At 43.4% G+C, this 576,716-nt stretch overlaps 4 protein-coding genes and 2 long non-coding RNA genes across 9 annotated transcripts; 3 read left to right on the top strand and 3 right to left on the bottom strand.

The window, feature by feature from the left end:
* The first annotated feature begins 5,208 nt into the window (after positions 1 to 5,208).
* On the top strand, positions 5,209 to 13,185 carry LOC142068620 (uncharacterized). The gene is made up of 3 exons (XR_012664497.1): positions 5,209 to 5,382; positions 11,303 to 11,624; positions 11,977 to 13,185. It is a non-coding gene; the product is annotated as an uncharacterized LOC142068620 (long non-coding RNA).
* Positions 13,186 to 81,057: 67,872 nt separating this feature from the next.
* On the top strand, positions 81,058 to 94,899 carry OSGIN1 (oxidative stress induced growth inhibitor 1). 2 transcript variants are annotated; one of them, XM_048870600.2, is made up of 6 exons: positions 81,058 to 81,184; positions 87,478 to 87,582; positions 91,544 to 91,680; positions 92,003 to 92,194; positions 92,543 to 92,634; positions 93,415 to 94,899. In XM_048870600.2, exons 2-6 carry the CDS (start codon positions 87,516 to 87,518, stop codon positions 94,430 to 94,432), a joined length of 1,506 nt encoding a protein of 501 aa, XP_048726557.1. In that variant the 5' UTR covers positions 81,058 to 81,184; positions 87,478 to 87,515; the 3' UTR covers positions 94,433 to 94,899. The 2 variants fall into 2 exon arrangements, with proteins under 2 accessions (XP_048726557.1, XP_048726558.1); XM_048870601.2 differs by having other exon boundaries at positions 81,079 to 81,139.
* A 39,009-nt stretch (positions 94,900 to 133,908) lies between these two features.
* NECAB2 (N-terminal EF-hand calcium binding protein 2) lies at positions 133,909 to 493,570 on the top strand. Of its 3 annotated transcripts, none has more exons than XM_075118339.1 (13): positions 133,909 to 133,974; positions 183,597 to 183,621; positions 255,171 to 255,279; positions 321,434 to 321,459; positions 332,090 to 332,187; positions 410,538 to 410,674; positions 437,989 to 438,107; positions 447,134 to 447,213; positions 466,975 to 467,031; positions 477,507 to 477,619; positions 479,501 to 479,578; positions 490,854 to 490,945; positions 492,381 to 493,570. In XM_075118339.1, exons 1-13 carry the CDS (start codon positions 133,924 to 133,926, stop codon positions 492,407 to 492,409), a joined length of 1,014 nt encoding a protein of 337 aa, XP_074974440.1. In that variant the 5' UTR covers positions 133,909 to 133,923; the 3' UTR covers positions 492,410 to 493,570. The 3 variants fall into 3 exon arrangements, with proteins under 3 accessions (XP_074974440.1, XP_074974439.1, XP_048726559.2); XM_048870602.2 differs by lacking the exon at positions 133,909 to 133,974 and adding an exon at positions 164,200 to 164,555; XM_075118338.1 differs by lacking the exons at positions 133,909 to 133,974; positions 466,975 to 467,031 and adding an exon at positions 164,195 to 164,555.
* On the bottom strand, positions 437,536 to 444,962 carry LOC142068649 (uncharacterized). Its single transcript, XR_012664544.1, has 3 exons — positions 444,876 to 444,962; positions 443,720 to 443,802; positions 437,536 to 437,578 (listed from the first exon to the last, which is right to left on the bottom strand). It is a non-coding gene; the product is annotated as an uncharacterized LOC142068649 (long non-coding RNA).
* SLC38A8 (solute carrier family 38 member 8) lies at positions 493,560 to 514,334 on the bottom strand. Its single transcript, XM_075118340.1, has 10 exons — positions 514,146 to 514,334; positions 508,977 to 509,175; positions 507,526 to 507,685; positions 505,684 to 505,788; positions 504,037 to 504,094; positions 502,832 to 502,946; positions 501,709 to 501,856; positions 500,500 to 500,699; positions 498,069 to 498,120; positions 493,560 to 494,683 (listed from the first exon to the last, which is right to left on the bottom strand). The coding sequence occupies exons 1-10, from the start codon at positions 514,332 to 514,334 to the stop codon at positions 494,581 to 494,583; spliced, it is 1,329 nt and encodes a 442-aa protein (XP_074974441.1). The 3' UTR covers positions 493,560 to 494,580.
* A 15,411-nt stretch (positions 514,335 to 529,745) lies between these two features.
* Positions 529,746 to 572,693, bottom strand: MBTPS1 (membrane bound transcription factor peptidase, site 1). Its single transcript, XM_048816445.2, has 23 exons — positions 572,592 to 572,693; positions 565,341 to 565,840; positions 564,278 to 564,535; positions 562,684 to 562,887; positions 559,516 to 559,626; positions 558,186 to 558,295; positions 557,613 to 557,729; positions 556,349 to 556,416; positions 555,660 to 555,762; positions 553,658 to 553,809; positions 551,148 to 551,309; positions 549,354 to 549,498; positions 548,459 to 548,647; positions 547,620 to 547,792; positions 545,980 to 546,095; positions 543,395 to 543,551; positions 542,201 to 542,325; positions 540,798 to 540,875; positions 536,671 to 536,811; positions 533,940 to 534,071; positions 533,232 to 533,358; positions 532,339 to 532,469; positions 529,746 to 530,580 (listed from the first exon to the last, which is right to left on the bottom strand). The coding sequence occupies exons 2-23, from the start codon at positions 565,525 to 565,527 to the stop codon at positions 530,384 to 530,386; spliced, it is 3,183 nt and encodes a 1,060-aa protein (XP_048672402.2). The 5' UTR covers positions 565,528 to 565,840; positions 572,592 to 572,693; the 3' UTR covers positions 529,746 to 530,383.
* Positions 572,694 to 576,716: the final 4,023 nt, after the last annotated feature.

The following is a 576,716-nucleotide window of genomic DNA, read 5'->3' as shown; positions in this document are numbered from 1 at the left end:
ACTATCTTTGGTGGTCGGATCCGTATGGGTCTCCTGCAGGAAAATCACAGAGTACCCTCCCTCTTGAAGGAAGGAGAGCACCTGGGACCTGCGGAGAGCCATCCTACAGCCCCGGGTGTTCAACGTTGCGATGGTGAGAGGTGTCATGGGAAGGGCTGGGGGGGATCCTCACTGGCAGGGACACTCGCATCCCCCAGTGGGTCGCGCAACAGTCCTTGACCCATCCCGTAGGTGAGTAATTGGCCACAGAAGACGTGGACCCGCCAGTAGGCCGTGGCATCCTGCTTCCCCATCCCTTTACTTTCCCCCATGAGGGCCCTTGTGGCCCGGAGGATTTGAAAAAAATCCCCCCATCGCTGGAGAGCAAGCTGTACCTTGTTGCGGGAGCCACGGACATCCTCTAAAAACTTCCGTAGCTCTCCTCGCAGCTCATGGGGGGGTGGGGTTACGGTTTCCCAGTTGTTCCCCGGCGGGGCCCTTGGTGCAGCCCTGTGGCCCACTAAAACGGGCAAGCAGGATGCGGATCCCCGACGGGGTGCCTGATGGGCTGGAGCTTCTAGGCCCACCTCAAGCCCTGGGGCGATAGTGGGCGGTGGAGGGAAAATAACAGCCCCTAATGGGTAGGGGCAGGAGAATGCAAAGGCCGCTCTCTGGGGGTCATCGGTTGGAAAAGGGAAGGAGACAGCCCCGGGGGCGGTGATAACATCGCAGAAAGTAGACTGGATAGGGGTAGGGGCAGGGGCAGAGGCGAGGTTCTGGGTTTTGGGAGGCAAGCAGCTGGATGGTGGCGCCTCCCGATCAGGCTCGAGGGTTAAAGGGGTGGGGAGGGAGCTCTCAGTGATACCGGGCGTGGGCTCTATGGTGGATTTAGCGGCCACAGCATCAGAAGGTGGATTATCTTCTGTTGGGCCACCACCCGGGAAGGAAATCGATTGCTCTGCACCAACGGGGGGTGCCCCTAGTGACTCGTGTCCCGGCTGCGTGGCGCCGGCTGTCACCTGAGCAGGCTCGGTGGTTGTCAGCAGGGTGCCATCAGCGGTCGGGTCAATGGAGGAGTCTAGGGGCTCCTTGGAGGTGGGAGCAGAAGCAGCAGTTAGGGGGAGGGAGCATGGGGAAAAGAGGGGTGGAGTGAGGTCTCCCAAATCCAGGTTTGCTGGCAAAAGGTCGTCCTCCCCCTGGGCAACCGGGGTCAGATCTAGGGCCTTGATCTCCTCTGGTGGGGGACTAGGAAGTACCCCTCGAGCGCCTCTCCGTCATGCGCCGCCAATGGCAGTAGAAGCTGCACTTGCCGGCGGAAGGAAAAGATGTGACGGAGGGTGGGGTCCTTGCAGCCCAACAGGAGAGGGCTGATGACAGAAACAGGTTTCCCCAGGGTGGAAAGGGCGGGTAACAGGGCAGCATTGGGAAGAAAAGGAGGGACAGAGGTCAGGACCAGACGGACGCCCAGGTCCTCCAGCGGCTCTAGGGGGACAAACGCCCCCCACTGCCAGGCCCCTCTCCACCGCCTCCTGGGCGGCAGCCTCCGATGCTAAGAAGAAGACAACCTTCCCATACATTTTGGAGGCCGCCACAATGGCCGAGGGCCCCACCACCCTCTCCAGTGCCCGCACGTAGGTCTCCACATGGGGCGAGGCGGGCACCAGGAGGCGTCGGACACCGTGCTTCCTTGTCATGGTGGGGAAGGGGCCCCGGCTGCTGTTGATGGTGGCGGAGGCGGTGGGCGGGAGAGATGATGAGGTGGCAGGCGGGGGGGCTGCCGCCACCCGGGCATGCATCCTGGGGGGTGAGGGAGGGACACCCACAGAGCCAGTGGAGACTCCTTGTCAGACACAGGAGGAGTCGACCTGGACTGTGGGTTCAGAAAAACAGCTAAGCTGAGGGCTGCCATGAAGCTCCAAGGCGAGCAAATCCGCCAATAAGCGCAAGACCCACCAAGGTAGAGCATGAACTTTTGTCACACTGCTAAAATCTAGGAAGTCTCTAATGAGTTTGAGAATTGCCATTGGTGTTTCAAAGGCTTATAACCTGGCCAAATTTTGAGCAGATTTTCACAGGGTGGGTAATGGCACATCCCTGACACAAAAGCTACCTCCCACCCCCCTGAAAATTTCAAGGCCATTCTCCAAAGCATGGGGGTGCTATAACTTGGAAAAGAAAGTCACCAGAATATTTAAACACGGTCAAAATATAATTTTCCCTACCCTCATTTTCAGACATAGCTGAATGATTTTGGCGGATTTCTGCCCACCCCCAAACAATTCAGCCTGAAGTGGATGGTTGGTATGGAAAATTCCAGCCCAAATGGTTGAAGCTTATAAGCAACTGAAAATAAGAACTTATAATAGGAAATACCAGGAAACCATAGGCAATGCTACCAGCCCTGACTATAGTAAACAAACAATTTGTCTTGATTTGTTAACCAAAGTTTAAACATAGCTATAATCCATTGCTGAGAATGGGGAGAGGCTGTGTGAAGTTACAGCTCTCTAGAGCAACTCTTTAATCTCATTTTCTTCCTTGCTAGGAGACAGCACTTACAACTGTCTGTGCTCTGACTATAACAACATAAGATGAGACAGTTAAAATATGGTGGTTCTATAATTCAGCTCCTGTGGTTGTGTTAAAAGCATAGACTGGTTTTACAGGGACCCTAGTAGGTTCCTTCTAGGCTTCAAGTCAAAACTGTGTTATAACTGGGTCCACTAATTCAATTATAGTTGTAGCATGGGTAGTGCAGAAAGTGCATTCAACATGCCGACTATAGTAAAAGGCATAACTAGATGACTAGATGTGGGACATGTATAATCTCAGTAGGGATGAGTGAACATCTCAAACCATATTTTGGGCTCTCAGAGTTTGCAAAACTAATTTGAGGGTTTTTTTAACCTTTTTTTTCCTTTGCAATCAAAAGCCATTTTTCATTTTCCCCCAGCACATCCCACTTCAGGTTGATTCCACCTTTTTCTTTTATGGATTAAGGAAAGAGGAGCCTCCTCTGAAATCTAGACGTCCAAATCTGAGTTTCCTGTAGGCAGGCTTCGCCATATTGACTATACATATTTTTCCATTAGAATTTTTTCTTTGCTCTTCTTATTCAGTCTTTCCTGAGTGGAATACAAACTCTAGTATTAGTCAAACTTTTAAACTGCTAGAGCCAAATGCATCTGTGGTATAGCTCCACTGGAATTTCACCAGGGATTAATTTGCTCCAGAATCTGCATGTTTAAATTGGGCAAAATGAGTAGTCTATCTCTTATAGTCAGGTTATTAGGTTTCTCTCAGGATCCCGTCCTGAATTTCTAACACTGTACTTCTTGGTATTAGCAATTTTTGTTTGCATTTTATTCTAAAACTCTGACACTCTCCTGATTAGGGTCTATGTCAATGAATTATAGGTGCACCCTTCCATTGCACAATAGGATTCTCTTGACAGAAAAAAATCCAAAATGTTTTGGGTAATTTTGTTTTCCTTCCTTTTCAGTGATGCTTGAGCCAGAAATAGCAGCTTACAACAGTCCATGAATAGAGTCTCTCTGAATAAGGGAGAGAGTATAAGCTAAGTAAATGTTTCACAAGTTATGCAAATTTTAATTTCTAGAGGTAATCTGCCAAGGGAAATTTTCTCAATCTATTTATAAAAACACTGTCAGCAAGTAGAGTCCCAGTGGGGAAGTGGCAGCAGTCAGATGAAAAAAGGCTTCTACACACTAGTTCTAGTAGATGGGATTGGGATCCATTAAATAGAGAAATGCAACTACGTCCTTCATAGGCTAGAAGACATAGGACTGTAATATGCTGTGAAGAAGGATGCATTAGTGTTGTGCAGGAAAATTCTGGTCACTCCATCTGGGTTCACCACTGTGATGAAAAGGATAGGCTGTAGCCTGAGAATGGTACCCAGAAAATACTTTATATGAACTCTAACTAAGAAACCTGTCTGCCAGCTTCTTTGGTGACTTGATAGCTGGAGAAGGATCTTCCTGTGCAAGAAGTTTCCCAAGGGTTCACCAAACATAACACATTAGCTACATCTGCTCAATAATAGTCAATAAATGTTTGTATGTGTGATTGTAGAAATTAAACTCTCCAAGTGCTGGCAGAGTGAGTGTAGTGAAAGAAGAAAAATGTCTGTCATACAGTCAATGAAACTATCAGAATTGTAGGGCTGAAAGGACCTCAAGATGTCATCAAGTCCAGTGGTCTGTGCTGAGGCAGGACCAAATAAACCTAGACCATCTCTGACAGGTGTTGTTTTTCTGAAGTGTTCTTAAAAACCTCCAATGATGGGCATTCCACAGCCTCCCTGGGAGGCCTATTCCAGAGCTTAACTACCCCTGCAATTAGCAAGTTTTTCCTTATATCTAACTTATATCTCCCTTGCTACAGATTAAGCCCCTTACCACTTGTCCTACCTTCAGTGGGCATAGACAACACATCGTCATTATAACAGCCCTTAACGTATTTGAAGATATCAGGTTCCCCCTTTGTTGTCTTTTCTCAAGACTAAGCATTCCCAGTTTTTTTAACCTGTCCTCGTAGGTCTGGTTTTCTAAACTTTTTATCATTTTTGTTGCTCTCCTCTGGACGTTCTCCAAATTTTTCCATGTCTTTCCTAAAGTGTAGCACCCAGAATTGGACACAGTACTCCAACTGAGGCCTTACCAGTGCCAAGTAGAGCAGGAGAATTACCTCCTGTGTCTTACGTAGTACACCCTTGTTAATTCATCCCAGAATATTAGCTTTTTGTGCAACTGCATCACATTGTTGACCCATTCAATTTGTGATCTACTATAACCCCCAGATCCTTTTGAGCAGTACTACCACCTAGCCAGTTATTCCCCATTTTGTAGCGGTACACTTGATTTTTCCTTCCTAAGTGAAGTATTTTGCACTTGTCTTTGTTGAATTTAGATGAATTTGTTTAGGCTGTTTTGAATTCTGAGCTTCTCCTCCAAAGTGCTCGAAGCTCCTCCCAGCTTGGTGTCATTCGCAAATTTTATGTGTACAGAAAAATCTGCTTTAGAGACCACCTCTGAAGAGAGACCATCTACTTGCAGAGGCCATGGAACATCACCCCTCTCTGGAGTAAAAACCTTTGAAGAGAGACCACCTCTTACAAGCAATCACTTATATTAACTCCCATGAATGGTCATTCTTGGCAGGTTTTACTGTACTTGCCACTCCGTTATCCAAGTCATTAATGAAAATATTGAGTAGCATCCTTTACCATCTCAAGGACAAGTAAAGATGTTTTAAGATTAGATTCTCCTTGACATTCCAGGAAGATGTGATCCTATCTCGCCACACGTATCCGTTAGAAGAGGGAATGACACACTAAATGATGGGAAAGATCCTATGCAGTATCTTGCAGTGTTTTAAAAAGTAAGTGCACTTACCTAAGTATTAAGTTGTATGTTTACTGATACTTATGATTTCTGGTGCTGGAGGAGACTTTCTTACAGAGTTGAGATAGGGACAAACCGCCATTTATTTTAACTATATTTTAAGGGTTTGGTGCTGGATTGTCAGTTCTGAAAACTGAAGTACTCTGTGCATAGAATAATCACAGCATGAGCAAGCATAGTGCAAGTTTCCCAACACTATCATGCTGCTATACCTAAACAACACTGTTGTTGTGGCACCTCGTCTTGTATAGAGAGAATAATTGTCTCCATGAACCATTCAGTCCTTAATTTCTCTGCTGAGACTGTCAGAGGTACATATTGGTGCCCATAGCAGATGCGGGTTTTTATTCTTATTTATCATGATAGTGCCAACTGAGAGAGGGGTCCTGTTGTGCTAGGCACTGTGCAAACAGAATGGGAGAGACCCTGCCACAAAAAGTTTAAAATCGAAATAGATGACAGACGAAGAATAGGCAAAAGGGATAGAACATACAAGCAGAGCAGTGGTTTGCAAACGTAATGTTACGTCCATAATTTTGTTTTGTTTTTTTAAATCTTTGGGAACTGAGAGAGGGTTCTTGTGATATGGATGCCTGTCTATTGGACCCTGCCCTGAAACCCACCAACTTATTTCACGTGCGGTAGGGTGACCATATTTCCCTAACCTGAAAATGAGACACTGCCTGGCGTTGCCTTTTGCTCAACCCTTGCCAAGCGGGGCCTACCCGAGATGCTTGGCATTGAAGAGATCTTCCTCTTCGAGCTCAAAGAATACTTAAGGGGAAGTAGGAAAACATTATTTTCTAAAGACAGTTCAGAGACTTAGGAAGGAGACCGATCATAAGCAGGTTGGGATGTTGGAGAGACTATTGCCTATCATCCTGATTAGTCTGGGAGTGCCATGAATGTATCTCCTTAATAAAACCATGATCATCTGAAGTAAGGGGGAAGTTGGGAAGAAAAAGGGTTTAACCCCTATTCTGACTATGTAAATGCCATTGACAAAGGGAGAGGACCCTTGGGGATCTAAAATCATCTTTACATACAGGACCATTTTACGCTGGCAGTCTATTCAGCCTTTCCACAGAGCAAGAATTTCTAGTAACTGCTGTGTAGGATTAATGACAAATTGTCAATATAGGAACTTCAGATATAAATCCTTCCCAAACCCAATTCACTACCTGAAACTATATCTACGCTACACTCATACGAGGTTCCTGGTAATATTGTTAAATACAGGTCCTGGGCTGACACATCTGTCACCCAAGTCTTCAGTTAAATTGCCCTGGCACTGGTTCATCCCATTCTCCCCAGGAACTCAGAATCACCTCACTCTACTTGTAGCTCTTCTTAGGTTAGCCTCAGTGCGGTCTGGCCTTCCTGGGTCCTTGCAGGACCATTTTTGGTCCTGTATGTCGTCTCGTTATTGGATGACCCTGGTCTGTTCTAGCTTGCCTCACTTAGAACAGCTGTGGTTTGGATTTGGCCAAGAATACATAGCAAGTCAGTAACCAAATCAGGATTAGAATTTAGATGTTCCTGACTCTCAGCTTCATTTTCATGGCTCTATACATTGTTTCCATTAGAGATTAACAACTTCATCTCCATTCATACTGACGTGGGTTGGATATAAGTCAAAACTCTACAAGTGCACAGCTTCCTAATTCATTATGAATCCCAGAGCCCTCCATTCTGTCATCTCAAAGGTTTTGAAAAATTCTGATAAAACACGTGAGCCTTTTTGGAGTTGGGACACCTATACCACAGTGCTGCTCCTCAAAATGCTGGAAATGGTCATGCCACTGTTAAGAAACTGGTACATAATGATAGCCCAGAGCAATCTTAAAGCCTAATTGGATAGGATTTATTGCTTGAAGTTTCCTTACAAATCCACTTCAACTCTTTGGAAACACCAGACACTCCTCAGAGTATAGCAGAGAACATAATTTGTCAGAAATAATGAAAGTTTTGTTCCTTTTGTCATTTATTAAACACTTTTGGTCCAGCCAAAGCTCCACTGTGGTCTCATACCAAGCAGCAAATTTCTCTGCTGCTGGCAGGCAGCGCTGCCTTCAGAGGTGACCCCCCTTGTGGCCGGAGAGCAGCGGCTGCTGCCTGCGGCAACAGCTCGGAAGGCCTCGCTGACCACCAGCAGCAGTGGAGAAGGTTACGTTTCCAGTGCTGCTGGGAGGCATCGCTGCCTGTACAAGTCAGGGACAAATGCCCACTTTGGGCAAAAAAGTAGGGACAGCTGGGACAGAGCTGAAAAAGGGGACTCTCCCAGCCAAAATGAGATGTGTGGTCGCTCTAATGTAGGGAAGGCTATCAGGCAGGCTATCAGAAAAAGATTTTTAGGCACTCCTGATATCTACTTTTGAACCAGCCAAATAGAGCTGGAGGATCATTCATATTGATCTCTGGAGCGATCCAGTCCCCCCACTTTTATATCTAAATACATTATATACATAGATATAGAAAAAAGCAGTGAGTGCTTGAGAAGTGGCTGGCAACTTGCAGGAGGTCAGACTAGATGATCATGATGATCCCTTCTGACCTTAGAGTCTATGTGTCTGAGTCTCTGACACAGGCTCTATTGCATGAGGAGATCCAGGCCAACATGGCTGCAGAGTTTAAATGCTTAATTTGAGGACCAGAAATAACTGCCAATTTTTAAGAAACTGAGAGTTCAAGGGGCTTTATAACTTGAACTTTTAGGGTCTAAGGGAGATTTTTTTTTAAGTGCTTTGTTTCATCCTCTTGCACCCATCCTCACTCAAGATAAACTATTTCATTACCACTACTTCTCGGTTTTACTTTCTTGGTGTTGAGCTAAACACATTGGAATTATTTTCCTACTATTGCATGTGTGGGACTTTTCTGGCAGGTATTTTTCTAATTTTACACAAAGCAAAACATCCTCTTTCACTCTGCTTCTAGAGAACCTCAGACTTATTTTTAACTACAATTCAGGGTTAGCAGGGAAGGAACTGTCCCTTTCAAAGTCGATTAATGGAATACAATACAACGTAATAGCATTCTCTTTACATAGCTTCTATCCTACAAGGTCTGTCCTGAGGTGCTTTCCAGTTCTGCAAACAGTATATGCTATACATTTACAACAAGAAGTAGTTGTGTAAATACATTAAATTGTGAAAAACTGGAGTTCACTCCAAAGCCTGTTGAAGTGAATGGGAATCGTTAAGTTGACTTCAATGCATTATGGCTCTGGCTCAAACAGAGAGATGTGCTAGGCAGTTTGTATGCTGGGACTGCTATATCTTTTACCAGATTTAATCATATCGCTGTTAGCTTCTCCTTTTCCTTCTTCCTCCTGTTTGTTTGCTTTCTCTCCACCTGTTGTCTCTCATCATTTGCTAAGATTGTAAGCTCTTCAGGGCAGCAGCAATCTTTCATGTGTATACTATACCTACTGCAATGGGGCCCTGAACTCTCAGTGGGCCCTCTAGGTGCTTCTGCAATACAAATAATAACAAATAACTAATAAAGTAAATGATGGGGACAGACAGAAAAGCTGCTTGAGTTTCATCCCATTACTCCTGGCTGTACTCTAGTAACACGATTGCTGATCTGTACATAAGAATGCAAAATTCAAATGGACAACTAATAGTCCTGTAAGCATCTAGGAATAACAAAAGTAAACTTAGATTGTGCAATAACCACCATTTCCTTTTTTTAAAACCATGGTGTAATCCTGGGTTATTTCATTTTAACTGCCTTGGTAACAACAGCATGTGATCAGCATGATGATGTTTCTAGCCCCTTCTACTTTATATTCTTCTATGAATCCCTTCCAGTTTTGTCCATGTCTTTCTAGTATTGAACCTTGTAACCCCCAGGGGTCATTATGACTCTCTTAGATCCCCAAGGGTCCTCTAGATTTCAGGTCAAGCCCTCAGCCTGTCCCCCAACAGAGCCATCAAGGAAGAACTCCACAAGGGGATTCTCTAGAGCAGAGGTGGGAAAATTACAGCCCGCGGGCCACATCCGGCCCACGGGACTGTCCTGCCTGGCCTCTGAGCTCCTGGCCCGGGAGGCTAGCCCCAGCCCCTCCCCTGCTGTCCCCCTGCCCCGCAGCTATGCTGCCATGCGGGCAGCGCTCTCGGCAGCGGGGCTGCGCGCTCATGCAGACATGCTGCTCTGAGTGGCATGATAAGGGGGCTGGGGGGTTGGATAAGGTGCAGGGAGTCTTGGGGGGCAGTCAGGGAGAAGGGAGTGGTTGGATAGGGGGTGGGGTCCCGGGGGAGGTGGTTGGTGTGGGGGGTTGTTAGGGGCTTATTCCTTCACCTGCTTACTTCCCTGGTCCTTCTTGCATGAACAGAGAGCAACAATACCTGAAGTCCAAAGGTGCAAACAATTCGATGTTTATTGGGGTGAACTTTCAACAAGCAATGATTCCAGTTTTCTTCCTTAGTGTCCCCCTTCCCAGCTCTGACACCACAGAGCCTTACCTGTGTCCCTGTTCCCTTTTCCCCCCTTAGCAAAACATGATTCCAATTTCCCCATCCCTGTTCCCATTCCCCTCCACTTACTTCCTGATTGACTGCAGACTATATAGTAAAACTTGAGCTATACCTTAACCAATCATTTTACTGAAATTTAACTAACCAATCCTAACATATTGTAACATGATTATTCAACCAATTATATCCCACCACCTTAATTAGTTTACACCCAGCAAAATTAATTATACAGCAGACAGAAACAATCACAGAACCAGACAGAGACCATCCAAATAAACAATAACAAAGTGGGAACTATAATGACAAAACAATACAGAAGTGAGGATTTCACGACTACATCTATAAAGACATAAGGGTTTCCCAGCTGTGTCTATTGATAAATGAGTTCTTACCGAATAGAAAACTATTAAACTAAATTTCCTTTTACAACCTCTAGTCTAGGCTCTTCCCTTTCTCTGGAGGTGATAGATCAGATCACCTTTCTAACAGCCCTAGATTGCCTTATTTTAATATGACTAGTTTGGAATGTGAGGATGTGACCGTACACTTCCTAGCTTATGGCTGCCTCTGCTGCTTAGCCAAAGGCCTTAGCCTAAGAACAGGGCCTCAGACTGTCACAGTAAGGGAAGGCTCTTACACCGGCAGACAGTGATTTTGATTCTTTCTTTCTTTCTTTTATACCTCTATAACTAGCTAAGTGATAAGAATACACTTAAATTAGCATATAGGCCTTTACAGACAGGCCTGAATATCTATATCGTAATGGGGGTCCTGGGAGGGGGCGGTCAGGGGATGGGGAACAGGGGGTGGTTGGATAGGGCAGAGGTTCTGGGGGGGTGGTCGGGGAGCAGGGGGAGTTAGATAGGGGGAGTCCCGGGGGGCAGTTAGGGGCGAGGGTCCTGGGAGGGGGCGGTCAGGGGACAAGGAGCGGGGGTGGGGGAAGGGGCTTGGACGGGTGGAGAGTTCTGAGGGGGGCGGGAAGTGGGAGGGGGTGGATAGTGGGCAGGGGCCAGGCTGTTTGGGGAGGCACAGCCTTCCCTACCCGGCCCTCCATACAGTTTCGCACCCTGATGTGGCCCTCAGGCCAAAAAGTTTGCCCACCCCTGTTCTAGAGACATCCTCCCCAGAACCCTTTCCTGCAGGTTTTCTACCAAAGGGGATGTTCTGAATCCAGGGTTATCCCACTTGTTGAAAGTCTGTATCTTGGATTACCTTTCTACACAGATTTTTTACCTTTGGTGTAATCTGACTGTATTATTTAAACCCCCTCTGCATTTTTTTTGGCCTTATTAATGATTGCCTTCCCACATTAGTAATATTTCCTGTTAGTTTCATTAATATGTTTACCCGTCATTACCACTCTGAAACCTCTTACCTTGCCAGGCCAATGTCCTGTAGGTCCCTTTCTCTCCCCAGCATCTCCTCAGCTCCGTCCAGTCTGACCCTACGCTTGGAGAATCAGAGAAGGGAGGGCATTCCAAGCATCCTCCTCATCTTAATCCCAAACACCTCTTCCACACAGCTGCAAGATAGGACTCCATAATATTGGGTATTGGTAACTATAGAATATGAAGCTGTAGACAATATGACAATTCTGTGAAATTACTGCATCTTTAAGATCTGGAGCATTGTGTGCGGCAGAGTTTGAAAGGTTGGTTAGTTGCTGCTGAGAGTGGGCTGAAGACAGAACCTGAGAGTGAAATGGTGCTGGATGAAGACACTTACAGAAACTGAGTCAGTACGTATCTCTCTGGGGTTCTGATCCCGCAATATATTCTGTGTGGGTACTGGATTGGGGCCTTAATTACGGAAGATATCAACTCTGATCGACCAATAAGAGAGCTGTTGTAGGAGGGTATAACTCCATTGAAGTCAAAACATGAGGTATACACCAAGGCCCAGTCTGGCCTTAATATTCTTTGTCATGGGATAAAATTCAAGGGAAGTACATACACTGACTTCTAGAGCTAGTAGTAACCCAGACTAATTTATCTGACAAGTTGGCATTGTGCTTTGAATAAATTACGCACAAATATATTGTTTGTTGTTTGACCAGCTCTAATACCTGTTTTTTCTTTTTTATATTACAGCAGCTCTTATGGACTCTGAACTGAATTGTGTGAGACTCTGTACCTACGCATAGTAAGAGACAGCCCTTAGCACAAAGTGATTACAATATAAACAAACAACTCAGACAAAGGAAGGGATATTTCCCCCATTTTACAGATGTGGAAACTGAGGCACAGAGCCAAAGTGACTTGCCCAAGGTCACAGAGCTGTCAAATGAATTAAGTTTGCCTGAGTCCCAGACTAGGGCCTTATTTATAAGACCATCCTTCCCCTCTTCCTCACGGTGCTTTCCCTTGGCTGTGCCTGCTTACCCCAGACCATTTGTGCGACAGTCTCTTGGGAGACTTGTATTATTTTTGTGATTGTTGTTGGCTCAGTTAGTAATGCATGTCATAGTTATACTAAATAATAAGATAAGAAATCTGTCATAGAACTCTGTACTCTTACAGTAAGTAAGGGTGGCGGATGGATGGTAAAAGCCTTATCAGCTGTTATAACTCAGACGCTGTGCACTTGTTTCACCACATGGCAGCAGTGCTGGATTGCAGATCCCTGCCTTCATGCTCCATTCAGTTTATGCTAGTGGAATGGACCAATGCACACAGCCCCTTTGCAAACCACTAAAAGTAGAATGGAGAGGGATGGCCATGGCTGGATTACCCAATAGGCAGACTAAACACGTGCTTAGGGCACCAGCAAAGAAAGAGGCACCAAAAAAAAAAAGTGATTTTTGATATTTCAAAAAAAGCATCGAAGTAGTCATCATGGGAAAAATCAGAACTTTGTTAGACTTCCTTACACTCCACGACACACTCTTCCCCCATTTTTCTCTTCTCTTTTACCACACAAGTCAAGCTCTCCCAGAAAAAGAATTGGATTTGAAAACATGTGCAGACCTCTGTCAATCATTAGCAGACCACTTACACACTTTGAGGAATGATTTCGAAAGATTTGGAGACATATCAAAAGATATCTTGCCTGATACTAACTACAAAGAAGCCGAGTCCCGCAAGCGAATCAGGAAAAAACAAGCAAATTATAGCAGTGCAACAGAAACAGCATTGAATCCTAGAGATAAATTTTGTGTATCTACTTACTATGCTATAATTGATACACTTGAAGCTCATATGAAGAGGAGAGGTGAAGTGTACAAAGAAGTATCAAATATCAGAGTAGCAGCCGTGTTAGTCTGTATCTGCAAAAAGAAAAGGAGTACTTGTGGCACCTTAGAGACTAACAAACGTATTTGAGCATAAGCTTTCGTGAGCTACAGCTCACTTCATCGGATGCATGTCAATGAAGTGAGCTGTAGCTCACAAAAGCTTATGCTCAAATAAATTTGTTAGTCTCTAAGGTGCCACAAGTACTCATTTTATTTTTAAGTATCAAGTAGATTTTCTTTTCTAAACGATATGGACTATCTGACGAACAATATTCACAAGGTTCCCAAAAGCTAGTTGACTCATACCCTGTTAACTTGAACATGAATTTCTGTGGAGAAGTACAGCAGTTCCACTGTTATATGCACGCAAAGTTTAATGAAACAGGAAAAATGAAATTCAGTCAAATTGATCTTCATGACACTCTACTGAAAGACAGAATACGATGTGTATTTCCAAATGTGGAGATCGCACTACGTATTTGTCTAACATTGATGATTACTAACTGTTCCACAGAATGCTCTTTTTCTCAGCTGAAAAGAATAAAAAACCCTCAGAGAACAACAATGTGTCAGGACAGACTTGATTCACTTTCCCTACTGTGTATGGAAGCGGACATGCTTTGTCGAGTCAGCTTCGATGAATTTATCCAGAATTTTGCTATCAGAAAATCTAGAAAGAAGCTATTTTAATTTCAGCATACATGTAAGTTTTGTGTCATTTTGAAAAATAAAATTTTATTTTACGGTATAGTATTGTTTTTATTTTGAATTACATATGGGGGGGGACCATAATCTTTTCAGTGCTTAGGGCCTCTAAAGGTCTTAATCCAGCCGTGGGGATGGCCTTAACAAAAACTAGGAGTTTGGCATTTTTCCATGACTTGTTTATCTGGATGGGCAAAGAGCAAGATTGAAAAGGTTTGGTTCAGAGAAACTTTCAAAGGCCAGGTTTCAGAGTAGCAGCCGTGTTAGTCTGTATTCGCAAAAAGAAAAGGAGGACTTGTGGCACCTTAGAGACTAACAAATTTATTTGAGCATAAGCATCCGATGAAGTGAGCTGTAGCTCACGAAAACTTATGCTCAAATAAATTTGTTAGTTTCAAAGGTCAGGCTTTTCCTAAACTTATTTCAGTTTATCCAAATTTTGTCAGCCTTCCTTTCCATAATCATCCAGAGAGTGATCTACCCAAGACCACTTAATAGCCCCCAGCACACTCAGGGAATCTGAATTAGGCAATACCAAGGGCTAACTAGAGAAACTATTGAAAGGTTAGGAGTAGGTATGGAAGAGAGTCTCAGTCACGTGGGGAGGAGGACAGTGGTAAAAGCGGTCCTTGTGTGACGCTGACAAAAGTTGGATTCAGATCCAAGGATGGGCAAAGATTTGGCATACTTTTACATTTCCCCAAAGCTGTTTGCTCATGCTTCATCTGACCACATCTTCTCTGCTTGTAGATAATGGGCCAGATCCTCAACTTGTGTAAATGGGTATGCCTCCATCGAAGTGAGTGAAACTGTGCTGATTTACGTCACCTGAGGATCTGGCCCTATATATTTACACAAATGCGCGCACACACATTCCACAATTGGTAGAGATTTTTTTTAAATAACAGTTAATTTTGTTGTGATCTCTTCTTAAATGTTGGTTATGGACTTTGGAAGGAATGCAGTCATCCTTGTTCTTGACTGTACTGCCTTGCTACAGCAATAGAGGGATAATGCTATTGAGTTAATGGGATTACACCAATGTAAAAGTGATGTGAAATCAAAACTGGAAAGAGCAAATCAGTGGATGAGACACTAACTATATATAGTTGCCTCATTGTCAGTCATTCTGCTGATATAGCATAACATGGGAAGGAGAAGGATGATCTTGTGATTAAGGCATAGCACATGGAATCAGGAGTGCTAGATTCTGTTGGTAATAGCGCTGACTCTGTGACTTTGAGCATGTTTCTGAATTGCACTATGCCCCAGTTTATGCATCTGTAAAATGGGGATAATAACTTGCAAGGGTATTTTGAGGCTTATTTAACATCAGCAAAGTATTTTGATATCCTCTGAAAGTACTATAGCAAAGGTATATAGTATTTTTTTTAATTAAAAGAGGAACTCCTTGCAGTTTGAAGGCCAGCTGTTGGTACAGCTGGAGAGGGATAATGTTACTATTTCAGCTTCTATCAAGATGCAAATGTTTTGTTGTTGTTGCTTCTCTGGGAGAATATTAATGACATTTAATTTATGAGAACAGAGATTTATCAGTTTCCTGATCTTTACAGTGAAGGTCATCCCTACATCAGCTATCTGGCAGACATTGCACTAATGTTGCTGGTTTCTCAGAAGAAAATAGTGGGCCATTCATAAAATGTAGCTGTGTAGACAGAATCATAGAAATGTAGGGCTGGAAGGGATCTAGTCTAACCCCCTGTGCTGAGGCAGGACCAGCTAAACCTAGACCATCCCTGACAGATGTTTGTCCAACCTGTTCTTAAACTTCCAATGACTGGGATTCCACAAACTCTCTTAGTAACTGTTTCACTGCTTAACTATTCTTATGATTAGAAAGTTTTTCCTAATATTAATTCTAAATCTCCCTTGTGGCAGATGAAGCCAATTTCTTCTTGTTTTACCTTCGGTAGACATGGAGAACAATTGATCAACATCCTCTTTTTAACAGCCCTTAACGTAGTTGAAGGCTGTTATCATGTCCCTCCCTCAGTCTTCTTTTCTCAGGACTAAATTTATCCAGTTTTTATAACAAATGTAAATTGTAACTGAAAGATCAATCTTATGCAGGCAGATTTAACAGGTGGGTCTCTTCTTAGATCTTAATTTTTTGGTTTTGTCCTGTTTTGTTTATAAATCTATGGCAGGAGACCATAGAACTTTGCCATTACTGTATGTAATTGATTCCATATAACCAATTCTAGCTCTTATCTATATCTTTTTCCTTTTATGAATAAACCTTTAGATTTTAGATTCTAAAGGATTGGCAACAGCGGGATTTGTGGGTAAGATCTGATTTGTATATTGACCTGGGTCTGGGGCTTGGTCCTTTGGGATCGAGAGAACCTTTTTTCTTTTACTGCGGTATTGGTTTCAATAACTATTTATCCCCTTAACAAGTGGCACTGGTGGTCATAGTGGGAAACTGGAGTGTCCAAGGGAATTGCTTGTGTGACTTGTGTTAGCCAGTGGGATAAAACCAAAGTCCTCTCTGTCTGGCTGGTTTGCTTTGTCTTAAAGGTGGAAAAACCCCAGCCTTGTAACTGCCCTGCTTTAAGCAATTTGTCCTGAAGTGGCACTCTCAGTTGGGTCCCACCAGCATCATTACAGGATGTCTGTCCAATCGCTCCACCCTGTCACAATCCATCAGTCCAGAGATACAGGGTTCATTCCCAGGGTTCATTCTTATAGCTGTTTTTCCCGGAAAGTAGTCTGGCAAATGTTCCCATCATAGTATGGGTCTGTAAATTTCCCATTGAACACAATGGCCCATGCTTTGAAGTTAGTAGGCTTCTTCATGCTTACAGTTCTAAGGCTTCAATCCCATTTGATGGGCAATTCAATTACAGAGACATACATAATGCATCTAGTTACAGCCACCCAGACAATCCTTCATTAGTTTTCATGAAGTTTTACAGATTAAGTAAATTCTCATCCTAATGCTAACACACCTTTTGATCTAGGGTTAACTAAGTGTCCAGATACACATAATGTAAAACAAGATAAGTGAAGACAATATCATCATCATTGTCTTTTGTTCTAAACTAACAAGTGAATTGGCCTGGTCACATTACAATGCCTTTTGACACACCTTTAATTTCTATTGGCATGCAAGTGAATGAGCCTGCTGCCTTGCTCTGAGCTGGCAACCTGCTAGACAGTATCACAACCCCATCACAGGGTATGTCTGCATTTAGCGTTGGAGGTGTAATTCCCAGCTTGAGGACATACCCAACCCCTCCCCCACCCAGCTCCCAGCCCAGTGTCTTGTCCTGCCCCAAGCCTTGGCGCCTCTCCACTCCTGGCCCCACACCAGCTCCCAGCCTTGGCCACTGGCCACAGCTCCATTCCTGGCCTGGGGCTGAGGCTGGGGGAAAACCCGGAGCGGAGCTGCAACTAGCCATGGGCCTGGCTGCTGGCCTCCACCACAGTTGGGCCGTGGCTCTACTCACGTCTCCACCCCTAGCCTTGGCCCTGGCCTTGGCACTGCTCCCAGCCCCCGACCCCACCCTGCTGTGGCCCCAGCCTTGGCTCCCTTACCCTTGTCCACGTCCCCGCTCCCAACCCTGGCTTCAGTGGGATGGGGGGAGTGGACAGAGGTAAGGGGGGGGCATGACTCTCAAAAGTTTGTAGACTGCTGGTGTAAATGCACCCTAAGCTAGGCTGAACCTGCTATGGCCCCATCATGCAAACGGCTCCTCATTGGAATGTGTCCACTGACATGAATGAGACTGTGCAGGCAGAGGTCTCCCTGTCCACAGAACAGCTGGCGGGATCAGGGCCCAATCCGTTCTGAGCAACACTTAGAGGGGAATGTCTTTTGGTCACTACTAACCTGAGTTAGTATCAAATCAATTGCCTGTGGGATTGATCTTGCACAGTGCTAAGCACCCTAGCCCTAATCTAGCAGAGCACTTAACACAGAGTTAACTTTAATCACTCAAGTAGCCCCCATTAAAGTCTATGGGAGACTATTTGCGTGCTTAAGGTTAAGCAAATGCTTTTATGTATCTTGTTGGATCAGGACCCGAGTTCTCAGCGCCAGGCAGGTTCAAGTACTGAAAGAATCTTACTCAGTCCCTTGAGAGAGCCAGTCTCCCCATGACTAAGGATAACCATTGCTTTAGGTATTTAGGGCCAAAATTTTCAACATCTGTGAGGACCCAGCATTTCTGGGAATCCGGCTCAAGGTATCTTTCAAGTTAGGCAATGAACAATTAAGACGAAAAATCAGACCCCACTTCTGAAAATGGAGGCTCTGCTCTATCGTGCCTCAGTCTGAGTGCGGGCGGACCCCTCTCCTGCAGAGCACCCATTGGACCAAAAGTGCTCAATATCTTTCACGGCTGAACCCTTGAAAATGGGTGGATTCTATCATTAGAGCTTTAGAGTGGAGCTTCTGGTGCTGTCAGCAGGCAATTCCCACACCCTCCCGCCTCTGGCCAGTTTAACCTTGATTAACCTTAGATTTTCAGCAGATTGCAATCAGACATCACTGTTGTCAGTAGGAGAGAATTCCTAGAGTTAATAAACCAGACTGAACTAAGAAATCTTAACATGAGGTCTCTTACTTTCTGTTTTCTGAAGAGGACTTGGCACTTATTTCTGGTGCCAGAAGCTCTTCTTGTCATTGTGTGATAATGTAGTCTTCCCTGAATCCTAAAGGAAACTAGCCCTTTGTGTGGCGAGTGGTTTGAGAATTGTTTCCATGAGTCAACACTGCTAATGTTTATTTCCTTTCTGGTACTTTTCTAAGAAACACAATTGTTGTTTTTAATCTGGGGCCTCTCCAGTTTCTATATTACATTTACCTGTTTTGACTAGGGGAAAACAATAATCCATCTTGCTGGAATGTGCTGCTTCCTGTATCAGTACTAAAATGCGTGGAATGCAATGGCTTTCGGTAGCTGTATTTCATTGTTTTAGTAGAACTTTGCAAGTTTCCCAGTCTTCTGCAGCTGACTTCCACTCAGACCTTTATAGAATCATAGAATATCAGGGTTGGAAGGGACCTCAGGAGGTCATCTAGTCCAACCCCCTGCTCAAAGCAGGACCAATCCCCAATTAAATCATCCCAGCCAGGGCTTTGTCAAACCTGACCTTAAAAACTTCTAAGGAAGGAGATTCTACCACCCCCCTAACGCATTCCAGTGTTTCACCATCCTCCTAGTGAAAAAGTTTTTCCTAATATCCAACCTAAACCTCCCCCACTGCATCTTGAGACCATTACTCCTTGTCCTGTCATCTTCTACCACTGAGAATAGTCTAGAGCCATCCTCTTTGAAACCACGTCTCAGGTAGTTGAAAGCAGCTATCAAATCACCCCTCATTCTTCTCTTCTGCAGGCTAAACAATCCCAGCTCCCTCAGCCTCTCCTCATAACTCATGTGTTCCAGACCCCTAATCATCTTTGTTGCCCTTCGCTGGACTCTCTCCAATTTTTCCACATCCTTCTTGTAGTGTGGGGCCCAAAACTGGACACAGTACTCCAAATGAGGCCTCACCAATGTCGAATAGAGGGAATGATCATGTCCCTCGATCTGCTGGCTATGCCCCTACTTATACATCCCAAAATGCCATTGGCCTTCTTGGCAACAAGGGCACACTGTTGACTCATATCCAGCTTCTCGTCCACTGTCACCCCTAGGTCCTTTTCCGCAGAACTGCTGCCGAGCCATTCCGTCCCTAGTCTGTAGCGGTTCATTGGATTCTTCCGTCCTAAGTGCAGGACCCTGCACTTATCCCTATTGAACCTCATCAGATTTCTTTTGGCCAAATCCTCCAATTTGACTAGGTCCCTCTGTATCCTATCCCTATCCGTATCTACCATTCCTCCTAGTTTAGTATCATCCGCAAATTTGCTGAGAGTGCAATCTACACCATCCTCCAGATCATTTATGAAGATATTGAACAAGACCGGCCCCAGGACCGACCCTTGGGGCACTCCACTTGATACTGGCTGCCATCTAGACATGGAGCCATTGATCACTACCCGTTGAGCCCGACAATCTAGCCAACTTTCTACCCACCTTATAGTGCATTCATCCAGCCCATACTTTTTTAACTTGCTGACAAGAATACTGTGGGAGACCGTGTCAAAAGCTTTGCTAAAGTCAAGAAACAATACATCCACTGCTTTCCCTTCATCCACAGAACCAGTAATCTCATCATAGAAGGCGATTAGATTAGTCAGGCATGACCTTCCCTTGATGAATCCATGCTGGCTGTTCCTGATCAATTTCCTCTCGTGTAAGTGCTTCAGGATTGATTCCTTGAGGACCTACTCCATGATTTTTCCGGGGACTGAGGTGAGGCTGACCGGCCTGTAGTTCCCAGGATCCTCCTTCTTCCCTTTTTTAAAGATGGGCACTACATTAGCCTTTTTCCAGTCGTCCGGGACTTCCCCCGATCGCCATGAGTTTTCAAAGATAATGGCCAATGGCTCTGCAATCTTAGCCGCCAACTCCTTTAGCACTCTTGATGCAACGCATCCGGCCCCATGGACTTGTGCACGTCCAGCTTTTCTAAATAGTCCCTAACCACTTCTTTCTCCACAGAGGGCTGGCCACCTACTCCGCATGCTGTGTTGCCCAGTGCAGCAGTCTGGGAGCTGACCTTGTTCATGAAGACAGAGGCAAAAAAAGCCTTGAGTACATTAGCTTTTTCCACATCCTCTGTCACTAGGTTGCCTCCCTCAGTCAGTAAGGGGCCCACACTTTCCTTGGCTTTCTTCTTGTTGCCAACATACCTGAAGAAACCCTTCTTGTTAATCTTAACATCTCTTGCTAACTGCAGCTCCAGGTGCAATTTGGCCCTCCTGATTTCATTCCTACATGCCCGAGCAACATTTTTATACTCTTCCCTGGTCATTTGTCCAATCTTCCACATCTTGTAAGCTTCTTTTTAATGTTTAAGATCCGCAAGGATTTCACTGTTAAGCCAAGCTGGTCGCCTGCCATATTTACTTTTCTTTCGACACATCGGGATGGTTTGTCCCTGTAACCTCAATAGGGATTCTTTGAAATACAGCCAGCTCTCCTGGACTCCTTTCCCCCTCATGTTATTCCCCCAGGGGATCCTACCCATCAGTTCCCTGAGGGAGTTGAAGTCTGCTTTCCTGAAGTCCAGGGTCTGTATTCTGCTGCTTCCCTTTCTTCCCTGTGTCAGGATCCTGAACTCGACCAACTCATGGTCACTGCCTCCCAGATTCCCATCCACTTTTGCTTCCCCTACTAATTCTTCCCGGTTTGTGAGCAGCAGGTCAAGAAAAGCTCTCCCCCTAGTTGGCTCCTCCAGCACTTGCACCAGGAAATTGTCCCCTACATTTTCCAAAAACTTCCTGGATTGTCTGTGCACCGCTGTAGTGCTCTCCCAGCAGATATCAGGATAATTAAAGTCGCCCATGAGAACCAGGGCGTGCGATCTAGTAGCTTCTGCAAGTTGCCGGAAGAAAGCCTCATCCACCTCATCCCCCTGGTCTGGTGGTCTATAGCAGACTCCCACCACTACATCACTCTTGTTGCTCACGCTTCTAAACTTAATCCAGAGACACTCAGGTTTTTCTGCAGTTTCATACTGGAGCTCTGAGCAGTCATACTGCTCCCTTACATACAGTGCAACTCCCCCACCTTTTCTGCCCTGCCTGTCCTTCCTGAACAGTTTATAACCATCCATGACAGTACTCCAGTCATGTGAGTTATCCCACCAAGTCTCCGTTATTCCAATCATGTCATAATTCCTTGCCTTCACCAGGACCTCCAGTTCTCCCTGCTTGTTTCCAAGGCTTTGTGCATTTGTATATAGGCACTTGAGATAACCTGCTGATCGCCCCTCATTATCAGTATGAGGTAGGAGCCCTCCCCTCACAGACGTTCCTGCCTGTGCTTCCTCCCCGTATCCTGCTTGCCCACTTACTTCATGTTGGACATTCTCCCAAATCCCAATCTATTACATTCTATTTCTCAACTTCTAGTCTCCCTTCCTCCCACTTACTTTTTGTCCTCCTTTGCTGAGTTTTATCTATTTTATGGCCTGATCCTATAAGGCACCAAGCCACCCACAATTCACATTGAAGTCAATTAGGGTGCAGGTTACCAGAGCCACCTATGATCAAGTTATAAACTACTGGGGGGCAGTGACCTGTAGTTTGTGGTTTTTGTATTTGTTGGTAAAGTGCTATGCACACCCATGATACTGAGTCATTAATAACCGGGCAGGACAGACTTGTCTTCAACATGACAGAGTCTGCAGCACCCAGTCATCTTGTTCAAGTTCTATACCCTGGCCTGAACAGGTCCTTTGTGTCAATAATACAAATGGTTTAACAGTTTGAATAGCTTTTCTTGAAGTAGAGTGAGGAAATTGTGCTGGACTAGACAACGCCTTCATAGCTACCCTAATGCAGAGCTCTGTATGGCAGAAAGTCAAGGACCCACTACTAAAATATACAGGCCAAAAGAAGTTTTATAAAGACAGTTAGGATGGGGCCTAAAAAGTAGTTCTTAGAACAGAAAAACACATCCTTAACTATAGTCATGACCAGGTTATGAAAAATACAGTTGCTTATAATATGCCAGTTGTCTCACAGGGACCGCCCAGCACTGTTGATCGTCTGACTTTAGCTGTTGCCTAATCAGGCCCAGATGAAAATAGTGAAGCCAGTGAAAGTGGGAATTTTTTTCTTAATCATGTACTCTGTGCGGCAGCTTTATACCACACTGGGAGAATACATTCATAAAGGTCAGAAATGTGTGAAGATAATGGGAGTGATGACAAAGCAGAGGAGAAATTTCCAATGGATTCAAGAAAACAAAAAAGCGGTCTGTTAAGGAGTATTTTTCTGTGTCTCATGAAGCCTGCATAAGAATTTTCCTAGGTTCATGGCATAAAAATACAAACCAAACTTGTCTGGGAAAGCGTTACAGAATCTGTGGCCCCCTCTTCCTCCGATAATTTATCCTCTTGGAGGCCTCCAACACCTTGTTAAAGTTTGAGGCTGGTATGAGGCTTTGATATCTTGGGGGATCACTGTGGCAACCATCCTGCACTCTTATGAAGGACCCATGGGTCAAACACGTGGTCTTGCACTTGCCACGCCAAGAGTCCTAAACCACTGTGATGCAATAAATTCATTGTACTAGGGAGACTGCACAGATGGTGGATTACTTGCCACACCCATAGGCCCATCTGCCACCCTCACACATCAATACAAATCTCCCAGTACCACGCCTGTAGAAACAAATCAACGCAACCATCCACACAACAACACAACCAATGTACACAATAATCCTAAACACGCACTCCTTCATGGCAGCAAATGCCCCTCCTTCGCTATTCACTCAAATCCACTAACTCTCCCAGCACAACACAGTCCACACATAACAATACAACCAGCACCGACAATAACCCAAACACACACAACCCCTCTCCAGAGCACACCCCTTCTCATTTGCCATCTGCACAAATCAACACAGATCTCCCAGACAACACAATCCAGGCACAAATCAACACATACAACAACAACACAAACAGCATGCATAAAAGCTCCAAACATCACTCTGAAGGCGAGAATGTCTGTTGAGTCAATGCGAAGTGATGGAAACAGCTACAAGCATAACTGAGAACTCTTTTTGTTTAGAATATCCCCAGGTTCAATCAGCACTGGGATTTGTGGTCTGTTACTGTCCAACTGTTAAGTTCCCAGACATTTCTGGCTTTTTTACACATGACTCTGAATTATACCTGGGCAACAGCATTGGTTTTCTGCTCCTGGTGCAAATATAACAATGAGAAACTGTAATGACTCTTGTAATGGTTTAAAATCAATATTGCACACTGGCAAAGAAAGACCCAATCTGAATAATTTAGATCCACTTCCAAATCAGAACTTCCCAAAAGATTTAGGGAGTCAAGTCTTGTGTTCTTGGACCAGCCCATCATTATTCATCAGATGATGTTTGGTATGATATCACCATTACTTCCCAGCGATGTGCAGCACTCACAAGGCAATGCCAGGGTTAGATTACCTGTGCCCTATTCCTTTAAGGATTGAATGTCTGCTGAGATCAAAGGGGGGATGGCTTAGGTTGCAGCAGCAGATTTGTGTGTTGGCTCTGAAAAGACTTAGGCCTTGGCTACACTCACAAGTTGGAGCACATTAAATCAGCCCTAGGTGCCCTAACTCCTGAGGTGTCCACACTGGCAAAGCACGTAGAGCACCGGACTCCGCAGCTGGAGCACCCCTGGTAATCCACCTCCATGGGAAGCACAGAGATTGCTGCACCCCTGCTGGAGTGCCACAGTGTCAGTGTGGACGCCCTGGTCCGTTAGTACGCTCTGACTGGTCTCCAGGAAGTGTCCCACAACGCCTGTTCTAGCCACTCTGGTCATCACTTTGAACTCTACTGCCCTGCCCTCAGGTGACCAACCGTTAGACCCGCCCTTTAAATTCTCTGGGGATTTTGAAAATCCCCTCCTGTTTGCTCAGCCAGGCATGGAGTGCTCTCAGACAATCTTTCCAGGTGACCAGGTGATCCCCAGTATGGAGCAATGGCAAGGTGCTGGACCTCATCAGTGTTCGGGGGGGAGGAAGCTGTCCAGTCCCAGCTGCACTCCAGCCGTAGGAATTACAATACCTAAGGGCAGATATCAAGGGCCATAATAGAAAGGCGCCATGACCAGGACGCACTGCAGTTCAGGGTTAAAGCGAAGGAGCTGTGGAGTGCCTACCACAAAGCGTGGGAGGCAAAACGCCGCTCCGGTGCCACCCCCACGACCTGCCGGTTCTACAAAGAGTTGGACAAGATACTTGGGGGCGACCCCACCTCCACTCCGAAGAGCACCATGGACACTTCAGAGGCTGTGGCAGCCCAGAGTGCAACCAGGCAGGAGGAGGAAAGCAGGAGCGAGGGTGCTGAGGAGGAGGGGGGCCCAGAGCCAGAGGACAGTCCGGCATCCATAGAGGCATGCAGCCAGGAGCTGTTTTCAAGCCAGGAGGAAGGTAACCAGTCGCAGCGGATGGTGCCCGCAGAAGAACAAACAGCAGATGAGGCGCCCGGTAAAGCGGCTTTTATTTTGAGAAGGGAGTTGTTGGATGCAGGTTGTTGGGGCGAGGATGGTTGCAGAAAGAAGGGTTAGGGCTGCATGCATGCCTAGATGCAGAATAGGGTGTTGATATACTCTGTCATATTGTGGTAATCGGCCTCAGTGATCTCTTCGAAGGTCTCATGCAGAAGCTGGGCTGTCTGCTTGTGTAGGTTCCTTGGCAGAGCTACCGTGCTCCTTGTCCCAGTAAGGGTAACATACCTGCACCACTGTGCTGTGAGGGGCAGGGGACCATTGCTGCACACAGGCAAGCCGCATAAGGGCCATGTTGGAAGCCATGTTGTTGCAGAAGACCCTCCGTTGCTTCCCAGGTCACCCTCAGCAGCGAGATTTCTTCCAGGACAAACTCATTGTGTGGAAAATATGAGGACAGTGTTGAGTATAGGGGCCCCCTGAAGCTGTTGGCTCTCCCCAAGGCACAGAAACCCAGAGGACAGTACAGCCCTGGAAAAATCGGTCCCCCCAGTCCCTGTGGTTACTCACCATTTCGGGGCTCTTGTGGGTTATGCACACTTGCCTTGGGACAGGCAGTGTGGGCTATTGTGTGCACTGTGCTCATCTATAAGTACGGGGGAATCATTGCTCTGTCTGGTGTTAACAATGCTGCCTCTGTTAAATGTTGCATTTTGGCTTTACAGATGCAACATTGAGATCCCAGCCGTCCTTGTTATCAATGGCTGAAAGGCTGCAAAGACTCAAGAAGCAGCCACGAAGAAGCAAGGAGGACCTTCTGCATGAAGTCATGCAGCAGTCCCTTACTGAAAATCAAAAAGTACAGGAATGGCGGGAGACCGAAAGGAGGGTCCGCCAGGAGAATGCGGATCGCTGGCACCAAAGCACGGAGCGGCTAATAAGCTTTATGGAGCCCTAATGGACTCGATGCAGGCACTTATAGCACTGCAGATGGAGCAGATCCGCCCCCGCCCCCACCTGCAGCCCTTGTTCCAAAACTCTTTCCCTTGTGGCCCCATGTCAGTGCCAGCCCACTTTCCCCAGCATCCGGTAGCTTCACCACCCAGCCCTGCAAACTACGACCCTTACCCACTGTACTCAACCCCCATCACCATGCATTATAGCCACCCTGAAGTTCAGCACTCTTTGCAAGGCACTCCAGACAGGAGGGCTGAATATGGTAACAGGACATACGCAAATCTGTGGTTGTTCCGTTCCCCACCCCACCCCCTTCCCTCCTCCCACACAGCACAGATGTGTCATGCCATGTGTGTTTCCCCAGCAGTTGTGTTTCTTTTCAATAAATGAATTTTTTGGTTTTGGAAATGTTCTTTATTGCATTAAGTAAAAGATAGCATAGCCCAGGAAAGCAACAGGCACTCCTAGTCAGTGCATCATACGTAGCAAACGCAGATGCCTACTGGCATTGGAACCACTCCCGCGCAGGGCAACAAACATTATTGGTGGCTTTCAGCATCGAATTGCTCCCTCAAGGCATTCCTACTCCTTACGGCCCTGTGCAGGGCCCCTCTAATAGCCCCAGTCTCTGGCTGTTCAAATTCAGCCTCCAGGTGTTCAAGCTCAGCAGTCCATGCCTGAGTGAAGCTTTCACTCTTCCCTTCACAAATATTATGGAGAGTACAGCACGCGGATATAACCGTGGGGATGTTGTCATCGGCCAGGTCCAGCTTCCCACACAGACAGTGCCAGCGGCCCTTTAAACGTCCAAAAGCACTCAACAGTCATTCTGCACCGACTCAGCCTGTTGTTGAACTGCTCCTTGCTGCCGTCAAGGCTACCTGTGTATGGTTTCATAAGCCATGGCATTAAAGGGTAGGCAGCGTCTCCAAGGATCACAATGGGCATTTCGACTTCCTCTACAGTGATCTTCTGGTCCGGGAAGAAGTCCCATCTTGCAGCTTCCTGAACAGGCCTGTGTTCTGAAAGATGTATGCGTCATGCACCTTTCTGGACCAGCCTGCATTAATGTCTGTGAAACACCCACGGTGATCCACAAGCACCTGGAGAACCATAGAGAAATACCCCTTCCGATTTACGTACTCGCACGCTAGGTGGTCTGGTGCCAGAATTGGAATATGCATGCCATCTATCGCCCCTCCGCAGTTAGGGAAACCCGTTTGTGCAAAGCCATCCGCAATGTCACGCACGTTGCCCAGAGTCACGGTTCTTCTGAGCAGGATGCAATTGATCTCCCTGCACATTTGCATCAACACGATTCCAGTGGTCGACTTTCCCACTTCAAACTGATTAGCGACTGATCAGTAGCTGTCTGGAGTTGCCAGCTTCCAAATTGCAATAGCCACCCACTTCTCCACCATCAGGGCAGCTCTCAATCTCGTGTCCTTGTGCCGCAGGGCTGCGGCGAGCTCATCACACAGTCCCATGAAAGTGGCTTTTCTCTTCCGAAAGTTCTGCAGCCACTGCTCATCATCCCAGACTTGCAGGACGATGTGATTCCACCACTCAGTGCTTGTTTCCCGAGCCCAAAAGCAGCATTCCACTGCGGTGAGCATGTCCGTGAATGCCACACGCAATCTTGTGTCATATGTGTTGTGCGAGTCGACATCATCGTCAGACTCCTCACTGTCACTCTGTAACTTAAGAAGTAACTCGACTGCAATTCGTGATGTGCTGGCGAGACCCATCAGCATATTCCTCATCAGTTCTGACTTCATTCCCACAGACCGAAAGGGAAGACAGAGCGCGCAGTACAAAAAACATTGAAAGATGCCGCCGAATGTGGACAGAAGCACAGGGATTGCTGGGATGCGAAGCGATGCATCATGGGGCATTGGGACAGGACCCAGGATGCCCCGTGCCCCCCCTTCCCACAAGCCTCAGTGTCAGAATGGGAAGACGTGCTCTGTGGGATAGCTGCCCATAATGCACTGCTCTGAATGCCGCTGCAAGTGTCGCAAATGTGGCCACGCCAGTGCGCTTGCAGCTGACAGTGTGAACACACGGCAACACTTTCCCTGCTGTTGTCTCCGAGGGCTGGGTTAACTCCCAGAGCTCTACATCTGCAAGTGTTGACATAGCCTTAGAAGCAATGGGATTGTGCAAGCTATGTGTGTTTGGTTTTGGACAATAAGTTTAAAAAAACTCCAGAAAAAAATGGACTCTTATCTAGGAGTGTAAAGTGCTCTTTAGAATACATATACTTTGGATAGGTGGAAATGCCATCATGTAGACTGGAGCCTGTTGAAAATCTGCTGATGATCTCATATCCAGCAATGAACATATTGCTAATAATTGTGAACAATTATTTTTTATTGAAAGCTGATCCTTCATTCTCTGACTGCATTTGTTCCACAGAGGATTTTGAACAGTTAATTTATGCTCAGTGAAGTCATCATCTTCCCACATTCCCCCTTTCCGCTCTACTTCAGTATCTTTCAGCTCAGTAAATCTGAGATTAAACTTGTTTCTTTTAAACTGTACTCCCCAAGCAGGGCAGCAGATGGGAATAAATTTCGCAAATAGGATTTTGCATGTGAAGTTTATATTCAAATTCTATAAAGCAACAATAGCTGGGAGCTAGGCAACTGGGGCTAAATGAAAGACAGACCTGGGAATTGAATTATCTGAAAGAATGAAAGCAGATTTGACCCAATGTACATGTAATTGCTGTCTGTAGAAGGAAGGGTTTGTTGTTCAGATTGTTCTACAAGAACACATACCTATGGAATGCTGCAGAACAAGGAGCCCAAGGTGTTTTGCTTCAAGATGCCAAAGTAGCTGTTGTTGGATAAGACATATCTACATATGATTGACCTGCCTGGGCCACTGTTAACATTTCTGGACAGCTGCTTGTTCCAAGATCACTTCTTACCAGTTGACTTTCAGCTCAGATCTACATTATTTTTGTCGGACACTGGTCTTATAAAAAGCTGACTTTAAACCAGAGGAGAATGGCAAACTACCTCATTGATTTAGGACAGCACATTGATGTGAAAGCAATTTTGCTACCCTACACTTTTGGATAATATTCTGCAAGTGTTATTAGTTTAAAACATTGCACTTGGCTGAAATTTATCCTTGGACTGCATGTAAAGTTCAAATAAAATACCCACATTTACAAAGAGGAAGATGGAAAAAGAGATCACAGCCAGTCTGAGTTGAGATTGACATGTTAACTAAAAGGTATTTAAGTATTTGTCTGCTATGGGAAAATAGCTCATTAAACCTGGTGAGTTTCACTCATCACACAATATTTTGCATACATCTTGCCCCAAGATGTCAGATTTAGAATGAATTACGCCTTATCAAAACATTCTGATTTCCCCAACCACTTGGTATTTGTCTTGGAGGCATACATCCTCTGTGTGATACTTAGCAAAGGTCAATATACTAGAGGAGGGGAGAAAATGTTTACAGATCTATTGATTTCAAAGGATAATTAGAAACATTATAGCTTAACTGACAGAGATAGCTTTATTTGCTGATAGAATTGTGGATTCAGTGCTGATTGAGCCAGGATTGAGGGAAAGGTTATTTAAACTTATTTGAATCCAAAATAGATATAACCCCTCTAAAGTTCAGTGGCTTGTATTAAAACCTGTGCCTGTCAGTAATGCTGTTCACTAACTTTTGGATATGTGAGCTGGAAGAGGAGAGGGTCACTTGGAAAGAGGTTATCAGTATGAAACCCTTCCTCTTCCTTCACCTATGACACTGGCATGAGAGCCATAGAATCTGAAACCTTTCTCTGTACTGATCTAAGGTCATGAGAAGAAATGAGCTGGCAAACCATGACTAACATCCTCTGGGTGTGGTACCTTTTGCATTTCTTCCAAATACACACCAATGAGGTTTCTTGGCTCTCCTGGAACAAGAGTTACCTTGTGATCTTTCAGTTCCTTTCTGAAGAAAGCAAAGAACTTTTCTGTATTCCTGAAGATATGCCAGTGAAGTAGAGGAAGCATTTTCAGTGTGGGCACCTCATTGTACAGCTGAGGGCAGGGAATTGTGAAAGAGAAGAGTCAACATTATATTGTGTTTGGCCTTGTCCTCCATGACCAGGCAAAGTTCAAGGGATCAGTCACTGATAGCAAGCTCATGAGGTGGACACAGGAACTAAACCCATTACTGAAGCATGAGCTAGTAAAGACACTGTGATGTTCAATTCTGAGATTAGTTTTCACTCAGGTGGTTTGTTTTTGTTTTTTCAGCTTTAGTCATTAAAGACTAAGAGATATGAATAGAGTGGGCTGAAAATCAAATACATTTCACAATTCTTGCAAGTATTTTCATTTTAAAGTTTTCAAAAAGAACTGAATTTTTGATTTTCAAAAACATTCAGAGTTTTCTCCTTTCGCCCCTCTTCCCTTCTTTGCCATTGAAAAAGAGGGAAGAAATCACAAAAAAGAAAAGACTGAAAAAAGTCAGTGTTCACTGGAAAAAAACCCTGGAAAATAAACTTTTCTATTAAATGTTCATTCTCTCTCCCCACCACCACCCCCATTTCAGCCAGCTGTACTTGTGAAGGAGCAATGATAAGGCTTGGGAGGAGATACCCTTACTCCGAGTTGAAATGGGAAACATTTCTCAGAGATATATGGTTGGATTGCCAGCCTATTTAAAGATTATGGGCCATCTGCTCCCTTCCACTGCAAGGTGTGAATGAGAGCAAAGAAAAGTTAACCTGGGCAGAAAAGCCCCAAAAGGAGAGGAGAAGAGCAGCATCTCATTGACACAATCCACCCCACTCTCTGGAGTTTCCTCAGAAATCCATCTGACACTCTACAATATTTGGGATCTGTGCATGTGTGTGTTGGAAGTCTGAAGGGCAAGGCCAGGAAAGCTGCTGTCAGCAGCTTGCTACCCAGAGGATCCAATGAATGCCTGTGTGAAAGGTGCTCCTAGCATGACTAACTTTTACTCCATGCCTGTCTCGATTCACAGATGGGGGCATTGGTGGAAAAGCCAATGGCAACACAGCTCCTGGGGGATTCATGCTGCCAGAAGAGGTTGGGAGGGCCAGGCAGGATGGTGGGGAACAGCCCTTTCTCACACAGAACTGAGAGCTTTCTTTGCCTGTGAATCCCTGGGACTTGCAGCATTTGGAGCCCCTGTCCCAAGCAATCTCTGCAACAGCCTCTGCCTGAAGAGCACATTAGTAGAAACTCATGGGAACTTGCTGGATTCTGTGTTTTTTCATGTGGGTTTTATTACAGGAGGATGTAATACTGACCCAAATTCCTCCTCCCCCTCTCTAATATAGTGACTGTATGATACAACATTTTGGAATGAAAAAATGGCTCATTGGCTCTTAGCAGGTCAAAGACCCACTTTTCTGTGTTAGTAGTGTGATGTGCTTAAACTACTGGAATACTTATTTCAGAGGAACAGCCGTGTTAGTCTGTATTCGCAAAAAGAAAAGGAGTACTTGTGGCACCTTAGAGACTAACCAATTTATTTGAGCATGAGCTTTCGTGAGCTACAGCTCACTTCATCAGATGTTTACCGTGGAAACTGCAGCAGACTTTATCTGCTTTAAAGTCTTTAAAGACTTTAAAGTCTGCTGCAGTTTCCACGGTAAACATCTGATGAAGTGAGCTGTAGCTCACGAAAGCTCATGCTCAAATAAATTGGTTAGTCTCTAAGGTGCCACAAGTACTCCTTTTCTTTTTGGAATACTTATGTGATCAGCTAGTAAACTCTAGCTTGCTGGTTAAGGCAGCCATATATTAGCTCTCATGCAGATGATGTTGTTACAAACCTGTTACCTGATTCCAGAGACCAAGTGATAATTTCATATTTTTATTAATCAGATCCATTACGCCCCTCAGTGTCAGATCATCATACTGAAAATGTTTGCTAAACATAATGGAGGAAATGTTGTTGGTCACAGCATGGGGAATGAAGCAGAAAGGGACAAAAGGAGCTCCTATCCCATGAAGGAAAATAAACAAAAGGGAAGGCCCCTGGGCTGTTTGTTAGAGGGTTGTGGGATGAACTTTCCCCCCCCAGCTGCTTTTTACATCAGTCACTCCCATTGAAATTTGACAGTAGCCTTGTAAAATTGTCAAAGAATTGCCAGCCCAGACACAAAATACACTTGTCCATGCTCACCACTGTGATGATAAAAAAATAGATATTTATTCATCTGGTGATAGATGATGAGCATTTTGCAAGGATGCTTCCCTGTCTCCACTCCCACAAAGAAGCCCACCTCCCCCTTGTTCCTGCCCACCACTTTCCCATTAAAAGAAAAAAAACAACTTTGAATACAACGTTTGGGCCAAAATGGCAACCCCAGGAGAGTTTGCAGTATGCGGGCTTTATTTGCCTCATTGAGGGCCTGAGCCAAAGCCCATTGAAGGCAATGGGAATTTTCCTACTGACTCCTGTAGTGAGCTTTGGATTAAGGCCTGAGACCCAAAACTCACTGCCAGTCACTTCATCTGTATAATTACCAAACCTATGATGTGAATTTTAATGCCTGTAAAGTATCCCAGATTGATAGACTTGGAGATGGAAGTAACTCTGTTATCCAAAAACAGGCAGCTGCAGGGCAAATTTACTCATTTGCACTAAATGTGCTCAATCCTTGAGCTGAAAGGAATGTCTCTGAGCCCTGGTCTACACTAGGACTTTAGGTCGAATTTAGCAGCGTTAAATCGATGTAAACCTGCACCCGTCCACACAATGAAGCCCTTTATTTCGACTTAAAGGGCTCTTAAAATCGATTTCCTTACTCCACCCCTGACAAGTGGATTAGCGCTTAAATCGACGTTGCCGGCTTGAATTTGGGGTACTGTGGACACAATTCGATGGTATTGGCCTCCGGGAGCTATCCCAGAGTGCTCCATTATGACCGCTCTGGACAGCACTCTCAACTCAGATGCACTGGCCAGGTAGACAGGAAAAGAACCGCGAACTTTTGAATCTCATTTCCTGTTTGGCCAGCGTGGCAAGCTGCAGGTGACCATGCAGAGCTCATCAGCACAGGTGACCATGATGGAGTCCCAGAATCGCAAAAGAGCTCCAGCATGGACCGAACGGGAGGTACGGGATCTGATCGCTGTTTGGGGAGAGGAATCCGTGCTATCAGAACTCAGTTCCAGTTTTCGAAATGCCAAAACCTTTGTGAAAATCTCCCAGGGCATGAAAGACAGAGGCCATAACAGGGACCCGAAGCAGTGCCGCGTGAAACTGAAGGAGCTGAGGCAAGCCTACCAGAAAACCAGAGAGGCGAACAGCCGCTCTGGGTCAGAGCCCCAAACATGCCGCTTCTATGATGAGCTGCATGCCATTTTAGGGGGTTCAGCCACCACTACCCCAGCCGTGTTGTTTGACTCCTTCAATGGAGATGGAGGCAATACGGAAGCAGGTTTTGGGGACGAAGAAGATGATGATGAGGAGGAGGTTATAGATAGCTCACAGCAAGCAAGCGGAGAAACCGGTTTTCCCGACAGCCAGGAACTGTTTCTCACCCTAGACCTGGAGCCAGTACCCTCCGAACCCACCCAAGGCTGCCTCCTGGACCCAGCAGGCGGAGAAGGGACCTCTGGTGAGTGTACCTTTTAAAATACTATACATGGTTTAAAAGCAAGCATGTGAAAGGATTACTTTGCCCTGGCATTTGTGGTTCTCCTAGATGTAGTCCTAAAGCCTTTGCAAAAGGTTTCTGGGGAGGGCAGCCTCATTGCGTCCTTCATGGTAGGACACTTTACCACTCCAGGCCAGTAACACGTACTCGGGAATCATTGTAGAACAAAGCATTGCAGTGTATGTTTGCTGGCATTCAAACAACATCCGTTCTTTATCTCTCTGTGTTATCCTCAGGAGAGTGAGATATAATTCATGGTCACCTGGTTGAAATAGAGTGCTTTTCTTCAGGGGACACTCAGAGGAGCCCATTCCTGCTGGGCTGTTTGCCTGTGGCTAAACAGAAATGTTCCCCGCTGTTAGCCACAGGGAGGGGGGAAGGTTGAGGGGGTAGTCACGCGGTGGGAGGAGGCAAAATGCGACCTTGTAACGAAAGCACATGTGCTATGTATGTAATGTTAACAGCAAGGTTTACCCTGAAAGAGTGTAGCCACTGTTTTATAAAATGTGTCTTTTTAAATACCGCTGTCCCTTTTTTTTTCTCCACCAGCTGCATGTGTTTCAATGATCACAGGATCTTCTCCTTCCCAGAGGCTAGTGAAGCTTAGAAAGAAAAAAAAACGCACTCGCGATGAAATGTTCTCCGAGCTCATGCTGTCCTCCCACACTGACAGAGCACAGACGAATGCGTGGAGGCAAATAATGTCAGAGTGCAGGAAAGCACAAAATGACCGGGAGGAGAGGTGGTGGGCTGAAGAGAGTAAGTGGTGGGCTGAAGACAGGGCTGAAGCTCAAATGTGGCGGCAGCGTGATGAGAGGAGGCAGGATTCAATGCTGAGGCTGCTGCAGGACCAAACCAGTATGCTCCAGTGTATGGTTGAGCTGCAGCAAAGGCAGCTGGAGCACAGACTGCCACTGCAGCCCCTCTGTAACCAACCGCCCTCCTCCCCAAGTTCCATAGCCTCCACACCCAGACGCCCAAGAACGCGGTGGGGGGGCCACCGGCCAACCAGCCACTCTGCCACAGAGGATTGCCCAAAAAAAAGAAGGCTGTCATTCAATAAATTTTAAAGTTGTAAACTTTTAAAGTGCTGTGCTTAAAGTGCTGTGTGGCATTTTCCTTCCCTCCTCCACCACTCCTCCTGGGCTACGTTGGTAGTCATCCCCCTATTTGTGTGATGAATGAATAAAGAATGCATGAATGTGAAGCAACAATGACTTTATTGCCTCTGCAAGCGGTGATTGAAGGGAGGAGGGGTGGGTGGTTAGCTTATAGGGAAGTAGAGTGAACCAAGGGGCGGGGGGTTTCATCAAGGAGAAACAAACAGAACTTTCACACCGTAGCCTGGCCAGTCATGAAACTGGTTTTCAAAGCTTCTCTGATGCGTACCGCGCCCTCCTGTGCTCTTCTAACCGCCCTGGTGTCTGGCTGCGCGTAACCAGCAGCCAGGCGATTTGCCTCAACCTCCCACCCCGCCATAAACGTCTCCCCCTTACTCTCACAGATATTGTGGAGCACACAGCAAGCAGTAATAACAGTGGGAATATTGGTTTCGCTGAGGTCTAAGCGAGTCAGTAAACTGCGCCAGCGCGCCTTTAAACGTCGAAATGCACATTCTACCACCATTCTGCACTTGCTCAGTCTGTAGTTGAACAGCTCCTGACTACTGTCCAGGCTGCCTGTGTACGGCTTCATGAGCCATGGCATTAAGGGGTAGGCTGGGTCCCCAAGGATACATATAGGCATTTCAACATCCCCAACAGTTATTTTCTGGTCTGGAAATAAAGTCCCTTCCTGCAGCTTTTGAAACAGACCAGAGTTCCTGAAGATGCGAGCATCATGCACCTTTCCCGGCCATCCCACGTTGATGTTGGTGAAACGTCCCTTGTGATCCACCAGAGCTTGCAGCACTATCGAAAAGTACCCCTTACGGTTTATGTAGTCGCCGGCTTGATGCTCCGGTGCCAAGATAGGGATATGGGTTCCGTCTATAGCCCCACCACAGTTAGGGAATCTCATTGCAGCAAAGCCATCCACTATGACCTGCACATTTCCCAGGGTCACTACCCTTGATATCAGCAGATCTTTGATTGCGTGGGCTACTTGCATCACAGCAGCCCCCACAGTAGATTTGCCCACTCCAAATTGATTCCCAACTGACCGGTAGCTGTCTGGCGTTGCAAGCTTCCACAGGGCTATCGCCACTCGCTTCTCAACTGTGAGGGCTGCTCTCATCTTGGTATTCATGCGCCTCAGGGCAGGGGAAAGCAAGTCACAAAGTTCCATGGAAGTGCCCTTACGCATGCGAAAGTTTCGCAGCCACTGGGAATCGTCCCAGACCTGCAACACTATGCGGTCCCACCAGTCTGTGCTTGTTTCCCGAGCCCAGAATCGGCGTTCCACAGCATGAACCTGCCCCATTAGCACCATGATGCATGCATTGGCAGGGCCCATGCTTTCAGAGAAATCTGTGTCCATGTCCTGATCACTCACGTGACCGCGCTGACGTCGCCTCCTCGCCCGGTATCGCTTTGCCAGGTTCTGGTGCTGCATATACTGCTGGATAATGCGTGTGGTGTTTAATGTGCTCCTAATTGCCAAAGTGAGCTGAGCGGCCTCCATGCTTGCCTTGGTATGGCGTCCGCACAGAAAAAAGGCGCGGAACGATTGTCTGCCGTTGCTCTGACGGAGGGAGGGGCGACTGACGACACGGCTTACAGGGTTGGCTTCAGGGAGCTAAAATCAACAAAGGGGGTGCCTGTACATCAAGGAGTATTTCAGGCAGGACTTCACGGAGGGTTCCAATAAGAAATGGTGCACCTAAGTTATCGTTCTTATTGGAACAAGGAGGTTAGCCTGGCCTCTGATTGATATGTGGCTAGATTTACCTCGCTGCACCTTCCCTGTGGGTGACTGCAGTGTGACCTAGAGGAATGAGTCCCCTAGACAGGGGAGGAGGCAAATGAGTACAAAAGAAATCTGGTCTATTTCTTGTTTTGATATACTCCATCTATCTTTTACATCTTTGGCTGGCAGCAGATGGTGCAGAAGGACTGCATGCCATCCACATCTCATGGCTGCTCGGCAGAAGATGGTACAATACGACTACTAGCAATCCTCATCTCTTGCCTGCCTGGCAGAAGATGGTACAGTACGACTGCTAGCAATCCGTATCGCCTGCTCACCATAAGATGGTTCAATAGGACTGACTGCAGGACTAAAGAGAATGACCTGGTCAAGTCACTCCAAATTTAGTCCCTGCGCCCATGTCTGCCCAGGCGCTCCCAGCCGACAGTGGCCAGGAGCACCTCGGACATGACGAGGACGACTACCAGTCGTATTGCACCGTCTGCTGCCAGAAGGCAATGGGTTGCTGCTACTGTGTAGCAAAGCCGTACCGCGTCTGCCAGCACCCAGGAGACATAGGGTGACGGTTACCTGAGTGGGCTCCATGCTTGCCGTGGTATGGCGTCTGCACAGGTAACTCAGGAAAAAAGGCGCGAAATGATTGTCTGCCCTTGCTTTCACGGAGGGAGGGAGGGAACGGGGGCCTGACGATACGTACCCAGAACCACCCGCGACAATGTTTTAGCCCCATCAGAGTGCTCCATTGTGACTGCTCTGGACAGCACTCTCAGATGCCCGATTGTTTGCCGTTGCTCTGACGCCGGGAGGGGCGACTGAGGACACGGCTTACAGGGTTGGCTTCAGGGAGCTAAAATCAACAAAGGGGGTGGCTTTACATCAAGGAGTATTTCAGGCAGGACTTCACGGAGGGTTCCAATAAGAAATGGTGCACCTAAGTTATCGTTCTTATTGGAACAAGAAGGTTAGCCTGGCCTCTGATTGATACATGGCTAGATTTATCTCGCTGCACCTTCTCTGTGAGTGACTGCAGTGTGACCTAGAGGAATGAGTCCCCTAGACAGGGGAGGAGGCAAATGAGTACAAAACAAATCTGGTCTATTTCTTGTTTTGATCCACTCCATCTATCTTTTACATCTTTGGCTGGCAGCAGACGGTGCAGAAGGACTGCATGCCATCCACATCTCATGGCTGCTTGGCAGAAGATGGTACAGTACGACTGCTAGCAGTCCGTATCGCCTGCCCGCTCACCATAAGACGGTTCAATAGGACTGACTGCAGGACTAAAGAGAATGACCTGGTCAAGTCACTCCAAATTTAGTCCTTGCGCCCATGTCTGCCCAGGCGGTCCCAGCCGACGTGGCCAGGAGCACCTCGGACATGACGATGACGGCTACCAGTCGTACTGTACCGTCTGCTACCACAAGGCAAGGGGTTGCTGCTATTGTGTAGCAATGCCGTACCGCGTCTGCCAGCACCCAGGAGACATAGGGTGACGGTTACCTGAGCGGGCTCCATGCTTGCCGTGGTATGGCGTCTGCACAGGTAACTCAGGAAAAAAGGCGCGAAACGATTGTCTGCCCTTGCTTTCACGGAGGGAGGGAGGGAACGGGGGCCTGACGATACGTACCCAGAACCACCCGCGACAATGTTTTAGCCCCATCAGGCATTGGGATCTCAACCCAGAATTCCAATGGGCAGCGGAGACTGCGGGAACTGTGGGATAGCTACCCACAGTGCACACTCCGGAAGTCGACTCTAGCCTCGGTACTGTGGAAGTGCTCCGCCGAGTTAATTCACTTAGTGCACTTAGAGCATTTTCTGTGGGGACACACACACTCGAATATATAAAACCGATTTCTAAAAAACCGACTTCTATAAATTCGACCTTATTCCGTAGTGTAGACATACCCTCAGAGTTTAGGGTAGCTAACTTGACAAGTTTATTCAGCTGCGGGCTGCCACTCACTGTGTAGCTGCACCCTGGGGGGAAGACTGCCAAAAGGATTTCCATTTGTGGTGGGTTTTATTTTTGTATATGTACCATCAGTCCATAAAGATCTGGACTGAGACGAGAAGACTAGGGGTATCTGTGGGTTGTTTTTTGCAGCTCCAAAATAATCTTTTTAATTGAAAATATCTATGCAGTCAATTTTATAACTCAAAATGGATAGTGAAGGGTACTCCCACTGGTTGAGAAATAGGTACTGGATTTTACATGCATGGGATGTTGAGATCCTATGCAGCAAGCTCACTGGTTAATATGCCTTGTTCTACCACACCCTGCCTACAGCTTATAACAGCAATGACAATTTTGCTGGAGAGCATTCACAGGTGATGAGTGATGTTCTGGGATCCCTTAGGCTGTGCCTCAGAAAATCAGTTTCTTCCATTCAGTCCTTAATTCCCAGGAAATGCCTGGTGTTTGATGATTCTTGCTTAATGTGACAATGAATACTACAATATTCTTACCTATAGCAAATATGTTACTTAATCAGAGTCCTATATTTACTATGTGTCTAATCACTATTCTCTTTATTTCATGTTCTGGTTGATGCTTGTACAAAACGGTGGTTTGTATCCTTGCTGTATTACTTTGTATCCAGGTATCACAGTCTAGTTTTGTTTCGCTCTTGTACCATTGTGAAAAGTGCAACGGAGACATTAAATCAAACAGAAAAGGGAGAGGTAAATTGATTGCAGGGGGGAATGGAGAAGAGGCTTGGTGGGGTATTCTCAGCCATGATGCACCTTTAGTTGGAGCCCCTGAATTGATGTAATCAAGTGCAACTGAGGATAGTTAGGCTCAAAGCCTTTTAATGAAGCTGAGCACTCTCATGCTGGCTTGGTCACCTAGAGGACCGGGCAGAGAGCTCTAGAGGTAAAAGAGGTAATTCTGAAATTCCCTTGGCAAGCCTAGTGGACAGGAGGTACCTGCACATTCACGGTAATGAACTATTCAAATACCATGCTGGGCCAGGGCAGGTGGGGGGATTAACAGAGTGCTTTGGATCCGAGAAATTAAATCAAGATCTAGCCCACAAATCCTGCCACTGTTGTTGTCTGGAAGGAGGGTCTTACAGCTGCAATCAAAATCAAGGGAAGGACAGGAAATAAAAGGGAGGAGGAACACTTAAGGCCAGTAGAGTATGTTTCTAAGCAGCCTGGATGGCAGCCTAGATGGCAAGGACCCCAAAGGTGACAAGCTGGAAGGCAACAGGGGCTTTGATGGGGTGGGGGAAGGTCAGGGTACAGACTGTTTTCACATCTGTTGAGAAGGAGAGTGTAATTAGATCGCTGAGGCAAGGCAAAGCCTGTACTGTATGTATATATATTTACTAGTACTAGAATTGTGACTCCACGTTGGATGAGGATAAACTGGGTTTAGGTTACTGGGCAGATTAATCAAGAATTACCCCTCCACACAGCCACCCAATCATGAGCAGTGGTTCAGTCTCTAACACCTGGAGAGGCTCAGCTGGTGTACTGGCTTTGGCTGCTGCACACACAATCATAGAGTAATGTCTGATACTTTTGCACCTCTCTAATCTCTCTTCCCAAGACTTGCTGGAGCATGGTAACAGAATAGGGCATGGGGTTCTATTCTAATTATTATTTAGAAAGTCTTCTAAGATAAGCAGGTATGAAAAAAATCCTTTTAAAAATTCTTCCCATACCATTACAATTTCCAGCAGAGTGTGCTGAATAGCTTGTACTGCCTTCTACTGGATTGTAGATGTATGGCTGACCTGCCCAGTGTTTCTGTTCCCTCTGCTGCCTAAGCTAATGCAGCTACTATTTTAATTCTACAGGTAGAGGCTTGTGTTTGTTTTCTTCCTACGTATCATGCATATGGTTAGCTCATTGCAATAGCAGGGTCACCTAAATTAACTTTCCCATGTTTTCCTCAAGGGATTGTAGCAAACAGATAGTCTCATCCAGATTCTTTTCTGCAATAGATTTCTTGCCCAGCCCCAAATTTCTGAGTAACACCAATGAAAATGGACGTTGTATGTTCCATGCTTGGCCATAGGGGACTCCAAATTATGCCTATAAGAGGGCAGTGGAGAGCTAAATTCTTGCATCAGATCCAGGAGGTAGATCTGAGATGAATAGTCTAGTGGTTGGAGCAGATGACTGACATACCTATTTATTTATTCTTGACTGCTACTTACTTATTCTGTGGCCGAGGCAAGTCACTTAACTTCTCTGAGCCTCAGTTTCCTACACTGTATGATATTTATGAGAATTTTCAAGGAAAGCCTGATGTAAGTACAAAGTTATTTCTATTTTACTTATCTCCTTAACAAAGAGCAGGATCTCTCTTGATAGGGAGAAGACCATGCCTTCCTTCTTACCAGTTCCTCCAGAAGTTCCCTCATCCACCAGCATCCCCTCTATCTTGGTGGGGGGGAGGGGCTAGAGCATCAGTCAATTTTCCCTCATCCAGGCTTTCTGACTTAGTCAGGTACTGGGAAAGTAATGGGTGCACTGTGACAGTAAGATGAATAAGAGATCTAGAGCTGTATATTGCTAGCAGGGCACAAAAATATTCCATCTCTTAGGTGGAATAGCTGATGCATAGCATTCATCTCAGATGCAGAAACTACTAGGGAAATGTGTGGCCATGGTCTAGTCACACAGTACTACTCATAAATTGCTGAATACACTAAATGTGAAGATAAAGAGAGAGACTGTAAAGTGGTTTGGGATCCTACAGGATTAAATATGCTATGTAGAATAAAAAGCAATTAAGTTATCTTTCATTAAAAATGATCCTGAAATTCTTTTGAACATTGTTGTAAATAATACAACTACAGAATTTCTATAATGAACAAGAGCAAAATCAATGAGAAATTGAGAGGTACTGGCAAGGGAGAAAATTTTCAGGTGAGTTTTGAAGCAAAGATTTGGTGGGGCAGAGAGTTCAAGGAAGACTTTTCCAGATGGAGGATGCTACAAAGAGGGCTCTTGTATCACGACAGTATAGAGGGAGTCAGAGAATGTTGATTTAATTAAAAACCATCCGCCCATCCTCACCAAAAATTGAAGACCACACAAAATCGATTGGGAAACTTGTAAGTATTCTTTTGCAACCTTTTTCTTTTAATGACAATATCTGACATGTCCGTTTCAGGTGTGCTAGTAAATTTGACACCTTTTCTGGTTAGAAAAGGCACCTCTCTTGCTGCCGGCAGTCCATGGATGAAGCCAGCAGGCATCCTTCCCAAGTATAAGCTAAAGATCGGCCTGTGTTCTTCTGCCAGCTGAAATGACCGTTACTACTTAGAATTTGCTGCGGTGGGAGTGGCAAGTCCAGCCTACTTTTGATATTTGTATTACTGAAGGGCCGGGAGGCCAGAAAACCACTGTGCGTGTCACTGTACAAACCTAGAACTAAAAGACCGTTCCTTCCCCAAAGAGCTGACCCTCTAATATAAGAGAACAGGTGGATACAGGGAACACCCTCTGCTCCTGAGAGGATTACCGTGATCAATGTGATAAGCAGTGGTCTCGGCACACCAGCGGCTTACCCGTTCCGGGGCTCTTTGTAGGCATCGCAGAGGAGGGTTAAGACTGGATTTAAAAGAGGGCAGTGTGGTGGTATAGTGAATTTTTATGGGGAGATGGTGGAATTTGTTTGACTATCCATCCTTAACTAGTGGTGAAGTGGAACAGAATATCCGATTTTTTTTATTTTATTATAGAGGAAAACCAGGCCAAGGGAAGGTGTTGAGGAAAAAGGAATTTTAAAAGGGAAACCTGGTGAGCTATTTCTGTATTGACAATGGAGGCTCTCTTTGTTTTGTTAGGCTGGCACTTATTTAAAAAAAAACAAAAACGCTCTAGGGCTGTCTTTACTGTCTAGGGCCTGATAGGCAGAGGCCTGTATTGGGGGCTGTGTTGCTCTATTCTGCCCTAGGGGGAACTCAGAAGGTATTGTGCTTCAATGAAATATCCTTGAGTTTCCTGGTATAGGAGGTAGACATGGCTCCAACCTTCTTCTCCTCTGTCTACACTGTAACATTAGTCCGTGATAGGCTAGACGAACTCAGTTGCTCATGTGTGACCATTCCCACTGCAAAGTCCGACCCACATTACTGTGTCTCCACTTTTTCTGAACTTGCTCATATGTGTTGGGGGGGGGGGTATCCCATGATTTTGTGCTGAAATGCTGTAGGATTTTTTTCTCAGTTAATTGTGTGTGCTCATTTTGGATGGATTTCTTGTAGGTGTTTAGGAATTTGATTTAGGAATCGAGAGGAAGAGTGTGACCCTGCATTCCAGATGTTCCAGCAATCCAAAACTGATAAAAGGAAATACTTTTCATATTATGCATAATTTAGACTGTGGAGTTTATTGCTTCAGGATGCCATCGAGGCTAAGGATTTAGCAAGAGTCAAAGAGGGATTGAGTGGTTTTTATGGATAACCAGAATATCCAGACTTACAGTAGTTAATATTTCAAAAATATTCTTTTGAAGGGATATAAAACCTCATGCTTAAGGGCTTTAGTTCATCTCCAGCTATTTGGGGATTAGGATGAGACCTTCATGGGGATGGATTATCCCACATCTGCCTACTGCAATGTTCTCACATCTTCCTCCGAAGCAGCTGATGCTGCCCAGTGTCAGACACGGTGTACTGGACTAGATGGACCATGGGTCTGATCCAGTCTGGCAATTTCTGTGTTCCTAGAAATATTCCTAAACCACCTCCTTTAAAGACTTCCCTCACTCCCATGAATATATATCTCTTTCTAATTCCATTTCTGACAACAGGGGACCAACACTGAATCTTGCCTTGGTTTTGCTATATAATAAATAACTGACATGAAGTGCACCGATCCCCTCCTCCTCCTGACCATATACATTATGTTAAGTCATTGTTAGATATTGGAAGGCCTGCAGGAAAGGGAGCCCTTACCCGATCTAAATTCTCATAGGGTTGTTCACATTCATCTGCAGCAAGTTTCCAACAAATGGAAGAGCCCAAGGTCCTGTGGGGGAAGTCTGTGGGGTAGACAGACAACCAAAGATGTATTAAGAGTAAGAGAAATGAGCAGCAGGATGGAAGCTTCCATGGTGATCAGAGCAAGAGGGATAAAATAACAGCTTGGATTGAATTTCGGATGCGACGGGCTGAGGCGTGAGTGTGCGCCCACAGATGCAATGCTGTGCTGCCGGCTGTGCTGTTTGGAGATGAATTTTTGCACAGGAGAGTGCAACTCTGCAATCAATCTTTTTCAAGCCATTTTGTGTGGGGTGAGTGTGTGCGTGGGGGTGTGTGAATCATTTGTAACTTCCTGTCATCGCTATGCGACAAGGAAAGGGAGCCTTCTGTTTCTAAATTAGAACTGGTTAGACTAGCTGAAAGAATGCAGCCTGTTCCCAGGCCAGTCATACCAACTGGCAGATGCTTAGGGTATGCCTGTGGTTTGGAGACTGTACTGGCATAGTGATGTCAGCATAGCCCTGTAGCATAGCCTCAGCCTACACCAACAGAAGGAATTTTTCCCTTCGTGTAGGAACGCCAGCTCCTATGTCTAAATATATTCTGAGTAGCTGCAGAACAACTGTAGAAATGTGCATCTGGGATCCTGAAAGGACAAGGGTTATGTGATTTCTCCATCGCTGGCAACTTTTTTGATCAACACAGAAGCATTTTTCTGTTGGCAAAGCCGTGTGTACACTGAGGGTTAGACTGTTGCAACTATGTTGGTCAGGGGCGTGTTTTTTTTTTTTTTTCAACCTAACTTTTAACTGTAGGCCATACCCCAGGTGGTCCACAAAAGAACAAGCAGGCTTGGTAGAGTGAAACCAAGATGTGGTGACCGTTTTGGGAAGGTCAGCCAGTGTTCCACTGGGAATGCTCACTGGGGGGAAATGGTCAGAACTGGTAACCATGGTGAATATAGCACACATTCCTAGGGCTGTTAGCTGATGCCCTGTAAATGCAAATGGTTACTTCTGGGGGCATTCTATGCCCCCCCCCCCCAAATTCTGCATCAAAAAATTAAAAATTCTGTGCACAATATTTTAAAATTCTGCAAATTTTGTCAAAATAACACTACATAATCATGCCACTTTTATTTATTTTGGTAATTTATTTCAAAATACCTGTCAGCAAGTATGTCTTTAATAATACAGACACACACAAAAATTCCCCCAGGAGTAGAGAGTTAAAGAAACCCCTATGGCAACCCAGTTCCTGTTTCTCTGCACCCTTCCTCCCCTCAGAGCCCAGCTGGGGGGCCAGACATCCATAACCCCTCCCCCCAGAGCCCACCTGAAGGGCCCCCCCCAGCCAATACACCCGAACCCCTTCCTCCCCAGAGCCCAACTGCGGGGCCCTCCCAGCCCAGATACCCACACCCTGTCCCGCTCCAGAGCCCAGCCACAGGCCCCCGTGGCCCAGATACCTGCACTCCTCCCGCCCAGAACCCAGATTCGGGGCCCCCTTGCCCAGACGTCCATCCCCTTCCTCCCCCCACCACCCGAGCCCAGGGATCCAGAGGGATAAACAGCCTGATGCTCAGTCCCAGGCTTGCACGGAGTTTCCTCCGTGCCGCCCTCTCCTTCCCTCAGGGCAAGCTGGGAACTGCAGCTGCCAGTAACCTTCTAGTTACCTCTCCCTCCTCCCAGCAGTGTCTTCTTTGTTCAAGCTGGGCTTTGCCAAATCCAATGGCCCCTAGTGGCGGATAGCAGCACTGCAGCCCGTTTCTATGGGGGAAAGGAAATTCTGCGTGCATGTTAATTTCTGCGAAATTCTGCATTGCGCAGTGGCGTAGAATTCCCCCAGGAGTAAAATGGGGTGAGATAGAGATGGAGTCCTGCTCATACACACTAAGGAGGCAGACAGCTGTAGAAAACAAGCAATTTCTAAGTATAGGGTTTACCCATCTGTGTTTTGCTAATTGCAGTTTTCCAAGTAGACTTCAGCTAAGCAGGTTCCATTGTTATGCAGGTTTATTCAGTAACTGAGGATTGCTGAGGGCTTCTCTATACTTGAAACTTGCTGTGGGGTTTTTTGTGTATCGCCCTTAAGTTGTATGTAGGAAGTGTTATGAGAGCATTGACTTAAAAAATACATTATCTCGTGGGTAAGGTACTTCTTCCTCATGTCACTGTAGTCACACAGCACAGTGATGTTTTGAAACAAGTATTTTGCATTCTGGTCAGACACCCCATGGTGCATTTCTCTGCCACCATGCTGTATGAATTCTGGGATTTTTCATCCTATGCTTTGTAGTATACCTACTGAAGGCAATGAAATTCTGGGTTCAGACTAAATAATTATCTATCTTCATCCCCTCATCAATCTGGATTTGTGAGCCAGCACCATTTTCAAAGTGTTTGCAAGGCAGCATGGAGGAAGCATTGGTGATGAATGTAAACGGGCTGCAATCCCCATGGTGATGAATATAAACGGGCTACTGCAAACATAGCATGCAATGACTTCAGATCTGGGGTGATAAGGACACCTGAGGAGGAGGCTGAAATTGAGCAGATGCTTCTACATCTTTTCTTGAAGCAGCTTCATTTGGCTGACAACATGACTGTATTGTCGTCCAACTAGCACTGACTGGTAGGACAGGATAATGCTGCAGACCTGGGATGAACAGCCGAGGTGGCAGAACTTCAGGATGTCAGAAGCCATTTTCCTAGAAACCTGAGTGGAGCTCGCCCCAGAGCTGCAGTGGTGGAATACTTACATGAGAGTTCTCTTCAGCCTGGAGAAACACATGGCCATCGCTATCTGGAAGCGCATCTCCCCCAGTTGCTACTGATCAGTAGTTAACCAGTTTATTCTTGGTACACTGGCTGTTGTCATGGCAATGTGCACTCCTATCAAGAAAGTGCTGTCCCCCCAGGTCATAAGGCTGGTCAACGGCCAGGAGGTTATTAATGGGTTTGTGTGGTTGGAGTTCCCAAATGGTACTGGGGACATCAATGGGACACATGTGCCTATTCTTTGCTCCCCATACCATGCCTCAGAGTTCATCAGCTGAAAGGGTTATTTCTCCATGATGTTACATATGAGGTGGTCTGGAAAAATCCATGAAGACAGGATCTTTAGAAACTCTGGACTGTTCTTTTTTGCAAAAAGAAATAGAACATTCGCTCCAGTGGTCACTATGGACATTGATGGTGCTGCCATTTCTCTGGCCATTATGTGAGAACAAGCTTACCCTAATTTTCCCTGTCTTATAAAGACTTTTACTGGACAATTGGATGGGTGAATGGAACCCTGAGTAGCTGCAGAACAACTGTGGAAATGTGCGTTTGGGAGACTGAAAGGACCGAGGTTATAGTGAATCACTAACAATTTTTAGATCAAGATTTGATCATTTTCTGAAAGATATCCCCTACTTCAAACAGGAATTAATTCAGGGAAACCACATGGCCTGTGTTATGCAGGAAGTTCAGACTAGATGATCACAGTGATCCCTTCTGCCTTAGAATCTGTGAGGAGTCTGATATCCAGGCTGATGAGAAGAAGTAGTTCCCTTTTATGATAACAGCTTGTATTTTGCACAGCCTTTCTGACAGCGAGCCTGGCCGATAGATTGGAGGAGAGGGAGGTTGTCAGAATATTTTGACCAGCTGGAGAAGGTATCTGCCATGCTGCAACTACTTGGGGTACGGAGTCAGGGATGCACTGAGCTCCTACCCTGAAGCTAGGGGTCACTTGTGAACAAAGTATATGCTTTTGCATCAGGATTACTGCACATGTATTAATGTATGTATGCAGTGCTAAAAGGCTTATGGCCAGGCCATCTGTAGGATTCTAGTATACTTTACAGTGTTAAACTCCCACAGTATATATCTGGATTTTATTACAGTACAGGTGGAGGTGTTCTAGACACAGAGCCATAACTATGAAGACACTTTTAATAAATAGGCCAGTGTAAACATTTTGGCTAGTTAAAACCCTCATAAATAACTATGTGCAAACTGAAAAAACAATAAAACCTTTCAATTTATAAACGTGAAGCGTGCAGACAAGTTTCTGCTTCTAAGGTTACAAATGGGTGTATGTAAGGTGCTCAAAATTGTTCTCTGCATCTTGGGATATGGGATAGTGGTAGCAGGGCATCTCTTTCTTGTGGGTGAGGGAGTTAGGGGGGGTCTCCCATTGTCCACTCATGGCTCAGTTGTCTGTGTAAGGATAAGGCCTTTGTCTGCAGCCATATTGTAAGGCCTAAAGCCTTCATCTGCAGCCAAGCAGCAGCCATTAGCTGAGAAGCAGGAAGTCCCATCCTCACATTCCATTAATTACATTAAAACAATGTAATATCAGGCTGTTAAGAAGGAGACCCTGTCCTAGTGGCCCCCACTATCACCAGATAAAGAAACAGATCTTAAGATGGTTTAGAGAAAACTTAGTTTGATGGCATCCTGCTTGTCAAGAAATCACTGATCAGTAGTTGTGGTTGTGAAATCCCATTTCTTTATTGTTTTGTCATCATGGTCCCCACTTCCTTATTATTTATCTGTGCGGTCTCTGTCTGGGTCTTTAATTTTCTGTCTGTTACATAATTAATTTTACTAGGTGTAAATTAAGATGGTGGAGTAGGATTGGTTAAAGAATTTTGTTACACTATGTTAGGATTGGTTAGAAAAATTTTAGCATAACAATAGGTTAAGGGACAGCTAAAAAAGACGCAAATTTCGCTATATAAACTGGGGTCCAAAAGGAAGTAGTGTGACTTTACTTACACCAATTATTTAGCACGTGCTATGGAAACTGCATTTAACATGACACAGAATTGTCCTTACTAATCATTTATGGTACAGTAGTTCCTAGAAGCCCAAAACAACACTGTTGTACTGTGGTAGGTGCTATACAAACACAGCATAAGGCCCGGTCTACTAGATAAATTGAAACTGATTTAGTTAATCCAGTGTGAGTGATGAACATAAACCAAATCTGTATAAGCAGGGCTTGTATCAGTTTAACTAGATTGAGTTTTAATTGTTTTAGCTAAACTGATGCAACTTTTCTTGAAGAGAAGTGGCCTGGGATGATTTAGTTGGGGATTGGTCCTGCTTTGAGCAGGGGATTGGACTAGATGACCTCCTGAGGGCCCTTCCAACCCTGATAGTCTATGATTCTAAGTAGACAAGATCGGCAAACTGGCAAACACACAAGCCAAAGACTGGGGACTGAGGCATAGCAAGAGTCATAGGCGCCAACTCCGTGGGTTCTCCAAAAAAATCAGTGGGAGCTTAGCACCCACTGGCAGCCAGCTCCTCCCCCGCATCTGCTGCCATGCTGATCAGCGCGTTTCCCCACCCCCGCCACCTTGCTCCCAACACCTACTGTCCACTGTGATCGGCTGTTTCACGGTGTGCAGGAGACTCTGGGAGGGAGGGGGTGGAGAGGGGATGGAGCATGCTGGGGAGAGGGGGCGGAACTGGTGGGAAGAGATGGGGCAGGGGTGGGGGCTTGAGGGAAGGGGTGGGATGGGGCAGAGTCTGGGGTGGAGCAGAGTGTTGAGCACCCCCTGGGCCCAGAGGAAGCTGGCACCGTTGGCAAGAATAAGGGCTTGTCTACACTTAAAACACTACATACCACTCTCCCATCAGCATAGGTAATCCACCACTCAGGCAGTAGCTAGGGTCAACAAAATCACTGTCTAACAGGGACTTAGGTCTGCTTAACTATGCCACTCAGGGGTGTGGATTTGTCACACCTCTGACCAACGGAGTTAAACTGAGCTATTTTTCTAGCACAGACCAGACCTAAGTAAGTTATTCAAGGTCCCACATGGAATCTGTGAGAGAGTCAGAACTGAACTCTGATCACCCGAGGCCCGGTCCAGTGGCCTAACATCAAGACCACCCTTCCTCCCTATTATCATCCAATAATTAAGTGAACAAAAAAAATCATCATGCACCCTAAATTATTTGTATTCAAGAGCGGAAGAAAAGAACTAAGATGCTGTTCTAAACGCTCCAGGCTTGTCTACATCTGAAAATTTTCTAAAATAGCTATTTCAGAGTAATTGTTTCAGAATAGGTTTTTTGGTTTAAGCCCATGTGTGGACACACTTATCCCAGAATAAGAGTGCCTTTTTCTGATTGGCTTATCAAATATTCTGGAATAATTATGTCAGAACTTGTCTATACTTGACATTAGTTGCAGGTGTTACCCGCACTAAATTCTCTCTTACTCATACACTCTAGGGCACCCACCTTTACCCAGTTCCTAGGGCTCAAGGTGTACCCTCTTAATTTAGGCATTAAAACTCCCTTCAACTACCTCTCCTTAAGTGAAGAACTCTTGGTACATTTTCAGAGGAACAGCCGTGTTAGTCTGTATTCGCAAAAAGAAAAGGAGTACTTGTGGCACCTTAGAGACTAACCAATTTATTTGAGCATGAGCTTTCGTGAGCTGTACGAAAGCTCATGCTCAAATAAATTGGTTAGTCTCTAAGGTGCCACAAGTACTCCTTTTCTTCTTGGTACATTAATCACCTGAATTCATATAGACTACGGCCCTGAGTTTGAGCTCAGTGAAGCTCAGAATGGGGGGGGCAGGGTATCGCTCTCCTCTCTATGAACTCTGGAGGTGGCTGGGAACAGTTCTGCTCCCTGCCTAAGTTGTTATATAGCTATTTGCAAAAGCTAACCAAGAGTAAATGGTGTGCGGTGTGATCTAGTCATCTCTTTTCTTCTGGAAGGGCCTTAAACTGTGGGGGTGCAAGTGCGTGCACACACGTATGTGGGGGTGTTTAGGGTTGTTTCCCTGGCCCTGCATCAGCCCCCAGAAGTCACTTCTTTCAGGAGGATTTCCAGGTGTCCATTTCTGCAGGGTTTAGAGCCTCTGTAAGCCGGCTTTTCTGGTGGACAGGAAATAGAGGTAATCCAGAATCACAGCTCTTGTCTTAATTGTATGACACATCTCTGTGATTAAACATGGAACCAGGTGAAACTTGGTATTTTCAACTGAGCTTCATGTTGAGATTTGGGGTTTGTTCAGAATGACTCAAGTTGCGTACGAACCTGCACAGGTCAGAACCATTGGGAATAATTCACATGAACGGATACATCATACACTATGTGCTATCTCTGGATTAATATTACTTAACAAACACTAGGACCGTGGTGGGCATGCCTCCACTTTGGAGCCTATGAATTTCACTTGCAATGGTAGGCTAATTTGTTTTTGAACAAGTGCTGGATTAGGTTTTTAACATTTCTTTAATCCTGTACAAAATTTGGCATTGGCTCATCAAAACCAAATTCAATACTGAATGTGAAGTGATCTTTTAAACCAGGGGTGGGCCACATCTGGGTATGGAAATTGTGTGGTGAGCCATGAATGCTCACAAAATTGGGGGGTGGGGTGCAGGAGGGGATGAGAGCTTCTGCTGGGGATGTGGTTTCTGGGGTGGGGCTGGGGATGAGCGGTTGGGGGTGCAGGATGGTGCTCTTGGCTGAGACCAAGGGGTTTGGAGGGCGTGAGGGGGATCAGGACTAGGGCAGGGGGTTGGGGCGTAGTTTGCCCACCTCCGTTTTAAACGCTACTGTTGTATGTTGGTGACATCATCAGCATCTCCGTTTAATCGGTTGTCCCAAGAAATCTCGTGTTGAGTGTGCGTATGTGTTTTAAGTGTGATACTAAAAACAACAGGCCAAATTATGCCCCTGATTACAGCCATGAAATCCCATTGAAGCCAATAGGGTTGCAAAGCTGTAACTGAGAGGAGTATCCCGCCAAGTGTGACAAATGTACATCTGTTATCCTATTTACAACGGCTAATTTTCTACTTTTAAACATGCTTACATAAGGGAAATCGAATCTCTTGCTCCAGGGTAAAAGGTGAGCTCTGTTAAGGTCTTCCCACCTCAACCCATTCAATATTGCACAAGTGGCCAGCTGCTCTTTAGACAATGGCATCAGGAATATGCCCATGCCAGACACAAGATACAGAACTTGATGTACCAATAATACAATCCAGTATGGGAAATACTATTCCTGTTTTTTGTTGTGGTCCATTGTTCTTTTCTTTTGAGAGTAAGATGTTTTCAGAAAAATCTTATTTACATTCGAGACTTAACTTCTAATGCTAGAAGCCATTCTCTTATTCGCTTATACAGGGTATTCATAGCCTGCCACGCCTTGCATATTTAAAAAGAATCATACATGAGATCTGACATAATTTAAAATAAAATATTGCTTGTTCTCTCAATGTTTAAGTTAAATAAACATCAGAAGCTCTCCACCAAGACTAAGAAACTGAAATGGATTTGAAAGTCACATTCCGAATTACAGTTGACATTTCTGAGCCTCAGGCTGGCCGTGGGCATCTTGCTTACGCAATATAGAACATTGTTTGTGGCACTGGCCATGGGGGTCACCAGTGGAGTAGAAAACAAGCCTTAAATAATATTTTTATTGTAATAATATGTATGGGTCCCATTGTGCTAGACACTGCACAAACGTACAGTATATTAATCTTTTCATTGATTGAGATGTTAAAATGGATACAGAGTTTGTTTTAAAGAATGTCTCCATTTTCCCTATGTCACTTTATAATAAGGGACCTGTTTCTAGTCGAAGGTTCAGAAATTCTAGCTGTTAGTAATTAAAAATGTGGGCTTCAATTTTTAAATGCGGGTGCCTAAAGATATGCACTTAAATCTGTAGTTAGGCACTTAACTAAATGTGGTCTGATTTTTTTCAAAGATTCGGTACACCCACAGATTCCACTGAAGTCAATGTGGGCTATAAGGGTGTAGGTTCTGGAAAAATCAGGGTACTCTTATTTGGGTGCCTAACTTCAGGCACCCAAGTGTGAAAATGTCAATCTTTGACTTCAGCCATATTTTAATGATGTGAAGCTTCTTACGCTCTAAGCTTTCTGAGTGCTGAGTTGATCAAATGTGTAGAGTTTTCCCTGAAAAATATATAAGTAATGTAATACATAGTAAGGCAATACATCTGAAATGCAGATTATACAGGTTTACTACAAGTCACTGTGGAAATAAACTTTTCAACAGTCTTTGTAGTATCTTTTTTAATAGACACCAGAAAATAATTGGCATGGAATCAAAATCTTTGTAACCTAGACTTCCATATTCAAAGCTCAATTATAATAGCATGGGTAAGTGTGTAGCTTTTTTATTTCTTAAGATCTTCTGAGGAGAAAAGCAGGTGCAATAACGTAATTGGAACTGGGGTAAGCTGTTCTTTTGTGGAAATCACATTCGTTCAATTACTGTGACATGTTCTTACCCTCTTTGTATGAAAAGAACTTTGAAACTCCATATTTTTGAAGTCCTCCAGCATATTATTGATTTATTTTCTTGTCACCACCTCAGGATACTTAGGATTTAAAAAATGCTAAATTCCAAGATCAGATACTGTACCTGTGCAGAGCACCTCTTCCCATAAGTAGTAGTCCTATGCTGTCTATGTAGTTACGTATTCTGACTGGAAGGAGATGTATTTTTCACATACTGCACCTTTACGTGTAGAGGAGTCCTCTACTGCCATTTTGTGTTAACTGCAGATTCAGCCTGAATTAGAGGGGAAATACACACTATGCTCTCTCAGAGAGATTTTATTATTCTTTCCTATGTGGATGTTTTCATTTAAACTAAAGGAAGTCATTTAATCTCCGAAAAGACATGTTTCAGCGTAGCAGCCGTGTTAGTCTGTATCCGCAAAAAGAAAAGGAGGACTTGTGGCACATTTGTTAGTCTCTAAGGTGCCACAAGTACTCCTTTTCTTTTTTTGAAAAGATATGGTTGCTCTTTGTGTATGGGAGAAAACAATGTGCATGAGCGTTTCAGGGCAGAAGTAGGCCCTTTGTGTTTACAGATTAAAACTCGGAAATCTGAATGGCAACAATGAACAAAAGATCCTTATCAAAATACATTGTCATAGGAATGGCTTATATTTACTTGGTAAACATTGCAAATTAAGAAGCTAATAAGAGGCAGACTTAATCAAACTTCATGAATCAGTTTTATTACAGAATTTCTTGGCTTTTTTATGGTTTATGAAGTACAGTAGTGTATATTGTTTTTTTGTCAGTAATGGACCAAAACCTGCACTGACCTACACCTTGTGAGGCTCAAGTGAACTTACTGATGCTGTGTGGTGAGTACATCAATGCAGAATTTGGCCCGATACCTATGTTATGTATGAAACAAACATCTCTTTCATATTACCTTTCATTCTGAAGAATCCATAAGTGTTTTGTAAATATATAGGTCCAGTTCTATTAATTTAGATGCAGTGTATGGGCCCAAAGTGTCAAAGGTGTCAACCTGACCCTGTCACTATCCAACATTAAAAGATTTTTAAATGAAGTTCAGGGTTTACTATACAGCCTGCTTAGGACTATGGCAAACACAACATCCTTTTAACCTTTTATTAAAGATCAAGCATTTGAAATGTAAAGTATTAGGTAAGTCTTTTATTTTAGCCACAACTTTTGTTCCTTTTTTTAAAAAGCTGTAGCATTTTCATAAGGAAAACCTCTTTGTATGACCATCTTTTAGTCGGTATTAAAGATTGTTCTTTTTGGGAAAGAGACAGTTAGTTGAAGGGGGCTTGAGCTGTCGTTAAAGTCCAGTTCCTTTTCTGGAAGACCAAACAAGACAAACACATGCAAGAGGGGAAAGAGGAGCACAGCAAAGATGGAACATGCAGCTTCTACCTCTGGTAGCGACTCTCCCTTGCAAACTTACTGCTGGAAATACATGAGCACAGGCACTCTGAGACCTGGCAAACTTGTACCAACATTGAGCTGCTGAGGGCATTGCTGTTAGCTGCCTTTCTGGTCACAGGCTTATAGCAGTGTTGTAAAATATACAGTCTTGGCTAGCTAAACCAGACTCTTCCTAAACAGAAAGCAAAAGGAGAGGGATATGAAAGAAGGAACCCCCAGCCCTCCAAAAACACCATAAAGTGGGGAGAAAAAGGACACGCGCTGGGTTGGGGGGAGGGGAGAAGCAAAGTTTAACATTCCAGGTGGTGGCTGGGATTCACCCAGAGCCAGTGGAGGTGGTGGTGTTATCTGGGTCACTCTCTTGGCCCAGTCTGGTCAAGACATCATCATCAAAGCTAAGGGGGGCGGGGGGGGGAACGTAACTGTCAAAAAGGAATTTTAGCAGCATGGTAGGTCTAATATCCCTACTCTTGCCAAAAGGTCTATGGGGTCTTCAGTGTCCCTACTTAGTCAATAACTTGGTTTGAACATCCATAAGTTGGCACCTCCAACAGCATGGTATTTGGGTACACTATGCTGGAGCACTAACTCACAGGGAAGAGTGCTATGTACTAGATCATCTTGGGTTTTCATCACCCTGAATTTTTCTTTGTGCTCTCTCGCTTGCGTGGCTTAGTTCAGCCCTGCTTTACTTGTGAGGCTGGATGAGATCATAGCCTGAGGGGGTATGGCTTCAAGCCACTGAATACAAAACTTTGGCCAGCAATCAGAGTATCTCAGCTGGGATTAATGCTGATCACTCTAAATTTACAGACAAGGCAATATTTTATGGACAGTAATTTATCTGACTTATTGATTCAGTGAAGATTTAATTGACCATAAAATCAATTTAAACAACTAAAATGTGATTATAATACTCACACCACCTTCTATTCTGGTATTTATTAAACCTTTGAGTGCTGGTATTTTGCAGGCTGCTAGACAGATGAGCATTTAGAAGGGTGTGTACTTTACATGCCATGTCTTCCTTGAGGGAGGTGAGCTCTTACTCATTGTACACTAATGTTCAAGTGAGATGTTAGTTACTATAGATCCATCAAAATTATTCACTTCATTTATTATTTGTACTACATTACTTCCAAGAAGCTGTAACCAAGATCCTATATCTTCCCATTGTGCTAGACAATGTACAAGCCTATAGCGAGAAATGTTGTATGTCCCTATCATCCCAACAGAATCAAAGGCTAGTAGGGGAACCAGAGCAGTGAAATAACTTAGCTAATGTCATCTGCCAAGTCAACGGAAGAGCCAGCAATAGAACCCAGGTCTCCTGACTCCCACTCCAATTCCCTATCCATTAGGCCACGCCCCAGATTTAACTAATGAGCTTCCTTAAACCATTTCTTGAAGCACACCAGTTTCCTGGCACTCACCTGGTAGATTTGTGCTTATGTTATTTCTGTATGTCTGGTCCACTTGCCATAGAGGTGAGCTAAGCATGCCACAGGTGAGGCTGGACCCATCTCACGTTTAAGTGCCCATCGCCTTATGAAAGAGCTATAACAAATTACACAACTGAGTCAATTCATGAGAAAGATGGAAACCTTTTTCTTTCTCTCTTAGGACCAGGGGTCATTGCCCCATCACTTACTGTTGATCCAGCCTGGGGTGCAATCTGGTTAATAGGAAATAGTACTGCCGAGCAAGATGTGTGCTGTTGTCTGCTGGGTTGTTGTAGCTTGTTATCCTGGAAACGTAGTACTGTACATACTCTAATAGAGTTGTGGTTATGCAAAGTGTGGATCATGATATCATCTCTCAAGTGTTTCATAATGTCTCCTCAGGGTATAAACGATTTTGTTTGTTAAAGCTTAAGATTGGATTGTAATGGAAACACAATATGGTAATTATCTCTCCTCATGAGCAGATTGTAAATTCTTCCCAATGAAATGTGGGATTCAGCCTGTAAGGTGATGGGCATTATTGCGTCTATTGAAGTCAGCAACGTACATAATCAGGCTCCATTTGTGAGCTTTCTTAAGAATACACTTATCTCTAGCCAAAGCTTCAACTCTGAACTAAGCTTCTCTTCACTCCACACTGAGGAGTTATATGCTGGACTCCCCTCAGGAGGGAGAAATTGGATGTCCTAGTTCATCAAAACACACCTGTGACCAGCAGCTCATTGTGATGGGATGTTACAATTGCAGATGAAGAATTTAAACCCTTTATGTAACCTCCATTATCACAATTGCAGATATTGTGCACAGACGTATTCACATGGGAAATGGCTTGTTATTACTTGCCATGGCAAAAGAACCTTCAATTATGTATTGTCCCACCCGTAGTGTGCTTGTTCAGAGTTTTTGTAGAAAATGCAAATAAAAGCCAGTCTGAAATATAAACAGGCTTCTCTGGACTCTGTTTTGTTTGGGATCCAGCAAAGCTACAGCAACTACATGAAGAGCCAGCTCTGTGTGTTCTGATCTCACTCTGAATGAGGCAATAGGTGAGAGGGCAAGGCAAACTCAAGATTGGACTGGACTGATGATATGAGTCAGAAAGAAGGGAGGCAAGAATGAACTGAGCAATGAGGAGCATGGTGAAAACTCCATGGGTGAGAGTAGGCCTGCAAACAGCATTAATACACTAAGGTTCCTGAACTGAAGGTTGAAAATGTATATCACCCTATGAACTGGAACTTTAAAAAAAAAACAAAACTTTTTTTTAAATGGAGTAAGTATCGGAGGATGTCAGAATGGAGAATTTACAACTCCTTAGTGCCACTCTTAGCAACAGCTATTGGGGATTGCAAGAGGTCAATGGGAAACACTATTGACTTTCTGTTAATCCTTTACAGAGCAAAGAAGGACGTGCTAGAACTCGCACTTGGCGGCCCCATGCAATGAAGTGCTACAAACCAGGCTCCCTTGCACTGAGCTAAACTCACTGAGGCTCGTTTATACTGACTCAACTGATGTGTAAGGGAGATGGAAGAAGGACTGAGGAAGTGTAAATTAAAGTAGCTGCCATTCTATTTTACAACTCCTTCTACTCCTTATTGCATAACTTACACCAGTTTAGGTTGTCTTTCACGTGGGGATGTGAGTAGGTCTAAATTAGTCTAAGGTCAGTATTTAGAAGCATATATAAGCTGCAAGTCATTTACCTTTTTGTACTTTTCATTGTTTATGAAAATCAATACAAAATTAATCACAACTCTCCCCCCTCAAAGAAACCCCAACAAAAACCAAAACAAAACCTTTTACTATTTAAACTGAATTTGAAAACAAAGGCTTCTTTGCAAAGATTAATGCATATTAACCCTTACACTCCTGGCTGGATCACCAAATTATGTTGTGTTAATTTTGGTGATATAAATGGGTCCAGAGTCTCAATGGTTTTAACATGACTGTCCTGTACAGCATGAGAGAGGTTAAAGTAATTCAGGGGTACTGATAAAATGAAAGCCTTACTTAATACTGCAAATGCTTGAACTGGTTTTCCTCCTCTTTCTGTGCCTTTCATGAAAGGTTCTAAAGATTTTTATTGGTGTTTGTTGCTATGGTACTAAGCAGGCTGCGGTCTCTGTACTCAACGCCCTGAACCTGTGTGGTGGTGAACAGTGAGAAGAATGTTTTTAGACTGCCTCTCTGGGTTCTGGGCCTATTATTCCATTGAAATTAACACATCAAAGGCAATTAGGCCCAGCTCCACAAAGGTACCTAAACCCCAGACTTCGGCCCATGCCCCTCCTCCTGCTGGTTTGTGTGAAGCAAGGCAGGCACCTAACTCATTCACACAAGAAATGCCCTAGGCACCAAAGCCACCTGTCTGTCAGCAGCTGGTTCCTATTCACAGATCTCTAAACAGAGAAAGGTGCCTCCCGAAGCCCAGACTTGGCCTTATTTTTCTTTTAGCTCACACATGGTCTAAGTTATTAATGGTCATAAAATGATTCATCAATTGCAGTGTGGTTTGTTGAGGCCCTTATACTTACTCATGGTAGAACCAGAGAGCTAGGTGTGCCCTCTATCACAGAATGAATGGGATGGCAGATAATGGATGCCTGTTGGAGAAAAGGATTAAACTTCATTAGCCTAATGATGAAATGACTCATTAGTGTAATTAACATCAGTCTGAAAATAAAGATGTGGACAATAATTGTAACAAAGGCCAATAAGGAATTGTGAGATTTTAATAACAGGTTTCAGAGTAACAGCCGTGTTAGTCTGTATTCGCAAAAAGAAAAGGAGTACTTGTGGCACCTTAGAGACTAACCAATTTATTTGAGCATAAGCTTTCGTGAGCCATCCGATGAAGTGAGCTGTAGCTCACAAAAGCTTATGCTCAAATAAATTGGTTAGTCTCTAAGGTGCCACACGTACTCCTTTTCTTTTTGAGATTTTAATAGAAATCAAGATTTAAGGGACGTTAGCCCAGCAGATTCCGTTGACAGTCTTAATTTCATTTATGGTGGCTGCTATTGACAAGATTGTCTTTACCAGTGCTGTGATTCCCAATGTGAGTCATCGGCAGCGTTTGAACCAGGAACCACTAAAGCATAGACCTCTACTATCTGAGCTGAAGGAGTAACTTTGTAAGATGGCAGCACTTGTAGGCAGTTGTCCTTTATGTGGATCAGCCACTTAAAGGGGAGGAAACACACTCTGCAGGCCTGTTATGCCAACAGTCACCGCACAGAAGTATTTGAGATATTGCAATGTTTGCCTTTTTTTGCAAAATACATTTTCTGTAACCAAAGACTAGTTAAAACAAGAATGAGAGAGAATGAATATGAAGCAGAGCTGCTACACCTTGTATATGTGAGCATATGATGGATGTCTGTGTGAATCTTAATCACTGGTGCTCAGCTACCACAGTGTCAGGGGCTATGACAGGTCTGCTACCCAACTGGGTCTCAAAATGATATTGGGAACATCTGGGAAAAAATACACTCAAGAACTCCTCCCTTTCCAGACCTTAGGGCTGCCCTCATGATTGGGGCCTTGAGTGCTTCTGTAATATAAACAGTAAGGATTCAAGGATTAAACAGGAATGTTTACCAGCTTAGAAGGTTGAGGCAAGGCTGCTGGACTCTGACTCTTCTTTGTCAGTCCTCTCTCAAAGGGTGTTGGGAACACTGCTCCAGGGCTAAGTAAATTCGCAAGGTATCTCATTCACATTACAAACTACATCAGGTGTATTTAAGACCTGATCCAACCCTTATTGAAGTAAATGGAGAGACTCATATTGACTTCAGTGGATCTATCCATTGACTTCAATGGCTTTTGGATTAGGCCAGCATGAAACACCTCCATTTCTGTCCAAAAGTGTATTTTCATGAACACAGATGGGCTCTTCTGCCTACCCCAGACATTTGTAGGACCAAAATCTCATTTGTGCGAATGTTCACAGCAAGCAAATAAAAATGGATGAAGTGGATTTGGGATTTGATGGTGTAGTTGTGCCATTTCCCCCCCTCTCACACACTGAGCCTCGCTGAACATTTAAACAGAACAAAACCAGGAAAGGGAGAATATAGTTAGTTGTGAAAGTGAGGGACAGTCAGCACTGCTAAGAGCTAAATAGCCTTCAGGCAGATGCTGTGTGAGCTTCCCTCCTACAGCTCTGCCAATTCACCTTTGCCCCAGCTCTAACTGGATTAGCAGGATGGAGAAATCTACCTGATACTAAGCCAAACACACCTAGCTTGGAGTTTCATTAAAAATCTGAAATTCAGGCCAGCTTTGATATTCTACTTGGACCTTTTGTCAAGTCTTGGGCCATGTTTGGAATGAACCTAAGCTGCTTTACGGTTTTGAGACCAAATCAAGCAAATCCTTAGTGCTTTGGCCGTGTTCCAGTGGACTTGGGCCTTCCTTTGAATCCCAAGTCTCCTGACTTCCAATCCTGTGCTGTACTCACTAGACAAGCTGGTCCTAAGTATTTTACCTATTGAAGATGCGAGATGGTCTCTAATAGAACATAAGAACGGCCATACTGGGTCAGACCAGAGGTCCATCTAGCCTAGTATCCTGTCTTCCAACAGTGGCCAATGCCAGGTGCCCCAGAGGGACTGAACAGAACAGGTAATCATCAAGTGATCCATCCCCTGTCGCCCAGAAGCACAGTGTAACACAACATAGCCCAGGATTTCCCAAACTCTGTTTATAGCAACACTTAATGATCAAGATCCTGTGGAGGGGACACAGCACAGCTGAAGCTACCTGCTGTTGAAAGTAGCAGGGTACTTCTTAGTAGTCATTAAGGTTCTGTCTCTTCTCTCTCCCTCCCCTGCCTTCCACTGTGTTTGAAGTAATGAACTCACTGCTGAACTGGCAGTCCAAGTCTATTCAGATTCTTACAGGGAGCCCATCACTGGGGTGTCTGAACAGGTCACAGATGAGGACGTCTACCTTAAAATTCTGCCTTACTCAAAAGTTCTGCTTGTTTGCTGAGAGCCCCGAGTGTCAGCTCCAGGGCAACAGTGGTGTGTTGCTTTTGGACTAGCTTCTACCTACACTGAGGCTCCCCCTCCCACCCCAAAAATCCTTCATTTGCAGCTTACGCAAATAATGTATTGTGTGTCTTGGCTGACGCCAGAGAGAACACATGGAAAAAAGAAGGGTGGATAAAATTCTGTATAGTATAGGAAAACGCCTTGGAGGCAATGTAGTCACATTGCATGACTTGTCTGAAAGGTACAACATGCATTTTATAGCAAAGCTATCAGCCCGTTCCTATTACATTCAGTTAATAATTATTTCCTGAAGATTAAGAACAGTGAAAGAGATTGGATGGACATTTATGTTTAACAAAGTGACCTTGTAAAGTTCATGTAAGTCATATCACAGTAGGGATTATAGATAAGGTCACAGCCCACAGGACAAAAATGGCCCTGGAATCAATGTAAAATACCAAGTTTTAAAACAAAGTAAAACAAAACCTTATTAATTAAGTCACCTGTAGGGCTGCACTCCTTTTAGTAACTACTATTCATACATAAGTTTAAGAGTCAGATTTCAATGCATTGAACAAAAATACAAGATGTGTGGAGAGATTGGTTTGGAGAACTGTCAACATCCCCAAGAGCTATGGAAAAGTAAAAATAAAGTATCTTAAGGCTCAAGACAGATATGGGTTGTTCCCATATTTATCTATTACATATAGGTTGCTAGCAACACCCAGAATGAATTAACAAGGCAAGCTATAATTCTCAGTAAAGGTTTGTTGACGCTACACTGTTGCTAGAAGCCTGCAGCAATACAAACACAACAGTTTCTACTTACAAGAGAAAGTGTCAGGACGGTGTCCGAGGAGATTATAGAATTCTAGAGCCTGTAAAGAAATTTACAGAAAGCTTCTACAGGGTGCATATACTAATTTAGCTCTGGTTCATCATATGCAGCAATAAGAATAACAAGGCTGGAGTTGTAAAGGTGTTTTTTGTTAATACAGTGTATTTGTATTTCTTCAGTCGGACACAGAATACTGTGTAGTCAGATACAGCAAGGCTCAGCAGTTGGCCTGATCCTTTCACTACTAAAAATAAAACAGAAAAGGATAATCTGTGCATAATACTAAGAGGAAGCAGTATGGTCCAATGACAGGGCATTAGGAGACGGGTTCAGTTCCTAACTGTTATTTGCTATTACTCACTGACCAGGTAAATTCATCTCTTTGTAGCTCAGTTTTCAGCCTTAAAGGTCTGAAACTTGACATCCAACCCTGCCCAGTTTTAAGTATGTTTTTTTATAATATCTTCTACCCCAAGTTTAAAACTTTTCCTTATGCATTGTGAGATTCCCTATTTTTTCTCTTTTTTAGTTTTATGAGTATGGTTATCATAATACTGTATTTATCCTTTTCTAACATGCTTTTTAAGAACAACTATGCAGTTACTCCAAGTGCATTGGCAGGAGGGCACTTAACATTTATTAATTAGTTTATATTTTAAACAATTTTTGATTCCCTTGTCAGGCTCAGAGATTTGATGAGGCATAGCCTTTAAGAATGTTTATCCCATTTCTTGATCTGAAATAGTAATCTTAAATTATTTCCTTTTTTGATTCATTGAAGCAAAGATGAGTTGACAATGTATAAATTTACATATAAAGATTTTAAAAAAGTGGATTAAGCAAAGCATTTAAATGTGCTTAATTTCTCTTAAGCATGATTTAACTGGGAATTGGTCCTGCTTCGAGCAGGGGGTTGGACTAGATGACCTTCTGGGGTCCCTTCCAACCCTTATATTCTATGATTCTATGATTCTATGTGCTTAAATGCATTGTTGAATCAGGGCCTTCTACCAGTATGAATCAGCTCAGCTCACGGTGCCATGATGTGCAGCAGTATTAAACCCGCCTAAAATGGGTGATGGGAGTAGCTGCAGGAAATTCAAGTCAATTACACCCATGTTTGGATCCAGTGTGAGATCAGAATCCAGCCCCATGATTCTAATATAATACTTCTTAGCTGTATTACTCGTACCACCTTTGATTATTACAATAGAAATAATTTCAAAGGTGACATTTGCATTTTCCCCCAAAGAGGCCCATTCCCACAATGTGCTGAACACAATTCCTTTTACAACAGCATATCAGCATCCTCAACACCTTGTAAGATTTGGCCCTTATGGTGCATGTGTTTTGCTTTTTGCATTCTCTCAGTTTGCACAATAAAATTTGAGAGAGTCTGTTTATTTATGGGCTTGATCCTACAAACATGGACATTCTGAGTTTGCAGGATCAGGCCCTATATTTAATTTTGGTTGCTTTGATTTCAGAATATAAATTATGGAAGGATACAAATCCAAAGCACTCGTGACAGGTGTCAAACATGCAGTCCAACAAAGACAGACGACAACCAAACCAGCCACTTTTCTCTGCACACAAGAAGCCAGTGCATAAAACTGTCTCAACTCTCTTAAAATCCTAATCTTCTCTGGCCACAAATAAAATCCTCACCCAAACCTTCCTTAAATCTCGGTTCTAACCAAACAAATGGGCTTTGCAGCATGCTTTAGAAGTCAGCACACTTGAGCTACTCCAGACCACGAGATGAAATCCAAAGTGTCACAGAGAATGCCCTGTCACAGAGGATGCCCAACTTGGCCCTGATTTGGAGAAGGTCCGAGCACCCTCAACGGCATATGGCATTTAGATCACAGGTACAGCAAGAGGTGCCAGTTAGTATCAGGACTCCATTGTGCTGGGCACCATACAAACACTACAGCTCCTCTTCTGGAGAACTTACAATGTAAAAAAGACAAAGCCTGGGGGAAAGGATACCAAATACAAGCAGGGTGGTGATGGGTAGGGGCCACAGTGGGAAGGGGGCAAGGTGTGAGGGAGAGATGGAGGCAGAGTTGATGGTTCTGTAGTGCCTGCCCCTGTCTTAGGGTACGTTTCTGCTTCAGGCTGGGCGTGTTATTCCCAGCTCAAGGAGCCATCCCCCAGGTGGTTCTGATTGAGCTAGGGTGCTAAAAAATGGAGTGTAGCTGTGGTGGTGTGAGTGGTGGGAGGGGCTTTTCACACTGAGTGTGTACCCAGTGTCTTGGATCGGTGTGCACGCGGGGCTAGCCGCTTTTGCTGCCACGGCTACTCTCTATATCAGAGGTGGGCAAACTACGGCCCGCGGGCCACATCCAGCCCGTGGGACCGTCCTGCCTGGCCCCTGAGCTCCGGCCAGGGAGGCTCGTCCCTGGCCCTCCCCTGCTGTTTCCCCGCAGCCTCAGCTCGCCATGCTGCCAGCGCTCTGGGCGGCGGGGCTGCGAGCGCCACTGGGTGTATGTATTAAATTGCACCCCGTAGGAATGTGCTACTGATGAAGCACCAGGACTGGCCACTGTCAGTAGTACACCATGAGTAGTACATTCCTACGGGGAGCAATTTAATACACTACACCCATGTAGGGAAGGCTGTGCCTCCCCAAACAGCCTGCCCCCCGCCCCCTCCCACTTCCCGCCCCCTGACTGTCCACCTCAGAACCTGCAACCCTCTCAATCCCCCCTGCTCCCTGTCCCCCTCAGAACCCGCAACCCTCTCAATCCCCCCTGCTCCTTGTCCCCTAACTGTCCCAACCCCTATCCATACCCCCACCCCCTGACAGGCCCCTCTGGAACTCCCACGCTTATCCAACTGCCCCCTGCACCCTATCCCCGACTGCCCTCGGGACCTGCTGCCCCCTATCCAACCCCCCCACTCCCCGCCCCCTTACCATGCCACTCAGAGCACCAGGACTGACTGCTGTAAGTAGTACAGCATAAGTAGCACGTTCCTATGGGGAGCAATTTAATACACTACACCCAGCCCTCCATACGCTTTTGGAACGCTGAATTGGCCCTCAGGCCAAAAAGTTTGCCCACCCCGCTCTATATTGAGTGTGCTAGCTTGATCAGAGTTAGTGTGGGGGTACATTTCCTTGAGCTGGGAATTACCTCTCCAGCTCAATGTGCAGGTGTACCTTTAGAGCCATCCATCTGCAGTGGAGGAGTGAAGCACAGAGAAACACCCAGGAGGTATGCTGTTCCCAGCTACATGGGCTTTGCTACTCCACTCCTGGCAGCACAGGTGAGGGGCGGAGGTGGGTTGGGAGGGCAGGGCTGTGTCGCTGGACCAGAGCTTAGTGCTGTGGTAGCTGCATGGGTTGGGGACACCTTGCACGCCTTGCACTCACCTCTGCAAGTGTGTAGTTTCCACTGACTGTATCCTAAGACAGCTCAGGCTCTGGTACACTCGTGGGATACACGTGTACATCTTATTAGCATGTCATACAGACATACGTAACAGACACTGTTTCAAATTTTAAGTGCACGCCAGCAGGATCTTCACAGGTTGGGGAGCTTTAGAATCCACACCCCTCTAGTGCACGTTACTACCCTGTGTACACAAGCCCAGCCTTGCCCAAGCCTTTTTTATTATTTTTGTATGTCTTTTATTACAGACTCTGAGCAGACTTCAATGAATAAAGAAGTGCTGGGAGAGTGAAACCCAGCCAGAGAGCAGGGCTTGAGCTGGCTCTTGCTCCTGTCCAGGTTGTATTAGCAATAGGTCACCACACTTCCAAGGTAAAAAGTGAGAGTGGCACAAGATCTTCTGTCTGACTCCTTGTCTCAGTTAGTGAGTTGTAGGGCCTCTCCGTGGACGTTGAATATCCAAACACACCTAGGGTTTTCTGACAAGGGGACCAATAAACTTATTTCCATTTGTGACCCAGAGAGGCTTTGAGCACATCTGTAGGTATCTATAAAAATCCACTAAGTAGCTCATGCAAGATGCCACTGCATCCAGCAACATGCCTGATGGGGTTTCCAACAATTGTAAGATGATGGTTAATAAGCAAATTGTATCTCTGTATATAATAACTAAGCTGTCTCCTGAATGAAAGAAAAATAAAACTGAGAACAGGAGCAAAACGATTATATTATTCAAGCACAAAGAGTATCAATTTAAGGAATATTAAACTTGACCTGAATGGGGAATGGCTAAGGTCTGGTAAAACAAAAATAGGGCTGAAAACAACACAAACTTTTTGGTAAGAAACTTAACAGTAATGATTTGTTTAATTTCTTAGCTGTTTTTGGAGCACAGAAATTTCTCTTATTATGATTTTTTTTGTACTGCAGTAGTGCCTGGAGGACCCAACCAAGGTTAAAGGCCTTATTGTGTTAGGTGCTGTGTACCTCTCCCCCAAGAGATTATTTCTATCCCAAAGAGCTTATGATCCATAATTATTTCTCAATGACTTATGCACAGATTTGAAATGGACAACGGCAAGTACAAAAATGGATCTCATTTGGAATTATGATATTCATTTTTGTGTTTCTTTAAAAAATAAGCATTTGACTGGAAATTGGATAATTTTTATGCTACTGGATCTGTTTTTGTGTAAAGGTCCTCAACTTTGCCTGCTTGTTCATGCAAACTCAAAATGCCAAGCTTGTGAGATTTCACAGTGACTATTTTGCCCATCCCCACACAATAAAATGGCTCAAGAATATATGCATGGATTTCAAAACTACAAAGTGCATTTTAAAAGCAGACTGCAGCCCAGATTTTCAACATCTATGTAAACTGAATTGGTCCTCTGTTTTATCTCACCCTCCTCAATCCAAAAATCTCTTGTGTTATAGGTAGGTCTCTCTTACTATGAGATAGATCGGGGGTGGGCAAACTTTTTGGCCCAAGGGCCACATCTGGGTATGGAAATTGTATGGTGGGCCATGAATGCTCACGAAATAGGGGCTTGGGGTGCGGGAGTGGGTAAGTGCTTCAGCTGTGGGTGCGGGCTCTGGGGTGCAGTAGGGTGGGACTGAGGGGTTTGGAGAACGGGAGGGGGATCAGGGCTGGGGCAAGGGGTTGGGGCATGGGAGGAGGTCAGCGGTGCAGGCTCCAGGCGGCGCTTACCTCAAGCAGCTCCCAGAAGCAGCTGCATGTCCCCCCCTCGCTTCTATGCGGAGGCGCAGCCAGGTGGCTCTGCACGCTGTCCCGTCCACAGGCGCTGCCCCTGCAGCTCCCATTGGCCCCGTTTGCTGGCCAATAGGAGCTGCAGAGGTGGCGCTTGGGGCAGGGGCAGCGGGCGGAGCGGAGCTGCGACCCTGCTCCCCGGCAGGAGCTTGAGGACTGGATTAAAACGTCTGAAGGGCTGGATGAGGCCCCCGGGCTGTAGTTTGCCCACTCCTAATATAGATAGTAGTGATTTTAATAAATAACTGTAATATGTATGTGACTGGCTACGGAGACTCTGTTCTGGCAAATAAGGTGTTAATGGCAACACAAGTTACAGGTGCTACAGGGAGAGACCATAAAATCAGCTGCCCTGGACAGGAAGGGAAAGACTGCATATGAGAAAGCTATCCTGAAAATCTTAGGGCTGTGAGTTAGGGTTAAGAAACCCTTATCTGGGGAGTATATTTGTGTTACTCTTTGATGTATTATCTTTTTTTCCCTATGACTAAGAGATAAGATCCTCTCTGGAAAAGGTGGGATCTGACTAGTTCACCCTGTGGTTTTGTGCTGAGCTGTTCAGATTTCTCTCCTTAGGGCCAGCCTGGCAGTCCAAGTTGCAGCACAAGGCACTGCAATGCCAGGGGAATAGGAGTCTGAGTCAAAGCTATATTTGGCTGAATATTTGGCTTTCCTAGCTCTGGAAGTCCATTCCCTGCTAATCCAATTGGCAAGTCCCATTCAGATTGTTGGGAGTTTTGTGTACGCATCAGCAGGAGAATAGATCACTTAGAATTTAACAGAAGCTAGAGCTGGCAAAGGTCAACCAAGGGAAAGGAAAAGGTACAAGTTAGGAACATAGGAATTACCAGACTGAATCAGAACTGTGGTCCATCTCATCCAGTATCCTGTCTCTGAAAGTGGCCAATACCAGTTGCTTCAGAGGAAGATGCAAGAAACCCTTCAGTAGACAGTAAGGGGTTAGCTCCAAGATAAAGTCTCCTTAGTTAGTGGTTAGAGGACGCCGTGAAGCAGGCAGGTTTATGTCACTTCCAGAAAATCTGTTTGTTTTTTTTAACATTGACTTTATTATAACTCGGTATTCTTGTTAGTCATATAAATACCTAATCCTGCTAAGGTCTTGATCCCAATGATTTCCTGTGGCAATGAATTCCACAGGCTAACTAAGTAAAAATATTTCCTTTGGTCAGTGTCAAATTTGCTGCCCTCCATTTTATTTGAAAATCTTTGTTCTTATATTCTGAGGAAGGGTAAACAGCAACGCTTAATCTACCTTCCCTATAGTAAATCTATAACTACCTGGGTTCCACATAATGGTGAAAGTAATCAATTACTTCAGTAAATAAACCAGCATGTTTAACTACCTTAGGTACATTTCTTTCCAAGTAGGCTGCACTGAGTGAGGGTCATCATATGATGCTGCTGATTTGATTAAATAACCAGGGCTTCCACATGCCATTATAAACAGAGAGAAATGAAGATAATTAAACACTGAGGACGTGACTATGAAAACCACATTATGTTTTCAAATGATCATGCTTTTGAGCATTGGCCTGCTAAACCCAGGGTTGTGAGTTCAAACCTTGAGGGGGCCATTTAGGGATCTGGGGCAAAAATTGGGGATTGGTCCTGCTTTGAGCAGGGGGTTGAACTAGATGACCTGCTGAGGTCCCTTCCAACCCTGATATTCTATGATTCTATGCTACCTTGAACTCAGAATAAATATTTATAGATATGCTGATCTCATGCTGAGAGAGGAAAATTCCTCTCCGGCCTCATTCTTAGTTCAGTCTCTGCCTAGGCATAAACTACAGCTAGTTTGTTTGAAATGAAAGTGATTTTTTTTTTGACAACATCAATATTGAGGAAATAGGGGAGACTAGAGCCTGGTGCCTGAGAACTGAACCCAACAAGGCATACTGCAGTTCAGAAATAGTGACTCGCACGCTTTCTGGTTACTCCAGGTTCTCCAGGAGGTGAGCAGGAGTGGCAAATGTGGCACTAGCCCAGTGCTTAATTTGTGCCAGGGCTTGCCAAGGCTGAGCCCTGACACCTCTAGGTTTGGCAGTTCATAGTCCCACCACCTACAGGTTTGCTACATCAGTTATGAATAGTAAAAAAATTGCTTGAGCCCCAGCACCTAATGTCTTGAGCCCGGGCACCTCCTTCATTGCAAATTAAGCACTGCACTAGCTCCCTGTGCATTGGGGTTGTACATTTCAATTTGCTTAAAACCAAGTGCAGGAGGCTCCCTACTGATTGTTTCTCATTAAAGAGGAGGAAAATATTTATATTTATTTTTCAGCACAAGAGGTGCAGTGAAAGAGGATGACAAAGCCTAGCTGCGAGAGTGGCCAAGTAATTTCAGCTCTCTATGCCTGAGTTTACCCATATGTAATAGGGCTGTAATACTTGGCTAACTTGCAGGGGGCATTGTGAAGTTTAATTATTTAAAAACAAAAAGGGGGAAAAACCCACCTTCGTAGAGCTTTAGCTCAAAGGCACCCTTACTTACTTATCTATGAGGCCAAATTCATTCATATCCACAAAGTGCATTTTGATCATCTGAATGAAGGCATTATAGATTGGCAGAGTACTCTAAGGGTTTCTCTACACTAGGGATTTCAGCCATTGGTGACGCAGCCACTGGTATAGGTGCACTGATGCAAATCCCTCACGCTTGCAACTGGGATAAGTGGCAGGGTGAAAACTGCAGTTTATTTCGGCTTTGCTGGAGCAGTTTCACTGATGGCTGTAACTGGGGATATCTCCAGTGTAGACAAGGCCTGTGTTTTACAGTGACTGGGGGTAAGAGAAAAGCATTACAAATAAAGCCTAAACTTCTCTTTTAGATGCATGAAGGGTGGGGGAACAGCAGGAAAGGGTCAAAGGAAAACACAGACTCAGGGATTCTGTCTGAAGCGACCACTCTCCGGGTTTTCTCACAAATGAGTCACTTAACTGAGGTGGCCTGCCAATCACAGGGGGAGCTGAACAGTACTTAATACATTAGAGATACTTTGAGGGGCTCAGATAAGAAAGGAGGCTGTCTAATAAGAATGGCCTCTTGTTATGGGTTTCACTGTACGTGGCTGAAGGACAGAACCCAAGTAAAGCGGATGTGATCGCTGAGCCCAGGCAAAGTAATATTAATTTTGCCCATGTAGTAGTAGTCTAAGCAATAGAAGTAGCCATAGATGTGAGACGCTGGAGAGGTCAGGACCTTGCAGAATGAGAGAGCTTTCTGCTAAAATGGCTAATCTGTACAGCGGGTTAGAAATTTTGTCAGTTTTTTTAAAAAAAATTTAAAATAGCCTCTTTTCTCAAACAATTTTTTTAGAAAAATTTTATTTCATTTGAAATTTTCCAATATTTGGGCAAACAAAAACTGAAATATGTTTAGGTTTTTGGAAAGAATTTCAGATTTTGTTGCTCTTCATGAGAAATTAGAATATTCCTGTCAACAATTCAAAAAAGAAAACAAACAAACAAAATTATTTTAATAACGTGAGGAAAATACATAGTGATTTCTGGCCATTAGGATCCGATGGGGCCCCTAGATAGAAAAATGGTGGGGGAGGAAGCATCACTGCATTCACGAGAGCTATGCCATTAGGCTTTTTTTATGAACAGGTTAATGGAAAAGTTACTGACATTTTGATCAGTGTAAAATAAACTTGTCCATCCCAGAGGAGGTTGCAGAGTAACATCTGCTTTATGTGACATGTGTCAGGGAAGAATCTCTAATACAGTGTGTAGGGCAATGGATGAGGAGGTTGAAGGCCTGGATGCTATTCCTGTCTCTGCCACTGACCTACACTGTGACCTTGGGAAAGTCACTCTGCCTTCTTGTGCGTCTGTTTCCTCAGGTATAAAATGGGGAAAATGATACTTGGCTTTCTCTGTAAAGTGCTAAAAGATCTGCAGTTGAAAAGTGCTATGTAAGAACTATTATGAAGCAGTACTACTCACAACTGCTCTTGGGGTTGGGGACATCTGGAAAACACTGACTTGAAAAGGATTTAGGCGACATAGTGGACAAAAACCTCAGTATGAGCCCAGCTCCCAGTGCAGTGGTGTGGCAAAAGCTGGAAGCTTTTGACCACAAAACAAAGAAGAAAATGTGATAAACTCCACATGCTCCAATTCCTTAAAAAGAGAGCTGGGTGGTGTGGTTTCGTTGTCATTTAGTATCAGCATCAATGCTGCTGCCCCCCCGCCCCAACCCCTTGCCTTTTTTTGTTTTTATTTTAAAGAGACAAACAATAACGGGGAAAACTTTATGATCATGGCAGCAGCAGAACCACCGCTGAACAGTGAAGATTTTAAATGCATCCATTACGACATCTAAATTAATAGGGAGCTCATCTGAATAAGACCAAAGCAAGGAATTCACACCCACTGGGAACTACCTACAGGATGTGTCTTGGAGTGGCAAGTTGGGCTTAGGACTTTCTTTTAAAATTATTTTATGAAATGCAAAGCAAAGGTTTTCTTTTTTCTCTTACCCTTCTCAACCATAGAATCATAGAAGTGTAGGACTGGAAAGGACCTCGAGAGGTCTTCTAATCCAGTCCCTTGCACTCAAGGCAAGACTAAGCATTATCTAGACCATCCCTGACAGGTGTTTGTCCAACCTGGTCTTAAAAAATCTCCAATGACGGAGATTCCACAACCTCCCCAGGCAATTTATTTCAGTGCTTAACCATCCTGACAATTAGGAAGTTTTTCCTAATGTCCAACCTAAACCGCCCTTGCTGCAATTTAAACCCATTGCTTCTTGTCCTGTCCTCAGATGTTAAAGAGAACAATTTTCTTCACTCCTCCCTGTAACAACCTTTTATGTACTTGAAAGCTCTGAAAACTGTTATGTCCCCTCTCAGTCTTCTCTTCTCCAGACTAAACAAACCCATTTTTTTCAATCTTCCCTCATACGTTATGTTTTCTAGACCTTTAATCATTTTTCTTGCTCTTCTCTGGACTTTCTCCAATTTGTCCACATCTTTCCTGAAATGTGGTGCCCAGAACTGGACACAATACTCCAGCTGAGGCCTTATCAGTGTGGAGTGGAGCAAAAGAATTGTTTCTCATGTCTTGCTTACAACACTCCTGCTAACACATCCCAGAATGAAGTTTGCTTTTTTTTTTTTGCAACAGTGTTACACTGTTGGCTCATATTTAGCTTGTGATCCACTGTGACCCCCAGATCCCTTTCTGGGCAGTCATTTCCCATTTTGTATATGTGCAACTGATTGTTCCTTCCTAAGTGGAGTACTTTGCATTTGTCCTTATTGAATTTCATCCTATTTACTTCAGACCATTTCTCCAGTTTGTCCGGGTCATTTTGAATTTTATTCCTATCCTGCAAAGCACTTGCAACCTCTCCCAGCCGGGTATCATCCGCAAACTTTATAAGTATACTCTCTATGCCATTTTGTAAATCATTGATGAAGATATTGAAGGGAACTGGACCCAGGACCAATCCCTGTGGGACCCCACTCATTATGCCCTTCTGTCTTAACTGTGAACCACTGGTAACTACTTTCTGGGAACAGTTTTCCAGCCAGTTATTCACCTGCCTTATAGTAGCTCAATCTATGTTGTATTTCCCTAGTTTGCTTATGAGAAGGTCATGAGAGACAATATCAAAAGCCTTATTAAAGTCAAGATATGCCACATCTACTGCTTCTCCCCTATTCCAAGGCTAGTTACCCTGTCAAAGAAAGCTGTTAGGTTGGTTTGATATGCTTTGTTCTTGAAAAATCCATGCTTACTTATCACCTTATCTTCTAGGTGTCTGCAAATTGATTGCTTAATTATTTGCTCCATTATCTTTCTGGGTACTGAAGTTGAGCTGACTGGTCTGTAATTTCCTGGGTTGTCCTTGTTCCCCTTTTTATAGATTGGCACAATATTTGTCCTTTTCTAGTCCTCCATAATCTCTCCTGTCTTCCTTGACTTTTCAAAGATAATTCCTAATGGCTCAGATATCTCCTCAGTCAACTCCTTGAGTATTCTAGGTTGTATTTTATCAGGCCCTGATGACTTGAAGACATCTAACTGGTCTAAGTAATTTAGGCAAGCTAGATGTCAGTAATTTAGACAAGTTACACATCAAAGGCTATGGCGCTAAAAACGTTTTTATTATTTATCTGAGGGGAAGGGTGGTGCCTTTTTGAATGATGGGTGGGAGGGATAATCGTTTGTGACTCTCCTCTTAGAACCAGTTGCCTAAGGCACTGTGAAAAGAAATATGTACAGTGGCTAGATAAGGCCTTGGCTGGGAGCTTGACATAAGAGCTCACGGAATCTCAAAACAAAGGCATAATTCTTCCCTTAGATGCACTCCTGCAACTGCATAGACCTGTGAGGGGTGCACAGTTGTACTCTAGAGCAGAATTGGATCCTGTGCTTGCAAAATTCCCTTGGGCTTCTGTTACTGTAAAAGCTCCGTGACTGCGCTTGACTTTACTGGAGCTCTTACGGCTCAGTGATTCAGCACAATGGCTCACATAGCTCTGAGGTCCATCGACCGTCAGCGATAATGAGGCTACAGTCTTCTTGGAAGGATTTGACTCACTGGCTGCCTCTGGGGAGTAGATGGTGACATGGAATCTTTCACCTCTAGATCCCAGTGTCCAGACCATGTTTGTGGTAGCAAATGTTGGTCCTGTTTGACCAAAGTGAAATGAGCTGGACGTTATTGTCTTTGTGCTCTGTGCTGCACAATATACAAAAAGAGAGAATGCCTGGCCCTGAAGGCATTATATTCCTGAAGATCGATACCTAAGAAATGGTACAGAACAGGGTCCCCTGAGGTATGGATACATTTTCCAGGGACCTTAGAGAAGAAGCAGATTTTTTAGGAAGGTGTTGAATAAAGACAGTCGGGGCTAGGCAAAATTGGGATAGGAAAAGCATTTTCTAAGTTTTAGTGGTCTTCTAGTACACAATAGCCAGGTATCATGTCATGGAAGTGACATTTGGCATTTAATTTGGGCTATTGTGAATAGTCTCAGCACAGACACCAAGGACTGATGGCAACTCAACTACTCCCTCACCTTTAGTGATGATATATCCAGGTCAGGGTTGAGCCACATACGCAGGGCACTGGGGGGAGCTTGTCCTGCTGTTGCCCATGTTATGATGCAGGGACCCTTACTTGTGGTGCAGGTAGGAGATGTCTCTGGACTATGTCCGGTTCTGCAAATCAGAATGAAGTGCACTGAGTGTTTCCAAAGTCATCAGTGTCAGGCTGCATGTTATCATTCAATAAAGGGATGCAAGCTTTTGCTTTTTTTTTTTTTTGCATATGCTAAAGCCCATAGTCATGAGCATAAATTAGCCTGTGCTATGTGTGGAGGGGAGGGGATGCATTTGGGATAACCAAACCAAAGCTTAGTATTGCGTACCACATAGAGCGGGTGTAGAACCAAGACGCTTGGGTTGATCTTTCAGAGCTTCAGATGGAACAACAGTCTCAGCTGACTGCTTTCCAGGAGTTGGTGAGAGACATGTCAGCACCAATAAGAAATTTCCCTTGTCCAATAAAACATGCAGCCTTTTTATATTTATTTTTACTGGAATTAGATGAAACACTGAACCGTAAAAGCACGGTCTTTGCCTGTGGAATAGACCACTCTGGGCATGTTCCAGTAATTACATAAATGGCAGGAACATGAAGTATTAACTTGTGAAACAGGGCAGAGTGCCAGGAGAGTTTGGCATGGAAGGTTGACCTAAACCTATACCAGAGGCATAGATGGAAGCTACAAAGATGCATATAAAAGTAAAGATTCTCCCCTCCTGTCATGAATGGCATGAAGTGTAAAGAGCAGAGAGAATTCTGACAATGAAGATGATATTTTGTTATTTAGGATCAGAACATAGCAGGACCAACTCCACCTCTCACTGGCTTCAAGCACAAGGCATGCATATAATGGAGGAGAATTTGACCTGAGATTTTCTTTGTTGATGCCATTGAAACCTCTAGCAACAGTAAATAGTTCGTGGGCAGGGCAGCAGATTTGTTTAGGACATTCTGCAGTTGTTCCACACATTTTCACTGGGAGCCCTGTGCATGGACTTATACCCTGAGAAAGTATATAATTACCCTGCTGTGCCAGTCCCAAGGAATAAACTGCCCTGAGTGACCAAGGAAAGAAAACGTGAAACTGGCAGTGAACGCACTGGGGCTAGCTGAAGCACTTTCTAAGAGGAGTGGTGAGGGGGAAAGGAACTACAGCCAGAGCGAAGTCTGTCCCTATTTCATCAGGCCACAGCCTTGTCAGCTGATATTAGTCCCATGGCAAGACTTCCTTGTGCACTTTGGAGAAGTTTTGCTTAGTCACTGACACAGCATGAAAAGTTTGTTTGCATGGAGTTTCCCGGCTGCGTTTAACTTTATGCCCAATATGGATGCCAGTAAGGCTAGAGTTAACCCTTGATGTGCCAAAACGTGGTGCTCAAGATCACAAGCCCTTATTTCACAAACAGCTTGTTCTTTAGGAAACACAAGCTCTCTAATGCCCCAGTTCTGCAGTGTTGGATTCAAGTGAGCCTCTGCTAGATCATGTGCTATTCTGGATTAATTCAGGATGGCAGTAAGTCTTACATTCTGTTGTCTGTCTGGGTCTTAACTTTACTGTTAATTCATTTTTTAATATTGAACTTATTTATTTCTAATAGCAAAATTTTGAAAGAGTTGTAAGAGTAAAAAAAAAGAAATCCTTGCAATTCACCACCTGCTTAATTACTGGACCTTCCCTTTTGGTTTCAGAAATCTGTTTCCATCTGCCACGCTGCACAGAGGCAATCTGATTCTTTAGATGCCACTAAGATTGCATGCCATATGCCTTGCAGCAATGTAAATGGAGGTAATGAATGTCTACCTGTGCAAATGGCCTACAGACTAATAGTTTGTAAAAAAATTAAGCTTTGTGCTGGAGAGAGTCTGGAGCTGAGCAAAAAGAGACTTCAGTGTACAGTTCTGGAGTGTTTGTGCCAATTCTTAGCACAAAGTGAACTGAAGCTTTGGAGTTAGAGAAATCACCTCAAAACACTGTTTGCTAGAGAATATGGAAGTCACACTGACGTTCTACACAAGATTTACATGTAAAGTTTTCCTCTGGGGCGTATTAATCTGAATCACACTCCTTACAAGATTGTCAACAACGACTAAAAATGAACTGGTGATCATAAGTGTACTTGTGGGTCAAAGGCTGCTTGACTAACTGCAGATTATGCAATTGCTTCCTCTTCTGGAACATACCAGAAGACAAAGACAGACTGCATTAGACTCAGAAAGAGATCTGTGTTCAGTTCCACCCTCCCGTTTCCCATGGGCAGAAGGCTCACAAAAAGAGGAACAGATCAGAACAAAACTTGAATGGAGTCAGTGAAATTTTTATATTAGGAGAGTGATAACAAAAGCAAGCCAACAATAAGCTATTTTCAATGGTCCTGCAGTGGAGGCAAATAAACGAAAAGTGACACTGTGTGCTATTGTAATATTAAGTCATTTTCCAGGGCAGGATCATTTTGTCTGCAAAAATAAAATAACGGTTGTAGATGGGAAAGAAATCCTGGATTTATTTACATGGCATGACATTAAATAAATCTGATTTTCCCTACATGTAGTAGAAATTGTGTATTGACTCCTCATCTCTCACACAGAGGATGGCCCAAGCAATCTTAGTTTTGCAGATGTGGACACGTATGATATTTCCAAATCTATTGCTTACTCAGATGGCCCAATAGCCCTGTAGTATCCTTTTGTCTCTCTCTAACAACAACAGGTATAGTATGGAGGCTCAGTTTTGATGTGTCTTTGCAATATAATATTGTGTGATTTTAAAAATAATTTAAAATATATTTTAAAAAAATTAGATATAGGGCAGCTCTGTTTTAATCATCTACCTGAACAATCTTGTTTCTTTGAGAAGTTTAATTTCTGTTAGGTGATTCTGATAGAGGGATCTTTTAGGAGTAAGAAAACCCAGATTTGGAAAATACACGAAAAGGTCTTGACTATTTTACTCGTCAAAGATTTAGGATAGTTTTCATACCAGATTTATACAAAATCTCATAATTCTCACCACTCTGGAGAGAGGCAAAGGCAACCTGAAAGAGAAGTACAGAAAAATATTCACTCAGACCTAAGTATTTAGTGAGTCAGATTTCAAGAAAGATCATTTGATAGTTTTAATATTTAAAAAAATACAGTGAAACACTGGCTTCATAGTTATTAAAGCAACTGATTGTGGGTGTTTTAAACCAATGAGTTTGCAGTATATATATTCTTTTTTGATGTGGCTCTTAGGCAATCTAGAATTCTCCTCTCATGAGCTATCTTCGTCTTGCATTTTTCCTGTCCCCTTATCAGGTTTTTAAAAGCTATGAGCCTTGACTTAGCATCAGGAGTCACTCTTTATTCCCTGGATATCTTTGATCTGAAACAAATTCTTTCAGACTGCAAATAGAAAGTGCTGAATTGATCTCTAACTGAATTGTCTCCTTCATCTGGAAATCTACTGGTTTTAATTGTGAAGAGAACATTGAGTTCAGAAAAGACTCAGTTCTGCTTGCCTTACGGATGCAAGCTGTCCCGTTGACTTGAGTGAGACACTAGGATGACCAAATTTCGCAAAGGGAAAACGGGACACCGTGTGGGGCTAGCCCAAGGCTCCTCCCATGCCTCCCCACGCAGGGCTGGCCCAAGTCCCCCACTCCCTGTGGCGCTGGCCCCCTCATCAGGCTGGAGCTGGTGTCGCTGCAAGTTGCCCAAGCCTCTGCCTGCCCCCTGGCGCAAGGCTGGGGCTGGAATCACTGTTTGCTCAAGCCCTGCCTGCTCCCCACCACACCCCTGCCTCCCACCTTGTGCAGGGCAGGTATCGCCGCTTGCCCCCACCCCCTCCCACATTCCTCTGCACCCCACTTTGACAAAAGTGGGCATTTGTCCCGTTTGTTCTTGCCAACTTGATCAGTTAGCAAGAACAAACAGGACAAATGCCCACTTTTTCCAAAAAAGTAGGGACGGCTGGGACAGGGCTTAAAAAAGGGACTGTCCTGGCCAAAAAGGGGTGTAGTATGGTCATCCTAGTGAGACCACCCAAGGGCCAGATCTGGCAACCTTAAAGCATGTAAGAAAACTTTACTTTTAAAAGTAACTTTTAGTAACTTAATTGTTAGTTTCCACAAGGGTTGCAGGATCTTCCCGTGATTAAGGCAATCAAAATGTGGCCCCACATATTTATAGGCTGGAGAGAAAGTAGTAACATTCATCCATACACTATGAATACTGTATGAAGGAGACATTGCTTAGCAATGATGTAATTGAATTCTTGTGGCCGCAGCAAGTTGGGTAACATTACTATACAGGGAGAAGAGGTCAGAGTGGCAGTCCCAGAAATGGGAAAAGTGCCTTAAATAGCTGTTTAAAATAAATAAACTCTCTACATGAGGAATTAGCAAATCCCTTATTACTGAATAAGTAAAACAGAAATATTGAATGTGACCATAAAGAGTGAAAATCTCTGTTCAGAGTTATGTAGAAATAAATACAAACCCTAAGTTTTAAGAACCATTGAACTATGGGGAAACTCAGATTAGAGCCTAGATTTATATCTGAACTTTGTGGCTCAGATCCAGTTGGGGTTACATGAATCAACATGGCCTGAAAACAACCTTCCATCCTCTCAAACTTAATTCAGTCACTTTCACTAGGATTTAACTTTACTGTACTTTTATGGCAATAAGTGTCACACATGTCAAGTTAAAGAGGAAAAAAATTCTTCTGGGCCCTTGTTGGAGGGTTCGGTGTCTGAGCCTAGCAATATCTCCCAGTGGCAAGAGTCCTTGACAGTATCGCCCAGCGGCGAGAGTCTACAGCTGGTGGTAGGGGAACCCGGGCCCACCATGCTCTACCGAGGGCCCTGTGACAGGTCGGTCAGATACACAGCATGCCGCCAAGGTCACTGCCTACAACTTTCTTAGTCACCTCCAAAGTTGCAACAAGGGTTGGCTCATGACCTCATGGTAGGCGTTCTCACGGACAGTGATCTGGAGGCTCTTCTCCTTCACCCGTGGCCCTCTGTTCCTGGTCTCCATGGGGGCCTTTTGCAGCTGTGCAGCAGGGTCTAGTACAGGTGGTGTGGAGCACCAGCAGCCTGCTCCTGTGCTCTGTCCGCCCTGAGTGAGCTGGGCTGCTTCCTTGTGAGCGCCGCCTCCATTGTGAGCATGCCCAGTAGGTGCGGCTGGTGAGGCCTTCTTGGCTCAGAGCTGCTTGTTAACCTGTGGTTCTCCACTGTGGGACTTATACACCCCCTCACATACCCTTCCCCTAAGGCTAAGACCCAAGATTGGGTCCAGAAATTGGCATTTCTGTATATCTTTACTGGACAATGGAGTACCTGGAAGTTGTAGGGCTGCAGGGAAAGTTACCACTTCATGATCTGGGTATTGGTGTCCTTCATGGAGTTTAGCTAGTGGAAGGGAGTGTGGTCTGTGACGAGTAGGAAGGAGTTCCCTAGGAGACAATAGTGAAGTGCCTCTATGGTCCATTTCACAGCCAGGGCCTCTTTCTCAATCATTGAGTAGTTCACCTCCCAAGGGAACAGCTTTCTACTCATGTAAAGGACTGGATTTTCCTCGCTTTGGAGGACTACTTCCGATGCATCTGTTTGCAAAATGAATTGTTTCGTGAAGTCGGGGTGTAAAAGAACTGGCCCCTGGATTAGCTGGTTCTTTAAGGTTCTGAAGGCCCTGTCACAGGCTTCCGTCCACTGTACCTTCCTGGGACTGGTGCTTTTCACCAGGTCAGTGAGAAGGGCAACTACTGTGGCAAATTTAGGTACAAACCACCTGTAAGAGCCCACCAAGCCTAGGAAGTATCGCACCTACATTTTGGTTGATGACACTGGACAACCTGTCTGTTCTTGGACCTTGTCCACTGGGGGTGCATCTGAACCCATCCCACAGTGTATGCGAGTCACCTCTCTCTGTCCAAAGTGGCATTTGGCAGAATTTGCCTTCCTTTTCCCAGCTACTAGCGCTGGACCTGCTGGCTGCTTCCGGGGCATGTGCAACGCGGTGTCAGGACAGGCAGGAAGCCTGGCTTAGTCCCGCTGCACCACTGACCAGGAGCCACCTGAGGTAAGCCTGCTCCCAAGCCCCTGCCCCAGCCCTGAGCCCCCCCTGAAGTCCAGACCCCCCTCCTGCACCCCAATACCCCTCATCCCTGGCCACACCCCAGAGCCCACACCCCCAGCACAGAACCCTCACCCCCTCCTGTACCCCAATCCCCTGCCCCAGCCCAGAGCCCCCTCCCACACTCTGAACCTCTCATCTCTGGCCCCACCCCAGAGCCCTCACCCCCTCCTACACTCCAACCCCCTGCCTCAATCCGCAGCCCCCTCCCACACTCCGAATCCGTCGGCCGCAGCCTGAAGCCTCCTCCTGCACTCCAACCTGCTGCTCCAGCCCTGAGCCCCCCCAAACCCAGAGCCCCCTCCTGCACTCCAAACCTCTCATCCCTGCCCCCACCCCAGATACTGCACCGCCAGCCCAGAGCCTTCACACACTCCTGCACCCCAACCTTTTGGCACAGTCCTGAAGCCCTCAAACCCAGAGCCTCCTCCTGCACCCCAAACCCCTCAGTCCCAGCCCCACCCCAGAGACCACACCCCTAGCTGGAGCCCTCACGCCCTCCCAAACGCCTGCCCCAGCCCAGTGAAAGTGAGTGAGGGTGGGGGAGAGCGAGCCACCAAGGAAGGGGGAATGTAGTGAGTGGGGCAGAGCCTTGGGGTAGGGGAGCAGCTTCAGGGAGGGGCCAGGGCTAGGGTGTTTGGTTTTGTGCAATTAGAAAGTTGGCAATCCTAATTGTAAATGGTGGTCTTGAGAGCCTTGGTCTTCACTAGATCGCACAATACCCGCATCAGTTTGGATGAAAAGTTGGACCCCTGGTCTGCCAGTATTTCACTAGGGGGCAGTGGTGTGTATGTAATATGCACTAGCCAGCTTCTTACAATAAAGTGTGGTTGAAATTCAAAATCTCAACCAGAAGGGGAGGACGTTGCAAATCCCCCTTCCCCCTATTTTTGTTGATCAGCTGTAATTACAATACTGCTGACTCTACATAGTCCTAAAAGATCCTTCAGTTTTAATGAAAGCATGCTGTGCTATCCTGCCACCCTTAATTACAGTAATTATTGCTGTGTCAGCTAGGTGTTTTAAATAAGAATAAAACTCCAAACACCACCACAATAAAACTCAGATTAATTTACGCAAGACTCTTAAACTAAAAATAAAAAGGGATTAAATCTACTGAGTGTTGGATTCTTGTCATATGGGAGCAACAGGGGCATAGTTCCTTCCAGGCTGTTTTTCACCATATTTATTTCCTTTATACTATCAACTTAACAGCACAAAGTGACTCTGCATTGTTCGTTCATAAACAGGGTAAGTTAGGTAGTGTTGCTGACTCATGCTTATGAGCCATTTTCCTAGTCCCTCCCACCCAGGCTTCAACCCCACCTCCTTAAACTAGGAACTGGTTGCCTAGTATATTTAACAGCTGCCTTGGAGCTGGGAGCAATATACGGTCAAGATGCATGGGGTGTTCTGCTTCTCTAAAAATACAGGTACTGACACACAGACTTTCCTTCTCATCACCTTCATTTCCTGAGGTAAGAGGACTGTAGATGAATAAAGAAAGCTTTATTAGCCAGGCATGAGTAGCATATTGCTTTCTAGAATGGCACAAGGGAATGCTCTTAGAAAGAAGGTGTCAGCTTAATGAACCACATAACTGGATTGTTCCTCAGTTGTGTCTATGGAATGCTTTGCATTGGAATCACAAGAATAAGACTGACAAGGAGGGTCAGCAAACTTCTGTTGCTGAGAGACAAGCTTTTGAATTTACACAGAGAAGAAATGCAAGCAGAAAGATTCTGTTAAAACTTTAGAAGGATGCAGTAAAGTTTAAACTGCACTCAACTGTTGGAGTTTCAGTATTTTAAAAAAATGAATGACTGAAATCAAATGACATTACAAAAAGCTGCCTATCAAATTAACAGAGAAACAGAAAACAACTGATGGAAACTGCTGTGTTTGTGACAAGTTTGTGTGGCTCCTGTTACACCTGAATCTCACAGAAACACCTGCAAGCTGCTACATTATTTACAGCTGCACTGCCCTTCTTAAAATCTCTCCATGTGTTGTACTGGTCTAGTTTTATGGTTCTTACTTAAGTAAGACTCCTGTGGATGACTCTGGGAGCTTTGGTTGCATCAGGGCAGCAGAACTTGGCTCTCGCTACTAAAGTTGCTCCAGTGTATTGCTAACAGATCACTGCTCACGCACGCGCGCTCTCTCTCTCTTCTTTGGATTTTTAATTCATTTCAGTTGTATTTTCAGGGTGCACTAGAGGTCACACTGGTTTGCTTTACATGAGTGATACCTTTAAGTCCAATGGGAGTACATGTGTAAGGAGAGCAGGATTTGGCCCTAGATGGATAAGTTAGGCACTTCTCCTAGCCAGAACATTACCTAATCAGTGAGACACATTGGTGGTAATGAGGGAGATGGATTCTGGAGCACAGTAATAATAGAACAGAAAGCACTTCCAGATTGGGGCGGGAGGTGGGTTGCAGGGAGAGGAACATTTAAGGTGGAATCCTAAATTAGAAGCCAATACTATGAACGGAATCATTGAGCTGGCTGACTTTGAATACTGGGTGTTGTGTTTTACATAAAGGAAGGTGAAAAGGAAAACAACCTAGTTTCTTCTATTTGACCAGCTTCTTCCCCCATTGCACTTCCATAGCAAGTTCAGTATAAACCCTGGGAAAACTCCCACGCACCTTAGGCACTTGTGCAATGCTGCTGAAGGTGAGTAGGATTTGACCTGCTGTCTGGATTTCAATGGAGGGACTGAGTCCTCTCCATTCTGAGAGTGATCCAAAGATTTTATCTTTGGCTCTAATGGCATGAGAGAATTTTTCCCTCCTGTGTCTTCAGCAGTTTCTAGTCTATATTGAGCTAAATCCTGGTTTCCATTCATGCAAATGAATGGAACACATTTGCAAAGGTGTAAACTGGTGCAGAACCTGGCCCATTGGTGTTAGCTTTCTTATTATAAAACAGGTAATTACTATAAACTATACAGGTGACAGCTGTAAAGCAGGGAGGGAATACTTATTTAATCAATAGAGCTGTGCTAGGATAAGTATTAACTTATTTTCCATCACAGTTGTTTGCATATTACTCTACACAATAAGGAAATGGTATCCAGAGGTATTCGTCACCTAACTTTAGCTAGATGCACAGCAATGAAATTGGCATAAGGAGGTACACTTGGTTTTTATTTTCATCTGTTTTAGTGCTAGTTTTATCCAGTCTGGGTTTGGATCCAAGACATCCCCCCAGTGTAGCCAGTGGTGCTACTCTTGCCAATAACTCTGGGTATAATTCTCATGAATGTCTCCTTCCTTTTACATATCAAAAGCCATAGAAGGGGGAATCGACTTATCGTGGGCAGTCCACAGCTCCTGGGCCTCTGCTGTAGGGGTGGATGACAGCAGAGCAGAACAGCTAGAGGCCAAGGCAACCTGCTACTGATGAAGGCAGAACTACACAGCTGGTTCTGGCCCATCTTGCCCCACCCATGTCCCCTAAAAGAAGCACTTATGCTGCTGCTGAGACTGCTGCTAGATATTATCTTACGCTGTGCTGCCAGTGGCTGGTTCATGGTCCATTGCCCATCTGCAGACAGCATGCGGCCATTTTATCAGCAGTGTTTCTGCAGAGTGTTGGAGAAATACACACGGCTGTCTTTTAGGGACTTTGTATCCCTCCTCTTCCCCCGCTTAATCTAAACAAATTCTAGTCTGAAGGTGCATGGTTAGCTCTGCTAGGAAACCTAACACGGACCTGTATGTTGTGTGGAACAGCCATGGAGTCAGAGCTCCTGCCACTCTTCAGGCGGGCACTACCCAGGTAAAGTGCATTATAATTTATGCTGCCTGAGAGACTATCCTGCTGTATAGAATGGCAGTTCCAACTCCCTGGTCTCACACAGCCACCCCAACTGCTTAGAGCTGAACTCCTGCAATTGCATCTGGGGAGGGGGGAGAGATGTGGCTGTATAGCAGGGAGTTTACCATGTGCCTGTTTCTGATTAGCTCTGGCACATGGCTGGAATGCCTTATCCTTCAGCAGCAGGTAAAGTAGTTGTGAGCGGGAGGGTTGTAACCTGTCTGCATATAGTTTAGTGCTTTTTGTCAAGGCTACAATATGAAACTCTGCCTAGAAGCTGCACAGATAGATGTGAAAAGGAGGGATCAAGAAAGGAAGCGATTTAAAGGCAGAGTGGGAGGGAAGATGCGTCCAGTTAGACAGAAAGTCTCCACAGTTAGATTCCAGGGAAAGTTATTGTTAATTTAGTTTAGAAATTCACCATGCCACAGTCTGTGTATTGGTGCTGCTCAGATCCTAGTATGCCCAGAGGCAACACCAGCTGTCCTGAAATAGTTAAAGTTACGACTGTGTTTTTCTATGACAGTGCTCTATTTATAGAGGACTTAGAACCTGGTTATAAAAACAGGCCCTGGGCTGATAAAAGTCTGAGACTTTACACTTATGTTCCATGATTACTATAGTTAGAACAAGTGATGAGCTGGAGCCGGTTCACGCAAACCGGTTATTAAATTTTGAAACTGGTTTAGAACCGGTTGTTAAAGGGGTTCAGCAAACTCTGGCCTGCAGGCCACATGCAGCCCGCAGGACTGTCCTGTCCGTCCTGCCTGAGCTCTCGGCTGGGGAGGCTCCCCTGAGAATTTCTACTCGCCTGGCAGCCCTGCGGTCCTTCAGCTTCTGGCAGCTCAGCACTGGTTCGAACCCCTCGTGTTTTTTTTTTTTTTGCAAATGCGAAATAACACAAAATTAAATTTGAAAACCTAAGTATAAAAAGGAAAAACTCGCCTTGCAGCAGTGGCTACTGTGGTTCCTGTCCTGCAGGGGTGGGTCTGGCTTCCCACTCTGGCCACTGCAACCTGGTGGCAGAGCGAGCAAGCTGCCCCAAACATAAGTGCTGGAACTAGTGGGGCTAGGGGTGCTACTACACCCCCAATTTGAACTAGTAATAACTCACATACATGGTTTCCGCCTCCCTCCCCGGTAAAAATTGTTCCAACGCCACCTGTCCCGTGAGGCTGGGCCCAGCTCCCTGCTTTGGGCATTGTGACTGGGCACATGGGATTGAAGCATTGCTCAGGTTTGGCCTGGTTGCCCCTCCGTCATGACGAGGCTGGGTCAAACCTGTGCAACACTGGGACCCCGTGTGGCAGGAAGCTGGGCCCAGCCATATGGGATGGGAGCAGCAGGAGCCATCTCTGTGGGGTGAATGCATGGCAGGCTCACTCTGCAATCTCCCCCCCCCAGGGGCTCCCACCTCTCCAGGGGCGGGACTCAACACTCCCTCCACCCCCAGCAAATACAAAATAAAAAGAAATCCCCCCTCCCCATTATAAAAAAAATACAGAAGAATTTCACAGGCTCAAACTAGCTGAGCCTTTCCACAGGATCATCTGGTTCACCGTTTAAATGCTTCATGCTTAACACTCACACACATTTAGTAGGCCGTGATCAAATGTTACTTAATGTCACAATAAATCATTTCATTTCTTTCACCCATAAATTAATAACAGTTAAAGGCCAATAGATATCATTAGAGTTTTGATGCAGAAATATAGATCTCTATGTGCTAATTCCTAATGACCAGGTAAGCATGGACTCTTTGGCATCACTCATTTCCAGGTGGTGGAATGCTGTCAAAAGAAACGGTACAAAGCAAAAAGTAGCCAGGACTTGATTCCAGAAGATCCATGATGCTTTTGTTTGTTCAGATGGGAGATGTTACTGGCTAAAACTGCATGTTTGTCTATTTTTTTCCCTTGCATGAAAACACTGGCTATTTTGTGAACACCACCCACCAGTGTAACCTTCTTCAAAAAGTTAGTGAAATGCCTACTTTTTGACTTTACCAGTGCCAAAGCTGTCTTGCTTCTTGCCATTGGTCTATCTACCTATTGCATTTAATAACTGGTTTTTGATGCCCAGAAGTAAGATATTAACTTCCCTTCATCTTTCATGCAACATGGCTGAAATTCACTTTTGTGCAGATCTTTACCAGAAAGACTATACACAATGTACATAGGCCTTGCACTTTCTCTCTGCTCAGGGGTGAATTTTACCCTTTTGGAATAGTTACCATCTTCTGTTCCACAGCTGGCTACATTTCAGAGGCAAGTTACTCCAACACACAGAATATGTGAGAATTAGCAACATGAATTGAGATCCTGCCAGAGGAAAGGCAGTAGGTAAAAGACTAATTGCAGTTCATTTATGGCAAAGGGATATATTGTACAGTACAGGAGTATCAGCGTCTCAAAGACTATATTCAGAAAACCTGATTACTAGATTTTTTTTTTTGAACTTCAAGGTAAAATTTGTGTGGCTTCTCATGCAATCTGCTGGCAATTTAGTAGATTCTTGCATTAAGTAGTGAAGTACACTTCAGTTTAACTGAACGGCTGCACAGTTGGATGACATTTGTGGTGAGAGGATTATGTCAAACATTATGACCTGCCAAGCTTGTTTGGGAATGTATAGCACACTTACCAAAGATCTTTCTACACTCAATGAAAAGACGAGAATGCCCTGCTGAGCCAAGTCATTCCATTCAACAGATTCTGATAGGTTTTCAAAATTATGACCGTGTTAATTTAATTTCATTTTCTGGAGGCTAGCTGAAGATTTCTATTGAGAATGTTTGTTTGTCTAGACTTAGTAACAACAGAGAATTCGTAACCCTTTCTGGACTCAGTGGATTAGCAGCACTGAAAGTACAGATGAATAATACAAATTCATTCAAACAACTTTGGAATTATTTATTTACGGTGGGAAAGTCACTGCAGCCTCAAGATAGCAGTGAGTTAGGTGTGGCTAGCTTGCACTTAGCGTACATGCCTGGTCACTGTGCTGCTGAATTAAAATTGACAAGGGACAGGACAGGTAAGGGTTTACCAACCCGTCTCACTCCTATTCTCCTACTCAGTTGCTAGGAGATTGGATGATAGGTTTGTTATTTGTCACTGGATGGCTTAACAAGCTCTGATTCAGAACTCTACATATACATGGGATCTCAGTGTTGTTAAGGACCTATGTCAGATTAACAGATGGACATAAATAGTTTGTCACTCCATGAATGTGACAGTAACACCTCTCATTGCAAGAGAACAAGGATATTGCTTTTAAAAAAACTTGTTAACAACTGCACCCAGTGGTTTAGTGCTTTAGCAGTTCAAATTACTCAAACCTTTAGCAACGTGATGGGGCATTTTTTTTGAAAATGATGCCAACAGCTTTCAAGTCTTCAAGCAGAAGTTTAGACTCAGATGCAAACTCCAACGCTCCATGAATGTGCAAATTTCTCTAAAAAGACAAATGTCACAAGAACCTCCTTGAAGAAATATGTTGGGTTAGCACAAACAGCTTGGAAAATTACCAAATGGCCCTTAAAGTCACTGTAACAAGAACTTAGCCCATGATATGTAGTCTTCATAGGAGAAGGGAAAATCTTCCCATGACCCATCTGCAACGTTCCCTGTTGTTTGAGTCCTTGGCCTGTCTTGAGTAGAGGCTGGCAGTTGTGTCATGTGGACCAAAAATGTCCATGAAGGACTAAAATAAGGACATCTTTTTTTTGTTTAAGGTCAAATCCTAATTATGCCATAGGTTTCCAATACAAAATTTACACCTATACTGTATGGGAGCTGAAATTGAACTCCATTGTATGTAAAATGAGTGATAATATTTTAGATCAGCTGCTACCGAGGGCTATGAAGAGGAGAGAGTATTTGTTGTTTTTTTTTTTTAATAAAAAAAAAGAGTTAATGGTTGTGCTTTTTTGTCATTACAGGTAGATTTTTCTGGTCCTGAATCCTTTCAGATGTGAAGATGTATCCAGTGTTGAACAAAGTCCCAAACAAAAGTTATTCCAAACCACTTCCCATTGTTGTTATAGGTAAGTAATATTTTGGCAATGTAATCCGTGTTCTCCAGTGCGGTAGTCTTACTAAGACCTATTATATCTGACATCCTCATGCATTGTTCCAAAAGCTGTAATTAAATCTAGAAATGTTCTGGGAATGATATCCCCTCAGTTTTTGCTACAGTCAAGAAAGGATAATTTGGCTTAAGAAAATAAGAATATCAATGATCATTTATTACTGTTTTAAAACAGAATTGTCTGACCTTTAGGACATTCGGTTGAGCCTGTTTGTTTGTCTCATGGGTGTTTTGGAGCGGTTTGAAATTATTGTATTGTGACTTTCACCTGGCAAGGAGTCAACTAGTGTTTAATTTTGTGAAGTTTAGTGTTTGAGTGTATGTGTTTAGGGCAGGAGTGAGCAAACTTTTTGGCCTGAGGGCCGCATCGAGTTTCTGAAATTGTATGGAGGGCCGGTTAGGGGAGGCTGTGCCTCCCCAAACAGCCAGGCATTGCCCAGCCCCCACCCCCTATTCGACCCCTCCGCCCTGCTTCTTGTCCCCTGACCGCCCCCAGAGCCCCTACCCTATCCAACCTCCCCTCTCCTTCCTGACTGTCCCCTGTGACCCCTGCCCCATCCAACCACCCCTTCTCCCTGATCGCCCCTGGACCCACCGCCCCTAACTGCCCACTGCTGCCCCATCCAACCCCCCTCTCCTTTCAACCCCTTTGTTCCCCACCCTCTGACTGCCCTGACCCCTATCCACACCCCTAGCCCCTGAGCACACCCCCCCCCCCCAAACTCCCCTGCCCTCCCTCCCCCCTTACCGCGCTGCCTGGAGCCCTGGGTCAGGCCAGGCTCTGTAGCTGCACTGCCCCGCCCCAGGAGCTCAGAGCCCCACTGCCCAGAGCCTGGCGCTGTGAGCCGAGGCTGAGGGGAAGGGGGAACGGGGGGGAGGGGCTGGGGGCGAGCCTCCCAGGCCAGGAGCTCCGGCTGGGCAGGACGGTCCTGCAAGCCGGATGTGGCCCGCGGGTCGTAGTTTGCCCACCTCTGGTTTAGGGTCTGATCCAAAGCTACTGAAGTCTCTGAGACTCTTTACATGGAGATCGATGGGGTTTGGTTCAGGTTTACACAGTGAAAAATATGTGTAGTAGTTTAATTTTTAAAACAGCTGTTTGTAGGAATGCAAAAGTTATGCTTCTCTTCACAGTTTTAGAAAGCCAGTTAGTTTGATGTTTGGTGAGTGAATCAGGAACAGGAACTTCTTGTTTGCAAATGCCCTCTTGAGGTTAGTTAGACACGCTCACTCTTCATATCAGATGTGTCACTGACGTGATCAGCTATGACCAAGCAGAGGCTTCTCTGGCATAAAGGAGTCCTTCCCTTTTCACTCAAGCTTGTGCTTAGGTGCCTTCCTAAATTAAGACATGAGCCCCATTGACTTTCCTGGGAGTCAATGTGCTTCAATGCTTTGCTAGTGCTGGGCTTGTTACATGCCCACCATCTAAACCAGGGCGAAATTCTCCCCAGTGGAGTGAGCCCGTACAAGGTTTATGCACCACAAAAGTTCCACTTAATCCTTTGTATAGTAGTTTTGTGAGGTGGACACTTGTCCCAGGGGGCTGAATCCTGAGAGGCATTCTTAGACAGACAATTGAGAAGCTTGTTTTTCTTGGGATGGGATTGGTAAATTCTTGGTACTACCTTTTTAAAAGGGTCCAATTCCAAAACAAGTTTAACTTAAAGACCACTCTGAGTGTTACCAGTGCAGAGATTTCGCCCCCTGCACGGGAGAAGGGAGGCTCTGGTTTTCTGAGCAGCTCCAGGAACATTGCCAGCTGGAGATCCCTGGAGAGTACTCCAGGGGTTGTCTATACTGGCTCTGTGACAGCTGAGAGCTCCCTCGTGCCAGGGCAGTCAGTTGATCAGATCCAACTGCTGTCTGGTTCCTTGTGCCATTGAAGTGGCATGAAGGGACACAAAGGCAGGAGTGTATCTGGCCTACTTTATGGGACTTAAAGATTCATATTTATAACTGCAGCTTTGTCCATAACTCCGCCTCATGTAACCAGATGTTTAAATACTGGACAGGAACTCTGATGTAACCCCAACAACAAAAGAGCAAGTTAAGGATGACTTATATCCTGGTTCTGTTTCAAGTTAATTATTGGGGTTTTATTTCCATCATTATTTACACTTGGCTTTTTCTCTAATCTAAGTGAGAACAGTGTTAGGAATAGAATTGAGAAGTGGCCTTTGCTCCCTGCAGTTCATTGCTCCCAGAGCAGGGATTATGTCCACAATGCTATGAAAGTGCACACAGAATGTTACAGGCTGCTGAGTCACCCTGACTGGTTTTCTGACACTGCATTATGTAATGGTGGTTAGTCATATACTAAAGAGCAACAAAGCTTTGAGCTGTAGAGGCTGACAGCTAGTTATATAGACACTGTAAAATATTAAACATATTGGAAAACAGCCACGTGAAAACTTTCCACACACTACTCCACTGTACACTGACATAGAGTATGTATATTCGCTTCTGAAGCCAGTTGTTGGGTGGTCAGTAGGAAAATTTTAGCCATCCAGCTATTTGTTCAAAGTGTCATATTTTGAGGGGTGGTGGTGGTGGGGGAGGGAGAGCTCTTTGCCCAACCTCCAGCTCACTGCCTCCTTCCAGTGAATAGAAGGAGAGAGAACAAAGACAGGAGAGAACTAAACCTATAGGGCTGATTGGAGACCTACTGTAATCAATAGCAACTCCATTAGCTTCAGTTAAATCAATCAGTCAACAGGTTAGAGAGCGTCCAAATTTAAGGTGAGAAATTTGGCCAGTTTCAGAACAGGGTCTTCTGCAGAATCAGTGACCAGTATCCCAGTGACTAGAGAATTGGCATATGAGACATTGTGTGCCCACCCCCTGCTCTACATATCTTCTGTCACATAGTGGTAACTGGGAAGAGTCCAGGTCTGAATTCCTTGGCCCTATGAGGTAATACCTTGAAGTGAGCAATAAAGATCCTACATCTCTTCCTAATAACCTACTTGCTTCAAAATGACTGTAGACAGTGGCGTTGAGTAGTAGGCACCAAGGACTTGATCCTGCTGTCTGATGTACAGCAGCACCACCTCAGATCTCAGATATTCGCTATCCCACGTGAATGCACATCATAGCAGTGTCTGATTTTTCCTTCAAGATTATGAAGTGATGCAAGTTGCATTTAGGCAGGAAAGAATGAAGCCTTAACTCTTCTGGGGTTTGAGCCCCCCCTTCCATCCATATACAAATCATTCTGACTCAGGTCAGCAAGCACTCAAGACGTGGGAATTAGGACCCTGCTAGGGGGTGGGTCAGAGCCGGATTCCAGCTGTGGCTTGGGTCCTGTCGTTTTACAGTGTGGACTAGGGTCAAGCTGTAGACCTGAGTCAGAAGCACAGCTGCGATCTGGGTGCAGCAATTGTAAACCCAGGTTTACAATGCAGTGTGAGTGCTCAAACACAGGCTTGGAAACAGAGTCCACAAGTGTGGGTCCCACAGCTCTGGGTGTAGTGTGCAGTGTGTGGATGTACCCTCAAAGTCCAAGAGCAGGTTTAATTCCTGAACATCATCCTTTGAAAAATGCAGCTCTCTTCCGAGCCTGCTACTTTGCCAGTGTTTGACAAAACCCCAGCTTATTAGTGTCAGTAGCACTAAGAGGTCCCAACTGGGATCAGGGTTCCAGGGTGCTAGGCTTTGTACGTAGACCTTGTAAGAAACAGCCCCTGCCCTGAACAGCTTATAATACAAATAGATATGACAGACAAAAAGGGAAACAGAGAAGTGAAGTGATTTCTCCAAGGCCATGCAGCAGAACCATGGTTGACTTGAGACTAGAACCCAGTTCTCCTGAGTCGAAATCTATCCACTGGACCATACTGCATATCTGGTAAGATGCTTTAAAAGGACTATTGTTCCAACCACAGTGATGCAATATTAATTTAATTGTGTTTGTTCAGGGAATGGTCCTTCAGGAATTTGCCTTTCCTACCTGCTGTCTGGTTATATCCCTTACATCAAAAGGGGCTCTGTTCATCCTCATCCTATCCTACAGAGGAAACTAGAGGAAACACCAGAAGTCTCCATTATAGACCAGGTTTGTATCAAATGAATTTGCCTTTTACCAGGAAGAAGTAGATGGAACACATCACCACCATCATATGCCCAGAGCATGCTGACAACAGAAGCCTTAAGCATGGGTTAATTTGTTTCCCAAATCATGATGGTATATAGGGCCAGCACAAGGGCTGTGCGCTGCTCAAATCATCCAGACCGGGCTTATGTGCCATATCGGACTTATTCTGACTAAGAGACGTTCAGCTCTACTGAGCACCTAATGATATTACATTACTGCTGCATTTTGAGGTGATATCATGTGTTCTATGATGCAGGCTCTAAGTATCTGCCTTGTCTTTTAGGATCTGGAGTACCTGTCTGAAGGTTTGGAGGGACGATCCCAGAGCCCCGTGGCTCTTCTTTTTGACACTCTGCTGCGTCCCGATACAGACTTTGGTGGAACTGCAGAATCTGTCCTCACTTGGTGGCACAAGACCAACAGAGCCATTCCCCATCTGGTCCTTGGCAGAAACCCTCCTGGGGGTGCCTGGCATGTATGTAGACATGAATGCTTAACTTTATGAAATATGTATTACACAATAGTCAGTATCATGATTAAAGATGTAAAGGGCTGAACAAGCTAATCAGCTAGACAACCAGGATCCAGCAGGGCTCTGCTTTTACACCCACCAAAAAGTGAGCTGGTTTGAATGTGCAGGAGAGATTTGCCCTCCCAGCCTACTACTGCCGTTTGTTCCATCCAAACATCTGGATCAGCCGAGGTCCCTTGGTGACACTAAAGCTTGATTTACTGGAACTTAACAGAACAGTGTTCTTGTTCCATTAGTGCTTATTCCCTTTCATTTTCAGTTGCTTAACTCATTCGGTGTTTGTTCTTGCAGTTTATTGAGGGATCTACGATCACTTTGAGCCAAGGGGAATGGATGGGACTTCCAGACCTTCAGCTCAAAGACTGGATGAGGAAAAAGAGGAGGTGAGGAGACTGATGTGACATTGCCCAAATAGCCAAAGGATTTTTGGGCAAATAAGTAATTTGGTATGAAGTCCAGCTGGCTACCTATTATGGCCAGTTTCAGTGAGTCGAAGAAATCCCCAAGAAAAATCTATTTGGTACTCAGTGCTGGTGGTATAAATTCAGAGTAACTCCATGGACCGCAGAGCAGTTAGTTCTGAATGTACACTGGGGTAACAGATCAGCATGTGGCCAGCAGTTACATTTAAAAATCTGAATTAATAGGTGTGGAAACCATAATTTTGGGATAGTGTAGCCCATTTATATATTGTCCCACATTTACAAGTATTCTAATCAGACAGATGTACAGTGGGACAGAAAGTACAGTGTAATCATTCAGATGTTAGATTTCAAATACTTAGGCTACTTTTGCTATTGTTAGAATGTACATGCTATAAACCTAGGTCTGGAAAAGCTCACGAGAAAAAAATAAATTGGAAGTGATAGGGAGGGTAGTAAAGGAGTAAATATGTTGCTAAAGTTTTTGTGGGGTTTTCATATCCAACCGTATTGCCTCTTCCAATTATTTCTGATAGTGAGCCCAACTGTTCAGACTTGTGTATTAGGAGTAATTCCACTGAAATCAATTGGATTGCTCTGGGGTAAAACTAGCAAGGAAGAGAATGCAGGCCCAGTTTCTCCATTAGTGCCAGGATAGATAGCCCTTCAGTACATGCAACTGAGGAGGGAGAAGCCTCTGAATTTCACTGTTCAACCATCATTTATAATATCCTGTTACAGGGGCCTCAGGAATAACAGAGCCACAGCAGAAGACATTGCTCAGTATTACCAACATTATGTGGCAAAGAAAGGGCTGCAGAAGAACTTTATCTGTGGGAGTGTTGTGACATCTGTGAGGAAAGTGAGCCCAGATGTAAGCTCCAGCTATGCACAGCAGGATTCTGAGGGGAACAGTGACTCCTTCTGGGATTTCCCCGAGAAAGAGAAGGAAGATGACCCGATTGCTAGTGGAAATCTTTTCCAGGTGGATGGATTCATCAAAAACATTAATGGTGGTCAGCAACCCTTCTCCATCTATGCAGAGAATGTGGTTTTAGCCACTGGAACATATGACAGTCCAACCAACCTTGGAGTTAATGGAGAGAACCTTCCTTTTGTCCATCACAAACTCTCTGCCCTTGAAGAAGCAGTGAAGAACAAGAAGGTTAGCATGACATCAGATCCAGTCTTGATTGTAGGTGCCGGGCTGACAGCTGCTGATGCAATTCTCTTTGCTCACCATTGCAACATCCCAGTGATCCACGCCTTTCGCAGAAGGGTCAACGATCCAGGTCTCATCTTCAATCAGCTCCCCAAAATGATGTATCCAGAGTACCACAAAGTCCACCAGATGATGAAAGAACAGTCAGTTGCTTGTCCCGGGCCATATGAATGTTATATCAGCCTTCCTGAACATCATGTCCTGTCCTTCAGAGAGGACAAGAAGTGTGTCTTCCAGGATAAGAGCGGTCACCAGAAAATCTTTAACATTTCTATGGCTTTTGTTCTCATTGGCTCAAACCCCAACCTCTCCTTCCTACCAAATAATGGCATTGACTTGGCAATTGACAGTGAGCAGCCAGTCAACTCCAAGAGGAACCCCATCGACGTTGACCCATTCACCTACCAATGTGTTCAGGAGAAAGGGCTTTATGCTGTGGGGCCATTAGCTGGGGACAACTTTGTGCGTTTTGTGCAGGGAGGGGCTCTGGCTGTTGCCAGCTCTCTGTTAAAAAAAGCAAACAAAAATCCTCCTTAACAAACAAATTGCCCTAAGCCAAAAGCGTTCAAACGGGTGATTCCTACTCTCTTTGAGAAGTAAGGCATTTGATATGTGCACTTTCCCCTGCAGTACTCTCCAGGGCAGTTCAGAGTGACCAAACTCTCAGTGGGTTCATTTGGGAATGATAAATCAGCAAGTACATGGTTTGGGATTTAGATCTCAATGTTGCCAACATTTGTGCCTTGCTGAAAGGTTGAATTCAGGTGCAACCAAGGGAATAGCCCCATCTCTGCAGAGCTTTGCACTAAGGGAATGGGGAACTTGCATCCTAGCTTCGAATAGCTGGGGGCAAAGCCGCAATCACTTCACCATATAAATGTCTTGCAGGCTGCAGCTGGTTGAAAAGAGTTCTCATCCTTTCTTGGTGGCCATATTGGCAAGTCCTGTGTTTAGTTAGTCTTTTTCAAATGTTACTGGGTAAATACAGGCAATACTACACAACACACAGTTGTTGCTGTTTCATGCGCTTATGTGGCACACTCTACGCTGTTCTTGCGATGCAAAAGTCCATTGAAAGCTGTGCTGCAAGTGTTCTGTGCACCTAAACCAGAATTCTGCCATTAGAAATGGTCACAAAAGCGTTGCCTAAAGGGCTGCTGTAGCAGTCCTCTTCTCCTGCAAGGAGCACCAGCACCATGTTCTGTGTGTCCTATCTTTGGATGCAGCACACTTGTGTATCTGTCTTTTTTGGAAGACTCCTTTTCAAATAATGGTACAAACGTACTCCTGTTGAGTGCACAATCTTTAAAGAGCTAGAAGGCAGAATGATAGAGTGTAACAGTGCTGCATTCTTAGAGACCTCTTTAGGGACACCAAAACCAAAGTATAAAGAGGAATTATCCTTGGTTGGTGGGAACTGATTAATACTCCAAATTCATCCTGCTCAGTGGAATTGAATGTTTGTTTTTTCTTTGGGAAGCTTTACATTACATATTGCAGTATGGATTCCCAATATAGGATTACTTCAGGAAACGGGTTCTGTAAATCAGAAATGGCATTCCACAAATTGTTCTTGAAAGAGAAGAATTGCACAATTGCTTTTAGTTGTTAAATTGCTTTAGTCTATTTACTTCATTACGAAAAATTCAAATATAGAAGAGATCCTAGATTAATACTGGAAGAAAATATTCACTATAGATTTCTGGATAACTGTGTAACAAGATCTACCTGCATTTGAACAATGGCCCTGATCCTGCAAGGCCCCTGTATATGAACTTCAATGGGAGTTCCACATGCAGAGAGACTACTGTGTTCTCCATATAAGGCCTGACTCTGCTCCGCTTAGTGGGGCAAAACTGCCGTTGACACAGCAAGATGTGCAGAATGAGGCCCAAAGAGGCCACTTTACTGTGTGTGGAAGTTGATGTGCGCAATCCTTTCACATAGCTGCTGACCTGGAATAGTCAGCCACTTCACTAAGTGCATACAATGCCAGCAAGTCTTTCAGAAAAGTTCCGCACACAGAGAAAGTGTTAGTTTGTAACTGCCTGGTCCCAGAAGTTTTTAAGCAAGGCAGGTGTAAGGAACACATCTGGCCTTTGTGTTGCTGCTGTGTCTTAGCAATGTTGTACAGCACTCTGGAAACTAACTAACTGTTTTTGTATTTTCTAAGTTAGCTGTATGTATTTTATATGTGGAACAAGTTTAAATAAAATTTCAAACTTATTCCAGGTGAATTCATTTATTTGAGCTGTAGCTGAATCAGTGACCAAGGTGGCATGACCTATAAGTCAGGAGTTATGCGAACCATTCATCACAAGGATTACTGGTAGGGTCCAGGAAATTACTAAAGAGGATTTACAAACTACAAATAATTAAAAGGGAAGCACTGCTCTTGGTGATTTGACTTTGAGTCTCCCTTGGTCAGATGAGATGAAAAGCAACAAATGGAGAAGGTATTGATTTTCATAAGGTTATAAAGAACCCTGAAAAGAAGGCAAGCCAGATCTTACCCCTGTGTCAGCCCAGTAAGCCAGCTGTGAACAAAGGAGTTTTGCAGGAGTCTAGCAGACACGGAATCCCTCGCCCGCTTAAAGCTTGACTAGCTGCTTAGTGACCATTACTAGTCCCATCTTGGGTTTACCAGTGCATGTATTGATTCACTGGTCCCGTCACACTCTACCCAGTTTGCCCTACGGCAGACCTCTGTGGCTGGGGTGGAGGGAGTCCCCACAGAGCACAGCATGTGGGCTTCCCACACCTTGCTCCCAACCACACATGGATGACCTGCACTTTTGCTGCTACTTTCAGGGCCTTCTACAAATCAATTTCCACAAATAGATAGTGGTGGGGGGTGTGGGTGTCTCATTCTCCACTTCAATGAAGTCTGTGGAAATGGACAGGGGAGCTGAGAGCCATGGAACCAAACTATAAACCCTGTATATGATAACCATTTCAAGCTAGGGGGTGCGACAGCACCCCTAATTCCAGCACATATGGAAATAGGATGCACAGAAACTCAGAGTATCAAGGATTAACATTGTACACCTATCTTCCACAAAGGTATAGTACAAGTAAACAACACTGTATCCTGTCAGGGTTCCTTCCCCACTCTGAACTCTAGGGTACAGATGTGGGGACCCACATGAAAGACCCCCTAAACTTATTCTTACCAGCTTAGGTTAAAAACTTCCCCAAGGTACAAACTTTGCCTTGTCCTTGAACAGTATGCTGCCACCACCAAGCGTTTTAAACAAAGAACAGGGGAAGAGCCCACTTGGAGATGTCTTCCCCCAAAATATCCTCCCCAAGTCCTACACACCCCCTTTCCTGGGGAGGCTTGAGAACAATATCCTAACCAATTGGTTACAAAAGCATCAAAGACCCAAACCCCTGGATCTTGGAACAATGGAAAAATCAATCAGGTTCTTAAAAGAAGGATTTTATTAAAAAAGAAAAGTAAAAATCATCTCTGTAAAATCAGGATGGAAAATACTTTACAGGATATTCAGATTCAAAACACAGAGGATCCTCCTCTGGGCAAAACCTTAAAGTTACAGAAAACAGGAATAAACCTCCCTCTTAACACAGGGAAAATTCACATAAAACAAAAGATAAACTAATCCGCCTTGCCTGGCTTACCTAATACTGGTTGCAATATTGGAGACTTGGATTAGGATGGGTTGGAGAAGATGGATTTCTGTCTGGCTTCTCTCAGTCCTAAGAGAGAACAAAGACCACAAACAAAAGCCTCTTTTCTCTCTCCTCTCCCCCACCTCCAAGATTTGAAAGTATCTCGTCCCCTTATTGGTTCTTTGGGTCAGGTGCCAGCCAAGTTAGCGGAGCTTCTTAACCCTATACAGGTAACGGGATGTTGCCGCTGGCCAGGAGGGACTTTCTAGCACTGTATACAGACAGGGGGTTACCCTTCCCTTTATATTTATGACCTATCCCAATTAATGTGTATGGGGCAGAAGGCTCAAGGGTCCTGATGTACCACAGGGCCCAACCCCCACTGGTCCCCAGGGATTTGTGGGGGCCCAAGGCCATCTGTGTATTGGTGTCTCTGCATTTGCCCCTGGAGACCCTGACAGCATAGCTCTGATGAGATTGCACTGGTACAGCATATTCCCCACCCCCTACTATGGTTTCTTCTGGCATCCTCCTTAATAGCTATTCTTACCGTGCAGGGTATTCTATGAGGCAGGTAATAGAGCCGTAGTCTATGCTTCCTTTTTTGGGCAGTTTCTGTGGGTCATGGCCAAGGAAGTGATAAGTATCTCTTCTGCCCAAGCCACTGCTCCCCGAGTCCCTTGCTCTTCACCCTGCACAGATCAGTAGAGAGGCCTGGGCAGTGTCTAGATGAAAGAGGCCAGAGCCTCAGAGCCCTGCTCTGCTGGGAGGAAGGTCCATGCACACTCCCTCGCTGGCTTCTGGAGCCTTTGAATAATTTGACTGTCCTGTCATTGGTTCCTGGCTTCACTTGAATTTCATTGTCTGCACAGAGGTCACAGTGCTGTAAGTTTTCAGTTTTACGCTGTATTTGTGGTCCAGTTGAAAAGATCAATACACTTGGCAGAATGCACCTTTCTTAAAATAGATGTTCTGGCCAAGCCTAGCATTCCTGCATCAGCAGCAAATGGAGCAGAGTCCAAGAAGCAATGGGTCATCTAAAAACATTGGACTGCATGGGCAAGGAGGCTGGGAATAACGGGTATTTATAGGAGTGACACTAGCTGAAACACTGCAGCTATGCATGTCATTAAATCCAAGCTCATGGAGTAGAGCTCATACAGTACATTCCAGCCGCAGAGGCCATGTCACTAGGATCTAGTCTAGTATCTATATGTCAGCTTCTCAGGATCAGGGTAAAAACCACCCCTTTCCAGTTGAGGGGGCTTATTTAAAAAGTATTAGCTGGCTTGCTTTTCCCAGTGGGAATCAATGTATTGCATGCTGTGGAGGATGAGAAAGGGAAGGAGGTTTAGCAACAGGTACTTAGGAAATATCCTGTGTCCCATCCTGCTACAATACTGAGGAAATAGTCCCCTCTACAAGACAATTTACTGCTCAGTGAGTAACAAATCCCCAAGGGCAGGAGTATGTCGTGTAAATCAAAGCCAATTATCTCCCACTTCTTTCTCTGCAACACAGAAGACCATTGTAAAATACGCTTTTACATTAGTCACTGGAGTCAATGGACACGCACCACTGCTGGGTGAGGGTGTTGTTAACCTTTTGTAACTCTGACTGATATCATGTGACAGGGGCCAGGAAACAAAGCTTAGTTTCTTAGCAGTAGAGAAACTTTATTTCATCAAAGTTTGATGATTTGGCAAAATCAGAATGTTTTGCAGACAGTCCAAGGGACCCAGGCTTGGTTTCTTGCCAGCTTGCCTGCCCAGCTCCACGGCAGTCAACCTGCTAACCCAGGGAGCCAGGGCTTCCAGAGTTCACGACTGCGTGGTTCCATTCCCTGCTGGAGAATTTGGAAGTTTGTAGGGTTTGCTCCTAAAACAAAATGTCGAAGTATCCCCCATCACAAAACCTCTCTAGTACGTACTGTACAGAAGCCTCCAGTCCAAAATTAAACTACACAAGGGGTTCTCCAGCTATCTTATTCTGAAGACCATTTTGCAAGAGAAATTTTTAAGTGTCCATTTCCCTTCCAACACTCAAAACTTGGGTCTCACCCTTCATTATGCTCTGCAATACCAGGGGCTCCTACAGGCCAGTCCGAGAACTACCAAACTGCAGTGCAGTGACATTCAGTAAGTTTCTAACATTTATTATCTTGATTTAAATAAAGAGATGTTTATCCAAAGCTCCTGGTGCCCTAATGCATTGATACAATAAAATCCCAGGTTTCAGAGTAGCAGCCATGTTAGTCTGTATTCGCAAAAAGAAAAGGAGTACTTGTGGCACCTTAGAGACTAACCAATTTATTTGAGCATAAGCTTTCATGAGCTACAGCTCACTTCATCGGATGCAAGAAATCCCAGCAACCTTAAAATGATCCTTTTAACAGGAACTCAGAGTCAGCCCTCTCCAAAAACTCTGACTCATGCAGTGTGCCTGGAACTGCATCTCATGCTGGTTATTTTGGACCAAGATCTCCTTATCCTTATACTCTAGATCTCTTTAGAGCCAGAGAGGCCGTTTCTATTACCCTAACGAAGTAAGATACAAAAAAGGGCAAAACCTCTCTTACTTTTCCCTTACTCTTAGGCCTAAAAGGTTTTTCTACACGTTTTTAGCTTAAAAGTGTCAGGAATGCCACATCTGGTCCTTACTTTGGTGGAGGACCTACTGGGAGTTGCAGCATATTTATTGTGAGTGTTCGCTCCTTGACTGAAGAGAGGAGTGTCATCTTTAACAAAAGACTTCCTCTTTTTAAAGTTTTCCTTGGCTTTCTGAGTTTAAATAGGTGTCCGAAAAACAGTTTTGAAACTGGCTGACTAAGAATACCTCCTCCTGCTCAATGGCTTAAATTTCACTCTCTTGATTCTTGTCCCACCTACCCTCAGATACGTTATGGTGTCTGCAGAACTAATAAAATCATGGCGACCAGTATTTCTATAGTCTTTAAAAGCAGGCACCCTCTCCTATTTAAAGTGGCTCTAGAATATCAACCTGCTTGTTACTGGAGGAAATATTACTTACTTGGACTCAACCACTGAATCAGTTTTATACGTCATTTTTCAACTGGGGCCAGATATGATGGGAGACTTCCATTTAAGCTATATGGCCATCAGTGCAGAAGGGGGATCATAGCATAGCACAGCTGAAGGGCATGCTAATATACTGATGTAAGTGACCCCCAACTGGATTATATAAAAGGCTCTCAAAAGGGAAGATTAGCAGGAGCACACGATGAGAGTGGACCACTTACCATAATACAAGAAATAAGAGCTTTCTAGGAGTTAAGCTGCCTCCTTTGTTTGTTCTGAACCCACCTCTGCATGGTCCCATTCATTTCAGGGAATTGTTCTGATTTACAGACACTGATTTACTAACGGGTGGTAAATGATTCATAAAATTAAATGGCCTCACCAGCACAGTGCACATGCAAAGGGAGCATGGACAATGCTCTGCAATCAACAGCAGCTGGTCAGCCATGCAGTTACACATCACCACAAGATAAAGGTATGAGTTATTTACCCAGGTATTTACATCACCACAAGATGAAGGTATTAGTTATTTAAAATTTTTACCCAGGTAGAAATGTCCATCTGGAAATGCGTTGTCAATAAAAAATAAAAAGAGGATGAAGTTACAAAGCAGTAACTGCCACTACATAATCAGATCAATTTTATCGCGATACTGTAGGAAAGCTAGCTTGCCTCTATCAGATCAGTTGCGTGACTATGAATCCTTAGATCAATTTAAAAATAATCCCACTTAATGTTCAACATAGACCTGATTCCCACTTTGTTGGAGTAGCCTAATTTACTTCAGTGGAGCTATACAGATGTAAAAACCAGCGTAACACCCTAAGGTTTGCAGTGGTCCACTGATTTGGCACCAGTGTGACAGAGCAGAGAATAAGTCCCACACCTGTTTCATTTGAGGAACGCTGGCCAGGTGAGACTCGGTGGGACTCAACAGGACAGGACATGGCATGGCTTTGTGCCAGTCTGGTGACAAGTCTGCTGTAAACCTGGCTTCAGGCAGTTAAGCCAGGTTTATGGCCATTTTACATCACCTGGGCATCGCAAAGCACCCAGAGACTACCAGTAAGCGTAGCCCCATATTTAAGAGGCAGAGCTTTCTCTGTGTGGCCTGTTACCCTAGCAAACACTTCTTGCAATGGGCAATATCATGAGTGTTTTCCTCATAGTATTCTGGGCCCTGGAAGTCTACAATTTACTTGACAGTCCAACTCCATCATCCCTTGGGCAGGAGGACATCCCCGTATTGCTCCCAAAGGGATGCATGCTGGTTTTTTTAGGATGTCTTGGTTCCAAGCAGGAAAAGCCTTTTTTTTTTTTTTTTTTACTAGTGCTAGAGCCCTCAGGGAAAAGGATTCATTAGCAGCTCAGGTGGTAATTTACCAGATGCTTGTTTTACATACATCAGCGTAAATCTGGACTCATTTCACTAGTCAATGGAAACAATGCAGATATTTAGAGGGGTTAGTTCAGAACCTGATCCATTGAACCTTCCTCAATAAAGTGCAGGGTGAACATGAGCTGGGCCTAGAAAAGACAGTTCCAAAAATCTCACTGAAAGGAGCTACAGAAATGCAAAATGTTACATTATAAATGGGAGGCTTGTGCCCTTAAAATGGATGCATTTGCAAATTTCTGTCATAATTAAGGAGGCCCACTGAACGTTTTGCCTTGAAGGATATAAGTTTTAGCCAGTGAGCAAACACAGGGACAGCAAGAAACCCAATTAGCAATATTAAATAATCCCTTTAACGGGAATAAACTAAAAATGAAATTTAAAATTGGCAAGTTTGGGAGAATTGTTCTCTCACATGAGGCTACAGAACAGCTAAAGTCTTAGCAAGATCATTTGCAATGTCTTGGCATTTATCACACTAGTTATTCTCTATTACCGTAATTCTAAATCAAATGGAAGTCTCAAAGGACCAGATAGTTTTCAGAGTTAATAATGTGCCCATATGCCTTTCAGTTAGGAAAGCCATTGACAGTTTAAAAACAACTCCTTGGTGTTGCCATTGGGTAATAGAAGTCCCTAATCAGCCATTATGCAAATTAATGTAAGCTCAACCAAAAATTTTGTAATGAAAGTCCAAGTTCTAACACCCACGCGATGCATCTAAGACAAAGGCAATCATCAATACATCCTTTCCAACAGCAGAGCACAGAATAATTTCCAAAGTTTATGGAACATGCAAGCAGGAGGTTCAGTTCAGAGAGAAAATTCTGGAGTCTTATTTTTAACTCTGGATTAAGTTCGCTTTGCTCTTACATGAGTACAACTCCTATTGATTTCAGTCGGCAAGCACAGGGCTAAGGACTCAGTCCTACACCCACTGATGTCAGGGGGAGTGTTACTATTAACTTCAGTGGATGCAGAATCAACCCTTACATGAGATAGAAATGTGGCCCCTGGCCCTGTCAGTGGCTCCCTGCTGAAATGAAGGACTCCGGCGTACTGCACTGTTCAGTGAGGAGGACAGTGTTTCAAAGAGCCTTACAGGATTGAGCTGTTGAACTATACACATGCAGTATAGTTCAGGTTTCAATTAAGAAAACCCTATAATCTGTCATTAAGATGTTTAAATCTCAAATGTGTACAGTAATTTAACTGTACAGTGAACAAGAAACCGAGCATCACCAAAAAGCAAAAGCGTGTGTTCTTAAGGACATAGGCCCAGACCCTGTGCTGCAGCTCACCTCCTGAGCCAGCTTTGTGTCTCCCAAATTTGGGGCTCAGTCCAGGTCTGCCTGGTCCCCAGTGTAAGAGAAACTCCTGAGACTGCTCTACTGTATGGCCCAAAGCCACGTATGGGGTACACTGCATCTCAGCGCTTTGACTCCATGTTGGGGGCTGTGTGAATGACTGGTATAGAGCTCCCATGTCAGCTTGGTACCAGCTGGGGTGGCTTCCTGCATGCTGAGGAACTATCTGCCGCTTTTACACCAGCTGGAGTATAATGTGGGAAAACCATGAAAGACAATCAGGGCCATAACATTTCCTGATAGTAACAGAACTGGAGAGACTGCGAATCCACAATATTCTACGTAAAGGATACTTGTGGCAAGATAGAGCATTGCAATGCCCAACTTTTAAAATCAACAGCCCCAGGTTAGGCACCCAGGCTCCCTGTACAAGGCATGGGGAGAGACAGGGGTCTAAGGATGGGACTCACAAAAGCCAGCATGCTGAGTGGGAAGCTGCCAAAGCTAGCCACTAGGAAACACCAAAGAGAGGAGTATGGCCTAATCCCTGCTCCACAGAGGGAATTAAGGTGCTTCTCACAACTTAGGATTCAGAGCTGTGAACCCTCTCCTGGAGTCAGGCACCTAAGCCAGGTCAGCCCTTACTCTCAAGAAGCAGTAATGCTCCTGCCTGCCACCCACCCCTGCACTTATACCCAACAGTTAGAGCACTTAGGCAGGATGTGGGACACAGGTTCAGATGTTCCTTGAACCCAGGTTTTTCACTACTACAGGGTATTCAAGGGTGGGGCTGTCTTGGTCTCTCCTGTTTTATGGGTATAATTCAATGACTTCATTAGAAGTTTTGTTTGTGGCAATGAGGCAGGATTGTAAGTTGAAAATTGAGAAGCTGTCATAACAACAATTAGCCAAAGGGCAAAATAAAGAAGCAGATAATTAATAGCAAAGACAGACACTTGCAAGAAAGCATCCACAAGAGAAGCAAGTGTGCTACTTAGGCTAGGCCTTTGTTATGAAGTGTGCTTATCATTCTTCCCTGACACAGGATGGAAAAAGTGCTGTGTGTAGAGTGTTAGCGTTGTGGTGTTGATTTGTCCCTGCTTTCGACAACGTGAGTTTTCCTGAACCCTTCATTGTCTTTTTTCCCCTTTGCGAGGTAGTTCACCTTCCCTGGTTCTTAACTTCTCTCAGGAGGACTAACAGGCTGGTGTGAATCCCTTTATAGGTGGAGTAATTTGAAAGCTCTTTCTCTTAACAGAAAGACAGCATGCCACTGCATAGTTGCTTATTTTATTATTCCAGTAAAGTATCATATCAGTAATAGGAAAATTAACAAAATAGTCAAAAATAGGTCACCTAAAAAACTTCTCACCAGAGGCTGGCAGGGAAGGAGTTAACTCTCCCCCTCTGGGTAGCTGGAGTATAGTTTGTTTTCCCACAGCTGCAGGGATTTGCAGAGTAGCAGGGCTGGGCCAGCTGCAGAGAAGTAATTACTGTGCCCCTCACCCTGCCTGCTATAAAAGGAAGGAGGCAGAGGCAGTGGGAAAAGGTCTGCTAGGAGAAGAGTTAAAAGGTAAAGGGGGGGTCTTCCCTTTTTAAAGGAGTCCCTACTCTGGTAGGGGGAGGGTCCTGTTGTATTTGTGACCGGGCCTGGGAGAAGCTGGCCTTTTCTGTGATCCCAAACGATTGCAGGGTGTTACTCCACCCAGCACCACAGAACCCTCCCCGGCTTTGACTAGGCAGTCATACACCACAGTGAGGCTCCCAGGTTAAGCCTGGGTGCAGGCAGTAGCAGATGGTGCTCTCAGGCTAGGAATTTAGCTGTGAAATTCCTTATGTAATGCCCCCTACCTTAGGCTGTGCTCTTCTGTACCCAATATGCCCTTCTTTCCCTTTAGAGAGGGGATGATCCTGTAAGGTATTGAGTGCCCTCCCCCCCCCCCCCCCCCAACCACTGATTAGCAACCGATTGTGCTTGCATTGTCTTTAAACAGGGCCTGGGCAAGTGTGCATTGTGTTAGCTGAGGGTACGCCTACCCGGCAAAGGAAAACCCGTAGCTAGCCTGTGCCAGCCGACTTGGGCTGCGGGGTCTTGTTGCTGTGTCAACATCTGTGCTGGGGTGGGAGCTGAGACTGTAGGACCCTGTGCGGTGGGAGGGTCCCAGAGCTTGGCCTCTAGCCTAAGCCCAGAAGTCTCCCCTGTGGTGAAGTAGCTGGAGCCCTGTGAGCCCATGTCAGCAGACACAGACTAGTGGTGGCATTTTCTTCCCTGTGTAGACAGAGGGGGATAGCTCTGTCAACACAGCTCAGTGCTGACCTGTGGCAGGCCTGCTATTCTGCTCTGTGGCTTCTTGTGAGGTGACACTGGTAACGGTGCAGGGGGGTGACAGTCACAAGGAGGAACACTAGGATGAAGTCCCCCATCTCAGTGCCTTTATAGTTAGACCCCATCCCTAGAAAGAGGCCTGGTGGAAAAAGGAGAATAATCCTAGTGACTCCATGAAAAACTCAGTGTAGAACATACAACAAGGGAGAGACTCCCTGTCCCTGAAGTGTGAGGTAGAAATGTTGCCAAGTCAAAGGAGAATTGTGCCTCTGCAGAGAGAGAAGAATGGAAAGTAGGTGGCAATTCTACTGTCTCAACCTCTTCTTCCTGCCTGTTGCTGGCTGGCTTAGGTGTGTGTGCCGGTGACTCCCGCTGCTGGGCAGGGTAGCTGGCTCTGCTGGTGCTGAATTTCAGGAGGGAAAGTGAGGGGCCTGTTTGAGCTCAAGCCCAACTGTAGCCACCCTTCTTAATTATGTATTAAGATAGGGGGCAAGAGTTCATGATGCAGGACTTTGTGGCTGTGGGCTGCCCTTGCGACGGGAGACCCTCTGTTCCCTCTTCAGCCATGCAATCACCAGGCTCGGAGAAAATCAAGGCTCAGAGAAACAGGGTTGTGTAGAGCCAGTAACTATTCTAGGACTGCAGCCATTTTGCCCATAATACTTGCACTGTCAAGAAGAAAAGCTGAAAGTGTTTAATTAAAATCTTAAGTAGTCTGGGATCCTAGGTGTAGGGCCCTACCAAATTCACGGTCCATTTTGGCCAATTTCACAGTAATAGGGTTTTAAAAATGGCAAATGTCACGATTTCAGCTATTTAAATCTGAAATGTCAGGGTGCTGTAATTGTAGGGGTCCTGACCCAAAAAGGCGTTGTGGGGGGAGGGGAGGGTTGCAGCACGGCTACTGGCGGTGGTGCTGCCTTCAGACCGCAGCTGGAGAGCGGCGGTGGCTGCTGGCTGGGAGCCCAGCTCTGAAGACCAAGGCAACACCAGCGCAGAAGTAAGGATGCCATGGTAGTGTATCGCCACCCTTAGCTCTGTGCTGGTGGGGAGCTGCCTTCAGAGCTGGGCACCCAGGCCACAGCCATCCCCCTCTGATCAGCCTGCTCTGAAGGCAGCGCAGAAGTAAGGGTGGCAATACTGCAACCCCCCCTAACTCTTTTGGGTCAGGACCCCCCCATTTGAGAAATGCTGGTCTCCCCTGTGAAATCTGGCTAGGGTAAAAGCACAGACAAGACCAGATTTTGTGGTCTGTGATGTGTGTGTTTTTTTTTCATTGCCGCGAATGTGGTAGGGGCCTACCTATGTGTAAACCAAAAGTTAAGTCTTGATGTGCTTCTATAGGCTAGGCACCTCCAGAGAGATGAGACCCCTAATTCTTTTTTCCTTCCAGCGAAGCACAGCACCGGCATGATGGTGGGGGGAAGAGGACAAAGTTGGTCTTATTTCCTTTGCTCTCCCAGAGAGGAAGAGTGGGGTTAGGAACACTCCCTGACCTAAGATATAGCAACCCCTGAGGCTCCTTTGGCGTAGGCTTTGACGGTGCCAAAAGGCAATATGGTGTAGTGTATAGACAGGCCTGGATTAAAGGATTTTGGGAAATGGGGTGGGGGGGCCCTCCACCTTCCATGAATTGGATAGCAAAGTGTCCCCCCTTATCTCCAAATGCCCTTCTCTTCCCATTCCCCACATAGACCCCGAATGCTACTCCCACCCCACATAGACCCTAACAACTCTCCTCCAGCCCCCATATGCATCCCAAGAATGCTCACCACAGCCCTCACAATTCCCACCACTTGCCCCCAACACTCCCAACTCCCCCCATAACCCACCAACAACTTGTTCCCAGCCCCTCCCCCGTACATCTTTCTGGCCACTCACCGGCACCCCTTCCCCAAAGCTCAGTGCTCCATTGGTGGGCTAGGGTGGTTCCTCCTATTCCTGGCCACCCAGCTTTGCTTGCTGTGCATTCACAGGGCCCTGTACCTCTCAGATTTGGCCCAGCTGCCCCTCTGTTATGATGAAGTGGCTGGGCCAAATTTGGCATTATGACACCACACTGCTCAGTATTGAAGGGGAGGGACCCAGACAACTGGAGTGGACGCTCTGTACAAGTGCACTTTGGCTAATCTGGGCCTGTAGGTATAGCACTGATTGGAATCAGGAGGCTGGATCCTGTTTCTTGCACTTTATTTTTGTGCCTCTGCTTCCCCTCCTATCCTTGTCATTTAGACTGTAAGCTCTCAAGGGCAGGTACTGTCTTAGAGTATGCAGAGCACCTAACACAGAATGGCTCTGATATGAGCTGGGGCCTTTGGACACTGCAAATAATTACCATTATAGCCAGTTGCTCTGATCTCTCAGTTCAGAGAATCTGATCAAAGTTGTGGTGTGTGTGTGTGTTTGGTTTTTTTTTAAGCCATTAAGAGTATCCACTGATCAATCCAGGAGTTTCGTTGCGAAGCTCTGTTATCTGGTTTATCAGATGATGATCTGCACATAGCACTGCTGCTGCCGCAGGAAGACTTGGCCAGTTGCCTAACAAAGTTGTGGTGTTTTGTTTTTTTTTAATGAGCAATGTGAGACAAGTGACAGGAACAAGGATGCGTGGAACTGTGGACTAAAGAACTGCAAACTGCATTGCTTTGCAGTGACTTGTGTTCAGGGAAACATGGCTTGTTGCTTTCGTAGCATCTTCTTGAATTTTAACAGTGAACAAAAATATTTTAAAGAGAATTAATTTTCAGTTACAATTTCTTCTGGCTGGTTCATCTCTGCAGGTGACTGAATAAGGCTTAATTAAAATTTAAATGCTATAGAGTCATGCTAAAAATAGTCAAAGATATGTAGTAAGAAAGTGCCCATCACAAGTGTGCCCAGGTGGCACTAAGATGCTTTCTCTAATGAAAGCTTTGGAGATCTTGTATTGGAACAATGGAGACCTTTCCAATATGGTGTCACTATGTAGTGACTCCATAGTCCTTTTATATTCAGATCTGGCTTAGTTTGATGGCAGAAATTAGTCCCCTTTTTCCCCTTATCAGTATGCACCGGGGATTAAGCATTGGTCCTTGCTAAAGAATAGTCCCATGTACAGCCCCACTGTCCCAGTTCTCTGGTGGTGTCACTCCAATGGAGCCATGCTGCCTTGGTCAATGGCTGCTCTTCGACTTGAGGAAAGGCTTCCCTGGCAGCAATGTAGAGAACCAGAGCAGTACAGTACAGGTGGGACTGGGGAGGGTGGAGAGCTCTAAATGAGGAGAAGCTTAAATGCTAGGAAAAGAGAAGGGAAAGTCAGTGCAGGAGCTGATATCTCTGGGCAGCAGGCAGGGAACATGATAGTAGCTGCTGTATTTTTGGATGAGATTGAAAGGGGCAGGGATGGGAATTGAAAGCTGGAGGAAAAGGCCTATGGGTGGGAGGTGTTCCTCGGCCCTTAAAGGGAGCTGTGAGGCAGCTCTGGGCTCAGACATGCAGTGTACTTACTGGGGTAGAAATTTATGGTTTGTTTAGCACTCTTGCCATCTGCCCGGTGGGGATCGTCCACCAAGGACTGCACCTGACTTCCATTGGAGTGTGAATGAAACGGCCTTCACTGACAAAGCTTCTAGATCCAGCCTGCCCATTTTAGCAGGGGAAACACAAACCATTACTCATCCTGATGGGTTTTGTAATGGTACAGTGCAAGATGGGCTTCCTGGAAGGCCTTAACAGAGAGTAGATGGGGAAATCTTTCTATGGCCAGTTGTCTTCTAATAAAGTTAGATTTATTCAAAGTTAAGTGCCCTCACCCTTCCCCCTGAACACTTAATCGTAAAGGTAACCTACAAAAGGGGGCACTGAGCTTTTTTTGCTGTTTTGATGCAGCAGAGGTCCAAGGGGCATGGTAGGTGTTTGTCTGCTGTTATCTTAGAAATTTAGCTTTGTCAACCTGGGAAGATTCTGGTCTGGCCTATGCTAGCAATTTTCTGAAACACTGACCACTGTCATAGTTTCCCTGGTGACACTAGCATGGAATCTTCACTAGTGCTATTAAGTGTCATCAAACCCTGCTCTGATCTCAAGTAGCATCTTTGATGCACAAGCACTGGGCTCCCCCTTCGGTACTGGCTGCCCCAGCAGAGCTCTCTGACCCAGAGGCCTCTTGTGCACACTCTGGTCCCTTCCGTAAGCATGCTGTATCCCTGCCCACTCCCCCCTGCTCACCCCCTTTTCCTGGGGAGCCACTGTGTAGGGGGCTGGGGATGAGTAGGGAAGTGGTCACAAAACACTGGCTTTTAGTGTCTGTTTTGCTAAATTCAGATGCCTTAAATTGTGCACATAAAATGCATCTAAAGCAAACAGTTGTGACTCAACCTGGAAAACTGTATTAGTTTTGCCCCTTTCTAGTGTAACTTTAGCACCCTCGTGGCCAAGATGGAGTCTGCTCTGCAGGCAGCTCTGGCCAAGAGATGGTGTGCACAGGAATGCAGCAGGAAAAATTCCCTCCACCCCAGGGGCACCTGTTCCAAATCCCCCAGAGTGAACCAACACACCCACAGAAAAAGTACAATGGGTATAACGGAGGGCGATATTTATTTACAGAGGGATGAGAGGAGAAAAAATCAAGGGGAGGTATAGGGGGAGCAGTAGAACAGGGTTGCATCCAAGCCAAGGTCCCACAGGCCCAGTGGTAGCACAGCCTGAAAGGGCAGACACTGAGCAATGGGGCTGCACACAGAGCAAAGTTCCAGTTAAGTGGTGAGTCTTGGGTGCCCCTGGTAATCTTCAGTGCCAGTGAACTTTCCCCCAACAAACCCCTCCAGTGCCCTTTTCTGCTGCTCTCTGCAAAGCCACACAGAGCGACCACCTCCCAGCTAGCTAGCTAGCTGCCTCCCTCCTTATTCCCAGTGCAGAGTCACAAGCCCCAGTACTCACAGCCCTGGGCAGCAGGGATACTGGATCCAGCTCCAGCCTGTCCTCCTTGGCGATTCCTCCCTGGCACAGTGCTGCTCCTAGCCTGGGGTGTCCCCTATCAGCCACCCTGTCCTTCCCAGGCTTCAGGCGGGTTCTCTCTCCGTCAGGTTTGGTCCAGGGCCTCCCGCCTGCAGCCCTTCTCTCCCCAGGCTCCAGAGCCACACCCCACAACTTTCCCTCCTTTCTCTCCCTGCTCCCCCTCCCCACTAGGAAAAAGATTTAAAGGGGCCATGCTCGCTAAACCCCAAGGGGTTACAATCTTCTTTCTTCCTTCCATAGGTCTTTCCCTAAACCACATGGATGTTGTAGAGCCCCCTGGAAGCACTGGTCTCTCTGTTTTCCATTTCCTGACACAGGTAAGCCTTAAGACTAGCATCCAGCTAGCGGTCTTATCGGTGTAGCTTAAAATGTATAGTCTGTGACAAATGACCAAAATCTGCAACACCTAGAATTTTGCTGTGTATCCTCTATAAGCTGACAATTCCTCCCCCCCCCCCCCCCGCCCATAAAACATATTACAAAGGTTTGGTGTGTGAGTTAAATCAAACCTCTTGTATAAGGAACACCGGAGGAAATGTATCTTTTATGTGCAGCCATAGGGACAATGCCTCATGTCCTGTGAGCAGGGACAGAACCCTGGACCTTCAGCTCATGAAGTAGAAGTCTGGGTGTGAAGGAGAGCTCCTTACCTAGGTGAACAGCATGGGGGACAAATCTCCCGGTGGGTTACACAGCTATCTTCTAGATAGCAGGAGAATATTGGGGACCAGGATTGCTGGGCTCTCTTCCTGGCTCTGGAGGGAAGTGTGGTTTAGTGGTTAGACAGGATAACAAACTACATATATTAGGCAGGGGAAGAGCCTTTTTAGTCTGCCATTTTGGAGATTTGGATTCTGTTCCCAGGTGTGCCAGAAGTGACCTTATGCAGCTTCTCAGTCAGCTTATTTGTGAAATGGGATGACTACTTGTCTGTCTGCTTTCTAAGGTTGGAGGACATGAGCCTTTGCTCTTGAACAAGGGCTCTGACATGCCCAGAGATGTGAAGAGACTTGCACTCCTATCCTGGATCTCAGCCCCATGCACCTTTCCCTAGGCCATAGGGCATTTTATGGGGGAGGGAGGGGGAGTATCTCTCTCAAGAGAGGCATCAATGAAAACTGGCTTAAGGGGAAAAAGTACAATTCTCTTATTGCCATAGTGCAGGTAGGAGTGACTTTGCCTCCTCAGACTTGTCTGTTTATAGATCTGTTAAATCTTAATTCCAAGAGAAACCATACATCGAGTTAGTATAGCAAGTATGCTATGCCCCTTCATGCCAACTCCATACACTTCAATATATGCTCCCCTGTCCTGCCGCATGGAGGACAAGTTACCTTAAAGTGCTCAGTCCCCTCAGTGTAAGAGCCACTTATTGAGTTCTGTCCCTATTTCCTTCCCCTTTTTCTTCCCTTCCACTTCAACATACTGCTAATGGATCTTGCTACATGATGATATTTGCCAGGCTTCAAAATACTTCATGGTGGGAGATGTGGAAGGACAAGTTTACACTCCTGTCGTCTTGAGTGGCATTGACTCAAGGGGGTACTTTTTTGCAAGTGAGGTATAGAACAGAGGTCTGTCAGTTGAATCTGGTGTCTCTCTGAGTTTTGGCACAAACTCCATCTATTACTCGTTCTTTTATGTATGATCCTGGTCACGTACATGCTGCTTTCCACAAAGCAGCATCTCTTCAGCATTCTAAGGTTTTGCGTATACCTAAAAGTTGGGTCAACATAGGCCAGGGAGTGTGTTTTCACACCCTGACATAGCTGAATCAGCTATGCTGATGGAAGAGTGCTTCTGTTGATGTAGCTAAGGGTATGCGTACACTATAGAGACCATCCTTGCATAGCTATGCCGCATAATTCCGGAGTGTAGGTGCAGCCTACACTGATGGAGAGGGGTTTCCTGTGTGTGTAGGAACAATACCTCTCCAGTCAAAGATGTCTACATTGCTAGAAGCACGTTTCCCTCTTTTTTTTTTCTCTTCTCTCCTCTTCTTGCCCCGACCAATGTAACTATGTCAATCTAACCTTTAAGTGTAGACCAAGCTTTACTACTTTTGGGGTTGTGGTGTTCCTACAACATTGGAACCCCCCCCTCCCCCTTCTGTCAGCATAGGCTGTGTCTACACTAAGGGGGTTATGCTGGGCTAGCTATGCTGGTATAATCTCTGTACTGGAGAGGCTGCCTTAGATGTTCCTGAAATGTCACCTAGCCACGACTTTGAGTGGTTTTTTTTCCCCTTGATTGTGATTTCATGGAGGGTGGGCTGAGATATGGCTAACTATTGCTGTACCACCTGGGCAGAGTTACACATGCATGGCCTTTTATAAATTAAGGTTTCTGTCCCAAGGAGGTTAAATAAGCCTGTGCCCCTATAAATAGAAACAGTCCATAAACATAGAGTGCATAATTTTGACACCCACGTTTCTTACAAATTTGGGAATGTATCCAATGAAAAATCCAAATCTCATCTCTTGGCAAGTGGCCTAAGTCTCTGACCAGGTCACATCCAGAACACATTTGGCTCATCAAAGACCTGCAGATTAAAATAATTTAGAGCCTACTTGTTCCCAGGCTCCTTTTCCCATTAGATTGTCTTTGCCTCTTTAGCACAACCTTTGCCGACAAAAGGCATGTGGGTTGTCAAGACATTAAAGACCTAATCCTGCAGCCTTTCATGTGAGCATGAAACACCATGGGGAGAAGGACTATGGAAATACCCAGACATTAAGGGGATTACTGGTTTGATTAAGGGATGCAAAATTGGCCCTAAATTCATAGACAAACTGACCTTATGCTGCAGCTTGCTCCTTTCCATTGGATACAGTTAAACAAGGTGAGAAGCCACTGAAATCACTATCCAGATCATCTTTTTGTTCTGTTTGTGCAGCGCCTAGCACAATAGAGTCCTGGTCTCCAACTAGGGCTCCCATGTGCTACAGTATATGAATAATATCACCCTAGGTCAAAGAATTAATGCCAAAACATTTTTCATATGTAAAACTATTTCTCAGTGTTTTTAGGAAGTAGTTTCCCCCTACCTAGGAGTGGGAGATGAAGTGCCTTTGCAAAACTACATTATACATCTTATTTTCAAATGATATGAAGTTGTCTTGAGATTGAAGTTTGGTAACAATTAAGAACACAATTGGATTTTGGTAAAGATGGGAGAGAAGACAAAGGGAAGGGGATATTTTCTTATGGAGAACATTATTTTTCCAAGGAAGGCAGATAAAGTGTATTGGTGTGTGTGGGTTTTTATTGTTCATAGTCTTAGTGGTCCTCCTATTTCACAAGCACATTGCAGCTTCCAAAGACTGACTCAGTGAACAGGGAGTGTCCCATTATTTGGTAGAAGTGAGAATAAAGGATTGACTTAAATTTTACAATCCATATTTTGCTGGATGTTCTGAGGCCCTAAATGGAGAGGCATCTAGCTTTTTTTTTTAATTGCCTTTCAAAACTACTCTGTGCTTCATGCTAATTCTGTTCATGTCAGGCTATTTGTTGAACTTTCACATGGCTGAAGTTAACATAATGCCCAAATTTAAATCCATGAATGGACTGTTTGCCCTACATTGTTTTCCCCTCCTGGAGTGCGGCTATCCCTTCTGTGTGCAAGCTAGACTGCATGTTCTCTATTTACTGGCTCTCAAGGGAATGTGGTTTGTTTGGTATGTTAACCTCACACCAGGTCTTAATTCTACAAATTCAAGGGTTGTCTAAATAGATGTATGGAGGAACACTGAAAAGGCTCAGTTCCCCAGGATGTTCTGATCACTTATCTCTCTCTCAGCTGTAGCCTAGGGGACTTGGGCTTCTAGCCTTCAAACTTGGCTTACCACAATCCCTGGCTCTTGAATGAATACTACTAGTTCCCATTAAATAATCCACGCACACAGATAGCTGGGCTGTGATGAGAACCTGGCTATCTGGATCACTCGCTATAATCCCCACTCTGTGCTTTCCCTTTTTATGAGAGCTTTTAACCCCCTCCCCCCCAGGAATGCTACTGACTATAAAAGACCTTTGCTGTTTTGCCTTATAGGAAACTGGACTGCAAGCCAACCTAGCTCATTAAGCATTAAAGTGGGAGTAAGCAGGCACAGGCTTATCTGGGAGATGAGTTTTATGTTTGCATTAATTATGGCCTGTATTGGTTTTAACAAACAGCTGGTCTAAGAACAGGACCTCCTGTCCACCTGCTGGATAATGGGTGGAGGAAGCCAAAGGATCAGAACTTGCTTCTGGGGGGAGAAGTGTGTCAGATTTTTTGTGCAAATCAAGTTTTCCCAACTCTCCTTAAATTGTTGTTCCAGAGGGAACTGTTAGGGCTCTTATGAGGATAATACACAACTCAACCATTCACCAGTACTAATCCAGCCCAGACCTATGGCAGCTGAAAGCCATTTCTCCAAAAGCTGCCGGAGACTGGTTTCTAACATGTTCACATTTAAAAGTCACCAACACAGGTGCACCATTAGGTACCCAGGACCAAGAACTGACTGGACATGGAGTTAGCAGCTTGTGTCCTGAGTTGCTTCCTCCAGGTCAGACCTGAGGTGCAATGAATGGCAGGGCTATAGAAGTGAGGTTATTAGTGGCAATCACTTGGCTGCGGCTCCTGCTCTTTGCAGAGAGGTCATTCCTCAGGGCTATTTATCCACCATTTATCAGCACCACGTGGCTTTACCTGGGTGGGTGGGGGGGAAGGAGGAACCACTTTGTCCCTGTTAAATAGTTCTTGATTAAATACAAGATCAGGAAATAGTATTTATCTTGACACTGATTTTAAAAACAAACTTGGTCAGACCTTATCAAAGGTTTTTTAGAGTCAAAATATCAGTCTCTTATTTTCAGAGCAGCCTTTCTTTGATGAAAGAGAAGCTTAATTTTACTCTGTCATGAAAGGCATTCACTTATTCTGTTCTTAACAAACAGCTAGACACAAGGTGGAGGAGATGGGATAGAAAAGATGGTAAAAATATGGCTTTTGTTGATGTTTTGGGAACATCTGGACTGCAGACTAGTTCCAAGTGGATGCAACTTGACCATGACACCTGCTGCTTGGAGCCAGGTTAATTGTGTTCTGGTCAGGACCATCCTCTGGTTGGACCCTTTCTCCATAGACCAAGCAGGTGTGGATGAATGCAGGATGATTTACTTCAGGATCTGATGGAAAAACCAGGAGAGTGAGCCAGCTGGCCTTCCTCTTAGGAAGAAAGTTCTTTAGATGAGTTGCAGTGCTGGCAGATTGAGGGATGAGCTGGGGGGAAGAAAATGAGATGAAAATGAACTAGGATGCAGAGTGGGATAGAAGGAAGAGAACTGAAGTGTGGGTTCTCCCCCCGTCTCTCTCTAAGACCCCTGAAAAGTGGGTGATCTTGTTAATCCCTTTCATTTTGTCCACCAATTAGGTCTAATATTTGTCGCTCCGGTTTTGGTCTGTTAGCGTCTGGTTCCACAGCTTCTGTTTTTTACAAAGCATGATTTCAACAGTCCTTGAATTATATCAACAAGTCATTTTTGTTTGGACTAATCCAGCTTCTTTGTCTGCTTGTTTTACACTTGTTTATAATTGGTTTTTCACAGTTAATTTCCAAGTAGCTAAAAATTATAGGTTATTGTAACCTCTTATGAACTTTCTCCCTTTTTACATTTGAGCTTACAGTAGGGGGTACATTTTGTAGGCCCAGCTGTCACAACTGTCTTTAGCTCTTAGCTCTAGTTTCGGTATCCTCAACTTTAGTTGTAACGTAAGCCTTTTCAATGCAGTAGGTGAATACAGCTCCCTGCACCAGTCCTGGAATTGCAGCACTACACTTGTAGTGGCCTGTTGTAGCTAGAGAAATTGAACTACATTAGCCAGCTTTCTGGCCAATATGCTATTTTATCCCTGTAGGGCAACTCTTGAGAGCTTACTTTTTTTTTTTTTTAAATGACACTTTTACATGCATCTATTTTATGTATTTATCTGGCCCCTCCATCACCATAACAACTGAGTGCTCAGATTCTAATCTGTGCTCACTACACCCCTGGAGGGTAGGTAGAACAGACCCATTGTTGGAGAACAGACTGACTGACTCACCCAAGGTCACAGGAAGTCTGGGTGGCAATAGATTATGACTTTTTTTGAAAACAATATTATTTATTGTGGATGAGCTCCAATATGAGTCTCATGTGACTGCATCTTATCAAACTGCATATTTTAGGGTGTTCCCAAATTTAATCACTAAGGATGGGTAATATTTACTGCAGGGGTGGGCAAACCTTTTGGCCCAAGGGCCACATCAGGGTTCCAAAACTATATAGAGGGGCCAGGTAGGGAAAGCTGTGCCTCCCCAAACAGCCTGGCCCCCATCCCCTATCTCCCCCCTGACTGCCCCAACCCCTATCCACACCCCTGCCCCTGACAGGCCCCCCATCCCCTAACTGCCCCCCCGCCCCCTTACCATGCCAGAGCCCACCACGCCGCCTGGCAAGAGCGGCAGGCCAGAGTGCTGGTGGCACGGCACACTGAGGCCGCAGGGGAGGGCTTACAGCAGGGGAGAGGCTGGGGGCTAGCCTCCCCGGCTGGGAGCTCAGGATGTGGCCCGCAGCCTGTAGTTTGCCCACCTCTGCACAGAGAAGCCCCGAGATAAGGGGTGGTACAAGGCAGCGCAGCCCCGGCTCCCTGGCAGGACTTGCCCTCTCCTCCCCAGGTAGCGGCTGGGCCCTGGCAGCTCAGCATCCTGGGGCTGGGGCTTCCCCTTCCTGCTGTGGCCCGGGGCACAGCACCCTCGCCCCATTTAAGTGGCACAGCTCCGAGAGCACAACTGCCCCGAGAGAAGGGCGGGGGGGGGGAGGGGCTGGAAGGCCGCCTGTGGACATGTGCTGCCCCACGCATGTGCTTGCTTTGCTGGTACCTGGAGCCGGCCCTCCATGGAACCTCCAAGCACAGATCACAAGCCCTTCCGAAAGAGGGAGGGGAGACTCCAGCTGGAGCAGCATGGCAAGTGTCCTACTAGTTCATCTATACCCTGAAATCTCATTGGTATCAAGGGGGGAGGGGAGGTTGTAAATGGACCCCATACAGCTAGTGATGAGCTGCCAAAATCTTAACAACCAGTTCCCTTCTCACCCCACGAAGGGGTCGTGGCCCACTCCTGCCCCATCCACCTTTGTCCCTTGACTGCCCCCAGAACCGGGAAGGAGGGTCTTGAGGGCCACTGTAGTGGGTGCCCACCCCACCCCTAAGAGCCAGAGGCAGCTCACCACTGCATATGGCTACTAAGTGAGTCAAAGCTTAAGGATTCTGCATGGTTTGAAGGCAGCTTGTGTGTGTGTGTGTTTTTTTGTTTTTTTTTAAAAACACATTGTAAAGATGCTTGATAAGGTGTACAGGTCTTGGCATATTCTGAAGGGGACCTTGAAGCACTCCCTGTCTACACCTAGTCCTCATGGTGTCCCTATGTGACACCTCCAAGCCAATGGCCTGGAGTTTCAGGAGTTCATTCCCAGACAGAGGTGTTACCTACTTAATTTTCTTTATGCAGTTTTCCAAGCAATTAAGTCTAAGATGTGGAGGGGGGGGAAGTCCAATCCCCACAAGATAGCTCTTATGTTTCCCCATTACCAGCTGGGATCTTACAAGGTGGGACAGCACCAGTTTAGGCCTAACCTCTCTACAGGATCTGTTACTGACCAGGACACCCCGTTGTGCAGCCTACTAATATGTTGAGTCTGTTTGGGCTAAGCTACATGTTAGCTCCCAGCTGGTACTGTAGAAATGGAAGAGCTACCCTGTGTGGATGGCACTCTCTTTATATATAAAAAAGTTAATTCCTTGGAAAAGTACATGGAGGAAATGAAATCCTGCACCCTGACAATAAAACCCCAGAGAATGTGTCTCCAAACCTGAACCACTAGTGACCCCTCTTCTTTCTGCCCCACTACAGGTAGCTAACTCCTGTCCTGTCAAGGTGTGACAGTTTGGGAAGCCATGTATTGGTGCTTTGGCATTTTAGGCTTGCTTAGCCATTCTGTAAGCACATCCCCAAGGTGTACAGTCAGCGAGATAATACCCTTCAGGCCAGAAACTGTTCAGCAAGTATGGGAACCTGAAGCATGGGAAGAATAAAGCTCTGATTTTTTTTCAAAAGTGATTTAGGCTTCTAAGTGTTTAACTCCCTTTTGAAAATGAGACTTAGGCTCCTAAATTAACTAGGCAGGCCAATGCTGAGCACAGAGTCGCCTGCATACCTTTCAAAATCTGAATCCAGAATCTCTCAAGACCCAGTTTTGGGCTTTTGCTTTTTTGTGTGAAATCGGGAGAGAGTTTATAGGGTTTCATCAAAAACAGATCAAGGGATGCTTCCCTTAAGGATATCAAACATTTAGATAATTCCATTTTGGACACCTGTGAAATTCACCCAGCCATGGAGAGCCCATGCATGACCTGCACCATGTAAATCCTTCATTGCCCAGCTCGTAGAGGCCCATGTTTCAGAAGCACCGAGCACCTCCCTATGGAAAACAGGGCCATTGAGGTCTCACATACAGCATCCCAGATCACGAGGCCTGAGATGTTTCATAGAGAACTGTGAACAGTGCACAGTTTACAACTGTTGGCTGTAGTTAACAGCCAAGATGACCAAGCTGGCTCTGATGTGAAAATCTTCATAAACTACATCAAATCTCCTAGCTCTAGAACAGCAGGCCTCTTGCTTTTAACTGCAGGCACTTTGTGAGGGGGCATGTGATATGAATGAAATTTCTCAAGAGGATATTTAACCCTTTTAGCCCCAAGACACCTTAAAACAGTCTTAAGTCTTAACTGTCAGGTAGTTTGGAAAATGGGGGTTCTGCAAGTAGTCATTTTCCTCCCAGTGAATAAATGACTCAAAGTTTATCTGAATCTTCATTTAGGACACATACAACCGTGATCAGAGGCATAAACTGCATTCTGCTGTTTAACAAGTGCCCCACTCCCAGAACTCGGAAACACAACTGAGGAGCGCACAGCTTGTACATCGATGTGGAACTATGTCTACTGCACCTTAGTACTCTAAATCCTTGTTATGATCACTTTTCTGAGATTCAAAATAATCCATGCAGGGGCTACAGAAGATCTAAGCCATATCAATGGCCTTGTTCTTGCCCCCTCCTGCATGGGAGGATTCACTGGGCTAATTAATTAGCGTCATACGTTTACAACAATCAATTTTGTAAAAAGAAAAGGAGTACTTGTGGCACCTTGGAGACTAACCAATTTATTTGAGCATAAGCTTTCATGAGCTACGGCTCACTTCATCGGATGCATACTGTGGAAACTGCAGAAGACATTATATACACAGAGACCATGAAACAATACCTCCTCCCATCCCACTCTCCTGCTGGTAATCAATTTTGTGTTGCACATTACTCTGGTTTATGGGAGCTGCACAATAGAAAAGCATGGATTAAGGAATTACCATATTTAATTCATTATAAATTTCTACTGTCTCAGTCCTTATTTTGCTTTGACTGTTGTCTCCCACCTACCAGAGAGAATAAGAGCCCATATGCTCTTCCAAAGGACAATGTGGTAGCCACCTGCAGTTGGTATGTAGCTTCCCCCATAGACATGTTTTGTTATGTAATTATCTAGGTACAGCATGTTCAAACATTCTTTCAGTGAAATTATGAGTAATGCTACAAGTACTGTACTGTCCAAGGGTGCAGGTCTTGCATCACTTATCTGGGCTTGCACAGAAAGAGAGCCTCTCTGGGACATGTTTCTTTTGGAGGCAGTTTGGGATTCTGAAGGTCTGACTCAAACTCCCCTTAGGAGCAGGAAGTGAAGACCATATGTCATTTGAAATCTAATCTGCAGTGGGTGCAGTCAGACTTCTGTGATCTTGCCCTCCAGTAAGAAAGGTGTTGCTGTCTGAGCAAGTATCCCTGTTGGGAATCTTACTGGAAATCTAGACTACAGTAGGGGAGAGGTTAAAGTGTGTGTTACACCAGCAATGCCTTAGACTTAGCCTGTGGGAAGGGAATGTGCTCACTCACACCTGGCTCTTCTAGAGAAGAGCCTGTACTGCAAAAATATCAAGATCTATAGCTGGTTATTAGTTACTGTGGCTAAACCTTTCCCTATACCAGCTGTAATGCAGGGCAACCAACCACTGGGAACTGCTGGGGGAGGGGCTGGGCTAGCTTTTGTCCTTAGAGGCTGCAGTACAACTAGTGGGGGGAGGGGTTTCTACCCTGCAGCCCAGAAAGCCAGAGGTGGGAATATACAGGCTTCAGTGGAGGTAGTCCCAGGCAGTATAGGGGCACCTGTAATCCTGTCCCCCTTTCTGGAGAAATGGAGCAGAGTTCTGAGCCTGAGAGTGGTGGGTGCCTGGTAGAAGAGGGGATGACTCTGAACCTGGATGATTGTTTGGGTGTGTCCTGAGTCCAGAGATGTCCATTGAGTGAGTGGATCTGAGCTGTGGGAGAGGATGACTAATCAGCCCAGGCATCAGTGTGTGGGGGTTGTCTGAGCTGGTGGGGCTGAGCAGGGAGCTGAACGCTTGGATCAAGAGATAGCTTACCCTGAACCAGCAATGCAGGGGGAGCTTCTCCGTAGCTTTCTTAAACAGCACTTGCTCAGGCATTCTCTCTAACAGCTGTTCCAGGAAAGAAATCCTCTGGGAATGCCCTGGAATCTCTAGGAAGTGGGTTTTAGCCCTCGAAAGCTTATGCTCCTTGTTTTTTTCTTTAATTAAAGATTGTCATAAAACCTCAAGGAATATGTCCAACCAAACTTGGTAACCCTACTGTTGTTGTAATGCCACCTAGCAGCACCAAATTGTCCTTACCTCATTAGAGACGAGCCCTTTTTCTGTACTGAAGACATGCCCCTCTGTTGAACCTTCACTTGTGTATTTATTTTTTTCTATTTCTGGTAACAGAAGGCAACACTGTGACTAGTCAAACCCACTCTGAAACAGACGTACTGTGCGGTAGTACAGTTCCCTCTTGTGACAACAGAATATACTGCCTGAAGAACATTTTTATAATCCTTTCCTTTTAAGGTCTCCAAACTGTCATGGAACAAATTCACTTTCTAAATGTGATACTTCCCTTACACTTTACAGGGCTCCATTTCCTGCATGGCAAGGGGCACTGAATGAACTGCAGGTTGGGATGGGATGGGCAGGGACAACGAGAAGTGAGGGCAGAGGATGTGGAAAAGTAAAACGCAATAGGAGAGAGACAATGAGGGGAATTACTTCTACTCTTTCCCTCTAGTTATGCACCCAAGATAACGTGCAACCCCGCCAGAGACGCTGCTTGAAGAGGAACCAATGATTTGTCATTAAGGGGTGGCTGCTTCTGAATTTTAGGTAGCTGTGGAATTCAGATTTTTTTCCCCAATCCCAGTTACCTTCCTTTTATCACTTTCCCTTGCAATCAAAGCTACTTCCCCAATATTCCTTGGGTCAAGGCCATAGGAGCTTGATGAGGGGTAAAAGTAACTCTTCAGAATGTACTTGGATTAAGCTGCAGGGGGCCCCTCACCCCTGTCCTAAATTCCAGCAGCAGTGCATTGTTTCAGACTTGGGATATTGCACTGAGACCTTTCAGGTCCTTGTATATGCATCTGTGATTTAACCACCCACTAGCTACATTTAAAGATTATCCTTATTTCAAAGGGTTGGTCAAGAATTCCTACTCTTTCAGTAGTACTGGTACACCATCCATCTGAGCAATTGGCTATACTGCAATCACAGAAAATCTTGCAAACATCCTAGTCAAAGGTAGCCCGTATTCTCAGGAAGTCCCATGAAGCTTTCAGATGTCTTGGAGACCTATAGAAGAAGTCGTAATAGTTACTGTAGTGTTTTGACCCCAGGTATTCAAATCGCTTCATCCACCACTAAATGCAACCATCTTCATCTGAAATGGAACATGACTTAACAGCAATGCCACATCAAGTTAGGGACAGAAAGGAAAATTGATAATTCATCTAATTAGAATTTAGATATGCAGAAGTTGTCTCTAACCACCAACATCCCTGAGAGACCCAGTTCCTGCAGAGCTGTATGCCATGGAACATGGTCAGACTCCCAATGGAAACCTACCTGTGTTTTGGTAAATGTTTATTCAAATCTCTAACAGATTTGGTAAAACATTTTGCTCCAGTGAATTGGCACCAGCTCTACTGAAATAATCCTTTTATAAGTATTTACATGCCCTGGGCTGACATCAGATTCCTTGCTATGTGTTGAGTACCTTTATTAAAAGTAAAGGTGCAAAATTGCTCAAAGAGATTAGTCTCAATGCTGAATCGCAATTAACAGATGCATCTTAAGAGCCACATTCTAAATTGGAGAGGTGATATTTCTGCTTGACTAAATCAAGCAACTGAGGTCAGTGCCCAGTTGAATAATATTTCATGTTGCTTGTTTTATAGTATTTCTCTCCATACATAATTTCAAGTTAAATATTGGGGGGCGGGGGGAGGGATAGCTCAGTAGTTTGAGCATTGGCCTGCTAAACCCAGGGTTGTGAGTTCAATCCCTGAGGGGGCCATTTAGGGATCTGGGGCAAAAATTTAGGATTGGTCCTGCTTTGAGCAGGGGGTTGGACTAGATGACCTCCTGAGGTCCCTTCCAACCCTGATATTCCATGATTGATACCTTGCTTTTCAATTTATGACCTAGTTTCTGTTTTTAGTTTAACTTTCAGAAGGAAATTGAGATTACATAGTTCTATTTACTTTTATAATGTGGGACTTTGTTTGGAAAGCTCACAGCAGGGTATTTAGTAAAATAAGGCTTAGCACTGGAGGTTATCTAAAGGATCCGAATCTTCACACATTATTAGCGTCTACTGTAGTGTAGTGCATTGCTTAGCTCTTTCCTCCTCCTGAGAGCAAGCAGTAGGGACTCCCATGTTCCATTATAAGCTCTGCTATTAAATTGCCAAATCACTTTAGAAAGGGGTGGGGGGAGCAGCTAGGTCTAAATTTTTACAAGTGTCCACTCATTTTGGATGCCCAGCTTAATACACATACATGTTGGACACTCAAGTTGAGGCACCATCAAATTTAGGAGAAGAATTGCAAAAATAGCTCTGGGATTTTAGGAGTACAAGTTCCACTGACTTTCAAAAGGTGCTTCCAAAAGTCGTCTCCTTATAGCTTAAGGTCTCCTTGCCTCGCTGCACCCTTCTGAAACCTGAGTGGCTATCAGCCTTGGAAGGGGCCTGCGAGGCTTATGTTGGTAAAGAAGCCAGAGAGCTTTGGAGGACAGGGACTATGTAGTCTGAAATTAATTCTTTTCCCTTTACGCTGACAAACTCCACAGGGACAAATTACAAGACATTGCCCCTGTATTTCTGACCTTTTCTTCTTGTGGTTCTTTTGAAAATGGTGGCGGGGGGGGGGGAGTAATCAAGTAGCATCCATGTTCTACAACTTGGATAAAAATGGCTTCTGAAAGCAGATATAACCCTGCCTTCCATTTCAATATCTTTAAGTAGCATGACATTGTGAGCCTGTGGAGAGCCTATTCCCTCTTCAAACGTTACCAATCAAAACACCCAATTCAGTGGGAAGCTTTTTCCCCAGAAACTAGGTTCTGGTCATTGGAGAGAAAGACAGGGGTCTGAGGAATATTTATTTGGTTCATTTCTCTCACTGATTTTGTTCAGAACAGTCTGTTTAGTAGCCTTCTTAGGATATCCGCATTGATTACTCCTCTATCCAAAGCTTATTCTTCACCACTGTCTTACTAATGTAAGAAACCACAGGAACAGATGTTTAAGTAAGAAGCTCTCTGAAGTGATGTCATTCTAGACATAGGCCAAATGTAGAACTAGTTATGGCCCATTGAGCCGGTACCAACCCATCACAGATCAGCTCGTTGGTTTTGCACAGTCTGAGCTTTCGTTTTTGAGTTTTTTATCCCCAATCATGGCAGATTAAACCCTTCTGGATGAGAGACCCTAGAGTACCATCTTCCCCAGTGTACAGCCAAGGAGAAACAGTTTAATTTTGGAGGGCATGTGCACTTAATTTAGAATGTTACGTTAGATATACCAGCCCCTCCCACGGGTCAGTGAAGAGAGATTGGCCTTACTTCTAGTAGATGAGAAGTGTCCACTTTTCCTTGAAATGGAGTCTTGACAATAATGCCAAATGACAACCCAAGCGTTAAGTAGTTTTCCCTTTTGCCGATTTCAGAAGAAATGTCCATATATTCTGGGCTTTGGGGCAATTGCCCCTTTTCCTCTCCCCTGCCCAGTCTGTACTTGATTCAGACCCCACCCCTGGACTTCAAAGATCTGGATAAAGTAGAACCTGGAGCCAAAACACCATGTGGAGATTTGTGGGCAAACCCAGGTGTGAAGTTTTTCCAGCTCAAGCCCTCCCCAGTTTGACATCTCAACAAGAAAGTAGCTGGGTCCCAGATCCAGTGCCTATTGGAAGAGCAGGCCTGGGGACATATCCTGCCACCCACCGTATGGCAGCAGAAGGCCCCACAGGCAGTAGAACCCATGTGGTTCTGCTGTACAAGGCAGTGGTGGGCAGTATTTTGTAGAGACAGAGTTGTGGTTATGCACCCACTGAGGGCTGGGCTTCCATGCTAGTCCCTGAACGGCAAGGTTTGGGGGACTAAAGTGGTCTAAAGGAGGAGCAGGACTGGAGGATTTGTTGGCATGCAGCTCCCCCAGTCATTTACTCTGCAAACTATTGGGTAGGTAAAGGATTCCTTCCATACCCCTTCACTCCTACTCTCATTTAGCCTAGCCCCAGAAGAGTGGACCTCTTAGAGTCGGGTCCATGCATGGAGGCTGCCTGTTTGAAATAGCAAGGTCACCTAAAATACCCTGAACACAGTAGTGTGTGGTGGTCCTGTACTCAAGTGTCCATGCATGTGGTGGCTTTTCAAGTAAGAAATTGTTTGTTGGTTGCAGGTACCGGGACAACAGGAGAGGCTGCAGTGTCAGCAACTTTCTAGAGCTGTCATGCCTGGCTCCCATTGTTTTCTTTATTCAAAGCATTTCTATTTGGAGGAGGAGATGAAACAAATGACAAAATATTGTGCAGAACAGACACTGTAAGCATCAGTTTTCCTACTGTTCAGATGAGGAAGGTAGGAGACTTCAGGTTGAAATGCTGGATGTGTGGAACGATAAATATTTTAACGTCAGTATTTGTATGTGAATGTGGCTTCAGCTGAGGATGTGAAACAAGTGATGTGCTCCAGGTACAAATTTGTGCTACAGGGAGGAAAATGCACCTCCACTGCAGTTTGTATAACTGGATTTGTTTCCCACTGCAAGTCTGATCCATATTTTTATTTTAAGCCAAAGAGAAGTTTTGAAACAGAACCAGCTTGACTTATAATTTTAGAAGTGAAATCGCTGCGATGCCCATACAAATGATGGGGGAGTGAATTGGAGTTAAGTGATGAGAGACTTGGCAAGAATGCTAAGCTTGCGTGCAGTGAAGTTTGAAGCCATTCCATAGTCGGTAATACATAGGGTGTGCTCAGAAAATGTGCATTTCACTCGGTGACTGTGTGGAGCAGTGGCTGTCATTGTGCAAGGACTTGGGTGTGACTGAAGAGACCCTCCATTTTGGAAAGTGGAGTTAGGATGCAGGGGCAGAATAGACTGTTAGGATGCAGTTTACAGCTGGGTGTTATGTAGCACATCTAGTATGTTAAACAAAAATTAAATCTCTCCAGGCCTTAGCACCACTATGATGACTGGGTGGCACTGGAGTGCCTGAGAGGAGTCATCCTTCAAAACTGTCCTACTTTGGCAGATTAGCAAACTACTTTGTCCCAATCAAGAAAAGGAAATAGTACCATGTGACCATGGTGACCAATCCCCCCACAAATATATCAGACACTGGCTGAAAATAGGGTGAAAAAACACTCTGAACAAGACACCTTAAAAGTCACAAAAGTATTACCCTGCCATAGAGTCTAACTCTATGATCTCTTCAGTCTTGCTACTGCAGTAGCACTTAAGGACCCTGAACCAGGATCAGGACCCTATTGGACTTAGCATTACACAACCAACATAAATAGTCCCTGGACCTGACCTCTCAATTGAGCATTTGGACAATATGCATCAAGGGACTATACAAAAAGGTTAGGCGGAGCTGAGGGGACAGGTAAGAACATAAGAATGGCCATAGTGGGTCAGACCAGTGGTCCATCTAGCCCAGTATCCAGTCTTCTGACAGTTGCTGATGCTTCAGAGAGAATGAACAGGACAATTATTGAGTGATCCATCCCCTGTTATCCAGTCCCAGCTTCTGGCAGTCAGAGGCTTAGGGACACCCACACCATGGGGTTGTGTCCCTGACCATCTTGGATAATAGCATTGATGGCCTATCCTCCATGAATTTATCTAATTATACTTCTGGCCTTCACAACATCTCCTGGCAGTGAGTTCCACAAGTTGACTGTGCATTGTGTGAAGTATTTCCTTTTTGTTTGTTTTAAAACTGCTGCCTATTAATGTCATTGACTGACCCCTGGTTTGTGTGTGATGTGAATGGGTAAATAACACTTCTCTATTCCCTTTCTCCACACCATTCATGATTTTATAGATGTCTATCATATCCTCCCTTAGTCATCTTAGAAAAAGAGATGAACAGTCCCAGTCTCCTTTTGATCTCCTCTGGATGCTGTTCCATACCCCAATCGTTTTTGTTGCCCTTCTCTGTAATTTTTTCTAATGCATCTTTTTTGAGATGAGGTGAGCAGAATTGCACACAGTATTCAAGGTGTGGGGTTTAGATTTTTGCTGTAGGATGGATTTACAGCTGCTTATCTAGAGTTAAGCTTGATCACCTACTTGATTGCTTTGAAGTCATTCATATCATACAACTGAAAGCTTCCTTAGGTTAGTTGTTAAAATAAAAATATTGAAAAATATTTGAGATATTAAGCCCTTGCCCATCAGGATTTTATAACAAATGCACTATTCACTAGGCCTCCTGGAAAGTGCAAGAGGATTTTGCGTAGACAGGAATGAACTGAATACTGATTTGAAACTCCAAAACTCAAGTAAATTTTCATCATTAAATTAATATGGTGTGATACACTACCATAAAATCCATCAATGTCACTTTGACTATTTTTCTTAGTGAGGAGAGGGGTAGACAAGGACCTAGTCTGAGGGCTTAATTACTATGAATTGAAGGAGTGGTTCTTGAGTTATTGGCAATACTGATGGCTTTGGTAAAGCTATTCCCTGGTCCCATCAGAGTATTACCGGAGAGTTTCTAGAACCTTCTATTTCCAGTCATTTGACTTAAATACTGGAGCATAATATGGAGTTAACAGTGATCTGAAAGTAGGAGAATAGTGAGGTAGCAAAGCTTACAGCTGCAGCAGTATTTAGGTTAGTCAAGACTAGAGAAGATTTGTGAACCTTAGAGAGACCTAAGCAAGCTATGCCAACAGACGAGTTTCCATAATGAAAACTAAGACGCACTGAAAGCAAGAAAGTGAACTACTTGTACACATTGTTGGGTTCTAAAGAATGAACCACACAGGAAGGACTTAAGGATCCTTGTGGACAATTCAAAAGCTTCTACTCAATATGAACTTTTTGGCATTTGTTCTCATTTGATCACACTGATGCTTTGAAATGAACAGGAGTGAAGCAATTGCGATTTTGTAAAAATTTCTTATGTGATCATAAAAGAATAACTAGGAGAACATCAAGGACATGGTATTCACCCATTTCTCTACAATATGGGCCATGCAGAGCCCCAAAGAATTTGCGTGGCTTTGTATGTTTGAGCAAATGTAATGGAATTTTGCTGAGCAGCAGAGAAGACGTTGGCAGAATGGACGGAAGTGTTCAAGGGCTGTTTACCTTGGGTTATTAGTACTCCTATATCTGCACTGATGCAAACCTAGTGTAGATATGCTAAACCAGAGCACTACGGGGCTTGCAGCAGTACAATTTACAGCTTCAAACCAGGGTAAACACTGGTGCCACATGTGTGGCACATATATGCTGGTATTTGTACTGGTAGGTACAAATATCCCCATTAGAGACAGGCAGTAAGTCTGAGACTGTTCACACAATGGAATGGAAAGGCTTTTCCTCCTTTATTTTTTAAGGGACAGCAATTTATTTTCATTCGAGTGCTTATGCCAATATTTCATCTTCTGCTGGTTGAAGTTACCCGCTTTTTGTCTGAAATTGCGCTGTTTGGGGTCCATCTCATCCCCTTCCACATTTGTAAGTTTCAGCAGGTCAGTCAGATCTCTTCTCTCTCTCCCCCCCGCCCCCATTCCCTTTTGTAGGTTTTGACAAGTTGCAAAATGTTAGTTCTTTCCTTGGTTCAACAGCTCAGTCAGTTAATATCCCATTGCACTTTTTTTTAATACCCAGAAAGCTTGACTCACTTTGGACTAGACACTCAGCTGACACCAGTAATGCAATGAAAAAAACTTTCCTTTTAAAAGTTCCTTTAGATTTTTTTTGTTACGAGCTCAACAATAGAAGCAAAAATGATTAAGGGGAAAATAGATCTAATTTCTGAAGGCCCTTTTTTCTTTTTGTTTAGATCTCTCTAAGGGGAAGAAAATGTCAGGTTTCTTCAGGGGTTTCCTTGAATTGATGCACAGAGAGAACAGTAGAAAAAATATTGTTACAAGAAGGGGTCTAATGGAAAGGTTTCCAGAGCCGCTGCCACCTCCTATAGAAAGTCCTAGAGTTGAGATTCTGGCCAGCTCAATTAGTCATCAGCCATTCTTCAAATTCTGTTTTTAGATAGTATTAAAGCTACGCGAGAGCTATTGTGTGCACAGAGCTGGAAGAGATGTGGTGGTAAAGAGTAGGAAAAGAGTCACATAGAAGGGGATGTCCTTAAATTGCAGATAGCTTTTGTACAAGCACCCATGACCATAACATCAGGTCTCCTGATGGACAGGTAATTGAAATGATGCATTAGTTCATAATTAGTTCATCAACCTCATAATGATGAGGTTGTACCCTCCAATTGTAGCAGTCAGTAAGGGCCCAAGTACCAAGCACTTATTGTGGGGTTCTTAGTCCCCTCCATGTTCAGTGGCCTTATTGAAAACTGAGAGCAACTGGTACCATGTTGGGTTAGATCCTAGAGAAATACCACTAGCCAGAAAATTGGTAATGGCTCATTCTGTTTCAAGAGCGTTTAAGATGCTCGAAAGCTTTTGTTCAATCCCAAGACGCTGCAGCGTAATGGAAGCCAATGAAACAGAAGGTATGGCAGAGAGAATTTTTAGCACGAGAGATTTCAGAGTGGCAGCTGTGTTGATCTATATTCGCAAAAAGAAAAGGAGTACTTGTGGCATCTTAGAGACTAACCAATTTATTTGAGCATAAGCATGAGAGAGTAACTAGTAATAATGAACTCATTGAAAAATGAACTAATGAATAAGTACTATTTCAAACCAGCCAGGTAAAACTCTAAACAGGAGATAGCAAAACATTCTTTGCAGGCTGGTCCCTATGTCTATTCCACACGTGGGCAGGCATGCATACCATGCGCCTGAGTCTGGAAGTTTTTCCAAGCAGTGTCCGTTGACCCACATATGCACAGTATCTTCCCTTGTGCTCCCAACCAAGGGTATAAGGGATGATGTGGGCCAATGCCACTCCAGTTCCCTCTTACCACCACATGGCCTGAGACACAACCCTGTCCTCCTTTGCTCTTCTAATCTCTCAAAGAGAATTATTGCATATGTTTGCTGTAAATAGTTCTATTGTAGTGTAGGAACCCCTTCCTCCACCCTGGTTGGGGGAAAACCCTCTTTATCCCAGGTCCTATCCTTCAAGAACTGTCTCCTGCCCTTGCTCCTTTTCCATCTGCAGCAAACATCAATGATTCCTCTACCATCTGGGCCAGACAGATGCTGCACTTTGCAGAGATGCACAAGTCCTTCCTCCCCAGAACCAGAAAGGCCCAAGAGCTCAGGCTGATAGAGGCTTTGAGGCCCCAATCTGATCCTGACATGGGAGACCCTCACATACATTGGACTCAGCTGGCCAGCAGTATCCCTCTGAACCCCTCTGTCTCAAGTTGCAGTGTGGGAGGTTTAGGTTGGATATTAGGAAAAACTTTTTCACGAGGAGGGTGATGAAGCACTGGACTGTGTTACCTAGGGAGGTGGTGGGATCTCCTTCCTTAGAGGTTTTTAAGGTCAGGCTTGACAAAGCCCTGGCTGGGATGGTTTAGTTGGGGTTGGTCCTGCTTTGAGGACCAACCCCAACTAAATGACCTCCTGAAGTCCCTTCCAACCGTGATATTCTATGAACACAAGCCATGGAGTGGAGCCCAAAGACTCAAGATGCAGGGCTCCCCATGAGAGTAAGAAACACTCTTGTGGGTATAAGGGCAGCTGCCTGCAGTGGACCGCCCACAAGAAATGCATTCTCTCCCCAAGCCATGCCAGGTCAGGTGAGACATTGTGTACAAATCCTGTGGAACTGGCTCTGAAGGCCCCCCAGCTGGAGGGTAAGATGAAGAAAAGGGATCTGCCAGTACCAACAGTGACCAGGGTGCAGAGGTCACTCCTATTCATGAGCACTGGTCTGGATGTACCATGGTACAGCCTCAACGATACAGAGATCGGCCAGCTCCAACGATAGAAATGGCTCCCTCTGGTGTCTCGAGAGGAACCCTGCAGACCCAGGCCACACAGACTTTTCTGACACAGAAGGAGGTCTTTCTCCCCTACTCACAGTCTCCACTTTCGTCAGGCCCGACAGTTTTCAGGGAGGCTCCTGCATTGGAGGATGAACCACTGCTATTGTTGCAAGAGAGACCCCTTCCCTATCCATCAGACAGAGGCCTCTCAGTACTGACGGTACCACCGTTTCCGCTGCCACTGTCTTCCTCGGAAGAGTCAGAGGAGATAGTGTGCCCCGCAATGTGTCTGATGTGGCACAGGAGCCCAGACAGCTGCAGCAATCCTCTCCTCCCAGCTATGGTTCCCCCACCCCCAGCGATGCCTGGTATCACTTTCCATGGCGACCACTGTGACCAATTATGATGGGGGTCCCAGGGGAGCCACACTGAGGTTACTTAATTAGGGCAAAGTGCAAAGAATGGGGCAGACAATCCCCAAAGCTGGTGGTCATTCCAGTACTTAGATCCACCAAGCTAGCCTCAAAACAGCTTCTATAATACCTCATTGGTTACCCAGAAGCCAAAACACAGTTCTCTTAAAGCAACCCAGCCTTAGGCCTCCACCCAGACACCCAAGTGAAATATGATAATTACTGAATCTTATTCATCCATATAAGAAAGTTCTACCAATCCCAAAGGATCAGACACATTACCTCTCAGGTTAATGAATACTCCAGATCTTACCCAAAGACACGCTTACAGCCAATTCTCATTAACTAAACTAAAATTTATTAAAAAAGGAAAAGAGAGAGTGAGTATTAGCAGAAAGACGAAGGGGCCAAGCTGTATCCTCACAGAGAATTTCTAAGTGGGTCTCGGGATGCATGCTAGTATGCTATAAGATAGCAAATCTTCCTGATCCCAGGGGCATAGGCTCAGGCTTCCTCGGGGCCTGGTGGGTGCTTAACCCCCCTGCTCCACCCCAGGCCCTTCCTTCACCCAACCCCTTTCCCCCAAGCCCCTGCCCTGCCTCTTCCTGCCCAGTTCCGATCCCTCCCCCAAGCGTGTCCCATCCCCACTCCTCCCCCTCCCCCCAAAGCCTCCCGCATGCCCCAAAACAGCTGATTGCGGTGGGTGGTAGGCGCTGGGAGGGAGGGGTTGATCAGCAGGGGCCACTGGCGGGCAGGAGGCTCTGAAGGGCAGGGGGGAACTGGCCCCCAGTGGGTGCTACGCACTTGCTAAGTTTTTTTCCGTGGGTGCTCCAACCCTGGAACGCCCATGGAGTCGGCGCCTATGCCCAGGGGTGTTACAGCTTGCTCCACACAAGTACAAGCTGCCTCCACGGGATCCTTATCAGATGCCCTGTTGCAGGACATTTGCAAAGCCACAACTTGGTGATCTGTCCACACGTTTATGGCATGCTACTCAAGTGACAGCTGTGGATGCAGCAGTAGGAACAGCCATTACAAACAGCTCTGCTACACCCTTCTCGCACTCACCTCCTCCCGGGTGACTTGCGAGCAGTCATCAATGTGTGGAGTACACATGGGGACCAGCACTTGAAGAAGAGGAGATTACTTAAACTGGAGGTTCTTTGAGATGTGTGGTCCTTATCTGGATTCCACTACCCGCCCTCCTTCTCCTCTGCGTTGGACTTGAGGAGGAACTGGAGTGGCATCAACCCACACTGCCCATTATGCCCTCGGTTGGGAGCACGAAGAAAGAAACTGCTTGTGCAGGTCAACAGACACTGCTTGGAAAAACTTCCGGACTTGGGTGCATGGAGCACATGTATACCCATGTGCAGAATACGGATAGGGACCACATGCCTCAAAGAACCGCTAGTTACAGTAAATAACCTCCTTCCCCACTCAAGGACACGCCACACCACTTCCATGTCCAAGTTAAGCTTTCAGGATCCTAAGTAGGTATGTTCATGCCTTCTGTTCAACCCCACCTTATGATAATGGACATTTAGACATTAAACCCCGTGTTTTTGGACTGTTTTCCCAAGTCTTGTCTTAGCAGATGAGGGCAAACCAGGAAAACCCTAGACTGCCTCGATAACTAGATACAGCTGAGCCTTATTAGACTCAATCTTAAAGAAGCAGTCTGCCTTTTCAGGCTCTGGGGTCTGCTCAGTTTGTCCTACTGCCTGGATCCAGACCCTGTTGCACAGATCATTGGTTCTAGAAGGTTCCATGGTCAGTAAACCCTAGGAGCTGACAAAGGAGGAAAGCCAAATATACATGTTGAAGTCTAGTGAAGAGAGATTTCTCTGTTTTTAATTAACAGCTGTGACCATCTTATCTTTAAGAGCACAACATGTTGGCATAGTTATAGGGTGGCTAAAGCTCTTAAGAGTAACACAAACATTCAGAAATAGCTACTGCAGTGGAGGAGGGATTAAAGGTGACTGTCTGGTAGGTGTTTTTTAAAGTTCAAGCCGCTTGCTTGTGTTTTTGTGGTTTTTTTTGTCTACTCTATAGCTGAATTGAGGATCTCCATAGAGAAAGTGCTGTCTCTGAGCTATGGCCATTGTGCAGGTTGCTATGGAAACAGTGGATTTTTGTAGGCCAGGTTCTTGCCACTTCCAATTGAATCGTACAGGGCATTTAGAAACCAGATGGGCAGGCACAATATAAAACCCATGCATCGAACTTCTCAAACTATCCGCATTTTAGGCGAGGACCCAGGACTAGAATAACTTCATCCTATTCACATGCTGGAAGGTGTTTCAATTGGGTTGACAGCTGTACATTTTATCCTTCTGGTACGTACTCCATTTCTGTTGGAACTGGACCTGGCCATTGTTGTGTTTTGGCACCATGTACTGTTTTGTTTGTTTGCATGAATATAGAAGGGGGGAGGGATAGCTCAGTGGTTTGAGCATTAGCCTGGTAAACCAAGGGTTGTGAGCTCAATCCTGGAGAGGGCCATTTAGGGATCTGGGGGGAAAAAATGGGGATTGGCCCTGCTTTGAGCAGGGGTTGGACTAGATGATCTCCTGTGAGGTCCCTTCCAACCCTGATATTCTATGATACTGTATGCATCAGCTCTAACTTGTAAGATAAAGACAGAGAAACCAAGGAAGAAGAGACTTCACTGATGTGCTCAAGATGGAAAACTGCATTACAACTGTACAGAATTCCTCCTCTCACCCCACAAGAACTAATATACAAGTTCTGTTGACTTGAACGCTGTTAAAGCACCATTTGGTGGCTCCGAATAGTGTTACGGCTGGGACATTTATTGCTGCAAGGAGGTAAACCCAGGAGAAAGATGCTGTCCACAACAATCACTCAGATAAGTCTACTTGTAGTATAGGAGTCAGCAACTAGATGTCCCTGCATGCCATGTAGAGTTGCAGACGGGATTCAGAAGTCTAGTCCAGAATTTAACGGGTGGTAGCACAAGGTAGCTCAGCATGAACACGGACTAAATTGGCCAAGTTTAAAATCTGTTTGTCTAGACCAGACTTGAAATGTTTTAGGACCTGTTAATTAATGCCTGGTAACTAGGGCAGGCTGGAAACCAGAATTCCATTTTGCAAAATCTTGTGAGGTTTTGACATTTGTTTGCCTTCTGAAGAGGAATGAAACCAAGACCCTTCCTTTTTTTTTTTTTTAGTTTAAAAAAAAAATAAAATTAGAGAGGCCCAGCCCAAAGTAACCAATAGTCCAGTGGTTAGAGCACATCCCTGGATGTGAGAGGCTCAACTTCAAATCCCAGCTCCGCCTGATAGACTCGGGAGAGGCTGAGAGACACACACAGACTCTGCAGCCCAGTGCTTAAGGCACTCACCTGGGGTATAGGAGACCTGCATTCAAATCCCTGCTCTGAATTTGGCAGAACATGGACTTAACCTGGGACTACCACCTCCCCAGTGAGTGTCCTCTCAGTGGGTATTGGCTATTCTGAGGTGGGTCTCCCTTCCCTCCCCCCCACTCCATTCCCCTTCATTTTGACCAGAAATTCCACTCTGAACCCTAGAAATCTTTTTGGTGAAAGTTTTATCAAACTGATAAACTGTTTGTTGGTTCTGATGAAGAACTCCTGATTAGCTGTAATGCTGACTACCATCACACCTTAAGTCTTTAGGTAGACCAGGCCTGTGTGACCGACTCACTCCTGGGAGGGGTAGAATGGATATTTTAAAACAATCTTCATAATGATATTGGTCAGATCCTCAGCTGGCATAGCTCAATTTAAATAGTAAATAGAACTATGACGTTTTACGGAGGCTGAAGATCTGGTCTGTAAAGAGTAATGCTGTGCTTCATACTAGATAACTTTCTTGAGATGAAAGAAAGTAACAAGTGTCTAAAGTATGCAGGCTTCATAGGGCCAGGCTCCCATGGGAAGCCAATGAGAGCTCTGCTTCATTTAAAGCCCTGCCAAATTTGGCTCACAGAAAGGACGAGTATGAAGTCCTCAGGAGAGATCAGTGACCCACCAGCATTCTGCATCTGAACTGAAACAAGATGGCAGCTGGCCCAGCAGCAAGCCAGGAGTCTCCTCTTCGTACATGGAACGGTACCATACTCCCATGACAGGACAACTCTGTTTTGCACACTGTAGTATCCAGAGCCATAAAAGCCAAAGTGCAGTTCCGCTCAATTAGTGTCAAGTTCTCTGTAAGTCTATTAATTTAGTTACTCTGGATTTACATCAGTAACTGAGCAGAATGTGGCCTATTGTTTGTCCAACATTTCCTGGTTTGCAGTGTCTCAGCAGCCCAACATAATGTAACTATGTACGTTGCTTTGATACTAACTGGATAAAGAACCAATCATTTAATGTACTATTTCTCATCGTCAAATTGACATATGCTCAACACTCGACTGTTGTCTGAGTGCCAGTTTCACAAGGACTACAGAAACTGGTCTACTTTTGGCTTTAGCTTTTCCTGTCTGAGCTTCTATTCTCAGGGGAAGTTATGCACACAATCTGCTCTGCTCATCTTTGTATTCCACATTGAACTCTGAGTCCTGTGTTCTTTTAATTGTGCTTTTTTTTAATTTGCTGCTACCATAGTGCATAAGCTTCTCTGTTAACTCTCAGTAACTTCAAAAACAAGACAGTCAGCTTTCAAATTGTAATGGTGCTAGAATTCTATCCAGTTTGATTTCAACAATTCTATACACGCGGGAGGCGGGTGAACCACAGGCTCGGGGAGGCTAGCCCCTGGCCCGGCCGGCCCCTTCTGCCCGAGGCCCCACCCTGCATGGCTGCCAGCCTTCCTTCCCCAGCTCTGGAGCTCTAGACAGGTGGGTGGGCAATGCCCCCCAGTCCCAGAGCACAGGTCAGCCCCCTTTAGCCCAGTTACATTATAGTCACACTCATTAGCATATTTCCATAAAACACATGGAGTACAACATCATAGGTGGCAAATACAGCTGTATTTTAAAATGGATTTACATTGAGGAAGCCATGCATGTGCTTATAAAGTGAAATCCTTGTGCCTATTGGTAATGACACCCACTCTGGATTGGTGGAAGGCAGTACTGACAGGCCCTCTAATGAAGATTTATTTGGATGGGTTGAGTTAGTCAGATTTTACTCATTTCTGCTATTGATGCCTCTATGAGGGCAGTGATTATTTAAAAGCAAAATTTTAAGGGACAAATTAAAGTTAATTTGCTCAGTTCTGCACCAATAAGGAGCATGATAAATTATACTGTTTAATGTAATCTTCATTATATATAAGACCCCATTCTGTCCTCAGAGTTGAGAAGATGAATATCATGTGCTGTTTTAGTATAATACGTTTATGGTAAAAGTCACAAGGTCTGTTCCTTTTGCTCCTTTCAGAATTCTAGTGCAAACCTACAAAAATACCAGCCATTCTGAGTTGACCTGTAGAGCGTGGATAGCACCGGACTTGCTTATGTCCAGCACTCTGTCCCTGAAACTGTAGGGCACAACAGCCTGGCTCTGTTTATATCTCTCCTTATAGAATAAAGGATGCAGACAGGCACTGGGGCTAATTTAGCATTAATTTCCAGCTATTTACCTCAGTATCTGAAGCATGAAGAGAGATTTAGCCGTGTGACTTCCATAAGAGTCAGTGAGTCGCATGACTAGACCAGTGCATGATGCTTATGCTTGTAGGAGTGAGAGAGTGATCTGTCTTACAGATTTAGGCAAGTAACAAACCTTTGTCTTCCTGACTACTCTGCTGGGAGCAGCTTTGTGACTTCACTGAGCACATTAACCATCTGCACTAACAAAACCCCCAACACCTAACACAACTGACTTATTCAAGTCCTCAAACTCTAGTTTGCAAGTGTTGCATTCTTATCTCATGAATTCCAAAGTAGTAGCAGTATAAAAACCTCAATTGTCACAATTAAATAGGAGCAAGAATCCTTCACTTTGATTTAGAAGCTGACAATTTGAGGCCCTGGCTAAAGTTTGAGACCAGAGTAGAAAATGATGAGAGAGAGTTTTACATTTGATCACAGTAGAATGACAAACCCAATACTACATCTTCAATCACTGAGAATTCAAGTTAAAATTAGCTTGGTTTTCAAAGGTGCTGAACACCTGCGTTTCCCTTTGAAGTCCATGGGTTTTGTGGGTGCTCAGCACTTCTGAAAGTGAGGTTTTGGAAGCCTAACTTCCAGCACCAATTTCAGAGTGCTGGTCATGCTGACATATTACATTCTCCAGTTGGGGTAGTAAGAGCTCTCTGCTGTAGCTGACGCTGGGAGGTTTAGTCCCCAAAACAACCTTATCCTCCATCGCATTAAGGCTTTTTTGTGCTGTTTTGGCAAGTTGTAAAGTAGGTTGAACAATTCTGTGCATGGGATAGTCTCAGAATGCCTCCCCAGTCAGTTCACAGCTGGCACACGGGTCTTATGCCCATCCTGCTCCCAGCAGGGGTGGATTGAGGTGTGGCTGGAGTATAGCGCACATTTGCTGTTCACTTCTTTTCAAGGATGTTCTAAGGCAGTGGTACGCTGAAGCCCGTGAGCCACAAGTGTCTCTGTAGTGTGTCTCCTTCAGCTCTTTGTAGCACAGGATATTAAAACACTGTGACTTAATTATTAACCAATCAGGATGCTTTCACTATGTCATTAACCAATTAAGTTATCAGCTGGCATTGCATTATTAACTTATTTGCTGTGAGACTATGATACTCTTACTATAGTAAATGAAACAATGACTTCACAGTACTGTGGCTCTTCTGGGTAATGTTGAGCGCTAATTTGGGGTCTGCGTATTCCTGCTCTGAGGCCTGTCTATGCTGCGATTCTAGGTGTGATGGGAGCACAGGAAGACACACCTATGCTAGCTCCACTAAAAAAGAGCGGCGTCGACATGGTAGCACAGGCTTCAGTGTGGGCTGTGTAAGCATGCCGGGGGCCCAAGGTAGCCTGCATTGAAGCCGGTGCTGAAGCACCAGCTCTGTTGTTCTGAGCTGTGCTAGCATGGGTCAATGTAGCGTCGGTGCACATCTACTTGAGCTGCGATCGCACGTTGGACTGAAGTGTAGACATGCCTGAGGTTAACACAGAGACAAGACAGGCCCCTGCACGGCCCCAAGTGCAAAAGGTAACTTAAAGCTAAACCCACCAGCCTCTCCACCAAGTGCAGAAGCAGAGTAATTAAGAATCATGCTCCTGGAGTCTGTCAGCAGCAACAGGGATACAAATAGAAAAGGAGGACTTGTGGCACCTTAGAGACTAACCAATTTATTTGAGCATAAGCTTTCGTGAGCTACAGCTCACTTCGTCTCACGAAAGCTTATGCTCAAATAAATTGGTTAGTCTCGAAGGTGCCACAAGTCCTCCTTTTCTTTTTGCGAATACAGACTAACACGGCTGCTACTCTGAAACCAGGGATACAAATGCACACTGTGAAGTGATGGATGCAAACTCGGGAAATCCCCTTCTCTAGTTAAGGGCAAAGACTCCAGATTTGGATGAGCGGCTGCGTGGCAGTTTGGAAGTCCCACAAGATTGCCCAGATTCCATCAGGGTCAGAAACAGCCTTTCGTCTTATTTTGGCATCTCTGCTTCAAGCCCTTGACTGAGGCAGGAAGTTGGTGTTTGGGGAAATTAAGCATACGGCTGGAAATAGGGCAAGGCACACAAGCTGTGATATTCCTTTGGGCAGGAATGTTTGTTTCAGCCATATCCTCTACTCCAGGGGTTCTCATCCTTTTTCTTTCTGAACCCCCCTCCCCCAACATGTGTTTAAAAACTCCATGGCCCACCTGTGCCACAACAACTGGTTTTCTGCATATAAAACCCAGGGCCGGCATTAGGGTGTAGCAAGCAGGACAGTTGCCCTGGGCTCCACACCACAGGGGCCCCCTAGAAGCTAAGTTGCTCAGGCTTCAGCCCCATGTGATGGGGCTTCGGCTTTCTGCCCTGGGCCCCAGCAAGTCTAATACTGGCCCTGCTTGGCAGACCCCCTGAAACCTGCTTGCGGCACTGCAGGGGGCCCTGAACCCCTGGTTGAGAACCACTGCTCTACTGCAAGCTGATCAAGGCACCCATCCCCTTGGAGTCTGCCCACTGAAGCTTTGTACATTAAAATTTATTAGGCTTCCCCTGGTGTACAAAATTCTAGCTCTCCCTCCCTTCATTCCCCCCCCCCCCCAAAACAATGCTGTCAGTTGGATAACTCGCCTCTGCTACACCTCTAAACAAAACACCCATTCATTAATGCAAATCCTAACTAAAGTAACTAGCATTTGCTCTTTCTAAGAGTATCCTGAAAACCTCATTTATCAGTTTTAAATGCATCATTGATTCCTAGCCATTGGGGATCCCCTACAGAAATCAACTGCCTGCCATTATTTAGAATGTATGCACACTAGCAAAAATTTGAGCTCCCTGAAACAGTTTGTCACAGGTGTCCCAAGAGGGTAGATTATATTCATTTGGCACTTGCGCCAGCAATCCATAAGCATGAATATAAAGAGTTCTTTGACACATGTAATTTTCATGTTAAACCCTTCCTAGAGGCAGTTCACTTAGTGTCTGGTGTAATGCAATTCAGTCATAGACTCTAAGAGGAGTTTTTCCTTCCAATACCGTACAGTCTTCATGGACAGATTATTGTTCGGACAGACGAGTCTAATAAGTGAGTAATAATATGTGATCTCAGTAGTTTGAGCCAAATTCTGCTGTTATGCCAAAGTAAATCCAAAGTAATTCAGTGACTTTATTGGATTTAATCTGGTTTGACTGAAAGCAGGTTCTAGCCTTTTATGTGTAATGGAGGCCACGGTCCTCCTTACCCAGTGCAAACAGTCAGGCACTTATTAGACTCGTCTGTCTGAACAATAATCTGTCCATGAAGACTGTATGGTATTGGAAGGAAAAACTCTTCTTAGAGTCTATGACTGAATTGCATTACACCAGACACTAAGTGGACCGCCAGGGGCTGAATGCCACAACTTGCCATTCAGTGGCCAAGATTTCAGAGTTTAAGCCTGAAATCTAGGCCACTGAATGGCAAGTTGTGGCATTCAGCCCCGGCGCATATTGGGGGCAATGCAAAGCCACCCTCTTGTAAAGAAGGCAGTGCAAGCGTGGCCCTGTTTCTTGCCTTCCCTTAAGTCAGGTGTGCCCCCCAGCTGTGCAGTGTGGGAGCAATCCCTGCAGTGACTGCTGTTGTCAGTGATACTTATTCAATGTGCTTTGCACATTCACTTGCAGAATGTCAGCTCAGTCTAGCTCCCCTCATTTTGCCTAGTAGGGTTTGTACGAAGAGGTTTGAGACCCTGTAAGTCTGGGGCCCTCACTTTGTTGAGGACTTATCTTAACAGAGTAAAACATCCACAGCTCCTAGTTCTTGCCAGCACTGAGTTCCCCTAGGGAGGCAGCATCTGTTCAGTGGGTACAGGGCTATGGAAGAACAGGTCAGTCGGTAAGCAGAGGGAATGCTGGTAGAAGAGACCTCTGGAAATCCATGCAGGCGTCAAGCTTGTGTTTACTGAGCCTCGTCAGATCTCTTGGCAAATGAGGATCATATTATCCATGTCCTCATTTAATATAGCTATAGAACTTGCCATTCATGTTTTTATTTTGTGAGCAGCATGACAATAATACAGACAATTAGACTGTATAATACTCCCACATGGCAAAAACTAAGCTGTTTATTACAGTTTTGCAAAAACACTAAATGCTTTGAGTGTTTGCCTTGAATTTTTCTCCTGTGGAAAACAAAGGCCAACACTCCCCACCTTGCATACTGTCGCTAGAAAACTCTTCTTTCCCCAAAATTATTTGGCTCATGTTGGGAGCAAAAAGCTGCTTTCACCAGCAGAGGTTGGCAAAGTTTCACTCGAGGGAGGGAACTTGGTGTGGTTCCTGGCATGATGGGGCCCTGAGCCTTAATGTGGCTCCTGGGTACTAACATAGGGATCAAACTGGCAAATTCTAAGTTTCTGTGCACAAATTTGTAGCAAAAAGAGTTTGTCAGAAAAACCTGAGCCCATATAATGATTGCTCCAACAGCAGTCCTGCTGTGCCCTGTTTAAACAGGTGCTCATGTTTCACCCCAGAGGGGGGGGACACGATTTTCATGCACAAGGCCAGAGTCTATATTGTTCTGGTGAAAATTCAGAATAACTCCACTGGAGCCACTGGATTTACACTGGCAGAATTTGGCCCCCTTGTAAAGATTTTTTTTTTTGGCAAGTTTTAAAATACCCCTAGCAACCATAGCTGCGGATCCAGAGAAGAAGAGCTCTGGGGTAGGTCTGTATTTGGGGTGGGGAGGTGAGGGTGGTTGTTTCTTTCTTTAACCATTCCATAACACTTGTCTGGATGGAGCACAGCTAACTACGAGTTAAATCTGCTTCCCGACCAAACACATCCCAATTCTAACACTTGCCCACTCACCACATCTTCCCTGCTTGTGCTTTTTCAGCCCAACTCCTTCAACAATCCAGCACCTCCTGAAGTCCTTGGTATGGCAAGCCAGCTTGGTGGTGGTATGGGGATGGACTCCCTAGCATGCATAGAACAAGCTCTTTTGTATTTCTACTTTCACCCTATTTTAAAACTTACTATGCAGGTAGGAAATTGATACTATATCAGCCTCTTAAACAGGAGGCAATTACTGAAGAAGATGGCAGCTGACTACAGACAGGATTCCACAGTTTGTGGTGCAGCTTTATCTTTTGTTTATCATGGACCACACTTTATCTGGAGCTTTCAGCAGTACACAGAGAGAGATCTAGTGCAAGTAAATAGTTGCATAAGCTACCATTTAACCTTATTTTCATAGATACTCAAAGAGCACATGAACTACAGACTAAAAGAGGTCGGGCTTTCTGGATGAAAAGTTCTACATAACTGACAGTCAACATTGCTAATTTTTACCTGGTTTCGTTTTACAACCCAGTGCCTATAGCAAATAGTGCTGCCCTCTTTCCATGCTGCCTGCTGCATCTGTTGAGAATGGATCAGACCTCCAGAATGCACTGTTTTGCTTGCTGGTTTTAGGGGGAGCAAGGGGGAAACTTTTCTGACTTTCCTTATTTTAGGTGAATTCTTATTTCATCAAGTTATCCACCTCTCTCAAACTTGTATGTCCCAGTGCAAACTCCTTGCCCGAGTCCATTTGTGAATGAAGAGGACATAAATTCCTTTTTTTATAACCTTCAGGAGTCTGCTAAATTGAAACTGAGCATAATTGTTGTAATCTCCTATCTTGTCATCCAGGACAAACGATGTCCTGTTTTACTCAGTTGTCTTCACTCAGGGGTTTGAATGGTCTTTGACCTTGGTTTATATTTAGCTCTCCAATCAAAATAAAACCCCACTCCACCTAGGGAAACAAGAGTCCAAGTCAAATACTTTCTTCATCCAGTTTCTAGATCACAGGTTCTCTAAAAGATGTGTGCAAACCTTCTTCCTTTGGTGCAGTGGAGTGAAGGGGATTTTCTGTTCACTCTTTACTGAAAGGTCCAGGACTGGGTTCTGAAAAAGACATTAAGTGCTCAGTTGGAGCCTTGAGGCCTTTATGCTTCCAAATCCATGGCACTTGCTTCATTCATAGATTCCAGGGCCAGAAGGGATTTTGATCATCTAATCTGACCTCCTTCCTGTACAACACAGGCCAGAGAACCTTCCCAAAGGGATTCTGAGAGCAGATCTCTTAGAGAAATATCCAATCTTGATTTAGAAATGGCCAGTGATGGACACCCCACCACAAACCTTGGTAGATTGTTCCAAAGGTTGGTTAACTCTCTCACTGTTAAAAATGTGCACCTTATTCCAGTCTGAATTTGTCTGGCTTCAACTTTCAGCCTTCCCTACTATATCTCTGCCCTCTGGGATTCCCAAACTAAGAACCCCAAATAAGTATCTCCATGGTTTCTGCTCTACCCTTCTGGCTCCCTCTCCGGCTTCTTCCAATGTTCTTACTGGAGAGCATGTGTGCAGCTCCTATTACTTCCCAGCCCAACCTTGTATTGAAGACAGGCAGCCATATATGTGTATTTTGCTCTCTTCCCAGCATACCTTGCCTTGGAGCCTGCAAGACCCATCAGCTCTGGGAGCTACAAATTCCAGCATTCTTCTGATCTGGGCTCAAACTTGGAACAGTAGCACTAGACCTCAAGCATGCCTTAAAAGGCCAGCACATCCTGTTACTGGGGTTACAATCTAATTACTCAATGGCTAGGATTAGTATTAATCTCTGTATTGCCCCAAATCTTAAATTTGGGACGCTATCAATTTTTTAAAAAGATGAACTATATTAGTGTCTTACAGGAGAGCCCGTTAAAAGCTAATTAGATTCTATCATAAATATAAAGGGAAGGGTAACTACCTTTCTGTATACAGTGCTATAAAATCCCTCCTGGCCAGAGGCAAAACCCTTTCAACTGTAAAGGGTTAAGAAGCTAAGGTAACCTATCTGGCACCTGACCCAAATGACCAATGAGAGGACAAGATACTTTCAAATCTGGAGCGGGAGTGGGGGAACAAAGGGGTTTTTCTGTCTGTGTGATGCTTTTGCCGGGAACAGATCAGGAAGGCAGCCTCAGAACTTCTGTTAAGTTAGTAGGTAATCTAGCTAGAAATGCATTAGATTTCCTTTTGTTTAATGGCTGGTAAAATAAGCTGTGCTGGATGGAATGTATATTCCTGTTTTTGTGTCTTTTTATAACTTAAGGTTTTTCCTAGAAGGATTCTCTATGTTTTGAATCTGATTACCCTGTAAGGTATTTACCATCCTGATTTTACAGAGGTGATTCTTTTACCTTTTCTTTAATTAAAAGTCTTCTTTTAAGAACCTGATTGATTTTTTCATTGTTCTTAAGATCCAAGGGTTTAGGTCTGTGTTCACCATACAAATTGATGAGGATTTTTATCAAGCCTTCCCCAAGAGAGGGGGTGTAAGGCTTGGGGGGATATTTTGGGGAAGACGTCTCCAAGTGGGCTCTTTTCCCCATTCTTTGTTTAAAACGCTTGGTGGTGGCAGCATACAGTTTAAGGACAACACAAAGTTTGTACCTTGGGACAGTTTTAACCTAAGCTGGTAAGATTAAGCTTAGGGAGTCTTGCATACAGGTCCCCACATCTGTACCCTAGAGTTCAGAGTGGGGAAAGAACCCTGACAGACTCTTATTGAAGTAAGACTGACTATTGAATAATTAATACATTTGGCAATTCTAAAAACCTCTGAACTGGGAGGATTTCATTAAGATGGAAATCTTCCTGATTCCAAATTGGTTAAGTCATTTTAGATTAATTTCCCCTCACATTCTCCTCCCTCCAATAGACATATAATATGTCTCCACTTGCACTTTCTTTAGTTATGGGTAATTCACTACAAGAAAACATTTGGCTTAATGCAACAGGTGATTGAGAACTAGCAGAATTAGCAATGTCTGTTCTTGGTAGTGTTCACGGGAAGCAATTTAAAGCCTGATCCTGCAATGAGCTCTGCATGGTGGGAACCTTGGATTTGCACAGAACCCCACGGAAGCCCAAGGGTTCCATGCAAGCTCAGGATTTACCTATATGGGACAATTTGCAGGACTAGAGTCTAGAGAAGGTACTTAGTGGGAGCAGTTTCCTTCTGAATGTTGTATCAACCAGGCAAGGTACTAACAAGCTTCAACAGGACTTTATTTTTTAAAGTGGAAACCTCTTTACCAAGCTGCTGCTGCACCCTCTGTAGCTCTCACTCCGCCTCCTCAACTTCCCCCACCTCATTTCTGTTTTCTGTCCTTTCAGACTCCCAACAGCCAGTGCTCCCAATTCTAATAATTACAAGCAACATCTAAACACCACATTCCCTCCGCTCTTAAGAAACTCTCCCATTTAAAATAAACATTATCGTTCTAACCACAGGAACAAATATGAAACAAGACACTATACTGTTGGCAGAAGTATTACACTGAAAACACTGTAGATACTACATAACATAGTCTCTAGTCCAGACAGGTGGTCGTCTGGGTCTGACAGGCCATCTCTCAAGCCCCGGTCCCAGTGCAATGTCTTGTTGTGTTGGTACTATGGTGAAGTCATCCAATACCGACTGGGTGTTGGCAGATTCTCCTCTTGGTACATAGGCAGGTGCAAGATAAGAAGCATTCCATACCCACCCATCAGAAAGTCGATAGGTGTAAGGTCCCTTCTTCTCTATGATTTTAAGAGGAGCTGTGAATTTATGGTCCCCTTTGTGTAAAATTCCAGATTTTCGTATTCTAACGAAGGAACCACACTCAAACTTTGGTTCCTTAGCACCCCAGCGCTTGTCTGTGAAAGCCTTAGATTTTGCTTGGTTCTGTTCAACTGTTTTTTTCCACATCATCCTCGGTTGGGGCATCAGGTCGTGCCTTTAACAATCCAGCAATGTTCAGTTTAGTATTCATCCGTTTCCCATGCAGTAACTCTGCGGGTGATCTTTGCGTTGTGGCATGTCGTGTAGCCCGGTATGCTTGCAAGAAATCAGTAGTGAAGGGTATCCACAATCTCCCTTCCAGTTTAGCCGTTTGCAAACTTTCTTTCAAACTTCTGTTAAACTGTTTGATTTCCCCATGGGCTTGAGGGTAATATAGGGATGACCTTCTGTGTAAAATGTTCCTCTCTGCTAGAAAAGTTTCAAACTCCAGGGAAGTAAATTGACTACCATTATCTGAAACCAGTTCTTTGGGGTTACCTTCTCTGCTAAAAAATGAAGAGAGGAACTTAATTACTGTAGCAGAAGAGATTTGCGATGTAAACGCTCCCTCAGGCCATTTACTGAAATAGTCTATTAAAGTGATGGCATACCGGCAGTCACTTGGAACAGTATCAAAGGGTCCTACCCCATGGTCAATCACCACTTTTTCCCCATGCAGATTCAGGAAGAGAAACAGGCTGTAATGGAGGGGTACATGTCATTGCTGTCTTATCATGCATTTGGCAAGTGACACAGGATTTTATGAGTGCTTCAGTTTGAAAGTCCATCCTTGGCCACCAATACAGATCCCATAGTCGTTGTTTGGTTCTGACAATTCCTTGATGAGTATCGTGTGCCAGGTGTATGAGTTTTGACTGTAATTCTTCTGGCACGAGGAGCCAGTATGTACCTCGTAGCACACAGCCATCAAAGAAAGTTCATCCCAAACTCTAAAATAAGGCAGCAAAACTGGGTCAAGGTTTTAGGGTTACTGGGCCATCTCTTTGTCAGAAATTCCCGTAGTTTTTGTTGAATTGGACACCCTGAACAAGCAGCTTGAAATTGTTCTCTTGTAACTGCAGTGAGAGTGCTTGTAATAAGCGCAACCACTACATCCTCACCCTCCGGTGGACCATCTGGTGAAAGCAAAGGTGGGCGAGAAAGGCAATCAGCGACCACATTTTGGTTTCCAGGCTTATATTCCAGTTCATAATCGAAAGAGAGTCGTCTTGCAGACCATCGAGCAATACGGTATCCTGCTCTTCCCAGTCCTTTCGTGGTGAGCAACGTCATCAAAGGGCTGTGGTCTGTGCGCAACTTGAACGTGCAGCCCCACAGGTAAGTTCTCCTTTTTTCAGTAGCCCAGACACAAGTGAGTGCATCTTTTTCGACGGTAGACTATTTTCTCTCAGCATTACTTAGTGTCCTCGAACCAAAAACTTACCTGGCACACGATACTCATCAAGAAATTGTCAGAACCAAACAACTACTACAGGATCTGTATTGGTGGCCAGGTATGGACTCTCAAACTGAAGTACTCATAAAATCCTGTGTCACTTGTCAAATGCATGACAAGACAGCAGTGACATGTACCTCTCCATTACAGCCTGTTCCTCTTCCTGAATCTGCATGGGAAAGAAGTGGCAATTGACATTGTAGGACCCTTTGTTATTGCTCCAAGTGACTGCCAGTACGCCATCACTTTAATAGACTATTTCAGTAAATGGCCTGAGGGAGCGTTTACATCGCAAATCTCTTCTGCTACAGTAATTAAGTTCCTCTCTTCATTTTTTAGCAGAGAAGGTAACCCCAAAGAACTGGTTTCAGATAATGGTAGTCAATTTACTTCCCTGGAGTTTGAAACTTTTCTAGCAGAGAGGAACATTTTACACAGAAGGTCATCCCTATATTACCCTCAAGCCCATGGGGAAATCAAACAGTTTAACAGAAGTTTGAAAGAAAGTTTGCAAACGGCTAAACTGGAAGGGAGATTGTGGATACCCTTCACTACTGATTTCTTGCAAGCATACCGGGCTATACGACATGCCACAACGCAAAGATCACCCGCAGAGTTACTGCATGGGAAACGGATGAATATTAAACTGAACATTGCTGGATTGTTAAAGGCACGACCTGATGCCCCAACCGAGGATGATGTGGAAAAAAACAGTTGAACAGAACCAAGCAAAATCTAAGGTTTTCACAGACAAACGCTGGGGTGCTAAGGAACCAAAGTTTGAGTGTGGTTCCCTCGTTAGAATACGAAAATCTGGAATTTTACACAAAGGGGACCATAAATTCACAGCTCCTCTTAAAATCATAGAGAAGAAGGGACCTTACACCTATCGACTTTCTGATGGGTGGGTATGGAATGCTTCTTATCTTGCACCTGCCTATGTACCAAGAGGAGAATCTGCCAACACCCAGTCGGTATTGGATGACTTCACCATAGTACCAACACAACAAGACATTGCACTGGGACCGGGGCTTGAGAGACGGCCTGTCAGACCCAGACGACCACCTGTCTGGACTAGAGACTATGTTATGTAGTATCTACAGTGTTTTCAGTGTAATACTTCTGCCAACAGTATAGTGTCTTGTTTCATATTTGTTCCTGTGGTTAGAACGATAATGTTTATTTTAAATGGGAGAGTTTCTTAAGAGCGGAGGGAATGTGGTGTTTAGATGTTGCTTGTAATTATTAGAATTGGGAGCACTGGCTGTTGGGAGTCTGAAAGGACAGAAAACAGAAATGAGGTGGGGGAAGTTGAGGAGGCGGAGTGAGAGCTACAGAGGGTGCAGCAGTAGCTTGGTAAAGAGGTTTCCACTTTAAAAATAAAGTCCTGTTGAAGCTTGTTAGTACCTTGCCTGGTTGCTACAACAATCCCAAAGTGGTCCATGCTGTGGTCTGTGTACATAGATCTTTTTGGGGATAATTCTCCCTTACTCCACTTGGAACAACTCCTTTCAGAGCTGTGGGCAAAGTAAGGATGCAATATACCCTAGATATGGGTGACCTGGCACAAACGTATACTAATGACTAAATTCTGGCCTGGGGGTAGTCCACTCTCTGGGTATAATTTCATCAGAGCTCATCGGCATAAAAATTCAGTCTGTGATTGAGGCAAGGCCTTAATTATGTCAAAAGTCAGGCCCTATATGCCATTGGTGCATCTCGGTCTCTCCTGTTCTCTGCCTTTGGCACACAATGGTTTAGTCTTCTGATGGCTGTGATAGCGGTAGAACTTTTGTAGAGTTACAAATGCCAGAGGTACACACTAACCGGTCAACCACACACCTCGTTTGGATCTGGAAGTACACAGTCTGGCAGCAGCAGAGACATCCCCCACCCCAAAAAAATACAGTACTTGGTTAAATGTAAATTGTTACAAAAAAGAGTTTGTTTTAAAAAAAGATTTGACGGGGTAAGGAAACTGTTTCTGTGCCTAATTTAGACAAAACAAGGTGGTTCAAAGCAGCATTTTTCATCTGCATAATAAAGTTTCAAAGCTGAATTAAGTCAATGTTCATTTGCAGACTTTTGAAAGCACAATCGTAACATTTTGTTCAGAGTTATGAACAACCTCCGTTCCTAAGGTGTTTGTAAGACTGAGGTTCTGCTGCACTTTGATCTAATGCTGGTTGTTGGGCTTGGTGGGAGCGGGGCGTAGGTGAGAGTGCTTAAAATTGTCTGAAAAAATATGTGGGGGTTCTATCATAGTCTGGGAGTAGCAGCTTTGGTAAAACAATGCTTAAAGTTCACCTCTTAGTGACCCAGCTTGAGGGGAAAAATATATATATATTTTTTTGGCTGGGTCTCTGACCCCTGGTGGCCCCAGCCCCCATTTTAAGTACTGGGTGCTGTTTGGTGGTGTCTTGTAATACACAGGAGATTGGACTGGATGATCTGGTGGTCCCGTCTGGCCTCAAACTCTGTGGCTTCATCTCAAAGCAAAAAGCTGCTTAACACTTTAACATCAATTCCATTTTAAATAAGGCCATTCAAATTTAAGTGGGCTATTTCTCTCACACACACCCTCGCCCCACAACTCACTTTGGAATGAGGGGTTGTGTGATGGGGTCCACAACCTGCAAAAAGTGGAAACTAGGTCAAATTACAAAGGATGAATATAAACAAATAACACAAGTATGTAGGGACAAAATTAGAAATGCCAAGGCACAAAATGAGTTCTCACTAGAGACGTAAATGGTAGCAAGAAAACATTCTACAAATTCATTAGAAGCAAGAGGAAGACCAAGGACAGAGCAGGCCAGTTACTCAATGAGTGGGGGAAAACAATAACAGAAAATGTGGAAATGGAAGAGGTGCTTAATGACTTCTTTGTTTTGGTTTTCACCAAGAAGGTTGGTAGTGAGGGGACATCTAACATAGTGAATGCCAGTGAAAATGACATAGGATCAGAGGCTAAAATAGGGAAAGAATAAGTTAAAAATTACTTAGATGAGTTAGATGTGTTCAAGTCACCAGGGCCTGATGAAATGCATCCTAGAATACTCAAGTAGCTGACTGAGGAGATATCTGAGCCATTCGCAATTATCTTTGAAAAGTCATGGAAGACGGGAGAGATTCCAGAATACTGGGAAAGGGCAAATATAGTGCCAATCTAAAAAAGGGAAATAAGGACAACCTGGGGAATTAGAGACCAGTCATTTTAACTTTTGTACCTGGAAAGATAAGGGAGAAAATAACTAAGAAAACAATTTGCAAACATCTAGAACATAATAAGGTGATAAGTAACCTTCAGGATCGATTTGTCAAGATCAAGTTGTATCAAACCAACCTGAAAGCTTTCTTTGACAGGGTAACAAGCCCTGTGGATAGGGGCATAAGCGGTGAGTTATATGTGCCCGTGCTCCACCAATATTTAAGAATGTGGGCCCGGTTCCACCAATGTTTGGGCTTACCGTGCTTCAGGGAGCCCTGTGGTTTAGAGCGATGCAGGGTCCAGGGTGGCCTGGGGAGCTAGCGGGGACCTGGCACCAGCAGCAGCAAGCGACCCAGCCTGCCCCGCTCCGCTCTGCTGGCTCCTGGCGTTGCTCAGGGGAGGAGGTGGAAGCCAGAAAGAGGTGAGAGCTGGGGCTTGAGGGAAGGGTGGAATGGGGATGGAGAAGGGCCGGCTGGGGCCGGGTCACTTGCTTCTGCCAGCACCAGGCTGCCCTGGACCCCGCATCCCCCTGAAACACAGGGTCCCCAAAGCGCAGGGTCAGGGGCAGTTGCTCTGGTCTGTCCTATGGACAGGACTGCTCTGGGTCCATTTTCCCTGTCCATCCTATGGATGGAATGGCTCTGCTTGAACCCATTCTGGGCACCACCAAAAATTATATAAATCTGGTGCCCAGAGATAGGGGGGAAATGGTATATCTTTACTTCAGTAAAGCTTTTGATACTGTGACCTTCTCGTAAACAAACTAGGGAAATGCAACCTAGATGGAGCTACTATAAGGTAGGTGCATAACTGGTTGGAAAACTGTTCCCAGAGAGTAGTTATCAATGATTCACAGTCATGCTGGAAGGGCATAACGAGTGGGGTCCTGCAGGGTTCAGTTCTAGGTCTGGTTCTGTTCAATATCTTCATCGTTGATTTAGATAATGGCATGGAGAGTACACTTATAAAGTTTGCGGATCATACCAAGCTGGGTGGGGTTGCTAGAGCTTTGGAGGATAGGATAGGATTATAATTCAAAATGATCTGGACATACTGGAGAAATAGTCTGAAGTAAATAGGATGAAATTCAATCATGGCAAATGCAAAGTACTCCACTTAGAAAGGAATAATCAGTTCAAACACAGAAAATGGGAAATGACTGCCTAGGAAGGAGTACTGCAGAAAGGGATTTGGGGATCATAGTGGACCACAAGCTAAACATGAGTCAAGAGTGTGATGTGTTGCAAAAAAAGCAAACATCTTTTTGTGATGTATTAGCAGAAGTGTTGTAAGCAAGACATGAGAAGTAATTCTTCTGCTCTACTCTGCGCTGATTAGGCCTCAACTGGAGTATTGTGTCCAGTTGTGGGCACCACCTTTCAGGAAAGATGTGGACAAATTGGAGAAAGTCCAGAGAAGAGCAACAAAAATGATTAAAGATCTAGAAAACAGACCTATTAGGGAGGATTGAAAAAATTGGGTTAGTTTAATTTGGAAAAGATTAGACTAAGAGGGGACATAAATTTTCAAGTACATAAAAGGTTGTTACAAGGAGAAGGGAGAACAATTGTTCTTGTTAACCTCTGAGGATAGGAGAAGAAGTAATGGGCTTAAATTGCAGCAAGGAGGGTTTAGGTTGGACATTAACCACCCTGACAATTAGGAAGTTTTCCCTAAACACTGAAATAAATTGCCTAGGGAGGATGTGGAATCTCCATATTGGAGATTTTTAAGAACATGTTAGACAAACACCTGTCAGGGATGGTCTAGATAATACGTAGTTCTGCCATGAGTGGAGGGGACTGGACTAGATGACCTCTTGAGGTCCCTTCCAGTCCTGTGATTCTACGAAACCCCACGCTGGGCAACACCAAGTTCATGAGCTAGTGTGGGATCAGTTGGCCCTATCCTACCACACCTGTGAGAGATATCAGCCTTGAAGGAGGAGCTTAAAAAGGGAAATAAACAGCACAATTGGTGGCAGACCAGAGAGAGAAAAGCAGCCCTCCAGTTTTTGGAGAGAGGGCTGTATGAAGGCAAGAACTCCTTGGATGATCGGTGCCTGATGGTCCCTCCCTGAAGGAAGGGAGGGCCTGATTCTGATCGACCTTTGATGGCATTATTTCTGCATATTAGCCTGTGAGCCTAGTTGTGGACACAGCTTAACAGAAGCTCTCTGTAAAAAGAGGGTCTTAGCCCACCTGTGGGACAACTTATTTGTGTTAAGTTCTTTTAGTTAGTTGACAACCCTGGAAGGGGGGTGGACTGCTCAGGGCCCAGCCAGTAGGCTGAGTCTCTAATAGCTGGGCTGTTGTGGTGGAACACCCAAACGTGGCAGAGTAGAGGCCTTGTGAGTGAAGGGGCTCTGCCCAGGGTCTAGGGGTACTCTGGGGAAGGAATCCAGTGGCATATTGGTTCTGAATTCTCTCTCTATGTTTCCAGTGATAAATGGATTTTAAAATGTTAAGTATCTTTGGATAGGCTTGTCTTTGTTATGCATACCATAAAGCTTGCAAAATTGACCTGCAAATACACAAAAATAGGGAGTTCAGGTTGGGCCAGGAGTATTGTGAACAATCTTTCTCACAATCTTTTTGTACTTCCAGAGCCACAATTTAAGAAACATTGGGGTGGGGGGAATAAGAGAACTTTTTTTTTTTTTTTTTTTTGGTGGAACCTCCATAGTCTATTTTGAGTTCACATCAGGCTTTGAGTGGGAGTTCGGGAGTATTCTCTTTATTGCAACATATTTCCAGTACACATCTAAAACGTATCCAATTCTGCAGTATCCTGTCAAACTGTACTTGTTCCTCAGCAAGAGGATTTGGGATTGATACTGAAGTTTTCAAGACCAGACCTAGGGAGGAACAGCATGAGGAAAACTTTGGTGAGCCGCTTGTGTGTGTGTTTTTGAAAAGATAATCTTGTTTTGTTTTCTAGAGATAGTAAACGTATATAATATACACACAATCTGCCTTCAGTCTTCCTGTTTTTTCTCAGTTACGCAACATAATGATAAATATGTCTTAACCTTTGTGTTAGTTATAGTTTGATATTTTCAAAATTTGGTATTTGAGTAAAATTCTATTCCTTTTGTATGGTGGTTATACTAATGCTACCAATTGTGACATTGTATTAACCCAGGAACTTAAGTAGAATTTGAATCCGAATCTTTAAGCAGACAAACAAAATATTAGCTATAGGCTGTATAAGGAGTATGGCCCCAATCCTGCACACACTTGTGCAGTTGCTTAACTTTATCTCTGTGAGCTGTTCCTTTGACATTTGCTAGACCGTTCATGCAAACAAGATAAAACATACAGTTAAGTGTTTGCAGGCTCTAGCCCTATATAGTTGAGTACTAGTCCACTATGCTGACAAATGGATCTCTGAAGCAAGAGAGAAAAAAGACATCTTTAATGATAAAATGTCTGTCTTCTAGAAAATGAGCATTTTTTTATGTCAATAACCATTTAAGTCTAGATTTTGGTTTTACTGCATTCAGTTTTCTCAGCTTCTTTGTTTTTCAAGGATCAACAGAGTAATTCATATTAAAGATATGTGCAAAATAACATTGAGTAACATGCAAGGAATTCCAATGATATACCAAACTGTGGGTCTGAGCCTTCTCCCATTAAAAGGAGTGGCAAAAATCCCATGGACTTCAGCTGGTGCAAGATTGGACCCAAAGTCTTGCTGCTTATTAAATCAATACAGGACTCACAACCATATGGGACCGTGAATCCCAGTCTTATGTAGAAATCCTTCATGCAAAAGCAGTCTATGTTGTACTCTTTAGGGCAGTGGTTTTCAAACTTTTTAAGCTGAGCTCCCCCTTTGGGCTACAATTTTTGATTGCAACCTCCTCCCCGCCCCATAACACAGACAAAAATAGACCCATGCAAAAGTATGCTTGATAGCCGACTCATAAACCTACCAGAAACCTTAACACACTTTTAAATTCAATTACCTACATCTGCTACTCTTGGGGGAAATCTGCAAACAGTATTTAAAAAATCTGCATATTTTATTTATCAAAACAACACAATATAATCACGCCAGTTTCAATTATTTTGGTAATTTATTTCAAAATACCTGTCAGCAAGTAGGTCTGTAACAATATAGACAACAAAAAAGATTGACAGATCCTTACTAGGCATATTAATACAGAAATTTTTAGTAATTTATTTAAATTACAATACAGAAACATATTTTTCGCATGCCTCAGAAGCAGTGCAAAGGCTTGGGGGAGTCAGGGGTAATGGAGGAGCTGAACAAGAGAGAAGTAATTGCTGGGAAGGAGCCTGGGAGTGAACCTCTGGAGGGTTGTTGGGTGTGGGTGGGAAAATCATGAAATGGGTTTTTTTGCAGGGAGGGATTATTAGGGAGTTGTGGAGCCTCCCCTATGCAGATCCTGGCTGACCCCTAGCCTCTCCCATTCAGTCAGGTACATCTGCCCCTGTCCCCATGTGTTCCTGCACCCTTCACTCAGCCAACTTCCCCCTGTCCCCATGTGGCCCTGCACCCGTCACTCAACTGCCCCATTTCCATGCAGCCCTAACCCCTACTCAGCCACTATGTGGCCCTGCACCCCCACTCACTGCTGGTGCCACAGCAACTCCTGGTGGGCGAAAGGCATAACTGCAGAGCCTCTTCAGCAGAACGTATTTTCTGCAGAGAAAAAAAATCTGCAGGACACATTAATTCTGCACATGCACAGTGGTGCAGAATGTCCCCAGGAGTAACCTGTAAGTTTCAAATACACAGATACTTACCAGTGGTACAGCAGCAGGCTTCCCTTGGGGGAAGGCACATGTGACTGTCTCTGGGGGTGGAGCCAGCACTGGGCATGGAGGCTGCCAGTAGTGGAAATCAGTGCGGCTGCAGCGGATGTGGACACTGACCCACAGGCTGGGTGACCCACTGAGGTGAATTGGGATGGAGGTGGTGTTCCCTCCCCACCTTCTGTAGTGGGGGCTGTCCTGGGCCCTGCCATGCAGGCCTAGCACAAACTGCCTGGCATTGCTGTTTGCTCCCCCGAACATTCCTCCACGTGCCCTAGTGAGGCACACTCCACAGTTTTAAATCCTTTGCTTTAGGATATCAGAGAAAAGTCAGGGAAGTCATGACTTCAGTTGTTTCTTGGTGAAACCCAGTGAAGTCCAATTTTTTGTTTAAATAGTATGCCTTTTAAAATGGCTGTGTATGAAACAAGTTTCTAGAACTTATTCTTCGTTTTATGGCCCATATTGTGTATAGTGCTTTAGACAGTGATGACAGTAACTTTTGTAGGCAAAGGAAATTGTTTAGGGTAGTCTACAGTAAGTGTGATATTGCCAAACAAGTTAAAGAGCATCAAACACACATGATTTTGTTCTAGAGATTGAGATCATCCTTGAATGGCTAAAGTTATCACCAGATCAGGTTTCATTTTCAGTAGGTTACCTGTTTTTTTTTAAATTACATCTCTATGGTTTTGAATGCCTCCATTGCCTTGTGATCATGTTATCAGTCACGGAATGCTACTCATGTTCTCTCTGGCCACAGGTCTGATCCTAAAACGCTTCCTTGTTTGAGTGTTTGGAAGAGCTGGTCCTTTTTTTTTGGTCAGAATAATTTCTGGTGAAAATGGCTTTTTAGCCAACATGGAAAATTTCATAGCAAGTTTATTTTAATCCTAACTTCCCTTTTTTAAATGAAAAATAGAAAACTACAAACTTTTTTGGGTTTTGAAATCTGAAAAGTTTGGTGGGTTCACTTTTGGTTTTAAAAAGGGGGCAGAGAATTTTTGTTTGGGGCTTAACCTAAACAATAAAGGGAAACATTTCAAACTAAATGAGATTTTTTTTTTTCAAATTTTTTCATAGAAAATAAATAGCTTTTTTTCCTAACCATCGGTAGTGCTCTGCTTGATATCATCGTGTTCATATTACAGGTTCATTAATTTATCTTCCCACGGGAAAGTCAGCAAAATGCTCAATATAGGCCATACGTGGAACTTAATCGTACCATAGGCTTTGAGCTGACTCTGCCCTGGAGTGAATTTCACACTCCATGTGGAGCCAGCCTGAAACAGCGTATCTCGGCTCCCTTCCCATCCTCCATCAGTCCAGCCTGATTCCTCTCACCCATTTTGTAGAGACAGGGCTGAAAAATGTCACACTTGTAGAGTCTCAAAACAATGAGGGCTGGATGTAATTTAGGAGGGGCACAGAAAATGAAACCAAGGTACTATCTTTTCACGGTCTGCAGATGTAGTCAGACAGTCCCTAAAATTAAATTCAGACCTGGTCTCAGTTCTCCCATAAACTCTATCCTGAACCTCAAATGTTAATACTCATATTGCTTAGACAAAGTAACATTGCATCCATAGGCCTGTTCTTCCTAATGTGGTGGTTGTCTGGTGTTTCTTCTTCTTGATACCAAACACTTGGATTAATCTTAATCTGTCAGTCATTAGCAAATATTAGTAAGTCATCTTTGACATTTTGCTCTAACTGAAACTGTAGGCTTTGCATTTTGGAAGTTATTAATTAAATAAAACTCCCTGCTGTGTGGAAGGGGGAAAAAGTATAGTTCAAAAGGGGAGATGAAAGTTGCCTTCTCTGTGTCTCATGCTGAAATGAAGGCATTTCTTCTGATCTCTGTCTCAGACCTTTCTCTCTTCAGACGGCATTAGATTCTTCAGATAACCTATTATTTCCAATTACAGCAAGTGCCCTTTGGGATAGTTTGATATCTGCATAACTTATCCAGGTAACAGCTACCTTAGGAAGTGCAGGGCTTGAACTGAAGGAAACCATTTCATGCAGTTTTTTCCAAGCGAAAAAGATTTAATTTCTCCTTTTGCAGTAGCCGAGGCAGCATTCAATTCATGCTGGAGTGGTCCCGTGTGCTGCTCCGTCATTTTTTTTTTTTTTGGGGAACCGGAATGGTTTTCTAGTACTTCTGAGAACTGTGAAGGAAGCCATCCTGTGTGACATCCCAGCATGGTGGTTTTTTTTGTTAGGGCTCCAGCACTGAGCCTGGGTAACGTGAGTTTATAACAACATAAGTGTATAGGGTGCCGTAGAGTACAATGGGTTTTTCAATCTTTCGTATTTAGTATGGTATTGGGGCATATACCAGAGTGCCTCTCAATCTGTAGTGTGTTTATCCTCAGAGCACCTCTGCGAGATAGGGCAGTGCTATTATCCCCATTGTACAGGTGGGGTAACTGAGGTGCAGAGAGGCTAAGGGACTTGCCCTAGGGTCACAGAAGATGTCTGAGAGAGAGGTGAATATTGTGCTGCTGACTGCCTCATCTAGGTGGAGTGCTGAAGATTCCACCACGATATGCTCCCTGCAGGGTGTGGGTTGAACGTACTAGTTCTGGGGTGGTGCCGCATCATCCATGCTCTGGGACAAAGCTGCTGCTGGGATGATAGTGCTTCTGACCTAGACACTTAGGAGAATGGGAGAGCTACTTCCCGTTACCTCCAGATGCAGTGCAGAGAGAGAAGAGCGCATTCATTTAACTTTGCTACCACTCAGTAATACCATCAGGAGATATCCCATTCAGGGACTGGACATGGTGGTTTAGAGCTGTCTTGGGGACTAGGAGAGAAGTATTGAGTTGCTCCTGGTAGCGATTCTAGCCTAGCCAATGAAGCTAAGAGCTGGCACCTGAGGGAGAGTGCCCAGGGAGTGAAGATTCCATGTGTGCTTGTCCCTTTTTGGTATGTGGTTGGGAAGAAGAAAACAGGAACTCTTGTTGCCCGGGATATCGGGCAGGACTGCAGCTATTGAGGATGGGTGGTGGAAGATTTTCCACAGAAAAAACCTTGTGTGAATGGCCTCTCATCTGGTGAAAAAATTGTCTGCTGGTTGCAGATTACAGACACACAATTTGAAGTGGAAACGTTTTCTTGAGGATTTTAGGGAAAGCAGGTAAAATTGGGCTCATAATGGGAAATCATGTCTGTCTTAATTACAGAGGGACTACAACCTCTCTAAGGCTTTAGAAAGTCAGTCTGTCCTTGCTTTGCCCTTTTGTGTATTTTAGGGCTTTTCTCTTTTGGGATTTATTAATTTAATTTTTCAGGGTTTATTTTTAGCAATTTTTGAGTTTTTATGTAGCTGTCAAAAATCAGGGTTTTCAAGGGCTTTCTTGTATATACTGTATTGAGTCATGTGTATATATAATATACATTAATCACAGTAGTGCATACTGTAATGAGTAATCTCTTTGTAATAGTCTCTTGTGCACTTTGACATAGTACTGTTTCAAACAGCACTACATTAAAGTACACTAAGGAACCTTTAGTGCACACCAGCAGGCTTTACACAGACAATTAATATGCAGCACTAGTGTGCATTAGAAATCACACCCTTGTAGTCCACATTGCTGTTCCGGTAGACAAGCACTTAGACATTTCTGGTGTTTTTGTCGGTGTTTATTGGATAAGCACAGGTTTCTTTTTTTATAGGGGCACTTTATCAGCGTTTATTGCTTAAAACCTGAAATCAGAAGCCCTATGTATTTGCAATGGTCTGAGATCAGCATGTGATATTTCAGATTATACCATGTGTGTGCCTGGTTCGTGCAATAATAAGGAAGTTAAATATAGCATGTCAGGGAACTGAAAGTGGAGCCCAAACTGTAGCTTTTAAATGTCTTTTTGCTGGTCTGCACCCCTCCTCACCAGCACCCAGTATTTCAGGGTCCTGCTAGCTAAGGAACATGAAAAACAAAATGGCAGTTGATCAATCGGCTAACCTAAGAAGCAGAGCAGGCATCGCTATATTTTGGTTTTTGCTACTTTTGGTTTACTGCAGGTCCTGTGGTCTCATAATTGATTGCAATAACTTACAGGATGCCGCAGGAGTGGAATAGCTATTAAAAACCTCCATGAGGACTCTAGAGTTGGCTGGCGTAAGAGCAGGGTCCATCAGGCTGAAATCAGTTCTGTGCATCTTGCTGGTTCTGCCTAGGTCTATAATTAACATTTTGCTAATTTCATTGAAATGCATGCTGGCTACAGGAGGCTGGTCTGTTGGAAGATTTTATCCTGCTTTTTATTCTGTTTTATTTCCAATTAAGTGGTACTCTCCATCCATTAAGCTTTCAAAGCAAGCGGCAGCTGTCAATAATATTGCTCTCTGCTCCTCTGGTGAAAAAACGAAAAGTATATCAGGTACCCCTCTCCTGCATGTTGGTATCTCAAGAGAAAAGAAACTGCTTTCTTGTTAAAGTGCCAGGTACTGTAAAGCAGGCAAAATGCACTGTCAGGTGCATTATAGTAGGCACATCAAATATCTGCTGTGAGATCAGATAATTATTGAAACATCAAGGTAATGCTTCCATGACAAAGATATTTGTGTAGGATGCATTAGCAATGAAACAGTTAATAGCTAGGGCAGTTTGTGTTAGGGTTCATTGGCCATTTTATATTTCTTCTATATTATTCTTCTGACAACAGCAGGAAGGAAGAAGAGATCACTGCCTAGCGTTCCAAAGAGTATGTGGACGTAGCCACATACCCATGTTAACTTTTATGGGAGCTGTTTGGCTAACTATCCTGGAACCCATTGGGAAATATAGCTGTCTAGTGTCTAACTTCACTTTGAATTCCCTGCCTTTTGCCATTTAGCCATTGGTTATATATACTTTATTTCCCTCCCTAATTCAACGCTCCCATCAGCACTCTATGTGAAAAATAAATTGGCCCCCAGCTAAATTTAATTGCCCTGTGGAAATTGCCAGTGTTTTCCTAATGTCACTTCATATCATTGAAATATTTTTTTCTAACATGTTATGTTGGAAGTGTTATTTTTCCACATGTTGTATACAGAGCCCAAAGTTTCCAATGTGAATACTGATAACAAATTGTTAGGAAAAGGCACAGAAAAACATTATTTGTAAATTTATTCCTTGAACAATTTTGAATAATAAGTAAATGAGAGACCATCATAAACTGGAAATGGGAAATAGGATAATGAATTGACTGAATTATTCACATATGTATTTAGCAGAGATGGCATTTCTAAGGGATGGCTAAAGGGGAAGGATAAGCGTATGAATATTTGGAGCAAGTAAATACCAAGGAAAGAGTGGAATCATGTAGTGTACAAGGGGGTATAATTAGGTATATGGAGAAATTTCTGGTATTTATCACCATGGCACAATCTACTGAGCTGTGGAATAATCTCTCTCGAGACGTGTCACATCTCTTGGCACATTTTAAAACTAGACTGCCAAAAAAGTGGGACAATTCTCCACTAACAAGGAGGGTTGGATTTGACCAAATAGATCTTTTCATGCTCCAACTTCCATAATCTACTCTCCACTCCACCCAGAATGGGCAATGCAGCCAATTGAATTCCATACCACAGCTATTTTCTATGGGAGAAATTCACTGCTTTGGAGAGTGCCAGGAGAAGGCCTGTGCATCACTTAAGTCCCATTTAAGCCTTGTGCAAAGAAAGTTTAAGATATAAACCTTATGCCTTATCTTATGGTCTCTTTGCTATAAGGCTTACGTAGGCTGTAGGTGGTGGTGTGTCGGCCTCGTGCTGGTCCTCTCAGAGGAATGAATTTCACCATAAGTGAACACAGCCCAGTTAGCACACTGCATGCAGTTTCAATAAACCACCATAAAATCCCTGCAGCTTTTCAACTTTTTAATTTTGAGCTGCTGGGGAAAAAAGTAAATACTGCAGCAAAGTACTACCTAAATGAGGGGTAGTGAGGATGAAAGCAGTATCCCACCGCCAGCCTTTATGTGTGCTCTATTTATAAAACATTTTCAGAGCCCAGAGCCATTATATGCTTATTCCAGCAGAGAGAACTGAGCTTGCAATCACTTGTCTTCAAGCAGCAGCTGAGCACCTACGCTTCTGAAATGAAACAATAAAAAGTTTCTTCCTGGTTCACTCGAACAAGGAAAAGATGCAGCAAGAATGAAGTGGAGTTCTGCAAGTCTACACCTTGGATTTGCTCTTGGGTAGCTGCACTGGTGTAGATAAACTGTACAATCCTACACAGGAGCTCCCATTATAATAATAATAAAGGATAAGGGAGAGAAGGAAAGAGCAATTAATGTGCAGGTCTGATAGGACCTGTTGTGCAGAGGATGGATCGCTTGATGATTACCTGTTCTGTTCATTCCCTCTGAAGTAGCTGGCATTGGCCACTGTCAGAAAACAGGATACTGGTCCAGATGGACCCCCGTATGGCTGTTCTTATGGTATTTTGGACTATAACACACTGTGACTCTCTAAGTGGGTAGGGGTGCAGGGCTCAGCATAGAAGCTTAGCAATGAAATTTTTACCAAGGAACCCAATCTTGCTCCTCACTAAAGTCCAAGACAGCTGCCGTCTACTTCAGTGGGAGCCTGACTTTAACATAAGGATTAAGGTTGCACTGACGACCGCCTAGAGGATGGCTAGCCAAGTACCTTCAGAGAAAGTTCGGCATGTTCATATTATCCTAGTTGCTTAAGGCCAGTGGTTCCAAACAATGGTTCCAAAATCGTGCTCTGTGGACCACTAATGCTCTGCACTCCTTGGTGGTTTATGGAGAACTGGTTAGTCATATACTGCTGGGTGGCTTCTTTCCTTCCAGCTATGAAGTTGCATTACAGCTGTTTAAAAATACACACTTTCCTAATATTACTCTTCCACGCAAGCAACTGCAGTAGCTGCCACAAGTGTTTGATGTAGGTGGTCCCTGCATATACAAACTGGAGGGGAGGTGGTCCATGCTATGGAAAAGCATGACATTTCTATTAAGATGTGGTCCATGCTATTAAAAGGTTTTGGAGCTCCCCAGTCTTAGAGGATCATGAAGCAAAGCCTAGCTCTGTCTCAACTCAGCCAGCTACGAGCAAGATATCTTGTAACATGGAAGGAGGTAGCCTTGAGGACACCATTAATATTTAAAATATATATGCATATTTATATGATTTATGTATATCTATAATGCCAGATCATTTTGAAACTGCATATTGACGTACTATTAACCAAATAAAACAAAGTTCACTGGAATTGACATCAAAACACAGTCTGGGTCAGTACACAAAGCAGCACAAACAATACACTTCTAATTAGAGATGACTCCCTGAGGTCTACTTTGAGAGGGTCTGGATCTGCACTTTGCTGCTTGGCTCTATCTCTAGTCTTAATTTTCTCCATTATTGTCCTTCCAATTTGTGTGTATTTTGTGTGTGTGCAGAGAGTGCTCAGAGGGAAGATAAAGTGGGCTATGGCACTTTGACACAAGGATTTATAAATAATACTCTTGGTCTGTGGATGTAAACGGCACAAAGCATGTCTTTTTACAAGATGAATTATAGGATTAGGAATATTTGTCTAGTTGAGCCATGCAGTTAGTTCAGCAGCTCTAGAAAGAGCCAAGTGGAATCAGCTGGCTGGTTTTGTGAGGGCTTTTGGTGGGGTGGTGGAGGTAGGTTGTATTCTGGGCTGTCCTACATAAGCAGGGGTTCAAATTTTTGGTCTGACATGGTAATGATGGTGTGATAAGTGAAGGGGGGAGGGTAGCTCCCTTTTATGGACACCCAGCCAGCCTGTTATCTATAAAGACCCTCTTGGTGGCTGTTCTCTGCTTGCTTTACCTGTAAAGGGCTAACAAAGTCCCCCCAGGTAAAGGAAAGGGAGTGGGCACCTGACCAAAAGAGACAATGGGAAGGCTAGAACTTTTTAAAATGGGGAAAAAACTTCCCCTTTGTGTCTGTTGTTGGATTTTTGGTGTCCTAAGAGGTTTGTGCGTATGTTGTTTGTTTAGCTGGTGGCAATAGCTAATTTCCTTTGTTTTCTTTCTCAGCTCTTCCCCGGAAGGGAGGGTGTGAGTGAAAGGGCTTGAGGGCACCCTACAGCAAGGAATTCCCAAGTGTGCCTTCCTGAGTTCCAAAAAAAGCGGTTTTGCATTTGGGTGATGGCGGTGTTTACCAAGCCAAGGTCAGAGAAAAGCTGCAACCTTGGGAGTTTAATACAAGCCTGGAGTGTCAAATATTAATTTTTAAAAATCCTTGTGGGCCCCCACCTTCTGCACTCAAAGTGCCAGAGTGGGGAATCAGCCTTGACAGATGGAGACCAAGTAGAGGCATTTCCAGCAGCTTGTGCGTGAGAGAGGTTCTAGCTTCATCGGCAGCCACGCAACCAAAATGGGCCAAATGTGAGTGGCATTGTGATCCTGTGTGCCAGGTCACACCATCATTCATTCCAATTTGGTCCTGACATGAGTCAGGACCGGTGGGTTCCAATCCTTGTAGTGGAAGAGGAGTGGGTCTAGTGATTAGAGCTGGGAGCCCGGACTCCTGGGTTCTAACCCTGGTTGTGGAAGGGGAGTGGGAGTGATTGGAGCTGGGAGCCAGGACTCCTGGGTTCTAACCCTGGTTGTGGAAGGGGAGTGGGAGAGATTGGAGCTGGGAGCCAGGACTCCTGGGTTCTAACCCTGGTTGTGGCAGAGGAGTGGGGTTTAGTGATTGGAGCTGGGAGCCGGGACTCCTGGGTTCTAACCCTGGTTGTGGCAGAGGAGTGGGGTCTAGTGATGGGAGCTGGGAGCCGGGACTCCTGGGTTCTGAGTGGGGTTTAGCAGGAGCTGGGGGGCTGTGAGCAGAGGGCTGCATCGTTTATTATTTAGCACAAAGCCACTTCCCCCCACCCCCGTGTGGCCCCTTGGATCCGCCCCTGGCTGCTCCCCTCCCGTGAGAGTGTGCAGGGTGGGGTTTGCAGCGGTGCCAGCGAGCAGCTGTCAGGGGTGATGCAGCCTGTGTGGGAGGGAATACCCCCGGCTCCAGCATGAGGACTGTGTGAAAGATGTGTGAGCAGGCAGCGCGCTATTGCAGGGAGAGCGTCCACAAGATCCTCCACAAACAGCAGCCGCAGATCAGGGGACTGGACGGGCTGCTCCGCTGGATAGTCACCAAGATGAGCGACAAGAGCATCCTCTCCGACAGGGAGCTCCTGCAGGAGGGGCCGGCAGCCGCCGGCCAGGGCTTCTTCCCCCCGGGGCAGCGGAAAGGCACCTCGGTGATCCTGGATGTGAGTCCGAAGCCCCTGCCCGCGGGGCGCGCTGCGGGGACGGGGCTCGGGGGAGCGGCGGCGCTCGGGGCTCCCAGATGCTGCACGAGCGGCTTGTGCGACCCTCGCCCGGCCCCTGGACTGGTGCAAAGCGCCGCAGAAGTGAGGGCGCTGCGAGTCGCACCCGCGCACCCCCCCCCCCGCTTCGCACGGCCCCGCTGCCTCCTCATGACCCCACTTCTCCCCTTCTCCGGCTCTGCCTCAGCCCGCGCCGGGGCCACGCCTCCAGCGCCCCCGAGCCGGCCGGGCAGGGAGCCCCCGGGCAGCGGCGGGGTTTTGCAGCCTAGGCAAAGAGCAGCTGGAGGCGGGGGGAGGCTCTTGCGGTGTCCCTGCGCCCTAACACAGCGGCACGTCAGCTCGGGCGAGAGGGGCCCCCGGGCTGCGCCGCTTTCAGCGCCCGGGAGAGTTCGGCTTTCAAAGGCGCAAGCTGCGGGGCGAGCTGGGTCGGTCTTTCCTCGCAGGGGATCTGCATCTCCCAGGGGGAAGGCAGTGGGGGAGCGCGGGGGGGGGGTCCCTAGAAGCGGCCACGTGAGTGTTTTGGGCAGCCGGGGCCCGGGTCTTCGGGGCAGCTTCTGGGAGCTCCCTTCCCTGCTGTCAGGTTCATGCCAGGTGTTGCAGCTGAGCCATTGGGAGAAGCGGACCCCCCCGCCCCGGGCACTGTGTCCATAAGAGCATTCGGTGCCCAAGCCAGGGCAGGCTGAGCCGAAAGAACCTCCTCATGCGCCTTGATTTGGTAGCAGTGTCCCCCGCCCCCCTTGTGTGCTGGCGGTTTCCCTCTGAAACGCACATGCTGCCGTCTTCTGAACTTGAAAAGTATCTGGCCTGTTTGTGTGGATCAATAGTGCCGGGAGAGATGGGGGCCAGAAAGGGCGATATCTATACGGACCGTCCATTTAGAGGAATATTTTTAAGGCAAACATCTGCTGCACGGTTTGAGAGTAGATTAAATGGGCTCGTTTGCGCTTCAAAACCCGCTGTTTTCTAGCTACGTTTTATCCATGCGGTTGGCTAGGTTTCAGTCAGTGGAAAGCAAATGGCACTTTAACAACACTGAAGCGTAGGGCTAGTTACGGTGGTCCTAAACCTGGCTTGACATGCTGGTTGAGTGGTGTGATGCGGTTCCACTTCGATTGCGGGAAATGAGATCTCTCTTAATGTACAAGTGAATGGCAGGTGTTCTGTGATGATTGCCCAATAGCTGTTCACACCCAATCTGTATTGAGGTTAAATAAAAAATAAAACACAGTAAATGATATTATTTCTGGCACATTTCCGCAGGTGAAAGTGTAAAACAGTGGCTCTCCACCAGGGTACCCGTGCCCCTGCGGATACACAGAGGTCTTCCAGGGGGCACATCAACTCATCTAGATATTGGCCTAATTTTACAACAGGCTACATAAAAAGCCCTAGCGAAGTCAGTACAAACTAAAATTTCATATAATGATTGGTTTATACTGCTCTGTGTACTATACATTGAAAGTGCAATACTTCTATTCCAATTGATTTCTTTTATAATTATATGGTACCAATGAGAAATACTGAAAAATTGCTTGGCAGTGTGTTGTGGCACATTTTTGTACGTTTGTCAGATTTTGGAAGCAAGTAGTTTTTAAGTGAGGTGAAACTTTATGATACACAAGACAAATCAGGTCCCTGAAAGGGGTACGGTCGTCTGGAAAGGCTGAGAGCCACTGCTGTAAAGTGGACATTTTTTGAACGTTAAGCCTCAGATGAGCTTGATCATTTGGCATTTAAGGCACATTAAACTGGATGTTTCAATCTAAATGAAATCAATATCTGAGACACTTAATTTGGAGTGTGAAAGAAAAGTGTGGGGCATATTAATGTAATTAACCCTGTACGAGAGTAAGAGATACATGGAATGAGTTCATTCCAACCTTTGAGGTAGATTTCTTTTCTCAACTGTGCAAGAAATTAGTTTAGCATATTTTAAAATTCTTACAAAATTAACCAAAAGTTTAAAAAAAAGTCCTAGAATAAAATAACTATTAATTCATTGATCTTGCAAGACTCCGGCATGTGAATTTCAGCCAAGAGATATAATTTCACTTAGTAACTAACTAAATAACTTGGGGGGGAACATAGCCAGCCTGTACCATACATGAGAGAGACTGTGTGTGTCAGGCATGAATGCTGGATTGCTTTGTAAAATGAAGGTGATAACATAGCAAAAGGTATTCTGTTTACTTTTCTTGAGATGCCAGGACATGCTCTCATTATGTGTGGCATGCTTGTTAAACATAATTAGGCTTGTCAGATTTTCTTCTCTGCTATTCTGATGATTACAATAGTCTCCATTTTTAATCATAAAAGTCTTGTGAGAACTTCGGTAATCTAACAATTTTTACGTCTGATGTTTATACATAATCCTATTTTGTTAGCTTGCACCTGTACAGATTTTGCAACTTTTCTTGATAGTATCTTCACCAAAAATTTAGAATCCTCTGAAGAGTAGTGAAAAGAATCCCTAAGGACAGCTATGCAATAGCTTGCACTGAGCTGTCTTTAGGGCATGCAAGTGATTTGTAACTTTTATGTCAATATTGTTAAGGAATGTGTGTTTAATACTTTATATTATTTACAGTTGGTTGTTTTAGTAAATTCTTTGCATTTAGATGGAATTAAAAGAGAACAAAGTTGGGGGGGAAGAAACAAACTCTAGCACTGGCAACTCCTGAAGAAACTATAGTGCAAACTGTTATAATTACATATTCGCTCAGACAGTGGCATCTAACAATTAAAAATATACACATCAGTTTTGCGGTCTTCCATCTTTAAGAAAACAAAACCAAAAAACTGTAGTTCTCATAAAAAAAAAATTAGCTACTGATGGCACTAGCTGGAGTCTGTTAATATCCCTAAGTCCAAACCAGCATTATTTCTTCTATACTAGTCCTTAGATTTCCTGACAAATCTTGTTGAATCATGCTGGAATCTATGGTAGGCATTGGCACCTGCTAAAGACCCCAAAACTCATTTCATTTGTGATCTAAGCCCAATTCTGGGCTCAGACCGGAAGAGGTGATGGGTTTATGAATTAACTAGTTCTGCCAAATTGAGCTTCTTCAGATTGTCTTTGGCCCAACTAATACAATTAAATGTTGCTCCCAATCTAAGTATTTTGGTGGGAAGAGACATGCTGCTGTTTAGAAATAATTGATGCATAATGGAGACATTGAAAGAGCCTAAGTAACTAATGTGTTTTCGTGGATCTGACTCTTGCTTTACCTACTGAAGGTTTAACCAAAGATGGTTGGAACCTGAGTTGCCAACGTAAATGATACAGTTGTGCAAACAACAACAATCTTTTGGCCTGGCCAGGTGCTCAATAGGTGGAAGATATTTTTATAGTGAAAAACAGCCATATTAGTGTTAAGCTCCGTTCAACATGCCAGAATTTTTTTGAAAATAGGAAAAGGAGAGATTGATATGAGAAAATGTGAAGTATAAACTTGAAAATTATGTAACCATGGGGAAATGAAACAAACTATAATGCACACCACATTAATCTGTATCTGAATCATTCCTTTGTTTTCCAGTGAGATTGTTAAAGATCTTTTTTTTTTTTTTGCATTATCTCTTATGGGTTGGAAGTAGAATTGGGTGAATGCTGCAAAAATAATTTGAGAATTTTGTGGTTCTCTAAAAGTTTGCTTTACCTTTATTATTTATAACTACAGCAAGAGCTTGAACTGAGATTGTGACTCTGCTGTCTTAGGCTCTTTATAAACACCTGCTGAGACAGTTGCCAAAGTGCTTACAATCTAGATAAGAGAGACAAAGGGTGGGAGAAAGGAAGTATTATCCCCATTTTACAGATCTGGAATTTTTTAAGGCATAATGAGAAACTTGCCCAAAAAGTCTGTGGCAGAGCTGGGAATGCAATTTAGGGCTCCAGATTCCTTTTCCAATGCCCTAATCACAAGACCGTCCTTCCTCTCAACAGTTTATGGGCAGACATGCCAAACCTGTGGGAAAAAATGCAGAAATTGGGCTTGTTTTTGGCTTAATTGGCTTATGAGTTGCTTGTTGGATAGTTTTTGGCTTGTAGCTTGTGTGCTGCTTTTTTTTTTTTTTTTTTTGGATTGGCTCCCGGCAAGCAGGGGTAAGGGGCAGCAAGCAGGGACTGGTGGGGTGGGGGAGAGAGTCAGGGGTGCATAGTGGGCCCACCAAAATCCCAGACTGCACGCCGGGGGGATTTAGTCACATAGAGTGTTGAGGTTCTTAGGGATTGGCTTGTTTTGGCCTTGTTTTGAAATTGGGATTATCTTGATTTTAGGCTTATTGTGAAAGTCGGGGTGCCTATTTACTGCGTGAAAGTTGCCAACTGTGTTACGTCGTTGCTTTCCATGAACTTTTACTCTCAAAAATGTTTGCTAAAAGCAAATTTAGGATCACTCTCTCAAATTCTCATGGAAGAAACTTATTCTCTTTCCATGAGCATTAGCACCAGAAACCTGAATGAGTTCCATTAATCCATTCAGGGAATAAAATATACCATGTGACTTATTTGACTAGTCACAACTAAGCAGTTTGAATTCTGGAGAGAAAGCTGTAGAATAAATGATCTGTGAAAAATTTAATCAAATATATTTGAATACCAAATCCAAGCAAATCACAGCCTGTTCACAGGCAGTTTAACATTCAGAAGAAGGTTAAATTTGTTTAAATTGTTGGTTATGAATTAGTCACTCAGCTCGAATGCCTGTTCTGAAACTTAAAAACTATCTATGTTACTTATTTCCATTATCTTAATTCTTTCTCTTGCTCTAAATTTCCTTTGACTCATGCATCCCTAATACCTTTTCTTCAAGTTCAGAACAACTATCTAGGCATTTAAGAAAGAGATACTGTACAGACAGCAGAATCAAAAATGCATGTGCAGAATACCTTCCGCACAGCATGGTGTTGGAATTTTAGATTTTCTTGCATGATTATTTGAATGAATCTACACATTTAACTTTTTACTGTACACATTCACTGGACAATGACTTAAGAAAAGCCCCTGCCTAGAGTATGATAGATGATACAATACCAATTTGGAAGCTGATATGATTTGTTGGCCTTGGTGGAAGGTCCCTACATAGCTATCCTTGTTAACAGGTTTGTTACCCACTAAAGGCCTCTTTGCTGTGCCAGAGTGACAGGAGTCCTGTAAAGACAATGGGGTAGATAGGGAAGGGGAGAGGTGGGGATTGGTAAATAACAGACAATGGTCCTTTGGTGTGATTAATGAAAAACATTGATGAGTTCTTAAGAAAGTGCTCATCCACAACAGAATAGCGACTCTTGGTCGGACCTTGAGGGTCAAGGAAGGATAAAATGGAGAAGGTAGGATGGGTGAGATCTCATGATCTCCAGGGACACGAGAAACATCATTTAGGGACAGAAACTACTCTGAGTCTAAATTTTCCTTGCAGTATTTTTCTGTGTTTTGCACTGGTCTGCAAACAGGCTCATGTACATTCTTTTGGGTGAGTAAAATAGACAATAAATAATGTTTAAAGGTGCAGTTTAAGATTCTGGTGTTCCCGGTGTTAAAATATAACACGTAAAATTGCAGACTAGCTTTTCTGAACCCTATCAATAAATGAATGGAGAATATCTTTAAACACTGGGCACTTCCCAGCATAAATGGGGTTTTAAAATAGTGATTGATAGGTTATAGTAGTGGCTGAAATTAACACTGAAACAAAGCTATCTTTGAATAATTCATATTAATAGCATAGCTTCATTCATAGATAACAGCAACAAAAGGCTATAATCAAGATTAAACTGTAGGCAGGTGAGTCCCATTGGTTGAAATACACAGGGTCAGATTTTGATAGGCACCCATCTCCTATCTGGCATCCCATTACATGTCCATTTTTCGAAAGTGCTCAGCCAGGTTTCAGAAAAGCTCAGCATCCAAAATATTGAGCCCTTTTGAGAATCTGGCCCAGGAGGCGCATTGACTAGCGGAACACGTTCCTCTCCTTTCTCTAACACTTCTGATTAGGGGTTGTTGCTCTTCATTCTCCATCCATATTTCCCAGCTCTTTAATAATCTGCCCTGTGGCCAAATTCTACCCTAGATGACACCTCCACGACTCCTTTTATTGATTTAAATGAGGCTGCCTGGATGTAACTTTGGGAAGAATTTGGCTTGGGTCTGGCAGTGACTTCCCAAATCTAGAACAAAGAACCAACATGTTTAGTAATTCTCTCTCCCTTAGTCTCTATTCTACCTCTAGCTAGTAAAACAATCACATTTCCAATAGTTTCTTCTTACTCCCCTTTTGCCTTACTCCGTTCCCCTCTCCTATTTTTAATGTATTCATTCTTTCTCTCCTCCTCTCCCTTTCGCCCGTGTACCTCTGCTCATTTCTCTCTGAGAATGAGAAATGGAAGACTGGAAATGACCCTTCTCCCTCAATCTCCACTTCTAAAATCTAAAAGCTTTCCAGTATCTCAGAACGCCCTGACCTCTAGAGTGTTAATATGACTCCAGTGGGGAGCAGAGGTTTGCTAAAGACTGGGCACAATATAGATATTTAAGTATTGCTCAACTGCAGGGCCAGTCATGTGCCCTGTAGAAATGACTTGCTGATCTCTGGCTAGTTCCTGGTTTACATCTTCCTGCATCACATTTGTCTTGGCTTTCTGGTTAGCTTTCTCAGCAGAGGCCAAGAACTAAAGGGACCTAGAGATCCCACAAGGTCAGAGTAGAAGTTCCAGGCTGGAACACTGTGCTGTATGTATATTGGGATGTGGAGAGGAGAGAGAGCTTGCATTGCGTTCTGTGCAGTAGTAAAAGGCCATCAGACCTAGTACTATAATATTAAAGTAGAAATGAGAGTGCTCCACTGAACAATACAGAGGTTTGACTCCTCTGTATCCTGTCTGAAATTCAGTAAGGCTTCCAAAGCATGATCTAGCCACATGTGGTGACAGCTCCCTTTGAAAATCAATAGGAAGGGTGAAGTAGAAATGATCCCTTTCTCCAGCATATCCCCAGCTTTGGTAAAATATTGCCAGGGCAAGCTAACATTTTACACTGGCAAGTCAGTGAAGTTTGGAGCTGAAGTAGAGATGCTGTTAAACCATAGATATCTATGGGAATATTACATCCAACAAATCTTTGTGTAGAAGTGGCTTCTTGAAACCTGCACTTCTGTCCAGCTGTTATGAAATTGTGCCTTTTGAAGTGTTACTTAGATCCTTGCTGAAGGCATAGGTTGCCTCCCTTCCTCCTACACATCCTCCTCTCCTAAGAAAGAAAGAAAAGAGGAGGATAGCATCCTGTGTAATCCAGCTATTAACATCCCTTTGGCAGATGCTCATTCCTTTGATTTAGCTTTGCCATGTTAGCACCATATCTCTCTCTACTAATAGCACTCCTTGATACTTATCCTGTAAGATGCACACCCACTCAATACTTCAACAAGTATGAAGGAGACAGAGTTCATAGGTACTTACATTGCTCAGAAGACAACCAGAACTGATTGCAGTGGGAGCAAGAAAGATCTTTTAAAGACCACAGTGGGTAGAAAGTGTCTGTAACTGTATTCATGTAGAAAAACAAATGAGTGAATGCAAAAGAGTGTAAGAATTTCTTTAAGAAGCAAGCAATTGATTGAAGAGACTAGAGGCCAGATTCCTAACCCTACTAAACCCCTTTGTGCTACTCTGGCTTAATTGGCTTTCTGAAGGTACCCCTGGCATGGGGCTCATAGTGGCATGGCTATCCTTGGCTGCCAGAAGCCATCAACATCCAGATGGGACTTAGAGCAGCCCTGAGCCTGCCTTCAGTTGCACCAAAGGCCAAACTTGCCTTTGGCTGGCTCCAAATCATGGTGTACCATCCACCTTTTTATGTCTGCCCTGAGTCCAGGAGTGATCACATACATGTGAAGATCTCATCATCTATCTCTGAAATGTAGCTTCTGCCCACCTCTTGTAGCCTTAAAATTCCACCTTTCCTTCAAAGGATGTCCTGCCTTAGTGCATGAATTCCATTGATTAACAGTGAATTCCTGTAGAAAACACACTTCCATCCTGAAGGAAAGGTGTCTATTTTATGGTCCAGGATTGTCTAATAACCAGGTGAAACTGCGAGGGGAATATAAGTAAGCAGGGGATAAATACTGAAATAAGAACTTGGCCAGGACACCTTGGTTTGCAAGCGTGGAAGAAAACGAGCTCCACTTTCAGGTTGGAAGCAACAAAATTAAAGACAGCTTTATTTGAGCAATTGCAAGGGAAGAATACAGCTGGCAGAGAGCATCTCTGCCTCAGTTTCTCCAAAGTACAAGCCAAATTACACAAGCATTTATACCTCTTTGTGACATGCATTAATTAAAAAATCTGCATTTTATTTAGGCTATTTACTATTTATTTCAGAATTTTCTTACTTTGTTTTTTTAAAACATCGTTAAATTAAGGCTAGATCACACTAACTATTCTGCTGTTTCCCACTTGCTTCTACCTGTGAGCCCTGCTTCTACAGGTCTTGCAATATTAGGCTAAAACTTAGCTCAACAGTTGCTCTGTCTCTAAAACTTAAATGGCTGCACTTAATCCCTCTCTTTCTTTCCCTGCTTCCACACAAGCCACAGTCTTGTGAAAAGTAGGATTTTTCAATAGGATAAGATCTGCAATGACTTAGGGTCTGTCTACACTGCAGCTGGAAGCATGCTTCCCCGCGCAAGTAGACAGATGTGCTACCTCTTTAGCAGTGTAGTCAGGGGTGGTGTCTGAGGCTAGCAGCCTGAATACAGACCTAGGGAGTCCTTTGTGCTCAGGTGGCTAGCCTGACATGCCACCCGTGCTACCCATGGCTGCACTGATATTTTTAGTGCGCTCGCTCTGCTTGAGCTAGTGTCTGTCTACTCGCATGGGGAAGCACGCTCCCAGCTGCAGTGTAGACGTTCCCTTAGTAGTTTGATCTGAAAAACAGCATCTCCCCAGACCAGAGCCCCTATTGCCAGGTGGGACAATACTTCAGCACTCCGAGGAAAACGTGCTATGTACTGAATCACCACCTCTCGGGTTGATGTTGGCCACCCATCTGAGCACTGACCATGTCCACCTGTGCTTAACTCGCGAGAGCTGATGATGGTGGCATAGCCCAAAGTGGTGTGGCTGCAGGTACTTAGATTGTTTTATTGTTTTGTATTAATCATGGAAGGAGCATCATCCCTCCCTGCAGTCATGAGACAGGCATTTACTAATGGTGGTCACGGCTGGGGAGCGAAGGGAAGATTTACTTCGACACACCTGATGTAAGAACAGAAACCTCATGGTGCCAGTCTCCATGGATCTGATGGGGAGTCAGGACTCATTTTGTAGGAGAGCCCGGGAAAGGCCTTGTCAGTATCATGTGTGTAGAGGAATTTAGGAATACAGACAACTATTGATCAGACTTTTTTATATAACGGAACATTTTTATTTTCCTTTGCCCTCTTCCCTAGAGTCTCCTCCTTCAGCAGGCTTTGTCACACCTTGCTAATCCTTCTATTGGCAGCACCGAAATGAAAACTGCTGTTGAATCTTGGTTTGGGGTTTGTTTTTTTTTTAAACCCCATCATATTAACCTGCTGCAGGAATAATAATAAACCCTACATGAAGTATAACAATTCTTTGACTTAAGGAAGTGATTGAGGGAAATGAGTGAAATTGCCAAGAAAACCACAATTAAGCAGCCTCCAGAGTTGCAGATTTGCATCTGAGAGCTTTGAGGACATCCTAGGAAGCGTTGAGCATTTAGATTATGAAACCCAGATTTTTCAAGGTTTTTAGTATTGTAGCTGTTTTAAACTGCTTGGGGGCAAATTAAATGAGTGTTTTCAAAAAAAGCTGTCATCCCAAATATTATTTTAAGCAGCAGCTTCACCCATGTTAACAACAACAAAAACCCCATTTCATTTCTGTTTCACCTGCGATTTTTTTGTCAGTCTTTACTTCAAAGGCTAATTTTATTACAAAATAGCGTTTGTTCTCAGTTAATTGCTAAAATGGACTAGTGCCCCATTAGTATGTGGAAACAATTAGCTGGCCATGTTTATCTCTTGTGTTACTCCCCTGAAGTCAGTGGGTTTACATAATGGATTAACTTGGCCAACATTTTGAAAAAGGTGTGTGTCTAATACATTTAGAAACGTGGATGAGAAGTGTGCACTGGAGGTGGTAAGGACAGTATTTTTGGTTCAGGGGTAATCTGCTGTTTACTTCTTGAAGATGGTGGGTGAGCCTGACAATCAGAGAATTAGAGGTGATGGGATGGAAAGGACATTCCTAGTCATCTGGGTCCGTGCCTAAGTAGTAGTGCAAGATTGTGTGCTGTGCAGACCTCCCAGTGGTCAAATGTCTCCTCAGTCAGCGAGGTGAAGCTAATGTGGGTTTCGTGTCTGGTATTAAGGGCAGAATTTATTCATTAATATTTAATCTCCTCTAGTCTTTGTGACCTCCAATGTGGTTGTCTTGACTAAGTCTCGGTGACTTCACTGCCAAATTAAAATGGCACAAACAATGTCGCTGCAAATCCAGAAAGATCACACGTTGGGGTAGATGCAGTCCTGCATGTTGCAGGAACTGACCCTGAGGGAAAGGAGCCAGACTTTTCCCGCTTCGTAATATTTCTGGTTGGGTTAGAGTTCGAAATGCTGCTCGGGCTGACGCTCAGACTTTTGGTACTGTGGGAGCTTTGTGTAAAGGGGTTAGAGCTGAGTCTTCTGATCTGTGTCTTCCAGCCTATGACTAGCAAGGGCAGCAGGGCTCAAATACCATCTATAAAAAGCTGCTCAGAGTTCCTCCTTGCATTTTGTGTTTCAGCCCTGCAGTTCTGCATTGAGTCGAATGAAGCACTCATCCCATCCTTGTCTCTTCCTAGGGCTGAATTAAGGCAATCTGGGGCCCTACGCACATCATGACACAGGCCCTCTTTTGGCTCCACCTCTGTCTCCTTGCCCTGGCCCATGTTTTTGGTGGTGGGGTCCTCCTCCCATCCCAGACAGACTGGGACAATTGCATATGGGCCCCTTCTCTCCTGAGGCTTGGCAGCAGGGCTCCTCTTCCTTTGGGAGCCGCAGAGGTGGCAGCCACGGTAGCCTTTCCCCCCAGAGAGGCAGAGGTGGCAGCGGGGCCCACACAGAGTTTACCCCAGCAGCTGCGCTGTACCTGCTTGGATGGCACTTCTCTCCTGTCACACACACTGTTGGGGTGGTGTCGAGGCATCCAAACCAGTGCATCTTGGAGTTAATACCCCTGTAGTCATTCTGCAGCAGGGTTCCTCCCCTTCCCCGGGTCCGTGGGGGGGCCAGTCCGCCTTACTACGTCTCTGGTCATCGTCTGTCGCCGCCCGGGGGAAGCCGATATCTGTTATCAGCCCTCTCCCGCTGGGCTGCAAGGACCCTGCCCTCCGTCACATCCTGTCCTTCTGCTGGCAGGTCCTTTTTTGTGCCCTATCATGGAGCCCTCTACTGGATGCATTACTCCTTGGGGGAGGCCCAGTGTTGCCTCTGCTGGGCAATGGGGCAAGTCCAGAGGGACTGCCCCCTGGCCCGGCATGAAGGGGCACCTGGGACCCCCAAGACCCAGGATGGCACTGGCCCTGCCATCATCGGTGACCCTGGTGGCCCAGCCTGGCCCCCATAGCTGCCCTTTCTTCCTCCATCGATCCCGCTTGGGCCCTGGGGGCAGCCCCCCGTCGCACCCAGATGAGCAGGTGAGCCCTGCCGCCATTGTGTGTAGTCTGGTGGGGCCCACGGAGGAGAGGGCGGCAGGGCCATTGCCAGGCAAGGGAGAGGTCCCACCCCCGGGGGAGGTTTCTCTTTCCCCCGCTCTCCCCCTTTGCCTCCCAGACCCCCAAGTTCATCACCCTTGCCCCCTGACCCCGCGCCTGCTGGCCAGCCCTCCACCTTGGAGGAGTGTGTATAGTTGGCTCCACCTCCTGTATATTCTGGTGCTCGTGCTCCACACGTTTCACTTCCTCACCCTTGTGTCCTGCCCTGATACCAAATGGTGGGACTATCTATCAATCACCTGTGGAGGGTGAGGAACCCAAGTGGGCCAGTCTCTATTCCCCCACGGCCTGCAGAGGATATCTGTTGGCGGCTCCTCCATGGAGCCATGAGCATGGGCATGTAGCTGGTGCGGTTCACCCCCATCCCCGATGCCTGCCGCTTTTGCAGCGTGAGGGAGAACCTGGCACAGGCTTATCTCGAATGCGCCAGCTTGCAGCCCCTATTCCGGCTCCTCCAGAATCTCCGGTTGAGGTTGTGGCTGCACTTTCCCCCAAATCTGTTTATCTTCTCGCACCCTGTCCTTGGCCCCATGAAGTCGCGAGACCGCCTTGTCAGCCTCCTCCTGGCCCTGGCCAAAGTGGCCATCTTCAGCACCGGCAGGAGGATGCTGGGGGGCGGGGTGTGCTCTGCGACTGTGGGGCCTGTTTCTGCTCCTCCCTAGTCTCACACATCCGGGCAGAATTCCTCTGGGTGGCATCCGCTGGCTCCCTAGGCAGCTTTGAGGGGTAGTAGGCACTGTCTGGGGTTCTCTGCTTGGTGTCCCCCTCTGGATCCCTAGTTTCGAACCTGTGACCGTCACTCCTGACCCTGTTGTTTATTAGTTGTCCCCTGCATTCAGTTGGTTCCTGGGTACAGTGGTCCCTCCCGCAAGGCTGGGGGAAAGGCCTTTAGATGTGGGCACCCACCTCCCAGGATTTCCAATAAGGCCTCACTACAACCACACTGAGGTGAATGGGGCAGCTCATTGGTTACTCTCTTGTCGTATTGTCAAGCTCTTTCTTAACCACAAGGGCAAAGAACTTCCTGTTACAACATATTAAATCTTAATTTCTGATATAATCCCATGACTCCAGGATCTGGGGCCCAGTGTGCAGGCCTGTAGCCTTAATCCACCCCAGTCCTTCTTTTTTGTAGCCATTTCCCTTCAGTCCTGTTCTCCATCTTGATTGTGTGTCTTCCTAACATTCTAGCCTGGGCCACTTTAAAGCTAATCCAGTTCCACTTTTGGTGACTACTGCAATCAGTGCTGATATAGTGAAGAATTTGCTTGCAATGATATAAGAATTGGAATTGCTGTGTTATGACTCTACAGAGGCACTTCAAAAGCAGTTCTGTACTATCAATATTTTCTGCAGTGTAGGATTTATGTTTAGTTTATAAAAATGAATGCATTTTCTAAAACCTTAACTCTATTTTGAATATAATTCCACAGAAAAGCTATAATGAGAATGAACAAATTAAATTAATGTCTATAACTAGTAAAGTTGTAATGTATATTAAATTTAAAACCCTAAATCATACAGCAAATAGGTATGTTACCCATAACTGAGGGTGAAATACATCCTGGTTTGGAGGGCCAGGGCAATACCCTTTCCACCACTTAAGCTCTGCAGTGGGGCTGCTGATGGAGCAGCTAAGTGAAGCACTTCCCTCTGTGGGCACCTAGCATGCTTGCTGTTTTGCATCCTCATAGGTTAGCATGGAGAGGGTTAATGGTGGATTTGTATTTACCAGTAGCACTAATTTAATAGCCTTCACTCCAGTCTGCCGCCCAGGCTGTGCTGGGGCCAGGGGTCTGAATCGCCTCTGTCCCTTATTATACAGTTACTTGAGTGTGAGATGATCCCTCTGAGATGCTGGGGAAGGACGTGATGCTGGAGAAAAGAGGCCTGCTGGCTTCTACTTCTGGCTGTAATCCAGCCTTGCTATGTAGCTGTGGGTAACTCATCCAACTTCTGAGCCTCAGCTGAGCATGAAAACCTGGGACCAGAAACTAAGGTCCTGGTTCTGAAACCAGATCTGTACATGGGAGCCTCTTTGCAGTCAGTTGGGGTTCCAGGCAGGCCAGTTGGGGTGGATACCATTGCAGTATTTGGCTATACCGCCTTTGTGCAGGAGTTGGGAGGCTTGCTTAGTTAATGTTTGTAAAGCTCTTTGAAACCAGTGGACTGTCAGTTGCACCAAATTCCATTCATGTGTGACTGAGTGTAACTTAGCCTTGTAAGTACAAAAGTGTTAGTTAAACCTCCAGGATGGGATTTGCACAGGGATTTTGGACGTCCGTTTCTTGTTGAAATCCATGAGGGCTGGGTGTCCAAGTGTTCTAGCTAGGTTTGAAAATTTCAGCCCTGATAGTCAATAGATGCAAGGTGATGGGTTCAAATTTCCCTCCATCATCCTGCAGTCTAAATATATCCCTTTCAAAAGATGCCATATCTCTAACTCTGCCATCCTCTCCAAAATTCACAGCATGGTAACTAAAATAAGAGAATATTGTGGAGTTCCTTAAGAGTTTTGAAGCCATCCTTTTCCTGCAGCAGAGCGTATTTCACAGACCTTTATATAAGCAGGATTCTTGGCAGCACAGCTGAGTAATCATTGTGTTACTTGTGCCTTCATCACGATCTTGGTGTGCATTCCAGATGTTCATACGTTGACTTGCTTGCTGTCTCTGTTTACCAAGCATTTTATCTTTAATTACAGTCTCTCTTGGAATTCCGGTCTATTTTTGTGTGGGTCCAATTAAATTGATATAGTAAGTCTTGCTTGCCAGTAATGACGGTGGCACAGCCTGATGCTGCTGAATAAATACATTCTAGTTGTATCATGGGTAGTGTCTTCCCCAGGTTCACCTGATTCTGATGAGAAGTAAGTTATCAACGTGGTGTGCTGGCCCACCAGCAAAAACTCCACATAGAAGAAACGCTTGCAGGTTTAGGGACTGAGAAGTTCCTTGGTCTGGTGTGTTACTCCCAAGTTTATTAAAGGCTTTGGCTGTTGATTCTTGATCTCTGTTTTGTGAAAGGAGACCCTCAGTGTTTGTTTGTTTTTTCCATTGGCCCTAATAGGAATCTTGCACATTGACCAAGGAGGAATTAGAGCTTTTTAATGAATGAACAGTCTCTGCTCCGGTGACAAATTGCAAAACAAAAAGGAGGAAAGTTAATACATGCCCATGATCTGGGATCCTAGAAGTTCTGATGCTTGCCAACTTCTAGCAGGGCTATCCAACTTTGCCAGTTGTATATGATAGTGCATCATTTTTTCTAAAATTTTGCCACATGAGTGGCTCCTTAAGATTCGATCCATAATTCAGCATTCCCCCCCCCCCGCCCCATTTTTTTAAGTTAACTCCTTCTGCTTCTTTGAGTAGCTTCCCTGTTGTTTGACTCAGCTAGGACACATTTTGTGCTTCATCTGTTCTTAGCCATATTACTACTATATGATAAGGTCTGGTCTTCTATGATGGGATTTTTCCCCTAGATTATACTCTCAGTAATGCATTTCTCAGGGTAGTAAATTGGAGGAAAATCTTTTCTTGGTAGGATTTCAGTGAGATGAGAACTGAGCTCCCAAACAGCTCTTTACTTGTCCCAAAACATTGTTAAAAAGCTACATTTCTTACTGCCGATGATTTTCCCCCTCCGACCATCACACTTTGAGAGCAGAAGGTCTCCGCAAACACCTTAAATAGCTTTTACTGCTTCTGCATTCATATAGTGCCTTTGATTCAAAGCACCAGAGAACAATAACAGAAGGATGCAACAAGGAAACAAAAAATTTGCAGTAATCAGCATTTAAAACAAAAAGATAACATCTGCTGATCCTGTGCGAGAGTAAGAAGAAAAGAGGAAAGGAAAAACATTGCATACAGAGGCAGCATACCATGGGTATTGTTTATAGGGGTGTGTCCAATGGCCCTGTGAATGAACCTGTTTCAGTCAAACTGAGGACATTAAATGGGGCTCTCTTGATTTAGTCTTTTACTGTTTGTTGTGGGGCTCTGTGCTATAACCCAGATGCAAGGCAATGTTGTCCACTTAGCTACATTTATAAACGAGTGGATTTACAAATAACTGCTTCCTGATTGACATGCCCTTGGCAGGCTGCCCACATATGGCCCAGTCCTGCAGACCTGAAGTCAGTGGGAACACTCAGGTGGGTAGGATTTTACCCTTATATTTTTCACTGTTCTCATTGGGCTCATGGGGAACACACAGGAATGGGAGCTGGAGTGGAGGAATTCTCAGACTTGCTCCTTGTGGAGATGTGTCTTCAATTCATTCCATCTGGGTGTAGGGTTTACCCCTCCCGTGGGACCATTTCCAAGGGTTCAATTGGTGTCTAGGTCCATTTACACAGAAACCCAGTGCCAGCTCTGTCCCCAATACACCCTCCCCACAACTGGCAGAACTGATGAAGTTTCAATAGCCAGCTGCTGTTCCAAGGTGCCCTGTGATGCTGTCTGTCAGGACTTCTCTGGCCCCTTCTGAAGGCCTTGTCACCCTGACAACCCCTGCTGAAGGAAAGCCCACTATACTCCAGAGGCCTAGACGGGCCAGGCAGAGACACTGACCAATCGGGAGCCATCAGGCCAGTTAAGAAGACTTGTCTGCTTCTTAGTGTGAGGTGTGGGCAGTGTGAGGTGTCACTGGATGGGGAGGAATTCCTCAGTGCTAGGCCAGAACCCCCAGGCCAGGCCAGGCCAGGGCCTTGCCTTCAGCACTGCAACTAAGCACTTGAATTTGACGTTTATGCTCTTTATTTAAAGTCCTAGACAGCCACATTTGGATTTATTTTTTTGATTTAACTGTTTAGAGACTGATGCCAAACTTACGCAAGGGCCACTATACTCCAAACAGGTGTCCAAAGCTATTGCACTAAGACAGAGAGCACCTGTATTACAATGCTTGGTCCCACAGGGGGCACCTCCACCTGCCACATGCTCCCTTTAAGAAGGGTTGCGGGAGTGAAACTCTAATGCAGCCTGTATGCCTATCCAAATGGTATCTAAACCGTTTTGGGGTTGCAAAAGTGGGTAGCAAACTCTTGTGAACATGCCCATTTCCAGTATTCTCTGTGTGGTCAGGCTGGGGAGATTGCAAGAAGTGCCTTCTTTCAGTGTTTCATCACCGTTTTTTCCTCTCACTTCTAGAAACAGGAATAGCAGGAGAGGTGAAGGGTGAAGAGGTGAAGGGGAAGTTAGTTGAACTTTTGAACCTCTTAACAGCTTGGGTTTGGATTTGGGCTGTGTGTGAGTGAAGAGTTGGGTCCTTTGTTAAGGCACACCCATTTGCCAATCACTACACTTGTCTTGGTGAATGGTCTCTGTGTGTGTGCATACCCCCCACCCCAGGTGTGTTATGTTCATTCCAGTGGCTGAACCTCAAAAGAGTAGCTATACTGAGGCTGAATGAACCCCACTGGGTCCAGCTGATGTTGGTTACACAAGTCAAGCCCTGCAGGATCTGTCTGTAGAGACTGGCAGTGGGCCAACCTCTGTTGTTTTCTCTTGAAGGTCTTGAGTTCTGAGGTTTGTTTGACTTTTCTAATGTGGGTCTGCTTGTATCAGAACTGGGGTGCTCATTCTTAAATATTATAAAATATTGAGTCATTTGTACAGTATCCATTTTGAGCCTTATATAGGATAGGTGATACCCTAGGTAGAACATTGATTTAATGTTACTTAATTAAATAGTATTCATTTAAGTAACACATTGTGCAGTTCAGTTTGCCTCCTGGGTTCCTTCTTTCATGCAGCATTTTCTCCTTTGATTTTTTTGAATGAATTTATGACCCAGAAAATAAGACTTCATTTTATGACTGACTCCGAGCTGCCTGCTGCAGCTTTTATTCCCTCCATAATAAAATCCTTCTTTTGTTTAGCCAAATTCTCCTTTCTAGCCCAAAATAATGGGCTCAGGCTTGGAGAGGAGATGATAATGATGATAATTTCCCTTTTCACACGGAGCATGTGAATTTTGCAGCAATATATGGGAAAACCTGTGCTAACAGTTATTTGTCTCAGTTACCTATCAAATCCCAGTCTTCACAAGAGTTCCTCGTTATTAATTGTATTGTGCTGTGTTGGCCAACTCCTTGGCACAAGCACCTTGTCTCCTCCTCTTTGATCCAGAGCAAAACACAAAGTTGATGCTTACCAAATAGAAACAGGAATTCCCAAAGGGATTCTGATCCTGCCCCCACTGAAATGCTAAAGGGTTTTGTGGCAAAAAGTCTATTGACTCTTTAGTGGGGAGTAGGACTGGCTCTGGGTGGCTGGAGAATCAGCACAAGGGTGTGTATGGTACTTTGAAGTGAGAGCTGTCATCTTTCCATTTCCTTCTTTGAGCAAATACTTCACTATTGAAGTGGTAGGCTGGATGGCTTAGGACAAAATAGAGTGTGTGTATGAAGCCTGGCACCTCTCTCCCTGATAGCAGTGACTGAAGGTTATCATTGCTTGATGCCCGCTAATCGTTCTTAATAGAATGAGTTGGTGGTTTCCATTCATTTATAGAGGATAAATATCTATACTTCAAAATCAGTCCTACTCTTGGATGCATTTTTGTTGGCAATCTCAGCGGAGAGAACAATGATTAGCATGGAAAGAACTTTCTCCCTTAGGCCTGGTCTACCGTCGTCTAGAGGAATTTTGCAAACATTTCACACTGTTAGCTCCAATGGAGCTTAACTAGTGTTAGCAAATGTAGGAACCCAGGCATAGACTGGAAACCGGCTGCTATGGTATTTTAAGCACCTGCTCTGAGCAAGGTTGGATGAATGTTTTTAAAATACCAGAAGTGTAGAGATGTTTTCACTATTGCTACCTAAGATGTAACTTATTCTGCACATAAATGAAAGTTCCAAGACTGTCAGTCCAATAACTTCCTTCTCCAGTAATCACTTAAATTCTGGGGTCTGTGGCCCCTCCCTCATCAGGGAAGGGGAGGGCCTTTTCTAGGGGATGCCTCCCACCATCCCAGGATTTAAATAGGCCAGTAACTTCTTTTTTCACAGTAAATACCCTCTAAAATACAAAATAAAAATGCCATCAGAAATGAGCTTTGACAAGCTAGAAATCTTGATCACACTGTTTAGGTTTGGAACTGGATATAATCTTGGTATTAATCGTTTAGTAAAAAAGAAATGTAACAAATCACAAATAGTAAAAATGTGTCTCTTTTTTTAATTCTAGATTTTCAGACGTGCTGACAAAAACGGTAAGTCTGTATATTCATATACATTTATTTTGCTTTTCTTTTGACTGAGCCTAGAATGTTCTTGTGGATAATTGTATCTAACTCCTCCCCACCCTGAAGCCTCATACAATCCAGGAGACTTTAAGAAAGCAATACAGGTTAATGCTTTGAGAAGGTCACGTAATTCTATGGCTGCAATATTCTTAGAATCAATGTGACACTAACCTGAAACTCCTAACAAGTAAATGTGTTCCTTAAGCAGTTCAGATCTACTCTATGCCTCAAAGCAGTGGTCTGTAAATTACACATGTCTTGAAGGAACATAAACCAACTTCCTGAGAAACAGTAACTGACTGATCCTGTTGTAATTGTTCATCTTTGTGACTTAGTTCTGTCCCATTTGCAAAGCTGCTTGTTTAGTGGTGTAAAATGGATGGCTCTGTCATCAGCAGGGGAAGAATTCAGAGCCACCCAAATCTCTCTTGTCAGGTCCTCTCCTCAGGGCTCAATTCACTGCCAAACTCACAAAATAAGGCAAAACAAAAGCTAAGTCCTCAGAGCACCCCAGCTGCTAGGGCCAAGAGGCCCATCTATCTGTAGCTGTACCTGGGGCAGGATGCACCTCTTCCTCCTAAAGCCCCACTGAGTCATGTTACAGACAGGTCTTAACCCTTCCTTGGCCATTCCACTGTCACAGGTTCACGAAAGATTAAGAGGCTTTGTATGTGTTGAGGCTTTGGTGGTTTTGTGGAGTCATGTGGATTTTCTTGCATTGAAATGGATTTTGCACTTATCCCAACGGGAAGACACAAAACTGTAGCGAAGTCCAATATATTGCCACGACGCAATGAATTACAGAGATTATTCTTTCTTGGATGATCTGTTTTGGATTCCTAAAGAGATAACTGTTCTGCTTTCTCAGTGAGAATCTCAGGTGAGATGGGAGATATTTTACTTTATCTGAACACAGCAATTCATTTTCACTGTTGAAATCTCAAGATCCAGTGTCCAATCTTCTCCCAACAACACCATGAGATAATCAGTTCCGCACCAACAAGTGGTGTGTTTGTGGAGGCAGTTATTGGCATAATGGGTGGGGTTTCTTATTAAATAGGAGGCTGGAGAAAACCAGTCGTACCCTATCCAGGGATGGGATTAATGGGGAGATTCATGGGTCACAAAAGAGGGCTATAGTGGCAACCACAACTGTGAGCATGAAGAGGTTATACACACTATTGACCTACTGGAGTCTGTGCAGTAAAGGTAACACCAGCATTTCAACCTGTCCCTTATAGGGTAGGACCCTAGAGGCTGAGTTACCTTGTTTTTCTGTCCCTTGGCACAGAGAGAGATGCCACAGGCTTGGGAGGAGGCTTTCCATGCTCGGCCAGTTAGATCCGCTCCTGCTGGAGAAGGAAGGCATCCTTTAATGTAGAAGGAACTCTTAAAACCCCGCTATTTATCTGCCAAATACCAGGGGTTGTTGCCTTGAGAAAACAAGTTAACCATTTTTCTGGGATCAGAGGGGAGGGTGGGTTTGGGTTTGGATTCAAGAGCCCCTTGCTGAAAAAAGAGAATAAAGAAGGGATTAAAAAATGAAATAAAATGCCTGTATTAAAGAGTGAGATCAATAGTAACTTAAGGCCAAACTAGGTAAAGAGCAGTACTATTATCTATGCAGGATCCTGCCTGGGGAGAAACTGGGATAAAGACCTGATAATATCCAGCACTGAAGGGGCCAAATTAGTCTCTGTCACTGTTGGTTTCAGCAGAGTCACCCCAGAGGTAATTGAACCCTATGTTCTGTCTTTTGTTCTTGCTGGCTTGCTCTAATATTACAGGCAAGCCACCTCCATTTTGATTATGTCCGATCTGTAGCCAAAACACAAGAAACTTCTTGTTTGCATTCACTTTTCTCAAAGAAGAGGGCTTTTTTCATGAAATCTTGTATACAGGGTGCTGTGAACTAGAATGCTGTCGGTTCAATGGTATTTATTTATATTTTTCTATTTCCCTTTAAATTGTCAATATCTTTCTGTTGCTTAAAGATAATAGGCCAAATTCTGAGCTCAGTTATGCCTGTGCCAAACTTGTGTAGTTTATCACGTTACTCCAGATTTAGACTGGTGAAATTACTTCTGTCCACAGCAAATGTTTCGTGTCCTCCTCTTCTTAGGATCACTAAAATCACTGGCTAATTTTCCAAGAGGAAAAAAATGATTACTGTCCTTTATGGAAAGTAATTTAATTATAGAGCAATAGTCACTGCAATAATGTGCAGTAGCCTGTTTAAAAAATTCATTTAATCTTGATTTAACATATCTACCTTGATGATGTCAATTTAAATGATTATTTTTCAGATCTAATCACTTACTTATTTTGCCAAGTGATGTCTTCGGCACTTTTGTTTTAGTCTCCACCAACAAAACAATCCCAGATTTAGATGTACTAAGTTCAATGATTCTGGGAATTAACAAACCATTTTCTTGGCTGATGTGCCTAGATTAATGTCTGTGCTGCTGAATGTGAGTGTAGCATCTGTGTGGTGGCGTTCTTTAAACTTTGGTGTTCTGCTGCATTTGCAGCATTTCAGAAGGAACACGCTAACCGTCTGGAGGGCAGAAATAGAGGTGCTTACCTCTAACCCAGCAAATGGGGAAAACTCTGGACATTTCCTGATTCTAGGTGCTAGGGCTTCAGATCGTGAAGATAAACTTTTGATGCAGTTATCATCTCAATATAAAGGGTATAAATAAGGAATAATGCCAAAGAAATCAGTGGAGTTCTGCTGGTTAATGAGGGGGGAGCATGAGGTTGTACAGCTCATATTCTGTGCTGCTCATTACATGCGGTAAACCTGGAGAAATTGTGTTCTGTAGACTTCAGATTCCTATGATTTATTGTGCTGATAAACTGTCTGCAGGGAAGGAAGGATTTCATTATGTCAGCTTCAAAAGCTGGTGATAGTGCCCATTCAGTAATATGTCTGATTTATGCACCCTCAAAGACGTTTGGCCTGTAAAACATTAGGTGTTATTGAAGTAAATTTAGAAAGAATGTGCTATGCTGATGGGATTTAGTTACTCTACATCAGTTATAGTTGATGTTCTTAAAGGACAAATATTAGCGTCTGGGGGTAAAACCTCTTTCCTCATTTCACATGTCTGATGGACTTAGTTTTTATTATTGAAACCTGCCTGATGCTTGTCTTTTCTCAATCTTATGATGCTCAGTTACTGATGACAGGCAAGAGCTTGTCGTCCAGTATTTTAATGTTAGTAGCAGACCAAAGGCCACACAAAGTATCTCCATTAGCAAGAATAATTCACTTATTTCTCTAATCACTAAAGCACTGCTCTCCACCTCTGATCAAAATCTTTGCCCAAATCCTCTGCAGGCCTCTCACATGATATTTTATCTCTTAATACAATTAGAACTAGTGATCTGTAAATATCAAACTGTATCAAGTTGATACATTACGATTTTGTAGCAAGGGGGAAAGGGCAAGCTGATAGAATGTGGCAGGACCGCTAAAAGCATTTTGATGTTGTGTCCATCTGACTGAAGAGGAGGAAAAAATGTAAGAAATAGAATGAAGGGTATAGGTAAACTGCACTGAATGGTTTGTTAATGGCATCTCTTTGCATAGAGAGCTGGGTTTACAAGTGGAACTCTATACATCTGATGAAGTGAGCTGTAGCTCACGAAAGCTTATGCTCAAATAAATTGGTTAGTCTCTAAGGTGCCACAAGTCCTCCTTTTCTTTTCATGGGTTTAAAGTGTCCATTCCTGATCATTTGCTTTCTGGGATACCAAGGAAGAACCACTGTACATTGTATGCGGAGGGACAGCTACAGCTGATCAGTGATCTGATCGATATTGCTAATCACTGTGGATCTTTCAGGGAGAGTGCTATAGACCCTTCACACTTGATATCTCTTCCTTTCATGTATGCTGTGGATTTCTCAGGCATTAACGAGGCCAGCTTCTATTAACATCATTGCATTCTAAACATTTCTTGGCATAATGTTTCAATTAGAATCAAATCAATGGGGCCAGGTTTATGACATTTCTCCAAGATAGACTGGGACTGCAACATACATTGAATCAAGCATTCGACAGACCATACATAGAGATCTCATGAAATTTGAAATGTCATTTTCAATACGCAGTGGCGTATTGTTATAGTCGTTCAGGAGCGGTGCTTTCAGAAGTACCATCCTCAGCCCTACTTTGTGGCTAATGCAGCTAGTCTGACAAGTTACTCTATGTGCATGGGAAAAGTGAGCACAGACATGATGAAAGGATTTTGTGTTTGTTTTCCTTGGCTCCTAAAACCCCCTGTTTGTTTCCAGCCATCTCACTAAGACTTCTGCCTATCAAGAACACAGTTCTCTCTAGTTGTCACTTCTTCTACGCAGGAAAGAAAAGCTTTATTTTGAGACAAATCACCAACTTTTCCTCTTCTAACCGCTCCCAAGCACCATTTCAGACCCCTTCTGTCAGCACGCGAGGAAGTGCTTCCTGTAAAACCTCCTCTGATGCTCAAAGAAACAGAGGCCTCCTTCCTTTTTATGCCTCCTTTGCCTTTGTCATCCCACATGTTGACTGGTGGAGACTGCGTACACACTGAGACAGCTTTGCTAATCAGCATTTCACACAACATAACAAAACCTGTTAATAATGCCCTGATTTTGAGTGCACTGCTTGCCAGCTGTAACATCTGCTTAGAAAATATGGATTATGTCACTTAAGGGAGAAGTGGTGCTGGCATCTTAGATCTCTCATTATGGACTTGTGAGGTTTAATCCTGCAAAGTGCTGAGCATCCTGAGTTCCTACAGAAGTCAATATGAATTAAGGGCACTCACCCTCCCTCAGGAGTTGATCAGCCCATTTTAGGATCAGGCCCTAAATTCTTATGTCTTCCAAATAATCCATCAACATCACAATTGAAATTTAAGATGGAGGGAAACTTCTGATGTTTAGTTTTTCCTTTTCTCATTGCTGTATTCTTACTGTCCAAACTACTTGGGTCAGTATCCTTCTTTCCTAACGAACATGTAAGCTCTAGCCAAGTCACTGTAATTCATTCTTTTCTTACTGACTGGTCTGTAATATTGAACTCTTATTGATCTATGCCGACCTGTTTCTCTCTAACTCTGAGAGTTAATATGCCAATATCAGTGAATGACCAGTAGCAGCATTCATATGGTTTGTTTTCAACACAGTCCTATTATTTAGGGCCTAATCTTCCAAATTGACATGACATAGTGTTTAGTACCATGAGTAAGTGCACAATAACCTGGCAGTCTCATGGTACATTTACTGTGTGCTTTTATTAATTTCACTGTAACCAGTTTTCCCCCTCATGCTCCTAGTGTTTTCCCCTGCTGGTTTCAATTTCCTATGACACTCAAGCAGGCATCCTGCTAGGATGTCCTAATTACCATGGAGCCCCAGTGGAGCTGACCACCCGGGGCTCAGAAAAGTGACAGTGACAGCTGCATATTTTTGCACTAAGTATTTAAATATTAAAAACACCCCCCCACCCCCACCACAGTAGGTGCTGGGGCATGTTAGGCAATGTGCAATATAATCTAAGGAATACTAGTTATTTAAGCCACTAAAGGACAACTCCAGGCTTGGGCCAGAGCTCTGGTGGCTGTAATGTCACAGCATGGTGTATGTTGAAGTTGGAGTCATCTGGAGTGACTTCCGAGAAGCTAAGGTGAGGAAAAAATGTTTGCTTAAAACACATGATATGCAAAATGTACCCATCTTGTGGCTTGGGATGTCCGTAACATTGAAATCAGTTTAAGAAAAAGCTGATTTCTGTTACTGAAGTGTCACTTGGACCAACCCAAGAAAACGTACCTGAATGAAAACTTTCGTTCTATTGTGACAGCAAGTTACTAAGGTGGCATAGAAATAAACCCTTAAATGAAGGCTTGGTTCAGAACGTCTCATCTTACTTTCTTCCGACAAGGCGGTTTGGATGCTACCCTGGGACTCAGCCCTGGGTTCAGTTCTCCACTCTGCCACAGACTCCCTGTGTGACCTTTGGCAAATCATTTAGTCTCTCTGGTGTCAGTTCCCCATCTCTAGAGTGGGGATGATAGCACTGTCCTGCCTCTCAGGGCATAGATAGATTTGTTAAAGATTGTTTAGGCCAGATAAGTGCCTAAGAGACTTCAGTATATAAAACAGAAAAAGGTGCAGTTTAGTCTAGAGCAGAGGTTCCCAAACTTTGTTTGCTGTGCCCCAGTCACATAACAGTCCCACCCACCCCAACTCTTGCCCATCTGGGCAGAAAGTGACTCACTGAGGGGAGTGGGTGACTCCTACCCTGTGCAGCAGCAGGACCTGGCTAGCTCCTTCGTGGGAGAAGCCCATGCTAGTACCTTCCCCACCCCACCCCCTTCCTGACCCAGAGCCTCTTGCTCCTGCAGGCTCCAAAGGGTTTAAAATACAGAGGCTGTGGCTGACTGGCTGGCTCTTCTGACCCCAGCAAGGCAGTAGCAGGGACAGCATGCAGGGAGTACCCAGTGGTCTGGGGAGGGCTGGGGGGAGATTGCATTGTGTTCCCTGTAGTCCTCCGTCCGTCGCCTACAACCACTGGGGACTCCCTGCGTTCTGTCCTCACTCCTTCCCTGGACACCTGGCTTGCTGCAGCCCTGTGACCTACCTTGCGTGCCCACCATAACCTCATTGTGGCTCTCCAGGGTGCTCCTTGCTGTTTGAAAACCAGTGGCCTAGATCCTAGATGGAGATAAATGACTCATTCTATATGAAATCAAAAGGATAACTTACATTGTCATAAACTTCAAATTTTCATCAAAGTCAGTGGAATTACTCTGGATTTTACATCGCTATGACTGAAAGCAAAATCTGGCCTTCTTTCTCCATAGGACAAATAGAACCTGCAGTAACTGCATAGAAGTACAGTAACCCTTTTCCTTTGTAACTGCAATGACACAGGACTAATGGCTTAGCATCAGTTTTGTCACAAATTACTTTGAATTCTAAAGGACGCCTTGTGCCAATTTCAGCTCTAACTAGGTAGGTTGGCAGAATGTGCATAACAGTGTGGTAGGTCAGTTGTTTTTCAGCGTTTCCCTTATTACTCACTGTCTGTCATTTTTATGGCCCTTGGCTGCTTCCTGGTGACTATAGTTTTGTGGCAACACTTCCAGAGCTTTCTCTTTGTCTGTGGCCAGCAGCTTCAGACTCTTGAGGGAACATCTGTCAGTGACTGGCTTTGGCAGACTTTCTGATTCACTTTCCTCATGACAGCTGGCTAGTTTTGTATGGTATGTTTAATAAGAGTGATTTCCTGCACCACTACTGTTCTCCCTGCACTGTACTTTCTGTATTCCTAGCCTTTAAAGCAGGCACAGTATGAAGTTCAACATCTTCTCTTACCAAGGTTGTATGCTGTTCGCTGTTGCCTGCCATTTTCATGTGTCTTCACGCATGGGAGTTACCTGCCTTTTCCGTTGCCCAGCTGTTCAGGGTTTTTGGTTTTTGGGTTTTGGTTTTTTTTAAAGATCTTACTAGTCTTGCTTTACGGGGAAAATTCTCTCTCGAAGCAGCCTCTAGAATTTGATTCTATCTTGTCAGGGAGCATTTTAGGAAAACCTAGGTCATTCCTGATTATTCTTTTATAATGTGCACATCAGAAATTCCCTGGTGTCTCCAGGAAAGAGCTTTTCTGATGATAATGACCTCTGGTCAAATCTGGAATCCTCCATAGAATATGTGTCAACATCTGAAAACTCCTCATGCTCCAGGCTCTTCAGGATTTAGTGATTAAGGGCTGGCAATCCACTCTTGGATCCCTGGAAGTAAAACCTTCCTTCCCAGAAGGTATCTTCCATTTTTTGCATGTGAAGTAAGACTCTTCAGAAGTTCTGCTTCTGTTCATGTGTTTGCTTGAAGCTGCCTTCATGAAGACAGTTTTGCCCAAATATTATGTCTTGTTTTTTTCCTCTCCTGCACTAACTTGACTGTAGAAATTATTCATTCTTAATTTTTGGTTTATTTCTCTCATCCTTTTTTAAGTTTGCATGAGTGAAACTGGTGTTGGAAAACCGACCCAGAGCTGGAGTTGCTGTGGGATCTGGGATAGGTGTTCTTTGTATATACAAAAAGCAAATTGCACACTGCCTGATAGTGCTTTGCTTTCTTATAGTGCAGAGACACTTCTGAGGATCCTTTCCAAAGGGAGGGCTTTGAGAAGTGACAGTATTGAAGGTGTAGAATTGTGCTGTCATCACTGAATATTTCCAGGGGTTAGTAACATTGAATTTCAGTGATTGTAATTTGTGAGCCTCTTACATACACGACCAGTACTTTATTTAGCAGTAGTATCCTCTCACTAACTATAACCAATAGCAGATATTTCAGGGGAAGGTGCTAGACACCCCGGTGTGGGTAGTTATGGGATAACCACAGGAAGGTTTTCATCCTGACCCCCGTTCAGCAGAGGTTGGCTTAAGCCCTGAAGCTGGAGGGTTAATGTCTCTTCCAAACTCTTGTTTGTTTTAGTGTTGATGATTTTAACTCTGATTTTACTATTATAGCTCTGTGAATATGTGGTGGATGAGGTACATTCTTGGAGATTCTGTGGATGAAGCCATGATAGGCATTTTTAAGATCCCTTTCTTCCTCCCTCCCTACTCCACACCCATCCAAAGAGTTCTAACAGAATTATGCCATTTTGCCAAGAGAACTTAAAATGATCAGCTACTAAGAATGGTGAGAACTGAAAAAAGAAAGGAAACAGAAATGGCACCTGATGAATCAGCCACCCAAATTCCCAACATTGAAAAGACAAATTCTCAGATTGTTAAATTTTGTTTGAATCCCAGGAAGGGACCTAGAAGATCTGAAGTATTGAGAAAGGGAGACTGTTACACACTAAGATTAATGCCAAGTACTTGAAGATGTGTCGATTTCAAAACTAACATTGCTGCAGTCCCCCAAAGTGTAAATCATCTTATCCCATGATAGAAGCATTTACTCTCTTATGCTGCAGCTTTATTGGTTAGTGAACGGAGACATGTTCTTATGCATGAACTTATTAAAGAAGCTGGGGAAAACAGCTGATGCCTAGTCTCAGGTAAAAAGAGTTTCCTACCAGTCTTAGACGCTGGGAAGAAAGCAATGTAGGTAATTGCTGACTTTCCTAGGTTGTAATACAACTGTTTGCATTGACAGGTATGACTTATGACACCGTTCAGGAACAGAGCGGAAGAAAACTTCAGATTTTACTTTCTGGTTTAGCTGGGTGGCCAAGTGTGCAATGATCAGCAGATTAAAAGATCACAGAAGTAGTAAAACATGCTGTTGATAGTATCAAAGAAAGTGTCTTTGAAAGATCTGCTACTTAAAATCAGGTCACTATGCACTCCTCCTGACTTAATGACATGAACTGCACAATGTTTATAAGATTAGGGGTTTTTTTTGCAGCTCAGTTATGCTGTTGGTGTTGTGTATTTACTGTAACTGAAAAGTCTCAAATGCTTTTAAAGTTGGAATTCAGAGCATTAATACTTAAGCTACTATCTGGCTTGTACAATACTTAAGGGAATCACCTTATATAATATACAGCTACTTTCTACATTCCTGGCTGTTTCTTATTAACAAAACACGTCCTGTTAAATCTGGAACCTTGCTCAGTGCCTTGATGCTTAAGCCAAGTAGCAGCAGAGCATCCACACCGATATTATGTAGCTAATGTGGAATGTGAGAAAACCATGGCGTTTGAACATACAAGTTAAATACCTTCTTCCTCTTCACCCTGCTTCCACAGCTCCTATTGCAGGAACTGTTAACTACTGGAGAATCAGGAGCTCTTGGTGTGAGAATCTAAAATACATGAATGTTACTGCCATATTCAGGCACTCAGACCATGGCGATGAGCATGTGCCTACCAAGAGATTTTAATGAAGGAAATCCTTCCTGACAAGAAATTAAAACAGTAGAGAAAAGGCTTTTGTAGATTTAAGTGGTGAGGGGTGGAGTTGGCTAATCCTATCTCTGACATTTATTACACCAATGCATCCGATGAAGTGAGCTGTAGCTCACGGAAGCTTATGCTCAAATAAATTGGTTAGTCGCTAAGGTGCCACAAGTCCTCCTTTTCTTGTTACACCAATTGTAGATCATCCTTTTTCTCTCTCTCAGCCTCTGTTAGGCTGTGTGTAGTATCAGATGCAAGCTGAAAGACTTGTGTGGCAGCACACTGCCAAATGGATGTGTGCCATTGTCAAGCCAATAACCGAACGGGACCTCCACCAGTTCAGAGAATGCCTGCATCAGGGTAAGAAGTTTCTGCCAGCCATTGATGCTGCTAAAGGATGATGGTACCAGTTATACAATCATACGTAGGATAAAAATTGCTGGTGCTTTCTCATCAAGGGTTCCTTATATGAAAACTGGAATAAGCCTGAAAACAACATGTTAACAAACTTCCACCAAACTGGAGCCGAACCCTTAGAAGAAACTCCTCCTCCTTACGTTTCTGATGAACAGTGAGATAAACCCTTTCTCTTATGCACCTGAACATCTTTCTTGGCTTCAGTGGGGTGAGGCAAAAATAAATGAAGGAATAAGATGCACGAAGGGACCAGTGTGACTGCAGCAGAGGTAGTTACTAATTGCAGTGGAATCTTCTTTGAAGAACACCAGTCTTATGAACAAAAGTCACATAATGAAAGTGATGTCAATGAAGAACAAGTCGACATCCCCTCGCACTCCAATGCCTATTATGCATTGGAAGTCACTTTGCATTGGTTGAGGGACAAGAAGATAGTGACATGCAGTTCACCATACTGCAGTCTGTACACTGCAACTTTTGTACACTGCACCATACTACAATCTGTACACTGCAACTAATTTTGAGATGTTCAGTGTTATGAACTTTTCAGTTTATGGTGACAAGTATCAGGGGATAGCCGTGTTAGTCTGTATCCACAAAAACAATTTTCAATTTTCAATTTATGAACTCCTCTATCCCCAATTAGTTAATAAAATTGGGGTTCTACTCTATCTGAAAGTGATAGTGAGTGTAGTGTAACCTAAAGTACTGCCCAGGAAAGAATTTAGCCTAAAATATTTATCTCCTCTTGTCTCTGTTTATATCTTTTCTTCATTCTCCAGGTTTCTGTGAGTGGAGGGTTTCTCCTCCATGATATGAACATTGCGCAGTATTTGGATGGTACTCGATGCAGATCCAAGCAGTCATTTTCCAAGTAATTTATTTGTGTACTAAGTGCCTGACATCAAGTTCTGGGGCGACCAGCATGGTTAGAATGTTAGCATTGACTTAGCCATGTTTTCAAATACTTATAAGTACCTGGTAAGGCATAATTATATTTCGTTCCAAACCCTTCTCTGGTGGGAAATAAATTGAGCCTTTACTAGTACCATCAAGTTAAGATTAGTAATTTGAGTTTTATATTACCCATTTGTTTTGAGAAGAGAGATCTAGTAACTTTGTTCCTGCTATTCCCTATAAGTTAAATAGAACTTGTCAAAATCTGATTTGCAAATAACTTCACAGATAAATGAGGAATTGTGTTGTGATTGGTGAGGTTATGTTTGTTACTCGTAGGTATTCTTATGTCTACCAGTTTATACTGCAAGTTTAAATATTCACAGATCTCAAAAGCATCACCATTTATTTTTTTTTAAATCAGGAATAAAGCTGAAAACTCACACAGAAAGCATAGTGGCTATTTGTTCTAACATTTCACTGAGATTGTCTTCCAATTAGGGAGCAGGAAATACACCCTGTGACATAGGCCACCAAGCACCCACCATCAATAACAGAGAACAGTTGAAATAAGCAGTACACAAACAATCCATAGGCTAAAACTTGTTTGAATAAACTGTTCAGTGAATACCCTTTAAAATGATTCAGATGTTGTAGAAATCGGGATGAGTTCGTAGACAGGAAAAAAGGTTAAATTTGGGGGATCGCTTTTTGGCAATGAATAATTCAACTGACTCTAGTTGTTCCCCCACGCCACAGGGGCAGGGTTTTGCTGGTCATTTATTGACACAAGATAAAGGCAATGTATATTAATTTTATAGCTTTCTAAAACAGACTTTTAGACCCCTGTAAGAGCTATATCCTGTGCACTTTAATTTACATACATAAGCTGTTAATAGTTTCCTTTAATATGAGGATTAAATACACCAATATTCATTACTATTAAGAAACAAATTAATTTTTGTATAATAATCATCATAATTTAATTGGACACTGTGTGAAATTTTGCTTCATTAAAACATAAACTTGATCGTCTGCCTAGTAAATCTCAAATCATTGCTGTTAACAAACTAAATGCCATAAAGTCTTGTTAAATGTGAATTAAACCCCTGTTTTAAATACTTTACAATTGTTTTCAAAGTGGAAAGCCATAAACTGAAAAGCTCTCACCATCTGTAGATAATCTTGCTGCTGTGGATGCACATAGAGAGGAGTACATTCACGGTTCTGCTATGGACCCAGGGTGTGAAGCAGAAACAAGCCATTATTGAACTTTTTTTGTCTGCTTCCCCCTCTCTAAATTGAAGTTAATAATAGTTTCTTGCCTCACAAGGGCATCTTGTGAACTAATTAATTAGTGGGATATCCCCAGAAGGCCAAGGTTATCTAAAATGACTACTGACTTTGGACACCCAGCTTGACACATCCTAACGAGGCCTGATTTTAAGAAAGTGCTGAGCACCCCCAACCTCCAAAATTCAGGCTCTTTAAGGTGTCTCCAACTGGGCACTCCATATCATGAGCCACTTAAGAAAATCTAAGCCAAAATGGCTGGAAAAGAGGGAAAAATTTCTCTGTTGACTACTTTGTCCACATACGTTGACAGCCCTTTCAGTTCCCCCAGCTTATGTGGGCCTTTGATACAGCAAGGGGAAGAGAAATATCAAAGATTAAATGTGTGTTTATAAAACTACAGAAATGGCAGGAGGAGACATATGCAGCTGTAGCATCTGAAGCTATTTTTAATTAACTTATTTGATAGAGAGGAAAATTTAAGTTGTTGGTATTGTGTGTGTGTGTGTTTGCTGTTTATAAAACCTTTTCACATTACGGTTACTGGGACTTCATGCCCAGGGTCTCCATATTGCAGAGGTAAGAACTGGTCCAAACTCTGTTGCACCGATCAGTGTTGCCTTATTTACTGTGTCCTGAGAATGCAACCAATTGATGGATTTTAACCAGCTTTATTTCTTCCAAAAAGCAACAGTTGGGTTTATGGCTTAATAACAACCTGCAGAGAAGACATTCAGAAGGCAAGAAATTGTGTGTCCTTCACTACTGTAACAAAATCTGCTGTGTAATATGCTGATTGGGCATCTTGCTGCAAACAAGGTCATATCTACACCATTGCTTTGCAATCACATCTTTTTTCTCTCTCTAGCAATTGTACGGCCTGACCTCTTTTGCTGTTAAGAACCTAACAATCGCATTCTTTCATGCCCGTCCCACAAAGAGCTTCACAAAATTAATATAATCCATTATAAAACCAATTTCATAGGGGCAATAACATGCTAACTGTAACCAAATACTTTAAAAATCAATGAAGACCCCATAGATTATTTTTTTTTAATCCACAAGAACAGAGCAACATGAACACATTTAGGCAGAGGCTTTCCATAGCTGGGTGACTGTAAAACATACCTGATAGGACAAAGAAAAATGAAGGCCGTTTCTGGGCCCAAGGAGCTTCATTGTACTATTACACATGATGTTCTGGAGCAATACATGGGGTAAATAGGACGGTCATCCTTCAGTTAGTCTTTTTTCAGAGATTGTCTGGATATTTGTCTGAGGCTACAGGTATGGACATGAAACTGGCACCCCGTGCAGTTTCTTGTGTGGTTTATGCTATCCACTCGGTGAAAATACCATGAGATTTGCCTTTCTTGTGATGTTTTGATGATTCTGCTGCTTCTCAAAGGCTAAAATCCAGTCAAGGCAGAGGTGCACCAACATGAATAAAAGGAAAACAGTTGCATTTTGATGCTTCTAACTGATGCATTTTGTTTGAGTTTAGGGTGAATTTAGGGTACTTTATCCAAACTAGCTTTTCTATCCTTATCAACAAGGTTAAAAACAAACTGCAAGGATTCATCTAAAGTGCCAGATCCTCAGCTAATATCAGTTGATGGAGTGCCAATTAAGACAATGGAGCTATGCTAATTTACACCAGTTGAGGATCTGTCCCTTAGTGTTTAAATAGTTAAACACAAGTATCTGCTTGAACTAAAAGTGATGTACGGAATGAGGAGAGGTGTTCTATCCCAATGGTACGAACTTTAAAGTAAGCACCTGACAGTTTAAGTGATATGAGTATCTGAAATGCTATTGTTCACAAACAGGTAACATCTTTACTTTGCTATATGTGACAGGTATAACAAATCTCATTGGAGAATCTATCTAGACGTACAGTATAAACATTCTGCCTATGTGAATCAGGCAACTCTCCATATATGTATATTTTAGTCAGCAAATTATTTTTTTCCTGGTTGGTTTTTTCTTTTCCTTTCTGCCTCAGCTATCTTTCAGGCTTTTGTAATTTGTCAGTTCCATGTACCAAGAAAGTTGTAACATAGGGCATTGGTGATACCAGCAAAAAAGCAATTCAAAGTAAATAAAAGCTTCAGGTAAATCTCGCAGCCCAGGGCTCAATTTATTAAGTATCAAAGGTATGTTATAGGAACCTCCTGCATGGAAATTATAGCCTCTTTAATTACCTAGCTGATAAGAGTGAAAATTTGGCAGCTTGTTTTTCCAAGGTAGATTTGTTGATAAAAGTGGATCATGGAAGTTAATTAAAATCTGGCATAATATGCAGAGGCTTGACAGCTGAGTTCTTTGTGTGGATGATGGCATGGCCTTCATCATTCATAAACCAATGCCTCATAGGTAAAAGAAAATTATATTGTACCTCAATTAAATTATTTTTGTGATATATACACCTGGGATAAAGATGCTAAGAGTGCAGGCAAAAAATGGCTTCCTCATGTGGTCATACAGCCCCTAGTACGATGGGGCCTAACAATAGCATGTGGTGTAAGTTACCAGTCACATACCATAGACACTCCATGTGACCATCCTTAATTTTAAATGTATTGGTATAAACTATTCCTTTAGATACGAACTGCAGAGCTAGTAAAAATGTATCCATTTTTGTAATTTTGACAGTTTTCTCACCATCTTTTTTGTGGCCTTTTTTGACTGGCTCTAATGAGCTGCAAATAACTTGTAGAGACTGAGATCTGTTCATGAATGTAAAAAGGGCTCAGTTTACACTAATTAGTCATAACTACTCGACCAACGGTTCCACATTTCTTACACCATGTCGTTCCATTCACTAGTTTTCAGTGTCTTACTGAATCAAAGTTCTCCTCTTCAAGGCTTTACATATTTTTTTCGCCCTGCTACATCTCTGTTCTGATTTCCTCCTCATTCCTATTTTACTCCTCACTTCCTACGCACTACATAATCCTCTCTCCACTGTATCCACCAATCTATCTTCAGACTGTATGGTGGGACCCTCCATCCAGAAATTTGTACAAACTCTGTGGTACAACATTGGGCATTTCAGACAGAACTTGCACTTCTGTAGCTGTGCCTTGAGGGAAGAAAGCAGGTGGTGGTGAGAAGCCCTAGAAATGGGTGCCTGGAAGAACAGGTGCCTGAAGGGGCTACTCCTTTTGATCCTGAGGCTCGACTGGTACCTCAATGACTTCAGAAAAGATGAGAGCCCCTAAAAATGGTTAGATCTAGTCTTCCTGTTGTGAGTATATAAGCTGTGGCCAAGGAAACCCAAGAAACAGCCACCTACCAGGTTCTTAGGTGAGTGTTACCTAGCAGGCTTAACCATCCATCACAATTTCTTTCGTGATTGGTTCTTCTCTCTGTTAAACAAGACCCAATGACAAGAAATGAAACTTAAGAAAGAAGGCAGATTCCAAAGTAAGTTTGTGGCTGTACAAAGTAGTAGGGGAGAGATCACACTCCTGAAGAGGTGATCACTGTTAATGTTGCGTTAATATGCAAATCAGGTGGAGGAAGCTGAAAGGAAGTTTTAATTTCAGAGACTGAACATAAATAGATCTTATGATATATAAGGTGTTGGTTATATAACTTCCAGTCTTGTAATAAACTACACATTAAGAGGGAGGGTTGTCTAAATTTAGTGTTAATAGGTAGGTAGTCTTTATTAAGCTGAAATCTTTATTGTTCCTTTTCAACCAAGTCTTTAATGTAGTCATGGGATCTTAAAGAATGGGCTTGTGGTCTAACCTTTGCTAAGATCAAAGGCAACTTGGATGATAAAGCCAGATTCAATTTGTGTCCAAGATAGAATATTTGGGCCATAAATTCACTGTCTGAAGAAATCAGAGCCAGGTGATACATTTGAAGTTCAGGAATGGTTAAGACTTGAGTCCTGTCAGCCATAGAAAGCAATGTGATAAAGTCAGTACATCACATCACACTTTGTCTCCTTAGGCTCTATATGTACCCGTACCTATTTTGTACATTCTCTTTTCTGTTGCTTGCTCAGTGTCTTGTCTTGTATATTTGTTTGTCATAATTTTTCTTGAAAACCAAGAAATTAGCACCATCCTCATCTGCATTATAACATAGGGTACAAAAAATTCATTGTATCATTGTTTCGAGTTTAAAAATAGCAAACTTCTACTGCTAATTACACAGATAATTTATTGAAGTACTTTCAGAAAATTGCTTGATTTGAATTTAGTACAGTAATTGTTCACTAGATAGATTTAAAACTTCAATTGCTGCTTTTTCTAATTTTAAAATCCAATTGGAAATGCACTTGTATAGGTCTTCAGTGGTTGTAAGCAGCTGACACTTCACGAAGCAGAAGACAAATGCTGGAATGGAAACGTACCATGAATATGAAGACTATGGAGAGTCTAGTTCTTTAAATCTTAGTTCTTTTATAAGCCATCTTTACCCAGTATTTGAGCACTCACATCAGAATGTACTTATTGAAAAGGGGCCAATCCAAGACACCGAGGTCGCTGTGTTGTAAGTTGCAAATCAAAATTATAAACCACCTGTAGAACACGCAGCTCTCCACTCTTGTCAAACTGCAAGCCAAAGCTGCAGAGTCTATTAGACACACCTTGTGGCGTGTCTGGTAGTTCAACAGACCTGGGCTGTTTTAGAGCAGTGGAGGAGCTCGTTTCAGAGCTGAGCTTCCCTCATGGAGAATACTATACTATCTCAATGCCCAAATGCAGGACTTGGGTACTTGTTCTGTTTAGGTTCTCATTCTGAGTCCATCACTGTGGTATATGAGCATTTTCCAGTAGTACATTAAGTGATATGACTAGGTTTGGTCACGGGGGGTGGGGGGTGGTGGTGGTGGTGGGTGGTGGTGTCTATTTTTTCTCCCCAGGGAGAGAATTGTTTTGTTGGGTTATTAGTAAAGGTAAAAGGACATCTTGTGATTGGAAAACGAAATGAGGAGGTCAATGATGGTTCTTTTTTCCTGTGGGCGTTATTGACCTGTGACCATCACATAGGGTCAAGCTCAGTTTATATTTTATATGCAAGATTGCTTTTAATAATCTAAAATAGCTGAAATGCAAATAGGAGGACATATAATATGAGTATTTAGGCTTGGCAACAGGCTAAGGCCTAAGCAAGGCCTCGTAGAAAGCTTAGGACAACTGACTGACTTGAGGTCATAAGATTTTGCAATATGTAGCTTATGATAAACAAGTACAACACAGAAACTTAGAATAACAAATTTTTGGGTATATGTAACCATGGAGAAACCACATTTACAAAACAGAACCATTAGGAAATGTATGACGCAAATAGTTTTTGCTAGCAATTGGAACCTGCCTGGAATGACAAACATGGGCAAAAGGGCTGAGACCTAAATCAAATATGTTCCTAGTTGAGTGGGGGATGTAAGGAAAAAGGTATATAAAAGATGTTCAGACTGAACCCTAGTTGGGACACCAGGCTATGACCAAATGGTGGAAACCTGAGTAAGAACAATCTTATGGTGATCTCCACTTATTTTTTCTTCTGTCTTTGTTACCAGTCCCTCTAAGGTTTTAAGTGTGTCAGTGTTGGAGAATTGCTTTATCTTGTGCCAGCCTAAGGCTGTAAGTATGCATGATCCAGGGGGTGTTTTGTTATATGTCTCTGTTTCTTGTTCAGTTGCATTAGTGCTTTGGTTTACTTGGATGATAAATCAAGCCTTTATGTCTCTATTTCTGTGATTCACCAATCTCCTCCGTTAAATTACGCAGCTGCCGAGAGAGAACCTGTTGCCTATGACTGGTGCGCTTTGCACCCTAAAATTAATCCGAGGCACAGAGTGCATTCCACTGGCCCCCGAGAAATCTGAGTCTCCTTCACAAACAAGTGTTCTCTTTGTGGCAGAGGGGTTCAGCTGTGCCTGAAGAGCAGAGGTGTCAACTATGGTCCTCCTCTTGGAACTTTAAGTGATCTCTAGATCATTAATCATCTTGGAGATGAGGACCAAGACCTTGAATTTGATGCAAAGTGGACTATCAAGGCATCCAGATATGAAAAATGGTCCACCGTACAGTGTGTTGCATAGCTACAGTATAGTGTTATGGTGACAAAAGGGAAGGATAATGAGGTGATAGACAAACACTGCTAACAGGCTGAAATATATGACCAATATTGGAGTGAAAGGAGGATGGAAAAAGGGTCATCTGCTCTTTCATTAAGGGCCAGATCCTAAAGTGTGCAACTTCTGTTGCAGTTGAGGGGAGTTGTGGATTCTCAGCACTTCATGGGAACAAGCCTTGTATGAGTCCATACCTCCTTGCCTCCAGTCTGAATGGCACATATTTAATATACTCTCTGAAAATGTATGCCTTCACTTTCTTAGTAGAATAGTCTGGTTCTACGCAAACCAGCATAAAACGTATGTATTTTAAGGAACAGGAGAAAATGAATAGGAAACATATGTGAACTAGCTTTTCACACACAATACATTCCTACAGCAAGGACCTGTGAGTTAGCCCCTGGTTGGCTAAGGAAATTTAAAAAGACATTGATACACGTATATTATGAATTATCCTTGTAGAATCTATTGCCCTTTGTAATCCTACAGGAAAGCAAATCTTGTCTCCTCAAAGATCGAGTCAGCACTTGCCAGAACAGTCATGGTTTTAGGTCACAATTATAATTCCTTTGCAGGAAGAGTAGATTGGGAACCAATCAACCAACATACATATCGAATTTTTTTATTTTTTTTTTAGTAAATGCAACCTGTCTTGATATAATTCCCCCAGACATTTCAAACTTCCTCTTACCTTGCTAGAGTGTCTGTAATTGCCACAATGTTCTGATACCTGGTGGGTGTTTTCCACCTGTGATACCATTGTGGAAATCCCAGAAGCCTCTAGTTTTCTTTCTTACATGTTTCTGTAATGAAATACTGCTCAACAACAAAATACATAACTTGCAGAGCAAGGCAGTTACCATTGCACTTGGTCATTGCCTCTCACATGTCTGAATCGGTCCAGATTTCCCCCTTTCACTGATGTCTTAGTTGAATCATCAGCCCTAAATAAAGCTGTTTAAAATTGTTGTGTTACCTACCCCACCCCACCCCCACCACCAATATTAGCAATCACCCACATAAAGTATAAGTAATGCAGTGGTGAATCAGGCCATGTAAACATGCATAAATCCATTGAGACCTTCTGTGATGAAGGCTGATCAGAATCTAAAAGTATTTGTTGACTTACAAATAATGTGTTCCATTTTGTTGCAAAGCATATTACAAAACTGGGCAAGTGTAATTATCTTTGTTGCAATGGGGAAATGTTGGGATCATCTTTAATGGTTTCAAACCCTGAACTTCATACAATCACCTTTTAAGGTATTTCCACAATATGTTAGGTTATTCTCCCAAGTGCTTGATTAGTACATATTTGCACAGCAATTTTAAATATATGATGCATATTTAATCAGATTGGCATGTCTTTCTAAAAGATATTCTAGTAGCTCAGAGATTGCCAGGTGCAGTTCTATGGTTATTCAGCAGGTCAGGCTAGATGGTCATTATGGACTTAAAATCTATTATAAGCACTGCAAAAAAGTGCTCAGCATTTATTATTGACCAATTTGATACTTATGTGTGATGCTGGAACAAAATGATATTTCTACTGCTCTCACTTTTCAAGGTTGGGATTTTCAGCCCAAGGGAAGTAGGCATCCTGGACCCCATTGAAATGCAATGGAACCAAACTCCCTTAGGGTACATCTACACAGCAGCTGGAAAGGCGCTTCCCAGTGTGGGTAGGCAGACATGCACTAGCAGCATGGACGGTGGCTCTGGCTAGCCACTGAATTCATACCCAGGGGATTGGGTGGGATTTTACTTCAGCAACTAGCCCAAGTTCTTGTCTGTGCTGTTGTGGCTAAGTTGCTATTTTTGTGTGCAAGCTCAAGCAGAGCTTGTGTGTGTCTGTCTACTCATGTTGGGAAGCATACTTACAGCTGTAGTGTTGACATAATCTTAGTCTCCTTTTGGAAATCCCAGCCCCAAAGCCCTCCCAGTTTAATTGCCATACTGTAAACATTTGCATGCCACCTGGTGACATAAGAGAATTAAATACCTTTTGTTAAAATTGCCACCCCGTCATGTTCCCTGCCATCCCTTCTGCCAGAACCATAGAAAACCAAAAGGAAGGTAGCACTATGGATTAACCGCTCATGGATAAGTTTCAGAGTCGCATGGGTAACTCGTGGATAATGTTTTACAGTCACAGGAAGTAAATACTACAGACAGACAAGTATACCTACAGAAGGCAGAGTATCTGGGGAAGCTCTGACGTTGTCACTTCTGACTGTTCATTCTGTATCATAAGTGCCAATCACCCAAGCTGATGATTTCACTAGTGCTTCCTCAGTCCCAACCCCATTCTTCTTCTGTCAAAAGCATTATCTGCATCTCTTGCTACCTTTTATATCCTTGTTTTCAGCACTGTGTGATCAAGTCTAATTCACAGGAGCGTTAACTAACACTACCGGAAAGCGTGTCAGATCTAAAGAACTGGCTACACTAGGACTCCCACCCTTGCCGACACAGCTACAATTGAAACAGTGTTAACTCCAAGCTCTATGATACAACCGCATTTGCTCCAACCCCTCAGACAGAGACAAACGCCTACAAGATCTCTATCAAGCATTCTTACAACTACAATACCCACCTGCTGAAGTGAAGAAACAGATTGACAGAGCCAGAAGAGTACCCAGAAGTCACCTACTACAGGACAGGCCCAACAAAGAAAATAACAGAACGCCACTAGCCGTCACCTTCAGCCCCCAACTAAAACCTCTCCAACGCATCATCAAGGATCTACAACCTATCCTGAAGGATGACCCATCACTCTCACAAATCTTGGGAGACAGGCCAGTCCTTGCTTACAGACAGCCCCCCAACCTGAAGCAAATACTCACCAGCAACCACACACCACATAACAGAACCACTAACCCAGGAACCTATCCTTGCAACAAAGCCCGTTGCCAACTGTGTCCACATATCTATTCAGGGGACACCATCATAGGGCCTAATCACATCAGCCACACTATCAGAGGCTCGTTCACCTGCACATCTACCAATGTGATATATGCCATCATGGGCCAGCGATGCCCCTCTGCCATGTACATTGGCCAAACCGCACAGTCTCTACGTAAAAGAATAAATGGACACAAATCAGATGTTAAGAATTATAACATTCAAAAACCAGTCACAGAACACTTCAATCTCTCTTTGGTCACTCGATTACAGACCTAAAAGTGGCAATTCTTCAACAAAAAGCTTCAAAAACAGACTCCAACGAGAGACTGCTGAATTGGAATTAATTTGCAAATTGGATACAATTAACTTAGGCTTGAATAGAGACTGGGAGTGGATGGGTCATTACACAAAGTAAAACTATTTCCCCTTGTTTATTCCCGCCCTCCACCCCCCACTGTTCCTCAGACGTTCTTGTCAACCACTGGAAATGGCCCACCTTGATTATCACTACAAAAGCCCCCCCCCCCCCGCCTTTGCTTGTAATAGCTCACCTTAAGTGATCACTCTTGTTACAGTGTGTATGGTAACACCCATTGTTTCATGTTCTATATGTATATAAATCTCCCCACTGTATTTTCCACTGAATGCATCCGATGAAGTGAGCTGTAGCTCACGAAAGCTTATGCTCAAATAAATTTGTTAGTCTCTAAGGTGCCACAAGTCCTCCTTTTCTTTTAGTGTTAACTGTGTGATGTTTCCCTTTAATAGAGCCAGAGAGAGAGAGAGTGCATTGAGTGGCACAATATTAGTGGACTGGAGACACTTTTACAGCTCTGTTTTGGAATAGCTCGCATAATTCTGCTTAGAGCTTTTGTCTTGGAAAATATTGCAAGTAACATTGCTGTATTTAGTCTGGGGAGGCAGACCCTCTATTGCAGGTCAGGGCTTCATTGTTCGACGTGGTGGAAACACAGCTGTCATGCCTGCCTGTAATCAGCCAGTTGATGAACCAGAGCACTGGTGTGAACATCGGGCTTCATAGTGCTCTCAAACAGCACACACACAAGCATCTTATATACTCTGTATACTCAGTTTTTCATGCATCTTCATTGCCAGGATTTTTGCTCTACTCCGTTCTCTCTATCCTCCCACCCTCCACTTCTGTCTGTCTTCCTCCCTCTTTGATCTATTTTTTTGGGGGGGGAGGGGAGAGTGAACTAAATATGTGAAAACTAGCTAGAAGGAACATTGATCCTTTCTCAGAAACATCGTTTGAATGTTGCTGTTGCCAGTGTCAGTGTCCGTCATTAATGGTCTGGCCAGCATTTGAAATCCTTTAAAACAGGAAAGAGACAGAGACCGACAACAGTGTCTGGATTTCCCCTATAGAACAAGACAGAAAGCATGGAGCAGAGGTTATATTTTAGCCCAGCAATTTGGAGCAGGCTATTTGATCTGGGGGCCAGTGGTTTTCAAACACTCCGGATTCACTTTGAAGTACACCAATTAAGGTTTCACATATAATGTTAACCCAGAGCATCCAGTTTTTTTTTCGCTGTGTGTTGGTAGAAATGTTTTTTCTTCACTAGCCCTCATTAGAGACTTCAGGAGCAATGGGAGCGAATGGGACATTGTTATGGCTGGCAAATTTAATGGCTTTGTTACCAGTTGTGGACGATAGGGAGCAAGGGATCATTTTTTCAGTTGGAGGCTTTGAAAAGCCATTTGATTAGCAGAGTATGACTTTTAAAGAAATATCTTTTCTGAACGCAGGAGCTGGGCTGCAATGCTTAATTGGGCAATGCATAGCAAGTGTGTCTCCATTGCATGACAACAGGTAGCAAAGGGCATTGTGAAACATTTAGGGAGCTGTTAGATACTTCAGATCGCAAGCCAAAAAATGTGAGTATTATCACAAGCCATGGGACAAAACTGGTGGTTCTCAGACTTGGTTCCATGAAGCGTGGACTAATCACGTGGCACTTGGAAGTGGCTCAGGAAGCTACCGCTGATGGTGAAACATATTCTAATTTAAACCCTATAGAATAGCTGGACTGCCACGTGTTTCAACTGCATGTGCATCAATCTTTATGCAAAGCTCCCTTGCATTTCTATACCTTCTTGGGTTGCTTCACAGGCAGGGAAATATGTTAAGATAGTTTTTGTTGTTGGATATTTACACTGCTACAAAGACTACTATGATCACATTTGCGTGGGACACCAGTAGTAGGGAACAGGAAATATGCAAGAGGACAAAGTTAAACTGCAAAGTGATCTGAAAAGATAATAGACATGAGCACCTCAGGCCATGAGAAGATCTGATATTAATGCTAAAGTCCCTCTCTTGGGGAGAGGGAAATAAACAGCACAGGTTCAAGATGGGGGGAGGAGGGGAATGTACTAGTACCCAAACAGCTGCCACACCCATCACACTAAAGTGAGTATTTCATTTTGTCCTATTAACTTTGTCCAAATATTACTCTATGTAACCAAGCCCTCTGGTTGCAGGTGAGGCATGTGCAGTTGGGATGGGAAGGTTAGGACAGGAAATGATCCACAGAAGGTTCCCTTTCATGGAGAAGCTAAGCTGTCTGTGGCATGAAAAAGACTGAAAACTCCTGTTTTAACTGTGTCTTTGGGAATTGATTGACATGGATGGCTTAACCACAAGGCAACTTTTTGAGCTGCCTCATTAGTATCAAATGTGACAGACACATGCAGCATCTTTAGGGACAATTTGTCTGGGGGAGGGGGACAAACCTGCTGAAGGGTTGGAAGGATTAGACCAGGGGTGGCCAGCCTGCGGCTCCAGAGCCACCTGGGGCTCTTCAGAAGTTAATGTGCGGCTCCTTGTCTAGGCACCAACTCCGGGGCTGGAGCTAGACGCCAACTTTCCAATGTGCTGAGGGGTGCTCACGGCTCTGCCACAGGCCCTGCCCCCAGCCTCCTGCATGCTGCAAAACAGCTGATGGGGAGGGAGGGGGAGGCGCCGATCAGTGGGGCTGCTGGCCGGTGGGAGGTGCTGGGAGCGGGGGGGAAGGGAGGAGCTAATGAGGGGCTGCTGACGTATTGCTGTGGCTCTTTGGCAATGTACATTGGTAAGCTCCGGCTCCTTCTCAGGCTCAGGTTGGCCACCCCTGGATTAGAACCTGTTAGGGTCGTCGTAGGACTGATGGGGGGAGGGGCTTGCTGATGAGCCCAAATACACATTTAAACCCTTTCATTGTTTTGTGTATGCTGTAATGCTTTTATCCTAAAAGTATTTGATAGAATCTACCACTACAAATTGCTCAATATATTAAGATCTGTAGGGATTGATGGACACGAACTCCAGCTAATAAAACAATTATACTAGAATCCAAAGGCAAACTTTATATTTTATACAATTATACTAGAATCCAAAGGCAACTTTAAAGGGAGATGAAAATGAAAACCTAATAGAGATCAAGAGAGGAGTGAGACAAGATTGTGTAAAGTCAGCAACTTTATTCAATATTTATCGAGTGTTTGATTAAGTTAATTAAGGTATTAAGATGAATGGAAAATGAGTGGATAACATTTGCTATGCAGATAACGCAGTGCTTTTGACTGAATCAGAAGGCCTGAAGGTAGTGGAGATCATATTCTTTGCCATATTCATATACAGTCTACAGTTGATTGTGGACAAAGCAAAAACTGTGCAAGGTATGCAAGGATCCTGAGAACACACACTATAGTCCAGTGAATGAAACTGCCATATAGCAAATGAGAAACGATGGCTACTTAGGAAGCATTGTTACAGAAGACGGAAGATAGGATATTGAGGCTGGCGCGAGAACAGCAAGAGTGAAAGTGTTTCAGAGGAGCAGCCGTGTTAGTCTCTATCCGCAAAAAGAAAAGGAGGACTTGTGGCTAAATTAATTTGTTAGTCTCTAAGGTGCCACAAGTCCTCCTTTTCTTTAAGAGTGAAAGTGGTATTCTGGAAGATGGCAGAAGAATGAGGCAGAAAAAGATCTTGGATGGATGAGATATCCAAGGTGGATCATAAGGACTATTCATCCACAAAGAGATTAGCAGAGGATCATACAGAATGGCTACCGTGGTTGCAAACCTCTAGTAATGGAGATGCCACATAAGAAAAGCTTTACAGAGAAAACACTTATCTGAAAATAAATGTGCTGTTTGGTTCCTTGTAACCATTGGCATACTCTGCTTACAGCCCTTGGAGAGAAAACAAAGTAGATTCTTAGTCACATCTGCTGGGACAAACACAGTGAGTACCAGCCTAAACCCATGGTTGGGAGGGAGTGGGTTGTGGGTCCCTGCCTAGAGAGAGGTGATGGCTAGAGTCCCTGGATGAGAGAGGGCATTCCTTGAGCAGACCACAGAGTGGGTGAGAGGTATAACTGTGACAGTATCTAATGGCAGTATGCGTGCATTGCATGTGCATTTGAAAATTTGTCCCTCTAAAGTGACACCTGTTGCAGAAATTCAGCCTCAAAACACTTTAAAGGATTTTCATCTTGCTCCCATACTACGAAGGTCTCTTCTTTGCAAGCATTGTGTTATATTCCATACTCTGAGCATGAAGTGGTGGAAGATGGAGGGGAAACACAAAGGTGGCCGGCGGTCTACTCCATACAGCTTTATGATACCTGCTGATAATCCGATTAGTTTTTTTAGTGAGTGGCATCTAGCAAGCATATCTGTACAGTGCCGCGCGACACAGTTAGCTGCCTGAGTACACAATCCTGCCCGACCCCCGGGTATGTACTTGGGCATCTAGCCCAATGTATCTCAAATGTGACCACCAGTGGCTTTTCTTGCGGCCACAGCCTCCTGGACTATTATGGGGGTGGGGAGCAGAGCAGCAGCTCCTTCCCCTCCTGGTACTCCTGGATGCACTGCCTTGGTGTTGGTTGCTGGGGCCACCAGCAGGGGTTGCCCACCCCCAGCCGCGCCCCTGGAGACACCTGGGACACAACACTGTAGAAGCAGGCAGCTGGTGAGTTCCCCACCTTCCCAGGAGCGGAGGGGCTGAGGCTTTGGACTTCAGCCCTGAGGTTGCAGTGGGGGAAGGCTCTGGCCGCGGGGCTTTGGGCTTCAGCCCTGGGATCCTGGCTGTGCAGCTTCAGGCTTCGGCCACGGGGCTTCAGGCTGCAGCCCCCTGCTGCCTCCCTCGGCCCTCCTCCCCCCGCCCTATCAAGGGCTTAGTTTGTCCCCAGGTTTGCCAGGGCTGAGTAAGTCTGCTGTGAAAAGTGCTACTTGTATGTTTAATATCACTTTTCACAACAGGCTTATTAGCTAGCAATAAATAAATTACAATGATTTGGATGTGTATATGTGCATATTTATTTTTTCCTAAAGCTATTTAAGTATTTTGGGGAAAAGTGTGAGAGCGGCCACCAGCACACCGAGGCCACCAAAAAATGTGTCCTGAGAACCCCTGATCTAGCCTGAGCCGATGTCTGAGCTGCCCTGCCGACACACTGCTATTTGTTGGTGCTAACTCAAGCAGAGCTAGTGCAGGTACGTCTATGAGAGCTGGGAGGTGTGATGCACACTTAAGGCTTCCAGAAGTTGGTTTATTCACCCTAGTGTATTGTTTCTTGCTATTTAACTGGGATCAAAACTGGGGACAGCACCGCCAGTAAAGGGGGACAGCAAACGTAGGGGAGAGCGGAGCTAAACAGCAAAGCAAGGATCCTGTACAGAGGGAAAATCAGCAACCCCAGTGCACTTTCCTCCCCGGCATGTTTGTGAGCAGAAACTCCCCTCTGTTCTCAGACATGGAAGAGGAGCAGGGGGGCTGTTGATGCAGTTGGAATCTTTTAATGTATGTATCCTGTGTTCATAATTCTTATTGATCAAAGTGCTTTTATTATAGCTGGTAAAATTAAATAAAGAAAAAAACGGAGTCCAGAACAAATAAACTGCTGCAATTAATCCCTGAAACTCACTAGTAATTTGTGCCAGACAATTGTGGAACAAATGTGTTCTCGGAGCCTACATTTAGGAAGTTGGCCAGGAACATCTATAAATCATCTGTGTCTCTGTTTTCCCTCATTATCACTTGGGCCCTTTTCAGATCTGGGGGTTATCAAATAACATACGTTGAGGGGATGTGAACAATTGTCCTTTTGAGTCATGTGGTTTGTACAGTAGAAGATGAAATGCCAGCAGCTGAAGCAATGACCCATCCATTTCTGTAACTTCCTGCAGGGATGAGACAAAGGATTCGACTCTTATGGTGCTCTGCTCAGTAGCTTAACTTTTCTGCTAAAATGATCATCAGCCTAACAGTTCATATTGATATTTATGGGTTGGATTTTTCAAAAACAACTAAGTGACTTAACTCATTGAAAGATAATGGGACTTGTGTTCCTAAATCTCTTAAGTGCTTTTGCAAATCGCATCTGATATTGACATCATTAACTTCCAAGGTTAATACCACATTGAGATGAATGAGCCACTGTGCCCCTCCCAGGGAGGTTTTGTTTCAGGCAGTCTGACTGCAGTCTTGGGACAATAGCACTGCAGTGGGTCATATTCAAAAGGTTTTCATTGCTGCCAGAAAGGTTTTTTAAGCTAAATGTTTAATTTTAAAGTTTTATTTAATTTTCTAAAAAGAAACTTAAAAGTTTAGCTTCTGCAAACCTGATGGAGCCACAGTAGAAGGGTTAATGTGTCATAATGTCAAATTACTGGTTCAATTAGACCCCAGATCCAAGTCTATATAGACGAAACACAGACAAGAGTGGTTTCAAGCGAAGTAATCTCAGCCCCAAGGAATCAATGTACTGTGAATGGCTTATTATACTGGTCCCTTCCCCTGATGATCTAAAAGGAACCACACTTTTGCATACTGTTGTCATCTGTGATCAGAATGGGTGGTTTTCATGCATATCTGATACTGGATAATTTTATGCAGTGTTGCTGCCCCTCAGTACAATCCGTTTTATTATAAAACCCCATACTGTACCTGCATCTCTTAAACACATTGCTTGCTTTGCTTACTCAGTTATGTATTGTCCTATCGTGTGGGAGGTGAGTCGCAGTTTTGCACCATGTCCACTAATTAATATACCAGGTGATTCGTTTTCCTTTCTAGAAGGCTTTCTTTTAATCCCTGAAATGTATTGCTCATCCAGTTGACTAGTTGTTGGCTCTCAAACATCTTACTGTCCATTAGGGAACATCAATATCTTGCTATGTTTGTTCCTTCTGTATTTCAATACCAAAACTTTATCCTTTCCCCCGCTACCTCCTTACCATCTTTACATTACATGAAAAGACCTCCAAGATTTTGAGACATCTGTCAGTCAAGACCAACATATTTATCATAGTACCTTTGTGATATTAGTAAAACCTTGCTCTCCTATTCTATATGAGATGTGCCTATCAGGAAACATTATGCATCTTATATTTAATTATGAAATGGTAAAATACCAAGGGATTGCTTCTTCTCCCAATGTGGCAAAAATCCCATTCCCTCCAACAGGGACAAGATCAGGCCTTAAATGTGTTTAACAGCTACAGTTGTCTATAGCGCCAGTTGCCTACATTATTGTTCATGCAATATTATAGTACTAAAAATAGGTCCGATTCTGCAAACTGCGGACTTCGATAGGAATTAAGCATGCATAGCAAGTACTTGGTCCAATAATATGTGGAGCTATCTGAATGCATGAAATAGTCATATGCAAGAAATCCACAGATACAGTGCAATAGCAGCTGCTTTTGCTTCTATACCCATCACAGAGTGCTGTAAGCTTGTCCAGTGTTACTATTGTGCTTTTGCTTATAAAAGGTAGAATAGTGCAGAAAGTTAAGGTAGCTTTCAAATCATGGAGAAGGAAGTGTTGCCAACTTTTGTGATTTTACCACAAGACTGAGGACATTTGGCATTTTTATTTTAAAGCCCCAGCTTCTGGAGTCACATGATTACATGAGACTCTGAATTTCCATTAAAATATCGAGCCTCTCATGGTTGCAGAAAGAAGCTGCAAAATATGAATGCTAAAGGCTCAAAATCTAAAGACAAATAAAGATCCCAAATCTTTTAATTTTCAAAATCTCCTGATTTTTTTGGGTGGGGATAGGACCCTCACTCATGATTTTTAAATGCTTGGATTTGGCAATTGTGAGCAAGAAAATGCATATATTGTGTGATAGTGGTTAGAGTGGGGACTAGGCCTCAGGACTTATGGATTCTATTCCTGGCTCTGCCACCAAGTGTCCTTGGTTATATCAATTTCTCAATGTGCCTAAATTTATCCAGCTGTAAACTGGGTGTAATCATACTTTTCTACTTCTGCTGTGGTGGTTTGAGTCTTAATTAATGTGTATTAAACACTATACAGGAAAAAATGCTTTTTATAATGTGTGATAAAAATAGAAAGCGTTACTTGGGGTAAAACATTGTAAATGTAAAAGATTAACTATTTTTCAGAAAAAGGAAACAGGCTGTTGTATCTTCCATGAACTCTATAATTTCGATGATGTAAAAGAGCAGAGTTTAGATCTTACAAAAAGAATTGCAGTCAAAAGTAATTTAATACAATGGCTGAAAACTGGAGGAAAAAGTCTCCCAATATTTAGTTAAAAGGATATTTAAAGTTAAAGAAAATTATAGACTGAGTACATACGTATTAAGAAATATTAAACTATGGAATGACACGCCATGTAATGGGAGCACTGTGAGCGGACAAAAAGATGATAAATGCTGAGATTTCTGTTGAAATAAGGGTAAAACGGAAACTGAACAGTGGGGGATGCATCTTGCAAAGCACTTTGTCTGCATCTCCATTCTATTATATGGCTCAGATATCAAATGAATGCTTAAAACTTTAAAAAAATGCAGTTGCTTTTTAAATGAGAAGTCTGACATTTTAAAGGTCATCCTTTGGGAGTAGGGGTAAATCCCTGGACAAGTAAAGGCAATCAAAGTCCATTGTAAGTGGTCTGGAGTGTCCTTCATGAGATAGCAAATTATTGCTTAATTGGTTGGAAGTCCATTTCTGTAACCTAATTCCCTAATAAGGCAGGTTTAGAATATGCAGACATACTAGGAATAATAGGATTTGGTATTTAGTATGAATCATAGTTACAGGGCTAGCTGCACCTTTGTCCCATTTGTGGTCTCTTTTAGTGCACCCCCTCAAATCTTTACCTATTTCAGGGCAGAATCCCCAATTCTTCCCCTCTTAGACTGGACCCTGGGCTGAAGTAACCTGTGTATGGTCTGTGCTTACCTAGTATGTCTGAGTTTGGCACTGGTGGTTCTTCCCTTCGGGAGTTTGCCCAGTGGTGACTACAGTGATGAAACGGAGATAGTCTTCCTAAATCAAAAATATTGTTTGTTTTGCTGTAGGGACAAACCTACATGAGAGAAAGAGAAATAGTTTTAAAGCAATAAACAGTCTACACACAGGTCTATCTCACTAAAGCCCTACCACGCCCTGATGGTAACCTAGGCAGGCCTAACTTCTTCAGGCATCCCTATTGTCCTCTGGTTCTCCTGAACAACTACTGCTTCTCTTTAGTGTTTTTTAAACTGCCAGTATTCTTTTGTTCTTCTTTGTTCATGGGTTTTGGCTCTTCCGGTCAAAACAAATTCTGTAGGTTGGCAGAAGGTGGAGGTAAAATCAATAAAGCTAATGAAGCTGGTGTCTTTTAACAGCTCTCAGGCTTCTGCTGAGAAGTGGCTTATCTTGAGCCATTCTTTCCCCCTCCCTTTTGCAGCAGACCCTTATTAAATCAAATCAATATATTTATACAGGGAACATCCCAATAACTGAGTCAACATACAGTATTCCTAAATCATTACAGAACAGCACCAAAATCTGTAAATGTATGAACTGAATGATAGTTTTGTTTTCTCTGCCTATAATCCCCAATGTCTTCTGTGATTTTATTATTCACGGTATGAAAATGCTATATTGTCTCTTTGACCTGAAATTTGGATACGTGGCCAAATCTGAATTCCTCACATGTAAAATCTCTTGGCACTTATATAGCACAAGAATGTGTAATGAATGCCTTTCGCATTGCAACTGCATCGTTACAGAGACTCAGTGTAGCTGCTGCCACAACACGTGCAGGTTGTTATGTGTCTGTGGTGTGGCAGAGGCTAAAAGATCCTTCTTTACTGTGTGTGATCAGTGGAACTGTTCTAGGTGGGGAACCTTCTGACTTGTCATCCCACATTGTCTTTCACAGACAACTGTTTCTCACTGCAAGGAAATCTCAGTATGCTCTGTAGAGAAGATTAATGATGTTTGGAATAGCCTCTCTTCAGCTAGGGTGGCAATATCAGGCAGGAACAAACACACACCATCTCTCTGCATGAGGCGGTATCCAATCACGCTATCGGAGGTCTTGTATATACAGAGCATGACTCACACAACCAGCTGTATATGAAATCCGTGCCATCTTGATTACCAAAACCTCAGAATGCCTAGCCCTTTAATGGAAGGGACTGTTAATTATTTTGTGAAGGGAGGCTAAATTGCCAGCTATCTGCAAACAGGCCCTATTACAGCTTGCTGTGTTGTGATGAAGCGTACATTTCTTTATGCTGATCAGAATATTGTGTTTTTTAAGTGGGTTGTACAGGATTTATGCAGCCAGCCTCCCCACACGTTGCAATGAAGTGTCACCCGTTCAGCCTTTCTCCTGAACGCACTTCCCAAATCCTTATGCCAATGTTCCATGGCAACACTCACAAAGCCACCCCTAGTGGTTTCTCACCAGCTGTCTGCTGCTAGGACAGGTCCTCCATGCTGGAGGCCTCAGAGCCCAGGCTGCACTGACGTGAAGAGGGAATGAGGGAGAGTGTAAAGTGCTACAAGAGTAAAGGAAATTCTCCAGAAATTCTTAACTATCCGTGTCCTTGTGCTCAGGTTTTGTAAATGTGGTCAGCCCAGTGCAGTGTTGTCACTTTAGCGATCTTAAGTGTTTTTTTAAACAACTTTTTAAAAAAAAATTCCTAGATTGTTTTTATATCTTCTTTGTGTGTAGGTACATGCTGACAGGAGACACAAATTTCAGGCCTAGGTATCTAAAGTTAGGCACCTAAGTAAGTCACCAAATTTTGAGAGCTCCTTAGAACTCCCATTAACGTCAATGATAACTGTGTGCATTCAGCCGCTTTGAAAATCAAGCCACTGCTGTTAAGGTGCTGAAATATGGATATAGCTGTGTCATAAATATAAAGGGAAGGGTAAACCCCTTTAAAATCCCTCCTGGCCAGAGGAAAAATCCTCTCACCTGTAAAGGGTTAAGAAGCTAAAGGTAACCTCGCTGGCACCTGACCAAAATGACCAATGAGGAGAAAAGATACTTTCAAAAGCTGGGAGGAGGGAGAGAAACAAAGGGTCTGTGTCTGTCTGTATGCTGCTTTTGCCGGGGATAGAACAGGAATGGAGTCTTAGAACTTTTAGTAAGTAATCCAGCTAGGTATGTGTTAGATTATGATTTCTTTAAATGGCTGAGAAAAGAACTGTGCTGAATAATCCCCATGACTATCCCTGTCTGTGTGTCTTTTTTGTAACTTAAGGTTTTGCCTAGAGGGATTCTCTATGTTTTGAATCTAATTACCATGTAAGGTATCTACCATCCTGATTTTACAGATTCCTTTACTTCTATTAAAAGTCTTCTTGTAAGAAAAATGAATGCTTTTCATTGTTCTAAGATCCAAGGGTTTGGGTCTGTGGTCACCTATGCAAATTGGTGAGGATTTTTACCAAACCTTCCCCAGGAAGTGGGGTGCAAGGGTTGGGAGGATTTTGGGGGGAAAGACGTGTCCAAACTACGTTTCCCAGTAAACCCAGTTAAAGTTTGGTGGTGGCAGTGGAAATTCCAAGGGCAAAGGGTAAAATTAATTTGTACCTTGGGGAAGTTTTAACCTAAGCTGGTAAAAGTAAGCTTAGGAGGTTTTCATGCAGGTCCCCACATCTGTACCCTAGAGTTCAGAGTGGGGAAGGAACCTTGACAAGCTGCCTAAAGCTACCCAGTGTTGGCCAGCAGAGTAGACAAAGAATAAAGGAGGGCCCAGAGGTGGTTATGTTTCCATTTAAACGTTCAATATGGTTCAGTTTAGACACATGTGGCAGTCTAGGTTTGGCTGTTTCCTGAACATGTGAGCCAATAAACCCTCTCTACTGGGAGACTGGGAAAAACCCCTATATGAACAGATCCTTTTGTGTAGCAATTAGTCAGTCTTGCTCTTGATGGAGGAACCTACTTCTCCAAAGAGGTCGCATCTCAACATTAATCAATTTCCTGTCCCTAAAAGACAAAGGGTTTGATCCAACATCACACAAGACTAGTGCTGTGCTATGGGGTTTAGCATTTCAAGGAAATATTGGTGATGCCACCAGGGGTTCTGTTCTCAAAGCAAATGACCTTAGAGCCACATACACAGAATGAGGCTTGATTTTTTTCTTACTTGGTGCAGCACTCCCATTAAACAGTGTATCATTAAGGTTTCTGTTAGAAGTCTCTAACAGAGAGTAAGAAAACTGTGCTGCAAATGTTCCCCTTCACTGATGGTTCAGCTCTTTGAAAGATAATGGGACTAATTCAGATTTCCCTTTAATAAGAAGCTATATTACACTTCTTGCAGAGTGAGCATCCAGCATTCCAGTACGCTGATCAGAAATGCACTTTAGTGAACACAATTTTTACACACACTGCACTTCCCACAACTTGTTTACATCCTTTTAGATTTTTGTGTGTGTGAATAAAAGCATCAGTGATTCCTATGTTCAGATTGCTTGCCTGATTGAAAAGTCCTGGAAAATTTGGTTGGTTTTTGAAGGAAGTTTTTCCTTTTGACAGTAGAAAGATTTTAACGATTTTCTTACCAAAGCAGCGGGAAAGGGAACAAAAGCTGCTTTAATTGAGTTTAACTTTTGGCAATTGCAATATCTTCTGTACATTCTAAATGCAGCTGGTCTCTGTTAGTTTTGTCCTGATCACAGTCCACATGAAAGTCACTTAGTTACCTCCTTTATAGGACTATTTTGAAAACTGTCTGTACAGACCTTTAAAGAGAAATTCCTTTTTTCAAATCCCTCCCCAATCTGTTTGTTTTTAATATGCGATTACAAGCTTGCAAAGCTTGATTGGAACTATTTTTCACTGCATTTCAATATGCAGTCCCCTAGATAGATGCGTGTTCCCCAGTGTGTATCTGCAGCATCAAGCACTTCTATATAGTGTTAAAAAAACACAGTATAAACTAGGACTTGAGGGAGGAGGTTGCCAACAAGTGTCAGTGGGTCATGATGTCCCTGGTGTTCGCAGATTGCTAAATGGGATGGGAGGTCTCTGTAGATCCTGGGTGGAAGGAAGTGGTGTCCTGCTATGGAAAAGGTTCAGAATAATTAAATTAGCGTATAGTGGGCATACAGCATACCAATGTCAATTACTTGTAATTTTGCTTCTGAAGAGAGATTCTTTTGGCTTGATCACTGCACTAGGCCTTGCTGAGTTCTAAATCCATGAGGAGCTTGAAGATTTTAAAGAAAGATGCTTTGATGTTATCAAATCTTAAAGGCGAAAGCGGGGGGAGAGGGGAGGAATAGACTGGAGACAGTTATTCACATGATTAGCTAGTTCAAAACAGAATTTATTCAAACTTTCAAAAAACAGTCTACTGTGGGCTAACAGCCGGAGTTAGTGATCTCAGCCCAAGGGCCAAATGTTTTGGAAACCTTGTCTTTGCCCTCCCCACAGCCCCCTAAGTTCCACTGGAACACGGGGAGAGTTGGTGGCCACAATGTCCAGACTTGTATCTCATATGTCAGTTAGTACAAGATCCTTCTCTTTGGCCTTGACAAATACATTCTTGCCCTGCTCACATCCATTCAGAATGCTACTGCAAAGATCATTTTCCTAACCTGTCAATTTGACTATATTACTCCTCTCCTAGAATCCTTCCACTGGCCCCCCCCTTCTCTATCACAGCAAATATAAGCTGCTTGTCTTCACTTGCATGGCCTTTATGGCCTAGCCCCATACGCTTCTCACCTTTCATTCAGTGTCAACATGTTAGCTCCTGCCTCCGCTAGGCCCATGATGCCAGCCTCCATCAACCACTTCTAACATTTTCATACAGGTACCTTTGTGCTTTCTCCCTTGCTGCCCCACTCTTGGGAGGAGCTCACCATAAGTGTCCATGAAGCAACCTTGTTATCCGCCTTCAGATCCATACTCACAGCTCTCCTCTGCCATGAATCTTACAAAAAAACTTGACCACACTAGGTGGTTGGTATGCAGACCGCTGCCAAACATGTTGGCCAATATTGTTTCCTTGTACTCCTCCATCTGTCTGTATCCATCTGTTGCTGCATGTCTTATACTTCACTCGTTGGGGCAGGGACTGTGTGTTCACAGCACATCACACAGTGGAGTCTTGGTCCATGACTAGGGCTCCTAGGTGCAATGGTAATCAAATAACACCAACGGAGGCTGAGAGAAGGGGTCAGGGACAAGCAAGCATGCAGCCCGAATGGCTCAGTGCTGAGGATGCATGTGATGAGGGGAGATGGAGTGGGGTGAGATGAGGTGGCAGGCCAGTAGTGTGGGGTTGTTCATAGATTTTAAGGCCAGAAAGGACTCTCTGATTGTGAAGTCCAATGTGCTGCGTAACACAGGCCACAGAGCCTCACCCTGTAATTCTTGTGAGCATGTTTTCAGACATCCAGTCCTGAGGTGAAGACTTCATGCGATGGAGGATCCATCTTGTTTGATGGGAAGTTTTGGGTGGGCTAAGGAGGAACTTCAGCCTCTCACAGAGAGAGGGTGGGGCTGATGCCAGGGTAGCAGGGAAAAGAGGTTGCTCAGGTCCTGTCCCTGTCCTGTCCTGAGAATTGCTGGAGTGTTTGCCCATGGGGTGGTTAAGGATAAGAGCACTTTTGTGTCACATTAACTACCATAGATGAATTACGAATAATTGTTTATGGTAACACTTCTATAATCTTCTTTATTTCATTATCGTGTAATGAGTGAGGGGAAGTGTCTAGTGGTCCAGGCACAGGACCAGGGAGCTAGGGTGGCTGTGTTTGTGTACTGACTCTGCCACTGATTCACTATGTGACCTTGAGTAATACCCCACCTACATCTCCAGAATAAGTTCTTAAATAATTAGAGTGTATCGTATGGGGATGTCATGGGGTCATGACTCACTGGTGCGGCACCTCCTGTCGGTCGTCCTGGGAATTAGCTCTTCCGGCCAGGAGCGCCCTCTGCAGGCCGGTGTCTCGCCTGCTGCTGACCCCCATGTCCCTCCCAGACCCCGGTGCCCTTTACCCAGGGGTTTTGCCCACCACAGCAATCCACAATCTGGGTCTCCCCGCTCAGGGGAACCCTCAAACCCCCATCTCCACCTCGTCTCAGTGACTACTGCCAGTCACCATCTAGCCCTCACTCACTGGGGCTGACTGCAGTCTGTAAAGGCCACTCATCGTCGGCAAGGGGAATTGGACCTGCTGCCTCTGCCTATCTCTGGGCTGCCCCTCTGCAGCCTCAGTACCCTTTGTGGGCCCTTAACTTGGCCTGCAGCCTGGGGTTTTGCTAGGCTGGAGCTCCCAGCTCCCTCTGCCCTTCCCCAGCACTGCTCCACCCTAGGTACCTTCTCAGCTTCCCAGGCAGCCAGGTCCTTCGGTCTCTAGAGCCAGAGAGAGAATATCCGTCCTTCTGGCCCACCACCCTCTTATAAGAGTCAGTTGGGCCCTGATTGCACTGGCTACAGCCGTGGCTGCTTTCCCAATTAGTCCAGCTTTCCTTGCTGCACCCCTCTCCGGGGCTGCTTTATCCCCTTCCAGCAGGAGCGGGGTTACCACCCCACTACAGGGGACATAAAAAATTATGGAATAAAACAAAGTCTGTGAGCAAGTCTGAATTTGTTCAGGACTTCATAGGTCTTGAGGTTTAATGGCGAAGCATAGAGCAGAGACTGGGAGTATCTCCTCATCCCTCAGAGGTTGGAATGTTAGAGTCCCTTCGGGTTTTGAACTTTTTCTATGTGATCAGTTATGCTGGCAGATACTGAGTATGTTGCTGCTGTCTAGGGTGACCAGACGTCCCAATAAAATCAGGACTTTCCCGATATTGAGCAGTTTGTCCTGCGTCCCGACCGAAGTACAGCCAGGACGCCATTTGTCCCAATATTTTGTTTCGGGCGTGTCTTTTTTTTTTTCTATTTTCTTTTCTTTTTTGCTTAGGCGACGGTGACAGGCCGGGGGTGGGGGCGGAGCGCCTTTTCAGTTGTTACACTCACCTGGCATGTCCGGGTCTTCGGCGGCATTTCGGCGGCGGGTACTTCTTTCTTCATCGGCAAGATTTATTTCCCACCGCCGAACGTGCCGGGTGAGTGTAACAATTGAAAAGGCGCTCCCCCTGCGGTGGTCCCGATATTTTGGATTTAGCATCTGGTCACCCAACTGCTGTCTGCATAGGCTTAATAGCTGCAGTGAAGAGATAAAAGGGTTATATCTTTATAGACAATGTTGAGATAGTGCAGGAGAAAATGTGAATTCAGCAAAAGCTAAGTAGCACAGAGCATTAAAAATTCACAATGGCTACTCTGAAATTCGTTCTCAAAGAAAAATGTTTTAATATGCTGTGGCAGTAGGTCACGTGAGGGGTGTGGGAGAGTCTATATGATCTGTTCTTTTCCAGTATTCTGAAACCGTCTTTGTGCTCTAATGAACAAATCATCCCCTCGGTTATTCCACATGGAAGAGATGAAAGGAGAGGAAAACTCATATTCTTTTGATAGCAACCAGAGTGGCGGTCTGTGAACACAGCACCGCTTCTCTCCTTCCTCCCAGTTGTTGTATGCGCAGTCGCTGTGCATTGATGGCTCCATGGGTTTGGTAGGAAAAAGGCAATGTCATGACTTGGTAAGGAGGGAATGCAACTAGATGAGTCAGAACATTGCGACACAGAGCAGGAGTATCTATAAAGGAATTGGCTATGTTGTGTCCCTTCCTCTGTCCTCCCATGGCACATGGGGTATCAGTGCCTTCTACTGGAAGCAAAGTCAAAATTTTTCAATTAGGCTTGATTATGTTGCCCGCTAGCATCCGCATCCTACAAAGGATATATCAACTCTGCAGAAGTCAATAAGCTGTGGATAGGTGCGTTCCCTGAACTGTGTAAAAGTCCAGTGAAGTAAAATATTCTCTTCAGACTTTTTTCACTTTTCCCATCTCTGACAGATGATTAATCAGTTTGAGCATTCAGTTTCCTTCCTGCCCGATTATGTGCAAGTGAAAAGTAACTTTTGTTTGAGCAGTAAAACTGACTACACTAGGAGGATTGGAATCGTCTTGTAATATTACAGCAATGTTACGGTATCTCAGACACTGTAATGACAAGTGAATGTAATGACAAATTAATCTGAAGAGTGTTTTTAAATGTGAGCCAAATGGCTGTTTCTAGATGCAAGTTGGAAAATAAATCTGCCATAGCAAACAGCTTAGACTGAAGTGTTTTCAGTGCTTCATGCTCAACCTTTAGACAAAAAGTGATGGTGAGGTTTGTGCCTCTGACACTATCATTCAAGCTCATCAGAAAACTGTTAATTTGGGTGGGGGGAGGGTTTGCCAAGAATTTTAACAAAAATAAAAATTCTGAGTTTCCATTAAAAATCTGAAAACCCTGAACATTAATTTTTTTAGGGTTTGGGTTTTTAGTTTTCAAATGAAAAATCAAAAATGTTGAGGAAAGCAATCACTTCCTGCAAAAAAAATTTCTTTTTAAGTTATTATGGTAAATATTCGAGCAGCCCTAATTTTCATGTCTTTCAGACTTAGTCTCCACCTCGGCTTAGTCAGAGATAAATGGTTCAGTGAAAAATACCAGTCCCCACGAATGGCCTGGTGCAGGTGCTGGAGGTGGGTATTTGGCTGCTCGGAGGTGGGAGAATACAGGGTGCAGCTGTCAAATAATTTTGGAACACCCTTCAGAACAAGAGGTTTGGACTGGGCCATACCTTCAATCATGCCTATTTCATGCTCTTCATCCCAAGAGGTGTCCCATTACTCTTGGGGTTAAATCCAAGTACAAAGTACATTTAATGGAAGCGAGGAATTTCAAGCTGCTTCAAGATGGGAAATCAAAGGAGCTGTAAGACAGATTCAAAAGGAGGTCCTGGAGAGGAGATGGTGTGAGTTCTCACTGTGAAAAAGACTCTTACAGTCACAATGGACCAGTTGGACAATCAAACTGCTTTGGAGAGAACAAGAGATTGAAGTGGGGAAGGGATTCAGGGCCTTTGGGTACAGGTGTGAGAAGAGTTTATTTTGTGTAGACATTTGTTTTGTAATACGGTAGATTCTGCTTATTAGTAGCCCCTCAGTTCCCAGCACAAAGTTGCTGTTATTTGGAAGTTGGCAAAGGCACTGTTTTCAGGGGAATGCATGCAAGCAGGATACATTGTTCAGTACAGTAGTGAACTTGTTTGTTAACTTTCCATTTGCTACAATGTAGTAAAGAAGAAAACCAAATGTAACACACCGTAATGGATAACGCGGTATAGTGTACCACAGTGCTCATAGCAAATTTAGGAAATCTTGTCTTGCTGTGTCACAAAGACTACAGTGGCACGCGCGCACACACACAAGTGTCTGGTGTGCTTTGTTTTATGGTTTGCCACCTCCACCTGTAAATTTTTCTCAGTTTTGCATACAGTGTTGTAAATGTTCTCAAAGCCATGATATTGACGTATCCTGTGGAAAATGTCAACCGCAGATAGCTGTTCTGCAAGTGATGGCTTTTGGGTTTATTGTCCAATACACTATCCTCTTCTGGCTCATCAGCCTGGAGATGCTTTACAGATGCCACTGTCTCCAGAAGGTCAGCGTCAGTGAGCTCGCCTTCTGTCTCCAAATGACTGCCAAACTCAACAATTGCCTCAAATTCCTCTGCTGGTAGAGTTTCAGGAAATGAAACAACAGCGAGCACATGGATGATCCACCAGGTCAGCATTTTCTGTTGGTGCAAACCCTCCCTTTCTAAAGCAGTTTAGAACAGTCTTGGGGACAATCGTGGCCCATGGCTCCTTAGTGCATCAATCTGTTAGATTTGTTTGGCAACATCCACCGCTCATAGGTGTAGGTCAGCCTCAAGAGAGGCAATGATTTGTCCATTAAGATTAACAGATAGTGACATTTTGACATTTTTGATGACACCCATTTCCATTGGCTGCTTGACTGAGGTCATGTTTGGAGTCAGGAATTTTAAACCAATAGGCAATAGCTCCACATTCTCTGAATATAGAGGCGTATGGGGTTGTCTTGTAGGCGGAGCTCCTTGTTCCATTCTTTAGGCACTTTTCAACAACAAATTTGTCATCCACGCATTTGCTGAGCTTCTACAGATCACTGGCAGCTCTGAGGAAAACAGAGAGACACTTGCTCTTTCCGATCGCCATAGGAGACCATTTCTTCATCCCATCCACATCTGCACAACACAACAATGTGATGCAGTCCAGAGCTTTTTTCCTACCTACAATCCCTTCTTTCAGCATGTCAGGAAAGCCCTAGTAGAAGGGACCAGTCTCGTTAGTGCTGAAGCTGTCGTATAGCTGAAACTCCTCTGGAATGCTGGGTAGGGTGTACACCCTCCATTCAGTAGCCACCAGAGGGTCAGGATGTTGTTTCTCACCTTACTCCTTATGATGAATAATGTCATGCTGGGCTTTTCACCAACTGAGCCAGCTGTCCAAAGGATTGACCTCTTTCCCCTGCTTGCTGACGTGCTTTCTGTTTCTCACTGACACAGAGAGTCGAGCACCTTGGCCAAGCTTATGCTGAAACCAGAGCCATAGGGCTTCACCAGTGTCTGCTTCCTTTCTGTAGCATTGATGCTTGTGGTCTTGTTGGTGCTCCTCCCATGCTCCTGTTTAATGTCATCACTGTTCTTCAGTATGTGCAAAACAATCGACTTTGAGATACCAGCTTTCTCAGCTATTCACACTTGCTTAGCACCAGGCTCACGTAGTGTCTCCAGAACCGAAACTTTATTGGCAAGAGTCAGGTCCACACATTTGGAAGTCCTGGCACACAGAAGAAGTGCTCAGCTGCTCATGCTTGGATCCAGGAAACTGATTACAGGGGGGACCTTTCCTCTAAAAAAGTTGCTGATAAGTGGAAAGCCTGGTGCCAAAATCTCAGTCCTATTAACATTGATGTTAATAGGATGGGATTAGTTCCTGGCAATATGTTGCGATTAACCAGAAGTTGCTACTATCAGAATTGCTATTCAGCAGAATCTACTGTATATTGTCGTAAAATGGCAACTTTGTATGTACCTGCATACCTCTCCTGCATAGTCAGTGCTGCTCAGCTGTACGCCATAGATTAAAGACTGCTAAAAGTGGGATTCTTCTTTACCATAAGTGAACCTTGGTTTTTCAAGCAGGTGTATGTGAATTCCTCCCCTGCTTTTGCCACAGAGTACTGAGTGCCTACCATACATAGAAGAACACTGTGTGAAGTCTGTAAATTTAGCCAGCCTTTTTGAGTGTATGAGCAAATAAAGAGACCTTTAAAAAGAAAAGTGGACTATGGGCCAGATATTCAGGAGAGCTCAGCACTGAAAATCAGGACCAGCTCCCATTTAGACACCAAAATAGACAGATTTTCAAAAGAGCTCAGCACGTTGTCTCAAACTGTTGCAGTGGGAACTGTCGCATGCTGAGCACTTCTGAAAGTCTGGCTCTTATTTCAGTGCCTGGATGGGAGCCTGAGCTCTCTTGAAAATTAGACCCAGTTGTGGGAGTTGAAAATTGGGCTCTGAGAGCTGAAGGAAATGCCTGGCAAGAGAAACCCAATATATAGCTACAAAATAAATGCAGTGAGAGTAGAGGGGTAACATAAGCTTTCCTAGTCTGCCTACCTTGACCTGAAGGGAACCCATTTAAGAGAGAGAAAGTGAAGTGTAGTATCAATCGTGTTCTTGGCCTCTCTGTTAAGATCACTTTTTAAAGAGAGTGCTGTTTTATTGATACCTTCTGTGATAGTGGTATTTGCAATGTGGATACATGCCCACTAGGCCCTGGAATGAGACCACCTATTCATTCTACAAAGTAGCCAACTGAGCAGCTAACAGATGAAGACTGCCTTCAGTCATCAGAGACTTGCCTGGGGGGACTGGAAGCAGTGAAAGACTTTGCTGCAATCCCCTGAGCCACCTATGTTCCCCAGCAATACATGGTGCAGAGCCAGTTTAGTTTTGGTTCCTGCATGATGCTGAGCTCCCTCCACTCCCTCTGAATTTTAGTGCTTTATTCTTGAGCCAGATGTGTGAGAAGCAACATCTCCAATATATTCAGACACAAGGTCTAGGAGAGGCAAATAATGATAGATTCGTTCTTATTTCTGAAGTCCTGCACATCTGCAACATGTAGGGAACATGCAACATGTTAGAGAAAGTCTTTTACAGTGGAAACATCTGGCCAGAGGGAAGAATGGCACAGAATGAGGGGATTTGCATGATTACCATGTGCTATTTCTCGTATACGCTTACTTCTGCTCTCTGGAGTACTTTGTAGTAAACATATGAGATCTGTAACCCTTGCCACCACTCCTGTATATATTGGGTGGGTGAGTTCCCTTTGTCAAATGAGCAAAAAGCAGGGTGGTATTAAATATATGAGAGCTACACTGTAAAATTGCTGCCAATAAGTGGAAATTTAATGTTGTTTTGGATCCAACTCTTAAAGCCCTTTATGGGACGTGACTAAGGAATATGGTTATCACTGTAGTGTTGTCATCCTACATTCTGAAACCACCCAGTCTTTGGGAATGCCACCATTTCACTTGCCTTAGGTAGGCAGCTGACCAAACTTTTCCTGTGATGGCCTCTAGGGAATGGAAACCATTCCTGCTGGAGCATCTGTCAAACTCTCTCTGTCTCACATAACTGTTACAAGAATATACATGTACATATTGCTTCTAATGAGATATTGAAATCTAAGAGAGGGTGGCACTGTACCTATGTACTATTAGATGGGTACAAAACCATATAATAACGATAAGTGTGTTTGTTTTGAATGATTGTTTACCATTTTCTTTCAAACTGGTCCAAATTCTTTGTTGCCCTTGCTGACACTCGCTCCATTGTGCTTCGAGAGACCAGGTGAGTGAGGTAATATCTTTTATTGAACCAACTTCTCTTGGTGAGAGAGATTAGCTTTTGAGCTTACACAGAGAAAAGAAGAGCTCTGGGTAAGCTTGAGAGCTTGTCTCTTTCCCCAGCAGAAGTTGGTCCAATAAAAGATATTCACTCACTCTCCTTGTCTCTGTACTCTCCTGGGACCAACAGGGCCACAACAACACTGCATACAAGGTTTACTCTGATCACTTTTTGCCATTCGGTTCTTTGTGGTGTAACTAGTTTCGTCTATGCCATTAGGATTGCTTGTTTGGCCAATGTGACTAGTCGGAGTGCTTATATCTAGGGCTGACCGGATAGCAAGAGACTTAAACTAAAGGCCAGATTTTCAGAAGAGCTCAGCGCCCACTGTTGGGACCATCAGTACAGATAGAGTAAGGCTGCTGTACCATTCGAGGAATCCATGTCGTTCTCTTGCATTCTGCACTGTCACAGAGGCTGGTTTTTAGTGGCAGATGCTGGAATTGTAAATCATACACTGTGTCTCATCAAGGTCTATATTGCTATAGATCAGACTATAGTTATTCCAGCTGCAATCAAACAGCAATATCAAATAGAGCAGACAGAAATGTTCTGAATGAAAAATAGCTTTTTTTTTTCTAAGTCTCTTTTTCATAAGAAATTGTTGACACTCATATTTTATTTGCAGTTTTTCAAATCAAGGGTTTTAGTGGAGCTTTTATAATGACTCAGACCTGTTGACATTTTTCTTAACTATTTTGGTAAATATCAAACATTTTTCAAAACATGAAAAATCCATCCATTCAAAATTCTGATTTTTTTTAACTTCAATATCAATCAAACTTCAACTTCACTATCAATCAAACCTTAAGAACAGCATTGCGAGACTATGTGTTTCTAAAATGTTGGAAAGCTACTTGAGAAGATCTATAGTTATATCAAAGGTCCTTATTCTTAAATCACAGACATGAAAAGAAGCCCTTGGATTTTTTTTTTTTTTTGGCAGTCTCTTAATAGCAGATCACCTTCCTGTAGGGAAGATGCTGCTTTTTCAGTTTTCAAATGTCTTACTGAAGTGAATGGATGAAACATTACACAAAGATCAACGCTCTTTACCCTAGGATGAAGTGTAATCTCAGTGGGACTGAGATATTCAACTCTTGACTCCATAATAGCAAGAAATTTCAAGCATAGGACGTGCAGAGGGTTTCGTTTTCAGTAGCCTTCAAGTGAGGATCAAGGAGTTCTCAGGAGTCACCTCTCCTAATATAGAGGACATGTACATGCAAGATTTTCTTCTGTCAGATGTAAGAAGAAATGCAGAACTTCTCTAATCCGAGTATAAAATTAAGAACAAGTTGGCATTTTGGCATCTCTCCATCTAGGGAACCTGCTAAATCTGCATTGAGGGAGAACACTTTGGTTGTGTAAATGAGCTCCCTTTGAAGTCAGTGAGAGCCATATATGGTACATATGGGTGGGGCAATTTGTCTGTGTGCGTTCAGTGAAAATAATTGTTTACATAATTTTCTATGACTTGTTGAAGCAAAGATTACCTTCGAAAACAGTTGCTGGTGAAGATTTAGTTCCTGACAAGTGAGTTTCTTAGACAGGGGCCATAGAAAATTTATAGTAGTTAATTTTAGAAATGAAAGAACTTCTTTTAATGAGAATTTCAAGGGGGGGAGGGATAGCTCAGTGGTTTGAGCATTGGCCTGCTAAACCCAGAGTTGTGAGTTCAATCCTTGAGGGGGCCATTTAGGGATCTGGGGCAAAAATTGGGGATTGGGTCCTGCTTTGAGCAGGGGGTTGGACTAGATGACCTCCTGAGGTCCCTTCCAACCCTGATATTCTATGATTCTATGAAGACTGTTGGCTTTCAAGAAATGAAGCGTTCACATGTTCACAATTGGACTGCTCAGCTCAATGGTTAAATCAAAGAAGCAAACTATTCACTTCATTATGAAGTTTCTAATTGGCTACTCAAGTAATTTCTTCTAGTCCTGTCAGTCTCAGTACAAGTAGCTGAATGTCTGATCTTATTTTTTTTATAAATTACAATGCAGTGTGTGAACTTTTCCTCGCCTTCTGAGAGAGTTAAGAGATCTGCTTCTTTGAATAAGTTAACTTGCTTTTTTAATCTCTGTACAGCTTTCTATATGAATTGAAAAATGTTGACATCTATAGATACAATATGGATACTATTTCATTAAATTGTAATTCTCTAATCTTCCATAATTTGCTGATGGTCAATATACCCCAATAGTTGCCACATCATAATATCCAAGACACCACTATTATTTCCTATCCTCCATAGTCATAATAATAGTCACTCATATAAGTACTTTTCATCTGCTGGTTTCTAAGCACTTTCAAAAGCAGCATACCACCAGTTTTATGGTTAGGGAAACTGAGGCATCTTGTGAGCCATAGTCACAAAGCAAGTCAGTTGCATATCTGGAAATAGAATCAAGATTTCCCGAGTCCCAGTCTTGTGCCCTGTTCACTGGACCACACACATTGTGGGGAAATCCTGCAATATCAAAAAACCACTATATTAGTAATTGTTACTATAGGAAACTTTGCTTCTCTTTAATGCTACTAAAGTGTTTTGATTATATTCCGTCTTGTAATTTGTTAAAAATGATTTTTGATAACCACTTCCTCTCTCTCCTGCCCAAAAAAGGGGAACAATGAGGGGGATGTTCAACATGGTGAAAAATGAGTAGGCAAGTGCTGAGTGAACTTCAGAAAAACTACTATGCTTGCTGTTTTATGGAGCCTAACACTGTAGTATCTGAGCACCTCAGAAACAATAATGAATGTAGGGTGAGATGTCATAGATTATAAGGTCCACTCCTGTTTGATCTAGAGCATATTTTCTAGAAAAACATCTATTCTTGATTTTAGACATTTGCATTGATGGGGATTCCACCACAACTCTTGGTAAATGGTTTCAAAGGTTACTTACCTTTGCTGTTAAACAATTATGCCCTTTTTCCAGTCTGAATTTGTCCTGCTTTGTCTTCCAGCAATTGCATCTTGTAATATCTTTGTTTGCAAGATTTAAGACATTATCATGTTTTTGTTAGGGAACATATAACCCTCTCTTGGTTAAATTAAACATATTAAGCTCCTGGAGTCTTTCACTATAAGGCATGTTTTCCAATCCTTTAACCATTCTCATGGCTCTTTTCTGAACTTTCTCCAAGTTATCAACATCCTTCTCGAATTGTGGACACCTGGACACAGTATTCCAGGAGCAGCTGCACAAGAGCCAAATACAGAGATAATATAACCTCTCTACTCATGGTCCATATTCCCCAGTTTATCCGTCCAACATTCACATTAGCCCTTTTGATCACAGCGTTGCACAATGGGCAGTAAGGGCCTAACTCCTACCAATGTCTTGGAAGAAATTTTTCCATGTTGTGAAGTAGGGAAGTATTATCCCCATTATACCAATGGGGAAACTCAGGCACAGAAGAAGCAATTTTCGAAGGAGGTGCCAAACTCCCTTAGGCTTCTTTGAAAATTCCAGCCTGAGAGGTCAACAGATTTTCCCAGTGATGTGAAGTGAGGAGAAGTACTGTATCCAATTGAAATGTTAGGGGGAATTAAAGTAACAAGGAGAAATTACTCAAATTAGTCTTGCTAGGACACTAAGGTTATTACTTTGTAGGCCACGCACAGTCTTGTGGACTTTTCCTTTTAATCAAATAAAAGCTGGCTTTTTCTACCTGTGTTCCTTTACAGCCTGTCCACTTGCAGACTTCATACAGCTGATTTGATACAATTGTTAATTGAAGTTAAAGTAACTTTACTACCCTACAATAAAAGTTCCCCTCATGCACTCTCTCTTTAAATGCACCTCACTCCCCTTTCCCTTTATACTTGTTTAAAGGGTAAATTGTCCATGCATTGTATATCTACCTCAATGCTTCCTCTGAGAATCACAGCTGAAGACATTTAGGGATTTAGACACAACTCTTCTACAGGTTTTGTTTGAAGTAGTAATTCTAATTTATCCCAACTTCAGCTCACTGGAGAAGAGGCAGGGTGGTTGCTGTTTATAATGTTACCTGCCAAGGTTATAAATGGACCTTTCACTTCTCACTTCAGAGAGGTGGAAATTATTATATTACATGATACAGTAAAGAGCCTCTTCCCTCCGATTTCTGGTTCAGTCTCCATTTAGGGAACAACCGTTTTTTCCCCATGGATAGCAGAGGCTCCCTCTTATAACCAAGAGGAAAAGAAGCCACGTGAACAACCTCAGCCCGTATTAGCTGAATCTGTGTGAACATAGATGGAGGTACACAGCTGCACTGAACCTCTAGCCCAAGGCTAAATTCACGTGGGTTTTAGGATCAGTGTGTATTTCACCCAGCGCTGCTGCTAAAGAATGTGGGACTGTTCTGACACACAGATTCCCAGGGTTTAGTAGTGTGCTGAGTGCTGACCTAGGTGCTGGAAACCCTGGAACATGGATGTTCCAATCTGGTCTTAGAGCTGGGAGGGCTGCACTTCTCAGGATCCTTCTCTCCCCTGGGTTCATAGGGTAGGATTTTCTACATTGCTCAGGGCTGGCTTAACTCCGCTCCCATTGATGTTAGCGGGTGTAGGGTTAGGCCAACCCTGAGCACTTTTGAAAATCCTGCCCTTAAGGAAAACTTTGACTGTCTCCACCAGTAAAATATCATCTTGAAAGATCTTTCCAGCAGCTAGTGATACCAAAGTAGTGTGAATGAGGTTACAGTGTGTTTGGATTGATATAGTTAAATTTGTGTTGTCTTTCATATTTGATCTAGGCATGCATAAAACCTGCAGAAATAGAATTTAACCTTAAAATAAAAGCTCTAGCCAGTTCTATGGAGCATTCTGATTCTTACGTGCCTTCGTTTGAGAATATGGGGAACAGACGTCTGCAACACTTTTCTGTTTTCCTCAAATATGAGCCTCTTCATTACTTACCCAGGACCTGTGTGTAATCCGCTGAATGGGGGCATGTCCCATGCCTTTCATGTGAAATATTCATATTCAGACTCAAGAAACAAAGTCCGTGAAATAGGCTGTCTAAGGTATCGCTGGCTGAGACTCTTAAGAAGCTGTATATTGCGCTGCTCAATAACCATGAGGCTGCAAGAGGGTTGCCTTCAAGAAGTCTGATCATAAACTGGGTATTTACAATGCAGATTCCCGACTGTACCGTATCTGTAGATGGAGCAGGTATTGCTGACTGTAGTTAAGGTTACCTGACTCCACGATGCCCTACGCTCAATCTCTGCTGTTCTTTAAACAGACTAAAACCTGTATTGGCATGTGCCCAAATGCCTATCAGGCGCTTTACTCTTTGTTTATTGGACATTTTTAGAAACGCTACTAGGCTGGATGCAAACAACTCTTAAGCTTTCTCTCTTTAAGCCAATTTCGTCCACCCTTTGATGGCATTCCATAGCCACCTCACCTCACTGCATCACAGTTGTACTCTGCGTATTGTGACTATTCTCAGATCGGTTTGGGCCATTTCAGAGAGAACTTACACCCAAAATTTGATTGGGTGGAGAATGAGGTGCATTGGTGGTGGTCGACACCTACAACCCATGCAATTGCAGGGGGCCCTGAGGCAGTGCCAGGGCCCCCTCACATGGCTGTAGTGGAGCCGGAACGTGCCCTACCTGTACAAAATGGCATCTTCCACGTGATATGACCTTGCATGCACCATGTGTGCGAGGTCACGCAGTACAGAGGGACCATGTTGTAGAGCAAAATGGCATGCCCCACACAGGTAGAGACCCTGGAATTGAGCTTTGCAGGCGGCCCCCGCTTGGACAAACACCACCACTACTGTGGTGCAACATAGTCATCAGCATTGCAGCAAGATCATGGGAATGGCTTTCTTTAGTGCCTGGCAGCACAAAGGTCTGTTGCACTGTGATCCTCTTACTGGGACCTCATAAGTGTCCACCAACCAAGCTTGGCTTCTGCCAGTGTCCCACCGTTGCCCTCCCGGTATTTCCATTCAGCGAAGGTTCCAGGGATTTCAGGACAAAACTAACCATACAAAGAAGTGGAATGCTTTAAATTGTACAGCCACCAGGCTACCCAGATGTATTGGAGCTGTATGTTCATTAATTAGTATAGATGCTTTTATTAGTTCTTACTGTAAATTGTCAGAAGTTCTTCAGCTTTTGGTCTGCAAGGGAAGGGTTAACGCCCCTCTCAGCAGAGAAACTGTTGCAGCTTTCTATCCTTGTTGCAGGGGTTGCTAGGAAGCCCCATCCATAAGGAAAACTAATACATCCCAGGGGAGAGTAAGAGGACTGAGCTCTGGAGAGACTTTATGTAACGTCGCCTGACACACACACACACACACACACACACACACACACACACGACAGCTGCTCCTCTGTTCTCCCCATTAAGAAGGGAAATCCTTGCCCGTGACTTGCCCTTTGTCTCCTGTTTTAGGCGTGAATGGGCCTAACAGCTCCATTTCAGCTACAATGAAACCCGTCTTAAATTACCAACAAAAATCAGCTCTAAAGTAGAGGTGGGTTCTTTTTATTAAACTTACATTGGAAACCTGGGAGGGGCTTTAAAGCAGTGGGGGAGGACAGGTGTAGATTTTGGCCTTATAATGCAGCAGAGAAATGTAAGGTTTGGCTGCCTTTCACACATTTTACTGAAGTAGGGTCTTCAAAAGTACCTGTTCCAATTACTGGGTGTCTGAGCTCCAGACATGAAATAAACACAGAGAGAGCTGCCTGGGAGAACAGTTGATAGTCCTAGACTGAATTCAGTTTAGTGCCCTTAATTTGACAGGGATGTCAGTTCTGCAGCCCTTTCTTAGAGAATGGTGAAGATGAAAGAGGCATCTTGAAGCATGCCCAGAATTGGTGAGGAGCTGTCTAAGATGGTGTGCCAGAGTTTTGGGCCTGCTGTTAAGAAGGCTGTCCTCCCTCCCTCCCTCCATCAGGGTTCTGACAGGCCACGGTTGCCAGAAGATGACATCTATTGTACAAGATTCCTGAAGAGAAACCTGGGCATTCTTGTGTACCCCTTTGTACATTCATACGAGAACCTCGAAAGGTAGATCAGGGAGCATGGAGAGCTAGCACATGATGGAGTGCGAGCATGTGTTCTCTCTGGCTCATCCTATTTAGAAGATGGTCTGCTTTACTGAATACTAGTTGTAGCTTCTTAGTAAATTTTTGTCCGGGCTAAGGAAGAGAGAGCTGCAATAATCTAGCCTGGTCTGATGAATGTGTGAATTATTGTGGGCCCTGTCTTCATCCATGAGGAATGGATGGAGTCACCTTGTTAGCTGGAGATGGGGAAAGAAGTGCTTTTGATGACTGCTATTTGATTCCCCAGAGACAGTGAGGCATCCAGCATAAGCCAGAAGCTGGGAGACGTTGAGTGCTGGAGGGTTTGTGCCCTCAGTCAAGAGTGAGGTATAGTGGTTACCAGTTCCCCAGAGCGTGTGCCTCTTCTCATTAGCATCACTTTGTTTTTTCCATGGTCATTTTCTTGTACTGCTATGTATGAGACAGAAGTACAGCACTGAATGGAAAGGCTACACAGAACAGTGTAATCAACACATAGCTGGTATTTATAGCTATTATTGTACCCTTAAGCATTGCACTTAGATATCGACTGGGGGTGGTCAGAGGACTAAGCTCAGAGATGCTAAGGGAATTCCCTTACCTTAAAGCTCAGACCAGTTGCCAATCATAACTTTGGGCCTTCTGGCAAAGGATGAACGAAGTCAGCTTTGTCTAACTGCCTGCTCCTGCCAGGATACATGGTCTTTCCGCCACACCTTGAGATGGACTGTGTGTTGAATGGAGCTGATAAGTAAAGTAGCATCAGCATGGTCGTCTTGCTTCTGTCCATCACCACCCAGTGTACATCAGTGTAGCCAGCGCTTCATAGGATGCCCTGACCTGAAGCTAAACTTGGAGGATCCAGGATATCTGCACATTATGAAGATGCTGGAGTCAGTTTGCTAAAACCTTTTTAATAATCTAGCCCAGGGGTGAGGTTGGAGAGTGGGCACAAGTTACCATGGTTGTTTGTGTTAGGTGCTCACTAATTGAAGACAGGATGCACTGTTGCGTGTTTCAGGGAATCTGGTGGAATGGTTTACCTGATGGATATGTTGACTTTGTCAGTGGATGGTCCCAGGTATCATTTGTTTGCCTTAAGCAGTTGGCTGAAGGCCTTTTGTTTACATTGCAAGTGGTACCAAAGATTCCTGTACTCCTCTCTGATACTTTCATCTGTTGACCTGGCCAAATCTGACTACGTGGTTAGCATAGAGTGCAGATTTGGGCTCAGGGCCACAGACCATTTTCCCCAAGCAAGATGATGTGCCACACTTCCAGCAGGGCATATCTGTGAGATGAACCAGTTTCGCACTGCGGAAGCAGTAAAATAGCCATGGCACAATCTCAGCGCATACTGTAACTTTTGATGCATGGCAATTTTTGGGGAAGTTCCATTAAAAGCTACACTGGAAAAATTGTAGAACTGATAAACGAAATTAAATATGCTTCTGTGATTCCCAGAACTCCTCTGTTTCTGAACATCAATAAATGGCTACCTTCTGAGGTGAACTAATTCTAGCCTTAGTGTTTCCTCAACATGTGAGCGCGCACACTGTTGCTGTCACATTAAAGTACTGAATGCCAGAGCAGTATCTCTCAAAATGTTAATATATTCCTTCAAAACCTTTCTTTTCCATTTGGTTCACAGGATACAGTACCTCTTATTCAGAATATTAATTGTTGAGTTCCTAAAGGAGAAAAGAAACGCACTATTCTCTTTTAGCTGTGCCCTCATTTTTTTCAGATTTCGCCATCAAAATGAGAGGAAGTTTCTGATATGAAAAGTGCTTACAACCAGGCTTGAGCTGAGATTCTCATTGCTGTAGAATTCAGTGTTCTCTTATTGACCACAAACTGTGCTGTCATTATGCTTTATTTCTGCTTTAGACTAAATATTTAGACAGGCTGTCATTAAAGTGTGCCGTTTGAATGGGATTCTGATAATGGTGGGCTCGTTGCTGTTTTTAGATGCTGAGGTTCAGAAATCTGAGAAAAATGAACTGACACAAAAAGGAATTCTGGGACAAAGGAATCAAAAGAAGTCTGAAGTGATGTTCTCATAGTCTTGCTTTAAAACAGGAATCCTAGTTTAGAGTTACAGGAGCAGAACTTCACACACAGTAATTCCTGTATGATGATAAATAGGTAATTTAGGTCTATATAAACTATCCTTTTAAAAAATCGGTTTAAAAAGTCAGAGATTCATAGATTCAAGGCCAGATGTGACCACTGTGGTCATCTATCTAGTCTGACCTTCTGTGTTACACAGGCCATAGAACTTCCCCAAAATAATTCCTAGAGCAGATCTCTCAGAACAACATCCAATCTTGATTTTAAAATGGTCAGGGATGGAGAATCCACCACAACCCTTGGTTAAATTGTTCCAATGGTTAATTACTCTCACCATTGAAAGTTTATGCTTTATATGATATAACAGGCTGCAATCCAGACCATTGAGGGGCTGTGTCACCCCTCCCCTGCCACCTTGGGTATCTTACAATACCTTGCTGGTGGTAGCTCCCACCTGGGTCTCCCACAAACAGCCTTCCAGCATGCATGTCGCACGCTGAGTGTCTGTGTGTAACTGCAGCTTCCCAGCCACATTTGGGTTACGCTCTCACACGCCTTGGTTACACTGCAAGGTGACCCCTACACACGCCTAGTCTTGGATCTTCCCCCCCAAATTGTATGTCTTGTAATGCCCATCCCTCTCCTGGACAGTGCAAAGATATTAAGTCCATTGTTCCTTTAAGGGAATAATATACACCAGTTTACCACCTTAAATGTAGTTACTCAGACACTTTAATTTAAACAACCTGGATTAGATAAAACAATAAAACAAGTTTATTAACTTCAAAGAGAAATTTTAAGTGAATACAAATTTCAGTCCCTCTTTGGATAAGTATTTCCAGCTGAGAACCAAGTGACAGGGGGTCTGGTGGAGGAAGGAGACCTCATTCTGTTTCTTTGCTAAGATATTTCTCATTGTCCCGGTCCCCCTTTTTTGCCAAAGAATGGCCATTTGTTAGGTGATGGGCCATCAGCTTTGTGGACACCTGGCTGGGCATCAGCTTGCCCTCTGTCTTTGAGTAACTAGTTTAACCACTTCCCAGATGTATCTGGGAAACACCCTTTAGCCATGATTTCAGCTTATGTTCATAACTTTACACATAAAGTTGCTACACGCATTTTACCTTCATATTGATCAGCAAGTTATGAGTTTTCAAATGATACCTCACAAGGCATGCCTTGTACAAAGATTATTACAGTAGTGACAGAATGCACCCCTGTATTCACACACATCTTATTTCCAGTCTCAATTTTTCTAGCTTCAACTTCCAGCCATTACATTGTTATACCTTTCTTGACTAGATTGAAGTACCCACTATTAAATAATTTCCCCCCAATAGATACTTATAAACAGTAATAAAATCACCCCTTTTAACCTCCTGTTTGTTGAGCTAAACAGATTGAGGTTTTTGAGTCTATCACTATAAAGCATGTTTTCTAATCCTTTTAATCATTTTCGTGGCCCTTCTCTGAATCTTCTTCCTGTATCAACATCCTTCATGAATTGTGGGCACCAGAACTGGACACAGTTTTCCAGCAGTGGTCACACCCGTGCCAGATACAGAGGTAAAATAGCCTCTTTACTCCTATTTGACATTCCCCTATTTCTGCATGCTAGGATTGCATTAGCCCTTTTGGCCACACATCACACTCAATATCACAGCTCATGTTCAGCTGATTATCTGCCATGACCCTCAAATATTTTTCAGAGTCATTGCTTCCCAGGGTAGAGTCCCCCCATCCTATAAGTATGGCTTGCACTCTTTGTGCCTAGATGTATACATTTACATTTAGCCATGTTAAAAGGCATATTGTTTGCTTGACTGCAGTTTACTAAGCAATCCAGATTGCCTTGAATCAGTGACCTGTCCTCTTCACTATTTACCACTCCAATTTTTATATCATCTGCAGCTTTATCAGTGATGATTTTATGATTTCTTTTAGGTCATTGACAATAATGTTAAATAGCATAGGGCCAAGAACCAATCTGCGGGACTCCACTGGAAATACACCTGCTCAGTGATGATTCCCCATTTACAGTTACATTTTGAGATCTGTCAGTTAACTATTTTTTAATCCATTTAATGTGTGCCATGTTAATTTTATTTCATTCTAGTTTTTAATCTAAATATTGTGTGGTACCATGTCAAACACCTTACAGAAGTGTAAGTATATTATATCAACACTATTATTTTTACAACACAACTTGTAATCTTATCAAAAAAGATATCAAGTTAGCATGACAGGATCTATTTTTCATAAACTCATGTTGATTTGTATTAACTACATTACTCTCCTGTAATTCTTTGTTAATCACGTCTCCTAACACCCACTCCATTATGTGGCCCAGAAGTGGTGTCAGGTTGTCAGGCTTATAATTACCTATGTCATCCCATTTATCCTTTTTAAAAATTGGCACATTAGCTTTCTTCCAAACTTATGGAACTTCCCCAGTGCTACAAGACTTACTGAAAAATAGCCTTCATGAGCCGGTGGACTCCTCAGCCAGCTCTCTTACAATTCTTGGATGCAAGTTATCTGGACATACTGATTTTAAAATGTCTGTCTTTAGTAGCTGATGTTTAACATCCTCCAGAGATAGTAATGGAATGGAAAGAGTGTTACCACCATACGATGAGACTATATCACATGGTTTTCCCCCAACTGCAGAACAGAAATATTTATTGAGCACTTCTGCCTTTTCTGTATTAAGACTACCATTCCCATCTGTGATGGTTGTTGGGGTACTCAGAACTCTGAGTTACCCCCTGCCTCCAGTGTGAGGGAGTCTTGCCTGTGCCTGTCTGGGTGTCAGTTTCCTAACACTGCCAGCCTGTCAGTCACTTACCTACCTATGGTACCTATCTATATGCATTATTAAAAATAACTCTAGATCACTTATAATTCTGGGAAGACATGGGGATATGGGGATAAAAGTTGAGAAGCAATGTAAAGATGTAGGAATGTTAACAGACATTGCCGGATGCTCAAACTATTTCCAGTGAGAGCCAAGAATAGTTTGCCAATTACAATGGAATTATTCACTTTCCCCAGATGAAGCCTTAAACTATGGACTGCCAGCCATGTGTTCTTGGACTATGAAGTAGTACTCAGAATGCTAGATGAGAACTGGGGCTTAAATCAGTCTTCACCATCTAGACTGACTGATGGGGTCATTATGAACTGAAAGTTGCTTTCTTTCCATTTTTTGGAGGGAGGAAAAGTGTTAACCCTTGACTGAAAGGGATGCATTTGTATGTTCTGAGCAAATTCCTCATTTTATCAATTCTAGGAGTGATTTTAATGGTCTATGAATCCAGTCTTGCACAACACAATTCTACATCCTTTGCTGTGTCTACAATTTTAGACACGAACACCTTCCCAGAAGAAGATATTACAGGAGCAAAATAGGCCCTGCAGACTCAGTTTGTTTGATCAGCTCTGTATTTATATAACAAGAGCAGTGCCTTAGAAATACTGAAGACAGACCATCCTTGATTAACTACGGTATTCTGCTAGAAATGGATTAAAAAAAACCCAACCCTTTCATTTGCCATATGCATCTTATTTCTTCACAAGCCCAGGACTGAATAAATGGTGGGGGGAGGACAGATGTTTCTCCTATAAAGGGAAAAATCCTCAGGCATTGTAGTAAAGAATATGTATGGAACTGGATAGCTGCACACTTCCCCACGTGGCAGGTTGGTGTTCTTTTCCATCACATTTTTATAGCCATTACCACAGAATGATTCATTGGAGGATATATTGATAGCCTTTGTGACAGGTATTGCAATTTCCTGCAATATCTTTGAAAAATCTTAATTAATTAAGTGTATGTGTGTTTGGGGTCCCTTGTATTAAATGAATGGTTTATGTATAATTGTGGGCTGGGGGTTGTATGTAACCTCTCTCTAGGGGGGAGATGAGATGTAACTGTTGGGAAGTGTTATGAACTTGAAAGGATTATATAGAATAATGATCAAGCCAGGAATGGACTTTTGTGGCAACCAGTGTCAAGTGGTTTGCCTGGGGAATCTCTAGGGGGAGGTGAATGCAAATTCCTCAGTTCTGGTTATGCAAAAACTCAGCCTTTTGAAGCTACGCCCAGAGGAGGGGACCATTGTCTGCTCATCATCTGTTCCTGGAGTCTGAAGACCAAAGGGCCAAGTGTACAAAGGAAAAACTAATCCATTCATAGAGTGCCAGTTCTGAGTTGAGTCTGTTATGAACTTGTAACCAGAGAAAAACCTCTTTGTGGAGTCTGAAGGACTGACTCCTATTAGATCCCTTGTTGGAGTTTGGAGGTGATCTCTGATAAGCTTATTAACATGTGTGTTTTTATTGTTAATGTTTTCCCTGTAATGCTTTCACCTTAAGAATAAATGTGCTTGCCTAGAAAGGGCTGTGGGGTAACTCATAACTGCTTGCGACTACTCTGATCATAAGCCTTCAAAGAGACAGCAAAGCACAAGCTGTTTAGGCAGTCTGGCTTGCTGGGAGCATCGTAGTGCAGGTAGGGGAACTGTGCAACCTGGAAAAATCCTGGTCAGGAGGGAGAGAAATGTGGGTCTCTGCCCAGGAAAGGTGATGGCTGATGAGCTCGGATTCTAAAGGGGGTGCCTTTGGTGGACCCCAAGCGGGAAATACAAGTACAGTTACCCTGAGCTGTGACAGCCTTGTCTCACGCTGCAGGAATTCAAAGAGAAGCTTGGAGATAGGTAATTTGGTACATGGCAGGCAGAAAAATCATTTGGAGGTATCCTGAAGAAAGAATTATTGCATTAGGACAGCGGTATACTGTACAGTATGAAGCAGAAAGCAGTTCTGCCCTCCATACACCTTAATTATGAAATAGGGGAAGTAGTATAGCAAAGAGTTTGATGTAGCTCCAAGAACATAAAATAGCTCTCAGTCTGGATGGACCGTCAAAAAGCTGTGCTAACAGCAGCAAAGGAAAGACTCTTTTACAAAGAAGATAATACTAAATATAGACATTTGGTTTTAAATGTGAATGCTCGCATTGTCCATCAGCTATTATCCAGGGAAGGAAAAAGTTAACATTGATCTGAATAGAGCTAAAGCCCAACTCATGACAAACTGCTTATGAATCTGTCCTTCTAGGAAACTACAGTTCTAGAGAGATAAGATACTTTGATTTCAAACATTCAGATCAACACATCAACTCAGTTAGTGGCAGTGAACCCATTCATCAACATGGTGAACCTATTCATCAACATTCATCAACAAGAGAAGCACATGAGCATACTAGGGCTTTCAACCAATTAAAAAAAATAATCACGATTAGTTGAGCTGTTAAACAAATACCATTTATTTAAATATTTTTGGATGTTTTCTACATTTTCAAATATATTGATTTCAATTACAAAAAATAATACAACATGTACAGTGCTCACTTTATATTTAATTTTGATTACAAATATTTACACTGTAAAAAACAAAATAAATAGTATTTTTCAATTTCTCCATATAAGTACTATAGTGCAATCTCTTTATCATGAAAGTTAAACTTACAAATGTAGAATTATGTACTAAAAATTGCATTAAAAAATAAAACAACGTAAAACGTTAGAGCCCACAAGTCCACTCAGTCCTACTTCTTTTCAGCCAGTTGCTCAGACAAGTTTGTTTACGTTTGCAGGAGATAGTGCTGCCTGTTTCTTGTTTACAATGTCACTTGAAGGTGAGAACAGGTGTTCACATGGCACTGTTGTAGCTGGCCTCGTAAGATATTTACATGCCAGATGTGCTAAAGATTTATATGTCCCTTCATGCTTCAACCACCATTCCAGGGGACATGCGTCCGTGCTGATGATGGGTTCTGCTCAATAACAATCCAAAGCAGTGCAGACTGACACATGTTCATTTTCATCATCTGAGTCAGATGCCACCAGCAGAAGGTTGATTTTCTTTTTTTGTGCTTTGGGTTGTGAAGTTTCTGTCTCCAAGTGTTGCTCTTTTGAGACTTCTAAAAGCATGCTCCACACCTTCTCTCAGGTTGTCTCTCAGGCCTGGTCTACAGTACAAGGTTATTTGAGAATAAGACAAGTTACTTCGAAATAAAACTGATTCTGTCCACACGACCAAACCAGTTTTTTCGATTTAAAGGGCTCTTTAATCTGATTTCTGTACTCCACCTCAGCAAGTGGAGTCGCGCTAAAATCGAGATCGTAGTTCTGGGTTACAGGTACTGTGGATGCAATTCAACGATATTGGCCTCTGCGACCTATCCCAGAATGCTCCCTTGTGATGGCTCTGGACAACACTCTGAACTCCGATGCACTAGCCAGGTAGGCAGTAAAAGCCATGGGAATTTTTGAATTTCCTGTTCGGTCACCATCAGCACAGTCCACCATCACAGGCGACCATGCACAGTCCACCATCACAAGAGACCACGCAGCCCCGGATTCGCAGACGAGCTCCAGCATGGTCCGGATCTCATTGCATGTTGGAGAGATGAATCTATTATGGCAGAACTACGTTCCAAAAAAAGAAATGCAAATATGTACGCTAAAGTCTCCAGGGCCATGACGGAAAGAGGCTACTCCAGGGACACAGAACAGTGTCGTACAAGAATCAAGGAGCTCAGGCAAGTGTACCAAAAAAGCCAGGGAGGCAAACAGGCGCTCTGGGTCACAGCCGCTTCTACCGTGAGCTCTCCTTTTATATGGCAAACCCACCAGGCATTGCTTGCTATGGGAAAGGGGGCCCAGCAGTTTGAAAGCATTAAAATGAATGTGGAAGAAGCAGAACCCCACGTGCCCCTTGGGCTTACCATGGCTGCCTGCAAGCTGAATTCTGTTGCCAGCTGCATGTGATGGCTTACTCACACCGAAGTGGCAGGCACTTCAGTATAAGAGGCAAAATGAGACCTTGTACAGAGAGAACATGTGCTGTGTACTATGAATTGTCTGTTTCACTGAGAAAGAGTGTCCCCTTTGTTCTCTAAAATGTATCTTTTAAAATACTACCCTCCCTTTTTCTCCTCCCGCAGCAGGTGCAAATGTTTCAACGCAGCCCCTATCTACTCCGTCCCAGAGCCTGGTCCAGATTAGAAGGCGGAAAAAACGAACTCGGGATGACATGTTTGACAAGCTCATGCAGTCCTCCTGCACTGATAGGGTCCAGTTGAATGCGTGGAGGCAAACAATTGTGGAGTCGCGTAAAGTGTTACATGAATACAAAGAGAGGAGGGACATGCGCTATGAGAGCAGGCAGGATGCTGTGGTCAAGCTCATGAGGGAGAAAACTGACATGCTCCTCTGTATGGTGGCTCTAATGCGGGAAAGGCAGCAAGACCACAGACTGCCGTTGCAGCCCCTGTATAACCGCCCTCCCTCCTCCCCAAGTTCCATAGCCTCCTCACCCAGACACCCAAGAACACGGGGTTGGGGGGAGGCTACGGGGACCCACACAGTCAACCCCAGAGGATTGCACAAGCAGCAGAAAGCTGGCATATCCTCAATTTTGATTGGGTTTCTGGACTTGTCCTTCCCTCCCAGTAACCCAATATCCCCCCCCCCCCCATTCTAGCTGTTTTGTGCAACAAATAATAAAGAACGGTTTTTAAACAATTGTGACTTTATTTCCTTTCATATATATATATATATATATATAGGGGGTGGGTAACTTTAAGAGAAACAAACACAACTGTCACACCGTACCCTAGCCAGTATTTGAAACTGGCTTTCAAAGCTTCTCTGATGTGCAGCGTGCCCTGCTGCGCTCTTCTAATCACCCTGTTGTCTGGCTGTGTGAATCTGGCCGCCAGGCAAGTTGCCTCAACCTCCCACCCCGCTATAAATGTCTCCCCCTTACTCTCACAGATATTGTGGAGCACACAACAAGCATCAATTACAATTGGAATATTGGTTGTGCTGAGATCTAACCGAGTCAGTAAACTGCGCCAGTGCGCTTTCAAATATCCAAACACACATTCTACCACCATTCTGCATTTGCTCAGCCTATAGTTGAACTGCTCCTTACTACTGTCCAGGGTGCCCGTGTACGGCTTCATGAGCCATGGCATTAAGGGGTAGGCTGGGTCCCCGAGGATAACTATAGGCATTTCAACATCCCCAACAGAAATTTTCTGGTCTGGGAAGTAAGTTCCTTCCTGCAGCTGTTCAAACAGACCAGAGTTCCTGAAGATGCGAGCGTCATGCACCTTTCCCGGCCATCCTACATTGATGTCGGTGAAACGTCCCTTGTGATCCACTAGTGCTTGCTGCACCATGGAAAAGTACCCCTTGCGGTTTACGTACTGGCCACCCTGGAGTTCCGGGGCCAAGATAGGGATATGCATTCCATCTACGCAGTTAGGGAACCCCAGCGCATTAAAGCCATCCACAATGGTCTGCACATTTCCCAAAGTCACTACCCTTGATAGCAGCTGGTCAATGATTGCGTTGGCTACTTGCAGCACAACAGCCCCCACAGTAGATTTGCCCACTCCAAACTGAATCCCGACTGACCAGTAGCTGTCGGGCATTGCAAGCTTCCACAGGGCTACCACCACTCGCTTCTCAGCTGTGGGGGTTGCTCTCATTTTGGTGTCTTTGCGCTTCAGGGCGAGGGACAGCAAGTCACAAAGTTCCATGAAAGTGGCCCTAAGCATATGAAAGTTTCTCAGCCACTGGGAATCATCCCATACCTGCAACACTATGTGGTCCACCAGTCTGTGCTTGTTTCCCGGGCCCAGAATCGATGTTCCACGGCATGAACCTGGCCCAACACCACCAGGATCTCCCAATCACCACATGCTGTGCTTCTAGGAACATCTGTGTCCATGTCCTCATCGCTATCGTAATCGCGCTGTCGTCGCTTCCTTGCCCGATTTTGCAGGTACTGCACATACTGCTGGGTAATGTGTGAGGTATTTACAATGGTCAAAACTGCAGCGGAGATCCGATCGGGCTCCAGGGCTATGGCGCCTGCATGGGTAATCCTGGAAAAAGGGCACGAAACGTAGGAGAGCAGAGTGGCAGCGGAAGAGGTGGTGTTCGGTTCACGGTAGCCGAAAAAAGGCAGTAAATAGTTGTCTTCTGTAGCTTTCATGGAGGTGGGAGCCCAGGACAGACAACATGGAGAAGCTGGAAGCGTGGCAATAGCGGGAGAGCAGAGTTGGTGGCGGAAACTGTGCTGCTTGGTTCACGATGGCCGAGCAGAGTTGGCAGCGGAAGCGTTCGATGAGGAAGAGAAAGAGTAGACAGTAGAGGTTACATAGGAAGATGAGAGGAAATGAGAGGTGGATTCATAGTATCAGGAGAGCAGCGGTGCACTGTCTGCTGAAAGCAGTATGGCATCTGCATACCAAAAAGGCGTGAAACGATTGTCTGCCGTAGCTTCACCAAGGGAGGAGCGACTGACGACACACACCCAGAAACAACTGTGAGAATGTTTTTGCCCCATCATGCACTGGGATCTTAACCCAGAATTCCAATGGGTGGCGGGGACTGCGGGAACTGTGGGTTAGCTACCCACAGTGCACCGTTCCAACATTCGATGCTAGCCTTGGTACTGTGGACGTGCTCTGCCGAATTCACGCGCTTTAGTGGGGACACAGAAGACCGAATGTATAAAATAGCTTCCGAAAATTTGAATAGAATAATTTTGAAATAATTTCATACTGTAGACATACCCTCAGATTTTGGAAGGCACTTCAGATTCTTAAACCTTGGGTCTAACACTGTAGCTATCTTTAGAAATCTCACATTGGTACCTTCTTTGGATTTTGTCGAATCTGCAGTGAAAGTGTTCTTAAAACGAACAACATGTGCTAGGTCACTATCTGAGACTGCTGTAACATGAAATATATGGCAGAATGTGGGTAAAACAGAACAGGAGACATACAATTCTCCCCCAAGAAGTTCAGTCACAAATTTAATGAACACATTATTTTTTAACAAGCGTCATCAGCATGGAAGCATGGCCTCTGGCATGGTTGCCGAAGCATGAAGGGGCATACGAATGTTTAGCATATCTGGCACATAAATACCTTGCAATGCTGGCTACAAAAATGTGATGCGAATGCCTGTTCTCACTTTCAGGTGACATTGTAAATAAGAAGCTGGCAGCATTATTTCCCATAAATGTAAACAAACTTGTTTGTCTTAGCGATTGGCTGCACAAGAAGTAGGACTGAGTGGACTTTAGGCTCTAAACTTTTACATTTTTTAGTGCAGTTATGTAACACAAATGTAGATTATTTTTTAAATTGCACTTTCACAATAAAGAGATTGCAGTACAGTACTTGTATAAGGTGAATTGAAAAATACTATTTCTTTTATCATTTTTACAGTGCAAATATTTGTAATAAAAATAATATAAAGTGAGCACTGTACACTTTGTATTCTGTGTTGTAATTGAAATAAATATATTTGAAAGTGTAGAAAACATCCAAAAATATTGTAATACATTTCAATTGGTATTCTGTTGTTTAACAGTGCAATTAAAACTGCGATAAATCGAGATTAATTTTTTTAATCACAATTAATTTTTTTAGTTAATTGTGTGAGTCAACTGTGATTAATTGACAGCCCTAGAGCATATCAAATGAAAAACATGTATTTTCATTTCTTTTCCCTAAATAGATCTATTAAAGGTAATCAGACTGCCTTCCAAACAATGATTTAACATGTTTGGTATGTTGTGTTGTATAATGCATCCATTTATTAGATAACTTCCATGGGGGGAAATTAATATAGAAGAGGAATCTTTAAGCTTCCTTAATGACAAAACTTTGTTTTATGAACATTAAGTATGACATCTCATTAACAACTACACAATTTCTATTTTGCTAGTTTTCTGGATTGCAGTTGAGTGCCTAATCCCATTTATACCTTTGAAATATCTTCCAGATCAAATCTGCATAGAGTAAAGGTATTTTTCCCCCTAACTGATAGCCCTGAAAACTCTAGGCATGTTTCATCCCATTGAAATAATTAGAAGGACTCCCACTGACTTTAATGGAAGTTGTACTGGGTACCCATCCTGGAATTTGGAAGTCAATCTGTTTTTTTCTTTTTTGGCTTGTGCATCAGTAGTAATACAGGTTCTGTAATTGGAATTTAACTGAGAATTCTCTTGATGATGCATAAACCAAAATATAATCCAATGAATACTCTGGATTCATGTTGGTTCTTCAGTGCTCATCAAGGTAAAAGAGTAGCAAATATATATTAGTAAATTGGCAGATACAACTCTGAATACACATGACAGGTTTACACCTACACTGCAACTGGGGGTGTAATTTGCAGCTCTTGTGGATTTATCTGCACTACCTTTAATCTAGATAGCTTGCTCAAAATAGCAATGAGGAAGTGGCAGGATGGGCGTCAGCACAAGCTATACAAGCCTACCTGTCGTGTCCCCATCCCCCCCAGGTATCACCTTGCGTTCATTGCTAGCCCATGCCTCTGTATCCTCACTGCTATATTTAGCACACTAGCTAGATTTAAGCTAGTGCAGGTATGCAAAACACGAGCTGCAAATCACTCCCCTGGTTGCAGTGTAGATGTAACCTGAGTGAGGCGACATTTTTATATGGTCACTTTTGAACAGACCAGCACTATAAGTATTTGTACAGGTAGAAAGTAAAATCCCTAGAGAAAGAAACCCTAGTGGCCAAATTTGCTAAATTTTGGAGGATTCATGGATTGCCTTGTCATCTTATTTCCATAAAGCATTAAAGAAAATGGGAGCTCTGATCATATGCTCCACAATGAATAGACGTTTGCTATAGATTCCTCAGCGTTTTACACTGAGGTGACACTGCAACGCCCATACTGAAGCCGTCTTATTATGAGCCCCCCCTTTTCAATTATTTATAACTCTGGCAAACTTTTTAGGTTAAAATTGTCTTTGGTCTTTCATAGAATCTCAGGGTTGGAAGGGACCTCAGGAGGTCATCTAGTCCCACCCCCTGCTCAAAGCAGGACCCATCCCCAACTAAATCATCCCAGCCAGGGCTTTATCAAGCCGAACCTTAAAAATATCTTAAGGAAGGAGATTCCACCACCTCCCTAGGTAACGCATTCCAGTGTTTCACCACCCTCCTAGTGAAAAAGTTTTTCCTGATATCCAACCTAAACCTCCCCCACTGCAACTTGAGACCATTACTCCTTGTTCTGTCATCAGCTACCACTGAGAACAGTCTAGAACCATCCTCTTTGGAACCCCCTCTCAGGTAGTTGAAAGCAGCTATCAAATCCCGCCTCATTCTTCTCTTCTGCAGACTAAACAATCCCAGTTCCCTCAGCCTCTCCTCATAAGTCATGTGTTCCAGCCCCCAAATCATTTTTGTTGCCCTCCACTGGACTCTTTCCAATTTTTCCATATCCTTCTTGTAGTGTGGGGCCCAAAACTGGACACAGTACTCCAGATGAGGCCTCACCAACGCCAAATAGAAGGATATGATCACATCCCTCGATCTGCTGGCAATGCCCCTACATATACATCCCAAAATGCCATTGGCCTTCTTGGCAACAAGGGCACACTGTTGGCTCATATCCAGCTTCTCGTCCACTGTCACTCCTAGGTCCTTTTCTGCAGAACTGCTGCCGAGCCATTCGGTCCCTAGTCTGTAGTGGTGCATGGGATTCTTCCGTCCTAAGAGCAGGACTCTGCCCTTATCCTTGTTGAACCTCATCAGATTTCTTTTGGCCCAATCCTCTAATTTGTCAAGGGCCCTCTGTATCCTATCCCTACCCTCCGGCGTATCTACCTCTACTCCCAGTTTAGTGTTATCTGCAAACTTGCTGAGGGTGCAATCCACACCTGGAATCCTCCACATCATTGATGAAGATATTGAACAAAACCAGCCCCAGGACCGACCCTTGGGGCACTCTACTTGATACCGGCTGCCAACTAGACATGGAGCCATTGATCACTGCCTGTTGAGCCCGACAATCTAGCCAACTTTCTATCCACCTTATAGTCCATTAATCCAGCCCATACTTCTTTATCTTGCTGGCAAGAATACTATGGGAGACCATGTCAAAAGCTTTGCTAAAGTCAAGGAACAACACGTCCACCGTTTTCCCTTCATCCACAGAGCCAGTTATCTCATCATAGAAGGCAATTAGATTAGTCAGGCATGACTTGCCCTTGGTGAATCCATGCTGTCTGTTCCTGATCACTTTCCTCTCCTCTAAGTGCTTCAGAATTGATTCCTTGAGGACCTGCTCCATGATTTTTCCAAGGACTTTGCCTGAGATTGATTTTTGGGGGGGGGGGTGTGGAAAGCGTGAGTAAAATGAGTTCTTTTGTTTCTAAAGAGAATATTGAAAAATAAATAACTTGCTAATGTTACATTTTTTCCCCGTCAGGCAGCTTTAATATTGCCAATTCTAAACATTTGGGTGCTCAACTTTGCAACCAAAGATGTAGGAATCATTCGGGGAAATACTGTAGCCTGTGTTATGCACAAGGTCAGTCTAGATGAAAATGGTCCCTGATGGTCTTAAAATCTATGAAAATGTAGAGTTACTTTAATGTAGATTTTGTATGTAAATGTAATTTTTATGTCACAATATTAATCAAAGGTGGGAACTTATTTTAAGGTGGAAATATCCCATATCCCTAAACAATAACTTCTACTGAGAAGAATGTAGGCTAAGTGGAATTCTAAGACTTCTGATACCATTCTGATATATTACATCACAATTCATTTGGAGAACCTGTATCTCTTGCACACAGGAGCATGTAACTAAAGGCTAGCTTCTTACATCCTTATCCATTCTTTGGTAACTTAGCAAATTTCTACTTTGTGCAACTTGCTTTTCTATGATTTTCTTGATAAGACTGTTACTAGAGTACAAAATCTTCAGAATACATCAACTCTTATCTTAACGTGTGCTGGTTGCAGAAGTGGGATATTATTACTGTGTTGGCCAGTCCTCTTTGGCCAGGATTTTCTAGCATTTTAATTTTAGCTTTCAAATCCTAGCATGGTCTTGCTTTCTCTTATCTCTGAGCTCCTCTCTCTCCAGACATTCTTGTCTAGTGTGCTCTATCGATATATAACCTAAGGCTGTTTTACAATTATAGATACATTGCTCAAGGATTTTTTTTTTTTTTTTGTTACTTTGGATCACTTTCCCTGGTGTATTTATGGATGTGTGTTCAAGTTTGCATTAAATATTGACCTCTTTTCATGGGCTTTAGACTGATTTGTGTTTTAATGTATTGTAGTTATTTGGAGGTGGGTGAGGATTTTAAATAATGTTTAGTTCCAGGCTTTTCACCCTCTCCATGTCAAATCCATCCTAAAGACCCACTTTTTCTGTGAGGTCCACAAACAGCAAAAGTCAAATAACTCTCAGCTCCTCCTTCCTTTAAGTCCCCCTCTCTGTCCTGTTTTAGGATCCTGAGGCCATCTGTACGCCTGTTTTGTACAGCACCAACGTACCTTCAGCACTTCAGTAACATTTGGGGGTGCTTACATTATGATAGGCGTTTATAAAAATGTCTCTTGCAGTTGCTGCTGTGCTAAGCTATTGCTTTATTCCTCTCACATTTCCCCCTAAACATACTCCTGCAACCAGGTAGACAGCTCTTTAAATAACCCACTAACACTGAATTTGAAGTGATGTGAACTACTATAGAAAAATTGCTACCCACCCCTGTGTTCCTAGCCACATGCTTCAGAAGCTTTGGGACAGGAATCAGGAAAGCAGTATGGCACCACTTAGAATGTAGACACTTAAGTTTCAGTAGGGAAAAAATAGTTTGTGACTTAAGAAATCAAGTAAAAGTGAAATGAGACATTCTCCTCTTGGAAAACATAAACTGGCTGGAAAAAAATCACAACTGCTTTTAAGTAAGCTTGCATCAAAATAGCTTTTTGTGTGTGCTGATTGAAAGAAAACTGTACATGACTTTCATTGGTTAAAATAACAATGTGTGCTCAGTTTTATTTTGCTTCCTTCCCACTAATGCTGCTTGAAATTGCTCTGGTGGGAAGGTGATTCTGCTTGACCTTTGTCCAGCGGGATATTATTGAGGCAAACAACCACCTAGTAAGTTTAAAAACTAGACCTTCTGTATAAGAACAGCCTCTGCAGTTTATACTTGCTGGGATAAAAAGGTTATTTATCTGAATGCTTCAGAGCATAAACTAATCACCAACTGGGGTCAGGAAGAAATTATCCCTTCCATCTTGAGTATAGCATTACATAAGTAGGGGCATCATGGATATTTTTCATCTTCCTATGAAATATACAGCCCTGGGCAGAGTTGGAGAAAGGATACCACATGATCAAGTCTGATGCTCCAAGAGGTAGAGTGCTGGTTAATAAGGTCCATCTTTCAAACATGGACACTTTCATTTTCAACAATGATTCATTTACACAAAGTCCTTTTCCACTGAGACTTTCAATCTTGCCAATGAAAATATCAAAACCTGAATAAGTCTGCTACCTGCTGCTGAGCGTTCCAGATATCCCGAGTTCACCTCCTCTTCTGCAGATCTTTATGGAATGGAAAATAGAACTATTACAGTTCAGCACGCGTCAGCAAAAAATGGTTAAAGTCCAAATTAATTTTGGGCCAAATCTAGAAGCCCTTAGTTGTTACTCCCGTTAGTCCCAACACTCCCAATGAAACGAGTGAACGTTTTGGGTAAGGACAGAATAAAAGCTAAATTGGGAATTCAGCATTTGGCCTGTCAAATGCAGCCATTCTCCGTAGAGCCCGACAAAATATAAATGCTTACCCCAATATTGATTTTATGTTCCTTCTCCTGTCACCATCTTTATAGAATCACCAATAAAATAGATACCTTATGCCAGATTAATTACAGCTCTAAATACACTGGCTTCAACCCATACATACTGCATTAATGCTTGGAAGTCCAGATGTGTAGTTCATGAGCACCAGACTTTTCTTTTTTTTTCCCAAGCCAGAGCTTGTTCATCTGTGTACATGGCGAGTCAGCTAACTTTGTCCTCCAGCATCATTTCCTGAAAGAGAAGCACCATGGGTTTTTAATTGATTTGATTAAATAATAAATGATACATTCTCGTATCTCAGCCTAGGCAACATTTCCAGTCCATAAATCTAGGGCTTTGAAAGGAAGAGCTTTTAAATCGTGTATAAATTGCAGTAATTCCTCCACCTAAGGCACTGTTGTACAACAATGTTACATTATTAGTTGCTGTCTTCTAGCACTGAACAGGGAACTTCAATAGAATAAATAAAACATTTTTATCCCTTAAAGCTACCCTGTCTCCATCCTTGCTTCACTGTAGACTGTTTTGTACAGGAGCTTTCCCCAGCCCCTCACTATTTGGCTTCCTGCTACAGATAGGAAGAAACCTTCTCACAGTGCTTGGAGAGGGAGAATCTCTCCGTTTCATAGCTAGGCTTGTACCTTTGTTATGTCGGGGAACTATCTTACAACTTTTCTTTCCTTACATGACTACACATGTCTGTCTCTCTTCCCTGCTAGCCTTTTAAATAGGTAGAGCATGATTTTACAATAGTAACCCAAAATATTGTAGTAGCACTACAATGAGATGCATTGCTTACGTCCAATACAAATAGACTATTGGTTGTTCTAGGTGTCCAGCATCTGATACTTCAGTCAATTAACAACGCTGGCAAATGCCCAGCCTCTTCCCTTCCACTTAACCCAGCCCACATCAGTGCAGCGGGCTCACATGTAAGTATACAACTCAAAGATATTCAGCCAAATTTTCATAAATGGCCACTGATTTGGGGTGACTACGTTTCTGGGTCCCCAACTTGCGACCTGGGGCCAGATTCCCAGAAGTGCTGGTCATTTGCAGCTGCCATTGAGCTAACTGGAGTCGAGGATGCCTGAAGAAAAGAGTACTTGTGGCACCTTAGAGACTAACAAATTTATTTGAGCATAAGCTTTTGAGGATGCCTGAGTACTTCTGAAAATTAGGCCCAAAGGGCATCTAGTTAGATGCCCCAAAATCAGTGGCCATGTTTGAAGTCAGTGTTAAGGGGGGATTTTAAACCTTTCTAGGTTCCAACTCCTTCACTTGAGCTGTAGATTTACCAACCCATGTTCAGCAAGGCAGATGCCTATGTGTATGGCCAAGCAGATGCACATGGTATGTCCTCAAGGTCTTTTGAAAGGAAAGTTTCAACATTAAGATGACAGGTCCTGTGTGTGCAAACAGTTGGTAACTCAAGTGAAAACTACCCTAAAATGTCCTGCTCTGTTGCATCCATGGCCTGAGCTATAACATACAGTATATAACTGGTTGGAGAAGGTGAGTGCTAGTCCTGTATACAGTAAGTAGTACATTGTTAATTACACTCTAGGCCTAGGCACCATCTAAACACTGAATGTCCTGCATTATTTAAACATACAGTAGATAAACGGGTCCCTGAACTCCAGTATGATTTCATTTCAGAAGGAACCCTGCAGGTTTCTTTTTTCCTTAATCCAATTGCAACAGGGAATTAAAAGCCTAATTATTTTGTAAAGGATGGTGCAACATGCGCAGTCCTTCTAATCCCTAGGGAATTGCAGCTTCACATCACTTCTTCCTTGGGACAGCTGCCAATGCCACAGTTTGACTTGTAGGCCCAGATCCACCAAGCTACTCTGTGTGGATGGGCCCTGTGCTCTCACACAGCTCTCCTGACTTCACTGGTGCTCCCTGCAGGGTCAGGAGTCCACCTGTGTTGCAGCATGCAGGACTGGGGCCTTAGATTTTAAACTCCCTAAGCCAGGGACCTAGTATGTGAACTTGTTTGTAGCCTGTCTCATATATTTTGATGCCAGATAAATAATAATAGTGGATGAAATTCGCAAATGCAGATATTTGTACAGCCCTCTTAATGCATATCTGTACATTTGAAAATCTGATCCAATCATAATTTTGGTATTTTGCCAGATGTATCAATCCAAGCCTCTTTGTTCTACGCATCATTCTGGATAACTTGAAAACATGCTTGTTAGGTTTCTGGTACTTCCTGGTTCTGGCTTGGTTGGGAAAGACTACAAAACTGTCCTTTCTCTTATGGCTGTTTCTGCACTTTGATTTCAAGTTCTATATTGTGAAAACAAGAGACTGGTTCTAACTAAACTCTTTTGAACATGAAATAAAAATTGTATTGAAGTCTGTTCTCTGAAGTGGTTTCAAGGGATTATCAAGTATTTGAATCTTCTGACTTCTGTTTCTGTAATACATTGTGATGATGAGTCTAAAGCATATAAACGAATAAACTGTGAACATTTCCCTCAAATAGAGCTCCTTCTTTCTAATGCTGGTGTAAGGGTTCCCTTTTTATATGGCATTTACTTTCCATCTTAGCTCCGCTGCTGCCCATCAGAAGTTCCCCTTTAATTTGGTAGATCTGGCATTTGCACATGCCTCGCAGCGCCATAACCATTAAATATTTGGCTGCCTTTGGCAACCTTCTCCTCAGTCTTTGTAATGTATTTGGCCCCCGCCTTCTTAGATGCGTCCTGTTTGAAAGCCTGTGTTCCAAAAGCAGCCACGTACCAAGGGAACGCCGTATTGCTGAATGTGTTGATACTTTACAGGACGGATACTCAGAAGTTCCAAGAATTTCCCCACTATATCTTTAAGCAGAGCATGACCTTATATTTCATTTGATTGTGCTTTCCCTCCATTAACCTTTTATTCTTAACGCTGGTATCTTGCCATTCACAGACGATGGGAAGTTGTCCTTGGAGGAGTTCCAGGCTTTTTTTTCAGACGGGACTCTTAATGAAGAAGAACTTGAACAGCTCTTTCGTACCATTGACTCAGACAACACCAGGTAAGCGCATAATTCTTTGTCCATTTCTTTTCAACGGACATAGATTTTTTAGGACTCTTGATGTGCAACTGTTAAAGTTTTGCTTCTTAAAAGATCTAAACATGTGCAAGGTATACTGTGGTGGAATTCTTCTGCCAGCCTTGAGGGGCTTCATTTCTTCAAGGTTTGACCTCCCATGGTGAAGACCATTAGGGCTCCTTGTTCTCCTGGTATAAGTTCAACACACTTCCTGCAGCACAGCCTGTTTATGAAAATCTCTGAAATTATACATTTTGAATAATAGGGACAATCAGCTAACCTTTTGATTTTTTCCCTCGTTTCTAGAAAGTTTTGCTAGGGCTATCTAATCTAGCTATCCTGATCTGTCTGTGAGTTTCTAATGCAGTTGTTGTTAGAATCCTAGAATCATAGGCCTGCAAGGGACCTTGAGAGGTCATCTTGTCTGGTTTCTTGCACTCATGGCAGGACTAAGTATTATCTTGACCATCCCTGACAGGTGTTTGTCTGACCTACTCTTAAAAATCTCCAATAGTGGAGATTTTACATCCTCTCTAGGGAATTTATTCCAGTGCTTAATCACCCTGACAGTTAGGAAGTTTTTCCTAATGTCCAGCCTAAACCTCCTTTTCTGCAATTTAAGCCCATTGTCCTATCCTCAGAGGTTAAGAAAAACAATTTTTCTCCCTCCTCCTTGTAACAACCTTTTATGTTCTTGAAAACTATTATCATGTCCCCTCTGTCTTCTCTGCTCCAGACTAAACAAACTCAGATTTTTCAATCTTCCCTCATAGGTCATGTTTTCTAGACCTTTAATCATTTTTGTTGCTCTTCTCTGGACTTTCTCCAATTTGTCCACATCCTTCCTGAAATGTGGCACCCAGAACTGGACACAATACTCCAGTTGAGGCCTAATCAGCGCAGAGTAGAGCGGAAGAATTACTTCTCATGTCTTGCTTACAACACTCCTGCTAATACATCCCAGAATGATGTTTGCTTTTTTTGTAACAGCCTTACACTCTTGACTCATATTTAGCTTGTGGTCCACTCTGACCCCCCGATCCCTTTCTGCAGTGCTCCTTCTTAGGCAGTCATTTCCCAATTTGTATGTATGTAAGTGATTGCTCCTTCCTAAATGGAGTACTTTGCATTGTCCTTATGGAATTTCATCCTATTTACTTCAGACCATTTCTCCAGTTTGTCCAGATCATTTTGAATTATAATCCTATCCTATCCACCAAAGCACTTGCAGCCCCTCCCAGCCTGGTATTGGCTGCAAACTTTGTAAGTGTACTCTCTATGCCATTGATGAAGATATTGAACAGAACCAGACCCAGAATTGATCCCTGCGGGACCCCACTCATTATGTTCTTCCAGCATGACTGTGTACCACTGAGAACTTCTCTCTCAGAATGGTTTTCTAACCAGTTTTGCACCCACCTGAGAGTAGCTCCATCTAGGTTGCATTTCCCTAGTTTGTTTATGAGAAGGTCATGCGAGATAGTATCAAAAGCTTTACTAAAGTCAAGATATACCACATCTAGCACTTCCACCCTATCCACAAGGCTAGATACCCTCTCAAAGAAAGCTGTTAGGTTGGTTTGATATGATTTGTTCTTGACAAATCCATGCTGACTGTTACTTATCACCTTATTATCTTCTAGATGTTTGCAAATTGAGTCGCTAATTATTTGCTCCATTATCTTTCTGGGTACATAAATTAAGCTGACTGGTCTGTAATTCCCTGGGTTGTCCTTATTTCCCTTTTTATAGAATGGCACTATATTTGCACTTTTCCAGTCTTCTGGAATCTCTCCCGTCTTCCATGACTTTTCAAAGATAATCGCGAATGGCTCAGATATCTCCTCAGTCATCTCCTTGAGTATTCTAGGATGCATTTCATCAGGCCCTGGTGGCTTGAAGACATCTAATTTGTCTAAGTAATTTTAGCTTGTTCTTTCCCCATTTTAGCCTCTTCTGATCCTACATCATTTTCACTGGCATTCACTATGTTAGATGTTCAATCGCCACCAACCTTCTTGGTAAAAACTGAAAAAAAATAAGTCATTAAGCACCTCTGCCATTTCCACATTTTCTGTTATAGTTTTTCCATCCTCATTGAGTAATGGGCCTACCCTGTCCTTGGTCGTCTTCTTGCTTCTAATGTATTTGTAGAATGTTTTCTTGTTATCCTTTATGTCTCTAGCTAGTTTGATCTTGTTTTGTGCCTTGGCCTTTTTAATTTTGTCCCTACATATTTGTGTTATTTGCTTACATTCATCCTTTGTAATTTGACCTAGTTTCCACTTTTTGTGGGGCTCTTTTTTTATTTTTAGATCATTGAAGATCTCCTGGTTAAGCCAGGGTGGTCTCTTGCTAGATTTCCTGTCTTTCCTACGAAGTGGGATAGTTTGCTCTTGTGCCCTTAATAATGTCTGTTTGAAAAAACGGCCAACTTATATTTGTAGTGAATAAGCTCCAGTTCTTGACATGAGCTAACTGCAAACACAACCCAATGGAAATTCTGTGGTTTGAAGGCTTAAAGGATCAGGCTCTTAATATTAAACCATAAAAATATTGGCTTTTCATTAATTAGTAAGGCTGGATAAACTGGTTAAGAAATGGTAAGAATTGACCTGAACCTTTACTGCAGAACTCCCATCAAATCCAAGTTTTGTTTTCTGTAGTTTGAAAAAATGTATCTAAAGGAAGTAAAAATACCAAAATACCTTGAGTGGCTCTCCTAGGATTGTCTTGTAGGGTCGTAATACATCTTGGAAAGAATTACAATAACAATGTGAAGGATAGTGTGGGAGTCAGGGGAATAAAAAGAAGAGGGCATTCTTAATCTGGACTGTAGCAAAAATCAGACTGACACTACTCTGCCATGGTAGCAGAGACACTGACTCTAGTTCCGTCTCAATATAACAGAGAAGCGGAACATGGCAGGGTTTACACGATCAAGGTTGTGGGACTCAGGAATGCTGTGTCGCTGGTCTGAAATAATCCATATTTGCTAAGTTTTATGGTGTTGCACAATGCGTGTTAATTTCATTTGCAGAAAGGTAAGAGGGCTAAAGTCCAGACTGCTGTATGGAGTTTAGTATCTGGTTATGGGTTGCTGCTTAGTGGAAGTGGTGAGCTTGATTGTATTGCATTTTGCTTTTGTGACTTTAAATAATTGGCAACGTACTTAGAGACTGTGTATGGGCACTTCCTACTCCTAAACTAAAAAGAAATGAAAATGGGCAACTGTTCTAAATGTTTTGCAGTAGTGCGCATAGAAAACATGCCATATAATACTGTGCTATGCAAGTTACAGCACGTTGTGTGCTTGACTGATGTCTGAATTCTTGCACAGCCCCCAGCTGCTACACGTGTTGCAACTAGCTTTGGGTTCTAATGAGTTGTCATGTCTTTTTACCCACAGTTAAACTAGTGGGCATTGCATTAGAAAGAGGTCAATTTTAAACATTTTCTGTTTTGCTCCTAGCTGAGGATGTGAAACAAGCAGCCCGGGATATTTTTTATAACTATTTTTTCAACTTTTGAAGAACAGTTTCATCTAAACACTTGAATATCCAGGTGTTCTAATTAGATGTGTCAGATTCCTGCATTGTTAGTGGTGATTTGCTTAGACTCCTAGTGCCAGCAATATCTCAGTTTAATACAAAAAAATCTATAAAATGTTCAGCAAAAAAACAACCTCCCCACCCCATATATATATATATATACACACACACACACACATAAAATATTTAAAAACCTATTTATCTTGTCTTTGAAATCCTTAAGGACAAGATGCTTTCAGAGTGCCATCCTGGTTTAACATCTGGTGTTCTTGGCTGAAGCAAAAACTTTGGATTTTGGTCATAGTTCCAAGTTAAATCTTAGCATAAATTTATGAATTTTTAACATCAAGATAAATCTACCAAAACAGAGAGAGAGAACATTTAGTAAGTGGCAGAAACTTTGTCCCCAATCCCTAGCTCGCTAGTGCCAGCCTTCCCTCAAGCAAAAGCAATTTATGTAATCTGCTCTAGAATTGTGTGGATCGTTTTCAAGCTTTTTAAAATGCTTTTAAATTTTTGGAATAAAAATTGAAGTAAATTTCAAAATAAACAGACATTTTGAATGGAAAACTCAAAACTTTTCATTCTGAATATGTTGAAACAAAAAGTTTTCAGGTTTTTTTTATCTTTTGGTTTTGATTGAAACAATTAATTGATTTTTTGCCAAGAAGCTGCTTAAAGTTTTGGTCAGCCTGAATCTGCATTTTTTGGTGAAATGGTTTCAGCTGAAAATTTTCTCCCAGCTGTAGCGTGCATTTTGCCACAAAGGTGAAAAGACTGTTGGGCTACCAAGGGAAAGGAATTTGTGTCAGCTGCCCTGCGCTGAGAATGCCTTCCCACCAGCTCCTAGATGTCTAAATCTATAGCTTGTTAGCACAAATGCTCCAGCTAATCTCAACTGCCGTGGAGAGAATAAGGAGGGGAAAGTTAATCTCTCTAACCTGAGTTAGCCTCCATTCCTGGTGGATCATAGGCACCCTGCACTAGCTGTTCCTCTAGCGATATCCTGTTTGGTACCAGATCTAACTTCCAAGTGGGTCACCTCATGTAGATCATATAATAATCCAAATTAGGAATCACAGAAGATGTATGACAATGGCAAGGTCCAGAGTTGAGGGAAATGGTCACCTGACTAGGAAAAGTGCTTTTACACTTTTCATGTCCTCTGAGATCAGTTAGGAAACCTAGAGTGCTGTAAAACTGCAGCACTTGAGTAAAGGGCATTGAAATCACTCAGCAATGGGGACAGGAGTCACCCCCTCTCTGCCATTGTGATCTTTTCTCTTGACGTCTGTCTTGTTTTGATTACACCTTAGTTTTATTCAAATCCCAGCCTTCAGCAAGGCACTAGAAAAAACAAGGAAATTGTGTCATCCAGATCTCATGAAAATAAGACATCGACTGTTGTCTGCATGTTGATGACATCAAAGCCCCATACATTCCCATTGGACTGGAAGAATTAAGACGAGAATCCTGTGGAATCTCACATGAGATCTCTTTGGGCAGCTGTATTATCACAAAAGCAAAAAAACCACCCTGGAGATGAGGGAGGAACAAAAACCACTCAGATAATATTCTCTAACCCCGCTAGGATCTGTTAGCAGATCAACAGTGGCCTAGGCTGCTGACAGACCTGAAAGAATTATTATGCATGTCTGATCTTCACACACCAATGAGAATGGGACCCAGACTGACAGAAAAGGACTGAGGAAACCCTGATGACTCCCGCAGGCGCTCCTGCTTTTTCTGTTCCTTCCATGAGGAATTTTGGTAACTCATGCTTTTTAAATCTTGCAAAATAAAAAATTCTCTGGCCTACTGTTCAGGGATAACACTGTTCAGTATAGCATTTAATCATCTAACATTTGTAGTTGGGACAATGCTAAATATGATTAATAATATTCCCTTTCTTGTTATCACCATTCCAACAAGTATTACTCCCTGCTTCTTACATTCTGTCTGGAGTCTGGTATGTTCTGAAATTATTGGTTTTGAATTGGCTTATTGTCAGACATAATATTTATTGTCAGACATAATATTGTCAGATTTTTCTTATAAGGAAATTGCTCTATACAGTAAAAGACAAAGGCTGAAATATCAGATGGGTACTGTGCATTTTCTTTCAAATAAGAATACAGGGCATATTAACTTTATCTTTCTAAAGGCAATTTGAATTAAAATTAATTGCTGGTTGAAAAGATAAGTTAATTTATTTTCAAAGCTATTTTGGTATTTCATTTTAACGGTGTGATTTTCTCGTACTCCTCCATCACGTTTGCTTAGTGTGCAGTTCTAAAGATTTTGTGACTTAAATTACTTTGTAGCTAGAGTAGTGCTAGATTAAGAAAATTATGTTCTTGCTGAATATTAATAATTGCTGTTACCAGCCAAATTATAAAACGTTGATTCCATTTCCAGAGTTCTTATAGGCACAGGGGAACTGACTTAGTTGAATAGGAACATCTAGTTTGGTTTCTTGACTTCCTTGGGACAATAAAGGCTCATTTGGAAGATGACGGTTAACCTGAGAAAAATGAAGAGGAAGGTCACAATGCAGGGGGAAAATGAATACTTAATGACCCAAGAGCAAGTCTGTGCTACTGCCTATGGGTACCCAGCTAGAACATGCTACAGCTTGGCAAGTTATTTTTTAAAGGATAAGAATCCCCCCAGCAAAATGTGTTCTTGTCATCAGGGGGGAGGCTTTAGGTGTTTGACAAAAATGAGATATCCAAAAATAGCTTTGAAACATTAATGAGGCTTGTTCTCAACACTACTTTGCCTAGAAAGTGTCATTTAAGAGGTTAATGGTGTGGCACTGTAGGCGTGTGCTACAAGAACTGTTTTGTATAATGTGATTATGGAAAAGCAGCAGCAGTATCTTTGTGGGTTTTCAGTCCCTTTAATACTTTGCTCTCTTTATATACTATTTTTCTTTCAGAGCAGATTAGAGTTCCAGGACAAGAGAGATCTCTTTAAAAGAGCAATTCCCTATTCATATCTTCAGTGGGCTAGCAGATGAACAAAGTTGTGTGTCTATAAGCAACTTCCCCCTGCTTCTTCAGGGGATTCCTCATCCTTTTTAATAATCTCTGCTCTGTTCTTGGCCTTTCTTTTGGATCTGAAACCAACCTTATTCATCTTTCACTGCTCATACTGTTGCTTGTTGCTAAGGCACTCAGATACATGGTATAAATGAACTGTGACAAAGAGCAGAAGGAACATGTCCATCTTGCCCTCTGTATTCCTCCAGTGGTTAAGACTAGCAGAGGAAGCATGCTTCGCTTTACCGAAACAACTTTGCATGTAAGGCAAATACTGCAAAATCCCAAACTGACTTCACAGAAAAGAAGAATGAAATCATGTTTCTCTTATTAATTACTTCCATAATGTCTTAGAGATATTCCAAACCGAGAAGATGCCATTCCTGTCCCCACTATCCTTTGTGAAACATGGAAGAAGATGGGAAGGAAAGAGATCCACCAATACCTTCTCCATCCAAAGATTCATATGCGAGACATGATCACTGCTCCTGGAGGAGAGAATTAAGTCTAGATATCCCTGCCACTATCTTCTGGTGGAAAGGCCTTCCTGACCCCAAATTTAACCATTCAGTTAGGCTTGAACATGTGAGTGTAAATCACCACATTTAAGCATCTACCCACTTTATACCCCTAATGCAAATGGTCTATTTTTCTCCCTTAACATTTACTGATGGTGAAAAGCTCTTTATGTATAACAAGGCCAGAAACAGCACATCCACCTGAGGGGAGAGGAGAGCCAAAATCAGGGGCGCTGGAACAGTTTGTATAATGGGAGGGGTGGAGGGGTGGGAGCCATTGAACCAAACTGTAAACCCTGTATATGATGGAAACCACTTCAAGCCAAGGAGTGCGGCCGCACTCCCCGCACCCCTAGTTCCAGCACCTGTGGCCAAAGTGGAAAATCACTGTGACTACTCTGTTTGATTTGGACTCTTACACGTGTGATCTGCCACACCCATTGTCACCAACGTAGACTTTGGTCAAATCTGCCTCCAGAATCGTCGTCTTCCACAGTGTATCTAAAGCAGACCCTGCTGCCGTGGGTTCCATCAGCACCTCTTGCCTCTTCCTGGGGCTGAGCAGTAGCATGATGGTGATGATGTTACTAACCTAGACGTAGAATAGAGAGGCATAGCATCACCAGAAATTAATTTCTAATGGAGGAAGGAAATAAACATACTGGGTCAGGTGGTCAAGCACCTATATAGTTCTCTTAGAGCCAGGCAGAAGCTGTCTCAGAATTGTAAAAATTGGTGACAGTCGCAGAGTATTTGTCAGGTAGATCTGAGGGTCACTGCACACAGGATGCAGAACTCTTCGTCAAAACAAGGTGCGGGGAGGGAGGGGGATGATCCAGGAAACTCCAGAGTCTGCTCTCAATTGTGACTTCCATGGCAATTGAGGGAGGTCAGCAACTTACCAAGTGCAGGCCCGTAATGAGTAGGAGAGATTCTGTGATGCTCCACTTTCTGCTCTACAAACTCAAACACTCAGCAGCTCTTGGACCTGCTCTTTCATTAGCTGGTTTTGATATAATAGTCCCAAATGCAAGCAGCTGCATTAGCAAAAAGTACTAAGTCATCACACTGAAATTTTATTAATTGGTATCTTGGTAAGCAACTGCTATGAATGGAAATTGTCACACTGTCTGGAGTGGCTCACATTCTTCCCGGGCTGCCTGGCACTGCAATTGCGCCAGTTGCTTTGCAGTATCTGGGGCAGAAAAACTCTCAGTTCCTAATCTGGGTCTTTCTTTTTATGGGATTTTCCCCTCTCATCACATAACTTTTCAAGGTCTTTTATGTCAAAACCATCATATGACTGTGGTCCACTCCTTGTGTCTGTTCTTTAACCTTTAAAAATTCTCAATGTCAAGTTTAAACTTTTAACAGTGCTGGGTTATAATCTGTAAATCCAGTTGACTGTGGCATATGAATCCTGCTGACTACGCCAATAGTCACACTGTCTGGAGTGGCTCACAAGCAAGAATACCAACCTCAGGGCAGGGCACAAACCCCAAACTGGTTGTGAGTTCTATACTTAGACAACCAACCAAGTAACAAATGTAAACTCCTCAGGAACTATACAGCCTTAACGTAGAGTCTCAGACAGTCCCCTTGGGCATTCCGATCTATCTTGCCACCGAGGCAAGTTTGACTCTGTGATAGATGGTCACTTTACACCAAAGATCACAAAATATTCAGGTTACTCCCAGTCCCAAAGGACCAGTCACTTACCCCAGGTCAATTTGCACCAAAGACAATGCTTATAGCCAATCCTGTAACACACTAACTAAAGGTTTATTAACTAGGAAAAAGAAATGAGAGCTGTTTATAAGGTTAAAGGAGGTAAGCACACACTTACAAATAAGATACAATCTTAAATTCAAAAGGTAATAGAAACGTCTATAAAATCAAGCTTTTATGTCCTTTGGGGCTAACCCAAGCCAAGCGGCTTGGGCATCTCTTTCTTATGTTCAGGAATCTTTGCCCCTCAGAGTCCAGACAGCATAAAGAGACCCTAATTCCCTCTGGTCAGGGATTTTTATCCCCTCCTTCCTAGAGTCCAAGCTGATGAGACAAGCATTTCTGCATGTAACCTCTGCATGGGTGGGTGGGCGGAGCAATCGACAGAGTATTTGTTCAACAATGGCCCATTTTGATTCCATAGTCCTTCCTGATGGGCAGGAGATCACACCTTCTGTAGGAATCCAGCATTTTGCATTAGACATTAGGTGAAGTTTTTTCGCCCTGTTTGGTGAGTTGCATAGTTTCAGAACAAACATTTTACAGTTATAGAGTAAACACATAAGTAGTACCTCTAGAATGGGATACAGATAGTATAAGTAGGATTAATACATGCAGCATCCTTGAAGAGAAATAGAAGGAACTCTGACTGTGAAGGGAAGAGAGAAAGGAAATTAGAGAGAGGAGGAATGAGAAGGACCTAAATCTGTAAAATTGTATGTATGCTGTTACACAAAACATCGTTCTAATCTGTGCAAGTTAAAATGTATGAGAGTGAAAGTGGGAAGAGTCTTAAATGTTGAATAAATAGAATTAGGGCAGCATTTTTGAAAATGCTGAAGTCCCATTTTCAAAAGAGACTTGGGCTTCTAAGGAATTTAGACTACTTGCCCAAGTCCCTTTTAAAAATGGCACTTACGCTATAAAGTTACTTAAGCATTTTTGAAATAGTTACCCCTATGTAGCGCTTGAGCAGCCTGACCCAAATGTCCGAAAATGTTACGTTTGTATGCAGTCAGCCTCTAATGTCTGTGCTCAAACTGGGGACTTGTGCAAGCTTTCTTAAAAACATGGCCTGAGAGCCTGAAGTGTGCTTTGTAAAGCAGAAGACTCCCAGCATTTACTACTTTTTAAGCTGCAGTAAAAAGCATCATTTTCTGAAGTCTGATAACACCATTCCGCAGGGCTCTTTCTGTTGACAGCTATTTTTTCACACAATAATAGACCTCAGAGACTGAATTTTCTTTGGTTTCTTGTCTTTTTTCAGATGAACTAATTAGTTTCACATCCACCTCTTTGAATGATGTTGAAAATGCCCCTCATTTGTGGCATGTCAGGAGTCTGCTGTAGGTGAAAATGATGTGAGCCTTTAAATTTAATCGGTGATCCCAGTGCCTCATCTGCATTGCCACAGGAAATAACTTTCGTGTCTAGTTTATGGTGTTCTTCCCCCTCAGACTCTCTCTTTGCTAATGATAAATGTCATATTGCACTTGTTGATCTCCTTGATAAACAGATCTTCCCAATGGTAACACAGGCTTGTTTTGAATATCAGTGAGGGCAATTAGGGGACTGGAATCTTAGCTGATGTGACTGGGGTCCCAGTGGGGGCCAGGCAAGGTTACTCAATTAGGATGAACCCCAAAGAATGGGGCAGACAAACCCCAAAGCTGATAGATAATTCAATACTTAGATTTACCAGGCCAGCATAAAACAGCTTCTTTATTACCTCACTGCTTGCCCAAAAACCAACACCACAGTTCCCTTAAAGCAACCCAGCCTCAAGCCTCCATCCAGGCACCTAAGTCAAATATAATGAATATTTCTGAAAATCATATTTCATCATAAAAAGAAAAGGTTCTACCAATCCCAAAGGATCGGACACATTACCTCCCAGGTTTCAGAGGAACAGCCGTGTTAGTCTGTATTCGCAAAAAGAAAAGGAGGACTCGTGGCACCTTAGAGACTAACCAATTTATTTGAGCATGAGCTTTCGTGAGCTACAGCTCACTTCATCAGATGCATACCGTGGAAACTGCAGCAGACTTTATATATACACAGAGAATATGAAACAATACCTCCTCCCACCCCACTGTCCTGCTGGTAATAGCTTATCTAAAGTGATCAACAGGTGGGCCATTTCCAGCACAAATCCAGGTTTTCTCACCCTCCACCCCCCCACACAAATTCACTCTCCTGCTGGTGCTAGCCCATCCAAAGTGACAACTCTTTACATAATCAAGTCGGGCTATTTCCTGCATAGATCCAGGTTTTCTCACACCCCCCCCACACCCATACACACACAAACTCACTCTCCTGCTGGTAATAGCTCATCTAAACTGACCACTCTCCAAGTTTAAATCCAAGTTAAACCAGAACATCTGGGGGGGGGGGGGGGGGGTAGGAAAAAACAAGAGGAAACAGGCTACCTTGCATAATGACTTAGCCACTCCCAGTCTCTATTTAAGCCTAAATTAATAGTATCCAATTTGCAAATGAATTCCAATTCAGCAGTTTCTCGCTGGAGTCTGGATTTGAAGTTTTTTTGTTTTAAGATAGCGACCTTCATGTCTGTGATTGCGTGACCAGAGAGATTGAAGTGTTCTCCGACTGGTTTATGAATGTTATAATTCTTGACATCTGATTTGTGTCCATTTATTCTTTTACGTAGAGACTGTCCAGTTTGACCAATGTACATGGCAGAGGGGCATTGCTGGCACATGATGGCATATATCACATTGGTGGATGTGCAGGTGAACGAGCCTCTGATAGTGTGGCTGATGTTATTAGGCCCTGTGATGGTGTCCCCTGAATATATATGTGGGCACAATTGGCAACGGGTTTTGTTGCAAGGATAAGTTCCTGGGTTAGTGGTTCTGTTGTGTGGTATGTGGTTGTTGGTGAGTATTTGCTTCAGGTTGTGGGGCTGTCTGTAGGCAAGGACTGGCCTGTCTCCCAAGACTTGTGAGAGTGTTGGGTCATCCTTTAGGATAGGTTGTAGATCCTTAATAATGCGTTGGAGGGGTTTTAGTTGGGGGCTGAAGGTGACCGCTAGTGGCGTTCTGTTATTTTCTTTGTTAGGCCTGTCCTGTAGTAGGTAACTCAGATGTCAAGAATTATAACATTCATAAACCAGTCGGAGAACACTTCAATCTCTCTGGTCACGCAATCACAGACATGAAGGTCGCTATCTTAAAACAAAAAAACTTCAAATCCAGACTCCAGCGAGAAACTGCTGAATTGGAATTCATTTGCAAATTGGATACTATTAATTTAGGCTTAAATAGAGACTGGGAGTGGCTAAGTCATTATGCAAGGTAGCCTGTTTCCTCTTGTTTTTTCCTACCCCCCCCCTCAGATGTTCTGGTTTAACTTGGATTTAAACTTGGAGAGTGGTCAGTTTAGATGAGCTATTACCAGCAGGAGAGTGAGTTTGTGTGTGTATGGGTGTGGGGGGGATGTGAGAAAACCTGGATCTATGCAGGGAATAGCCCGACTTGATTATGTAAAGAGTTGTCACTTTGGATGGGCTAGCACCAGCAGGAGAGTGAATTTGTGTGGGGGGGTGGAGGGTGAGAAAACCTGGATTTGTGCTGGAAATGGCCCACCTGTTGATCACTTTAGATAAGCTATTACCAGCAGGACAGTGGGGTGGGAGGAGGTATTGTTTCATATTCTCTGTGTATATATAAAGTCTGCTGCAGTTTCCACGGTATGCATCTGATGAAGTGAGCTGTAGCTCACGAAAGCTCATGCTCAAATAAATTGGTTAGTCTCTAAGGTGCCACAAGTACTCCTTTTCTTATTACCTCCCAGGTGATTGAATATTCCAGGTCTTACCCAAATACATGCATACAGCCAATTCTTAGTAACTAAACTAAAATTTATTAAAAAACGAGAGAGAGAGTATGGTTAAAAGATCAATATACATACAGATATGAGTTTAATTCTTGAGGTTCAGATCCAAAGCAGAGATGGTGAGCTTTGTAGTTGCAAATAAATAGTTCATAGGTTATAGTCCAATGTCCAATATCCTATTCAGGGCGGACCAGTCAGCACTGGAATCTCAATCTGGTGGTTTAAGCTTCCCCTGATGAAGCATCAAGCAGATCTGAGATGGACAGGATCAGGACCCAAGAGTCTTTTTATACAGTGTTCTAGCATCCCCTTGGCCACACAGAGCTGGGTAAACAATAGGCTTTTGATGTAACCTTCTGTTTTCTAAACACCTACTACAGGACAGGCCCAACAAAGAAAATAACAGAACGCCACTAGCCATCACCTTCAGCCCCCAACTAAAACCTCTTCAGCGCATCATCAAGGATCTACAACCTGTCCTGAAGGACGACCCATCATTCTCACAGATCTTGGGGGAGACAGGCCAGTCCTTGCTTACAGACAGCCCCCCAACCTGAAGCAAATAGTCACCAGCAGCCACACAACAGAACCACTAACCCAGGAACCTATCCTTGCAACAAAGCCCGTTGCCAACTGTGTCCACATATCTATTCAGGGGACACCATCATAGGGCCTAATCACATCAGCCACACTATCAGAGGCTCATTCACCTGCACATCTACCAATGTGATATATGCCACCATGGGCCAGCGATGCCCCTCTGCCATGTACATTGGCCAAACTGGACAGCCTCTACGTAAAAGAATAAATGGACACAAATCAGACGTCAAGAATTATAACATTAAAAAACCAGTCAGAGAGCACTTCAATCTCTCTGGTCACTCGATTACAGACCTAAAAGTTGCAATTCTTCAACAACAAAACTTCAAAAACAGACTCCAACGAGAGACTGCAAACTAATTCCAATTCAGCAAACCGGATACAATTAACTTTTAGAATCATAGAATCATAGAATATCAGGGTTGGAAGGGACCCCAGAAGGTCATCTAGTCCAACCCCCTGCTCGAAGCAGGACCAATTCCCAGTTAAATCATCCCAGCCAGGGCTTTGTCAAGCCTGACCTTAAAAACCTCTAAGGAAGGAGATTCTACCACCTCCCTAGGTAACGCATTCCAGTGTTTCACCACCCTCTTAGTGAAAAAGTTTTTCCTAATATCCAATCTAAACCTCCCCCACTGCAACTTGAGACCATTACTCCTCGTTCTGTCATCTGCTACCATTGAGAACAGTCTAGAGCCATCCTCTTTGGAACTCCCTTTCAGGTAGTTGAAAGCAGCTATCAAATCACCCCTCATTCTTCTCTTCTGCAGGCTAAACAATCCCAGTTCCCTCAGCCTCTCCTCATAACTCATGTGTTCCAGACCCCTAATCATTTTTGTTGCCCTTCGCTGGACTCTCTCCAATTTATCCACATCCTTCTTGAAGTGTGGGGCCCAAAACTGGACACAGTACTCCAGATGAGGCCTCACCAATGTCGAATAGAGGGGAACGATCACGTCCCTCGATCTGCTCGCTATGCCCCTACTTATACATCCCAAAATGCCATTGGCCTTCTTGGCAACAAGGGCACACTGCTGACTCATATCCAGCTTCTCATCCACTGTCACCCCTAGGTCCTTTTCTGCAGAACTGCTGCCTAGCCATTCGGTCCCTAGTCTGTAGCTGTGCATTGGGTTCTTCCGTCCTAAGTGCAGGACCCTGCACTTATCCTTCTTGAACCTCATCAGATTTCTTTTGGCCCAATCCTCCAATTTGTCTAGGTCCTTCTGTATCCTATCCCTCCCCTCCAGCGTATCTACCACTCCTCCCAGTTTAGTATCATCCGCAAATTTGCTGAGAGTGCAATCCACACCATCCTCCAGATCATTTATGAAGATATTGAACAAAACCGGCCCCAGGACCGACCCTTGGGGCACTCCACTTGATACCGGCTGCCAACTAGACATGGAGCCATTGATCACTACCCGTTGAGCCCGACAATCTAGCCAGCTTTCTACCCACCTTATAGTGCATTCATCCAGCCCATACTTCCTTAACTTGCTGACAAGAATACTGTGGGAGACCGTGTCAAAAGCTTTGCTAAAGTCAAGAAACAATACATCCACTGCTTTCCCTTCATCCACAGAACCAGTAATCTCCTCATAAAAGGCGATTAGATTAGTCAGGCATGACCTTCCCTTGGTGAATCCATGCTGGCTGTTCCTGATCACTTTCCTCTCATGCAAGTGCTTCAGGATTGATTCTTTGAGGACCTGCTCCATGATTTTTCCAGGGACTGAGGTGAGGCTGACTGGCCTGTAGTTCCCAGGATCCTCCTCCTTCCCTTTTTTAAAGATTGGCACTACATTAGCCTTTTTCCAGTCATCCGGGACTTCCCCCGTTCGCCACGAGTTTTCAAAGATAATGGCCAATGGCTCTGCAATCACAGCCGCCAATTCCTTCAGCACTCTCGGATGCAACTCGTCCGGCCCCATGGATTTGTGCACGTCCAGGTTTTCTAAATAGTCCCTAACCACCTCTATCTCCACAGAGGGCTGTCCATCTCTTCCCCATTTTGTGATGCCCAGCGCAGCAGTCTGGGAGCTGACCTTGTTAGTGAAAACAGAGGCAAAAAAAGCATTGAGTACATTAGCTTTTTCCACATCCTCTGTCACTAGGTTGCCTCCCTCATTCAGTAAGGGGCCCACACTTTCCTTGGCTTTCTTCTTGTTGCCAACATACCTGAAGAAACCCTTCTTTTAGGCTTGAATAAAGACTGGGAGTGGATGGGTCATTACACAAAGTAAAACTATTTCCCCATGTTTATTTTTCCCCACTACTGTTCCTCAGACGTTCTTGTCAACTGCTGGAAATGGCCCACCTTGATTATCACTATTTTCTCTCTCCTGCTGGTAATAGCTCACCTTACCTGATCCCTCTCATTGCAGTGTGTATGGTAACACCCGTTGTTTCATGTTCTCTGTGTATATAAAATCTCCCTACTGTATTTTCTACTGCATGGAACTGATGAAGTGAGCTGTAGCTCAGGAAAGCTTATGCTCCAATAAATTTGTTCATCTCTAAGGTGCCACAAGTACTCCTTTTCTTTTCACCAGTAATTAGTTACACAAATTAACACAGGGCAATTTATCCATTACTCAGTCTATTACAAACTTCAAGGAGATATATAGACAATGACACTATCTCACCCAAGATTCATCTAAATGTTAATATTCCCTTTTGATCTCTGAATCAATAGTTATAGTGACAGACATGAATTGTCATTTTTCATGGTTAGCTTTTAAGATACACACAATTAGTATCAAGAAAAGGAGTACTTGTGGCACCTTAGAGACTAACCAATTTATTTGAGCATGAGCTTTTGTGAGCTACAGTTCACTTCATCGGATGCATACCGTGGAAACTGCAGCAGACTTTATATACACACAGAGATCATGAAACAATACCTCCTCCCACCCCACTGTCCTGCTGGTAATAGCTTATCTAAAGTGATCATCAAGTTGGTGGAGGGTGAGAAAACCTGGATTTGTGCTGGAAATGGCCCAACTGGATGATCACTTTCACTCACGAAAGCTCATGCTCAAATAAATTGGTTAGTGTCTAAGGTGCCACAAGTACTCCTTTTCTTTTTGCAAATACAGACTAACAGGGCTGTTACTCTGAAACCTGACAATTAGTATCACTTCTAACTTCTAATAACATAGGTTTGCATTTCAAAGTTCTAGCCTATTTAGCATGAATGGCCCTAATTAGCATTCACATACCTTCTAACATGACTTTAAAGGTTGGCTGTGGGTCATTCAGCCTGCAAGCTGTTTAACCCTTGCTAGCCAGGAGTTATATTTTGTATAAGATTTGCTGCAAATATATAAAAGTGGTAGCAATAATGATTTGCATGGTTATATTTTAATCCGACAACGTCACAGCTGAATTCAGGGAAACTAAAATCCCCCTAACCACAGGAGTGTATTCTGCTAAATAATTAACTCAGGTTCCCAACAGAGGGGTTTTTTTAAACCAAGCTCCTCTTCACAATGTTGGTTTTAAAAGGGCAGTCCAAAAAAGGGCAAGTAAAAGAGAAATATGCTTAGTTTATTTACTTTAAAATGAGTGGGCAACTATCTTAGAATTTTTAATGTACCTCTTATTTAATTTTTAAAATTATAAGACTTGATTTGGTGCCCATTGAAGGCAATGGGAATATGTTCATTGGGCATGAGATCAGGTCCTATCATTCGCTTATTTTTAAAAATCTGTCTTGAAGCCACATAGTGGAGTAGATTGAGCATAGGGTTGGAGTCAGGAGTGCTTACGTTTTGTGATCAAAGAGAAACCTATGTACATACATGGAAGAACTTCTGTCTGAGGGACAGTGAAAGTATAAGGCCAGTATTTTAGAAAATGGACAAGTAAGAGGGCCCGTAAAATAATGGTACAGAGAAGGTGATTCCAGTGCTCAGATAGTTATGATGTGGAGGGGGCATACAAGTTTCTAGATACTGTGAGAGGGTTGGGCCAGATGGCTACAGGAGAGTAATAGAAGGCAGATATATTAGCCCCAGGTTAAGTAGGTCCCTTTTCCCTGGGTAGGGTAACAGGGAAGTTTCCAGATCAATCACGAACCTTCTGGAGACGATTAAGACAGACAGGCTGATTAGAACACCTGCAGCCAATCAAGAAGCTGCTAGAATCAATTAAGGCAGGCTAATCAGGGCACCTGGGTTTAAAAAGGAGCTCACTTCAGTTTGTGGTGCGCGTGTCAGGTGCTGGGAGGAGGAGGCACTAGGAGCTGAGAGTGAGAACGCAGACTGTTGGAGGACTGAGGAGTACAAGCATTATCAGACATCAGGAAGAAGGTCCTGTGGTGAGGATAAAGAAGGTGTTGGGAGGAGTCCATGGGGCAGTAGCTCAGGGAGTTGTAGCTGTCGCACAGCTGTTCCAGGAGGCACTCTAGACAGCTGCATTCCACAGGGCCTTGGGCTGGAACCCGGAGTAGAGGGCGGGCCCGAGTTCCCCCCAAACCTCCCAACTCCTGGTCAGACACAGGAGGAGTTGTCCTGGACTGTGGGTTCATGGAAACGGCCAAACTAAGGGCTGCCGTGAAGCTCCAAAGCAAGCAAATCCGCCAATAAGCGCAAGACCCACCAAGGTAGAGGAGGAACTTCGTCACAATACGTAGATTCTAATAACACAAATGAATACCCAATGAATGTTAAAGGTAACAAATTTAAAACTGCTAACAGAAAATACTGGAATACAAAATTCATAATCAACCTGTGGAACTCACTGCTACAAGAGATAGGGAGGCACCATTTTTTTAGTAGGCCTCACCAAGCTGTTTATCCAAACCCTTGGTCTGCAAAGCTCATCTGGAAATTGCATGAAAAGAACCTGGGCTGTATGGAGTTTCAGCATTTTTGCTTCTAGTCCCAAACAGAAAGCTCAAGATTGCTCATAACAAACAATTTTTGAATGTCCAAAATGGTTTATTTTGGGTTTGTTTCAAGTTCTGGACAAACGTTCAGGTCTGTGTTATCAGAACCCATCCTCATACCGAAGCTCAGACGCTCTAAGAACAGTACTGAGGCCCTGATTCAGCATAGCACTTAGTCACATACTTAATGTTAAGTACCATTGATTTCTGGAAATACATGTTTAAATGTTTTGGTGAATCTGGGTCTTGAGGTCTAATGCTGCACTGTGGAGACCAATGGGATGTTTGCCACTGACTTCAGTAGATGCAGGGCTGTGTCTGACATAACATAGCATGTGTCAGAACTATTGCTATAAGTAGCAGGCTTTTTGAAAACACGCACAAAATTCCTCACCCCTTGATATTTCCTATTTTAAAAAAAGTCAGCGAATGAGGACACTGAAGTGGTGCCATTGCCACTAGAAACCAGTCTGGGCAGCACTTTGTACTCTAAACAGATGTTTTCCTCTTGCACAGAAACGTCAGCGATCTCCTTTAGATAATGGCATGGAGAGTACACTTATAAAGTTTGCGGACAATACCAAGCTGGGAGGGGTGGCAAGTGCTTTGGAGGATAGGATTAAAATTCAAAATGATCTGGACAAACTGGAGAAACGGTCTGAAGTAAATAGGATGAAATTCAATAAGGACAAATGCAAAGTACTGCATTTTGGAAGGAACAATCAGTTGCAGAAATACAAAATGGGAAATGACTGCCTAGGAAGGAGTAATGCGGAAGGGGATCATAGTGGATCAAAAGCTAAATATGAGTCAACAGTGTAACGCTGTTGCAAAAAAAAAAGCAAACATCATTCTGGGATGTATTAGCAGGAGTGTTGTAAGCAAGACACGAGAAGTAATTCTTCCGCTCTACTCTGCGCTGATCAGGCCTCAACTGGAGTATTGTGTCCAGTTCTGGGTGCCACATTTCAGGAAAGATGTGGACGAATTGGAGAAAGTTCAGAGAAGAGCAACAAAAATGATTAAAGGTCTAGAAAACATGACCTATGAGGGAAGATTGAAAAATGTGAGTTTGTTGAGTCTGGAGCAGAGAAGACTGAGAGGGGACATGATAACAGTTTTCAAGTACATAAAAGGTTGTTAAAAGGAGGAGGAAGAAAAATTGTTCTTCTTAACCTCTGAGTGTAGGACAAGAAGCAATGGGCTTAAATTGCGGCAAGGGCAGTTTAGGTTGGACATTAGGAAAAACTTCCTAACTCTCATTGGCCTCATTAGCACTGACCCCCCACTTGGTAAGGCAACTCCCATCTTTTCATATATATACAGCTTACTGTACTTTTCACTCCATGCATCTGATGAAGTGGGTTTTAGCCCATGAAAGCTTATGCCCAAATAAATTTGTTATCCTCTAAGGTGCCAGAAGGACTCCTCGTTGTTCTCACTGTCAGAGTGGTTAAGCCCTGGAATAAATTTCCTAGAGAGGTTGTGGAATTTCCATCATTGGGGATTTTTAAGAGCAGGTTGGACAAACACCTGTCAGGGGTGGTCTAGATAATACTTAGTCCTGCCTTGAGTGCAGGGGACTGGACTAGATGACCTCTCGAGGTCCCTTCCACTTCTATGATTCCTTCTGTGTTTTTAAAACTTTAAAAAGTCCCTCCAAGGATGAGCCTGGGTCCACTAACTACCCTGCAGAGCGGACAGTGATGCAGCTGCCCCGATGCAGTGCTGCTAGTGGAGACGCTCCAAGCCGCCGAGAGAGATCGCTCCTGTTCACTTACTGTTCAATTACTCCAGCCCCCTTGAGCAGCTGTAGAAGCTCTCCCACCGACACAGCGCTCTCCACGCCGGTGTAACTTAGGTTGGTGTAACTTACGTTGCTCAGGGTGTGGCTTATTCACACTCCTGAGTGACGTAACTTGTACCAATGTAAGCTTTTGGGCTGCTCTATGCTACCACTTCAGTTGATATAACTTATATCGCTCAGGGGTGTGAAAAAGACACTCCCCGAGCGACATAAGTTACATCAATCTAAGCGCTGTCCACACTGGTGCTATGTCGGCAGGAGATGCTCTCCTGCCAACAGAGCTCCCGCCTTTCGCGGAGGTGGGGTAATTATGCCGAGGGGAGAGCGCTCTCCTGTCAGCCTAGCGCGTCTTCGCCAGGTGCACTGCAGCTGTGCGGCTGTAGTGCTCTAGTGTAGACGTTTCCATAGTGTGTACGGTACACGTGTTAGCTTTCACCTCTGGACACCAGGGCTCACGTTAGGAAATGAGTCGACTAACCCAGACTGACCAGCGTCCATTTGTCCACGTACAGAACAACTACCTGTTTCAACAAATTTGTCAGTCTCAGCCTAAGGAAGTCCAGGAATGGAATAACTGTGGAAAGTCAGGATGTAGATGCATTTTGGCAGCACTGTGGGCTGTTCAATGTGTGCACAGAACTTTTATTGACGGTAGTGAGTGACTATTTGTGTAAGCACCGAGAAAAGAACTTTGTGAGGAGGAAGCGTTCACAAGCCCATCATGTAGTCTGGCTCTAACCAGTGCTCTCAGTCCCTGGCTTTCCTAAACAGCCGATTTTCTCAAGCCATAGATCTGGGCAGTGTCTGACACTAAAATGTCCGCGTTTCCAACGGTTTTCATTTAGTGGTGAGAGTGTATGTGACTTGAGTGGTATGAGTACAGTGGTTAATTTCTGATGAACGCTGACCATGCTCCATTTAATGTTTCTCTTGGCTGCAGTACCACGTGTTATTTGTGGTATATAGCAAATTTCGTTCAATGATCTCAGAAGTGCTCTAAGTATTTTAGTTAATTTGCACGCTCCTGTAAGGCAAAAGTAATGGTGTCCCCATTGTTCAGGTGGTTTAGAGGCAGTTTGAGTAGATTAAGATTTGCCCAAAATTACAAGAGTCAGGGGAAGATCTAGGAATACAATCCAGAAGTCCCAATCACCACTCTTCTGCTCTATTAGACTACGTTACCTGTCTCTCACTAGTCAAGCAAAAAAGAATTGAATCAACTTGTAAAGAAGAGAAAGCACAGTGCCTATCAATTCTTATAAAAAGAGGAGGAAATACAGAAATGGCTATTGGCCAACCTAATTTAGTACTGGAGAGAGATTTTTTAAATCCCCCCCCCCTTTTTTTTTTAAATCTCATGCATTTTTCATAAACTAAGAGAACAATTCTCTGAAGAGCTGATCTGTCTATTGGAGCACAACTTTTCAGATGGGATGTCCGTGTCCATTCAAAAGAAGCCAGGAAAATGGAATTAGCATTCTACAGAACCAGTATTTATCATCACTCAGCTAGGCTTATGGTTATTATTTTAATTGCTTTTTTTCTTTTCTAAATGAGCCCTTGTCTCCAGTGGCAAACATTAAAGGGAATGGAAGTTGTAGGCAGTATTAAATTTAAAAATGTGGTATCTCTTCTCAGAGGCTCTTTGCATTTCCCCCAGACTGTCCATAACATCAATCATGGCCTATCAGACTGCTGTGAAAATAGAGAAGTCAAAGCAGTTGGATTTCACAGGATTTAACAAACTGACAGAGCTTCAGTGTGATGGTGGAGCACTGTACTCTGGCGGGAGCAAAGGTGGGGTATGTATTTTTGAAAAAGTGAAGAATTTGGATGCCTGCCTCGCACTGTTGATTCAATGTCTTCTGCTGAAATTAAACTTTTGGAAACTTTTGAACTGTTGCCTTGTGGATATCCATTTTCCCCAGCAAATCCCAGTTGCCCAGATACCACAGAGGCATATTATCAATAGACTAATTCAGTTTTACTTGTGGAATGGGAATTACAAAGGGGTGGGGGGTATCAGCAGGGCTGTTGGAAGTGTTTTAGCAGAGGTGTGCCTGAGTCAATTTGCATGGTGTAGACAAGAAGCTGCCATGCCCATCTCGTGGAGAGGCAGCTAAATCAGACCATACAAATCATCATGGGAACATTAAAATCAACATCTCTTTCTGTCTGACTGAACCTCCAGCTATCCGTTGAGATATAGCCGCAGCACCAGAACTCAAATACATTGAAGGCTACCTAGAACTTCCCATCCGGCAGGGTATGGGTAACATACCCCACCAATGCCTGAAACCATGAAAACCACTGTGGACAGTGTGGTGAAAGTGCTAGAGGAGCCAACTAGGGGCAGAGCTTTTCTTGACCTGCTGCTCACAAACGGGGAAGAATTAGTGGGGGAAGCAAAAGTGGATGGGAATCTGGGAGGCAGTGACCATGAGTTGGTTGAGTTCAGGATCCTGACACAGGGAAGAAAGGTAAGCAGCAGGGTACGGACCCTGGACTTCAGGAAAGCAGACTTCGACTCCCTCAGGGAACGGATGGGTAGGATCCCCTGGGGGACTAACATGAAGGGGAAAGGAGTCCAGGAGAGCTGGCTGTATTTCAAGGAATCCCTGTTGAGGTTACAGGGACAAACCATCCCAATGTGTCAAAAGAATAATAAATATGGCAGGCGACCAGCTTGGCTTAACGGTGAAATCCTAGCGGATCTTAAGCATAAAAAAGAAGCTTATAAGAAGTGGAAGGTTGGACATACGACCAGGGAAGAGTATAAAAATATTGCTCGGGCATGTAGGAATGAAATTAGGAGGGCCAAATCGCACCTGGAGCTGCAGCTAGCGAGAGATGTTAAGAGTAACAAGAAGGGTTTCTTCAGGTATGTTGGCAACAAGAAGAAAGCCAAGGAAAGTGTGGGCCCCTTAATGAATGAGGGAGGCAACCTAGTGACGGAGGATGTGGAAAAAGCTAATGTACTCAATGCTTTTTTTGCCTCTGTCTTCACGAACAAGGTCAGCTCCTAGACTGCTGTGCTGGGCATCACAACATGGGGAATAGATGGCCAGCCCTCTGTGGAGAAAGAGGTGGTTAGGAACTATTTAGAAAACCTGGACGTGCACAAGTCCAGGGGGCCGGATGAGTTGCATCCGAGAGTGCTAAAGGAACTGGCAGCTGTGATTGCAGAGCCATTGGCCATTATCTTTGAAAACTCGTGGCGAACGGGGGAAGTCCCGGATGACTGGAAAAAGGCTAATGTAGTGCCAATCTTTAAAAAAGGGAAGGAGGAGGATCCTGGGAACTACAGGCCAGTGAGCCTCACTTCAGTCCCTGGAAAAATCATGGAGTAGGTCCTCAAAGAATCAATCCTGAAGCACTTACATGAGAGGAAAGTGATCAGGAACAGTCAGCATGGATTCACCAAGGGAAGGTCATGCCTGACTAATCTAATCGCCTTCTATGATGAGATTACTGGTTCTGTGGATGAAGGGAAAGCAGTGGATGTATTGTTTCTTGACTTTAGCAAAGCTTTTGACACGGTCTCCCACAGTATTCTTGTCAGCAAGTTAAAAAAGTATGGGCTGGATGAATGCACTATAAGGTGGGTAGAAAGTTGGCTAGATTGTCGGGCTCAACGGGTAGTGATCAATGGCTCCAGGTCTAGTTGGCAGCCGGTGTCAAGTGGAGTGCCCCAGGGGTCGGTCCTGGGGCCGGTTTTGTTCAATATCTTCATAAACGATCTGGAGGATGGTGTGGATTGCACTCTCAGCAAATTTGCAGATGATACTAAACTGGGAGGAGTGGTAGATACGCTGGAGGGTAGGGATAGGATACAGAGGGACCTAGACAAATTGGAGGATTTGGCCAAAAGAAATCTGATGAGGTTCAATAAGGATAAGTGCAGGGTCCTGCACTTAGGACGGAAGAACCCAATGCACAGCTACAGACTAGGGACCGAATGGCTAGGCAGCAGTTCTGCGGAAAAGGACCTAGGGGTTACAGTGGACGAGAGGCTGGATATGAGCCAGCAGTGTGCCCTTGTTGCCAAGAAGGCCAATGGCATTTTGGGATGTATAAGTAGGAGCATAGCGAGCAGATCGAGGGACGTGATCGTCCCCCTCTATTCGACATTGGTGAGGCCTCATCTGGAGTACTGTGTCCAGTTTTGGGCCCCACACTACAAGAAGGATGTGTATAAATTGGAGAGAGTCCAGCGAAGGGCAACAAAAATGATTAGGGGTCTGAAACACATGAGTTATGAGGAGAGGCTGAGGGAACTGGGATTGTTTAGTCTGCAGAAGAGAAGAATGAGGGGGGATTTGACAGCTGCTTTCAACTACCTGAGAGGTAGTTCCAGAGAGGATGGTTCTAGACTATTCTCAGTGGTGGAAGAGGACAGGACAAGGCGTAATGGTCTCAAGTTGCAGTGGGGGAGGTTTAGGTTGGATATTAGGAAAAACTTTTTCACTAGGAGGGTGGTGAAACACTGGAATGTGTTGCCTACGGAGGTGGTGGAATCTCCTTCCTTAGAAGTTTTTAAGGTCAGGCTTGACAAAGCCCTGGCTGGGATGATTTAATTGTGTGTGGGTCCTGCTTTTGAGCAGGGGGTTGGACTAGATGACCTCCTGAGGTCCCTTCCAACCCTGATATTCTATGCTTCTATGATTCTGTGGACCACACATGACTGCCTCATGTCTCTGGATCCGGCCAGGGAATGGCAAAGTGCCTGGACCTCCTCTACTATTTCAAACTGGCACATTATTACTGACCCAACAAGACACGCTACTGGTTTCAACCTGCCATTAAGAGGCAGATTTCTCCAAGTTGTATGGAATATCCAACTCTAACTGAAAAAGCCAAATACACTGAGTCCTCTGCTGCCTTCTGCCTCCCCAGTATCCCATGGCCAGTGCTTCTCTTTACTGAATTTGCAGAGTCTTGGATGAAAGCAACACAGGTGTCTGGTTCCATGTCTCTCTCTGTCTGTAAGACTTTCTCTTTCTTGTGGTCAGCTTCTCTCTTTCTCCCTTCTGATATATTTGGATACATCTCATGGTCTGACTACCTGACTGGGAGCCAGGAGTTTCCATGTTCTAACTCTAGGTCTACCACTTATCCCCATTGTGACACTTTGAGCAAGTCATGTCACCTCTGTGCCTCAGTTTCACCATCTGTAAAATGGGGATTACAGTGGGGAGAAGGCAGGAATGAGGTGTTAATACTTGGAAGTACTTTAAAGATTATTAGAATCGTAGAATCACAGAATATCAGGGTTGGAAGGGATCTCAGGAGGTCACCTAGTCCAACCCCCTGCTCAAAACAGGACCAATCCCCACCTAAATCATCCCAGCCAGGGCTTTGTCAAGCCTGACACTATTTTCAATTTGCATGAAGAGTTATGGGAGTAGGTGTTCAGATATTCTGTTCTGCTGTGGACCCATATGCTCCAATGTTCAGTAGCAGTCATGTCCCCGGAAAAATCATGGAGCATGTCCTCAAGGAATCAATTCTGAAGCACTTAGAGGAGAGGAAAGTGATCAGGAACAGTCAGCATAGATTCACCAAGGGCAAGTCATGCCTGACTAATCTAATTGCCTTCTATGATGAGATAACTGGTTCTGTGGATGAAGGGAAAGCAGTGGACGTGTTATTCCTTGACTTTAGCAAAGTTTTCAACACAGTCTCCCACAGTATTCTTGTCAGCAAGTTAAAGTAGTATGGGCTGGATGGATGCACTACAAGGTGGGTAGAAAGTTGGCTAGATTGTCGGGCTCAACGGGTAGTGATCAATGGCTCCATGTCTAGTTGGCAGCTGGCATCTAGCGAAGTGCCCCAAGGGTCGGTCCTGGGGCCGGTTTTGTTCAATATCTTCATCAATGATGTGGAGGATTCCAGGTGTGGATTGCACCCTCAGCAAGTTTGCGGATGACACTAAACTGGGAGGAGTGGTAGATACGCTGGAGGGTAGGGATAGGATACAGAGGGACCTAGACAAATTGGAGGATTGGGCCAAAAGAAATCTGATGAGGTTCAAGAAGGGTAAGTGCAGAGTCCTGCACTTAGGACGGAAGAATCCCATGCACCGCTACAGACTAGGGACCGAATGGCTAGGCAGCAGTTCTGCAGAGAAGGACCTAGGGGTTACAGTGGACGAGAAGCTGGATATGAGTCAACAGTGTGCCCTTGTTGCCAAGAAGGCCAATGGCATTTTGGGGTGTATAAATAGGGGCATTGCCAGCAGATTGAGGGACGTGATTGTCCCCCTCTATTTGACATTGGTGAGGTGTCATCTGAAGTACTGTGTCCGGTTTTGGGCCCCACACTACAAGAAGGATGTGGAGAAATTGGAGAGAGTCCAGCGAAGGGCAACAAAAATGATTAGGGGTCTGGAACACATGAGTTATGAGGAGAGGATGAGGGAACTGGGATTGTTTAGTCTACGGAAGAGAAGAATGAGGGGGGATTTGATAGCTGCTTTTAACTACCTGAAAGGTGGATCCAAAGAGGATGGAGCTAGACTATTCTCAGTGATAGCAGATGACAGGACAAGGAGTAATGGTCTCAAGTTGCAGTGCAGGGAGATTTAGGTTGGATATTAGGAAAAACATTTTCACGAGGTGGGTGGTGAAACACTGGAATGCGTTACCTAGGGAGGTGGTGGAATCCCCTTCCTTAGAAGTTTTTAAGGTCAGGCTTGACAAAGCCCTGGCTGGGATGATTTAGTTGGGGATTGGTCCTGATTTGAGCAAGGGGTTGGACTAGATGACCTCCTGAGGTCCCTTCGAGCCCTGATATTTTATGATTCTATGTGGAGAGAGTAATACCAAACATTAAAGGCCTACACCAACGCACAGCACTCTGTAACTGAGTACACCAGGACCAAGGCCGATGTTTGTAGCATCGGGGCAGTTGGTCCCCAGCTTGTTCCCGCTAACTTTTGAACAATGTTGTTGAGAGTCTTCACGTTAGAGGCTACTTTCTTGCGGTGGTCCTGAAAGGTCCAGGTGTGGTCAAGAATGACACTGAGATATGTTAGCTTTGGGTCCAAAGGCACAATTTCACCACAAAACTAGACAGAGTGTTTTGTGCAATTTTATTGTCAAGGTGGGAAATAGACACTACCGATTTGACTGGATTTAGTCTTTTGAAAGTACTCCTCCATGATCTTAAAGTGAGATGTAAGGGTCACTTCAAGTTCTTCAAAGCTACAGGCCTGAGTTGCGAGTGACAAATCATCAGCATATGTAAACTTCTGTGCTCTTGTTTTTGGCATATCACTTGAGTATACATTGAAAGGTGTTGGTGCAAGTACATAGCCTTGTGGTAGCCCATTATTCAAAGTGTGCGGCTTGGAGCCCTGAGGCATAGGTACATCCTTTGGTCACTGAGCATGGTGGTCAGCAGGCTGAGACTCCACACGCGGGGGGGTCACTTTGGCCAGTTCCAATAGCAGACCATTCTTCCAGACTGTGTCATATCCTGTTGACAGAGTGACAAAAGCAATACTGGTCTTGAGTTTTCATTGGAATCCAGCCTCAATGTCTATAGTAAGAGCCAGCACCTAGTCGTCACAGAATCTTCTGTGGAGTCAAAAACCAGCTTGCTCCTTCGGTAGACTGGCATCCCCATTGCTCCCGATTCAGTTCAGAATCATATGCTCCTTTCTCTGTTTGTTTATATTTGATTGAAACAGAGTAAATAAGACAGGAAAACGATATATATCTCAGTTCATTGTGTGGAGAAACTCTTAATACTGTTTTATAGCCATGTTAATGCTACTCCGGTAGATGGGCAAGCAAGAATTTTCTAGTGCAATTGTAACCCACATCATTGTCAATGCATTATGCTCTCCCTCCTGTACCTGATCCACAGAGGACGTGTGTCTCCCAGCCAAAGAGCTTTGGTTCTTTGGTTCAAGCTCCAGAGGCTCATTGTTCTAGCTCCAGAGGTCCCCCCTATCAATTCCCAGTGTTTGCCAAGATGGCGGTGATCACACATTCATGTTGTGAAAATCATACGGCCAGGACTTCTCCCCACTTGTCCCTCTCTAATGGGCAGGACTTATCAGGCCCATCGAGCTTTATAGAACATATGGGCTGTTCCTTACCTGCCCTGTCTTGCTCCTGGGGTTGATCTGCTGCTGTTCTTGAGCAACGGCAGATCATTATCCCTCATCCTTGTGATGGCTGAGTTGTGCTGGCTTGTGGGTTGAGAGTCAAAGCCAAGCCTCCACTTGTGCTTTGCTTAATTGCTGGGGCAATGAGGGAGGGGGAGTTTTGAATGCATAGGCCTTGCTCCCTTCCCTACCCCGACAAGTGTCTGCAGTAGAAATGCAAGGAGATGGCCGTGGGGGTTGGTGGGTGTTTATCACTTGCTGCCCCATATGCCCCTGCATGGCAACGGAGAGCTTGGGGTGCATTCTCAGGTAGAGCTGTGTCATATATCAGAAAAACTAAAATGTTCACTGAATGCTAACTTGCTTTTTGGTTAATTGTTTAGGGTAGATGCCTTCAAGAAAGTGTAATAAATCCCCAACTGCCAGGGGAGTGAGCATATTAATCTTCATAAATGATCTGGAGGATGGTGTGGATTGCACTCTCAGCAAATTTGCGGATGATACTAAACTGTGAGGCGTGGTAGATACGCTGGAGGGGAGGGATAGGATACAGAGGGACCTAGACAAATTGGAGGATTGGGCCAAAAGAAATCTGATGAGGTTCAAGAAGGATAAGTGCAGGGTCCTGCACTTAGGATGGAAGAATCCAATGCACCGCTACAGACTAGGGACCGAATGGCTAGGCAGCAGTTCTGCGGAAAAGGACCTAGGGGTGACAGTGGACGAGAAGCTGGATATGAATCAGCAGTGTGCCCTTGTTGCCAAGAAGGCCAATGGCATTTGGGGATGTATAAGTAGGAGCATAGCGAGCAGATCGAGGGACGTGATCGTTCCCCTCTATTCGACATTGGTGAGGCCTCATCTGGAGTACTGTGTCCAGTTTTGGGCCCCACACTACAAGAAGGATGTGTATAAATTGGAGAGAGTCCAGCGAAGGGCAACAAAAATGATTAGGGGTCTAGAACACATGAGTTATGAGGAGAGGCTGAGGGAGCTGGGATTGTTTAGCCTGCAGAAGAGAAGAATGAGGGGTGATTTGATAGCTGCTTTCAACTACCTGAAAGGGGGTTCCAAAGAGGATGGCTCTAGACTGTTCTCAATGGTAGCAGATGACAGAACGAGGAGTAATGGTCTCAAGTTGCAGTGGGGGAGGTTTAGATTGGATATTAGGAAAAACATTTTCACGAGGTGGGTGGTGAAACACTGGAATGCGTTACCTAGGGAGGTGGTAGAATCTCCTTCCTTAGAGGTTTTTAAGGTCAGGCTTGACAAAGCCCTGGCTGGGATGATTTAACTGGGAATTGGTCCTGCTTCGAGCAGGGGGTTGGACGAGATGACCTTCAGGGGTCCCTTCCAACCCTGATATTCTATGATTCTATTATATTAATCTGTGGTCATTTTGTGACTAAGATCATCCCCAGGAATATGCTTCTCATCTAATCTAGTCATCCTGCAAGTAGGAATAATTTACCTGTGAACCTATGCAGAAAGGGCCTGATTTTCAGAGGTCCAGAGCACCGATAGCTCCATTGAGTTGACTGCTCCTACTGGGTGCTCAGCACCACTGGAAATCAGGCCCAGATGCAATTATCAAGGCAAAGCATTTATGGACGTGAATTATTTATTATTTGTATTGTGGTAGCACCCAGAGGCCCCCTTCAGGCTCAAGGCTCCTTCATGCTAGGCATTGTGCAAATATGCAAGAATACAGTTCCTGCCACACACAGACAACAAGCAACACACACAGGGTGCAGGAAAGGATATAGTCAAAATGAACTACTGTTACAGATAGGGCCTTGAGACTTAGAGTGACTTCCCTATGGTGATTCAGAATGGTCAAAGTAAGGGCAGCCAGATTCTGCCCTACACTCCCAGACCCAGTCTGCAGGTTTTCTAGATGTGTGCCATGCCAGCTGCTCTATAGACCCCTATTTTGCTTCTCTAGGTGGGAAGATTGGAATTCTAATGGGGTTAGACATAAAGAAAAATGAAAAGGGCCATCCAGAGTTCATGATCTATTTGTGAATATTAAACAAAGCATCATTTTTAAAGACGTTTGGTGTCTGCAAGTTAAAGCTATATTCGTGCTTTCAGCACTTATGCTGCTGGTGAAGAAATGAACCTTGGCAGCATAACAAGGGCAATTCCTACGCAAGGAAGAACTGTTATTGTTGAATTGCTCAAAGAACAGGATCTTCTTCCCAAACCAGTTTTTTAAAATGATTTCCTGCCTCCAGGAAGGTTAAATAACAAAGTCATAGTGCATTTCTGCATCTGTAACTCTTTATTTTCCTAGGTGGGAGAAGATCCGTCTTCATTACTAAACAGGTCCTGCTGGATATCTTCAATTCCTCCCCCTCTTCTCTGCCTCCTCCCCCCTGTCCCCCCACACACTTTACTTTCCCAGAACCTGCATCATGCAGTTTTTTGACTAAGAATCCTATCCAGAACTCCTGTTTAGAATCAGGAATGGGTTGATAGGCGATATTCAGATGACATTCATATTCAGTAGTCCTATATTTATGTTTCCCCAGAACTGAATAGAAATTATTACAGCCTCACAAGGTGGGGAAAATGATATTTTTATGATTCCCCCCTGATTTTAACCAGTTCTAACCATGAGCATCCACACCGGAAATGTGACACTAACCTGTGCTTATCTAATCTGGGGACAGAAACCTATCATCCAGTGCTATATGTGTCCAATGAAACCAGCTCAGCTTTTGAATATTGAACATGCTCAACAGATGGCTCATGAACCAAGCTACACACCATGAATTATTTGCTGAAACTTTGGTTAACAAATTCAAGAGATGTGTGGTCTGTTCTGAAGGGGGCAAAATTATTTGTTACAAATTATTTACCCAGCCCTAGTCATTATGCTGTCAAGCCTGTGGCTACCTGATTGATTGTTGTTCTTTCTGTTTATGTTCAGGATACTTTTAAAGCACTTCTTAGGCGTTTTTCTTCTCTGTAATTAGATGTACAACAGTGGTTAACATGTCATTTATACTGTACTACCATGTGGTTTTTCTTTGAGTGCAGAAATATTCTTGGCCAGAATTTGCGTTCAGCAGCTGTTTACTAATATAACCACAAAAATAGCACAGTCTGTTACTTTCTTTTTCTGATATTATCTTTTGGTTTATTGGCCCATCAGAAAATATTTTAGATTATACCATGAGCTATAGCTCCAGGCATCCCGCCTGGTGCTAAAATGTAATCCCTTTCCAGTGTATAGGTGATCCTGAGTTTTCTTGCTGTCAAAAGCTCAGCTCTTCTTGCCTTTACTGTCTGTTTCATTTCATTCTTTCCTGCAGAGTTATTGGAAGTGGGTTATGAATGGTAATGGAGTTGAGGGTTTTCAATCTCTCCAAGTATTCATCCTTATTAAAGGGCATGTTTTTACCCTCAGGATAATGAATGGACAGCCTTTGGAGCGTTATTGCTTGACACAGTTTTCTTAATTGAAATGCAGAGGATGAAAGTAATAAAGAAAAAAGAAAAGGAGTACTTGTGGCACCTTAGAGACTAACCAATTTATTTGAGCATGAGCTTTCGTGAGCCACAGCTCACTTCATCACATGAAGTGAGCTGTGGCTCACGAAAGCTCATGCTCAAATAAATTGGTTAGTCTCTAAGGTGCCACAAGTACTCCTTTTCTTTTTGCAAATACAGACTAACACGGCTGTTCCTCTGAAACCTGTCAGTAATAAAGAAATAAACTCATTGGTGTCATTTATATGCTAAGTGGTGTTTGTACTCTTCAGCACAAACACGGAGTAATTCCTTTCTCCCCTTGAAATCTGCTCATTCAAGAAATCATTGCTACGGTTTTATCTCAAGCCCTTTCCTTGGATTGCAAGACTCATTTTGTTTTCTCTGAAGAGTCTCAGTCATCTGGGACCTTGCCTAAAATGAACAGCAGTGGGCTCTCATTACAGGAAGTTGGATAATTTATGAGAGCAGAGTCACAGAGCCAAACTTACCAAAGACATAATGGGCAGATAGATTTCTTTCCTCCTCTTGCAGAATTTCAGTGCCTTGGTGACCTGCTTATTCGTAGTTTCTCTACATTCCATAGAAACATAATTGCCAACAAGCCCAGATAGGTTACTTTGTAATGCAACGCCCATTTCACAGTTACATGAGGATTTTAGGGACTGACTCATACTGAGTACATCACAATGATGTGCTCTTGTGTATGGGCACTGGTGGGTAAGCCACACAGCGATTTTATTTGCAGTGGAGTTTAGAAAAAGCCTTTTGGGAAATCATTCTCAACCACATTGAAGAAAGAGATCTAAATAAACCTCCAAAAAACCAACCAACAAACAAAAACCACAATAACACACTAGTACCACCACCCCCAAAAATGCCTCCTGGAAAAAGTCTATAAAAAGTAACAACCTGAAAAATTGCACAGAAATGTGTAAATCCCATATGACTGAACAAATATCTGAGAGCTTTTTTTCAGTTTTAATAATATTTCACTGTTTTCAAATACAACCTTTCTGCTGGGTCTCCAGAGACAGTGCCTACTTAATGCTTACAGCAAGATGGATTTGGGTCTAAAAGAGTAGGCTTTATGTGTACTGTGGAGAGCCTGTAGTGAGGGGACAATGTTTGGCTGTGCCAACAAAGTCCCATACAATCTTTTCTAGCCAGGAATGAGGTCCTGCTAATCATTTTCCAGTATGTATATTGTGTTTTGTGGGCATAGTTTCTCTTTTTAGGGCGTGGATGCCCAGGATGATCTTGTATACAGTTTTCAAAAATGCGTAACTGACTTAGAGAGTCCAGGTGGGTGAGGTAATATTTTTTTATTGGACCAACTTCTGTTGATGAACAAGCCAAGCTTTCGAGCTACACAGAGCTCTTCTTCGGGTCTTCATTATGTGTAATGGGACTTTGCTGTCTAAGTCATCTCGGCACTTTTTAGAAAGTGTTATCCCTCTCCTTAGGCACCTAACCTGCAAACTTATTCATGTGCTTAATTTTATATACTGCAAGTAGAGTCAATAGGGCCACTCAGTGCATAAATATTTGCAGGAACAAGAACTGAATTTGTCCTGTTAATTTATTTCAGTGTGCAGAGAAATATTTAACGGGAAGTGGTGCCTATACTTATAATGAGGTGTGGGGTTCTTTTTTTAAAAGAAACGGTGGCAGGAGAAGGGAATTCGTGGAAAGCAAAGATGCTGGTGAAACGTACATCATGGAAAATAGAGTATCAAAGAGGTTTCTCACTTTTTTAATTCTCTGTTCTAAGTTTCCGGCACTGTTGCCTATAGCAACAGCCGCTAGCAAATCCCAGTGTAGTATATTTATCTTTCTGGTGTTTTCCTTTCTGAAGTGCTGCTTCAATGATTAGCAAAATTAAAACAAAAAAGCACAAAAGAAAATCGTTAAATTTGCTTGATCTTTTCAATGTCTTAATGTTTGCAGGATCTGATGCTCTTGCGTGAAATAAACCACTGTCCGGAGGTGTTGGAAGTAGGGGTGCTGCAGCACTCCCTGGCTTGAAGTGGTTTCCATTATATGCAGGGTTTACAGTTTGGTTCACTGCCTCTCAGCACTCCCACAGAACATATTGTTCCAGCCCCCCTGCCACTGTCAGACAATGGCGCACACTGACAGTTCCTCGGCGGAGCTCACAGCTGTTAGTTTATTTGGACTCTGACAGGTATTCGAGAATTATGGGCCAGCCAAGGGTGTATGTTCAGTGGCTGTAAAATTCTAAGCTGTCTCGCTGGGGTTGCAGCAAGTAACAAGACATCTGAGAGAGATGTGAAAAGTAGAGGTGTGATAACTTTATAATATAGTTGCCATAGTGGAGACAGCTATTTATAGTCCGTGAGAGACATTATGCATATATATATATATATCTGTACGTCATGGAAGCACCCTGGTTAGTCCATAATGAAGATTGTGTTGAGTTTCCTACTTAAAGCAAGGTGTAAATCCTTTAATTAAACATAGTTCATAGAAATCATTCTCTCACATGCAGACCTTCCCCATTGAGTTTAGTTTGACGTACCAAGACAGACTTTTTTGGCTGCACTGCAGACTGATGGAGTTCTGGTGTTTTGCCCCAAGAGGTCTCTGCCCCCAACACAGAGCTGCAAACTGCATTTATCAGGCTACTTTGGCTGCCAGTCTCCCTTTCTCACTGCACTACGCACTATTACTAGTGGTGTGTTTGTGTGAAGGTGTCGAGAGGGGAAAACTCAGAGCTGCCTGAGAAGTGAAGGAAAAGCATGAGGGCAGAATTGCAGTTCTCAGTTGATCGTGAGGAACTGGGCGTGTGCATTGTGGCGCAGCTGAAGAATCAAAGTACACGAGGGTTGTTGATGATTGGGTAGTGAGGCCTGTTGTGAACTGAGGTCGTTTGGGGTGCCAGTGTTGCCTTAACTGGTGACATCCTTGATTTTTTTTTTTTTTTTTGTGATTGCTTTGGCAGAAAGATGCACATGAGCCACCATAACTTTGTGTTAATAAAGATGTAGGAATCTGTGTATAAGTACTTGCACACAGGCCCACTAACGGGGGGGGCAAAGGGAACAATTGCCCAGGGGCCCGGGCGATTTAAAAGGGCCTGGGGGCCCCTGGCCACCGCCAGCAGCGCAGTGGAGCTAAGGAGGCTTCCTGCCCGCCCTCGCTCCACGCCGCTCCTGGAAGTGGCTGGCACGTCCCTGTGGTCCCTGGGGAGGGGTCTCCGCGTGCTGCCCCTGCCCCGAACGCTGACTCCACAGCTCCCATTGGCTGGGAACTGCAGTCAATGGGAGCTGCAGGGGCCGTGCCTGCGGGCAGGGGCATGCGGAGACCCCCTGGGAGCCCCGCATAGGTGTGCCAGTTGCTTCCGGGAGCTACCCAAGGTAAGTGCTGACCCCCCTGGCACCCTCCTGCACTCCAACCCCCTGCCCCTGCCTAGAGCTCGCACCCGCACCCAAACTCCTTCCCAGAGCCCTCACCCCCCCACCCAAATTCCCTCCCAGAGCCCACATCCCCTCCCACACCAAAACTCCCTCCCAGAGCCTGCACCCCGCTCCCCCTCCCACACACAAACCCTCTGCCCCAGCCTGGTGAAAGTGAGTTAGGGTGGGGGAGAGCAAGCGACAGAGGGAGAGGAGATGGATGACCGGGGGGTGGGGGCGGAGCCTTGGAGAAGAGGCGGGACGGGGCGTGGCCTCAGGGAAGAGGCAAGACAAGGGTCTTTGGGTTTGCATGATTAGACAGTTGGCAACCCTACTGAATGGGCAGGTGGAAGCCAGAAGAGCGCACCCAGCAGCCCAGCCGGCAGCTTGCTGGGCACCAGCCAGCACAGGTGCAGCATTGCCCAAATGTCAGGTGGACCGTGTCCACGCTTGGGGCCTATTGACATTTCTGCCCTGGGGCCCGGAAATGCTGTTGGCGGGCCTGCTTGCACAGCTCCTTTAGGTTTCATTAATATCCATAGTGCTCATGTATTCCTATAAAGCAAGGAATGCTGAATTTTCACTATAAATTGTCCAGAGTCAGAGTGCAAAATTTTTTCTTAAGTACATGAAATAGGTGGTACCTGGTAAAATAAAATCCAGTTAGTTATTTGTCTATACTGTGAACAGTGTGCATATGTTTCCCTCCTTTTAGAACCCATGTAGCTTTCTTTGTCACAAACCTGCTGTACTATTATTAAATGATTTCCATCGGAAATACCGAGCATCTGGGAAAATGTTAGGTATGCCAAGTATATTAAAAGCTTCCTCCACTAATGTTTTCTTTTTTACTTTTTGTGGCAGAGAAGGTTCTGTGTTATTGTCCTAGTTCCACGTTTGATTCTTTGTTACGGAAGTACCAGGAGTTTGTTGTGTTCAGACAGTATTTATAATTATTACACCTGGGAAGGAGTGAAGTACTGAACATTGTTTGTGAGTGACATTTATAGAATCATAGAATCTCAGGGTTGGAAGGGACCTCAGGAGGTCATCTAGTCCAACCCCCTGCTCAAAGCAGGACCAATCCCCAATTTTTGCCCCAGATCCCTAAATGGCCCCCCTCAAGGATTGAACTCATAACCCTGGGTTTAGCAGGCCAATGCTCAAACCACTGAGCTATCCTAATCTCTGTCCTATCTGCTTAGGATTCACTTGTTGCAGCTTTTGGCATGCTGCACGGTAAGATCGTGTTGTATATTCAGATTGTGAATGAAGCAGTTGCATCTGAATGCTGGTTTTGTTTTAACAGTCTTTTGTGCTTCACAGTTGCAATGCCAATCACCACATAGTTGGCTTTTAACAAAGCAGTGGGTAAAACTGAATTAATCTGGCCAGGCTGGAAACAATTCTGATAGATTCAAAGCAGGGTGTTTGTATCTTTTGCACTCTGAGCACTTCCATGCTTTTCTGATCTTCTGCAAAAAGACTGATGCTTTGCCAAGAAGACTGAGATGTCATTCCAGGAGATACTTGGCAAAGACCAAATTTAGTGTCAGTTTAATAGCTAATATGTCATCTGCCTAGAATAAGGATTAAATTCTGAAATCCTATGACCATCTTACCCACTTCTTATCTAGTTTAATGATCCTATGGCAAACCCACAAAGGGCATATTTATATGTATTTTTATTAGCATGAACTGGTTCAACGTTGGCTTTAGGATTTTAGGGAGCCATCATGAGGTTAGCTCTTGAGGTGACCAAAATGCAGCCCATTCTTTTCCACCTTTTTCCAATCTTTGGCATTGAGTAATGTCGTCAATGCCTCACTTATCGAAGCAACATCTTGGCACTAGGGCATAAGATCTCCAAATAAATAGGAAGTTTTCCAGTTGATCTACAAGTCAGGCTTGCCGGATGAAGACTTTAACTGACCCATCGAAGTCAGAAATGGTAGTAGTCTACACCTGATTGTGAGCTCCTCAGCCAAGGGTACCGAGATGCATAAAGTCACCTCTGACTGCCTTTTACAATTCTGGCCTATCTCTGAAAGAGTTTATTGCCTTCCTGGAACTGACTCAAGTTAATATCCATATTTTTGCTATGTTGTTCTGTTGGAGGGGTTGAATATTAAACTGATACTCACTAAGTAATAAGGAATGTATGATCTAGTATGTTTGTGTTTGATTTTAACTTTGCCTTAATAAAAAGTTTAAAACAAAAAACAATCCTTTGCACCTTGTCTATGGTTGTACCTCTCTCTCCCCTCTTCGTTAGCTTCACTTAGTTGCAGAGAAAGTTCATTCACATCATGTAGCTGAGTGATGTTTCTTTCTACAGCAGCTCTCTGGCTACTGAGCTAATAACTCTTTACAGAAACTAGAGGAAAACCGTCCTTCAGGCACTCACAGATTGATGTGAATCAATACCAGGCATGTTTGTTGAAGGTTCAGTCTGGCAGCGCATGGTTTGTCTCTTTTATGTGACCCAATTCTTCTCCAATAATCTTTACTTCCTATGGTGAAATATTTGTATAAGATACTGATCTTGTGGGTTTGTAGTTGCCTGGGAATTGCCATTTTCATGTTAAATATGCCTAGAACTGTGTGAAATGTCTCACACCCAGAGCAAAACATCTCACTACTTTTGTGACTGGAAGTAAAAATGCACTTTTCATTCAAGGCTTACTTTACCAATTTCACTCTAAGATGGGGAGAAGGGGGGTTTTGGACAGTGAAAATCTCCTTTTTCTCTTCCTGAAATCATAGGGCCATATCCTCAGCAGTAAAATCAGTGTTCCCTCCCATAAGATACTTTGTTAAGCCTCTTGGAATCCAATATTCTGCTGGATGACTCATGGGAACCATAACCCTTTTACCCCAAACACCAGAATTTTGGGAAAACTATTTGGCTAGTGTTGGATTTCTCTGTTGGTGATGGTGAGGAAAAATGTCTTTTGTTCTGATGAAGGAAGTACATTGGAAAAGGAGTATTCTGATACCAGCCCGTTTCCAGTTTGATGAATTCTGATATAAGAATTGCTGCATTGTAGTTTGTATCACAGCAACTTCTAGAGGCCCTAACTGAGATTGGGGCTCTATTGTGCTAGGTGCTGTACATACACGTAGGAAGAGACTCTCTCTGCCGTGGAGAGTTTGCTCTGTAAATAGATACAGATTGATGGTAGAAGGAAGAGGGAAAGAGACTTGCCTAAGGTTGCACAGCTGGTCAGTGGCAGAACCAGGAACAGAATTCAGGTCTCCTGATGGTCCCAGTGCCTATTAACTGGACTACACTGCCGATAATAATTAAAGGACAAATATATGATTTGCTTAACGCTGAAATCCATTATTAAAGCAGAGGGTGAATTAGTAAAAAGTCAGAGAAAGTTGCTCTTGATTAAAGCAACCACAGAGGCGTGTGATTTCTTTTTAAATGAGTGGTGGGGAATTAGAACAAATACCTAAGAAAAACAGAAGTAGAATGTTGTCCGTCTTGAGGATTTTCTGAGGGGCGGGGAGAAGTTGTGCAGTTTCAATAAGACATGTTTGAAAATAGTTTAAGGATCTGAATGTGAGTAACTTGTGTAAGATAAATGAGTAGTGTCATGGTTACAGGGCTTGCTGCCCCTCTGTCCCCTTCTGGTCTCTCTGAGTGAACCCCTCCGGTCACAGGCCTTGGGCCTTTACCCATCCTGGGTGGAATCCTGCAATTCTTCTACTCTTAGACTAGGTCCTGGGCTACAGTAACCTGTGTATCATCTATTCTTTATCCCATGGGTCCAACTGAGTTCACATACCTGAGACCCTTCTCTTTGGGATCTGTGAGCAGTGGTCTGTAGTAATCAGACGGCCTTCTTAAACCAAAGGTATTATTTATGTTAGCACTAGAAACAAAGAATTAGTGAATAAAGGATTTTAAAATAACAAGCAAATAACAAATCTCCATGCATGTCTGTCTTACCTAATGACTTACCATTCCCTAATGGTTTCAGAGTAACAGCCATGTTAGTCTGTATTCGCAAAAAGAAAAGGAGTACTTGTGGCACCTTAGAGACTAACCAATTTATTTGAGTACTTGTGGCACCTTAGAGACTAACCAATTTATTTGAGCATGAGCTTTCGTGAGCTACAGCTCACTCATCGATGAAGTGAGCTGTAGCTCACGAAAGCTCATGCTCAAATAAATTGGTTAGTCTCTAAGGTGCCACAAGCATTCCCTGATGGTAATCTAGGCAGGCCTAGCTTCATCAGACACTTGCGGTCTGGTTACTCTGAGCAACTCCCTTCCTCTTGAGAGAGAGACCCTTTTTTAAACTGCCCAAATTCTTTTGTTCTTCTGTGTTTCCTGAGTTTTGGCCCTTCTGGTCAAAACCGGTTTTGTAGATTGGCTGGAGAGGAGGCAAAGACATCAAAGCTCATAGTTCTGCTACTGTCCTTTGACAACTCCCGAGTGCCTGCTGAGAAGTGGCTTATCTTGAGCCATTCTTTCCTTCGCTGTTTGGTTTTTCCTGAAGCCTCCTATTGAACTAAACTGATACATACAGAGGTACAGTAAACAACCTAATAATCAGGTCAGCATACAGTATTCATAAATCCTTACAGAGCAGCTCCACATCCATCACAGCCAATGTGTGTTAAAAAAGCATAACTTGAGGTTGCTCATTTCGAGCAGCGTGACAGCAAAAGTGATGGTGCCGTGCTTCACTGAGATGCACCCGCTCATCCCAGTGACCAGGAACTGTGTTTGAAAGATGGAGTGAGTTTACAAGTGGCGTGGGATGCAGTGCCCAAATTGAAGTGAGTGGCATTCGACAGTACTGTGTGTCAAAATTAATTGATCAAGTATCTGTACAAAGCACGGGTAGCCTGAGCTAACTACGTAGTTACTGAGAAAACTGGCCAAATACTTTTGTTTATTCTCCTGTGAATATTCACCAGCAGGAATGTTTATGGAACTGCGAAATTAGGCTACTATTTGAGTAAATTTCAAATTGATATGTGCAGTCCATACTGGAAACCTCCTTTGCATTTTGCTCATCCAGTCAGGGAACAGGAATGGACCCAGTTTGGAAGCCATTCACAATGAACAGTTCATAAGCAGTTTGTTGACTGAAATGTGCTCACTCAACTCCTCACTGGATAATCAGACAATTAACAAATTCAGGAAGTGGGAGGGAAAGGACTAAATTCAACCATCACTGCCAATAGGAAACTTGGTACCTGTATTCTGTGGGTATACATGGTAGCTTACACTAGTGCTGACTTGTGCCCCAGCTGGAATATTAACCCCTTTGTTGATGTTTTCTCCTTTGGCACCATTTTGTTTCCAAACGACATTGCAATCACCACTGCTGTTAACTAGCATGTGTTGCGTGTTGGGTGCCTTCAGCAGCATTTACCTGGCTCACACTGCCACCATAGAAATCTCACAAATGCTTCAAGAGCAGAATAGATCACCCTGCTGTGACACTGGCTAAGCCTCTTTGCTTGCAATGTTATTTACACTGTGTACCCTGCCATCCTTGTCCAGTGTTTGTGTGAAAGCGGAAGGAGCATGAATCGGAAACTAAAGCTGTAGAAAACCGTTGTTAAGCTATAAATGTCAGAAATGAGTTATTTGAAGTAAGGTGGTAGAAACTTTTCAAAGTTGGAATGTTTATTTCATTGTCACTTAGCGATTAAACTGTTGCAATGTTTAGGCCCAAGATGGCCCCAAATCTGTACTTTGTGACTACATTAGAATTTTAGAGTTTTAGGAGATAAACTGAAACATAGGTCAGTGTCACACAATGGGAGAAGCATTGAAGACTTCATTAGGCACTTCACTGTTGATTTTAAATAGTGGTCAGATTAGTAGGCAGCGGTATAACACATCACGATAGATAGAGTGTAGACCTTACCAAAGCCGTTCCTTAGCTCAAAGTGAACGTTAACACTTGGTCAGTGTTTCGTGACATCTTTCAGAACACAGGCCCTAGAAACGTCTTGCAGTCCTCGAGAGATACATATGTGGCTGAGTCAGAAACTGGCAGTGACATCCCCAGCACACAGTTTATGACAGTGCCCTATTGTCTTCTCTGTGAATATTTCATGACCCTGAAAAATGTTGCCACAAAAGTACCCCAGTTCTTGATTTTAAAAATATGGCCACCTTCATTGGGTTTGGAGAAAAACGCCTTCTGACAAACTATCCTGGCATTTAAAAAAGACAGTTGGCACTAATGCGTCGCTAAATACTAATAGTGAAGCATGGATTTCACATCCTGGTGTGAAGCCAGTTCTGTTTAAACAAAATGCTCATTGATTTAATCTTTTTGAAAATACCATCTAGCCTGCCAGCTATATATCACACAGGCCCTAATTAAATCCAAATGATCTTTTCATTAATTTGTTTGTAGGCACAATGATGTTTTCAAGATCTAGGCACCTATCCAAAAAAAGTTGAGGACTTAAATGCAATTTACTGAGGATTTGGCAGAAATTGATTGTGAAGTTGTTGTTATATTGTACTAAATACCATTTTTCTCTAGTGTCATGACCCCATCTGGGTACCCTTTGCTGGGTTAAACCTAGGTATTGTACTGTATCAGTATGTGGGAGAGACCTATCTTTTAGGAATCTCAGTTGTGCTGTAAACAGGTACTTTATTACATTGTCTCCTGTGACACAGAAACATTTCGCTTTTTATGAGCTCTTCAAGAAGATTTTTCTCTCTTGGCTGGGGCATCTCACAAGCATGCAGCCAGAGATCCTGACCACCTGTGACAAAACAGAGGAGGAAAAGTTAGGCTTGCTAACAGTCAGGTGTAGTAGGCAGGGGGAAATAGTATTTTAAGGGAACTGGTGAAAACCTCATCACTTAGGACTCTTAAAACTAGACAAAGCTCTAGAAAATACACTGGAGGAAACAATCTTATGCAGACAGAGGGCAGCAATGTGTGATCTTTTACCTTCCATCCAGTCATTTTAATGCTGATATTCACCCACAGCTCTGTACAGGAGGGCTAAGGTCACACATTGTAGCTTTTCAGGGATCTGGAACCGTACCGCTTGCCCACTGTCCTACTAGAACTGGAGCTGCGTTGAGTTTCCTCAGCCGTGGAGCATATACGGCAGGGGTCTAAGTGGGGAGTTCATTGCAGGGAACGTATGCTGAAGGTGCACTCTGTGTGGTGCTGGGTTCAATGGACACTGAAAGTATTCAGCATCCCCACCAAAACAGGTCATTAAACGTTGTTCAGACAAATAGATTCCTGTGCTGGAAATGCATGATATAATAATAGTTTGTGCTTCTGTACGAGGTTTCCAGCTGAGAATTGCAAAACGCTTTTCCAGTGCGAATGCAGTAAGCTTCACAATAGACCTGCGGTTCTCAAACTGTGGGTCAGGACCCCAAAGTGGGTCGCGACCCCATTTTAATGGGGTCACCAAGGCTGGGGTTAGACTTGCTGGGGTCCAGGGCTGAAGTGAAAGCCCAAGCCCCACTGCCTGGGACCAAAGCCGAAGCCCTCAGGTTACAGACCCCCTGCCTGGGGCTGAAGCCCTTGGGCTTTGGCCCCCCTGCCTGGGGGAAATGGGGCTCAGGCTTTGGCCCCCTTGCCCAGGGAAGTGGGGCTCAGGCAGGCTCAGGCTTCAGTCCCCCTTCCTGGGGTCGTGTAGTAATTTTTGTCATCAGAAGGGGTTCGTGGTGCAAAGACATTTGAGAACACTTGCAATAGTCCATGACTAGGTTTCGACATGGGCAAGTATGATTGCCCTGCTTTATAGTGGCCCAAGTCAGTAGCAGTGCCAGAGAAAAAAGAACCTCCTACTCCTAGACCTGTTCTTTAATCACCAGATTATTCCCTCCACATATACAAACCAGGGGCCAAATTCTTGATATGAAATTGGTCCCCAGAACAAACGTGTGTGCATCTTTGAAAGCAGAGTTGTTGCACACTCATAATGTGGCTAGCAAGAGCCTCTGCCCAGTGTCCCGCTGCCCAGATGATTTCTGTGAGGTGCAATGCACAGAGGACATACATGTACAAATGTAGATGCCACCCTAGGACTCGCTTACACAGCTTCTCACTGAGGGCCAGTGAAGTAGCCTCTCCATGGCTTTTGGAAGGAAACAGCATAGGGGTGGACAGCTCCCACCTTGCACTTCTGCTACTGGCTGCAGGGAGTTTGGGGCATATACCTATGTGCATTGCCTGCCAGCAAGTTGCTCTATTATTTTATCTTATAACTGAAACGGGGGAATAAGGACACAGACCACACACCTCTTAAACACACAGCCCAGTTGCAGTATTTTGACAGCCTTAAGATACAACAGAAAATTCGGTAAATTACGGCACTGAAAGTTCAGTCCACCGAATAAATCCTAATTCTCTCTCTTTCATTGTTTCTTCATTGAACCTAGCTGTGTGAAGAAACAAGATGCTCTAGCAGCAAGTAACAGACTGACGGCCCATATTGTGACTGTTGGTGAATGAATTACAGATGTCTGCTACTCCAATGGTGCCAATTTATGCCCTATCTGTTGTTACTGTGATACTTATTTCTCTTTTAACTGGCAAGATCTTACAGGGTTTTATATTTGTTTCACTTTTGTCCACTAACTTCCTGTATTTCAGTATCTTTTCTTAGACTTACTGTTTACACAAGTATCCCCAGGATACCTTCATCTGGCCAGTTTAAAAGTGTTAATAGTGAATAAAGAATCCCTGAAAGGTGGAGTTCATCCCTGTGCAGAAGACCAGCACACAAGGTCTGTGCACCACTAGGTGCCATCTGCACGAGGGTGAATCTCACCCTGAGTGAATAGAATGATTGCCTTGGTTACATGCGTGCTTGTATTTATTAGTTGGGAATCTACATCCTCAAAAGCCACTTTTATTCTCATTCCCTTTCCTCTTTAATAAACCAGTATCTTCTGTGGTATTGTCTCCACACGCTCCAGGCCAGTTTGACATGTAACTAGCTATTTGTATGGACTGTCACAGTAAGTATACATTCCTTTCCAAAAATCTGGCCCCCTTGGGTTTATTTTGCTGTAATTAGTATTACTTTGGCAGGGGATGGGAGTGGTTGTTCATAAATATTTGAGAGACTGTGCTATGGTGGGGTGGCCACTGGGAAGAAAACTAACCCTGTCTATAACCAGCCACTCAGTGTTGGGGAAGCTGCATGAGAAGACAATGAATCAAAAGTGCTTTAGAGAGATGGAAAATCCTGGAGGCTAATTAGCTCACCAGGAAGAGGTGGTGGCAAGGAAACTCCTGTATGGGCCCTACTAGTCCAGCATGTTGGGGATTCTGCTTATGCTACATAGAAAATTGCTTCCTGAAAGAGCAAGTTTGTATGGAGGGCTGTGGTATCTGGAGTGGCACATAGCCAGTGACACTGACAAACAGCTTGGGGAGCTGGATTGGTGTATACATGTTTCTTTCAACAAATATGCATTACTGGACCACTCCTTGAAGTATGCAATTCTCAACTTCTCTATAGAATGTTGTTAAGTCCCTTAAGCAACTATTTACTGTAGCCAGTAGCTGGTTTTAGTTTACTTGCCACTGACTATGTAAATAGATACTTAATACTGCGTGTTGGTGCCTGGAGCAGACAGAAAAGCTTCTGGGAGATCTAAACTGTTCTGCTTCAGACAGTGTTTAGCCAGTATAGTTAATTCTCTGGTACAGACAGGGTGTCAAGGTTCCTTACCCACTCTGAACTCTAGGGTACAGATGTGGGGACCTGCATGAAAGACCCCCTAAGCTTATTTTTATCAGCTTAGGTTAAAAACTTCCCCAAGGTACAAACTTTGCCTTGTCCTTGAGCAGTATGCGGCCACCACCAAGTGTTTTAACAAAGAACAGGGAAAGAGCCCACTTGGAGACGTCTTCCCCCAAAATATCCCCCCAAGCCCTACACACCCCCTTTCCTGGGGAAGGCTTGATAATAATCCTCTCCAATTTTTACAGATAAACACAGACCCAAACCCTTGGATCTTGGATCTTAAGAACAATGAAAAAGCAATCAGGTTCTTAGAAGAAGAATTTTAATTAAAGAAAAGGTAAAAGAATCACCTCTGTAAAATCAGGATGGAAAATAATTTACAGGGTATTCCGATTCAAAACACAGAGGATCCCCCTCTGGGTAAAACCTTAAGTTACAGAAAACAGGAATAAACCTCCCTCTTAACACAGGGAAAATTTACATAAAACAAAAGATAAACTAATCCGCCTTGACTGGCTTACCTATACTGGTTGCAATATTGGAGACTTGGATTAGGATGGGTTGGAGAAGATGGATTTCTGTCTGGCGTCTCTCAGCCCCAAAAGAAAACAACCACATAAGCAAAGAGCACAAACAAAAGCTGCCCCCTCCCCCTAAGATTTAAAAATATGTTGTCCCCTTATTGGTACTTTGGGTCAGGTGCCAGCCAGATTAGCTGAGCTTCTTAATCCTTTACAGGTAACAGGATGTTGCCTCTGGCCAGGAGGGATTTTATAGCACTATATATTCCCTTTATATTTATGACACAGGGGAAGTCATTTCAGCAGAACAAGTCAAGCAGAAGGGAAATAACTCTCACTCACATGGGCCAACAAACCATTTACCGAATGCATCAGCTGCCTCCACAGCTTATTGGATCGCATCAGAAAAGGCACTAAAGGGTTGTAATTCTGTGTGCTGAATAAACCAAGGTAGTAATGTGGGATAATAGGGAGCATATTAATCCCCAGATGTTTGTGTGTAGACCTCTTTGTCATGTGTTGGACCTGGGTACTATGTATTCCTTTAAATAGTTTGGGAACTCGCAAGTGGGCCTCCATATCTTCTATTGCAGAACTCACTAGGTCCTAGCAGAACAAAAGTGTATATGTGTAGCTAGATCTTGTATATTGGAATATAGTTAGTGAATATGGTTATTTGGAACTAACTGTGTCTTCTCCTTCCTTATGTTTTGTGGGGAGCAAAGGCACAACACACTTAAAAATGGTAATTCCCTTTTTGGCTTCTCATAGTTGAGAAGTACTAGCTTCAAATGATGCTGGCTGTTTCATGGCACTGGGGGATCCAGGTAATAAAGATTAACTTCACAGGTTCTAAAAGGAATAATAATTGGGTTAAATTTATGAGGCTAATAAAAAGTGATTGATACTGATCTGAACCAGAGGAGTTGAGTGCTCTTATGGGAGTTGTATGCTGCTCAACGGATGGAAATGGCAGAATTGAAGCAACACATGTCCCTTTTGTATTAGTATTACAATATGCAATCTGAATATAGCTGGGGAATGAAGCAGGAAGGTTTGTGTAGGGTGTAGTGAATGAAACAGAACCAGAAAACAATGAGAATAAAAACAGTTAATACTGAAGAGCTATTTCATGTACTGAGAGTTGACCATCATTCCCACTTAATGAGACAAAAAATAGTTTGTGACCATTAAGACTGCATCATAGAGAAGATGCACAAGGGTTAGGGTTCAAACTGAACAGCAACCTTAATTCTGAGACTTCCGGACATGTGAGTGCTTCATATAGTAATCTTAATGCTCTCTTAGCTTTGTTTGTATATGCGTCATTATTGTCACAAGGGAAACGCAAATGTATTGCAGTCCATCTTCTGCAGACTACATCTTTTCCCCATTTATAATTAGCATCAGCACTAGACGCTATAGCAACAGCTTGTATACAATGTGGTATAAATCAAGACATCTGCGTTCCAGTATAGCACACGCTTTTTAGACCCACGTTTCTTATAACTATGATAATTTGACTGTGGAATTCATCTCTACTTGCCATAAGTAAGGCTACGTTTATGTCACGGAGGTCATAGAAGTCACGGATTCCGTGACTTCCAGGGACCTCAGTGACATTCTCTGCTTCAGCCCCAGGGGCTGCAGGACTCTGGAGCTGACAGCCAGTGGGTCCCGGCAGGGTTCGAGGGACAGGTGACAGCAGCGTCAAGAGACGGGACTCCCCGCAAAGTTCCAGTGACAGGTGACAGACTCGTGAGGGGGCCCTCCTCAGGGTTCCAGTGACAGCCTCAAGCAAGCGGCTGGGGTGTCCTGTTTTTCTCTTTGGAGCAGCTCCCTGCAGCTCCCAGCCACCATGGGTGGAGGAGGAACCCCACAGCTCCCAGCCACCACAATGGCAGGGGAAAACATGGAGCCACAGCAGCAAAAGTCACAGACAGGTCATGGCTTCCGTGAATTTTTGTTTATTGTTCGTGACTTTTACGAAAAATAACCATGACAAAATCTGAGCTGTAGCCGTAAGTAATCAATTACTAATTAGCAATCAATGTTAATCATTCTCATTTCCTTAGAAACAGAGTTGAAGGAAATAGACTTCATAGTGTATGTAAATTCCCTTTCCTAAAACCTATATCCCTTCTACTGTTGAGAAGAGAAGTTGAGGACACTGCTCCAACCTTTATCTCACACCTCCTGGCACATTACCAAGTGCATTAGCAGCACTGCTGTTTGTCAATAGTGTGGTTACAGTTACAGGATTTCTTCTCTAAACCAATATTTTCCAGTGTCGTGATTACTGCAAAACTGTACTCTGGGCTCAATCACAGTAGTAAAGACAACATTTTTCCATCCATGTTTTGATGGAAAATCATATTCTTAGTTTTAAGTTGCTCAGAAAGACTTTTTTTCTGTAGAGTTCAACTTGAAAAACTTTAAAATAGCTTTAATTTCTTCAAAAAGGAACCGCTAGACTTTTAAAAAAAATAGATTGAAAAAATACAAAGTTCACAAACCATTATGGGGGAAATCCATTCCACTCTCACACAGCTCAGTAATCAGACACTGTGCGGGTGGTGTGCCAAAGCACTGGAACTGAAATGGTTGTTCCTACACCATCCAGGGCCAGGGTGTTTTATGGTTTTAACTTTTAGTACTCATGTTTCTAAGCTTTTCTCCACAACTAACGGCCAGAAATTATTTAAAAAAAAATAAAAGTAGAAATTCTCATGTAATCATCTGACTCCAGAAGCCGGGACTTTAAGAACACCACCAAATATCATGAGAATCTTGATAAAATCACAGCAGTTGACAACAGTGATGCTGTAGGGATCAACCCTCCACTGACAAACGAATAAATTAGATAACCTCAGAGCCAGGTCTCACTAACTTCTAACATTATTATTTAATAACCTAAGTTGATAGCATATAAATATGTAATGTGGTCTATGAAATTTCAGTTTGAGCAAAGCAAGCCTTTTTGGAATAACTGAGATAACTGTGAGGGAATGCACAACTGTCCCGAGGCTTGGGGTGTAATTCAGACCAGTGAGGGGCTGTGCGACCACTTGCCCTGTATCCCTGGGTGCCTCACAATGCTTTGTTGCTGTTGCTTCCAGTCTGGGATGCTCCCAGCCAGCCTACCAGCATGCAGGTCACACCCTGAGTGTCTGTGTGCTAGATAGCCGTGGTTCAGCAGCTCTGACCGCAGCTGCCTGTCTACAGCCCCACTCTGGCTTCCACCAGCCTTGGTTACAACCAACAAGGAGACTCCAGCACACTCCCAGCCCCAAATTTCCAAAAGCCATGTGCTCGGCAATGTCTAGCCGCCTCCTGGGCAGTTCAGAAAAATAATAAAATTTATATGTTCCTTTAAAGAGACAAAAGGACATCACAGCTTATTAATTTAACTGGGGTAAATACACCCTTCCCTGCAAACGCAGCACTGAGTTGGTTTATAGTTAATGATTTTTTTTATTTTAAGAATAGGACATGCGTTAACTTATGCCAAATAAAAGGAATAAAGTTAGAAAGGGTCTTAAGCAAATGAAAGTCAAAACACACATCTAAAAGTCTAAAATTTAATCTAGTATGGTACAGGTTTTGTTCAAGATGGTTTCTCTCACCAGTCCTTCTTCTTTGCAGCCATGGTTGAATTTCCTTCAGTCAGGACCTTCCACAGAAGTACAAGATGTTGGCTTCCTTGTCTTTCTAGGTGAAGGATCTTTGCCTAAGCAGTTTCTTACCTGTATTCAGTTTCCAGAGGTTTCAGCCCTTCTTTGGTAGAAGGACCCAGTTTTCACAGCTTGCAAGAGCTCTTGTGTCTGCCTGTCTGAAAGATGCCAAAAATGGCTTCTGTCCTTGCCTACATTTTCCAGAGTTCAGTGACTGTGTTTCAAGAGGCAGGATGACCTCACGCTATTCTTCCCTTCCTGTGAACTTCCTATCCCCTTGCTGATTTCTACGACAATGGAGTCCATTGTTTTTGGTCACACCCTGCTTCATCTCATTGCAAACAGGTAGATAGCTGCCTTCTGTCCTGTCTGGGAGGGAACCCGTTTCTCCTTGCTTGGCCACAGACTTTAAAGTATAATATTATTAAGTATCCATATTTCCTCATATAGTATTAAAACATACATTTCATAATGATCATAATGATATTAATCACCAATTTGTTAGTAGCTTTCAAAAACCTTCACTCTGTACACTTTTATAATGCAGTGATATTGTATACAATCAGTTGATTCAGTTACTTATTACCTGAGGTTCAGCTCCCCTGGCTTTACAGACTACTAAACCTTAGCAATATGTTCTTTGAAAAGTAAAACCCCAGACCAAACTTCTCTCTTTTGCTGGTGCATAGACACCATGCTGTCTTCTCCCGCACTTGTTAGCTTGAAAGCTTTGTTTACCCGATATTTAAATATACCTTTATAGTCTCTGCCTGATGACTGGGCTGGTCAGAGAAGCAAACAAAGGTATGTGTGTCTCGGGCAGACCTGTTTACTAACACCCCCCCCCCCATATGCCTGATTTAAACACATTTTAGTCAGAATCCCTGCATATATCCATAACTCTTAATACACACTGTGTATATACATTGCACAAGAATATTAATGATCAGTGAGTTATTACTTCTCAAATGATAACTCAAAGGGCTTATTTGGTACAAAGATTATTACAATAGTGTGTAGGGTGTGAATACGGGGTCCTTCAGGTCACAACAACTTATTGTTAGGCTGAGCTGCAATCCCTGTAAACTTTACTGCCATGTGCTGGACTTCTAAAAACAAGGCTGCTGCTCGCGTGCCCTTGAACTGTAGCAGCCTGAGTTCTGCCGCTGTTTGCAATACTTAACGTTGGATGTTGAAAATTGGGGAAATTCTGTGAAACTCCTTAGAGTTATCGCCTAGAAAAATCCTAGTACTCCTCCTCTGATGCCGTACACAGAGAAGACACTTTCAAATGTCACTGTCACTTCCAGTGTCATGTGTGCTTGACCTCAAACTTAAGAACGTCCCATTGTACGTGCGAATCAAACTAAAGCGATTAGGTCCTGCAAACGTTTCAGCTCCAGGCTTCCCAGAGTGTTCCAGGGTTACGAAAACTTCTTGGCTAGGTCGGCTCTAATCTTCGGAGCGATCAAAGCTACCTCACGTACCAATGGCACGTGTTTGCCACTTACTGGAGCAATGGCACGCCACAATATTGTATTAGTTGTACTAGATCATACACAGTATGGTACACTCAAACCTCAGGGCATGAATCTTTGTATTATTGCAGTTGAAGTACAGGACAAAGTACCTCCTGAATTGATTTTATACAGGAAGCGGGGCTATTTGGTAGCAAATAAGGGGCACTCTTTAAACTAAGGGATACCTGGTTACCAGAACCATGAGGGTCAGTTTGCCATGGTTAAATGAACAAAGGTTTAAACTGGAATATGTTATGAATACTGACTGTGTGCTCATGGGACTCAGAGCGGCAGGTGACTGACTGCAGTTCTGATCACTGGAGAGCCCTGTATCACTCCTTGGACTGTTTGTTGATATTGGCCAAGGTCTTTCAAAAGTGACAGTGATTTCTGGGCAGCTCAGTTTTTGGGTGTCTGACTTGAAACTCCTTTAAAGGGCTCTAGGTGGCTACTAACAGGAGTGGGTGCTCAGTACTTTCTTTAGGAAGATTTAGACCTTTTAAGGATGTCAAAGTGAGTCATACAAAATCATCAGTTACTAATCACACTGTCTGGGGCCTTGCTAATATTCTCACCATCTCGGGGAAGCAGAAGGGCAATCCTTTTTGCAGCACACGATAGGCTGCACAAGACAAATGTTGCATCGACGAGGGTTTTCCTACAAATGTTCTAAGCAGGGAAGTAATTGCAACTGCAGCTGCCCGGAAGGTGTTAGTGGTAGCCACATGTATTGTTTACCAATGTCTTGGTCCCTTGTCGTATGGGATAATGATACAGTAAGCGGTAATAGTGAGATCCAGCAAAAAATGTTAAAGTAATAATTTGCAAAAAGTACATTATTTGTGTCATAGCAACAGTAGCAATGGGAACAGAGGGACAGAGACAGCCTGGTGAACAGCAATTTGGGTCATGGAACGTATTTTGAAAGCAGCATATTTATTCCCAAAATTAGCACGTTCCTTGGCCCTTACCTGACCTCCTCCTAAGAGAAACGAAAGAAGGAGGAATAGAATGGGAACACAACTATGTCAGCATGAGAAGGAATGAACTCGAAGCAATTGGAGGAAAAATTTCTACTTCCATCCTCAGGGACCTTCCATTTGCCTTCACTGTCTTTCCAGCATAGCACTGTACCTGACCTGAGCTCTCCATGAAAGTTCCTGAAGTCTAGCTAGGATACTGTGCTAAACAACCACATTTGTCTAAGACTTTGTGCTTTGTTCAATTTTAATTTCATTCATGGATATCCTGGCTGTGATTGACTGGCATCTCCATGAAAGAAGCCATAATTCTTTTTCCTTTATGCTAGTTGTTTACTTTTTCCCAACTTAGGTTGAACAGTAAAGCTGCACCTGGTCACTTCTCTTAAAATCTGGCCCTAAATCTATAAAATCCTTCTAACCCCCAGGTCTCTGAGTACATGTAGCGTGGATGATATTGGGAGCTCAGCTTTCCAGTACTTAGGTTGGGAACTACCACAGTAAACTTAACTAATTTAAGAACTTATCTGTCCACCTTAGGGTTTTATCCTGCTGCTCAGACCATAGTATCTAAGCACTTTCTACATACAATCAATAGCAAAGTCCCTAGTGGACTTCATGGAGTCCCTAGTCCTTCTCCTTTTTCAGGGTGAAAACTCGGCTTGGGGCTTTGTTTTGATTTGCGGGGCGGGGCGGGGGGGGTGTTAGATTTTATTAATTTACTGTTTCAGTTCTGTAAAGGTAAATGTTAGGATTTTTAATACCATCTCCATATGCAATTCTAATGCTATGCAAATTGTACAAGACGAAGGCAAAATCAGCCAAACCCTCATTCGGCTGAAGACAGTGGCAAAAGTCCAGTTGCTTTTGAGTAAGGCTAGGATTTGGCTCACTATCTCTTTGTCTGTGTCATAGTAACAAGGGGAAGGAAATAGCTGTACAGTTTTTAATATACTGTAAAATAAGCTTGCAGTGCACCTTGCTTTGGTGTCAATATAATGGTGTGCTAAGAGGCAACTGATTTCTGGGATCCAATTTAACATAACATCACATCACAGGATTTTGGTTTACGCATTTCATTTCAGAATTATGAAGTAGGAGTAACTACACATTGGATTTCTTGAATCTTGTGACAATACAGAGAGCAAGCTGCAATCAATGCGCAATGAAGCTGGAACCCTGGCATATTGCAAATGAGCTGTAACTGCTCTAGGGCTCTTTGCATTGCTGCTTTCACTTTGAAAAGCTGCATGAAACTGAAGGGAGTGAAGGAAATAAGGTGGGGAGGGAGGAATTAGAGAATACCTATTAACAGTAATTGTATTGCACCAGTGTCAAGGCACCCAGCCAAGGCTGGGCCCCCATTATGCATACGACATGGAGTAAAAACAGTCCCTGCCCTGAAGAGCTTGCAGTCCAAAGAGACAAAACAGACTAGGTGGTGGCAGAAAGATGCATCACAGAGCATGAATAGAATGATGATGACTGGCAAACATTGATAGATTTAAAAATAAAAATTGTTGTGGGTTTTATATTTTAGCTTTTTATATCCATGTTTATAATGTTTTATGGCGGATTGGGTGAGAAGGGGAGGTAGGAAGGGATGACTTAAAGGGAAGGTGAAAGAAAACTCAGGGGAATGGGCGGAAAAGGTAAGGAAAGATGGAGGACAGGCAGAGTGAGGCTAAAGAGAAGAGGCTGAGCACGGGTGCAGGAAGAGGATAAAGCAAGCAGCCAATCAACAAAGGAGAGAGAATGTCCCGCATACAGGCTGTAGATGTGTCGAGAACATGTAACTGATTGATTTCTGTCAGCTCCCACAGTGTGCTAGGCAGCGGTGTATTAACGCCTAGGCTGACTAGGCCTAGGGCGGCAAATTTGCAGGGGTGGCAAATTTATAACAGCCAGAGGCTGCTTCCCCCAGCGCCGGTTTGCCCACCCCTGCCCCAACTCCACCCCTTCCCCACCCCCATTCCCTGCCCCATTGGTCCCCTTCCCCAAACCCCCGCCCTGGCCCCACCTCCTCTCCTGAGCGTGCCGTTTTCCCCCCTCTTCTCCCTCCTTTGCGAAGCTGTTTTGCACACAAGCACTGGCAGGGAGTGGGGAGAAGCAGGACCCGGCGGCGTGCTCAGGGGAGGAGGCAGGGCGGAGGTGAGCTGTCCAGGGGGGCCGGCAAAATCTTTAATCCGCCACTGGTGGTAGGCACTTTCCAAACATAGAAAGCACCATGATTTCTACCCTAAGGAACTCTGTCAAATGACAGATCTCTAAACAGACAAGGTGGGTGAGTTCCAGTAACAGATATTACCTCACCCACCTTGTCTCTCTAATATCCTGGGACCAACATGGCTACAACACTGTATACAGATCTCTAAACAGTTGGTGAAGGGAAGGGAAACAACAAATATTTAGGTGTGTTAACAAATATAAGTAAACAGAACATGGAAAATTATACCAAGTTACTCTCAAGCATGACATCCGTTATCAAGCTCCTGTCTCTCTCTATAAGCATGAGTAATTAAAATATTAAATTGCAAGGATTTCAGGATGATACAGCAGCTCATCTTGCTTATTCCATGTTAAGCCTGCTGTAATGTACCACATCCTATGGAGAGAGGCATTTTCCCTTAGCGATTTCAGTGTAAGGAATGCAGGTGAGCTGTAGCTCACGAAAGCTTATGCTCAAATAAATTGGTTAGTCTCTAAGGTGCCACAAGTCCTCCTTTTCTTTTTGCGAATACAGACTAACACGGCTGCTACTCTGAAATCTGATCCTGATTGTAGAATGAGTGCTCCTCTCTCCGGCTCCTTGGATGGGACTTTCAGGCAGAACCTTTCACTCCGCTGCAGCCCTGTTATGAATTGCTGGTCCAATTATTCATTCCACTGAATAACTGATTCGTGGTTTTTATATAGCTCTGGATAGCTGAGCATTCTTATCACATTTAAAGTAGCAGCAAGTGTTGCTGTCTGAGACCAGGGTGCGACGACGTTTTAGGAAATATCTAAAATATTATCATTAAACTTTAACTTAAAAGAAGGTGGACGTACGGATAGACAACTTCTCTTTACCTTGTCTTGCATGTATTTTTCAAAGGCAGACTTTGGCCAAGAAAGACCACCTTTTCCCTTCAGATTTGCATGTTCAGCTGCAATTAATTTCAATGGGATTTAAACATGACCATCTGATGCGCAATCTGGCTCTAGAATTGAAAAAGGTGAGACAGTATGGTCTAGGGGGTAGGGTGCTGGATTGGGAGTCAGGGGACTGGAATGGCCCAGCCTGGCCTGGCAAGTGATCTTAAGCAAGTCATTTCCCTTCCCTATGGATGTCTTGTCTTTTGAGACTGTGAATGCTCCAAGGCAGGGACTGTCTTTTCCTATGCATTTGTTCAGTGGCAAGTATGTTGGGTCCAAGTTTTCAGTTGGTGTCTCTAAGCACTTCTGAAACGCAGATAACATTAATAATCATTAATAATAAGCTAGTTCTGGGTAAATTGTAGGTGGTGTGATATGTTTTTTTATTTCATAAAATAGTTTGACTGGAAAACCAGAGCGTTTCTGAACTGTGCTCCCAACAGCTGTAACCCACCATTTCTGGAACTGGTCAACAACGAATTATCCTATGAACAATGACACGTGTGCTCCATGAGAGGTAGCAGGAGACTGGAGAAACATTCTGCTCTTGTGTGTCTCACCAGTACCTGATTTATTTTTTTAGAACACATAAAGAGAAAGTCAAACATCTAGCAAAGTAATTTAAAATGTAATTTTGGTCTCGTAGCTAAGTGACGTGATTGGAACTTCTCCAGCTAATAATGAGGTCTCTAAGCCTTATTCCCACGAGTAGCTCACTGACTTCAGACATGTGAGGACTCTTGTGTAATGGTGCAGGACGAGGACCTTTGAAGGAAAACTGGGGGAAAGTTTTGTTTGGGTGGAATGCCAGAGTCCTGTGAGGTTGAGAGACCTGGAATTCTGAAAAAAACTTGAGGCAATTCACCCATTGTAGCTTTCCTTTGAGCATATAATTTGTAGGATTTAGATTTAAAAAAAAAATCATTGAAGAATCCAAACCTGGAGGTAAAAAGTAAAGAGACTTGGGCCCTTTTGATATTTAATTACCATCTGTCTAGAGAAGGAACTGCCCTTCCAACTATATGGACCCCAAGAACTTTGAACTACAAGGTTCTGAGCAAACAACTTCTGCAGCACCGTTCTCTATAATCCTTAAAAGGACAATCATTCGGTTGGAGGAAACTAGCATTAGGTTGTTTCAGAAAAAAGTTCTGCCTATCCCACTTTCCCACCTGGTTTGTAGAAAGCCACATCTTGTAGCAATGGTGGCTGTGCAAACAAACATTTATGGTAACTATTGCTTGTATTACAGTATGACCTAGAGGCCTCCACCAACATAAGTGCCCCATTGTGCTAGGCAGCATAGACATATATACTAAGCAGCAGTCCCTGCTCCAAAGAACTTACAGTCCAAATAGGCCAGACAGATAAATGGTGGGAGAAAAGAAGTACCATTTCCATTTTTCATGTTGGGGGAATGGAGTCACAGAGCGGAAGTCACTTGCCAGAGGTGACCCAGGAAGTCAGTGGCAGGGCTAGAAACTGAATACAGTTCATTTGAGTTCCAGTCCAATGCCTTCACTGCTAGGACATCATTACACTGTGATGTTATATATAAATCAATTATGGGTGTCCAGAAAGATAAGTAAAATAAAGCTGTTACTTTAAAAAACTCATTGTAATCTTAGTGTGAGGTCTGCCGGTTGGACATGAGTGTCACATTGGGTCACATCGGGTCTTTAAAGTAGAATCAGAGGTGTGCAGAGGTAGGAGGATGAAAGCCATGGCTCTAACTTCTCTCTGTCCCTACTTGGGATGATTTGTGCCTCCTTGCAGGGAGCAAGGTGTGTTCATAGAGGGAACAATTTAAGCATTCTTATGGAGGGGAGGTGCAGAAGTTAGGGATAGCTTGTTCCCCACCCACTAGGTCCAGAGGCAATCTGGCTCAGCGCATTATGGCTGCTGCTATTTTGACTAAAAGGATCGTCAGAAACAATAACATTTTCCAGCTGCACCTGATGGTTTTAGGTCTTTGCCTCTAAAAGTATTGGATGGGCTTGAAAATTAATTTTTTCTATTCTCAGGTGAAATGGCACAAGAGGCTTCCCAGCAAATAAAACAAAAGCTGTGTGCTGGAGATGCAAATAAAAAGAGAGAGGCAGTTTCTGAAGACCTTCCTTTTCCTAATGGGGAAGCCTGCCTTGAGGCAGCGGTAGGCTGCTGCAAGGCTTTCATCTGCCAAAGAAGAAAAGGTTATTAACTTCAGCTGAAGCTGATCAGGTGTTGATTGACATTTGAACAGCCCATCCAGAAAGCAATTTGCATGAGAAATGTGCTTTGAAGAAGAGTCTTTGATGTATTTGTATCTTGTGAATTCACATTATTTTTCGCTTACCCTTCCCATTTTCATACATGACGGCTCCTTTCCATTGATTATTTGAAAAACAGAAATGGGGAATTTCATTTATCTCCACTCTTCCATCTTATTCCTTCCCTCTGAACCAACTTTTTCTGTTCTCCTTAGTAATAGAAGAAAGGCCAATAAAAATGCAGTGATAAAAGTGAACAAAAGGACAGCAACCTTTGACAGCCCTAGCACTGTGTAGGAGATCAGAGGAGATGGCTATAAATCAGAAGAGAGAAGGAATGCAAATGCAGTAGTGCCCGAAAATATGAGGAAAAGAGATGTTAAATGATCACACAATGAGTTAGTGGTGTAGACCGGAATATACAGTCCCCTGTGCCAAACCCTAGAAAATCTTCACATCATTGGCAATAATGCAGCAAATCTCCAATCCAGATGTGGTTTAGTATTCAGTTTGCAGAAAAACTGCATACAAGTGATACATGATACAAAGTGTGTTCAGTACCCACATCAGGCACCGTGTCTAAGCACTATTTGTGAAAATAAATAAAGCTGCTAGACGATTCTTCGGGACATGCTTTTGAAGCACCCAGTAGGAATACCCTAGTAATCCTTTTGTCAGAATCACTTCAGAGGAGGAAAATAATATGTGTGGAGATATATGCTGGGCTTTGCCTCTGGCAAAACATCAGCATTAATCAATATTTAGCACCTGAATTCAGAGGAAGAGAGAACCCTGATCTGTACTAGCTCTTCAGTTGTTGTTCAGATTTCTCGATTAAAAGTTGTTAGGTTAGAATAATGAAGAAGAAATGGAGTAGGAGGCTGGGATATATATAATATATACAAAATCAAGTATTTGTATTCTGAATGGAAAACTAGTGAAGTTAAATACCTGTGACTCTTTTAATTTAAGGTATTGTACAGCTCCCACAATGTTTAATGTATTTATGGTCACAACACCCTGTCAGGTAGGGCAATGCTGTTATCCCTGTGTTACAGATGGGGAAATGAGACAATAAGTGAGTTGCCCAAGGTCACACAGCCAGCGTTTGGCAGAGCATGATGTTGAACCTAGTTCTCCTAAGTCCCAAGATAACACCCTAACCACTAGACCATTCTTTCTTTCTCTGTTGAAGACGTGATGTTGTACTTACCAAAGCAAGCAGCAGCTGGAGGCAACTCCCTGCCATTTTCCACCAACAGTTACTCTCAGCCAAGCCCTTAGAACATTTGTTATAAGCCTTTTTTCTCTTCTCCCTGCCTCATTACCAACCTTTCCAGAGACAGCATGAACACTAGTCCTCAGTACTTGTCAATGAGCCTATTCTTGGGCAATGGAGGACTGAAATTTGGCTCCAGGTGTCAAACTTCCAGATTGGCAGTGGTGCACGCACATATGTTCTAGACGTAGGCATGCAAATCTTCTGCTATTGTGCACTCATATAGACATGCATATGCAGAAACCATGACTTGTGCACGTGCATCGGTTGCATCTGTATACCTACATTGGCTAGGTGCACTTTTGCATGCACCCATTTGAAAGCTTGACTCCGTATTGTCGGTTGAAGAGCTGGAATAACCAAGAGGGACATGTTAAATTTTCTAGTGACTTCGTTCTCAGAGCTCGACTATGGATCAGGAGATCCTGCCCCACATTTGTGATGTGGAACTAGGTATGCTCTGAGAGAGATTCATGGAAAATGCCTTGGACGCTAACTTCACTGGATGGGGGAAGTCACAATTACACAAGCTATACAAGAAAGCTTGACTCTTAAAAGGTTTGAAAGATCACTTTCTTTATTGTGGTTTGCACTTTGCCTAGATAAACGGGAAGTGTTCCCTGCAGAGAAAAATCAACTAGGTGAAAGCTACACTAAGGAGAAGAGCTGTGTAATACTCCAGTCATTAATAATGTCTTCTTACAAAGTTCTACACGAACATTATTATATTTTTTCTCATTCAGTCTGTGTTATGACTTCAATAAATGCTTTAATTAAATATGTTATTAATGGTAGTATGGTTAAAATTATAAGCAGATTCTCAGACAGGCTAAGAGCTAGTCTGATACACTTCAAAGTTTTTTTTTCCCCTAAAAATGAGAACGGAACTTTCTGTGGGATTTTTTTGACCCTTTCGGGTGATGAGGTTGACTGGAGGAATTGTTCTTCATTATGCTCAATTTTTAAAATCCTGATTCTGCAACTATGTTCTTGTTAGATCTCAGTAGCTTAGCAAGGTTAGGCCTGATCTGTGCTCGGATGGGAAACCTCAAGGGAAAAGCCTGTAGTGCTGAAAGAAATGAGTGGATGGTTCAGTGGTAGGAACCATCTCTCCAAATCATCACTGTTCCAGCATGGTGCTAGGAGGTGCAGCACTGTTGGAGGTGCCATCTCTCCTGTGAGATTTAAAACCCAGATCCTGAACACTCCCTTTTCACAGACTCTGGGGTATCAACGTTGGCTTAATAAAACAGTAAGGTAATTACATTCTACCTAAATAACTTGTAGCTGCTGTTTGTTGATATACTGTACTCTTCACTGTTCCTGCTAGGTGTTAATATTCCACCCTAGAAGTGGTTACATTTCAGTGATTATTCAGGATATGCCTTGTCATACACGTTGAGACCCTTCAGAATGAAACTATTTTTACAATATTAAGGTTGAATATGACAATGCAAAAGTGTTGGGGTATACAAAAATTAAAGGCCTGTTAGTAACACCTTGCTTAAATTGTGAATACTATGCATGCTTAAGTATATATTTAAAAGCTTAACTAGTAGTTAAAAAATACTATTTACGTGCAGTGTGGGTGGTGTGAAATTAACTATTGCACGTACATATTAGAGAATCAGTTGATTTCACAAGCTGTATGGTGATGCTATTAATCTGTGTTTGAAAGATTTTTTTAAGAAATCTACATAAGACCAGGGGTGCCCCAACCTATTCAGATAAAATAACTAACCTGAGCTTAACTGATCTTTTGAGGAATGGAAAAGCTTCTGCTAACTTTTCATTTTCACAGCCCTCTCTGTAGGGACTCATAGGGGAAATGAATATGGTGAGAGGACCTTTCTGGCCTAGTCAAAGATAATAAGAATAAACATATCAAGAGAGCCCACTCTTGATAGATTTTCCAGTCTGTCTGTTGCTCTAAAACATTTGGGTGAGCCTCTGAATTTTTAGGTGCTTATCTGAACCTAGAACCTTTTGAAGTTGGTCCATCAGTATTTCCTATCATCGGGTGTCTTGTTTCCAGGGGGATCTGTTCAGTGTTTGTTGATATGTGTATGTACATCAAAAGATCAGAAACACATGGTTAGACCACTTCTGACATAGCTTATGCTATTAGGAGTCAGTAAATACATTTGTTAGTCTCTTAAGTGCCACAAGGACTCCTTGTTGTTTTTTCTAGTAAAAATAATTGGCTCTGTTCCTAAAGCTAGTAGGTTTCCTTTTTGATAAAAGATGATGTGATCTTTGGGGGGTTAAGGACTGTGTCCACCACTCAGTTTGGAAAGCACGTCACACCGATTGGGTGTTACTACAAACTAATTATAATTGAGGTGCTAATTCACTGTTAATCTCTTACATAATACTTAATTCTGGCATTTATTGAAAAGCATTCTGCAGTCAGTGCATGAATACCATTTGGACCAAGACTAAAGGAGGCAGATGGAGGGTTTTCCCAAGAGACAAATATTTCCCCTTGTATTGGATTTGATACTGAGAGTTATGTAGAAAAAATGGCATGGTACTGCATGCCAGGGACACCCATTGGCTTAGATCCAGGATGAAACTCAGGGTGTAATTTTCAAAAGCATCTAAATTCCATTTTCAGAAGTGACTTAGGAGCTTAAATCCCACAGTGACTTAGGCTCCTAAGTCACTTACATGCTTTTGAAACCCTCCCCCACAAATATTACAGTTGTCCTTTCAGCAAGCCAGAGCTCCAGAGATGAAAAGGCTATTTAATTAACTCACTGCATCATCTAGCTTGCTCTGTTGAGCTTTCAGTACACAAGGACCACGCTTGCTACATCCCTTTTGAATTATTTCTGCACTGAAAAAGCTTCTCCTATTTTCTGTCTGAGTTTTTTCTCCAAGTGAATTGTTAAGACTCCAGTTAAGCAATTACTTGCTCCATAAATACTTTGGACTATTCTCTCTAAAGTAGGCTAGACCATGCAAACAAAGCCTCACGTCTGCATGTTTAGCATTTCAATTGCAATTTTTTAATGAGAAAATAAAATGAGTTCATGGAAATTAACTCCCCGTAGCCCTGGAAATTTTATAGGATTCAGTGAACTAGTCTCACAGTTCAGGAGAGATGATAAATTTCAGAAGGAATTAAGATAAAGTGACAACTTTTTAGCAGAAGAACCATTTTTAATCCCAGTAATAAACAGATGCTCAAAAGGTTTTCATAAATCTGTTCAGCAAGAAAATAGAAATTAATCTCTCTCAACACACTTGCTGCCCAGAACGTTTATCGGGACCAAAACCTGTGCTAAAAATATTACAGGATTCGAGAGAAGATGGAAACAGGCTAGTTGCTCACTTGGCTGATAACAAATGAAATCTCCTTGAAGAGATTATCTGAAATGTGACTTCTCGGGACATACACAGCAAGATGCCTTGGCGGAGATTCAGCTTACCCAAAAAAATAGGCTCCTATGCCCTTTGTGACTCTAGACTAAGGCGATGTCAGTATCTTCACCGCAAGCACATTTGGATGAGGTTCATCATTTTTATAATTCACCCATAAAGATCTATCTGTATTTGAGCACCAGGGCTGAGTCTAGAGACCATTCTTCTTTATAAAATAAAACAACACTTTTAAAACCCAACAAACAATATTGTTATGTAGGATCATATGCTTAAAACGGTTAAAATAAGACAGTATTATTTGTGTGAATTGACATCCCTTTGTTTATGAACATATAGAAAGGAGAAGCAGCCTGTTCCTACTATTCAGAGAGTATATTCAAATGTACCATGGAAAGTAGCACCAAGAGCAGAGAAAGTTCTGATTCTTCAGTGGTTACCTTGTTCATGTATGTTGACTGAATAAGAGATTTGTGTCTCTCACTGTTTATTGAATAGAAGGAATCCAAGACAGGAAGCAAAAAACTGCCAATGGGAGAGAACATCAGAAAAAGATGGCAAGTGGGGGACGTACATGACATGTGGAGAGGAAAAGAGAGTTAAAGTAAAATCCAGGAATGACATTGACTCCAATGTAAGTTAAGCATTAGTACAGCTCAGTCCTTCTGTATGTATCTACAAAGCAAAACACAGAGCAAGTATATATGGTGGAAAAATCCAATCTGGAAAACTGAACCTATGGAGGAGAACTGGTATATCTTTGGTCTGTAGCGAGAGGCACAGGGGCCGTATGTCTGCGTCTTGGCCCCAATTCAGTACAGCATTTAAGCACATGTGTAAGTACATGTGTAGTCAGCAAAGCACTTGAGCACATACAAAAATCTCATTGAAGTCAATGGAATTTAAACATGTGCTTAAAGTTAAACATGTGCTTTAGTACCTGACTGAACAGGGCTGGACTGCTGAACTGGGGCTCCTGAGAGAATTGTGTGGACACCTGAGTGGCAGTCAGGTATCTGTAAGGACTAGTGTCCTGGTACAGTATGGGGGCGGATCCAATTCCAGCTGCTGGATCCAAAACCAGAGGGTGAGGGGCCTATGGGAAGACCAAGCTGAGAACTAGAGTGAAAAGAAAGGATGACAGCCTTCTTTCTCCATTTGCCCTGCAAATATGGAAAAGTTCATCTGGAAAGATTAAGGGCCATATTTTCAATAGCTTCCCTTTTGCAGGTGCAACTTGTCCCTCTAACATTTTGCATTCACAATCAAATTGCAGAATTGGAGTATTGTTTGCCTCTATAAGCACAAATCAGGAAGTTAGTGGTGAAAACTTGCACCCTTAATTTCTGTGTTTAGCTGTTGGGGAAATGTAGGAGCAGATTGCATTGATTCTTTTCAAAGTTAGCCCCTAAATATCACCAGCACAAAAAGAGTTACACACACACACAAATATGTTCCTAGCTGTAACACATCAAGCTAGAACGGAAGTGAACTCCAATAAAAAGATGGCAAGGTGCCAAAGCTATAGTCATTTGAATTCCTACTGGTAGCCCTGTGAGGTGGTGGTAGGGTGGGGGGAAATTGCGCAAATTAACCCTTATACAAAAAAGAGGTGCTTGTGGAAATAATTATCGTTAACAAATAAACTTCTTTAATATGTTTCAATACGAGGCTGTCTAGTTAAATCTTTAACTTCTGTACTTAAACAATTAGGCCAAACCATGTGTACTTAGAGCTGACCTAATAATGCCGTCTGAGTACAGAATGTGAACTGACCCACAACTTGCAGTGCAGCTGATTTTAGAGTCCAGTGTTTTGTTATAATGTGTGGCTGATTTACTCATTGGGGTTCTGATCCTGTTCCCACTGAAGACAAGGGCAAAACTCCCATTGATTTCAAGGGAAACAGGATCTTCCTGGATTTCTTGGTATCTAATAAAAATAGATTTGTGCAGTATGAGCAGAGTCCTCTGTCTTATGTTATCATCGATGGCTATAATCAGTTTGGTCTTTACTATTAAAAGGTCAGCTAGTTTATTAAGACTTTAACATCATTTTCAATAAGATCTGACGCAGTTGATGACCCTGACATGATATAGGACAAAATCAATATACCCTTTTATAATTTCAAGGTAAAAACAAGGACTTCAAAAGGCAGTAACTTTAGATTCAACTTACTGTAACAGGTGCAGAGGTCTGTATTTTGTTTTCCACTCCCCTAAGTTAAAACAACAAAATGCAATTTTTTATAGAAAGTAGAGCTGATTGAAAAATAGGAACCTATTTTTGTGACAACTAAAATTTTAAAGTGTTCAAAATAAACCTGCTGTTTTTAAAAAAAAAAAAAAAAAATCCAAAACTTTTATCCCACTTTTATTGTGTTTAAACCGAGTTTCTCGTAAACAAAAAATTTCAGAAACTATTTACAAAATGTTTTTGGTTAAGTGTTTGCCTTTTTTATTTTTCCCCATAAATTATCTGTTGGCAACACCATCAACTTGTTGTAAAAAATTGCCAGTTTGAAAGGTATTTTTGATAAAAAGCTGTTTGAACAATTTTCACCCATTCTAGTCCTAAGTTGTTGGCTGATGTCTAAGTACAATATTAAAGTTTGATTGTGCTGTTCTTCGGGAAGGTTCTTGGTTCATTGACTGAGCTCAGGGGAACTCCTTGAGGAAGTTTGTTCTAATCTTAAACAGTCTCCCAAGGAAAGTGGTGGGTGTTCTGTAGACTATTCAACTCTGTGGAGAATTCTCCACATACACAGCTAGAAAACAGGGATGGGTGGCCGGAATCAAGATTCACTTTCTCTTCTTCCCACACCCCCTTCCAAGTTTTTACAACTTCATTCCCCCCCCACTCTCCCAAATCATTACCAAAGTGGGAAACATGTTTGGGACCTTTCCTGTTCTTTCTGTGCTCCTGTAAAGAGGGCTGTCACAGTAGCTGTCACAGCCGCGCTAAACACCTGGAGAAAAGAACAACAGTGAAAGGTCAGGTTTCAGAGTAGCAGCCGTGTTAGTCCGTATTCGCAAAAAAAAAAGGAGTACTTGTGGCACCTTAGAGACTAATCAATTTATTTGAGCATAAGCTTTCGTGAGCTACAGCTCACTTCAGGAAAGCTTCAAAGCAGGGAGAAGGGAGGGCCTCAGCAAGCGGGTATGAGAAGGTGTTGGGGAAAGAGACAGGAAAACGTCAGTGATCCAAAGGAGAGTATGAGAAGAGAAACCTACCAGCAGCCAGGAGACCTGAACCCCCTTTTGTCTCTCAGAATCTGTGAAGGAAAAACAGAATTTCGAGAGAATGGGAGAGACGTGGGAAGTGCCGGATGCGTGTTATTGCATGGCAGAGATGGATGCCACTCTTTGTTCCATTGCGGAGCTGATGTTGAAACTATCATGCCATATCTGCCAATGGCTGCTTCTATCTGAAGCCTTCCCAGGGCTCAGGATACCATCTGTACTTTCAGAGAGTTAGTAGGTGGTGGCAGTAAGACAGAGAGAGACCTCTAGTAATGAAATAAGTGTTTAAAAACCTCTTTCTCCATATTCTACTTACATTGACAGGTCAGGCAGCTCAAGAATGAGTTCAATTAAGCAAATAGCTTTCCAGGATATAAATGGATTGATAAAGAATAATTCTATTAAAATGTTTCAAATTCCTTTCAAGTCTCAAATGGGGATTGCAATAGTAGAGGGATTTGAATGACAAATAAATTAGTTGCAAACTTTTATTCCTGATCTTGTGCGCTTCATGTGTGCACGCACTGTTTACATACATGTAGTATGTACATGCATAGGGGACTGCATTGTGTGCAGTAAGCTCAAGGATTGTAGTTATACCTGGCTTCTACGCAGGGGGACAAGGGGTAGGAGGCTCTTTGCTCCCTCAGGCATTCAGAACACACATAGTCTAGACCATCATTCTTATGAAAAGAACGTTTTACAAAATGTAAGACTAGAAATGTGTCCATTGGTTTTTATTTTTATTTTTTAAAATCCATTAAAAGCTGTTATTGCTAAACAAGTAGGAACATAGGAATTGCCAGACAAGACTGGAGGAATGATCCAGTAGTCTAATATCCCATCTGAGAATGGCCAGCACTAAATACATTAGAGAAAGGTGCAAGAATTCCTGTAATGGGCACTTGAGGAGTAACGTGACCAGAACGGGAAGCTGCTTATATAGTCACACTCTGGCAAATCTCACAAAAGTTCAAATTGAGAAGAAAGTCCCAGAGATAGTAATGGGTGCCTTATAAATGCTTATAATTATTAATAATATCACAGCTCCTTCCAGACTTGGCAGCCGTGGGACCTCCAACCACTGAGCCTGTATTATGTGTATCCAGATTGTATTATGTCTGGCTCCGCTGTAAGAACTTATTAAAGGCTTGAAACCATGAAAGACTGTTAATAGCTAGCTGGAGGGTGGTTTATCAGAAGTGTAGGTATTAAGCAGAGATGGGATTGAGCTATAAAGTTGAGATCTGGATCAGAACTTTCCCAAAGTTTGTGAGCATTTGTTCCATCTCTAATGATAAACCTAGGAAAATTCTACATAAGTCCTTTATTTTTCCTTTACATTAAACACTCGTTTTTCTGCTTTCTCCCTTTACTTGCATCTTCCGTCTGACAGCAATGTGGATACAAAGGAGTTGTGTGGTAAGTACCCTTTCGCTACCTCGATAAAAGCAAATTTTAATGTAGACTTTTCTTAACTTTATTTTTAACAAGGCTCACACATACTTCACTCCAATACAGAATGGGGCCAAGATTTTAAAAAGCGGGATTAAAGTTAGGCGCATGAATAAGTAATGGGATTCAAATAGGCTCAGGAATTGCACTTTCTGTTGACTTCAGTAGAAAAAATTGGGTGCTTGGCAATCAGGTTGATTAGGGGGATGAACTTTAGGTTTTTAAAATCTTGGTGTAAGTGAATTAAAGAGTGGGGCATGAAATGGGGTGGAATATAGTCAATCATGCCCCCTTTTAAATCACTCTCTATCTTTCATACAGCAATATTCACTTCAATCTTGGATCCCTTCCAATGAAAGTAATTACTCGCCCTAGCCCTTGTGCTTTAGCATAGTTTATGGTTAACGTCACTACGCAAAGTTTCCCATTACCGCAGAGGCTCTTGATAAACTGGTTCCTCAGGTATCAAAGGAGCCTCAAATAATGGAGGGGCTGGGGCCATTCTAAACTGACTAATCAACTGGACGGACCTTGCACTCCAAAGGGAGACTTTAGGTAACCGAATACATTGGTTCAGGGCTGAATCGGGGCTCTGCACAGGGATTGGTTGCTGCCACCCTTCTTTGATCATAGCATAATAAAATGTCCCCCCACTCTCCTCACTAGAGCCTCATGTTAGTTGATCAGGATTCCACAATCTCTATCAGCCTATGCATTGGAGATGTCATTAATAAACTGGAATCAGGGGTTGTGTAGAATGTGTCTTGCCGTTCCTGAGCTGTGAATTCTTAGAACATATTGTACTGGCTTTCTTGTTCAGCAATGACGCTGGGAAAGTTTTACGCAGTTTCACAATATAGTTAATGAGCACAGAACTGTACCCAAAAATAAACAGATAACATTCAGTAATGTGTGGTTAATTTCAGGCAATGCCTCATCTGCAGGCTTCAATAAAACAGCATTACTTTATAGTACCAATTACATATTTGTCTTTAGGCAAAGCTTAATGTTTTACAGCGGGTAGCCTACAGTACATATAATCACCAGAGCGGCCCCCACTGTTCATAGAAATTAGAGGTAGAAAATATCTATAAGGACATTTTATCCAACTCCCCAGCTAGAATAGAGTGGGATTATTTCCTACAGTGAATTCTCAAGTGCTTTGTCTAGATTTTAAATGACTCATGTAGCGGGGCTTTTGCTACTTCCCTTGGGGAGATTATTCCTCAGTCTAATAGACCCCTTGCTGTTAGGAATTTTTTTCTGCTGTTCAGCCTGGAGACGTCAGAAGAAGTTTGCTTTTTTGTTTTCCAATACCTTGTCAGCTGCATTCCCCGTACCTCCTTCAAGATGGCACAAAGGAACAATTACATTAAAAAAGGAGCCATGTAGAACAACCTTCACAATGCATCCGTGGCTTTAGCATTATAGCGTTCACAGATCCCTCCAAAGACAGCAATTGTGTAATTAAAAATCCAGCATCTAGACTCTAATCAGACTCCGGCAATCAGTGCTGTGCTCTCCGGTGGGTTTGAGCTGATCTTATGGAAGTTAGTTTTTATTTTGAACAGTGTTAAAGACTTGTGTGTCCTTATTAGAGTGCCAGGCCTTGTCGACCGAAGAAATTGCAATAGGCTGGGTGGGTGCTAATTTCAGTTGAAAAATGGCTTATTTTGGTTTAGTTTAAATCAGTTCCTAATTCATTTGTACTACACTTAAATAAGACACTTTTCAACTGCAGTTAGTATCTGCAAAGCCTTTTGCAACAGTTTAAAACTAAATCAGTTTAAAATCACACCTTAAATTAGAATGGTGCAACCTTTTCGTGTCAACAATCCCATGCTTGTAATCAGACTAGGATACCTTTGGAAAAAACCTTGAGCTGCTTGTTAGGCATGGTTTATTATTTAGCAAAGTGGGGTAGACTGAGACGAACCCATCATTCTGGCATGGAGTTCAATAGGGGGAGTCATACTAAAGACAATTAATCAGATTTTGTTTCCTAACTTACTTTGAGCCAATTCCTAGGTGCACTGAAGTTAGCTTGTCCCATTCATTGAAACTGACATATGAGAAATTGAGTCTAGAATGATATCTCTTGTGTTTGCCAATTATGTGTTTTTCCACTCCACCTTCCTTGTTTAATTGGTCTTCCTTGTTTCCCACCCCGTTAAACTAGTAACAGCAGATCACATTATAAACTTAGATTGAAAATAGAGGTAAAGCAGCATTGTTTGATGAGACCTTTCTTTCTCTGACAATCCTATAAAACAGAAAATTATACAGCTGTTGCCCAGGGTGAGATCACATTACCAGGGAATGGAGAGTATATGTGGGTTTGATCAACAATCCCTGTAATTAAGCTACTTGGAAAAAAGAGTTGTAAGTGTCTGTTTGTTTGGGGGTAGTAACATATGTTCTGATGAAGATGGTTTTGCAGCATTTTGCTGGGCAAACTGATGAGCAGATTTTATGAATAGAAATAAAATCTCATTTGTCCTACATTAATATACACAGTGTTCTTACCTGTTCAGATACAGATGGATCGTGATGTTGCAGCAAGCTTGTGTTTTGTGTAGTCTTGGTTCATTGGATGGCCATGCTTTGTCTAACTCACTGGAAACAATTATTTAGTTTTAAATTATTCTGTTTTTAAAGGAGTAGGAGGGTGGGGAAGGAACAACCATGTGAAATGTACAATAGGATTTCCTCTTGTGAATAACTCCATTGCAAGGGTGCCAATTAAGAGGGGGTGGAAGCCTCCCCTCCCCCAGTTTCATACCGGGAGGTGTGCAAGCTCCCAGGTGGAGCCCTTAACTACAGCACAGCATTACTGTGAAATGTAAGTTCTGCAGAGGGGAGGTGCCTCTGGGCAGGGAGTCAGGATTTTGTTTACAAACAGAGGCAGGGTGATTAAGAGAAGAAAGGGCTAGTGATTAAATTAAGGATATGGAAGTTTAGCCTGTGAAAAAGGAATGGGGGGCAGGGGAGGGATGGAGGAAGGAAGGAGGGAACACAGTGGACTCCGAAAAAATACAGAAAAGCACTGAGCCAAATTCAGAAAAGGGGGAGATTTGGAGGCATAGGTGGAAAGAAGGAGCCAAACCCAGGGAAGGGCTAGCAGTGTATAGAGAAGTTCCCACTACCTGTGGTACTTATGTGGCCCTATCACCATAGTATCCGAGGCTGCACCTCACAATGTCTAACGTATTTCTTCCCCCAGCCCCTCGGTGAGGTAGAGCAGAGCTATTATCCCCATTTTACAGATGGGGCACTGAGGCACACACAGACTAAAGGCCAGATTTTCAAAGGTATTTAGGCACCACTGAGATTTTCAAATGCACCTAGAAGGTTAGGTGCTTTGTAAACCCTATTAGATGCCTCACTGCATCTTTGGGTACCTAAAAACCTTTGCAATTCTGTCCTTAAAGCACTGGCCTGGGGTCAGAGAGGAAGTCAATGGGGGGAGTGGAACCCAGGTCTTTCAGGGCTAGCTCCCTATCCAGCAGACCAGCCTCTCTTTCTGCTGCATGCTGAAAAAAAAAAGAAAAAGAGAGGATTCTGATAGATGGGAGCAAAACCAAGGCAGCTGGTTCTCTGAGACTCCAGCAAACGGTTCCAGGATGGATGAAAAGCATGAAAAGCAGCCCTGTAGTTAGGAAAGAGGTTGGAGAATGAGAGTCAGATGAGAGGAGATCACTTAACTCCCACGGGGTGGTAGGTTCTGCCCCAGGCTGGGTTGTACAGCAATGGCTGCTGGGCAGTTTTACATTTTAACTGAAAACCATTTTGTTCGGTCATTTTTTCTTCTGAGTTTGAGAAACGGAAGGAATGAGAAAGTGTCGTATAATTATCCGATGCGTTTATACCTCAAATTCTTAGGGTTTCAGCCGCATTCAGGCCAATTCCAGAACAAAGAACAGAAACTGCATCCACAGAGTCCATAAAGTCGACGATTATTGTCATGATTTTCATTATTCATAGGCACCACCTGTGTGCTCAGCACTGTTCAGAATATGCCAGAAAATCCAGTCCCCAAGCTAAGGCATACAATATGTGTAACTCTGGATAAGATGGCTCAAATATTTAAGTATGAAGTGTATATTTATTGACCACTCGTTATCACATGTTCACTGTGATGTTTATATCTATGAGTGGAGGCAACTGATAGCAATAGAAGTTTTACTTAAGGACTAGAAGATTTGACCCTCCAACTTTCTTTCTAAAGGAAGAGCTGCACACCCATCCCTGAGCCCCCTCCCGGAGACAGCACCCCATACCCTCTTCTGCACCCCAAACCCCCTCCTGCACCCAAGCCTCAGCCCTGACCCCCCTCCCAGAACCAGCACCCCGTACCCCCTCCTGAACCCCAACACTCTGCCCCAGCCCTGACCCCCCCGTCCCAGAGGCAGCACCCCATACCCCCTCCTGAACCCCAACACTCTGCCCCAGCCTGGAACCCCTTCCTGTACCCAAACTCCCTCCTAGAACTTACACCCCCTCCTCCACCCCAACACTCCCCAGGCTCAGCCCAGAGCCCCCTTCCACCCTGCAAATGCCTCTGCCCCAGCCCAGAGCCTGCACTCCCTCCCTCCCTCCCGAACCCAAACCCCAACCCCCTGCCCCAGCCCAGTGAAAGTGAGTGAGGGTTGGGGGAGAGCGAGCGATGGGCGGGGGGGATGGAGTGAGTGGGATGGGGCCTCGAGGAAGGGGTGGGGTAGATCCTGGGTTGCCCTTAGATTCAAAAAGTGATCTTGGATGTAAAAAGGTTGGAGACCACTGATCTAATCTGTCCTCGTGTACAGCATAAGCCACCAACACTACCCAACACCTGCACACTAACCCAACAACTGAAATGAGACCAAAGTATTACAACCCACAGGAGACTAGACTATTATATGACACAGACAGAGAATAGGAGGGACTGAGATGCACCGGAGCCTGAAGCCCCACAATGATGGGGAAATGATTAAGTGAGATATATCCAAATAATCATAAAGTGAGAAATACCAAGATAATCCTGGCAAGTGACCCCCCCCCGCCCACATGCTGCTGAGGAAGGCAAACCCCCCAGTGTCACTGCCAGTCAGACTTGAGAGGAAACTCTCTTTCCCAACCCAATGTCAATCACTTAGACCTTGAGCGTGTGAGCAAGAACCAGCCAGACAAGCACCTGAGAGAGAGAATGCTTGGAGCCACCTCAGAGCCCTGGCCTGTCTCCACAATGTCCTATCTCCAGGCATGGCCATCTCCTGGTGCCTCAGAGGAAGGACATAAAGAAAGAGACCAACCGTGCCAGAATACATCTAGGGACATAGGACATAAATCTGAAGTGAGTCCCAGAGCTGTTGAGCCCAGCCCCACCCCCAACCCCACCTGAATAATGTCCCTGGACAGCTATGCAATAAGAGAGAACATTTTTTTTCCTTGATCCCTGAGGTGACCAGCTTAATTCTGAAGTAGGAGAAACAGTGAATCAGCAGAACATCCTGGATGTGTCATTGCTCCTACTTACTTCAGTGGGAGGAATTAAGTAGAATAATGCAAATCAACTGAATACTTAAAATTAATTATCAGTAATATCTACTTAAAAAATGAAACTAGGAGAATAGTAAGAAAGTAATAAAGTATAATAACCTCATGTTGACAATGTACAAATCACGGCCCCAGTCCTGCAAGATGTTCGCAGGATTGGGGCCTATAAAGGCACATTGGGAACATCTTATAATAAAGGCTTCAAGTCTTTCACAGGGATCACGGATTCCGTGACTTTCTGGGACCTCTGTGACTTCTGCTGCTTCAGTGGCTGGCACGGCTGACCCCAGGGCCACCCAGGCTGCCCCCACCTCCCACCCCCGCCGCATCGGCGGCAGTGGGGCCCTGAGCCACCCCCTGCCTGGCGCAGCAGCATATGCTGGGGCACCCTCCCTCCTCCAGCGCCTAAGATTTAGTTAAGGGTATTTTTAGTAAAACTCATGGACAAGTCACTGGCTGTGACTTTTTGTTTATTGCCCGTGACCTGTCCATGACTTTTACTAAAAATCCCCGTAACTAAATTGTAGCCTTCCTAATAATGGATCCGATGTCTGGTGCTCACCTTTCTGGTTCCTGTGGCTTTCAACACAACTTCAGTAATTCCCAATAAAGACCAAGCAATGTATTACAAATGTTTTTCAAATTATAAAAGAATCCAGCAATCTTGATTTTTTAAAAAAAAAGTTATTGACTCTCAAATCCTTAATATATTAGGCATGTGCTACCAGTGATTTATACTTTCCTAAATAATGAAATCTGTTATTGTACTTTGGGGGATCAAATTTAAGATCAAAATATTGGAGGCGAGAGAGACATTCTAGGATTTTAACTGCTTCTTAGAAGTCAGCTTCTGCCATCAGAACAGCTCCAGCATGTAATGCATACTGGAAACTTACAGTCACAATTAACAAACCCCATCTGTGGCATGGCACTTTATGTGAAACCTATTAACATCACATTTGATGTATATCAGTTCTACAGTGTGTATATATATACCAAGACTATATTTATATAAAATCTTGGTAAGATCACGCTAGTCCAGTGTGTTAAATCTGTCCTTAAAACTGGAAAGAGGCATGCAGATTAGCAAAACAAGAATTCTTGAGGTTCTGCTCTAACATACACGCACAATTCCTGTAGGGCAAGTGACTGTGCTGTGGTATGGCCCTTTGTGGGAAGTCCTCCCATTTTATGTGCCTGGCCCTATTTTGTTGTGGCTGCCCTTCCATTCTGAGTGACCTCCATGGATCTTGACTTGCATGGTGAATTCATAAGCAGAAACATTTAGAATAGAGGTAATTTAAATTGCTTACAAGTGAATCACACACAAAACCTAAGGCTACACAATTCATACCTGCTGGCAAAATTCGGCCCTACGTAACTCCAAGTCTGGATACAAACCATTCTATTTCTTTGTGCTCTCAAAAACGTTCTCTTGCAATTACGAGTTCAAACCAAACACAGTATACACACTGATTAGAGCTATCCCCTGCCACTAGCAGATTTTTTGTTGTTGTCCGTGGAACTTAAGGACCACATAAGAGCTTTCACTTTACCAACTATGAAATGGATTTATTTTATCTTTTCTTTGGATGTCTGTCTACTCCTTAGCGTGATTTATTTTTCTTGTTCATGTGAAAATACAATCTGCTACTGCTGAAAATGAGCTGTTTGGCTTATCTCTGGTTGAGCGCTGAGGTGCTGTGTCACTTTGCTATCATTCCAATCACTGCCACGCAAGCCACTTGGCAATGTTCCTGGGCTGCAGACAGATATATGCAGTTTTAATTAAGCCAGAAGAAGCTAAATAATGGAATTGTCTCCTGGGATTTATTTATAGCCAACTTCTGCAGAAATGTCACTTCAATATTAATTTTCATTTTTTGATGCTGAGGATTGATACTAGCACCGGGTTTTGCTTTTAATCCTAGTTCATGCCAGTTATATGGAAACTAGTCAGCTTTGTGCCTAGATCTCAAACTTATGCCATGTGTAGTTGTGGATGCTGCACGTAAGTTATCGTTTCTGTTATATATGTCTAATTTCAGGAATTCACCACTTATGCATGAAATGTTTCAGGGCTGAAATCTGTCATAGAACTATTGTCTGTATATAAGCATATCTGTTTTAACCACAATGAAATAACTGAGGCTTAAATCCAGCGTACATAAGTGAAAATGAGTTGGATAGTTCCAGCCCTCTCCCTGGTGAATGTACATCCCAAACCTGCTACCCAACTTGACATGAATTGTCACCTCTTGTGATCAAAAGCTCAGGGTTGCAATAGCAGAAGCAAATGGCAGCTGAAGAATTGGGAGCACTGTCACACTATCCCTGGCTCCAACAATGCAAGTCCCTCATTTCTTGAGCATGCAATCCCTTGGTTTGTTCTTCTGGGAAAAAGAAGTGTTAACAGGTATCACTCTGTCTGGAGTGGCTCATCACTGTGAGTGACTATCTCAGGGCAGACTATCTGAAAACAAGGGCAGACACCGCAAACTGTGGTGGTATGTTCTATAATTAGTTTTCACTAAGCCAGTAACAAATGTGAACTCCTGGATCACTGTACCAATCTTACCATGGAGTCACAGACAGTTCCTTTAGCCTCTCCAACCTATGTTGCCACCCAGACAAACTGAACTTTGTGATAAAAGGTTACTTAAACCTAGGTTTCAGAGTAACAGCCGTGTTAGTCTGTCTTTGCAAAAAGAAAAGGAGTACTTGTGGCACCTTAGAGACTAACCAATTTATTTGAGCATGAGCTTTCGTGAGCTACAGCTCACTTTATCGGATGCGTCCGATGAAGTGAGCTGTAGCTCATGAAAGCTCATGCTCAAATAAATTGGTTAGTCTCTAAGGTGCCACAAGTACTCCTTTTCTTTTTACTTAAACCTAAAATCAAACCACATTAGATTGCTCCCAGTCCCAAAGGACCAGCCCGTTACCCCAGATCAACTGATACTCCAGATCTTACACCAAAGACAACACTGGCAGCCAATTCTATAGTAAACTAACTATAGCTAAGAAAAAAGAATGAGAGCTATTGAGAGATTAAAGCAGGTAAAACATAATCAGTAAATCAAAGTTTGTAAATCCAAAATGATAGCAGAGGTGTAGTAATCTGCCAGTTTCCCAAAAATCTTTTCAGGGCTACCCAGAATAACTCTGGGGGATCTCCATCTTCTTGTTCAGTTATTCTACGCCATTAGAAACCAAACAGTCCAGAGACAAAGGATCTCTTTCAGTCAGTACTTATGGCTTCTTTTCATAGACAACAATCTGGCAAGTGTCTGTACCCACACAATGGCTAGTTGCTTTGAATTTAGCACTCTTCTTCATTTGAATTCGATGAGTTATTTAGTTACAGGGATATAGATAATGTAAATGTCTGCCATTACATTATCATAGGAATAGACAAGTGAAAACAATACAAGTAATGTTCCATTAGTTTTCATGAAGTACTAACACCTGAAGGCACTCTGACATTAACACACACTTTGGTCTAAGGTTATTTAATTACCAGGCATGCATAATGTAAATGTAATGTAATAGTAAACAGCAGGATAGAGAGAGGTGAAAACAATACAATTAACATCTCCTTTGATCTCTATTAACACACTAGTGAATTGGCCTGAACATATACTAATACATTTAACTCCTTTGATATTAGCAAAAAGAAAAGGAGTACTTGTGGCACCTTAGAGACTAACCGATATATTTGAGCATAAGCTTTCGTGAGCTACAGCTCACTTCATCGGATGCAAAGCTTATGCTCAAACAAATTGGTTAGTCTCTAAGATGCCACAAGTACTCCTTTTCTTTTTGCAAATACAGACTAACAGGGCTGTTACTCTGAATCCTTTGATATTCACACTCAATTGAATTGGCCTATGGCTCTGGCCTGAGCTGGTCTGTCAGCATCACAACAGGGAAGTGAAAAATAAGTTAGAGGTGCATGTTTTCAGGTGTTGTGTTGTGCTTTTGTAACTCACGCATTTTCTGTAGTGCCGTGAGGCTGCCATGTATGAGACAACACCATAACGTGGACAACTGCCTTTCGGGTTCTCAGGGAGCAAGGAAGGGGCTCAGCACTTTTAAAGAATTGACACTGCATATGAATACCTTTCTTTCTATGGAATTTCTCAAGGGTGATAATGTTGAGAGCTAAGGGCTGAAACTGTCCATGACCTTACACCTTGTGTAGTCATTTGCATCTTACAGGATGGGTGACAAATAATGCTACCAGGTGTCAATCAGACTTTGCACATTGTAAAGCAATGGGGGTTTGGACCTTTGTTGCCCTGATGAGGCAAACCTCAGACTCCCTCAGCATGGAGCAGAGTGTGCCTTTGACACAAAAACAGACCCGTAGTTTGTTTGCCCATAGCTACGTTGGCACACTCACTTCCTTGCATGGCATAATATGCTGAAACAACTGAAGATGCTGAAATGCTGTCAGAAATCTTCACAAGCAGTGATTCTATTCACAGATTCTGTTCCAGTTAGAATGCAATGGGTGACATAGGGTCAGAACCGCAGCTGTTATGAATTGATGTAGATCCATTGACCTGAATGGAGTCATGCCAGTTTATACCAGCTGATGATCTGGCCCACATTCTGACCTTCTTTGAACCTTTTTTGTGGTGAGGAAGCTAGGAATCTCATGGCAGGGGTAAGGAGAGTAGGGGACAGACTGGATTTCTGTGACACTTCCAGTACACTCTGGTGTTGGCAATAATTCAGAAAAAACCTGGCATTTTGGTAAAGTGTGGAAATAGACATGAAAGAACTTTAAAACTACCACCAAGTTAATAGCTATTTTCAATGGTAATTTCTTTGGCTTGTGCCTCTCTTCACAATGGGCCTGGACTACACAGGACATTCCACAACCCACCTGTTTATTGTGAATTTAGCTCAGGGTTCTCAAAGCAAAGCATAGTAGAAATATATATTTTAAAATGTAATTAAAATCTTCACCAAAAAGGCTCTTGCAACATTGAACAGAACTGGAATATTAAGTTAACCTAGAATCTTCCCTTTATGTCCTCCATTGGTTCTCCAGATTATTTTGCTGATCATATGGGAGACTATGAAGATGTTTTGGCTTCGCTGGAGACCCTTAACCTCTCCATTCTGAAAGCCATGGACTACACCAAGCGGGTGAGTCGTTGTTATTATTATTGTAGCTTATGCTATGCACGAGAGTGTGGCTAGATAAGTTTTCTCCAAGCTCATGGGTCTAAAGTAGGCATGGTTAATACTTTTCTTGTAGTCATTTTCACTAAGGGTAAGTAGGATAGTAGCAGAAACATTATCAAAGTAACAACACCAGGGACTTTGTCATCAGAGTGAACAGTGTGTTTTGAGATGGCCTTGTAGGAAACAAGTGCCATTGTGTTACTGTTACTGTAGATAAGGAGTTCGAGAGGCAAATCTTAAACGCCCATGGGATAAAATTGTAAGCCTGATGATGCATGCAAATTATGAAAATGTTGCCTAAAAATAATCTATCAGTATAAAATACCTTCACTGGGTTATCTGCTCTGTTTTAGAAAGATCTGTCTTATACATTAGCTAATGATTGTCTTTATATAAAGTGTCTGCCTTCTACCAATATCTAGAAGGCATTTGGCATCACAGGAATATAGAAAACAAATGAGTTTATAAAAACCATTCATTTTTATTCTAAAAAGCCCTTAGTGGCCAAAGCATCAGCAGTTTAGATATCAGGGTTTTAAAATGGAAAATAAATTATCAGCTTGTGTCATCAAATGGCTATATATGTATAGGCTTACGTATTGCCAATGCTGCAAGCTATATTGTAAAAGCTGATGACTGGAGTTGTTTCTAAACCCTAGTTTAGAAACAGTCTTGAATTCTGCAGCATGTGAAAAATTATCTGTTAGCATCTCAAAGGCAGAACTCTTTACAGTGTCGCAGACAAAGGTCCATTAAACTTCTCCCGGTGGATTTCTTCCTTCTGCTCCATTCAAGCACATCATTTTATCACCACCATCCTAAACTCTCGCTCAGAAGACTGCCTGAATAATGAAAAGATTAAATTTGATGCATCAACTGCAATGCATGCTTGATGTCAGTGGAGCAACTGATTGGTGAGGTCTCAGCCCCACTTAGCAAGATGGTTGTCTCTCGCCATCTGATTTAAAGTAACAGGAGCATTGTAATAACATGTTCAGAGCGGCCATTGCCTGTTAACATCTTGTAAATCTTGAAAGCCCTAGGACAATTTACGAAATCAAGGTGAAAATTACACATGAAGTAAATGATGGCATAAACATTTTGTTGCAAAGAGTTGTACCTTTTCAGCAATCTTTCTGGAAATATCTGAATGGTCTCAACTGGACTATGAGTTACTTTGTTTTTCCAGCAGAACATAAAACGCTGCAGTCGCACCCAAGGAGCACCCAATTAGACATCTGTAGTGGGATTTTCAAAAGGGCTAGCCTTGGCCTAGCTTTCATTTCATCAACGTCACTATTTGAAGTCCCGTTGGCTTTTTTGGGAGCAGAGTTGCACCAACTCTGGGTGCTCTGAAAACCTCACCTGAAATTCCATTCTTTGATCTTTCAGTTAATATCTACTGCAAAATTAGAAGCCAGTATTGCTTTCAAAAGTGTGGCCATTTATGTCCTCTGTCTAATGCAATAGAAGCCAGAGGGCTTTGTGTTAAAAGACTGATGAGAATGGCTTGGGGAATAAGTACCATTGTGCATGAATTGCCAAAATTGAATTAACCATAAAAGCTGATGGCCACAGAAATATACATTTTTGTATATGCAAATGGGGCTCCATTTTGTATAAATTGTGTCCCACAATATACTTCGACAGAGCAATTAATAAATAATAGATTATTAAAAAGTGTAACTAATCTTAAAGGATGCTAAATTTTATTTATAAATATCTGGAAAACCTGATCTATATAGTATAAGTCTCAGAGAAACACATACATACAGAAGTTGGTCATTTATCTAGCACTTTACTGTGCAATAGAGAACTATCTAGAGATGTGGTTTTCCCTTTATATCATTTCTCTTGTCTTCCTTCTAATAAACCAGAAATGACTATTATTTTTAAAATGTATTAATCCTTCTACAGTTACAAACTTCCCCATTTGAATTAATAGAATCATAAAATATCAGGGCTCGAAGGGACCTCAGGAGGTCATCTAGTCCAACCCCCTGCTCAAAGCAGGACCAATCCCCAACTAAATCATACCAGCCAGGGCTTTGTCAAGCCTGACCTTAAAAACCTCTAAGGAAGAAGATTCCACCACCTCCCTAGGTAATGCATTCCAGTGCTTCACAACCCTCCTAGTGAAAAAGTGTTTCCTACTATCCAACCTAAACCTCCCCCACTGCAACTTGAGACCATTACTCCTTGTTCTGTCATCTGGTACCACTGAGAACAGTCTAGATCCATCCTCTTTGGTACCCCCTTTCAGGTAGTTGAAAGCAACTATAAAATCCCCCCTCATTCTTCTCTTCCTCAGACTAAATAATCCCAGTTCCTTCAGCCTCTCCTCATAAGTCATGTGTTCCAGCCCCCTAATCATTTTTGTTGCCCTCCGCTGGACTCTTTCCAATTTTTCCTCATCCTTCTTGTAGCATGGGGCCCAAAACTGGACACAGTACTCCAGATGAGGCCTCACCAATGCCAAATAGAGGGGAATGATCACGTCCCTTGATCTGCTGGCAATACTCCTACTTATACAGCCCAAAATGCCGTTTTCTGGGCAACAAGGGCACACTGTTGACTCATATCCAGCTTCTCATCCACTGTAACCCCTAGGTCCTTTTCTGCAGAACTGCTGCCTAGCCACTCGGTCCCTAATCTGTAGCAGTGCATGGGATTCTTCCGCCCTAAGTGCAGGACTCTGCCCTTGTCGTTGTTGAACCTCATCAGATTTCTTTTGGCCCAATCCTCTAATTTGTCTAGGTCCCTCTGTATCCTATCCTACCCTCCAATTTATCTACCACTCCTCCCAGTTTAGTGTCATCTGTCAATTGTAAATTTATTACATAAATTCCAGAGAGATAAATAGTCTGCCTTTTCTCCTATGAGAAGTTATTCAGTATGCTGAAAGTTGAGCAAAGTAAAGATGTTCTACTTTTTTTTAATAAAGCATCCTGACCTGTTCACAGACTGAATTCCAATTCTCCTCTTAATAATCCAAATCGAAATCTTCCTTACATTTATCTTTAGAGTTAGAGGAAACCTTGAATCATGTAATGTTATAGATTTGGTAACAACAGGACATTTTAGGAATTGGAATAGGGTCAGGTAGCATCAGTGTGTTACTCAGCATTGTCTTTTCTTTGCTCTGGCTACTAAATAAAAGTCATGAAAGCAAAGACATTTATTTGATATATTTATGTTAAAATGAAGACATAACCTTACAGCCAGACATGTTGCTAGCATTTACAAGATTTTTTGTATTAATATTGGTAGCTCATAGAGCAAGGTGAATAATGGGAAAAAATTCAGCAAAATTTTAATAAAATGTTTTAATTAATTTGCTTCAACTCTGTGCACGCATCTCTTTTATATTTTCTCCTGCAAATGTTCAAGCAAGCAAGTTTACCAGCAGGAATGTGTGCTGAAATACAAGTTCTAGGTGAATGTTAAAGTTCTCATGGAAAGCAATTTCAAAGTAATTCATTTTATCTATATACCCATGGCTCTCGTTCGGTGCTTAATTTGTAATGAAAGAGGTGCTGGTGCTCAGTCAAATAGGTGTTGGGGCTCAAGCAACAGTTTTATGTTCATAAGTGACGCGGCAAGCCCAGAGGTGCTGGGCTATCGAATGCCAAGCTTAGAGGTGCCAGGGCTGGCACAAATTAAGCACTGCTCTTGTTACATATCTGAATGCATATTTCTCGATTTATCCTCCCAACACCTTGTGATGTAAGGAAACATTTTACAGGTGAGGAACTGAGGCACATAGTGATTAATTGAGCTGCTCGGGATCATACTAGGAAATGAACCCAGTGTCCCGAGTCACAGACCAGCACATTAAACAGAAGACCATCCTTTCTCCTGTCTGCAAATATTCATACCAGAAACTTGAGTCCTAAGAGTTTTGTTCATTTGATCAGGTCACATGCTACGTTTCTCTTCCCAGGGTGTCCAGTCAAAACAATTCATAATTTGGGTATCAATTATTGGAACGGCTGATGAGCAAACACAACATACCAAGAAAGAGCTCTTCACAGAAATGATTTGGTGAATAATGAATGAAATTAAGAATAACATGAGCTCCTTGCAGAAAATTTTTGAACTGAGAGAAAAGCAAAACTCATCAATGAATTATTCATAAAATATTCTCTCAGCTCTAAGCTGTTTTCTAGGTAGATTTAAAAAACAACACTATCCTGCAGTGGCTGGGTTTTTCGAGCCTGTCTCTGTGGATCCCACTTGTGGTGGTGGTTCATACATGTGAGATGGAAATCTTTTGACCTCCCCCCGGCATTCCTTATCTAGGAGTTTGGGTAGGGCCTGAGTATGAAGGTAATACTGGGTATTTGTGAGAAGCTCGTGTGAGTGTTCTGTGAGGGGAAATCTCCCTTTGGTTGCCAGGAATTCAAGCTAGAGCCCACCTTGAAAATTACCCTCACAGAGCACCTGGACACACTCCTCACAAATACCCAGTATTTCCCTGGCAGACATCGCCCTGGTACTCAGCACCTGCCTACACCTAACCATGCACACCATCAGTGGGACCCACATGACAAACAATCCCAAAGAAGCACCATCACTGTAATGTAACTGTTCTTTTTCATGTTGCCTGTATGTATGATTTGTTGTGGTCTTTTCTTCCGTCTGAGACTTTGATTAGAGAGAAATGTCACAATGAAAGTGAGGCCACTCCAGGAAGAGGTACCTCTGGCTGCCTCCCTGTCTGTGTGCGTGTACTGAGATATGCTCTCTAAAGCAAATTGAGTTGGTGAAAATGCCAGGAGATGAATTTTTATGCCTTCAGGGACTTGTTATGACCAGTTTAATTGCAGGGAAGCTCAATTACATTGTAATGTTCTGAAGGAGGATTTCACTGCTAACAAGTTTTTTGAATTGAGCCAGTGTCTCTCTACAAACTTGTTACCCATTGATTTGCTCCTGCATAGCTGGTGCGAGTCATGTCATAAAGTTAATAGAATCACATAAAAGGAGAGATGGAAAGGATCTTTTGGCTTATCTAGCACGTGCCCTGCCAGTACAAGTGTATTTCATCCAGCATATTTCCAGTGCCTGATCCAGTCTACTTTTAAATATTCCATAAAATGGAGCTTCCAGGGGTTCTGGTGAGAGACTCTTTTAGCAAATAGGACTCACTATCATAGATACTTAATTTTTCCCCATTACCATTATAGTATATCCTCTTGTTTCACCCTTTATTGTTCTTTCTGAGTCTTCGATGTTTCACACAGTTGCTATATTTATTTCTAGTCCTGGAGTTATCAAATGTTATATGAACACATATATTATTGCATGAATGTCTGGTGCCATAATTAGAAAGCTTCCCCTCCCATGAGTATAAAAATCCCCAAGATTAACCACTGTCAGCAATAACAGAGGGCTTGAATTTGCTGTCTTTTTGCACAACTGCATCATGCTTGCAAATGAGTGCAGGACTGGACAGTGTGTGCTCTCGTGCATGGCATGTCCTGTCAGGAAAGTGGTTCTTTGATGGAACAAGAAGTCAAGTTAGACTACCTTGGCAAATGATGGTCACTTACCCAAATTATGCCTTCCCATTTGGTAGTTAATTTCTGAGCTGGAGAACCGTTCTGAGTAATATGATCCTCCTTTTGAGTTAAGCAAGGTCGGTGTTAATTAGTACTTGGTTGGGAGACCTTCAAGAAAACCCCAAATTGGTAGGTTCCGAACTGTAATCTATGGCCCATCTGTGGAGCAGATCACATACTGCTGCTTCCCCTGGTTTGTTTCTAGCTGCTACAGCTAAACATACAGGGGGAGACTTTCAATGGCACAAATGGTAGTCAGATGCCTGCCTTTCCTAGTATTGCTTTTCCATGTAACCAATTGCTGTGGGAGCCACAGACAGGTTGTTTCACTGCTGATGGAGGGTAGGTGTCCCCACTAAGAAGTGGTCCACACTATGGAAAAGTATGAAACCCTCATCTGTTTGACCCAGGAGTTAGTACTGAGCCCACAACCCAGTGTGGTGTTACGGGACACGGTTTTGTCGTTCAGATGATGTGTGTGCTGAAGATCTTGAGCACTTCGCTTAAAGATGCCTTTCAGCATACAGCTGAGATTTCAGCTACATTATTTCTTCGGTGATCTTGTAAGTTTGGCTTTTCCTGACCCTGTGATTTAAATTGTGAAGCTTTAACATTGCATCTAGAAAATATATTTTTTTATTTAATAAATGCAGACGAGGCATTGCAGATTTCCTCTTTGGAGACAGACAGACAGACCCAGACCCATCACCGTCTTGGAAACCTTCATCAGAAAACTGGTTATTAGAATGATAGCTGGGTTTTCTGAATGTGTTCACTGATTCATAGTGAATCGATTGAAGCCATGCATACATTTGATATCCCTTCATTGCACGTTAATGTTGCCATTTTATCCTCCCTTGCTGCACTGGGTACAGGAAACGCTATTGCTTCCTTTAGAGGAATAAGAGAAACAGAGTTCATTCTCCAAAAGAAAAGGAGGGCTTGTGGCACCTTAGAGACTAACACATTTATTTGAGCATAAGCTTTCGTGAGCTACAGCTCACTTCATCGGATGCATTCTGAATCTAGGCCATCACGGCCCAATCCTACAAGGTGTTCAGTGTTTCCAGGAGATGGTGAGCACCCAAATCTCCCAATAGGAGTTGAGGGTGCACAGCACCTTGCAGGATCAGGCCATTAACACATCATGTTGCTTTCCTTTGGCTCTGACATCCTTCCCATAAACTGCACAGCAAGGCAGAATTTTGCTAATGCTGGACCACCTGCTGCAGCTGCAAATTTCCTTTTCTTTTATAATGAAAGGAAACCATCTTTAGATTAAGGGAGGCTATATTTTAATACTCCTGATGTTGTGCTGAGTCCCCAAATGGAAGTGTTTTATTTTCTGGGTCAAGGTGAGCTTGTGCTGTCCTCCTTTGATTATGGTATTTTGGAAGTGGAAAAACCTGTGTGTGTGTGCATCAGAAACAATCCAGTTTTAGGATTAGCATTATGAATGCAACAGAGAAACACAGATACAATTTAGTGAATGATCACTTTAAAATGAAAATCTAATCTGTTTTATTTCAATAGTTACAACTATTAAGCCATCTTTTATCAGGATACTTTGTCCTGTTCATACTGTAAAGGAAAAGATCCCTTGGAAAATTACAGAATAATTCTGTTCAGACTCTCATTTCTGGAAGTATTCCCTCCTATAGAATGCACAGAAGAATGGTTCCAACTTAGCTTCAGGTTTCAGAGTGTTAGTCTGTATCCGCAAAAAGAACATGAGTACTTGTGGCACCTTAGAGACTAACAAATTTATTAGAGCAGGGGCTTGTTCACCTGCACATCTGCCAATGTGGTATATGCCATCATGTGCCAGCAATGCCCCTCTGCCATGTACATTGGCCAAACTGGACAATCTCTACAGAAAAGAATAAATGGACACAAATCTGACATCAAGAAACATAACTTTAAAAAACCGGTAGAAGAACACTTCAACCTCTCTGGCCATTCAGTAAAAGATTTAAGGGTGGCAATTTTGCAACAGAAAAGCTTCTAAAACAGACTCCAACGAGAAACTGCTGCGCTTGATACAAACTAGATACCATTAACTTGGGTTTGAATAGAGACTGGGAGTGGCTGGGTCATTACACATATTGAATCTATTTCCCTAAATTAAGTATCCTCACACTTTCTTGTCAACTGTTTAAATGGGCCATCTTGATTATCACTACAAAAGTTTTTTTTTTCTCCTGCTGATAATAGCTCATCTTAACTAATTACAAAAAGAAAAGGAGTACTTGTGGCACCTTAGAGACTAAGGAAGTGAGCTGTAGCTCACGAAAGCTTATGCTCAAATAAATTGGTTAGTCTCTAAGGTGCCACAAGTACTCCTTTTCTTTTTGCGAATACAGACTAACACGGCTGTTACTCTGAAACCTTAACTAATTAGCCTCTCACAGTTTGTATGGCAACTTCCAACTTATCTGTATGTGTATGTGTGTGTGTGTATGTAGATATATATATAAAATCTTCTTTCTATATGTTCCATTCTATGCGTCCGATGAAGTGGGCTGTAGTCCATGAAAGCTTATGCTCTAATAAACTTAGCTTCAGTTAAGGGGTACTGTTAAGGGGCAGGGAGAAAAGCTAATCCCTGTCTCCATAACTACTCTTTAACTGGGGCTGGGATTCTCTTTGGTCCCAGTTTTTAACTAGTGTTGGGCTCAAGATGCAAAATTCAGACACAGGGTGGATGAGTTTGGGGGACTTGTTTTGGTGTCCACCATGAAGATGAGGCCCCTTTGCAAAACTCTTTCTTGATCCGGATTGTAAATACCCATGAACAACTAGAAAGTTCGTAGCACAAAATTCCATTTTGGAGTTCAGATACTCGGGACTGATGTACGAGTCTGAAAGAGACCTTCCAGCCATGTGATTGTCCTTGTCTCATTCTCAGAATTCACAGGACAGGCTGTTTTGTGTTCTTCTATTTTACACATAACAAGATTCAGATTAGGGTGTGGATAACAGATAAATAGTATTAGGAACCTAGCCTATGTTCTCCTACACAAGCAGCTGGCCTTGTCCATTATTCACAGTCCATATACCAGGCTACCAGGTAATGACACCTTCACCCAACTTGACTTGCAGAACGTTGCTGACCCTCAGCTACTTTCCTGAAACTACCCCTTTGGTTTGCTGCTCCTGCAATGCAACAAACCAGAAAGAATCTCAAGAATGAGAATCGTGGTCATGCTGGCAACCCTGACTAGCATCTTGTCAGCAAGGTAAATGTCTCCATCGGATAATCACATAGAGGAACTTCTGCCCAAGAAAACCTGGTGGCCCTTTAGTCTCCCACTCTGACATGCCATAGGAGTCAGCCTCCTTTCACCACCCATTTAGAGTCAGGCATGAAACACCAATCTATGTGGTAAACTTTCAGCTACAGGATGGAAGAGGTTACACATTAAACTACAATGCCTGTGAGGTGATAATGTAGAAGTCCTCATTTGGATCCAGCAGCCTGCTAGCTCTCTGGGGGCCCAGCACTGTCACTGATGGTAAATGCTTAAGCTGATGATGCATGTCTCCTAGATAAGGGCAATCAGGAGCGAAGGTCTTACAGCAAAGTTGGGGGGGAGGGATAGCTCAGTGGTTTGAGCATTGGCCTGCTAAATCTAGGGTTGTGAGTTCAATCCTTGAGGGGGCCATTTACGGATCTGGGGCAAAAATTGGGGATTGGTCCTGCTTCAAGCAGGGGGTTGGACTAGATGTCCTCCTGAGGTCCCTTCCAACCCTAACCTTCTATGATTCAAAGAGTCCTATAAACATGGCTCATTCATAGGCAAAAGGAAAATAACTGAGATGAGCAGGTTAACCCTTTAGGTGTCTAGGGACAGACCTCCATAACATATTCTAAAGAACTCCTTTTGTCGTTTTGTGCTTTGTTCTAAAATACCTTTGACTCGTGACAATAAACGCTTCTGAAAAACTGTCAGATTCTAACTGTAATTACTGTACTGCACTGTCTCACTCTACCTGCATGCTCAGGTCTAGTGCATAGTAGAGCCTGTTTAGAAATAATGCGAGGGTGTCCTTAGTGAAAAGGTCTCTTAGGCCTTTACTAGTGCCTTCCGCTGTGTGTGTTTATAAAGATGTGTTGGTTTTATAGTCTTGGAGACTGCCAACCAAATGAATGTGTAGGGCAAAAAAATTACATACATACACACACTCAGAAAAGTTTGTGTGTGTTTATGCATGGATGTGGGCATTCATATTTCTATGCCCATAGCATGCAAAGATTTATAATGAATCCCTAAACCTGAAAGAACTAGGATTTTAGATTATGAAACTAAATTGAAAATCACAGCAAATTATAAACTAGTTTTTAAAATATTAAACACAGGTTATAAATTAAAACTGTCCTTTAAGTTGAATTCCTAATAGGAAGTGCTTCATGTTTTACTTTTGAGGGTCTATGTCAGGGGTGGGCAAACTTTTTGACCCAAGGGTCACATCTGGGTGAGGAACTTGTATGAAGGGCCATGAATGTTGGGGTGCAGGAGGGAGTGTGGGGTATGAAAGGGGGTGCGGTGTGCAGGAAGGGGCTCAGGGCAAGGGGTTGGGGTGAAGGAGGGTGTGGGGTATGGCAGGTGGCTCAGGGGAGGGGGTTGGGGTGCAGAAGGGGTGTGGCAGGGAGCTCAAGGCAGGGGGTTAGGGGGCTCAGGGCAGGGGATTGGGGTGCAGGGTGCAGGCGGGGTTTGGGGTGTGGACTCCCACCCGGCGCTGCTTACCTCGAGTGGCTCCAGGGTGGTAGCAGCGCACAGTGGGGCTAAGGCAGGCTCCCTGCCTGCCCTGGCCCTGTGCCACTCCCGGAAATATCCAGCATGTCCGGCAGTGGCTCCTGGGGTGGGGTGGGGCAGGTGGCTCTGCTGTACACAGCCCTCGCCTGCGGGTACCACCCCTGAAGCTCCCATTGACCGCAGTTCCCCATTCCTGGCCAATGGGAGCTGTGGGGTGGGCCCTGCAGGCGAGGGCAGTACATGGAGCCCTCTGTCTCTCCCCCCACCCCTCCCCACTCTCCCGCTTTCAGGAGCGGCGTGGGGACAGGGCAAGCAGGGAGTCTGCCTTAGTCCCACTGTGCCACGGGGCTGGCAATCCTGCAGGCCAGATTGAAAGCCCTGACGGGCTGGATCCAGGCCGTAGTTTGCCCTCCCCTGGTCTGCATAGCCATTTTGCTTAATTGCTATTTATAATTCACACCTTAAACGACAACTGATTATTTCTTACACATAAAGAGACAAGTGGCGATTATTTTGTGCTGAGGAAGCTCATAAAGTATCAGCAGTAATTAGACTCAATGGTGGAGTGACTCGTACAAGCAAAACAAAATTTATCATTGAACTTATTTTGCAATTTAGTGGTGTCCATGTTGCATTAAAATCATTGCCAGCTAGTATGATAAATGCAAAGTTAATTGGAAACAAATTAATTGAACTTTTATGCCCTAAATTACAAGTGTGCCATGTTATGTTTCCTCATTGTAAAAGATGACACCAGGACATGTTATAGGAGCCCCATTTACTGTTTTATAGTAAAATCAGCAATTGTCAGTGAAAGCGTAACCAGAAAGAGAAGCAGTCTGAAAATTCAAAGTCAGCTGTAACTCCAGAGAGGAAGGATGGTTTTGTGGTTAAAGTTCAGGACTAGCAGTCAGAAACAATGCATCTTGTACTCCTAGCTTTGCCACAGTTCTCCTTTTATGGCCTTGGGCAAGTCACTGAGCTTCTGTGCCCTGTTTTCCCCATCTGTAAAATAGTGATAATTCCTATGTCATGGCGAGGGTTAACCCGTTAGCATCTGTAAAGCACTAGGAGATCCTCAGAGGGAAGGCAAATGCATAAAAGTCTCTTTTTGGGGACTAAGACCCTGAGGTCATACAGGCTAATCCAGGATCTATATCCGTGTGACTGCACACAGTGGTTCGGTTTACCTACTCATGCTGCAGAGCTGACTGATCCTTCAGTGAACGTCGTAAGTCCCATCATTAGGACAACGTCAGTTGCATGAATGTAGCAGGAAATACACTCCCGCTCAATGAATTAGGCATACTGTAACTTTGGCACTGTGGATCTTAGATACTCTATATCAGGTGTGGGCAAACTTTTTGGCCCGAGGGCCACATCTGGGTATAGAAATTGTATGGTGAGCCACGAACGCTCACAAAATTGGGGTTGAGGTGTGGGATGGGGTGAGGGCTCTGGCTGGGGGGGGTGCGAGCTCTGGGGTGGGGCCAGAAATGAGGAGTTCAGGGTGCGGGAGGGGGCTCTGGGCTGGGGCAGGTGGAGTGCGCATGGGGTGGGGGCAGGCTGCGGAGCGGAGCCCCCTGGTTGCCCCTACGCGTAGGAGCTGGGGGGGGGCATGTTGCTGCTTCCGGGAGCTGCGCAGAGCGGCCCCTGACTCTGCTTCCTGGCTGGGTCACCACAGCAGGGTAAGCCCCAGAACTCACTCCCCAGCGGGAGCTCGAGGGCTGGATTAAAATAGCTGGTGGGCTGGATGCAGCCCACGGACCATAGTTTGACCACCCCTGCTCTATATTCTTCCAATGCTTTTGCTACAGAGGGGCTTTCATTGTCTGCTATGTTATTGTTACTTGGAAGAAATATTGAAAGTTTATTCTTTCCTCCACTTCTGCTGAATAGAACATTTTACAGAGCTGAGCAAGAAAATGTTACCACAGTTGAATTTTAAGTGTAATTCCAAAGAAGAACGTCACTGTGCCAACAAATCCATAGAAACAAAGAAAATCAAATTTAAGGTTGAAGCTGTATCCTGAGAGTCCCGTATTGTAAGATTTGCAACACATATGTTATCAGCCAGTCATCTTTCTTTGACATCTTCCAAGATCTCACTGGGAGGAAGATGCTTTGAAAGCAGTAATGCCAAAAAGATCGACGGCATTACATTGGACAAGTAACTTGATATAAGCTTGCAGTCAATACACACAAACAAAGACTCCATGTGATTACGGTGTGCATATATGTAAACATTGAGCAGAGAAATAATCCCTTTGTCTTTATGTTGGTGGGACCATGACTAGAATACTGTGTACAAGTCTGGTCACCTCAACATGTGAAAGATATTGGCGGGAATTTGGAGACCAACCACAGAGATGAATTAGGGCTTGTCTGCCTGATGCGGAATGAGCGCTACAGGGGTATGATTTCTAAACCGCACTTACATGTGCACTTACTGGTCTGTGCAGACCTTGCTGGTGAACACCAACAGTGCCCCAGTGTGCTTTAACATGCTACCATTTCTTTAGTTACCTTCTGCTTCCAAACATGTCTGAAATTATATGTAAAGAATGACAACCCATAGGAATGTAGTTTAGTTCTAATAGAATATATCCATCTATCTTAAGGTTTTATACTGCTGCCCACCACCGTACTATCTGAGCACGTTCCATGTAAAATCAATAGCGATAGCGAAGTCCCTAATGGACTTCATGGAGTCTCTGGCACTTCTCCCTTTTCGGGGTTAAAACTTTACTTGGGATAGGTTTTTTCTAGGTGAGCTGCCTTACATACATATTGTATTAAATGTTCAAATGTTAAATTTATACTACAAAGGTTGATAAATAAATGGCTGCTACATTTAGCAGAAGCACCTTACGTGCACTATAATAATATTACAAGGAGATAAGACATCAACAATTCTTAATGTAACACAGGGTCATAGGTTCTTGGGTTTGGGGGTGGAGAGGGATAGCTCAGTGGTTTGAGCATTGGCCTGCTAAACCCAGGGTTGTGAGTTCAATCCTTGAGGGGGCCATTTAGGGAACTGGGGCAAAAATTGGGGATTGGTCCTGCTTTGAGCAGGGGGTTGGACTAGATGACCTCCTGAGGTCCCTTCCAACCCTGATATTCTATGATTCTTCTAAAATTTGTTGGACTCTCCCATTCTTTGTTGGGGTTTACAATGTGAGATTTCCATTATCAGGCTATTGTATTCAGATGTAACATATGTAGTAGGGCTGATTGAAACCAGAAAACTGATGTGCTGAATAACTTGTTCGATGTGATAAATGGTGCCTTTATGTACTGTATCCCATGGAGAACATTTGGCTAGCTGTAGTGCATATATATAAGAAGTGGGTCAGTCCACTGGTGGTTTGCTCAGTAAAATCAATATGCTGTCTTTGCTGGGTTCCAGCAATACGTTCACTGTTTCCATGATATCCTCCCAACATTCTTAGATGCACTAGTGCTGCTATTGTTTCACCAAGTCTAAGACAGTGTTTGAAATGAAATAATGAGTCTTTTCCACAGGGAAATCTGTGACTTTTGACAGGCAAACCTACAAACTGTCAATATTTTGGCGCTTACTGAACTATATAGCGTTATGCACTAAGAATGTACTTTTCTGGTTTCCTGACACCAGCATACAGCAGCTGCTGTGCCAGGTACATGGCAGTAAAAATGACACATTAGACAAGCTATAGTTAGAGATGGGAGAATAGGATCAGGATAAACAATTAATTTGAGCTTTCAATCAAACCTAAAATGAACCAAACTTTTTATCTGGAAGTTTAAGGGTGTCCAGGGTTTTTAAGTATTTTTCAGTTTTGCCAACCACTCTGCTTCCCTCCTCTGGGATTGGAAGCTGAAATACCACAAAAAACAAGATAGTTCATAATAAATGTTTGGCCTGACCTGAAAGAAGAGCACAAATTTCATGAGAGAACCTGCTCTTGCTCAATTTATTTCTAGCCTATTATTTGAAGATTTGGGTGGTTCAGATAAGTATCTAGGTTGACCATCTAGAGGTCCAGTTATTATATTTAGGCATGAGAATTGTGTGCTATACCGAAACGAGTTTGAAATGGAGTGTGTACTAGGGATGGAGACCACTCCAGTGCTATCAGTTCTTCACCCTCAAGAGTACATTAATAACATACATGCCAGAAAGTAAACAGTTGTAACTATATTGATAAAAAATATCAGTTGATGATTAGTCAATGGCAGCAGATGAATAAGGTGCATCTATAGTAGGATGGATGGGGTTTGAATAAGATATTTGCAAAGGTAAGATTTTCCCAGGCTAGTATATCTTGAGTTTTGTATCCTACGTGGCTCATCACAGGACAAAATGTCAATGTCATGTTGCATAAATCTGCTGTTTTAACTCATGGGCAGATAACACTATTGAGGCTGTAGGGTTGTGCCATGTTCTGCAGCTCGTAAGTTTTGGTAGTTTTTGACCTTCTGGAGACTAGTATGGGAGATAAGGTGTTTATGAAGCAAGGACTGAGATAAGCAGAACACTAAATAAAATCCTTTTAAATCATGGACATATGTCCCTGTGGGAAATACTTTAATGTAGCTAAGTGACAAATGGGGAGTATGGAGATTTGCAGCCTTTGGGTTCACCTGTTTTCCAAGATAACAGTTTCTCATATGGGGTATGTTTACACAGGAATTAAATACTCCTGGCTGGCCTTTGAAAGGGGGAAGGGTCCCAGAGCCCAGGCTCCAGCTTGAACATCTACACAGCAATTTCACAGCCTTGCAGCCTGAGCATTTTGAGCCCGAGTCAACTACCCTGGGCCAACTGCAGCCGTGCCGTGGGTCTTTCATTCCAGTGTTGATGTACCCATCGTGGGCTGTGAGATCTAAAATTGTGTGTGTGTAGTGTAGTGCAATGCATGCCATGAAAAGAATCATTAGTAAAGCAACTAGGAGGAAGATTTTTAAAGTCTTAAATGGCAATTAGGCTCCCAATTCCTGTTGAAATTCATTGAGAGTTAAGTGCCTTATCTTGCCATTAGAAAATCTCTTCTTAACCATCTTCAGAATGTTAATATCTAAATATAAAACATTGTAGTATGAATGGATTCCTGCAAAGGAAAGTTACTAACAACTGTTCATACCTACACTGGATTGTACTAAGAACAAGTTATAGAACAATTATTCCAAGTTAGTCAGTCACATTACAGTTAAATATGGAGGGAAGGGTGATATTTCATGTCATGGAGCTGTACAGAGGGGACTTGTATGCTCTTGATGAGAATTCTCTTGTTTTGCTTGGTCAATTGAAGAAAGATTGATTTCGGAACAGCTGATTTCCACGCGGATCCACTGGCCAATGGAGCTTTGATCATATTATGTTAATTTATGTAAATGAAATACATTTTAGAGTCTAGCTTTAATTACTGCTATTCATCATCATGATGCTTATGGTAACCCTGCCAAAAAGGAGACATTAGACACTCTATTCTTGATATTAATTGTTAAGTAAATAACAATGTTTGCTTAATTTTCATCCAGGTCTATTATCAGATGCAAAGCACTCTAACTGCCTTTCATCTAATGTAAGGTTATGACACATTTAAACTTGTCTCACCTTTTCTATTAAGTCCTGTCTAAAAACCTTCCAATTATTAAATTCACAGCATAAATGAATGACTTCCAGTGTTTGCTTTAAATGCAATGCACTGCTCAAGAAAACCCCATCTGGACTGAAGTTTGTTGTTAGTATTGAACACAGAGGGAGAAGAGTAGTTATAATCTCACAAATACATATCCAGAATAATAATGTTACGCTTTGCATCCTTGTAGCTCCTTTCTTGTCAGGAACAAAGGTGCTTCATAAACATTTAACTAAGCTTTACAACACCCCTCATAGTAGGTAAAAGATATTCCTCCCCAGAAATCCAGTTTGACTTAATTCTGTCTTCTTTCATTCCTCCTGCCAGCAGCTTTCACTAGTAGGCAAGATCTGTCTATCATCTACAGTATTTAAGCCCAAGTCCAGCTCCTTTCCCTAAGTTAGAGAGACTTCCAGAACAAGACAGAGTAAAGAGACTCCCTGAGGGAAGGTGGGAGATGTGATGAGTGGGAGAATCTGTCTGTAGAATTTATGAGTTAGGGTTGGTGCTATGAAGTTGTTATAAAACTGTTGTATCAAGGAATTGCCCCTATGTGGATGTGGAATCCACGAGTTGCTGCCCTGGGCTGCAGCATGTATCTCCCAGACCAGGGACAATGGAGGGTCAATCGGAATGACTGTGTTCTGGACCAAACAATGGGGTATACTAAGGAGGTTGGGTGGAGCTTGGAGATGCTACTCCCTCCAATTTATCTTGAGGGGGGAGAGTGGAGAGTGAAAAATTGTCAAACAGGAAAAAGATGACAAAGCTGGGGTTTTAAAAGAACCCACAGGAGGAACGGGGGGGAGGGATAGCTCAGTGGTTTGAGCATTGGCCTGCCTTGAGAGGGCCATTTAGGGATCTGGGGCAAAAATTGAGGATTGGTCCTGCTTTGAGCAGGGGGTTGTACTAGATGACCTGCTGAGGTCCCTTCCAACCCTGATATTCTATGATTCTATGAACAAAGAGAGACTTTTGGAGGGACAGGAATTTTGGGGCAGGAGCGGGGAATAGATGGTCATGCTTTTGTAGTGGTGGGTGGACAGAGGGTCTGGTTTAACTGTGGGACCAACCAAGGTCAGAGAATGTTAGCTGGGTTGGAAAGACTTCATGCTGAGGTAGAGAAGTCGTGAGCTGCAGGGGAAGGATCCTGGACACCCCACAGGGTTCTGCCAAAATCCAAAGACCTCTCCAGACTGGTGAGGAACCTGAGGCAGGGAATGTGTATAAGTGTGTGTTGTTTTGAAAAGATTGGTGTATTTCTTGTGCTTCTAAGTAAAGAGCAACGGTATTTTAGAATCCTGTGCAAAGTCTGCCTGTGTGTGTCTGTTGGCTTTCATTCTTGCATGCCCTTGATGAGGGAAACTACAAGCCAGAAGGCTCACACCTTTGGTGGGATTCTGAGGAATGTGCACAGGCTGCTGGAGAGGCTTGGGCTAGATGGCACTAGTTTCAGGGCCTAGGCAATTGGTCTGTGGTGTCCGCACTGACAAGAGGGGTTTCAGACACCAGGTTTACACCTGGATTTTGTACCTAGAGGCCCAAAGCCACGGACGGTGCCTTAACGGTGCCAGTCCCATTAAGCACATGGGATTGAGCAGTTTGATTCACACCAATCTGATGAGTGTCCAGCAGAGAGCGCTCAAGCAAATCTGTGATAGGAAGCACATAGCATGAAAAGAGAACACCATGACAAGCCCAGTTCTGCAAGTATTTCCTCTTCTCTTACTTCCCTTTTCTTCCATGACACCCAGCAACAGCTTGGACTATCAGCTGATGCAGCCCGTAGTAGAAGCCCCAGAGGAGGGTTTAATTACAGTGGAGTTTATAGGGCTATGCTTCCAAATATGGAATCTGCCACAAATGTTGGGTTCCTGTGATAGCAGTGGATGCATGTGAGTGAGAGGATGACATGGCCACCTTGCAGAGAGAAAGTAGGTAACTCATCCTTACCTGTCGATAAAGTTGACACGCTACAGAAGGAATGACGTGACACAACTTGGAACGTGGCCTATGGGACGTAGAACCCGACAGGATTCACTCCTTCAGCCAGTGGGCAGCAGAGGTTCTGCATGCTTCCTTGCCCTTTTCACAGCCTTCAAAGCAGCCAAATAGCTGCTCGGATTCCCTGCATCTACCTTTAATGTTGGAATGTACACAGGTTGGATGGCTCTAGTTTTAGGAAATAAATGGCAGAAGAGGAGGAGACAACAAGGGAACTTGGTTCTCTCACCCTCAAGCAAAACTCATGATAGCTAAAAAGATCTCCATTAGGTTCACGTGGTGGGTGGTAGGGGGAGGAGGTTGAAAAAGACATTAGAAGTATGGAAAGGCCTCTGTTTAGGTGAATGTAAAATAAGAGAATGAAACTGCCCCTTGGATAAAGATGGGAGCTGATATCCACGCTCTGGGTAGCGCTATGTAAGTGCAAAAATTACCAAACCACACAATTCCAGATCATTGAGCTTAAGGCTTCTCTTGAGCTTTGTTGTTAAAAACTGAGGCTGTGTTGAAGGCTGCAGTAGAAAACTTCAATGCTCTTCTCTTGCCCCCAGCCTCAGAAGATATCACAGACCCTCTGCAGCATGTAGCAGAAGGGGCTGCTCTCGGCTCTGTGATAGGCACTCGGCTAGCTCCTTAGATATCCTGGTCATCCAGCTGCCAAGCTGCTAGCAGTCCATGTTCTAGATGGGCAGATGGAATGGGGCCTGACTCAGAGGCGGCTTCCTCAGTAGGGTGATGGCTATACTCTGTTGGTCAGCAGTACCAACCTTTGACAAATCTCCTGGAATACCTGGGAGAAGGGGAGTCCATCTGCTATGAAATTTCCTTGCCCTTGAGGCAGAAAGCTGAGGGAAGCAAACCGGTAGGAAGAAATCCTACTGAGAAGGGTGGGGGCAGCACGGGGCATGCACAGTAACTGGGCGGCACCTATCCTTGTATCTGGAGAGTCTCTCCTACCAAGCTGGTGAGATAGAAAACAGCACTGAGGCAGGCCAGGCAGACAGATGTACAGGCAGTTGGCAGACATGATCTCAGCCTCCTAGATCCCGCCGAGGCTGTCCACTGACAGCCTGTTGTGCGATAAGCCGCCAGAGACACAGTCTGAGACAAAAACCAAATCAGTTTGCTGGGCTGGCTCCCTCTTCCATCTGCACGGTAAAGTCCAGCTGGGTTGATACAGCATGAGACCCAGAATGACTGGTTGCATTTGCAGAGTGAGGGGATCCTCTGTAACCTTTGTGGTCGGCATTAGGTAAAGAGGATAATAATAAGCTGCCTGTTAGGATGAAATTCACCCTTTGCAGAGAACCCACAGGACAGGCCTATTTACCATGTAAGCATGCAAACATAGGTCCCGTGGGATGAAAGTGATGCCTCTGCATGGGAATAATTTTCACCCTGTTTGCAAAGATCTGCATGAGATCTTACTTGACGCCATCCAAAGAGCAACAGGAATGACCCAAAGGTAGATACATTACAACTTCATACCTCAGAGGAACCCCCCAAACGCCTGCACACACTTTACCCTTTGGATTAACCACTCTGATGTACTGACCAGAAATGACTGAGTGCTCACAAAATAACTTGGAAACTAAAGCTATCAACCATGCATTTTATGCAGATTTTCGTGTTACTGCACCCCGTGTGCTGATGAGTCAGGAGGGATGAAATTTATTTCCAATATTACATTTATGAATATTGAAGTATGCTGGCAATTTCCATTCTCTGTCTGAGCTAGAAGGAAATGTATTCACGCGTTGAAGGATCACATGCTTGGTTCTAAAAAAAAGAACAGGAGTACTTGTGGCACTTTAGAGACTAACAAATTTATTAGAGCATAAGCTTTCGTGGGCTACAGCCCACTTCATCGGTTGCATAGAATGGAACATATAGTAAGAAGGTAGATATACACACACACACATACAGATAAGTTGGAAGTTGCCATACAAACTGTGAGAGGCTAATTAGTTAAGTTTCAAAGTAACAGCCGTGTTAGTCTGTATTTTCAAAAAGAAAAGGAGTACTTGTGGCACCTTAGAGACTAACCAATTTATTTGAGCATGAGCTTTCATGAGCTACAGCTCACTTCATCGGATGCATACTGTGGAAAGTGTAGATGAGCTGTTATCAGCAGGAGAAAAAAAACCTTTTGTAGTGACAATCAAGATGGCCCATATAGACAGTTGACAAGAAGGTGTGAGGATACTTAACTTAGGGAAATAGATTCAATATGTGTAATGACCCAGCCACTCCTAGTCCCTATTCAAACCCAAGTTAATGGTATCTAGTTTGCATATTAATTCAAGCTCAGCAGTTTCTCTGAGTCTGTTTTTGGAGCTTTTCTGTTGCAAAATTGCCACCCTTAAATCTTTTACTGGGTGGCCAGAGAGGTTGAAGTGTTCTCTTACCAGTTTTTGAATGTTATGATTCCTGATGTCAGATTTGTGTCCATTTATTCTTTTGTGTAGAGACTGTCCAGTTTGGCCAATGTACATGCCATCATGTGCCAGCAATGCCCCTCTGCCACATACATTGGTCAAACTAGACAGTCTCTAGGCAAAAGAATAAATGGACACAAATCTGACATCAGGAATCATAACATTCAAAAATCGGTAGGAGAACACTTCAACCACTCTGGCTGTGGTCTTTATGTCCCACTGTCTTTCTCCTCTGTTTCTGTTATGTACCACTCAGATTTCATTGAAGATCACAAACAAGCAAACAAACCAACACAAATTAGTGTGTTTCAAGAGTAATTTTTTGCTTCAACCTATCTCAGCTGTTGAGTCCAGAGACCGTGGATTTAGAGTCTTGTAAGTGAGTAGGTTGCTCCTGAGGAAGAGCAACGGGCTGCAGGAAGTTAGTATAGCGAAAATTTTGCAAAGTGGCCACTGGATTTGGTTGCCTTGTTTTTGGGAGCCCACCTTGAGACAACCTGCAACTGATTTTCAGAGATGCTGAGCACCTACCACTTCAGTTGAAGTCTGTGGGTATGCTTGAAAAGTTCCCATGCTGTTCGCAGGTATTGGTCCTGCTGGGGGAGCTGTTCATGAGTTCTCTTGACTCACTGGGGTGGGGGGAGTAACTCATTGCCATGTGAATATAAGAGAGGTAGTCCTCTGAGGAGAAAAGATCAAGTGTATGGGCTGAGGTGTCCAGACAAAGGAACAGTAGCAGCTGTCCAACCTCTGGAAAATGTGACCTGATCTTTTGTTGTTATAATGTGGTGTTAGTTAATACAGCCAATGTCCACGACAGGAGATGTGTGTATTTTGCACGCTCTGTGGGTGGTTCATAGAGCACCTTGGGAAAGGCACTTGCTCTTGGGTTCCTTCCTTTTTCCCCCTCCAGTAATTGGCAGTGGGAGTCTTTTAGGGAATGTTTTGTGATTTTTCCTATCTTTGTTGAATGTGTACTTTTGTGATAGAACAATGTCCTGCAGTGATTCTAAATTGCACTTACTAACTGGGGTGATGTTTGAGTCCAGGATGAAATATAACTGTATAGCAACATGAGTCTGAACAATTGCAGTGTCTCTTAAAACATATACCTCTCCAATCTCTCTGCAGTGCATCCATATACACGTCTGTATCATGGTGCTCTAGTAAACAATATATGTTACTGTAAAGACTGGGAAACTCATTTTTAGCTCAATGGGATATTGTATATTCCTCAACTGTACAGAATCATTACATTTTAAACATGCTAATAACTGCCTCTTTTCCATGTAGTCTACAGACCAGTAATGGAAACTAATTAACTAAAACATGCTCCTTTTCTAATAGCTATATAAAATGTCAGAAAGCATATTTCCATCTATGTCTTACGTATTAAAAAGTCTTAAATTCTAAGCATATCCAATCCCTAAAGTAACTTTGCCTGGCAGAAATGTTGTTTAGCACATTAAAAGTTGCAATCTGAAACAGGAGCAAGAAATGAGTTCTAATCAGATGGTTGTTTCAAACTGCAAACCTCCATAGAAAATTAGTGTACATTTATATGCAGCTTCATTCATCACTGCATAGCAACCCTGAGTCTAAACAATGAAAGTAGATGAGCTGGGATAGTACTGAAGGAATATATATAAAAAAAGATTCCTGGCATATGAAATTCGTGACATACATGAGCACACAGCAGCTTTTGATTTAAAATGAAATAGGTTCACAAGGGCACATGCAAAGACCTCTGAAAATGGTGCTCCGGAATCCCCATATGCTTAAAAAGTTTGTCCTTGCTGCATAGACACCAAGAAAATTGAATGATAAATACAAGAGGAGAATAATATGTCATGTCACAGCATTCTGATTTTGTTTTCTCTCACCAATACTTCATGTCCCTTGTTTCTTTCAAGAAACTGCATCATAGTTTTGTAGAATCATTAGTGCTGTTAGCTTGCATCTTATTAATTTATGTTTTCAGCAGAGAGATACTTGAGTAACCTGCCAGAAACATTTATAAATATTCATTGAGCACAAGCAGGGCAGGTAGCAGATATTTCAGTACCTGCCATCTCTCACCCTCCAAAATTCCATCCTCAATACACATTATTGATTGTAAAGATATGTATTTGCAATACTAGACTCCCTACTCACTGCCTGTCACAGTAGCAGGCTGTGGCATGACAGGTGTGTCTGCCTCAGTTTCCCTTTAGTCCAGCCATGAAAAGAACAATGTCTCTCCCTGTCCCATTCCAGTTCCTTCCTCTGGGCATAATTTATGCAGTTGCAGGTGGTGGCTGTTGTCTTGTCCTGTGATGATCATATCAAGCCATGATGTTCGAGAATAAATTCAGGAACTCGTACAGCGTGCTTTGCAAGGGCTTGATCTAAGGCGTCCAAGCTGAAAAGCTTCACTGTCCTTGAAATATGACACTCAAAAGCATGGGCAGGTGCTAAAACCTGCTCCTCACACATCTTGCAGAGTGGCTATATCTTGGCACTGTCTCTGTTAATTTTACATTACTGCACTGTGCCCTCTCTGAAATTTCATGATAGTGGATGTTGTTTTCTGAGATGCTTTGTGTAACAGTGTGACACCCGCCTCTCATGAGCTCCCCCTTCTGATTGGTGTGTCTGCAGTCTTCAAACCATCCTGGCCCTGGTATTGGGCTGTACCCCCCAGGGCTACCTCCCTGGAGGCAATGGTTTTGCTCTCTTGGTCTGTTCTGGCCCCAGCTCTCCAGCTGGGCCTCTTAACAGTTCAGTTCCCCTTCTGGGGGTTTATCACTGTCCAAGAGGTAGGCCATTTCCCCAGTGACAGCCTGAAGAGCAGGGCCCTAAATCAAGGGCAGAAAGGAACTGGGAACAGAGTTCTGGTGGACTCACAGTTGGACAACCTTGAAGTGGTGTTCCTGGAGAGGGGAATGAAATAGCACTGTGGAAACTGGGAGAACTGTTTTACTGTGAGAGTTTAATGTTCTACTGTATGTGTTTGTGATAAATTTTCCAAACTCTTTCCCATAACTTCATGGTGGGAATATGGGACACACTCCATAATGCAATTCATAAGGAGGCTTGGGTGGAGGGGGAGCAAACCACTCACTACCCTGGGTCCCAGCCCAGGGACCCTAGGAATAACAGCCACATGCCACCATGTACACTGCTTTCAGTTCCCTGGGCCACTTTCCTGGAGCTCCAGCCTTCACCAAAGCTTCACCCTTATCTCAGGGCTCATCTAAGTTCAGGCTCAACAACCAGCCAGGAGCTCGTTCTCACTGCCCAGTCCCTGCCAGCACTAATCTGTCTGTGGTGCTGCAGTTCTCTCTGGCCAGCTAGGAGCAACGTGTGCACTCCTCTAGCTCCAGCAAGGAGCTGTTTCTGGCTCTGCAGCTCCTTTTATATGGCCCTCTTGATCCCTGATTGGCTGCTTCCCCTGCAGCCATGCTAGGATGCTTGGAGGACTCCTCTACTGCTCCTTTCCTGGGACAGGGGTGGCAGGACACTGAGGCTGCCAGAAAGGGGCTTCTTGGCGAGTCCATCCCGTCACATTTTGATATCAGAGGATCTTTCATTTTTTGACCATTTATTTCAGCTAATATTTCCCTTGATATGGTGTCAATATTCTCAACTGTTGTCATTCCAACCTGAGTTTCTGATCTTCCAGTTTTGGTCAGGTCATCAGCTACCTCACTCCCAGTTCTCCCAGTTTCCACAGTGCTATTTCATTCCCCTCTCCAGGAACACCACTTCAAGGTTGTCCAACTGTGAGTCCACCAGAACTCTGTTCCCAGTTCCTTTCTGCCCTTGATTTAGGGCCCTGCTCTTCAGGCTGTCCACCTGTGTGTCAATGACTCAGACCTTTTCAACCTCCTGGCACTGAGTCTCAGCTCAGAAAGGTTAGCAGCCCCCCGGTCTTCGGACAATTCCTTCCTATACCCAGGAAGGACATGCAGAACAGTCCACTCTTTGTAGTATCCCTTTTTCTCCCAGGAGAGCTCTCATCTGCCCATCTCCTTGCTCCTCCCAGACAGCTCTCAGGCTCTGAATCTCCAGCTCTTCAACTCACTGCTCTTCTTCCTACTGTGGCCCAGGTGCCCTCTCTTAACCGTAATAGGGGATCAGCTGACCAGTCACAGGTGCGTTGGTCTCTTCCTTCTTAAAGGTCTGGTGTCACCTTATGACACTGACAAATTCTGTGTCTTACAAGACTGTGCAGTTGCCACTGAAGTCAGTGCGTGTTGCATGCAGTGGCAGATTCGCCGGAGAGTGGGGTCAGGGTGCCGGGGCTTCCCCTGCTTCCTGGCAGGAGTGCCGGGTGAGCAGGGCAGGGCAAGCCCTGTGCCCCGACCCCACTCCTCGGCAGGAGCGCCGGGCGGGCAGAGAGGGAGAAGCCCCCATGCCTCAACCCAGCTCCCCAGCAGCAGTGCTTGGCAGGGGTAGGTTGGGGCAAACCCCCACACCCTGACCCCATTTCCTTGGCAGGAGTGCTGGGGGGGAGGCAAGGGGAACTGCAGGCAGAAGGGGAGGGGCCCCCACTTGCTGTGGCCCAGGGCCGCACAAATCCATAATCTGCCTGTGGTTGCATGTACATATCTGAGCAAGTAACTTGGCCCACTGTGCATAACATCATTTGTCATAATGTTTGCTGCGCTACCTTGGATAGTATGTCATAGGGACATAGCCCAAAAGACTGAGTTCACATGAATCCTGCCTCTATTAAAGCCTGACCCTCCATCCATTGAAGTTAATAGCAAAGCTCCTATTGACTTCAGTGGGGGCAGGTTCAGGACATTGGTGACTAATACCTTTGTTTCTGGGAGAACCAGACAAAACAAAACCCAACAGAACCTCAGAGTGTACCTAGCCAATTGTGCAGCACTGGCTGAGATGGGATGGGGTAGAAATGTCTGTCTGAGCCTTGTATGTGACGAGTTCTCATTCCGAATCATTAGGTTTGACTACCTAGCCTGTACAACTGTGCATAATCCATCCGAGACTAGCTGCACAGAGCCCCATCGAGCAGAATGCCGAGGACAAGGTGTGGGGGTGGGAAAGGAAATGACTAGAGAATGAAGACATTGAATCACCCTCCTTTAAATGCTTGTGACTGTTGAATATCATTCATGTCCCCTTCTCGTCCTGACAGGAAAGAACATCTGTTCTTGAGGTCCTGTTCGTGGTCACATTACTTGCAGAGTCAATCGTTGCATGATGTGACACTGTTTTCTTTCTTAATCTACTGTCTTCCCCTCCAGTTATTCCCAGGGTTTAGACAAGCCGTTTAGAGAAGGAAATGTATCAACCAAACAAGAGTGCTCAAATAGCAGCTCAGGGAATTGAATAAATTACCCAGAGGAAAGACCGTAGGCAAGACAAACAAGCAGACAGATGCTAAATAAAGCAGTAATATGTTAACACCATTGCTCAGCAGTTTGAGTCCACGCACTGCTGACCAGGCCATAAATCCTAGATCTTTAAATCAACGGACTCTTTAAAATAGACTTAAGTCTGATAAACAAAATCTGTGCTTTCTTGGAGAGTGGAAATAAAACATTTATTAATTGTTTAGAGGCGGTTAAAGAGGAATAATTCAGAACTTGAGGGAGGGAAAAGAGAATGATGGCCAAGATTTTGAGAAAGTAGAAGCCTGAACTTAGCCTCCCGGGTCCACACTTAGGCTCCTCAATAAGTTGCTTGCACCCTGTGCACCCAGCACCTCAGGCTGTAGTCAATAGGGGTGTACGCTTTTGAAGAATAGACGATCTATTTCAGAGCCTAAGTCCAGGTTGCCTAGAGACACTAGGGATGCCCATGCAGTCTGTCGTCCTCAGGAGCACAATCTGTCCATCAGAGGATGTGGATTTAGTGCCTGGAGGGCTCCCTCCCTCCATCCCTAGAAGGAGAGGAAGAGACAGGACCTTGGACATGCCTCTCCTCGCACTTGCCCATTTAGCTGGCAGGGTGCTCTGCAGGGAGGAAGCAGCACCATCCTAAAAGTGGACACCTTCTTTGCACTGGGCACCCCAGGGACACAACCTAGCTCCAAGGTTTAACTTGGCCAGTCTTGAGGTTTTCAGTGAGTCGCCTCTGTGCCATCACACCCACCCAATCACCTCCCAGAACCCTAGAGTGCCAAAAGTCAGAGTTTAACAAGATAAAAAATCCTGGACTCCATGATTCCTGAGACAGGTATGTGGGAATGGCCACCTGGGCTGTGTGGTGATGCACTGAAAGGTATTCACATACCAGGGAGGTGAACTCAGGAGAAAAAGCTTTGCTAAAGAGAGAAACTTTAGATACTTTTGTCAAATAAGTCTGAAATATCTCGTACAGAATGAAATCTGCTGGAACTGTAACTCCCCAGACAGCCCTTAAAAAGAGAATTTCTGGCAAAAAACATTTATAAATAAATGTGATAGCAGCATTTATCTGAACAGGTGTCTCTTATTGTGTTTCGTTTAGACCTCTTCCAGCAAGACTGAGGCTCTTTCATATGTTAATCCCTTAATTTATCAAATATTTAATTGGCTTTTCTCTTTAGGTGTCTGCTGCTGATTATGTGCCAAGCAATCAGGACATGGGCTCCCACTTTCTGCAGGATTTGAGTGGTAGGGGAGGTGGGGTCTGCATGTGTATCTTAATTATGAGAAATTTCTCTTGGAAGAAACAGGCAGTTATGAGCAAAGAATTTAAAACAGCTCCTCCAGCTTGCATTTCACAGTATGCCTAATTTCTATAGCAGTGAGTAGGTGGAAGATGACCCAAGGAAATTCTGGAAAGAGGTTTGATGGAACTAGGTATTTTGTGTCAGTGTCTGTAGGGTTTTTTTTAATTGCAGGAAAAGCTTGAGGAGCTGAAAGTTCACAAAATTTGGGTTAGCGAGAATACTTTCTCATCCAGAGACTGACCGTGGTGTTACTCTTTGCTTTGCTGTAGTTGAATGTAGGTTTGGGCAAAATGGAGCTGGATCTGATTTTGGTTTTTGAAAACCTATTCAGTCAGATCTCGCTCTTGCAAAACCAAAGCAAGTAGAGGTTTCGTGTTGAGTCACATTTAAAAGAAATCAGAGGCACCCTCACTCCGTTAGTTCAGTTCAATAAATGGTTCTGGGTTTGTCCCATCTTGGTTTCAGACTAGTTGGTAAGAACAAGGTAGCTTTCGGGTTGCAAAGTGTTGTCAGTCAGATTGTAATTCTGCAAGGACAAAACCAAGGGCAGTGAGAAAGGACTGTTGCTATTTGTGTATCGAATGGTTAGCACAGTGGAGTCTTGACCCCATTGTTGCCAACTGAAGCATTCAAATGTTATGGGTTAGGCCTCAAAAATCCTGAGATTTGCTTAAAAATATTACATTTTGTTTTTTTATTTGCCTTCTGGTTTGTGAACCTGTGGGGGTGCACTTGGTTCATGTTTCCAAGGATTTTTCCACAACCAAGAGGGCTAGAAACTGTTTAAAAAGAAATCTGAGATTCTCATGTCATCACTTGACTGCAGGAGCTCTGACTTTAAGAAAAGCAAAAAATCTCAAGAGCTGGCAACACAGGTTCTTCATTTGGGACCTCTACAGGCTACTGTAATACAAGCGATAGTGCAAATGGTCAGTATGTACAAAAATAGGAGCCTAAAGTTAGACTCCTAAGTCTATAGTTAGACATTTAAGGGTGGGATTTTTAAAAAGCATCTAAGTGATTTAGGAGCAAAATTCCCATTGGTTAATTGAGCACCACATATTATTTCATGACTGGAATATAGCTTCTTAAAGTGTGAATTGAATTTATTTACAAGAAATGTCAAAGAAAGATTGTTTACCAATTTTTACTTCTGTTAAACTGGTGGGTGTGTATAAAGCATTATCCCCTAAGCTTACTAAAACTACATCATGCTTATTAAAGCACAATTAAGTGTGTAGGTGCTAAGCATCTGCAACTTCCCTTGTCTGCAAGTGACGTTTTGGGTACTCACCCTTTGCAAAGTCAGGCCCTTGAAAGTGAGAAAAACAAGGAAAACCTGCAAAGAGTTTATTGACAGACATTTTACTGGTACTTTGCAGTTATGCTGAACATTTCTGAAAGTGTGTAAATATTCTAAGATGATGCATAGTTTGCAGTGCTTTAGAGGAAGGAGAACGCCTACAGAAACTAAAAGTTGTTGCTGGTATTTGAATCTGATATTCATAACATGCCTCAAGGGTATTTCCATTAATCTGAGCTAGAATTTTAAGCTATTGAGAGAATAAATGTTAATAGCTTGCAGCTATTGAAAGAGAATACAAGTATGCTAAGGAAATGTTTAAACTTTAAGGATTATGTTCCAGATAATCTAAATAACTAGGACAACAATCCTGCAATTGACTCTGTGCAGATAGATCTCTGCACTTGCATGGAGCCCTGTTAACATCATTCTGTCCACGAGCAACAGGGTGAAGAATCATGTCTCAGTTTAAGAAGGGTGTTCATTCCATATGAAAGTGAAAACTAGTGATGTGCCTTAGCTGCAAGATTTGTGTCTGATTTTGAACATTCCAATACTTGGATGTGTTAAGATATGGTTATTTGGCTCAGCTATTATATATAGAGAGGCCAGCTGCAGAACTCATAAGGGTTCAATTCTTTCCACTTCTGGGTGCTTGTGGATCCAAGGTTCTGATCTGGACCCATATCTTGTTTACTCAACTTTGATCAAGTCTGCATAATCCACAGTCACTGTGGCTCACAGGTTCCTACTCAGAGTAGTGACCCATCAGGCTTTGTTGTGAACCATGAGCACCACCATAAATTTCCATTGAGGTGTGGAGCTGGTCTCCAAAGGGTCAGGATAAGCAGTTTCTTAGAACCTTGCACAGTTTGGTAAAAGGAATTTTTAATAATTTGTGGGATATAAATTCACGACGATTGATTGGTCCATCAGCCCTCACAGAGAGAGCACCGATCACAACACATGTTTGATGTTGTTCTAGCCAGTCCTTCAGCCACCCGCTGGCCAGGCTGTCAGTGGCACCAGACACCCAATTGGCATAGCACACCGCAGCCCAGAACCCTTGAGCGATCCACCAGCCTCAGCCTTCCAACTAGCTGGGATGGCAGGTGCATGCCACCACGCCCAACAGGATATAAATTAGGAGTGTTAAAACTTTACAAAACCATGCAGTAGTATAATTAAAAGGCCTAACCTTTCCCATAAAGAATGGCTCCAGCATCCAGTACTGTTTGATTGTAGGGTAATGTCTTTGGCATAGACACTGCTAGGGCCATGGCACTAAACAGGAGCAGAAGATCATTAGCAAAATGGACTGTATAGCAGTGAAAAATTGAAAAAGATTTAAGTTTTAGCTTGTTACTTTTTTTTTTTTTAAGCCTAGTGATTCAGAGCATTCAGCTCATAAATCCAGATGTGTTCAAGTTATTTTTCCAGTACACCTGCTGGAGTGATTTAGTCAAACATTCTGGGGAAGTCATTTTCGATTTGTAATATTTTGAGAAATATTTTCATGCTTCAGATTCTACAGTAATGGGCACCATAGAAATCCCTAAAATAGACAGATTGTTTCACATGAGTTGTCTGTTTCACAACTCTGTATTTTCTCATTACAAAGGCTGTGAATCTTTTTTTTATTCTTAGTTTGTTTTCAGAGGTTAAGCCAAGTCTTGGCTTGTGCATTTCCTTTTTATTTAAACCTATAAACGTTTATCTAGTAACTATTTGACCATGGAATTAGCTTGGAAGCTGGGTTGAAAGGGAAGTGAACCTGCAGGGAAATTTCATACCTGATGTAACGGTGCAATGCTCATGAGGAAGTACCAAAGAACTAACCATTAGCTGTAGTGTCAAGCACTGTTTCACAATTTGCTAGTGCTGAAACAAGTTTTCCTTTTCCTACTTATTCTTTTCTTCTTAAGTATTGATGACTTTAATTCCTCCTCCTCCTGTTTATCACATTATATGATTTTTAATGCATCACTTAGTGCCATTCATTGTGTTAGAGATTCTCAGGACCAAATTTTCAGCAGGGATTGCATACAAATATGCACATGCAAACAGCATTTTCATGCATAAATTGGTAGATGCTTTTCCACCAAACTCTGGGCATGTGAATGCTGTTGGCACATTTAAAATACTGTGCACAGAAATTTGTGGAAGCAAATTTGGAGGCTGTTTTTGAAAACGTGTTCTTTACTTGGAGAATGGAGGAGATGAAAATGGACAGCAGCTTTATGACTTCTGATTGGCTCCCTGCCGTATGTAAACCCAAGGGGCATTCCAGAAAGTGTCCAGGCTACAGTGTGGATCTTCTGTAGCTGCAAGGACCATTCCTGTGCCTTGATCTTGCATTCCTGACTTGACCTTGGCTTGATTTGGGCATCGCCTCATGACTTGGACCCTGAAGCCTAACTCAGACTCTGACACTTGGTATTGACCCTGGCTGTTGGACCTGACTATGAAACTCCTCTGCTACTCCCAGCCTCAGGTTGCCCCTGCTCTGATTCTTGGCCCTGACTTCCCTTGTTATCTTGATATTGATATTGGGGACAACTTTTTGTTTCAGAAGGTGGAGGAAGTAATCAGGGGACAGCCATTTTAGACTTGATTCTGACCAACAGGGAGGAATCAGTAGCGAATCTGAAGGTGGAAGGCAATTTGGGTGGAAGTGATCATGAAATGGCTAGGCAGTAGTTCTGCGGAAAAGGACCTAGGGGTGACAGTGGACGAGAAGCTGGATATGAGTCAGCAGTGTGCCCTTGTTGCCAAGAAGGCCAATGGCATTTTGGGATGTATAAGTAGGGGCATAGCAAGTAGATCGAGGGACGTGATCGTTCCCCTCTATTCGACATTGGTGAGGCCTCATCTGGAGTACTGTGTCCAGTTTTGGGCCCCACACTACAAGAAGGATGTGGATAAATTGGAGAGAGTCCAGCGAAGGGCAACAAAAATGATTAGGGGTCTGGAACACATGAGTTATGAGGAGAGGCTGAGGGAACTGGGATTGTTTAGTCTGCAGAAGAGAAGAATGAGGGGGGATTTGATAGCTGCTTTCAACTACCTGAGAGGTGGTTCCAGAGAGGATGGTTCTAGACTATTCTCAGTGGTAGAAGAGGACAGGACAAGGAGTAATGGTCTCAAGTTGCAGTGGGGGAGGTTTAGATTGGATATTAGGAAAAACTTTTTCACTAGGAGGGTGGTGAAACTCTGGAATGTGTTACCAAGGGAGATGGTAGAATCTCCTTCCTTAGAAGTTTTTAAGGTCAGGCTTGACAAAGCCCTGGCTGGGATGATTTAATTGGGGATTGGTCCTGCTTTGAGATGACCTCAAAGATGACCTTAGATGACCTCCTGAGGTCCCTTCCAACCCTGATATTCTATGATTCTGTGAAATGACAGATTTAATGATTCTAAGGAAAGGAAGGAGTGAGAACAGCAGAATAAGGACAATGGGCTTAAAAATAACAGACTTTAACAGACTCCGAGAACTGGTAGATGAGGTCCCAGGTGAAGAAAAGCTAAGGAGGAAAAGGAGATCAGGAGATCTGGCAGTCTCTTAAGGAGATAGTTTGCAGTTGTGCTTTTATTGTTATCTGCATGCGAAGAAAAGCTAGGGAGAATAGAAAGAGGCCAATATGGCTCCATCAGGAGCTCAGAAACCCTACAAAAAGTGGAAAAATGGGAGAATTGGTAAGGAGGAGAACAAAAGAATAGCACAAGCATTAAGGGACAAAATCAGGAAGGCTAAGGCACAAATTGAGTTACACCTAGCAAGGGACATAAAAGGCAGTAAGAAGAGGTTCTTTAAATACATTAGGAGCAAGAGAAAGATAAAGGAAAGTGCAGGTCGTCTACTTAGTGGGGAAGGAGAGCTAATATCTGAGAACCTCAAGGTTTTAATAAGGTATTTAATGCCTGTTGTGCTTCAGGGTTCACGAAAAAGGTTAAATGGTGACCAGTTACACAACACAGTTAATATTAACAACAAAGGGGAAGGAATGCAAGCCAAAATAGGGAAAGAGCAGGTTAAAGAATATTTGGATAAGTTGGATGAAAGTTGACAGGATCTGATTAAATTTATCTTAGGATACTTAAGGAGTGTCGTATGTAAGACAAGGGAGGTAATTGTCCCACTCTATGCCACACTGCTGAAGTCTCAGCTAAAGTACTGTGCCCAGTTCTGGGTGCAGTTTAGGAACGATGTGAACAAATTGGAGAGAGTCCAAAGGAGAGAAACAAAAAATGAGAAAACGTTTAGGAAACCTGATCTATGAGAAAAGGTCAAACTGGCATGTTTAGACTTGAGGAAGGACAACTGAGGGGCGACCTGTTAACAACTGAGGGCTGTTATAGGATGGTTATTACTTGTTCTCCATGTCCAATGAAGATAGGACAAGAAGTAAGGGGCTTAATCTGTAGCAAGGGAGAAATAGGTTAGAGATTAGGAAAAACTTTCTAACTATAAGGGTAGTTAAGCACTGGAATCCCCATCACTGGAGGTTTCTAAGGACAGATTGGACAGACACTTGTCAGGAATAGTCTATGTTTACTTAGTCCTATCTCAGCTCAGGGGGCTGGACTTGATGACTTCTTGAGGTCCCTTCCAACCCTATGTTTCTATGATTCTATAATAAACACTCTTGCTATCTTAAAGGTTCTGCTGTCTCCAGAGTAGTTTATATGTAGAAATTACTATTTTAAAGAATTACATTGTTGAAGAGAACTAAGAGGAGGGTGTACTAGGAATCATGGGATGAAGCTGAGCAATCTGAAGTTTAGATTGAAGGTCTGGGAATTTATTGTGGAGTAGACTCCCAAGAGAAGTGGTGAAAGCCCACTGAAAATTGGACTGGACAAAAATATGGGCAATATAGTATAAGGAACAATCCTGCATTGACAGAGTGAAGCGTTGGACCAGATGACCTAATAGATTTTTCCATTACTGACTTCTCTCATCCTGTGAAATGCAAGTACCACTGTGACAGTACGTGCATAGAAATGCTTTTGTGTTGGCTCACATTTGGAATATGAGATGCATTTTCTAGACATTTTTAACATGAATGATAGCATCACAACATAGTTGTCTTTTTCTTCTTTATCATGTCAAAGACCTCTCCCTGTACTTTCAGAGTGTTGCACTGGATTATATAAATGCAATGCCTGTTAATGTCAATGGGAATCTGTGTGGCTAAAATAAATTCTACCCAACTTTCCAAAAATGGTCCTTTGCCACCTCTTAGTGTAATGTAAGTACACATTTTAAGTACTTCCAATGCCTTAACCTGGAAATCTCTCCACTTCTGAGAGTGATCAGATCAGTGAAACTTGGTGATTTCCTATGTTTAATGGAATATAAGATATGCATAGATTTTAAAAACAACCTAGTAAAGTATTCTCCATTCGCACTTTAAATGCCTCTGAGATCCAGCAGAGCTGTTAACTTATTTTCTAATGTCAAATTAAAGGAATTTCATTATGATGAATATTTCTAATACAGCAGAAGCCTTTCACTACTACATGCAATATCACTTAATCACTCTCAGGCTACATGAAATTCCTATAATAGAAAAGACACTCCATTCTCACAAAAGCAGAGGAATTAAACAAATGGGTGTTTGAAATGTAAGAGGGAAAGACACATTTACTGTATGCATCAAGTTACCATCTAGAGGCCACAGTTGAGATCAGAATCTCATTGTGCTAGGAGCTGTACAAACACACAGTGAGAGAGTCCCTGCACTGAGGAGATTACATTCTAAATGGACACGGCAAAGGGTGGGAGGAAGGAAGTATTAGCCAGTGACCACCCCCATATTGCAGATGGGTAATTGAGGCACTAAGAGTAACTGACAGGTTTCAGAGTAACAGCCATGTTAGTCTGTATTTTCAAAAAGAAAAGGAGTACTTGTGGCACCTTAGAGACTAACCAATTTATTTGAGCATAAGAGTAACTGACTTGCCCAAGTCCACCCAGGAAGTCCTGAGTCCCGGGTCAGTGTCTTAACCATTCCTCTTTCGTGATATATTTTTCATTATACCAGTTTTACTGTCCTTGTGTTTAAGGCCAGAAGGGACCACTAGATCATGTAGTCTGACCTCCTATGTAGCACAGGACACCAGGACCCACACACTAGCCCAACAGCCAAAATGAGACCAAAGTATTTACACCCCACCAGAGACTAGACTATGATGTGCCACAGGCAGAGAATGAGAGGGACCAAGGTGTACAGTTACTATTTTTTGCCTATCTACTTTCAAACCCTAGAAAATAGGAATATCCCAAAGGATAAAAACCTGCATTTTATTTTTATAGAAAACTGCCTGGCCAGAAACATTGTCTGTGATATCAAAGGAAGAAACCTGATGAGGCACCTACTATAGGAGTTTAAAGATAATACAGAGCACTGGATTGGAAAGCAGGAGACCTGGTTCCTTCTCCCAGCTCTGTGGGAAGTCACGTCAGCCTCTGTTCTTCCCATCTGTAAAATGGGGATAATGCTTCCTTGCTCCTACTCTGTGTTTGCTCTTTTGCGATTATAAGCTCTTTGTTCTTTATGGATGAAAGTGCTATCCACTGGGGTGGTATTGTCATTATATCTTTGCATCCCATAGTACTAAATAGCTTAATAGTGGCCCCTAAAAATTACTGCAAAGAAGCTGCAAGATGCTCGGCAGTTTTGAAAATCTGGTAATTTATTTCAAGTGCCTAAATATGATTTTAGGAGCCTAACTTTAGGCACCAGTTTTTTTTAAACTTGGCTCGCTGTGTATAATCTGTGCATATGTGGGCATACATATATATTGCTCTTCCATCATGAGCACACAATGCATGTGGCAGGAGGGGGAGATAAAGGCTGTTCTATTTGAATGCTCAGTCAATTGCTCTAGCATAATTGCCTATATGCTGAGCTTGGTCCATTAGAGAGAGACCACCTGGGACTTCCCCAAACACTCTGTTTTTGCTTTGAGTTTTGGCCAGTCTTCCAATCCTCTGCCTTTCTCCCAGCCACCTTTGCTTACACTTTTCTCTAAAAATTTCCATTGTTGAACTAGTTATTGCTGCTGATACATGTGGTCATTTTAGAAATAACCCAGACTGACAGCTGCATAGCTCCAGTACACAGCAGTAGACTTGACGCAAGGGAAGTGCTGCTCCATGGGGCTTGTCCCTCATTAATTTTGCAGGTAATACCCAGTGTGTCATCTCAGTGAGACTTCAGCTGAGAATTCCTAATTGCCGCCCTTGTGGTAGAGAGCTGAAGAGGGCATCAGCAGCCTAGCAAGAAAGTTAAGGCAGAAAACCCCGTGATAGAAAGTAACACTTTTACACTAAATAAACCATGTTCTCCTAAGAGACCTAGGAGAAGGCCGCACCACTTTAAATCAAATGATTCCCTTAAGACTTCTCTTTGCTGCCTATAGATGAAGGTGAGGTTGCATGGCTCAAAAATTGATCGGGCATCTTTCTGTTGGTCTAACAAGCAGATACAGCATCCTGCCCCGCTGTGAGGCAAACGCGGAGAGGACTAATCATGCAGTCAGTCTGTCCAGGCCAGCCAGCACGAATGGTTCTGGTTGGCAGCTTGCTGGCTCACTGGGACAGCCCACTGACCTTTTGCCTTTAGAGTCTTCAACTAAGTCAAGACCTCATTGTTTAGCTGGTCTATAGAAGGCCTTTGTCAGTGTGTCTGCACTGCAATCAGAGCTGTGACTGCAGCGCATGGAGAGATACCCGAGCTAGCCTTGCTCTAACGAGCTCAGATAATAACAGCAAGGCTGTGGCAGTTCTGGCTAGCCGTTTGAGTACAGACCCAGGATCCTGGGCGGGCTCAGAGACCCCCAATCCCCAGCGTGTGCTGCCCCCAAACAGCTGGCTTGCCTAATAGCAGTGAACCTGAGGCCGCACGGGCTGCAGGCATGCCTCTGATTGCAGGGTAGACGTACCCCCGTGCATCATGCAGCTTAGCATGGCTGGAGACAGTTACCAGCCTTGGTTCAGCGGAGTGCTGGGTCTGTCGTGCAAAGCCGTGAAAAGCTTGCACGGCCACCGGAGTGCACTGTACTGTCCCTTTCATGGGCTTCAAGCTCACGTGCGAGAAACGTTGCTTAGAGTCACAAATAAGCAGGGAACACTTCGTGTTGCGCTGTTTCACTTACCTGGCAGAGTTAAGGTGGTTGTGGTGTTTTGAGCAAATATCTGCAGTACCGGGGAGGCAAGGGGAGAAATCAATCCCTCGTGAAGTCATCTGGGTTGGCAGAGCTTCCTCACCCACTTCAGAGAATGCCACACTGCGCCAACCTCAGTCACAGACCTTTGTTCTCAGCCTGAAATGCAGGCAGGTCAGAGTGGCATTACCCACAGTAGGAATAACCTTTCAAGTCAGCCATTTAAAAGCTAATAAATTGCAGCAGGCGGCAGCCTTAGGGGATCAAGGTTCTGTGGCTTAGCCTCTGGCATGGCAAGGAAGAAAATTACTGTTACTAAGAATGGACCATCTTATGTAAATGTACGTTTTCTTGGAAGTGAGACTTCTCCCTCAGGCATTGAAATGTAGGCTGCCCTTTAATATGCTTGGCTCCAGTCAGAAAATTGGTCAAGATGAGAGTTTCTGCGTTGTTTAATTGCATGGCCATAATTTTCTCTTTGTGCTGACTCTGAGCACAGGACATCAGTGACAAAAGCCCAAGAGCACCATTTCCTCTGATTAGCCCCACAGCCTTTCAGTCATGTCCTGGCCTTTGCTCTCACATGTTGACAATCTCGTCCTCCGTGTGTGTGCACACAGCACATTCAGGAGGGAGAACCAACACCACAACAGTCTCTGAGGAGCTCAGCCCCTGGACCTTGCATTAAAACAGACCTGGCTTCATTATATAGCATAGAAGTTGAACTTTCCTTTTTTTTCCAATCTTCTGCCCTCCAGAGGGTAGAGAGAGAAACTGGGAACCCAGGCTCTATGCCTGGCTCTATTGCTGACTTGCGTGCTGGGCAGGTTGCTTAACTTCTCTGTATCACAGTTTCCCCTGTCAGTAAAATGGATAGACTATACTTCACAAAGATGCTGTTAGGCTTAAGTCTGCTGCAGTTTCCACTGAATGCATCCGATGAAGTGAGCTGTAGCTCACGAAAGCTCATGCTCAAATAAATTGGTTAGTCTCTAAGGTGCCACAAGTACTCCTTTTCTTCTCACATTTACAAAGTGCTTTGAAATCCTCAGGTGGCAGATGCTATGTATGTGCAGTGTTGTTTACTGGGCCAGTAACGGTGCCATGTGATGTCAGAATAGAACCTGCTTGCACACCTTTACAGGGCTTCTTTTTGTCTGTCTGTCAATCTGGGTGGTGCTTGGTCTGCAAGGGGGTGCGGCCCTTTGGGATTTGCCATGATGACGATCACTCTCTAAATACTTACATGGCCCCTATCACCCTGGCATCGAAATGACATTTTATTGTTCGGTATCCTTAAAGACTGCTGGCTGTGCTGTAGAGATGATAGTCATATTCTTTTTACTCTGCGTTATGGTACGTAGTATGCTGCTCACAGAAGGACTGTGTAACCTTGAGAAGCAGCATCTCTATGGAGCAGGTCCTTGTACAGTACCATGGAAAGCTCATGTATCTTCTTTCAATCTCCCCCTCCCTACATTCTCCTCTTCCCTTACCCCTCCTCCCCCCCCCCCCCCCCCCAGCCCGGCTGAATAATTGCAGAGAATTTCAAAGCCAGGCTCCAATAATCAAAGCAAATACCTTATTACTGGAACAAACATGAGCTTGATAAAGTGGATTAGGGTTCAGTTTTCTCTTGTAAGTTTTTGCCTTTTAAAAATCAATCCAATAATGTACACATGGTTTCCCTGCTAATTAGTATGATCAAACAACGCTTGCCAATGTAATTTTCTGCAGTTATAGCAGCATCAGGAATGCCAAATAGCATAGTTCTTTCTAGACTTGAACTAATGATTAGTTGGAACAGAAGGAATTCTAGATACACCCCTGCATGATCTTCTGTTGCAAAATGGCTTAATTGGGCAGCAATTATTACACCATCTCCATAAATATTTTAGTTACTTTAGCAAAACAAGGAGGAAATAACTGTTCAGGGCAGAATTAATCAGAGCAAACCTCATTAAATCTCCCTAGGACAGGCTGACAAATGTGTTAATAAGACGATGGAAAGGATTCCTTTGGTGCTGGTCTTCCTAATGACTTGCTTTTGCAAAGCAAAATAAGACACTTCTACAGGGGGTCCTGGGGGATTATAGAAGTGTGTCTGTACACACACATTTTGGAGTGTGCCACTGTGCCTGATCATCGGAGCTGGTCAAAAGTGGAAAAATTAGTTTAATGAAAAATGTGAATGTTATTATCATGTTGAAAGCTTTGAAATGAACCCATTTTTGGTGTAATTATTTTTGTGGATTTAAAAGAAAATTATTGCAAACATTATTGAAACAGCCATAGAAAAATTGTTTATGGAAGAACCCAGGTTTTGTTAGCCTTTTTGAGAACACTTTCAGTAATATTTGTGGTAACTTTTTTAAAAGATGAGACCTCTAATGTCACTTCTTTGTGAAAAATTACATTTTTGAAGAAATAGGCAATTTTTTGATTGAAAAATGTTGACCAACTCTCGTGAGGCTGCACCCATCATGTGCAATGTTTGTTTTAAATCCCAGACTCGCCTCTGTTCCCAACTGGGAGCTCAGAGTGAGGAAGTTATTCCGCTCTTAAGACTGGCAGAACTCCCTGTGGACTGGACTGTGCCAGCTGTGAAGGCAGGAATACTAGCCAGTGGGGAGCTTCTTCACCTGAGCTTCCCACTACCCAAAAAACTGATCCACATCTACCCACCTCCAGGGTTAGCATTTTATTCTCAGCAATACGCTCTGATAGTCCAGTGCCCTGACTCTGCGTATAGCATCTAGCACATAATGCTACAATGATAGGCACTATATGTAAGCCTTGATAGACCGATCCACTAAAAAGCCAGTATTCACGGCTTGTACAGCCCAGAAAAGACCATGGAAATGTATCTGCTAAAGCAAGTGGTTGATTTTATAACCTGCAGTTTGTTGTCTCAACATACTTCTCGTTTTAATGTTACTGCTGTTGCATCCTTGGGAAAATAATGAGCATCCCAGGGGAAGAAGAAATAGAAAGAGAACTATTACCAAATAGTCAAACTCCTGCTGCTGATACCCCTCTGTACTCTTCTGTGGCGATGCTGCTTTTAGCCCGTTCAAAGTAAGGGTTTGGGGCAGTCCTGGGCTACACAGCCATAGCCCCAAAGAAATGAGGGCTGATTACTACAAACCGTTAGGACCTATTGAAGATGAGCTAGTGGTCAGATGCTGTTGCCTGAGGCATTGAGCTTCTCCAACAATAGATGGGGCGTTGGAACTGTTCTAGAATGATTGCCTGAAATACAGTTTGGTAAACTAATCTTTGATTTGCTTGTAATGCAGCAAGATCCTAATTCTCTTACCAGCCATCGTCCCTAAACAAGTTCAGCTTTAAACATTTTCCTGTAAAGCTAGTTCACTTTAACCTAAACTTGCCAATTTCCCTGTATTTATCTTTTCATTTAAAAATTCAGAGCCTGATCCTCAGCTGCAGTGACTAGGCACAGCTCTCCGAGCCAATGGAGCTATATTGATCCGACCCTCAAACTTCAGCATTGACAGGTTCCCTATATGAAAGGACACTGACAGCTATGACCTTTTCCTCAGCTCCTCACATACCTCCACCTACCCTCCAGTAAATACCTAGCATCACTAACTCAGTACCCACACTTAGATTTTATTTGATTCAGACAGATGGCAGGCTTCATCTCTGGTGGGACTCCATCAATTAGAATGGGGTTAAGCCAGTGATTAACTTAGCCCCCTAGGCTCCATTGTAGCTCACATCTGAAAACTCAGGACCTGCTCCTGCTCCCACTCCCTTTGAAATCAAGGGCAAAGTTCTCATTTTCTTTTCCAAGGCATCAAGGTTTTATTAAAAAGTCTGATTAATAATAAAGAAGATTTGATTGGGGATTTTATTGAACTGGAAAAAAGCAACCAGAAGGGGAATCAATAGTGTCATTTTTTTTTTCAAAATTCACTTTCATAAAGTGAAATATTATTTTTGCCTACAGATTGGCTAAATGATCGCTAATCACTTTCCATTGCCAGCAGGAAAATGACATCATCCCAGAGCAACTAATAACCAAAGTATTAAGTACCCTGATTATTGGTACAGTACTGTCTTGCGGCATGTGGGGCCCAATCCAATTCTCACTGAAGTTAATGGGGGTTGGATTGGGAACCACAGGGAGGAATAAGTATGTAGTATTCCTGGCTGGGTCTGCTGGGATATTAGACATCTTCACAAGGGTCTCTGAGCTGCAAGATTTGTGTCCCTAGCTACTGCACCTATCATCTGGCTTTGTGTGCTAACCTGGGACAGTGCTTTTTGTACCAGGGACATCGGTCAGGCTAATGCACAGCTAGACTAGCTGCTATGAATTAATGAAGGAGCCTTGCACAAAGCATGCCCCGCTTCATATCATCTAGCTAGCTACCTGCGTCTAGTGCATGAGTCACCACTGTATCTAAAGGGGTCTCCAAGTTCCGTGGGGTAGATGTTCAGATCTGCACACCAAACCATCAATGTCTTTCCTTCTTTGTCTTTAAAATATTTATATAGGATTAAACTGCTGTTGCATGACTTTTGATTTATTTAAGGGTGGATTCATAATCACCCATTCTAAGTCTATATCAGCCCCTTACCAAATACAGTACATTTAATTCACTAACTAACTCTCAATTAACTCTTAACGCTCAATTCTGGTATTGCGATAGAGCCTGCAGTAGGGCACAGAGCATGTATATTTAAATACATGCAGCGGTAACCATTAAAATAACACTTGCATCTGTGATCCTTTGTCTGCTTTCCTTTCTTCTCACCACTAAAACTGCTTGCTGGTATCATATTGGATTCCAAACATGGAATTCCATGCATGGAATTAACCTATGGTAAAGGCATATTTCATCCAGTGACAGCAGTGCTGAAGAGTAACTTTCCATTAATGCTCTTGTACTGTGTGTTCTGTGACATGGTTGCTTTCTGCTTTTCCTCTCTTACAGCAACCTAAATCACGAACTGAGTTTTACAGTGTTTCCTCAGAGCTCATTGTCTGATTTATAGACACTTTATGCTGTTTGTCCCATATCAGATTTCCCTTTTCTTTCTTTGCAGGAATGCTGCAAGTGCCGCTTTTACATTTCAATTCAATATATCAAACAAGCTGGATAATCTGCTGCTTGCTTCCAGTTGGCAGCTCCCCTACAAAGCCTCACACTGTCTAGTATAGGTACTAGGAAATTAACTCTTAATGCATCTTTCTTATGTGTTCTGTTGGCTCAGTTTCCCCAGAGTGAAAGGTTGTTCCTCTGTGGATTTTAAACTGTACTAAGACAGACATAAGATATGACAGGTCATGCTGTATCCACGTACACTGAAGTGTGGCATTCAGTAAAGGCCAAAAATTACCTGTTAAAAATGTATTTGGATTTTATATACTCTACACGATATATTCTATAATCTGTACCCACATTTTAAAATAACATTTGATTCACAGTTCTTCTCCAAATTAATTCAAATTGGCTTAATTCTTTAAATTGAGAATCTCTGGAAAAAATAGATATTAGTTATTAAGGAATGATACTGAAGCTGTTAACTGGGACAAAAGGACACCAATGTTTCCATTACTCTTTGAAGACCTTTGAAATTGAGGTCCATTCTGGTCGCTGTCCAGTGGAAGTGAACGGACATATGGAGCTGTAATCCTCTTCAGGGTTCCCTCTTCCAATAAAATAGATGAGTGTCCAAGGCTCTGCAAGACTTGCTGCTGTTGTACTATCATGTAATTGAATTCTATATTTGACTCTAATGTGCTCTTTCTCCAATTAAGATAGCAACATGCACATCTTGATTGTCTTCTCTTTATGGCTGCATGCTGTGCTGTACCCTGGGACTTGAGATGAACTTTATTGCCTAGTGAAAATGTAGAAAAGTGATATTCAGTTATTAAGACATAAGTCAGCTCACTTGGGGTATTTCCTTGAGGTTTTTCTCTCAGCACAGTTCATTATAAAGGGCCTATTTCAATCTTCCTCCATAACGCAGACGTTCCTTCTGGTGCTTGAAACTAAGAAGTCGTAATCCTCTGTTTATGACATCATAATCCCAGCACTGAGGAAACTGTAGACAAATTGCATATTTGAGGATTATGACTCTGTTCCACATCGACAAAACACAGAGGCAGGAAATGAGAGAAGTGCTTTTTACGCTCAAACGTCTACGGAGGCGCAAAAGGGAGATCAGACTGGATTCCTTTTCTTTCAATATCCGCAGGCTGTTACTTTCTGTAGCCATAAACTTGGATTTAATCACACTCTTCACCAAGCAAAATTAACTAGAATTGGATGGGAAGTCTCCAAGAACCACAGGGGTGTTTTAGTAAGTGGTAATCTTCCCTCTGCCATGGTATTTCCTCAATGCCCTCCAACCTGGTGCTAGTGTGAAGTCTCAGGCACTGTGCTGATGGCAGCAGCAGGGCCCTGAATAGAGCTATGCAAAATATTCACATAACCCGCTTGAATTTAGCCTGTGGAGAAGGTTGATCACATTTGTCCTCTTAGACTTGTGGTCATGAAAGGCTTCCAAAATATAAGCTGAGCAAACGCTCTGCCTTGTTTCCCCAACTCTTGACTTCCTCCTCCAACAAACACGAGCCTACCCCTAAAGCCTGTCTGCCAGCATGCCTGCCCAAATCCTGCCTTTTTCCGGAGATGTGTGGTGCCTCTTCAGTGGATTCCAGACACCAGGCATCCCCTACTAGGAAGGCTCTTCACAGATCAGCCTGGTATGTGAACATACATTACATTCATTCCCAGGTTTCAGAGTAACAGCCATGTTAGTCTGTATTCGCAAAAAGAAAAGGAGGACTTGTGGCACCTTAGAGACTAACCAATTTATTTGAGCATGAGCTTTCGTGAGCTATAGCTCACTTCATCAGATGCATACTGTGGAAAATACAGGTGATGTTTTTATACACACAGACCATGAAAAAATGGGTGTTTATCACTACAAAAGGTTTTCTCTCCCCCCACCCCACCAGGTTATTCATAATTATTTGGCACTAGAAGTGGAGTAGAAGGACCAGTGCAAAGTAAGGTCTCTGTTTTTCAGTCAGGCCTGCCTTGATCTTTTTAAAAAGTCAATTACTTAATGAATACTTCAGTGGGACTCCGGATAAGCCCGATTGCAGGATCAGCACCTAAAGGGTTAAGCATAAGCCAGGTGATGTATAATGAGTATTTTAATATGTGCTCGTTCTCATGGGTGGAAATGCAGGCATAGTATCGTTCCACCCTCCCAAAGGCTTGTAAGGGGCAACTGAGTTCTTAGGGCATGCACCTCCTTTCTGATGAATACACAGAGAGTTGCCCTTATTTGTTTAGAAAAAAAGAAGCAATAGAAAGAAACCTGAACAAATTCAGTGTTATATGATTTTAGATGGTAAGCTTCTTGGGGCAGGGACTGTCTTAATAGGTGTATTTTGTGCAGTACTCAGCAACAAAAATAAACTGTTGCTTCGTTACTGTACATAACCATCTTTAAATAACTTACTTTGAGATACAGAGACATGCAGATAATCTTAACTGCTAGCAAAGTAGGAGAATAACTGTTACTTCTGTGTAATTAAGAGTCATGGAAGGTGAATGAACGTCTTTGCTTGGTATAGGAGATGCATTTGTTTATGCCTAAGGCTTCAATTTAGTCATGGGTATTTTTAGTAAAAGTCATAGACAGGTCACGGGCAATAAACAAAAATTCACAGCCCATGACCTGTTTATGAGTTAAACTATAAATACCCTTGAGTAAATCTTTGGTGGCGGGGGGTGCTTCAGTGAGCCACAGCTGGGGGGGAGCCGGGGACACCTGTTGGGGGGGCAAGTGGGAGGCCTCTGCTGAGGGGGTGCCCTGGGGCCTCTGTAAGAAGGGGCCCAGGGCCAGCGGCACCAGCTGCTGGGGGCCACTGAGCAGTGGCTGCTCCAGCTGCCTGGAGACTGCCGCCAGGGGCCACCGAGCAGCGACTGCTCCGTCCACCCCCAGGACCACTGCTTGGGTAGTCCCTGGGGCCAGCCACACCAGCCGCTGCTCAGGCGGTCCCCAGGGCCATCAGCCCTAGGGTCAGCCATACTGGCTGCTGCAGAAGTCACGGAGGTTGCGGAAAGTCATGGAATCCATGACTTCCGCGACCTCCATGACAAACACAGAGCACTATTTATGCCATGTAGTGACTTGCAAGGACAGTTGTGAGTCTGGTGCAAAGAGAGATTAACAAAGCTCACTTGGAAACACAAGTGAGTTCTGTCTAGAGCTGGCTGAAAAAACAAATGTTTTCTGCAAAAAAAATTTTGAATGAAACTATTTCATTTGAATGTTTTAATCGAAAACTTCAATTTTTGTCATTTAAAAATTTGAAATGAAACAAATTTCAATAGTTTTTTCTACAAAGAAGTGCTGGTTGCAAAATTTCAACTTGCTCAAGTTCCGTCTTTGTTCTCAAGACTGTTTCTCTTAAATTGGTGACTTAGTTGAGAGTGGGTGAAAGGCACTGTACTGACAGCCTCTGATCCGTTCAGAGAACACGGACAGCACATCGCAGGCAACTCTATGCTGTCCTGTCACTGTGCCTCAGCCGTGAGCTGAAGAGATTACTAAAGTGATCCAGTAGCTTAGTCTCCATCAACGATTCAATCTCTGACCTTCCTGCTGGCATCCGATCAAAGATTCCAGTCACTGCCAATTGAGGTTGCTTTTTTGTGATATGGACACCTAGATCCATTGCCAGTTCCTGCTGGGTATAATTTACCTTCCCCTCTTGACCCCCACCTAGCACAACTGTCATAAATATAAAGGGAAAGGTAAACACCTGTAAAATCTCTCCTGGCCAGAGGAAAAACCCTTTCACCTGTAAAGGGTTAAGAAGCTAGGATAACCTCGCTGGCACCTGACCAAAATGACCAGTGAGGAGACAAGAGACTTTCAAAGCTGGAGGGGGGAAGAAACAAAGGTTCTCTCTGTCTGTGTGTTGTTTTTTGCCAGGAACAGAAAAGGAATGGAGTCTTAGAACTTAGTAAGTAATCTAGTTAGATATGCGTTAGATTCTGTTTTGTTTAAATGGCTGATATGGAGTTGTGCTGAATGGAATGTATATTCCTGTTTTTGTGTCTCTTTGTAACTTAAGGTTTTGCCTAGAGGGAGTCTCTATATTTTGAATCTGATTACCCTGTAGGGTATTTTCCATCCTGATTTTACAGAGGTGATTCTTTTACTTTTTCTTCAATTAAAATTCTTCTTTTAAGAACCTGATTGCTTTTTCATTGTTCTTAAGATCCAAGGGTTTGGGTCTGTGTTCACCTATGCAAATTGATGAGGATTTTTATCAAGCCTTCCCCAGGAAAGGGGGTGTAGGGCTTGGGAGGATTTTGGGGGGAAAGACGTTTCCAAGCGGGCTCTTTCCCTGTTATATATTTGTTAGACGCTTGGTGGTGGCAGCCATAAAGTCCAAGGGCAAAAGGTAAAATAGTTTATACCTTGGGGAAGTTTTAACCTAAGCTGGTAAAAAATAAGCTTAGGGGGTTTTTCATGCAGGTCCCCACATCTGTACCCTAGAGTTCAGAGTGGGGAAGGAACCTTAACAGCAACCAACCCCCACCTCTGTGTTTAGGCCCTGAATGATGTCAAACCTTTTTCTAAAACAAATGCAGCAATATCAAAAATGGTATGATCCCAGCAGTAGAGCACAGGGTAGCTACTAAATCATTGGTTGGACTATCGCCATTCTAATCATTTTGGCAAGATAAGGAAAGCAGCTAGTGAAGCAGGGGAGAAATAAGTTCCAGGCACCTTTGCGGCCTGTGAGCTGGCTGGTGAGTCTTGCCCCACTAGTACAGAAGTTAAATTCTCTCCACATTTTTCTCCTCCAAAGGACATTTTTTTATTTCCCCCCTCCCCAGCCCATGTCCATTTAAGATGTCACAGAATCACTCTCCAAATCTTAGGGCTTGTCCACATGGCAAATTACTGTGCTGCAAGCCAGGGTGAGAATCGATGGTGCAAATTCAGTGAAAATCCAGGGGTGCGGCTACTGGAAAGCACAGAACGCCAAGCTGCACTCTGGGACTACCACTGTAGGACGTTACTGCACTGGAGATGCACACCCTGGCTTGCAGCACAGTAACTTGCCCTGTGGACAAAAGCCGTCTTTCTTATGGGGCTATTTATACACACCTGCAGCTGGGGTGATATGGATATGTTAGCTGTAGCCAGCTAAATTCCCATCAGGGACTCACCTGGTTTGAGGTCGGTTACAATATTGTGGATACAGTGCAGTGAATTGAATTAGTTTGAGCTTCGTGGCACTAGGTTCCGTTTACGCTTGGTCCCAAATATTGCTACTCCCCTGGTGTTCATCCAGAAATGCTGTTGCTAGGTTACTTCCTATCAGATGCACTTTACAGGATGACGATGAAGCATCTTTCTCTCCTGTCACATTAGAGTACGAGTCTTACTGAACTGCAGTAATCTGCCCCTGACAAGTGATTAGCACCGTGCGATTGCTTCCAGTCTTTTAAATTAACTAACAATAGCACTGTTAAGGGACCAGGCTATTGCTCTGCTCAGGCTCAGGAAGCCAGCTTTCCATTGCTAGTCCGGGTTTTTTTCCCTTTAATGTCAACCCTTCAAGAGATCCAGCTCTCCTGGTGGTTGACTGTGTCCGCCCGGATTTCTACCGTGAATGCATTTCCCCACTCTGTCCTTAACCCATGTTTCCATTCGTGCACTTCCTACGCACAAACTCCTTGGCAGATGTTTTGGTGCTCTAGATTAGTTGGTGCTTTGATTCCCCTGGGTTACTTTCTTTCAATGGAGACCATCACCCTTGCCTTTTCCCTTTATCCCAAAGCTCCTGGTACATTTTAAATCGTGTAATATTTAGGCTCCAACTACAAGAAAGGAGTTTGATTCCCAGCTCACGTAGACCTATTTGCACTCACTCTCATCTCAGCTAGCGAGCTAAAAATAGCAGGGTAGCAGCAGTAGCATGGGAAGCGGTGGCACAGGCTAGCCTCCCCAATACATGCCCACAGGGTTCAGGCAAATTTGTATTCAGGACGACTAGCCCTTGCCCCTGCTATGCCGTGGCTACCCTACTGTTTCCAGTGCTCTGGTTCAGGCGAGAGCTAGCACAAGTGCATTAACATGAGCCGGGAAACACATTCATAGTGTAGATGTAGCTGGAGTGTTTATTTCAGTCTTTAATTTCTGCTTGGTGACACTGCAATTTAACTTGTCACTAAATGTGACACGTGATGTGAAACTGACTGAACGTTGTTCTCGCTCTGCTCCCGGGGAATAAGCCTCCAGTGCAGCTAGCAGAGTATCCTCCGAATTCTTCTGGGGGACAGTGGGGTTGTCTACTCCTCCCAACCCCCATTGAAATGGCAGAGGGCTCAGGACTCAGAGCCCATGAACCGGGCAATTTGCCATTCCATGACAACAGAGCTGCTGCCAGGGCTGCCATAGAATATCAGGGTTGGAAGGGACCTCAGGAGGTCATCTAGTCCAACCTCCTGCTCAAAGCAGGACCAATCCCAACGAAATCAATAGTGCCAATCCCATATGTGCTGCTGTGCCCCAGAGCCCTCCTCAAGAGGGCAGTCCCCATGGCACAAAGTGGGGCAGCTGAGCCCACTGCTGCAGGGGGCAGAAATTTGGATGAACTCATCTGTCCCCGTTCCCTAACCCTTCTGCCCTCTCAGCCTAGCCTTTCCACAAAAGAGAAGCTTCTGCAGGGTCACGAGGAATGGAGAGGAGGGACTATAGTGTGGTGGAATTACCCGCTCCTCCGTGCTCTCCCGGCTGGGATCTGTGGGTTTTAGTTACCCTTGGTTTTCAGGAGAAGGGAGCATAAGATCCTCAGGCAGTGACTAAGCAGTGTCTCTGGCATTGATCAATGATTTACACTCTGTAAAGAAATTTGTGTTTCAAAAAATAACAGGCAAAACAAAAATCCTGCAATTTAAAGAAATGTTTCAACCTCCATTCTAAGCAGTGGTGGCAGGCTTCCTCTAGACTGTGCTCCTCTATGGAGGTCTCATGCCCCCTAGCAGAAACCTGAGATCAGATGGGAAATAGCCCCCTATCACTGCTTTCCACAGGAGCAGTCTCCCTCTCTCACACTTCATTTCTGCATTATGAGTTGGGAGCAGTTGGCAAAACCCTCTATTTCAATCATCTCATTAGTCGCACTAGGTACAGACAAGTCAGGCAGACTTCAAATGCTCATTATCAGAGCACCGGTGCAGGGAGGAGGCTGCCTTTCATTTAATCAAAACCTTTCTGTAATTATAGCAAAACCTATTTAAACACCTGATGAATAGACTAAACCTTCATTATGCACCAGCTCCCACTTACACTTACCTCATACATATAATGGAACCCCAAGAGATGAATAGCAGAGAGGAAGGAAACTATTTTTTAAAATCTGTGTCAGATGTTGACATGACATATCTGACTTGGCTGAAAAGGTGTATTTGATTTAATAACAATCTCTCTTGCAAGGCTGTACACAATGAAAGATGTATTAACTGATTACACGATAAAATAATTGACCTGTTAACGGGACAGCTTTAGCCTAATACAGAATTCTTTCAGTACAGTATCATTGAGGGAAGATAAGAAGGTTTTTCCTTTAAGGTGATTTTAACTCATTATATACACAAACCTGTTTAATTGTGAAAGGTGTGTGTGAATAGATATATTTTGCTTGAAATTTTAATGTATTAATATGTTTGTGAATAATTTCCATATGATCTATATAAATATGGCCAATTATTCAGAATAATATATTAATTTCATTACACTTTTTCAGGCAAAATATTCAGCTGATATTTTTCCATTACTTTTCCAGTTCTGTTTGTATTGCAGTAACTCCTACAACCCCAATCAAGTTTGTCACTACAGGTGGCTGAAACAGAGGAGGGGCAAGATAGTGAAATTACATGTTTTTACTAGGGCTGTCCAGCAATTTAAAAAATTGATCTCAATTAATTGTGTGATTAATGTGCTGTTAAACAATAATAGAATACCATTTATATAAATATTTTTGGATGTTTTCTACATTTTCAAATGTATTGATTTCAATTACAACACAGAATAGAAAGTATACAGTGCTCACTTTATATTTATTTTTTATTACAAGTTTTTACACTGTAAAAAATCAAAATAAATAGTATTTTTCAATTCACTTAATACAAGTACTGTAGTGCAATGTCTTTATCATGAAAGTTGAATTTACAAATGTAGAATTATGTACAAAAAATAACTGCATCCAAAAATAAAACAATGTAATACTTTAGAGCCTACAAGTCAACTCAGTCGTACATCTTTTTCAGCCAATCGCTAAGGCAAACAAGTCTGTTTACATTTATAGGAGATAATGCTGTCCATTTCTTGTTTACAATGTTACATGAAAGTGACAACAGGCATTTGCATGGCACTTTTGTAGCCGGCATTGCAAGTTATTTACATGCCAGATATGCTAAACATTCATATACCCCTTTATGCTTCGGCCACCAGAGGACATGCTGATAATAGGTTTCAGAGTAGCAGCCGTGTTAGTCTGTATTTGCAAAAGAAAAGGAGTACTTGTGGCACCTTAGAGACTAACCAATTTATTTGAGCATAAGCTTTCGTGAGCTACAGCTCACTTCATCGGATGCATTCAGTGGAAAATACAGTGGGGAGATTTATATACATAGAAAACATGAAACAATGGGTGTTACCATACACACTGTAACGAGAGTGATCAGGTAAGGTGAGCTATTACCAGCAGGAGAGCGGGGGGGGGGGGGTATGAATAAACATGGGGAAATAGTTTTACTTTGTGTAATGACCCATCCACTCCCAGTCTCTATTCAAGCCTAAGTTAATTGTATCCAGTTTGCAAATTAATTCCAATTCAGCAGTCTTAGGCTTGAATAGAGACTGGGAGTGGAAGGGTCATTACACAAAGTAAAACTATTCCCCCCCCCCCCACTGTTCCTCAGACGTTCTTGTCAACTGCTGGAAATGGCCCACCTTGATTATCACTACAAAAGGTCCCGCCCCCCCCCCACTCTCCTACTGGTAATAGCTCACCTTAAGTGATCACTCTTGTTACAGTGTGTATGGTAACACCCATTGTTTCATGTTCTCTATGTATATAAATCTCCCCACTGTATTTTCCACTGTATGCATCTGATGAAGTGAGCTGTAGCTCATGAAAGCTTATGCTCAAATAAATTTGTTAGTCTCTAACGTGCCACAAGTACTCCTTTTCTTATGCTGATAACACTCATTAAAAAAATAATGCGTTAATTAAATTGGTGACTAAATTCATTGGGGGAGAATTGTATGTCTCCTGCTCGGTTTTACCAGCATTCTGTCATATATTTCATGTTATAGCAGTCTCAGATGATGACCCAGCACATATTGTTCATTTTAAGAACATTTTCACTGCAGATTTGACAAAACACAAAGAGGGTACCAATATGAAATTTCTAAAAATAGCTACAAGCTATAGCTATTTCTAAAAATAGCTACAAGGTTTAAGAATCTGAAGGTCTTCCAAAATCTGAGAGGGGCGAGATGTGGAGCATGCTTTCAGAAGTCTTAAAAGAGCAATATTCCAATGCAGAAACTGTGGAACCCAAACCACCAAAAAAGAAAATCAACCTCCTGCTGGTGGCATCTGACTCAGATGATGAAAATAAACATGAGTTGGTCCATACTGCTTTGGATCATTATCGAGCAGAACCCGTCATCAGTATGGACACATGTCCTGTGGAATGGTGATTGAAGCATGAAAGGACATATGAATCTTTAGCGCATCTGGCACATAAATACCTTGCAACACTGGCTACAAAAGTTCCATGTGAATGCCTATTCTCACTTTCAGGTGACATTGTAAATAAGAAGCAGTCAGCAGTATCTTCCATAAATGTAAACAAACTTGCTTGTCTGAGCAATTGGCTGAACAAGAAGAAGGACTGAGTGGACTTGTAGGCTCTAAAGTTTTACATTGTTTTGTGTCTGAGAGAAGTTATGTAACAAAATAAATCTACATTTGTAAGTTGCACTTTCATGATAGAGATTGCACTACAGTACTTGTATGAGGTGAATTGCAAAATACTATTTCCTGTTTATCATTTCTACAGTGTAAATATATGTAATAAAAATAATATAAAGTGAGCACTGTACACTTTGTATTCTGTGTTGTAATTGAAATCAATATATTTGAAAATGGAGAAAAACATCCAAAAATATTTAATAAATTTCAATCAGTATTCTATTGTTTAACAGTGCTATTAAAACTGCGATTAATTTTTTTGAGTTAATTGTGTGAGTTAACTGCAATTAATCGACAGCCCTTGTTTTTACATACATAAGAATTTGTCTATTCAATGTTATCCTTTTTATTTAAAACTGATACATGATACAGAATTTTATGATGGCAACATTCTGAGTTATTAAATAAGCTTTTGGTGTGCTGAAATGTAGGGGCTATGATCATGCATGACATGGGTGAGACGCAGGCAAAGCACAATCAAGTAACCTCATTCAGTAAATTGACACACAGGGAGACAGGTTTCATCTGGGGTGCAATTAGGTTGATTGGCTTCTGTGGCGTTTCCTGGGGGTAGAAAGCAGCCCTTGGCCATTTGGTGAAATTAATTATTCTGTGATATACCCAGGGCTTAAATTCTGAGAGTATTTCCCAGAGTCTCCCATGCTCTTCCCCCCAATATGGTAGGAAAATTCCAGGGGGGGTTGAAAATATTTACCGGAGCTCCGCTCCAGACAGCTCCAGCTGAATTTAAGCCCTGTATATACCATGCCATTCATGAATTATCCAATATCAAACAGGCAGGATAGTAATCTTGTAACCGGGCACTAATCAAACATCCTCTTACAGATGAATTTTGAATTACTCAGGTACATCTTACGTCTTACCAGTTCTCTAGGTGACATTATCTCAAGCTGATTTTTAGCATCAATAAAGGAGGACATTAGCAGGAAAGAATCAAAGTGGTATCTTGTTGGCCATAGGCTTGCTCATCTTGGAATCTGCATTTGTTACATTAAAGTCCCTGTGAGGCTCCTTGATGCATAGGTCCTCTTTGTTCTTCCTGTGCATATGGATAGTCACTTGGAAGCTAGACATGAAGGAGCTTGCTGCAGAGCTTTAGCCTGGTCATCACGATTTTCCAGCTGTTAAAGATTTAATAATGCACAAAGCTCAACCTTATTACTGGAGGACGAGGAGGCAGAAAATGCAATAAGCATGGAGAGGATATGTATTTTCATGATCCTTCACCTGCCAGACAACTCCCATAAACGTGGACAGACATTCATGGGAAGTAATATCACAAATATCCTTTAATTCATAAAGATGAGCCTTCCCTACATGAGAGATGGATTACCTCCAGCTACCTTGTTGTTAGGATATACGTACAGTGCTCCCTGGAAAGGAAACATTTCTGCCTCCTGTCATCATCCCCTGCTCCCTCATATGGAAGACTCGGAATCTTGGGCCCTACCTGATTGCTATCACTCTGCTGCTATTTCAGAGAATTATACATTTTAATAATATTAACCAAGAAGAAAATGTGTTTTTCTGGGCAGATTAACCTTGTTTTCAAATATTGCCATCAATCTTTGAAGAAGGAAGATAACTCTCAGGTGAAAGATGCATAGACTCATTTTTAAGCAATATGTTTCTGAGGCTTGACTGAACTCTACCCCCTCTACCCCCTCCCGTTGCATTCCAGTCTGGTTTTACTCTTCCTCTTAGTTCTTTGTAGCTCCCTTAGTTTCTACAGCCTCTTATTTGGCTGCCGTGTGTTCAATAAGTGACTTTTGCAGCTCTGAGTCAGTAGTATCTGTCAATCACACCCTGTGGCCTTGAGTTTCCTTCATTTGTAGCTCGTTAACTCCTTGGACTTCACCAATGACACAAAGAGGAGGTATGTCTGTCCGTCTGGGCTCCCTTCTTCCTGTCTCCTTTTAATATTTAGTGTTTTTAAATTAGTTTCTGTGAAGTGTAGGTAGTTTATATTGTATCAAGTGGCTGAGAGTTCACAAGATAAGCATTGCAACATATCACTTAGCATTGTAGACTGACTAACAAACCTGGCCTACCCACCTCCTCTGCAAAGTTGTCACTAGCAGTACTGAGATACTGAAAACTCAAGTGTTCAAAACTCACATGACTCCCAAAAATCATGATTGTCTTAAGAATCTCAACATTTGTTAATAAATTAGGGTTCTTTTAATTTCTTTCTGGTTTTTGAGCACTTAGAGTATGTCTGCCAGCCGACTTGGCGTTGGGCTGCGGGGCTATTTTGTTGCTGTGTAGACTTCCAGGCTTGTGCTGGGGCCCAGGCTCTAGGATCCTGTAGGGCGAGAGGGTCCCAGAACTCAGACTCCAGCCTGAGCCCGGAACTCTACACAGCAATGCAGCCCGAGCCCTGCGAGTCTAAGTTGATTGGCATGGGCCAGCCGAGGGGTTTTCTTTGCTGTATAGACAGACCCTCAGAAGTCACATTTTCAAGCTTTTCTGCACAGCCATGAGAGCTAGAACACTTAGAAAATGAATGCGGAGATACTCGCATAATAACAGGACTCCAGGAATTGAGGCTTTAAGGAAAACACAATTGACAGTACAATAGCCAAATTTTGCTCTGCTGGCATCTATTACCTGAGATTTTTGGGTGAATCTGGTGTTAAAACTCTATGTAACAAAACTCTCTATAACTTCATTCCTTTTAATCTATCTCTTGGAATCCCTTAACATTCCACCAAATGAATGACTTTTATCAATTTACTAGTTATGTTGTGTATACCTTGTGGAAGTTACAACACAGTAGTCTCCCGTGTAGGTTAAAAACACAGCTCCAACTTTAGCAGGCTGCAGTGTGTTCAGAGAAATGGTTATAGCACAATTAGACCCCGCTCTTATAGGGAGGAACTGTGTGTTAACTGTGTTTGAGGACACTCGTGTGGTATCTGTGGTCCCCAGTGCAATCAGAATTAGTCTAACAGTGTATTAAGTATATCCATGGTTTATTACATTTTATTTTGAACTGACTCCTGTTTCCATGAAATACTAAAATGCATTACTGTGAAACAGCAAAACAACACATTGAGCTATAATGCTGTGCCAGTTACCAACTCCCCCCTCACCTAGATCACCCAAAACAAGAGAACCCCTCCTCTAAACAAGCCTTTACAAGGTCTTTTTAGGGAGAAAGGAATGAGGGCAGCTCCTGCTGAGCTCTGAGTGTGTTTGCCTGCCTGTGTGAGAGCACGGGGCCACAAGAAGGTAGCTGTGATGGGAGAGGTCCAGCTTGATTTTAAATCTATTCTCTGACTGAAACTTGAGCTTCCCACCCTGTGCAACAACTAAAGCTTTCAGGTGTGTGTATATGTGTGTGTGTGTTTGTGGGGAATACCTGTCTTAAAAAGCACCCTGATATGCATTTGTTATAAAAGCAGCCTTGATGCTTAATTTGTGCCAAGCTCACCAGTTCAGAGCCCCGGCACCTCTTTTGTTACAAATTAAGCACTAAGCAGCCTAACGTGCTGGAGATCCTGTATTGTAAGCACTCAGTTACCAGAGGAGACAATATTTTCATTCGCTTTCCCCTAATCAAAATATATGCCTTATTCATGATCAAATCATAGTAAAGGGAGTAGGCTTTTTTTCTCTTTAACAGCATTACCAGAGTTTGGTTCATATCACGTTAGCAAACTCCTTAGTCTATTAGACTGTAATGTTGTTATGATACACATGTATCTTAATTTACAAGAATGTTACAGAAGCCTCAGATGTGAACCACTGCTACCCACTTCTGAATGATGGAAGCAGCTGTTCCAGTCAAGGGTGTTGCCTTCAGCCCCATAGTGACCTGCTAAGGAGGCATCTGTTTAATTTAGTCTCTTGTGACTGTTGCTTTGCTTTAAGAGCAGTGCCTGATGCTCCACGTTCTTCAGTGTTTGCTGACATGATCACGTCATATAGGAGATCGTTAATATGATACATTAAATGGTGGTTGTCTCCAGCTTCACCATCAAAGATTACCACATGAAGAAATGCACACTGCCTGCAAAGTATTGCATGCTTTGAAAGATGACAGTGGACCAGCCAAGTAGGTGTACAAAGCTCTGGCATACAGGGGTGTAAAGCTCAAAGGGGGGAACTAGAGATCAATGTGATCTCGCTCTGGGTGGCTGCGGGAGGACCTTTGTATCATTCTGTTAAAACGAGAACCAGATGAAAAATTTCAGAATTCTTTTTGATAGGAAAAATAGAGACAGATATTTTTCAAAAATCATTGTGAAATCTGTGTTCCCTGTTTAGATCAGCTGTGCGTAAAACCTCCTGGCAGAGGCAAGAACAGTGCACAGGGCAGTAAAGGGGGGAGTTCTGAAATTCAGCTGTGCTCTGCTACTCCATAGTTAAGGTTGCAACTGAGTTTGTACTTAATTCGCTCAATGAAGCCACTAATACCTCATGGAACTTTAAATGAGATGGATTTCAAAACCACCCTCCCTGTTATGTACTAAATCCAGTGATCACCATTAAAACGTCAGCCTTTGCCAATCATTGTCACTCACTGGTCCCTGAGATGCTTATGCTTGGAATAGGAAATAACTGAGTGGGAGGATGGCATTTGTCAAAACATATCTGCATATGGATGATGGAGATTTTTACTAGAGTTTGGCCTTTGCTCATTGTTCAACCCGTTTTGAACATGTGGCCTTTGCCATTAGCATTTGCCTTCCGAAGGGAGTTCTGCCCTTTTCCCCACAATGTCTCTGATTCATGTTGTTCTCTTAACTGGCCTCTTCCTGAATCCCTGCTTTGGGAAGATGGCGCTGCTTCTCTGAAGCAAGGGGAGATAACTGTAGATTAGTAAGAACCTGGGAATTCCTATCACTTCACATGTTCAGCTCTTTTCCTCCCCCACCAAACTGTCAGTTCTTAACAGATGCTAATAGCATAATGAAAGGAGTGAGGAATAAGGTCCCCAGCTCTCTGCCATGTCTCAGGTATAAAATAGGGAAATTGCATTTCAGATTTGGTCCCTTTGTTGGTTCCGGGCATTTCTACTGAGCTTTTCAGCTGTACTATTTAGCAGATAAAAGGATGAAGAGGGGTTTGGGGCAGCATTTGTGGAAAGACTGATCCCTGCTTAAGGCAAGGAAAATAATGGCTCGTGTCTGCATCATGATGTGGTTTAGAAGAAACTTTCTTGGGAGTCAGGGGGGTTTGAGGAACTTTATGACCTTGTAGACTGGACCTTGCTGAGAGGTTTTCATAGAATCATAGAATATCAGGGTTGGAAGGGACCTCAGGAGGTCATCTAGTCCAACCCCCTGCTCAAAAGCAGGACCCATCCCCAATTAAATCATCCCAGCCAAGGCTTTGTCAAGCCTGACCTTAAAAACTTCTAAGGAAGGAGATTCCACCACCTCCCTAGGCAACGCATTCCAGTGTTTCACCACCCTCCTAGTGAAAAAGTTTTTCCTAATATCCAACCTAAACCTCCCCTACTGCAACTTGAGACCATTACTCCATGTCCTGTCCTCTTCCACCACTGAGAATAGTCTAGAACCATCCTCTCTGGAACTACCTCTCAGGTAGTTGAAAGCAGCTATCAAATCCCCCCTCATTCTTCTCTTCTGCAGACATCCCAGTTCCCTCAGCCTCTCCTCATAAGTCATGTGTTCCAGTCCCCTAATCATTTTTGTTGCCCTCGCTGGACTCTCTCCAATTTATCCATATCCTTCTTGTAGCGTGGGGCCCAAAACTGGACACAGTACTCCAGATGAGGCCTCACCAATGTCGAATAGAGGGGGAAGATCACATCCCTCGATCTGCTCGCTATGCCCCTACTTATACATCCCAAAATGCCATTGGCCTTCTTGGCAACAAGGGCACACTGCTGACTCATATCCAGCTTCTCGTCCACTGTCACCCCTAGGTCCTTTTCCGCAGAACTGCTGCCTAGCCATTCGGTCCCTAGTCTGTAGCTGTGCAATGGGTTCTTCCGTCCTAAGTGCAGGACCCTGCACTTATCCTTCTTGAACCTCATCAGATTTCTTTTGGCCCAATCCTCCAATTTGTCTAGGTCCCTCTGTATCCTATCCCTGCCCTCCAGCGTATCTACCACTCTTCCCAGTTTAGTATCATCCGCAAATTTGCTGAGAGTGCAATCCACACCATCCTCCAGATCATTTATGAAGATATTGAACAAAACCGGCCCCAGGACCGACCCCTGGGGCACTCCACTTGACACCGGCTGCCAACTAGACATGGAACCATTGATCACTACCCGTTGAGCCCGACAATCTAGCCAACTTTCTACCCACCTTATAGTGCATTCATCCAGCCCATACTTCTTTAACTTGCTGACAAGAATACTGTGGGAGACCGTGTCAAAAGCTTGGCTAAAGTCAAGATACAATACATCCACTGCTTTCCCTTCATCCACAGAACCAGTAATCTCATCATAGAAGGCGATTAGATTAGTCAGGCATGACCTTCCCTTGGTGAATCCATGCTGACTGTTCCTGATCACTTTCCTCTCATGTAAGTGCTTCAGGATTGATTCTTTGAGGACCTGCTCCATGATTTTTCCGGGGACTGAAGTGAGGCTGACTGGCCTGTAGTTCCCAGGATCCTCCTTCTTCCCTTTTTTAAAGATTGGCACTACATTAGCCTTTTTCCAGTCATCCGGGACTTCCCCCGTTTGCCACGAGTTTTCAAAGATAATGGCCAATGGCTGCAGTCACAGCCGCCAGTTCCTTTAGCGCTCTCGGATGCAACTCGTCCGGCCCCACGGACTTGTGCACGTCCAGCTTTTCTAAATAGTCCCTAACCACCTCTTTCTCCACAGAGGGCTGGCCATCTATTCCCCATGTTGTGATGCCCAGCACATCAGTCTGGGAGCTGACCTTGTTCGTGAAGACAGAGGCAAAAAAAGCATTGAGTACATTAGCTTTTTCCACATCCTCTGTCACTAGGTTGCTTCCCTCATTCATTAAGGGGTCCACACTTTCCTTGGCTTTCTTCTTGTTGCCAACATACCTGAAGAAACCCTTCTTGTTACTCTTAACATCTCTCGCTAGCTGCAGCTCCAGGTGCGATTTGGCCCTCCTAATTTCATTCCTACATGCCCGAGCAATATTTTTATACTCTTCCCTGGTCATATGTCCAACCTTCCACTTCTTGTAAGCTTCTTTTTTATGCTTAAGATCCGCTAGGATTTCACCGTTAAGCCAAGCTGGTCGCCTGCCATATTTACTATTCTTTCGACTCATCGGGATGGTTTGTCCCTGTAACCTCAACAGGGATTCCTTGAAATACAGCCAGCTCTCCTGGACTCCTTTCCCCTTCATGTTAGTCCCCCAGGGGATCCTACCCATCCGTTCCCTGAGGGAGTCGAAGTCTGCTTTCCTGAAGTCCAGGGTCCGTATCCTGCTGCTTCCCTTTCTTCCCTGTGTCAGGATCCTGAACTCAACCAACTCATGGTCACTGCCTCCCAGATTCCCATCCACTTTTGCTTCCCCCACTAATTCTTCCCCGTTTGTGAGCAGCAGGTCAAGAAAAGCGCCCCCCCTAGTTGGCTCCTCTAGCACTTGCGCCAGGAAATTGTCCCCTACGCTTTCCAAAAACTTCCTGGATTGTCTATGCCCTGCTGTATTGCTCTCCCAGCAGATATCAGGAAAATTAAAGTCACCCATGAGAATCAGGGCATGCGATCTAGTAGTTTCCGCGAGCTGCCGAAAGAAAGCCTCATCCACCTCATCCCCCTGGTCCGGTGGTCTATAGCAGACTCCCACCACTACATCACTCTTGTTGCTCACACTTCTAAACTTAATCCAGAGACACTCAGGTTTTTCTGCAGTTTCGTACCGGAGCTCTGAGGAGTCTGAGCAGTTTTCTTTGACAATTTTGGGCACCATCCCACCAACACAGCCCCCAAGCTGTAGAGCTGAACACTTCCACAGTGTATCTTAAATAATTGTGCATCTCAATCCTTTCTCAAAGATTACCCTTCTCCTAGCACCTCTTAATCCACTTAACAGAAGAGCTTAAACTTCACTTCACTCTCAGAATGCTTGTGGGGCAGGCAAGCATTGGCAGACCCTCCTTCAGGGGGTACATTGAGAAAAGCAGCTACTGAGGGTCTATCACAGAGTCAAGAATTGAGCTCAAGAGTCATGTATGACTCAGTCCTCTCACCCATTTTTTTAACCACTAAATCAGGCTGGCTCATTTTATTGATCCTATTCTGAGCTCCTAAGGTGCTCCTCTGCCTGCCTGCGACAAACTGCTGTTGAACTTGACAAGTTGCTCCTGCCCCTGGAAAATGGACCTGTTTTGTAAACCAATGGCAAATTTATAATGTATTTCTTTCCTCCAGGATGACACCTTCATCATGTCTAAGTAGTTGCTTTCCTTTATAAAAGCCCTTGTTATTTCACTCTGTATGCAGCAGTTCATTATGTAGCTGTCCGTGGGACTCTGGTGCGTTAACCCGCTGTCACCAATTTGTAACCCCTCTCTCTGTTAGATTTAGGATTTTCTGGTAGAGCATATGCATGCATCCCTTGTTAATCAAAGCAAATGTCCACAAGGAATTCAGCACCATTAGCTTGAAGTTTAATAGATGGAAAAGAGCTGGGAGTAAAAATCTGTTAAAGTTACCAACTTCCCAGTCAGGATTTTTAACCTTGGATTTCACCGGATCTTGAACAGAATTCAGACTCCCCGATTGACACACATTCAGTCCACAATTCTAGGCTCTTAGTCTTAGGAAAGAATCAACCTTGTATTCTCTGACACCAAAGCAGGATACAACACAGCCTATGCTGTTATGACTTTTAGCGTAGGAATTTCCTCAGTCACCTTTCCAGTTTGTCTATCTGCAATCACCTGTTCCTGGCTAATGCGTCTTCTGTCATCCCCTAATCCTAGATGTGCACTGCCTTCTGCAGAGCTACTCACCTGATGTATCTGAATGGCTGCTGAGCAGCTCCCTTTAAAGTCTGTTCTACCTACCTACCTCCTTTGTTCAGCTTGCTTGTGTGTTTAAATTGTAAATTATGTGGGGGCAGGGATTGTTTTACACTGTATCCATACAACATCTAGCACAACTAGTCCCAGATCACAGTTGGGGCCTCTAGGCACTATTGTAATACAATCAATAATTGTTACATGTGTTTACATGGACACTACTTCTCTTCCATGGTGGCAATAAACCACTCTCTGATGAAGGTGGAGGTGGTACTCAAGGTCTCAATGACTTTCTAGTTGTATTTTCATCTTTGAGTAGCTGCCACCACCTGAGTTCTGCTAATCTATGAAGACTCTTCTAAATTAAAGGTACAAAGTCCTATGAATTTTCATGGTCTTTTCTGTAGGTTCTGGTCTTGATGCTGGATGAGATCTGATTAATTTTGGTAAAGAAGAGAGGCGTCGGAGCTTTTTCAAAGCTTTAAAAAGCTCATTTATAGAGAAGGAGGCTATGAATAAGATGTGGCCTTTTTTTCCTCAGAGGATTTTTTTTAAAAGCTCAGTTGCCAGATATAAATGATGGATGGCTTGAGGGGGCTGTTCGGATATTATATTTTATTGTGAGATGAGGAAGAAGATATTGGCTTTTCAGCCAGTTTCTTCATTTACTTTTTTTTTTTCATTAGTGGGTTTGGGATTGTTTTCTTTTTTTCCTTTTCAACTGGGGTGTGGGGGTGTGTGAAGCCCATTCAGTTCTTCTGAGATCTCTGAACCACTTTGGTTGCTATGGAAATAGACCCTAGTTAATCTTTGTCATAAACCAAGAGAAATTTGCTTGTATGGAACTTCAATTATTTGAATGTGTGTTTAAATAAATTGTAATGAGTGATATCTCTGGGTCTGCACTCTGTTTTTATCTCTTTTTTTAGTAATGAAAAGTAGTTAACAGAAACACAAGTCTGCATTTACCATTTGTCCCTGATTATTAAAATCTTTTTACATTGACTCAGCATACGAGGTAAGGGAAGCCTGTCTTCCTACGGTTCAGTGCTGCCTTTGCCCTGCTGAAAGCTCCCAGAATTAATTCTTTCTCTCTCCTTCTTTGCATTTGCTGAGCTCTAATCATATATGAAAGATACAGGTGGGAAAAGGTTGATAGAAAAACCAAAAACTTTCTAAGGGCCTGCTTAACTGGATTGATGAACTTTGCCTGTCAGGAAAATGGCACCAAAGGGGATGTGAAGGGATGTAAGTAACATCAAACACATAGTCCTCATCCACCACTCCTGACATCAGCTTGTGCATGGCTCATGGCTGCTTGCAAGATATGTGCGTGTGAGATGTATGGTTTGCTAGCAAGGATTCACGTGGTGTTTGGAAAATCCTGGGCACCTCATGCGGCACCCCAGCCAACAGAAGCTTTAAAAAGATACATATAGACAGCACACCTCAAAAGCTTCCTCATTCATCCCTTGTGACTTTCCCCCCTCAGTTGAGCTCCACAGAAGTAAGAATAGTTGGATAAGGACTGGTGCCTATCCAGTCAATCATATTGTCCAGCTTAAGGTCCACTTAAGCCCACTCCGCTCACTGGACTTCCCATCTGTAATACTTCCCTTGTGCCTGTGGTCAACTGCAATGTGAGGTGCAGCAGCTGAAATCTGTACATAGCAATAGAGGAGAACTGCTGGTTATTGAAAGCACAAGACCTTGATTGAGCACAATAAATGAAAGCCTCTTGCCGCTTGCACAGAGTGAATCTTAAGAGAAATGGCAGGTATCCCACAAGAAATGAATTTTGATATGTTGGGCTTGTCCTGGGTCCTTTAATAAGAATCTAACTAATAAATGCTAAGAGCTCTGATCATGGGCTCCTTCAATACACTCTAGATGGATAATATATATGTTCCTAGACTGGATTATTGGAACAGCTACTATTGAGGATTAAAATCCACCTTCTTAGTAGTGATTGTGCAACAATGGCAATTTAAATCAATCTTCTAAGTCACATGCATTAGCCTCAGCTAGAGACAGGTCTGACGTGAACACCCTCAAATGTTGGAAAAGTTCAGATCAGGATCTGAACTTTGTGCCCTAGGCCCATCCCTACACAAAGCCAACAAAATATACATCTTTTCTGATATCAACATTTTGAAAATGACGTCTACACCATTTCTACTACATTGGGGCCCCATTGGCACAGTTTAATACAGAGCCCAATATTGCCAGAGGCTGAACATTCTCTGCAAGTTCTGAGCACCCTGGACCCCCAGTAAAGTCAGTGGCATTTGAAGATGCTCAGTACTTGCAGAACTGAGCTCCTAATGGCAGGCCAATGGAAAAAGTTGAGAAGAGCAAACTAAAGATCCATTGGGTGGTGAAGTGAAATCTCTTTGTGTGTTTGTCTGCAAGGATTATAGTGTTCAACTAACCCTATGTACCTTGTGGGCGCTTGAGTTTTCTGTTTCTGTTCGCACAAGGCTTTGTAACACATGGGATGTTACTGCCTTCTCTGTACTGCAATATTATTAATCAGCTTCTTTGACTCAATTGTGTGAAGGAATTTAAGTCTTGTTACTAGAAGGTGAAGGAGTAATGAGAGCAGATGAGTATCTTTCTGGCAATGCTGTCTTTAGTTTCTTAGTAGCATTGGGTGAAACTTAGCTAGATGCATGGGAGAGCCCCCGTAAGGGCGTCTACATCACTCAAGGCCCTTTGTGGAGGGCTGTGCAGATGACAGTGGGTCAACCAGCCACACAGGGGAGCCTCTGTACCTCCATGCACAATGCAACAAGGTACTGTACAGCACAGTTAGCTGTGGGTTTCAAATACCCTACCCTATTAATGTTCCAAATGATCTTCCAGATTACCTTTTGCCATTTTCTTCTGTAGTGCCAAACAACATTCTTGGTGTTGGTTCCATTATGGCTGTGTATTCTGAAGACTGTACACTCGACAATGACCTGTTATGATGTCTATAATCAAGCACTGCTAAAATATTGCTAACACTAGCTAGAAAACATGAAGATCAGGAAGATTCTTAAAAGCAATTTATCCTCTATTTTTTGTGTGGTCTCCTTATCACTGAGATTTACCCTAATGGCACTGCACAAGGAGTGCATGACCCACACTGTATCTAATTTTTAAAAACTTTAGGCACACAAATGCACAATCGTTTTGCCTGAATGACTAGTTATGCATGGTTACATGCATTTTTGCACCAAATGGCTACTTGGGCATGCAATTTTCATATGTAATTGTATTAACAATACATGCAAAATAAAATGCAAGACTATTGCACTGATTCATTGATGTCAATGGAATTATACCAGATTAAAACTGTTGGAAGGGAGAGGGGAATCAGGCCCCATGGTTATTTGCAACCTAAACATTTTACATATATGACCCTAAATATACAGCTCTTTGGCGTAGCCCCTGCAAGGTCTAAAGTTATATGGGTGATTTGGTAGGAAATGGGACAACTGTCTAGTGCTTTAAACAGAAGCGCATTTCCTGAAATGCAGAGGATATTGTTGTTTGAAGATCTTGTAAGTCTCTGTCCCCAGTGTAGGAAAAGCATCTTGTTCATTTAGGGATGGATTCTACTACCATTCAAGTAAAAAGGACAAACTCTCTTTAACATTGCAAGATCAAGCCTTTTTAACAGCAGAATAACTTACCTTAACGGTTTCATGCTCCTGTTTGTCTAAGAACAATCTAACTCTTATTGAAAGCACAGAGTTGGAATTTTTCTTTAACCAAAGAGCAATGGAATGTTTTATACTATTTTTGCTAGCATGCCTGCTTTATATTTTCAGAGACTACCTTTCGAAGTCAAGATTTTTCTCTCCTATTTCTAGTCTAAGAAGAACTGGGGTGCTTCCTTATGCAGAAAGAAATCCTAGTTTTAGTGGGTATCGCTGTCAGAAAGTGCAGGAAATAATTTCTCAGGGAAGCCTGTTTCCCCAGACGGGGCTATTTATCATTGATTGATTATCTCTTATCTCAAACCACCTTTATTTTCAAATAAGAGCAATATCCTTTCATGCTTGAATCAGGGGAAGTTAGAACCACAGACACAGTGGGCTTTGTTGACGGAACAGTGGGATAGAATCATTGCTGGCCTCAAATATTTGTCACCAGCTCTAGGAAACTTCTCTGGGGGAGAGGAGATGGCTGCCTCGGCAAATGCTTCAGTTTCTTTGTTTCACCAGGCTGAAGGACCCCGAATCTGGCCCAGCATCTTGTATGTTTTAATTATCCTGATTCCAGCTAGGCAGCTGGCATATTTTAATTACTTGCTGTATAAAAAGTGTTTGTGACTGAGCCAATATGTGCAGAACAGAAGAGGGATCCCTCTGTAAACGTTCAGAGCTTGTTTGATAAGGCACGCTCCTCTCTTTGCAAGTTTCTTAAGGCAGCAGCCTTGAAGTTTTCCGCTGCGATCCTCTCTCTCTTTAAACTTTGTGGAAATTCACAGGCCCCATGGAAAAAATGGGGGTAGGGGATTGTTCCTCCATATCTATTTGGGTAGTGTTTAACACATTGTGGGCACTAGTGGACATAATACACAGGGGTGGTGGGGAGGTGCTAAGCACGTTGTATCAATTCTTTCGCTAGTTATTGAATTCCCATGACAAGACAGTGTACTGTTTTTTTATTGCAGTAGCACCTAATTAATATATCCAGCCCAAGTTCCAGGTTAGAAACTCTAATGCAGTTCTCATCTCATTCTGCCTACTTTCCAACCTTTGCCTTTGTTTTGTAAAGTCAATACATGTCTGGGGAAATAGCTGGCAGCATCTGGAAATGACACATTCAATTACGTGAACCAGCTGCTTCAAATTGATAGCAAACCAGTGACGTCTGAAAAGCCCTACATAATATGACAAAACCCATAGTGTCTTCATGCTTTCATTTCTCTGTGAAAAACCATTTAATGCCCTATCTGTTGTGAGCATGAGATGTGCCAGTGAACTCCATTTAGTTCATGCAGTTTCACTGAAATTATTGTAATGAGCTTATCCCATATGGATTAAAGGGGTTTTTGGCATGTAGTATCTCATTAAATCAGTGTTAATTGTGTTAATTCCATTTTACTCTAAAAACAAGCTGAGTGTGTCAGTTTTACCCATTGCAATAAAGCAGGAAGAGGTGAAAATTGTGTTTATGAGCAGTGTGTTAGATTCATACATTTCAATGGATAAAGAAAAATATGACTGTTTTCAAAGAGTTGTCTTTTCATTGTAAATGCAGTGATTAAAATCAAGCCTGGTATTTCTGTAGTGTCTTTCATCCAAGGATCTAAACAATTATACCTTGCAACACCATTTCGAGGTAGGTTGTTAGTATTGTCATGCCAATTTCACAAGTGGGGAAGTGAAATAATTTACCCAACATTATATAGCAAATCGCTGGAAAAGCTAGGAGCAGATACCAGGAATCCGGAGTTCCATTTCCCCCTTTGTTCTAACCATTGAACTACTGTGTTAATTAAGATACTGGATAAGGTACCAAACATGAGTGCTTTATTTACATTTTTTTTTTAATAGTGAGACCATCGCAATATTTCTGGGCATTTTCTCTCTTCTCGCATTCATCATGGTGGCATTTAAATATCTTTCCAAATAATACAAAATGTAATGTTGCAAAAACAGACATTCCCTAAAGAATACAAAACATAACCCAAACTACTTCAGAGGTAGCATGGTCTAGTAGGTAGCAGCACTGAACTGGAAATCAGGACCTTTGATTCAGTGCCTGGCTCTGCCACTGACCTCGTATGTGACCTTGAGCAGGTCACTTTGCCCATCCCTTTCTCTGTTTTGTCTATTTAGATTGTAAGATTTGGGACAGGGGCTGTTCCTTATTTATGTGTATGTATAGCACCTACCACAACTGGGGCCCTGATCTCAGTTGGTGCCTCCGAGTGCTACTGTAATACAAATAATTAATAATAAGACAAAAGCCCAAACAATCTAGTGCTTGAAAATGTCAGGCGTTATGTACATAATCCAAAACCCATTCAAGACAGTGAGTCTTTCCATTGGCTTGAATGGGCTTTGAATCAGACCACATATGAAAGCAGGGTACTTTTTACAAAATTTCCTCTCTAAAGAAACTTTTTCTTAAAGAGAGGTTTCAGAGTAACAGCCGTGTTAGTCTGTATTCGCAAAAAGAAAAGGAGTACTTGTGGCACCTTAGAGACTAACCAATTTATTTGAGCATGAGCTTTCGTGAGCTACAGCTCACTTCATGCATCCGATGAAGTGAGCTGTAGCTCACGAAAGCTCATGCTCAAATAAATTGGTTAGTCTCTAAGGTGCCACAAGTACTCCTTTTCTTTTTTCTTAAAGAGAAAATCCCTAGGATTAGCAATGTATAAAACAGATAATGCCTTCAGGTATTTTGCTCCCAAAGACTAGATTTGCTGTAATTACTGTTAATAAAGAAATGTGTTAGTACAACCAGTAGGAATAGCAAAACTTTTTTAAAAATTAACTTTATGGTAAACTGTGAAGAGTGTTCCATTGAAAGACATCTCTGCTATGGATTCATATTTTATGCATTTCTCCTCCTTTATTTGTGTAAAGTATATGTGTGAAAATGTAATCTTGGTTTCCTAAAAATTTCATCTTCTGTTTAGTTCCCACCTGAAATCTTCCCTCCTGCAACCTGTACCCACCCCTACAAATGCCATGCAGGTTGCTACAACCTGAAGAAACAAAGATGCTGCTTTCCTGCAGTTATATTTGGGAATACAAAAGACAGAACTGTTTTTAAATTTCACCTCTTTGCAAGTTTTTCATTAAAATTCAACAGCTCTTCAAAATGTTGACTACTACTAGTATCCACTGAAAGTATTTATTTCATGGATACCTTGAATGTCTTTCATAGGATTGCTTTAATACTGTGTTGCATACTGCACATGAGGTTTGATAACCCAGAGGTTTGCTTGCTATGGTCCATTAGTGCCAAGGCTGCATGAAAGGGGAAATGGTCTTCTGGTCAAAGCATTAGACTGGGGTTCAGAAGATGTGGGTTGAAATCCTGCTTCTGCCACAGGCTTCCTGTGTGACCGTAGGCAAATCCTGTGGGATTGGATTTTCAAGTGCTCAGCATTCCCACTTAGGGGCAGATTTTCAGGAGAGCTCAGCTCCCATTTAAGCATCTAAATAAGGACAGGTTTTCTTGGGTGCTCAACACCCAGCACATTGTGACTAGACTTTCAAAGGAATTCAGGATGAATTGTGCTGAGCTCTTTTGAAAATCTGTTCACTTTCTGAAATGCCTAAATTGGGAGGTGAATTCTTCTGAAAACTGGGCTGCACTTATGGATCTCAAGATTTCCTGAAAATTCCACCCTCTGCTCCCTATATGTAAAATGTGGGTGTTGATATATCTCTTCTCTTCATCCCTTTCTTGATTTTAAACTTTCTGAGGTATGGACTCTTTCTTACTGTGTATAGTACATAGTGCAATGGGGCCTGTATCTTGGTTAGGTCCTTTAGATGCTGATACAAATAAGAATGCCTTTTAGTGGACCCTGAAAATGCTGCATTGCACCTGTAAATTTTGTGCATTCCTGCAAAGTTGTGATCAATTTGGAGATGGGGTGACCTGCACGTCTCATCAATTAGAGAAGGCATGGGGACAGTGTTGTTTAGTCACTGTATTTGAGATTAACATTCTGAATTCACCTTAACCTTGGGAACAACTGGGATGACTCTTTTCTACAGCACATCAAATATACTGGATAGTAGTAACCAGCATATCAACCACAGCTGGAAATTTGAAGATTTCCTAATGGAGAGTTGATTGAAAGAGGAGGACAGATGTCTGAGGCAACTTTACCTCAGTTATAAAATGCTGCTGCTAAAACAAACATCTTGGAAGCTTGTCAAAAGCAAACAGTCTTGTCATTTGGTGATCTTGGCTTCAAATACATCTTCAGTCCCAGTTGGGCAATAGATAAAAGGGCGAGAAGCTTAAAGGGCAGAGAGATCAGAGGATATCAGAGAGGGTCCCCAAAGGAACGTATTCTAATGTGTTAGCAGCACCCAAGGAAACGTCTCTAGTTTTATTTCAAGTTGGATGACATTTAAAGTTATTCAGGGCTTTCAACTCTCAGAACCTAAAATACTCTGAGGGTAGGGGTGGCTAACTGAATCAGACCCTTAGAAATTAGGGTAGGTATCTTAGTGAGAGATATCTAGGTAGCTTTTATTTAGTAAATGTATAAATTGGTTATTTTCTTGCCCTGCTTCATAGTTACCTAATTGCTATTAATGAAGACAAGCTAGTCTGCCAAATACATTTTATATGCATTATACTGGTGCATGTTTGGGGCTAGAACTTGGGATGGGTGCTTATGGATACCTTTACAGATCAAAAAGAGAGCTAAGATTTTTTCATAGCCACTTGGGGCTCACTCTGTTTCCATTTACTTGAATGGGAATTGGTCATCCAGTCCTTAGTGCACAGAACTTTTTCTTAGGAGATCTGGGCTCCAAACCCACTGGGAGCAGATGGTGAAAGGGTGTGTGGGTGTATATTAGTCTTATCCGAGACATTTGTGAACATCACCAACCCCCCTGCCAGTCTAGTAGCATTTGTAGTCTCTGCTGAAGTGGAATCCAGCCCTGGGACAAGATCAGAAATTGTCTTTAGTCCTGTTTCAGCAATGGAGGTGGGAGGGCTGAAGCTGGTGATTGTCCCACATCTTCATTTAGAGAAGAGAAAAGGCATGGCGCTCTCCGCCAAGAGCCCACATTGCTGGAAAGCTCTTCCCCTTAATCTATGCTGGAGTCCTCCTTGTGACGAATGGTGGCAGGCTCTTGAAGGAGGTCAGGAGAAGACTCTAAAGGGCAGGGCATTCTAGGCTATGGGATCTGGCTCTGGTACTGCTTCCCAGACAGCTGGCTATCCCACTGTAAAATCCAAGTGGGGGCAAGCCACTGGAGCTCTATTGTGAAGTTCACGAGGCAAGGTCAACTTCCAGCCGGTGGGTATAGTGTTGACCTTGCCTAGTCTCAGTTATCCCACTCCTAGCACGCACACCCCCATACCCTTCTTGCCGGTAAGATAGCCTTAGATACCACACAATGGGCACATTAGGACACGTGCTGGAGAGAAAGCTGATGGATACACCAGAGGCACTCCTATACTATGGTAATGATCTAAGATTGCTCACAGTCATGATGACAGTGAAGGGGATACCAAGAATACTCAAAAAGAAAAGGAGTACTTGTGGCACCTTAGAGACTAACCAATTTATTTGAGCATGAGCTTTCGTGAGCTACAGCTCACTTCATCGGATGCATACCGTGGAAACTGCAGCAGACTTTATATATACACAGAGAATATGAAACAATACCTCCTCCCACCCCACTGTCCTGCTGGTAATAGCTTATCTAAAGTGATCATCAGGTGGGCCATTTCCAGCACAAATCCAGGTTTTCTCACCATTCACTCTCCTGCTGGTGATAGCCCATCCAAAGTGACAACTCTTTACACAATGTGCATGATAATCAAGTTGGGCTATTTCCTGCACAAATCCAGGTTTTCTCACATCCCCCCCACCCCCATACACACACAAACGCACTCTCCTGCTGGTAATAGCTCATCCAAACTGACCACTCTCCAAGTTTAAATCCAAGTTAAACCAGAACATCTGGGGGGGGGGGTAGGAAAAAACAAGAGGAAACAGGCTACCTTGCATAATGACTTAGCCACTCCCAGTCTCTATTTAAGCCTAAATTAATAGTATCCAATTTGCAAATGAATTCCAATTCAGCAGTTTCTCGCTGGAGTCTGGATTTGAAGTTTTTTTGTTTTAAGATAGCGACCTTCATGTCTGTGATTGCGTGACCAGAGAGATTGAAGTGTTCTCCGACTGGTTTATGAATGTTATAATTCTTGACATCTGATTTGTGTCCATTTATTCTTTTACGTAGAGACTGTCCAGTTTGACCAATGTACATGGCAGAGGGGCATTGCTGGCAAATGATGGCATATATCACATTGGTGGATGTGCAGGTGAACGAGCCTCTGATAGCGTGGCTGATGTTATTAGGCCCTGTGATGGTGTCCCCTGAATAGATATGTGGGCACAATTGGCAACGGGCTTTGTTGCAAGGATAAGTTCCTGGGTTAGTGGTTCTGTTGTGTGGTATGTGGTTGTTGGTGAGTATTTGCTTCAGGTTGCGGGGCTGTCTGTAGGCAAGGACTGGCCTGTCTCCCAAGATTTGTGAGAGTGTTGGGTCATCCTTTAGGATAGGTTGTAGATCCTTAATAATGCGTTGGAGGGGTTTTAGTTGGGGGCTGAAGGTGACCGCTAGTGGCGTTCTGTTATTTTCTTTGCTAGGCCTGTCCTGTAGTAGGTAACTTCTGGGAACTCTTCTGGCTCTATCAATCTGTTTCTTTACTTCTGCAGGTGGGTATTGTAGTTGTAAGAAAGCTTGACAGAGATCTTGTAGGTGTTTGTCTCTGTCTGAGGGGTTGGAGCAAATGCGGTTGTATCGCAGAGCTTGGCTGTAGACGATGGATCGTGTGGTGTGGTCAGGGTGAAAGCTGGAGGCATGCAGGTAGGAATAGCGGTCAGTAGGTTTCCGGTATAGGGTGGTGTTTATGTGACCATTGTTTATTAGCACTGTAGTGTCCAGGAAGTGGATCTCTTGTGTGGACCAGGCTGAGGTTGGTGGTGGGATGGAAATTGTTGAAATCATGGTGGAATTCCTCAAGGGCTTCTTTTCCATGGGTCCAGATGATGAAGATGTCATCAATATAGTGCAAGTAGAGTAGGGGCTTTAGGGGACGAGAGCTGAGGAAGCATTGTTCTAAATACTCAGCGGTTTAAAAGTGTCTTGTTTCCAAACTGCACTAATGTAAACCGTCCAGTTTTATAAGTTTCAGAGTAGCAGCCGTGTTAGTCTGTATTTGCAAAAAGAAAAGGAGGACTTGTGGCACCTTAGAGACGAACAAATTTGTTAGTCTCTAAAGTGCCACAAGGACTCCAGTTTTATAAGTGACTGTAGGGCAGGTGAAGGTGCTGAACTGACAGCCACACTGAATGACAGCCTCTCTTGGTCCCCCTGACAGAGCACTGCCAGGAGCAAAGTAAGCTCAGCGTGCCCACCCTGCCCTGGCAGTACGCATCTTCGAGAGCAGGGGTGGCCAACCTGTGGCGCACTTAACTTCAGAAGTTAATATGCGACTCCGGGGCTGGAGCGACAGGTGCCAACTTTCCAATGTGCTGGAGGGTGCTCGCTGCTCAACCCCTGGCTCTGCCACAGGCCCTACCCCCCCCCTCCACCCCTTCCTGTCCCCTCCAATGAGCCTGCCGTGACCTCGCTCCTTTCCCCTCCCCGCAGAGCCTCCTGCACGCCACGAAACAGCTGATTGGGAGGTGCAGGGAGGGAGGGGGAGGTGCTGATCAGCAGGGCTCCTGGTAGGTGGGAGGCTCTGGGAGTTGTGGGGGGAGAGGATGGGGGAGCTGCTGACGTGTTACTGTGGCTCTTTGGCAATGTACATTGGTAAATTCTGGCTCCTTCTCAGGCTCAGGTTGGCCACTCCTGTTCTAGAGGGCCTGGCTACCATAGGCACCAACTTCTGCTGGTGCTGGTGTGTACTCGCACCCTCCCTCCCCAGCCTCGCCCCAACTCCACCCCTGCCCCACCTCTCATCCCCACCCGCCCCCATTCCAACCCCTTCCCCAAAGTCCCCTCCCCAACTCCGCCTCCTCCCTGCCCTTACTGGACTCCTTCCCCAAATCGCCCCCCCGCCCCACCTCTTCCCCTGAGTGCGCCACGTTCACGCTCCTCCCCACTCTCTCCCACAGCTTGTTATGCCGCGAAACAGCTGTTTCGTGGCGGCAAGCACTGGGAGGAGAAGCAAAGACACAGCACGCTCAGGGGAGGAGGCGGAGGTGAGCTGGGGGTTGGGGGAGTTACCAGTGGGTGCAGAGCACCCACCAATTTTTCTCCATAGGTGCTTCAGCCCCGGAGCACCCACGGAGTCAGCGCTTATGCTGGCTACCTCTGTAGATGGGTGGAGAATTCAGTCTCATGTCCACGTACATTTAGTTCTTGATTCTTTGGCTCAGACTGGATGCCAATTGTGGTGGTGTTTTTTTATGATGAGGGGACTAAAGTGAAACCACCAAACAGCCTTCAGATTGGTTTGGTTTCAGATCAGCAGCTCACAACACAGAACTCCATAGCCTTTTAAGTGTTCCCTGAGCCATCCAGTTGAATCAGGTATTTAAATACCTACCAGTTGACCTGGTAGAGATTATTTTTACTGCTGAATGTGTTCTCATCCAAACAGTCCCAATGTTATTGAACTCAGATGCTGTGCTTGTGTTTCAAATTATCTTAACAAGCCAATAACATTACCCAGAGATGCCAATGTCTTAAAATAAAAATCTCAATAAAAATGACATTTAAGCCCTGGAAAGTAATTACTTTCAAAGAGCAGTCGATTTTGAAATTAATGAATCCTAAAACTCCTCGCTAAGCTTAATCCGCCTTCAACTTTTTACTTCAAAAATATAAATTATTTTAAAGAAAAGTAAAAATGTAAGTGTCTGAGCATTTTTTTTAAAATGCTGGGCTGTCATCCTCAGGGAGCTAAGAAATCAATGGGTCATGTAGAAAAAGATCAGAAACTAGATCATGTCTGAGTGGTCCAGATTTTCAGAAATGCTCCCACACAATTGCAAGCCTAATGATTTTCATGCAAATGGAATGTTTTGGGCATTCACAAATAATTATTTGTGTCCAACTGGTTTATGCATTCAGATGAACGAGTTTGCTGTGCCGTTACCTTAGCTCTGTATGTACATTAGAGACTTACTTTGGGGTATTTATTTCACAGTCACTTGTAAAAACATGCCCCTATATTTTGTTTCTACTGTGCCCATCCCTGTAATATTGAAATCAAGCACTGTTCTGTATAGATCACATACTCAGTTTATATATTGGTTTGAAGTCAACCTTAGATTATACAGAAAATGGTTCCTCTGTAGACAAAGCCTTAGCTTCAGCCACATCTTTTTAATCTATGATCCAATTTTCCTCAGGTGTTCTCTGCATAGAAAACCTTCTTGAATAGCCTGAGATGTAAATTTAAACGGTGGTTTAGCTTCTGTTGCATGGGAAGAGTTTTAACAGATTTAATAATTTTATTAAGATGTTAAAATAAAAAAATATGGTACAGAGTTTAAGCGTAGAAGTTTCTGGTTATCAAGAAATAAGGTACAGATTATCAAGGGGTGCAAAGTTCAGTTTAGGATCAGATGGCAGAAGGAATACATAATCTGCAATATCCCCGATAGGGGGTAAAAGTTTAATGGGTCAAAGTACAGACATTGAGATATGGGGATATGTTGTTCATATTATGGCTATGTTCAGGTGTGGAGTATAATGAGTGGATACGATGATGAGGATGGATTTAAAACCCCAGAAAAGCCACTCTTATCCCAAAGAAGTGTCCATACCAGGAAGGTGGGGGTGTGTGTGTGGGGGGGTGTTAATACATGGATAACAGTGTCTGTAGAACTGGTAACGCTTTCATGTGCAGACAAAGCCTCGGACACTGAGTCAACTGGAAGACAACTGAGAAAGCGATGTGGAGATATCATCAGCATGTCAAGTATACAGCCTTTCATAGTCTATCCCAGCAATCCCACAGACATTGACTAATAGAGGTGATAGGATTGAGCCATGCAAGGAGGAGAGCCCTGAGGGGAGCAGCAGCCTATCCATCGCACTCTGGAATTTCTCTGACAAAAAGTGAAGTCAGCAGAATGCAACGGGGTCCACCACTGCAGCTATCCTTCTGATCTGAGGCTGAAGGACATTGCTGGTTCCAGCTTGATATGCATGGATGTCTGCCCTGTGTCCATGGCCAGGAGAACATCATCCCCTAGCCAGTGCAACTCAGATGTAAACATTATAACATCTGAGTTGCTTTCAACAAACTGCCTGGGCTTGAAGCTTTTTTGCAGGCTGCTCCAAAAATATCTGTACCACTCCGTGTCTGTGTGCGCACGCGTGCACGAGAAAGGGAATAACCCAGTAATGCAGTCCGCTTGGCTGAGTGGAAGAACAATGATGGTCAGGGCAAAATTGGGGAGTTTATAGAGAAAGAGCCAAAAATCAATTTAGAAGAACAAGAAGGCTAATTTTGACCTTTAACATTTACGTTGCTCCACTGTGTCACTAAGCTATGACAGTTATTGTCTTGCATCCTGTAACAGGTCTGTCTGGTACAGCAGTTTCTCATTTGAAGGTTGGCATCTTGGAACATGATACCTACTTACTCATGAAAGTTTCTGAAACCTGGGTTTTGAGTTATGCTTGGTGCAGTCTAGTATTTTGAGTTACTTCTTGTTCATAGATACCAGATGTCATCCAGCCCTCAGTGTTAACAGAAAAAATTGATTTTTTGGCCTTTAATTTTCTTTGACTTTCCTTTCTGATGAGCTGTTTTAGACACCAAAAGCAAAGAAACAAGACAACTTTTTGGAGAGGAGAAATAAAGCCAATATTGTGTTTGACTTACTTTTGTCAGTTCAGTGGCTCCTTCTCAACACAGTATGCATGCATGGAACAAGCACTGATTCTTCTGGAGGGAAGGGACTGTTTCTTTATTATATGAAAGCACAGTGCCTAGCTCAGTGCGGCTTTGATCTCAGTTGGGGTCTTGAAGTATTAACATAATACACACCAATAGATTATTTATTATTTGTAACAGTATAGCAATTCCTACATTTCTAACCTGGGGTTTCCACATGGTAAGGTAGCATTGTGTGAACTTTGCATTTTAAGATGAGTATAACTCCTGGCAAAAATGAGGAGTACTTTTATGCTGGCTGAAGCGTAGCTATGATTTTAGGTTATCAGACTTCTTTTTTTTTTTTGTAAGAACATACTTCTGCTGACATGATCCATGCATCCTTTGATATGAAGCCTAGTGCTCAAAGTCCTCTTGAACTGGTGTGACTTTGGGAAACGGCAACATACGTTCAGCATGTGTGTAGTAGGGAACAATATTTACAACCCCAAAAGTTCAAAAATTATGAGTCAAATCCCCCCCCAAATCGTGACATTTTCTATTTGTCTTTTAGTATGTCTGGGTCTGTTTTTTTTATTTTTGAACTCGTGTGTGTGTTAGTGGTGCCAGTTCTCTCAAATTTATCTGGTAAGATGATTTTTTCCATCCCCCCTGCAGGCTGCCAGGTGGAGTGGAGTTTCCAGCTTCTCCCCAAAATTCTAATTAATTTTGTGGTCACGCACCCATCTTCCCATCCCCCAGCCCAGCTATTAACTATACCCTCCTGCCCCAGTGTACAAACCCCACACTAGAGAGAGGGGTCAAGTAGCTGCTCTGGGCCCAGGCAGCCACACCCTTGCAGCGGATGCACAGGCTGAAGGAGGAGCTGAGAAGGGGAGCAGGCAGCCAGTGTAGGCTAACACACCTCCTATGCTCTGAAGCTCTGCAGAAGAAGCATGGTGGGAGGCCCACCTGCTGGGGCCCCTAGCTAGTGATGGTCTATCTGAACTGCTGAGGAAAAAGGACTCTAGAGATTTGCAAGGTTGGAGACTTCCTGCTTAATTTATTTTATTTACATGCCTCTGCTGCTCCCTCTTGCAGGGGGAGGCTAGTAGGAAGTGATCCAGGGAGGGAGGTAGTTGCGTAGCACTCCAGGGTGCAGGATTCATATATAAGAATGTAACTTAAAAGACAATATTCATTCATCCCCTCTGACACATTTCTCTGTCTGATGAACAGCTATTGATCACAATAAAGGTGTTTTGGGAGCAGAAAGAGACAGCAAACTGTACACAGAGAATAACCTCATGCCCAAAGACCCCTCACTCTGAGGCCCTCCAGGAACGAGTGGACCAAGAACTGAGTTTAATTTCACTTCATGGGGAATTGGGGGGTGGAGCAAGTTGTACTCCCAGGTTGAGACCTTATATGTCAAGTGTCAGATCAAAGCAAATGAATACAGCTGGGTTGGAACTCCTTGGAGAAAGGAGGTATATTTATACTGGAAATGGTGACAGATTCTGTAACTGTATCAGCACTGCCCATGTGCCACTGAGATAAGTGATTACTGCAAGCGGGGAGAAGATGCAGACTGTTATATACGTATTTGAGTCAAATTGGGGAGATCCATAGCATACCACTGCAAGCCTATAAATCACTGTTCCAAAGGGCAGGGAATTTACAGCACCCAGTCCATTCAAGGGATTCAACGCTTGCGAGTGCTGCCTTGTCAGCACCTCTTGTGCAGCACCCCTTTCCTGTGGTGCCCATTTGCATTGCAATAAACTAATCAGTTTCCGAGGGTGACAAGTTAACAGCTGCGTTGTCTTCTTGCTCTCCGTCCCAATTAACTAACAGGAGAGGAGGGGGCTTCTGCTCTTTCCCGGGCAAATGCTGCCCCCATTGTACAGCCCTGGTACCCTGGGAAATTCACCAGGGGAGGAGGAGTCAGGATGCTTCCCATCCCAAGTCACAAGATGGCTACAGATAGAACCACCTCGAGCCGCTGCTGCAGCCTAAGAGCTACAGTAGCTCAGTTGCTTCTATGGCTGCAGGGTGCCCCTTTGAGGGAGGACAGAGGAACTGGCCCTTCCCCTGCGTGGGTTCTAGGCTGGGACAAGAAATTCCACTGCACCTTTTCTCTGTGCATAAGCACATCTGCACATCCAGTGTGGGCTCCCGAAGACCTGGCTGGGGCATAAGAACCACACCAGATGCACAAGCATCAGGGCAATTGCAGAAGGCTGGGAAGAGAGCAAAGAATAAGGAATCCACAATTGTATCTAGAGAGGCTATTATATCCATTCAGATAACTGCCCGTCAGATGGCTGCATGGATTGGAGGGGGAAGTCAAAAGAAAAAGTTTCCTGGCAGTTGAAGTAGCACCCAGAAATGACTGTTTTTACCCGCAGCAACCAGGTACTTGGAGACCCAATATGGATATACCCAGCTCATCAAACAGATGTACATTTCCTGAGTTCATTCAGTAATTTAGAAAATAGAAATATGTGGAGAAAGACTCTAGTTAATCAGAATAATGTAACTTCCCATTTTTATTTTAAATAGGTTGTTACATTATTTCAGAATTTCAGCACTTGACTAGCATAAACCAACCAGTCTTTCTTTCTTTCTTTCTTTCTTTCTTTTTTTTTTTTTTGCGCATAATCCTGTCATGAAGCTTCCATTGAACCTGGATATATAGCAATATATTTCACTGTGAACTTTCCATTCCTGGTATAACGTTTGGGCATGCCCTCAGCATTCACAGGGATGAATTTTCTGCATGCCAGTGTCACACCTTGAGATGCGCAAAGTGAGATTGCCATAACCAGAGTCTGAGATGAAAGGACCACAGCATGATTATATGGACTCTTCTGTGAGCTCTCACCCCATCGCTTAGACGGACATTGCTGAGCATAATCTTACATTCCATTTATGTCCAGTGGGAGAAGGTTACCTGGGGTTTCCATGTAAGTGGAGAATAGGGTAACCAGGTAGCAAGTGTAAAAAAATCAGGATGGGGGTGAGGCATAATAGGTGCCTGTAAGACAAAGCCCAGAATATCTGGACTGTTCCTATAAAATCGGGACATCTGGTCACTCTAGGTGAAGGGAGCAGGATTCCTGGTGGCCAGTTTCTACAGATACTTTTCCCCCCAGGTTGCTGGCACTTTATCACAGAGCTCTGCGCCTTTCTTTTTAGGTGTATGAGAGCGGGACCAACGTGGACCAGTTTGTGACCCGTTTCCTACTGAAGGAGACTGCAAACCAGATCCAGTCTCTGCTGAGCTCTGTGGAGAGTGCTGTTGATGCCATTGATGAACAAACCAATCAGATCAGGTTGGTAATATCTTCTTGTCTTCCGCATTCCGCACCCTGCTGCTGCTCTAATAGACTAATCTGTTGTGTTTGTGAACCAGTCTTTTTTACTACCACGTGTTGGTGTGCAATTTTGACAACAATTTCTCCCATTAACAAGTCTGGTTTACAATACTGGAAACATATTGCATCCATTCATATTGATAAGTGTCAAACAGTGATCTCTTTCTTTTTTAGCAAATGCATCAAACCCTTAATATTTCCCAATATGACCCAGAACATTTTGTGTTCCAAAGTAGCTAGTGCAAGTATCTGCATTTCAGTGCATCCCATAGCTATGGCTGTGTAGTTTCCTATTTCTAAATTTTTTTTTCTTATGGATAAGCCATGTGGTAGTATTAAGCCATTACTAAAGATTCCATCGGCCTTTTAGGTTACCCAGACCAATTTGGACCAAGTCTACATTGGCATGTACTTGTTTTTGTATCAGGCTGTCCTGTAGCTGGGACAGAAAGCTTAATTTATTTTTAAGTTCCTGCAGGTCTTCAGTATTTTTTTTTTTAAACACACAACAGTGCTAGCAACAAGACAAAACACAAGACAAAACATAGAACACAGAACACAATTTCTATTGTGACAGTAGATTCATGGTATTGGGTTGCTTTTCAGCTGGCATCAGCTTTTCCTGATTTTCTCAAAGACAAAAAGAACATGTTTCTACCCCTTTTGGGGTGGCAGATTATTGCTTAAAATATTTCTTTTACAAATACCCTTGCTGATTGCAGGCAAAATAGAGAAATTGCCCCCACATTTTCCTGTTTTTGTTCTATAGGCAGGCCAGGTTTCAATGGCTTTTATCTTTTAAGGGTTATGGGGAAATTATCCCACTGTTTAGTCATTAAATCCCTGAGTTTTCCTTCTTATACAGCAGACCAAGTTTGTAATGTTTTTCCTGCTGTGTTAAGCTTTAAGTTTTATTTACAGGTAATAACCGAGAAGCATCATTACCATACGACCTTAAAGGATTTTTCCAAAAATCATACACACTATACGTTGTTACAGGGATACTTATTATCATTAAATTTATTAAAATTATCTTGTTATCCCATGCCTTTTATTTAGACAATTTGTTTGCTGACCAGGTATGTCCTTTATCTGCAGCTCCTTTGTGCTGCTAGTTCTTTCCTTCATCATTTAGGTAATTTGCATTTTCACAGAAACTTCCTGCTTTTGGATTTAAAGCCATCAGCAGCTCAGAGAATCTATCTTAAAAGGGACACAATCAACTTTCACCAGAGTTTTGATTACTTTTAACTTCTGCTTCCAAAACACACAGCAATCTGAAAAAAGAAAACCCAACCTATTGTGGCTCCCTTTGGAGCCCTAATAGCATTTTAATTAAGTAGCATGGTATGTTTGCATTTCTTTTGCCCCTTCTACAATATACCCTGCACATGTTCTGGGGCAAATGCACATTCCTTCCATAGTTTAACTTCTATAACATTATCCAGATCCATTTTTACATAAGGTGTCACTATTTCTTTTTTTGCTTACAGAGTTTTCATGTACCTTTATCAAAGTGACAGTCTGATTACTCAGAGCCATTTTAAGACTCAGTGTTTCTAACATTGCTTCTTTTTGTTTTGTGCACCTCACCCCTGCTGTTGCTTCAGAGGGGCACTGTCTTTTTTTAATTTTTTTTTTTTACTACAACTCTCATCTGCTATTTTGTTACAAAAACAAACAAACAAAAATCAAACAAACAAACAAAAAGAATCCAGAATTTTTTTTTTATATTCTCCTGATTTTGACTGCCCTGCTGCAGCCACAACTTAAAAACATTTTAAATTTTTTAAAGCATTGAGTTACCTTTTAAGGGTTCGCAAAAAGAAAAGGAGTACTTGTGGCACCTTAGAGACTAACCAATTTATTTGAGCATGAGCTTTCGTGAGCTACAGCTCACTTCATCAGATGTTTACCGTGGAAACTGTAAACATCTGATGAAGTGAGCTGTAGCTCACGAAAGCTCATGCTCAAATAAATTGGTTAGTCTCTAAGGTGCCACAAGTACTCCTTTTCTTTTTGCGAATACAGACTAACACGGCTGTTCCTCTGAAACCTTTTAAGGGTTAAATGCCAAATCCCAAAGCCAAACAACACTAATTACCTGTGTCTAGCAAAAAGGTCTGTCAGTTTTGCAACTTTGAATTAAAGAGTCAAATGGATTTTTAGTGGCATTATTTAAAACAAAAACAAAACTAACTGGTCCTTAGAACTTTACATATTTACACACACACAGACAGATACATACACGTTTTCTTTTCCTTAACATCCCTTCCACACTGCTCTGTTTTTTACATCTTACATTCCCTTTATACATTTGAGGCAGTTAAGTTCCAATAGAACCCTCTTATGTTCTTTTATCAAATTTGACTAAATTGTCCAGTCAAATGATTTTAATCAGATAGTTTATTTTTGCCTGGCTAATTTACAGACATTCCTTTGGAAAAGGGCCCATTTTTCTTTCAGAATGGCTGCAAAGAAACCAAGAATGCTCTTTCTCTAACACTTTTCCTTTTTAACATTTTTGGTTAAAAGTTGTTTGGGTGAAATACAAAGTTTAACTGCTTAATTCCCTCCAGCCTCTGCAGAGTTAACTTTTTTTTTTTTTACTCTCTTTTCTCTTTGTAATTATGCCTGGGGGTGCCGTACATAGGACCTTCTCCCCCTTTACCTGCCTCCCTCCAGCCTCTGCAGAGTTAACTTTTTCACTCTTTTTGTATTCCTGGAGTGCCTCTTTCACTATTTTCAGCTGGCTTTGGGTATTTGTAGCCAGCACCTTCCAATTGTCTGCTCCCTTTTCCGTTTGTGCCTTTTCCTCTTTACATGAAGACAAGCGGAGGGAAGAATCCTTACATGCCTCCCACAACAACCAAATTGCTGCTGCATCTCTTTTGGCAGCACTAGAAGGTTTGTATATGAGGATATACTGAGCCAATCTATCCTCTAGGTCCGAAATAGTGCAGACATCAGCTAGGGCTTGTTTAGTCTAAGGACTGTGCCCAAATTTTTGAAGGATTTGTTTAAAAGGTGTAATTTCTTTAACAAAAGGTGAGGTTGGAGTTCCTTCTGACTCCATTCCTCCCTCTGGTACTGGCTTACCCTGTTTTCTTTTAAACATCTTAACATGGATATTTCAATCTCTTTGTCACTGCTGGTATTACTTAGCAAGTGACACAGCCTAGATTCTGAAATCATAGCTTAATCTATGCGTTTTTCCCTTGCTACCTTCCCGGAGGCCAGCAGGTCCCCTGCTACCTTCCCGGAGGCCAGCAGGTCCCCTGCTACCTTCCCGGAGGCCAGCAGGTCCAGTTAACCTATTTCTCCCTGCTACCTTCTCAGAGGCCAGCAGGTCCGGTTAACCTGTTCTTCCCTGCTATCTTCTCGGAGGCCAGCAGGTCCCCTGCTACCTTCCCGGAGGCCAGCAGGTCTAGTTTAATTTGTTTTCCCTGCTACCTTCTCAGAGGCCAGCAGGTCCCCTGCTACCTTCTCGGGCCAGCAGGTCTGGTTTAATCTGTTTTCCCTACTACCTTCTCGGAGGCCAGCAGGTCCCTTGCTACCTTCTCGGAGGCCAGCAGGTCTGGTTAACCTAATAGAAATGCCTAGCTCACGAGAGCTGGCGGTGTGCACACCAATATTTACAATAACTGAGGTTTTTTACCAATATTCCCCCTTTCGCATTTCTCCACCAAAATGTTGTACCAATAAAATAAAAACCAGCAGGATCTTATTAAAGGGGAAAAGGCAAAATACCACATTTATTGTGAATACAGAAAGAATCATAGGAAGCAGTTAGTTCTAGTTATAACATTCCATTCAATCTCATATCTATTCACACATTCATTCATACAAATACACACACACACAGGTTCTGCAAGGTTGTTATCATAGTTACCAGCCTTAGAGTTGCTCATGCCAAGTCACTGGCCAGGTGGCCTGGACATGAGGAGGGAGCAGGGCCTTGTCAGATGCTCATCTGATGCTCCTGGAAGTTGGTTTGCAGAATCAGACCCCAAAGTTCTCACTTTTTAGAGTCTATTTTTATAGGAATTTCTTCCTATGCCAGTCTATGGGAATTGCTTCATCATGCTGTTGCTGAATCAATCAGCAGATAGCACATTCCTGACGGCTCCAAGATGTTATCTTGTTCTTTGGTTCTCCCATTCTTGAGGCTGTTGGGTGGATTCCAGTCTGCCCTCCGGGGGGTCCTCTGGTTATTTCCACTTGACGCCTTCTTCAGCCGATGGACACTGGATTCTTAGGCTGGCACCTCCCTGATCATTCAGTTATTATCCACACCAAGCATCCATCCACATACATCCTCTATCTCTATTTTAATCACAATTGTTAATACAACAAAAGGGCGGGGAGTCTCTGGGTGCTGTTTCTGTTGTTAGAGTATTGCTTTGAGTCTCTCTCTCTGTGAATTGCTTTGAGAATAGACTCTGTCTTAGAATGTACTAACACAATTAGCAGCTTGCAAGTTTCACGCATGGAGGGAGAGAAACAGTACCAAAAACCAAGAGACCTCTTAATTAGTAATACCCTGGAATTTAAACTCTGGGGAATGAAACTCATTTGTGATTTTAATACAGAACTTCTTTAATATGATCCAACATAATCCCCCTTTTGACACTAAGATTTATAATCGTCAGTGTCACTTTCCATGTAGCCTATTCAAGAGAAAGTACTGTGAGGCAATTTGAGTTTGTGATTCCAATTCATGCCACATACATGATCCTAGTGATGTATCTTTACTACAAGGTTCTGGGGCAACAGGCAAGGTGAGGCACACCCACTTCTGAGGAGTCCATTCGGTACAACCTCTAGTGTCCAATAGCTTCCCTCTTATGTTCTTTTATCAAATTTGACTAAATTGTCCAGTCAAATGATTTTAATCAGATAGTTTATTTTTGCCTGGCTAATTTACAGACATTCAATGTAATTCAATGTTGATGAATTTGCATGATGAAGCAATTCCCATAGACTGGCATAGGAAGAAATTCCTATAAAAATAGACTCTAAAAAGTGAGAACTTTGGGGTCTGATTCTGCAAACCAACTTCCAGGAGCATCAGATGAGCATCTGACAAGGCCCTGCTCCCTCCTCATGTCCAGGCCACCTGGCCAGTGGCTTGGCATGAGCAACTCTAAGGCTGGTAACTATGATAACAACCTTGCAGAACCTGTGTGTGTGTATGTGTGTGTGTGTGTTTGTATGAATGAATGTGTGAATAGATATGAGATTGAATGGAATGTTATAACTAGAACTAACTGCTTCCTATGATTCTTTCTGTATTCACAATAAATGTGGTATTTTGCCCTTTTCCCTTTAATAAGATCCTGCTGGTTTTTATTTTATTAGTACAACACACGGTGCTGCTGGGGAATGTTTCTGTATTGCGTGTCTTGAACTGGTGTAGCCAGTTTACTTCATAGTGTATCATGGAACAAGCAGGCAAGTGAAACTAGAAGCTCAAACTAGAAATAGGAAACCAAGTTTTCATTTTGATAAGTTGGAAACATACTTCAAAGAGTGAAAAGTGTGACGTTCACCCTTGTGCAAAGAGCTACCACCAGGAGGCCAGACACCATTTAAGACCTCAGGGCGATCCTTTCCCATGTGCTAGGGAGAACAGCATGTCCTCCTCTCCATGGCTGGCCAGTGCTTGGGGCATGTCCTCACCATCTCACTCCATCTCTTTCAAGGTAGCTTGTGTCCCAGCATGTGAGACAGGTCCTGAGCTCAGGGAAGCAAAGAGATTGCAGTGGATAGGCCCCTGTACTGCGAGGAAGAATGAAGGAAGAGGGGTGCATGATCCCTCCACACCCACACAAGGGCCTGCCAAATTCTGGCCATTGGGATTGCATGCAAGAACTGAGCTGTGCAAGGTAGCTTGTTTTGGTGGTGTTGGACTCTGCACATTGGCTTGGAAACTTAGTGCTACTGATGAGGACTGCACTGCAGGCATTAATCTTCCATCAGAAAAGAAATAGCATTGAAGCAGCTGCTAACACAGAACTGAAAGGCACTTGCAAATAAATGTAATAAAAATGCAGGTCATGTCTGAGACCTCATCTACCTTGACAGCATCCCTTGCAGTCTGTTTATAAATAAGTAATGATTTTTAAAAAGACCTCAGGAGCTGCTACCTGGCATTTTGCTGAACCCAAAGCTCTTGGTAATTTTACTCTTTGTGAGGAGGCATTGGGAAATAGATCAGTCGGGAGATGGCTGTACGGCCAATAGATAGTTGATGCAAGCAGGCAAACAAAAGTGCTTTCACTCAAAGCTTCTACTTTAATTAGGCTCCAGCACTTACACATGTCCACAACAGGTTAATAGAGCACCCCAAATCACCCCCAGATTCATATTTACCCAGGGTCTTGAGGAGATCTCGAGTGGATAACCATAGACTTCCAGCAGCCAGTCTTCTGTTTGCAGGGGAACTTGAGAGGTGTCCAAGTGTTGGAGTGGCCACCACGCTCAGATTTCTTCCTCTCTCTATATCCAATTTGTTAGTATTACGTAGCTTGCTCATCAAAAAACCTGCTGAGTAGAAGGTAAGTTCAGGGTGGAGATTTCCAGTGTGTCAGGCAAGGGGTTTTCCATCAGTTTAACCAGCTGTATTTCACACAAGTCATAGGTAACTATTGCCAAACTTTCCATCTTGCGAAACCACATGCTTCAGAAAAACAACTCAAGTCAGGAGGGCAGAGGGTCATGTTTACTCCTCAAGGTCACTCCTTCGCCCTCCCATCCTGGTCTGTTAGTTGTGCTAAGGTTTCAGAAAGGCCTCCTTTTTGCTGCTTTCAACAAAAACATAACAACTGGTATTCCAGTTGTGGGCAATGGTTCACGCATGTTACTGGGCTTTGGGCTATCAAAACTCTGCCCCTAGAGAGCCCCAAACTAAACCTCATCCTACCTTCCTCTCGGCTTTCCTGCTCCCTTACGAATATTGAATCGTCATCCATTTTGGAAAGTTTTGGATTTAAGACTACTTCCAACTGCTATAAAATGTAATGATCTGTAATTTCTGGGAGTGCTGACCTGGCTACTCTTGAGTCAGTTCAGCATGTTTCACCAGCACGTACTTAAAAATAGAAATTTCTTCAGGCACTCATGTGCACTGTTAGATAATCTGTGTTTCATTGCAAGCTTATTTTGCTTGGAGAACTGGTTTAAGCTAAATTGACAAAAGCTTTGCAGGTATAGGTGCAGCTACACTTGGGGGCCTTTGCTGGCTGATCACATCCTGGACCAGAATACCTATGCAAACAGAAGTCCGTAGGTAGGCACAGTCGTACTGCATGTGCAATTTGATATAAACTAACTGCTGGGTATCTGTGAGTTATCTGGGCTTGGGCGTGGCAAATGTAAGTAACTCAGTGTAATTATTCACGTGGATGAAGTTACTCACCTGTGTAAGTGTTTATAGGATCAGGGCCTTAATTTGCAAGGCAGTTTCAAGGGGGAGAACTCTATTACCGAGATAAGTGTTACCTAATTTTTCATTCTCTCCTCCAGCTCTCATGGTTGAGGACTCTTGTAGTCTTCACCTTTATTGCATGTACTCCACACTGCTCTCAAAACCTCTTCATGGCTGCTTTGTGCTAGGGTGCTTTGTGCTACTTGATCATTTTCTGTTTTTCTCTTCTAATAACTTTCCCTTTGAAAAAACAACATCCATTAAATCTGGCGACCTCAAGCCTTTTCTCCTAACACACTCGCATAAGTGTGTCTCTCTATCTCTGGTTTTTTGGCCCCATTCTCTGAAACCCAGAAGACTTTGTCTCAGTTCCTCGTTCTCTTTTCATTTCCCTTCCATTGGAAGGTTCCCAGTCTTGAGAGAGAGGAGGAGACTCCCTGCCCTTCATTTCTACCCGAGAGAATCAGAGTGAGACGCTGACGTTATATTTAAAATGTCTGTCATTTGTGTGAATCTCTTTGGTCGTTGACTATAGCCGTAAGATGTTATGACTTGTAGCCACATATGTGTAGCTTTTAGTGGGAAATTCTGTGAGCTGTCTCCCGTCTGTTGCATAGCTATCCATTATGGCATTCTGCACCTTCGTCCAAAACATCTGGTACAGGCCACTGGATACTAGGGCCAAAATAGCCATTGGTCTGACCCAGTCTGCTATTTCCTATGTTGCTGTGTTTCTCTATTGCCAGGCAAAGGAAATCACATGATAGACTCAACTAATAAAAGTAAATACTTAGCATTTATCTAGTGTTTTGTATCTTCAGTGCGTTATACAAATATTTAATTCAGTTATTCCAAAATACTTCAGTGAGCGTTCAAAGCTGGAACAGCCTACAGTAACTTGTCCACGGCCACCCAGCAAGTCATCGGTGGATCCAAGATTATAATCTGGCTCCCAGTTCCTTGCTAGAATATGTTGCATCTCTTGAGGCATTTTTTGGTGTTATAGATGTGCGTAAATGGGAAGTTTCTACCCACTCATTTTAAGATGCCTCTGGATCCCTTAAACAGATCAGAAGAGGCCTTTTGAGGGCCAGAAGGGGGAAAATTGACAGACATTTTGGATGTTGCAATGGAAGAGGGTTTGGATAAAGATGTGAAAAGCAGACTGTTCTGGATCTCTATAAGAGGTTATGAAAAGGGCGAACCCTCCAGGAACCAGCCTATATCTGTTCTGGTGCAAATTACCCCACTTACTACCTTTAGTGAAGGGTTTACCTTGAAGAGTAACATACAGATACTGAACCAGATGCTCAGCTGGGGTAAATCGGCATCGCTCCATCTGAAAACAGTGGTAGCATCTAAAGACCCCTACTAAAGATAACAAAATGTGTTAAATAAAAACACACAGTAAGGGACAGTCTCTACCCCAAAGAGCTTACAGTCTAAATGGACAAGACCAACACAGGGTGAGAGGGGAAATAGCAGAGTGTGTGTGTCATAGAATCATAGAATATCAGGGTTGGAAGGGACCCCAGAAGGTCATCTAGTCCAACCCCCTGCTCGAAGCAGGACCAATTCCCAGTTAAATCATCCCAGCCAGGGCTTTGTCAAGCCTGACCTTAAAAACCTCTAAGGAAGGAGATTCTACCACCTCCCTAGGTAACGCATTCCAGTGTTTCACCACCCTCCTAGTGAAAAAGTTTTTCCTAATATCCAATCTAAACCTCCCCTCTGCAGTGACCTCTGGTCTTCTGATGTGCTAATAAGTATGATCCAATGTAAAAATGGCTGAGGAGGCCATTATCTGTCAGGATGTAGTGCATCCCATAGTTCTCCACTCTCACAGGATTTGGCTTTTATGGATTCTCGTTATTTTATGAATGGGAAACTGAGGCACCGTGATGCAGACGCTTCCTCAAGGTCAAACGCCTTATCATGGCTCTGCCATTGACTTGCACTACAGAGAAGGGTAAAGCCTTCTTCAATGAAAACACCCTTCTGTTTGCCTTACTATATTCTTCTCTTCTGGCCCACTGGGCTTCAGAATTACTGCCAAGCAGTATTACTAACTACACAGTATATGGGAATCACTTGCACTATTGCTAAACTGCAGCTGCCCCTCAACTCAGGCTCCCTTGTGCTCAATTAACTTTAGTGACCAAATTCAGATGTGGTGCATAGCAGGGATTAAATTATATGTAGACTGGTGGGGTGTGAGTTTCAGGGATGCAAGTTGAAGGGTAGATGTACACTGGAGCTGGAAGGTGTAATTGCCAGCTCAAGGAGACATACCCAAGCTAACTCTGATTGAGCTAGCACACTAAAAATAGACAAGTGGGTGTGGCAGCATAAGTGGTGAGAGGGAGCTAGCTGTCCCGAATATGTACCCAGTGTCTCGGGTGGCATCGTCCTCAAGGCAGCTAGCACTTCCCATTGGTATTTTTAGCCGGTATGTCTCCTTGAGCTGGAAATTATACTTCCCAGCTCCAGAGCAGAAGTACCCTAAGTAAATCTGGACGGACTCTAGGAGCCTATGTGGGTAGAACATACACCTTGAGGGTGGCAGAAGAAGGTTGCAAGTTCCACTTTCTTGGGCAGCCTCTAGGCTTTGCTTGGGCTCAGCTTGACTTTATTAGGTTCTCGTCTGAATGTTGCCTGGTAACTCTACCAGCTCAGCATTGTTTATTAACTTCTAAGAAAACCTCTACTTAATGTCAGTGCTCATAGCCAGCAATCCCTGCAATCCCCGCCAGACCACTGAGGCTGGTTTTTGTCCCAGAAATCACAGCATGGATATTTCATACTCTTCTTTAATTTATTTCCCTCTGCAGTGACCTCTGGTCTTCTGATGTGCTAATAAGTATGATCCAATGTAAAAATGGCTGAGGAGGCCATTATCTGAGGTGCCATATAAGTCATGGAGAGGGGGTGTAGGAAGAGAGACCAAGGGCATTGTATCCATGCCAGTGAGTTGGTAGCACTGATTGGTACCGATACCCTACAAATTCTTATGCAGTTCAGCACATGGCAGGATCAGGCCATAAAAAAATGACTCTTAAATCCTGGGCAGGAGTTTTTCATAATCTGCATAGCACAGTGTAGTGCTCTCTGTCCTGACAGTAAAAGATGGAGGACAAGAAGGGTTTCAGGTTTTCTTTTTTAAAGTATAAGTAAAGACAAATATAAGAGAGACCGAATATAAGCACAGCCCGAAACTTAACATAGAAAGTCCCTGGGTGTCAATGTCATGCATCTCCATGGAGTAATGAGCTCACTTACTGTAACCAAAACAGGTTGCCATAGAAACTGTATTGGGGAAATCAGAAGCTCTTTTCTCCTGATACATATAAAAGCCAGCAGGGTGAGAAGATGTGGGGGGGGGGGCAGATTTTTTTTTCAATCTGTTGAAGATTTATAGGACTGAGATACTGTTTCAAATGTTTTAAATGAGACCGCTATTTATTCATTTTAAAGCAGGAAAAACTGCCCTTCAATAAAATAGTGTTTTAAAACTCCTGCTTTATTTAATTTTTGAGCAATATTTCTGCCACAGTAAACTTATCAGTAATTGAGATGTCCAGTTGCAGATACCCTGTTCCAACCATTACTCTGACCGTATGACTAAATCAGTGTAAGAAACGTAAAAGCCAAAGGATATTGGGTCAGTTTCATCTCGGCTGCAGCTTCCGCTGAAATCATTTCTGTACTCCAGGGATGTATTTGTCCTTGTATTTTTTACGAATCCCTCCACACATAGACAGTTATCTCTTCATATTTGGTCACCCAGTGAAGGTTAGTACATGAGCTGCAATACAAATGGGTTTCTAATGCCAGGATTCTACATGTGTGAATAGATAATAAAGAGGAAATTATTCAAACGCAAAGGGCAATATTTTTCTCTTGTATTTCCATGGAGCTCCGTTGGCATGTAGAGAGAGCAGAGCCGAATAGCTAAGTCAAGGTGCACAATGATGACCAGAGGGGAGCATTTTGTTCTAAATTTGTTCTAAATTTCCAATTCTTTGAGTCACTTGGAGAAAATCAGTTAATGCTTATGGATGTTGAAAGGCTAAAATATTCCCTAGTTTACATTTCACTTCTTGGTCCATTTGGTTGCAGGACTACAGGTGTGCAAATGTGCACCTATCACCTGTTTTTCAAAGTACCTGCAACTCCAGTTCATTTGAATGGAAGCTACCAGTGCTTAGCACCTCTGAAAATCAGGCCGCTACTTAGCCCAACACAATCTTATGTATGTTCGCAAATTTGGGATCTGCACTGGCACACAAGAGAGAGCAAAGTATGTTTGACCGTAAACAAATACGTGCCTGCCTTCTAACTGAACAATAGGTTGGCACTTTGACTGTAAACAACAGGTCCCATCTTTTAATGAGTACAGATTCTTATATTGAGAATCAGAGCGTTGATGGTTTGGCAGATCAGAATGGGAGCCTTCAGCAAAGGGATGAACACCTTGTGATAAAAGAGTTTAAAGTCAACTTACTCATCTTACTCATTGTAGAAATGTGGGGGCATCAGCATTTCATGCCTGGTTGCCTTCAATGAATAGACGAGATTATTTAATTTTTTCCTTTTTATGGTTTTTAATGTAAATATGGCACGTGTTAGCACCAACCGAGATGAAAACTGGCTTTGTGAGGGTCAGATGTTCTCCAGCACATTCTGTTGTCATGCTGGCAGTATTCAGATGCTGCAAATTAAAACAAGAATACCTGCTGGGTGCAGAATGCTAAAAGAAAGTCTCTTGCAGTTTTGGAAGCAGTGCAGTTTGTGGGACATAATCATTCAGAAACTCATTTTCCTGTGCTTTGGGTAACAAACTTTTGGGTTAAATTTTCTGTTGTTTTTGCTAGTCTATCCCCTTCCCCTCTTTGTGTCTTTCCTTCTCTACAGCAGCCCCACTCACACCAGCATTTATTTATTCGGCATATGCAATCCGGTCAAGCCAAAACACAGTGTTCTTATCAATGATGTTCAAGGCAGGAAGATCTCCAGGAAATAGAGTAATTTTGCAGTCCTCAACACTATGTGTCATGGTTTGTGGCTGCCCACATTGAGATAATGGATTGTCTCTAAAACGCTACCAAAATTCCACTGCAGCACAAATTCCATGTCTGGTATGAAACCAGTTTGGAAGTCTCCATTGCCTTTGCGGTAAATCAAACCTGGGTTGACACTGAGTGAGGTCCGAGACAAGATAATTATTTGTCACTTTCTCTGTGGACCATGAAGCATGTCACATGTCCTTTACTGTAAATCCCTCACCCAATAAACTTATTCACAACGGGTGACGTGAGGGCAGATGACCATATGGTGCATTAAACAAGTCTTTAATTAGCAGTAGATGTGGCATATCACACAATTTTGTCACGAAATTGCTACGCTTTCCTCTCTGTGAGCACTGGGTGAAGCAATCTTGCAGAGAACCAGTAACCATGGTAGAGGAAAAGATGTAAGTGTGCCTGAAGTAATATGCATGGTGGAATTAAGTTGTGTGTTGATCCTCATTGTGTGAGACAAGCGAACCCACGCTGGAGCACAATACTCTGCTGATGAGTAACAGAGTGCCAAGGCTGAAATGCATAACGTTCGTGTTTTGGTGCCCCATGTCGTTCTGGCCAGTTTTCCAAGCAGGTTGTTGCGTGTTTTGACCTTAGTCACTGTCTTTGTAAGATGATCACAATATATAAGAGGTTTGTCCAATGTGACCCCTCGATAAACTGGGTGTGAATCATGCTTTATTTGCTGACCATTGAGAACTATGTTCAGGTCTCTGCCCGCTTGTGCATGATGTAAGTGGAAGACACTTGACGCAATCTTACTTCCACTTGATACCATGGAATATCAGGGTTGGAAGGGACCTCAGGAGGTCATCTAGTCCAACCCCCTGCTCAAAGCAGGACCAATCCCCAACTAAATCATCCCAGCCAGAACTCTATCAAGCCTGACCTTAAAAACTTCAAAGGAAGGAGATTCCACCACCTCCCTAGGTAACGCATTCCAGTGCTTCACCTCCCTCCTCGTGAAAATGTTTTTCCTAATATCCAACCTAAATCTCCCCCACTGCAACTTGAGACCATTACTCCTCATTCTGTCATCTGCTACCGCTGAAAACAGTCTAGATCCATCCTCTTTGGAACCCCCTTTCAGGTAGTTGAAAGCAGCTATCAAATCCCCCCTCATTCTTCTCTTCTGCAAACTAAACAATCCCAGTTCCCTCAGCCTCTCCTCATAAGTCATGTGTTCCAGTCCCCTAATCATTTTTGTTGCCCTCCGTTGCCAACAATAATGGACCATAGCCACCATATTTGCGTTCAGAACACTCTCAAGTATATCAAAGGAGTGTGACTGAGTGCCAAGGCATATGTCGTCCGCATAGACAAACTTGCGAGACCCAGTAGGTCATCTGAATATAAGTCGAATAACATTGGGTGGGGAGGAGGGCATTCATCTGGTGCCTCCAAGCACTTGTTCTATCACCAATATGCACACGGAATTGGCGATTTCTGAAAAAACAGAGCAATCACACATATTAACCAACTTGGTATGGTTCTAAACAATTTCAGCAAAAGGCCCATGTACCAGACCATATTGTGTGGCGTGGTCAGGTCAAGGAAGACTGAACCAGTCTTCAGCTTATGTTGGAATCCATTTCAGATGAAAGTTGTAAGTGCCAGCACTCAATCACATGTACTGTGACTGCAGCGAAAGCCAGCTTGCTCTGGTGCCAGCATGCCTTCCACAGATGGTGAAATTCTTTGCAAAATCAGGTGCTTAAGCATCTTGAAGCAGATGCTTAGAAGTGAAATTGGTCTATAACTCGAAGGCAACTGTTGGTCTTTCCCAGGTTTCAGCAAAGCAATGACCTTCGCTGGGTGCCATATTCTAGGCAGTCTGGATTCCCACAGAACTCTGCTGAAAAACCGAACGAGCCATTCCCGAGCGTGAGGACCCAATATCAAATAAGATTCTAGCAGTAAGAAACAAAATCAAAGGAGTTTAGTTTGTTTCTCCTTCCTTTTTCTCCTTCTCCTTTGCTGCTGTGATTTTCATTTTGTTGTTGCCATCAGGGTCCAACTGAAAGATATGTCCATCAAATTGTAGGATAGAGTAATTCTACATTTGCAGGCAGACTTCATGCATCACCTCCCTGGAAGCTTGGAAGGAAAGTAAATTTGCATGTCAGCTTGGTTACTTTATTTGCAAATGTACTACGGATGTGGAGGGTGCTGGATTCATAGCTTTGGAAAATGAAATCCTGTAATTAGTACAAAAACAGGTACAGCATGGTCAACAGCAGGACCACATTTCTCCCTACTGCCCTGCCAGTGTGCCTAGCTTTGCCCAGTCCCAAGTGTAATATAGAGAAGCTACTATATTCTGTTTTACGCCAGGCTATGCATGGCCCTAGGGGGTTGTTCTGGCAGCTAGATAGAGTATCACTGGAACGGAGGGATGCTCCAGCCATATGCATCGCCTCCCAGACACACCACTTGTACTAGCAGCTGGGAAGGGGATGAGGAGCTGGTGCATTGTCCTGTGAAGTGTCAGGGAGCCTGCTCTACCATGCTGAAGGCAGCTTTGTGTCAAGGGACTGGTGCTAAGGAGACTTGACTAGAGTTACCATACGTCTGGGTTTTCCCGGACATGACCTCTGTGTTGGCAGATTTTTCAAATAAGAGGAAATGTTTGGGATTTTTCCCTGTGGAGCCAACGTTGCAGCTCAAAGAGCTGTCTCTGCACCCCGATTGGTCCCTCCCCGGCATCCGCAGTTGCTGGATCCCACCCATCCTAGCCTGCTCCTCCAGGTAAGAGGAGCTGCCGCAGGGCCTCAGAGCCCGACCAGGAGGGGTGACAGGGCCAGGGCCTGGATCCCTGCCCTGGGGAGAGGAAGAGCCCCACGGGAAGGAACTGACCAGGCTGGTGCTGCATCCAGGCCTGCGCCAGCCACCTTACCACCATGGCAGGGAGCATGGCACTGCCCCCACCTCGAGAGTGAGGCTGCAGGTGTCCCCTCCAGCACCCCCAAACACCCCCTCCCAGTGCACACACACACACACCCTCCAGCACTCTCCTAAACACCTTCTCCCAGTACACACACTCCTCCAGCACCCCTCCCAATACACACACACCCCTCCACCACCCCCAAATACCCTCTCCCAGTACACACACCCCTCCAGCACTCTCCTAAATACCCTCTCCCAGTACACACACCCCTCCAGCACTCTCCTAAATACCCTCTCCCAGTACACACACTCCTCCAGCACCCCTCCCAGTACACACACACCCCTCCACACATCCCTCCACCACCCCCAAACACCCCCTCCCAGTACACACACACACACCCTCCAGCACTCTCCTAAACAACTTCTCCCAGTACACACACTCCTCCAGCACCCCTCCCAGTACACACCCCCCCCTCCACACACCCCTCCACCACCCCCAAATACCCTCTCCCAGTACACACACCCCTCCAGCACTCTCCTAAATACCCTCTCCCAGTACACACACTCCTCCAGCACCCCTCCCAGTACACACACACCCCTCCACACACCCCTCCACCACCCCCAAATACCCTCTCCCAGTACACACACCCCTCCAGCACTCTCCTAAATACCCTCTCCCAGTACACACACTCCTCCAGCACCCCTCCCAGTACACACACACCCCTCCACACACCCCTCCACCACCCCCAAATACCCTCTCCCAGTACACACACCCCTCCAGCACCCCTCCCAGTACACACACGCACACACATACCCCCAAATACCCTCTCCCAGTACACACACTCCTCCAGCACCCCTCCCAGTACACACACACACACACACCCCTCCACCACCCCAAAATGCCTCCTCCCAATACAACACACACACACCTTCACCACCCCCAAATACCCCCTCCCAGTACACACATACCCTCCAGTTCTCCCCCCCGCCCTGGCAGTGTCCTTTGTTTGGGAACTTGAAATATGGCGACCCTAGACTTGAGAGGCATGAGAATCAGGCCCTAGATACGACAGATTGTAGTATTTTCTACTGTTCCCTTTCCCATTTGTTTGGCAAAAGTTTTCTATCATCTCAACACCTAGCTGTGTGAAGCTTTCTTGGATGCTGACTTCATGAACTCTCACTCATTCACACCCCTACTAGCTTCTCCATTCCAAGTTTGTAACATTAAATATTTGGCAATTGCACCAGAGACTAAACTAATCTGTCTTCAGCCAGGGATGCTGAAAATGCACACCTGCTAATTACCAAAAGCTCACATCCTGCCTTGCACTTTCAGCAAATGAGTTAAAGAATCAGGTTTCTTTCAGCCTAATTGCACTTGCAAGCTATTTTGCTAATATGAATAAAGGCTCTAACTGGGCAATGCAGTACAAAATTCAGATACCAGAAGATGTGTGCACACAACAGAAAGTGTTGTTGCCTGGGTTTAGGTAGCTCAGATGAGATCTTGCAACATTTTCCCCGGTCAGGTGGGAACATTGTTAATTTCCATGACTAAATCCAGAATTCCTCTCTGTCAATTTGGAAGCCACGTAATGGCCTTCAGCAAAGCATTTTATAATGCACACTATGAAATGTGGGTAAGCACTGGAGCTCAGTGGACACAATGCTGAGGAAATGAGTCTTCAGATGGAGCAATCAGAGATCACTGAAGACATCATTTTCATTTATATGCCTGTGTACGAGCCCCATATGTAAAGTTGTTTTCTTATTGTTGTATGCTAAGGAGATTTCAATAATAATCCAAAAAAAATGTCTGAGTAAATTATCTCACTATTCTGTATAAAATCGCAGAGATGATCTAAAAATTATATAGAGGGCTATAAAATGAAGTCCAACAGCAAAGATACCAAGAGACACATCATTACGCATTTTAAAAAATTTCCGTCTCTTCTTGCCTAATATCCTGAATATTGACAGGGTATTATTTAGGGACTGACAGTGGAATTATGCAACACATTGTAATCACGTGTCTCTTTTGGTACCCTTGCCATTGTTCTCTATTTTTAACTAGTGTCTGCTTTTGGGACCATCTGTCAGATGCATTTGTCATCCCCCTATAGAAATCTTGAAATATCAAGGATATAGTACCTGATCTCAGGGACAATAGCAGGCTGGAAATTGCTCCCTTGACAATTAACTCTGCTCCATGTCTGGTTGTATTCCCTTTTACAGACTAACAACTTCAAGGTGGCAGTAGACCATTATCAGAGTTGAAATATCCACAGCGGCCTGGGTGTTTCATTTTATGATACACTGATTTCAGTGCATGGTGCGTGCATTTCAATTACATTCTGGCTAGAATTTGTAAAAGAGCTTAGCTCCCATTTAGGGACCAAAATAGGTGGCCAGATTTTGAGCCTGTTGAATGCTGGGTTCTGTTGAAAATTTGACCGTAAGTGTCACAATGGGAGGTGATGGATGTTCAGCACTTCAAAATCTGCTCATTGTTTAGTTGTTTAAGTGTGAGCTGAGCTCTCCTGAAAATCTGGCCTGGATTGTGGGGTGCTGAGCAGTTGAAAATTTGACACATGATCTACATGATATATCACCAGAAAGTATCTATTATGTCTTGAACAGCCTCTCATAGAGATCATTCAAAATATTTGTCAGGTTAATGAATAGGAGGACGGAGAGTGGGCATTTAGTGTGTCTTTGAAGAATTGCGAGTCACTGTTGTCCAAAATTTACTGTATAATCTAGTATTTGCCAACTGGTAGTTCATCTGATTGTCTTTAGTGGACATTCACATCTCCATGAAAACTCCCATCCATCTCTCAAATTGCAGGACAATGCCAACTTCACTATTTTTACGCACAGATCTGTATTCTAATTACCGTGTATTATTCCGAAACAATATATCTGCTTATGGTGCTTCTCTCTAGCTGGTCTTTCCTTAGTGCTGTTGAGTAGTAGCGAATCCTCTCTTTCAGACATTCCTAATGGTTTCCACGTTGCTCATTCATTTAGCAGGCATTGCTAAAACTTCCTCGGGATGCACAGTGAACATACATTTGTACAGCTTTGAGAAGTGTTTTAAGTTTTTTAAGAAGTGAATTCTATAATTTGAAGTCTAAAAGTAGGTTAAATGATAATGACTTTGGGCACATGAGATATTTGCAGCCCATCTTACAAGTTGTTGCACATGGATTTATGTCCATTGCATCCAGCATTGGAACATGCAGCTAACCTCAATCTCACTTCAGTGCTTTTCTCTGTTGGTTTCAGTTTATTTTATTATTTTTATTTTTATTTATTTATTCAAAGAGCAGAAAGAGAAAGTTTCTAGGATTACATTGAAATATACTGTACATTCTGCCACTTTTAGAAAAGTTATGGATTCACAGAGGAAGAAAAAAAACATGCATGCAGTGTTAGCCTGTTAGTCTAGAATCACGGACACTAGTCTCTTCAATTCGTGCCTTGCGATAAAAAGAGTGTGATAGATTTACCCATGATTCCATCCCTGTGCAACTGCGTCCATTGTGCAAACCATTGCTGATTCCCACGTTGTTTAATACTTTGTCTCACACAGCAATTAATAGCCCACTCTGAGTGGTGGTAATGTCCTTGTCTGTCTGCATTTAACCTCCCAGGTGATGGTAGAACAGATCACGGAGGAGCATAGGAAAACGAGGGGGCAAGGTTAAAGAATAGTACTTTGTGCTGGGTGCATTGTATGCATGCTAATACTCTCAAGTAGAGATTGAGATAGTGGAAGAAGAGATGGTCACACCAGCAGTTCTCAAACTGTGGTCCACAGAACCATTGCTGAGAGTGAGAGGAGAGCTGGCAGTTCACATGACTCTGGTCTACATCCTTGTTATCAGCTGCTTTATTCCAAAAAAAGGGAGCCGGGGTACCTGTCCTGGGGAAGGATCTAAGCTAGGAGGTGCTGCTGCAAGAGAACAGGAAACACACAGAAGAGGGGAGGTGGTGTCAGAGAAGCCGGTTCAGAGGACATAGAGGAGTAGATAAGAGAGGGAGATAGAATGAAGAGCCAGTCTGGTTAACTCTTTTTCTGGAAAGGACAAAACACTCCTTGCACTGGATTCTTAACAATACACAAGCACTTTTCTAATGTTAATGTGCCATGCCCCAAGTGCTGCAGTTGTCACAGGGATCTTGTGGGATATGAGTGGGAGGTGAGGTGTCCTGCACCATGACACATGGGAGGAGAGGAGGCTCATGTGACTGCAAATGGGAAACAGGGTGTCCACACGACAGTCTGAGACCTGCTCCTTGCAGTGCACTCGTTGAAGAACTCCTGGAGTTGCCAGTATGGGAGTGTAGGGGAAGGAAAGTGGGTTTTGAGGAGATAAAGGGATGCTTGGCACAGTGGAAGCGGGATGTCATTCCAGGCATAGGGTTCAGCTTGAAAAAAGCATGAATGGGAGAGTGGGAGGAGAAGACAAAGGGAGCCAAAGGATGGGTTGAAGAGCAGGAAGAGGGGAACTGAGAGAGTATCTGGGCCCCTGTGATGAAGTGGGAATATTTTACAATATTTTTGAGAGGCCAGTTTGTGCCTCAGTTTCCCCTATGTGCCTTGGGTGCAAGGGGACTGTTTGATCTCCCCGCAGGCTGACACACATAGGTGTGGGTATTGCCTAGCTGTCTGGGCCTTAGTTTCCATATCAGTGAAACATCTAGGAAGACAATGGCAAATCCAATCCCCAGCACACTGACACCTAGCAACCAACGACCCAGAGGGATATGGATTTCCCTGCTGCTCCTTAGGGAAGCTGAACAGCAATCCCCCAACTCCAGGCAAAAAGACTGGAGATATGTGAGGTGTTGGGTAAGAGCTGGCTGCTGGAAGGAGTCAGGGCTCATGCTTGGAGTTTGACAAAGGAGATCAGACAGAGACACAGACAAAGCTTGAACCCAAGGGTTCACTACAGCTTGGCTGAGCTCTGGGCTAACCAGAATGGACTCTGCTTTAACCTTCAGTTCCCTGTGTTACCCTAGGCACTTCCTATGCTGTGTTTCAGTTAATAAATAAATGCTGCTCTTCTGACAATGCTGCGTGAGTGTCACTGCAAATGTTTGGTGAGGTGCATCAACCCCTGAAGAGTGGACAAGTCTCCATCAGGGGTCTGTCTCAGTTGGACTTGCTGAATGGCGCTCATGGTGCGAGTGAAGCAGGAGTGCTGCAAGCCTAGAGGTCCAGTCAAAGAAGGCAGTGAAGCTTACCCAGGAGGAAAAGCAAGACCCCCAGTGGGTCTGGCACACTGCAGGAGTTCCTCCTGGAGACCATTCCAAAGTTGGGGCCATAGCACCAGTCCTGTGGATTCGTTTAAAAGTGAGAGCAGGGCAGTTGATCTGTATGTGGAAAGAGACCGGGAGGCAGGAGAAGGGGGAGTGACATGTCAGAGCGGCAAGCAGGGAGAGAATACTGCATTGACTGAAAGCGGACGAGATGGGAGAGGAGGTTACAATGATCTTGGTAAGAAAGGACCGTGATGTGATCCAGTTTTGGCAGTCGGCAAGGAGGAGGGGGAAGATAAAAAACATGGAGAAATGACAAGATTTGTCAGGAGCCTGGTTGTGAGGGGAGGCCAGAGAGAACCCTGGGGCTGAGTGTTCAAGGAGAAGCACAAAAGGGAAGCTCAAGAAGGCATGGCGGGGAGACAACGTTCTCCCTCTGCAATAGATAGCAAGAGCCATTGTATTTGTGAGAGTATGTTAAGAGAACATCCTCAGTAACTCTCTTAAAAGATGCTTTTGAGCAGGGCATTTCCTAGCCACTAATTCAGGTGGGGCAGGGTAGCTTCAAGTGTGTAGGGATGTGGGTTTTACAGCCCTGGAGCCTGAAGCTGTTTGTCCACAGAACGGGCAATAGCAATGCAGACTTCCCCGGATTACCCCCTCATTGTGCTTCCCCACGGAGTCGTTCAGGCACCAAGTCCACTCAATCCTTGCCGAGTCTGCCACAAAGAGAGCCAATTGCGCAGATCCTTTGCGTGTTACGGACGCACTAGTCTGGGCGGAGGTCACGTCATTTCACACAGGCCTTTGATTAGGTTTTTGTTATCAACTTTGTTTATGTTGCAAACGACAAATGAAATGGCTGACCTAGGGGTGTGAGTATTCCATTACCAAACCCTAGAGACATCCAGAAATTGAATGGTACTTTAGGCAAAAAGCTTACTTAATTTTTGAACATTATTTTTTTCTGTTGCTATCAGGCAAATACACTGAATCTGTGAGTTGTTCTTTGGTTGGTTGTTTGGTTTTTTATGTACAATATGGCAGTTTTGCTTATTGCCAGTAAGGGGGGCTTATCAGAAGTGACGTAGTATCATACATTTCTAAATATACTACACAAAGCTCTCAGGTAAGTGAGGCAGGCATTGGTAATTATGTATTCAAAAGAAAGGAGCCTGCAAACTATCAGGAAAAAATGCCAAGTGCTGTGATTCTCTGTGTAGTGTTTCTTCCACATTCTGTCATGGCTCCACCCCTTCTCTAGATTTCAGGAACATCCACTATATCTGTTTCTCCCCCCTCTTCTCTCATTGCATGGGGCAGGGGTACAAGCTCCCGGGAAACCTAGAGAAATGGGCTGGGGGTGGGAGTGAGAGACCACGGCACTCCAAAACGGAAAGACTGGGTGGAAGGACTTAGAGAACCTCCACCTTCAGCATAAAAAACCAGATTGATGTTGCTCAGAAATAGTCTTCATGCCACTTGCATCCTCTTTCCTGGAAAGGAGTCCCACTGGATGCTGGGAGGCTGTGGAAGATAATGGTAGTGAGATAGAGGACACAGAGAGAGAGTCCAGAGAAACTACACAAGTGTGGGGGCAAGTGTTGCCCTGCTTTATGTGGTATGTGACAGGGGGCTTGGGTCTAGGTTTGTTGACAGCCTGTCTTGTCTATCCCTTGACTTACAGTAGGACCTAGTCACTGTCTTTAGCCGGAAAATACAGAGCCATGAGGGATCTCTCAATACCTATCTGGTCTTGTTTTACATTTAAAAAACCTTCAAGCTGTTCAGCTCTGGGATGGCCAAGGAGTCTAGGGCAAGCTGTTGAGCAAGGGGTCTGAGACTTCAGGCTGGCAGGGCCCGGGGGTGCTGTGAAAACACCACATTTGGACCCCTGAGGAAGGCAGCACCTTCTAACCCATCCCCCTCCAAGGCCCACAGTCAAACCAACCCTTCCTTCTGGGTATGGTTTCCTCAAGCGCTCATCAGTGGTGCATCTGCAGTAAGTCAGCCAGTGCGGGGGCTGAAGAAGCCTGAGAGAGGAGTGCTGCACTCCTTTCCTCAGGCAGAGAGTAAATGGAGATGATCCGAGAAGTGAATCACCCACACGTATGCCAGAAAAGAACATGATTGTACTGGGGCAGGCAGCAAGGCAAAGTCTGCCGGCACGACTCCATTAAACTGGAAGTCAGTCAAAAAGCCGCAGAAATGGCTGTGTAAAAATCTTTCTCTTTGGCCGGGTCCCAGAATAGTTATGGAACCCCTCCCCCTCTCTCCTGCAATGCCATTTTATGGACGCTTTTCAGAGGAGGCGGGTACGTGAAGAGAAAGCGATTTGCTTGAAAAAACTTGAAAAACTTGTGACTGTTGCTCATTCTCAACATATTTAACGTGACGGGAAAACATTTAGGAGCTGGGGAGTGGGCTCTTGCAATATATGCTAATTGTGACTTGACCGAGTGATGGAATGTGCCGACGCTATCACTTCCAAGCTGAGTTTACACAACTCCCTTCCATAAACTATGGGGCCAATGTTAACACTGAGGCACTCTTTCATAGCTGAAGCTCTTGGAATTTGTTCTTCTTGTCCCGCAAACTGTGGAAACATTTGTATGCAACATTTTTGACCAATAATTGTGTCCATATTATTCTGCCAGGATGTATCAGTGTAAGGTACTAAGCATGGAATTCAGATGGCTATATTTTATCTAATCAATATTGAAATGAGGTTATTTCTTTGTAATACAGTAGTACCTGGGGAGGACACCAATGAGATGTGCTAGGCATTGAACAAACACATTAGGGAGACCCTGTCTCGATGAATTTACAGTCTAAACAGACAAGACAGACCAAGGATTGGGAGAAAAGTATTCTCCTCCTCCACATTTTGCAGAAGGGTAACAGGGGCATGCAAAAATTAAGTCATTTGCCCAAGCCAAGGACACACGAAGTCTGTGGCAGAACTGGGAATAGAATCCAGAGTGTCTGAGTCCAGTCCCTTGGCCTGATGACTTTACTTCCCATCGGAAGTAGATCTTTTTTGCTACAGTGTATTCTTTGAAGAGCCAGGCTTCCAAATTGAACATTGTGGGTCAGTAAACTGATGACTAGAATAGAGTAAATTGTGAGGAAAAACTTACCATGAATATTTATTAGTTTTCAAATGGGAATGTCAGTTCAATCCATTCAGGTTTTATTTCCTCAACCATTCAAGGGGTCAAGCTTTACATACTCATGAAAAGCTGATTATGAGCTTGAATATTCTAAGTACTGCATTTGGGATGGTAATTCTTCTATGCATGTTAGTTAGTGATGTTATCCAATCAGGGAACAAAAAAAAAAAAAGCCCATGTCCTAGGTTACTAACCAGTTGGGAACAATTTTTGTAATGTGAATATTAGATATTTTCAATTAACCGTCAACCAGATATTCAGATAGTGGAAAAATTGCAAAAGAATTTCATGAACAAGTTGGAATAACAGATTGTGACCGGAGGCCCAGGGGAGCCAACTGTGGTCACTCAATTAGGGTGAACTGCAAAGAATGGGGCAGACAATCCTCAAAGCTGGTGGATATTCCAAAACTTAGATTTACCAAGCCAGCACAAAACAGCTTCTATAATATCTCACTGGTTACTCAGAAGACAACAACACAGTTCCCTTAAAGTAACCCAGCCGTAGGCCTCCATCCAGACACCCAAGTCAAATATGATAAGGATTACTGAAAATCTTATTCATCATATAAAAAATTTCTGCCAGTCCCAAAGGATCAGACACATTACCTCCAGGTTAATGAATATTCCAGATCTTACCCAAATACACGCTTACAGCCAATTCTTATTAACTAAACTAAAATTTATTAAAAAAGAAAAGAGAGAGAGAATTGGTTAAAAGATCAGTATACATACAGACATGAGTTCAATTCTTGAGATTCAGATTCATAGCAGAGATGGTGAGCTTTGTAGTTGCAAAGAGTTCTTATAGAATTAGTCCATAGGTTATAGTCCAATGTTTATATCCAGGCTGGTCCAGTGAGAACTGGGATCTCAGTCCTTATGGTTTAGGCTTCCCCTGCATGAAGCGTCAAGCAGATCTGAGATAAAAAGGATTGGGACCCAAACATCTTTATACTTTAAGAAGTTTCAGGACTTCTTGTGACAGCTCAGAGTCCTTCGGTGAACAATAGGCACTCATGGGGACTTTGAAGTGGACCCATTTCCTGAGCATCACCAGTAAATATCCACACAGATTAACATAAGGCAATTCCCTGTTTTTCCACCATTAGCAGATGATTTGCTGTACCTTTCAAAGAGAGATGAATACAGGGATATCTTATGTTTACAGTTCATTTAAATGTTAAGATGTCCTTTTGATCTCTGAATTAACAGAATACAGCATAAACAGGGACTGATTACATTGTTGACCTCTACTAATATATATGTAAAACACAAACATTATTTCCCCATATGTCTTTAAGGTTGTTGAATTTGAGTCATTTATCCTGCTGGACGCTTAACTCTTTCTGGCCATGTGTCATATTTCAGGAATATGTCATGAACAGGAAAGAAGGGTGAAATCTGATGAATAATGGAGGGAACATTATTTACTTGGTTCTAGATATGGCACAACACTGACTTCTCAGTAGCATACAGTATCACGGGGTCTGTTCAGAAAATACTCACTCTGCTGTTTCCTGACTTATCAGCGAGCTCTTTAAAAAAAAATAAAATAAATAATCACAACCCCAAACTGCCTCCTGACTGTTTTGGGGAATAAGTGTTGAGTGTGTCTCGTGGTGTCACATATTATTGATTGATTATCAGTATTCAGACAACTACTTCAATATTTTCACAAATTTTAGCATAAATATTTGTCTATGTCAAAAGTTCTTGTCATCCATTCCAGGGAGCAAATGCATTTGCAACTGGAATTGGTTCTGAATGATTTATTAACCAGAAAAAATGGACTGAATTTGTAATGAAAATTATTCTAAATAAATAGTTCAAGAAGCTCTGCTTATCAAGCACATCCTGGTCTTCAAATAGACTTCTCATTGAAAGCATCTGTTTGCCATCAGCGGAGTTAAGCGCATGTGTATGATTGCGCTCATTTCAAATCACCATTTAGATGCATGTTTTGGGACAATAACACAAATGTAACTAATTGCACTAGGTTCAGTGAGTCTAATAAAAGACTTTTTGAGCCCCAAAAGTGAATTCTGGATCCATTTATTTTAATCCTTTTCCATTCTCTGTGTACCAAACAGAGATTTTTTTTTCTCCATCTCACATACAGTTTACAGCTTCTTGCAATGATTCATAAAAGCCACATGACTTTCATGACCTTCATATAAGCTCATATAATAAAAAGGAATACACATTTCCTATGTGCTGGTTAAGGCTTCTTTTTTAAAATGCGTGTGTCCCTAGAGATGATTTAAATGTTAAATTCCCCATCATAGCTGATGTAATATTGCTTATTGTAAACATTTTAAACAAGCCACCCCAGAGGTCTGCTCTTCAGAGGAAGTAGGAAAAAGCCCATAATACACCTGGTCTGTTGTGGAGCGTTTGCACATAGGTGGAGACAGAAGGAATTCCTTCCTGTTTTCTGCAGCAACTAGTGCATCTCTTGCTTGTTTTGATCGAGCCCAAGTTTTCTGAACTTAAGGACACACTGTAAGATCCATCTCTCTTTTCTCAAGCTTCTGCCTGGGAGATGAGGGGAAGAGAGGTGGGGAGGTTGACTTTCAGTTCATTTGGTTGGATGTGCCCATTTTTTCTTTTATACCTCCGTCCCTAAGAGTGGTATGTGGTGGTCATAGCTGTGTGTGTGCCCTGAAACTTCTGCAATATCAAAAGATAAAGGGAGGATTTTCAAAAGTGCTCAGCCCTGGCCTAACGCTGCTCCCAGTGCAGTCAATGGGAGTTGTGCTATAGACTTCAAAGGGAGCAGAGTTAGATTGCTGCTGTGCACTTGTGAAAATACTGTAGTTCACTGGACACTGAATTTGTAGCCAGATGGAGGAAACAAGAGGCTTTTGATTTGCTGAGGTCCTGTCCTATCACCGTTCAGCAGGGCATGTCATGGCAAATGCCATAAAACCTCAGAGTTATGAACACCAGAGTTACTAACTGATCAGTCAACCACACACCTCATTTGGAACTGGAAGTACGGAATCCAGCAGCAGAGATGACTAAAAAAAAAGAAAAAGAAAAAGAAAATACAGTACAGTGTTAATGTAAACTACTAAAAACATAAAGGGAAAATTTAAAAAAAAAAGTTTTGACAAGGTAAAGAAACTTTCTGTGCTTGTTGCATTTAAATTAAGATGGTTAAAAACAGCATTTTTCTTCTGCATGGTAAATTTCAAAGCTGTACCAAGTCAATGTTCATTTGTAAACTTTTGAAAGAACAGCCATAGCGTTTTGCTCAGAGTTATGAACATTTCAGAGTTACAAACAACCTCTATTCCCAAGGTGTTCGTATCTCTGAAATTGTACTGTGTTTGAAACATATTTTTATGAATATAGGGAGGTGACAGGGGTTACCTAGAGTGTGTTCTATTATCGTCTCTTTAATTATCTGTATGTTCTTGAATTGCAGAGGCTACCACAGTAAATCTGGCCATGGTGTAATGGATACCTGGTATGACAACCCTGTGCCTAGTTATTCCCCCAATAACAGAATCGTGACCAAGGAGCACAGGAAAAGCTTCCAGACTGGTGAGTATTTTATATGTTCTTTGCATTTTGATACTCTGTCGTATGGGCCTTTGGAAAGGTCGGACTCGCTGCTAACCCGCCTCTTCGTGGCTGGGAATAGTGTAGGCATTTCTCTGCTTGCTCCCGGCATTGCACACAACGGAGTCATAAAAGTCCTCCCCCATACAAGTCAAAGAGCTTGGGCTTGGATCAACGCTCATATTTTTAGGGTTGATTTAGAAGCTGAATTAAAGGCTTGGCATCCATAATCTATAACTGATCTTATTAATGTCCTCAGGGCCGGCTCCAGGCACCAACATTCCAAGCAGGTGCTTGGGGTGGCACTGAGAATGGGGCGGCCGTCCGTGTCCCATGGCGGCAATTCGGCGGCGGCTGCTTGGGGCAGCAATATTGGTAGAGCTGCCCCTGAATGTTCTATACAGCACCAGCAATGTGTTCTTTCTGCCCCCCCCTTTGTTCCCAGCAATACTTTTAAACAAATGCACCCTATCTGTACATTTAGTCATGATATTATCTAGATGAGCCTTCTAAGTTAGTTTATCAAACATAACTCCTAAGAAAGTAAAATTTTGAACTACCTGTATTGTTTCTGCATAAAGGTTCCATTCTTCCCCAATCGTCTTTCTTGTGAAGATTTGTTTTAGCCAGTGAGAACTTAAATCCCCAAGTATCTCCCCATTCTGAAATCACCCTGAGCACTTCCTGGGTTCTCTCCACAACTCTGTTAAGTCTTCTGTGTTCGGCCTGTATAGCACAGTCAACCGCAAATAGAGCAATACCTATTCCTGCTCGTATACTCTCTGGGAGATTATTAATCATAATGTAAAACAGGGCGGGGCTGATAACACTCGCCTGTGGAGTGCCATTAGTAAGTTTATATATAAGGTTAACATTCTGTCACAGGTACTTTTCATAAAAATCAGGGACAGATCATGGGCAATAAACAAAAAGTCACAGAATCCCGTGACCTGTTGCTGACTTTTACTAAAAATACCCCGGAGGAGGACTGATTCAAACCCAGCTGCTGCTTTGGCGGCCCGGGGACTGAGGCTCCAGCAGTCAGGCTGCCCACCAGCTGCTCCATCATTTCCGGGGCTGACAGCTGCTCCAACCCTGTCCCGGAAGAAGTCCCAGAGATCCCAGAAAGTCACAGAATCCGTGACCTCCGTGACACAATCGTACCTTTATTTATAAATATTCAATGTATTGCAATTGCCAGATTCTATCACATAAGAAATCTCTTATGCACCAGAACATTCTTCCTTTTATTCCAATTGTGGCTAGTTTACACAGCAAGTCTTCCCTCCATGGCATGTCATATGCTTTTTCAGTGTCCAGAAAGACAGCTACCATAAACCCTCTGTTCCTTGTGTTTTTTTGTATTTCTGTTTCTAATCTTACAATATGATCAACTGTGCACCTACCTTTCCTGAAACCCTTTGCACCGTTTACAGTTTCAAGAATGCTACGAATCTCTCATTTATCACTCTGTCCATAATTTTGTCCACACTTGCTTCCATTCTGCCAGTAGTATTCCTTTTCTCCGTGTATTATTATATAATTTCAATAAAACTCTGAAACTCCCTTCTGCTAAGTATTTAAGCATTGCATTACTTATGCTATCTTGACCTGGAGCTGTATTTTTACTTTTGTCTATAGATTTTTTGAGTTCCTGGATGCTGAAATTTTCATTCAGTTCATCATCTTTATGTTCTGTCCAGCCATGTAAGAGCTCACCATTTTCTTCAGCACACATTCTTTTCCCCTCCACATTTGCAGGAGACAATGCTGCCCGCTTGTTTTTTTTGTTTGCAATGTCACCTGAAAGTGAGAACAGGCGTTCTCAGGGCACTGTTGTAGCCAGAGTCGCAAGATATTTGTGTGCCAGATGTGCATGCTTCAACCACCATTCCAGGGGACATGCGTCCATGTTGATGACAGGTTCTGCTCGATAACCATCGAAAGCAGTGCAGACTGACACATGTTCATTTTCATTATCTGAGTCAGATGCCACCAGCAGAAGGTTGATTTTCTTTTTTGGTGGTTCAGGTTCTGTAGTTTCCGCATCAAAGTGTTGCTCTTTTAAGACTTCTGAAAGCATGCTCCACACCTCCTCCCTCTCAGATTTTGCAAGGCATTTCAGATTTTTAAAACTTGGGTCAACTGCTGTAGCTATCTTTAGAAATCTCACATTGGTGCCTTCTTTGCGTTTTATGAATTCTGCAGTGAAAGTGTTCTTAAAATGAACAACATGTGCAGGTTTCAGAGTAACAGCCGTGTTAGTCTGTCTTCGCAAAAAGAAAAGGAGTACTTGTGGCACCTTAGAGACTAACCAATTTATTTGAGCATAAGCTTTCGTGAGCTACAGCTCACCACGGTATGCATCCGGTGAAGTGAGCTGTAGCTCACGAAAGCTCATGCTCAAATAAATTGGTTAGTCTCTAAGGTGCCACAAGTACTCCTTTTCTTTTTGCGAACATGTGCAGGGTCATCATCGGAGACTGCTATAACATGAAATATATGGCAGAATGTGGGTAAAACAGAGCAGGAGACATGCAATTCTCCTCCAAGGAGTTCAGTCACAAATTTAATTAACACATTATTTTTTTAACAAGCGTCGTCAGCATGGAAGCATGTCCTCTGGAATGATGGCTGAAGCCTGAAGGGGTATACGAATGATTAGCATATCTGGCACGTAAATACCTTGCAATGCGGGCTACAAAAGCGCCATGCAAATGCCTGTTCTCACTTTCTGGTGACGTAAATAAGAAGAGAGCAGCATTATCTCCTGTAAATGTAAGCAAACTTGTTTGTTTTAGCGATTGGCTGAACAAGAAGTAGGACTGAGTGGACTTGTAGCCTCTGAAGTTTTAAATTGTTTTTTTTTATCGAGTGCAGTTATGTAACAAAAAAAAATCTACATTTTTAAGTTGCACTTTCAGGACAAAGAGATTGCACTACAGTACTTGTATGAGATGAACTGAAAAATACTATTTCTTCAGTTTATCATTTTTGACAGTGCAAATATTTGTAATCAAAATATACACTTTGATTTCGATTACAACACAGAATGCAAGGTATATATGAAAATGTAGAAAAACATCCAAAAAATCCCTAAATTTCAATTGGTAGTCTCTTGTTTAACAGTGCAATTAAAACTGCGATTAATCATGATCCATTTTTTTAATCTCGATTATTATTTTTTTTAGTTAATCACGTGAGTTAACTGCGATTAATCGACAGCACTAATCATTTACTATAAAACCAGGTATACATTTGTTTTTATTCCGTATCCCATTCATTCTTTTAACTTGTTTCTCTCTCTGAAACCTCAGAATCTTTGTTCAATTTTCCACAATGCATTCTCCAACTCTCTTACATGGCCTTTTTAATAATTCTTTGTGCCACTGCTTTATACCTGTTATAATTCATTAAGTTCTTGCTATTTATTGTATTTTTGCTTGTTTGTATGCCTTATTTCATTCTTTAATTGCTGCTTTACAATCTTCATGCCGCCAGGGACCTGGATTTCCGAGTTTGTGGCAATTAGATGTCTTATGTATAGCTAGGTGGCTGCTGCAACAACTCCCTTTATTATATTATCATGAAATTCCTCTAGATTATCACTTATTCAATGGCACTTAGAAACTCTGCACACTCACTCTTAGAGAGTTCTCAGTTTGCTTTTCTAAGGCTCCAGGTAGGAATCCTTTCAGTGTTTTCAACACTACCGTGGTGTGGATATATAATTTAGCATAGGGATTCTTTATTGATTTCCCAGATGCATTTACTTGCTACATTACTTGTTGCAATTCCCATATCTAAACATGAAACTGTTCCATCCACCGAATTAAACCTAGCAGTTACTCCAATATCGAGCAATGCCAGTTTGTGTATGTCAATGAACTGTTTCAGGCATTTGCCATTATAATGAGTTTTCCTACTTCCCCATAACTCATTATGGCTATTAAGGTCTCCACAAATAGTATACCGGCCTTTGGCATGGTTGGCAAACTCTTCTTGTTCTAGGTTGTCTAGCATTTTACATGGGTATAATGCTAGACAACCTAGAATATAAAGGTACTTTTATTCTGCAGAGGAATCTCAACAGCATTGCACTCAAAACTTAAGTTCTGTACTTCTATGTTACCATAACTACGACCTTCCTTTCTAAATATACAGATCCCGCCTCCTCTTGTTATTTCTCTGTTAAGTCTGTGTCCCGCTGTCTGGAGTGGCTCACGATTGTGAGTGCCTACGTTAGGACTAGGGTGACCAGATGTCCTGATTTTATAGGAACAGTCCTGATATTTGGGGCTTTTTCTTTTATAGACATCTATTACCTCCGTCCCAATTTTTCAGACATGCTATGTGGTCACCCTAGTTAGGGCAAACTGTCCAAAGCAGGGCAGACACCCCCAACTGCTGGTATGTTCTATCATTCAATTTTACCAAGCCACTAACAAATGGGAATGCCTAAATTACTACAACAGTCTTATAATGGAGTCACAGACAGTCCCCTTAGACACTCCAGACTCTATCTTGCCACCCAGGCAAGCTAGAATATGCAATAAATGTATGCAGTGTAGTTGTGACAGTGTTGGTCCCAGGATATTAGAGAGACAAGGACCCTCTTCTATTGATGTGAGTGAGAGAGAGAGAGGCTTTCGAGCTACACAGAACTCTTTCAATAAAAATATTACCTCACCTACCTTGTCTATGTGATAAATGGTCACTTACACCAAAAATCACAAATCCCAGTTACAGCCAGTCCCAAGAGACCAGTCACTCCCACAGATTGATTTGCATCCCAGATCTCACACCAGAGACAATGCTGGAAGCCAATTCTACAGTAAACTTACTAAAGGTTCATCGGCTAAGAAAAAGGAATGAGAATTATTGAGAGGGAATGGAAGTAAAATATATATGAACAGGTGAATCACACTCTATAATTTCAAAAGGTAACAGAGACGTAGTAATCTGTCAGTTTCCCCAAAATCTTTTAGGGCTACTCAGAGTAACTCTGAGGATCTGATCATCTTGTTCAGTTACTTTGCCCTGTTAGAATCCAAACAGTCCAAAGATGAAGAATTTTTCCTTGTGTCCATACTTACAGCGGCTTCTGACAGAAAGCAAGTTCCAAGGGTAATTACATTGTTACATGGGCTCTTTGAGGACGAGACAGAGGAGCACATTTAGAGTCTTTGATCTCCGTTCATCACACACACAAAGACCACTTGCTTTGAAATGTGCTAGAATTACTACTTTCCTATTAAAGATCTTCATTTGCATTATACAAGGCTTCTTTCTCATTTGATGGGTTATTTAGTTACAGGGGAATATACAATGTAAAGGTTTGCTATTACATTATAACAGGATACAGATAAGTGAAAACAATTGATACAGAATCCCATTGAAGTTGAAACACAAATACATTCTTATACATTAAACAGTCTATATTACTACACAAGTGAATTGGCTTGGTTTCCAGCTGTTCTGCTGTAAGTGGTCAGTGTGGCCAGGGGCTTAGGCATGAGCTGGCACCTGGTCTGTGAGTGCATAGTCTGATTACATCATATCCTAGAAGTCTAATCATAAGTTTTCTCACTCACCATGTTTCTTGTACACATATCGCACCAGGTTTGTTTTCCATTTCAAACGCTGTTTCTTTAACTCCTGGCCATGTGTTATTACGCTATGTGTGTTAAAGCAGAAAAACTATTAGAACCATGTTGTTTAAACTACATTATTACCTTCATTTAAAATTGCATGAATATGATCTATTGGGAGATTGACCATATGCAATACTTTTCTGCCACTTTTGTTATAATGTTCATTCTTTCAGTCTTCTCCCCTGTCTGTAAAGTACAATTAATCACTTGTATCATAAATGCTATACATTTCTCTTTGCCTACAAGCAGGACATCTTCATCTGTTCCCCTTATATTATCTGTCCTTCCCTGAATTGCATGTCATTGTCCCAACCGCTCTTCTCCATCACTGGCTCTTTCCTCCTCCTCCACATTTCACTGTGAATATCTTTCGGTGGCTTCTGCATAGAATATTTTATGGATTGTTTGAATTTTCTGTATCTCTCTAATTCGTTCCACTGCCATGCACCCTTTGAGTGCTGCACTGTGCTTATCCCCACAGGAGCTGCATTGTAGTTTTGGTCCTTACATACAATTCTCATATGAGTGTTCTCCTCTGCAAGTACCACACCTCATTTCCCCCTTTCAGGCAGCTGCCACCTGCCCAAACCTTTGACATTTATACCGTCTCAAAGGACCCGGGATACATGGCTTAATCCGGAAGAGCTGATATCCTATATTAACCCTATCAGGTGGCATTGCACCTTTAACTATTACTCGAATCGTTGTGTTCTCCCCATCTCCTGCTAATCAATCACTTAACAAACAGCACTTGGTCCTCCCCTTTTGCCCTTTCAATTTCATCCTCAGTCATGCCTAGGGGAACCCCATACATTACGCCCTCTTGCTTCTGTCATAAATTTAGGTAGCTAGCAAATTACTTCTTTTGTCCCTAAAACTGTATTTTTAAGAAGCTTCTCAGCCTGTTGCTTATGTGTACATTCTACTAATGAATCTCCACTCTGCATTCTTTTAGCTCTTAATATATCTCTGATACGTCACTGAATCCATTCCACTGTTTTCATGGGATTAACATCTCCCATCTTTACATCTTCAGCTAGTAAATTGATAATTATAAAATGTCAGTCCTTTTCCTTACTCTTTTTTCCATTCCTACCTGCTCCCTCTTCTCCAGATACAGATACTTCTATTCTTTTCTTCTTCTTCTTCTTTTTCTGAAGCCTTCCTCATCCCTTGTTTCTTCTCCCTCATTTTCCAACATAACTTTCAGGCTTTCCCTCTCAGACTATATTTCCAGCAAGCCAGTCATCAGCCTAAGCCATGGCTGAGTTCCAAGTCCCAGTGCTTAACCCCTCTCAGCCTACACTGCCAGCCTGGAGCCTGGCCAGCAGCTGCCCCAGCCCAGCCAGCCATCAGCCTCCACTTCTGCTCCAGACTTATTTCTTCACAGCACCACCCAGCTGCTCCCCAGAGGGGCTTCATCTTTAATTCCTCTGGTCCACCCTGCACATGCAGCCAGGTAACATAATTGGCCCAAGGCCCACCTTAACCCTTTTCTTGACTGTGTGGGGTACACATATTATCACAGGACCCCTCCAAAACTACAACCATGGTTCAGAACACTCCTGAGCTTTGGGGAAACTCACATGTGAACTTGTCCCTCATCTCTCTAATGAGTCAAAGCTCAACCTCTGATTCAAACATCCCTGAACCTTAATACCCCAAAACTTTGAGCAAGTCGGGATCAAATTTTTGCTGCTTGACCCCATCTCTAGCTGCTGTGTATATTCATGGGACTATACGATGCAGCGATCTGCATCCATCTCCATGGTGCTTTCTGTCAACATAATCCTTTCCACATCAGTTAACAAATAAGCTTGATGAAACATTGATATATGAGACATATGGAGAATGCTTCCTCAACCCCATCCCTCCACACTTTCTAATCATCAGTTCTCAGCGACAGAGACCCTAACTAAATTGGTTCTCAGGGAAGAGCACCAGCAAAAGCAAATGTGTTTGTGGTACATGTCTGCTTACTGCCAATCCCTTGCCACAGCATTTAACAGTAGCAATGTCACAAGCAGTCCCAGGGTTGTTGCATTCTGTGTCCTTGTCTTTTGGAACAGGAGGAATAAATGTTCTGGGTTTGGATCTTTGCAGTAGTATTTGGAGAGCAGCGCAGTCCTACTCAGCAAAGGACAGAGCAGCTCCCCAAATGGGAAATGCTTTCCCGGAAGATACTGTTTGGACAGGAGGTCGCATGCTAAGCTTATCAGAGGCAAGGATGCATCCCAACTTTTCCTTCTGTTTGGAGCCAGTGCTTTAACAAGGGTCTCCAAGAAACTCTCTAGTGCTAAAACAAGTCACAAGCCATTCAGCTGGTCAAAGGAATGACCTTCCTGAGGAGCTAGTCCAAAAATCCTGCATGGCAAAGTCCTCAGGCCAGTAGGGTTGAGAACTGAACTCATAGTCCCAAATGTCCATCAGCATCATGGTGCAAACACGGCCCTGGTGCTGCTGGCAAAGTGTTTCTCAGACAAGAGCTGATTTCTGTAACTGAGACGAAACCTAAACCTTACTGGCAGGTCTTCTGCAGGCTATCTTGTCTGTGTATGCCTGACCCTCAGCTTCTTCTGCAGTGCTGTAAGTGAGATGTAAACTGCCTGGTGGCCAGGCAGCTGCCAAAGGATGTCTGGTAATGGCAGGTTACAGAGGGAACAATCCGAGAACAATGTGTAATATCTGCCAGCTGCAGAGAATAATTGTTTCTGTAAGGATTGAAGTGTGACCGTTGACCCTGGGAAGGCCCTTCCGGCACAGACTGGGTATTCGTTATACGTGCTCCGTGGGGATTCGTGCAGGGAATCAGCATGAAGCTAACTTGAATAGGACATGAATGCAGGCCCCTGCATTTCCTTAAGAAGGGGAGCTGATCTCCTGCTGAAGAACTAAAAATGAAATGAGATCAAATAAGACCATTACAATTATATAGAGACACAGACCTGAACCAAAGCTCTACATCCAGACTTTGGGAAAGTTTGGGTCTTGGTGATAACTTTGCAGCCACCAAAGTCACACTGCTATGTCTAGCGTTCGAGCCTGAGCAGAGCTAGCGCATGATGTCTACCTGCGCCGGGAATTGCGCCTCCCAGCTGCTGTGTAAACATATCCCTTTTTAACAGTAATTTCTATTCCCTTCTTCAGTTTAGGCTAAATATTGGTACTAGGCTCAAACCAGCACTAAACTCAAATGTCTTTCTATTGACTTTCTGGGAGAGTTGGATCAGGCCCTTTCAGAGAGCAAACTAAGAAACCAACCTGCTTTTAAGCACCTTCATTATATGCTCAGAGCATATATGTACGTGTAGGCTTCGTTTTTTTGCTGTATTTATACTTGGCTTCTTACATTAGGTTCCTCAGAAACCAAGGAAGAAGGGCTGGAAGCTCAGATTAACAGATTAGCTGAACTGATTGGAAGATTGGAAAATAAGGTAAGAGGCTTTTTCAAGGTTTTGGCTAGAAAATCTCACAGTCGAGATATTCTTCAGTTTGGGAGACTGTTGCAGATACAGACTAACACGGCTGCTACGCTGAAATCTGTTGTGAGTGCTGCATTCTTAAGCCAAGGCCTGCCCCGCCATTTTCCCTCAGTATTTGTGTACGCATTACCACGCCCGAGCATTTACACCAGCTACCGCACTGGGTCTGAGTCAACAAAAATGTTCACACCCCGCAGAAAAGGGCATGGCCAATTAATGCTGGTTCAGAATATTGAACGGGACACTGTCAATTTAAAAATCATATTCTTAAAAATGACTTTTCTTGCTTGTTAAAAGTGATACCTTTGTTGATTACTCCTGAGGCATCCAATTCCCTGTCACCATTTATGGTGTGTCTTTACTAGGTGTGCTTACATTCTGCACTTTGCTGACTTTGGGCAATGAAAACAGACGAGTAGCTGGCCCTTGTGCACTAGTACACTGCTGCAGCATTTGGGTTACAAATGCTGCACTGGAATTTTTATATCCAAAAAACAAACAAACAAAAAAAGAAGCCTGTTTTGTCCTTTCATTTTGGGGCAAATCCTCTACCCCAGGAGTGGGCAAACTACGGCCCAAGGGCCGCATCTGGTCCTCCAGACATTTTAATCTGGCCCTCGAGCTCCCACGTAGAAGCCCGGAGCAGGGACATTGCTGCTGCTTCTGGGAGCTGCTTGAGGTTAGCACCGTCCAGAGCCTGCCCCACTCCCGCACCCCAACCCCCTGCCCCAGCCCTGATCCCACTCCCACCCTCCGAACCCTTTGGTCCCAGCCCGGAGCACCCTCCTGCACCCCCAACCCCTCATCTCCAGCCCCACCGCAGAGCCCACACCCCCAGCTGGAGCCCTCACCCCCCCCCCGCACCCCAACCCCCTGCCCCAGCCTGGACCCTCTCCTGCACCCTGAGCTCCTCATTTCTGGCCCCAGCCGGAGCCCACACCCCAACCCCCAATTTCGTGAGCATTCATAGCCTGCTATACAATTTCCATACCCAGATGTGGCCCTCGGGCCAAAATGTTTGCCCAGCCCTGCTCTACACACTGCATGGCCCAAGTAGCTGGGCCAGATGCTAGGCAAAGATGCTGAGAGGGACAAGGAAGTCATCTCTGTGGATCCCTACATGCCCCTCTCCCCCCAAAAAACACTGGGGTGAAGATGCGGCATGCAGCAGTGGATCCTCTGGACCACCCATACCTCCCTGTCCCTGCCCTCTGTAATATTACCTCCTCCTTCTTCTTGTCCATTAAAACACCTCTGGATCTGCTGTATGGATATGTTTACAATGCAATTAGACACTGTGACAGGTTGGATCACAGAAACCCCCTTGGGGCTGCCAACTGATGTGCCAAGACTACTTCTGCCCCTGCTTTCCCTGCCAGTATGGGACTCCAAAACCCTGCCTGGTTGTGCCAGACATGCTTGCTGGCTACAATCACAGACCCAGTTCTGGACCATGTGCCACAAACTGCAGGCTTAACTAAAAGCAGCTTAAGAAATGTTCCTGTCTCTAACACTCAGATGCCCAACTCCCAATGGGGTCCAAACCCCAAATAAATCCATTTTACCCTGTATAAAGCTTTTATACAGGGTAAACTCATAAATTGTTCACCCTCTATAACACTGATAGAGAGATATGCACAGCTGTTTGACCCGCCCTCCCCTCCCCCCCCCCCCCAGGTATTAATACATACTCTGGGTTAAATAATAAGTAAAAAGTGATTTTACTAAATACAGAAAGTAGGATTTAAGTGGTTCCAAGTAGTAACAGACAGAACAAAGTGAATTACCAAGCAAAATAAAATAGAATTAGTCTATGTCTAATACAGTAAGAAAACTGAATACAGATAAAACCTCATCCTCAGAGGTGTTCCAGTAAGCTTCCTTTTACAGACTAGTCTCCTTCTAGTCTGGGTCCAGCAATCACTCAGACCCCCTGTAGTTACTCTCCTTTGTTCCAGTTTCTTTCAGGTATCCTTGGGGGGTGGAGAGGCTATCTCTTGAGCCAGCTGAAGACAAAATGGGGGGGGGGGTGTCTCCCAGGAGTTTTAAATAGACTTTCTCTTGTGGGTGGATGCCCCTCTCTCCCCCTTTGTAGAATCCCAGCTACAAGATGGAGTTTTGGAGTCACATGGGCAAGTCACACGTCCATGCATGACTCAGAACTTACAGGTAGCAGCCATGGTTCACATGCTACCTTGAACGTCCTCAAGTAGACTTCTTATGTGGATTGGAGCCTTCCAAGATCCATTGTCCGTTAAGTGTTTCTTGATTGGGCACTTAACTTGCACATTCCTATCTCAAGAAGCTGACCAAATGCTTTACTAAGGCTACTTAAAATCAAGCAAGTACACAGCCAATATTCATAACTTTGAATACAAAAATTATACATGTATACAGATAGGAGGAATAGATTCAGAAGATTATAAACTTTACAGAGATATGGTACATGGCATATGTAGCATAAAACATATTCAAGGTATGTCATATATACATTCGTAAGCATATTTCCATAAAGCCTTATGGGGTGCGTCGTCACAGACACCTATGGCTGGTCCATGCCAGCTGACTGAGGCTCTTCTGGCTTGGGCTAAGGGACTGTTTAATTGTGGTGTAGACATTTGAGCTCTGGGACCCTTCCACCCCGCAGGGTCCTAGAGCCTGGGCCCGAGCCCAAATGTCTACACCATAATTAAACAGCCCCTCAGCATGAGCCCCACAAGCCTGAGTCAACTGGCACAGGCTAGCTGTGGGTTTTTAATTACAGTGTAGACATAAGCTAGGTGCTCAGAGGAAGGCCTTGGATTTGCTCGGCATAATCCTTCAAACAATTACTGTTGCACTGCTTGCACACACTGTCCCTAGTTAATACTCACAGCAGTAAGTGTTTGCAGGGTCAGGCCTTCAACTTTACCACCTGAATAAACTATACAGAATGTCAGCACTTTTTAATTCAGTAACATCCCTAATAGCTGGGTGCCCCATATTCTACTGTGCTTACAACAGATTTACAGTCATTCATTTTTAAAAGCAATCTTCAAGCATTCCTTATCAATTATTCTGTCTGTGTGCCACTATCATTACAATCAGCAGTCTTTCTAAGGGAGATAAATTAGCCCTGCTTTAGACACTGCTAGGTATCCAGGTTCTAGAAGCCTATTGATTGACCGGTATATTTTAAAGCTTGTTTAAACCATCCTCTCTTGTCAACCTCTGCACAAGTTGCTGCCAGCATTTCTGAGCTGAGCTTTCTTTTAGCATTTCATTAGGGGTGGTGAGCTAATACAAAAAGTAGCTCCACCATCAGAGATTTCTTGCATGCTGAAGTACTTCATGGTGGTTGAGTTTGAGTCTGCTTACAGACTTTTCTGAAGGATTTTAGTGCGTGTATGTGTGTGTACACAGTATAAATCCAACCCACACAATGTATTCATAACTTTTTTTTTTTATAATCACTTCGGGAAATATCATGCCATCAATGTATATGAAGAAGTTCTCACTTAATTCCACATGACAGTATGAGCCTACATTGCTATGGATCAGTCTGTGAAGTTTGTACAGCATTTTAGGGTTCTTCTAGATGAAAGGCACTATTCAAATACAATAATCCTAATTTTGGGAATAACAGGAGTCATTAAAAAATAGTGATGGTAATGGACAATCCGGAAGGACCAGAGAGAAATAACACAGGGTGAGTCTGCAGTCAGAAAATACATCCTTTTTACTTGTAAAGTAAGCAAATTTGCTACAGATTCTCGACAAGACAGTACACGTGGAGCCCCATGATCCTGTTTTTAGTAACTTCCCGGAGTAGAGCCACACTTTAAATTCTAGTGAGTTCAAATGAATCTTTCATCTAGATGCTGGTTTTGGTGCCATTGATAACCTCAGGTTCTAACATATAGTTCGATTTGTTTCCCCATCTTCTTCTCGGCTGGTGAGTCATTTTCTTTAACTAGCACCATGGATACGTGCTCGACGCTTTCAACCTCCCTTGTTTCAACTGATGCAGTTTTGCCTCACAGTCTGTAGCTCCTCCTCAATGGCTGGTAGCTTATTCTGGGGCTTCGAAAGGCAAGGCGCACACGCCTCCAATTTAACATGCATCTCTTCTTCTAGGGCTTTAATTACCCATAAAGCCGTGTATTGGGAGATTCTTCAGAGCTACTCAGCTTCTAAGAAATCTGATTGGTTCTTCAACTGTGCTATGGACTTGGTAGACCCCAACAGGAGTTTGCACATCTTTCCCATGGAGGGTTAACCAGACCTTGGCTAGCTCTCAAAGATCTTCTGTGCTAGCTTTGCCCTTCCCTTACATTTTGGTTCAAAAGTACATTGACATTTTCAGCATGCTGGGATTTCAGGCAAGCGTTAAAAACCCAAGAGCTGAGAAGTGTTTGCTTGCTGACCTTGAGGGAAACAATATGGAAAAATTCCAAGGCAGCCCCAGGAAATTCTCCTTTCAGATTTCCAAAATGAAAAAAGCTCAAACGAGAATAATAGACAGTACAACGAGAGAGAGAGAGAGAGAAATATTTGCTTAGAGCTGTCTTATGAGGAGGCTTGAGTTTGAATACTGTTAATTCAGAGAAGCCAGGGAGATGGAAGATGATCAAATATCAAAATGCCAGGTATATTTCTTAACACGGTCAAATTACACTCCCACTACAGATACAATCCCCCCATGTTGAGGACTGAGCCCCACATCAGAAAAGCTAGTTTGTTACTTGAGTTTCCTTGAAGGCTGGGAGAAGAGGCAAGAAATCTGACTTGGCAGGTCTGACCACTGCTGGTCCCAAATGCAACATCATATGTGGAAGGGAAGTGATCTCTCTAGGGTGGGTATTGATGCTGGTTGAAAAATCACAGAAAAAAATTGCCAAAAGCATCCAGCTAAAATTAAAATGTTGATCATTCTCTAAGCTTACAGGAAAAGAAGAAAAAAGTAAATGGAAAAAAATTCTGCATGTTTTTATTTTTCTGTGGTGCTTTATGAAAATTAGAAGAATTTTGACCGGAAGTATCCCTATCCCTTTATAGATTGGTTACTTTGCTTATGATAGAAGGTAGATAAATCACATGGGTCTGAGGGAGGAGAAAAGGAGCTACCAGAACTCCAGCCAATCAAAGTGTAAATTGCCTTTGAGGAAGTGTCTAATGGCATAGTTGGTTGTAGTGAATTCACAGCGAATCAATGTCAGGCTTGTTCTGGATGGCTGAAAATGTCATAGGCAGACTACTCCCATTACAGCCCCGAGAAAACTAGGAAAACTGAAAAAACCGTATAAAACATATATCTATAGAACTGTAAAGTGAGATGACATCTAACAGTAACTTTAAAAGGGAAAGTCCTTGATTTAGGCTTTCTGACTCCGTCTAGTGATTGACAAATAAAACTACATCTTTATTCAGTGTCACTGCAGGAAGTATTTATTTAATAGAAATGTAATAATTTTACAGTAACTTAAAATAGTCTTAGAACCCAATAAACAGACACATTCCATGGCAAAGGAATAGAGGAGAATAGAGGAAATATTCCCTTTCAAAAGTAGCCTCCTCTAATACTAGATAAGTAAAAGTTAAGCCTCAGATAAAGATCTGCCAAAGCAGTAGATTCATAGAATCATAGAATATCAGGATTGGAAGGGACCTCAGGAGGTCATCTAGTCCAACCCCCTGCTCAAAGCAGGACCAATCCCCAATTTTTGCCCCAGATTCCTAAATGGCACCCTCAAGGATTGGACTCACAACCCTGGGTTTAGTAGGTCAATGCTCAAACCACTGAGCTATCCCTCCCCTTCAGAGCAGGGATCATAGAATCTCAGGGTTGGAAGGGACCTCAGGAGGTCATCTAGTCCAACCCCCTGCTCAAAGCAGGACCAATCCCCAACTAAATCATCCCAGCCAGGGCTTTGTCAAGCCTGACCTTAGATTGATACTGCAAAAGTACTGCAAATGTCAGTCTCCGTTTAAATGCAAAAGCAAATAATCGCAGTTAAAGCATAAGTAAAACAGTTGAAACTACTTTGGCAATCTCTATGCAAATAGTGTGATTCTCTAGAAAAGAGAGGTCCACAGACCTAGCTTCTGCATCCCCCATAAGCAATTAGAACATTTACACCCATTTCCAGTTATCAACTGAAGCATCCTCTTTGTTTCTGTAAAGTTTTCTTTCTCCATTTATAAGTAGTCAAATCTATTCCAAGCAGAGTCTTATTCATCCCAGCTATAGTGATGGAGAAATACCCTTTGATGTGGATAGAATGCTTTTACAGATGAATCTCAGAATTGTTTGCTTTTTATTCCACTGGTGTTACTTTGTGCCACAGCATCTGAATTATGTCTCAGCCTGATACTTTCCATAGTGTCTTGTAATACAGCCATCAGTTGCCTTTTTTATGTGATTTTTTCGTTGTTGACTGGCACAAGCCACACATTTGCCAAACGGTCCTGATTTCTGGAAGTAACTGTGACACCTAATGCAAACCAGTTCTTGTTACTAGCTGCCAGCTGAGAGTTTGCTGCCCTGTTTGGAATGCATTGGTGGCCTCGGACTACATTTTGCTGGAACAGTTGCAGTTTTCATGGAGAACTTTGGTTTCTTTCAAAACTTGGTGGTTGTTTTTCCAACCCTAACCAAACACTGATTTAAAACTTTTTTTGTAAAAGAAAAAAATGAGACTTTTACATGTCTGAATATTAAGGGACTCGAGAAGAAGAATCACCTTCCGTTGAGGTTTGGTCATGTGAGCTATCAGCCCCTTCTGAATATAGAAATGGCAGAGGACTGATAGCAAGGCATTCGCTGGGGTTTCTCTGGCACTGGACCTCTCGTCCTTCCTTGGTCTGCCAGAGATCCGATAAAGGCTTTGTCTTCACTGCTAACAAAGGTGCTTTTTTATCTCAGGGTGCCTGATATTTGTGAGCTGTCCTGAGGTAAAAACCCAGTGAAGACCAGGCACTTCAGTTTTACCACCAGGTAACTCATCACCACTAACCCTATTTACCTCTCAGTAAAACTGAAGTGCCGGGTCTTCACTGTTTTTATCTCAGGATAGCTCCATTCATGCTAGTTACCCTGAGGTAAAAGACACCTTTCTTTTCTTTCTAGCAATGAGGACAAGGCCTTTAGTGATTGTTCCACAGGATTTATTGTCACAGCTCTCCTTGGGGTAGGAGAAAGATGATTGGGGGCTGATTGCAGCACTGAATTATTGTTGTGATGGAAATGCTGGTGGGAACGGATGTTCTCCAAAATGCTTTTTTCCCTTTCCCTGTAGTTCTAATAAGCTGTGACGCGAGCAGTTTGTATGGGGAGCAAATCCCGTTGTGGTCCTTCAGCCTGTTGAATTGCATTGTGGTTCTTCTAGTCCCACACAGGGTGCTGGATGCGTGCTTCGTACCCACAAATAAATAACTCTTTAGTTCTGATTTGCATTTTTACAATGGAGGAGACTAATTAACACCCACACATACCTAGTCCCCTGCATGCTGTTCGCTGAGCTGAATAGGAAAATAGAGACTTATAGCGATGGAGGCCTCTGCAGAGGGATTGTAGTACCACATTCTTGTGTTTGAAAGTGAGAAACACAGAAACTGCTTTCAAGAGGAGAGGAAAAGCAACATGTCTCTTTGAGACCACAACACGCCTCTGTTTTCCTTATAAATTGGTAAATTTCACAAACCTAGTTTGTTTGATATTTGAGAGTCTCTCAAAGGAGCTGATAGATTTCCACTCCATACGGCTAAATGCAGTGCCTTGCATAATGACAGGTTTCAGAGTAACGGCCGTGTTAGTCTGTATTCGATTGCATCCGATGAAGTGAGCTGTAGCTCACGAAAGCTTATGCTCAAATAAATTGGTTAGTCTCGAAGGTGCCACAAGTACTCCTTTTCTTTTTGCGAATACAGACTAACATGACTGTTACTCTGAAACCTGTCAAAGGAGCTGTGTTCCCAGGGAGGGTTAAGCTTTTCCTCAGTTGTCAGGTCTCCCTTTAAGGTTCCTTTCACTGGTTTGTCCAATTTTCCCTGGCATTTTGCCATTCCTGTAACATTTGTGAAGAGCTTCTAAAGAAAATGAAAAATATTTTTGAAAATAGCCCATTTTAATTTGGGGGGGGGGGGAAGGGGCTGGAGAGGAGTCCAGAATCTGACTCAAAGGGTCGCAGTGTCCATTAGATACAACAGATATAAACAAATCCCCAGAAATCAAAACTGGCCCCAAATACCTACCTAGTATTTGAGAAAAAGATTCTACTTTTGCTCTGGAAGAACACGCTTATTTTTCTGAACTGCTGTGGTATATGGATTGTACTAAATAGAGAGCAACAATTGAGATTGCTATTAGTGATGACAGCTCTCCATACTTCTTGTTGCTGGTTTTCTTTTGGCAGGGTTTTTATTTTTTCCCTTCCCGTCTTCATAAACGTGTGTATACATGGCGAATTGAAAAGATAATTGTTTCAGTTTTCTTTTCAAATTGTTACTGATGTTTCTATTTTTCTCTTTATAAGCTAAAAAATGCTTTTAGAAAAAAACAGTAAATAGAATTCCAAACAATCACAAACTCATTCATTAATGTGGGCAAACAAGAGATCTCTCATGTCGATGGTACGGTATGTCACACACACTTTTAAAAAGTTTTTTAGTACATTTATTTATTTAGATGTATATAAATGCTAAAAATGGGCACCAGTCCACACACATCAGGCTCCCTTGAAGTTACTTAAAAATACAAGGAAATTAATGCATCAGCCTCTCTAAAGTGCAGCTGTATAACTCATAATTCAATATAACTAGAGCTGTCTGGACAAGAGATTTCACATACACACAAACAAATACGAAATTTGAAAGTTGTTTCTCTTTTGCAAAGTTTAAAACTCACCAATTTTTGTATTTTCTAAAGTATTCATGCAATTTTAATAGAAATTTTGAATGAAATCATAAGAATGCCCATACTGGCTCAGACTAGTGCGCCTTCTAGCCCAATGTCCTGTCTTCTGACAGTGGCTGGTGCCAGATGCTTCAGAGGGAATGAACAGAACAGGGCAATTAACGATTGCTTTGGTTCAAGCACATCTGTTGATCTGTACTGGGGCAGCGTGACCTGGGGAGAGAGGGCTCTGTCAGATGGGTAGGTAAGTAGGTATATAGAGCTCTTCAGGTTGTATTCTAGCCAAGCTGAAGGAAATAGATGATATGGTGCATCCTTTATATCCTGACTTTCAGAGAGGAGCTCCAGGTAGCACTTGTTGATGAATGAATACTTCAGGGCAGGAAACCTTTGTTAGATAGCAGGTGATCCTTAAACAGAGGTCAATAGCAGTGACTTGGAGGAAGCCATATTCTGAGGATTCTACCTTGGGAAGGTTCCCTTCAGAGAAGGATGTAAGGATGCATCAGATCTGGGCCCTGTAGTCAAACCAGAAATAAAACCATTAAGAGCAGGATGAGGAAGACACGCCCTTCCTTCTTCCCTTCCCTCCAACGTTTTACTTCCTGGCAATGTCCCTTTCAGTATGGTTGCATAACCCAAAGCACTTTCACTCCAGCTCTCTTTTCTCGCTCACACACATCGTTCCTGATGTGGTTGCAGCTGCAGGTGGCAGTCTGTCACTGAGGAGGAGACAGCATGGCACACAGCTAACTGTAACCAAGAAGGCACCTGCTCTCTGATCAGGACTCAGAGAGGAAGCCACACATTCTGAGGAATGTCCCCCTTGTTTCCCCCAACTATTTCATGATGACCTATCTGCGAAGGTGCGCAGTCACATGACTCAGACTTGGTCAGTGTGTATCTGATAGCCTTGGAAACTGGGTGGAGGAGACGAAGTTTGGCGATCCAAAGCCTCCACTTCTGGAACCCTTGTATTTCTTTTGTGTATTTGTTGTCCATGGGTGATATTCAGTCCTGTACGGAGGGCTGCCAGAAACACTGTGCACCATCTGTGCCTTCAAAATAGGCTTGCGTGGACACACTGGCGCAGAGGGCCAATTACACCCCATCTAACTTCCTGGACAACATAAGACTTAGATACACACACGCTCTCTCTCCCTGCCAGCTTCAGTCTCCACTAACACTTGTACCATTGTATGCAGATCCTTTTCTCTTTATTTAGCTTGTAACTCTGACTCTTCATGAGCGGTTTTTCATCAGCGCAAACAAACAGATATTAATGACAGCCGAATGGCAGTGCCAGTGAGATTCCTTCTCACAGAACGAAGTGGTGCAACCCCATGATTGCTGTGAGAGCGCATTTTGATTAGCATTTAAGTCAAGGAGTTGCTAGTAATTAAACATTGCCACCATTAGTGGGGAAGAGGTGGGGTTGCTTGTTGAACTGTTGATATTATTGCTGGAGTGTGGGACTCCTGGCAGGAAGGATTTCTGCAGTGATGAGCGGGGTCAATAGTCTCAAACTGCAAAGTGCTAAGTGCTAGTAGTAACAATGACCTGTGACTAATGTTGACTGCTCTGGAGTCTGAAAAGGAGTGAGCTTTCCACAGCTGAATTGTTTACCAGCCCGTTGGAATGCAGCAGGATCTTCCCCTAAAGCCAAGGCTGCAGCTGCTACTGGAAAATATGCTGCCTTCCAAAATGGCTTCCCTTTTACTCCTCATCCTCCTAGAAAAGAGAGGGTTGATTTCTCATTACGTCTAAAGCTGTTCAGATGTAAACTGCCAGTTCCCGGTTTCAAGGGAAATTCCTGGCACTCTCAGCCTGTGAGGGGAATGTAGGGGGGCCACCTGGAGAAAATGTATGGCTGATTCATGTGGAAGGCTCAGGGCTGCCTTGCCCTGGTGCTGGAACAATTTTTGTAGCGGGCATGCTGAAGGCAGAAACCCTGTATTTGGGTTGTTGTTACTACTTCAAGCCAGGGGGTGCAGGAACACCCCTAGGTCCAGCACCTGTACTGTCCTGAGTCAATGTCCAGAACAATCACTAATATTACTTGAAGGTGTGATATAGGGGGGTCTTTTACCTGACTGATTTCCCAGCAGTGATCCTGGTAAATTCAGTGTCTGAGGGATGCAGTGATTGGGTATACTGGATAGCGCTGGCAGACCTCTAGAGGAAAAAGTACATACCCAGCCTTCCTCCCTGGTCTACCCTTAAAATTCAGATTGACCTAGCTATGTCATTCAGAGCTGTGAAAAACGTCATGTCCTGAGCACTGTAGTTAGGTTGATCTAACCCCCAGTGTACATGCAGTTAGGTTGATGGCAGAATTCTTCCGTTGACCTGGTTACTGCCTCTCAGAGAGGTGGATTAACTAGATTGATGGAAAAACCCTTTCCGTCAGTGTAGGAAGTGTCTGTGCTACGGAGCTGCAGCTGTGCCCGTGTAGCACGTTCAGTGTAGATGTGCCCTCTGAAAAGGTGCAGTACACGCAGCACCAGTGCAAACTTCTCCTCCTGCTGCCCCATTGAACTGCCTCCCCTTGACCTGAATAAACCACCTCTCGAGGTGAAGGTAGTTCCGTCTATAATGGCTATTCAGTCCTTAGCATCTCTGATGCAGTGCAACTTCTGGGATGAGCAGTGCAGAAAGGAAGAAGTTTTTAAGGCCCGGCTTGACAAAGCCCTGGCTGGGATGATTTAGTTGGGGTTGGTTCTGCTTTAAGCAGGGGGTTGGACTAGATGACCTCCTGAGGTCTCTTCCAACCCCGATAGTCTATGGTTCTATGAAGATCTCCTTTGGGTGTACTAGGAACCCCTCCTCTTTGCTCCCTCTAGTTCTGCTGGATATCTTCTGTCCTTGCAATGCCCTTTGAATTTTAACAGCACATGCCAGTGCGGAACAGTCACAGATATAACAATGTATCACAGATAGAATGAGTCGTGGAACACCTGGGCCCTGCTTTAAAAATGCCACAATGGCTTGTTATGAAAAAATAAAACAAAAAATGTGTAGAATTTTTCATCCTGATTATTTCCAGCCCAGTGGCTTAAAGAAAGTTACATAAGCAGAAAGACAAGGTCAGGGAAGTAATATCTTTTACCAATTTTAAAGTTGGTCTGGTAAAGATACTATCTCCCCCACTTTGTCTCTCTAATACCCTGAGAGCAACATGGCTACAACAACACTGCATACATTAAATAAACAGAAACATTTTAAAGAAGCCTATATTCCTATATCTGTGAACACCTGCGGCCTGCCTTTCAGATATGGCAGTTATACCATACTTGCTGTATCCTAAATTACATAAGCGGAATTCACAGCAGGGCTCTATGGAGTTAGTGTCATCTAGGGCTTGGGCAACATTACATGTATGTTGATATCAAATAAAAAACCCAAACATCAGAAAAATTATAGCTTAAGTCTGAGCCGAAGGTTCAATCCAGTTGTGGCCTCTGGACCATTGGAACAGATGGACTATGCCATAGGGAAGATGGGAGCTTGGAATGGGGAGATGTACCATCAAGTGGTTTGAAATGAGGATCAGGTTATGAAGTGCTCCACAGAATGATCATATAGTTGAGGGTGGGGGGACCTCAAATTTAGTCTAATTAAATGAATATAGGACAGGATCCTCAGGACTTCCATTGGATAGCTACATTACACACTTGGTGTAGTGGAGACTGCAGGAAGACATGGCTGGGGGAAAGTGTTCATATCAATACTGGATTTAATCAGTCCCCTTGTGTTGTCATAACAACTTAAGGCAGCTCTGTAAGTAATGTTCATCTTGACAATATTTTTAGAAATTTGGTTGTCAAGGCAACAGAATGCAGTTTTCGAATGCCCCGCGGCTGGTTTTTCTACCATTGCTGTTGTTCACTTTTTTTTATTCGCAAAGAGCAAGGCTGACTCCTGTATCGCGTACTAGGAAGCAACAGGGGAAACTGGATGAACTGATGATATAATGCCTGCATTTCGATGGGCTCTTCCTTGTTGTCTTTTACTCTGTACATTTCTGATGCCTTAACTTGGGGAAGTGAAGGTGTTGGAGGAGAGAAACCCTGTTTCTTCTTCCTGTTTCCCTTATTTTCCGCTCCGTTCTTAAGGCGTTATTTTGATGCCACTATTTCCCCTCAGTCTGGAAGGACTGCCCAGGTTTCTTTTGAGCTCTGAAGTTATATGCTCTTTAACTGGCTGGAGAGCTCAAAGTACAGTCTTGAGAAGATTAACCATTGGAACAAACTACCAAGGGAAAGGATGGATTCTTCATCCCTTGAAGTCTTCAGATCAAGACTGAATGCTTTTCTGGAAGATATAATTTAGTCAGATTCAAATTAGTTGGCTGAATAAAGAAGTAACTGGATACAATTCTCAGGCCTGTGTTATTCAGGAGATCTGACTAGATGATCTAATGGTCCTATCTAGCCTTAAAAATCTCTGAAACTATAATACAGGATTCAGGCTTTTCTCATCTAAAAGCCCTTCCCTTTTTAATATACACCATGGTTTGCTGGCAGTCTCCTATTGGGCAAAAGTCTGTTTCCTTCTTGTGTCTGTTGGGTTTTATGTCTGCAGGGCTGTGTGTGCTGTTGCTGGGGAGCTGGGATATTGAAGCCCAGTTTCAAGCTGGTATTTGTTTGCCAGTCTATCTTGTTTCTCCCATTGGCTTTGTTATCGTCAGATTTTTGTTGGGTGGCTGGTGTTTCACATACAAGTATCTGTCTGAATTACAGTAAAATTATGTTGTTGCTAGTTTGTCCAGGAAGAAATCTGACTTGAAAGCCCAGATCATCAAACACTTGAACTCTGAGGAAGTTTCAAGCCCAATTGTGTGAACTGAGTTTATCTCTTATAACAAGGCACTTGCTTGTCCTTGCAGCCTGTGATGAGCCCACTGCCTTTTCAGCACTTCCACTCTTTGCCAACCTGGGGAGTTGTGGATTGGAGCTGGAACTCCGTAGCCAAACAGAGCACTTTGAACAGCTAGGATCCAGGCATTTTTCCTTTAACTGATTCTACTTTTCCCTTCAATTTTCTATCTTGAAAAGTTCCTTAACATGTTAATGAAAGGGAAATGGGAAATAGCATTGAGTACTTGCATACAGGCCAGTCTTTCCCAATGCACCTACTTTAGGTGGATTTTTTAAATTTTAAATTGCATTGCATTGACCTGGAACTTTGTCAATGCTCTTGAGGATAGCTAGTGACAATCTAAAGGGCGATATTTTTTACATGTATCCTCCACCTTTGTGCTTGCAATCCTGCATGATGTGCACCCCAAGCCGTTGTACATACTGCTACCCAATTTGCACATTTGCAGGTGCAAATGCAGGTTTTGTGCACACAAAATGAGAGTGTACAAATATGGAGCTGGATTGAGGCAAGCTAAGGATTTGGCCTGGGGTTAAAACTGTGTGCAAACTATAGACCTGACTTAGATCTTCTTATTACTGAGTGTCATATCAAATTAGCTGCATTGTACATTTGCCCATCTGTAATAGCTGATTTCTATCCATGCTCATTGCATAGAATATCTAAAATCAGATTCTGTTCTGTTCCAGACACAGCAAAGCAGTGTAAATAGGAACCTTAATGTGGCTGGTCTGTAAACCAAACTTTACTAAAACACAGTAGCCTTCCATATCTAAAGTCACCCAGTATCTTTCTCGCTCTCTCTTATTCTATTACCAAGATAGTGCTTGTTAAGTGATGAATTGAAGGCTGAATTGATGAAGAATGATGCTGACTTGCTGCAGTCATGCCCCTAAAGCCTGCCTGCCTGCCTCTTTCAGATAACCCTCCAGACCCAGAGAATCCTCTGAGATGCAGGTTTCAGAGTAGCAGCCGTGTTAGTTTGTATCCGTAAAAAGAAAAGGAGTACTTGTGGCACCTTAGAGACTAACAAATTTATTAGAGCATAAGCTTTCGTGAGCTACAGCTCATTTCATCATGCATACAGTGGAAAATCTAGTGGGGAGATTTTATATACACAGAGAACACGAAACAATAGGTGTTACCATACAGACTGTAACAAGAGTGATCAGGAAAGGTGAGCTATTACCAGCAGGAGAGAGGGGGTGGGGAGGACCTTTTGTAGTGATAATCAAGGTGTGCCATTTCCAGCAGTTTACAAGAACAGTAGGAGGGAAAATAAATAAGGGGAAATAGTTTTACTTTGTGTAATGACACATCCACTCCCAGTCTCTATTCAAGCCTAAGTTAATTGTATCCAATTTTCAAATTAATTCCAATTCAGCAGTCTCTCGTTGGAGTCTGTTTTTGAAGTTTTTTTGTTGAAGAATTGCAACTTTTAGGTCTGTAATCGAGTGACCAAAGAGATTGAAGTGTTCTCCGACTGGTTTTTGAATGTTACAATTCTTGACGTCTGATTTGTGTCCATTTATTCTTTTACGTAGAGACTGTCCAGTTTGGCCAATGTACATGGCAGAGGGGCATTGCTGGCCCATAATGGCATATATCACATTGGTAGATGCGCAGGTGAACGAGCCTCTGATAGTGTGGCTGATGTGATTAGGCCCTATGATGGTGTCCCCTGAATAGATATGTGGGCACAGTTGGCAACGGGCTTTGTTGCAAGGATAGGTTCCTGGGTTAGTGGTTCTGTTGTGTGGTGTGTGATTGTTGGTGAGCATTTGCTTCAGGTTGGGGGTCTGTCTGTAAGCAAGGAGTGGCCTGTCTCCCAAGATCTGTGAGACTGATGGGTCATCCTTCAGGATAGGTTGTAGACCCTTGATAATGTCTCTTTGGTCACTCAATTACAGACCTAAAAATGGCAATTCTTCAATAAAAAAACTTCAGAAACAGACTCCTACAAGAGACTGTTGAATTGGAATTAATTTGCAAACTGGATATAATTAACTTAGGCTTCAATAAAGACTGGGAGTGGATGTGTCGTTACACAAAGGAAAACTATTTCCCCTTGTTTATTTCCCCTCCTACTGTTCTTGTAAACTGCTGGAAATGGCCCACCTTGATTATCACTACTAAAGGTTCTCCCCCCCCACCCCCCCGCCTGCTCTCCTGCTGGTAATAGCTCACCTTTCCTGATCACTCTCGTTACAGTGTGTATGGTAACACCCATTGTTTCATGTTCTCTGTGTATACAAAAATCTCCCCACTATATTTTCCACTGTATGCATCCGAGGAAGTGAGCTGTAGCTCACGAAAGCTTATGCTCAAATAAATTTGTTAGTCGCTAAGGTGCCACAAGTCCTCCTGTTCTTTTTTCTCTGAGATGCAGCTTCTTATCTGAAAAGTCTTCAAACACCCCTTCTTTTAAAGCACCTCATGTACCTATTACAGCTTAAACCAACCGAAGGCCAGAGGAGAAATAAATGAAAGGCTTCTTTGCACACACCACTTGCACTTCTGTTGATTCAGTATGTGCCAGGTTTGCCTCGTTGATTGGTTGGTTTGGTTGACAAAGCAAGGACGCTTCAGAGGGAAAGGGGTTGTATGTGGGATCCTGGAAAGAAGGGCTGCTCTGAGCTGTGCCCTGGTATCCCAAGTCATGGCTGGATCAGTAAAATAACTTCCTGAAAATTCAGCTCAAGGTGACTTTGCTGTTCAGCAAGCGACATTTTGAGTTATACAATAAGAGCCCCATTGGAAGGTCTGCACAGTGAAGAAACTTCCTTGCGTTAACTGACTTCAGTATCTCTGTTCAGTGCGCTAGGAAGGGATTAAAAATGCCAATCACACACTGATACATAAAACCCACTGCAGCCTGGGATAATACTATGTAGGCATTCCTCTGGCTTCAGAGACTTTAAAGATCTGGTAGTTCTCCTAGCAAGAGGAGACACCTGTGAATAGGGTTGTATCCACCTCACTTCCCAATGCCCCTATTCCCACAGTACCAGATATATTTGGGATAACTTAACCCACTACTGTACATACATATGCTGCAATACATAATGTATCTCTGATTTTAATTTTGTAATGTTGGTTGATATTATGCAGTAATACATCATATTTCTCTGTTGGCAAACAGCACTGACTGCATTTTCAAATCTCACCATATCTACAGGCCATTAATAAAAGAGGTTACGGGAAAAAATCAATTCCTTCTTTATTGATCTTAGACTGTATAGATGCGTGAAGGGTCCTAACTTTCTTTCATATGAGAAATCTCTAATTCAGGACACCAGTTAAGCACACAGCTGAGGGATCATTTAGAGACAAGATCAGTTGCTTTCATTCAGGGTTCAGACTGGGGTGCATGGGGGAAAGAGGGAACAGTGAAGGTGACCTAATTTAAATGTTGTGTAAGATGCACATTGCACAAGGCAGCAGTGCGTGAGGAACACCTGTTGTTGTTGGATTCCTGCCTAGTTCTATATCAATATATACGTCACATATGTGGCGATTATGTTTGAGTGGTAAATTGCATTTATCATGCACCTTTCACGTCCTCACCTGCCCTCTGCCCATTGAGCCAACTGCTGCTAATGTTTCAAGGCTTAGTCACCATTTTATCTGAAATCAGCCTACCACAGAAATGGTCCCTTGAGTCTCCCGAATGTGACATTTCACTCCTACATTTACAGTGGCCACATCCAACATTGGGAGACTATCCAGTCTTGCATATGCGCTTTTAAGGGCTTAGATCTCCTGACCCTTTGGAGATAGAAAAGGGAGGTTTTATACCATTTGAAAGGGGAGATCCCCAGCAACTCAATGTGGGATGCAGGAGAACACATTGCCAGCCTTGATGCACTCTTGGTAGACAAACAGACTCAAGACACGACACAGTGCAATAGTTTAGCCAAGGGAAGGTGTGCAGAGATTGTTAGTGAGGAGGGCAAGGTGCTCAAAATTCCTGGAAGAAGTAGGTTTCAATGGGGAGGCTTTATGTGACTTTATATTGAGAGAGGGGGCCTTAGGCACCAATCACAGGTGCTTAACTTTATTGGCATAAGTTGTCCTGTTGGAAGCACAGTAGTAAAGTTAAACAAATGCATAAGGGTTAGCTGGGCCAGGGCCTCAAGCAGCAGCATGACTGAAGTTGTGGAGCGGAGGGTGAGAGATGGAGAGGGAAGGAGGGAGGAGCATACATGGCGAATAGGGCAGGAGGTAGAAATGAAAGCAGGGATGATGCCAGTGGCAAGTTTGTGCAGGGCCTTGCAGGCTAGAATGAGGAGCTGGAGTTATTGAATGCAGTACAGCACAAGAAGCAATGTTAACTGCCTTCCCCAGCTGATGTGTCGTCTGCACTCTCGACTCCTGTCTTATTTTCTCCTCTCCTAGATAAGGCAATGAATATCAATTCTCTCTGCTGCCCTCGAAGGACAAACGATGTGCTCAGAAGTTTGGTCCCACCACAAAAAATAAAAACACTCTAATGTCCAAATCTGTGTTTGCAACTTGCAAACATGCAGCCCCGACATTGGTCTCAAACCAGCTGATTGCACATTGGATTTTTCAGATTCAGAAGCTTAGAGAGTTGGATGGCTGTCACTGGCAGATAATATTATGTGCAATGTCTCTATGTACGCTGCCTTTTGTGCAGATCACTGGGAAAATGACTTCCACAGCTCACATTGGGGAAATGTTTTTGGAAGTGCTAAATGGCCCTAGGTGTTGAAAGTGATAGATAAAAGACACAAGAAGGGTTCCATTGCTTACACTCCTGCTTTAAATGCTCCATTAGTATTCATGGTATTAAGGTGATAAAATAATTTCATAACTTTGGGTTTTAAGATGAGTTGAACTAATTTGTTCAGCTTGTTATTGTGAGCTAACAGTGTGTGCATCCAGATTTACTTTTGATGGTGCGACAGGATGGTTCAGAGATATGGAGCCTTGTACTTCTGTATGGTAGAAATCTAACCCTTATTGGTTGTGACTAGGAAGTCAGCTGTTTGGTCCCTATCAAGTGAATTGTGGCAGGGTGTGTAGCTATTCTCTAGGAGACAAGTGACCACATCGTAGGAGAGGCTAAAAATAATATAGTAATATCTGGGCCTTATCTAGTGCTTTTCATCTGTAGATCTCAAAGCGCTTTATAAAGGAGAGCCCTATCATTATCCCCATTTTACAGATGGGGAAACTGAGGCACTGAGAGAAGAAAGTGGCTTTCCCATGGTCACCCAGTAAACCAGTGGCTGAGGTGGGAATTAAACACAGTTCTCTTGAGTCCTAACCATCAGCCCACGCTGCCTCCAGCCCATGTCAGCACTTACACAACCCAGTGTAAGTACTCTTCTGTGAATACATGGCGAACTTTCCTCTCCAAGTCTGTCCATCTTCATTATAACAATGCAAAAGATCATAGATTCCAAGGCCAGAAGGAACCACTGTGATCATCTAACCTGCCCTCCTGTGTAGCATAGGTCATAAAACTTCCCCAAAACAATTCCTACGGCAGAGGCCCTGCCTAGGTCACCATCCCTGGATGCTAGGGCTAGAGGTTAGATAGCCATGTGTGTAGACTGTTGTTTTTAAATCCTTCTTTCTCTCAGTTCTTTGTTTTTACTGTGAGAATAAGCAATGCTGTACTTTTAAGAAGGCTGTTTGGCTGTATACACCACTGGTCACCGACTCTCGCAGGGAAGGACTGCGGATGCTGAACCCAGTCAGACCTGCTGATTAAGTATAGTTGATATACAGGGTGTTGTAGCCCCTGGCTTTGGCTAAGAGTGGGAGAACTGTGAAATTCCAGTCCAGGAGAGGTAAAGAACACCTGAACAGGGCAGCTAACCTTGCAACCCTGATAGAGACCGTTACCGTTCATTTTTCCTTGTTTATTGCAATTATAATGGTGTTTGTATTTTCTGCACTTTTTTCAGACTCTCTGGTTTGACCTGCACCAGAGACTGTCAGACAGCGAAAGCACAGCTTGCACAGTGAGTACGCACAAATGGGATCGGTCCCTGCAAATATGAACGCCTCTGTTTGCATATGCAAATATGAATGCATGCATGAGCATATTTGCATGTCACACTCGGCCTCTTCCTGCTAAAGCTGTGGCTCTAAAGGTCAGCTTAAACCAAGAGGAAAGTCTCTTCTTCTGGACCCCTTTGGGGGGTTACTGTGTCATGTGATGTCACTCTTCAGCAAGACTCAGCATTGGCTCAGAAATACCACCTGTTATCTGTTTTTCTTCGCATGAAAACTTTAAGTTAGCTCAGTGGTTCTCAAACTTTTGTACTGGTGACCCCTTTCACACAGCAAGCCTCTGAGTGTGCCCCCCCTTATAAATTAAAAACACTTTTTAATATATTTAACTCCATTATAAATGCTGGAGGCAAAGTGGGGTTTGGGGTGGAGGCTGACAGCTTGCGACCCCCCCATGAAATAACCTCGTGACTCCCCGAAGGAGAACCCCAGTTTGAGAACCCCGAGTTAGCTGTAAATGGGCAAAGCTTTCTTTTCCAACAACTCCACACTTACGAGTTGTGAAGGGGGATTCCCACTTCTCTTTATTTTCAGGATTTCTCAGAGAAGCAAACATTAACCTTTTCTGGAAATCAATAGCGTGATTAACTGTATCAAATGAAGTTGCTCATTAACATTTCCTTGAATCAGCAGTGCTGTTTCTATAGCACTGTGAATTTAAGCAAATGGATCCTTCCATGGGAAAAAATGGATTATTTAGAATTCCTGAAATGATTTCATGATTGAATTGGGAAATGACAATTAAACATTTGCATCCTGAAGAGCTTCGTGGACCTCTTTTGCCATAGTTAACTTCATGGCACTAATCGTTTTCTGTTTTCAAGACAGATATAGATTTGCACCTTTTCTGTGTCTGCAGCAGCAGATGAATGAAAGTCCATCAGTAGAGACTATACAGTACATCACATTGCAAAATATGGCTGTTTTGTCACAGGTTGTTTTGTGTGCTAAGGTAGGACGCTAACCAATCCTACCACTGTCAAAACCTTGTTATCAGAAACTGCTGCCATTCAGCTTGTGCCATGAAAGAATGGGCTCTAGACAGTATGCAGAAGGAGACTTTGTCTTTAGAAAGGGAACTCGTCTGGGAGAATAAATACACCTCATGGCTAGATGCTGTGGGTTTGTTTTTCCGTATGCTTGTCACTACTGCGGTGTTTTTGTGCATTGATACCAACATCAACAGTAGTTGTGTGAGCAAAGAAATGATTTGAATGTCACTTCTTTTTCGGCTTATTGACCATCTGTGAGTAGGTTGTAGATTCTCCAATTTATTAGTTTTTTGGATGCCATTGGTACCTAGCTCTTTGCTGTGGTTTTTTTTTTATTGTTGTTTTTTTTTCACTTGAGGGGTTCCTCACTATTACTCAACATTCAAAATATGAACTGTGCTGCTTAGTCATGACTGGTGATGTACTTCTAGGGTGACCAGATAGCAACTATGAAAAAACGGGACAGGGAGTTATAGGCGCCTATATAAGAAAAAGTCCCCAAAACAGGACTGTCCCTTTAAAAACGGGACATCTGGTCACCCTACATACTTCACTTGCCATTGTGTTTATTTCGTGATTGGATAATCATGCAAGCCTTCTGAGCACAATTGTTTATGTTTGCAAATGTAGAGCTCTGTTTTCACAAATACTCAGGCAGGCAACTTTAAAATTTGTTTCCCACGCCCATATGTGCCAGAACAGCTTCGAGGGTCAGGTCTTCAGGGCTGAGGCTGTCTCTTACTGTGTGTTTGTACAGGACCCAACACAGTGGCATGCAGATCTAATAATATTTGTTTGCATAAAATGAACCAAAAGAGGTTGTGAAAATGGCTGTAGGGAAATTTATTTTAAAATGTGAACAAAAATTCCCATAAAATGTTTTGCACTATTTGCTCAGCTCTGCTACATCGTGCATTGCAAACCACTTGTCTTTTTTTTAAAACGTGCAGGTGATAAAAATGCAGCAGTCTGCTGCATTCTGGCTGAGGAGCATGGCGAAAATAAGCCCATGCATTTACTTATTAGTAACTAAGATGGGCTTGAACCAAACCGAAGCCAGAGTTTGGGTTCAGATCCAAGCTTTGTGGTTTGGATCCATTTGTAGTTAATACTCAAAAGCAGAGCAGGGGCCTGGCTAGAAGCTTCCAGTGATGCTGGAAGACTCCCAAGGCTTAGAGAGATCTGCAGTTCATGTGTGGGATTTATGATGTTACTGGAGAGAGACTTTTTCACATTGGCAAAGGTATGAAAGTTAGGGGGTCAATGTGGTGCTGAGAGAGAGCTCTGGGGAGGAGCTCACACTGCCAGGAAGACACTACAAAATCCACAGCCTGCCAGGGGTGTGGTTAAAAGAACAAGATTGTGGCTGGAGAGCCTCTGCACTCCAGCCATTCCTAGTTCCAGGAATGGTCCCTCAGGGCTCTGAGCTACTATTTGGTTGCCAGTAGGCACCAAAATCCACCGTATGTCCACTGAGATCTCCCCATTACTGCATGGGTTGGGATAGGTCATCCTCCTCCCAGGACAGTCTGGCTCGCTGTGGCTAGGGAGGCATCATCCTGCCTCCCTCCAAATTTCATGGAAACAGGAGGCAGATAATGTGGAGATGAGAGCGGTATAAGAACCTGTATAGAATAGCATAGACTGCATTAACTTTTTCTGTGCCCTTCCCACCTTACCTTTCACACTGGTAAGTCCTCCTTTAACAGAGGCACCTGAGGACAGCAGGGATTCCCTGCATGGCACCTCTTCAAAATTAAGTGAAAATCCAAGATAATGAGAAGTTATGCTTACGGTGAGAACAAAGCCCTATGACATTTTATGTAGCCCATTGTCACAGTGCCGGAGAAATGGACAGAGCACATCTGGACAAGCACATACCGGTGCGGTCTAATCAACAGATTGGCAGCCAGTCTAAAGAGCCACAGTTTAAATATTGGCTTTCCCGTTTGATTTAAGTTGCTTGTCAGAGTTGGAGCAATTGCTGTCTTCATGTGCCCTCACCTCGACATCCTGTCTAATGAAGGGCCGGGCATTTATCTTGTGCATCGCAAGCCCACCACTTCAGGGCTTGGCGTGGTCGGACTCTAAGGGACAAAGGAATACAAATGGAGATACTTCATGAACTGGGCAAGTTTCAAGTTTGCTTTAGGGAAAAACAGCCTGAAAGTCTGGGATCATCTGTCCTTATCCTCTATCAACCTGCAACAGCGGAGAAGCGTTCCTCAAATACTGATTCATGGTCCTTGTTAAGTCAGAGCACTGACCGCAGGGACTTGTTAAAAACATTAAAAATGGTGGTGTCCTGATATAACACACAGTGTTTTGTGACAAGAGTATGCTTATCACCCTGGAGAAAGACCAGGAAAATAGCTCACGCAGTGTACTGTGTTTGGGATATCTGTGGCAATTTCGAAAGAGGGCTGATGTATCAAACGTCTATGAAGCTGCCAGAAGCTGGGAATGAGCGACAGGGGATGGATCACTTGACAACTACTTGTTCATTCCCTCTGGGGCACCTGGCATTGGCCACTGTCGGAAGACAGTATACTGGGCTAGATGGATCTTTGGTCTGACTCAGTATGGCCGTTCTTATGTTATGTTCTATCTGGAAACCTTTGCTTTCCTCCAAAGAACGCAGACAAAAAAAGGATTTTTTTTCTTTTACTTTGTGCAGATTTAGCATGTGAAACTCATTGGCAGCTGACATAATTGAGGCTAAGAGTTTGCTGGGATTCAAGAAAGGACTGGATGTTTATATGGCTAATGAGAACATCCACAGTTACATTAGACAGGATCTGAATGTATTTTGTTTTAAAGGTAGAAGGCCTATAAACCTTCATGCTTCTAGGTTCTAAGTGAAGGGTGTTAGGAAGAATCTTCCCTTTGAATAGATTTTTCCATATTTGTAGTATGAGGTTTCTTTCACCTTCCTCTGAAGCGTTGAGTCTCTAGAACTAGAGACTTGATACTGAATAGAACCACCGCTCATCTGAAGCAGTCTGGCAGTTTCTGTGGTCTTTTACAAAGCTTGCATGTCTTCTAAAGATTTCGCTCCATTGGGTTAGCAGTGCAGCATTGAAATGGACTCGAACAAGCCTTTCTCCTTTGAAACGACTCCTGCTTGTGTCCGGGGTGTGAATGACACTGCTGCTAGTGGTTCACACCTCTGTGCGTGGAAAAATGACATTGAAGATGATTTTTCTCCATATCTTTCTTTGCTCATAATTACCAGTGCAGCCTAGAATCCAATTATCCCGTAATGGTTGGCAGTCCTTCTTATGGATTTGAATAGGCCTTTCTTCTTTCCCTCAAGGCTCTTGCAGTCATTTTTCTATTGTCAGAGGAGTGTGATGTAAGTAGGAAGGTGCATTGATCTCAGTTATTTTAATTAAAACAGAAAAATGAAGTGGAAACTGCCTCTCTTAAGCTGTTGCTTGGAATCCCATAAGCCCACAGAACAGTTTTATTGTACTTGCTGTCTTAGCCAGGATTTTAAAAAGCAGGCTCTATCTTCGGCATTTCGAATGCACCATCCATCTCAGCGGTACCCTAGCTAGGAATCAGGAAGGCACCAAGATAAACTTTCTTTTTTTGTTATATGTTTAGTTTCTCATCCAGATTCGGATTTCTAAGGGAATAAATATTAAATGAAATTGACAGCTCTCTTTCTCCACATGTGAAATCCCAACCCAGATTTGACCCTTATTTCATATTTGTATTACAGCAGAGCTTTTGGGGGCAGGGACTAACTTTTTGTTCTGTATTTGAAATTGATTGGAATAGCTATTGCAGAATAGCTCCCTGCATGGATACTCTTATTCCTGAATGAGCATCCGTGTGGGGCGTTATTCCAGAATAGCCATAAGCATTTTAAATTCACACCTTACCTTTTTCCAAAATAGTTTCTCCTTGAAGACAAGCCCGTTTAACCTTGAGGGCAAGTGTGGAGTGTTACAGCAATCATAGTGAACATTCAATTCCCTGAAATAGAGAAGCTCTAGTACATGAGCTCTCTGATCTAGAGGCGGCCTGTGGCTGCCGAACTGGAAACCGAAGTGGCATTTCTTGGAAACTAATGCACTGCAAACAGATATATGTTGATGTATCTTTGCTATGAGCTGGGGATGTTGCTGTGGTGATGCCTGCCAGTCTTTGGACCCCAGGCCTTGCTCATAGAACATTATAAAGCATTGCATTGGGGTTGCCAATGTAAAACAATTACAGTGAGCTGTTTAGGAGAGAAGGGAGCAGTCCTGGGGCAGAGCCAGAATGAAAGGCAGGATAAAATAAGCAACGTGACGCCGAGTCAGACTGTCATGTTGCTGAATGAACCTTCGTGCACTGCTCGTTCTGGGCCCAGTGGTAGTGGTTTCGTGGCAATATGGAGGTGAAGGTGCCACACACCAGCCAGCAGAATCGAGGAACATCAGAGAGACGTTCCACTCGGGGGTGGGGGAGGGAGTGCTTTATGCTAGGCCAGACAGCTGCTGTTTAATCTGGGTGGGATGCAAAGGGACTGTCATAAAGGACACAGGCACAGCGTGAGTGTGACACAGGCATAGAGGTGGTCCCGTGATGTTCCCTATTGGACTGAAACAATCCTAAGTGGATAGAGGGGTGGAAATGTTGCAGGGGGAGGAAATGTCAGTCTTCATGAAGCAGAGAGTCCCTGACTCCCTCGCAGAAAGGCATGGGGTCTTTGTTCCTGGAAGGATGTCCACATAGTGAGGCCACGTATGATGGACTCGACTTCCCTCAGAAATCCTTCTCCACACAAGCCAGCAGGTGATTTTCCTTGGTGACCGTTTACACTGCCGTCCTCCTGCAGTGAGCACCAGGGAATGCCCAACACGTACCCTGCGGCTGTGACATTGGTCACCGGGTGCAGAATAGCCAATGTGTCTTCCCCCGACTTTCTGGAAATACCAGCACTTTTGGATTGTGGCTGAAGGGCTGGGTGCTGGGGAAGCCATATTGTTTCTGGGGGCTCCGCAGCATCTGATCCGGCATTAAATAAACACTGCGTTAATTATGGGGCTGCCAACTTACTCCTGTCTAGTGAGTAGCAGGAGAGGGGCAAAATGGGAAATGTGTAGCTAAGTGCCTTCAGACACACCCATTTTCTGCCCTTACCTCGCTCTTAAGAATAGAGGAGCTGTCATGCAGTGGGTCTGAAACTCACTTCCACTCAATGAGGCCTATGCATAGTGCTTATCCTTGCCATTGCAAAGCCTCCACTGTCACTTGTGCTGTTCTCTGTATATGTCACGTTAAGCATTACATCAGTCTGATAGTAACAGAACATCTCTGTTATTTCAACCCCTGACCATTTTAAAGGGAGGCAGAGATCTATGTCATCACCTAGAATGTTGCACTGGTAGAGAGACAAAATAAGCAGGGCAACGTTGAAAAAAACAAACCTGCCTCTGCCAAAGCAGGAGACGAACAATCATCTCTTGTTTGTTTGGTCGTCGTTCTGGTTTGGGAATGTATACGTTAAGAAACAGAGGCACGACCAGTTGATCTGAGCATAGGGAGCTGAAACAGAAACTGGTGGGTTCTAATCCTCACTTGGACACAGTTTTACCCTGTGACCTTGGTCACGTCATGTACCTTCTCCATGCCTCAGTTTCCCCATCTGTGAAATGGGGATAATAGCACTTCTCTGCCTCACAGAGGTGTGAGGAAGATTAGTTGGTCATGTTTATAACGTGCTTCAGATGTGCTATCTCAGGGCTAAATACTTTATTCCTTAATTTTGTGCTTTACCCTTCTCTGTTCCTTCAGTTGCTAAATGCAGAACTGGCTGTTGCTGCTTATTCTGAGACGTACTAAAATGCTGAAAATTACACACCCGGTGTTTAGGTATAAATAGATATTTTTGCACAGGAGGATATTTTACATATGCCTATTTATGATTGGAAACTTGAAGGCAGGACAGATCTGTTGAGGTAGGAGGCACTAACATGTGCTCTTGCTTGTCTTTTTCCAGTCTGTTTAAAAAAAAAAATAAAACAACCCTCAATGCTTGTGTTACCCTGCCTCTGAGCTCACTATTTTTATTCTGGGAGTTGCATATGTAAAGCCTCATCCGTTCTTGCACAGCCTCCAACCTCCCGTTTACTGAGAAGGTGGGGTTGGGCAGCTCCAGACATAAAAATGAACAAATCACTGGCTTATGCATTTCAAAACCATTTGCCTTTGGACAAAGAACTTGCCTGGAAAATTTCACCCTGATATGAGAAGGTTTCAGGAAGCTATTAGTGACTGAAAATAGGGGGTTATTGTGGAAATACTTGTATATCCTTAACTATATAGTTATCACCAACATTTCAGCTATTAAGTATCAGAGAAAAGGCTTGTGATTTGCTTCTGTTTATCCTGCTTCATGTAACATGAGAACTAGGGAGCATGCAGTGAAATTATTAGAAGGCAGCAAGATTAAATGCAAATAAAATGAAATAAATATTGACACAATGGATAGTTAACTATGGAACTCAAGGTTGCAGGATGTTATTTAGGTGCAAACAGCTTAGTTTCAAAAGAGAAGTAGTCATCAAGCTAAGAGTAGCTATCAAAAATTACTGTGTTGTCATGAACCAAGGAATAAATTGGTCAGTAGCTGTTGTCAGGAACAATTTTACCCTGTGATAAATAGTATTGAAAAATATATTGTGGGATGTTTTACCGAGATGGCTGCTTTATGTGGCATGAGCTACTGTCAGAGACAGGATACCAGGGTGGTTGCACCCTAATTCCTTTCTGTTATGTCAATTCCTATTGTCATATGATGTGTGTGAAAAGACGTAGAATGCATGGAAAAATGGCTTTTCACGTTCTTCGTCACTCTCTTCATTGGCGGTGACACTGTTTGCTTTGAAGGGCAAAACAGGTTAATCAAGAGAAGCTTCACTTTTAATGAAACAGTGCAACTGATTATTAAAAGCAAATGGAGTATGAAAATTGAACTGCCAAAAACTCATTTCACTCTGCAGAAGAGCAGTTTAGCTTTCTTTCCATGGTGTGTCTATATCCCATTTGTCTCTGGGGAGAAAGGGTATTTTAAGTTAAGAGTGGGGGATTGTTAAAAGTGTTTAAAATCGATGATTATGAATAGAAATTTGGTTTGGGAAAAAACATCCTTGTGGGATGGTTATTTCAGTGCTTTGCATTGGTCTCTTGTATCTAGAATAGGTGTTTGTAATAAAACATGGAGAGCTTTGGTGAAGCCCTCACCCCTCTGTCCCTAGCAGTCTAGTGAGAGCATGGGATGCTGCCATGCCTAGCACCTCAGCAAAGTAATGAGACTCAAACTACAGTAACTGCAGGCCCTTCATTGCTGCATGGGATTTCTGAATAGGACACAGAACTACACCTTCCTCTGTTGGACAAGGCATCCCTTTGGTCCTTTGGTCGTCTGGTTTTATCTTCTCTACCCAATGGAAAGAGTGGAGTACGCAGAGTCTTAGCCCACATATCGTGGACCAACTCTGCAGAGTACAGCTGAGTTCTCTGCCCAGCCCTACAGACTTTAAACCACCTATAACCCACCTACAAATGCAGGTGGAAACATCCCACTGAACTGATTTAATTGGGACAGCATCAAATTCCCAGGGAGTAGACCCTATGCCACCATGAGAGTTCAAGTTTAAGACCATTTTTTCCACTCCCTTTTTGGATCAAAAGAACCCCAAACCTTGCATACAGGGAGGTGTCCTTCACTTACTTCTCAGTGGAGTTACGCCAGGGATGAATTTGGTCCCAAGTCTATCATTAAACTCCCCAGTGGGGAGGGAGCAGAATGCATGCGAAGAAGTGACTTCTACCTGTAGAGCGACTGGTATTCACTGCAGCAAATTAAACTCACTGTCTTCTGTTCCATGTTCCCTTTCCACTACACATGCCTAAAACAGATTTCCTGTCCAATAATATTGTTGCCAGAGCTTAGCCTGCCCCTTGCTGTTCCCATTCACAAGCAGTTAATGGGCATTACAGAAAGGTATTCCTGAGATGTTCGCCTTGCTCTAGAACCAAAATACCTTTTAAATAGGGCTTGTTAGTTGATTTCCCTCCCTCCTGGCTCAGGTCTATTGCTTGCATCTTACGTTACTCTGTGGAGTGGGCTCTCTGGTCCACTTTGAGTTTGCTTACAGGTCTGTGTGTATTACAATAACTGGCAGACAGTGGGGCGAGACAACTTTCAGATGCTGCCCCTGCAATCCTACTATTGTGCACAGCGTGAGATTTGGGTAACATATCGTGACTGTTAATGAAGACAAGTCACGTACCGGTATCAAAACAAGATGCACTTGGTCACATCACAGCTTTAAAGCATTGTGAGCCGCACAGCCCACCACTGGCCTAGATCCAAATATGGGGCAACACGTGCGGCAAAGACACCAAATGAGGGACACTAGAAGAGGAAGCTTGAAATGCCAGTGGCTTGAGCTCTGTAGAACATGCAAAGCTTTCCACTGTCGCTGTTGCTTATTCATTGCTGATATACAGTGAGATTACACCACATTTGAGCAGAATGGATGTACACTGAACTCTGATGCAGGTGGTTTTTCTCAGGTCAAATGAGGCAGAGTTGAGAAGGGTTGTGTCTTGAAATAACCAAACTCCAGAATCTCTGATCTGTTTTAGCTTCCCCTCCCTAGGAGACCCAAGAAAATGATGCTCTTCTAACACCGATTGGCTTGTCACCGCCCTTTAGCCTGGCAGTACTCCAACTCAGAAGTTGCACTCCATGATCCTTTCGAAGATTGGGACACACCTGTTCACAGCACCTTCCTTATAAACTTTGATTAACAGTCATAATCTTCTGAAGAAGCTTTCATTATAGTTGTCTGATGTACACACTATCTCGTTAGAATTTAAAGCAAAAAAATATTCAGTGACTTACCGCTCAGTCTTACAAACACTACCAGGTTACCTGCTTACTAACTGGGAAAGTCCAATTAACATCAACAGAGAAATTCTCTTCATGTTAATTTTTGTATTATGGTAGCACCTAGAAGCCCCAACTGAGATCAGAGCCCCATTGTGCTGGGCAGTGTACTCATGTATGGTAAAATACTGCCCTGGCCCCAGGAACTTACAGTCTAAATAGACAAGACAAAGGGTGTGAGGTGAACAGAGCTGAAGTGACTTGCCCAAAGTCACACAGCAGTGAAAGAGCCAGAAACAGAACCAGTCTCCAATGTTTTAGCTACAGATGGCGCTTCCTCTGCTGCCGTTTCGTGAACTCAGGCCCTTGGTGACAAGTAATTAAGTAGAGCCAGAGAGCACAAGACTAATGTAAAAATGGCAGCAGGTGATTGCCAAGATTGCAATTGTGACCTAAAACAAAGAAATCTACCAGCTTTACTTTCCAGCTGCATTAGAACTCGCCTGTTTTATTGATTTGTTTTGCGTTGCCTTTTCAGTATCTCTTTTTGGTGCGGAATGAGATGACAGTTTCCCAGAAGCACCTGGGGGAATTCTGTAGCTCCCTTAAGCAGTACCTGAAGCATGTGGCAGGACAGAGGGACTGTTTCCAGTAAGTATGATTCTCCACCTCTCTGAAGGAAAATGGGAGTAACTGTTTCAAAAAATGAATCTCCTCAAGTTTAACATATAGCACCACTGTTGCCTTAGCTACTCAAATGCCTACCGCTTTGCCAGTTACAAATGGCACATACTGAACACAGATCTAGGGTTAGTCTAGATATAGCCCCAGCCAAAATCCCGTCATCCTCAAAATTGGGCAAGATGAGGCAAGGACAATTTGAAATCCAAACCTGGATCGGTATCTAGATTATGTCTTCGTAATGGATCCACCTAAAACCCCAGATCAGAAACCTCACAGTTTAAAAAAAGAAAAGGAGGACTTGTGGCACCTTAGAGACTAACCAATTTATTTGAGCATGAGCTTTCGTGAGCTACAGCTCACTTCATCGGATGCATACCGTGGAAACTGCAGCAGACTTTATATACACACAGAGTTCATAAAACAATACCTCCTCCCACCCCACTGTCCTGCTGGTAATAGCTTATCTAAAGTGATCATCAAGTTGGGCCATTTCCAGCACAAATCCAGGTTTTCTCACCCTCCACCCCCCCAGCTATTACCAGCAGGACAGTGGGGTGGGAGGAGGTATTGTTTTATGATCTCTGTGTGTATATAAAGTCTGCTGCAGTTTCCACGGTATGCATCCGATGAAGTGAGCTGTAGCTCACGAAAGCTCAGGCTCAAATAAATTGGTTAGTCTCTAAGGTGCCACAAGTACTCCTTTTCTTTTTGCGAATACAGACTAACACGACTGTTACTCTGAAACCTCACAGTTTAAGTGTGCTCAGATCTGAGACAAATGTTTCCATCTGAGTCCTCCTTCAATGTAATCCAATCACTACTGTGCTGGCCTGTGTGTGCAGCAGTTTACATTAGTCTGAGCCATAGGGGTCGTGCATCAGGGATGTTGGCCCACAAAGGAGAAGTGTGGGTTCTAAACAGTGTCGGGTACATCGTTCACTATGCACGGGGATAAGGGCATGTGTCAGCACCTCTCAGAGGGCAGAAAAAAGCAGTGAGAGTTAGGCGCCCTTAGCTGAAAGCACAAGACCCAAAGCAGAGTCAAGGGAAGCCATGTGCTCTACAGCTGCATTGGGTAGTGGCTTTCCTGTGCAATTCTGAGGTCACAGAAAGTGCTGTGGCTGTACGTGAAGTCAGTGAATGGAAGCTCCTGGAACAGACTTGCTAGCTCATTCGAAGCCAGGTTTTCCTCTTCCCCCCCCAAACAGAAAAGTCAGACCCAATCCCTGCTCTTATCGGATGCAGCTAATCTCTCCTCAGGCCTTGGCCAGATAATCTTGATTGTCTGTAGTTTGCCCCCCACTCAATTATTTAACGCTCACGCTTCTAAGGAAGATACAGCCACACTGTAACACAAGCTCTGTGTTTCAGGCTTAGAGGGAGTGGAGTGATAGTGCAGTAGGTTAACAGCTAGCTGTTTACACGGTGTGTTGGTTCATTCTGGGGGCTGGGGGTGATGGAGGCTTTTGACTCATGGGCAGTCTCAATGGTGGACTCAGACAGAGGCTACAAGCTCATGCACCCGTGAGAGGGAGAAATCCTGAATCCACCATCCAATCACTGTGCTGTGCAGCCTTCGGTCCTGCTTCTGAAAGGTGCTGAACATTCCAGTATCTGATTAATCGTCATTACTTTCATGTCTGTGTCTGACATAGGGAGCTGGGATGTGTTGCACTTCTGGCAGCTGAGTGTCCTGCTGCCAGTGAGTTTCATGCAAGCTGACAAGTCATCGCTTGGCGCTCCCAATCCAGTGGTGTGGCTGGAATAGGTAATCTTGCACAACATATATGTGTGTGTGTTTGCTTTTGATTTCTCTCTCTCTCTCTCTCTCTCTCTCATCCCTTTCAGTGTAACTGCAGTGAGGCTCCCGGATGGAGTCACTTTCATCGTCTATGAGTTCTGGGAGACTGAGGAGGACTGGAAGAGGTAGGGTAGCAACATTTAATCTTACAGGTTAAAAAAATTATACATCAGAGATGGGCCTGACCTGCAGATTGCGGGTGATCCAACCCCTTTGGTCTTGGTTTGGGACCCTCCCTATTATATATATATATACACACACACATACAAATATTTCATACTACATGGGAATCTTTTCATAGCAGCATCTCAAAGTTCATGGTTGCTGCAATGGTATTTGACGTTCATTTTGCTATTCATTTGGTTGGATGGGAACTGTTTCAAGCCTAGGTTTTGTGAGACAACCCTGCAATAGCTAAGGTCTGTTGAGCTGAGAGCCAGACAAGTGCCCTGGCCTACCATCCCCTCGAGGCAGAAGTGCTGTGGCCAGGAGAGGCAGCAATAAAACTTACCCTTTAGAAACGGAGGGATGGAAAGGATGAGAGCAGCAAGAGTCTCATGGGGAGAGAAGTTAGGAAAGGGAGCTTCAGTGGCAGGAGAAGGCTTAAAAGAAACAACCCACTTATTCCTCTTCCTTTTCCACCGATTCTTGTGCTTCCTCTCAGAACACGTAAGCCCATCCCTGGCTGCGTCTGACTCTAGTGTGAGTGGTTTGGTAGAGGTGAGAGAAATGGCAGAGGGGAGGGTATGTGTATTTGTTTGGTTGGTAGGTTTCCTTTCTCTCCTCCACATATTGAGTAAAGCACTGTAGATGAGGGGAGCGTGACTGAGTTTCAGGGTGAGGAGGAGTTTGATCAGAGCAGAGGCTGATAGCTCTAGCACCTCAGACAGGCTTGTGCATCTACGTTCTTTGTTATTGCACAGTTTAAGCCCATTTTCCCAATCAACGTCCTTTCAAGGATCTGTTCCTACAAGATCCTGGTGGGAAATGTACAGAGCAGTATGCAGATGGCCAGCTGTATCTTTCAGCTGTATCCAGAAAGGAAAGATGGAGCTGTGCTTCTATTTACGTACAGTTAAAATTAATCATACTACGTGATGGAGAGTTAGGTCATTGAAAAGAGCCGTATATAGATAGCGCTTCCTATCAGAGGAACTCCAAGCACTTCAGAAAAGTGGGGATCCTCCCCGTTTCGCACATGAGGAAGGTAAGGTTCGGCAAGTGAGTCCTGAGGAGGACAGGTCTCTGCTGTCCGAATGCAACGTATTCCCCTGTGTGCCATGGAACTCAGAGCTTGATCTGGTTCCCTTGCTAGCAGGGGCTCGGGGAGCTGTGGAGGCAGCATGCTCAGCCTTGAAGAGGAAGGTGAATCTTGTTGTAGTCTTTTTGAGCACTAAGGGGTGACCCATCAGCTAGAAAAATGTACTGGCTGCATTGCCATATATTGGGCACATATCTGGTGGTCATCACCAGGGTGGATGTAGATGCTTGAAGTTGTGCTGTTTTTCTATATCACATACTGTTTAAACATTATTATCATAAAATCTCAAAAAGGGCCTGTGACTGGTTCAGTCACAGATACCCTCTTGGGACTGTCACCTGATGTGCTGAATTTACCTCTGAGCCCATTTTCCCTGCCAGCTTGGGATTTCAGAACCCTGTCTTGTTGAGCCAGACATGCTAGCCTGCTGCAGACACAGACCCAGGTCTGGTCCATGCCCCCAGCGCTGCAGACTTTAACCAGAAACTGCTCAGCAAGTCACCTATCTCCAGCACCCAGACACCCAGGTGCCAATAGGATCCAAACCCCAAATAAATCCGTTTTACTCTGTATAAAGCTTATACAGGGTAAACTCATAAATTGTCTGCCCTCTATAACACTGATAGAGAGATATGCACAGCTGTTTGCTCCCGCAGGTATTAAACACTTACTCTGGGTTAATTAATAAACAAAAGTGATTTTATTAAGTATAAAAAGTAGAATGTACATGGTGTCAAGTAATAACAGACAGAACAAAGTAAGTTACCAAGCAAAATAAAACAAAACATGCAAGTCTAAGCCTAATACATTAAGAAACTGAATACAGGTAACTCTCACCCTTAGAGATGTTCCAATAAACTTCTTTCACAGACTAGGCACCTTCCTAGTCTGGGCCCAATCCTTTCTCGTGGTACAGACCTTGTTAGTTCCAGCAGGCATCTTAGATGAAAAGCAGGGGCTTCCACATGACTGGGTCCCTTTTGTTCTGTTCCGCCCCCTTTTATATCTTTGGCACAAGGCGGGAATCCTTTGTCTCTCTCTGGGTTCCAACCCCTCCTTCTAAATGGAAAAGCACCAGCTTAAAGATGGATTCCAGTATCATGTGATATGTTCACATGTCCTGTGAGATTTCATTACCCACACACTGGCATACACACATACAGAAGGCTTACAAGTAAACAGAGCCATCTACAACCAATTGTCCTAATTAATGGTAGCCATCAGGATTCCAAACCACGGTTAATGGCCCACACTTTGCATACCTACAATAGGACCTCAGAGTTGTATTTCATATTCCTAATTTCAGATACAAGAATGATACATTCATACAAATACAATGACCACACTCAGTAGATTGTACACTTTGTAATGATACCTTACAAGAGACCTTTTGCATAAAGCATATTCCAGTTACATCATATTCACACTTATAAACATATCTTTATAAAACATATGGAGTGCAACATCACAGGGCCACAACTCAAAGAAACATAGGCTAATTTTGCCCAAAATTGGCAGAAAGCTTCTAAATACAATTGGTAATGCAACTATGTACTCAAAAGAGTAGTGGTTTTGGAAAGTTTGGGAAATATTTAGCCTCAGGTGATATATTTTATTCATTTTCCTGTACTTTTTTGCCTTTGTTTAAAGCAAAAGTCTGTAGTCACGTGACAGTATGAGCTTGTTTGAGCCAGGTAATACATCAAAATATTTGTCATTATTTGTAGAATGGACTGTTCTGAGAAAGTTTGTGTGTCTGTTATTTTTATGAAGTTATGCAGATAAGACCCTTGACCCTGAATTATAAAACATATTTTTATGGGAGACACAAGGTGGGTGAAGTAATATCTTGTATTGGCATAGACTTTTTGTTATCGGTTTGGCCAGAGACATAAGTCTGAAGCACACATGGTACAATTGTAATGATCTTCTAGCATGGAATACAATACATGTCAACATGTTATAAATCCGTAATGACTCTTAATAGAAGGGTTGCAGAATGTCTTGCATGACTATGTTGTGTGACTAACAAAGTATAACTACGTACTCTTACGTAACCCCCTACATAGAACTATGAGCTACTGAATGTCTAATGCAACACCCCTTTGAGCTATATTTACTCACAAAAATAGTCAGTAATTTGTAGATATTTGAAACATTTCTACACCCCCTCAGAATCTGTGTCTGGTGCATTCAGTACTCCATTACTACACTTGTCACTGTTGTATGCATCAGAGCACACCAAACCTTCCCTCGGGCATTTGCATCTCCTTGTTGCACAAGTGCTCTCACAGCCACACTGCACAAAGGTGAGGATGGCTCCTGGCGCAGGGGGCATCACCATCATTTTAAGAACAAGCTGCCCCATGGTATCTCTCACCCGTTCCTTGTTAACAGGGGACACTTGAGGAGACTGAACTGTTGTAGGATTCCATAGGCCTAACTGATAGTTTGCACATTTCAGGTGCTGCCTAAAGGAGGGCATTGTTAGTGGAAGTTTCTCACTTGTGTTGTTCTTAGCAAACAACCTGTGGCCACATTAGCTGGAGATGCTTGCTTCTTGCCACATCACAATAGAGATACCAGCGAGATATTGGCTGCTGACCCTGAAGTTACCTACCTTCCAATCTTGCTAGTGATACTAAGCAAGGATTACTTGATTCTGCTACTGCTTGGCTCTTCATTAACTCTCGGGTTAGGTCAGGTCTGCCCATGACATGAATTGAAAGTAATGGTCCTAATTTATAAACCCATCGACAGACAGAGACGTGGTCACCTGCTAGAATGTTGTACCCACTTTGATATATGACCATGGCTGAGTTTTTCTGCTCTTTGCTCACACTGTCGATAACGAGAGCAGGCTGATAAATGACAGCATGCAGTTAGGTTACTGACACACCGTAGCTGAAATTTCACGTGTTCTTGGGATGGGGAAGAAATCTTTTCTTTTGCACCAAGCTAGGGAAAGCACGAGCAGTATTCACACAGACTGTATCTACCTCACTCGTCTTCCCTTGACCTCGCAAATAAAAGCTCCCAAACTCCACAATCTAGGCATTATTAGATTTTCCCTTTGGAATGATGAAGTGGTGCTGTTGTGAGCAAGCCAGGGTCTGCTAACAGGCCCAAGGACACACACAGGCTGCTGTTCAAAGTGCTCGAAAGTTCATAGAGTCAGATGGGCTTGGAGACTGGTATGCTTGTACCTTTTTTCATTTGCAGACCCCTAAACATTTCAAATGGAAATCTTAGACATCTCTGTGGACCCCTAGGGGTCCGCGGAACAGGGGGTGAAAACCACTGTGCTAGAAGAAGGGTGTGGGTACTATTTGTGGTGCAAATTTGGGGTCGTGGTCAAGGAGTACCTGAGCGATAGCGCCCTTCCCCTACCGGCCCATGACCTGTGTTTAAAGTGCTGTAAAATGCAAATGCACAGCCAGAGAACTGGATGCCAGTTTAAGACCCAGAGTTGTGTCTGAGGTACAAGTTTGGGGTCATTTGGTGATTAGAACCTCTCCTTTCTCCTGACTTGTTTTTACAATGGGGCAAACTGCCCCGGGGACTCCAGTACAGTGGTGCTGGAACAATTTTTGTAGTGGGGGGAGGGGGCTGCTGCTGATGGTGCTTGTTATTTCTACTTCAAGCCAGAGGGTGCAGCAGCTTCCCTAGCCCCTGCACCACCGCTCCGGTAGTGTTTTGGGTGGCTGTCCAGACAGAGCTGATGCAGCAGGCGTGCAGTGCTGAGCTGGGGCCTGAACTGAGAATGAGCGTGCTCAGTACATGCCACGTGACAGATGGGTAACGCTGGGTTAACTCCCCCTTCAGCTTGCTGAGAAGGGATTTGAACCTTCATCGCTTCCATCTCACGTGACTGTCCTAAGTGCTGCACAAGAAGGTATTCTGATGGGAAGGGCTCCCTCCCTCTTTTCTGATGAATCTGTTCCACTTTAACTACATATTAATTGGGCCAAAAGAAGCCTCAGAAGCCCTCTGTGGTATGGAGATTAGGGGATTCAACCAAAGCGTGGAAGACCCTGGTTCAAATTCGGCCTCTGCCTGGGCAGAACGCGGTACCAGAGGGATCTGCCCCCAGAGGTGAGTGCCCCTGTCACTGAACAATGGGCTATTCTGTGAGGGGCTGTTGCACTTTTAATTAAATGAATTGGGGCCAAAGAAAACATCTGAATCACACTTCTGTCCCCACTGGTTAGGTGGGAGATCCCAGGTCAAACCCTCCACAAAGGGGTTTGAACAGTCACCTGCCACCTCCCAGGGAGGGTCAGAGGTGGGAGATCTCCGTCCAAACCCCTCTCTGTCCCAAGAAGACAATGGCCTCCGGAGAGCAAGAGAGGATTTGGACAGGGTTTGTCCCACCTCAAAGGACAGCCATTGGGGAAGCAGAACAATCCCTCTTCAGCCCCATTCTTAGCAGGCAGAGGTGGGATTCAAGCCAGGATGATGGACTCAGAGCCATAGGCTTAAAAGGAGCAGCAATACTCATTTAGTCTAACCCCTGTCAAGGTGCAGGATTTGTAGTGTCTAAACGATCCAAGACAGACGGCTCTCCAGCCTCCTCGTAGAAACCTCCAGTGAAGGCCCTTCCACGCCTTCCTGAGGCAGGCTGTTCCATTGTCCTGCAGGTCTCCATTACTCCAGCCCGAAAATCAGGGCACACACCTCAGTGCTGGAGATCCATCTTCAAACTCTGTTTTAACAGGCAGTGAGGAAATATGAACCAGCCTCTCCTATGCCCCAGGCAAGTAGCCTAACCCCAGGCTAGCAAGGGAGTCTCACTGTGAGCTGGGCTAGTTAAACAGTTTCAACAGCAAGATTGCGGGTGTTTCCTCCTCCTCTCCCCCTGCCCATTAATGTAGCCCATAGGCCAATGATGAGGGTGGTCAGCTGAGGGGGGGGCAAATGAAATCCCTTAGCCTAAAGGTTACACAGGAGGGTACCAGCTGTTTTGTGTGGTATTCGACATGTACACAATCTCACAAGAAACAGTTTGGGCACCTAAGTCACCTGACTCCAAGAAAGGGGTTCTTGGCTGTGGCTCACAAGCTGAGCTAGGCCCCGCTCTCCATGACAGGAAGAGCGGAGCCTCATCGCCAGGCGCTAGCTTAGGCGGCTCCCTGCCTAGTATGCTGGCTTTCGCGGAGCCCTGTCTTCGGTGCCTGGCTCTCCCCAACCATTGAAGAGGGAGCCTAAGGCCCTAACGCCAGCTTTGGGGAGCCCATTGTTGTGCCAATGATTTCAAAATTTGACTGTGTTTTGCTGAGTTATGGCCATTTTGGTTTGGCTGTCCGATTATTGGGGGGGGAGAACTGCACCATGGCCAGCATCTCCATCCACCCTGCTGCTGACCACCAGCTGTGTGCCCAACATACGGTAGCAATGAAGTTTTTCTAGCTGATGGTTACCCAACTTGTCTTAGGTGCCTGTACACAAATGCAAGAAGCCTGGGAAACAAGCAGGAAGAATTGGAAGTCCTGGCACAGTCGAGGAACTATGATGTGATTGGAATAACAGAGACTTGGTGGGGTAACTCACATAACTGGAGCACTGTCATGGATGGATATAAACTGTTCAGGGAGGACAGGCAGGGGAGGAAAGGTGGAGGAGTTGCACTATATGTAAGAGAGCGGTATGATTGCTCAGAACTCCAGTATGAAACTGGAGAAAAGCCTGTTGAGAGTCTTTGGGTAAAGTTTAGAGGCAAGAGCAACAAGGGTTTTGCCGTGGTGGACGTCTGTCGTGGACCACTGGACCAGGAGGATGAGGTAGGCGGGGCTTTCTTCGGACAATTAACTGAAGTTTCTAGAACACAGGCCCTGGTTCTCCTGGGGGACTTCAGTCACCCCTGGGAGAGCAATACAGCAGTGCATAGACCATCCAGGAAGTCTTTGGAAAGTGTTGGGGACAACTTCCTGGTGCAAGTGCTGGAGGAACCAACTAGGGACCATGCTCCTTTTGACCTGCTGCTCACAAACAGGGAAGAATTGGTAGGGAAAGTACAAGTGGGTGCCAACCTGGGCAGCAGTGACCATGAGAGGGTCCAGTTCAGGATCCTGACAAAAGGAAGAAAGGAGAGCAGCAAAATACAGACCTGGACTTCAGAAAAGCAGACTTTGACTCCCTCAGGGAACTGATGGGCAAGATCCCCTGGGAGGCTAATATGAGGGGGAAAGGAGTCCAGGAGAGCTGGCTGTATTTTAAATAAGCTTTGTTGAGGGTGCAGGAACAAACCATCCCGGTGTTCAGAAAGAATGGCAAATATGGCAGGCGGCCAGCTTGGCTTAACAGAGAAATCTTCGGTGAGCTTAAACACAAAAAGGAAACTTACAAGAAGTGGAAACTTGGACAGATGACTAGGGAGGAGTATAAAAATATTGCTCGAGCATGCAGGGGTGTAATCAAGAAGACCAAAGCACAATTGGAATTGCAGCTAGCAAGGGATGTGAAGGGTAACAAGAAGGGTTTCTACAGGTATGTTAGCAACAAGAAGATCATGGAAAGTGTGGGACCCTTACTGGATGGGGGAGGCAACCTAGTGACAGATGATTTGGAAAAAGCTGAAGTACTCAATGCTTTTTTTGCCTCGGTCTTCACAGACAGGGTCAGCTCCCAGACTGCTTCACTGGGCAGCACAGTATGGGGAGGAGGTGAGCAGCCCTCAGTGGTGAAAGAACAGGTTAAGGACTGTTTAGAAAAGCAGGACATGCACAAGTCCATGGGGCCGGATGCAATGCATCCAAGGGTACTGAGGGAGTAGGCTGATGTGATTGCAGAGCTATTGGCCATTATCTTTGAAAACTCCTGGCGATCAGGGGAGGTCCCGGACAATTGGAAAAAGGCAAATATAGTGCCCATCTTTTAAAAAGGGAAGAAGGAGAATCCAGGGAACTACAGATCAGTCAGCCTCACCTCAGTCCCCGGAAAAATCATGGAGCAGGTCCTCAAGGATCCATTTTGAAGCACTTGGAGTAGAGGAAGGTGATCAGGAACAGTCAACATGGATTCACCAAGGGCAAGTCATGCCTGACCAACCTGATTAATGAAATAACTGGCTCTGTGGATATGGGGAAAGCAGTGGACATGATATACCTTGACTTTAGCAAAGCTTTTGATACAGTCTCCCACAGTATTCTTGCCAGCATGTTAAAGAAGTATGGATTGGATGAATGAACTATAAGGTGGATAGAAAGCTGGCTAGATTGTCAAGCTCAAAGGGTAGCGATCAACGGCTCGATGTCTAGTTGGCAGGCGATATCAAGCGGAGTGCCCCAGGGTTGGTCCCGGGGCCAGTTTTGTTCAACATCTTCATTAATGATCTGGATGATGGGATTAATTGCACCCTCAGCAATTTTGTGGATGACACTAAGCTGGGTGGAGAGGTAGATACACTGGAGGGTAGGGATAGGTTCCAGAGTGACATAGACAACATGGAGTATTGGGCCAAAAGAAATCTGATGAGGTTCAACAAGGACAAGTGCAGAGTCCTGCACTTAGGAAGGAAGAATCCCATGCACCGCTACAGGCTGGGGACCGACTGGCTAAGCGGCAGTTCTGCAGAAAAGGACCTGGGGATTACAGTGGATGAGAAGCTGGATATGAGTAAGCAGTGTGCCCTTGTTGCCAAGAAGGCTAATGGCATTTTGGGCTGTATAAGTAGGGGCATTGCCAGCAGATCGAGGGAGGTGATTATTCCCCTCTATTCGGCACTGGTGAGGCCACATTTGGAGTGTTGCATCCAGTTTGGGGGCCCCCCACTACAGAAAGGATGTGGACAAATTGGAGCGAGTCCAGCGGAGGGCAACAAAAATGATTAGGGGGGCTGGGGCACATGACTTACGAGGAGCGACTGAGGGAACTGGGCTTATATAGTCTGCAGAAGAGAAGAGTGAGGGGATTTAATAGCAGCCTTCAACTACCTGAAGGGGGGTTCCAAAGAGGATGGAGCTCAGCTGTTCTCAGTGTGGTGGCAGATGACAGAACAAGGAGTGATGGGCTCAAGTTGCAATGGGGGAGGTCTAGGCTGGATATTAGGAAACACTATTTTACTAGGAGGGTGGTGAAGCCCTGGAATGGGTTACCTCAGGAGGTGGTGGAATCTCCATCCTTAGAGGTTTGGTTTTTAAGGCCCGGCGTGACAAAGCCCTGGCTGGGATGATTTAGTTGGGGTTGGTCCTGCTTTGAGCAGGGGGTTGGACTAGACCCCTCCTGAGGTCTCTTCCAACCCTAATCTTCTATGAGTCTATAACTCATTAATATAATACCCCAAGTTAATTCTGGCTGATATATTAGCACTTTCCTGTAAGCCCTCCCGCTGATGCTGGATCTAGAGTAATAGCTGTGGACGGAGGCACACTAGGCTGGAAGGAAGGTCAATGAGCGGAATTGTAGGCAATGGTGGATTCTCAGGGTGCTTGACAGGACTCTGAGGCCCCCTCCCCCATGTACACACACACACACATCCTTCAAGCATGTGTCAGGTAGGGGGAGGTGGGGGAAACATTAAGGCTGCATTGGCTTTTTCCAGTGCCTAAGGCACTGCTGAACTTAAAGGACCGTTTGACTCAGCCATTGCAATTAGAGCTTTTGAATGAAAGAGTTTGTGCAGTAGAGGGCAACGTTAGCCAGAGCCTCACAAGAGTTGCTGTGCAGTGTAAAGGGAGGCCAGGTTCAGCCCCCGGGCAAGCACTGCCTCAGTCCTGTTTTCCATGCTAACGGGAGTGGAACCACTCTGAGCGTTAATCTGCCCCAGCTCCTGTGGAACTGGTATGGCCCCATGGAGCTGGCTTTGGTGACACGGGCTTTCAGCAGAGGCAGGCCCTGCCCCAGTACTTAGTGTGAGCCAGCGTGAGAGTGGCCAAAAGTCCTTTGCTGCCTGGGGGGGGCAATTTGAACAGCAAGCGCTGAAGCAAAACCAGGGATGGGGGGAAGGTGGGGACACAGGGAGACCAATGGGGAGGGGCAGGGAAAGTGAGGGGAGGAGCAGGGGAAGTGGCAGGGAGGGAAACAAAGGTGACAGCAGGTTGGGGGCGACAAAAAGTGAGAAACAACACAATAAGCACAGAATTAAATGAGTGCCTGGAAAAGAGAGAGAAATGTTTTAAAGTCTGGCCATGCCGGCAGCTGGGAGGTTGGGGAAGAGCCAGTCTGAGTACAGAGGTGGGCTGTGTCTGCAGTGCAGCAGGGAGGGTGTGCGCCAGCCCTGGGAGACAGATACTCTGCTTGACCTAGTGTGCTCCAGACTGGAGTTTGGATGCTGCAGCAGATGCTAGTAACCCGAGCAGAAGCCCACCCGCCACACACCCTGGGGTCCAAATTTGGAGGGCCTGGGCTAGCTCTACTACAGAGGCAAAACCAATGATCAACTAGCCGAAATGAGAGACCAGGCTCCAAACGGAGCTGCAGGTGCTCCACATCTCTGCAAAGCTGCTGCTTTTATTGAGGTGCCTAAATATGGCATGTAAGGGTCTAATTTTAAACACCCGTGTGAATATTTTGGCATGGATTTAGCTTCCTATTTATTGTTAATGGGCTCTAATTAATCAACACCCACATGAAATGAATGTATCTTCTAAATCATATTAATTAGCCCAGTGTCTCTCCCCACTCAGACTGTAGCATGTTTTCCAGGATCTAATGCCCTGTTAAGATCCCAGCCCTTTCAGCCTCACAGATCATCCATGATCAGCCCCTGCAATTTTCCAGACATGTGCTCTCCTCTCTACTTCTTCATTTCTTCCTTCCTTCCTGGAGATCTGGGTGAAAGAGCTACAAACCTATTCTGTGCTGTGCATTGTGTATGAACACATCTGCATACCACAAGACCAATTCTGTTGATATACAGAATGATTAAACGTGAGTCTGATAGGTAAAGAAGGAGCAAACACTAGGCATTACTGGAAATGGACATGAAAATCCCTACAATTCTGCATATGGTGGGACCCTGATATAGCAAGCAGGCAAACAAACTGCAACTGCGTATCTCCCTGCAAACATCCAAGTCGTTCTTGCTCCCCATGAGTCATTCCTGATTGCAATTCCCAGTAGCAATGGGCAACCCCAATACAGCAGTCTGACACATGAGAGTTTATAGGCCACGATTAACAATTTCTCAAACTTTGTTGCAGACACCTGCAGAGTGCTCCCTGTAAAGGGTTCCAGCATGTTAAAGTGGACACACTGACTCAGCCTGAAGCAGTTTCCAGTGTGTCTGTGCCAGGTAAGGGCAACGGCAGTCAAAGGATCTTAAGCCCTGAAGGGACTTGGACACAAACGCTCCTGCTTCAGCCATTTCAGGCAGAAGGCTGAAAGGCCTCAAGGGACTAAGCAGCAGGCTCTCAGTTGAATTACTGGTGAGCTCTGTGCCTGAGCTAAAAAGCTGTCCTGGAGCCTTAAAGCGAACCAGTCTGCACGTGCCCTGCCCAATACATGCCATTGAGCGGTACTTTGTCCTGCAGGACAAGACTGTTAAGATTCCAGGGGTTATATTTTTAAATACATTAAGCTGCAGGCATTGAAACAGCGTGCAGTGCCACAACTCACACACCCTGAGGGCCTGATTCCTCATGACCGGATACCCTCTGGAGTCATTTAAGCCTACACTGGGTATAAAATGCTACCCAGCCCAAATGATGGTAGCACTTGCCCCCCACCCTCAGTGTAAATGACTGTTCCAAGTATAACACACTGGAGAATCAGGCCCATTGTGTTCTTCGCACACAGGTTACTCCTCCATGAGAGCAGCATAAAACATTGTGTGTTTAAAGTGGGACTGCTCAGTCATTGTGGATTTTTTGCTTGTATATGGCAGGAGTTTTTCACTTTCCAGGGTAACTATTTGTAAGCAACTCACGGCAAGACAAAAGGAGTCCACATTTCTTACTGCTGAGCAAAGAGGCTCAGCAGCTGATTTATAAAAGCCCCAGGACTGGAAGTCTAGTCCACACACACAATTTTTTTGCTGGTGTAACTTGGTTGGTTAAGAATGTGATTTTTAAAAAAACCCAATAGAGCAACACCGCCTACCATGGATGCAGCTGTGCCGTATGAAGGTCCTTAGTCCCCTATGGGAATAAGCTGTACCAGTATAACACACATCCACACAAAAAGGGTTGTACCACTTTAACCACTATAGTTAAAGCAACACAACTTGTGAATGAAGACAAGGCCTTATCCATTGTGTGCCTCAGTTTGCCCCTGCAGCTAATAACTGCTTACCTCCCACAGGGGCTGTGACGTTTAATTAGCTTGCAAAGTACTGAGGTGTCTAATGGATGGTGCTAGCAACATGCAGCATTTAATTACTTAAACAATTAATTTTTCAGTACACCTGTAAACAGCCGAATTCTGTTCTCAGTCTCACAGTCAGATCGATCTGAGTGAGGGGGCTCCCGCTTTACATCAGTGTTACCAGTACGGGATTTGACCCACTGTGCCTATCCTTCAACGTTTTAGCGTGTGACAAGATACCTGCCCTTGAGTGATTTGTTTTGCAGGCAGAGAGCAAGTTCTTCCCATTTGTGCTGCAATGAGCAGTCCAGCTCTGACACAGCCTCCTCCCACCGCACCACCCCAGGGAGGGTTAGCCATTGCCCGCACAAAGCTGCGGGGGGGTGGAGACTGAGCTCCTGCCTTGACTGGTTGTTCTCTTGCAGCTGCCTGGTGCACTCTGAACAGAGATTGAGTCCTCGGCCGGCACGGAGTCAAGCAGCAAGGTGATCCGTTGCACTTCCAGGCTCTCTTGCCTTTTCTGTCCAGTGAATTCTCTCCCCCTTTGCAGAGGACTAAACTCCTGTCTTTTCTAATGCCTTTGGTACAGGTGATGTCTTTTGAGTTCACTACTAACCAAGAATGTCAGCAATGTATTTGCTAGGTGTTTGAAGTGAAGGAAAAAACATAACCACCCCACCCACTGTCATAGCTCCTAAACGCTCCCCTTAAAGCTTGGGATGGAGCAGAGTCTGCCAGTCTCCTGCCCCCAACAGCCCCATTGCAGGGATTCATGGGTTTAGTCTTGGCTCTGTCCCAGACTTGCTCTGTGACAGTGGGCAAGTTGCTTATCCTTCCTGTGCCTCAGTAAAGTGAGGCTGATAGAACAGTTTGGCCAGAATGGTCAAACCTGCCTGCCAGCACGTAGGGCCTGATAGTGACAGGCTCATACTCGAGCCCCATCTCATGTCGGATGCTGTCTGAGAGGGGCCAGCAGCAGGTCACCTCCCTTAAGGAGTCTAAATATCAGCGCTGGTGTTAGTTTCTTTGTCCAGTAGTTTTGAAAGAAAATAATTTATAGCAGGGGCAGGACTACGCTGTAAGAGTTCTCCCTGAGGTTTCACTGGTTCACCGCTGCATAGCATAACAGGCCTTACTCCTAGAGAGAAGGAGACATTCTGCCACTGCCTTAGAACTAGATACAAAGGGGTCACCTTTTTAATTTGTTCATCAGGTTTCTCCTTTATAGGCCGCTGAAAAGAACCACTTGCCTTTCTCCTTCCCTCCCCAGTCCTACCTCTTGATTCCATAATTAGTTTCCTTCACATTAACACCAATGCATGCTAAATAAGCCTTGATGTACTAGAGATGCCTTCTGGCTGTAGAAAGTAGCAATCTGTTCCTTTACTAAGTTTGGTGCATTTTGTATTTGTTTCTAATAGGGACAGAAGCAGGGGAGACTAGTTTTTGGGATGCAGGCTTGCTTATTTCTTCACTTTGACTGTAACATTTGATATTATTCTAGCTGTATGTTTGATATCATCGGGCTCTAAACCCATCGTACACTGTAGGAAATTTAATATTAGGATATGTACAGTTAGATAATACAGAGACCAAATAAAATGTAAGTGGGAAATGGTGGTGGTTTTATTCTAAATCGCTCCTTGCTCTTCAACAGGGAAACAGAATGGAAGTAGTTTTGTGAACTTGTAATGAAAAACACATCAAAATAATTCAAGGGTAGGTGGAAAATAAAGGGCAGTTATGCACAACATCACTGTTCTCCGTAGTGGGAACTCCAGTCTCCTTGTATTGAAGATGAGATGCCACACTGAGGGAAGGTCTACGCTGCCATCAGGGAGGTAACTGCAGCTGCACAGATAGGTCCAAGCTCGCTCAAGTAATAATAGCAGTGAAGGCCCAGGAGCCTAGGTGCTACCCTCGCCTCTCGAGCTGCTGTGTAGACATGTGCATAAAGGATCTAGGTGTTGAACTTGCAAGTTCTAATACTTGTACAAGTCGAACTCTGGTAATGGACCTTCTGTCTCTATTCTAGCAATACTGATATGATCTGTAAAATACAAAACATGATATTTCAAAGATTTGCCCTTTTTCCAGAATGCACACACTCATCCATTCTGATGTGAAGGGGTGTCTAGTTATTGTCTTGAACAGGGTGTGTAATAAAGGCAACACAAGGGGAATGGATTAACCCATGGGGAAAGCTGGCATTTGAGATGACAATAACAGACCATAGTTTGAAGAAGGGAGTATCAGGGACACCTTGGATTGACCTTTCTCCTCCAGTGGCTGATACTTGGGGGTTGCTCTGATGAAAGGAAACCATGTACCATCAGAAGGGAAGAATAGATAAAGGTGTGAGGAGGTACAATGATCTTAGAGCATCACTGTGATGTTTGACAGGCACCCTGCTGCATGGTAATGCTCGTCATTTAGCAAACAGGAGAGACTGTGTAAACAGATCTCTTTTAAAGTGAACGTAAACAGGGAAAGGCTGAGAAACACCCATCAGTCATTTGGAAACCATGCTCCAATAAGATGCATTGTTCTTTGCAAGCACAGCTGCCTGTAGGTTGCACCAAATTACGTGCAACTTGCTGAAGGCTGCTGGGTACCTGTAAGCAGCTAGAATTTGTAGACCAGCTCCATGACAGCAGTGGTTGTGCTCTGACCAAAGACAAAAGCTCCACAGAGGATGGAGATGACACCCCAAGCAATCAAACAGGACCTAGAAAATAGAAGAACAGCACAATGGAACTGTAGGCAATGATTTAGTCTCCCAGGGGAAGGCTGATTTAAAGAGAAATGTTACCATGAATACAACTCTTCCCCTGGACATTGCCAAAATGAGAAATCAACTTTTGTTCATTGAGAGCTTAGGGGACCAGTGGTAGTTTGTGTTTTTTAAACCTAACTGTACTGTTCTTCATACTGAGCTAGCTCATGGTGCAGCCTTCACTCCGTATTTTACTGAGGGGGGAATGTTGCCCCATGACACCTTGTCAGCTGGTTGGAAGGGGGGGGAGAAGTGTATGGGTGCCTACTACAAGTTTCTTAAGCCTGACCCCCATTTCTCTGTCCTTCCAGCCCCAGTGTAAGGTTCTCCTGGAGCAGCAAGGTGCTGGGCCCTGTAATTTCTGCCCCTCTCTACTAAACAGCGGTTATCAGAAAAGACAACCCTTGTTGGGGGAACGCAGAGACAGCAGCTCAAACAAACAATCACTCTTTTCCTTCTAGAGCCCACACCCTTTCAGGGGACGAGCTGGGTTCAGTTTCTTCCTGTGTAATGAGAGACTGTTGAGTGGCTGTAGTCAAAATGTCAGTGCTGATGCACACGTCAGAAAGAACCCAGCTTGACTTTCAGGTCTGAGCTAGAACTTCTGCCAGGGAAACGAGCGCTAGTTGCCAAGGAGAGACAAAAGAACATGGACTCCTCACCTCATTTATGCAGAGTCAAACCATACTTCTCTTTTGTACCAAATGGGATGCTTTTCTCTTAGTTGCAGGGCTCTCACTTACGAGAAATTGTCAATGCAGCCTCTACTACACAGAAACGTGGGCCCCGCTCAAGAATAAAGAAACTTTCCTTTTGCTCCCGTTTCCTCACTTGTCAGTATGGCTACACCATTGCATTCAACTTGCTTTGCTATTTTTTCTTAGCCCAAGGGTCCATCTTCCTGACCAAAGTAAAAACCTTCCAGACTTTAGCCAAATAAATTCCATCACAACACTACATGAGTAATAAAGAGGAGTTGGACACTGAAAGACCCTCACTTGTAGAGGCTTTAAAAACATCCTTCCAGGGTAGTTATGAATATTTCTTTGGAAGAGAAGGATGTTTGGGTAAAGCTACGAGACTCCAAGATACTGTCTGAAAATATGCCCACAGAACCGGTCAGTTGAGTGAGTGGTTTGTTCATTGCAAGGCAGGAGAAACAATAATCTGACAACTCTCTTCAGGTGAGCAGGACTGTCCCTGTCCATCTGAGCTATAGTGAAATGCAAAATTCAGTTTAAGAAACTTACATTAAAAGATACTTGTGAATTTGGTTGTGTCTTGACTTACGTAACCAGTCTTTAAGGATGAAATTCACAAGAGACCCAAGGCTCTGCTTATTCACCATTTAATTTGCGTAGGGCTTAAATGTGACTTGTGCTGGCTCTGTCTACAGGCCCATTCACTTCCCCCATCATAGCTGAGAGACCTGAACCCATGACCTCCAGCATCAGAAGTGGGAGTCTTAAGGTCTAAACCCACCAGGCAGCTGCACTGGGGTAAACAAACTGATTCCTCTCCAGCCTCTTCTTAAAGCCAACTCCTGTCTCACAAACCCTCCATACCACCCTGCCAAAGCCCATTAAAAAATGACAGGCCAGTATGGGGTAGTTCATAATTACCGCTGGGCTTTGGACATTCCTGAAATGAGCTCAGGAGGGAATTGCATCCAGCCCTCTTTGGCCAGAAGCACAAACGGTTACAACATGGAAACCAGCTCGTGGGGCAGCATTATTTCAGGCAAAGAATCCTGGGAAGAACCAAGAGGACTTGCAGGGAAGCAGAGAAAGCAGACTCCAGCACAGTGAAAAGGGCAAGTTATAATCAAGCAACAGCAGTTACTGCTTCTGGTTGCGTCGCCAGGTAACAGATGACTGCAGGCCAAGTGCCAAAGCTCAAAGCAAAGGCTGTGCAGGCTGCCACGCAAGGGGGCTGCTGTTGCCAGATTCAGTCACGGAGTCTCAAAGGTGTTTAGGCACCTAACTCCTGTTGATTTCAATGGGAGTTAAAGGTCTTGGAGGATCTGGGCTGAAGGGCTCAGTTCTGTCACCCTTGCTTGCGTTGACTAAGACCATACCATGCAAGTAGCTCCACGACTGTCAGTTAACGTGCGTCCGTCTCACGTGTAAGAATAGGAGAAATAAACCCACTGAAATTTTAAAAGTACTTACAAGGGTGAAGGTGACAGAATCGGGCCCTTACTATTTTAAGTGACTTGATCTGCATTTAGGTGGTGGGCTGACTGAAAGATGCATGGTAGAAGCTTAGGCTGTCAGCACTGTAGAATAAGCATTGATCAAATCCAAACAACAGAAAACCTACCTGCTTGCTCATGAATTGGAAATTAATCTGCCTGTTTTCCAGCCCTCTGGGCCTGATAAACTAAGGCATTTAGTGCACAATTCAGAGAAAAAAATACATTAAAATTCCTTACTGACAGCTAGAGCCGGGTGAACATGTGAGCAGTATTCATTCCAATACAAACCACATGTCCATTTTGACTGTATTCGTGACCCTTATTTGCCATGTTTACACAGGGATTTTTTTAAAAATAAGATTGCAGAAAAGGGTCTCATGAGCAAACAAATATGTCCCTATGGCCACGTGGACAGCTCTTCCATTGCTCACGGAGCAGAACCACCACCACCATGTGGCTTAGGTGATCAGTTGCACACCACATAGTGAAGAGTCTGGTTAAAAAGAAACCAAAACCCGTGAGTGCAGAATTTAAAAAGGAGAACCAACTACATTTGCCTAATTTGTCAAATTATTCACTAATAGCTCATCGAGCTCTACAAACACTTCAGCTTACAAACTGAAACATTTAAGATCGAATTTCTTACCATTCAAATGGTTTCAAAACTCTTTTTGCACTTTACACAGCTTAGGCAGTGAAAGTAGACTGTCTGTCCCCTCTCTCTCGACATAATGCTGTTTGGGTTCTCAACAGGAAGGGAGAATTACTGTATATTTATAAAAACAACAAGGAGTCCGGTGGCACCTTAAAGACTAACAGATTTATACACACTCATCCTTTTGGCTTTAACTGCTATGATTATGTCCCTCTAAATCTGTTATTTAATGTCACATTTTGAGACTGCAAGAGCCTTGCAGTGGAGTTTAGAAAGGAAAATCGACACAATCATTCTATGTTAAGTTTTCATGGGCACTTCTGATGTGTGGGAGATGAAGACAGAAATGGAGGGACCCTGCCACGTTTCTGAACTGATCATTAGGGACAGCTCCACTTACACAGGCTTATACATGTAGTGCACGAGGAACGTCTCATAATATTTATATGCATATATCCAGCCCAACATGGTATATGGAAGCTTACTTTTTTCTTGGTTCGATGGGTTCCATTTCCATTGCACATATTAGACATAGCCCTGCAAATCAAACCATACATGATATGTCATTTAAACACGTTCCCAAATATTCCTCCCAGTAACCATAAGAAGGCAGTGGCAATTTTAGACAGAACCGCACATTCATGTGTTTAATTGCCAAGATCTTGCATTAGTTCGGTTGTGCATTGCCGATCACCACTACAGCTCTATTGGAACACGTATGGATAAAGTCAGCTATATCCTTTGGATGCCTGAACTTAAGACTTTCCCCCCCCATTTTCAGAAGTTTAGTGGGATTTCCATCATTTTCTGTTGTGGCTTCTGCTCTGCCGGCACGTGAACTGACTTCTAGTGGTTACTTTTGTATGACACCCAGCTACTTTTAGAGGGTTGTTACATAAAATCATTCACGTGGATTCATTTTACTTAGGAAAAAAATGACGATGGCTCAGATTTTGAGAGGTATGTAGGCATTGCTTTGCTCAGCATTGCAACGCCTAAACATCCGGGCCTTTGTCACTTCTATAACCTGTGACAGCTACGAGTGGTATGGAAATGTGACGGAGCATTGAAGTAATGTAAATGGAGAAGGGTAAGGAAGGAACGGTCTTTTTTGTTTTTCTTTGCCCACAGAAAGGAGCCTCTATTATATTTCACATCTACCTCCACCTACATGGCATCCCACCAAAAAGAAAGTGTGTAGATTACAAGATCAGACCATCTTTGGAAGTTCACACAGGCCGTTGTTCTGCAGCCACACACATTGCTCTGGAATTACATTTGTTTTTGAAATGTTCTCAATACGTGGGCAACCTGATCAGGTCTTCCTCCTGATCTCCCCCTTCCCCTACATACACGGAGAGGAAGATTTCTCCAATGACTCCATTTTCCACTAAGCTTGTACCCCTCCGATGACTATTGGCAGGGGTGAAAGTAAGGTGGTGCGGGCCAGCACAGCGTACCGGTAAAACGTGGCCGTCGGGACCAGCCCCTGCAGCCTTACTTTAAAGCGCTGCCCTGGCACTTTACCCTCACTGCCCCTTTTGCCCTCCCAACCCGCAAGGCTGCCAACAGGTTGGGGGTGGGGGTGGAGCAAAAGGAGCAGCTACCCCGGGGCTGATGATTTAAAAGGGCCCAGGGCTCCAGTCGCTGCTGTGGCAGCAGCGGCCAGAGCACCAGGCCCTTTAAATCTCCACTGGAGCCCAGGGCATGTGGAAGGGCTGGCTGGGGGAGGCTGACCCCCCCAGCCCCACCCCTTCTGCCCGAGGCCCCACCCCCATACCGGTAAATTTTCAATTTTACTTTCTATTGGAATTACTGCAAGAAAGTTCACGACCACCATTTTGGAACACTTGAAATCTTAATTGCCATGTTGATAACGCCGGGCCAGAGTTAGCATTATAACTGGCACCTACAAGTTTATGTGAAGAGTTTTTAGCCCAGAGGCTCAAAGAGGAAGGGATTCTGTAAAAAAAAAAAAAAAAATTCAACCAGGGAATTTACAGTCCTGAGACAAAGTTTGAAATAAAAGTAAGTAAGTGGCGCTTCCAGCTATAAATTACCTCTCACACCTTCAGTGAAGGAACCTACAAAACATTTGCTCAAGAGGGTGGTGGCTGAAAACAGCAATGAACAGAGAAACACCACGCTACTGAGTGCCTTGCAAAAGCAGCTCTAGACACATTCCTTTAAACAGAAGAGTCTCCCTTTTGCTGAAGAATGAACAATCCCCCACCCAAAAAATATTCAAACCTAGCATTTTTAACCTGTTTCATTGCATTTTACACCTACTCTGTGTAGGTTAAGGGATTACACAAAGATGCAAGGCTGCAGAGAATCAGAACTTGTGATTCATGGACACACTGATAAGTTACCAAACAAAATTCATGAACATTTATTTGTATCCAAAACTGCCAGATTGCAGCCACAGCAGGAGATTCTTATCTGAAGACTACTTTAAAGAGTCTGTGGATTCTGGAGCTTTTCAATCAGGCTCTTTGCTCTAGGAATAGGCCCACGCAGAAAGGCAAACTTAAAAAAGCCATCCTCTTTCCCCCTCCAGCTCAGAGCCCCCAGATGAAATCTTGGGGAGAGATGATGTTGGGTTGGTTTGGTTTTTTTTGTTTAAAGGGGCAAATGGAGCAGTGGTCAATGAGAATTTTTTTAAACTCGCACATAGCTCCCAGTGCACCTGATCAGAGAAAAATCTGAGCAGGAGCCCTGCCTCCGTGTCAATTCCCTTCTGTCACCCCAGTTTTCAGAGGAAATTAATTCACAAAAAGCGTTTTCACCCCAGAGGCTCAGAGCATAGGAAGGAAGTTTGGCAGCCTCACTGCTTAATAGTAACTAATGCAGCAAACCCTTCCCAGGCTCAGCTCCTGAATTAAAATACGCACACATCTGTTAACAAGTACGTGCCTGGAAAGATAAAGATGAAGGCGGCGCTGATGCCACCAATAATACTGATCACCTCGCTGATGTCAGGGACAAACAGAGCAATGACGAGCGTCACGATGATCCACGTCATCGTCAGCACAATCCTTGTACACCGTTCATAAGGCTCCATGAGCACGAGAGACCTGCACTTGTCATTCAGGCAGACATCCTGTAGGACAGACCTATCAGACAGACACCGCCAGGTTACATACAGCGCTGTGCTGGGCTCAGAACTCCTTGCACTGGATTGTGTTGGAGCAATGCACTCAGCTCAGCTCCTCCACAGCAGGGAGTTGCTCGCGGACCACGCGGTCTGCGTAGACAGACTCATACCTCCCGCACACTCGCTGCCCTTTCCCAAGCGTCTCTGTGCGCAGACGGAAAGCACCACCTTTTGGGTTGGGACAGGCTGTTTTCCCCAGCACACTCCGCAAGGGGAGAGGCCATGGCTTCACCATCTCCCCGTCCCTTTGGGGACAACATGTGCCCAGAAGTTCCTGCCCCTGAACAAAGGCCTGGGACAACTTACTATTCGTATGACAGACGCACCTAGAGGCTCGAGCCAAGACAGGGCTCAGCGAGTTACACTCACCTCAGCTTTGTTACAGTGAGGGGAAGATACCTCCCTGCTAAAAATCTCACTTTCCCCTCGGTCTGGCTCCTCAAGACGCACTCTTCCTTTTCCCTTCCACAAGACCCCCCCGCCAACTTGTGTCTTTTGATATGCCAGCTCTTCCACCTGCACACCCTTCCCCAAGGCTGCTTGCCTGGGTGTCTGGTTTTATAATCTCAGACAGCCCCTGCCCATCGATCCCTTGTGGGGAGGTTGTCACTGCCTTCCGTACGGTGGCCACTGTCTTTATGAACCTTCTTCGCACTTATTAATGCCTATTGTCCTTTCAGAACTAGCCCTTTCCTGGCTTTCTTCCTTCACCATTGTGAAGGGATACCCAGTCGGTGGCAGATTTTCAGCCACCCACATTTGGGTCTCCGCCTAAGGCGTTAACTTTGAAACCAATTCAGTGTTTTGGAGGTGGGATGCGTTTTGCCCTTAGTAATATCCCTTTCCAAATCTTCTCTTGATGAAATCTACATTACTGACACCTACCACCATGTCAGCGTGGGCATAAGCCCATTCCTAAGCACTGCCCCTCCACAGCCGTGCACATCTGCAGTCTCCCTCTGTCTCACCTGCCCAGCAGGAGAACGATTGGGTAGATGGTAATGATGGAGATGCCAAAGAGTAGCCGGGCTATGATGATGACCACGTCATTTCCTGGGTATGACATCAGAATATCAGCAGCCACATCAGCACCAAAGGTTAAATAGCCATAAAGCCCTAGAAACAAGAGAAGCAGCAAAGATCATAGGCATTAAATGTAATATTGAGCTACAGTCGTGATACCATATGGGGAGGAGTTTGGAGTAGGAACCAACTACGAGGAAAGTTATTAAAATGAATGCGTATTGCTCATTATAGCCGGGGCTGGTAGCAGTGCCTATTTCCAGGTCCCGTGGATCCCCCCCCTTAGGCTGAGAGGGGGTCCTTTAGCAGGGGGCGGGCTCCGCCCACCCACTTCCTGGATCCCAATAGGATTAAGGTTGCCCAACGTGTCCCATATAAAAATCTGTTTATAACTTGGCAAAACTTTAGCCATTTGGGCTCAAATGTTGCATGCTGGGTGTCTGCCTCAGGCTGATTTGGGGGGCGGGGAGCAGGAGTGTAAAAGATTTGAAAGACTGGATGGTGGTCACTTAATGAGGAGCTATTCTGTTAAGTGAGCACCATCCATTCAGTGCCCTGACTGAGGCTGGGGTCCTGTGGGAAATATAGTTGGGGATTATGTCACTGGGGACTGTATTATAATGCGGACGCAACAGAGGGCCGCATCATGATTGTGCAGGCAAACTTAATTCTGGCATTTCATAGCTTCTGAACGCTTGACTTTGCAATGGTAATAAAGTTATTTTAACATAGGTTGTGTGTGTATTTATCACTTATGTGGGAGGAAGACAAATTTATAAAACTTCCTTGCCAAAGGACTCCCTTCTAGGGCAGCTGAGCTACAAAGAGTTGAAGCAATCTTTAGTCAAACAATTTAAAGGCATCCTGAGCACAATTAGCTGAGGTGATGCTGATCAGGAAAGCCCTTGTCCACACCGAGTGCTATGGCATGTTTCACATTGTATACGAACATGTGGTCTAACATGAAGCCATTGCCAACAAGACCTAGGCATGCAGTGTGGTTTCTGGGTCAGAGGGGAGGGGGTAGAAGTTTCAGCAGGTTAGGATAAGGCGAGAGGGAGGGGTTACCTGTAAGAGAATAAATTAACAGGCAGAAGAGCATGGAGAGCACAGACACCACGATCCAAAGGGAGAGTTTCTTGTTGTGCATGCTGCTGTAGATGGCAATGCAGGCTTCATGACACTGAAACACGAGAGAACACTGCATGCTTATGAGCAGGTGAAGGGAGGATGAAAGGCCTCGGATCCCTCTCACTTATCATGTTCCCTCTGTGCCTCAGTCCCGCCACCACCCTGTCCCCAAACCTTCCCACTCCCATACGCAGCCACTCCGCCCTTCCCCCAGGCCCCTGCTTCAGCCGGAGGCAGACTGCGAGGGTACCTCCTGAGTCCCCTCCAGAGACAGAGTGATTCTCCCTGGTCACCAAAACAAAGGGCCAGTCCTTCCTCCTCCCAGGAGGACACAAGGGGACGTTCTCTGCCTCTGGAAGGGGTCACTGCCACCCCGACACAAGGGGCCGGAAACAGAGCTGTTCCTTTCTCCCCACCTCAGACAGCAGGGGAAGGGAAGTGACAAACGCCCTGGTTCTTGTTGTCCCCACCCCTTCCGTGGGGCAGGATCTGAGCCAAGCAGCCTCACTGCTATGGACCCGAGTACAGGGGAGCTCTGATCTGGGTTCCGCTGGCTCTGCCTGCTCCGAGACCGGACCAGAACACAGATCCAAATCCTCATTCTGCCTTGACCATCTGGCTCATGCAGGGCTCTTACTGTATCAGGCTTCCTGCATGAGGTAGCCTCATTAACACTACTGCTTATAGAAAGATGCCCATTACTGGAAGCTCCTTAAATCAAGCCCCTTCCCCCGTTCTCTCAGACTCACTAATGAAGGACACAACTCAACGTTGGGATTACATCTGCACCGGACAGGTATGTACGCTGCACTCCCTAAACTCCCAGGGTGAAATCCTAGCCCCATGGAAGTCAAGGGGAGTTTTGCCTTTGACTTCCCTGGGGCCAGGATTTCACCCCAGTGTCCCACCCTAGCAGGCAGAGGCCTCCATAGATTCTGGGATGCATGGTCTTGCGAAGGTGGGAGTCCTCTTTGCTTGTTCCTTGTCCTGGTCAGGAATCCCGGGACGGGGCAGCGGGGAAAGAGACCTTCCCTAGCCTGGGGCATCGTGTTAAGTGAGAGCTTCTGCAAAGGCAGCCGTAGTAGCAACCCGCTGGACTGGCCCACAGAAAAGGACAATTGAAATCCACACAGTGCTGTTACCTGAAATCCAAAACAGATGGTTGGGATGACACTGAACATGGAAGCCAAGGAAGAGACCCTGCAGATGGGGAGAGGAAGGGGAGCACAGGTGATCAGTTGAAGAAAAAGTAACTCAATGGGGCAAGAAGAGAAATACATTCACAGCCTTGCCTGGCACCACAGCGAAAAGCTGCCCCCCAGGAAAAGTAACCCAGCAGCATCTACTGGCTATTCCAAAAGGAGGCAAGTTTGCACCCACTTACACAACAGGCAATTCAGCTTCCATTCTTGCAACAGACTCTGCGTGCCTGGAGCCCCGCTGGCTTCCAGGAGGGTCAGCCCATGTGGAGTCAGTTGCAGGAGTGGAGCCTTCACTGCACACGGACACCCTAAACCCTGGTCTACCTGAGGGAATAATTCCCCACTGGAAGCCCCACACGTTTGCCAAAGAACCCCTAGCACAGACAGCGCTCCCACAGTCACACCCATTTTATAACCTGCCGCGAACCAGCTCCTCAGCAGGTTTAACAGCGGTGAAGAGGCCCAAAGCCACCAGCCCCCTGCCGAGGCCAGGGCTCTCACTCATGCTAGTTCCACTGAACTGGTGTTGGCACCAAATGAATTTATTGCACAATTGCCTAATGTAGACAAGGCCCTGGAGTCTTTCAGGGTTGACAAGACTGGAATTTCTAATGTAAGAAAGCAGAAAAAGCCTCCCACTGGGAAATTTTGTGTGTGGGGAGGGGGAGGGTTTTCAGGCCTTCTTGATTTATCAGACTGAAGCGAAATAAATAAGGAAAAAGGACAGATGCCCAGTTCTCCCTCACACCCTCCAGGCACAGTCACCTTTGAAGAGCCACACAGCCATGACAGACCCTGAAACACACACTTCTCCCAACCCCAAGAATTCATCATCTTCCAAGGATGCCTGCATGCCTCAAATACCCAGATGGCTCACAGACCCTTTGTCATAACGTATCCTCTGGCCTTCAAAATAGAGGGCCAGATCATCTGCATCGCTCCGCTGAAGTCATGCACGTGGCATTGATTTATGCCAGCTGAGGATCTGACTCTGAAGTTGCTATTTTATGCAACCTAAATCCATGTACAACCAATTTTTTAGCCACCCCTCTGTTGCCCATATGAGCTTTCTGGTGGGCCCCAAAACATAGAAACCCCCTGCTTAGACATCCACATCCCAGCCGTAGCAGCAACAAAAGGGTTACTACTCTAACCACTCTACAATGGCATTGATTGCTTAGCCTTGTTTCAAAGTGAGCAGCATGCACTTTGTTGGATTAGTTATTGGGGCAGGGAGAGCCAAGCACTCCTCAAGGGCCTGAGACGCAGGTTAGCGCCTCCAGGCATGATTGCAGCTGCCCTGGCCACTAACTTTATTGTCAGCAGATCCAGGATTCCTCCAGGACATTAGCACAGCATGGCGAGCCAAGGAGGAGGAATACAAAGGAAAAAAAAAAAAACACACAGGCAGACTTTCCTGCAGTTTTAACAGCCTGGCACTGCATAAAAACAGCCCTGAAATTCCAGCACATTTGTTGTGTTAGCATCCTAATTGCCACTCAGCACATTTGTCTCCTGGGTTTAGTGCCAAGTCAAGGACCCCTTGAGTCCCTTGAAGCAGTGATAAATGGTTGCACCAATACTTACCTTGAGGAATAATGGTGCTCATACAGGATAACATGCTCCGTCCTTAGGTAGTATTTTATTATAATCACCAGGGTCAGGTAGCAAGCAGCCAAAGTACCTAAAATACTAACACAAAGGATTGGAGAGGAAAAGTGTTAAGCTTTTATCGTACCAAATGAAGATTCAGCCAGGCTATGTTGGCAGGCTGTAATGTTCAATGAGTGCGCGTTACAAACCTATCAGAATATACTGCGATTTAGAAGGGCAGCAACCTGGCTGCTCACAGAAACTGGTAAAATACTGCACTTTTTAGTTCACCTGACTGCAGCCAGACCCCCAACATGCACCAGCATCTGCACAAAGGGAAACACCTCCCTGTCCACAGAGAGAAGCATTTTAGCTCTAACAGGAGTCTGGCCCGGAGTCTCCCCTCTTACTTGAAAGCAGCAAAGAGTCCCGTGGCACCTTGTAGATGTATTGGAGCATAAGCGTTCGGGGGTGAATACCCACGTCTTCCGATGCATGCATCGTATTCTCCCACGAACGCTTATGCTCCATTACGTCTGTTAGTCTATAAGGGGCCACAGGAATCTTTGCCGCTTTCACAGATCCAGACTAACACGGCTACCCCTCCGATACTGTCTCGCTTGGTTTACACTGCTATGACTTCATTTGGACTTGCTCCCAATTCACTGAGGGGAAAGCGGGAGCACAGAGTCACGCCCTATGCCACGTACGTGTTTTCTGTAACACTCACCACTTCTTAGCTTTGCAGAGACTGGAGAGACAGGAATGAGCTCACCTGCCACTGAAATGCAGCCTCCTCTGGGGTGGAGCGAGAGACACGCTGCACCAACAGCACAACGCAGGAGTGTGAGGGAGTGAACTGGAAAGATTAATATCTTGGACTGAAACTGCAGGCAGGGGGATTTAGGTAGAAAGAAAATTATCCAAGATGCAGTTTGGCCAAGACACTGATTTAGCACCCCAATTCCTGTGAGAGATTGTTAGGGGGTCCGTAGCGTCATTCAGAAACCTCTGCCTGAGTGAGAGGTGCTGAAAGGACGGGACGTCAGAGAAAGCCGTGTTAACGTGTTCCCAGTCTCTTCTTACGGTGTTTATTTTAGGTCACACCCTATTTATTAGCAATTACAAGTGATATTATTGGCTGACAGCCAGCTTGTCTTCTCAGCTCTGCTCTGGCACTAGGGATTCGCTTGCCATGTTGTATTTACCAAGTTCACCAGCAAGTTTCTTAATCTTTTCTAAGCAGCGAAACCAATTCGCCAAGTCCCAGGCCCAACGAGAGCTCAGCTAACACACATGTGGGGCTCAGTCCCGCAGGCGCACACAAAGCCAAAGCCCTCACCCTGATTCAGTACCTGTGGACAGGTGTTTCTGTAGCGTGGTCAGAAGCTCGCAAGCACTTTACCTGCACGGACTGGAGCAGCGGGAGGATGGCTGTACATGGGCCCGATTTCAGCTCCTCCTCCTGCGAGCCGGCCAGGGGGAGTGGCTGACTTGAGAGCATTTCAGAACAGCACGTAGAAGAAAGCGAGACCAGGGCAGGGAGGAGGGCCTGCCGCTGACCTGGGAGTATATCTGAAGGCTACCTGCAGCTGCTCAGTGCCTCACTGGGTATTTATGGCACAGTGATCTTGGTGCACACCAGCCTGCACCTCCCACGTCCCTCCTCTTAAGTCCCCACATTGGGTGAATTGTGGTAACAGAGCACGAGGCTCAGCTGCCCTGTCAGCGGCTCAGCATGCTTCTCTCACCCCCTCGCTTGCAGAGCTGGGTGCATTTGGTCCCAGTTCAGCCTATCAGCCTTCCGCACAGCTCCGGCGTTAGCACCAAGCGTACCTGGTGTATTTCTGGAACCCGATCTCCCTGGGGACAGACAGAGGGAAGATGACCAGGGCACACAGGGCAGTCAGGGTGAAGCGGTAATCTGTATACCAGTGCTGGGGAGGAGGAGGCCCTTCTCCGCTCAGAGTCGCATTCATGTAGAGGGAGTCACATACTGAAGAGGAGAAATGGAAGAGGAGGTTCAGGGGGGCGTAGGAGATCAGCATCAGCTTCTCTTGTGTTGTCCTAGTGGTCAGCAGCAATATGGCCAGCAACAGCATAAATCGCTTTTAAGATCTCAAACAGGAACTGCTCACGAGCACCCAGGAATTAAGATCAAGTTTCAGACAGAGGGCTCCAGGGCCGTAAGGATCACACATGCAGTCCCATCAGTAATACAGCTCGGCAGACGCTGGACTAGCCTCAGCTGGAAACAGGAGTTTACAAAAAGTCTGGGAGGGATTGACCATGGAGAAAATGGCCCGCTGCAGGATTGACAGGATGGCCGCCTTTTGCCAAACGCACAGGCAGCAGGGTGTGCCAAAACGCTCTGCCTCCCTCAAAATTGTCTCTGTGCTGATAAAGTTAATGGCCTAATTTTCCAAATGTGACTAGTGATGTTGGGTGCTTTCCTGGAGATGCCTTAAAGGGGCCAGACACTCAGCACTTTCCAAAAATCAGGCATCTTTATGATATCTCAAGTTGGGCACCCCTGCCCCAAAATCAAGGCCAACACATTTGTTTTGGGAGTCTCTTATGCATGCCTAGGGGGCGGTTTACATACATGCAGAGAGCCTCAATGATGCAGACTGCAATAGCTCATGCTATTGGCCCAAACATGGATGGCCACTTCTACTTTGGTGGGTCTAGGGCAGAGGTGGGCAAACTACGGCCCGCTGGACCGTCCTGCCTGGCCCCTGAGCTCCTGGCTGGGGAGGCTAGTCCCCCCTCCTCAACTGCCCCCCTATCCCCACAGCCTCAGCTCACCATGCCACCAGCGCTCTGGCCTGCCGCTCCTGCCGGGCAGCACGGTGGCGTGGCTGTCTCCGGCATGGTAAGGGGGCAGGGAGTGGAGGGTCCCAGGGGGCAGTCAGGGAACGGGGGGGGCGGTTGGATAGGTGTGGGAGTCCCCTCAGGGGGTGGGGGTGTGGAAAGGGGTCAGGGCAGTCAGGGGACAGGGAGAAGGGGCAGTTGGATAGGGGGTGGGGTCCTGGGGGGGAGGCGATCAGGAGACAAGAAGCAGGGGGGGTTGGATGGGTCGGCAGTTTGGGGGGAGCAGTCAGGGGGTGGGGGCGGATGGGGGCCAGATTGTTTGGGGAGGCACAGCCTTCCCTACCTGACCCTCCATATAGTTTTGCAACCCCGATGTGGCCCTCGGGCCAAAAAGTTTGCCTCCTCCTGGCTAGGGTCATGGTCAGAACAAAGGGACTCTGTGCCAGGTCCATTCTCTAAGCAGGGACACTTACATTTTTCCAGCTGATCGCCCACAACTCTGAGAAAGGCTACGGAAATCATGAAGAGATTTAAAATGAAGCAGATCTCGCAGAGCTTCCCAATGGCCGACCCACAGATTTCTCTGACTACGCCCTGGTACGTGGACTGGGTGCTGATGGAGGAGGCATATCCCAGGATCACTAGGCCGCTAATTAGGAATATTAAGGAGCCCTGCAAAGATGGAGGCCATAGGAAAGAAAACTGCCGTGAGTTAGCATTTCCACTGGTCCTCTTTTAACCAGTAACAATTAGAACTGCCCATGTTATGTTGTGAAAGTCTTTCCTCAAAAAGCCCTGGAAGTTACATGGCAGCTCTGTAACATAAGCATAAAGCAACTGATACCCAAGACACACACCTCACAGGCTTTGGCAAGAGGAGGCTGCTTCCTTTTGATTCTTCTAGTAAAGTGAATGCCTCTGAACCACTAGGAGATAGAGAAGGGAGATCGCAGAATCCCAGGCATCACTACATTTATTATTTGTGTTGCCGTAAAACCTAGGTGCTTCGGCGCCATACAAACGTAGAACAAAAAAGACACTTTTGAGGGGTAAGATAGAAAAATCTAAAAAAGAATTGGCAACGCCCAATCTTGTATCCGGCCACTACATGGAAGAGGGCAATCTAACCACCTACTTTAATGGATGCATTGTCATTTCTAATGCGGTTGCTTAGCCCCGATTCATAGATAGATCTCGAACACCCCTTTCTATCAATGTAGAATGTAACGTATCAATCCAGGCTTGAGTACAATGAATATGCAGGTGTAAGGAGAGTCTTAGATTTGGGATCTCTAGTTTATTTCCTGGTGGAACCTGGGCCATAGTGGAACACAGGCTATCTGCCAATGCTATTCTGAAGGAGACACGCCTAGTATGTCAGTCCAGGGTGGGGGTGCTTTTTTGCACTAGCGGCCAAGATAGGCTACAAATGAAGGATCGTTTTAGGAGAATAATCAAAGGTTAGCAAATTTTCCTGTCAAAACACCCTCCAGCAGCATCACCTCAGTATTATCTTCTTCTGCCTCTTGCTGGCAGCTGCCATGCAAAAGAGTGAACCCCAACAAGAAGAGAAATTGACCAACTCTGCAGGGGAAACAGTGAAACTGACGATGCAGAAGTGGGACAGAGGGGGAAAGTGTTGCAGTTAGGGAAGGACTTTTCTTCCTGCCTCTTTGTGCTGGGAAACCTGAGCTATACATAAGAGAAATACCACCACCTAGCACTTGTCATCAGGAGATCTCCAAACGCTTCACGTAGGAGATCATTATAAATGCAATCAAACTGGTTACAAGGTTCTCACCACTGCCCTGCCACCCTACCTAAGGCCTGCTTGCTGAACTTTTTGGGGTACTCCACATGTATTTCATGTGGTAACAAGCAGCAAACAAGCAAGCAGCAAAGTAGATGCCTTAAGCCAAATCCTCAGCTGGTGTAAACCAGCATAGTTTCACTAAAGTCAATGAAGCAAAACCAATATGCACCAGCTGAGGCTCTGACCCTGAAAGTATGTCTACAATGCGAAGGAAAACCTGCAGCACCAAGTCTCAGGGCCCAGGACAATTGACTTGCGAACGCAGGGTTCAGGCCACAGGGCTAAATAGCCGCATAGACATTCCCACTCAGGCTGGAGCCTGGGCTCCGAGACCCTTCCTGGTCACTAGGTTTCAGAGCCCAGGCTCCAGCCTGAGTGGGAATGTCTACACCACTGTGTTTAGTCCCACAACCTGAGCCACTTGACCTGGGCTCTGAGACTCGGTGCTCCGAGTTTTTCTTTGCTGTGCAGATGTACCTTCGGTGCCTTCACTCAAATCACCATTATACAAGCACAGAGCAATAACAAGGGAAGTCTGATATTTGAGATGGAAGAGCCAAGAATCAGTTTCTTCAGGGGGGGTTTTCAGAGAAGATCTAGAAGTTCTTAAACCTGCAAAATCACCAGCAAGCATTTACAGCGGCACCAGCTGCACCCCCGATGAGAATGACAGGAAGAGATTGACACACCTGAAAAAATACATCTTACAGGGGAAGTCTGCCTTCAAGGAGGAAGTGAACCCAGAGGAAATCTCTTAATTGATGCATACCCATTAGTAATCTTATTTAAAACAACATACAAAGTTAAAAGATATAAACCTGCCTTTATTTTCATTTAGACTTCAGTTAAATCCACTAGAACCAGAAAAAAAGGCCAAAGAACTAGCTATAAACATGGGCCTCATTTCCAACACGGCTTAGCTGCCCCCACGCCCTTTGACTTCAGTCAGCGTTGTGGGGGGCTCAGGTCTCTGGGTATCAGGCCCATATGGTAAGATTTCCTCAGCGTCAGTTCAAGGTCTCCCCAGCCTGGAGCTCAGGAGCCGGGCAGGACGGTCCCACGAGCTAGATGTGGCCCGTGGGCTGCAGTTTGCCCACCTCTGCTTTATCCCAACCCCGTTCACTGGGCTTTGGATCAGACCCTCAGTCGGTGACTCATTTAAACTTGATGCAGGAAAGGTACAATGGGGCTCAGATCATATTCCTCATAAAAATCAAACGGAGAGAGTGGGGCCCTATTCTTCTCATGTACGCCAGTCAAACTTGATTGGTTTCAGTGAAATTACTTCTGTTGTATAACAGTGAAAGGAAGAGGAGGATAAAGTCCAGTGCCATGGACATAATAGAGGTCCAGGAAGGTTCATATTCATGTGAGGGGAAGGTTTTCAAAAGGCATAAAGGGCAGGTGGGCACCCAAGTGTCTTTGAAAATTCCCCTGTAACCTTTTGAACCTACTCCTACATCACTCAGTGCCTGTAAATCCTAGAGACAAGGCGCAATGGTTTCTATGCTGGAGGCATCAGGTTATTTGTGAGGACATGGCTGCCCATCAGTTGTGCTTTTGTGTGTTTTCATATTTGATTTTAATGGTTATTGTCTCACCAATATTAAGCCGCAAGAAAATTTCACACAATAAATTGCAGAGTCTGTTACACAAGTTGTGTGATCTCATAAGAACTCTTACCAGCTAGAGGATAATAAATGCATATTATGCCAATAAACATGATTAATGCATAAACAGCACCTCATTAATAGATTACTTAAATTCTGATTTTGTACATCCGACACTGAATATCTTTGATTTGTTAATACAAAAATGCTTGTGCAACAAAAAAATTTGTTTTCCTCCTTTACCAACTTTTAAAACTTGCTCAATAATTGTTAACGATTCTATCAGTATAAATGAAAATTAGGTGTTTGTCTTACTCTTCAGAATTTTTGTAACTTAGTACACTTCCATCACCCTGTAATTCATTCATTTGGGTCCCATTCAAGATCTTCATATCATGATCTCTCTCACTTCAGATTCCTTAAATCCTGCATTTTCAAGTTGAAGACTCTCCAATTATCTTAAATTTATTTTATGCTGATGTGAGGCCCAACCCAAAGACCCGTTCCATCGAAGGGAGCCTTTTCACCGATTTCTATAGGTGTTGAAGCTAACTGAGAACATGGAAATGTTTTGGTTACTGGTTGGAAACTACAGACAAGAAGGTAATTGTGTACCTCTAGCTGAAGGAGAATTAGATTATTGTGCAAAGAAGTCAATGTTATTTTAATCAAACTTTGCAGAAAAACGTGGCATTGGAGTCGGTGGATAATTGATTGGAAAAGCTTCAATTAATCAAGAAATCTCACTGGCAGAGTAGAAAACTCTCTCTTACATATCTCAATTACCGGCAATATGAACAAATAATTTAAAATCCTCCAATAGACAGGTCATACCCACGCACAGCATACCCACAGATTTCCATACAGGGATGCCATCTCTGTCCCCGTAACTATCCACCTCACCTACCACAAGTCTAGAATTTCAATGAATAAGAACTACGTTAATGTGGAGCATCCAGAAAAGGTGAATTCAAACAAGATATAGTTGCATCAGTCCTATCACTAGGAAATGGTATCAGTGCACACAAGTTGGTCATGCTTAATGTTGCCAAAATTAAAATTATGACTCCCCCCCCACTGACTTTTAATTATAAAAATCTATACTATTCTTGATAGAAGGGAAATTATATAGATATGGTCTTTATTATAAAAAAAGTAAAACAAACTGAGAAAAAGGTTGCGAACTTGAATCTGTGTCTGTCAGATCTATCGGGTGTTTTTACCATCAAAGGTTAATGTACTTTTGGTAATATATAAACTGAAACTTATTGAATGCTCGAGCCAATCTCTCTCCATTTATTATTCAAATCATAAGAATAATTTGTTTTTAATATGAGAATGTTGGATGAAAGTTATGTATACACCTCATTTCTATCATCCTCATTCACCTCAATTACCAACCCAATTAGTTCGTAAATTGCTTTTATGATCATGTATTCCTTAGCAATTTTTACAAAACTTTCCATTTCTTCACAAGTTAGACAAGTACATTTTGTTGGGGGTTTTATGTAACATATTCTCCCATAATAATTGTACCAAGTTGATAGGAGTCTCCATTCTGATTACTTGGTGGCAGCTAAAGGCTCCAGCCCTTAGTTGGAATTGGGGTTCTCTTGTGCTGGATGCTACAGGGTCTGCCCCAAAGAGCTTACAGTCTGAGGCCCCGGATTCCAAACATTCCCATGCTTCGTTTGGAGCATGTGCTCGTGCGTTGGCAGCACGGGGGTGTAAAGGAGCTCAGTGACAGACACAGGGCAGAGAAGAGGCACAGGATACCCAAGCACAGCGATCAGCACAGTGTTTGTCACATATATACATCGACACACAATCCCCAACAGGGACTGGCTATGGACTCTTTTTAACTCCCTGCACCCTCCCCTAATTACAGAGTAAACCACTGAGCTGACCAAGTGCAATCTGAACTCACCTCTTTACTCTGTCTTTGCTCTACAGTTACTAGCTAGTACCACTGCTAGGTAAGAGGTGGGGCATAGAGGGCAGGGGACGAGGGCAGTCTCACAGCAAAGAGACACTCTATAGGAGCTGAGGGGGACAGGGAGTGTGGGAGGAACAGGGGGAAATACAGAAAGCTATTCGTTACCACTAGAGAAAGATTAAGCTACAGGATTTCTTTTCGCCACTAACACAGAATCTTTGCCCAGTCCAGTGAACTAGTCAATCACTCTACAGAAACCCTGGGATATTTACTTGTCACTTACCAGTTCCACAAGAACAGCTGCAGTGATCCCTCCAGCCTTATTGAAAGCCCATGGGAAATTAAGAAGTCCTGCTCCAAGAGATGATTTCAGCATAATAAAGACAGCCCCGGCAGAGGATAGGTTTGGGCTACCTGACTCCAGAGTAGGCTTGGCTAACAAGCTGATGCTCTCTCTAGCCAGCTCCTTCATCTCTGAAAGGAAAGAGGGTTGGGTTTAATTGTCTCAGCGTGGACAGATCTATCTAACTAACAAGTCTCTCTGGAATAACAGCTCCTTGGGAAGGTGAGTCCACTCACATAGCTCTAGAGCTGGATTTGGAGTAGCACATCTTCCTTCAAAACAGTTTATTCCCTGCTTTGGCAAAGAACATTAAAATAAAAGGAGTGGGGGGCTCAGAACTTTCACCCCCAATCACAGACCTGCGGGGGGAGGGACTGTCGGAAACCAGATTCTTCTCAACCAATCAAAGGTCAGGAGAATGTGAATCAATTAACTGAGCCAAGTTGTGTTCAGTCGTTTCTCAGTGACTCATTTAATTGGCAGTCTCTCTGGAGAGGATTAAACAGGAGCAAAATAAGTGGCAAAGCTGTGTCAGATTCCGCAGAGAGGTGTGTGCAAAGATGAAGAACAAAGAAATGGGCTTTGGGGGAAAACCAGGGCCGAGTTTAGTATGAGTGTTGTGTCCTCTGTGCAATCCAAACTAGTCGCCTACAGGTTAGAAAACAACCACCTGGGCCTGATCCATAGCTCACTGACACCTGTGGAGAGACCCCTCCCTATCCACTGACTTCACAGGATTTTTGTCAGACCTTATTGGCCCCAGTTCAGCAAGTCCTGTAAGAACAGGCTTACCTTTAAATGTGTGCTGAAATGCTCTGCTGAATCAGGGTTTACGTGTATTGTTACTTCCCCTCTGTTGAATGACAAGGATTCTAAACACCTCTGCTCTTTACTTAGCACAAGACATACCCAAAGGTACACAAAAACAAACTAATAGTCTTCTCCCCTGCCTCAGTTTCCTCACCACTGTGGGGTGTACTCTGGGCTTGGGCAGAGGCTTCTGGGGTGTCTAGGATCCTTCCCCTACGGCTCAGGGATTCTCTTCAGAAATATGGCGCCTTCTCTGACCTTGGCTAGTCTACAGGTAAACAGGATTCCCCTGCTAACCAAAGCCTTCCTCTCTCTCCTGCCCAAAGCTTTCTGTGTGGCTCGGTGAATCTTCCCCTGACCCACCCAGCTTCTGTGACTACTCAAGACTAGCATCAATACCTGGGATTCTTTGTTGCAGGTCTGCGGATTTTCTACTATCGCAGATACACTTTTAATCCTTTGGAAGAAGGCTAAACATACAATATCAAATTTCTCCAGTGTTTCTTAGGTTTCTCAGCTCCGGGTTACAGTTTTCATATTAAATCAGTGTTAATAACTAGATAAACAGACATAGCAGGCATATATAGAACAGAATTGTAGAATTTTGCAAATCAACGTTTAAAGGATTTCCCTTATCCGCTTTCATATTGAATCAACTTCCACAATAAACTCTTTTCTACAGTATGGAGAAAATGGATACATGAGCTAGATTCTACTCTTCCTGGCCCAGTCCAGTGGCTTCAATAGAGTCGCTCCAAATTCACACCAGTGAGACAGGAGAATCAGGCCCACTGTGCCCAGTCAAAAGTCCACAGAACCAAGGGCCAGATCTGACCTCAGTTACACTGGAGTAAAGCCAGAATCATTCCACTAAAGTCAATGGAAGTTGTCTAGATTTACACCTGGGTAACTGAGCAGAGAGTCTGATGCTCAGTGAGGCTAGTGGCTTCACTCAAACCCCTCTCAGATTAAACATCCCATCATGGTTGACATAGAATCCTGTTTTTTCTCCCCAGCAATGGGACAATCTAATTCTCTCAAAAGCTGCGTGGAACTTAGAAAATGTCCCCACCAAAGGAAAGTGTTGATTTGCCCAGCAGAGTTTGTTTGGTCTCTCGTGAGCACTAAGCTGGGCGCATGATCACCACTGCAGAGGAAGGGACTAACAAACGTACAGGAGTCGCCATAGTGGCTGGCACACTTATCTCTGAGTCAATGGGCTGGGAGTGCCAGGACAGAAGTTCCCTGCCAGGACAGAGGCTCATCTTGGAATTTCCATTTCTGCAACTCGCCCACAAATGGAAATGGGTTTGCGAAACCGCTAGTGGCAACGAGCAGAGAGAGGGTGTTTAAGTAGCTGTGGTTATCTCGAATTTGGGCTGCTTTAGGGGTTGCCATTTCTGGTAAATGACCCATTTGGACTCATTCCTCGGGCCCAGGGGGTCACGCCTGGAGGATCCATCAGGATTTCAGTAGTCGCCCACATGCAATGAGGAAGTTCAAATCTGCAGCTGCCAAGGAGAGTGCTTGTTGGCATTGCCAGCAGAGGCCAAGGATTGACTAGCCGTGAACAATCAGCTCTCCTCATATGCTGCAGGGGTGACCCCTTCTGCTCAGGGGGAGGCACGTTAGTGGGGCAATAGGGGCTGTTTGCACAGATGCTGTCCCGCTTTTATGTGCCTTAGGACTTCAGGCTCCATGGCTGCTAACCTAGAATCTTTCATGAGCACTAATGACCTAATCCTACATCCAGCTCCCAGTACCAGGGCTGAACCCTGGGGATATCCAGGCAGGTAATCCCGCACTCTCTCTGTGGCTGTTACTGCATCAGCCTGCATATTGTTGCTTGTACTCCCAACTCTGCAAGGGGCAGCGGCCAATGGACTCAAGCAGCGATGGATGCACCAGCTCCCCACCCCATTCTGTTCCTTAACACCCCCCTGACAGCATTTCCCTGGAGCGGGGCTCCACATCTGGAATATGCTCCCCATCAAGCCTCCACAGATCCTGCTCCCAAGGCATCAGAACAGTCCCTGTGCAAGCGCACAAATTAAAAGCTGGCAAAGCACATTCAGCCAGAACTGTAACTCACGCAATCAATTTAGAAAGGAAAGAAATCTGTTGTTAAATAGCTTTGCCTTCGCCATCTAAATCCAAATGTTGGGGCATGCACTGGGCTAACAGACTGTTCAAAGGAAAGGGTTAATCCCTATGCATCACAGTGGACACTTTGGTCTCCATGTTATTTTAGCTAGGGTGATGCCTGGATGCTGTCTTGATTCCTAGTTGCTTGTAACCAGGGTGTCCAAGGAAAGCACACCTTCGTGTTAATACCACATGTGAATGACTCCCTGGGACAGTCTGACAGTCCCTCATTCATTTTATATTTCCCAAATATGTGACCTTCTGATCTCGGTAAGAAGGATAAAGAGACTTTAATCAGCTGCTCTAAGGAATTATGGATGGCTAATTGTGCCTGTCACCTCAATTATATCTTTGCAGCCTATGGTGTTTGTAACTATTTAAAAGATCCTTTTCGGCCTTCATTAGCTGTACACAAAAGAATTCAGAAATAATTAACATGTATGATTTAGAAATTGGCCAGTGGGCTGTAAAATACCAGCCAGTGGGAAAGTCTTGCAATTCGGACCGGCGCTTTGATACGATTTCATTCTGGTCTCGAGGCTCTGGAAGGGTTTTGTAACCGTTCATTAGTGACACTATGAGAAAATACAGCTTCCCCATTAGCATGGTCTTGAGTAAAGAGGGAAGGCTTTCAGGAATCCCTGTAATTAAAGTGCACACAAATCAGAGTGACAGGAGGACCAGTCAATCACTCCAGATGTCAGAGAAGACCAGAGCCAGAAGGTGAGATGAAGGGTTGGGATGGCCAGAGTGCAGCCCACAAGACACGAGACAGGTTTCTTCAACATGGCTCCCAGCTGCTCTCTCTCAATATGGAGGGAGGTTCACAGAGGCAACAGGTTCCAGCATGAAACACTCCATCTTGCTCCCAGCAAGCTGGCTGCTCAAGACGGGACACTGCATGATGAGACAGGGCCCACCTCCACATCGTTAAGGAAGGCAGCTGCAGTCTGCTTCAGCACGTGCTGAGTGCCCTGCATTTTGTGGCACAGCCCTGCCTCATGCTCCTTAAATCTTGCACACCAGCATGGTTGTCCTGAACATGGCATGGTTTCCCTGGTATCTATATCCCCTGGCACCGGAGCAGCAGGGTTGAGTGGCTATAGGCAATTCCTCCTCTCCCGGCCCTCAGTGTTATGGACTCTGGGCTCTGTGCAGTGCACGCCGAAGACATATGCATGTTCAAGAATCAAAGCAGAAGAATGAAGAAGTTACATGAGAGGTGCCAGCTGTCAGTCCTGCCCACCTCATTCACCCCCTGCCCTTCCTAATAGCAAGTTCAGTTCCCCCTGCACAACTAGAGATGGGAGTTTTACATCACTGGAAAAGAGCGATGCCCAGGCTTTCCAAAGGGGGACAAGCAGCGCTGCTAGCCCTAGATGGTCCAGAGCTACCATGCTGATAACACACAGATACACCTGCCTGTGTTATCACATTCGGTTTATACAGGGAGGGGAGCAGCAGTCTCATACCAATGATCCCTTTCTCCAGGGCAATTCCTTCAGGCCCCAGCTGCCTTTCCGGTCTGATCCCCCTTCTCTAGTCAGCTGGTCCATCACCTGTCTCCCCAGCCCCCAAAGCCATCCATCCTGTCTAGAAGTCCTCCATTGCTGTGTCCATGCCCAGGGGCAGCTCTGCTCTGCTTGCCATTAGCATTATTTTAGGCACTCATCTCTGCCTTGCTTCCCTGGTGGTGGAGACACTATGTAAAGATGCAGGAAGGAAGCCCTGTGGGAATGCCTGTTCCCAGAAAGCTACAGAAATAAAAAACAGGCTCAGTGGCTTGGCTTAGACACAACTGGATTAGAAGATAGGGAGGGTATCGGAAAGGAAATGGGGAGCTGCACAAGAGGCAGGGCCAAGATCCACGGTCTTGGAGAAAATAAGGCTGACTGTGTAGATGATGGGATAGATGATGGGACAGGGAGCAGCTGTCACAAGGAGAATCGGGGCACAGATGAGGCAGGCTGCACCGCAGGTGAAGTACAGCAGAAGGACTGGGCCAAGGGGAAATTATGATAGCATCTAAAATGGCTCAGGGTTTATGCAAAGAAAGTTCGATTAATGTTTTCCTGTAAATAACTTTCACAGCAGCTTTGATCCACTGACAGCCACAGACACTGCTGTTTTCTCAAGGACACATGTAGAAAGCCCTGCACTCTGGCATGGTGTCTTTAGGTCCGTACTCAGCCATGCTTTGATTTCTTGATTCAGTGAACAGTTGCACCTTCTGGAGAGGCTGATAACGTCTTCAAAGCAAATACTGAGCAGGAATGCCAGAAAGGGGCAGTGACTGTAAGCCTGGGAGGCTGCCAGCAGTTGAAGTCACGTGACCTTATTTGCAAAAGGTTTGATCCACTGTAGTGTGGGCTGAGATCACCTGCCTGGTTCTCACATTCTGTGATCATCAAATAGCCTGGTTTGGAGGCAAAGATATTTTCACACAGTATTTATTCTTCTGGATTACGAGGTTATTAAATTTTGCAGACCACCGTGTATGATAGCTTTGAAAGCCAGTCTATATACCACCGATCAGGTTTGGGTTTCTTTGCTATACTGATTTCCTTCCCGCCCTGGCTTCTGTTTTTCCATCGGTTGCTTTGGAGTAACTCATGCTAAGGAGTAACAGTGGAAGGCTAGTATGCTGCCGCCTATCATGGTCTTTGAAAGCCAACACAGGTAGAAGATAGGTAGAGAGTAAATTGCAGTCTGCCCTTCTTAGGGATATCCATGACCTGCCAGATCAGATCAAACCACGGTCCTGTCTCCAAAACCAGCTAGTACCAGATACTTCAGAGGAAGTGTCAAGAAACTGCAGAAGGCAGTTGTTAAGTAGCCTGCATTGTCAGTTGCTGGATTTGCGTGTGCTCTCTCTCTGTATGCTGTACTCGCCCTGCAGACCTCGCTAGTACCGCCCAGAAAGACAGCAGATTTGGTTCAGTGGTGAAAGCGCTCAGCCAGGTTTATTGCCCTCAAGACACAGGACTGGTGCCCGGCCGACAGCACGGGGACACCAACACACAAGTGCCCAGTGGCAAGGATTCTGCTCAGTCAGCGGTGGGACTCCCCACTGCCCCCTTAGCCAGACAAAGACATCCCTTCTGTGACCCTTCTTTTATACACTGATACAAACAAACTACGTATTACCCTTCTGACGTGGTTAGTCTACACCCTGCACCTGTTGGTTTGAAAAACCTTATCTCTAGGAGGGGCCAGGGTGTCCCTGTACCATCTTCAAAGAGTGTGTTTATACCGTCACCTTGTATTGGGGTGCTCTTGTACTAGCCTTCTGGAGTGTGGTTAGTGGATACCTAGTGCCTAGTACTGCTGGGGGGTGCCTGTGTTTTAGCAACATCAGCCATATCCTTGCCAAGTTCTTTTGCTGACTTTGGTTTGGGTCTCAGGCCTGCACCAGGCCCAGTATTCCAGGCTCCCTCTCTCTCTACTGCAGCTTGACAACATGCAAAAGCCAGCTTCTAAATCCATGGTTTTCCCTAGATCCACCTTTAGCAAAGTCCCTGCTGCAGTAGAATCTGATGCGTGGATAGGACTCCAGTCTTGCCTGGGGCTTTTGGGCACTACTCCATCATGAACAACACAGCAAGGACTTGAAATCAGGATTTGTAAGCTCCAATTTCAGTTGTGCTATAGGCAAGTCACTTAACCTGCTCATTCCTCAGTTTACCCATTTGTGTAACCAGGGAGGCAGTGTGTTATATGGTGTATAGGGTACCAGACTGGGATTCAGGACATGTGGGTTCTATTCCTGGGTCTCCCTGTGTGACGTTGGGAAAGCCATGTAACCGCTCTGTGTCTCAGTTTCCACATCCGTAAAATGAGGCAAACAATGCTTACCACCTTCATTTGGAAGCACTTTGAGTCTATAGATGAGAAGTGCTAAGTGGACTGTGGGGTGTTTTTGTTTCTTGGACTAGATTGATCCACCCCTCCTGTCTTCCAACCTTCTTCAGAATCTACACTACCAGTGGCCACTACTGCCCCAGATAACACTCCTGAATGGGATGATGGATTATGTTCAATAAATACACTGTAAAAGCCACAAAACAAAACAAAGTCACATTTCCCTGGTAAAAGAAGCCATTGTGAAATGAAGAAAACTACCCACCCACGAGCAACACTGATAAGAGCCACCTCTGCGCTAAATAATAGCGCTCTAAAAGCCTTACTCAGAATACAGTGCAGGTCAAAGAATTAGTTCAGTTCACTCAGAAAAAAAAAAAAAAAAAAGAAGAGAAGAGAAGACCTGGCAGCAGTCACACAGGAATCCTGGTTCTGTTGCTATTCCATTGCGAAGGGCCTGTCTATACACACCTTTTGTGCTGCTTTAACCGTAGCAGTTTGAAACCAGTCTAGAGTGGTACCACACCCCCTAGTGTGGGTGCACTTATCCCCCTATAAAGGTGCTTATACCAATGTAGATTATTCCTGCAAATTGAGGGAATAAGCCATACCAGTATTATTGTGTCCACACTAGCTTCTGTACTGGTTTAACTATTTCAGTTTAAAAATAAAGTCTCAAACCTAACCAAAATAGTTACATCACTATAAAATGTGCCTGTAGACCAGGTCAGCATTATATATACTGTCCTTAATTTCCATGTCTTCATAGAATCAGAGGGTGAGAAAGGACTGCAAGGGTCATCTAGTCTAATCCCCAGTTAACTCCGTAACTGGCCAAGCAAATCAAGGTCTAACACTCAAACTTGTTGGTATTTCTCTGTCTGACTACAACGTGATAACTCTTGAATGACACATCCAATTAATTTCACAATTTCTGGGAATGTTCTTGGCATCAATGGGCACAAACCTATCGATTTTGGTGGGGAAAAAAATATAGGAATAGCAAAAGGGGGAAATGACGCCCTGGCATCTGGATAACCAGCAGCTTTAATCACCTCTAATGGTCTACAGCTTAAAGCAATGGTTGGTGGCAGCCATTAGCACCTTCCAGCAAAACACCCCACATTTTAGCTCTGCCCATGTCCCAGTTTAATTTAAAATGTTTACTCCCAGAGGAAAAAAGATATGAGAAATGTGGGGGAAGAAGTGGCATCCACAGAGCCCCTGGCATGGGGTGAAAATAAGGAACCCTGGCATGGGGAGAAAGGGAAACGGGGATGCACACAGAGCCTGTGGCATGGTAGAGAAGGGGGAAAAGGAGGCATGGGGGGGGAGACAGTTGAATGAGGGGAGAGAGTGGGAGACCCGGTATAGAAGGGGGAATTTGGAGGTCACGCAGATCCCCTGGCGTGGGAGAAAAAGGGAGGAGCATAACATGTGGGGGAGGAAAGATTGGAAGGCACACAGAACCCCTGGTATGAGTGAGGGAGTTGTGGGGTAGGGAGTCCTTGAAATAGAGGGGGAAGGACACAGTGGGCACACTGGGTTGGGGGGAGGAATGCTCCTGGTGTGTCCAACGAGTTTAGCTTACAAAACACAAAAGCAAGAAAGCATGCTACTGTCTAGTATTAAACACGGTTTAATGTTTTAACCTGAAGATTACTGCACTTCATTTACCTGACTTCTCCATACATAACAAGGAAAATCACTCCCCTAAAAGTTCTTGTAAGTTCTTAATAGACGTGATATCAATCAGAGACCAGGGGAGTAAGGTAATATCTCTTATTGGACCAACCTCTGTTGCTGAAAGAGAAGATTGAGCTACACAGAGCTCTTCAAGTCTGATATCAATGCCACTGAAACTTTGAAGTCGAGCTTGTGACCTTTTTATTAATGAAAACAGTTTTGTTGAAAAATGGTCTTCAATAAAAAAGTTCTGTGAAAAACTGTCAACACTGTAGAAAATTGTTGTAATTTCTTGGGGGGGGGGGGGGGGGAGAAGAAGGAAGGGGTGGGGGGCAGGGGGAGAAGAACAGCCTTCCCCTCCAATCCCACCCACTGTTATCTATCAACATTTTTCTTTAACCCAAATCGTAATTTTCAGGAAACAAAATGAATTGCTGATATCAAAAGCATGATGAAAATGGCTAACAAAAATCACAAATAAAATCCGTAAAACATTTCCAGCTCCTTGCACCAGCTTTTCAGATTCTAGCTGAAGATGTTTTAAGCATTTATATACTTTTTTTTCTTTTAATATCAAAGTATCATCACACAGTGTTATAGTATTTTGTCCTTCCAACAACAGACCTGGCATGACAATGAAGGTGCATAGCACCCGCTATTTCAGTGTCTGTGTGGGGGACTTCAGTCAAAATACTCAAAAATTGGCCCCTAAAGTCAGGCATAAATACTGATTGAGTCTATCATGGGGCAAGGCTTCTCCCCAGCTTGCAAACACTTGCTCCCAAGACCAGTCCCCTTTAAGAAGGTTTAGTCTCTTTTCACACAGGCAAGTAAAACAAACAAACTGTCTTTGAACTCACTCTTTGCTCTCAGGCTTCAGGGGCACCCCTCCCAGGGTCTCCAGTGCTTCTGCTTCCTGGCAGTTTCCCTCCAAGTTCTGGTCAGTTCTGGGAGCAGTAACCCCAGGGCTGCTTCCCTGAGCACCTTGCCCCTTGCTCCAGGGACCCACCGCAGGAGTTAGCTCTGCTCTGCCTTCCCTTCCCCACACCCAGCCTGTCCCAATCATGCCCTTCCACCTCCACATTGCCTGCCCTCTGACAGGCCTTTATAGGCCCAGGTGTAACCCAGTCCCCTTTAATTAGCTAGATTGGACTCATCTGCTCTGAGACAGGGGAGCTGGGGCCAGTTCTACTCACAGGAACCAGCTGCCAGCTTTCCACTGAACAGCTCTAAAACAGTCAGAGTGTAGTTGCACCCACTAGATTTCAAACAATATGTAATTTTTTAAATCAGGCTGTTTCCCTCCCTCCCCATTTATAGGCAAGTCTTTTTATTGTACAATTTTAGCTCGGCTACAGCAATAGAGATGGAGTTGGATCTTTTCTTCACAGCTCCCACAGGGAGCTTGGTGCCTCAGCAATTTATAACTGCATTGGGTTGAAATTTGGTATGTAAAGTGTCAGCCCAATTAGAAATTATTTTACAGAACATCTTTCCCATTGGTTAAGCTGTTTAACCTGGGCTCTAATGCTGGCTGAGCCAGTGACTCCCTGTGTAACCTTTGACAAGTCCCCTGACCCTTCTGTTCCTCAGTTAACCCAGCTGGAAAATTAGGTAAAAAGCAAGGTCTGGGATTGAGGGGAATTGGTGCCTCCGAGCCGAGATCTTTTGGGCAAATACATTACAAGATTTTGCCTTCTGAACATAGCACACCAATGACAAGTGGCTGACATGGTTTGAGAGTTACATTAAAATGTCTGGCCTTAAAAAGAGAACCTAGCTAAAACTAAAGCAACAAACTATACTGATGACTCTGGTTGTAACTTTAGTACCCACTATCCCAAAGGATATTTTGCCTTTAAAAGATATTGGATATACACAGTAGCAATTCATTATCCCGGGAGCTTGCATTCTTATGGGTCACTTGTCCATGTATAACCCAATATCCAACTGAAATGAGCAACAGAGATAAAAAGAATGTCTACTGAAATAGCTGTGGTCACACACTCCTGACTAAAGATTCAGCGCTTAGCTACATAGCATTGCCATCTGGACTACGAGATCATGATTTGTAAAGCGCTCTAACATGTTACACTCTAACTGCTCTGTATCTAGAGCATTGTTAACATAGTCCTATTTGAAATGGGATTACATCAACACAAACTAGGTCCCTTTCAGTTTGCACCAGCAGGGTCTACACGGGGTAGTTAGCATGTAACACAGTAGAGCACTCTACAAATCACAGCCCTGTAGTCTGGACTGCAGCACCGTGTAGACAAGACATCAGATGTCACAGTTGTGATGTGTTTGTTAGCAGGAGGTAACACATTACAGAAGTCACAACTCTCACCGTGAAAGACAGCATTTCCAGTCTTTGTGTGATTGCTCATTTTTACGAGGGAGCTTGTCAGATCATCTATTAAGATGTGAAATATTTCTTAAATGTAAATGGCAAAATTAAAATTGATCATTTCATGCGCAGCGTATCTATCCTCATCAGTCCAAGAGGGGACATTAAGCAGAGAAAAGTATAGCAGCTCATCTTTTAAAAAATACTTTTCCTGGCTTTGAAAGTCTCCTGGCACAGATGGGATCTCCAAAGGGCAAGTTGCTGTGACCTCACTGAAATAAAAAGTCTCATTGCAATACACAGTATCTGTGAGTTCACAGAACAAAGCACTCTCGGGACACCAGCAAGTGGCAAGAATTATTTCAGACAGGGCTGCTGGGGAAGCGGGGAGAAAGTATTTTTAAGAGGGTAGGTAAAATGCATTGCTGTGTTGAAAGCAAAGGCATTCAGCACTCAGATCTGTACTTCACTTGATTTTCACTAGTTTGCCTTTAAGATGGCACATACCTAGTTCATGGTTGGTAGTAATCTTACTTACCTCTAAGCCAGATCATGGGTTCAAGTCTCATCTCTGGAGACTTAGGCTCAGTCTGGATACAACACAAAAAAGCGTACGTAACACTAGGAAGCTGCTGCATGGTTGGAGCTAGTTTTTCCCCAACCTCTTGGTGCCACTCAGGTTTAAGATCCCATGACACTTACTGTAAGAGTAAAAGGAAAACCTTAGGTGTCCTAGCAAACATTCACACTCTCAAAACAAGTTCAAACGTCCAAGGCACTCTGAGAGCTATTGCTGAGCAGTGAACAGCTCTCACATTTACCTACCCAGAAACAGCACTACAGGTATGTGCAACTTGGCACACAGAAATGGTGTTTTTTTGCAACCACATTTAGACCTGTCTCTACTAGGCAGAATCTGTCTATACACAACCATGAAAGAGAACCAGGCAGTTAAAACAGCATTAAAAGAAAGCAGCCTTGGGCTGGAATCTCCCCTCACCAGCAGTTAGCTGACAAAGTTCAGCTTCCCTTTCGGGGATATGAGCAAAACCAAAGCAGAGTTTTTTCACTCCAGGTTATGAGTATTATTTCCTTCCAGTAATGCCGCCCCGCCCCCCCTTTAGTAGGTGCACTCTAAACACTGGCAGCAAAGTCCCTGCCCCCAAAACATCACAGATAAATAATAGGCAGGAAACAGACGGAGAGCAACAGACAGAGATAAGTTAGTAGCTCTTTATCTATATGTTAAATAATCAAGAAATGTAAACAAGACCCAAATTATTCCTCAACTGTGACACTGTTAGCCAACAACTTTCCCATAGGCATCACAGACAAGTTGCAGAAGGGGCACAAATGTGGAGAATGATTTTATAAAATTATAAATAGGTAAAAATCAGTCAGACTCACTGTGGAGATTAGGCAAGGAAAATGCAGCCTCCTCTCAGGCTGTATCCAGGTTGCCCCACCCCTCCTTCCTGCTGTTGCTGCATGCCAGCTGTACCCTATATTTTAATGAACCTCAGCTGCATCTACTTTCCAACCACTTAATCCTTGACAGTTTGATTCCATCCTCTGCAGATAAAAATGTCTTGTGGGTTTTGTCCCTGCCTGGGGAGTCTTCATCAGGATATTAAAGCTTTAATAGATTACCCTGTAATTAGGTAAACAATTTCTTCCCAGGTCTTCTGATTATCAAAGCATTTAAGCTGGGGCTTGCTCCCTAATGAGCATCTTTTCTTGTTTGAGCTCATGGTAAAACCAGAATGCTAATTTAATCCGTCACTAACATTTCTAGCATCAAGCAGAAGGAAGAGCTTAAGCTGAGGGCTCTTTTTTCAATAAGGGTTCAATAATAGCAAAAGTGATGACCAACAGAGTGCTGCATAATTTTTAAAGTTTACTTGCGTGCTTAAGCCCTCTGTACAAAAGGAACCAGGCTGTGAAATTAGACGCTTGGGCTCTGATCCTGCAAAAAGCGACTCGTGCTTAATTGGGCTCCATGGCCCTGCTCACATCCATGTGCTTAACTTTATGCACAAGCATTTGCTGGATCAGGACCTTTAAGACTTTATGCCCTTTGGGGTAGGGATTGCCTTTTCATTATGTACAAGTACGTACCACAACAGGGTCTCGCTCTCATATGGGGCCTCTAGGTGCCACTGCAGTAGAGATGATATATTAAATACAAAGATCATCTGTTATGACATCAATCTTATTTCGGAGTACCACAACTCATATAGTCTAGAGCAGGTCATTCTGAAGAAATTCTGAGATTTTGAAATTTGGGTTTGTCCTGAATCAAGACAAAAAGTGAAAATCTCAGCGTTTTTTGCAAAACAATTAATAAAATATTTCATGTTGACCTCATTGAAAAGTTTCCTTTCAATAAGGTCAAACATTTCAACTTTTAGATTATAGTAGAGTTTAATATAACATAAATCAAAATGATAAAGAGAAAATGAAATGCTTCGATAATTTTCTGTACAAACAGTCAACAAAATCAGTGTTTCTACAAAAATATTTCAATTTCATCAAATCAGCATTTCCCAATGCAAAACTGTTCCATCAGAAAATTTTCAAACAGCTGTTCTATAGGCCCCTCAGACCAATGACATTTTGTATGTATCTAGCACCTGTCTTCTACAGATCTCAAAGCATGTTATTTGTATTAGCATTCGTGCCTCGGGACCCCAGTCTGCGATCAGGACCCCATTGAGCTAGGCACTATACAAATGTGGAATAAGAGACAGTCCCTGCCCTGAAGAGCTTACAATCTAAATACAAACAAGAGTTAAGCCTCACAACAGCCCCACAGGGATAGATAATATTCCTATTTTACAGATAGATTAACAGAATCCCAGTGCCTTGTTTGCCCAGTGTCACACAACAAGTCATGCACAAGCAGGAAACAGAACCCAAGCTCTCAGTTTCCTGCTCCAACACTGGAGAACAATGGTTAAAATGCTTCACCAATCAATGCAAGGCCACTTGTCATAACCTTCTCTAAAACTCTGGGGTTTTATACTGGTGTAACTATTTTGGCTGGGGTGTGTGTGATTTTTTACCAATATAGTTATATCAGGACAATCACTAGTGAGGACCCAGTTTATACTGCTATAAAGGTGTCTTACAGTTTATTCCCCTTCTGTACAGGAATAGCTATGCTAGTACAAATCACCTAACCAGTATAACTTTGTCCACACTAGGGGGCATGGCTGTACCACTCTTTGTTTTAAAATCAATCAGTATTAAAATGCTTCCAAGTTTGGAGGCTGAGATCATAACAGCTAGGCAGAACAGCTGATTTCAGTGAGACCAGGGAGCTCAAGAAAGCACGCTGCCTCTTACGAGGAGGAAGAGGAGATCTGGGTATCCTGTATTAGTGAGGAGTCCAGGAGCAGTCTACAGCTGTGTTACACTTTGACCACGGATGCTGATATGCTGTTCGCTGACATTTCTTTTATTATCTGTACTACAGTAAGTAAAACTCAATTAAAAACTCTGCCCCACAGCCCCAAGGATGATCCCATACATCCTCTCTTAAACATGTCTTCTTATACCTCTTTTCTTACTGAGACAATAGAAAGGCCCATGTCCAACTCCAGTCTCAAAGCAGAAATCAGATTTAGCAAGTAGCCTCATATTGGGGAAAAATTATCATTAACTTGCACTCTAAGAAGATGATACTTCCTATATTTTTAGCCTAAATGACAACAAACATCTTAGATTAAACTAAACCTTTCAATGCTTCCCTTTAAAGCAGTCCTCGCCTTGTTGTCTGCTCATATTGGAAGGAGTTTCTTTGTATGGACATTGTCCAATCCGTTCTTTCTGTAAAGCTGTATTTTATTGCAGAGGCGGGAGCTTTGAACCTTTTCTCCAATAGGTAGGTATATTTGAACAACGGCAAGCGTGTTAATCAAGGGTATGTCATACAGCCAGGTGCACTGTGTGCCTGGGCCTTAATTTTAACTGGTACCAAAAACAGTAGACCACAAATTAGAAAGAACAAAACTTTCACATAGTCAAGGTTTTAGTTTAGCTATTTACCTCAGTTACCATATGGTTAGATCCTACGTACACTACAGATTTTTACCTGAGTTGTAACTCCTTCTTGAGACAGCATATTGTAGCAAAGTCTCCCGGTGTGGTTTTTTTGATTCAGGGCTCGTCTACATGAACATCTCTGGTTTGCACGAACAATCAGTTTGTGGCAAGGTGGGACGTGAATCTACTCCACCCTAGCCTGTGCACATTAACTGTCTATATGGACCTGCTGATACACATTAATAGCTCGTTAATGTGCCTTCATCTAGTCCCATTTCAAAGGGGACTAGACTATTAACACGCTGTTAATGCACATCGACAGAGTCCACACAGACAGTCCATGGCAGGCTAGTGCGGATTGGAGTCACACCCTAGTTTCCTGCATACTGACTGTTCATGCAGACAAACCCTGAGAATGGCTCTCTAACATTAAACTGAATTTTCAGAAGATAACGAACGTGTGAGGCTCTCAGGTTAAATACTGAAAAGCAGAAACCCCGGTTTTATGACACTGCTCACTAATATGCAAAATGGAAGGCTGAGAGGTTGGGGGGAAAAACATAAAATGGGCATCATAATTACTCTCTAGTTTGGCAGCCTGCTCTCCAGGCTGGCATGGAAAAGAACAATTACTGGGCACATTTTTTTCAGCTTCATATAGATAACATATTTATTGAAAATTTGCTCCACCAACAATGGTGAAATCATGACCAAAAAATTACAAAACATCATGGTAGTTGGCTTTATAAAAATAAACTAACGGATATGTCTCGTTGATTTGTACCAGTTTCCCTCCAATTTCAGTTTCTCTTACATCGTTAAAGGAGTACGATGTAATTTCTACTCTTCGTCACAATACAGTATTACAAAATTGCATTCCATCTGAAAAAAATGATTTTGCTTCCAAATAGCAGAGGTCCTTAAAGTGACTTTTCTCCCCCTCCCCCAAAATAAATATAGAAAATACCCTTTACAAACAAATTTTAGTTTGGTCAGTGGGGGGGGGGAGGGGAAAAAAAAAGGTCCTTTTCCCCCTCTTGTAGTGACTGAGCAGGCTTTTAAACAGTGTTCAAGTCTTTGGTGAGGTTAGCTCCTGAAAATCGTAGTTTTATGTATATACGATCAAAAGTCCCTTTGGTCAGAAGCCAAAGACTATGAGATGATGTCACATGTGAATCACTGGTTACGATCACCATATATGATGCATCTTCATCAGGAGCGACCACCTGTCCAGTAAAGCAGCCAATAAGAGAAGGACACCTTTGGCAAGCATGGTCTGTCAAACGGAAGGCGTCTTTGGTGGATGAACCTGTTGCATAAGTTGTGGTCGCTTGACTCTTGGTTTCCGTCTCTTTGGCCTGCTCTTAGCTTTGTTGATCTGCACCACAAAGAATGCAAGAACCACCATTGCACCAAGGAAAGCAAAGACAGGTATAGTCTGTCCCACATCCTGGTTATAGCGGCCAGGCATTATACCTGTCAGAGGAAGTGGTGGGGAAAGAGAACAATTAAGAACTGTATCTGTTTCAATACTTTTACAACAGCATTTACATTCTTTATCTACAGAACATTCCATACAGTAATTATTCTTAATTAAAGCAGAAACCAATTCACTCAGATTACATTTTTAAAAGGCAGATTAATAAACGCAGAGCAACTAGTGCAGAAGAGGAGGATCGAGAAATCTGCAAGAGAATATAAGAGATTTCATCCGGAGCTAGTTTTAACAAATGAAGACCTAGCTTGGATCTGTATATAAATTTTCCCCAGAGATAGCAATGTCTTGCCTCTTACCAAAACAAAAAGCAAGCTTAAAAAAAACAACCCACCTTAACCTTGAATTTACTATCCGATATAGATTTTAAATGGAAACTATTCATTAACTACAAATTCTGATGCAGTGAAAGGATTGGTTTTGCACTCAGCTCAAGCTGGTGTAGAGAGATGAACAGAAGGACAATTTTGGGCTGGGCTGTTTTCTTTTTATACCCTTAGTTCTAGAACCCTGGAACTGAAGACTGTGTGTGTACTCCACCAACAGCAAACTGCTTTGAAATGGGCTCTTTCAGGGCATATATCACATCACAGTGAAGGCAAATCCCATAAAGGAGAATACACAATATTCAAACTGAAGACTCTGCTAACTACTCTACAATTCCCCACCAGCACCTCTTTCCCAAACCACAATTCACGCAAACTATCTTGGAGTCAATTTTCAAGTCGGTGCACTCGGTTCTTTTTATCTTAATGGGAGCTGCTATCCACAAATTTTGAGTACAAAACAGACACCAAAATATGATTTAAAAGGCTCCCCTGTAGACTATCAACATCCAGCAGCTAGCACCCAGGCAAAATAATCTAGGCACTGCAAAGAGCACTTATCGTATAAAGTCTGATTTCTACTTCAGTACATTGTGGTCAATGGGTACTTCAGCAGAAAAAGGTCGAAGATAATCTATTTTTACTTATGTAAAAAGGGTCTTTGCTGGATTTGAGAGGCACCACTAGTTTGCAGTGGAGGTCCAGGACAGGGTGAATGCCAATGAACATGGTACAGTTAACATAATATGTTACAGAAAACTAGACTACTGTGAATTTTTACAGTATCAGATTCTGTATGTGTTTGCTTACGCTATACCAAATGTCTGCTGCTCTTTCAGTTCTATGGGTGAAGAGTTCTTCCTAGTAGTTGCATATTATGAAAATGCTTAAGATTAATTGCAGTACATACCATAGCGTGAAGGCACTGAATGACAGTTAAGAATACACTTACAAAACCTATTAAAGTGCATACAATTTCAAAAGTACCCCAAGCATATCCAGTTGCATTCAGATCACCTTATTTTATGGTAGGTAACATAAAGATCTATTATAATACTAGTTAAGTCTTAAAAATAGCACCTACTTGTTACATTTTCAGCGTCAATATTGAATTGTTTCTAGCCCTACACTGAAGGTAGTAAAACTCATGAACAGCAATTCCTACACAATCTGAAAGCCACAAAGTCATTACAAACAACTGTCAGTATACTTTGCCTCCAATTAACCATCTTTGTTAACATTCACTACAAGCTTATTCTGAACAAATCACAAACTTACAAAAGTTAGTTTTAATTTTCAACACAAACTTTTTATACTGTGGCAGTCACTGACATTTCTGAGCACTTTAAACATTTTTAAGAAATCATGTAAAATCTCTGCGTCTCTCTGCGCCCCAGGCAGATTGATATTTACCTCCTGGAATGTCCCATGCTCCACTTTCTCCCGGGGATAATGGTCTTACTTGGGGTCGGTTCTGTCGAAAGCTGGGTAAAGCCACTTTATCCAAATCAATTGACAATAATTTTTGATGTTTCCAAAGGTTGCTGGAAGAAATTAAAATATAAAAGCATTTACACATTGGTCCAAGAAGTCCAAAGAATTCTGCAGAAATGTTATACATTTAATTATATAACATTGCATAAAAATGTATAAAAAGAAATTATATAAAAAGATAATCTGAATCAATAATTAATTCACTAAATTGGATGCACAGATTACTTACTGTGCAATTAATTTTATTGGTTTCAAAGTTCACAAGATTACAAAATTCAAATCAAATGCTGTATATACAAAGTCTGTTAGGTATCTACTTATCTACAAATTTGTTTCTTGGGGTAACCTACCAAAAGTTACCCACAATGCTAGTGGACCATTAATAGATATATTGGTTTGTCTATCTCTAAACTACCAACAGATGACACACTGGAAAGTAGAGTTAATCAAAAAGTGATTTAGAAATATTTTTCTGAAAAAAACATGAATTTTCATTGCTGTTATTTGCAAGATCATATTAATTGTAGTTTGGGGGTACTCAGAAAACCACCATTTTATTTGTCGAAATGTCTGTAAAGTCCCAAACTTTCATAAATTATAGTATGACCGATGAGTTAGCCAAAAATGTGTATCAGGAGTGCAGTAACCATTATTTCCTATTTATTATTCACCTTTTGTTATTGTTGTATTTGAGAAGTTTCAGGCATTCACTCAGAAAGAGACAATACCATTTGATTTAAAGTGACTTTCTGATCAAATTCAAAACTGAAAATTTCTTATTAAAAACATTTAAAAGAATAAAATGTAATAACCTGGGTGCAGTTTCATTCAAAGGCTGTGGTTTTGCCCAGGACAAGTGAGGACAAGCTGGAAGAGAACGAGGTTTTGGGTCTCCCAAGTGAGCCTCAAGCACCTTTGAATACCGATGAAGATGGTTACCTGTAATTCCATTACACAGACAAAGAGAGTTACACAAATTTTATGTCCTCATAGTTTCTCAGGTGTAAGATTTTCAAATATCTGTATTATACCAAACAGCATTGTGATTAAGAAAGGGAGTTTCTTATATAAAATGCCTTACAGCTAAACCTCATTCTTATAAATAATTAAAAAGTATCTTATAAAACAGAATTGTGAATGTACAATCAGTTGCCAGGCAACTTTAAAATCTCTAGGTTTTGACAGTCAGCATATTAGATAAAACTGAGTGCTTTAAATACACACTGTATCTATCAATTGGTATTTGAACTTAGAAGAACAGTATATATTAGGAATATATGCAAGAGCTACTACTCCAAAATCTGTTTGCATACAGTGCTACAGATAACAAAAACTGTGTATTTAAAATTACTGCATTGTGATTTTAATAATTGCTGAAGTCTTTAAATATGTTCATACTCTGAAAATGCAGTGTTAAGAAAACAGGAACATTCGGGGAGCCACTCCTATTTCCTGCAGTACCACAGGATTAAGTTGGTACTAAATACTAGCAGGCTCTGCTAAGTAACCAACACTCTCACCTTCCATCCTCTCTGGAAGAGAGTATCCTGCTCCAGTTGGTGGTCGTTGTCTGTTTTCAGAATGACTGAGACTTGGTGGCATCACCCCGTAGGAAGTATACTGAAGAAGAGAATCTAGTAGCCAAAAGCAGTCTGTGTGGATTTAATGGCCCCCCCGGCCCCCCAAAATAACACACATTATGATACAGTTTGGACTTTAAAATAAATAAGTAAATAAATAAAGAAGAAATTTGTTAGTTAAAATTTCTAGGACTGAGTTTTAAATAGGATACCTAAAGCTTTAAAACCTGGTCAATTTCTCCTTTTCTTTTTGATTTACAAGTAGTACAAGCATTATGGTTGTTTCTCTTGGCATAGCTAAGAAAAAATATCCCTGTTTTCACATATGGGGTGGGTTTTAAAGTGTCGAAATTACAACAAACTGTTCAATTTTAAAGGAAAATATTTTCTTCTTTTCTGAACTAAACAAATGTTTAGCTTTTAATGCTGAGAGTAGGTTATTCAGCAACTGCGTCAAGCATGGGAACTTTGGTTTCGGCGAGACATAGAGCTTTTGATGCCTCAAGTGAGGTAGGTGCTCCCTAAAACAGCACGTTATCTGCATGTATATGGAAGTTATCAGTTTTACTGATGTGGAAATGTAGGAAGCACAAAGCTTAAAACTTTGCTTTCATCATTTAGAGTCAAGCTGCAGCTGTTCTTACATGGACAAAGTATATTTTTGGTGGGAGATGATTCTGAAGGGCAGAGGTTCTCAACCTGGTTGTATGCCCCACAGAGGTGTGCCAAACACTTATCAGGGATCCCAGCCACTCTGCTCTTCCCATACTGCTAAGTAGGATGGGGGTCCTGCCTAGACCCCAGCATCCCAGTTATATGCGAGGCGGCTCCCACAGTGATCCCAGTTTGGAAAAGGGGGTTGTGATATGGGAAAAGCTGGGAAATGCTGCAATAGCAAGTTTCTTTCTGAGTGTTCTTTACACTCTAGTACTGCTCATGAGCACTCGTTTCAAATGTTGCTAAAACTGTCCTGGTCTTGCTGTAGAGCTTGCTATTGCTAAAATTATGATCACAGGTCTCAAGCTCTCTGAAATTTTAGTTTGTAGAATAAGGACAAGTGAATCTTCTCATTCATTTTTAACATAGAGTCCCCACCCCGCCCCACCAAAATAACCTCAGAACTTCTTTGCTTGAAGAGCTGTTTGGTGGGAATGGAAGTTAATCTTCATAATCCTGATATCACTTAAACCCTCACCTTTGATTTTTAAAGAGGTCAGTCAACCACGTTTTAAGGATTTGTATTCATATATGTGAAGAATTTAACAGCTTACGGTCAATGATGTCTTAAGCAGGAGATAAAGCTCTTAATTCATAACTTAAAAGCCAATTTAATGGAATTATTTAAAGCTTTCCAGTCTGCTTGCTACACAGAGTTACACCAAATATAACAGCATCAGTGTTCAAAAGGCACAGCATTCTATTACTTATATCATTGTTAAAATATCTGTCCTTGCAGGAAAGGCTTTTAATAACCTTTAGTGAACCTGTAAAGCTCTGGTGTCACCACAGGGTATTAATGATAAATTCTGGGCACCATATTAACAGAAAGGTATCGAAAAAAATTGGAGGAAGTGATTTATAAGGAAAGATGGAAAAAGACCTTCACTAAGTGACAATTTTACATAAAACATGATAATCTACAAATATTTGTTGGGTTTGAAAATTTAGTCAGGAGATGAATTTTTTAACGTTATACACTGATGTATTACTTGTATTAAAAGGGATAAAATTAATAAAAGGAAAAATTAGGCTGAATATCAAGAAATATCTCTTGATACTGAGCCCTACCAGATTGTAGCTTAGTCTCACAAGGGAAATGGTAGAAAAACAACTGCTTCAGAATTTTAAAATCTAGACTAGACAAAGCACCAGATAATGGACCATAAGGAACAATCATGGTTTGCAGGGAAATAGACTGCGTGATCCGATAAGTCTTTTACACCTCTAACTTCTATGATTCTATGAACTTGTTACCCATCAATTTAAAGAATTTATGGTTCTTCAAGGAACAATCTTTAATTTCTCACAGAGTTACCATTGCTGTTCTGTGTGAGATGCAGAGTAAAATAGGGCAGCACAGCTTGGAAGTCCAGTTATATTATAAATCTACACTGAAACATGCTCTGAAAAGGATAAAGGCTAATAAGTCGTTAAGTTTTGCTAGACCTACTGATAAAAAACAGTAATGCAAAAATACAGTTTAAATGACAATTATACTATGCAAATGGCACTATACAAATAGGATCATGGGGTACTATACTTGTGTCTCAATGACACCAAATCAGACATGCCCTCAATTTACAAGAAAAAAAAAAGTTTTTTAACCACTAATCCTGGAAATCCACCCTGATATATCAAAGTAATGCTATGTTCTATTAGAAACAGGTTCAGAATAGAGACAGGAATCTGTATAAGTACAAGGATCAGAACTACTGGATATCACGAGGTCATTTTACAAAGTTATTCTTCTAGCCATAATTGGATTTTACAAATATACTAGATAGAACATACTCAATACAGCTATGAAGAAATCAAATTGTCCTGTGTTTGGTGGCATTCAGATTTTTTTTCATAGCAAGTATAAATTTTGCTGATGGGAGCTGTAAACCAGCCAGCTCCGCAGGTGTCAGTATATAAAAGCAATTCATTCTGCATATCACAGTTCATATACCTTTTTGCCGATGACTATCATCTAAGCAGTTAGAGTCTCCATATAGAACTAGTCTGCCTCCACCTTCAGAAGGAATTTGGTACAGTCCCAAAATGGGGACATTTTCAACTACAGCAGTCTCCTGCTTTAAAACTTCAAGACCTAGAACAGAGTAAGAAGGAATTTTAAATTTTACTAAAAGCCATATGCAATTTAAACATTCCCCCCCCCTCCACGATACACAATCCCCCACACGTTACAAGCTATAAATAATAAACATTCAAGAAATGCAGCTTCTTGGCTCTTAATTTGAGATTACATTCATGAGAAAATTTCCTAGACAAATTTGGCAACAAATAAAAACACTCCAAGGCCTTGGTTTTGTAATTCCCGCACTGAGTTTATTTTCTTTACTTTAGTGCAGTTGCAGAATCAAGACTCAAGTGTTTCACTGTCTTTAATGTTCTCTAATGAAAAATCCTAAAATTTCACCTACAATTCCCCTAATTTCCCAAGTTTTAAAATAGTAGATAATTAAGGTTTTCTACATAAGGTTTTTTTTTCCATTAGAAAGAGTGAATTTTTTGTAAAGAGTTTAAAGAGACTTTATGAAATTAATTTCTTGCAATGGTGTGCAATATCTACTAATTTAAACACTGACCATTACAACACACATTGCTTAACATCCACATACATGGCTGCTATGTTTAAATATTATTAGAAGCCAAGCACCATTCAAGCAAGAACCAAGAATACAGTAGTCTCAAAGTAAGGAATTCCCTCTCTTTGTAAAGAGCAACAAAATGGAATTTCTAACTGAAGAATGTTAATATACGTGTTTAATAGTAGGGGTTATGAGGAATAAAGGCAATTGTTTTCCAATGTGTGCATCTCATTATGTCTATGCACTACAAACTTCTGGTGTATTTAAACTCCTGTTAAACTTTCAATTTATGAACAAAATACTAAGTTTATAATGGAGAAATATGCCAAAAAGAAAATTTTACCTAACTCACATGCTTTCCCCCTATTTTCTCTCGTTTTAAACTCTTACCTACTTTCACTTTTTTCTGTTTCTATTTAAAAAACAAAACAAAACAGATTTCATTGTCAAGTTCTGCTATGGCTCAATGATGTCCTATGAGATACTTGCAATAAAAATCTAAAAAGCAACTTTGTAAGGATATTCAGGTGCTTGTCACTTACAAGATTGAGAGTCTCCTAATGATTAATGGCTATTTAAACAGATGGCTTGTAAATAGAATATTTGCGCCTAAATTGAAACTAGTTGTATATGGGAAGGAAGAAAAACCAAAGAGACAGGTGGTGGTATGGATACATTTATCAAAAAAGCAAAAACTATTTAGTTTAAAATCAGGCACTCGTAACTCAAAAGGCCACTAACTCTACACTGTGAGATACATTCAAACTTTTGCAGATTTTAGTTAATGATAAATGAAAAGGAAAACAAAATTCATGATCCATAAAGAAACAAAACGTATTATAAAATATGCATAACATTACTTTTTGGTAAAATGCTTCTCTGCTTCCAATCTGAGATTATTTGAAGAACTGAAACAGCAATATAAACTCCAAAAACCCAGTAATTGCAAATTCCTCCAGTTAACACATTATCTCCAGACTAGACAGAAAAACATACAGCAATGTCTTTCTTTTGAAGGTGAACTGAAAGGGGTTCAGAAAAATAAGAAGCCTAACAGACTAATTACCAAACTTTATGCATCTCTGAATGATGCTGAAATATATGTCAATATAAAAAACAACAACACAGAGTTCCTGAATACTAAACATCTTCCAAAATGCCCACACAACTCAGCTTTTCTCCACTGTGGCAGAATTCTAACGGAAAGTTATTATATGCCTCTTTTACATCCTAGTAAGCATCAACAAAATAAACTCAAAGTCCTAACTTCATCTGAAGAGAACAAAGACATGTTAGTCACAACACACACATCTTCTATGACTGCCCACAGATTAAAACACTCAAGTCATATACACATAAAAATTCACAGGAAACTTCTGACATAAAGTATAATAAAAAAGGAATTTATTACATCCTGGAAGACATTCTGCTGAATCACAGAATCATAGAAATGTAGGGCTGGAAGGGACCTCCAAAGGTCATCAAGTCCATCCCTCTGTGCTGAGGCAGGATTAAGTAAACCTAGACCATCTCTGACAGGTGTTTGTCCAAACTGTTCTTAAAAACCTCCAATGATGGGGATTCCACAGCTTCTCGTTGAACTCTATTCCACAGCTTAATTACTTTATATGTGGAAAGTTTTTCCTAATATCTAACCTAAGTCCCCCTTGTTGAAGATTAAACCTATTACTTCTTGTCCTTCCTCCAGTGGACATAGAGAATTACTGATCACCGTCCTCTTTATAACAGCTCTTAACATACTTGAAGAGTTACCGGGTCTCCACCCCACCCCCATCCCCAGTCTTCTTTTCTTAAGACTAAACATACCCAGTTTTTTTAGCCTTTCCTAATAGGTCAGATTTTCTAAACCACTTATCATTTTTGTTAGTCTTCTCTGGACTCTCCAATTTATCCACCTCTTTCCTAAAGTGTGGCACCCAGAACTGAACACAGCATTCCAGTTGAAGCCTCACTAGTGCCAAGTAGAGCAAGGCAATTACCTCCTGTCTTACATATGACACACTTTTAAATACACCCCAGAATGATATCAGTCTTTTTTTGCAACTGCATCACATTGCTGACTCATATTCAGTTTGTGATCCACTGCAGCCCCCAGATCTTTCACCAGTAGTACCACTTAGCCAGTTATTCCCCATTTTGTAGTGGTACATATGATTTTTCCTTCCTAAATGAAGTACTTTGCACTTGTCTTTATTAATTTCATCTTGTTGATTTCAGATCAATTCTCTAATTTGTAAAGGTCATTTTGAATTCTAATCCTGTCATCCAAAGTGCTTACAACCCTGCCCATCTTGGGGTCATCCACAAATTTTAGAAGCATGCTCTCCCCTCCATTATCCAAGTCATGAGTGAAAATAGTGACTAGTACTAGACCCAGGACAAACTCCGGCAGGACACCACTAGATATGCCCTCCCAGTTTGACAGTGAACCATTGATAACTAGTCTTTGAGTATGGTCTTTCAACCAGTTAAGTACCACCTTACAGTAACTTCATCCAGACTACATTTCTCTAGTTTTCTTATGAGAGTATCATGTGGGACTGGGTCAAAAGTCTTACTAAAATCAAGATATATCACGTCCACGGCTTCCCCCATCCACTAGGCCAAAACTCCATCGAAGAAGGAAATTAGGTTGATCTGGCAGGATTTATTCTTGACAAATCCATGCTGGCTATTTCTTATAAACTTATTATCGATAGTCTAGGTGTTTACAAATTGATTGCTTAATAATTTGTTCCAGTATCTTTCCAAGTATTAAAGTTAAGCTGACTGGTCTATAATCCCCTAGCTCCTCTTTATTCTTGCTTTTAAAGATAGGTACTGTTTGCCTTTCTTCAGTCCTCTGGGACCTCACTTGTCCTCCATGAGTTCTCAAAGATAACTGCTAACAACAAAATGTGATACTTGTTCAAAACATTAGCTATAGCTGTACAACAAATGCATCACCAACTTATGGCTTGGAAAAGAAAATCCTACAACTGAGATATAGCTAAAGATAATATTAAAAAAATAGAAGATACAGTCAAATTTGATAGGACCAAGTCTGAGTTTAAAGACATTTAGACTTCAGCTATCACTTTAACTGAAATGTACAAGCAACAGTCTGAAGTAAAACTGCACAAAACCACATGCAGAAAGGACACTAATAATTACCTATGCACCCAGATGCACACACAATTTCTGCTGCATCTGTAAGTGTATAAATAGATATACAGAGACAGCAGTATTACAATAAATATTTGTGTATATAGTTACATATAACTGTCTTGTATCAAAAGCATGCCTGTACCTGTGTCCTAAGCTGTGTGTAAGAACGCTATACCAAAAGAAACAACCTATCTACTGAATTACTCTGTACATTTTTGGTAACTTTTGCACTCAATTATAAATGTTTACCTGTATACCGACCTAGAAATACCATTAATAAAAAAAATAATAAAAATAAGGAAATGCAGCTGTATACCTTGGTCCTTAAAAGTGTGTGAAATTACAATGCCATCGTCTGGAAACTTAGCAATACTGCATCCTGATGCATAGTTCACTGAAAAAACCAGACATATGAAATTACAATGCACAGACTAACAATGCATGTTCTTTCCCCCCACCCCATTATTCAGCTAACTGTGAAGGTCAAGAAAGAAAAGAAATGCATCATACATGCTTATATGAGTTCCCATATTCTGATTAAAATCACCATATAATCTGCAGAAGGGTTTTTTTTCAATTAACTACTAAAGAATTTCCAAGAAAAGCTTTCAAATATTTAATTTTATATATTTCACTCAAGTATACTTTCATTTTAGAAGTTACAATGTTATAATCTTTTTCAAACCCAAAAGAGAAGCTTAATTATTTTATCTTTTACAAGCCATTGTTATCACTATGAAGGATAATTATTATTTGTATTCCAATGGCCCCCACCAACAATCAGGGATTGTACGAACAAAATTAGAGGCAGTCCCTGATCTGAAGAGCTCACAGTCTAAATAAACAGAATAGACAAAGGGTGTAAAAAAAGGAAACAACACACAAGCAGAAGATTGGAAACTAAGGCAAAGGGAGATTAAGTGACTTGTTCAAGGTCAACCAGAAAGTCTGTGGCAGAGCCATAAAATGATTCCAGATTTCTTGAGCCCCCGTCCAGTGTCTTTCACCACAAGATCATCCACCATAATAGCTAAAACCTCAAACAGTGAAAAATATCATTCGATATGGGTAGACATATTTAAAATCAATCAATTATGGGTAGAGAATTCAAAGGTCAAGAGGACAAGATGTGCTAAAGAACATCCAAAAATTATATACATGTGTCAAAAGTGGAACGTTTTGAGGAGTGACTCCAAACGTGAATTTTTTTTTAAGAGAAAATTTCAAAATTCAATTTAAAATATTAAGTTAAAATAGGACAAACCTGAACCTTGATATCTGTATATTTCTAATTAGTAAGTAATTATAATTTTAAATTAGAAAATAAATAAAACACTAAGAACTACATCTGGAATGCAAATACAAAGACGACCATAGAGTTTATTATACAGATATTAAACTAAAATCTTCTACTAGATATTTTTCATATAATTTCATAGGGGTGTTAGAATCATAGAATATGAGGGTTGGAAGGGACCTCAGGAGGTCATCTAGTCCAACCCCCTGCTCAAAGCAGGACCAATCCCCAATTTTTGCCCCAGATCCCTAAATGGCCCCCTCAAGGATTGAACTCACAACCCTGGGTTTAGCAGGCCAATGCTCAAACCACTGAGCTTAGAGTTGCAGTATCTCTGAAAGTCACATGTCCCATAAGTATAACTATTTCCCCAAAGAAAATACTATTCTTGGAGTAGTAAAGTACTGTATTCCATGACTTACTTTCATGGTTTGCCATGGTAAAATCCCCTTCGTACAGCCCATCACTAAAGGCCATGTTCCAGACAGAGAGAAGATCATTGAGAGCTGGAATATTAGCACCTCCAGTATCTGGCATCCACCACTGCCTACAAAAATTAGAGCATGACACAGGTTATTAGTATAGGAGATCCAAAATTTTGTTTCATGACAGAAGTTCCAATATCTCCCTGGATGATATTCAGAATGCACCAAAGCTATCAGTACATTCAAGGACATAAATGTTAATGTTTATTTGGTGGTGACAGTTTGAACACTAAGACTGTGATTTTCAAAGAGGTCTGAAGTGCGTTATGTGCCCAGATCCCATTGCATTTCTATGGGATATAGGCACCTCACTCCCTTAGGCTCCTTTGAAAATCCCAGCCTAAGTTAATTAACATTACAAATGTGAAATTCTCAATGTGGTCCAGCTTTACAGTGAAACAAAGTGTGCTTTAGCAGAACAGAACAAAAAACACCTTGAAATAAAACATTTTGACACGTCTACTTGGTTTGGCAACGAAGTAAAAAAACCAATGGCCCAAATCATTTAAAAGCTGTCCGAGAGAATAAGGAACTTCTGATGTCTCCAGTAACAGAAAATATTGTTTGTTAACAGTTGGTTGGATAATTTCTAGGTTAAAAATAACACAAAGCTGACTGATGAGTTTTCTAATCTTTAGTTATTTTTAACCCCACAAATATTAAATTTTTCATTATTAGTGATGCTAACGTATTTCCCCTTTATAAAATATATAGGAATTATTTCAGATATTTGAATACTGGATCACTTAGCTAACTGATACCATTCATAATTACGCTCTCCTTCCCATTCTCCTCCCAAAAACTGACAACTGAGAACTTTTTTTTAAGTAGTCATTGCTTTTTCTAGTCTCTATATTTGTGACATATGTTGTCTTAATATAATATATATATATATTTACAGCAATTGCTGTTAAAAACATGCCCATTTGCCATTTGATAAAGACAAAGTGAATGTAGCATCTGCAGTATTCCCTTCCTTATACATATTGTGGGAAAGACTGCAAATACTAAAATAATGTTACTGCATTACCTAAGACAATTGACAAGTTTATTTTTTTTATGATGACCTCCTTATAAAGAGCAATTATGTTAAGTTGTGGTTCCCACAGGCCCTCCCCCACAAACTGATACCTTGTGTTTTCATCGTAGAACTTGACTTTTCTCATCACTGAAGTGTTGTACCAATCACTGAACACTATTAGCGAGAGTCCATTATCAACATCCCTCCTTAGCTTGGTGATTTCTTCAGGAAAATATTCTTCCTCACTGTCCACCATCAGTAAGGTCCCTACATAAACAGAGCAAACAGAATTCATAATCTCTGAAGATCTAACCAATGTAATGTAACCTCTATCTACAGAACTCATGCAGAAGGTAGCATCTGTGCTGTGTCCCCATGCCTTCCTAAAAATATGCTCCAAAGTGACCTGAAGGAGCCCCCTTTAAGGGAATCAGTCTCATTTCCTTTCAATCCTTAGTTTCTTTCAAGAATGCCAATAATAAGTGTCAATTTTAATAATGGTTTCTAGGATGTAGGTACTGGATTAAGATCACCAACTCCTTTAATGTGTCATGCTACAGAGGAAGTTATAGTAAGGAATAAAGGATGCACTGATAGTGACTCTATAGTTATGTTTTAGCCAGGATTTTCCCTTTGACAAGACCTTAAAATCTCTCAAACAAAATCAGTGACTTGCCAGCATAAGCAGGAACATACAGCCATTAAAACAGGAAGGCTTCAACAATATGTGTAAGAAAATACCAACATGAAAACAACTCAGTAGTGAATATTACACGGATCAGCGTTTGTTTTGAAGCTGTGCATATGTAGGGGAAGAAGAGGAATTCTGTAACATCTCTAATGTAAATACACAAACCAGTGATTAAGTCTTTACATGAGATGGATTGGATATCCTTTAATATGTAATGCTTCTTACTTTGATGACAAGTTTAATTTTTATGCTTGATAATACAAGAATGAAGAATGAATCCTAGCCAAAGACACAGTAAAGATTTGAATGGTAATTGCTTGCTTTAATACAGAAGACTATATGCTTAGTGATCTATCTCCATGTTTTCCTTCTGTTCAAATACTATCATTTATTACTCTAGCTGCTGTGAAGTCATAATAACCAGATTAAAAAAAATATTGAGACTTCTTGCTGCCTTTTTGATGCAGAAGATTAAAAAACGGTCTTGGTTATTTCACAACGTTATTATAAATAACCAAACAAAATAAGAAGGTGACTTATTTGCTCCATAGGAAAAGTAATTGGAAAAATATACTTGAATACCCTGGAATAAACAACTGACATGTTAATTTGCTACTAGTTATCGAGGCACCTTAATTCTTCACTCTTTCTGTAATAAAACATTTCCTAATAAGAGGTACATTAACATTATTATTTCTTTCTTCTAATATTGCGAGAGCTCCTCTTTCAAAGCTGTCTATTGGAATTGTTTTTCCCCTCCTATTTGCTTTGTTGTATATAAAATGGTAATAAGACAAAAGCATTTCAACTGGAAGTGTTTACAAACTGCAGCATCACCAAGAACACAGAAGAGAATCCCATCGCCTCCTACCCCTTCTGCAAATGAAGTTCTTATACAGAAAATGCTATTCAATATATATTGGACAGTTAAGTAGAATGAACATCAAATTCATTTCCACTTTTGACTGAAGGTAGTTTTGTATATTTATCCATATGTGACAGGATAACATTTATAGTTTATTACATTTATGCAAAAAAACAGTTCTAGTCTAATTTCTGAAAGCCCAACAGGTCATTTGATTTTTCAGTGAATGCTGTTACAGTTTAACTCATATAAAGATTTCCATTATTAACCCAATTTAAGGAATTTAATATTTAGAGTATTTAAATGTATGAGGCTGAAACAAAGTTCGTTGTCATGCAAGAGAACCTTGTTTGGCAGCATCCATGTGACTATGTCACTAGAGACCCATTCATGATAGGGGTCCCTTTCAATAGGCATTTATCTGAGCTACGCTGGCATTTGTCTTAAGGGGTTCCTATTCTCCAGCAACTAAATGAAGACAGCATGCAAGGTGGCTCTACTTATCATTATAGCAAACCCTATATTAAGGTTATCTAACACTGCCCATTACAAAGGATTCTTGCGACCTTTTCTTTACGTTCTCACACTTCCCTTATTTGCAGCAGTCCTTTGATATTTGGCAGGGGGGGATGCCCAAAAGCTACCGAGGTACCATCTCTTTGTCCCATGAAATGTAAACTGTTGAACATGGCCCTTTCACTTCCCTTCCTCTGGAAGATTTTGGCAGCCTGCCATAATATTAATTAAACCCATGAACAATGTAAGACCAAGATTCACCACCAAAGCAACAGTCTCAGACACTGTAGTGAGAATACATTTCTATGATTCAATATACAATGCGATATAGGGGCTAGGGAAATCAGAACATTATGGCAGATTGAATTACGAGTTTTCCTCCTTCTCAGCCCATTAAATATTTTTGGATACAACGAAAGGGGAATTGACTAATTGTACTGTCGAAAATGGAATATTACAGAGAAACTTCCTTTGTAAAATTAAAGACACATTTATAATGTATGCAGTTATTTTTCTATTAGCATGTACTCTCTAGTATTTTTTCAGATCTTTTCAATCCCTTACAAAGATAAGAAAGCTTCTAAAAGAAATTAACAGAACATAAACAATGCATGACTGCTTACCATACTGACTAGCATCAAAACATGTAAATGGTGAACCAAGAACTTCAACAAAATATCCCATGCTTCTTAGATGCTGGTACATATCCCTGAAGTTTGTATGGATGTGGTCACCATTCCTAATACAAATAAAAGTAAACAAAAACAGTGGTCAAGAAATGTAAACATCACATGCACAAACATAAATTACATTATCTTGTTATAGGGTCAATTTTTATTTTATTTTCTAAAAGATACATTTTCAAATAATGGCTTCTAATTTTCCATGCATAATCAACTCTATGCACAATTCTGTGCAAACTGTATCATCTGTAAGTGTAGATAATAGAGTGCAATGAATTACACAAACAACACTAAAGGCTGAGTTGAGGCCTCTTATGAAATACATTAGTATTTGTTTATTACACATTTCAAATAGAAAAATTAACCCCATATTAAAACCAGCTGAGATGAAGCAAGTAAGTGGAACTGACTTTGGAGAACTGCTGAAACCAGTGGAAACAGCTCCTTGCCATTTGCCAAGAGCCATTCTAGGGAGACGAGTATCCCAGTTCCCCAGGCAGCTATTCAGAAGAAGACACCCAGCACCTGTAACCTGCTTGGTTCCCATTGCTTTCTCACTGTGTGCTCCCTCCTACACAGTGCCCACAGTCCTTGTCTCCAGCCGAGTCAGACTCTGGAGTAGGTTCCCTTTTTTGGCACTAACATCAACTTCTTTAGGAGTGAGGGACCAATACGGAGACATTTCTGAAAAAGCAGAGGCCCTCGTCTGGGATCTCTCAGGTTGCTTTGACGTGTGCCAACACAGACAATAACATGTATACCAGTTCCCTTTCACGAAGTGAATAGCGGAGCTGAGAAAATGCCATAGTCAATCTGTAACTAAACTAAACTATTAAGTTATTTTTAAAAATGAACCTTCATTTTGAGTTTTATGAATGAATCTAGCTGAATTTGTAAAGGTGTTTTGTTTTTTAAATAAGAGCAAAGCACTTTAAGATGAAGCCTTAGTTTTCAAATACATTTCACTCTTTAGAGATGTCAAACTTTTCTTCAGAAATCCAGGAAATAATTTAAATAAGTTGTTAATAAACCACAGATAAAGCTCGAGAACTCCATCTAGAAGCTATATCGTTTTCCATGAAATTATTAGAAAATAAAATTCCCCATGTTATATGCTGGAAGTGGGATTATGTTCCCTAGACAATAAAGGTACAATACACCATCGCTATAACGAACCCCTGGGGATCCAAGCCATTTGGTTGTTATAGCCAGTGGTTCGTTATAGGGAAAGAACCTTGCTCTGTGTGTGGGGGAGAAAGGGTGGCTGACACTTTGAGTCCCGCAGCACAACTGAGAGCTCCTCTGGCCCCGGGACCATGGCAAACAGCTCCTCTGGCAGCCGGAGGAACTGTGTGCCCCCACTCCCCCGCAGCCCTGAAGCCAGAGGAATTGTCAGCCCCCTGCTGCAGCAGGCGAAGCTTGGGATGGGATCCAAGGGCCAGGTTCGGTATAGCCTAAGGTTTGCTATTACGAAGGGTGTTATAGCGAGGTTGTACTGTAATGCATGTCATTAACATACAGTCAAGAAATAAACTCAAGAAATTAGTTACAATTTCTCAGATAAAACTGAAGAGACACACCAATCTAAAGGATCATTCTTCATCCTCAAATTATCTCTGGGGAAGTATCCTGGTGGATAACGAAGATTGTGATACTGATCCCAAAGGACTCGCTTGCTACGAGGAGGGGTAGGAATAATCTTTACTTTTACTGGGAGCTTCACAGTAGAAGTCTGCTCTGCACCACTTTTAGACTGGAAGAAAAAAAGGAAAACAAAAATAATGAAATACTTTTCCTAAAACAGTATTTACAATTTCATTTAGGATTATAAAGATCCAGAAATACTGAAGAATGATTTTTGATTTTTATTTGCCAAGTTTACCCACTAAATCCAGGAACAGGTTTCCAGTGCCAGCAACCAGTATTCAGAGATGAAAGTCTAATCCCATAAAGCACACAAGTATTGTAACCCCATTATAAAAAATCCTTTGTATATTCAGTGGTTTACATTTATGCTCAGAATTTAAAATATTTTAAAAAAAACTTCGGTGCTACAGGTGCTTTAAACATTTGAGACTTTAGAAGGTTCTCCAAAACAATTAGTTCTTTTTATGGAGAGAAAAATAATTCTAATTCATTATCAACCTGTGAAGATTTCCTATATTCCACCAGTTTACTTACAATTTATATTAGCCTCATCTCTCTACGGAGTTGGCCATGTGAAAGGGGTTTTTGTTTGCTTCTTTGTTTAAGTGCATTAATTTCCTGGTTAGATCCCTCAACTGTTAGATTTCTTGCTCAGATTACTAAACCTTGTCCCCAAATTCAACTGCACCCAAGATTATAAACCTAAACCAACCACTTAGAGGGATATTCATTTATCACTACATGATAAAACACTGAAATGAGGTAAACTTACTTCATTTTCTGCGGGGGACAATACTGTGATCATGACATGACCTTGAGCAATGCCTTCCCAAGACGCAGCTTTCTTTGCTACAGAAATAGAAATTGCTAGATATCCTGACCAAGGCCATAATACCGGGGAATAGGAGAAAGCCACTTCAATGTTATCTCCATTCTGTGGTAAATAGGGCTGCCAGTCTGGCTGCAGAGTAGAAAACAGAACGTGTTGGTAATTATTTTAAAATGTTGATGAAGGAATTTTTGTGGGAAACAGAGTTAAGGTTGACTATCACCTGGTAATTAGGTCACTCACTTAGGACATGGGAAACCCAAGTTCAAGTCCCTGATCCAATGACTAATACCTCATAAAAAGTGGAACAGCTTCAGTAGGAGAGGTTGAGCCCAGTGGTTAGAGTGCTCTGCTGCAATGTGGGAGACTCAAGTTCAAATAGTTTCTCCACAGCAAGCAGATGGGGGACTGAACCCAGGACTCCCGCATCCCAGGCGAGAGCCTTAAGCACTGGGCTAAAACTGGTAAGGGAGCCATCCCATCCTCTAGACATGTTACAACTCCTGTCCTCCTTTGCTTTTGTCAAAATTCCCCAAACTGAAACAAAATCTTTTGAGTTGGGTTGAAACTAAATGTTTTAACCCAGCTCAACATTTTCTGACTTTTTGGAATTGCTGAAAATTTTTTTGTTTTCAGTTCGATCCAAAACGAAACAGGTTTTGATTTTTCAGAATTGCTAACAATTCAAAAAATCCATTATTCACACAGCTCTAGGTGTACCGGGTTTGTGCTTACTTTTTTATTTGGCATGGTAAAGTATTACCTGCTCTCCAGTCAGAAAAAGCAGCTCTTCAACGGGAAACACTATTGTTCCAAGTCATAGCTACTGCTGTCTTACCTTGTCTATAATTCTCCCAGTGACACCCATACCATTAAGGATGGTAATATTAACAATAGTTGGCATTCCTCCATAATAAATAGGTTGGGAGCAATAGGGCCACATGTAGGGGCATTCCGTCAAGTCAATGTAGCTTGGACTCAAACTGAAAAAAATAAAAAAAATACAGTAAATGAAAAAAGCACATAAAACACAATCATGTTAAAAAGTCAGAGGTAAAATTAGCAAGCTATAGTCCCTCTCACAGCTCTGATATTTCTTTCCAATGAGTCTGAGACTTAAAAACCATGATTAAATTTAAAATATAACATGAGAAAGTTTTATGGCACAGATGGTCTGGTGATACGTAATCCTGCCACAGCATGGGGGGATGTACTTGATGATCTTTGAGGTCCTTTGCAACTCTACATTTCTATGAGAAATAAAGTTATTTAATTTTTAGAATGAAAAAAAAAAAAGAAAAGAAAAGAAAAACTAACAGGACACAATTTAGCACAATAAAAATAATCTGATGTTGGATAACTGAAATTGGATTATTTCTCTATTTAAGTGTTAAATTTTCCACTACATACCCAGGGGATTAAACTAAGGAAGGAAAGAAAATGTACAAGCTTTCATAATAAAGAGGTGACAGATTCAGGCCCCTATTCCTCTCTAATTTTAAGAAACACAGAATCACAGAATATCAGGGTTGGAAGGGACCTCAGGAGGTCATCTAGTTCAACCCCCTGCTCAAAGCAAGGCCTAATGATGGCTTCTGACAAGAGGCTTTTCATTAAACTCTTCCATTTGAATTATGTAACCCAGGGGTAAGCAACCTATGGCACGCATGCCAAAGACAGCACACAAGCTGATTTTAGGTGGCACTCACACTGCCCGGGTACTGGCCACCATTCCCAGGGGCTCCGCTGCTGGCCTGGGGTTCTGGCCGCCGGCCCCGCTTAACCCGCTGCCGGCCCTGAGTCCCGGCCACCAGTCTGGGGGGCTCTGCTGCTGGCCTGAGGTCCCGGCTGGCTCTACAGCTGGCCTCACCCTGGGGCAGTGAGGGGTGCAGACAGTGGATGGGTGTTGAAGATTTCGAAATGCAGCTCATTCAGTAAAAAAGCTCAGAATTGTGGGCATCAAAGTTTGGAGATCTGCGGAGTGCACTTGATGCTACCGAGAGAGATCATGGGGCCTCTATTCTGACCTGCTGGACGTCCCTGCCAGTGAAATTTAACTGTTTGAAGAAAATTGAGTTTGCAATGCTTTCAGCTTTTGGATTCACATACCTATGTGAACAGGTATTTTCACACATGAAATCTGTCCTCTGTCCCTCTTGGAGCTGGTTAACAACTGATCACTCAGAAGCCTGCGTGCAGCTTAAAGTATCCCAATACGTGCCAGACATTGCAAAACTCAGCAAGGAAAAGCAAGGGCAAGAATCACACTAAACTGGTAAGATCTGCATTTTAATTTAATTTTAAATGAAGCTTCTTAAACATTTTAAACATCTTATTTACTTTACATACAACAATAGTTTAGTTATATATTATAGATTTATAGAAAGAGACCTTCTAAAAAGGTTAAAATGTATTACTGGCACGTGAGACCTTACATCAGAGTGAATAAATGAAGACTTCTGAAAGGTTGCCGCCCCCTGCTGTAACCTATATGCGAATTCTCTTCACCATGTGAGCATGCAGACTGCTCAGCTGAGCAAGATGTGTGACTTTCTTTTAAAACAAATGCTCAGAACAACATGAATAACATTAACATGAATAGATTATTAATTAACGAAAAATTAACACTCACCTGGCCTGTGGCTTATAGCTATTAAGGATCTGGTAGGCTCTAAGAAGATCCAGTTTGCCATGTCCTTGCTCAAACATGTTAACTCCAGGAACCCTACGTGCTGATGCAATCAGGGCCTGCTTCATGCTAGCTGGATTCACCATTTCACGCTTCTGAACTGTGCTAAAAATGACAAATGTTTATTAAATTACATTTAGGAAGCCCTGTTCTTATCTCGGGCTAGGCATGGAATGAGAAATGAGACTAAGGCCAGGTCTACACTCAAAAGTTAAGTCAGCTCAGCTCCATCGCTCAGGAATGTGAAAAATTCACACCACTGAGCAAAGTAGCTCAGCCAACCTAACTCCCAGCGTAGACAGCACTAGGTCGACAGAAGAATTCTTCTGTTAACCTAGAAGCCACTTCTCAGGAAGTGAATTTACTATGACAACAGGAGAACCCCTCCTGTCACAGTAGTGAGGGTCTATAGCTGTGCTGCTGTAGTGTTTCAAGTGTAGACAAGCCCTAAACTTATTCTAATCCATTCAATTTAAGTAAAATGTAACTGACAATCTATTACATGCATAACCTATGGTTAAAAACTGGAGACTATCACTTAAGTGACTTTTCAATGGAAACGCTTAAGATGCACTGTTAAACAATAACAGAATACCATTTATTTACATATTTTTGGATGTTTTCTGCATTTTCAAATATACTGATTTCAATTACAACTCAGAATATAAAATGTACAGTGCTCAAATATTTGCACTGTAAAAAAAACAAAAGAAATATTATTTTTCAATTCGCCTAATTCAAGTACTATAGTGTAATCTCTATCATGAAAATTGAACTTACAAATGTAGAATTATGTACAAAAATAACTGCATTCAAAAATAAAACAATGTAAAACTTTAGAGCCTACAAGTCCACTCAGTCTTACTTCTTGTTCAGCCAATCACTCAGACAAACAAGTGTATTCACATTTGCAGGAGATAATGTTGCCCACTTCTTATTTACAATGTCACCTGAATGTGAGAACAGGTGTTCACATAGCACTGTTGTAGCTGGCGTTGCAAGATATTTACGTGCCAGATGCACTAAAGATTCGTATGTCCCTTCATGCTTCAAACACTATTCCAGAGGAAGTGTCCATCCTGATGACGGGTTCTGCTCAATAATGATCCAAAGTAGTGCAAACCGACGCATGTTCGTTTTCATCATCTGAGTCAGATGCCACCAGCAGATGCTTGATTTTCTTTTTCAGTGGTTTGGGATCTGTAGTTTCCACATCAGAGTGTTGCTCTTTTAAGAATTCTGAAATCATGCTCCACACCTCGTCCCTCTCAGATTTTGGAAGGCACTTCAGATTCTTAAAGCTTGAGTCAAGTGCTGTATCTTTAGAATTTCACATTGGTAACTTCTTCGCGTTTTGTCAAATCTGCAGTGAAAGTGTTCTTAGAACGAACAACATGTGCTGGGTCATCATCCAAGACTGCTAGAACATGAAATATATGGCAGACTGCAGGTAAAACAGAGCAGGAGACATACAATTCTCCCCCAAGGAATTCAGTCACAAATTCAGTTAATGCATTATTTTTCTAATGAGTGTCATCAGCATGGAAGCATGTCCTCTGGAATGGTGGCCAAAGCATGAAGGGGCATATGAATGTTTAGCATATCTCGCACGTAAATACCTTGCAATGCTGGCTACAAAAGTGCCATGCGAATGCCTGTTCTCACTTTCAGATGACATTGTAAATAAGAAGCAGACAGCATCATCTCCCATAAATGTAAACAAACTTTTTTGTCTTAACGATTGGCTGAACAAGAAGTAGGATTGAGTGGACATTGTTTTGGTTTTGAGTGCAGTTATGTAAGAAAAAAAAATCTACATTTGTAAGTTGCACTTTCATTATAAAAAGAACAGGAGTACTTGTGGCACCTTAGAGACTAACAAATTTATTAGAGCATAAGCTTTCGTGGGCTACAACCCACTTCATCAGATGCATAGAATGGAACATATAGTAAGATATATATATATATACACACACACAAATAAGCTGGAAGTTACCATACAAACTGTGAGAGGCTAATTAGTTAAGATGAGCTATTATCAGGAGAAAAAAACTTTTGTAGTGATAATCAAGATGGCGCATTTAGACAGTTTGACAAGAAGGTGTGAGGATACATAACTTAAGGAAATAGATTCAATATGTGTAATGACCCAGCCACTTCCAGTCTCTATTCAAATCCAAGTTAGTGGTATCTAATTTGCATATTAATTCAAACTCAAAAGTTTCTCGTTGGAGTCTGTTTTTGAAGCTTTTCTGTTGCAAAATTGCCACCCTTAAATCTTTTACTGAGTAGTTAAAGTCTCAAACGGAAAAACTGTGCTTGTTGTTCTTCAGAGAGTTAATTTTCGTAAGTGCAGAAACAAATATTTTTAATTGGTAGGCTTTTTAAAAGTCAATTTACAGATCTTGTTAATCAAATGCATTTGAGATATATGTTCTTCATTTAATTATTACCTTACTAGCAAAGTGACAGCACCTGCCACGACAGGAGAGGCAACACTTGTCCCAGAGAGGGAGCGGCATCCACCCTTCATACCAGAACCTCTCACTCCAGAGCCATAAGTAACAATGTCAGGCTTCACTCTACCATAACCTCCTGGCAGTTCCTATAAATTAATTAAAAAAATGGTTTATGTTTATATCAACATATCATTTACTAGTGCTGGCCTATGTCAGAGACAGGATACTGGACAAGATAGACCCCAGGTCTGATTCCGTAACATAAATCCTATGTTATTAAAACTATTCTGTATATGTTTTAGATTAACAGTTCCTATACACTTTTCACTTTTTTTTTTTTTAAGTAGAAAAAATATATATTCAGAAAATTTTAATACTTCTTCAGGCAGCTTAAAATCATGAGTCTTAATCAGTCACACGTAAGACAAAGGAGATAATTATTCCACTCTACCAGACAGTGTTACCTATAATTTTTCCCACCCATGTACGGAATGAATTTTGTTATGTGCACCAATATGGAGGTGACATATTGGTGCACATAACAAAATTCATGCGGTGGGGGTGGGGCCGAAGGGTTCAGAGTGTGGGAGGGGGCTCAGGGCTGGAACAGAGGGTTGTGGTGCAGGGGTGTGAGGGCTCCGGCTGGGGGTGCGGGCTCTAGGGTGGGGCCAGGGATGAGGGGCTTGGGGTGCAGGAGGGTGCTCCGGGGCTATGGCAGGGAGAGAGGACTCCCCCCAGCTCTCTCTCCCCGCAGCAGCACCTGTGCTGGGGGGGGGGGGGGGAGAGGTGCATCTCCCCACAGTAGCAGCTCCGGGGGTGGGGCTTCAGGATAGGCACCCCACCCCCGGCAGGCTCAGGCCTGGGGAGGGGTGCCATGGCAGGTCTGGGCTGGGGGAGGGCTGCCCCGGCCAGGTCCGTGCCTGTCCGGGCTGCCCTGGCAGGTTGGGGGCCGGGCTAGGTTGGGGCCGGGGCACCCCTCCCTCGGCAACTACAGGTCCCTGGGCAGGTTCCCTGAGCGCCTGCGTGGTGCTAAGAAGGCTGCTGTGCGGATGTGCAGCTTACAGGGAACTTAGCTACCAGGTAATGGTGAGGCCTCAGTTAGTATTGTCCTGGACTCTGGGTGCCGCTCTTTAGGAAAGAGATGGACAAATTGGAGAGATTCCAGAGGAAAGCAACAAAAATGATAAAAAGTTTAGAAAACCTGACCTATGAGGAAAGGTTAAAAAACCTGGACATGTTTAGTCTTGAGAAAAGAATACGGGGGAGACCTGATAATCTTCAAATATGTTAAGGGTTGTTATAAAGAGCAGTGTGATCAATTGTTCTCCATGTCCACTGAAGGTAAAACAGGAAGTAATGGGCTTCATCTGCAGCAAGGGAGATTTAGATGAAAAAGTTTTTCTAATATCCGATAATAAGGGTAGCAAAGGGTTTGCACAGCTTCTAGGGACAAGCACTAAGCCCATATGTGCTCCTTAAGTTAACAGACTGCCTAATGATAGTGCCCACAGTGGACCTAGGATCCCACAAAGGGAATGAGGTGGAATGAAGCAGTAACCACAGCATCCTGCACAGTGGCTAACAAATCTGGGTGATTTGAGGGCAAAGACAGGATGCACCCTAACAAAAGGCGTAAAAGGGTCTCTCTGGCTCACTTCCATGTAGCACTGAAAACCTAAAAGCCCACTAAAATAAAGTTCTGTTCTGAGGATGAAATGGCTATTTTAAGGATTTACTTTTATCACCTAAAAAGGAACTTAAAAAGGCTTAATTGACGCCAGTGTTTAGAGACTGCATTCTGTCAATTCTCATGTACCTATTACAGTTTAATACTTCGCACATTTTACCTTTTCATCCACATTAACTAATTTAATCCCAGGTGATTGGACCTACCGAGATTTTAAAAAGCTAACATGGCAGAGAGGGCATCTCTGTTAGAACTGGAAAGTTCATGTTAGATGTTTTGAAGCCATGCATATTTTATATTTGAGCTTACCCAGGTGGTCATTCCCCTCGATGAGAAACGAGCTATATTATCTTCAAAGTCAATTCCTCCTACTCCAATCACATCCATCTGGTCAGCAGGGTTATTGAGAGTGCTAAAACGAGTGAGCAGAGGGAGGGGGGTGGGAGGGAGACAATAAAAATAACGGGCACACCACCACCAGGTTCTCTTTGTCTGTCTAGGGTTTGCAACTTTGACAGCTGACATCCTGGGGTGAATTATTTCTGACAACTTCATTTACAGCAAATATTCAAGAAATCCCTTAAAATATCAAAACATATACCAAGAAAAGGAGCGATATTTATTTTAGTATTATTACATGAGGAGCCAAAAAGTAATCAATATATTTTTTAGAGATTTTTGCATTCCCTGAAGCTTGAGATTTGCATGCGCAAAAGTTTGTTGATATTGACAGGCAAACGTCAGTTTGAAGGACTCACTGACTTCTTTTATGCGTTTACATACTATCAAAACTGCTGAATTAAATAGCTGCAGCTCATCTAATTCAAGAATGTACTCCTCAGGTAAAAAAAAAAAAAATCTACAGTGGAAAAAACAGCCTGACTCATTCTCAAAAGACAGAATAATCTGTGATTTTTTTTCCCCCCCAAGAGGAGGTAGGGGATTATACCTCAGGTACTTCAGGAAATTTTTAATCGAACGCTTTTAAAGAAACTTACCCATATAAAGGGCCATCATTGCCAATAGCAGAAACCATGATCACGTTGTTAGCTGTCAGTTCCCATACCTGCAAAGACAAAAAATATAGACACATTATTTAAAGCAATGTACTGAAGCCAGAAAAATAAAGAAATAAATTATTTACACATGTACTGCACTGGTCTGACTACAACAATTTCCTTAAATCCACACTTTTTATTTTAATGGTACTTGCATCACACATACCATTGACACTTTCATTAATATAATTCGCAGTCTCAAAGAGTAAGAATAAACACAACTGTTAATGCAGGCCAAGATTTTCAAAAGAGACAAATGATTTGCATGCCTTCAACTCAGACATATAATTTTTAATATTAAGTTATATGCTTAATAATCCACCAGTAATTGCACCCTTGCATAATAACATGTATATACTAGACTGTTGAGCCCTTTCCACCCAAATTTTCCAAGGACAACAGAAAACTTTTGATTGTCAAATTAAACTAAATTAAGATAATTTAGAGAGCGTTTGGAACAGTACAAATTATTTTCATGTGCCAAACTACCTACTTAGCCCTTTCCAAAGCAGGTTTTTAGTTTTTGGTTCTTTTAAAACATTGTAATGAATTTAGTGCTTTTGAAAGATTGGTTCCTATGGCTGTCAGTCTAAGTCATATTTCTTCATAATTCAGATACAGTTCTGCAGTTTTTACTACAGATGAATGTGGGCTTAACAATTTTTAAAGAAAAATGTAACTTCTAATTTTAAAAATTTACTTTTCAATGCTGACTTACTTTGAAAAAGACTTGTAGTCACATATTCCAGCCTATTAACTCGACTTTTAATTAAATCAAGTTTCCTCATATAAAATTTGCAACTGAACGTCTGATAAATGGTTTCTGATTACAAAATTAACAAACCATTCAGGAGTAAATTTTTCAAAAGCAGCAATGGATTTTAGCCAACAACTTTCCATTTACGTTGGTGAGAGTCACACTATTAAAACTTCACCATCTAGCACTTTAAAAACGTTACCCATCAGTCTGTATACTATTCTATTTTTTTTTTAATAGAAATCACTCTAATAAAAATAGCGGTCAGTAAAGCACTGATCTTTTAAGCTGCTCTGCAAGGAGAGATGACTGAATCTGTGTAGAACTTCACTGATGCCAATGGAACTCTGCACAGTCATAAAGGTCTGCCCACACAGAACACATTTCAGAATTGGGACCCATGAGGTGACCATGCTAAATACATATGTTCATAGTTTTTGCACTTACCTTGTCAACAAAAGGATGATCCATAAAGTCTGGACCACCAATACTAAGGTTTAATACATCTATCTTCTTTAAGATGGCATAGTTAAAGGCATCCAGAAACCAAGATGTATAGGAGACCTGTTTATTAAAGCACAACAAAAGCAACCATTTAGAAATCAAATGAGAATGTAACAAAATAAAGCTAGGTATTAAAAGAAACAGAAATTTAAGGGTAGGAAACAAACAAAAGTAGACTTCTAAAACAAAAAAAAACTATTTTGTTTTTTCTTTGGTATTTAAAATAAAAAGTTAATTTGATTTTTTTAATCCTTCATTAAAATAACACTAAAAGTAAGAGGTAGTGGTCCTGCATGAAGTTGATTGTAATACCAAATTCTTATTTGAAAATAAACTCCAGGAGGCAATTCTAAAATCTGTGTAAATGTACATAATTCTGTTAAAAAAAACAAACTTTCTCTTTACAAAAGGAAATACTTTAAAGTTCACAGGAATTAATAGTATTTGTAATTTAAGGGTTAATAATGTGTTATTCCAGAAAGGTCTGAATTAAAATAAAACATTTACGATATCTACCTGATTATTTGTGAAGACCCTAAAAATGTGCAGCTCTGCATTTGGAGCAAATCCCTGGCATTCCCGCATGCTGGCTATAACACCGGCCACAAACGTCCCATGGCCCAGACCTGTTGCAAATTAGTAGTAGTATAAAATTAATAAAATAAAATGTTAGAAGCCAAACCATTTCACTGTAAAAATTTTAAAAATCCAGACATTTTGTATGCATATTCAATTGCTTCTCTCTTTCATCCTTAGGAACATTTAAGTTTATTTTAAAAAGCAACAGAAATGTTGGTCCAAGTTGAGAACTTGTTTCACTTTGATCTAAAATCCTTTGCAATAGATGCTAAGTGATTCCTACCAACAAGAATTTCTACAATTGAAACTGCATATATGTGGGGTGAAATCCTGACCTCACTGAAGCCAGGTTTTCCTACTGATTTAAGTGGGGAAAGAATCTCACCCATTAAATATATGATGTGCAGAAACAGAGGGAAAAGGATATCCTATAGACAGGAAATATTTTCTATCCCTCAAGTTTACTTGTTAAATATTTTGGTCAACTCTAAACAACACCTTTTTCCCCAAGTGTTTTGATTCGGCTGTTTCGGATGTTTTTCAACCTTTGTGCGTGTGTGGTTTTGCTTTTGTTTTTTTAATTGTCCAAATTTGAAATCAAAATACCATTCTGAATAAAAAATGGTTCATGAAGTTAAGTATTTGCATATCCGTAGCACTGGTGTATAAGATGGGGCAAATACAAGAAGACGAGAGACAATCATACAAAGGCAGATAAAAAGAAATGAAGAATATTGGCATGGATCTGCAGAGTTTATGCTGGTGTCACAATTTTACTTTTCCACTGAAAAATTATGTGTATTACTAATGTTTCAAGGAGAGCTGCCAAAACTGTAACAACTCACTAGATTACCTGAAAATGAATCAAAATATTATCCCTGATAACAGGAAAAAATTAAACGCATTAAAATAAAAAAGGGGGGGGGGGGGCAAGAAAAAAAATGCTTGGGAGTTGCCTCACCCCCAGGTATTTCTACATTGCATTTCTGCTTGGATAACATTTGATCCCCTAGCCCTTTCTTAAAATTCTTGAAGAAATATGGCATAGGACTCAGCGGAGACAACACAAAACCCTGGGAGGTGTTGAGCCATCCAGTGAATTTTGTGAGAGTTCAGAGCACTCAACACATTGCAGAATTAGGTCCATTACCTGGGAAGATATGTAATTCTAATCTCAAATAAACAATTTTACTGCATAATCCAGGATGCAACACATAATGTAAAATACATAATCTATAGTTTCAGCAATGCTATATATTAAACCTACCATCATCCAAGGTTCTCTCATTAGTCCAGTTTGTTCTTTCTTTTACATTTTTGAAATGTGGATGTTTTTCACTCAGTCCAGTATCAAAGACAGCTACTCTTACACCAGCACCTATTTCCATAAAAGAGGATTGCTATATAAATATATTTCCTTGATTTAGCATTTGTACCAGTTTATTCTGGAACGTAAAAGGAGTCTCCTGTGTGCTTAATGAACTGCGTGGTCTACACATTCCATGTCTTCCAAAACCAAAAGTCCTAGTTCACTCTTGAAATTCACCTAAAGAGCATTAGTTCCTTTCAGTTTCATAAAGGCAGAGACTAATTTAACAGAGTCTGGGGGGAAAAAAGTAAAGCTGATTTTGACCCCATGAGGGACTTGGATCAAGGTAAGTAGATCAACAAATTGATCTCCTTTTCACTTTTACCTACATACAAGTATAACTGAAAATTACACTTATATCTTGGTTTTTCAACAAAAATGATTTAGTATATTTTTCTAAAGAACTACTTTAAAAGAATATTAAGTTTACAAAGTGAAACACTTGAAAGGTCAGGAAATATAGAATATAGTTGCCCGTGCAACCTTAACTTTTCCTACATGCACGTATGTGCAGAAAAAGCTCTTTCATCTGACACTTCACCAACCAGCAAGTTCCATAAACCAGCATTTCTGATCCTCGCTAAAAGACTGGTTTATAGTGCCGTTGATGCGGGACCGGCAGGGGGCTGGGATGTGGGAGGGGCTGCGGGGTGGACTCTAAGAGGGAGTTTGGGTCTGGGAGGGGGCTTGGGGCACCAGATTGGGGGTCGGGGGCACTCACCTCTGGCAGCTCCCAGAAAGCAGCTCCCCGTCCCTGCTGTTGCTGGCAGAGGCATGGCCAGGCAGCTCTGTAGGCACGCTGCCTCCGTCCCCCCTCCCCGAGCACTGACTCTGCAGCTCCCAGCCCATTGGCCAGGAACTGCAGCCAATGGGAGCTGCAGGGGGTGGCGCCATCAGACAGACCTAGCGTGCCTGCTTGCACAGCCGCCTGGCCGCACCTCCGCCAGGAGCAACAGGGCCAGGGAGCCACTTGCTGGAGGTGAGTGACCTCCCTCTCCCCACATCCGACACCCTGAGCCCCCTCCCGGACCCAAACTCCCTCCTAGAGCTTGTGCCCCGCAGCCCCTCCCACGCCAGTGCCCCGCACCCCAAACCCCTCCCTCTGAGTTAACTGGCATTTTTAATTTACTGGCACCCCCGTTCCCCCAGCATGCCGGTTAAAAAAAGCTTTTACTGTATTATGAGAAAGTACCTCCACAAAAAACTTCCTTAAACTTCCAGCATAGAACCAACCGCAACGCCCACACAAAATACCTCTACATTACATCCAGAGCACCTACAAAATCCTCTGTATCAGTGGTTCTCAACCAGGGGTCCGGGGTGCTCTTGGGGGCCACGAGCAGGTTTCATGGGGTCTGTGAAGCAGGGCCAGCATTAGAATCATTGGGACCCAGGGCAGAAAGCCAAAGCCCCATTGCATGGGGCCAAAGCCACCACCTGCGGCTGAAGCTGAAGCCTGATCAATGTAGCTTCCCGGGGGCCCCTGTGGTGTGGGGCCCCAGGCAATTGCCCCACTTGCTAACCCCTAATGCTGGCCCTGGCTTTTATCTGCAGAAAATCAGTTTTTGTGACACTGGTAGGTTGTGGAGTTTTTATTGGGGGGCTCAGAAAGAAAAAAGTTGAGAACCCCTGCTCTATATTACATCCAAAGTCCAGCCGTGGATCTCTACAGCAACAGCTAAAGTACAATATATTTTGCAGATGTATAGTAAAGTCTCTAATGTTATTTCCACATGAAAAACTGTGAGACTGGAATAAGGGTTGTGCATTTTGAATGGATTGTGGAGAAAATTTTGTGTTTGAATTACAGTTGGCTAGATGCTGGAACTGCAAGTCAGCCTGTTGTGTGGATGTACTGTGAGAACATTTGAGTAGTGTAAAGTTTGGGTGTTTAAGGTAACCTTCATTTGCATGCCTTAACTTGTGATTTCCTTGATTTTTTTAGTGATTGTATTGGTATTTCAGTGTTGACAATTACTGACATAGCTATCAACATTGATATTTGTTATCCTCCTTAGTTCACTACAGAAACTCAATATCCCCTACATCTTCCACAGCTGAATTCCTTTCCCACATCCCCCAGCCCCAACTACCCCTAACACAGAGACATGCTCTCTACCTTACATGTAACAACTTGCTCGTCACCATCTCCCCCTACCACATTAAGCTTTTAAAAGTTGATATATATCAACATTTTAAAGTTTAACGTAGCAGGGAAGCTAGGAAGGAAGGAGCAAGCATGTTGAGAAATGGGGTGTAGGGGGACAGAAAAAAGGAGATGACATGAGTGGAAGGAAGAATTTGGAGCTGTGGGAAAAATTTGGGCTGTGTGTTCTCTTGCTAAATTAACCGTTTAAAAATAACTGATTTTATTTTTCAGCTAAAGAAAAGCTACACCGAGTCAGGTCTGCATAAATTCAAACAGTATGTAGCACTTTCCATCAAGTCAACAATGTTCAATAAATGTATCACAAAACTAAGTACTTCTCAGGCCAGGTCTGCACTACAAACTTTTGCTAGCATACTGCATAACCAACCATATACTGGTTACGGGTGGGGAGAGGTGTGAACAGTGACCATCATGGCTGTGCTGGCAAAGCCCCTAGTATAGACAGTTATACCAGTAAAACTGCACTTTTGCTGGTATCGCTTATTTTGCTCGGGGGGGGGGGGAAGCTGGAATAAGCTATGCCAGCAAAAGTGCAAGCGTTCCTAATGTAGACCTGGCCTCATTCTCTAGAGAATTCAGATCCATCTGTAATGGATTAATAAATATAAAAAGGGAGCTGGTTGTGTCTCCTTATTACTACATGAATATTTTTTTTCTCACTTGTCTCAGAGACGCTCCATTTTTTTTTTTGTTTTCTAGCCAGGCAGTTCACAGAATATTAGGGTCATCTAGTCCAATCCCCTGCTCAAAGCAGGACCATTCCCCAACTAAATCATCCCAGCCAGCGCTTTATCAAGCCTGACCTTAAAAACCTCAAAGGAAGGAGATTCCACCACCTCCCTAGGTAACGCATTCCAGGGCTTCACCGCCACCCAAACCAACAGAAAAAAGCATACCTGTATAACCCATTTGCCAGAGCACATCTGCCTGCAGGGTTTGAGCAACTTGCCGTGGTATAGCTCTCAGTAAACGCCTGCTTGAATGCCTGCCTGTTGCATGCCAAAATCCAGAGCCTAATGATAGGCTTGCTCTTCTCAGAGGACGAGATGACTGCCATTTTTGAGTCCATCTGGTTTCATTGCATGGCAATGTAGGATCAGCTAGATAGGAATTGGATGTAGAAAAGAAAAGTGCAAAACATTTAATTTTCTATACTATGAAATATATGAACATGTTATTGGTACACTTTAGCCCTACTGTGAACAAAAATTTTAGATAGAAAAATTTTCACTTTTCAGACATTTGTCTAACCTAAATTTTATTTAAATCCTTAATATATCCTCTAAATACAAAAGCTCCATTCTAAAAGCTAATTACTACAGCTCCTATACTGAATATATTACAGACATTTAACTTAAGCATGTGAATAGATTAACTGAAGTCAGTAGGTGAAATCCTGACCCCACTGAAGTCAGTGGGAATTTTGCCCATTAAATCCCTAGTAGATTGAATCTATAATATACTGTGTTATGTCACTACAGAAAATACAGCTTTTAAACCATCTTGAATCCTTGAACACACCTCAGAATAGGTATTCTAAAACAGGGATAGTTTCACAATTAACGGGACGAGCCTTTATCAGAAATAAATCATAATGTCCAGAAGTCACTGCATTCTCATTTGTATAACATACTCCTGGGGGAATTCTGCACCAAAAAATTAAAAATGCTATGCCAAAAAAATTAAAAATTCTGCACACAATATTTTGAAATTCTGCAAAATTCTGCATATTTTATTTGTCAAAATAACACAATATAATCTCTTCAGTTTCAATCATTTTGGTAATTTATTTCAAAATACCTCTCAACAATACAGACAACAGCAAAAAAGATTTCCCCAGGAGTAGAGAGTTAAAGAAACCCCTACTACAACCCAATTCCAGTTGGGGGTTGCTGGAGGGAGCTGTTGGGCCCTCAGAGCCCAGATACCTGTACTCCCATCCCCACAGAGCCCAGCTGCAGGCACTCCCCCAGTCCAGACACCCACACCCTCTTCCCCCCCAGAGCAGAGCCACGGAGCACCCCTCTGGCCCAGACACCCATACATATCTCCCCACAGAGCCCAGCTGCAGGGCAGCCCCCAGCACAGACACCAGCACCCCCAGGGCCTTTACTCCACCCAGCTTCTTTATTGTCCCGCCGGGGACATGGTGTGGTGCAGGCCTGCCCTTCCTCATCCTCTGCCAGAGCTGGCTAGGTCTCCCAGGCCCTCTCCTGTCCCCAGGAGAATGAGGATCAAAGAGTGTGCAGCCTCCAGCCCTGCCAGGCTGGATGCTCTGGTCACTGCGAGCTGGGATCTGCAAGTCCAGCAGCCCCGAGTGGCAGCCATAAATTCTGCAGGGCAAAAGGGAATTCTGCAGTCCGCAGAATTCCGCCAGGAGTAATAACACTAATTTTGTGGGACTGGAATAAAGCTTACAGATTTTTTTAAAAATGAATTTAGTGCCACCAGAGATTAGGAACAGCTCTTTTGAAGGATGACTTTACTTACGCTCTGAATACTTGAGAGAGCGAAATACTTTCCGCTGGGGGGTTACTCGTTTGATGTTTGGGTGGTCTTCTAGTGTCAGTACTCCATCCTTCTGTTTCTCTTTGATCTGGATCACCTCAAAATCACTAGGGTAGTCACTGGCTGGGTTGTTGCGAGGTACAATCCTCCAGTTCTCTATATCACTATTCTTCAGTGCGCTTGAAATAAATTTACTTCTAGCTTTAGCTGTAAAGTATCCATTGAAAGCCACAATATATTCTGCAAGCAGAATACCATACATTAGAAATTACATTTCAACCAGATATTACAATAGGCACATCTATACCACCACCGAGATCTGAATCTTCCTCCTTATTATCAAAACAAATGTCTCAATCTCCCAAATGAAAATATTATGATTCCATTATTAAGAATATTATGGTAACGTGGATTTACGATTTATATAGGTTATGATTTTAAAAATAGTCTAGGGGTTTTAAAACACGTTAATTTTAATGGAAGATACCATATTTGTCTAAATACGCCCAGACTGTTTGGAAATCCTCATACATAGGTTAGTTCAGAAACTGTCACAAAAAAATAAAATAGTGAACACTTTGTTTTATATGGCTTTTTTGCTGTAGAATTTGTAAAACATCCAGAAAAAAATATTTAAATTGACTTTATATCTGCATTTTGATGTGTATTAAAAATAAGCCAACTAATGATGATGTCAGAGAAAAACCCGTCCTCTCCAGAAAAAACCTTTTTAACAATTTGGAACCATCATATTGTGCACATTTTTAGCCTATATAATCCCATGATATTTTTACCATTATCTTGTCTTCTGCTCCCACCCCCTCCTATTATTTGTCATGCTTTCTTTATGTATCTTATTTTCAGTTAGACTGTAACTGAAGGAAGGGGACGGGGTCTTCCTATATGACTGTAAAGGACTTTGCACAACAGGACCCCATATCTGATTGGGGTCTTTGAACACTATGTTAACACAAATAATACATAAATCATCAGCAGCATGTATCTAAGATTTAAACACATTTTAAAAAACTGGATTCTTTATTACCATGTTCTACTACTGTCGACGAGAATTCCACTTTCAAAGTAAGACGAGAGCATCCAGGACATAGGTGGGCCTCATGAGAGGAATTTCCTAGTCTTGTACCCAGGTGTTTTTTGCCGCAGAGTAAAATTACAATCAGGATCAACCAGATGTTTGCAAACTTCATGGTCATAAGAGAATATGGTTTCATTCAAAAAATTCCATAAATTCAAATGACACGTTTTCTCTTTATAAATTAGTTCAATTTTGTATCAATAAATGTTGCCTTTCCTGTGTTGTTCAACTGGATAGTCTCAAAGTTTTGTCCAAGTTAAGCAAAAATCTAGATTTCATGGTTTTTTGAGGTTAAGCCTAGTAAACAGGCTTATTTCTTTCTACGTTTTTTCTCCATTTTGGATTAAAGGATTCTCTCACTCAGAATGTGATAGCTCAGTCCTGTACTCCATTTTATGATGGGAAAGGTAAGCCCAAGGTAGAATTAAGCAAGTTTTTTGCAATCCAACCTGTAAAATAAACAAACCCACCAACAAAAATCATTAGATTTGTCAAACATACAAAAACGTATATTACAATAATAACTGACATTCAGCAATTATTATCGGAGAGAAACCATTTAATTCTAGATTATGCTTCTCTTTGATTTTTAATTTTAATTTCTTTTATTTTTGTAGTTTTCAAAGCTGCTGACAAAGTCATTATAGGATATGTTTTGTATGTACTTATTAACAATTGTCTCATCATTCATTTTTGTACAACACTAAACACAATGGGACCCAATCCTGACTGAGACTTATGGGCACTATCATCTAATATTATTATTAGATAATAATAATAATATTTATAGTATTATGTGTATTACTGTAGCACCTAGTAATGATAGTATAACATGTATTAAATTGAGAAGTGTTATGGATAGGATAGTATGAAGATATAAAATAAGATATTTTTGTTTTATCAACAGGATTTTGCACATACTGAGTTGAAGGCACAATCAAATTTCACATCAGACATTATGTTTGATGGAAATTGAGGCTAAAGGAATGTAGTGATGATAAATCCAGCTTCATGTTGTCCATTCTTATGCAAGAGCAGACCTTGGCTTATACTTTTGAGTGGAATTTTTATGGCATTTGTCTGTCAAGTGTCCCCTAAAGGAATTATTACTTCGAGGTATTTGCTTTTTTTTCCTGAGTGAAGGTGTGTTATAATTCCAAATGACAATAATTTAGTAGAGAGTATCACTGGGGGGATTTCAGTGTAACAGGGACTCTGTGAAAATGCTTTTCTTCTGAATCTAGGCCAGCTAGGCACTATAATATACAATACATTAGTATGAATTTGTTATTCAGAAAACTCACTTTAAAAGCAGCTAAAATCCTAAATGCTACACTGACATTTTAAATACTTCACTTGGATTTAGGGATGAAGTAATAGGAAATCTTGGATGGACAGCTCTGCCGTCCCAACCAGAGGTAGTGAGAAGCAAGTCATTTCAGGACACCCAACATCCAAAATTTTTGATCTGAGTCGACCTAAAATACAGCACAGTAAGTGACAAGCTACGACAACTCCATGCTGGCAATGCAATTTGTCCTGCTCCAGGCGAGTACCACAGCTCAGGGTAACAGTCTTCATCTGGTACAAATAGCACAGCTGCATCATATCTTAACAGATTGAGCAGAACATGGCAACAGGAATCTACTGAGGTTTCCAATAAAAAAGTAGTTTAATAGTATAGCAGTTCATCAAAAATGCAGTCTAGAAATACCTGCGGCACTCAATGCAGGGAGCACCAGATGACACACAAAGCAAGAGGACAGAGACCCACCCCATCCTTACTGCAAATGAGCCATTCAGCACTCATGAGAACCAAGAGGCTGAAGATAGTTCATTATTTCCAGTTCCTTATTCACCATACCATCTCCTTATTCATGGGTTCCCATTACCACATTCAAATAACAAAATAATTTAAAAATATATCAATGTCTGATTAATTCTTTGGAAATTTCATCTAATTAATTTGATAACATTTTAAATTAATAATTATTTATCAATTAAATAATCAAATACGGAATTGGGTTTTGACTGACCATATGTGACAAGATAAGTCTTGGTCACCCCAAGTGAAGGTAGCCTTGAAGGAAGAACTGACTGCAACATCTACCAGACTGCAGTAACACCCAGGCAAAACAAGATACCTCTGAAATAATATCATGTAATATAGCCCATTTGTATTTGCAGTACATTGCTATTTCACCTTTCAAAAAGCATATGTACATGAAAGCTCAGCTGTAATTAGTATTGGATCTTCAGAGAGTGAGTGTATGTAACTTACGCCTCGATGTTACAGGTTAAGGCTGCAAGTTTGATTCCGTGACTTCTGCAGCGGCTAGTGCAGCTGCTTCAGGGGCTGCCCAATGAGCTCAGGCAGCCCCTGGGCCAGTCGCACCAGCCACTGCTGGGGCAGTCTTAGGTCACTACCCGCTCCCCCTCCCCAGCAATAGGAGGAATTTGGGTGGGGGACTCGGGGGTCAGGGCTGGGGATTGGGGCATGGGAGGGGCAGCGCTTACCTTGAGGGAGCTCCCGGGAAGCAGTAACATGTCCCTCCCTCAGCTCCTAGTGCTGCCTCCACCCACAGGCACTGCCCCCGCTGCTCCCATTGGCCACTGTTGTTGGCCAATGGGAGTTACAGAGCTGGCAGCATACGGAGCTAGGAGCTTAGGGAGGTACATGTCACTGCTATCCGAGAAGCTAGGGAGGGAGCCTGCCAGCCCCGCCAACCCTCTGCCCCAGCACCAGCGGGGATTCCAGTTTGCTCGCACCTGCGGCGCTTCCCGGACCCCCCACCAGCAACCGCAGCACTCCCAATATTTACTCAGGGGTATAGTACAAGTCATGGATGGGTCACAGCCTGTGCATTTTTGTTTACTACCCGTGACCCGTCCATGACTTTTACTAAAAATACCTGTGACTAAAACATAACCTTAACTATGGTTAGCGGAGATGCTAACAGCTGAACAAAGCAAACATTTCACGTTAGCTGGCCTTACTTTCTCCACGTACTAAGAGTAACTGGTCATCAGTTGAGAGAACAAAAAGCCGACTATGACTTTGGTTGGGCTTTAATTCATGCTATTACAGAGGTTATCAGCAAGATAACTCCTATAAGTTATCTCAATGCTTGTTTTAAGTATGTACTGGGAGAGGGCAAGCTGATTTTACAATATTACACATTTGCGTAGTGCATATGATTAAAATAATAATATGTGGACATTTAGCTAAAGTGAAAGATTTCCACTAATTTCTTGTATGCTTCTGCATTCTGTAAAATGGGAAAACAATGCATGAATGTAGTGAAATGATTAGCAGACTCAGCATAATTTTCAGTACAGCATATTTTACTAGACGGTGCACTAAAAAAGGTAGCACAATGTGTACAGAAAAAACAGATATTCTTCACTTAAAACATTCTTGGATTTGATCCTGAAATAGTGATTGAGTGTAATGAGGGAGCAACTTGCACAATTCAACTTTTGTTAAATTGATTCCATCACCTAGTCTCGAAAAAGATGATCAGGAGAATGTAAATTCTCCTCCAGCCATATATTAGGGTACTGAATTTCAGGAAATACTGTTCAAGTATGTCTCAATATGACCATTATGGATTGGCAATGTGCTATATGCAATAAAATGGACACTAACAAGGGACAGTAACACCACTGTTGAAAACTGGTTCAGAATAGTGAAAAATCAAGGTCTGAATGACAAACTCCCTGAAGAGCTTCAGAGTTTGTGGAAATTATGAAAGACACAATTAAATGTAAACTATGTGCAACTGCTATAGGCATCTTGCATAACTGTAACAGAAAGGAGAAGTCCCCAAGAAGAAAGTAGCTGATGTTGTTGCTGATTTAGATATTCCAAAGCCTCACACTCAAGTTGAGACCTGAAATAAATGTCCACATTCAACACCCAAGAACTGAGACAAATATTGTAAGGCTCCTCAAGGGCAGCTGTATAAACCAAAACATTGGTTGTCCTGTCCTCAACAGAATGGTGTGGCCAAACTGAAGAAAGGCAAGGTGATATTCACCAACACATGCCCAAGGGATAATCTACTGTACATCATTAATATGATAATTAAAAAATATCACGCAGTAAAACCTGAGGTTGAACTATTTCAAAATAGAGATGAAGTGCTGTAAAGGCTACTTACAATGAGCGAGGCATTTAATAACAACGGGAATGCAGGGAAATTATGATAGCTTACACAATTTCAGAAATTTACAGGAAGGAGTGTGTGGGATTGCTATGGAAGGGAAGGAGATACGGTGACTTCCCACCTCTCCTATTTCTTTAGTACAACACAGTACTCTACATGTTGTAGTTCAAATTTTCCCCAAAAAGAAAATGAAATAACACTACCTAGTGTTCGATAGATATATATTCTCACATAATATAATGTCCCTCTACCAAGCATCAATGATAGTAATTTACAGGTAATTTTTCAAAGACAAACTTTCATTTGTATGTAGTTGGGTGGTTTGGGCACTTGCCTGGGGTGTGGGAGACCCAGGTTCAAGTCCCTAACTCAGACTCTCCCCTGTGAAGCTGTTCCACTTTGTATAAATATTTGTATTCCATTGGCCAAACAGAGAGAGAGAGAGACTCACTCTGTGCTCACCCAGGTCCATGTCCCTATTCAAAACCAAATAGAGCAGAGACTTCAACCTAGGTCTCCCACATCCTCAGCGCCCTAACCTCCAGATTATTGGCTGTACCTGTGTTTCTCTTTTTCTCTGTATTTTTCTGCAAAATATTTGGAAAGATCTCAGTTTTGTCCAGATGCAGAAGGAAAACAAATTATGAAACCTTCAACTTCTTTTTGGGTGAAAGAAAATCCATTTTCTGGTTTGCTGTAGTTAAAAGGCGCTATGTAAAATGCAGTGTTGTCCTAAAACAAATGTGCATTTAATAACCTATTGTTGCTCCTCCATAATGAGTTTGAAAATGTTATAAAAATAAATACACACTTTACAAACTGAAAAATACGTCTTTTAACAAAATTAAGTGAAAATTTTGGTCAAAATTTAAAAGTCTGCAACTTGTCAAATACACAAATCTTATTTAAGTCAGTCGAAGCTTTTGAAAATCAGGTCATTTTTACTGTCATGCATAAATGTGCGTTTGTAGCATAACTTCCAATACCAAAGTTTAAAACTTTGTCCTATACTACACCATTTTGCTATCTGTAGCACATTTAAACTAACTAAACTGTACATGTTAAGTAAGCTTATTTTATGTACTCTAATTCACTGATAATATTACTTTGGCCTGGTCCACACTACACGGTTAGGTCGATGCAATGCAGCTTACGTTGACCTAACTGTGGTTGTTATGTACACTTAAATTTCGCTCCTGCTGATGTAACTGCCTCACTACGCTGACTTTATAACACCACCTCTCCAAGCAGCGTAGAGTCAAGGTCAATGTAGTAAGGTAGACACTGTGTTACTTACATTGATTGTTATTGGCCTCCGGGAGCTATCCCATAATCTCCCCCGCCCCCCACTGCTCTGGGAACACAGGAGGTTCTGATCCAGCCATAAAAACACTGACATCTATTATTAGATTGCTTGGGGCACAGAGGAAAAGGGCTACAAGAGGGACCACCAGCAGTGCTATGTGAAAACCAAGCTGTGGCAGACAAGGGAGGCCAACAATCGATCTGGTATGGAGCCACAAATATGCTGCTTTTACAAAGAGCTGCATGCCATCCTCTACAGAGATCCCACCAGCACCTCCAAAAGCCCCATGGATATTTTGGAAAAGCCTGAGTCACAGATCCCCACCGTGAACAGTGAGGAGGAGCTGGACGAGGAAGAGAGTGGAGGGGACAGGTGACCAGGGGAATCCAGCTGGGCAGCGAGCCAGGACATGTTTTGATTCCACTGCAGTCTAGCCAGTCCTGACAGTCGAGCATGGGGGAGCCTGATGCAGGGGAGGGAACCACTGAGAAGTATGCAGTTTGCTTTGAAATTACAGAGGTGGAACCTGCAAATTAGCAAGACACATCTGTCGATTTACTCTTTTACTTGTGCTAAAAGAGGTAATGAAACAAACAAGAGAGGTAGTATTGCTTTCTGCTTTTCATTCCCCTCTAGAGTTCGGCAGAGGGGGCCCCCTCTAGAGTTAGGCAGAGGGGGCCATACGAAATGTTGGGACACAGTCATAACAAATGTCTTACACATTTAAATTTTGATAAATGTAGCCATTTTTCCTGTTCTCAGTTTGTTTAGGAACCTTTATGTGTAATCACAGACTTCCTAATATCTAGTTGTCTGTATAATTTCTGTGAGAACCTTACAGATGGATTTGTGACACTAGTTAAATACTTTAGCAAAAGAGGTACAATATTTGGGAGAGTTTACCTCAGAAAGAAAGCTTTTGTTACAGATTCAACTTATCCCAGCTCCTTGAGAACCATCTGATGGTCACTGGGATGGGCCACTTTGGGTGGCCCAATATTTGATTTGTCCCACACAATCAAAACCCAGCTCCGTATTCAAGCACCACTTAACTGTAAAAGTTGGGTGAAGGAGCGACTTGGCAGCATACTGCACACGAACAAAGCTTTGGGATGGGGGGTGGCATGCCCCACCTCCTTCATGACAGTCTGACGTTGTTGGCCACAGGGCCATGTCACTTGGGGTGTCCCACGAAACATTTTGTCATGTGCATTCAAGTTGTTGTTAACTAGCTAATTACTAATTCTGATTATCCCAATGTTAATTTGATGACATTTCTATAAAATTAACCTTACCCTGATATTTTTTTTAAATAGTTTGGGCCCTTGAATAAGGAGCTGCGGAAATGGAACCAAACCAACTCCAGACTCGTTGAGAGCTGTATGCCCCGCCCCTCCCCTCAGAACCCCCTCCTAAAAACAACCCTACATGCCCCCCCCCCCCCAGTAGCTCTGCAGCTTCTTCACCCCGCCAGGGCTGCGCTGCAGGCCCCTCACCTCATTAACGCGAGACCCCTTGTTCCCATACATGCCCCCTATGGTTCCCTCATGGCCCCGCTGGAACTGGGGTCACCCCCCTCCTCACACACACAGCACCCCCATAGCTCTCTCCAAGCCCTCGATAGCCCCCCACAGGGCCGACCCACGTTGAGCTCCATCACCCCGCGTGACGCGCCGCCTCCACCGCAACACCCTCCCTACGTCACCACCCCTCGCCGCCTCTAACCGTCTCTCCCCCGAAGCGCCGTGTCCAGGGCCTCCACGCGCCATTTTGAGCGGTGTTTACTAACAACGTCTCGCGAGAAGACGGCGGCCAACAGAGTTGGGAACATGACCCGACGCTCAACGTCGGGGAAGAGGAGAGGCGCATGCGCAAGACTCCGGCGCCCTGAACCGGGCTGTGCGTTTGCATGGGCGTCCGGAGTCTCGCGAGGCTTGGTGCGGGATACCGGAAGAAGCCGGGAGAGGGCTTCGGCGGGTCTTTCAGGGCGGCTGCGGGTCACGTGGGCGCGTGGCAGCCAAGGGCCGCTGCACCCGTGTCCTCCCGGGAGCTGGTCTGTTCGCCACGCTCACGCCGCCCAGGGTGGGAGGATCCAGTGACGCCAGGCTGTGGGGGGCCTGAGAGGAGGTCGGCTGGTGCGGGGGGGGGGGGAGGGATTTGCGGGGGTGCTACAGGTACGTCAAGGCACCCAGCGCGCTGGAGGGGCGTCTGTGACTGGGGTTAGGTAGACCTGTAAGTTACGGTTCACTGGGCCTCCCCGGGAAGAGACCGTGTGGGCACACGCCCAGGGAACGCGTGTGAGAAAAGAATAGCGAAGTCCTCGAGTTAGACGAGGGAGCTCCAGTCACAGAACATCAGGGTTGGAAGGGACCTCAGGAGGTCATCTAGTCCAACCCCCTGCTCAAAGCAGGACCGATCCCCAACTTTTGCCCCCATCCCTAAATGGCCCCCTCGAGGATTGAACTCAGAACCCTAGGTTTAGCAGGCGAATGCTCAAACCACTGAGCTGTCCCTCCCCCCATTACAGGTTGTAATGTTAAATCCAGCCCTGTCTCTTGGGGAAATGCACTTGTATTCATTCCCTAACTTTCAAGAAGCAGGCCCGCTAGAGTGGCTTGACTGACATTACGCATTTTGAATAAAATTAGTCTTCCAGGAGAGGCAGCCATATTAAATTTTCTATCTTACCTTTAACTGGCAGGGGCTGTAGGGCCATTCAAAATAAGACCAGCATTGTTCTCCTCTGACTCCTGGAGAGCGAAGGCTCCTAGAGATGCGTATGATAAACAGCCCTGCAAGCTTCTCCGTTGCCACTATACTTTAAAACTGAGCTGGAAGGACCACTTCTGGAAACGAGTAGAGCCCTGCGAATACACGGGTATCCACTTTAGATCTGTGGATGTGGATATCCATGGGACCATTTCTGCGAATACCAGCGCAGATGCGGATACAAATTTTGTATCCGTGCGTGGCTCTGAGGGTAAGAGTGGGTGAGCAGCTTAGAGGAACTGGGGCACGGATCCTCCACCTGCCCTGGGTTAAGGGCCTGGGAGGCAGGGACAGGGGCTGCTTCAGCCCCACACCCAGGGCAGGTGGAGGGTCTGCCATGGCTCCCACAGCTGCCTGCCCAGCTCTTACCGTGGCTGGGTTGTGGCTCCCAACTGCCCCTGGCAGCTGTGGGGAGCGTGGGTCTCTCCACCTTCCCTGGGCAGGGGGCTGCTCGTGCCCCCACTCAGGGCAGGTGGACAGTCTGCAGCAGCTCCACATAACTGCCTGCCTGGCTCTTACCGTGGCCGGCTATGGTTCCTGGCTGCCCCCATCTCTGGCCAGACCTGGGTTGGGGAGAGTCGTGCTGGCAGCTGTGGGGAGCCTGGGTCCCTCCACCTGCCCTGGGTGGGGGGCTGCTTGGGACCCCCACCCAGGGCAGAGTCCACTGCAGCTCCCCACAGTTGCTAGTTCTTTCCAACTGGGTTCTAGGGGGCAGACTGGCTGGCTCAGCGCCTCAGTCCGGCCTCCACTGTAGAGCCCTGCAAATTCATGGCTATCCACAGATAATTAGCCCCTCTGATACTGCTAATACTGATGGCACAGTTAGGAACTAATATAAACAAACAGTTGTGGTGTATTGTGCAGTTTAGACCCTTAGTCATAGCAGAGTGTGTCACAAATGTTTTAATTGTTAGTCCTGCAGCTCCAATACACCTTAATAGAGCAAGCTAGATTCTACTGCCGTTCACACATAATCAGCTAATTATATTTAAGCTAGCAACGATTAACAAGCTGGGGGAACAGAAACAACTTTCAGCTCCTACATGAGTCTTGACTGGTAGTAGTTAAGAAGAAAAGTGTTTTCTTCAGTCAATTGAGCACATTTGATCTGGAATTACTCACAAATAGTGAGCTCTTCGGTGGCAATTTTAGTCACATGACAAAGTAGATGATTATAGCCAATGAACACATTAGACAGTTTTTATTTGACAGTATAGACAGTTTAATATACATTGTGTGCCTTGCAAAGCTGTACAAAGATGCACTATATACAGTGTGGTTAACTAGAAAGCTTTCATTTCACTTTATCACTTGTAAAGGTGGATACCCCTCTCCCCTTTAAATAATTTAGTGATTATTTTAATTCTGATGAAGGTCAGAAATTGATGGCACTAGCTAAAGCAGGAAATCACCTTAGAAAAAGCACAGTGCAAGGTTCTTCGCAGTCCTATCCCAGTGCAAGTTGTGCATTATTTTGCAACACAGACAACAGCTACTTGAGACCAGCAAACTAATGTCACAAATGATCAACTGAATTTGTCTCAAAAGGGGGCAACCTAGTCCATCTTTAACCTACTGTTTCTCTCACTTATATCTAATTCTTTGTTTTTAAGTGCTCTGACTTGGCTGTTTAATTTCTACCTTTATTTGATGTTGCATTCACATGATATTTATATCACATTCTTTTTTAGTAATTGATACTTGTGGTATTTAACTTGATTTCAATTACTTTTGAAAAGTTTGTAGCCTTTATATGCATATGCCATTTGACTTTTATAAAAATCAGTACCATAAGTTAAACTTCTGATTTAATATGTTTTTACATATAGTTTGAGAGTGGGCAAAATTAAAAGAGTTTGTTTATTCACAGGTCACTGACTAGGACCCCAATTCCTGCAAAGACTTATGTGAAGAGTTTGAGTATCAGCCTATTCATATGCTTAAAGTTGAACATGTGAAAGTTTTTGAAGAACCAGTCCCTTTTATCAGTGTTTTCTTGAAGACAAAAGTTTGTTTTCTTTAATTAAAGGTGTAGTTTGTGTACACCATTTATGCATGTACCCACAGTTATCTAGATTAATCTTGTTAATGAGCATGAGTCAATACCCAAATCATATAGGCTTATATGAAACAGACAAATTAGAGTTGTTAGAGCCAACTGAATTTCACTCTTGGCAGTAACTCAGTCAGCCAATCACTAAATTAGCATTGCAAATATACTGAGTCATAAAGCACTTCATAAAAACCAGTGTGAGGTTTCACAGTATGAACTGTCTGTATATTGGATTTTAAAGGGATCTGACCAAAAATACCACAAGATATGTTTTAGAATTAGCCACCTTGTAACAGATTTGTAATTAGCCGCATCAGCACCCATCCTTTATTCAACTGGGGCTGAATTCTAATCCCCCTATACAAAGTAAATATTCAGGCTTTGCACAGTGCACCTACGGTAAGTGGAGTTGGGTGGTGGGGGAGAATCCTACTTTCCCAACCCACAGCAGGCATGAAGGAGCCAGTTCTATTTTGCAGCCACAACTGCATCATCTGGGCTCTATCAAAAAGAAAAGGAGTACTTGTGGCACCTTAGAGACTAACCAATTTATTTGAGCATGAGCTTTCGTGAGCCACAGCTCACTTCATCAGATGTGTACCGTGGAAACTGCAGCAGACTTTATATACACACAGAGAATATGAAACAATACCTCCTCCCACCCCACTGTCCTGCTGGTAATAGCTTATCTAAAGTGATCAGCAGGTGGGCCATTTCCAGCACAAATCCAGGTTTTCTCAAATCCAGAAAACCTGGATTTGTGCTGGAAATGGCCCACCTGCTGATCACTTTAGATAAGCTATTACCAGCAGGACAGTGGGGTGGGAGGAGGTATTGTTTCATATTCTCTGTGTGTATATAAAGTCTGCTGCAGTTTCCACGGTACACATCTGATGAAGTGAGCTGTGGCTCACGAAAGCTCATGCTCAAATAAATTGGTTAGTCTCTAAGGTGCCACAAGTACTCCTTTTCTTTTTGCGAATACAGACTAACACGGCTGTTCCTCTGAAACTGGGCTCTATCAGAGG

The sequence above is a fragment of the Caretta caretta genome, chromosome 12 (genome assembly GCF_965140235.1).
Source record: "Caretta caretta isolate rCarCar2 chromosome 12, rCarCar1.hap1, whole genome shotgun sequence".
Taxonomy (NCBI): Eukaryota; Metazoa; Chordata; order Testudines; family Cheloniidae; genus Caretta; species Caretta caretta.
This window is presented reverse-complemented; position numbering and strand designations above follow the sequence as displayed.

What these genes read in the sequence shown, in the direction of transcription:
- OSGIN1 (XM_048870600.2), top strand. Translation starts at nt 87,516, where the DNA reads ATGTATCCAGTGTTGAACAAAGTCCCAAACAAAAGTTATTCCAAACCA. An exon ending in ACTTCCCATTGTTGTTATAG is followed by an intron (nt 87,583 to 91,543) that starts GTAAGTAATATT and finishes GTGTTTGTTCAG; the next exon opens with GGAATGGTCCTTCAGGAATT. An exon ending in CTCCTGGGGGTGCCTGGCAT is followed by an intron (nt 92,195 to 92,542) that starts GTATGTAGACAT and finishes TTGTTCTTGCAG; the next exon opens with TTTATTGAGGGATCTACGAT.
- NECAB2 (XM_048870602.2), top strand. Translation starts at nt 164,331, where the DNA reads ATGTGTGAGCAGGCAGCGCGCTATTGCAGGGAGAGCGTCCACAAGATC. An exon ending in CAGACGTGCTGACAAAAACG is followed by an intron (nt 183,622 to 255,170) that starts GTAAGTCTGTAT and finishes TGCCATTCACAG; the next exon opens with ACGATGGGAAGTTGTCCTTG. An exon ending in GGACAGAGGGACTGTTTCCA is followed by an intron (nt 477,620 to 479,500) that starts GTAAGTATGATT and finishes CATCCCTTTCAG; the next exon opens with TGTAACTGCAGTGAGGCTCC.
- SLC38A8 (XM_075118340.1), bottom strand. Translation starts at nt 514,334, where the DNA reads ATGAAGGAGCTGGCTAGAGAGAGCATCAGCTTGTTAGCCAAGCCTACT. An exon ending in GGGCGATCAGCTGGAAAAAT is followed by an intron (nt 507,686 to 508,976) that starts GTAAGTGTCCCT and finishes TCTCCTCTTCAG; the next exon opens with TATGTGACTCCCTCTACATG. An exon ending in ATCGTTCTCCTGCTGGGCAG is followed by an intron (nt 500,700 to 501,708) that starts GTGAGACAGAGG and finishes TCTGTCTGATAG; the next exon opens with GTCTGTCCTACAGGATGTCT.
- MBTPS1 (XM_048816445.2), bottom strand. Translation starts at nt 565,527, where the DNA reads ATGAAACCATATTCTCTTATGACCATGAAGTTTGCAAACATCTGGTTG. An exon ending in ATCATCCTTTTGTTGACAAG is followed by an intron (nt 556,417 to 557,612) that starts GTAAGTGCAAAA and finishes TTGTCTTTGCAG; the next exon opens with GTATGGGAACTGACAGCTAA. An exon ending in ACACACTTTTAAGGACCAAG is followed by an intron (nt 536,812 to 540,797) that starts GTATACAGCTGC and finishes ACTCTGTTCTAG; the next exon opens with GTCTTGAAGTTTTAAAGCAG.